This window comes from Stegostoma tigrinum, chromosome 29 (genome assembly GCF_030684315.1).
Source record: "Stegostoma tigrinum isolate sSteTig4 chromosome 29, sSteTig4.hap1, whole genome shotgun sequence".
In the NCBI taxonomy this organism is placed as follows: Eukaryota; Metazoa; Chordata; class Chondrichthyes; order Orectolobiformes; family Stegostomatidae; genus Stegostoma; species Stegostoma tigrinum.
Genome location: NC_081382.1, coordinates 37,352,245 through 37,831,892, shown reverse-complemented (window position 1 = coordinate 37,831,892; position 479,648 = coordinate 37,352,245). Strand labels below are relative to the sequence as shown.

The 479,648-nt window shown below is 43.2% G+C and overlaps 3 protein-coding genes across 10 annotated transcripts; 2 read left to right on the top strand and 1 right to left on the bottom strand.

Moving 5' to 3' along the window:
* Positions 1-15,194: 15,194 nt before the first annotated feature.
* On the top strand, positions 15,195-26,816 carry LOC125465302 (uncharacterized). Of its 3 annotated transcripts, none has more exons than XM_048558599.2 (5): positions 15,195-15,349; positions 16,200-16,310; positions 16,520-17,053; positions 17,817-17,999; positions 23,723-26,816. In XM_048558599.2, exons 1-5 carry the CDS (start codon positions 15,343-15,345, stop codon positions 24,931-24,933), a joined length of 2,046 nt encoding a protein of 681 aa, XP_048414556.2. In that variant the 5' UTR covers positions 15,195-15,342; the 3' UTR covers positions 24,934-26,816. The 3 variants fall into 3 exon arrangements, with proteins under 3 accessions (XP_048414556.2, XP_048414555.2, XP_048414557.2); XM_048558598.2 differs by having other exon boundaries at positions 15,635-16,310; XM_048558600.2 differs by lacking the exon at positions 16,200-16,310.
* A 1,627-nt stretch (positions 26,817-28,443) lies between these two features.
* Positions 28,444-47,780, top strand: LOC125465272 (uncharacterized). Its single transcript, XM_048558553.1, has 6 exons — positions 28,444-28,542; positions 32,110-32,232; positions 34,491-35,363; positions 37,489-37,908; positions 44,168-44,788; positions 47,161-47,780. Exons 1-6 carry the CDS (start codon positions 28,536-28,538, stop codon positions 47,778-47,780), a joined length of 2,664 nt encoding a protein of 887 aa, XP_048414510.1. The 5' UTR covers positions 28,444-28,535.
* A 4,665-nt stretch (positions 47,781-52,445) lies between these two features.
* Positions 52,446-459,214, bottom strand: kcnt1b (potassium sodium-activated channel subfamily T member 1b). 6 transcript variants are annotated; one of them, XM_048559135.2, is made up of 32 exons: positions 458,696-459,214; positions 433,541-433,702; positions 240,743-240,822; positions 228,486-228,585; positions 214,984-215,040; positions 211,391-211,439; positions 209,908-209,967; positions 207,738-207,812; positions 201,908-201,991; positions 198,061-198,155; positions 179,230-179,410; positions 171,047-171,211; positions 166,516-166,652; positions 162,227-162,290; positions 157,984-158,092; positions 156,536-156,644; positions 153,712-153,861; positions 151,164-151,402; positions 137,930-137,950; positions 124,089-124,305; positions 102,918-103,023; positions 100,338-100,510; positions 97,233-97,304; positions 96,147-96,281; positions 89,610-89,721; positions 87,615-87,716; positions 86,512-86,595; positions 84,059-84,187; positions 81,754-82,051; positions 76,590-76,652; positions 59,146-59,230; positions 52,446-55,401 (listed from the first exon to the last, which is right to left on the bottom strand). In XM_048559135.2, the coding sequence occupies exons 1-32, from the start codon at positions 458,953-458,955 to the stop codon at positions 55,284-55,286; spliced, it is 3,891 nt and encodes a 1,296-aa protein (XP_048415092.1). In that variant the 5' UTR covers positions 458,956-459,214; the 3' UTR covers positions 52,446-55,283. The 6 variants fall into 6 exon arrangements, with proteins under 6 accessions (XP_048415092.1, XP_048415094.1, XP_048415093.1 ...); XM_048559137.2 differs by lacking the exon at positions 76,590-76,652; XM_048559136.2 differs by lacking the exon at positions 137,930-137,950.
* Between the last annotated feature and the right edge of the window lie 20,434 nt (positions 459,215-479,648).

Genomic DNA, 479,648 nt, shown 5'->3' with positions numbered 1-479,648 from the left:
CCCCTACCCTATCACCCTGCATTGCCCATGGCTAATCAACCTAACCTGCACCCATCCTTGGACACTGTAGGCAATTTAGAATGTGCAAACTTCACATAGACAGCCACCCAAGTGGGGAATTGAACACTAGTCTCTGATGTGAATCCAAAGGGCTAACCAGTGAACCACTGTGCCACCCATGCTAAATTGCTGTATTTTTATGCAGGCCCTTGGTTCAAGGATGACTTAGAACCGTAAGTCATAGGAGCAGAAATAAGGCTATTCAGCCCATTGAGTTGGCTCTGCCGTTCAATCATGGCTGATAAGTTTCTCAACCTTATTCTTCCGCTTTTTCCCTGTGACCCTTGACAATCAAGAACCTAGTTATCTCCATCTTAAATATACTCATTGAACTGGCCTCCACAGCCTTTTGTGGCAGTGAATTCCATAAATTCACTACTCTCTGGCTGAAGAAGTTTCTCCTTATCTCTGTTCTAAAAGGTCTACCCTTTGCTCTATGGCTTTGCCCTCGCGTCCTAGTCTCTTCTACCAATGGAAACCTCTTCCCACAACTACTCTGTCCAGGCCATTCAGTATTCTGTAACTTTCAATTGGATCCCCCTGCCCCCCGTTACTAAACTCTATGGTGTATAGACCCAGAGTTCTCAAGTGTTCCTCATATGTTAAGCTTTTCATTCCTGGCACCATTCCTGTGAACCTCCTCTGAACCCGCTCCAGGGCCAGCACATCTTTCCTGAGATATGGGGCCCAAAACTGTGCACAATACTCCAAATGTGACCGGAGTCTTATAGAGCCTCAGAAGTACATACCTGCTTTTATATTCAAGTCCTCTCAAACTAAGTGCCAAAGTTGCGTTTGCCTTCCTAACTACTGACTCAACCTGCAAGTTGACCTTGAGAGAATCCTGGACTAGAACTTCCAAGTCTCTTTGCTCTTCAGACTTCTGAATTTTCTCCCCGCTTAGAAAATAGTCCATGATAGTCGATGCTTTTATTCTTACCAAAGTGCATGTCCTCACACTTTCCCACATTGTACTCCATCTGCCACTTCTTTGCCCATGCTCCTAACCTGTCCAAATCCTCAATATTACCTGTCTGTCTCTACCTATCATTGTATCATCTGCAAACCTAGCCAGAATGCCCTCAGTACCTTCATTAGTTCAATAAGGTACAAAGTGAAAAGTGTGGTCCCAACACTGATCTTTGAGGAACATCACTTGTCACTGGTTGCCATCCTGAGAAAGACCCTTTTAACCCCATTCTCTGCTTTGTGCCAGAGATCCAATCTTCTATTCGTGCTAGCATGAAGGTGACGGCGAGCACAAGGGGGCATAGCTTTAAATTGAGGGTTGGAAGATATAGGACGGATGTCAGAGGTGGTTTCTTTACTCAGTAGTAAGGGAATGGAACGCTTTGCCTGCAACGGCAGTAGATTCGCCAACTTTAGGTACGTTTAAGTCATCATTGGATAAGCATATGGACGTACGTGGAATAGTGTAGGTTAGATGGGCTTCAGATCGGTATGACAGGTCGGCACAACATCGAGGGCTGAAGGGCCTGTACTGTGCTGTAATGTTCTATGTTCTAGCACCTTCCCTCTAACACCATGGCTCTTACTGAGTAACATCCTGTGCTGCACCTTGCCAAAGGCCTTCTGGAAGTCCAGGTAGATAACATCCATTGGGTCTCCTTGGTCTAATCTGCTAGTTACCTTCTCAAAGAATTCTAGCAGATTTGTCAGGCATGACCTCCCTTTGATGAAACCATGCTGATTTTACCATGCACTTCCAAGTATTCAGAAATCTTATCCTTCACTATGGGCTCTAAAGTCTTACCCATGACCGAGGTTAGGCTAATCAGCCTGTAATTTTCCATCTTTTGCCTTACTCCCTTTATAACAGGGGTGTCATGTTGGGTATTTTCCATGCCTCTGTGACCCTCCCTGACTCTAGTGATTCCTGTAAGATCACCACTGATGCCCCCACTATCTCCTCAGCTATCTCCTTAAGAACTTTGGGGTGTAGTCCATCTGGTTCTGGTGGTTTATCCACCTTCAGATCATTGTTTTTCTAGTACCTTCTCCTTAGTGATGGCCACCATACTCGGCTCTGCTCCCTGACTGTCTCGAATTTTTGGAGTATTGCTTGTGTCTTCCACTTTGAGGACTGATGCAAAGTAATTATTCAGTTCCTTAGCCATTTCCTGGTTGCCCACTACTATCCGGTGCCATTTTCCAGCAGTCCGATGTCCTCTTTTGCCTGTTATATATCTAAAGAAACTCTTACAGTCCTCTTTTATATTACTGACCAGCTTACCCTCTATTTAATCTTCATCCTATTTTTTGTTGCCCTCTGGTATTTCTAAGCTTCCCAATCTTCTGGTTTCCCACTGCCCTTCGCCATATTGTATGCTTTCTCTTTTGCTTTAATGCTATCCCTGACTTTCCGAGTCAGCCATGGTTGCCTCAATATCCCTGTACCATGCTTCTTTTTCCTAGGGATGAACTTCTGCTCTCTCTCCTGAATTACTCTTAGAAAATCCTGCCATTGCTGTTCCACTGTCTTTCCTGCTAGGCTTCTCTCCCAGTCAATTCTGCCCAGCTCCCCCCTCATGCCTTTGTTGCCTTTATTCAGGGTAATACGTTACCTCTGATTCTCTCTGCTCCCTCTCAAATTGCAGAGTAAATTCTATCATACTATGCTCACTACCTCCTTAAGGGTTCCTTCACCTTAAGGTCCTTATCAAGTCTGCCTCATTGCACAACACTAAATCCAGTACTGCCTGTTCCCTAGTGGGCTCCACCACAAACTGCTCCAAAAGGCCATCTTGTAGACATTCCACAAATTTCTTTTCTCACAATCCACTACCAGCCTGACTTTCCCAGTCCACCTGCATATTGAAATCCCCTGTGATCACTGTAACTTTGCCTTTCTTACACACCTTTTCTATCTCCTGGTGTATCTTTTGCCACCGCTCCTGACTACTGTTTTGAGGCTTATACATAATTCCAACTATGGTTTTTCTTTATCTCTGCAGTTCCTCAACCCTCTCCACACAGATTCTATGTCATCTGCCCTCTACTTTGTTTCTTACTGTTGATGTATTTTCAATTCTTACTAATTAGGCAACCCCAACTCCTCTGCCCATCTGCCTATCTTTTCTATAAGATGTGTATCCTTGGATATTTGGTTCCCAATCCTGAACCCCTTGCAGTCATGTCTCCCTGATGCCCACCGCATCATATCTGCCAATTTCGATCTAAGCCACCAGCTCATTTACCTTCTTTCTTATACTCCATGCATTTCAGATTAAACACCTTCAATCCTGTATTAACCGTCCCTCTTCTCATTGCCACTCATTTATCCAGTGTGCTTGAAGTTTGATTCCTAACCCTTTCAAAATACTTGGTCCTATTTCTGTGTTGGAGACTTTAATAACCTCTCCTGAGTTTTCCTTCCCCGCATTTTTTTCATATTTTTCCACACTTTGGAATCTATTCCTACAAATGTTAGTCTGTTGCCTTCTCCCCCAGTGGGGGACGTTTTACCCTTCCTTTCCTCCCTTTCCAGTTTCAAGTCCTGTTGACCAGCCCATTTTACCCTTTTCACTAGAACATGGGTCCCAGTTCGGTTCAGGGGGGCCGTCCCAGCGGTACAGATCACTCCTGTTCCAATACTGATGCCAGTGCCCCATGAAAAGGAACCCCCTCTTTCCCGCACCACTTCTTTAGCCACATTTTTACTTCCCTTTATTTTTGTGTCCCCTGCCAATTTTTAGGTGGCTCAGGCAGTAATCTGGAGATTATAACCCTTGAGGACTTGCTCTTTAATTTCATTCTTAGCTCCTGATAATCCCTGAACAGTTTGTCTTTCCTAGTCTTGCCTATGTTGTTTGTTCTGATGTGGACCACAACTGGATTCCCCCCTCCCTCTCCAATATCCTTTCAAGCCGGTCAGAGATATCCCTTACTCCGGCATCGGGCAGGAAACACATTATGTGGGGGTCTCAATCCTGTTTACAAAGGATACCATCTATTCCCCTGATTATAGAATCCTCTACCACTACCACATGTCTTTTTGCCCCCACCCCCTTTGAATAGATTCCCGTGCCATGGTGCAGTGGCCAGTTGGCTACTTTACCTCATCCACACAGGGAGCAAGTACCTTGCACCCATTGGAGAAGGTCAAGAGCTGAGGCTCCTCTTCCTGAATGCAGGATCCCTCAACCTGCCTCACTTGTAGTCACCCAATGCTGTCCCTAACCACTGACCAAATTTGAAGTACTTAATCTACCAGGTGTGACTGCCTGTTGAAACAGCATCCTGGTACTTCTTCCCCTCTTGGATGTTCCGCAGTGTTTGAAGCTCAGATTCGATCTCATCAACTGAGGTGAGGTTCCTTCAGCAACCAACACCTGCTGCAGTTGTGGTCATAGCTATTCATAATGGGATCAGCCAGATCCCACATCATACAGTTGCAATACATCACCTGTACAACCATTCCTACTGAGTTAGTTACTAGCCCCCTCTGATGAACGGTCTAGGCCCCCAACACCAGCTTTTCTGCTCCTGACATGCTGCATTCATCCACCTCCACATTTTGTTATCTTGGATTCTCCAACATCTGCAGTTCCTATTATCTCTATTTACCAGCATTAGTTACAGGAGATAGCAAGGAAATAATTTAGATAGAGTTGATAGCCAGAGACTATTTCCCAGGGCAGAAATGGCTAGCACGAGGGGTCATAGTTTTAAGCTGGTTGGTGGAAAGTATAGAGGGGATGTCAGAGGCAGGTTCTTTACACAGTTGTGAGAGCATGGAATGCGTTGCCAGCAGCAGTTGTGTAAGCAAGGTCATTGGGGTCATTTAAGAGGCTGCTGGACATGCATATGGTCACAGAAATTTGAGGGTGCATACATGAGGATCAATGGTCGGCACAACATCGTGGGCTGAAGGGCCTGTTCTGTGCTGTTCTATGTTCTATTGTTTAGGGTCTAAGTGACAATACTCCCTCCACAAGCTCCTGTTCAGTAGTGGACTGTGCTGATGCAAATCTTCATCCCAGCCACCAATTAGCATTATTGCCAACTTTTACTGAATGCTTGTCTTCACTCAAACTTGGAGGGTGTCTTGCTGAGATCCTCCTTCTCATGGTGGTGAATGCACAGGCGAATCTTCAGCCTCACTTGCCAATCAGCGTTGTCACCTCCTTCTGACTTCCACTCAGCTTGTTAGGAGCTGAGGCAGCTGAGCTGTTCAGTGTTTAAACTGCAGACTCTACCATATTGCCTTTAAGAATTGGGTAGATGGGTTGCTTTTGTTTGTTTCCTGCCTCTGACACCATGACTTCACCTCTATTTGGTACTGATGAAGTTTCCACCGTAGTCCTGTGAGTGTCTCAACGCGATCAAGTTCTGAGTTAAACTGAATAGGGTTATTTTTTTCAGGAGTCTAATGCCGGGTGTACTTGTGATGCCCTGTACACCAGAGCTGTGTGGATATCTTGTTGCTGGACAGTTGGCTCACAAGAGGGCGTTCCAATTGATTGCAAAGGCACTGCAGGGATTTGAGGTGACTGCAGTATATTGGACACGTCTTTGAAGCAGATAGAAATGCATCAATCCCTGTTATTCTAATACTTTTAACCCCCTTTCTGTCGACCCCATGAAGGTCGGTAACTCGTGAAGCAAGAGCCATCTCTAATGTTGCTCAAACTAGTCCTCTGGTGAAACAATTTTTCACATTTAGAGATAATGTTTTATCTGCACAAGGGGTATAAGTGATAAATTTTCTTGGCCAACAAAGTGTGGAGCCTGGAATGTCGACTTTCCTGCTCCTCGGATGCTGTCTGACCTGTCGTGCTCCTCCAGCTCCGCATTTTGTTGACTTTGACTTCCAGCACCTGCAGTTCTTCTTCTCTCCTGCATTCTCTTGGCCTCACCCTCTCAGAGATTTCTGTTTCCTGAATAGCATTTGTGACTTGACATGATTCCCACTTGTTTTAAATGTGATATCCTGAATAGAAAATCAAACGTTTCAGAACAGCAGAGATAACGAAGTGTGAAGCTGGATGAACACAGCAGGCCAAGCAGCATCTCGGGAGCACAAAAGCTGACGTTTCGGACCTAAACCCTTCATCCCGAAACGTCAGCTTTTGTGCTCCTGAGATGCTGCTTGGCCTGCTGTGCTCATCCAGCCTCACACTTTGTCATCTCCGATTCTCCAGCATCTGCAGTTCCCATTATCACTGTTTCAGAACGGCAATTCATTGCTATTCCAATACTTCCCAGCAGAGGTCACTGTAACCTCACTGATGTTAAAGCCCAAAAATACCAACGATGTTGAACAGAGTGAAGAAAGACTTCTATTAATATAGTGCTTTTCAAGACGTCCCAAAGTGCTTTGATATAAATGAAACAGTTTTGAAGGATGGTCACTTGTTGAAAATGCAGCAGCCAGTATTTGAACAGAGGACTCCTACCATTAGATAACCAGATCATTATTTTTGCAAGGTTGGTTGAGGGATAAATTACTGCACAGAACTTCCCTCTCTTCCTTAAAATAGTCGCATAGGATCTGTTACATTGACACAATAGAGCAGTTGTGAGCACAGGTTAACATTCTTTCTGAAAGGCCAATGGACCTTTTTTATAACGTAGGTCTATTTTTAGTCACTGGGCCAGAAGGAGAAATATTGAAACCCGAGAATTGGCGCAGAGCTAAGACCGTTGGGAATGATAAATTAGGTAAAAAGATTGAAATTAATCATTGCGTGAAATCAGCAACCAAGAGGCAACCAATCTAAGATATGCAAAAATATCACAATATACAGGCAGTGAATCCTAAACAAAGCTTTGTTAACTGTGGAAATGAAGCCAGAGGAGATTGGTTCAAACTGGTCACAGGCCTAAATATTTCAGTAAACACGCCAAACAAGATCCAAAGTAACTTCAGGGTTATTCTTGAAAGGCCATTTTTTGTGACTAATAAAAATAACCAGCGTAGTAGAGATCTGAGAACAGCCAGAAACGCACAAGGTTGACCAGACACACTATCAAAGAGGAAGACAAATGAAGTTATTGCTTGAGGCTTAATAAAACCTTTTGACCATTGCCAAAATAGTTCCTTATGTCTGCACCACAATTTATGTTGACTAGGCATTCAGGAACTGCAAGCACAGCTGAAATTCCAAAAACATGCCCTGAAAGAAAATACAGATGCAATAATCCAAGAATGATAAATGAATGCTTGAACCTAAGAGAATGAACATTAAACTTTTCAAATAGTTCTAATCTTTCAAAAAAAAATGTTATAACCTCTTTCCCTACAGGTTACCTTCTTTTCTCATTTATATTGTAAAACATTGAGCATTTTTATTTTATTTTTCAAGCTAGCTCTGAGCAAAGCTCTATTTATGAAGTTGAGAGATGTACGGATCACCAAGTGCAGTAAATTTTGAACATAGTGCTCTCCTTTGTCCAGCAAGCATCATTGTACTGTTCAACAAGCTTTAAATTGGCACTTGACGCTCAGTGACCATGGACCAAATATGCAGATAATACGAACATTTACAGCAAATGAAGAAATTGTATGAGGGTCTGTCTCTCGTGCTATTGTAAAAGCACATATATGTATGCTAAGAAACTGAAATTGAAAATGTGTAATTGACGTAAGTACCAGGGTAGTGACATAGGAGTCACAACGGTGGCCTCGATGGGCCAAATAGCCTCTTTCCGCACTGTAGGGATTCTAAGATTCAATGCAGTCAGTTTCAGTCCATCATATCCCTGGATTTGTGCAACTTTATTTCTTCTGACTGCCTGTCCATTTCCTCTTCTACCTAATAACGGGCAGTGTGTTACTGGTCATTAAGAGCCACTGCATTTTATTTTATTAAAGTCATTTTTGTTCACCACTGCCCGTCTGTATCTCTCAAATTGCCTCCATCATCCTTGTACCACAAGAAGGATAAGGTTTATGGCCTTTTCCAATGTTGTTAACCCCATAGAAAGTTGCTCACAAATATCTAGTGTGGTCGGTGCCATGGTTTCCCATTGGCAGTATTAATCCACTGCCAACAGACTGGGCATCTTGGCATGCAGCAGTAATGATGCAAGAAAGCAGATAAGCAGCTGATCACTTTCAAGTATTCATACTCAGCAAATCAGAAATCTGCAACTGTTATGATCCCAAACAACTGTACAACTGGACAAGTCAGATCCAGATGGCAAACTGACTTCATATACCCTTAGTCTGTCACTGAGCAGATGCATAAGAGGTGGCCGATGTACTTTTGGACAAAAAAAATTATTACACACAATTTTAAAAAAAAGTATATCTGACAATTTGGAAAGGTCTCATTCTAAACAGAAAAAGTAAGCATTCACCTGTTTTTCCCAGGAGTATCCTCTGCAGGTATTCAGTCACCCAGTGAAGAATCACTCCTATCTTCGTTCTTGTATCGCTCACCCAGTTGGTAAGATCTCAAGTAGTTACTTTCAGTGACTTTCTGTGCATTCACCAGATGTGATTCTGTCTGTGTTTCCTGCAATACTCTGGCACAAGTTGAAACAGCGGCGTTTCTCGAAGGAAAAAATGTGCTTTTTTTTTGCAGTTCCCCTGGTCGTTAGGAACATTCATCCTATGTTTACTCTGTGTAGTCCTGCTAGAATTTTAAGTTTCTAGGAGATCTCCCTTCATTCTTTTGAATTCCAGTGATTATTGATCTTACCAATCCATATATCAGTCCTGCCATCCCAAGATTTAGCCTGGTATCACTTTTTCCTACCTACTTCCGATAGTCTTCGACTCCCTGGGTGGTCAAGACTGTATCTACTCTGCCTTGAAAATATTTCATGACCCCATCTCCACTGCTGGGTAAGATCATTTCAAAGGCAAATAATCCTTTTGAGTTAAAATTCCTCTTCATCATCCTAAACAGGAGATGTATTATTTTTGGACTCTGTCTCCCAGTCCTGCAAGGGGAAATGACCAGTCAGCACCCTCCCTGTTGAATACCCTAAGTAAGTCAATAATGTAATATACTGAGTAATGTTATGATAAGATCCCTTTGCATCTTTCTCAAATCCTATGGACACAGGCTCAGCCTTTCTTTATAGGATGACTCCTCTATCACAGATATCAGTTGAGTGAACATTCTGTGAACTACTTCTAAAGCATTTACACTCTTTCTTTAATAAGGAGACTATAACTACACACTCTCGTAGATGAAGGCTCACCAATGGTTCATATAACTATTTCAAAACATCCCCACTTCTAAATTCCATTCCTGGGCAATAAATGACAATACCTTATTTGCATTCCTAGTAACTTGCTGTAACTGCACACTAACTCTGTGACCCAGGTGCCAGGACATTCAAGTCTACCTTCATTTAAGCAGCAACTGATGGAATAATTAGCATCTCTTGGATGAATTAATCAAGATGGACCAAATGGCCCTCCACAAACATGCAGTATTTATTTAATTATATAAAGATTTCACTCAGCATGTTTTGCAGTTTAATGCTGGGGCATACTGAAATCGGTTTTTAATGGCTTTTGATTTACATCACAGAGGCATCCATAATCCAGCTGCAAGCGGATTTGGTTTAGTAACCTGACTTGAGGTGATGCATGACATAAAACTAATTTGAAATGATGGTAGGGTATCTGCAGTTGGCACAGAATGTAATTAACCTTTTGTATGGTAATCTAAATAGAGCTACACACTCAGCCTGACCCATGGTAACTGCACTTAGGAATTAATTAACAAGATGCAAAAAGCCGATAAGATGTTCCTGCTTGTTGGCACTGACTGGAATATTGATGTAAATGAAGAGGATGTATTGAGTAAGGAATTTCTGAAACAAATGCAGGAAATGCTGAGAATGCTTGTTGGTGTGAGCAGCAATACCAAATAAGAATTGCTGAATATTTTATCACTTGGGATGTGCGTTGATAAAGGGCAGTGTCAATATTTGCTAAACAGTCTCGGCTTCTACGTGCTGGAAACTGTTAATGATTTTAGAGATTTATATTGACATGCTTAGTTAATTTAGAGTTTTTTTAAAAGCATTGTATGGAAAGAAATGATATCTAACACACCTCCACTGTGGGACCCCCACTGAGAAATTTCCAATTCAGACGAGTTCTTTGGAATGATTGAGGAGAATTTGTTGAAGTCATATTCACATATTGTTATGGGAACCTTGAGAGACAACAGAAAACCTGTAGACTGAGTAAGCCTAGGGGTTGGGGGGGGATGGGTAATGAGGGTCCAGCAACAAGTTAATGATTTGTTGCATTTCAGTTAATATCCAATAATGTGTACACTTCTGACAATAAATTTTTGTGTCTTGCTGGGGTGACCACCTTATCCAGAGGATGAGTGTGTAACATTGGCTCTGCTGACACTGCACAGGCGCAACCATTGTTTGTAGGGGAAAGCAAAGGCCTCGTGGCATTATCGCTGGACTGTTAATCCAGAGACCCAAGTAATGATTTGGAACCTGGGTTTGAATCCTGACATGGCAGATGGTGGAGTTTGAATTCCGTAAAATCTGCGATTAGAAGTCTAACGATGACCACCAAACTATTGTCGATTATCAGGAGGAAAAAGAAAACCCATCAGGTCTTTAGGGAAGAAAACTCATCCTTACCTGGTCTGGCCTACATGTGACTCCAGGCCCACAGCAACGTGGTTGAGTGTTAACTGTCACTTGGGTAATAAGTGCTCGCCTAGCCACCGATGTCCTCATTATGTGAAAGCTATTTTGAAGAAAAGTCAAATGACTGGGAACTGATTGTGGAAATATCACTGGAACGGGGAAAAATCCAGCTCTGACTCCTTTTTAGAAGGAAGAGAAATTGAGTTCTTAAAAACATCAAACCTGCAACCTTTTTGATCTGAGATAGACTAGCCACTAATTAAGCTTCAGCTTATACTTTTGGAGACTGTTAACACAGCTCCTGGATAAAAAGTCATAAAAATATTTCACCATCACCATTGTATTCTTTTGAAGAAGATCCAAGTTGTTGAATATGTGTAATGAAACTCTTGATCCAAAAGCCTAAGAAACCAAAGAGTATTGAAAATAGGAGTCCTGTGGGATAGACAGGCAGATTTTCGATTGAACCAGGAACTGGTTGCATTATCATGGATGTAGAGTTATTAATAAAAGTGCCAAGGGTCAGTGCTTACATGAGTTGCTCTTTATTTGCTCTTTATCCAAGGTTTGAATGGAGGTGACACAGGAACTGCCTGCACATTTCGTGGATAATGCTAAGATATGGGACAGTCTAGAAATGTAGAAGCGAAAAATAGATCATTTGCCAGCAGATCTGGCTATTATGACGAGTTGGCTGACTCTTGGCAGTTGACATTATAATAAATGTAACATTATACGTGTGGATGGTGCCAGGTCCATATAGGTGTTCATCCTGATGCATTACATCGTCAAGTGTGCTTGCTGAAGTAGCAGCCATGGATGTGGTCATATGTGAATCACTGAAAGACCCCTAAACTGGCATTGCAAGGCTATTGCAAGAGCAAATAGTGGTATGAGTTGTCAGAATGGATGAATACAAAATATTAGACTGTTTCTGTTTATGAAGTAATTGGCGCAAACAAAAAGAGAGCTGTGAAAATGATCACCTGCACGTGTACGCATGAGCCCAGTGAGGTCAGTTAATGGTGATGGATGTCACTAAGCCGTTATCGACTTGCAGCCCATCCTGGACCTAAAATGACAAGCTCTGCACAGGTACAAACAACCTGTTTGTTTGTTTGTTTCTGAATTTCCACTGTCCACAGGTGCCTGTAACTGAGAACCTTAGACGAAGGCCAAAGGGTGTTAAGTATTGTTGACCACTGACCAGCTGGGCAGCTCCTCTTGGCTGAGCTCAGGAGAGGGAGTAGCACACAGCTAGATGTGGACCTAGTCAGAGAGAGAGGGCTGATGGTGGCAGCACAGAGAAGCCCCCATCTCCTTTCCACTTGGAAAGGCAGCTGCATTGTACCTTCTGGCAGTGATGTTCCTACAAAACACAGCCTTTTGAACGTGGCTTTATTCGGGCCTTAAGCTGAATGCTGCACGTATGTTCTGGTGTCCGCTGGCTGTATCGCAATACCTGCTTCTATTAATATAAAACAAAGGACTATAGACGCCGGAGATCTCTGGAATAAGAACAGAAGTTCTGGGAGAAACTCAGCAGATCTGGCAGCATCTGTGGAGAGGGAAACAGAGTTAATGTTTCGAGTCCAGTGACAACTCGTCAGACTTGAGAGCAGCTAGGAAAAGGTACAATTTATATTGATGGGGAAGGTGGAGATGGCATGAACATCACTTTCCATGTCTAGTACCCACCCCCACACACCAGGCACTGTCATGATATGGGCTGCTTTCAGCACATCCGAACCATTTTTCACCAACTTACAGGGCCAGCGGTCACCTGATTCAACATTTCTTCTTCCCAGGTTTACTATCAACCATCTGTCTGTCTGCCTACCTGACTTTGCTCTCGCCCTTGCCCTTGCTTATGTGCTCTCGCTCTCTCCCCACAGATGCTCCAGACCTGTTGAGTTTCTCTAGCACCTTCTGTTCTTGTTGCTTCTGTTAATATCTTCTCTGGACCTATCCTTCTGCAACCTTTACCGCTCTGTTTCCCCTTTGCGCTATGATGCATTGATACAGAAACCAGAAGCAGGAATAGGTCATTTGGCCCTTCGAGCCTGCTGATGATCCAACTCAGTCCCCTATTCCTGTTTTATTCCCACACCATTTAGCCCTAAGAACTGTAAATGCCTTCAAGAAGGAATCAGATAATGTTTTAGCCTCTGTGATAATGGGAACTGCAGATGCTGGAGAGTCCAAGATAATAAAATGTGAGGCTGGATGAACGCAGCAGGCCCAGCAGCATCTCAGGAGCACAAAAGCTGACGTTTCGGGCCTAGACCCTTCATCAGAGAGGGGGATGGGGTGAGGGTTCTGGAATAAATAGGGAGAGAGGGGGAGGCGGACCGAAGATGGAGAGAAAAGAAGTTTGCAGAACACCTCCGCTCGATTCGCAATAAGCAACTGCACCTCCCAGTCACAAACCATTTCCACTCCCCATCCCATTCCTCAGACGACCTGTCCATCATGGGCCTCCTGCAGTGCCATAATGATGCCACCCGAAGGTTGCAGGAACAGCAACTCATATGCCGCTTGGAAACCCTGCAGCCCAATGGTATCAATGTCGACTTCACCAGCTTCAAAATCTCCCCTTCCCCCACTGCATCCCAAAACCAGCCCAGTCCGTCCCCTCCCCCCACTGCACCACCCAACCAGCCCAGCTCTTCCCCTCCACCCACTGCATCCCAAAACCAGTCCAACCTGTCTCTGCCTCCCTAACCTGTTCTTCCTCTCACCCATCCCTTCCAGCCAGCTCAAGCTGCAAGTCCATCTCCTACCTACTAACCTCATCCCACCTCCTTGACCTGTCCGTCTTCCCTGGACTGACCTATCCCCTCCCTACCTCCCCACCTATGCTCTCCTCTCCACCTATCTTCTTTACTCTCCATCTTCGGTCCACCTCCCCCTCTCTCCCTATTTATTTCAGTTCCCTCTCCCCATCCCCCTCTCTGATGAAGGGTCTAGGCCCGAAACGTCAGCTTTTGTGCTCCTGAGATGCTGCTGGGCCTGCTGTGTTCATCCAGCCTCACATTTTATTATCTTATGTTTTAGCCTCTACCGTTTTTGGTGGCAGAGAATTCCTCATCACTTTGAGTGAAAAAGGTCGTCTTCTTGTGATCTGTATCTTTACTTTTAGTCCATTTGTCCCTCCTCAGTTTTTGTACAGTGTAAAACCCATCACTTCTTCCAAATCTCTGCAGTTCTGAAGAAGAATCATTTTCGACTTGAAACTTTAACTCTCTTCCTCTCTCCATGGATGTAGCCAGATGGTTGAAGTTTCTGCAGCACTTCCTGTTTTTATTGTTGATTTCCTGCATCTGCTGTTTTTGTTGAGATAATCCCAAGGGTCAGGGTCTGATTCAAGACCCACCACTGCAGTGGCTGGAATGTAGATTACAGTCATAATATCTACAAATGAAGACTGGTTTGGGAATCTAACATCAATTGTTACTTAAAATAAAAATTAACTTGTTCACTAATGACCTTCAAGGAAGGAAATCTGCCATCCTTACCTGATCTGTCCTATATGTGACTCCAGACCAACAGCAAGGTGGTTGACTCTTAACTGCTCTGTGAAATGACTGAGAAATCCGTTTGAGGGCAATTAAAGATGGGCTACAAATGCTGGCCTTGCCAGTGACATGCACATCCCATAAAAGGATAAAATCAGTCTCAGTATATGGGATATTCGACCAGGGGTTGGAATACAGGACGTGAATGTAACATTTTCAAGCGTGGCACCAAATTAACTGCTACAGTAAGCATCTTTTACAGGATGAGCTGTTGATTATGGAGCTGTTTTGTAGATGAGAGCAGATGTTTCTTCGCTGAACTTCCTGACTTTTATTTAATCCCTCCTGATCAGTAAAGTGACCACAAAAATCTAACAATATTTCACGTTGCAAGGATCCAATTTATTGGAATGAAAGCTTCCCCAACGCTGAATAGGTGATGAAGTTTCATGTCCGTTTGTCACTGTAATACCTTCATTCTGGTCAGCTGTCTAGCATACTCTTGGGGGTTTTTGTGCCTAGTCTCAATGCTTCTGTCATGTGTATGATTGTGGCCGTAAATACTGATTGCTCAGCTACAGCTAAAGTTTACGGTTTTGCTTCGGTGGTGATTTTTATTTTCACTGAATCATGCAATTTCCTTCCAATGTGAGTGGGTATTTGCTAGTTGATGAGATTTAAGGTCAGACCATCCGTGGGTGTCTACAGCAGTGATTGATTCATCAAGCTATGCTGCGACAAAGCCACAGAACAAGCTGGCATTTAAATGCATCCAAAGTCATGACCATCTTTCCCATCAATTGGTTACGCAGTGGAATCACCTCTGTGTGTGTGTGTGTGTGTGTGTGTGTGTGTGTGTGTGTGTGTGTGTGTGTGTGTGTGTTTACCCAGGGAAACAATGTCTCCTGCAGATAGAAGCACATACACCACTGCTCATGCAGAGGAACAGAGTATCCATGGTTACAGAAGCCAGATCAACACATACCTGTTGATACAAGCTTTTGTGCGGTTGAATTCACAAGATGGATCACTCTGTCCTTCAGAGTTTGCACAGAGTCTCAAAGTCTCCGATACCATCTCGGTGTGCCAGCTTGTGAAGTGGCAGAAGGCAGCTTCTTCCAGATATTTCTGATGCCATAGACCATGTAAGAAACAGGAAATGAATTGTAAGTGGTTCCATGGAAATGCCCAGGTTGTAAATTCCTAATGCTAACTCAAATTGAGCATCATAAAGTTATACAGCACTGAAACTGATCTCCAGATTGTTGAGATTGTTTGTCTTATGCTGACTGTATGGACATGTTGATGCAATCATTTTCATGTTTCTGTCATCTGTTTTGATTCCTTGAGCTTACTAAGCTAATTTTCAACCTATCAAAATGCTGTTTGGAAATGTTTAAAGCTGATTTTGAGTTCCATTCTAATTGTACAGCGCACCTGTTTTCCAATAGGAAGGCGAAGTGCTGAAAAGATGAGAATTGAACCAGGAGAACTGCTCCACCATTTTCCTTTGGTGGGTGGGCAAAACCCATGGTTCAGGTGGGTACAGGCCCAAGACCTGAAGTCCACTCTACAAGAGATTCTTGGTATCATCTCCCTGCCACCTCTCCTCAGTGTTTTTTACAGCAGTCATGAGCGATATTTCTCATTTAACCAGTTCAGACATGTTATTTGGAGCACGTGGGACCTGAATCCAGGCCTTCTGCCCCAGAAGTGGGGGCACTACCGCGGCATCACAAGCGCACCGTCAGTTCACGATTAAATGTCCAAATTTCAGCTCTGAAGAAGTGTCATTGAACTGCGGACGTTTTTGTTTCTCTCTCTACAGATGCTGCCAGAACTGCTGAGTTTCTCCAGCATTATCTGTTTTTTAACCAAGTAACTGAGTCTGTCCTCTTCAATCAGGCACAAAGTCCTCTTTGTGTCCCTCAGATTCTTCAGTTGGTTCCAAATGCAACCTGGTGTCTTCTCTCTCCTGGTGATTTATGTGGTTGACTTGTATGTTATTTCCTCCAGTGTCACTGTCTGCACTTTGTGTTTGGACCTTACTCATTGCTTCAAGCTGTGAAGGCAGAACCCCATGTACAGCAGCAAATCAGGTATTTGTCTGCACCACGATACCAAACGGTAAGTACTAATATGAAAAATAAAATTATTTTCTGCAAATCATACTGTAATGGATTGGGTGCATTTTTTTTCCAAACTCTGCACTCAGCATTTAGGAAATATATTTAGAAAATGTTTGACAACTGCTTTTAAAGGAAGTACCGTAAATATTAACTCTTTTAGATCACAGGCTAAAAATTGAATTATTTTTGGAATCTTTTATGTTTCAGCTTCATTCTATCCCCCCAACTTAAAACACCTCGTTTTTGTGGTGCTGAGTGGGTTTGAGTCTATCAACAATACAATGCTCAGCAGTTTAAACCTGAACTCTGTGACAAACCTGACAGTATCCAACAGTGATATCGCCAGCATTGAGCAAGGAGCCTTCGATTCTTTCCTCCACCTCACTGGCCTCAATCTAAATGGTAACAAACTCTCAACGATCAACGCTGCTTGGTTTTCTGATGCTGCCAGTCTGATTAGCCTTTCCCTGTCCAGAAACAGAATTCAAGCAATTGGGGTAGACACCCTATCTGGCTTCTCCAATCTGGTTGAACTTTACCTCTCTCAGAATAAGATAAGCACAATAGCTGACCAGAGTCTCTGCGGGAATTTGAAGCTCTCCATTCTGGACCTCTCCAGCAATAAGCTGGTTTTCCTGACAGGACAGGCTTTGGCAGGGCCAAATCTCCAGAGGATCAGCCTTCACACCAATCCTTGGAGTTGTTTGTGTGAACATGCAGATTGGATGTCCTTTCTGAGAGGTAACTTGTTTTAATCAACTATGTTGTGCTGACTCTTGCTAATCAGTTATGAAGAGTCACTGGACTTGAAACATTAATGCTATTTTTCTCTCTCCAGATGCTGCCAGACCTTAGTTTCTCTGTTCCTTTCTGTTTACATTAGCAAACTTAGGAATGTTCTAATACTTAATTTTACATTATGAAAATAATTCAAATTTTCAGTCTTAGCAAAGAACAATGACATGTCATTATGGCATTGTATCACATATATTGGTTTATTCATTCAATCTTCAGAACATGTTCTCTCCCCTGTCCTTCCCAACTATCTAACCTAACTTTTTCTGTCTCTTCTCCCTTATGTTTGTCTGCCTTCCGCTCTACAGACTTTTCAAAATCCTGCTTGGTTGACCTTTCTTGTTGCTTCTCAAGGATCTTTAGGCCCTTTCACCCAGAATTCAAGATTTTTGAAAAGCACAATTCATCAAGTTTTTTTTCATGTTAATGTTGTGTTAATTTTCATTGGAGATTATAAAAAGAGAATGTTGCAAATATGTTGAAAGATCATTGGAATATATAACATGAAAGGTGATCATTTCATTGGAGCCTTGAACTTCAAAATGTAGTACAAATTATGTTTACAAATGTTAATTCAGTTTTGGTTCTGTCTTGCGCACATCCAAAGTTATTTGAAGTTTAAGCTTCACAGGAACTTTTGAAATGTCCTGCATTGATTGAAAATGTTGAGTTGGGTCTCTCTGAACAATTCTATCATCACTATTTCCAGATCTCAACAATAACTCTGTATTGGTACAAAGGTGTGCTGTTACTTGCAATGATCCCCCCAACTTGAAGGGAATCCCTGTCTGGAATGCGTCTGATTTTGCCTGCTCATTGACTACGAACACAAGCTGGTCTGACCAACACACAGAGCCTCAGAAACTCCACCCAATGTTACTGGGGCTCCTGGGTATGTTAAAGCAGATTTTTTGTTGTACATGTGTTTTTATGTGATGAAAACAAATAAGTTCCAGGTAAATGTGAAAGGTGGTTGCGATTTTCTTTTTTCTTTAAGGGAACGGTGATTTTTCAGCATTTGTGTATTGCTGGTAAAAAGACGCATATTGTCAAAGATTTTCGTCTCTCTCTCTTTGGGCCAATTTGTGAGTAGTACCAATGTAGAGAGTAAGCAACATAATAGAGGATAATATTGAATGGTTGGCTAGTTGACCGGTAGGTGTAATGCCACAGAGACTGCATAGTTAATGATGACTGACAGTCGCATAGATCTGATAGTACCTTCCCAAAACAAAAACCAAAGAACTGTAGATGCTGGAAATCCGGAACAAAACAGAAATTGCCAGGAATCGCAACAGATCTGGCAGCAACTGTGGAGATAGAATGCAGACTTAATATTTTGGGTCTAGTGACCCTTCTTCAGAACTGAATATAGCTGGGAAAAGGTTTGTATATACACTGATGATGGGTTGGGGAAATGGGGGAGCAACTCTGTGGGAAGCTAGAGAACTGATTGCTGGATCCCTTGCTGAGATATTTGTATAATCGATAGCTGCAGGTGAGGTGCTGGAAGACTGGAAAGTGGCTGATGTGGTGCCACTATTTAAGAAAGGTGGTAAGGAAAAGCCAGGGAACTAGAGATCGATGAGCCTGACATTGCTGGTGGGCAGTTTGTTGGAGGGAATCCTGAGGGACACGATTTACGTGTATTTAGAAAGGCAAGGACTGATTAGGGATAGTCAACATGGCTTTGTGTGTGGGAAATCATGTCTCATGAACTTGATTGCGTTTGTTGAAGAAGTAATGAAGAGGATTGATGAGGGTAGAGTGGTGGATGTGATCTATATGGGCTTCAGTGAGACATTTGACAAGTTTCCTCACGGTGGACTGGTTAGCAAGATGCTATGGAAAAAAGGGATAACTTAGCCATTAGGTTACTGAACTAGCTCAGAGGTGGTGGTGGAGGGTTGCTTTTCAGACTGGAGGCCAATGACCAGTGGTATTTCACACGGATCGGTGCTGGGTCCACTGTTTTTTGTCATTTATATGTACGATTTGGATGTGAATATAGGAGGTATAGTTTGTAAATTTGCAGATTACACTAAAATTGGAGGTGCAGTGGACGGCAAAGAAGGTTACGACAGAGTACCGTGGGATCTTGATCAAATGGGCCATTGGACCGAGGAGTGGCAGATGGAGTTTAATTTAGATGAATGTGGTTTGGAAAGGCAAATCAAGGCAGGATTTATACACATCCTAGGAAGTGTTGCTGAACAAAGAGACCTTGGAGTACAGGTTCATAGTTCCTTGAAACTGGATTCATAGGTGAACAGGAGAGTGTAGAAGGCATTCGTATGCTTGCCTTTATTGGTCAGTGCATTGAGTGTAGGAGTTGGGAGGTCATTTTGCAATGCTACAGGATATTATTTAGACTACTTTAGGAATAGTACATGCAATTCTCGCCTCCCTGCTATTGGAAGGATGTTGTGAAACTTGAAAGGGTTCAGAAAAGAGTTTTAAGGATGTTGCTTGGAGGATTTGAGCTACAGGGGGAGGCTGAATAGTCTGAGGCTGAGGGGTGACCTTATAGAAGTTTGTAAAATTGCGGAGGGCATGGATAGGGTGAATAGCCAAGGTCTATACCCTAGGAATCCAAAAGAAGACTGTATAGGTTTAAGATGAGAGGGGAGAGATTTGTAAGGGTCCCAACGGGCAACTGTTCAACGCAGAGGGTGGGTGCGTGTATGGAATGAGTTGCCAGAGGAAGTGGTGGAGGCTGATACAGTTACAGCATTTAAAAGGCATCTGGGTGAGTATATGAATAGGAAGGGTTTAGAGGGAGTGATAATGGGAACTGCAGATGCTGGAGAATCCAACATAACAAAGTGTGGAGCTGGATGAACACAGCAGGCCAAGCAGTATCTCAGGAGCACAATGGGACAAGATTAATTTAGGATATCTGGTCGGCATGGACAAGTGGGACTGAAGGATCTGTTTCCTGCTGTATGAATCTGACTCCATGACAGTCATCTGAGGTTGGAATTGCGGCCAGGTCCCTGGCACTGTGCTAACCACTGAGCCACCATGCCACCCTGCATGTGGACATGGAGCCCAGAGAGAGAGAAAAACAGAAAAATAACAGTTGGGCAGACAAGGGAAAGGGTAAAGGTTGGCCTGGGAGAATGAATAGCTGCTGGTGAAGACCATTAGTAGCTAACAATGGGTTGGTTATGATAGGAGCCCATGTGATGACAAGGCCTGGTGTGTGGGGATTTGGGTTTGGACACGGGAAAAGCTGCTCAGGTCCTAAAATTGTGGCATTCAATGTTGAGTCCCGAAAGCTGTGGGGTTTTCAAGTGGAAAATGAATTGTTATTCTTCCAACTTGTGCTGAGCTTTGCTGGAGCACTGTAGAAACACTGAGACAGAGATATATTGGCCAGGGAGCACAGTGGTATGTTGAAGTGGCAGGCAGCCTGAAGCTTACTGTGTTATTATCCTCCCAGACAGAATGTAGATGCTGCACAAAGTGGTCTCCCAATATGCATTTTATCTCCCCGATGTACAGTATACCACATTGTGAGCCATAAATAGACAAGATTGAGTGAAGTGGAGGTAAATCGCTGTCTCACCCTGGGGCCTTGGCCAGTGAGGAGGGAGGAAGTAAATGGGCAGGTTCTGCAATTAAATGAATGTGCCATGTTGATATGGCTGCATCCTGACCATAGAACATAGAACATAGAAAAGTACAGCACAGTACAGGCCCTTCGGCCCACAATGTTGTGCCGTGGAATAATCCTAATCCAAAAATAAAATAACCTAACCTACATTCCCCTCAATTCACTGCTGTCCATGTGCATGTCCAGCAGTCACTTAAATGTCACTAATGACTCCGCTTCCACGACTATCACTGGCAAACTATTCCATGTGCTCACAACTCTCTGGGTGAAGAACCTCCCCCTGACATCTCCTCTATACCTTCCTCCTAACACCTTAAAACTATGACCCCTCGTGGCAGTCAATCCTGCCCTGGGGAAAAGTCTCTGGCTATCGACTTTATCCATGCCTCTCATTACCTTGTACACCTCGATCAGGTCACCTCTCTTCCTCCTTCTCTCCAGAGTGAAAAGTCCGAGCTCAGTCAACCTCTCCTTGTAAGACAAGCCCTTCCAGTCCAGGCAGCATCCTGTTAAAACTCCTTTGCACCCTCTCCAAAGCCTCCACATCTTTCCTATAATAGGGCGACCGGGACTGGACACAATATTCCAAGTGTGGTCTCACCAGGGTTTTGTAGAGCTGCAGCATAACCTCGTGGCTCTTAAAGTCAATCCCCCCGTTAATGAAAGCCAAAACACCATATGCTTTCTAAACAACCTTTTCCACCTGGGCGGCAACCCAGCAACCACCTGCCAACCAATCAGCACTGTCCTCCTGTTCCGTATAATTGGTGTTTTCCCATTCCTTTGCTTCCTATGGATTGCTCTGATGAGTACAAGATGAAGAACTTTGGCAAAACGTGACTGTTTTTTCAGCAAATGCACAAGTACTGAGCTACCAAATGTTGATCTTCCAGCAGTTTTTCCAATGTGGATAATGGACGTGGTTGGTTCTGATTGGTACTGACTGGGGACAGGGTATCACCAACTCTGTCTCCAGTCTGTTTCGTTGGTCTGAATCAAAGCCACCCATTAGCTTGTTAAAACTGATGCCAGTGTTTCTAAGCTGAGAAGGGAGGGGAGTGAGTGAACTGTCATTCATGCTCCTGATCAATGCTCGTTGCACCCAACAGCGTAGATGAGGGGACAGGCTGGGTCATCTTGACAATCAGCATTCAACCTTGAAGCACAAGAATGTATAATTATAACTTTGATCTGATACTTTCTATACTTACAGCAACTTCACTAAAAAGGGAGACTGGGAAGAAATACTTGTGATCCTGGTGTTAACTGTGAGCATGCCTGCAACTGGTAAAGCTCAAAGCAAATTATGAAGGAAAATTGGAAAGACGTTTAAACTGCCCTTTCTCCTCCTCCACATGGGAATGAAACCTGTGACTTGGTCTCCTATTGGACTTTCTGTATATGGTGATGGCTGACTCTGTGATTCGATGCTGATTTCTGCCCCTTTCCTCATGTTCTTTGCTAATTTTTTCTTTATTCATTCATGAGATGTGGGAGTCACTGGCTGGACCTGCATTTATTGCCCATCCCTAATTGCCCAGAGGGCAGTTTAAGAGTCGACCACATTGCTGTGGGACTAGAGTTGTGTGTAGGCCAGGCCAGATAACGAGGGCAGTTGTCTTCCCTCTGGGACATTAGTGAACCAGACATGTTTTTCTGACAATTGACAATGGATTCATGGTCATCATCAGACTCTTAATTCCAACTTTTTACTGAATTTGAATTCCACAATCTGCCATGCCAGGATTCAAACCCAGGTCCCTAGAGCATAACCTGGATTTCTGGATTAACAGTCCAACAATAATACCACTAGGCCATCACCTCCCCATTGCCTCATTTCCTTCCCTAGCATCTATCTGCATTGGTGATCCAATTGATTGAAAATTTGTGCAAAGGTCTCTTTTCTCTGCATGAGCCTGTGATTTAAATGAAAGTGACCGGTTGATATTGACCCAGCTCCTATCAGCACAGCATCTCACTTTCACTCAGTGGGCCAGTGAAATGGGAATTTGAATACAAGAGCAAGGGGCTTATGTTGGAGCTGTGAACAGCATTAGTGAGACCGCAGCTGGAGTACAGCGTGCAATTCTGGTTACCACGCTATGAAAACGATGTGCGTACACATGAGAGAGGGTGGCAGAGGAGATTCACCTGGGCTGGAGTGTTTCCGCAATGAAGAGAGACTAGATAGACTGGGGTTAATTTCCAAAGAATAAGGGAAAGCTGATTGAAGAGTGCACAAGTGTGAGAGGCATAGACCTGGCAGATGGGAAGAATGTAGAAGAAGTAGAATGATCAATGACTTGGGGCATGGTTTTAAGATGAGACGCAGGAGGCTTAGAACAAAGTTGAGGGAATTTTTATTTCATCCAGAGCATGGTGAATATCTGGAACTCTCACTGCCTGGAGGTGGGAGAGTGAGGAACACTCAGTATTTAAAGAACTATTTAGATGAAGACTTGGAATACCATTGCATACAAGGGTATGGAGGGAAGTGCTAGAAAATGGGATTAGAATAGTTGGATAGATGTTTGATGACTGGCACAGATGTGATGGACTGAATGGCCTCTTTCAGTGCTGTTAAAAACTGTCTGACTCTAAACGAGGAGTTCACACTGGTGGTGTTGGACGGTGGGCTTAATGTTAATTTGATTTATTCAGCCCCATTCTACTTCACTGCCTGCTTCCTTGATTTCCTTCGATCCCAAAGATCCATCATCCTCAGCCTTAAATGCCTATGTCGGAGCAGGGACAGAGAAGTGCAGATTGTAATAGAGCCAGCATCAGATTTCGTCATCTTCTGATAAACCAAAAAGGCCATGTAGGAGAAGCTGGGATAAGTTTCACTCCCAGATGTTAGAGGCAATAGTGCAGTCTGACTTTACTTTATAATATTGTTTGTCTGGCAAGGTGAAGGATGGGCTTTTAAATTGAGCAGTCAACCACAAGCCGGTCAACTTTGCTCATGAATTGAGTGTAACTGTGTTTCTGTGCAGGGCTACTCCTCTTGCTGCTGCTGTTTCTGTTTCTGTTGGTGAAAAGGAAACAAGAGAAGGAGCAAGTAAAACCAGATGGGCAAGAGACCAATCAACAGGAAAAACACCCTCCGCGGGACTCTGCCAAAGAGAATTGCTCAAAGGACCACCAGTCCGCGCCCTGTGCTGGAGTCGAAGTGATTAATTCGGAGTCGTGTGCTGCAGTGTGGAAGAAACAAAATGAGTTTGCACCAGTGACAATGTCAGGGGCTCAGCAGGATGGAGAGCATCCTCAGTTAGCGAAAGGTGATCCAGAAATTCTGTGCATCACAAATGCATCTATCGTTTCATCGTTTTCTGAGGATTGGACAGGTTTTCCAAGCAAGAGATTTGTACAAAGTCACCAGGAAATGGAAAAACACAACAGCATCCCATCGCAAGGGAGCTTTGACCCACCACTGGCAGTGTTTGTGGAGCAGTCAGGATCAGCTCTGTATTCCCAATCAGTAAGCGATTCAACAGCATTGGACAAACCGTTCTTTAAGAAGCTGGGAAGGACTGATGGAGACAAGCAGGATAGGAATGGAAATGGCAAACCTGTGGGAATGATCCTACCACTGTCCAAAATGTCAACTGGGAATGACACCACTTGTCCAAACTTGAATTCAGATGAGGACTTGTCTTCATTGGCGAATATATCAAGAGGTCCACAAGGAGCAGCCGGATTAATCCACGACGAAGCTGATGAAGTATGTGATTCAAGTACAGATTTCACAAGCCATCTGACCACAAGACAACATGAGGTAAGTGTGACGCCATCGAAAGATGGAAACCAAAGAAATGCTGAAAATTCCAAAGTAAGAGTTGTGGGTGACAGAGGAGCAGAGCCAAGGCTGAAGGTTGATGTGATTGATCTGAAGAGTGAAGCCAATTTTGAAGAAGGTAGCCAGACATCAACGATAAGGGAAGACATGTCAATGACTAAAAGTTTGAGAAGAGTACAACTCAGCTCTGAGATAGACATTTTTCCAGGCACAAGATGTGATGCTATGATACCAGCCACACCAAACAGTGAACAAACAGTAAGCACAAGCTCACCAACCAAAGAGAAATCCTCCCGGAGCAGTGAATATGGGTATGTTAATCTATTGCATGAAATTGTGGAGAATCAAGGACGTCGCACCAGAGATCGATGGAAGCAAGCCACCAGATTTAAAATAATACACAAGTAATACCTTTTCGCACCATGGTTAATAGTTTGAGATGGTTATCAAAGCTCCGAGCCCAGTGATAGCGGTCTCCAGTTATACGATGGGGGATCTTAAATAGCATCATAGCACTTAATGAGAGATGGGAGACAAGCAGCAGAATTTTGGATGAGCCAAAGCTTATGGAGAGTCTACTCGAAGACCAGCTTGGAGAATATTAAAGTAGCTCTTGCAGAGATGTTTCCTTACTGTTGCACGGCCTCATTTAAAAAGAAAACAACTTCGAACTTGAAAAAGAGGTTTGGATTTTGGAGTAGGGTGAAATGGCCAGTGTCCGCCATTGTTACTCCACGAAACTCACGGTAACTTTGAGATTCTACATATCCACAGGCTAACATGGAAAGCTAGAGGTCTCTGTCATTGATTCCACACTTCTTTCCAAGAGGCAGTGTTGAGACATCCTCAAGTGCGAATCCCTGAATTCATAAGAGCTTCTGTACTTGTGCTATCATCTTGCTGGGGAAAAAAAAACTTGAAAATATTGAACTTTGATTAATGTGTAACTGTCTTTTGATGGCAAACTGGCCTCATAATTACTTCTAAACACCCTCACTGGCCGTGAAAAACTAATTTCAACTCCACATTCTAGTATAAAAAGGATATACATTTTGATTTGTTAACGTTTGTTTATATTTATAGTTTAGCTTCTAATGAAATCAAATCATTTACTTCTATATTAGAAAGTTTAATGTAAAAGTGAAAGACAACGTGTTTTTAAACTGTTTTGCTGTGAGAGAATTATTCTCAGAATCACAGAAACGTTACAGAGCAGAAGCAGGCCATTCGGCCCATTGTGGCTGCACCGGCTCTTCGAAATGAGCATGATTACCTAATGTCAAACTCCTGCCGTTCCCCCATACCTTACACACTACTTCGATGTAAATAACAATCCAATATTCAAAATAACTGCAGACATGAGCAAACCCAAGCCAGCTTTTGGAAAATATAGTGGGTTTGCATTTCCAAATGAATCCAATGCGAGACTGATTGGTCACTGCTTCAAAGTTGGAGCCACTGTAATCTTACTGTGCACAAACCCGCATCTTCAGCATAACATAAGAATAAAATGACTGCTCTAAATTCTCAAACTCCCTTTAAACAGCAAAATCTGTGCTGTTTTCTTCTGTTCTGCTCTTAGAATGGAGACAGCATCTGAGATATGATTCAACGCTATGCCAAATAACCTCTGCGTTCACTTCAGTTGGCCAATGGATCCAGTTAGCAGTTGCTAGCATCTGTTTGACTGTGTGGGATGATCAGGTCTGCGCCCAGTCAGAATCCACACAAGTTACATTCTTCAGCTGAGGGTCACCATCATTTAATCAAATAAGGGAACCCCCTCATCATCTCCGGTCTCCAGTTGGGGCACACTGTGTGGCTGTTTTGAAATAGAATAATTCACCTCACTGAAGGTCACAGGTATAATGACAAGGCAAGTGTCTTGTGGCATGTTAGTGAGTAATGCATCGTTGCTTCTAAATGTAAGCTGCCACTCACTTTAGGGCTTTGAACATTGAATAGAGATGCAATTATCTAAGTTGTGCAAATGTATTGCAGTCATAGATCATTGCAGATGTGAATTGAATTGCCTTTATCATAACATTAATAGTGGAATATCATGTTTGTTGAAAAAACAGTGGGAATATGGATTTAAAGTATAACATTTACTTCAATTCAACAAATGCATTTTTTCGCACACTGGGTAGAAATGAGTCTCAAAATTTATTTTGTTCTGTGATTTCCTATCAGCCAATCAAAACTATTTGTCATTCTTGTTCATGCTACTTATTTTGCAAAAGCTATATCATCATCTTTCTGAATAAATTATGCGGAATATGTACCTTTCACCTATGTTTCTTACTCTTTTATTCCTTACGTGGGTGCTTACTTTTGTAAATGTGGCATCGAAAACTGAAATAATAAATTCTGGGGAATGGATTGCGCAGTTTCATTGTATCTATGGTAATTGGGATAGAATATAAACCAAGCTGTACAGAGAGTCTACCCATCTCTCTCTCTCTGTGCTGGTTGCACAGAACCTTGGGATAAGCTGGCATCTCTGTAAATTTGCCTGGCTCTTTCCTGTGTCTCTGCAATTGTCCTCTCGATCAGCCTCATAGTGACTTGTAAATGTGACTCCTCACATGCAGAGGTTCACGTGCAGGACCCTAATCTTTGCAAACAGAAGGATCACATCCATGCATTGTGCCTTTACAACTAATGCTTGGTGGACATTCTGTTTGGAATTGCCTTGACCAATCAGACTGGACTTGTCTGGTTTGAAATCAAACAGAAGTGTGGTAGATAACTAAAAACCGAAAGAACTGCGGATGCTGTAAATCAGGAACAGAAACAAAATTGCTGGAGAAGCTCAGCAGGTCTGGCAGCATCTGTGAAGGAAAAAACAGTTAACGATTCGGGTCTGGTGATCCTTACTCAGAATGCTGAGGACAGTTCTGAGGAGGGGTCACCGGACCCAAATTGTTAACTCTGTTTTTACCTTCACAGATGCTGTCAGACCTGCTGAGCTATTCCAGCAACTTCTGTTTTAGTTCTTGGCGGTTAACTGTTGCCTTGTGTATTCTCCATGGCAATGTCTCGACCAGAGTCCGTTTTTCAACCAATTAGCGCACACTTCTCATGTCGCATAAATTGTTGTTTCCTTTGAAAACTGGTATTCTTGCAATTCTGTCCTGATTTGTACAAAACAAGAAGCTTTGACTGCAGGTTTCTAAGATCTTTACTAATTTTCTTCTCGCTCGAGTAGTTATGTAGTTCCCTCTTGAAAAATACGATGGAAACTATATTAACAGCCCATCAGGAAATGCGCTGCATCCCACATGAATGGTCTCCATCAGATAAGAGTGGTGCTGAATTGCCCACAGCGTCCAGGGATGTTGGATGGATAAGTCATGGGAAATGCAGAGTTACTGGGCTAGGATAGGGGGTTTGGGTCTGTGTGAACTCAAGGCTGAATGATCTGCTCCCTCACTGGGCATTCTATGATTCTAATAGAAAAAGAGTTGCCTGTCATGGTCTTGAAATTGACCAGCAAGCTATTAATCCTATCATTGGAGCAGGCATCTGCCTTGAATTTCATGGAGTGTTTGATTCCTGTAAAGGTTCGGTCCAGGTTAGCAACTAAGATGTGCTTCTGATCCCAATATTTGTAGAGTTTGCCATGGGAGAGCCATTTACCCATGCAATTTTCAGAGTCATGTTACAGGTGCATCCATTCTGTTTTGTTAATGATAAATTCATTAACTGAAAAGAACAAGAATATGAAGACATTTCCTGCACCCCAGCCACCCACCCCCCAACTTGCCCATTTGTAAGATGCTGTTGGGGACCTGTATCTCCTGTTAATGTTTGCGTGTTGTAACATGGCTCATTAACGTCTGCTATGAATGACGGATCACAATGAGAATAAATCCTGCTGTTTACTGAATGTCCAGATTGCTGTCACGGTGTAACCAACAAGACAAGAAACAGATGGTGGGTGATACAGCAAAGTCTGTGAAGCCTTTTTGCATTGTCTAAATTTGTTAAAAGTTACGTTGGACACGATGAAAAGTAAGTAAATACAATCCATTGTTTTGACTTTCAGATATTTGATACTTCTTGTTTAAAACGCTTTGGCTTCCTCTTGTGTAGAGTTGGTTGCGCAGCTATAGGAAGGATATTATAAAGCTGGAGAGGGCTCAGAAGAGATTTACCAGGATGTTGCCGTGTATGGAAGGTTTGAGTTATAAAGAAAGACTGGGACTTTTTTCACTGGACCGTAGGAGATTGAGAGGCGACCTGATAGAAGTTAATAAAATAACAAGATGGAGTTAATAGTAGTTATCTTTCCCTTAGGATTAGGCACATTTTTAAGGTTATTCGAGAGAGATTTATAAAGACAGGAGGGGCAATTTGTTTTTTGCACAGAGGGTGGTTCACATGTGGAATCGACTTCCAGTGGAAGTGGTGGATGTGGGTACAATTACAATGTTTGAAAGATGTTTGGATAAGTACATGAACAGGAAAGGTTTGGAGGGGTATGAGCAGTTGGCTTAGTTTGGGATTATGTTCAGAAGAGACTGAAGGGTCTGTTTCTGTGCTGTATGACTCAATTTTCTGTGTATTCATCAAAGCTGTAGGAGGCGGAATAGCAGGTCTCAACTAGCCCTCTGACTTTAAGTAGCTTAGCTGTATCTAACTCAGTCAGTGCCTGAGAACCAGGCAATTTCTGTGAAAAATCATTGTAGCAGTCATGACTGATTCCTGACTCTTTCCTCTCTACCTGCTGAGATATGCAGGAGTTAATTGCTTGTTATCTTGGTTGAGATTTAAACATTTGAAGGTGAATTGATGCAATGGCACTGTTACGATATTGACGTGCCTCTTTATGACATTAATGTCCCTCGGTGTGGACAAGGTTTTCACATCATTAAGCTTAATTGTTTCTAAAATATTTCACAATGTGAACTTGAGTGATGTGCCTGAGCATAATGGATGCAGGGAATGTCCTGACTTCCAGTCTGGTTAGGTTAGTTCATTAGAATCTACTGAACCTCATGGAAAATGGGACAACAGTTTCTTCTCTAGCAGTCTGACCCAAGAAAGTACATTTAACTCAGACTATTTAACTGGAACCTGTTCTAAAGAGGAGTCACACCAGACTCGAAACGTTAACCCTGTTGCTCTCTCCACAGGTGCTGCCAAACCCTGCTGGGTTTCCCCTGCGTTCGCTGTCCTTGCTTCATATTTCCAGCATCTGCATTATTTTGCTTTTATCCACCAAAATTCGCCACATTCGATCTTTATTTGGAGATCTATAGCAGACCTGTCTCTGGGGGTGGGGGGGCTCTTGTGATGCAATGGTAGCATTTCTACTTTGTAGCCAGGAGACTGGGGTTCAAGTTCCATCTGCCCAAGGCGTGTAATAACATCGCTAGACAAGCTGACAACAAAATATAACAAGACCTGGCTTTGGAGGGTTTTTTCACATTGGCATCCGCTCTCATTCACTAGGTAGCATTCCTGTCTTCAAGTGTGAAGGTTATGAGTTGACACTTCTCTGCTGAGTGTTACTTCTGTAACCCAGGCTGATACTTCAGTACGGCAGTGAATGAGTGCCACACTGCCAAAGGTGTCACCTTTCAGCTGGTATATTAAAACAAGTTCCTGTGGGTCTTCTCAGGTGGACACATCTCGCAACAGTTGTCTTGAAGATGATTAGGCAGGTTTCTTCCTGGTCAATATATATCCCTCAAGCAACAAAACAGGTTCTCTAGTTGTTATCAGAGATAATGAGAACTGCAGAGGCTGGAGAATCCGAGATAACAAGGTGTGGGGCTGGATGAACGCACAAGGCCAAGCAGCATCTTAGGAGCACAAAAGCTGACGTTTCGGGCCTAGACCCTTCACCAGAAAAGGGGGATGGGGAGAGGGTTCTGAAATAAATAGGGAGAGGGGGAGGCGGACCAAAGATGGATAGAGGAGAAGATAGGTGGGGAGGTAGGGAGGGGATAGGCCTGTGGTGTTTATGTGAGCATGCTGCACTTCCTACATTGCAATGGTGATTCTTAAGTACCAATGCTTAGGGACCTGCAAAGATCACACACCTCTAACTTTTCTTCATCTGGATAAGTCAAAAGTGACATTGGTTGTGAGAAGTCAGTGTACAGGTGGCTCCTACTTTGTAGTCTAACCTACCGTTACAATCCTGCCTAGAAATTGAACAACCACCTACACAGACAACTTTGGATCATTACAGCCTTCCCATTGCGCTGTTGTGCAGTCTCAAGCTGATCTAAGCAGCTAAGCCAAAGAATCATTCATTCATTCCTGTTCAGCAGCAGAAGGTACATATGCAGTGAGTGTTGCTGCACTTCAGTTTCTGGAACTGATATAACCCTCTCCTTTTCTGTAAGAGTTGGTGTGAGGTAGAAAACAGTGCATCAGCATGTAGCTGAGGAGAGAACAATCCCAGTACAGCTAGAAACCTCAGGTGACTCACCGAAAGAGAGCTGGGTTGGCAGTGTGAAAGTTAAAAACTGAATATGAGACTGACATTAAGTAACTGCAATCAGGGATTAATGCTTTTGAATTCCTTGAGTCATAATTTAAACAGTATAAGATGAAAAGTCATAGTTGAAAAATCAACAACAAAAGAGAGAGAATGAAATTTATTATTAGTTCAGGCAGACTGGGTTATCTCTAAGCCAGACCTCAACTGCCTCGGATTTACGAACTGAAATCTGTTGTTTCTATCACACAGAAATGCAGAAAATACGAACAGGCATAGGCCATTTGGCCGTTTGAGCTTGCACCACTGTTCAATATGATCAGGGCTGATCATGCGATTGCAGTATTCCATTCCCACTTTCTCGCCATTCCCCTTGATCCCTCTGGCCACAAAGGACGTGTCAAGCTCCCTCTTGAAGTATGTCTAATGGGCTCACCCCTTAGCTTTCTGTGGGAGAGAATTTCAAAGATTTACAACTCTGAGTAAAGAAATTCTTCCTCCTCATGTGTGTAATTTGTGTACCTTTTATGAGATCCCATCCAAAGTGTCAATCCACCTGTTATCTCCACGTATGTTGTGCATTGCTAGCTAGTCCAGTCCTAATTGCCTGTCCCTAGTTGCCCTGGAGAAGGTGGTAGTGAACCACTCTCTTGAACCACTACAGTCCTTGGAATGTATGTACACTCACAGTGTTGTCAGGGAGGGATTTCCAGGATTTTAACCCAGTGCACCTGGAAGAATGGCAATATGTTTCCAAGTCAGGAAAAGGGGTGAGGTATTGTGATCTGCCCTCCGTTGGGAAGACAGCAGAGCAAGGAGGCAAAAGCCCTAGTGCATGAATGTGGTCAGGCAGCATGAAGGGTAGTGGAATGTTAAAAATATGCCCCACCGCCCCCAAGCCATCCCCTATCTCCAGCAAGCTGCTGAGTTGGTGTTCGATGGAGTGAGCTGAGAATTTCAAAACTGAGATTGATTAGATTTTGTTCACTAAGACTGTGAAAGGCTTGTGTAAACAAATGGAGTGAAGATAAACAGCCTTGATGAACCTGAATAGCATGATACACTTGAGCAGTTGAATAGCTTCCTTCGTTTCTTATGTTCCTAAAGACCCTTCTATCTTCCCACAGATGTGTTTTTCTTCATGTGTCTTCTGCTATCTCTGTCTTCTGCTGTTGTTCAGTCGTGTTCGAGCCATTGCACCTGTGCTGGAGATCTAGCCAACTGTAAGTTTGTGTCTTCACTACAGGAGGGTAAGTACAATCCCAGCAGCAGATGGAAGCAGCTCGTGTTAAACTTTTTACTGCAGTGCGAAATGAGGGGGAATTGCATTGCTTCAAACTTCATTTTCCTGTAAGCTTCCCCTCTCCGTCATCCTAATTTGTCACCACATTCACTGCCTTGCAGTTCCTTCTCCCTGTGTCCTCACTGTGTTGCAGTGTTGGAGGTAATCCTGTAAGAGTTTTCATGCTGAAGCATCACAAGTGGGTACAGCACAGTGCTTAGCACAGCTGCTTCACAGTGCCAGGGACCTGGGTTCAATTCCACCTTTGGGTAACTGTGTGGAGTTAGCTCATTCTCCCCGTGTCTACATGAGTTTCATCTGGGTGCTTGGTTTCCTCTCATGGTCCAGAGATATGCAGTTTAAGGTGGATTGGCCATGCTAAATTGCCCATAGCACCCAAGAATGTGCATGTTGGATGGATTGGCCATGCTAAATTGCCCATAGCATCCAGTGAATCCATTGATCTTTGCAGCACACTGCTGGTCACAGGCCTCCTGTCTGAACAACAACCCACGACCCTCTGTCTCCTACCTTCAAGCCACTTCTGTATCCAGTTGGCTAGCTTTCTCTGGATCCCATGTGATCTAAACTTACTAACCAGTCTACCCTGTGAAACCTTAGCTAAGGCCTTGCTGAAATCCATGGAGACAACATCTACCGCTTTGCCTTTATCTATCTTCTAGGTCACCTCTTCAAAAAATCTCAATCAAGTCTGAGAGACACTATTTACCATGCCCAAAGCCATGCTGACTATCCCTAATCAGCCCTTGCCTTTCCAGCTGCATGTAAATCTTGTCCCTTAGAATTTCCTCTAACGACTTGCTCACCATTGACATCAGGCTCACTGGTCTGCAGTTTCCCTGGCTTTTCCTTGCAGCCTTTCCTAGTGTTAGGGTCTCCATGCACGTGTTTTTAACATTGCATTTTACTTAACAATGGTTTCTGATTGTTCCATAGTATGCAGTCATCACCATTTACTGAACAAGCTCATTCTTTGCTTGAGATCTGATGAGTATTAATTTAACTCTGTAACTGTTTTTAAAGTTTACATGCTGATTGTGGGGACATGCTCTACCTTGTTGTACTGGACTCTTTAAACTTGTTACCTGAGCAACGAGGCCTCTGTTGAACATATAAAAGAGATCATGAAGTGTTCGGAATAAACTTGAAATGCTTCTATCTCCATGGAGCTGAGCGCCTCCAGCACTTTGTTTTATTTCAGTGCTGTCTCCATGCCACATCCACGTTCAAACTGTAGTTCATATCCACTGGATATGCATATGTGTGAACGTGGGATGAAGATGGACCTGAGCTGAACTCTGAGATGCTTAATGCAGGAAGGATGACCTAGTCACTTAGAACCAAAGCAAACCAAGACACCAGTGTGGACCGATCAGGGTAGTGATTGCTCTGAATTTGGTTTCACTGCACAGGGGAAGGGCAATATGCTTGGGAGCTCATTTAAAATGATTGCAATGTCTGACAGAGTTTAGAAGGTTTGGAATCCAAGAATGCATTCCCCCAAAAACCTGTGTTGTGGAATTTGTTGTAGCCAATCCAATAGAAGCCATAACATCTATTAAAGGGGTTTGAAACTGACGGGGAGGTTATGAGGAGAAGATGGTTTTGCTCGTGGGAGGGAGTGCAAAGCTAAGGGGTCGTACGTGTAAGAGAGTTTGGATTTATTAGTAACTATCTTTCAAAAGAAAACTCTTCATTCAAAGAAGTGCTAAAATCATAAAACAGAAGCAGAAGTTGGCTACTCAGCCCATCGAGTCTGCTCTCCCATTCAATGAGATTGTGGTTGATCTGATAACTCTCAATTTCACTCTCCTGCCTTTCTCCCTGTTAGTCTTATTTCCTTTCCAGATTAGAAAACATGTCTGTCTCAGCCTCGAATATACTTCATGACTCAGCCTCTACAGTAAAGAATTCCACAGATTCATGACCCTCTGAGAGAAGAAATTCCTCCTCATCACTGTCTGAAATATGTGACCGCAGAGATTAGTGTGTGGAACTCACTACCACACGGAATGGTTAAGATGAATCACATTGCATTCAAAGGGAAGCTGAAAAGTGGGTGAGGGAGAGTGGAAAATGCTGTTAGATGAAGAGTGGGAGGATGCTGGTGATAATTGTAAACTCAAGCCTAGACAGGCACCAGATGGTCTATTTTTCTGCAGTGCTTTCTATGTATATCTATGTTTATCTTTTTCCATGTGTCAGTTTTGACAGATTTGCCCAGGACCGTCACCGTGATACTGCTTCAGGGAGGATCGCTCGCAACGATTAAACCCAGAATGTTCCAGAATTTCTCCAAACTGTGGTACCTGTCGATCACTGATTTCAAACTGTCGCCGTTTAACCACGTGTTTACCAGGTCACCGAATGCACAGAGCAGCCTTGATCTGCTTGACCTTTCCAGCAACAAACTGGAGAGCTGCAGTGTTGAAAGCTTGGCATTTGCAGGTCTTCACAATCTGACTGAATTGAAACTGAACAACAATTCACTTGATACTCTGAAACGCCTGTGGTTTTCAGGCCTGACCTTATTGAAGAAGCTGCATATTCAGTTCAATAAAATCTCCTATCTTCCTCCACGCACATTTGAGGCACTGATCCAACTGTATCACCTCAATGCATCCTCAAATCTTATCCAGTATATATCCACAGGTACATTCCATGGACTGGGCTCCCTCACTGACTTGGACCTATCCAACAATCAGCTGCTTTTCATTGACAGCAATGCTTTTGGACCTGTGAAGAGATTAAACCTTCTGTATCTGAATGATAACCAGCTTGAGTTGTTAGCCAAGGTCCCTGGGTCTACTCAGAAGCTACGCCTGTACAGTAACCATTGGGAGTGCCACTGTCAGCTGGTGCTATTCTTGGAAACATGTAACAAGGCAATAGAGGATCGAGGGAATCTGTTCTGCCAAAGCCCAGAGGATGTGGAGGGAAAACCTATCCTGAATTTCGGTTTTAGCTACTGTTCATCCACAACTCTGCTCCCTCTGACAACTCCGCTCCGTTCAACAACTCCAGCCTTGCAAATCATTCCAACTATCAGCGTTCTCGCTATAATTTATGGATTTTTAGGTAATCATACTTTTTTTATTTCAATGACATTTTCTTTTTGGATTTTAGTAAAGCTAACCTGCCGCAGGATTTGAAATTGTGAATGACGAAACACACTCTATTCTCTATTTTTGCACTTGGTAATTGTGCTGGCTTGGAATTTGTAGTTGAAATTGCCAGCAGTTCCTGTTATCACAGAGATCCAAGCATAGAATTTTACAGTACAGAAGGAGGCTGTCTGATTTATTGTAAGATAATAAAATGTGAGGCTGGATGAACACAGCAGGCCAAGCAGCATCTCAGGAGCACAAAAGCTGTTTGATTTATTCTGTCTGTACTGGCTCCTAAAAAAGCTACCCAGCCATTTTCCAGCCCTATCTCTCTAACTCTCCAAACTCATCACTTTCACTATTATATCCAGTTCTCTTTTGAAACCTTGTATGGAATCTGCATCCATCACTTTCCCGGGCAGGATGTTCCAAATCCTAACATATCTAACTAAAGGCGTTTTCTCCTGATGCTGCCACTTTACCTTGTTGCTTACATTGTTGATTATTTGTAAATCTTCTACCCAACCCCTGCAGTCCTGGTGAAGCAACCCATCTTTTTCTGCCAGTGTGTGATCACCCTTGTGGAGTCAGCCAGAGGCCACCCACTTAATGGTGCAAAAGAAGGCCAGTCAGTCAGTCATCGTAGGGAGTCAGTCAGTCATTCATTCATGCCTGCTGTTCACATGAGCGTAATCACCTAGTGCTAATCTTCTCCCCGTGCTGGCGCACGTTCTCTTAATCCAAACAATCATCCAGGGCTCAATGATCATGATTGTGTAAAACTGATAGAGACTTTTGGTGTTTGCACGTGTGAAGTAGTAAACCCAGAGTTTGCTGTTACGGACACCTCGCCTCCTAATGAGGTGAGCTGTTGTAGTCTTTGCAGCCTCTGTTAATGATTTGCTGCGAACTTCAACTCCTCCTGCAATATTTTCACTGTAACAAACATTGAAAAAGTAAGCTTTGCTAAATGCGATACAACTGAATTTTTAACCAAAGCACAGTCATCAGAATGAGCCATCAGTCTTGCTGGCCCTGAGAAACTAATTTTAGGAATCTAAAGAGAGGAATACCCTATGTTCAATGGTCAGTCTGTATACTGTACTGCATAGTATACATTGTTCCAAATTTTATTTGATATTTGAGCTTTTATCTAGACCACATAAATATTGCTCAATCTTTACTTTGCTCCCTGGAAAATGTTTTGTTTTCTGATTTGTCAACAGTGACTTCTCAAGAATGTGATTGGCTGCTTAGCCTACTTGAGGATGTCACTGTTGCCAGGAGCCCGAGACTGGTTTATACAGGAAGAAAATGATATTGTAATTGGGTGAATAGAGCTAGCTAACCCCTTTGCATGCAGCTCCCTTCAATATTGGCAGCTAATGAGATCTTCATAGCAGGCTGCAAAATGCAAGCCAAAGAACAATAGAGCCATGCAGCATAACAGGAGGCCATTCATTCCATTGTGCCTGTGTTGGGCCAGATGGGCTGACTTTAAACAATGCGGGTGCAGTTGAAGACAGCATTTATTGACCATCCCGAATAACCCTTGAACAGGAGATGGTAAGCTGCAGCGTTTGATGTGTAGTTTCATTGGGTAGTGTTAGGAAGGGAGCTCCAGCATTTGGTCATGGTGACAATGAGGGAATGACGATAGAGATGGATAATGACTTGGAGGTGATGGTGTTGCCATCTGTCTGCTGCCATTGTCCTCTGGGTGGTGGAAGTTGCAGATTTCAAAGGCCCTTTCCATGTCTGTAACCTCAGCATGGACCATTGTTTCACCTGGGTGTTCATAATTCTGCCTTTTAAGTTTCTGAAATGCGTTTGTCCATTCAAAACGCCTTGAGCACAGAATGGCACCAAACTTTGACTGTTTCCAGTCACTGATCAGTCAGATTTTTAGAGGAAAAGGAAACCTTAACAGTTTAAAACATACAGAACAAATGTACAATCTGGAGTTACCTTTATCAGGGGATCTACTGAGTCACAGATTGGATGGCACACTTCTTTCTACAGTGATCAGTTTGAAACGCTGTAATCTTTTTGTTAATTGAAAACTAATCCTTGATTTCATTACCTTTTCTTTCCAGGGGGATTTTTACTGGCAGTAGCTATCAGTCTGATTACCCGTTGGAAATACAGGACCGGGGGGATACCGAGGAGCTTCATGGTACGAAACAGAAAGCAGGGAGGGAACAAAGGGATGGAGTTAGATACCAATAAATTGGAGACTGTCTCTACAATTGCTTCACATTTGGCTGTTCATGAACTACAGAACATTGAGGATAATCAAGAAGAACAAAGGCAGGGATATATACACATGTCCACAGAATTACAGAGAAACGTGGATAGAGAGAATATTAACAGCAAGGTAATGCAACCTTATAAGTCAGTGCCCAGTTCCCATCTAGCTGCTGATATTTCACATCTGCAGAATAAGGGAATTGACAGTACTACTGGCAAAAATATCCGACATGGAAAAGCAGTAAGCCGTGGAGACGCAGAAAAAGGTAATTTAGCCTTCAGTAGCTTCTAGCTTAAATTTTATGTTTTTCCTTTCGGTTACTGAGGCAGGCCAGAACTTCAAACTCTGTGGCTTCACATAATTTTCTTTTCCCCCACTCCAGTGTGAAGCTTGTTGGGATGTTTTTATTAAGTTATGTTGCTGTTCGATTTGCCAGGAAGCTCAGGTATGTTTGTCAATGGTGTATTCGAGCAAAGGACTAGGAGAATCAGCTGAAATCTAAAGTCTGCCATTTCCACTGGTTTCCAGCTGTTATACGCAACAGATTACACATTAAATTCTTCACCTGGTCAATTCACGTTGTATGTTGACCAGATGTCAGTGTTAATTCACTCATTTTCCACAGTACGCATTGGTGGTATAGTGGATGGTGAAGAAGGTTATCTATGATTACAAAAAGATCTTGATCAATTGGGCCAATGGGCTGACGAGTGGCAGATGGAGTTTAATTCGGATAAGTGAGTTGTTTTGCTTTTTGATAAAACAAACAAGGACACAACTTATACACCTAGTGGTAGGGCCTGGGGTCATGTGGTAGAGCAGAGACAGTGAGGGTTTCAGGTACATAAATTGTTGAAATTAAATAGGGAAGTTAAGAAGGCAATTAACACACTTACCTTCACTGCTCAGACCTTTGAGGATAGCAGTCGGGACGTCATGTTGAGGTTGCACAGCACATTGCTGAGGCTTCTCCTGGCATACGGTGTGCAGTTCTGGTTGCCCTGTTATAGGAAAGATATTTATTAAACTGGAGAGGGTTCAGAAAAAATTTACCAGGATTTTGCTGGGAATGGATGGTTTGAGATACACAAAACTGGAAAGGCTGGGACTTTTTTTTTCTCCCTGGAGTGAGGGAGGTTGAGGGATGAGGTTTATAAAATCCTGTGTAGATAAAGTGAACGACTAGGATCTTTTCCCTAGGGTGGAGGAGTTCAAAACTAAGGGATGAGAAGAGAAAGATTTAAAAAGGACAAGGGGCCACTTTTTTTTTTAAACACTGTGGCTTGTGTGCAGAATGAACTGCCTTGTTTAAACTACAATGTTTAAAAGACACTTGGATCCAAGTACACGGCAAATAGGAAAGTTTTAGAGGAATGTGGGCCAAGTACAGGGAGGTGGAGCTAGTTTAGTTTGGGAACATGGTTGGCATGGACTAGTTGGACTGAAAGGTCTGTTTCTATGCTGTGTGACGTGCATCAGGCATTGCTTGTGTTTATCGAAGGCCGCTGTTATCTTCGCTGACTGTATAACCGTGCTGCGCTTACTCCCTGCTTTTGTGGCCTGCCCTAATTGATGGTGTATTCCCATCTCTTATCCTGTTTCTGTGTATGTGATGATTCTTCAGCTTTGTCCCAATTATGTTTTACTAAAAACACTTCTGACTGAAAATTTAACCCATAGGTAACTGAAACTGATTCAACCGCTTCAGTCTAAAGGGCTCAAATTAATGCCAGCTAAAGTGATGAGGCTGGCTTCAGTGAGCTAATCCTAGAGTCAGCATTTGCAGTCTCAGGACTCAGTTTACTTTTGGATTCATTCACAAGATGTGGGCATCGCCAGATTAGCTAGTCACCTACAGAGAACATAAAACAGTCGAGCACAGAAACGGGCCCTTCAGCCCACAATGTTGTGCTGAGCATGACAACAAATTAATCTAATCCCTTCTGCCTCCCCTTAGTCCACATCTCTCCATTCCTTGCATATTCATGTCCTTATCTAAAAGTTTCTTAAAATCACTTATTATATCCACTTCCACCATCTCTCCTGGCAGTGCATTCCAGATTCCTACCAAACTCTGTTAAAAGAAACTTATCCCTCACATCTCATTTGAGCTTGTCCCCTCTCACCTTAAATGTATATTCCCTAGAATTAGATCATTTCGACTCTTGGGGAAAAGATGTCAACCCTATCTGTGCATCTGAGGAGACTTCTGTGATGCCTCCTCTCAGCCTCTGCCGCATCAAAGAAAACAACACAAGTTTTTCTAATCTCTCCTTACAGCTCATACCCTCTAATCCAGGCAGCGTTCTAGTAAACCATCTCTTCACCCTCGTGGCCATTTATAACTATCCCCAGTAGCCATTGAGAGAGGTTTGAGGTAGGAGGGCTGCCTTCTTGAACCCCTGCAGCCCAACCACAGATACACCCATGTTTCTGAGATGACAAGGTGTGGAGCTGGATGAACACAGCAGGCCAAGCAGCATCAGAGGAGCAGGAAAGCTGACATTTCGGGTCTAGACCCTTCTTCTGAATATGCTTTTCTGCTCCTCTGATGCTGCTTGGCCTGCTGTGTTCATCCAACTCATCCATGCTGACCAGATATCCTGAATTAACCTAGTCCCATTTTCCAGAATTTGGCCCATATCCCTCCAAATCCTTGTTATCTCAGATTCTCCAGCATCGGCAGTTCCTACTATCTTCACATCCGCATTTCTGTTAGGGAGGGAATTCACAGATTTTGTCATCAGATTTATTAATCGAATTTGCTGTGATAGGGTTTTAACCCATGTCCTGAGAGCATTCACTCGGGTCTCTGGGTTACTAGTCCAGTGACATTGTTACTACATCCTTATCTCCCCTTTCATTTGTTTTTTTTAAATCAGAATCCCAAAGTCCATGTAAGCATTGCGCCCAAACTCTACACTTCAAAGTAATTACTAGCTTCAAGTGCTTTTTGATGAGATGAGTGAAGGATGAGGAAACATAATTTTTCTTTGTTAGATGTATAGTGCTGCTTCTACTGGGAGCATAAAATTCATGAGAATGTAATTATAAACAAAAGTTTCCACTGTCACAATGGACCATTGGGCTGCTCTCTCATTACAGAGAGATGGCTGGTGGTGGTTTAACCTGAGGGTCACTGTGCCTCAGGGGAGGGGGGAGGTTAACGAGGAGACCCCTTTCATGGTAACTTCAGCCTGTGTGGGAATTGAACCCAGTCTGTTGGTTTCACTCCCAGCCCGCCAGCCAGTTAAATGAGCTAACCAACACCCATAAAATGTGATAATGGGAACTGCAGATGCTGGAGAATCCAAGATAATAAAGTGTGGAGCTGGATGAACACAGCAGGCCAAGCAGCATCTCAGGAGCACAAAAGCTGATGTTTCGGGCCTAGACCCTTCATCAGAGAGGGGGATGGGGTGAGGGTTCTGGAATAAATAGGGAGAGAGGGGGAGGCGGACCGAAGATGGAGAGAAAAGAAGATAGGTGGAGAGGAGAGTATAGGTGAGGAGGTAGGGAGGGGATAGGTCAGTCCAAGGAAGACGGACAGGTCAAGGAGGTGGGATGAGGTTAGTAGGTAGGAGATGGACGTGCAGCTTGAGGTGGGAGGAAGGGATGGGTGAGAGGAAGAACAGGTAGGGAGGCAGAGACAGGCTGGACTGGTTTTGGGATGCAGTGGGTGGAGGGGAAGAGCTGGGCTGGTTGTGTGGTGCAGTGGGGGGAGGGGATGAACTGGGCTGGTTTTGGGATGCAGTGGGGGAAGGGGAGATTTTGAAGCTGGTGAAGTCCACATTGATACCATGAGGCTGCAGGGTTCCCAGGCGGAATATGAGTTGCTGTTCCTGCAACCTTCGGGTGGCATCATTATGGCACTGCAGGAGGCCCATGATGGACATGTCATCTAAAGAATGGGAGGGGGAGTTGAAATGGTTCGCGACTGGGAGGTGCAGTTGTTTATTGCGAACCGAGCGGAGGTGTTCTGCAAAGCGGTCCCCAAGCCTCCTCTTGGTTTCCCCAATGTAGAGGAAGCCACACCGGGTACAATGGATACAGTATACCACATTGGCAGATGTGCAGGTGAACCTCTGCTTAATATGGAAAGTCATCTTGGGGCCTGGGTTAGGGTTGAGGGAGGAGGTGTGGGGGCAAGTATAGCACTTCCTGTGGTTAGAGGGGAAGGTGCCGGGTGTGGTGGGGTTGGAGGGCAGTGTGGAGCGAACAAGGGAGTCACGGAGAGAGTGGTCTCTCCGGAAAGCAGACAAGGGTGGGGATGGAAAAATGTCTTGGGTGGTGGGGTCGGATTGTAGATGGTGGAAGTGTCGGAGAATGATGCGTTGTATCCGGAGGTTGGTGGGGTGGTGTGTGAGAACGAGGGGGATCCTCTTTGGACAGTTGTGGCGGGGGCGGGATGTGAGGGATGTGTTGCGGGAAATGCGGGAGACGCGGTCAGTGGCGTTCTTGTCCACTGTTGGGGGAAAGTTGCGGTCCTTGAAGAACTTGCACTGGGATGTGTGGGAGTGGAATGCCTCATCGTGGGAGCAGATGCGGCGGAGGCGGGGGAATTGGGAATAGGTGATGGAATTTTTGCAGGAGGGTGGGTGGGAGGAGGTGTATTCTAGGTAGCTGTGGGAGTCGGTGGGCTTGAAATGGACATCAGTTACAAGCTGGTTGCCTGAGATGGAGACTGAGAGGTCCAGGAAGGTGAGGGATGTGCTGGAGATGGCCCAAGTGAACTGAAGGTTGGAGTGGAAGGTGTTGGTGAAGTGGATGAACTGTTCGAGCTCCTCTGGGGAGCAAGAGGCAGCGCCGATGCAGTCATCAATGTAACGGAGGAAGAGGTGGGGTTTGGGGCCTGTGTAGGTGCGGAAGAGGGACTGTTCCACGTAACCTACAAAGAGGCAGGCATAGCTGTGGCCCATGCGGGTGCCCATGGCCACGCCCTGGTGTCTGTAGGAAGTGGGAGGAATCGAAAGAGAAGTTGTTGAGGGTAAGGACTAGTTCGGCTAGGCAGATGAGGGTGTCGGTAAAGGGGGTCTGGTCGGGCCTGTGGGACAGGAAGAAGCTGAGGGCCTTGAGGCCATCTGCATGCGGAATACAGGTGTATAGGGACTGGGCGTCCATGGTGAAAATGAGGTGTTGGGCGCCAGGGAATTGGAAGACCTGGAGGAGGTGGAGGGCGTGGGTGGTGTCACGGACGTAGGTAGGGAGTTCCTGGACCAAAGGGGAGAAAATGGAGTCCAGATAGGTGGAGATGAGTTCGGTGGGGCAGGAACAGGCTGAGACAATGGGTCGACCAGGGCAGGCAGGTTTGTGGATTTTGGGAAGGAGATAGAAAAGGGCCGTGCAGGGTTGGGGAACAATGAGGTTGGAGGCTGTGGGTGGGAGGTCCACTGAGGTGATGAGGTCATGAATGGTGTTGGAGATGATGGTTTGGTGCTCGGGGTGGGGTCATGATCGAGGGGGCGGTAGGAGGAGGTGTCGGAGAGTTGGCGTTTGGCCTCGGCGATGTAGAGGTCAGTGCGCCATACTACCACTGCGCCACCCTTGTCTGCGGGTTTGATGGTGAGGTTGGGGTTGGAGCGGAGGGCTGCCCGTTATGCCCATAAAATGTAACTGTACTAATCAAAGAGTATTACAATATTGATGTAAAATAAATACTGTTTGGATTTTCAGCTTTGAAAATAAAATCATATAACACATCCTCTGAATTTATTTGGTGAATTATTAGAGCTGTATAGAACTGAAATAGACCCTTCTGTCCAACTCGTCCATGCTGACCAGATATCCTAAATTCGTCTAGACCCATTTGCCAGAATTTGGCCCATATTCCTCCAAACCCTCCCTTTCATGTACCCATCCAGATGCTTTTTAAAATGTTGTAATTGTACCAGCCTCCATCACCACCTCTGGCAGCTTGTTCCTTGTGTGCACTACCCTCTGTGAAAACATTGCCCCTTAGGCCCATCTTAAATCTTTCCCCTCTCACCTTACACCTATGCCGTCTAGTATTTGACTACCCCATCCTGGGGAAAAGACCTTGTCTATTCACCCTAAACTTGCCCCTCATGACTTTATGAACCTCTATAAGGTCACCCCTCAGCCTGCAAAATCCCGGGAAAAGCCCCAGCCTATTCAGCCGCTCCCTTTGGTTCAAACCCTCCAACCCTGGCAACGTCCTTGTAAATCTATTCTGCACCGTTTCAAATTTCACAGCATCCTACCTATAGCAGGGAGACCAGAATTGCACACAGTATTTTAGAAGTGGCCTAACCAATATCCTGTACAGCCGTAACATGACCTCACAATTTCTGCCCTCAATGCACTGACCAATAAACACAAGTGTGCCAAATGCTGTCTTCGCTATCTTGTCTATCTGTAACTCCACTTTCAAGGACCTATGGACTTGCTTGCAAGGCCTCTTTTCTGAAAGGAAATTAAAATGTAAACTTGTAAACGAAAGCATAAAATACTTTGTTTTAAAACTTTGAACATTTCATTATTTAGGTGCTTTTTCTTTGTTTCAGTGGTGGGGAAACTCTGCATGATAGCACAAACAGATTTGTCAAATAATTCCTACTTTAGACTATGTGTGAGCAATCAGGACAAAGGACAGCATCAAGATCAGGAGGTATTTTTGTCTGAGACACTGCGGACAGGCGCCAGAAATTTTGCAGGGAACTTGAGGAACATCAACAGTGAAGCTCATGATCCCGAGACTGAAGGTGAAGACTCTCCCAATGTGAGTGACCTTCCTGTCCTCTGCAATGAAGCTATAAGCTCCCAGCTGGAATTCAAAACTGGGGATCAGGAGAAAATTGAGATGATGGAATTACAGGACATCCAGACAGAGAACTTGGAGAAAAATGAAGCCATAGCATTGTACAGGGAGGAGAATGAGATATTGGAGGATGCATCCCCTCCAGGAAAAGTAATTGAATTGAATGAAACTTCTGTGAATGACTGCACCAGTGAAATGAATAGAAAAATACTGTTGCATGCAACTAATCCCATTGGCTCCAAAGTAAGAACACGTAGAGTAACAATTGACGAATACTCGAGAATAGCAGCGATTTCTATGGGAGGGAAAATATTGAGTTCAGCTTTATTCAATGGAGATGGAGATGCTCAATTGCCAGATGTAGAAGGTACTGATGAACAATGTTTTGTATGCTAAATGATCCATGTGCATTAGTGAGTGTTTGTGAAAAGACCTTCAACACAATGAACAGAATATAAAGACAGAAGTGAAATAATCTGACACTGGGCAGTAATTGCTGGCGTTGCACAAGAGTTCAATTGAAAATTCTTGGGTGCAGATTTGATAGGTTAAAGAAAACGTGGGGGTAGAGTAAACATTACAGTGTAATTGCAGCTGCTGTAATTGACACATGCACAATTGACATGTAGTGCATTGTTTGAGAATCGCAGAATTGGTGCTGCGCAGAAGGAAGCTGTTCGGCCTATCATGCCCGTGGTAATTCTGTGATCCAGTGCCTATCTCCTGCATTTTCTTTATATTCCTGTGCACCATTTCTATCCAAGTAACCATCTGATGTCCTCTTGAATGCCTCTACTAAAATGGAATATTAGCATAAATAATACAGAGCCAAACAGCTCCAATTCTACAATTCCCCCTTGAGAAGAAGTTCCTTAAACTGTATAATGGGCTGAGGGGGAATCAGTTACAGGCCATTTCATGGAGGCAGCAAATGGCAATAGAACACAGCAATGGGAAACGGGAGTATGCAATTCAGCCCTTTGAGCCCAAATGAGATTAACATTTAACTAGAACATGGCTGATCTTATCCTGGTCTCACCCCACTTTCCTGCCCGCTCCCCATGCCCCCTTATCATCAGAAATATGTGTATTTATTTCTTGAATCTGTTGATTGATTCTACCTCCACTACAATCTGGCAGTGAGTTCCTCAGATTCACAATCCTCTAAGTGAATTAATGGGAGCAGCTTGGTAGCAAGGTACGCTTCATATGAAAAGCAGAACTCTCGAGTTTACTACATTACACATGGCCAATCCACCTAACCTGCACATCTTTGGACTGTGGGAGGAAATTACAGCACCCAGAGGAAACCCACGCAGAAATGGGAAGAATGTCCAAAATCCACACACAGTCACCCTGAGGCTGGAATCGAACCTGGGTCCCTGGCACTGTGAGACAGAAGTGCTAACCACTGAGCCATTGTGCTGCCCATTGATGGCAGGTAATTTGTTCGAGGGAAACCCCACAGTTGGTTGGTTATCTTATTCACATCCAACATCTCTTTGCACTCTCATTTCAGCTGAGACGGGTTTGATTCATAGGCTTCCTGTCCTTAATTGAGATGAGCTAATTATGTCCAAATTAGAAATCAATTTAGAGCATTCCTGGACTAATATATCTTGATTTCCAAACCCTCATTGCCTTGATGGTAATGGCCATTCTCTAATGGTTCGAGACCCCATATTACCATTTAATCCATAGCTTAACCTGGGAGATGAATAGGTAACATCTGAATTTATAATGTAGAACTGAACCACTCTGCCCCCACATGAGGATGGTATTAGTGTTTTTTACTTGACTGGGTTATCTGACCCTTCTTGTACTGGCCTCTTACAAACAAAAATATCCCTGGAAGATTTGCCTTTAGAATTTATCAGTGGAAACAAAACTTAGTACACAGCTTATTCTAAAAATCTTCCAACAATATTTTTACAGATCAATCCCATACAACTCCAATACTTGCACCGATCAGCAATCCATTTGGAAAAGAGAAGTGTAAGCTAGTAAACAGAGTATCAGCCTGCCAAACATCTGTGGGACGAGACAGCATACAAAGAAAAAAATACATGAAAGTCAGCTTTGTTCAAGAACCCCGGCCGTGGTTAATGTTAAACCAACAGCTCACACTATCTTCACATCTGTGGAAAAGTGGCCCAACCTGAACAGGGAGATGGTTCGTGAGACTTTTGGACATTTCCTCTCTGCTGGTATTCAAACTTGTGTGGACGTGGGATGTTCTTCAGAAAGCAAACTTAAGTGTAAAGCTCAGAAACAGATCCAGGATTGTATTTCTTGCCCAGTGAGCCTTCCAAAAGAAGAAGAAATCACCTTAGAATCTTCCAAATCTCAAACTAAGCCCAAGGGAAATAATCTATTACAGTCATTGGAGATGAAAGGAGGCTTGGATGACCAATACTTTGAGTGGCAACCGAATTTGTCTGGAGACTTTCAGCCAAGGTCAAGCCCTGATCTACAGACTTCCAACTATTTACATGTCAGTCAAGGTGCATTTTCTGAAACTTCACATCAACAGGACAGTCATTCCATGCTCTCTGGTCATTCCTGTCAGCAACTGAGATTCAATCTGTCTCAAAATGCACTTTGCAACAAGACAGTAAGCATCATTCTGAAACTTATCAACTTACAAGTGGACACAAACTGGTGGCTGACACGGAATTCAATGTATTTGATACGACTGGTGAAGAGAACACTGTGTATTAGACACCTCCAATCTACCAGACATTGACAAATTTGCTCACAGTAAATGCAAGAAACCAGAGAACATTCCTCCTGTCATACAAAAATTTGTAGCAGGTATTTCCGAACATGTGCACACTGGAACTTCCACTAGCAAAAATGTTGCTTTAGTGGACAAAGCCCAGACGTCAGATAGAGATCAAGTAGTGTTGGGTGGAGCTGTCACGAAAGAAACTGTACAGTCGCCTGAGAGTTCTGTGGCACCTGCAGATGGTACAATTGCAAGCGGCACGGTGACAGAAGATGAAGTGAGCTCAGTTGGATCAGTCAGTACATCCTTTGGCTGGCCGTACACTTGGAGTGCGCAAAGTCCAGAGCATTGGAGCCAAAGTAGCACTACACTTGAGTCTACTCTCGGCTCAAATCACAGCAAGGCAAACCTTTCTCCCAACGTTACGTCAAAGGACGATGAACCTGAGCAATGGGAGTCCAGCATAGCAGCCAGGGAGAATAACCTGGATTGGGAAGATGATCGATCTGAGGCAATACCCTTCCAAAGTGTCACCCGTAGGAATAGTGCACCAATAAACAGGGAACCAGAGTTGGAATGGGAAAGACATTTTCAATCTGCAGCTATAGCATACTCGGAAAAAGTTGTCTGACCATAAAGATGCAGAGATAAGGAGAGACTCCAGACTGAATTTCGGGGATTGTGATCACAGGTTGAAATATTCCAAAAATATCTACAAATCAGTCTTTAAAACAATTGAGCAAGAGCAACATCCAGTTCCATTTGATGCAAGCCAGTACAAAGTGTTGCAGGATAGCTCGGCTCTCGCTGTCCAGTCACATAAGGCCAAACATAAACCAGGAAGTGTTGTGATTCTGCCATCCCCAAGTATCCAGCCAATTCAATCTTCTGGGTGTGCTCTTGAAATGAATTACCCAAATGCGGTGTACAGACGGTGGCTTTTGAAGAGTACCTTTGGCAGTACAGTGGCAGAATGGATTCCCACTGCTGTATGTGAAGGAGGCGAATGAAGCTCCTCACCGGATTTTCAGTTCGGAAAGACTGCCAGGCCTTCAGCTCATCATCAGATAGGGGCTGAGGCGAAGGGACCAGTGGGTGCCGCAGGAGTCCAAGAGAATGCTTGTGGAGCTGGAGAGTTTCTGCAACAGAACCCACCCACCAGAGAAGAACTCCGGATGGATGATGAATTAATGCTAATCAATACTTTTTACAATCTGAAGAAAACATTAAATATCGAATAAAAGTCACATGACCTGACAATTTCTGGCCATCAACATTACTATAAAGGTTATTTTAATGCTGCAATTGCTAACATTTGATTGCAAACAGTAACAGTCGTCCTGGTGTAAAGAGGTCTGACAGTCAATAGAGACTTGGAGACATTACTGCACATTGGGAGGCTTTTTGGCCCATCAAATCCATGCTAGCTGTCTGTGAATCAACCCCGCTGATCCCATTCGCCATCTTCACTCAAAGGGTTACAGATCTTTGGAATTCCCTATCCCAGCGAGCTGCAGATTTTCAGTTCTTTGTTATTTGGGGCTGAGATAGATAAACGTTCTGAGCTTGCGTCAATTTACAAGAATTGCATTGAGGCACGAGTATGAGTGAATAATCAGCTAGAAATCTACAGCATTAATGTGGCGATATTGTTCTGATAAAATCGCTCAAACAATTAATTGAGCTAATTTACTCTTTGGGCCCGGATAGCAGCACTAATTTGAAGTCCAAAGCCCTGGTGCTTATGTACATTATCTGAATCCTCAATTTGTGAAGCAACTGCTTGGTAATTCTTTTCCACTGTATCAGCCCAGCTCAGCTAGTATCTCTGTTCCCTGTCAGTTTGAGGATTGTAGGGTAAGGCTCCATTCTCAAAACCTTAACAGCTAGGATGACGTTTCAGCGAGGTACAGAGAGATGCAGTTCTTGGGGAGGTTATGTCAGCCAACATTCCTTTCTTAACAAACACCACCAAAAGTGGGTTAATGTACCCCTCAAGACAATGGAATCGCACAGCACTCAGCAAGCACACCGTGAGAACTGCTGAAATGTTGCTGGAACAAACCCTGCTGAGTATTTCCATCCATTTCTATTTTTGCTTCAGTTTTCCAACGTTTAAAGTTTGTATTTGGTGAACACATTTTGATTGATGTAAATGCAAGCCTTTTCTGAAAATACATATTGTAATTTCAATTTAAAAAAAAGCGCTCATTAGGTTTTAAAATCAAAACACATATTACACATGGACAAGCAGCATTATTGTCATATGGTTCACTGGAGGAAACGGTAAGGAAATAATGTTGCAGTTCTAAAGCCCGAGTTGTTGGTGGCATAGTCAACAGAAGAAGGTTTTTCTAAGATTACATGGGGATCTTGACCAACGGGTCAATGGGCTGAAAAATGGCAGATGGTGTTCAATCTGGGTAAATGCAAGGTGTTGCATTTTGGTGCAACAAACAAGGGTAGGGTTTATACAATTAACAATAGGGCTTTGGTAGTGTTGTAGAACAGAGACACCTAAGGGTTCAGTTACATAATTCTTTGAAGTTTGTGTCACATATAGATAGGTTGGTTAAAAAGGTGTTTGGCACGCTTATCTTCAATGCTTAGCCCTTTGAGTATAGGAGTTGGGAAGACATGTTGAGGTTGTACAGGATGTTGGTGAGGCCTCTTCTGGAATACTGTGTCCAGTTCAGGTCTCCCAGTTATAGTAAGGATATTATTAAGCTGGAGAAGGTTCGGAAGAGATTTACCAGAATGTTGCTGGATTTGCAAGGTTCGAGTTGGGGAAAAAAGTCCCAGCCTTTTGTCATTAGATTGTAGGAAGTTAAGCAGTGACCTTTATAGCGGTTTATAAATTAATGACAGATATAGACAGCGTTAATAGTTGTCTTTTCCTTAGGATGGGAGATTTCAAGAGAAGGGGATACATTAAGATGAGGGGAGAGATGTTTAAGAAAGACACTGGGGCAAATTTTTTGCACACAGGGTGGTTTGCGTGTGGAATGACCTTTCTGGGGAAGCAACAGATGTGAGTACAATTGCAATGTTTAAAAGACAAAGAACATGAATAGGAAAGGCTTGGAGGGATATGGGCCAGGAGCAGGCAGGTGGGACCAGTTCAGTTTGGAATTATGTTCAGCATGGACTGTTTGAACCAAAGGGTCTGTTTCCATGCTGTATGACTTTGACTGTATGACCTGCTTGTTCTGATGTGGTAGAGGGAAAACCACTTCCTGGCCAGACTAGAAGGGACTCTTGTGATTAACAAAATAAATTTTATTACATGTTAGCAGCCACTTCTAGGTTACAATAAGATGGCAAATTTTGGGCTCATATGGTGCAGTTGCAGTGTCCCTACCTCTAGACATGAAGCCTCCGATTCAAATCCCATCTGCTCCAGAGGTGTGTAATAACCTTTCTGAACAGCTGGATTATAAAATATCCATGATAGACTTTGCTACAGAGACTCTGAGGAGGGCCATACTGCTAGGGTCTTACTGCTTTGCGATCCTAAGCTGTACTGTCGATGGTGGGTGGGTGGTATCCATGGCACTCGATGTTAACCCTTTCATACCCAAATACCCAATCAGCAGATTCAATCGCAGCCAATGCACAAGTGTTGCAAAGGAGTCAGTCATGGATTGGAGGCCATGGCGACTGTTAAAGGAATGAATGCAAAGGCAGAGAAAATGGAGGAATGGAATTGTATGGATGAGGGTACAGGGAAGGGAAAGTCTTGGAAGCTCAGAAGGGTGGAGTGAAAGGGAAAGGTTAGGGGCAGTAAAAAGAGATGAAGAGGCAGAGATGTTTTTGGGGTGAGGGGCAATAGAAGGGCATAGAGGAAGTTGGAAAGATCAAAGGTGAACCTTCCCATGAGGAAATTGGGCAGGGTGATGGTGGGAGAGGCATTGGAAGAGAAATACTTCCAATCAGAGAAGTTTACTAATGGATAAAAGTTGTTTATTGTTTCAAGTGTTGGTTTTGTTTTATCCAGTCTCTTGTTCTCTTTGTCTGCATGTTTCCTTGTCCTTTTACAATCATTTGACTTGATCATCTTCCTTCAACAACATTCCAGGTCCTCTACTTTTGTTCATATTCCAGTTTTACACAAAATAGAGATCTTGTTTTTGTTTTTAAAATGTGTCAAAAAAATTCAGGATCTAGTTTGTCAGTTACCTTGTCACAAGCTGAGTCTGATGCTTTGAACCATCAGAGCAGGATCTCTTTTTAAAAGAAAAGCTGTTTTAGGTTAGGTATTCAAATCTGGCAGCACCTCAATGAAATACAAGCTGAATGTTGTGAAATATTAAAGGTGAGCTCTTGTGGTGGTAGTACCCCTATCTCAAAGCCAGGAGGCCTGGGTTCAAGTCCCACCTGCCTCAGGTGTGTCATTACATCTGTAACAGGATTGACAGAGAGAGGGCACTTCCATCCAAGAGACAGCTTGGCTAAAAATAGATGGTCTCCTATTTAACATGTATAAGAGGAGGAGCTGCTTCTTCTGAAGTCTGTAGAGCTCTCTGTCCCAGAATGCAGTGGAGCCTATGTCATCAAATACATTTAAGGCTGAGATGGAAAGATTTCTGATCTTCAAAAGTTTTATGGACCTGGAGAGCAAACAGCAATGTGGAATTGAGGTCACGAGTGGATTAGGCATGATCAAGTTGATTGGTAGAGTCACTGCGGGCTGAGTGGCCTACGCTTGCCTCTTACTATTTCCTATGCAATAATTGCTTTTGATGGTTTAAAAGTTCAAGAATTGAATTCACAGTCGTTGGGCAAGGCATAAACCAACTGAACCTGTCTGCCCCTGCAGGTACTCGGATAAACAAATGTATTTTTTTAAAATTTCTTCAAACTGTGGTCATCACAGGCCAGGCCAACATTTATCGCCCATCCCCGATTGACCTGCAAATGAGTGGCTCTCTGGGCCATTTCAGAGGACAGATGAGTGTCACTATGTTGCTGTGGGACTGGAGCCATATGGAGGCCAGACCAGGTAAGGATGACAGCTATCTCTTCCTAAAGAACATTAATGAACAGCAGGGCATTACTAGGACTTTATGATGATTTAATATTAGTTACTGTGGGCTTAGCTTTTTAAAAAAAATTGTCAATCTGTAGTGTGAGCAGGTACAGTTCGAGGAAGGCGTTTTTATTTTGGATGGGAGCAGTTACACTTAGTTGACTTCACCAATTAATGATGAGAACACACTTCCCCTAAAAAACAAAGCGACTTTGGATATAATGACATTTATCGCAATGACAAAATGACCAGGCTCCTCTCAAAAGAGTCAATCCATGGCTGCATGCAGCTGTTTCTTTTAATTCATTTTTTAACATTCACACAAAACATAGACACTTTATTTAAGAACTGTATAAAATCATGACATCTTTGCTTCAAAGCAATACTGTATAGTTCAGAAAACAAGATACAAGAAAAAAGGTCCACAGAATCTTCATAGGTTCATAAAATTGTACGGCACAGGAGGAGGACATTCAGTCCATCGAGTCTATGCCAGCTCTTTCGAAGAGTAATCCAATTAATCCCACTACCCTGTCTTTCACCAGAATCCCTGCAACTTCTTTTCATCCAAGTATTTGTCCAGTTTCCTGTCAAAAGTTCCTATTGAATCCATGTCTATCAGACCGTGCGTTCTAACCCCTAACAGCTGACTGCCTCTGGTTCTTTTACCAATGGTTTTTCATTGTCATAAATACTGAGCTGTGCATGAGGCAACAGATTTCATTTTTTTTTTGCAGATATTTTCATGAACATAAATTATCAAAAACACATGAACAACTGATTTAACAGGATATGGAAGCTCTGTCTTAGTGAGTGGCAAGCCACAACATTTATCTTCACAAAACAAAAACTGCGTATTAAATCCCCTGGCTGCTTTTTTGTACTGAGAAGGGATTGGGTTGCATGATCCTGACCCAGCCCAACTCAGCAGCATGCTCAAGGTGACGCATGCATTTGTTTCTCGTGGTTACATCTGTCCCATTACAGGGTACTTGCTCAGAGGAGAGGGTGACCTTGTGGAAGGATTGGCCAACTGAAGCTCCCTGCACTACAGCTGAGCCAATGTGTCTGACAGAGCTCTTGGAGCATGGTTAATGGCTTCCCATCGAAAACAAAAATCATTGGTGTCATTTATGGCCAATCAATGTATACAGCTTCTTTCATTGAAAACTTGCCTTCTGGATTTGCATATTACACTAACATTTATCATTATTGAAGTACACAATGCTCATTTGAATTTGGCAGTGCTTCAGTTCAATCCCATGTTCAACCAAGGCCTGTCCCTGGTGTTTCCCAAAAAAGCCAAAGTTCGGTAGTTTCAAGGGGTCTGCGTCCATTTTACTAACTCGAGCAAAAGCAAATGCACCTCGCATGAGTCAATGTATAGTTGCCATTCAGCTCGCCCCCTCGCTGGTGTGGTCTGTGAAATTGTTATGAAGTTTCTGTACTTACTTTGCAACAATGATAACCAGCTTCAAATGTGTGCACAACGTGAAAGCTGCTCTCAGTAACACATCTTTCACACTGAGGCTAAGTGAGTGGTGACTGTAGGCACAAGGCACTCCCAATGTCTTCTAAAGCTTATGTACAAATGGTACAAATTACATAAGCATGTATGTGCCCCTCTTTATGTTCAGTGGCTTAGAGAGTCTTGCTTGGGGGGTTGCTGAGTGGAGACAAGGCTAACACACGTTATAGCATCTAAATGGTGTTAGGCATTGTACACTGTAGAACATAGCCATTGTGGCAAAAGTAGTAAATGATACAGTTTGTGAGTTCAGTGTGAGAGATTCTGTTTGTTTTCAGGACCTGGTCTATCATATATACTCCAATGGTTGTGCTTTTGTTTTCCATTTGTTTGTTCACTGGAAAAGAAAAATGCATCTAACAAGTTCAGACTATTTCTGGATTCAATTCCTGTACATTCAGTCACTAAATCTAGCATTTCTCCAGAATATCAACACAAAAGATCAAGGCAGATGGGAAAGATCTGGGCCCTGTAGTGAATGGACTCACGCAAGAACTGTTTGAGAAGTTTTAGCATTTGCCCTACGTTTCCATATTTTCCCTTTTTGATATCATGCTTCCAGTGCCCGGCTGCTTTCCCTTTACGTTGGGAGACAAAAAAAAACAATGCGCTTGTCAAAATCATGAACAGCCACACACTCATGGTAGAATGATTGCAGCATGTATCTGTGGTGCATGACGTTTACTTGCAGAATGGATTAAAAAAGTTCAGAAATATTGATAAATGACTTAACAGTCTGCAATATAAATGAGACAGCCCACCTCTCCCCTATTACACTGAGAGCAAATTGTATTTGCAAATATAACAGGTGATAACATCTGCAACAGTTTGCTTGCTCCCACATGTCATCTGCCTTTTCCAGCTCAGATCTTCATCTGTGCTTCATCCTTTCACGTTGATGACTGGAACCTTGCTCTCGGTTCAGTTGGATTGAAGGCAACAGGTTAACACTGGAGACTTGGGTTAGAAAAGCATCCGACCGCACAAAATGCATCTGAGATGGCAATTCCTCCTGCATTTTGTTTTGAAATGCGTTTGTACACTTAACACAATGACCTTATTAAGTTTCTTGTCCCTTTGGCACCAAAAATTTCTTTGTGAAAGAGGTTGATAGAGCAACTTCGGCATGTGAATAGTGGAAGGCCTGATGCTTTGTTCATACATGCACTAAATGCCACGGATACTATTCAGTAGAAAGCACCAAAGACAATTGTTCAACCACAACTAAAATTGTATCACTCGTCTCCAGTGTGCTGTGTGTCAATAAATATACTGTGCCTTACATGGTAAACTGCACACATTGCATTCTACATGATATAAAAACATATAAAATAAGACCATTGTCTGTTTCTGACCTCCTCCTCTGCATGCTGCTCCTGGTTGAGTCATTGTTATTTTTCAAGGTCTGATCAGAATAACATCACCAATGAGTATGCCTTTCAATCTGTAAACTTGTCTCTTCAAGTGATCAGAGCAGCTTCCTTTTTAAATAGATGGAGCCACGAGCCCCAGTGCTTGGAGAGAATGGCCTATTTGCAGGTACAAAATGTGGGTCTTCATTCTTGTAGGACCAGTGTTCATAGCTGTGTTTCACTCCTTGCCTCTTCATTAGAAGGGAACAGCCGATATGAGCTGCTTTTCTGACTATGGGAGCCATTTTGAACATTGGCCAATGGGTCTGAGCGTATCAGGTACCTAAGCAAATACACAATAATCTAGTTAGGAGCAGTAAATTGCATTGAAATATTCTGTATCTCCCATCAACTTAATTGGCATTAAATGAAGTGGTGAAAGTATATGGAATAGTGTAGGTTAGATGGGCTTCAGATCGGTATGACGGGTTGGCACAACATCGAGGGCCGAAGGGCCTGTACTGTGTTGTAATGTTCTATGTTCTATGAAAGTGTCAAAACTTGGCTTTTCCTGGTTAGCAACTAGCGTGAACTGTTGGCTGATTCCACTGTTGGCAACATGGTGCTTCAAAGTTTTAGAACACATTAATTTAATTGCTATTGAAATCATTAGAATTTATGGGCTCAGGAAAAGACCATTATTCAATCCAGCTTGTTGGTTTTTAATGGACGTCTCTTATTATTTACTTTCTAATGACATTCCTGCACCTCATCTATCTTCAGGACACAGGAACATTAATTAGGAGCAGGAATCCACCCAGCAATTTGAGCCTTCTCCACTCTCCAATAAATTCAGGAATTGTGGTCTCAATTCCACTTTCTTGTTTGCCCATTAAATGTATCATTACCTACACTGTACCCACATTTCCTAAATATACCTTTACCATTCCTCAATTACAGACTTTTAAAATAAATTCATTAAGTTCCAACATTTTCAGAAGTGGGAGTCAAACATATGTCTCCCGTGGATTAGACTGTATATTGGGAATCACCAAATAGCCAACACCACCAGCTACAACGAATAGCAAACTAGAAACTATTTAAGATAACAAAGGCCTGAAACATTAGATTTCCTCCTCCTAAGATGCTGCTTGGCCTGCTGTGTTCATCCAGCTCCACACCTTGTTATCTCGGATTCTCTAGCATCTGCCGTTCCTATTACCTTTAGAAACTATTTAACTTTTAGTTAATCAGTAATAGTCTGTAAATTTATACTGCTATTGTATAGGAAAATGTTACTGTCATTCTTGGCTTATTTCTAAATTAGTCAGTTTTAATTGTGTCCTTCACATTCAAATCCTTTGTCATGGTGAAGAGTTTTGTTAGTCAATTCCAGTTGGGTTTGGTGGAATGCAGTCCCAGTTGTGCATTTGAGCCAATAAACTAAATGAAAAGTTAGTTCAGTACTGAGGAGGTGCTGCTATATTCGAGATACACTCTATTGAGTTGGATATTCACCCAAGGGCCTATTTATCCAATCAGGTGGAGGTAAAAGATCCCACGGCAGAATTTGAAGATGACCAAAACAGAGATCTCTTTCACTAGCTCCACCAACAACAAAAAAAGACTGTAGCAGATCTTTTGCTGTTTCTGGGGCTTGCAGTGTATGAATTAGCTGCTGGAAATTTTTACATCATGACAGTAACCGCATTTAACCAAAGTAAACTCACTTGGGAATATTTAATGTATATGACAGTGTTTGAATGTCTTTCTAATCTTGGAAATTTCAAAGTCGAAGGAGCTTTCTCAACCCTGAAATGAAACCAGGCCAAATTCTTTGTTGTAAAATATTTTCTGATATTTGTAAAATTGATTTTATTGCTCACTTATGGTATCTCTAAAGTCCAGAACTTTGTGATTGAGCATCCAAAATGTATCTAAGGCATTAGATAGTGTTAGACAAGTATTTTGAACAGAAAAAATGTTTTGAATTATACTATATTTAATATAAATTAGTGCCTTGTCATTGGAGCCGAGCATGAACTGTTAATTTCATTTCTTTGGAATGGAGTATAAAATCATGTTTTTATTTCATACTGATACGTACTGTAATAAATGGATTTCACGTTTCAGTAAAGAAGATAATGTGGCTTTCAATTTGCCAACACTCTTCCTCTCTTGTCTTGAACAGCCTGATTTGTGCTCTCCCTACTATTTTTTATAGCATCTTTAAATAATCAGTGAGATCGGATAGTGTGGGGGGAGGGGCTTAGATTAGTTCACAGTTCGCGCATCATCGAGGGCCGAAGGGCCTGTTCTGCGCTGTATTGTTCTATGTTCTATGTTAACGCAGCACGATGGCTGTCAATGACAACTTTCAGACCTTCAGTTTCAGGAAAAGATGTTCTGACATTGGTCACTAAAGATAGCAGGACAGATTGGATAATATTTGGGTGAGGTAGTGAACACAAGAGCAGGGATGTAATGCTGGGCCTATATAAAACAAGGGTTAGGCCACGGCTAGAGTTTTGGTGTGTAATTCTTCCCGCAATGTGTTCACTGGAACAAAATTGCTCTGATACAGTCATACAGCACAGAAGCCGATGTTTGGTCCAACTTGTCAAGGCCAATCGCCTTACCAAACCAAGCTAGTCCTGTTTGCCTGTGTTTGGCCAAAATCCCTCTAAACCTTTAAATGTTGTAACTCTACCTGCCTGCATCTATCACTTACTCTGGAAGTTCATTCCACTCATAAACCACCCTGTGTATGTAAAAGTTGCCCTTCAGCTTAAAGCTTTCTCCTCTCACCTTAGAATTATGTCCTTTAGTTTTAAACTCTCCTATTATAGGGAAAAGACCTTTGCTAGTCACCTTACCTATGCCCCTCATGATTCCACAAACATTTGTAAGGTCACCATTCAACCTCCTATGCTCCTTGGAAAAACGTCCCGGACTTTCCAGCCTCTCACTATAACTCAAAACCTATAGTCCCTACAACATCCTTATAAATCTCTTCTTAACTGTCTCCAATTTACCAATACCTTTCCTATAGCAGAGTGACCAGAGCTGTACACAGTATTCCAGAAGTATGGATGAGATTTACAAGAATGCCAGGGTTTGAAAACTCCAGATTTGAGGAAATGGGCTGAGCTTGATTTCCTCAGAATAGAGGAAGTTGAAGGGTGACTTAATTGGGGTTTACACAGTAATGAAGGACATGGATAGAGGGGATGGGGAAGATCTCTGTCCCTTAGCAGAGAGGTCAAGCATAATGGGGGCTTAATTTAAAGTGATCGGCAGAAGGGTAAGAGGGGACCGAAGGCAAAAAAAAGGGTGGTGACCATCTGGAACTCTGCCCAGTTTGGTGAAGTTGAGGTGGAAACCCTCAATTCATTTGAAAGGAATCTGGATCTGAAGGGCTGGGCCTTAAAGGCTAGTAAGTGGGGTTAAACAGGCCACTAGTTTACTCAGCTGGCTAAGTGATGGCAATTTCTCCTCTTCACGCAAATCCCACTCTGGTGAATTTCCTTTTTAATCTAGTCTGGCGCTTCAATTCAATGCTGAGAGGGTGCCATCTTTCAGATGACATACTGAACCAAGTTGTTACTTGCCCTTTCATGTAGGCATTTAGATGAAACAAAAGGCACCATTTAAGGTCAGATTATCAGATCATTAACCTCACTGCTGTTTGCGTAACATTGCTATTCACACATTAGCTGCTGTGTTTGCCTATTTTATACCAATGAGCGTGCGTCAACAGTATTTTGTTGTACTATAAAGCTCTTTGAGACATTCCCAACGTGTGACAGTTCCATATAATAGCAAGTTTTTATTTTAAAATTTCTTTGAAATCGTAACAGCAATGGAATGTTAGATGCAAATTGGAATGGAGGTATACTTTAATGGGGACTGAGTATTTAAATTGAAGGGGCTGGGCAAATTAGAGAAACATGTAAAGCAGTCAGTCACTAAACACTCCAGTGTTATCACAGAGAAGAAAAACAACAGAAGAACATTTTCCTTTGCAACAAATGTCTAATTACAAATAATGCTACACTGCTAAATTAGTCACTGTTTAGGTACATACACAATATCATTGAGCTCCAGGCGTGTGTCAGGAGGAGGGTTAATCAGAATGTAGGATAATGTGTTCTGATGGTCATTCATTTCATCTGAAGAAAAGGGAAATTAGAATCAGATAAAAAAAAAGACATGCAGAGTTAGAAAACAAAATCTGCTGTCCCTTAAGAACATTCATTTGGAATGGAATATCCTAAGAACCCATTCTAGACTTGTGACTGATGTATGGTCCAATGTGTTTCACTCTGGAGTCATGAATCACTCACTTCCAGGATGTTCAAAGGCTATAAGCATCTTTTCAAAGTTGCTTTGATGTGGGGTAGGGAGAACTGGAATATTCTCCTGTTATCCTACTGACAAATTGGTTTTAAGCTCAAAAATTTGTATAATACTTAAAAAAAAAATGAAAACGAATAAAAAATTGCTGCTGTCATATTCTATGAATAAATCCATTGTATTTTCTAAGGCTTTTGTCAGGCATAGACACTTCTTGGACAGGGGCAAACCTCGGGTTGTTCAGAGAGTTTGAAATGGTTGGAAACATTGTTCTACTGGAATAATGAGTCATGACGCAATCCAAATTTAAATGTTTCCACATGATGCACAAAATGCCAAATTTGAAATTAAAATGTATAACACCTCGTATGCAAATTCAGTAAACTGCAGTGAATCTCACTTTGCATGGGGATTGGTTCTAACCCTGTGTTCACAATTCTCTACTGTGAGTCATTCTTCAAGAGGTATCCTCATCAATGGGTGAAGATGCAACTTTGTAATGCACAGAAAAATACACAAACCTCAAATAGACAAAAACCTACACAGATTGGTGAAAAACCTTCAGTGTACAACCTTGTGCGTTAGAAAATGACTCCTGGCTAAAACGTCATTGACCCGCCTTGTCCCAGTCACATTGGACACCGGTCCTAGCCCCAGTATAATGGTTTGAGCACTAGCTCAAGATTGGATTATTTAATTTAGCAACAGTCACATGGTGGATGTTTACATTTTGCTTTACTGTTCCCATCTGAATGATCTGCATGCGCAGCAAAAACATCTCTGAAATTATGGTGTCCAAATCAGCCCAAGTGTTTATAAATCCTGAGAAACTTAATAGGACAGTAGTTATAAACGTGTAAAAGTTAACTGCAGTACATTATTGTTACAGTGCATATTATTGAATATACATTAAAATAATCAACATTAATACAACTGTTTACAGTGAAGATATTTTATATCACACCTCATGCTATTTTACATCCCATTAATAATGGGTTCAAACACATCATAAATTGCTTGTGAAACACTTTCCTTAATAATTAAAGATCTCAAGGATTTGTCTCCTTTTTATGGCACTGATTAAGGGTCATTAATGTCCTTTCAGAATCAAAATCAAAGAGATTTGAGAGTCACAGGTGTGTTATAAAAATAGGTTATCACACAATGAAACCACTTTGGAACCACAAAGACCCCAAAGTTTTAGTGCAATAGTATGGTGAGAACATGACGACATTAACCTCTCTTAGACTGATCCTCACAGTTCATGGTCATGCAAACAGATAAGAAGCAATAAGATTGTACGCTTTTTTAATATTCTGTACGGAGGGGTGGATGTTGTGTTTCAGCTCTTCACTTCTTTTCTGAAACACTGACGTAACTGGTGGAACTAAGTTAGGGTATCCCAGAAGGGACTTGCCATTTCTCTGATGCATACAAGCGTAAACAACATATTGATTAGTTTATTTTGCAAAAAACTGAATATAGACCAATAAATCTGATTGTGGCATGGAAGATGGATAATTTCACGTGCACGTGTCCCAAGTGTATGAACAATCAAATAGCGTATTGTTGTTACAGCCTGTGTCGCTAGTCAGACTACATAGAGTGTAATCTATGTTGAGTGTAGCTCAGTACTTTTTCTGTAGTTCTTCCATCAGATTTGCAACAAATATCGCAAACTGAGTCTCTGACACTTGGATTTGTATCAGGATCTGTATTTTGTAAGTTTCTATTTTGCAATGTAATATTTGTTTGAGCCATTTGCTAGTTCAGAACTTCAATATTTCTGAAAAATGACATGTTTTGTGATAGGTTTAAACCTTACATTCATGAGGATATTTCACAACAATACCAATTTAAACAAAACCAATTGTTACACTGCGTGAGAGGAGAGTGCTGATTGGTTGGTGTGGATTGCATCCAATAATGCTGATCGACAGTTAACTGACAGGCTTTGTTTAAATTTTAAACCAGGCAAGCTGTCCCTGATTGGTCAGAGAAATAAACCAGCAAGTCGCAGTCACCTACCTTGCTTGTTGCAAATAGTAATTTGTTCACGGCGCTAACTTGAGGTTGAAATAGGACACATCAAAAAAAAATCCAGCATGATAATGGCTACGCTGATCAGGTCATGTCAAGCAAACTCAAGAACTGCATGAAGGCAGTCACACTTGGTTCTGAAACATGCCCAGTGAAACTCCAGTTACATGGAAGGATGGGGTGCCTCAGAGCCAACAGGTAAGGGTAACGTTTTCTTGCTGCTGCTATGCAGTGGTAACACGAGTGGTGTTTACTAGCAAGCGAGCACTGCTTATCGTGCAAATGAGTAACGATGTATGAACTTCAGTGCCAGTGAAGCCAGATACATAGACTATATATCCAAATACTTGCAGATATCATATCAAACAGCATACCCCTTTGGCTGTTCAAAACCAAAAAGGTGCCAAATAAGTCTATGCTCGCAAGTCTCACAATACAAAATTCCATGTGATTCTGTAATGGGGCAACATTTGCTGGATAATCCTGACAGTGCGATGAATTACGCCATCAGCCAATTTAGGATTGTCAGTTGGGCTCACAGTATGGTGCACTGAAACGTATTTGATGCTACATTTTTATACAAAGGGTCCTGTTATCGGCAGACAAAAAAGCTATCAACAAGCACCTGCTCCTGTTTCAACTCAACATCAACGGTTCACTTTGCAGGGCAATGCCCTGATGATTCAGAGTCACTGTCTGATCTAAAATGAAACTCTGCCTGGCATTTAACTGTCAATCAGCATTAATGGATGCATTCTCCAGGGTACCACCTCTACCAGTTTACGTCCACTTTCTAACCAATCAGCACTCTCAATGCAATATGAATGTTGTATTTTTCCTTTGAATTGGTGTTCTTGCAAAATATTCTGATGGGTGTGAGATGAAAATCTATGACAAAATGTGTCTGTATTCCAGGGCATAAAGGGAAACGGTGATGTAACTCTGGGTTACTGCCCTGGCTAATGCTCTGAGGATATGGGTTCAAGTTCACGACCCTTGGCGGAGTTTTAATTCCAATAATAAAATCTGGACTTGAAGGCTTATCTCATTGACTTTCGCAAAAACCCATCTGGTTTGTGTATGAATGAAATCTGCTGTCCGTCCTGTCTGGCCTCCAAGTGACTCCAGACCCAAGCAACATGGATGTCTCTTAACCACCCAATGAAATCATCTTGCAAGCCACACAGCTCAAGGGCAATGATGGATGAGCAACTATTGATGGGCTTTGTGTTTCCACTCATGCAAGAATAGAAAATTAACAAGATTTACTCTTGAGTCACTCTAACAGATGGAAATTTACAGGTTAATTCACATCGAAATATCCCAGCCCCCAGATTTTTTCCTAATTTAGTTCTTTTCAATTCTTGAATAGGTTGTTGGCATTGTTAACAAAGCCAGTATATGTTGCCCAGCCCACATTGCTCGTGAATTGGTTGCTTTTCTGAGCCAATTCAGAGGACACTTAAAAGGTAATCATGTCTGGAGCCACGTATAGGCCAGACCAAATAAGGATGGCAATTTCCTTCCCTGAAGGGCATTAGTCAGCCAGATGGGATTTTACAACAATTGACAATGGTTACACTGTCACCATTAAGTTAGCTTTTAATTCCAGATTTTTTTGTTATTGAATTCAAATGTTGTCACTTACGATGGTGTGATCCAAAGCCTTACTCCCAGGATGTTCGCTTGAGGCCCTAGAACACCAGCCCAAAACCATGCGATTACACCATCAAATTTCTTTTGTTGACCTCTCTTGCTAGCCAATGTTAGAAAATGTAGTTTGTCCCCACGCAGTGGTCGAGAACGCCCTTGACCGCGTCTCCCGCATTTCCTGCAACACATCCCTCACACTCCACCCCCGCCACAACCGCCCAAAGAGGATCCCCCTCGTTCTCACACACCACCCCACCAACCTCCGGATACAACGCATCATCCTCCGACACTTCCGCCATCTACAATCCGACCCCACCACCCAAGACATTTTTCCATCCCCACCCTTGTCTGCTTTCCAGAGAAACCACTCTCTCCGTGACTCCCTTGTTCGCTCCACACTGCCCTCCAACCCCACCACACCCGGCACCTTCCCACCGCAGGAAGTGCTACGCTTGCCCCCACACCTCCTCCCTCACACCTATCCCAGGCCCCAAGATGACTTGCCATATTAAGCAGAGGTTCACCTGCACATCTGCCAATGTGGTATACTGCATCCATTGTACCCGGTGTGGCTTCCTCTACATTGGGGAAAGCAAGCGGAGGCTTGGGGACCGCTTTGCAGAACACCTCCGCTTGGTTCGCAATAAACAACTGCACCTCCCAGTCGCAAACCATTTCTACTCCCCCCTCCCATTCTTTAGATGACATGTCCATCATGGGCCTCCTGCAGTGCCACAATGATGCCACCCGAAGGTTGCAGGAACAGCAACTCATATTCCGCTTGGGAACCCTGCAGCCCAACGGTATCAATGTGGACTTCACCAGTTTCAAAATCTCCCCTTCCCCCACCACATCCCAAAACCAGCCCAGTCCATCCCCTCCCCCCACTGCACCACACAACCAGCCCAGCTCTTCCCCTCCAGCCACTGCATCTCAAAACCAGTCCAACCTGTCTCTGCCTCCCTAACCTGTTCTTCCTCTCACCCATCCCTTCCTCCCACCCCAAGCCGCACCTCCTTCTCCTACCTACTAACCTCATCCCACCTCCTTGACCTGTCCATCTTCTCTGGACTGACCTATCCCCTCCCACCTATACTCTCCTCTCCACCTATCTTCTTTTCTCTCCATCTTCAGTCCGCCTCCCCCATCTCCCTATTTATTCCAGAACCCTCACCCCATCCCCCTCTCTGATGAAGGGTCTCGGCCCGAAACGTCAGCTTTTGTGTTCCTGAGATGCTGCTGGGCCTGCTGTGTTCATCCAGCCTCACATTTTATTATCTTGGATTCTCCAGCATCTGCAGTTCCCATTATCACTGATACAATGCACATGCAGTCTGCTCTGCGCTCAACGTCAGGTTCAAAGAGATGATATTCTGGGCTGTGGTTCCTCTTGTCAATCATGAGAAAGTTGCCATTGGTGCAAAGTAATTTCTCTTTCTTGGCCCTCAAGCTGAAATCTGGTGAGACTTTTGGATCAGAAGAATTTTTGCACTGAAATGTGAACATTTAGTTTTGCATTTGTGCTTGGCAATTGGTTAAACAAATAAAAGAAGATAAATCACTTCCATTAATGTTTCAAATTTCTGGTAAGTATAAAATATCAATTTTCAATCCTTGCTTCTCCAGAAATGGGTATAATTCCTGAACTTTTCAGATGACAAGGTGGTGACCTATTTCTTCATCCAACCACTAGATGATGCTGTTTTGGCAAAAATGGGTGGTAATGAAACTCTCAATCTTTCCTTGAGAGTCGACTCCACTCTCCAGGTTGACTGTGCTGGCAAAAACAAGAACTTGGGCATGTGGCCATTGAGATCCCTGTGCTCAATGAACATAGAACATAGAACATAGAACATTACAGCACAGTACAGGCCCTTCGGCCCTCAATGTTGTGCCGACCTGTCATACCGATCTCAAGCCCATCTAACCTATACTATTCCATGTACGCCCATATGCTTATCCAAGGATGAGGGTGGGTGGAATAAATTTTTGCTTTGGACAATAGGTATTATGTTGGCCACTGGGGATTTGGGGTGGGGGAACACTTCTCGATTTCAGAATTCATTCTGGGGACAAATGTGCAAATCGATCCCATTCGCGATGAACATCCACGAGGTACATTTTTCTGCTGGGTTCTCTCAGAACACTGGTCAGCTTCAAAATCAAGCTGCTAATAGCTTGGCAGATAGCCACAATCGCCAAAGTTAGAGAAATGGAAGTGCCACTTGCTGAGCATCCTACTGCCTTCACCGGCACAGAAAGGTGGGGGTGGGGGAGAGAGAGAGATTTAGAGAGAGACACACACACACACACAGACACACACACACCCACAATACCAGTGGCATACTGAAATGTGAATGAGGCCCACTGGTTCACGAACGTAACCCTGCTCCATGGAAGAATCCCGAACCCTTGGCAACATACAGTGAATGGCAACACTGCTACAGTTCCCACTGTGTGGCTGTGAGGAACTATCACCTCCAAGGCAGGAGGAACAGAACAAATCATTTTCAACAAGCCAAAATTTAAATTCTAATCAGACCAATTTGAAATTCCAACTCTACCACTCATCCCAAGTATTCCTTATCATTCTTTTATTTTAACAATATTACCGCTTGGCAATTATCATAGCAATTATTTATAGGCACAGAAGTGCAACAGATAACCATTGCGTTCCTGTGTGTAAGCAGTATCCTTTATAGAGTATTTCCTCAACACTGGAACCTACCAGATGGACCTATTCTAGCCAGCATTTTGTACACCTGAATTCTAACAGCCATCTAATATAATCAGAAAGTAAACGTGTTCAAGTACTTTTAAATGAATCTGTGGAAAGAAAGTTTAGATCAAGGTTTTGAATCGTTCAAAAATCACCCATAAAGAAAACTGTTTAGAGATAATGGGAACTGCAGATGCTGGAGAATCCAAGATAATAAAATGTGAGGCTGGATGAACACAGCAGGCCAAGCAGCATCTCAGGAGCACAAAAGCTGACGTTTCGGGCCTAGACCCTTCATCAGAGAGAAAAATGTTTATATTAGTTGGGTTTAGATTAACAATTGAGCCTAGATCCAATTGCTTCTTTGGGCTGCTTGCACACTGTGGCTCTTGCCACAAAGTGAGACTCTGTCTTGTGAGATGAGGGACAGTACATATGCATATATGCCAGGGTTAAGATTGCAAGTCGAGCTGAGGTCTCTCTGAGCATGCTGCCAGACCTGCTAAACGTTTCCAGGATTTTCTCTGTCAGTCTTTCAGATTTCCAGCTTACCTGGTACTTTGCACTTGCTGGGATGGAGTTGCTGTTGTATTTTGGACAAAAGCAATTGCTAATTCTCAGAAATGGTCCATTTAGATTATGGGCTTCTTGCAAGCATGCAAAAATTTGCATGACTGCTTAATGTATATAGATTCAAACAGCATGAAAACAGACCCTTCGATCCAACTAGTCTACATTGACCATGTTTCCAAACTAACCTAGTTCAAACTTCCTGCATTTAGTCCATATACCCCAGGTTTTATAGAACAGAGGGACCTAGGGGTTAGGGTACATAATTCTTTGAATTTTACATCACATCAATATAGACAGGATATAAAAAAGGCATTTAGCATGCTTGCCTTCACTGCTCAGTTCTTTGAGTAAGAAAGTTGGGAAGTCATGTTAAGGACGCAATGGACATTGGTGAAGCCTATTCTGGAGTATTGTGTCCAGTTCTGGTTACTCATTTTAAGGAAAGATATTAGTAAGCTGGAGAGGGTTCAGAAGAGATTTACCAGGATGTTGCTGGGAATGGAAGGTTTTAGTTATAAAGAAAGGCTTGATAGGCTGGGTCTTTGTTTTATAAAATCATGAGGGGTATAGATAGGATTAGTGGTAAGTGTCATTTCCCTAGGATGGGAGATTTCAAGACTAGGGGGCACATATTTAAGGTGAGAGGAGAGAGATTGAAAAATGACATGAAGTGCAATTTTATTACACAGAGGGTGGTTCACATGTGGAATGAACATCCTGAGGAAGTGGTGGATGTAGGCACAATTAAAATGTTTAAAAGACATTTGGATGAGTACACGACAAGGAAACATTTGGAGGGGCCAGAAGCAGAACCAGTCCAGCCTGTCTCTGCCTCCCTAATCTGTTCTTCCTCTCACCCATCCCTTCCTCCCACCCCAATACTAATATCTTAGGTTTAGTTTGGGATTATGTGTGGCCTGGACTGATTGGACCAAAGGGTCTGTTTTTGTGCTGTATGACTCCATGACTCTTATTCATGCGCTTAACCCAATGTCTTTTAAATGTTTTAACTGTACCCACATCTGCCACTTCCTCTGGCAGTTCAATCTATGCATTAACCACACTCTGTGTAAAAAGGTTACCCCTCACGTCCTTTTTAAATCTTTCTCCTCTCTCCTTAAAAATATGCCCCTTAGTTTTGAACTCTCTCACCATAGGGAGAAGATCTTTGCTCTTCACCTTTTCTAAGCCGCTCATGATTTTATAAACCTTTACAAGATATAAATCCCTCTCTTTCTGCGCTTTAACAAAGATATTAAAGTAAATAGACTAATGCCAAGATTAAAATGAGGATCAATGGTCGGCACAACATTGTGGGCTGAAGGGCCTGTTCTGTGCTGTACTGTTCTATGTTCTATGTTCTATAAAATATCTTAGACTGGTGCCTGAAGCAAGTGGTCATTGATTTAGATTGGCAACAGTAAATTCCACATCTAATGTCAATGCACACCGGGTTATTTATAAATCTGCTGCTCTACCAACTCGGTAGTAGATTCGCCAACTTTAAGTCATCATTGGCCAAGCATATGGACGTACATGGAATAGTGTAGGTTAGATGGGCTTCAGATCTGTATAATAAAATCTGAGGCTGGATGAACACAGCAGGCCTAGCAGCATCTCAGGAGCACAAAAGCTGACGTTTCAGGCCGAGACCCTTCATCAGAGAGGGGGATGGGGATGAGGGTTCTGGAATAAATAGGGACAGAGGGGGAAGCGGACCAAAGATGGATAGAAAAGATGATAGGTGGAGAGGAGAGTATAGGTGGGGAGGTAGGGAGGGGATAGGTCAGTCCAGGGAAGACGGACAGGTCAAGGATGTGGGATGAGGTTAGTAGGTAGGAAATGGAGGTGCGGCTTGGGGTGGGAGGAAGGGATGGGTGAGAGGAAGAACAGGTTACGGAGGCAGAGACAGGTTGGACTGGTTTTGGGATGCAGTGGGTGGAGGGGAAGAGCTGGGCTGGCTGTGTGGTGCAGTGGGGGGAGGGGATGGACTGGGCTGGTTTTGGGATGCGGTGGGGGAAGGGGAGATTTTGAAGCTGGTGAAGTCCACATTGATACCATTGGGCTGCAGGGTTTCCAAGCGGAATATGACTTGCTGTTCCTGCAACCTTTGGGTGGCATCATTGTGGCACTACAGGAGGCCCATGATGGACATGTCATCTAAAGAATGGGAGGGGGAGTGGAAATGGTTTGCGACTGGGAGGTGCAGTTGTTTATTGCGAACCAAGCGGAGGTGTTCTGCAAAGCAGTCCCCAAGCCTCCGCTTGGTTTCCCCAATGTAGAGAAAGCCACACCGGGTACTATGAATGCAGTATACCACATTGGCAGATGTGCAGGTGAACCTCTGCTTAATATGGAAAGTCATCTTGGGGCCTGGGATAGGTGTGAGGGAGGAGGTGTGGGGGCAAGTGTAGCACTTCGTGCGGTTGCAGGGGAAGGTGCCGGGTGTGGTGGGGTTGGAGGGCAGTGTGGAGCGAACAAGGGAGTCAAGGAGAGAGTGGTTTCTCTGGAAAGCAGACAAGGGTGGGGATGGAAAAATGTCTTGGGTGGTGGGGTCGGATTGTAGATGGCGGAAGTGTCGGAGGATGATGCGTTGTATCCGGAGTTGGTGGGGTGGTGTGTGAGAATGAGGGGGATCCTCTTTGGGCGGTTGTGGTGGGGGTGGGGTGTGAGGGATGTGTTGCGGGAAATGCGGGAGACGTGGTCAAGGGCGTTCTTGACCACTGCTGGGGGAAAGTTGCGGTCCTTGAAGAACTTGGACATCTGAGATGTGCAGGAGTGGAATGCCTCATTGTGGGAGCAGATGCGGCGGAGGAATTGGGAATATGGGATGGAATTTTTGCAGGAGTGTGGGTGGGAGGAGGTGTATTCTAGGTAGCTGTGGGAGTCGGTGGGCTTGAAATGGACATCAGTAACAAGCTGGTTGCCTGAGATGGAGACTGAGAAGTCCAGGAAGGTGAGGGATGTGCTGGAGATGGCCCAGGTGAACTGAAGGTTGGGGTGGAAGGTGTTGGTGAAGTGGATGAACTGTTCGAGCTCCTCTGGGGAGCAAGAGGCGGCACCGATACAGTCATCAATGTAACGTAGGAAGAGGTGGGGTTTGGGGCCTGTGTAGGTGCGGAAGAGGGACTGTTCCACGTAACCTACAAAGAGGCAGGCATAGCTGGGGCCCATGCAGGTGCCCATGGCCACCCCCTTAGTCTGTAGGAAGTGGGAGGAATCGAAAGAGAAGTTGTTGAGGGTGAGGACGAGTTTGGCTAGGCAGTTGAGGGTGTCGGTGGAGGGGGACTGGAGGGGGCCTACGGGACAGGAAGAAGCGGAGGGCCTTGAGGCCATCTGCATGCGGAATGAAGGTGTATAGGGACTGGACATCCATGGTGAAAATGAGGTGTTGGGGGCCAGGGAATTGGAAGTCCTGGAGGAGGTGGAGGGCGTGGGTGGTGTCACGGAGGTAGGTGGGGAGTTCCTGGACCAAAGGGGAGAAAATGGAGTCCAGATAGGTGGAGATGAGTTCGGTGGGGCAGGAACAGGCTGAGACGATGGGTCGACCAGGGCAGGCAGGTTTGTGGATTTTGGGAAGGAGATAGAAACGGGCCGTGCGGGGTTGGGGAACAATGAGGTTGGAGGCTGTGGGTGGGAGGTCCCCTGAGGTGATGAGGTCGTGAATGGTGTTGGAGATGATGGTTTGGTGCTCGGGGGTGGGGTCATGATCAAGGTGGTGGTAGGAGGTGGTGTCGGAGAGTTGGCGTTTGGCCTCGGCGATGTAGAGGTCAGTGTGCCATACTACAACTGCACCTCCCAGTCGCAAACCATTTCCACTCCCCCTCCCATTCTTTAGATGACATGTCCATCATGGGCCTCCTGCAGTGCCACAATGATGCCACCCGAAGGTTGCAGGAACAGCAACTCATATTCCGCTTGGGAACCCTGCAGCCTAATGGTATCAATGTGGACTTCACCAGTTTCAAAATCTCCCCTTCCCCCACCGCATCCCAAAACCAGCCCAGTCCGTCCCCTCCCCCCACTGCACCACACAACCAGCCCAGCTCTTCCCCTCCACCCACTGCATCCCAAAACCAGTCCAACCTGTCTCTGCCTCCCTAACCTGTTCTTCCTCTCACCCATCCCTTCCTCCCACCCCAAGCCGCATCTCCATCTCCTACCTACTAACCTCATCCCACCTCCTTGACCTGTCCGTCTTCCCTGGACTGACCTATCCCCTCCCTACCTCCCCACCTATACTCTCCTCTCCACCTATCTTCTTTTCTCTCCACCTTCGGTCCGCCTCCCCCTCTCTCCCTATTTATTCCAGAACCCTCATCCCATCCCCCTCTCTGATGAAGGGTCTAGGCCCGAAACGTCAGCTTTTGTGCTCCTGGGATGCTGCTGGGCCTGCTGTGTTCATCCAGCCTCACATTTTATTATCTTGGATTCTCCAGCATCTGCAGTTGCCATTATCACATTTCAGATCGGTATGACAGGTCGGCACAACATCGAGGGCCGAAGGGCCTCTACTGTGCTGTAATGTTCTATATATGTATAAATACAATATGAAAGAATTCTAAATTGGTGACCCTTATTCATTGTGCTAGTCAACTCATTTCTCTCACCCAAGTTTTTATCACCTACTATGACTGAGGGACTAGCTTTGGATAGGAATTTCATAACCTCTCAGGTTAGCAATTGAGATTTTGTTGGCCTTTCCTCTTTTGACCCATGATTAACTGTAAAACACAGGAGTCCCATCCCTTGCGTCTTCTCCAACTGTCCTGCAAATGTACCTCTTCAAATAATTACTTTTGAAACTTGCTATTGTATTTGTCTCCACTTTCAGGCAACACACCCCAGATCAGATTTTTCTCAAAAGCAGAAATTGCTGCGGAAACTTAGCACATCTGTGTAGAGAGAAAAAGAGTTCACATTTTGGGTCCAGTGACCTTTCTTCAGGACTGAGGTTCACCGACCTCGAAACATTAACTCTGCTTTCTGTCTATAGATGCTGCCAGACCTTCTGGGTTTCTCCAGCAATTTCTGTTTTTGTTTCAGATTCCCAGCGCCCACAGTTCTTTGTTTTTTTTTCTAAGAATGCAAGAGAATTGACTTCTTTGGAATGTGACCACTACATTTGGTGCCAAACCTCACAAAAACAACAAAGACAGCAAAATAACAATTCATTGCTAATCCATTCTTAGTTCACCTGAACCAACTAAAGTATTGCTATGATATTGGTCAAGATCAGAAATGCTCAGCAAGCTTTAACAAAAATATGTGAAAATTTTTTTTTCTAGTTTCAGGTTACCCAGATGTCAAGTAAATCAGAAGAATTAATCCACAATACCGGAACATGAAGTCTGATGATTGAGTTTGGACAATCATTCATTAACCGCACTCCTTTTAATAATCAGACAGGATTTATTCATCTGTAATGGGTAAACTCAGATATTGTCCATCATTTAAAGAATCTGGTTTCAGCAACCAGGAAATAGGATCAGCGGTGGGTCATTTCAGCTCGTTCTGCTCTTCAGATTATCTACCTCGATGTCATTTTCTCCAATAACCCCACAGTTTTACCAGACAATGGGGCTGCTCTCTCGTTGGAGAGACAGAGAGAGATATGACTGATAGTGATTTAACCTGAGGGTCACCATGCCTGAGGTGAGGGAAGAGGTTGAAAAGGAGAGTCCTTTATTGTCGCCTCAGCTGGTGTGGGAATTAAACCCACTCCGTTAGTGTCACTCTGCATTGCATTCATCTGTGCAGCTAACTGACCACCAACAACCCTATATTCTTTCATGTCCTTAATATCCAGATATCACACAATTTCAGTATTGAATGTGCTCAATGATTGAAATTTCATAACCATTTGGGATAGAGAATTCCCAAGATTCACCACCCTCTGAGTGAAGAGATTACTCCTCATATTCATCCCAAATGGTCTACCCTCTATTCTGAGACTGTATCCCCTAGTTCTAGATTCACCAGCCAAGGAAACATCTTAGCCGCAGCCATACTGAAATTTCTGAGTTTCAATGAGATCACAACGGGACATTGACAGGATTCAGAGCTGGGCTGAGAAGTGGCAGATGGAGTTTAATCCTGAGAAGGGTGAGGTGATTCATTTTAGAAGGACAAACTTGAAAGCAGAATACAGGGTTAACAACAGGATCCTTGGCAGTGTGGAGGAGCAGAAGGATCTTGGGGTTCATGTCCACAGTTCCCTGAAAGCTGCCACCAGGTGGATAGAGTTGTTAAGAAGGCATATGGTGTGTTAGCTTTCATTAATAGAGGGATCGAGTTCAAGGATGTTGCCTGGAATGGAGGGAAGGTCTTATGAGGAAAGGTTGAGACAGCTAGGGCTTTTCTCTTTAGAATAACGAAGGTTGACAGGTGGCTTGATAGAGATGTGCAAAATGATCAGAGGTATAGATAGAGTGGACAACCAGAGATGTTTTCCTGGGGTGGAGGTAGCTATCATGAGGGGACATAGGTTTAAAGTGAGTAGAGGTAGATATAGGGGAGATGTCAGAGGTAGGTTCTTTACTCAGAGAGTGGTTGGGGCGTAAAATGCATTGCCAGAGAGAGTAGTGGAGTCGGCCTCATTAGGAGCATTTAAGCAGCTGTTACATAGGTATATGGATGATAGTATAAGGTAGGGGTGGAGGTTAGATAGACATTAGGTTTAGGGTAAAAGTTTGACATAACATCGGGGGCCGAAGGGCCTGTACTGTGCCGTACACTTCTTTGTTCTATCATGTCTCATTCTTCAAAACTCTAAATTCAGGTCCAGTTTTGTCAATTGCTCTTCATTAGATAGCCCTGCGTTCCCTTGTACTGTTTGGGGAAACTCTGTTGCATGCCCTATGGCCTTCCTCACTATGGTAGGGTGATTAAAACTGTACACAACACTCAAGCGTGGTCTCACCAGGATCTAAACAATTGCAGCACAACATCTTTACTCCTCTGTGGAAGGGTCACCGGACCCGAAACATTAACTCTGTTTTCTCCTCCACAGACGCTGCTGGACGTGCTGAGCTTTTCCTTTTGTTTTTGTTCCTGATTTACAGCATCTGCCGTTCTTTTGGTTTTTATCTTTACTCTTCTGCTCAAATCCCCTTGATGAAAGCCTTTGAAGTTGCTTCTTTTAAAAGCATCAAAAGCATAATGTGCATGCATAAGAGATAAAATGTAAGGCACAAAATCAAAAGACAAGAGAAAGAAGCTCAGCAGCTCTGGCACTAAGTCCTGTGCTCTGGCACTCGGACCCGTGCTCAGCAGTGGGGAAATGCCTGTCGGTGCCAGGACCTTATGGCACTCATGTCATGAGTACCAGTTGCGCAATATGTGAAATGTTAATGGACTGGGCTAAAGTAGCCTACTCGGGACATTGCAGTGTCCTTCCCCCAGAGGGATGTGCAGCAATGCCATAAGAAGGATAATGATCTTCTGTGCTCTGCAGAGTTAGGGCAGCACGGTGGCTCAGTGGTTAGCACTGCTGCCTCACAGCTCCAGGGACCCAGGTTCAATTCCATCCTTGTGTGTGGAGTTTGCACATTCTCCCAGTGTCTGACTGGGTTTCCTCCCACAGTCCAAAGACATGCAGGTCAGGTGGACTGGCCATGCTAAATTGCCTGTAGTGTTGAGGGATGTGTGGATTTGGGGAATGAGTCTGGGTGGGATGCTCCAAGGGTCAGTGTGGACTTGTTGGGTGAAGGGCCTGTTTCCACACTGTAGGGATTCTATGATACTAAGATGCCTCTCTCTGTTACCTCACACTCACCCTATCTCTGCTGCTGCACCCATCAATGCTTATAGTCTGCTGCTGTCAATAGTGCGTGTTTCATCTTCCATCAATGGCTCTCACCCCCACGTCTTCCCCCAAAACCAGTAATGCCTTCTGTACTTCCTCTTGACTTGGTCAGCCAAATGCCAGTGAGTTCCAGTGTGCAGCCTAAGAGCGCGGAACTGTGTTATGAGAATGAGATATGTCACGATGATATGAAGCTGGTGTTTTGCTGATTTCTATGGACAGAGTGCAAGAGTTGCTGCCCGTGGAGTGTGCCCTAAGATGTTGGGCGCCACTGGCCAAAGTGGGGCCCAGAGGAGACCCTGGCAATTTTCAGCCACCAGGTACGCACTCTGACATTCAGTTTGGGCATCGATGCCATCTAGTTTCTATTGGCCATGGTAAATGCAGGGTTACGGGGATTGGGGGTTTTGGGTCTGGGTGGGATGCTCATCAGAGGGCCAGTGAAGACTTGACAGACCGAATAGCCTCTTTCCAAACTGTAGGGGGTTCTCTGACTGAGTTTAGTTTCTTTCCACAACCTGGCAAAACCCATCTAAATGAGGTAAGGTCAAATATCAATGAGCTGTTATTACATGCGAATAGGGTCATCACTACTGACGAGCAAGTTTCTCGTGTGGCCACTCAAACTTTGAATTGGAAAATCAGATTTTCTTTTCTCAACTCTGAGAAACTCATTCTTTTCATTCTCACCTTGGTTTCCCAGCTCTCTCACCATTGCCCACATTGTTCAGAGGCTGGGAAAATTCAGGGAAATGAAACAGGAACTTCATGCTGTTCAGCTGTGGCTGCAGTTAACATCATTCAATAAACTGTTTGACTATGAAAAAGGAATCCAGGTAGAGCTCAAACTCAATCATGACACAGTTTCTTCAGATGCAGGTAATCTCATTGTCAATTTCTGATTGTCAGGGCTGCGATTATTAGCTTCAACAGACAATACCACTTTAAATCCTTGCCTTACTAACTGTTGGCTTCTTTTAGCCAATTGTGGCGTGGGGAAATTGTGAGGGAAGAAAAATCACCAAGCACTTTCTCATAAGGCAATGAATAGTGAAGGATTATCCTGAGGAGCAAAGCGGGAGTCAAATTTAATTGCTATTTTTAAAAGATTGATGTCAACTATCTTGCAGACAACTCTTTTTTTCTTCCTGGCTATCATTATCGCTTGGGATGTGTGGTAGGCAGATACAAACACAAAGTGAATGGTATGCTGGATTGTGTAGTCGGGTGAAGCTTCCATGAAACCTGATTTGGGCTCTTCAAGCAACAAAGAAAGCACACTGTATGAAAGAGATGCCAACATTTATAACAGATACCCTAGAAAACGTCTTTTTGGCAGGCAGTTTGGAAGAGGGTGAGGAGGGATAGTCCTCATTTAGTATGCACAAAATGGCAAAGCTGAATGCACACTGCTTTGCACATTCACTAATCACTTGTAACTAATTTAAATTACACACAATATTGCATTGTGTCTCAGATTCTGGGTGCAACATAGGTGTATATTTACAGGTGGGCTCATATGCAGTTGGGAGCGTGCAGGTAAGCTTGTGTGTTTGGTTCAGCAGGTAGGATTGTTGCCTGAACAAATATTGGTTACAGATGTAAATATTTAGGACATGATGGGATAAACTTTCAACTTGTTGTCCAGGCATAGCAGACCTGCTGCCGGCTATAAATAAAAGGCAGTGACATATCAGATTTGTTTTTATAACCGGTAGCACCAAAATGTAATGGCCTCAGAAGTTGGGCCGTTAAGTATACTGAAGACTGAGACAGACAGGTTTCTACACCATAATGGAATCGAGAATCAGCGAAGTGGAGTTAGAGATGATCAGATCAGCTCGTTGAACAATAGATCAAACTTGATGGACTGAATGGCCTACTTTTTCTACTATGGACTTCTCACCTCCATGCATAATGCATATTGAATATTAACCTTCATAGCTACAGATTTAGCAGAGATCGAGATCTGTGTTCTGAAGCATTGCATGCATTTTACACGTGTTTAAAAAATTGAAATCTCCATTTTAAATATGCTGGTTCTAGTCAAGCAGTAGGGATAATATTTTCACTTTGAGTCTAAGGGTATTAAAGGGGCAAGACTAATTTCCAACCTTTGAGGATGCAGAATGCTCAACTCCTGTGCAGTTTCTGTTTATGTTCCAGGAAATGTTGAGGCAGTTTTTCTAGGACAAAACAGTAGTTTGATTTAATTGTGTGGAATTAAAATGTACTGGTATAGCACGTTTTTGAGAGATCTTTTGGATGTCAACATCCCCTAGTAAATTGTGGGCACTACCTGTTAAACTGCTTTTAAAGTTGGCATCTCCAATCTTATACAATGTCTCAGGAGGGTCACCGCATTACCAGGGAGAGAGTTTACCTTGCAAATATCCAAGGTTTACACGATTCATCACATCACTGGCCGTTAAATTTGCTACATCCTCTATAGAACACACACACACATACACACACAGATACAGAAAGAGAGAACAAAATTGTAATCGTGCTTGAGCTCAGAGTTAGTTTATCTGCTGTACAAAGAACAGCAACCTGAAATAAGAGAGAGAAAGAGCCAGAAACAGAGAGAGGAGACTGCTGTGGAAAATATTGATGCATAATATCTTAGGTTACAAACATAAGCATGTTAAAGGAATACTCTAGAGTACACTGTTATGTATTTTCATGCCATCTTTTGATGCAAGTATTCTTTGTTCAGATTACAGAGGCCATACATGGCAAACAACAACAACTTTTAATAATGCAGCATTTTTAACGTAATAAAATGGCCCGAGGCAAAGGAGATAAAACATTTTTTTTGTTCTCAAGCGCATGAAGAGATATTAGACCTGAAGCACAACAGCTTGGTCAAAGCGGTAGGAGAGATGGAGAGGAGGAGCGAGATGGACAGGAGGAAGTTTTTAGCCATTAAATTGCAGGGTTTAGCTTCAGGATAGCTGAAGACATCAAATGGGATAATTATTGAAATTGGGAATGGTTAGGAGGCCTGAATTAGATATCATGGAGGGTTGTGTGGCTCAGGGAGATTACAGGGATAGGGAGGGACAAAGTTATGGAAGATTCTGAAAACAGTGATGAGAGGTTTTAAAAACTGAAGTATAACTTAACTGAGTGGAAGCAGTGTAGATGAGAGAACACAGAGGTGATGGACAAATAAGATTCAGAGTGAATGAGGACATAGGCAGCAGGGATTTTATGACCTCAAATTTACTGAGAGTAGGACATATGAGAGAGTGACCAGGGAGCATGAGCTGGAGGATTCACATCTAGGAGGCCTGTAAGAGGAAGAAACAACATGGGTACCCGCATGGGCCCAAGCTATGCCTGCCTCTTTGTAGGTTATGTGGAACAATCCCTCTTCCGCACCTACACCGGCCCTGAACCACACCTCGTCCGCCGTTACATTGATGACTGTATTGGCACCATCTCATGTTCCCACAAGGAGCTTGAACAGTTCATCCACCTTACCAACACCTTCCACCCCAACCTTAAGTTCACTTGACCATCTCTAATACCTCCCTCTCCTTTCTGGACCTCTCTGTCTCCATCTTCAGCAACCACCTAGAAACCGATTCCCATTTCAAGCCCACTGACTCCCACAGCTACCTAGAAAACACCTCCTTCCAGCCATCTTCCTGCAAACATGCCATCCCCTATTCCCAATTACTTCACCTCCGCTGCATCTGCTCCCAGAATGAGGCAATCCACTCCCGTACATCTCAGATGTCCTTGTTTTTCAAGGCCTGCAACATGCCCCCCCTCAGTAGTCGAGAATTCCCTTGACTGTGTCACCCACATTTCCTGCAACTCATTCTTCACACCCCCTCCCCGCAAGAATAAAAAAAAACCAAAACAGAATCCCCCTCGTCCTCACATACCACCCCTCCAACCTCTGGATCCAATGCATCATCCTCCGACACTTCCGCCATCTGCAGTCCAACCCCACCACCAAAGACATTTGTCCCTCCCCACCCTTATCTGCTTTCCAAAGGGACCACTCTCTCTGTGACTCTCTCGTCCGCTCCACACGCCCCTCCAGTGCCACCACACCCGGCACTTTTCCCTGCAACTGCAGGAAGTGCTACACCTGCCCCTACCCCTATCCCCTCACCCACATACCAGGTCCCAAGAGGACTTTCCACATCAAGCAGATGTTCACCTGCATATCTGCTAATGTAGTATACTGTATCCACTGTACCCGTTGTGGCCTCCTCTACATCGGGGAAACCAGGTGGAAGCTTGGGGACCGCTTTGCAGAACACCTCCGCTCGGTTCGCAATAAACAACTGCGCCTCCCAGTTGCGAACCATTTCAACTCCCCCTCCCATTCCACAGATGACATGTCCATCCTGGGCCTCCTGCAGTGCCACAACGATGCTACCCAAAGGTTGCAGGAACAGCAACTCATATTCCGCTTGGGAACCCTGCAGCCCAATGGTATCAATGTGGATTTCACAAGCTTCAAAATCTCCCCTCCCCCTACCGCACCCCAAAACCAGTGCAGCTTGTCCCTGCCTCCCTAACCTGTACCTTCACCTATCCCTTCCTCCCACCTCAAGCCTCACCCTCATCTCCTACCTATTAATCTCATCCCACCCCCTTGACCTGTCCATCCTCCCTGGGCTGACCTATTTCCTCCCTACCTCCCCACCTACACTCACGTTTACTGGCTCCATTCCCCACTTCTTTGACCGGTCTATCTCCTCTCCATCTACCTTCTCCTCTATCCATCTTCTATCCACCTCCCCCTCTCCCTATTTATTTCAGAACCTCCTCCCCTTCCCCCATTTCTGAAGAAGGGTCCAGGCCCGAAACGTCAGCCTTCCTGCTCCTATGATGCTGCTTGGCCTGCTGTGTGCATCCAGTTCGACCCAGTGTTATCTTAGTTTCATTTCAGGTTGGTTTACTATCCACATGATAATCAGAAATAGTACTTTCAGTATATCAACATTGTAATCATAGAATTATTTTATTGTACAACTGAAATTTAGCTTCTTTACTTATTCTGGGAAGACCATTCTGTTGGTCTCAATGAGTTTACAGTAATTTTGATCTTCAACAGTGATATGATTTTATTGGCTTCCATGGAAGAGAGCAAAATTGAGAAACATCATGTGGTGAACAGTCTGATTGTCAACAGTTGTACAATTATAAGTAATATCACAGCATTGTGAAGAGACTTCGTCAAACTTTAAAAACTAACTGAGGTGTGAAGAATGAACAGCTCTTTGAAAGAAATGGGAAGAGTGTGATTGGTCTCCTGCTGAGCAGTTCTAATTATTCTATGATTCTATAAAAGTTCCTAATTATCGAGCTGCTTTTCACACAGATATGCCAAGAACCGCGTGTGCTATAAATGCTTGTTTAACTTAAGTGGAGAGTTACAAGTTACCATTGGAGTAATATTTAATGACCTCTTAACAGAAAAGGTCCTAATAAAAGGTAATGTCCAACAAAACTATAGATCAGTGCTCTCATTAGAGACAAAGAGAGATATGACTGATGATGGTCACCACACTTCATGTGAGAGGTTGAGAAGGAGCGTCTTTCATGCTAATCTCAGCCGATAGGCAGAAATTGATCCCATGCTATTGGCATCACTCTGCATTACAAACCAACTGACCCCTTGAGGAATGAGTGGTATTAACAGTGGTCCCAAACATACTGCATTTACGCTTACTAATGCTCAATTAGATTGGGTAGACACATTGACATGCAACCTATTCATTGGGCTTTGGTCTTCTTACATGAATTAAGTCACCAGAACAATAGTCAATTTAGTAACTTCCTAACATGATTTGGAGGAAAAATGGGATGAAATGTACCTTCCTTATAGTTCTCAGAGCTACTTTGCAGATGACAGGAACTCCAACTGGAAAATAGGTTACTGGATAAAATCCTCTATATTCAGCCCAAGTTCCTTGAGACAATGGCACGTCCTTCTATTTGTGGCAGGAAGGCCTCCAACATGCTACAGTTGTAGTGTTTGTGATGAGGTCAGCCAGGTGGACCTCACAGAATTTGAGTTCCCTGATTGGGGCTGTTAATCCTGTCCAATTAGAGAGCCCTGACTGACAGATATAAATGGGAGTACCACAGGTTCTGTTCACTCTGAGATCTAGGTTTGAGGAAGGCAGACTAGTGTCAAGTTCTATGCGCATGTAAGTAAAGGCTGAGTTGGTGATGGTCTCTGTGGAGTTATCTCAACGGTGATAAAAATTGGTAGCTTGGGCCAGACAATGTGACAATCTTTGAACGCTTTGTGGAACAGCTCCATTCAGTCTGCAAATCTTTTCCAGTTCTGCTGAAAGATTGTTGACCTGAAAAGTTAAACTGTTTATCTCCCTCCATAAGATGCCGTCAGGCCTGCTGAGAATTTTCAGCATTTTCTGTTTTTACTTCAGACTTGAGGGAGCCAACTAGATAAAGACCCAAATGGCTACTGAATACTTTAGTAGGTAACAGCATAGAAGAGATATCAGGGGAAATTTTCTGCATATACCCCCAGCCACAGAAAGGATAATCTAATTGAGACTTACAGCTCCTGTAAAAGTGCAGTTTCCTCCATCTAAAGACTGGGCTGTCAGCTATGTTTAGGATGCAGGAAAATGTTCATGGAGATTAATAAGAGGAATTGTGACAGGGAGAGTGCTATCAAATTGCTTCTTAAACTCATTTATACAATTCACTTCAATGGCTTCTCTTAGTAAGTGTTCAATAATAACCATTTAATGTAAAACAATTTCTCCTGCATGTTAAAGCACTGATTTTATCAATGCAGTTCATGAATGGGAGCCTGGCTTGCATGGAGTGGAGATTAACGAGACAGAAAATCTCAAGGAATTTGCCTGAAATTTCTCAATATGTCCTCTTGACAGACAAATCTCCATGTTGGGACCCAGCACTTAGACCAGTGTTAACAGAGTCTTAATGGGACTTCAAAGTTTTGTTCATTTTTCTGGGCATCACTGACTTTAACCCAAACTCCAAAAAAATTAAATATTAAAGATTAGATTGAAATATCTTATCACATCTTATAATAGAACAACATTTTCCACAGCAGTCAAAGACAGAATTGAATGAAAAGACGTAAACTTTTAATTATTGCCTAAAATGTGGTTTAAGCAAACATCATTGAAAATAATGTATATTTCTATTGCAGTTCCTGAGTGAGACACCTCCATCCTGTATGAGTGGCTTGTAGAAACTATATGCATTAAAATATCCATACTTAAATCTACAGTTTAAAAATGCCACATTAATAGTTAGCAATGTCTGACCCAATGTTTACAAGCTGCCACAACATCTAAAAACTTAGGACTATCTTTGATAAATTGCAGCTATTAATTTCCATTGATGGTTTATCATTGACTTTTTTTTGTTGTATTAAGCAAGCCATATTTTGACTTGTACATTTTTGCTAAACTAACATAATCTTGTAATATTTTGCATGCCAAAATGATAACTTATTCAATTTTTTATATATGTGTGTATATATATATATAGAAAAGGAAGACAACACACACCGTATCCTATTGTGGGCAAACCCAAGTGCTTCATTCTGTTTTTCACCAGTTCTGACAGCTCTTGCCTTTCTGATCGATGATATAGGTCCTGTCTCTGTTGGTTGATCTTTTCATCTGTTTTACTGGTCTGCCTGTTCCCTTTCCTACTCAGTCTGCGTGCCCACTGCCTGCTTTTGCGCCTCAGCAATGGGTGCTCTGATTGGTCGCTTGAAGTGGAGTTCCGATGACACTTGCCAGCCCAAGGGTCTTTCACATCTTTCACGTCTTCCCCATCCTCAACGTTGATTGAGATCTGAGACTGAGAGAAAGGAGATGTGTGAAAAAAAATACAATTCCCTAACCTGTCACACAGTTACACAAACCTCACGTATCTAAGTTAGCCGTGTAAATGACTAAAACCGAACGAATCTTGGAAATCAACACAAAATTGCCTTGCTGTTGCAAAAGTGCACATTAAATACATTTCTAAAGAAAATGTAGTCATCAGAACTTTTTCTGAGCCTTTCACAACAGTTCGTTGTTTTCTGCCTTCTTTCTCAAAGAGTTGCACCATTGGATTGATCCATGCTAATGAACAAAATGGTTTGCCATCGGCTTTGGCAGGGTATCCACAGAATCTCTACAGTGTGGAAACAGGCCCTTCGGCCCAGCAAGTCCACACTGACCCTTGGACATCCCACCCAGACCCATTCCCCATAACCCACTTAATCTACACATCCCTGGACACTATGGGGCAATTTCTCATGGCCAATCCACCTCGCCTGCACATCTTTGGACTGTGGGAGGAAACCGGAGCACCAGGAAGAAACTCATGCAGACACGGGGAGAATGTGCAAACTCCACGCAGGCAGTCACCTGGAGGTGGAATCGAACCCAGGTCACTGGAGCTGTGAGGCAGCAGCACTAACCACTGAGCCACCGCGCCGACCCTCTTGGAGTTGTAATATCCCTTAATAAATCTATCAACTATTGAAAGGTTTTAGCAATTGATGCCTCAGGGAATGTTAGGCTCCTAATAACAGAAAGAAGGTATGGGCCACAAGCTGTCAGGGGAGTTGACCAGAAAACTCCCTTACTCTTAATGTCTGACATTAAACCCATAGGTTAACAAGTTTGGCCATATTACAAAACACTTCCTGCAGCCAATAGGGTCCTGGTTTAAGATAACAAAGTGTGGAGCTGGATGAACACAGCAGGCCAAGCAGCATCTTAGGGAGCACAAACGCTGACATTTGTGGGATGAAGGGTCTAGGCCCGAAACGTCAGCTTTTGTGCTCCTAAGATGCTGCTTGGCCTGCTGTGTTCATCCAGCTACACACTTTGTTCTCTTGGATTCTCCAGCATCTGCAGTTCCCATTATCTGTAGGGTCCTGGTTTAAGATTTGAACTCAAAGTTTCCAGTTCAGAGCCAGGGACTTTACTCAAGTCCTACAAGACTTCCACTAGTTTGTTACTAAAGATATTGACAATTGTTGAGCCCCATCATTTCCTCTCCTATGCCAAGAAAACATACGAACATACACCAGAGGAAGAGTGCATAACTTAGTAGATTTGACCAACATTGTACAATGACATTCAGTGGTAGGATGTGCACACAGAGGTCACATCACAGCGATGGAATCAATCAGAGCTGCTAGCCATGATCTTGTGTCATGCACATGTGGGCAGAAAGAATTGGAGCGGAAGTCACACTACATCCTCCCAATCACCTTATAATGACCAATTTGTACAGTATTGTTGAACAGGTCTTTACTAAGGTGCCATCCCTTTATCTCTGGTGAGGAATGCATGTAAGTTAGAAGAAAATGTATCTATATTGCATCTTTCATGGTCTCAGGACATTCCAAAGCAGGTTACAGCCAAGGAAATATGTTTGTGGAGTGGACACTATTGTAAAATGGAAAATGGGGCTGTCAATGTGTGCACAGAGAGATCCCACAAACAACAATATGAAAATAACCAGGTAATGTTGTGTTCAATTCTTGTCTCGCAGCTGTAGGAAGAATGTTGAAAGGGTTCAGAAAATGTTTACACCGATGTTGCCAGGGTTGGAGGGTTTGAGCTACAGGGAGAGGCTGAATAGGCTGGGGCTATTTTCCCGGGAGTGTCAGAGGCTGAGGGCGGCCTGAGGGCTGGCAAATGGGTTTAGGTTAATTTGGATATCTGGACAGCATGGACAAGTTGCACAGAAGGGTCTGTTTCCATGGTGCACTGTTCTATGACTCTATGACTCTAATCTACTTTAGTGATGTTGGTTGAGGCACTAAGAGATTGGACAAAGAGCAAAATGAGAATGGGCCCCCACCTCAGATGTGGAAAACATGTGTGACTCTGTTCTGTAAATCCCGATTGGAATTTCTGCACTGGAAGAACATAGCTTTTGAAAGAGTCGGCCGTATGTTCGGATCCACAAGTCATCCTCTGTGATCTTCATCTAAGAAAAAAAGGCAAGCAATATTATGAGTGAGGTAAGAAATTATATCAATAAAGGATAGAAAGCATTGTAGACCACACATTACTGGGAACAGACTCTCAAACCCCAATGATCTCAGGGGTTGATAGATTTCAAAGCAGTAAGTTCCTTGAGGGTCCTGTCAAGAACTGTTTTGGAAAACAAATATCTGTTGGAATGTGCGTTAAATACTGGGTTAGTAGGAGGTTTGTCTTGGTAAAATTGTTTATCTTTGGGAAAGTTTGTGCTCTAATTGTATATTTAACTGATGGAAGACCATTAACAGTTAACCAGCAATTTGACTTATTTATGGCTAAGAGTCCAAATGTCAGGGAAGATGAATCATGAGAGAAGGTGGAAAGTTAAGATATAATTTTTAATTGTGGAGCCCTTGAGCTCGGACAGTCAGTGTGGTGGACATTATGAAAGAGTTCAAGAGACAATTGTAGAGATAATTCTAATTTAAGACCATTAAGTTGAAATGATAAGTGCGATTATCTCTCTCCATGGATGCTCTGAACTGCTGAGAATTTCCTGTTTTTAATTTCTGACTCCTAAAATCTTCTTTAGTGTTGGAGAGATAAGCTCAATATGATGAGAGTGCAAGGTTAATGATCCCAAAAGGGATGGACTTTGCAGCAGTTAGAAACAACTGAGCGATTTACTTTGCCATTTCAGAGTACAGTGAAAGTCAACAACATTGCTGTGAATCTGGAATCACATGTAGGCCGAACTAGATAAAGATGACATTAGGGAACCTGTTGGTACTTACAACAGGTGACAACTACCACTGGACAAGTGTTTAATTCCTGATTTGCTGTGATTAAATCCTTACCACTTCTTGTGGTGCAATTTGAAGCCATGATCCCAAAGCATTAACCACAGCCTCAGAATTACAAGCCTAATAAGATTACCACTTGGCCCCGATCTGCTCTACATTCCCTTCCAAGCTGCACACCACCCTGACTCGGAACTATATCACTGTTGCTGGGTCAAAATACTGGAACTCCACCCTAACAGCACTGTGGGTGTATTTTGGAATGAGCAATAAATACTGGCCTATACAGTGACATCCACAATCCATGATAGTGATGAAAGATATGAATTAACCTTTTAAAAAAGGGCTTGTTCTGCTCTTGAATAGTTATTCTAAAGTGTGATTCATATATTTATTAAATTACACACACACACACACACACACATATATAGACATGCAAATTAAGCATAAAAATATGAAGGTCCTAAATACAATAAAGCCTCTCATTATTCAATCCTTTTATGTATATATTGCATTTGGGTACTGCTTTGTTCTGCTAATTACTTTTTCTGAGTTTTCTGACAGGCATTGTTCCCTTGCAACTTGTTCACCTTCTCCTATTTAGATGTTTCCCGTTGAGTCAGCACCCTTATGTTTGCAAGCCTATACCTTAACAAAGCCAATTGAGACATCAGCAAAATGGTTTCAGGCCTCCAGACACTCACAGCTCAAGGCTGTTTGTCTCAGCACCATATGGCAACATAAGTAGGAGGATCCCATCTGAAGTAGTTCTTTAATAACAGAGTTTTGAATTTTGCAAGGAATGGATCATTCAGTAGGCAGAGAGCTGGATGAACACAGCAGGCCAAGCAACATCAGAGGAGCAGGAAAACTGATGTTTCGGATCTAGACTTCAGCAGACCCTTTTTTTTTCTGAAGAAGGATCTAGACCCGAAACGTCAGCTTTCCTGCTCCTCTGACGCTGCTTGGCCTGTTGTGTTCATCCGGCTGTACACCTTGTTATCTCAGAGTCTCCAGCATCTGCAGTTCCTTCTACCCCATTCAGTATTGAGTGCCTGTATTACAGAATACTGAATACTCATTTAACCATCTGAGCCCATGCTGGCCCTCTGTAAGACCCACCCCACTACTCTTCCTTACAGCCCTGCAAATCTTCTCTCTTCATGAGTCTAACTAGTTTCTCTTTACAAAGCCCCGACTGCATCAACACCTTTCCAAGCAGTGCATTCCAGATCTTAACCACTTGCTACCCAAAGAAGGGCCTTTCTCAAGTCTTCAGTCAGTGTCTCCTTGTTTTCAACCCATCCAGACACAGAGAGAGAGAGAGAGAGAGAGAAAGCAAGCAAGCAACTGAACAGTATTTTAAAACACAGTGAAAGGAATTGCCCAGCTTGTACACAATAACACTTGCGAAATGACGAATATTTCATTTTATCTTCATCCCTGCAAACAAGGTAACAAAACAAAACACATTTATGAACACTAAACTTTAACTTTCAGAAGGTATGTGGGTGTTTCAAGTACTTACAGCACAAAGGTAACCAGAGCCTGGCGTAGTGTCAAGTCCCAGTAATAACCGGGCGATTGGGATCATGTAATCTTTAACAAAGGACTAGCGAGGAAAATAGGAAAGATTAAACAATTGTCACCCTTTATAAGCACCAGCCACATCAGGTAAACATAGGCATGATCACTTTAGCATTGTCCACCTCAATCAACCCGATCAACTCGAACAATTTCCATTCTCTGTCAATACTAACCTGCCCAAGTGGTGTCAGAAACTGGGAATTCTTCATTCAAACAGGCAGCACAGCAAGGGACCATTCGCCCCACGTTGCTTATGCTGTCTGTTTGGGAACTATGATACAATTAGCCCCACCTGTCTGATCTTTTCAGGTCTACATTCATTTCTGTACGGAAAGTTATTGAAATTGCAGGTTTGTCTCGTGCTTGAATCTATCTGCACATTGAGATACTGATTTGGAGTATCTCAGGCCGAGCGTATCTGCACATTTGCTGTCTCCAAGGCTGGTGGCTCCTAATCACTGAATTAACTCCTATGTACTGTGACTGTCCTTTATCTACATCTGTATACAGTAGTTTATCACATACAGCTGTGCTGTGTTAATACCTAAGTCCTCTCCCTTCACATGCTCATTTTCGGCTGGTGTCTGCTCTCTTCCAGATGTCAGGGCTCATGATTTACAAGAATCTGGTTATACATTTGCCTCCACCATTCTTTCAGGCTTTCATGAATAGAACTTGTTGCTGAGAAAACAAAATATCCTCATCATTGAGCCCCTTTCCATCCCAATTATTATGTCATCCACATCCTCTGGTGTCTGATCCTACTGCCAGTCAGCTGAGTCTGTTAAATATCTCTTTAACATTCCCTGCTTGAAAGAGGACAACCCCAGTTTTTTTTGAGTTACTCCATATAGCTGAAACATGGGAGAAATTGCAAGCATGCTGCTCAGTCCATAACAACTCTCATCAACGTTCGATTTCTGCAGAAAGTGAACCCTCGCTTGTGGCCTGTGTGCCAGCGAACATGTTCATTTTTGTCCATACATCACCGTCTACTAGGTTACAATGTAAAAGACAGTAATATTCAGTGAGCATGCTACACACCTGGTACAACAGTGTGTCTAACATGCTGATACTGAACACTCTTCCAGCAGCAAAGGGAAGTCGGAACATGAATGCCAAATTTGAGCCTTTCTCACGCTCCTTCTGTAAGGTGGAAAAAAAACATGAAATGAAATGGAGACACAGCATGTACATATACTGCACCTACTTCAATTCAATAAAATAGGTGATGGCCAATCATTGGTTCACCGCAATACTTTGACCAATCAAATTCAACTTGCCTGGTTTAAAATGGAAACATTTTCACAGAATTGTTACAGCACGGGATTTGGCCATCTGGCCCATTATTAATACCTACGACCAATATTCTGCCTTTTGCCCATAACCAAATAATCCTCCAATGCCCTTGTGAATGCTTCAAATGAACCTACCTCTGCCATAATTCCAGGCAGTGCATTCCAGACCCCAAACACATGCTGTGTGAAAAAAGACTTTTTTCACATCACCCCATTTGCGCCTCACTTTAAATATATGCTCCCTGGTTCTTTTATCTTTTATGAGTGGGAACAACATTTTCCAATCTACTCTACCAGCCTGCTCATGCTTTTGGAACCCACTATCAAATCTCCTCCCAGACTTATTTATTTCAATGGTGAACAGTCCCAGCTTGTCAGTTGCTTGTTAATCATCATCAACAGGTGCAATTTCCTTTGCAGCACCTGTACTAAACACTTGCCAACTAATCAGCGCTTTCCTCCCAGAAAATACACATGTGACTCTACACTTAAAACGGATATTCTTGTGAACTGTCCTGATGAGTGCAAAACAAAATTTGTCATTTTCTCAGCAAAAATCGGGGAATATAATTGTTGATTAAGTATTGAGATAGTGCAGGTAACATCTGCTCATCAACCAGAAAACCTGCTAGGGCAGAGTTGCAACTGGTTACTGTACAGCAGAAATGTCTCTTTCTAGTGGTTACAACCCGTGTGTGAGCTACCATATGGGAAAACCATGAACACTGTGCTTGCGATATTCATCCCATTGGGATTTGTAAATACTTAAGGGCAGAGTTTTAACCTTGAACTACCCCATCCTATACTCCATGCTTGGTTCATTCTCTAGTGTAGAATATGGGAAAATCTGTAATGGAAAGAATCTCAGACTGAGCTCTCAAAATCATCAGATCAGCGCCTTGAGAATTTTTTTACATTCTTCTGTATTTACACATTTGCTCTCAAATTGTTGCTGTTGCTACCTACAAATAAAATATTATGGGATGGATTTTGTCTGAGCAGTGACATTGCCTATAAAAACCTGCTACAGGAAGTCACACAATCATATCAGTATTTTCAGAAAATGCCTGATAATCCATTAATATTTTAGCTGTTTTCTGAAATTCCTTTAAATTTTCCACACAGAACAGAACATTATGACATCAAAGGAGACTGCTACGTCTATCATTTCAATTTGGATAAAAATCTCTCAATACCGGGCACAGCTGGTCTTTAAACATTGGCCCAAGGACAGTCCTTTTGTAATCTGTATGAAGAGTGTAGGTTTATCACAATTATTTTTCTTTCCAATTGTTATGCTCAGGACAGATGTAACCATGGCAACCAGGCATCTAAGGAAAACCCATTCTGGTCCTGTCCCATCTAAGTACAATGATGAAAGAAACTAAGTGGAGGAGGTGATGCTAAACCAGCGAAATCATATTAAAGCTCTTGAAATTTATTACACATCCATCTCAAATAGGTCTTCCTAAATGGGAAACTGATTGATCTTGCTATTGCATTAGAGGTGAAGCATTTCACCTGCACTTTACAATAGACAATAGACAACAGGTGCTGGAGTAGGCCATTCGGCCCTTCGAGCCAGCACCACCATGCATTATGATCATGGCTGATCATCCACAATCAGTATCCTGTTCCTGCCTTATCCCCATAACTCTTGATTCCACTATCTTTAAGAGCTCTACCCATCTCTTTCTTGAAATTTGAGAATTACCTTAAATTTGAGAAATAAATAAGTTACCTTTTCTAATTTGGAGAGTGCAAGTGAATAACAGTCCTTGGCTCGGAACTGCATGAACCTCATATTTGATGGGTGAGTCAATTCAGTGATGATACTGAGACTGGGGAACAACCTGAGAAATGGAATACAACAAGAAACATGCAAGTATAGTTAATCATGGGAAGAAAACCTTAATCACTTCTGATTTTCTCACCCCTCGACTGTTTTAGGACGCAGAAAAAGTCAGTGATCCAAGCAAGTTTGTTAGTTCTGACCACGACCACTGTGAGAAATGGGGGCGTTAATACATGATACTTTTTAACAAGGGTATAGAAACATTTACTCAGCTGTTGTGGCGCAGTGGTAGTGTTCTGCCTCTGAGCAAAAGAGATCTAGGTTGAAGTCCCACCTGCTCCAGAGGTGTCTAAAGACATCTCTGAAAATGTTTAGCAAATATCTAGCAACCCTTATTTAGAATGGATAAGCATTGCATAACACCTCTTCAGTAGAAAAGCTGATTTCTTTTTCTGGAAATATACATAAAACCATCCCCCAGAATTGTTAAGCTCTCATGGTTTCCATGTTGACACTCATAAATTGGGAGGGTTGCATCTCCTTATTGGGGGAGCTGTTTATAACGGGTCTGGAAATGACCCTCAGCATGACTAAATCTACAAAGCTGATCTTGAGCTAGGAGAGGGACAGCAAGGGATGTAGCCATGATAAGATTTTGAGTACCTGTCTTATATAGGCTAGTTAGAAAAGTTGAAGCAAATGGTTGACATGAAGTAGACTAGGGTTAAAATAAACGAGCTAGTAAGAACTGCAGATGCTGGAATCTGAGATAACACAGCGTGGAGCTGGAGGAACACAGCAGGCCAGGCAGCATCAGAGGAGCAGGAAAGCTGGCGCTTTGGATCAAGACCCTTCTTCAGAAATGGGAAAGGGGTAGGGAGCTGGGAAATAACTTGAGAGGGGTGGGGTGGGGCTGGGGAAGGTAGGTGGGATGGTGATAGGTGAGTGCAGGTAGGCAGTGGTGGGAGGAGTAGATAGGTGGGAGAGAAGATGGACAGTGATAAAGGGAACTGCAGATGCTGGAGAATCCAAGATAATAAAATGTGAGGCTGGATGAACACAGCAGGCCCAGCAGCATCTCAGGAGCACAAAAGCTGACGTTTCGGGCCTAGACCCTTCATCAGAAACATCAGCTTTTGTGCTCCTGAGATGCTGCTGGGCCTGCTGTGTTCATCCAGCTTCACATTTTATTATCTTAGAGAAGATGGACAGGTTGTGTCAGGTCAAGGAGGTGGGGAGATTTTGAAACCAGTACCGGTTTCAAAATCTCCCCACCCCCAGCCTCATCCCATGATCAACCCTCCCTCCCACCTCTCTAACTAATCCCCACCACTGCCTACCTGCACTCACCTATCACCATCCCACCTACCTTCCCCAGCCCCACCCCTTCTCTCCCTTTATTTATTTCCCAGCTCCCTTCCCCCTCCCCCATTCTTAAAATAAGTGAATAGGTTCTCAGAAACAGTGGGGCAGTCCTCAATAGGTAGTCACCTTCATCAGATTATGGAGGCAATTGTGTTGGGCTGGGATGGACAAGGTCAGCAGTCACACAACACCAGGTTATAGTTCAGAGATAATGGGAACTGCAGATGCTGGAGAATCCAAGATAATAAAGTGTGAAGCTGGATGAACACAGCAGGCCAAGCAGCATCTAAGGAGCACAAAAGCTGACATTTCGGGCCTAGACCCTTCATCAGAGAGCTGATGAAGGGTCTAGGCCTGAAACGCCAGCTTTTGTGCTCCTGAGATGCTGCTTGGCCTGCTGTGTTCATCCAGCTCCACACTTTGTTAACCAGGTTATAGTTCAACAGGTTTATTTTTAAGCACAAGCTTTTGCAGTCTTACTCCTTTTTCAGGTATTAGTGAGAGGGGTAGTATCAGACAGAGAATTTATAAGAAAAGGATCAAAGGCTCTCACCACTTATAGGATATACTAAACAAACTGAAGATGTTATTAAATCTTTAATCAGTTAGGAGGTTTTAATTGATTAATATGTACATGTAAATCCCCAAATTCCTTTGAAGTCACTGTCCTGAGAGAACAGGACAGGTGGAAGAGATTGGATACCTACAGTTCAGCTGGAGAAGTGAGTGGATCATGAGCTGTTATCATTGACACTGCATACCAACTGACCATTCGCCTTCTGGCATCAGTGGGTCACTCCCACCTTTCGTAGGTTGTAGACGCATCCTACCTCATAACTGAACAATTGCTTCTTTGTAAACTTAAACAAATAACTCAAAATTACTCACAAATTTGATTCTGATCTTTCTGCGGCTCCCAAACCCTGCATCTTACGCTACCCCAGCACTGAGGGCCAAGATGTGGCTGCTGATGATGATAAGTGAAATTTCCAGGAAGACTGACAAATTGGCCATGTGTTTTCTCGTGAAGTGGAACCTGAGAGTGACCTTATGACTTATGACAATGACAACAGCCTACCACTGAAGATGTAATAAACAACAACTGGTTCCTTGTGGAAAGATAATCAATATTACAACATAGCTCCGTGATTCTGCTATCCGAGGGGACGTCCCGAGAATGATGTCAATGGCAGAACTAAAACTGCTTCACCGGAACGTCCATTGAATTAATTTTCTGAAGCTGAAATATTTGATTTCTATTTTGTTTGAGTGTATTTTTTTCCCGACATCAAATAGAATACTATTGCCACAAAAATGACACAGTTCGCAATGACGCAGTGATTTAATTCCTGCCTCTCCTCCTGCCAGAGGAGCAGGAGGAGGCTGTTCGGCCCCTCGAGCATGTTCTACCATTCAATAAGTTCATTGCTGATCTAATGACTCAACCCTGCCCATGTCCAATATCCTTTCACCCAGCCTTGCTTATCATAAAGGGGCGGCACGGTGTCTCAGTGGTCAGCACTGCAGCCTCACAGCGCCAGGGACCCGGGTTCGATTCCAGCCTCGGGTGACTGTCTGTGTGGAGTTTGCACATTCTCCCCATATCTGCGCGGGTTTTCTCCGTGTGCTCCAGTTTCCTCCCACAGTCCAGAGATGTGTAGGGTAGGTGGATTGGCCATGCCAAATTGCCCATAGTGTTCAGGGGTGAGTGGGTTATAGGGGGATGGGTCTGGGTGGGATGCTCCAAGGGGCGTTGTTGGGCCAAAGGGCCTGTTTCCACACTGTAGGGGAATCTAATCTAATCTAAATCTACCAACCATTGCCTTATAAACATCTGGGCTCTGCTTCCCCTGCCTTTTGTGGATGAAGATGTATCAGAGAAAACAACTCACCTCCTGACTGCCCAAAGCCTGCTACCATCTGCAAGGCACAAGTCAGATGTATGATGGAATACTCCCCACTTGCCTGGATGGGTGCAGCTCCAACAACTCTCGAGAAGCTTGACGCCATCCAGGACAAAGCAGCCTGCTTGATTGGCACCATATTCACAAACATTCACTCCCTCCACCACCGATGCTCAGCAACAGCAGTGCATACTATCTACAAGATGCACTGCAGAAATTCACCAAAGACCCTCAGTCAGCACCTTCCAAACCAGCGACCACTACCATCTGGAGGGACAAGGGCAGTAGGCACATGGGGGCACCACCATCTGCAAGATCCCCTCCAAGTCACTCACCCACCTGACTTGGGAATGTATCTCCATTCCTTCAGTGTTGGTGGGTCAAAGTCTTGGGACTCTGTCCTTAATGGCTTTGTGTGGGTGTAGCCACAACAGATGAACTGCATCAGCTCAAAAAGGCAGCTCACCACCACCTTTTCAAGTGGTAACTAGGGACAGGCAATAAATGCTGGCCCAGCCCAGTGAAGCCATGAAATAAAAAAACTGCTCCAGGCTAGCAGGCATTATAAAAATGAGTGCTGCCATGGCAACTCGGACTCCCTGACCGACAGAACAGACACTACATATTCATCAATACGGACGCCACAACGGCTCACATTACTTCGATCCAAGAAGCAATTAGACTGTATAATGTTTAATATGTTTCTTATTTATTTCCCAGATGACAAACAATAATATTTGTGCTCTGCTTTTAAATTATATGGCATTTATTGTATCGTTTTGATGTTATCATTTCGAACCAATGGCACCAATACTCATGGATAGAACTGAACATTCCAGAAAATCCCAAGGGATTCCGACAGCCTCCGAGTTAAAATTCCTTCATCAGAACTCGGATATTATCCCTTTCTGTCTGGGAACCCGCTGCATATTTCCAACATTTCATGATTTGAACTGAAATTTCCAACGCTCATCTTTTATTTGTCTCCATAAAACGAAGGGTCCTTGACACTAATAACACAGCTAGTAGCTATCAGGGAAGTAGCTCCTCATGTGGAAAGTATACACAGTAAAAATATCACTGGGAATACATTTCATAAAAATTGTCAATGTTCTGTGCTTTTTCTCTTTCTGCATTTTGCCCTCTCGCAAAGTTCTCCTGGGAAATGGGTTAACAGAATCTCAGAACCTTTCCCCAGTCCACTTTCCTCCCTGTGGTAACATACACTTTCATAACGTGTGCTAGCCTGCAGCAGTTTTTTTTAAATTTGTTCATGGCACATGGGCATCACCAGCTGTGCCAGCATCTATTGCCTGCCCTTAATTACCATTTGCAAAGGTGGTGATGAGCTGCCTTTCTGAGCTGATCCAGTCCTCATGCTGTAGTTACACCCACAAATATGTGTATTCCTGGACCATTTTAGCTTCACTGCTGAGTCAGTGCCAGTCTGCACCAACAGTACCCTTGGCTGACTGGACAGCAGTGGGTGAACGAGTAAAAATCCCTGTTTAATCTCTTGTGGATGCCTCTGCCAATGTTCAATTTGTGACCAACTGGCCATTCAGGCAGGAGGCTGTTGATTCAGGACCCCCACGAAATTCGAGCGCATGAAGTTCAGTACATGTCAGGAATCCTTTATCTGAAAACCTAAGTTGGTTTTCCGATAAAGGATATTTTCAGTTTTTGGATTCTCTTGGGCAGCTTCATAGCACAGCTTGTAAGCAGACTTCATAATGGATTTATAAACTTAACAGTGGGAGAGTTGCCAAAGAGGCCTCGGGGTGCAGGCTCATAGATCTTTGAAGGTGGTGACACAGGTAGACAGGGTGGTGAAGAAGGCATTGGGTACGCTTGCCTTTATTGGCCAGTGCATTGAGTATAGGAGCTGGAAGGTCATGTTGTGGCTGTACAGGACATTGGTTAGGCCACTTTTGCAACACTGCTCTCAATTCTGGTTTCTCTGCTAGAGGAAAGATGTTGTGAAACTTGAAAGGGGTGCAGAAAAGATTTACCAAGGTCTTTGGCAGTGTTGGCGGTTTGGAGGCTATAGGGAGAGGCTGGGGCAACTTTCCCTGAAGCGTTGGAGGCTGAGGTGTGACCTTAGAGAGGGGCATGGATAGGGTGAATAGATGAGGTATTTTTCTCAGGGTAGGGGAGCCCAAAACTAGAGGGCATAGGTTTGAGGTGAGAGGGGCTAAGATATAAAAGGGATCTTTGGGGCGACATTTCCACACAGAAGGTGGTGTGTAGGTTGCCAGGGGAAGTGGTGGAGACTTGTACAACAACAACATTTAAAAGGCATCCAGATGGGTATATGCATAGGAAGGATTTAGAAGGATATGGGCCAAATGTTGGCAAATAGACCAGATTAATTGAGGACATCTGGTCAGCGTGGATGAGTTTGACTGAAGGGTCTGTTTTCATGTTGTATATGTCTATGACTCAAAGCCGCACCTGGAGGGCTTCATCGTTTTGTCCAGCTCCCACTGCACTTTCACTTAAAAGCAAAATAAACACAGACGCTAACCTTCACTCTGAAAGATGGATTGTCATTGCAGCAGACCAGTTAGAAATAACCGATTAAAAGGCAAAGACAGTTCCAGGTCCATTTGAACACATTTTTTTTTGGCCTGAACTCACCCAAAGGAATTTAAAAGTCAAGTTTGTTTCTAAAGCACTTATACTCAGCGTGTCCTTTTGACTCTGCTTCCGAAAGACCTCTAGTTTGTCAGTCTTTTCGGTTTTTGGATGTACAGATAAAGGACTCCCGGCCTGTATTGAAAGGGTGCTGCACTGTCAGAGGGACATCCTTCCAATGAGATATTAAACTGAGATCTTGTCTGCCCGTTCAGGTGAATGTGAAAGAGGCAGCGGCAATCATTTGTAGAAGGAATTCTCTGCAGTTTCCTGGCCAATATTGACCCCCTCAATCAACCTCAATAGAACCAGATTATCTGGTCATCATCACATTGCCAATTGCTGTCAAGAATTATGTTAGCATTGTTATCATCTTACAACAGCGACGACCCTTTCAAAAATACTCACTTCATTGTAACATGCTTTGAGACATCCGAAGATCACTGTTAAAAGTTGTTATATCAATGCCAATTTATACAACGTTTACAATGTTAAGAGAAAAGTCTATTTATTTGATAGACAGGGACCAATTTGTCCAGTTATGATATTCAGGCTTCTTCTGTAGGAATGAGCTTACCTGAACATTGTTTGAACGTTAACAATAGTCTTGGCATCAGCCATATAGTCTTCCTCAGCGCTCATCGTACTCTCTTTGTCCACAACCACCAGGTTATCAGCATAAATAATCCCACACTGCAGTAGATTATCCAGGCTGAGGGATATGCCCGAGGAAACAAAAACGTGGACACCAAGAGTTAAAAATATGCTTAACTACCGTCCCAAGATCGCTCCCCCCCAACCCCAAGAGTGACGCACCAATCTGATGTGGAGATGTATTGGCATTCCTTCGCTACCACTGTGTCAAAATTCTGGAACTTCCTCCCTAATGGCAGTGTGAGTGTCCTGAAACTCAATAGGCTGCAGCTGTTCAATTAGATAGTTCATCATCTTTTCAAGGGCAATTAGAGATGGGCTAATAATTGTTGGATTAGCCAATGTCCATATGCCTTTCATGAATAAATAAAACTCACGAGCAGCGGCAGCAAGAAAATGCATCAGTGTGACAAACAGTTCTACTCCAGGTTCCCACCCAACACATGGGCCTCCCTTTCCCCTTCAGACACGGACTGAACTCCTTGTTCTTCAGTTCCATTACAGCTTTTGATTTCCAAAGTCATCCAGCCTCTAGCTCAACAACACCGATGTATCTTAATTTAGCACCTATAACATGGGTAAAAAAAAACCCAAGACAATTTGCAGGACCTTTACAAAACACAGTTTGACACCAAAACACACAAGATGAGATGTTAGGCCAGATGACTAAAAGCTTGGTTGAAGAAGTAGAGTGTAGTCAATGTCTTAAAGGAGGATAGGGACGCGAAGAGGAAGGACACTTCAGTGCTTGGGATAAAGGCAATTGAAATCACGGTCACCAATGAAGCTGCAATATTGTTTTAAAACCCTCTAGCCCTCTTACGTTCTGGTGTCAACATTTTAGGATAGGAACATTCATCAAAGAAGGGTCTAAAGCTAATCTACATTCAACTACATGTAATGGGACTCCACTCCACGGTTTCACACTTTAAAATTTCCAAGAAAGATCAAATGTAATCAAATAGTTGAGTTCTGGCTTTATTGATTGCTACAATACATTGATACTTACTTATCAATACATCCCACCATGAAATAAACCATTGGGAAACAGCAGATAGCTTCCAAAAAGTGATTCTCTGGTCTGAAAATAAACATAAAGCTATTATTATGTTGCACAAAAGTCATCCATCCATTGAATCAAAACATTTGAGTGTGTAGAAATATACACTATTGTAACTCTGAGCTAAAATTTTTCAATCTCAGAGACAAATCTGATGCAGTACTGGATTGAATTAGAAAAGAACACCACTGGAGGCCACAAATATTTTGTCAGGGTGAAGATTGAGGGGGAAGGGGCCTGATCTGCAACAACGTTTTACCCTCACATTGGGTTTGTGTGCGGGAAAGGCAGGGAGAATAGTAGAGGTGGTGTGGGCGAGTTCTTTGTTGCACTGTCTGTAACACCAGTGTAGTCGAAGCCATGTCCCCATCTGAAAGGTCAATAAATTAACAATCTCTGTCAGCACACAAACTTCCTATGCCAGAGGATTTCTAAGAAATAGGTAAACAACATTACGGTTTACCCACTCATTTGAAAACAGATCCTCTCGGGACACAGGATAATACCGGTTATTTAAGAACAGTACAGAGTTAGGATTTTTATTATTACCTAGGATGGACAGAAGTGTCGTGAAAACATGGTCATGAAAGTAGGACAATTACCAACGAGAGTGATTTAAGAGAGGCAAAACAAATCAGACAAACAGTGGATGGAGGGGGAAAGCAAGTGCAGCAAGCTAGGATGTTAATTTCTTGTTTCATGTTTTTGGAATGTAGAGATTCCTGCAAATAGTGATGGAGTTGGGTCTGTGGTGATTTCAGCAATGACCCATCTTCCCTGCACCCTCATAGACAATAGGTAATGTTCAATGGGTAGCAGCTACTTAATGTTCCAATGGTATGTTAATCAGCTGAAGGTGAGACATCTACTCTCACCCCTGAGGATGTCCCACCTCGGACAGAGAGACTGGCTGGCAGCTCTGTGGTTCCCAACAGCACCACCAGGAGTAGTGGTCACTGCTGGAACTACAAGCAGTCCCACAAGTCTGAGTGTCGAATCCACAGGAGCAGGCAGGAAGAGGTTGGGCAGCAGCAGTCGGGATAGCCAGGGTGGGGTGGAGGTGAGGGAAGAACAGGTGATAGAGAGGGAAGACCCAGAATTATAGAATCCCTACAGAATGGAAGCAGGCCATTTGGCCCATTGAGTCCACACTGACCCTCCGAAGAGCATCCCATGCAGCACCACATCACCTCCCCCACCCTAACCCTGTACCTGTAACACTGCATTTCCCACGGCTAACCCACCTAGCCTGCACATCTCTGGACACCATGGGCAATTTAGCATGGGCTATCCAACCTAACCTGTCAATCTTTGGACTGTAGGAGGAAACCGGAGCACCTGGAGCAAACCGACACAGATGCAGGGAGAATGTGCAGAATCCACACAGACAATCGCCCGAGGGTGGAATCGAACTCAAAGCCCTAGCACTGTGAGGCAGCAGTGCTAACCACTGAGATAACAAAGTGTGGAGCTGGATGAACACAGCAGGCCAAGCAACATCTTAGGAGCACAAAAGTTAATGTTCTGAAATACCTCTCCCCCTCCCCCTTTTCTGATGAAGGGTCTAGGCCCAAAACGTCAACTTTTGTGCTCCTAAGCTGCTGCTTTGCCTGCTGTGTTCATCCAGCTCCACACTTTGTTATCTCGGATTCTCCAGCATCTGCAGTTCCCATTATCTCCAGTGCTAACTATTAAGCCACCATGCCGCTCTCTGTGAGATGGACGGTCGCCTGATCTAGAAGGGCAGGGGTCTAGCGATGGAGGGGATTCGTCTTCCCTCAACACCTCACTCTCATCAGCAACCCTCCAGCCCAAAGCCCAAAGAGGGTGACGTATTGTGCGATGCCCCATTTCTGAGTTGGAAGATTTCTGGGGAGTTTTCCTGATCCCTCTGCCCACACGCTCACAGTTGGGAGCCCATATCTCATGAGGAATCAAGGACATGAGGAGCAGACGGGAAAGAGGAGTTGAAACCCAAGATAAGCCATGACTGTATTGAATGGTGCAGTCGGGTCAAGGGGCTGAATGGCCTACCCAGCTCCAATTTCTCGTATAGCCCTTTACTATTTGTCCACAAATTATTCATTTGGTGAAATAGTGGTTGAATTTACCAAAAAAATGACAGCTGGGGATTTGTTCGCAGAGAAAACACTCAGTCCTCAATCTAAAGGTGGGCGAGATTTAGGCCATCCCTTCCTCCCACTAAGCTAAACCGATAAAATGCTTTCACGAAATAACTTAAGCATCCAGACTTTCTAACAACATGGCATGCATAACGCATAAACATTATAGGTCTTCAAAATAGGGCAATATTCTCTTGTTCCTGAAAGAAGTAATGGAAGTATGAGGTGAGTGAATGTGTGTATCAATAGCTGTACATCCAGTTCTGAACCACTCAAACAAACATCATGTTTTGCGCCTGTGGTCTGCAGGGTAATAGTATTTATTTTGGCAGAGTGGCAGCATCCTCCATCGAGGTTAGCTCTTCTCAAACTGGCTGTCATTACTGATAACTGCTTGCTACTTGTCAATTGGTTCACCTTGCAGCTGTTTACAATGTGAGATTCTTTTATAAGATAGCTTGCTTGACATCAATTAAAGTCTTGGGTCAAAGAAGGTGACCTGAGAATGAATGAATTCCAATAAAATGTGAATTGTTCTCCAAATAATGGTTGATAAAAGACTTCAGAATTCAGTGGCCAGCAGGATTATTTCATAGCATACAATTAACAATCAGGACCGAAATTCATACTTTGGTGATATACTGTTTATAGAATCATACTATGTAGAAGAGGTTCTTTGAGAGACTGTCCTGCCTTCTCAAGGTTAGATTCCATTTACCACTGATCTGATCCATCTGTTTATGTTCCCTTGTCATTGTTGACTAGCTGATGAATGAACGATTGTGTACAATTCTGAGTGGGAGGATTGTCACGCAGTAAGGATGACACATGTGGAAATGACAGAATTCTTTGTAATACTTTCTGTTTGGTTGGAAAATAACCTCAATTGCATTTGCAAGGCTCAGAATAAACCAAGGAAGCTTGCACTCACGGGTTATCAAGCAGCAGCACAATGGGGTTCAGCTCTCTCCGGGGCCTGTAATAGGCTCGAAGGGGGACAATAAAATTGTACAGTCCGTTGCCCGCTGTCTCCACAGACACAATGATCAGTTTATTCTTGAAGCCGTAAGCCTTTGCATCTTCGAAGCTGTTGTGTCTACAGCCCTGAACAGAACAGTTAATACAAATGAGGCAAAATTCTTTCATAAAAGCTACACAACAGAACAAAACAAATAACTGGCAGTAAACATGTTCTACATCATATGTTAAATTACGGATCCACTGCTGATGTGATGTAAAAAAAATCACACAGCACTATTCTCAAGGGCTACTTCACCATAATCTAATTGGCTGTAAAGTGCTTTGGGACAATGCAAAAGGTGCTAACAAATAAAATGCCTTCTTTTAAACAGGATTAATACATTTGGTGTAATGAACATTGCATTCGAGGTGAGTGGGCTTTTGTTTTTCAGTTCTATTGACATCGCACTCCACAACAAACACAGAGTTACCTCTTCCACAACACAGTCACATCACAACAGCACCCGTCAGTCTTACCATCTGGTAGATATCACACAATTCTTCCCTAAAAGATTACTCATTGGCATGTCCTGAATGTTCTTGATTTCAGAGAACTGTTATCTGTGACACCATGGATTCTTTTGAACGGTTTCCAGATGAAGTTTTATAACAGACATATGTGGAAGATATCTTTGATCGAATAACTATTCTCTCACTCTCAACGAGACACTTGGCTGATATAAAACTAGCACTGACTGACAGGTAAACTTCTATCTCTTTTTGCCAGATGGTAGGGATCCGGAGTGAAGTAATTTTTGGACTGTCTTGGCTTGCTTACAGTTATACCATTTCTTTGCTCTCAAACTGCAGCCTCCCTTCGATCACCTTAAAAAAAATTAATGTTGTTTGATGAAGTGAAAGGAAAATAATGGGGATCTACAATTACGGCATCTCTCAGATTCTTGTAAATGATTTTTAAGCGTATTTGTTCCCAGGGTGTGCGTGCCACTAACCAGGCCATCATTTGTTGTTTAGCTCCAATTGCCCTTGTGAAGATGGTAAGAGTGTAATGGGACCTCCTGCAGCAGATGGTGGTAGTGAGGGAGAGCACTGAGCTGGGGAGATTGGGAATTGTGGCAGAGGTACGTGGCGATGGTAAGAGAGGGCAAAAGGAGCAGTTGAACAGAATCTCTGTGGAGACTTTGTCAGAAGTTGGTGGGGAGGGATGCAGACAGATAAAAGGAATTGTCATCCCATTATGCTTCACAGGCTCATTTCCTGTACATATTGTAAATACTTCCAGGTTCATCCTTAATTTCTCGCTCCCTGTTTGTAATGCCTTGATGCAGTGGGACAAAAAAAAATACCCTGCTTCATGATTTTTACGCCATTTGTGTCTTCAAATCTCATGTTACAATAGAATAATACAAAGTGTACAGCACAGAGGGAGGCCACTCAGCCCATCATATCTGTGCTGGATGAAAGGTGAGCCACCCAGCCTAATCTCATTTTCCAGCACTTGGTTTGCAGCCCTGCAGGATATGGCTCTTGAAACACCTATCCAGATCCTTTTAAATGAGTTGTAGATTTCAGCCTCTACTCCCCTCTCAAGCCTCTTGATCTGCAGTAGTCCACTGGGTTTCTGCTACACCCACAGTATCATTAGAAAGAGAGTTGAAAGATTTTGACCCAGTAATAGCAAAGGAGCAGCAATGTAGTTCTAAGTCACCTTGGTGTATGATTTGAACGGAAACTTGCAAAATGTGCTGCTCTCTTCCATCTGCTGCTTCCTTGTTCTTGGTGAAGGAGATTGTGTGCTTGGAAGGTGCATGAGTGGGTGAGTGAGTTGGTGAGATGGATAGGTGGATTGGCGAGATGGTTGGGTGAGGTGACAAGAAGGTATTTGAGTTGACGGGGTAGCTGCCAGAGCAAAGGTAGGATGATTGGCCTGAGTGAGGGGTATGGTTGGGTTGGGAAGGGTACCTGGGTTGGGAGATAAATTGGGTCTTGGGGGTTGATTGGGGTGTGTCAGGATGGGGATAGGGTTGGTTGGGCTAATCAACTCAGTTACATTGTCTAATGTCTGAATTCAACCACATATTGACCAATGTAACATTTCCTGGGTAAGCATGCAGTTAGATGTCACGTCACTGAAACTGATCTCAGCGTTGGCGTATGCATACGGTCCTGGGAGGTGGAATTCAGCCTAGTAAAAGTTTAAACATCCCAGACAATTCCTGTGTATGAGCACAAATCAGTACCTCTGGACATTCCTGACACTCGCTCCCACTTACAATCCAACAAGCTACCGTAAGATTTTGGCCTGACTTTTCCCAAATAAGAAGCTACTTATCTGTTTGACTGACTTGGACCTGGATATAGAAATATTTTAAGAAGTTAAGAACCCATAATCCTGGGCAGTGTGGCTGTCTTGAGGATAAACAGATACTCTGTACGACCCTGCAATTACCCTGCAGCAATCTGTGTCTGGTTATCCAATGAGCAATGAGAAAAATCTGCTTTGTCTGCTATGTGCTTGTAAGTTACTTACCTTGTCTAATCGGAGACAGCAGAATGGAGCCTTCACAGGTAAAAGGTGGCAGAGAGTTGGAGAACTTCCAATGTAGGGAGAATTGGGAGGGTATCCTTTCACATACCTAGATATAAACAGAATACATGGCTAAGTTCACGGCAACACAATCTGAATTGGTCAGGAATGTTTCCTCCGTTCATTTTCATGGAATTGCAAACCTTACTTGGGGATTAAAAATACAGCCATTGGACAGAACTGAAATTGTGTGATGGATCAAGTCATTACTGCCTGTAGGCCTTCAACAAAGTTAAAAATTCCACCCTTTACAAAAGGCAACGCACAGAGATAGGGCTGAGAGTTGATTTAATTACTGCAATGTCTTGTCGCTGAAGGATGAAGTTACTATTTTGTGCAGGTTTTGTTTCATTCATTTACAAGATGAGGGTAGGCCAGCATTTATTACCCATCCCTAATTGCCCACAGGGTAGTTAAGAGTTAACCCCCGCACTGCCAAGGATCTGGAGTCACACGTAGGCCAGACCAGATTATAATGGCAATTTCCTTCCTTGAGGGACATTAGTGAACGAAGTACATTTTTCATGGCCATCATTAGATTTTTAATTTCAGATTTTTGTTGAATTTATACTCCACCATCTGCCGTGTCAAGATTTGAATCCAGGTCCCCAGGACATTACCTGGGTCTCCAGATTAATAGTCTCACAATGATATCATTAAGCCATCACCTACCCCTGTATGTGATGAATCAAACTAACCTTTACATTTGAAACTATAAGAGGCACAAATCTCTCCATGACAACATTGCTGTTCAAACTCAAGCAGTGTTTTCCATTGGAAATTGTGGATCCAAGTCTCAGTCTAGGAACTAAGTGTATAACTAGGCTGACACTTCATTGTGAGGCTGAGGAAGTGTGGTGTCTTGAAAGTGCTGGCTTTCAGAATAGCAAAGCAAGGCTTCCCAAAAAAAAAGTAAGATTTGCATTTATATAGCACTTTTCACAACCACCTAACATGTCAAAGCATTCTATAGTCAAATATCTCCAGAGATTATTGTAAAGTAGGTAATATAGCTGCTGTTTTGCATACAGTGAGGTTTTAAAAAAAAGTCATTTGTGGCATGTGGGTTTCGCTGGCTAGCCCAGCATTTATTACCCTTGAGAAGGTGATGGTGAGCTGCCTTTTTGAACCACTATAGTTCATGGCATGTAGTTGGCCCCACAATGCTGTTAGGGAGGGAATCACAGCAGTGTGACCCAGTGACGATGAAGGAACAGTGACGTATTTCCAAGTAACAATGGTATGTGGCTTGGAGGGGAGCTTGCAGATGGTGATGTTATGATGGTCCCAGGCATCTGCTCCCCTTACAATGGCTCAGTGGTTAGCTCTGCTGCCTCACAGCGTCAGGGACCCGCGGTCAATTCCACCCTCGGGCGACTATCTGTGTGGAGTTTGCATGTTCTCCCCGTGTCTGTGTGGGTTTCCTCTGGATGTTCAGGTTTCCTTCCAGAGTCCACAGTTGTGCAGGTTAGGTGGATTGCCCATGCTAAATTGTCCTGTGGTGTCTAGGGATGTGGAGGTTAGGTGGATTAGCCATTGGTAAATGTGTGGTTACAGAGCAGGTCACTGGACCCGAACATTAACTCTGATTTCTGAATGCTGCCAGACCTTACTGAATTTTTACAGCACTTTCTGTTTTGGATTTCTGGTTTCCAGCATTCACAGTTCTCTCTTTTTTTTAAAGTCACTTTCTGGGGGAGCTTTCTGTGCACAAGTTGGCATTTGCGTTTTCTTTATTTGCTCGTAAAATGATTTGGGACATTCTGAGATCATTGAGAGGCCTATATACCTGTGCGTTAAAGTTTCTCTCAAAAAGATGAATCCTTCCAACCACAAGATGGTGCCATTGAGTTAACTTAGTGGGGTTACCTGGACAGATCCAAAACACACTGGCAATTTTCAGAGGATAACAGTTCCAAGGGAAAAACAATAGATTGACTCGCAGAATGTGTCCATTGATGAGTTCTCCATCATAAAATGAAAATGCACCAAGTCGCCTCATTAAGTTTCAGAACTAATAGCAATAAGACATTGGGTAAATTCCAATACTGAGATAACAAGGTGTAGAGCTGGATGAACACAGCAGGCCAAGCAGCATCGGAGGAGCAGGAAGGCTGATGTTTCGGGCCTAGACCCTTCTTCAGGTCTTCTTCATTTTCTGAAGAAGGGTCTAGGCCAGAAATGTCAGCCTTCCTGCTCCTCTGATGCTGCTTGGCCTGCTGTGTTCATCCAGCTCTACACCTTGTTATCTCAGATTCTCCAGCATCTGCAGTTCCTACTATCTCTGAAACATTCCAAAACTGTTGTCTTTATAGACTGTGTGGCCAAGCTGAACTGACCACGGTAGAGAGACAGAATGGATTGTGACGCTCCAGTGAATCAAGGTATTTACATGCTCAACAAATATGAGCAGCTCCTCCCCTTTCATGAGATTTCTTACCCTGATTTTGATTCAACTGCAATTTATCCATAAAAAAAGCAAAGTGGTGCAAAATGCTCTTTCTGCTGGCTTACTGGGAGAGAAGCCCCAATCCCTTTGGAATCAGTTTCAAATAATAATCCGAGGATTGTTGTTACACTCCAGTCCCAGATTCCTGAAGACCTCAAGCCAACACCCTGTGCTCCCTAGACCAGGGAACACCAAGGCACAGGGGTTGCTGGGTTAGAGAGCCAGGCAGTTGTGCCAAAAGACCCTCTCAGCTGCCAACTGCCTCCCCTTGTGGACGACCACATTGGTTAAAGCTAGTATGGGTTCCACAAGCTCCCTTGACCTACCCTGTTCCCCTTCAAACCAGGGAGCCAAAGATCAGAAATACAGGGCTGATGTTCAGTCAGAAACTGAGGAATACTATTCCCCTGGATTCATAAGCTACCTGAGCGTAAGTATCTGAGGGGCTCAGTATCGGAAGCTAATTCTTTAGGTTCCCCGTATTCATCAACCACCATTGTCCAACATTAGCGTCCTGAACTGAAACATTTCTCCTGGATTATGTTTCCTTATTTGAGAGAACACTGAGCGTTGCTTCTTTTCCTTCCTGGGTATTAGATCAATCACATTTTGACTTTGGGAGAAGAGGAACAGGAGCAGGTTTTTAAAGATCCTCTACTCTCTTCACTTCCTCCTACTACTCTCTTTCTCAATAGCATTTACTTGTCTTGGCTCCATATCTTTCAGTTACCTCTACTGCTGCAAAATTCCACACATCCCTGTCTCCAAGATTTCAACTGACCCAGCATCCTGCAGCGTTACGGTAGAAGTTCCAAATTACCACTCAGCCCTTGTGCTTCTAAACAAAAACCTTCTTAATTTCATCACTTGCTGGCCTCGCCCTAATTGTAAATGTTGCCATGTTCTAGTTTCTGACACAACACAACATTTATTGAGATAGTAAGAGCCGATGCTGGAGTCCGAGATAACACAGTGTGGAAATGGAGGAACACAGAAGGCTGGGCAGCATCAGAGGAACAGAAAAGCTGACGTTTCAGGTCGGGACCCTTCTTCAGAAAAGGGGGAGGGGAAGGGGAGTTTGGAAGTCAATAGAAAGAGGAGGGGTGGGGCTCGGGAGGCAGTTGGGATGATGATAGGTAGTGCAGGTAGGGAGTGGTGGGGATGGGTCAGAGGGATAGGAGGGGTGGATAAGTGGGAGAGAAGCTGGACAGGTTGTGTCAAGTCAAGGAGGCGGGAGGGAGGATAGGTGGGCTGCCTCCTCTCTCTAAAATATTTATTGTGACCATCCTGTTGAGTTCTGTTATGGTTTTAATAAGTTAGCTCACATTTGACAGGGACAAAGCCTAAACATTTACTTCACTAATTAGAGGCCTATGTGATAATGCTGCGAATGCTGCAATTTGTCTCTAACCCTGATATAATGATGGATCTGATGTGTTTCCATGGAATGTCAATCCATATTCCAATTTTAGCTCCCCAAGGGTTACCTGAATTGCACAGGACTTTCCAGCTTAAGATAGTTCTTAAATCGTCTTTAATCATTCTGTGAAACAGTGTGTTCCTGACCATAATAATATGCTGTGTAAAATGAATTCTCGTCTTCTCACTTTCTGATCCTGCTGCCAATTATTTTAAATCAATCATCTTTGGTTACTGACCTTCTGCCACAAGAAACAGTTTCTCCCTACTTACTGGATCAAGGTACTTGAATGCCTCTTTTAAATCTCCTCCTTAACCTTCCCTGCTCCATGGAATCATGTGCAAAGCGATGGGGCATGTGAAGAGGAGTGGGACTAATTGAATAGCTCTTTCAAAGGGCATGATGGACCATATGTCACCTTCTGCGTTGTGAGTATCTATGAGTCTTCAAAGACATTTGTTGGAGAGAGGCTGGTCTTCCTCGTGTCTTAATAAGGCATCAACTCTACCTGTGAGAAACACCAGAGAGGCTTTTAACTCAGCTGAGAAGATAATTCTACCATATCCTGGAAGACCAGGCTAAGTGAGGGGATGTATCAGTGATAATGGGAACTGCAGATGCTGGAGAATTCAAGATAATAAAGTGTGAAGCTGGATGAACACAGCAGGCCAAGCAGCATCTCAGGAGCACAAAAGCTGACGTTTTGGGCCTAGACCCATCATCAGCGAGCTCTCTGATGAAGGGTCTAAGCCCGAAACGTCAGCTTTTGTGCTCCTGAGATGCTGCTTGGCCTGCTGTGTTCATCCAGCTTCACACTTTATAATCTTATGAGTGAGGGGATGGGTGCCTGAACTTTCCAGTTATGGATGCTCTTAAATTGGCTTCCTCCAGCTGTTCAGGGATTGCACTCCTAGTCATGTGGGCTCACTGTGTAAAACACTTCATCCTTTTTTTACATCTGGTTGGGGGTGACAGTGAGCTCTGCAACGTTGATATGTGTAATTGACATTGGCACCATGGTACCGGCAGCCATTTAATGGCTGGAGTAACACAGGAGGGTAGTGGTGGTTGGGTTAGTGAGGAGCATTGACATTGTTCTCCGCAGCAAAGAGTAAGAGTCCCGAAAGCTGCGGTAGTTGCCCAGGGCCAGGTTTTAGGACATTGAGTCAGGGCTGGAGGGGAACTTATAGTGGGAGGAAAGGATTCAGTTGCTGTGGTCCATGTAGGAACATTCCTGAAATTGCTTCACATTAACGTGGAGGTGCTGGTGTTGGACTGGGATGGACTAGGTCAGAAGTCACACAACACAAGATTATAGGCTCACAGGTTTATTTGAAATCACAAGCCCAAATTCACTTCACCTGATGGAGGGACAGTGCTACAAAAGCTTGCGATTTCAAAGAAACCTGTTGGACTAGAACCTGTGTCATGTGACTTCCAATCTTGATTGACCTTAGGAAATGGAAGACATGGAGGAACATGAGAAAGATTCAATCACCAGGGAAATGGTACTGATCAAATTGTTGGAAGTGCGAGCTACCAAGCATTTGGGTCCTGAAGGACTTCAACATAAGACTTTGTCTCAAAGTTGGTGATAGGCAATGGCAACTTTGATAATTAATTTTACAATTTCTCTCAACATGGAGAAGATTCCATTAGATTGGAAAATAGTGAATGCACTTCTTTAGACAAAATGGGAGTGAGACAAAAAGCAAGAAAGTACAGGCCAGTTAGCTTAACGTCTGTTATAGCAAAAATGTTAGAAACTATTATTAAGTATGTTAAATATGTAGCAGGACACTTAGAGAAGTTCAAGATCATCAGGATAAGAACATGGTTTTATAAAAGTAAAACCATATTTAAACAACATATTGGAGTTGCAAGAAGAAGTAACTTGTGCTGTGGATAAAAGGGAGCATGTGGATGTACTAACCTTATATTTCCAGAAAGATTTTGATAATGTGCTAAGATTATTGAGGAGAATGAAATCTTATGGGTCAGAGGAAAACATATTGGCCTGGATCAAAGATTGGCTAGATAACAGGAAACCAAGAGTAGACATGATGGGTAATTGTCTGGTTCACAAGAAGTTACAAGTGGTGTGCCACAGGGATCAGCACTCACACCTGAAAGTTTTACAATGTATATAAATGACTTGGATGAAGGAACAGAAGGGATGGTTGTTAAATTTGCCTGACAAGGAAAAGTAAATTGCAAAGCGGCTATAAGAAGCCTGAAAAGGGAACTGGATAGGTTAGGGACACGGCAAATGAAATACAACATGAGAATGTATGACCATTTTGGCCAGAGGAATAAAATAGCATATTATCTAAATTGTGCAAGCTTGCAGAACTCTGAGTTGCAGAGGGATATGGGTGTCCTTGCGAATGAATTTCACACAGTCAGTATGCAGGCACAGCAAATAATTCGGAAAATTAACAGAATGTTCTTGTCTATTTCAAGGGAGCCTCAATACAAAAGTAGAGAGGTTATGCTTCAGCAACACGAGAGCATCAGTGAGATCACATCAGGAATAGCATGTGCGGTGTTGGCCTCTGTATTTAAAGCAGGAAGTAATTACATCGGAAGAAGTTGAGTGAAGGTTTACCAGATTAATACTAGCACAGCAGTTCAGAAAGGCAGCTCACCACCTCTTATGGACAACCAGGAATAAGTAGTAATTACAGGACCAGAAAATTACACCCAAACGCCATGAATGAATAAAGAAGAGAAAACAAAATTACACACCTCTAATTTCAGATTTTAACAAAGGGAATTGACTTTCTCATTAAAAGGCAAACGTTTATTGGGCTGTAGGCACAAAGCAGGCGTGTGGATTAATAATATTTGATGAACTAGCATTGGTAGATCAGGTAGATTATTTTATTTGTGTGGTATAACTATATAATTTATAAATTTATTTCGTCTACCAGAGATTCATAATAAATAAATGATCATTCCTATGTATATATGGGGTACTAATTATTTAATAAAACCAGATTAATATTGATAAAATAGATTGTGTATAGCCTATAGCTGTTGAGGAATAAATGAACATATTTCAAAGCAATAAAAACGAGCTAAATGCAGAAGTTGGTGAATGATGCAGTCATCACCTTTATCTCTAGGTTCTGGGTCAGGGCTATTCACAAATAACAATATTGACAGCATTGAACTAACGCCTGGTTTATTCTTCTGTGTGAGTTTGTTGGTTGAATCAGCAAATGGACGATACACACGCACGCGCACACACACGCGCACGCGCACGTACACACACACGCGCATGTACACACACACGCGCACGTACACACACACGCGCACACACACACACACACACACACACAGTCTTGAACCCCTGCATGCCTCAGCAGAGCACACTTCACTTGGTGCTATCTGGTTTTCTGACTGGCAGCATCAAAACCCACCTTCTGTCTTTCATTGAGTGGAAGGCTCAGGAGCAGTCATAAAGATGTACAGCATGGAAACAGAGCCTTCAGTCCAACTCACACAGGCCAACCAGATATCCGAAATTAATCAGGTTCCATTTGGCCCATATCCCTCTAAACCCTTCCTATTCATGTACCCATCCAGATGCCTTTTAAATGCTGTAATTGTACCAGCCTCCACCACCTCCTCTGGCAGCTCATTCCATACACGCACCACCCTCTGTGTGGAAATGATGCCCCTTTAAAATCTTTTCCCTCTCACCTTAAACCTGTGCCCTCTAGTTTTGGACTCTACCCTGGGGAAAAGACCATGGCTGTTTACCATATCCATGTTCCTCATGATTTTATAAACCTCTATAAGGTCACCCCTCAGCCTCTGGGCTCAAAGGGGAAATAGCTTATTCAGCCTCTCCCTGCAGCTCAAAACCTCCAGCCCTGGTAACATCCTTTTCTGAACCCTTTCAAGTTTCACAACATCCTTCCTATAGCAGGGAGACCAGAATTGAACGCAGTATTCCAAAAGTGGCCTAACCAATGCCCTGTAGAGCTGCAACATGACCTCCCAACTCCTATACTCAGTACACTGACCAATAAAGGCAAGCATACCAAATGTCTTCCTCACTATCCCGTCTACCTGTGACTCCAATTTCAATGAACTATGAACGTGCACTGCAAGGTCCCTTTGTTCAGCAATACTCTACAGGACCTGACCATTAAGTGCATGAGTCCTGCCCTGATTTGCCTTTCCAAAACGCAGCACCTCACATTGATCTAAATTAAACTCCATCTGCCACTCCTCAGCCCATCAGTTAGGTGACCATAGGAAAAACCACACACTTCGCTTCAGATCCTGTCAAATGCACTTTCAGGGCCACCTTTCCATAAGACCATAAGACATAGGAGTGGAAGTAAGGCCATTCGGCCCATCGAGTCCACTCTGCCATTTAATCATGGCTGATGGGCATTTCAACTCCACTTCCCTGCACTCTCCCGTAGCCGTTGATTCCTTGTGAGATCAAGAATTTACCAATCTCTGCCTTGAACACATTTAACATCACGGCCTCCACTGCGCTCCGTGGCAATGAATTCCACAGGCCCACCACTCTCTGGCTGAAGAAATGTCTCCTCATTTCCGTTTAAAATTTACCCCCTCTAATTCTAAGGCTGTGCCCACGGGTCCTAGTCTCCCTGCCTAACAGAAACAGCTGCCCAGCGTCCACCCTTTCTAAGCCAAACATTATCTTGTAAGTTTCTATTAGATCTCCCCTCAACCTTCTAAACTCTAATGAATACAATCCCAGGATCCTTAGCCATTTATCATACGTTAAACCTACCATTCCAGGGATCATCCGTGTGAATCTCTGCTGGACACGCTCCAGTGCCAGTATGTTCTTCCTGAGGTGTGGGGCCCAAAACTGGACTCAGTATTCTAAATGGGGCCTAACTAGAGCTTTATAAAGCCTCAGAAGCACATCACTGCTTTTACATTCCAACCCTCTTGAGATAAACGACAACATTACATTCGCTTTCTTAATCACGGACTCTACCTGCAAGTTAACCTTTAGAGAATCCTGGACCAACACTCCCAGATCCCTTTGTACTTTGGCTTTATGAATTTTCTCACCCTTTAGAAAATAGTGCATGCCTGTATTCTTTTTTCCAAAGGGCAAAACCTCGCATTTGCTCACGTTGAATTTTGTCAGCCATTTCCTGGACCACTCTCCTAAACTGTCTAAATCTTTCTGCAGCCTCCCCACCTCCTCAGTACTACCTGCCTGTTCACCTATCTTCGTATCATCGGTAAACTTTGCCAGAATGCCCCCAGTCCCTTCATCCAGATCATTAATATATAAAGTGAACAGCTGCGGCCCTAACACTGAACCCTGCGGGACACCATTTGTCACCGGTTGCCATTCGGAAAAAGAGCCTTTGATCCCAACTCTCTGCCTTCTGTTAGACAGCCAATCCTCAATCCAAGCCAGTAGCTCACCTCAAACACCATGGGCCTTCACCTTACTCAGCAGCCTCCCGTGAGACACCTTATCAAAGGCCTTTTGGAAGTCTAGATAGATAACATCCACTGGGTTTCCCTGGTCTAACCTACTTGCTACCTCTTCAAAGAATTCTAACAGGTTTGTCAGACACGACCTCCCCTTACTAAATCCATGCTGACTTGTTCTAACCTGACCCTGCACTTCGAGGAATTTAGAAATCTCATCCTTAACAATGGATTCTACCAAGGTTAGGCTAATCGGCCTATAATTTTCCATCTTTTGCCTTGAGCCTTTCTTAAACAAGAGGGTTACAACAGTAATTTTCCAATCATCTGGGACTTTCTCTGAGTCCACTGACTTTTGAAAGATCACAACCAAAGCCTCCGCTATTTCCTCAGCCACCTCCCTCAGAACTCCGAGGATGTAGCCCATCGGGGCCAGGAGATATAACAATTTTTAGACCTTTTAGCTTTTCTAGCACTTTCTCTTTTGTAATGCCTACCATACTCAACTCTGCCCCCGTCTCTCCTTAATTGTTGGCATACTACTCATGTCTTCCACTGTGAAGACTGATGCAAAGTACTTATTAAGTTCTTCAGCGATTTCCTTATCTCCCATCACTAGCCTTCCAGCATCAATTTGGAGCGGCCCAATGTCTACTTTTGCCTCTCGTTTGTTTCTTATGTATTGAAAGAAACTTTTACTATCATTTCTAATATTACTAGCTAGCCTACCTTCATATATGATCTTCTGCTTCCTTATTGCTCTCTTTGTTATCCTCTGTTTGTTTTTGTAGCCTTCCCAATCTTCTGATTTCCCAGTGCTCTTGGCCACTTTATAGGCTGCCTCTTTTTCTTTGATATATTTCCTGGCTTCCTTTGTCAGCCATGGCTGTCTAATCCCACCCCGGATAACCTTTCTTTTCTTTGGGATGAACCTCTGTACTGTGTCCTCAATTAAACCCAGAAACTCTTGCCATTGTTGCTCCACTGTCTTCCCCGCTAGGCTCTGCTTCCAGTCGATTTTCGTCAATTCCTCTCTCATGCCCCTGTAATTACCTTTATTTAACTTTAACACCAGTACATCCGATTTTGCCTTCTCTCTTTCAAACTGCAGACTGAACTCTACCATATTATGATCGCTGCCTCCTAAGTGTTCCCTTACTTTAAGGTCTTTGATAAAGTATGGTTCATTACATAGCACTATGTCCAGAATAGCCTGTTCCCTTGTGGGCTCCATCATAAGCTGTTCCAAAAAGTCATCCTGTAAACATTCCATGAATTCCCTTTCTTTGGATCCACTGGCAACATTATTCACCCAGTCCACCTGCATATTGAAGCCCCCAATGATCACCGTGACCTTGTCTTTCTGACATGCCCTATCTATTTCTCGGTGCATCTTGCGCCCCTGGTCCTGATCACTGTTAGAAGGTCTGTACGTAACTCCCGTTATGGTTTTTTTTGCCTTTGTGGTTCCTCATTTCCACCCACATAGGGTCAGAGGATGTGGAGTCTAAGTCATTCAGTGCCGTAGATTTAACTTCATTCTTAACTAACAAGGCAACCCCGCCCCCTCTGCCCACCTCCCCGTCTTTTCAATATGTTGTGAATCCTTGGATGTTTAACTGCCAGTCCTGAACTCCCTGCAACCACATCTCTGTGATACCTACCACATCATAATCATTTAAGATGATTTGTGCTGTTAATTCATCTACTTTGTTACGAATACTATGAGCATTTAGGTAAAGATTCTTAATGCTAACTTTCTTATCATTATTAGAGATATTTCCTCCCTAACCCCAGGGTTCCGATGCCTACACGAAAGTCCAATTTTTGCACTGCACCATTTCCCATTGGCAAACTGAAAAAAGCGAGAGAAAGGTCATTTGACCCATTGTCAACCATCTGGAAAACCCCGAAGATCCTTCCATTGGAATACTCCTCACATTCCAGAACGGCTGCACCTCCAACAACACTCAAGAAGTCTGACACCATCCAGGACAAAGCAGCCTGCTTGATTGGCACCCCATCCACAAACACCCACTCCCTCCACCACCGACATTCAGCAGCAGTGTGTACTATTCACAAAATGCACTGCAGAATTCACCAAACATCCTCAGACAGCACCTTCCAAACTCACGGCCACTTCTATCCAGAATGTCAAGGGTGGCAAATACATGGGAACATCATTACGTGCAAGTTCCCCTCTGCACCTGTCACCATCCTGACTTGGGCATATATTGTCACTCTTGCAGTTTTGCTGGGTCAACACCCTGGAATTTCCCACTCTAAGGGCATTCTAGGTCTACCTACAGGACATGGACTGCAGCAGTTTAAGAAGTAGCTGACCATTGCCTTCTCAAGGGCAGCTAACCATGGACGGGCAATAAATGCTGGCAATGCCAGGGGTACCCACATTCAGCAAGTTAATAAAAAACTCATGTTACTGTTGATTCCAGTGTTTTCTTTTACCTGATTGACTATCTCCCAATTCCAAGATCATTCTTCTTCTCAAGAAGAATTTAACTTATCCAAAATGATCTTTCGTCAGTTCGTCTCTTGCTGTTCATTTAAAGTAATATTCCAGATTTCATTCACTGTCTGTGAAATACACCTCACTTCGATAACCTCACTCAGCATTTATTGCCTGTCCCTAGTTTCCCTTGAGACGGTGGTGGTGAGAAGCCTTTTTGAACCACTGCAGTCCTTGGAGTGTGGGAACCCTCACAATGCCGTTAAGGGAGGGAATTCTAAGATTTTGACTCAGTGACAGAGAAGGAACGTTGGTATATTTCCAAGTCAGGATGGTGAGTGGCTTGGAGGGGAGCTTGGGAAGGGGTGGTGTTCCCACATTTCTGCTCCCCTTGTCCTTCTAGATGGTAGAGGTCACAGATTTGGAAGGTGTTGTCCTGGCGAATGGCTAATATGCCTGTGTGTTTCTCCAGCCTTTCCCCAGGCCCAGACCTTCAATGTTCTGAGCACAATATCTCTTCTCTGCATTGATTCCTGTAATACAGGAATGCTTTACTTAGATCTTAACTGGAACAATTCTCAAAATGCAGTCTTCTGGAAGAGAAAACTCTATAGTTTGATCATGGTTTTCAGTGATGTTGGCAGTGAAACGCACAGCGGCACTGTAAATGGTAGAATGAGCTCTCAGCACAACTTCTTGCACTGTCATTATTTTCAGTCTGACAAGAGGGCACTGCCATGATCCCTGGTGATTTCATTTATTCAGAGGGATTGCTACGTGCCAAGGATAGAAAAGGAAATAAACATGAGGCTGCATTTGTCCCAAATCTACATTCACTGTCTGGCTTCGGCTTCTCAAGGTTGTGAAATGGAATTGAATAAGTATTGTAAAAGGGTTAGGTTTAAAAGGGCATGAAGAAAGTGCCGATTTGCACCGAATGGACAAATTGCAAGAGTCTAAATGCCAAACAATCAGCTCTCTCCTCTCATGCAGTATAAATGGTGCTTTCCCCCTATATGCGAATTGTCTTGATGAGTGGAAATGGAAAGCTTCAACAAAATGCGTTTTTTTCCAGCAAGACTTGAATTCTGTTAGACTAAACGACAAATTGTTCAGCCAATTAGCCTTCAAAATAATCATGTCTGCTGCCTGTATTTCCTTCTGGCAGATGTCATAAATGATGTAGAATGCAATGCAGCCATGGGAAATCACAAAACAACATGTCAATAGATCAACTTTCCCTAAACCAGCATCAAGGCTTTCTGTCTGACAACACATTATGGACTAATTAAACTCTACGTGCAGGGAGGAAAACAGATTGAAGTAATCCTGATCCACAGATTGCTTTATGATGCAACTGAACCTAATTACACTATAAATTTTAAGCAAATAAAATGATTCATGCTGCACATACAGCCAAATCCGTCTCCCACAGGTCGTGAGGAACTGTATACATTTCAGTGTAGAATTTGATAATTGCAGGCAAATGAAATTATGTTTGTTCAGTGTGAACCACTACAGAAAAAAAAACTGAAATGGAACACAATGCAAAAATAGCAGAGGGCTTCCTCATTGCAATAGGGACAAAAATCGCAGCTACCAGTCCAAGAGGTTACTCAACCCATCGTGTGTGTACTAATTTTTTAAAACTCCATCTTTCCATACCTTTGTCCATATCTGATTATACTCAGCCCCTTTCCAAATTCAATTCCATTTCACAGTGAAATCTGCACTATCTGGCACGCAACAAGATGGTGCTGGTAAATTTAAAGTGATGGTTAACCCATTGTGGCTCATGGTAAATTGAACTAAAATATGACTTACACTGCAACTTACAGAAGCACGGAGGTTCCCCAACTGTGACTCTTTCTATTGTAAAAGCTGAGGAAAAATTACTTTGGTCTTCAGCTAGTTCATCTGCGACCAGCTGAGACTGACAACATCAGTATTTGATGCAGTAACAGTGCCTCCTGGTTGCGTGGAGGGGAGTTCGATTCCAGCTGGTGGGGTGTTGGGTAGCACAAATTGCTTTGTAATTTGTATCAGAGATAGTAGGAACTGCAGATGCTGGAGAATCCGAGATAACAAGGTGTCGAGCTGGATGAACACAGCAGGCCAAGCAGCACCATAGGATCCCAAGGGTCTAGGCCCGAAATGTCAGCCTTCTTGCTCTGATGATACTGTTTGGCCTGCTGCGTTCAACCAGCTCTACATCCTTGTTTTCTCAGTTGCTCTGTAATTTGTTCTCTAGTGTCAATTTTATGCAAGTATTAAAATTCTGTAACTCCAACTGGAGGGATCGAAGTGAATTACCTCAAAGGCTAAATATGTTCAAATAATCCTCTCTTGTAAAGTCTCCTCTAACAACCTTTATCATTCCCCTATCCATAACATTGAGATCAGTCAGCAAAAATAATTGTCCACTAACCCATTATCTTTCATCTATTTAAACTCGTCTAAATTCCTCTCTGCTCGAGAGAATTAAAGAGCAACTTCTCAAGTCTTGCTCAAAGCTTAAATTCTGGGTATAATTCTAGCGACCCTTCACTGTGCTCTCCTCCTGCCTTTAATAGGTTTCTCTTCATGGGGCTTGCTAGAGCTACGTTTGATATTTCTTTCCACAAGCTGACCTGCATCTCATAACAATAATTTTTAGAGCTCATATTTAATTTCCTCCTGATTGAACTCAGGAATTCCATTTGCCTTTACAGTTTTAATTTCCAAGTTCAAGCTCCCAAAGTTCTCACTGCTCCCTTATCTATATGTTTTATGTTTTAGTGATGTTTTCTTCACCGTACATGGATAGCATTTTTCCTGCAATGAGTGCTGCGTAGCACCTTTTTCGCTTCAATCTTGCTGAGGACTTAAATAAAATTGTCCACTAGGACCTCAGTTTCTGGTTCATGTTCTTTGATTTGTTGCTTTGATCCATTTCAGATTTTAAAAATGCCACCAGCTTTTGCTCTATCTTTTGTTTATGGCCTGTGGCCTTTCTGCCCTCTGGTAAAGAAAATGCAGAATCTCAGTGTTCAGTTTAAAATGCGTACGTGGACTTAAAACCCGTGAGAACTTTGCCAAGCTCAGAATCAATCCGCTATCTTGATGACTGTTCCTCACTGTTCATGGTGCTTCCTGATTTGATACAGCCAGCAAACTTCAAAGCTACTGCTTTTGGGTGTCTGTCCAAACATTTTATATTAATGGAAAGCAAAGGAGGTGGCACCACAGATCTGTAGGACGTACCGAAATCCCAGCAACTCAAATGATATTTGACTCCTCTTCCTAGAGCCTAACCAGAACTTACATAATAATCTTCTCATCTGGCATCTTATTAAGGTGCCTTTTAAAATTCAAAATACAAAATATTCCTCAAACACTCTTTCCTCCACACAAAGTGTGATTTCCACGTGATCAATTATATTAATCAAGTGCTATCTGCCCTGTACTGATATAATCATAGAATCCCTACAGTGTGGATGGTCAGTGTTATTACATGCATTCAGCATCCCCCACCGCAACCCCCCCCCCTCCCCCCCACCTCCACCGCCTGCTCTACGACACATTCAACAAAGCCACATTGATCTGAGTGTGGCCTCAACTCCTCTTTCCTGCTAACCAAATAATGTCTGACTGCTTTGCTTCTCCCTTCCAACAGAAGTGCAACGCATCAGTCCAGTTGTTGACTGGCAACATTGTGTCCATCTTGATAGGACACTTTGAGAGCTTTCTCATGGATTATTCAACCCCAGTCCATCCAGTAGTTTGTTCAAGTCCCATTCCAGAGATTGAGCATGAACTTCAAGGTTTACATTTGAGTGCAGTACTGAGGGAAACTCACGTTTCAGGTGAGGCATTCAAGCTGAGGACCCAGCAGTCTACTCAGGAAAAGTTGCGACGACATTCTTTGAAGAAAAGCAGGGAGTTGTCCTGGGTATCCTTGCCCTACAATTATCCCTGAACTGACATATCAAATAAAAACTTATCCGATCATTTGCTGCATTGCCGATTTTGGATGCTTGCTGTGTGTAAAGTTGGTGTTGTGTCATGACAGTCACTTGAAAGGAATTCACTGACTCTAAAGCACTTTGAGGCAAAGCAGAGATCAGGTACAGCACTGAATTTCAGAGCTGTTATGGTCATAAGGAGGCCATTCAGCCCATCATGTCTGTACCAGCTCTCTGAACATTTTAACTTGGTGACATCCCTTGCCTTTTCTCCACAACCTTTGCAGATTGCTCTATTTAAACAGCCATCCAATGCCCCTTTTCATGCCTCAATATAAACTATTTCCATTGCACTTACAGACAGTGCATTCCAGACCCTAACTACTTGCTGAGTGAAATCTTTTCCTCATCTTGCATCTACTTCATTTACAAAACATTTTAAAATTCTGCCATCTACTTCTTGATCCTTTTACGAGTGGAACAATTTCCCCTTAACCAATCTGTTTAGGGAATGTGTTGCTAAGACGCATGTGAGTCTTTTTTTCACCTGATTCAGGATAATTTATAATGGGGAATAGAGAAATAGCAGAGCAGCTAAATGATTACTTTGCTTGTGTTTCCCTCAGTAAAACAGAGACAAAGTTTTGAGTGTGTCTAAAGTAGAGATTGATACATTTTAGACTATTAGTGATGGAAGGGATTAAGGGGTTTGTGTGGTTAAAAGGCTCTGAAGTGTTCAACCAGCCATGATCATATTAAATTGCAGATCAGGCATTAACAGGTCGAATGGCCTACTCTTATCACTATGTTCCAATGTCCTTTATTCAGAGGGTGGGGAATTATTTGACATTCTCTGCTGCAGAATATTATCATCTAATAGTGTCTGGCAGGAGCGCCTGAGGCATAATGAGGCTAGCATTGCTGATCGTGCATTAATCAAGGGAGAGTTGGCTAGGCTCAATTAATTTGGCCAGCAGCTCGGTACAACTTCCCAGCTGCTGCAAATGATGGTTAGAAATGTAATTCTTCCAGTGCTGATTTAAAAAAAATTTCTTCATAGGATTTGGGCATCACTAGCTGGGCCAGATTTCTTAGGGGTGGGCTCTTGTGGCACACTGTTAGTGTCTTAATCTCTGAGCTAGAAGCCCAAGATTGGTACCCCACCTGCTCCAGAGGCACACCCAGTCAAACACCTCCTCCAATTTTCCTTAATTATGTACATATTTTTAAAATTTATTAAGAGTTTAATAATAGCCATGTATCCATTGTTGCCCATCTGGTTCACCACATTAGGGAAGGAAACTGCCATCCTTACCTGATCTGACATACATATGACTCCAGACCCTCAGCAATGGAGTTGATTCTTAACTACCCTCTGGGAAATTAGGGATGGGCAATAAATCTGACCCAGCCAGTGATGCCCAAATCCCACGAATGAATATTAAAAAATCAGCGCCGAAAGAACTACATTTCTAACCATCATTTGCAGCAGCTGGGAAGTTGTACTAAGCTGCTCGCCAAATTGCATCACACATCAAAAGGTGTGCATAACCTTGGAAGAGAAAGGAAGTATAAATCATGATTATATTTTCCAATCTGTGCGTTAATTAGTGATATTGCAGGGGCTCCATCAGACAGATATTTCATGTTAGTTGGTGTGCTTTCACTGTGGGCAATGAATAGGAATAGTTCCTCATTCGTTGACCCTAGACAGTGATTTTCCAAAGTCACCTCACATAATCGGAAATTTAGTGATTTTAATAAGGTCAGGCAGCTGGCCATCTTAGGATACGAGTTCCCTTATTGGGGTAGTTAATCTGGTCCAATCAGGGAGCCCTGGCTGACACAAAAGGATGAATGTCAGTGACGTTGGCCCCCTGAATGCCTGACTCAGTGAGACCATGTCAGAAATCACATGACACCAGGTTATAGTCCAACAGGTTTATATGAAAACACAAGCTTTTGGAGCCTCACTCCTTCTTAGACCAGTTGGACTATAACCTGGTGTCATGTGATTTCTGAGCACCCCAGTCTGACACTGGCACTTCCACATCATGATTCAGTGAGAGGCAGGGCTATTGTCAAAGGCTACGAATTTGTAAATAAAGGGTGCTTGGTGCTGGGACACCGGCCTCTGAAGTTATATCAGGAATCTTCGTGTGACGTGCTGATGGGTTTTCAGTCACAATTTCCCAGTCTGTGTCCCGGTGGCTGAAGCACACATTAATGTACTGCCCACCAATGGTTTAACAAGGTCACAACTTACAGCCTGACTTCTCTGCTCAGCTCTTTTCATTTTAGTCAAAATAGGAAATGCTATTAACATCATGAAGGTAATCACAAGAGCAAAAGTATCTGCCACGTGGCAGTCAGAAAAGAAAATAACAGTATTTCCTCCATTTCATCAGAGTTGGAAAGCTACACAGATCTCTTCCAGAGGGTAAAGTGGATGGCAACAGAAAGACAGATCGACCTAGAATATAGCTGATGCCGATAGTGGTTGTAGACTGCTACAGTGGATATGTGGAGATGGCATAAGGATTGGTGACAAGCTACAGCAACAGATCTCCCAAATATCAGCAGATAACGTTTGATGTGGCCGCAGACTTGTGTTAATGATTGTGGCCATTTTGCTTCAACAAAAATAATTAGTTCAAGTTAGCAAAGAGGTTATGCACTTAACAGGGTCTTTCAATTCTGTTCCTCTTATGTTAATAATTCCAATTACACAATGATTAATTTTGCAACATTGTAGGATTATTTGTAGCTTGGATGAATGACTTCATGAAAGATCCTTGAAGATTTCTTCTCTGGATCACCCAGGGATCTATGTTGTCTAACATGACGTTGCCATTTTCAGCTCAGCTTATACTTTGAAGTTTCGTGATTTTAAGTCCATATAGGTAATTGTGTTTGCCAGATAAAATATTTTGGAACAGAAATACAGTTGATAGAATGGAAGAGACATGATACAGGATGAACAACTTACTACACAAATGGGGTTAAATTGGCTGTTCACACAGTAAACAGCTATAATAGCAATAAGTATAGACTATCAAATTTGAGCATCTGTGCTGAAAGTACCGTTTTATCTGAAGACATCAAACCAGGTGATTTCTGATACGTGGGATAATTTCAGAGACTGGAAGATGAATGGTTTGCTTGCCAAATTCCCAGATTGTAAAGACGATGGAACTTAGCTCAGTAATACACACTGAAATGTATTTCAATAGCTGCTTTAAAGCAGCAGTACAGACAGAAGGTAAAATGAATTTATGATAATAAGAGCAAGCAACTCTGTCTCTCCCTGAATGTTTTTCTCATCATCTTGGAATATTGTTATCAAAAAGCAACTTGGGAAAACAACCATTTCCTAAGGGCACAAAGATACTACAGATAGTAGACAAACCAAGGATAAAAGCCCATTATGGAACAACTGTGGTAACAGATTCAGAAACTAACACTTCAAGGAATATATGGACTGTTTATCTGCAATAACCTTTATTCTTCCTGTCTGCAAAAGATTCTCTCCTTTTTAAACTTGTTACCTATGATCATGTGCACGTATGTTTGATGTCATGTTTTTATTTTTTTTCATGGAGTTAATAAATAGTAAAAGATTTCTTTCTTTCAGTCAAAAACAACTTTGGTGAATGGTTAACAAAGTGTGGAGCTGGATGAACACAGCAGGCCAAGCAGCATCTCAGGAGCAGGAAGGCTGACGTTTCGGGCCTGGGCCCTTCTTCAGAAGAAGGGTCTAAAGAAGAGTCTAGGCCCGAAACGGCAGTTTTCCTGCTCGGCCTGCTGTGTTCATCCAGCTCTACACCTTGTTATCTCAGATTCTCCAGCATGTGCAGTTCCTACAATCTTTGGTAAATGGGTCCTTTGTTTTCAAGAGAACTGTATGTTAATTGAAACCCAATAGCTGCTTAACAACTAGTATTTAATGTGACCAGCTGAGAGGGCAGTTAAAAAGAGGAGAGTTGATTCCCCCTCCTTACCTGGTCATAACAAGTTAAAAAGCACCTTCAAACTTGAACACTGCATTGTGATCAAATACACACACACACACACACGCATTGTATCAGTTAACGCTGACACAAATCCTATTCCCTGTTTCGTTGAAGCCTTCACTTACTATACAGCTGCATGCTGCAATGGGAGCACAGTGGAGATTAACATTCTGAAAAGACAAAAGCACACAGGCCACTGGGACGTACACATCCATCCTAGGTTGGTCATGGAGTCAGGAGGTGCCTATACAAAGGCATGCTTGGGGAAATAAGTAGTCATTCAAGGAGAATAGTAAAAACGCTCTGATCTCAGGTGTCCGAGAGAGAGTTTGTGATTCATGTTATCTAAGCCCTTAAACTGGATGACAGCATTCAACTGAAGATCGAGAACAAATTACAGTACAGTACAGGAACAGGCCCTTTGGCCCACCAAGGCTGTGCTGACAAATGATGCCTTTCTAAGTTAAAACTTTGCCTCCATGCAATCTGTATCCCTCTATTCCCTGTCTATTCACATATCAGTCAAGATGCCTCTTACACATTGCTATTTTATCTGCTTCTATGTTGCTTGGTTTGGAGAGTATTAGTTATGAGGAGAGATTGGACCAACTCAGTTTGGTTTTACCTGAATGTCGAAGGATGAGGGGTGACACGATAGAGGTTTACAAAATTGTGAAAGACATGGATAGAATGGATGATTGGAATCTTTTTCCCAGGGGAAAATGTCAGTTACTAGGGACATAGGTTTAAGGTAAAAGGTGGCAGATTTAAAGGAGATGTGAGTGGGAGGTTTTTTACATTCCTATTCTATCTGCTTCTACATCCTCCTCTGGCAACACATTCAAACACACCTACCATCGTCTATGTAAAAATCTCCCTTTTACATCTCCTTTAAACTTATTCCCTTTCACCTTAACCTTGTGTCCCTGGTAATTGACATTTTCCCCCTGGGAAAAAAATTCCAATTATCCATTCTATCCATGTCTCTCATAATTTTGTAAACTTTTATCGTGTCACCCTTCATCCTTCGACATTCAAGTGAAAACAAACTGAGTTGGTCCAATCTCTCCTCATAACTAATACTCTCCAAACCAAGAAACATGCCGATAAACCATTTCTGTACCCACTCCAAAGTCTCCATCTCCTTCTTGTCGAGTGGCCACCAGAACTGTACACAGTATTCGGAAGGTGGCCTAACTAAAGTTTTATGCAGCTGCAACATGTAAAATTGTTCATTGTTCCAAACCGTTCTTTGACCAACTCATGACTCAAGTACTGAATGCTAGTATAAATGGCAAGGCCTTCAGGCCAAACCCATTTGCCTTTCAATACTGCTGTTATTTGCTGAGGATCATCACTTGAAGGTGGATACTTACTCAGGGGCAGGTAGGCTGTCATCATCAGATGGATTGGCCTCGTCCTCTGATTGATCACTTAGGAGGTCACATGGTAAGATGACAGCAGAGTCAGCAATCTCCAAGACAGGTCCAATGCTGGGCCTCCTACTTCCTGCTCCATTTTCTGAAGGCAAGGTCAATGTGGTGCCACTAGATGAGCGGCAGTCTGTGTTCTGTAGATCCATAGCAACAGTGCCTGGAAGGGAGAGAAGAAACAAGGGTTCGAAACATCAGTGCAGTCACAGCCAGTTAAGCGTCACCACTTAAGAATGGTCACCTAATCAGAAGGACACGAACTACCACCTTCAACTCAAGATGTATACCGGTTTCTCCTCAGCCATGAGGAAATGTTGCTCGCTCTAGTTTCAGTAGGATCATAAGGTCTGGACAGAGAAGATTGAAAGGAATAGTTCCCCGTGGTGAAAGGATTGAGAATTGGAAGGCGCTGATTTCAAATGTTTGACATCGAGCACTCAAAGTTGACATGTACCAAACCTTTCTCATGCAGTGTGTGGTTGGAAGCTGGAATCCAGCGGATGCAGTAGAAACATTAATAATGTTTCTGATGTGAGAGGATTTGCTAGGCTACAGGGAAAAGACAGGGAGGTGGGAGGAAATTAATTGGACTGGCAGAGAGCCAGCATGAGACATGATGGGCTGAATGGTCACTTTCTGCATTGTAACTGTTCTATGTTTAGTTCTGAGGAAGGGTCACTCGACTCAAAACGTTAATTCTGATTTCTTTCCACAGATGCTGCCAGACCTGGTCAGCATTTCCAGCCATTTCTATTTTTGTAACTATTCTGTGCTTCTGTTTATGGGCACTTCATTATTATAGCCTCTTTAATGTGGCTTGTCTTGGTTTGGTATCAAAGGGGGAGAAATAAAAACTGCAATAATTATTTTGCAATTTCTTAAAAAAAACTACTCCCAGTGCAGAGTCGAAGTTTAGAAACTTGAAAAATCAGAGCAGGAGTAGGCCATTCAGCCTTTTGAGGCGGATCCCCCATTCAATATGATCATGGCTAATCATCCAACTCAGTCCCCAGTTCCTGCTTTTGCCCATCTCCTATGATCCCTTCAGCCCTGAGAACTACATCTAACACCTTCTTGAAAACATTCAACGTTTTGGCCTCCACCAATCTCTGTCATAGTGAACAAACTCTTTGAGTGAAAAAATTTCTCCTCATCTAAGTTCTAAACAGCCCACGCTGTATCTGTAAATTGTGATCCCTTGTCCAGATTCCCCACTCATCATGAATATTCTTCCAGTGTTTATCCTATTTCTATGAGATCTTCCCCCATTTGTCTAAACTCCTATTGTCTTTATCAGAAGAAGGCAGAGTGAATAAAGATGTGGAAATTATGGCACAGAGCTCTAGTTCAATCTCCATTTGGAATCTTGTGTTCAGTTCTTGGCACCTGACCTCATGAAGGACATATTGACCTTTGAAAATAAAATGATGCCCAGGTAGAGTAGATTAAGCAAGAAAGGCAGGGCACACAGACTAGGCTTGTTGTTCACAACATGGAGAAGGAGAGGATTAGGCAAAATGGGAGGATATTGAATTGGGGAAGAGGAAACTATGATGCGATTAGACATGAGTTAGGAAGCATGGACTGGGAGCAGTTGTTCCATGGTAAGGGAACTATAGACATGTGGAGACTGTTTAAGGAACAGTTGTTGGGAGTGATGAGTAAATATGTCCCTCTGAGACAGGCAAGAAGGGGTAAGATAAAGGAACCTTGGATGACGAGAGCGATGGAGCTTCTAGTGAAAAGGTAGAAGGTAGCTTACATAAGGTGGAGGAAGCTAGGGTCAAGTTCAGCTAGAGAGGATTACATGCAGGCAAGGAAGGAGCTCAAAAATGGTCTGAGGAGAGCCAGGAGGGGGCACGAGAAAGGCTTGGCAGAAGGAATCCGGGAAAACACAAAGGCATTTTACACTTACGTGAGGAATAAGAGAATGATCAAAGAAAGAGTAGGGCCGATCAGGGATAGCATAGGGAACTTGTGTGTGGAGCCTGAGGAGGTAGGGGAAGCCCTAAATGAGTTTTTTGCTTCTGTCTTTACAAAAGAAACGAACTTTGTAGTGAATGAAACCTTTGAAGAGCAGGTGTGCATGCTGGAATGGATAGGAGATAGAGGAAGCTGATGTGCTGAAAATTTTGTCAAACATTAAGATTGACAAGTCGCCAGGCCCGGACCAGATTTGTCCTCGGCTGCTTTGGGAAACGAGAAATGCAATTGCTTCGCCACTTGCGAAGATCTTTGCATCCTCGCTCTCCACTGGAGTCGTACCTGAGGACTGGAGAGAGGCAAATGTAATTCCTCTCTTCAAGAAAGGAAATAGGGAAATCCCCGGCAATTATAGACCGGTAAGTCTCACGTCTGTCGTCTGCAAGGTGTTAGAAAGGATTCTGAGGGATAAGATTTATGACCACCTGGAAGAGCATGGCTTGATCAAATACAGTCAACACGGCTTTGTGAGGGGTAGGTCATGCCTTACAAACCTTATCGAGTTTTTTGAGGATGTGACTAGAAAAGTTGATGAGGGTCGAGCTGTGGATGTGGTGTATATGGACTTCAGTAAGGCATTTGATAAGGTTCCCCATGGTAGGCTCATTCAGAAGGTCAGGAGGAATGGGATACAGGGGAACTTAGCTGCTTGGATACAGAATTGGCTGGCCAACAGAAGACTGCGAGTGGTAGTAGAAGGAAAATATTCTGCCTGGAAGTCAGTGGTGAGTGGGGTTCCACAGGGCTCTGTCCTTGGGCCTCTACTGTTTGTAATTTTTATTAATGACTTGGATGAGGGGATTGAAGGATGGGTCAGCAAGTTTGCAGACGACACAAAGGTCAGAGGTGTCGTTGATAGTGTAGAGGGCTGTTGTAGGCTGCAGCGGGACATTGACAGGATGCAGAGATGGGCTAAGAGGTGGCAGATGGAGTTCAACCTGGATAAATGCGAGGTGATGCATTTTGGAAGGTCGAATTTGAAAGCTGAGTACAGGATTAAGGATAGGATTCTTGGCAGCGTGGAGGAACAGAGGGATCTTGGTGTGCAGATACATAGATCCCTTAAAATGGCCACCCAAGTGGACAGGGTTGTTAAGAAAGCATATGGTGTTTTGGCTTTCATTAACAGGGGGATTGAGTTTAAGAGTCGTGAGATCTTGTTGCAGCTCTATAAAACTTTGGTTAGACCGCACTTGGAATACTGCGTCCAGTTCTGGGCGCCCTATTATAGGAAAGATGTGGATGCTTTGGAGAGGGTTCAGAGGAGGTTTACCAGGATGCTGCCTGGACTGGAGGGCTTATCTTATGAAGAGAAGTTGACTGAGCTCGGTCTCTTTTCATTGGAGAAAAGGAGGAGGAGAGGGGACCTAATTGAGGTATACAAGATAATGAGAGGCATAGATAGAGTTGATAGCCAGAGACTATTTCCCAGGGCAGAAATGGCTAGCACGAGGGGTCATAGTTTTAAGCTGGTTTGTGGGAAGTATAGAGGGGATGTCAGAGGCAGGTTCTTTACGCAGAGAGTTGAGAGAGCATGGAATGCGTTGCCAGCAGCAGTTGTGGAAGCAAGGTCATTGGGGTCATTTAAGAGACTGCTGGACATGTATATGGTCACAGAAATTTGAGGGTGCATACATGAGTATCAATGGTCGGCACAACATTGTGGGCTGAAGGGCCTGTTCTGTGCTGTACTGTTCTATGTTCTATGTTCTAACACCATTCTGAAGAAGGGTAATTAGACCCAAAACATTAATTCCAACTTCTCCCCATAGATGCTGCAAAACCTGCTGAGATTTTCCAGAAATTCCAGACATAGTTTCAGATTTCCAGCATCCACAGTTCTTTTGGGTTTTTTTTTTAGGTGGAAAATTCTGTGGATATGGAAGATGTCAGTGGCAGGTTCTTTACACGGAGAGCGGTGGAGAATGAAATGCACTGCCAGCAGTGGTAGTGGAGTCATATACACTGGGGACATTTAAGCAACTCTTGGATAGGTGCATGGATGATAGTAAAATGTAGGGTATGCAGGGGAGCTTGATCATAGAGTAGGACTGTAGGTCAGTACAACATCGTAGGCTACAGGGCTTGTACTGTGCTGTACTGTTCTATGTTCTATGAAGGGTTTATCTCATTGGGATATTTAAGATGACTAAAGAAGTTTGTGGAGTAAACAGCAGCAAACTAGTTCTGTGGATAGGCAACTCCAGAAATGAAGGGTTTGGATTTGAAATTAGAACTGGCTCATTCAGGGATGAAGTCAGGAATGGCTTCTTCAAAATAAAGGGCAGTAGAGACCTTGAACTTTCTCCCCATTAAAGGCGGTTGAGGTTAAAAGTGAATGGTGAAATTTCAAAACTGAGACTGATTGACTTTAGCTAGGCATGGGCTTTAACAATTACAGAACCAGGGGCACAGGGCAAATTGGATTAAAGTATGGATCTGACTGAATATCAGAACAGGTTTGATGGGTTCTCTACGTGATCTATATGAGCAAATAAGATGTCCCTGACTCTTGCCTAGTGCTTGTTTTATTTTAAAAACTAAGCTGAAGCTAATCGTGAGAATTTGCCAGACCTCTAAAATTCTCTACAGTAATAGAGGGAAATATTTATGACAGAAATTTTTGCTTGGTATCCTCTGCAAATACTTCTGTTATTTCTGAGAGCTCAATGGCACAATACCAATCAGTAAAGAAGTAAAATAACCCAAGATGCTGCAAGGGAGCATTATCACCTGAAATGAGACATTCAGCCAGATATTAGGACAGTTCCATGGGAGGTCACTATGAAGGGCTTTCCTTCTCAACCTCTCACTTTGGCTGAGGAGTGGTGACTCTTAGGTTAAACTATCGCTAGTCATTTCTCTCTCTCTAATGAGAGAGCAGCCCAGTGATCCTCTTGGACTATGACCATTTTATCTTTTTGCCTAAAATAACTTCCAGTTTCATGGACCATCTTGAAGGAGGAGAAACATTATAACAGGTCATACTACATACAAATCATTAACTCTGTTTCTCTCTGCACAGATGCTGTCAGATCTGAAGAAGGGCCCTGACCCAAAATGTCAGCTTTCCTGCTCCTCTGATGCTGTCAGACCTGCTGTGTTCCTCTAGCTCCACACTGAGTTATTGCTGTCAGACCTGCTGAGTTCCTCCAGCATTCTCTGTGCTTGTTTCAGATTTCCATCATTGGCAGTTTAGACAGGAATTATAAAGGAGTGATTGACTTTGCTAGGTTGTTAGACAGAGAGAATGGTCTTAGAATCATAGAATAGTATTATTTTACAGTACAGAATGAGGCCATTTGACCCGTCATGTCTGTACTGACTCCTGAAAGAGCTATGCAGCTAGTCCCACTCTCTAGCGCTATTTCCATAGCCCTCTGAGCTCATCACTTTCAAATAAATTTCTGCTCTTTTGAAACCTCCTACGACATCCACCTCCATTACTCTCCCAGGCAACACATTCCAAATCCAAACAATCTCTAAGTAAAGAAGTTTCTCCTCATCTCACTCTCTTGCTGACAATCTTAAGACCATAAGACATTCCAGCAGAAATTAGGCCATTCGGCCCATCAAGTCTGCTCCAATATTCAATCATGGCTGATAGGTTCCTCAACACCATTCTGCTGCTTTCTCCCTGTAACCCTTGATCCCCTTGATCATCAATAACCTATCTATCTCAGTATTAAATGTACTCAATGACCTGGCCTCCCACAGCCTTCTATGGCACTGAATTCCATATATTCACCACTCTGGCTGAAAAAGTTTCTCCTTATCTCTGTTCTAAAAGGTCTTCCCTTTGCTCTAAGGCTGCGCCCTCAGGTCCTAGACTTTCCTACCAATGGGAACATCTTCACAACATCTATTTTATCCAGGCCATTCAGCATTCTGGAAGTTTCAATTAGATTCCCCCTCATCCTTCTAAACTCCAATGAGTATAGTTCTCAGAGTCCTGAAATATTCCTCATTTGTTAAGCTTTCCATTCCTGGAACTATTCTTCTGAAACTCCTCTGAACTGGCTCCAGGGCCAGTACATCCTTCATGAGATATGGGGCCCAAAAATGCATACAATACTCTAAAAGTGGCCTGACCAGAGACTTCTAAAGCCTCAGAAATACATCCCTGCTTTTATATTCAAGTTCTCTTAAAATATATGCCAACATTGCCTTTGCCCTCCTGACTACTGACTCAAACTGCAAGTTGACCTTGAGAGAATCACGGACTAGAGCTCCCAAGTCTCTTTGCACTTCAGACTTCTGAATTTTCTCCCCATTTAGAAAACAGTCCATGCTTTTATTCTCCTTACAGAAGTGCATGACCTCACACTTTCCCACATTGTACTCCATCTGCCACTTCTTTGCCCACTCTCCTAAACTCTTCTGCAGCCTCCCCACCTCCTCAATACTACCTGTCCCTATCTTTATCTCCACAATCTTGAAATTGTAGCCCCTAGCTAGTGACCTACCAATGAGTGGAAATGGAATATCCTTCCTAACTGTGTCAAATATTGTTCATAATTTTGAACACTTCAATAACATCACCTCTTAATCTTCTCTTCCCCAAGGATAACAAACCCAATCTCTCTAATCTTTCTTGTATCTAAAATCCCTCATTCCTAGTTTCATTCTGGTAAAACTCTCTTGGGCTCTCTCTCGGGCTTTAACATTCTTCCTTAAACAAGGTGCCCAAAACTGAACACAACACTCCAAATTTGGTCTGATCAATGGTTTGTCCCGATGTATCATCACTTCCTTGTTTTTATACTTTATGCCTCTATTTATAAACCAAAGGAACCAACAAGCCTTCTTAACAAAAACCGAAAGAACTGCGGATGCTGTAAATCAGGAACAAAATCATAAGTAGCTGGAAAAGCTCAGCACGTCTGATAGCATCTGTGAAGGAGAAAACAGAGTCAACATTTCGGGTCCGGTGACCCTTCTTCCGAACTTCTGAGGAAGGGTCACCGGGCCTGAATGTCAACTCTGTTTTTGACTTTACAGATGTTGCCAAGACTTCTTAACAACTGGTCAATCAATCATCACAGACTGGCATATTCTCCATGGCAATGCTTCCGCCAATCAGCACTGTGAAACGGAGGAAGATAGAAGCTGCAGCAACGAGAATCTGGGTTTACAGATATTTTATTGACACACGGAACTCCTGTATTCCAGATATCAATTGCAAATGATCCTTCGACGACACTTTAAGCATATGTATACCTAGGGAGTAAAAGTGATTTGTTACTTTAGCAATGTCCCTTGCACATTATTTCCTATCAGGGGGTCGGTTAGTGATGCCAACATGGGGGGCACAACTCACATGCTGGCTGAGGTTACCATGAATGTCCCGACTTCTCAACCTCTCCCCTTGGCTGAGGCATGGTGACCCCCCCAGGTTAAAGTCACCACTAGTCATCTCTTTCTCTCTAACACAAGAGCAGTCCTCTGGGACTCTGGTGGCATTACTTTCGCCATCCTGCTACAGGTTCTGTCAAATGCTTCCTTCTCTCTGAGGGGAAATCAAGTAAAACTCGACATGTACGTTTTGACTGTTTGCCTTGCTTGGCTCATAGTCCAAACAACTGAGTAGCAACATTTCTCATGTTCTTGTATTTCCACATCACATTCTCAACATGAAGTTATTATTAGAACTATCAGTTCCATTTCTAACCATGCTTTTCCACCCGGTTGCTTTATTGAGTCTATTACTGCAGGAAAGACACAGTTTGCTAACCATTTGCTAATCTGTCCTGAATGAGGATTATGTCAAGTTCAGCATGGCCAAATCATGGCCGATCAATTCCGTCAATGAACATTCTCAGAACTGCATCCAAGGCAGTTCAAACCATGCATTCCAACAATGCACTCGTCTCTGCGTCAACTGGTGTGCTTTTTCATACAATTTAGAGTTGTACAACAGTGTGGAAAGAAGAAAAGCATGCTCAACAGCATTCCTGCAGAAACACTGGCGAAGGATGTATGAAGTTGCATTACAGCCAATACAATGAGCTCTGGAGGCAATGTGCTGTCAGCCTTCTCAGCAGCAGAGCTTATATCGAGGCCATTTCTCGTGTAAAATCAGAGGCTTCAGATTTTGCATTGAAAAATAAATGGACCAACAATGTGTGTAAACTCAAGACTGGGCATAGCCCAAGTTGCCTCATGAAGACTGTCATTTAGTCTCAGGGGTATTACCAAATGCCCCATGGTTCCATTGTATGGCTCCAAAGAATCCTCTGCTGCTGACAACATTGGCTTCATTCGAAAGTTAGAATTACAACTGAGGTCCCTTTTGTAAATGGTTTCTATGTGTCTTCAGGATGCATGACAATACATGAAAAGTGTGATAAGGGTCGTGGATGGAAATGTAATGATGTACAGGGCAACAAGTGGGTAGCAGATTTCAGGCTCTGTCTGGCTATTTCCTTTATCACATCAGTATTAACAGGAAAAAGTGCAACACGGTTATGGAACACCCAATTACGAACAGACTCCAATCTTTCTGACCCCGACAGTTTATAAGAAGGGTCAATTACTCTTTAAAGCTGTCTAGAAAACTACTCAGTTCAAGGGCAGTTAGCAATAGGCAAGAAACCTTGTCAGTGATGCCCACATCTCATAATGGAACAAAAAAGTCAAACACTTCAGCAGTCTGCTTGCCTTCCTTTTTATGCCTGTCACACTGTCCATCAGATCTCCTTTCCTTTTCGATCAAGTGAGCTGGCATCAAGTTCAAATATGTTGCCTCCTGCCTTAGTATATTTTCCCTCAAGTCTTTAAAACTGGGATCTCCCTGACCCCCTCAGCTATCTACTTCTCCTGACCTCGATCCTTTTAAAATCCACACCTATTATTTGCTGGTTTGGTTCAACTTCATTTCTTAGCATTAAGCCTCCACTAATATTTCTCAAATATTAAATAATAATGCTGTCACTTGGACTGTTGGGTTTGACACTCCTATTGGATCAATGGTTGATACTGTCATAGAACAGACAGAATGTACACAGGGGCAAGGGAGAGGATTATTTTAAAGACCCATTTAATTTTGCAAAACTGCTTTGGATTGAGTTACTATCATACAAGACTTGTAAAAACAATTACTCAAATTTAATTAACATTCCAGAATAGAACAGACATTGCTACATAGTAATTAAAGAAGGGTCAAGGCCCGAAACATCAGCTTTCCTGCTCCTAAGATGCTGCCTGACCTGCTGTGTTCATCCAGCTCTACACCTTGTTATCTCAGTATTGGAATGTACCCAATGTGTTATTGCTATTAGTTCTGAAATTTCATGAGGTGACTTGGTGCATTTTCATTTTATGACGGAGAAGTCATCAATGGGCGCATTGAAGAAGAAGGGTCTAAAGAAAGGTCTAGGCCTGAAACGTCAGCTTTCCTGCTCCTCTGATGCTCCTTGACCTGCTGTGTTCATCCAGCTCCACACCTTGTTATCTTGGATTCTCCAGCATCCACTGTTCCTATTAACTCTAATTAAAGCCAATTACTGGTTTTGAAGCATATTATTACATCCTGTGAGTGGACAACATTTGATATAAACATGAGCTCTTTCTTTGCTTCATGTAGTTAATATTATCAAATGAATGATGAATCAATTTGTGTTGGCACTTAAAAGGCCTATATTAAAGTAATGGGAGACAGAATATGTTAAATGAACAGCCCTAACTCTGAGATAATGGGAACTGCAGATGCTGGAGAATCCAAGACAACAAAATGTGAGGCTGGATGAACACAGCAGGCCAAGCAGCATCTCAGGAGCACAAAAGCTGACGTTTCGGGCCTAGACCCTTCATCAGAGAGGGGGATGGGGTGAGGGTTCTGGAATAAATAGGGAGAGAGGGGGAGGCGGATCGAAGATGGAGAGAAAAGAAGATAGGTGGGGAGGTAAGGAGGGGATAGGTCAGTCCAGGGAAGACGGACAGGTCAAGGAGGTGGGATGGGGTTAGTAGGTAGATGGGGGTGCGGCTTGGGGTGGGAGGAAGGGATGGGTGAGAGGAAGAACAGGTTAGGGAGGCGGAGACAGGTTGGACTGGTTTTGGGATGCAGTGGGTGGAGTGGAGGAGCTGGGCTGGTTGTGTGGTGCAGTGGGGGGAGGGGACGAACTGGGCTGGTTTAGGGATGCAGTTGGGGAAGGGGAGATTTTGAAACTGGTGAAGTCCACATTGATACCATATGGCTGCAGGGTTCCCAGGCGGAATATGAGTTGCTGTTACTGCAACCTTCGGGTGGCATCATTGTGGCACTGCAGGAGGCCCATGATGGACATGTCATCTGAAGACTGGGAGGGGGAGTTGAAATGATTTGCGACTGGGAGGTGCAGTAGTTTGTTGCGAACTGAGCGGAGGTGTTCTGCAAAGTGGTCTCCAAGCCTCCGCTTGGTTTCCCCAATGTAGAGGCAGCCACACCGGGTACAGTGGATACAGTATACCACATTGGCAGATGTGCAGGTGAACCTCTGCTTAATGTGGAATGTCATCTTGGGGCCTGGGATAGGGGTGAGGGGGGAGGTGTGGGGGCAAGTGTAGCATTTCCTGCGGTTGCAGGGGAAGGTGCCGGGTGTGGTGGGGTTGGAGGGCAGTGTGGAGCAAACAAAGGAGTCACGGAGAGAGTGGTCTCTCCGGAAAGCAGACAGCGGTGGGGATGGAAAAATGTCTTGGGTGGTGGGGTCGGATTGTAGATGGCGGAAGTGTCGGAGGATGATGCGTTGTATCCGGAGGTTGGTGGGGTGGTGTGTGAGAACGAGGGGGATCCTCTTTGGGCGGTTGTGGCGGAGGCGGGGTGTGAGAGACGTGTTGCGGGAAATACGGGAGACGCGGTCGAGGGCGTTCTCGATCACTGTGGGGGGAAAGTTGCGGTCCTTGAAGAATTTGGACATCTGGGATGTGCGGGAGTTGAATGTCTTGTCGTGGGAGCAGATGTGGCGGAGGCGGAGGAATTGGGAATAGGGGATGGAATTTTTGCAGGAGGGTGGGTGGGAGGAGGTGTATTCTAGGTAGCTGTGGGAGTCGGTGGGCTTGAAATGGACATCAGTTACAAGCTGGTTGCCTGAGATGGAGACTGAGGTCCAGGAAGGTGAGGGATGTGCTGGAGATGGCCCAGGTGAACTGAAGGTTGGGGTGGAAGGTGTTGGTGAAGTGGATGAACTGTTCGAGCTTCTCTGTGGAGCAAGAGGCGGCGCCGATACAGTCATCAATGTACCGGAGGAAGAGGTGGGGTTTGGGGCCTGTGTAGGTGCGGAAGAGGGACTGTTCCACGTAACCTACAAAGAGGCAGACATAGCTGGGGCCCATGCGGGTGCCCATGGCCACCCCCTTAGTCTGTAGGAAGTGGGAGGAGTCAAAAGAGAAGTTGTTGAGGGTGAGGACGAGTTCGGCTAGGCGGATGAGGGTGTCGGTGGAGGGGGACTGGTCGGGCCTGCGGGACAGGAAGAAGTGGAGGGCCTTGAGGCCATCTGCATGCGGAATGCAGGTGTATAGGGACTGGACGTCCATGGTGAAGATGAGGTGTTGGGGGCCAGGGAATTGGAAGTCCTGGAGGAGGTGGAGGGCGTGGGTGGTGTCACGGACGTAGGTGGGGAGTTCTTCCTCTCACCCATCCCTTCCTCCCACCCCAGGCCGCACCCCCATCTACCTACTAACCCCATCCCACCACCTTGACCTGTCCGTCTTCCCTGGACTGACCTATCCCCTCCCTACCTCCCCACCTATACTCTCTCCACCTATCTTCTTCTCTCTCCATCTTCGGTCCGCCTCCCCCTCTCTCCCTATTTATTCCAGAACCCTCACCCCATCCCCCTCTCTGATGAAGGGTCTAGGCCCCGAAACGTCAGCTTTTGTGCTCCTGAGATGCTGCTTGGCCTGCTGTGTTCATCCAGCCTCACATTTTGTAGCCCTAACTCTGAGAGCAGTTTCTAATCTCATTCCATGACATTTGGATTCAATTTAATATTTATTTTCTGTCAACTTCTTAACCCACCAAAATATTTTTGTTTCGATAGTGAGTGTTGGGGATATTGTGGGGGAAAAGTTCCTTCATTTGCTGTTGTCAGCAAAATTATAAACTGGATTTGTTATGAATGTGTTAGCTGCCATCAAGTTACGAAATCTTTCTGAAGGGAATCTATCTATATCTCTCTCCATGAATTATACTACCAAACAGCACTTCCTGGGCATACCTACAGCAGAAGGACAGCAGCAGTTCAAGGAGACTGTTCATCATCACCACCGTCTGGAGGGCAATTAGGGGAGGGCAACAAATGCTGCAACACTCTGGTCCCCAAAGGAACTTATTGTTTTAAAAAAATGCTCTCCAGCTTGCTGCATGTTTCCAGCATTTCTTTTATCTGATGCATGAAATCTTTGTGCTGTTTGCATTCTTCTGCTAGCTTGCAAGAACCGGAGGAAATTGTCCTTGTCCCAAGGCCAATTCGTACAGATGTGTTGCAGAATTCAGGACTGCAAGGCAGTGAACGTACTGTCAGTAAATGGAGCTGGATGCTGAGATTCTTCTGCGCTTGCAAAAGCTACACCTTGCTAAGTTCAAAAATGAAAGTGGATCTTGAGAAAGGCTAGCTGATGTAGTAACTAGAAGCTATTTCCATTCTCTTCCCCATGCCTAAGAGACTAAGCAATCATAGAATTCCTACAGTGTGGAAGCAAACCATTTGGCCCATCAAGTTCACAGCAAATCTCTGAGAGCATCCCACCCAGAATAACACCCCTACCCTTTCCCGTGGCTAATCAACCTAGCCTGCATATAATCTGCAATTTAGCATGGCCAATCCACTCTAACTTACACATCTTTGGACTGTGGAAGGAAACCCACTTAGACGCAGGGAGAATGTGCAAACTCCACACAGACAGTTGCCGAGGGAGGAATTGAACCTGGTTCCTTGATGCTGTAAGGCAGCCGTGCTAACCACTGAGCCACCGTGCCTCAGATTTATTCAATCAATTGTGTATTCCAGTTAAAGTCTTCTCACTCAATGGGTTGGAGGATTTTTTCATCAGTCTGTGTGAGATCTTGGCTACAATGCTGGGAAAGGGTAGGGCCAAATCAATCTAGATTTTGGAAACAGGAAAGACAAGGGATTGTGAGAGATGAACCCCATCCTGTTCCTATGTTCCCCTGTTACACCTTGGGCCATAGGTCAGGGTACAGAGCTACTTAACATAAACTCAATGGGTCACTAAAGTGGGATCATATGATGTGTTCATCATCCTCATTACCATGCAATCCTGGCTCTCAGAACAAGTTGAATCGAATTAATCCACGAGAGAGGAGTGGATGGGGATAAAGAATGCAAAATGAATGATGGATAAAACTACTGGCAGGCAAAAAATGTTAATGAATGTTGGAGATTTGAAACGAGATAGAAAATGCCCAGCAGGCCAGTCAGCATCTGATGAAAAGAAATCCAAAACTTCTCCTTTCAGCTCTGATGAAGAGTTATAGCCAAATACACAGCAGTCCTTTTCCCTTAAGGTGCTGAGTGGCCAGCTGCACAATTCCAACATTCTGAGATTACTGTCATTAGATTATGCTACCAAACTAATTTTGTTAGCTGTACAGCATCCATCTATTTACACACATCCATCCAATGACATTACATGCAATGCAATTGGAATTGCATAATCCAAACAAACAATAATCCTTTCTAAAATTCGGGCAACCATAAATCCAATTTGCAATGAGGCTTGCAAACCAAAGAAATCAGACAGTACTCGGAAAACCCTTTCGGGTGAGTAGATGTTGGGTGCTAGGAAGGCCATGCATTACTCACCGTAGGCTGTGGACTGGTTAACTTCATGTCCCACACACACAAAGGGGAAGAAAAAAAACAGTAAAAGAAAAGGTAACAGCAACACTGAACTCCACCAACAAGAGAACACCTCATCGAGCAGTCCCATCAAAATCGGAAAATGACATTAAAAGCCACCTTTGTCATATCTGGCTAAGGCAATGCTCAGGCCTCCAAGTCTTGACTGGTTTGCAGCTATTCAGGGGCCAAGGATCATGTGGTAACTCTCATCTCTATAAGCGAGGTTATAACCCAGGAAGCAAAGGCTCGGCATTGTGCACTTACCAGCATTATTCTAAATTAGGAAAAATATCATGCTTTCAAAAGCTAAACAACTATTAAGGATAAAATGAAAACCAAACATAAGAAAAATGAGGATATGAAAGACAACAAGCAGAATTAATGATTAAAAGTTTTATATTTACCTGTAAAAATCTTTTTAAATTTCAGAGTGCCATTAGGGCATGTAAACATAATATTAAGGTCAAACATCCAATTTCATGATTTTTTTTATTTTTTAATCTCCACATGTTGATTGTGGAATATGTGGGTTCAATCCGCTTCCTAGATTTGATTCAGACCCTAGTTTACAACCTCATACTCTGTTCTGATTTCTGTACGGCTTCCATTGCCGTGATTATTCATAACTTAAAGCAACATTTGAGCAATATGGGAAGTGTCTCTATCTCTTAAGTCAGATGGCCCAGGTCCAAGTCCCATTTGCTCCAGAGGTATGTGATAGCATGCCTGAACAGGTTAAAACTATCAACAGTAAACAGGTGGGACATTGGGAGTGTACCTCAAGGTCACCAGTATCTCCAGGGTTTCCTTCAAGAGTGCGGAAAGAATTTCTCAAACCTGTTTCCTGAATTTTGACTTGCTGTGGATCCTCTGGAGATTGTATGATAACAAATGAGTGGGCCATTGAGCATCCTGATGCATCATGTTCATATCTGGAGTAGAGTAGAGCTGATGGATCCATCAGTGTTTTTCTATCTTTTTGCATGTTTGTATATCATTGAGTTTATTGCCAAACTCAACAAATTTTTCATCAAATGAATAATGCGTCAAGTTACCAGTTCACTAATTCGAACCAAACTGATTAACAACGGTTGGTGTAAATACTTTTCTGCCAATGTTTTTATTATCTGAAAAGTGCCTTTCCTGTTGAGCATTTATTCCGACACTTTTACCGGTGTTTGCGTGGAGATACATTAATGGATCTCAGAATGCGGGATTGCACAGTTAAGACTGACTTAAGGAGTATTTTCTTCTCTCAGAGGGGACGAGTATTCTTAACTGCAGAGGTTTGTAACGGCTGACCCAGTAAGAATGTTCAAGGCTGAGTTAGACAGATTTCTAATCAGTAAAGGAATCAAGGGTTATGGGGAAATGGCAGGAAGATGGAGTTGAAGATTACCAGATCATTGAGTGGTGGAGCAAATTCGATGGGCTGAATGGCATACTTCTGCTCTTGTGTCTTACGGTCTTCGATTTATTTATTAATTTCCAAATATATTTCAGTCCTATCAAAAGCCAAACTGGAGACATGCAGTGAAGGGAATTTCACCGCTTCTGAACCAACAATCAGATATCAACCTTTTCACTTGCCTCAGCCTGTTGTGAAACTAAGCTTTGCAAAACTAAATCGTCTGCTCCAACGCTAGGTACATAAACCTCATTACTGTAACAACGTATAAGCTGCTTACAGAAACAAATCTCAGAGCACTTTCAGATATGTGAAGCAAAGAAACGAAAGTTCCATAACAAGAGACCAAACGTTTGGTTGGGATATATGTTTCTTAAAAGAGGAGAGTGAGGTCAGAAGGTTTGGGAAGAGAATTTCAGAGCTCAGGTTGAAGGCATGGCTGCTAATGGTGGAGAGAGGGGAATGTGTGCACAAGAGGAAAGGAGAGTATAATTACAGAGGAGGTTCCAGAGATTAGAGAGGTGATCCCATAAATAACACTTTAATGTGATGAGAATTTGCATTAAGAGTCTGCTGGGGGTGGTCACCCCCAATCTGTAGGGTCAGGAGCCATTGTAAGAGATTTGCTTGCTCTTGCTTCCAATACCAATGCCTCCTTTCCTGTCTCAAAGAACAAAGAACAATACAGCACAGGAACAGGCCCTTCAGTCCTCTGAACCTGCACTGACATATTTTGTCATGCTAAAACTGCCTTCACTTACAGAATCCGTTCCCTTCTATTCCCTTCCGATTCATGTATTCGTCCAGGTGTTTCTTGAATGATGCTATTGAGTCTGCTTCCAGCACCTCCTTTAGCAGCATGTCCCAGGCCCTCACCACCATTTGAATAAAAAGCTTGCCTTGCATGCCTCTTTCAAACACCTGCACCACCCCAACACCCAGAACCTGTGTCCCCTAGTAATTGATCCCACCACTCTGGGGAAAAACCTCACTTTTTTCCACTCTATCCATGCCATCCGCAATCTTATTAACTTCTATTTGGGTCACTCCTCAACCTCCTGTGCTCCAGTGAGAACAAACAAATCAATCCAACCTTTCCTTGTAGCTAAAATCCCTCAGACCAGGTAACATCCTGGCAAACCTTTTCTCTACTCTCTCTAAAGCATTTCTGAAGAAGGGCCCCAACCCGAAACGTCAGCTTTCCTGCTCCTCTGATATTGCCTGGTCTGCTATGTTCATCCAGCTCCACATTGTGTTCTCACATGCTTCTGGTAGTGTGGTGACCAGGACTGTATGCAATATTCCAAGTGTGGCCAGACTGAAGTTCCATAAAGATGCAGCATAACTTGTCTATCCTACGCTCAATGCCTCTTCCAATGAAGGTAAGCATGCCATCAGCCTTTTTTATTACCTTATCTACCTGCACCACCACCTTCAGTGATCTATGGACCTGCACAACCAGATCCCTTTGCAAATTAATATGCCTAAGGATTCTGGTATTCACCATATAATTTACACCTGTATATGACCTTTGAAAATGCATCACCTCACATTTGTCCCAGATTAAACTCTACCTGCATTTTTCTGCCTATACCTCCAACGGATCTATATCCTGCTGTGTGCTCTGACAATCCTCCACACCATCTGCAATTTTAACAAACTTACTAATTGGACTAGCTATGTTTTCTTTCAAATCATTTATGTCGATCACAAACTGTAGAGGTCCCAGCACTGATCCCTGTGGAACTCCACTAGTCACCACCCTCTATTCTGAAAAGCCTCTTTTCACCACTACCCTCTGTCTCCAATGACTACACCAGTTCTGTATCCATCCTTCCAGCTCACCCCGATACCATGTGACATCACCTTTTGTACCAGACTGCCATGAGGGACCTTGTCAAAGGCTTTACTGAAGTCAATGTAGACAACATCAACCACTTTTCCCTCATCGATCATCTACGTCACCTCCTCAAAAAAATTTGATTTAGTTAGTGAGGCATGACCTCCCCCAACAAAACCATGCTGTCTATTGCTAATAAGACCATTTGCTTCTAAACGTGTATTGGTCTTGTCCCTGAGAATCTTTTCCAATAATTTCCCTACCACCAACGTGAGATTCAAAACCTGTAATTTCCTGGATTATCCCTGCTATCCTTCTTAAATAATGGGACAGCATTGGCTATTCTCCAGTGCTCTGGGACCTCACGTGTGGCCCATGAGGATACAAAGATGTCTGTTAATGCTTCAGCAGTTAGTTCTCTTGCCTCCCTCAATATTCTGGGATAGATTCCATCAGGACATGGGTACTTATCTACCTTAATACTTTTTAAGATGCACAACACCTCTTTCTTTTTAATAGCAACTTGGCTTATAAATTCGATACTCCCTTTACTAAGATCATCCTCCACCAATTCCTTCTCTTTTGTGAATACCAATGCAAAGCTTTTGTTTAGGACCTCACCTACCTCTTCTGGCTCCACACATTCCCTCCTTTGTCCTTGAGTGGGCCAACTCTCTCCCTGGCTACTCTCTTGTATAAAAATACCTTGTGATTCTCTTTTGTTCTGTTTGCTAATGACTTCTCATGACCCTTTTAGCCCTTCTAATTCCTTGTTTAAGTTCTTTCCTACTTTCTTTATATACTTCAAGAGTCTTGTTAGTTCCCATCGTCTTAAACCTTCTGCATGCTTTCTTTTTTTTGACCAAGATCATAACATCCCTGGTCATCCAAAGTTCACATAACTTGCCATTACTGTCCTTCATTCTCGCAGGAATGTGCCACTCCTTAACTCTTACCAACTACTGTTTGAAATACTCCCATATGTCTGATGTAGATTTACCCTCAAACAGCTGCCTCCAATCAAACTTCTCTACATCCCATCTAATATCGTTGTAGTCCGCCTTCACCCAATTTAACACCTTCACCCAAGGACTGCTGTCATCCCTATCCATGAGGATCTTAAAACTCATGGACTCCCCACACCCTGTCCCTCTCCTGGAAGAGGAAGTAAGTGCCCACTGCCTCAGGGTTTCCAGGTTTCTGTGTACAAGATCTGGTGGGCTTTCCTGCTCCCGATGGTGGGTGGAGGGGCATTCCCATCAAATGTAGAATGAGCACCGGAGGTTTTGTTCACAGCGAGAGAGAGAGAGAGACACACATTGGGAGGCACAACGAAATTGAGCAGCAACACAGGCAAAGGAGGAGAGGGAGACAGTCACAACCTCACAGCCATTGTTAGAAACAGATTGGGAGCACACATTTACTGACAGGATTTCAACAGGATGCAGATGAACCTCAGAGGGTCTGGCAATATAACTATACCCTGACATCCTCCTCCTTCACCATTGCCCGTCCACACCATCATCCTCCCACTCCATCCCCTTCCTACACCAACCACCTCCCACTCGATCCCTTTTCTACACGAACCCCCCCACATCATCTCCTTCCTATACCATTGCCTTCCTACATCATTGCCATCCTACACCATCATCCTCAAACTCCACTTCTCTTAATCCATCCCTTTCCCAATCCATTCCCCTCCCACACCATCCCTTTCCCACTCCATTCCCCTCCCACACCATCTCCCTCCCTACTCCATCGCCCTCTTACACCATCTCCCTCCCAGTCCACTCCTCCCGCTCCACTCCTCCCGCTCCACTCCCCCCACTCCATTCCCCTCCCACTCCATCATCCTCCTACACCATCCCTCTCCCAATCCATCTCCCTTCCACACCATCCGTCTCCCACTCCATTCCCTTCCCACACCATCTCCCTCCTACATAATCTCTGACACCATCTCCCTTCCACACCATCCCCCTCCTACACCATCACACTCCTGATTTGGGGATGCTGTGATCATGTTTAATGAACATGCGGATGTTGTAAATTCTGTAATTTCCAAGTGGAATTGGTTTGAAATACACTTTTACAAAGTGTATGAATGATGTCTATTTTTGGGATAATTAACCTTGAAAGTATACTGTGAAGTGACAGTAATCATATCCTAGGGGCTGTGCTGAAAGGTTGGAATTAATGCAACATCCGAACAGAGAGCTCTACTACCTTACCAGCTGGTATATATTCTTGATAAACACGGTTTAAAGAAGGCATGATATAAAACATAGACTATAGAACAGTACAGCACAGAACAGGCCCTTCGGTCCACCATGTGTATATCAACTATGAAACCATAATAAACTAACCCATCCACCTGCACATGGTCCTGTATTCCCTGCCTGTTCATGTGTCTGTCTAAATGCCTCCTAAATGTTACAATCTACCACTTCCATGGCAGCACATTCCAGGCACCCATCACCCTCTATTTAAAAAACAAGCCTCGCACATCTCCTTTAAACTTTCCTCCTCTAGCCTTAAACGTTTGCTCCCTGGATTTGACATTTCCAACTTTAAAAAAAAATTTCTTTGTGGGATGTGGGGGGCCGCCGGCTGGTTGGTATTTATTCCTTGTCAATAACTGTCCTTGAGAAGATGGTGGTGTACCGCTGCAGTCCATCTGCTGTGGGTTAACCCACCATGCCCTTAGAGAAGGAATTCCAGATTTTGACCCAGCGACAGTGAAAGTACGGTGATATATTTCCAACTCGGGATGGTGAGTGGCTTGGAGGGGGACTCAAAGGTGGTGGTGTTCACATATATTGGCTGCCTTTGAGATGGAAGTGGTCATGGGTTTGGAAGGTGCTGTCTGAGAGTCTTTAGTGAATTTCTGCTGCGCATCCTGTAGACCGTACACAAATGTGCATCCAGGGTGGAGGCAGTGGATGCTTGAGGATGTAATGCCAGACAACGAGGCTGCTTTGTCCTGGATGGTGTCAATTATTTTGAATGTTGTTGGAGCTGCACCCATCCAGGCAAGTGGGGAGTCTTTCATCGAACTCCTGACTTGTGCTTGGAGATGGTGGACAGGTTTTGGGGAGTCAGGAAGTGAGTTACTTGCTGCAGTATTCCTCATGTCTTACCTGCTCTTGTAGTCACTGTATTGATGTGGCTAGTCCATTGAGTTTCTGCTCAACGCGAACCCCAAAGATGTTGATAGTGGGAGATTCAATGATGGAAACATCAATAAATGTCAATGGGCAGTGTTTAGATTGTCTCTTATTGGTGATGGTCATAACCTGGCTTTGGGCGGTGCAAATGTTACTTGCCACTTGTCAGTCCAAGCCTGGATTTAATCTAGATCATGTTGCATTTGAACATGGACTGTTTTAGTGTCTGAGGAGTTCCAAATGTGTTGAACATTGTGCTGAGCTTGGGGCAAAGGCTCTGACTATCCACATTATCCATGCCTTTCATGGTTTTCTGTACTTGTATCAAGTCGCCCTCAGCTTCCAATTTTGTCCTGAGAACAATCCACTTTTGTCTAATCTCTCCTTATAGCTATTACACTTCAATTCAAGATAACAAAGTATGGAGCTGGATGAACACAGCAGGCCAAGCAGGATCTCAGGAGCACAAAAGCTGACGTTTCGGGCTTAGACCCTTCACCTCTGATGAAGGGTCTAGGCCCGAAACGTCAGCTTTTGTGCTCCTGAGATGCTGTTTGGCCTGCTGTGTTCATCCAGCTCCACACCTCGTTATCTTGGATTCTCCAGCATCTGCAGTTCCCATTATCTCTGACAGACTTCAATTCAATCCTGGTAAACTTCTTTTGCACCCCCTCCAAACGCTGCACATCCTGTAGTGCGGAGATGAGAACTGCACATGATACTTCAAATGTGGCTGAACTAAAGTCTTATACAGCTGTAACTTTTATACTCAATGTCCCAGCTGATGAGGCCAAGCATGCTTTCTTTGCCACCTATCAACTTGTGTTGCCACTTTAAAGGAGCTATGGACTTCCACTCCAAAATCTCTCTGTAAATCAATGCTCTTCACAGCCCTGCCATTTAAAGTGAAGCCTGGCTTCAGCAAGTTCAATGTTAACCTGGGGGATGGTGTGGGAGGTCTAGAACTAGAGGGCACTATCTGTGAATCAGGGCCTTTCAGGAGAGATGTTAGGAAACACTTCTACACGCAAAGTGTGGTACATGTTGGAACTCTCTTCCACAAACAGTGATGGATGCTGGACCAGTTGTTAACTGTAAATCTGAGATAGATAAATTTTTGTTTAGTAAAGGTATTAAGGGAAATGGGCAAAAGGCAGGCAGATGGAGTTGCATCTCAATGCATGGCAGAACAGACAAGGAGCTGAACGGCCTACTCGTGTTCCTATATCCCTATCAGTTATAAATGAATGTTGGATTCATACGCACCCTGATCCTACCAGATAAGGTCATCTAGTCATAGTCCACAGAGAGACACTGTTCATATAGATTGAGGGGTAGCACTCTGCACCAAACTTGATGTAAGGCAGGGCTTGGATCTCCCATGACCTACTGCAGCTGGGGACCAAACCTGAATTGGGCTAAAACTAGACTTAGAGCAGGTGTTTTTTTTGAACGAGGCAGGAGATACACTGGGAAGGGAGCAGGGATCTGAAAACGCGGTTAGGCGCATTGAGTTCCAGCTGGATTGAAGCATTAAAAGTGGGATTTTTTTAAATGTCAGAATAACACACTTTGCATCTTACAGTAACTATCTGGAGAAGAACAGCACTTGCCAAAGGCCGTTCTCGGCATTTACCTCCGGCTCCCATTAAAAAAAAGAAACTTGCAAGACAAAAATTTGCTTTTTTTAGATATTGATCGAAAAGAGATATATTTTGTAAGCAACAATTTTATGTCCGGTATTTATCCGGTTCAGCACTCTTGTTGTGTATGTGCACAGAGACAATTTTTAAAAAATCAATTTCTATTTCCAAATTAATGTTCACCATTACAAATACAGTATAAAATCACTGGATCAGAAAACGATTGTGGCCAAACTATTGATTTGTCACTCTACTTTTAAAATACATGTGCAAAACAGCCAGATGCCAGAAACATATTTGTCCAGCACTGCATTATACCAGGGACCCACCTATCACTCTCTCTCTGTCTCCTTCATCAGAAACTCTCCCTTATTTCAGTCTATGTGGGGCAGCTTGAATCTTCAGTCTCCTACTCTTGTCCATGTTTTTACAGAGGTCACACAACATCAAGTTATGTGACAAAGGAACAGCGCTCCGTAAGCTTGTGATTTCAAATAAACCCCTTGGACTATAACCTGGTGTTGTGTGGCTTTTGGCCTCCCCCCCCCCCCCACCTCCCGGTCCAACACCAATACCTCCATAACATGCTCATACATGCACTCAAATTTCTGTCTCACACCCCACTAACTCATTCTCTTTGTCTTTTTCTGTTCTACCATGCATACTCTTTCTGCATCTCAGGAATAATTTTCCCTGATTAATAAGGGCTTGTGAATCATATTTACTCCGAGTGTACGATAAAAAGCATTCTTTTACTGAAATGCTATAAACTGATGCTTAATTTGACAAAAACATTTTCCTTCAATTTTACACACAAAGCATTATAAGTCACTGCAGTAAGAATATTTTCACTTCTAATCCAATGAAAAGAACTTGTTTTACTCTCAAATTGGTTACTTTTCTCACTCACATGAACACCTATTTTAATGACCTGCATTTTCATTATGAATCCATTGATTCAAAAGAACCTGCTAAGAATTTAATATATCCAATTTAAAGATGTTAAGGTTAGTCATTTGATACAAGAGGGCTTTAGTATTGCTGAAAAGGACACATTTTCGAAGTTTTTCATTTGGCCTCATCAGGACGATTCATAAGAAATGTCAAAGTTAGGGAGCTTGATTGTGAGAGGTATTGCCATGAAGAATGAACTGGTTAATGATGAGTGGTAATTAACCACCAAGGTCATTGCACCTCTACTAATCAGAGAGCTTGTCAACAATACAGTGCTTCCCTCGTAAACAGCATGAATGTTATTTTCTCTTTACATTGGTATGTTTTTGTGAATGGTCCTGATGTAATAAAAGGTGAAAGGCTTTGGCAAAATGTAACGCTTATAAGGTTATTCAATTATCGGTTGAGAAGTTGCGTGGTATAACTGCTTATTTATTAGCATTAAATATAAATTATTCCAAAAAATGGCTCTAAGTTAAGTTGTGCGTGGTGGACTACTGACATATCAAATTCTCAACATTGAGAAATTACAGTTATGTCGTTGATTGTCCGATATCATTAAATCTGTTATTAAATGAAAATTAAGAAGTTTGAAAATGAGATTATTTGAATCTAATGATAATTTGGATTATCAAATGGGTGGTTTGCAAATTAAAGCTCAATATCTTTCCTATAACCCAAAGTAGTATACTTTATACTGGTAGTATACCTTTCATAGGATCTCTACAGTGTGGAAACAGGCCCTTTGGCCCAACAAGTCCACACGAAACCTCAGTGCATGCCACCCAGAACCATCCCCCTATAACCCACCTAATCCACACCTCCCTGAACACTACAGGCAATTTAGCATGGACTGTCAACCTTACCTGCACATCTTTGGATTGTGGGAGGAAACCAGAGCACCAAGAGGAAGCCCACGCAGACACAGCAAGAATCTGCAAACTCTATACAGATAGTCGCCTGAGGCTGGAATCGAACGCAGGTCCCTGGCACTGTGAGGCAGCAGTGCTAACCACTGTGCCACCGTAAGGAGAGTTGATTAGCTCAAATGGTGAGATGCCTTGAGTATGGTATAGGTACAGAATGATGCTCATCATTCGATACCTGCATTAGCTGTGCCAGTTCATGGTGGTCTGCCTTTCTTTCCTGGTCCCATTTTCGGGTGCCCCTCAAATCATAAATAAACAATTGTCTCTCTCTTAATGGGCAGAGATGTCTCCGGTCCTTTGTCATCATAATTAATCATCCAGAGGCCTCAATTGGAACTCTACATTCAATTCTAGGCACCACATTTTAAATAAAGGAGAAGATGTAGAAGAGAATTATGAAAATTTACTAGGGATAGGGACTTAGGTTATACAGAGAGACTGGACAAGCTGGTGGTATGCATTTTCCTTAGTGATTCAAAGGCCAAGAGGATTTTTGATAGAGATTGTCAAAATCATTAATGGCTTTGATAGATTAAATAAAAGGAAATTGTTTCTCATGACAGAAGGACTTGTAAGTTATAAGGTACTGACAAAAGAAACAAAGGCACCATGAGAATTTCATTTTCCCTGCTGGAAGTTGTTAGAATCTCAAATGCATTGCCTGAAAAGGTGATAGAATAAATAGTAATTTCTGGAAATAAAAAACAAACAACGGAATGAATACCTGAAGGATTTTTGAATAAAAAACAACAGGTTGTGGAAAAAGAGCAGGGGATAGAATTCTTTAGAAAGTTCTTCTAAAAGGCTCACATAGGTACAATGGGCTGAATGGTCTCTTTCTCTGCTGTATCAGTTTCTAATTCTCTGAAACAAATGTTGACTTCTGGCTGTTTCTTGATTTTAATGAATACGTAGCCATTTTAAACTAAATTGTGAAGACCTACATTAATGAAGGGTCAAAGAGGGTTTACGTTAGTTGTGCTCATGCCAATAATTAAGTCTTCTATCAAGCATCTCATTATTTTTTAATCTCTCTCCTACATCTACCATCATATATTTTGAACAATCCAGACTTTGAGCGATGTGTCTCTGTATGTATTATAATTGAGATTGGCTAACTTGAAAATTACAGGGAATCAACTGTGCAAAATTTTGCTTTATCTGGCTCATCTAGGCCCTTCAGTCCATCAAGCCTGCCTTTGCATTCAGTACAATCATGGCTGACCAAACACCTTAATGCCTTTTGCCACTCCTTCTGCATAACCCAGTAGGCCATTGGTAACCTGAAGGATAAACTTGCTAAATTATTAGGGGATGAATCATCATCAATGCAAAATCAAGCATTGGAACTGAAGCCATCATCCTTCCATCTCCCCTTAATGCTTCCCATCTTTAGAGCTTGTTTTGGAATTGATGAAAATATTGCAACACCAATACTAGCCCAGACTCAATGATTCATCAGAAAGCTCCCCAGTTCCTATTTGTTACAGTCATCAGTTCTTGCATTAGCTGCATTGTATTAAATAGTATTTCCAGCACAGGATGTTTATTTTTCAGTCTAGCAGTTACTTTATTGTTTATTCTCCAGATAAGTTTCCTCACACACCTCTTCATCAAACCTCATCAACGTTTCCCTCTAGTACTTAATTTCTCACGTGTTTCCCTACTTTCTCTTAAGTGCATCCGAGCGTCTTGGCAGTTGCCTGTGGGAGTGATTCCTGTTTTACTATTGTCAGGAATTCCTCTTGAATTTCCAATTGGAATTGACAGGGATTGAATCTTCCTGACCCCACAAGTAGAAACATCTGCGCTAAGTCTGTCCATTTAAACTTTTCCACACTCTTAAAGATTTCAGTCACGTCACTGTGCAGTCTTCCAAACCTGTTCAGTCTTTCCTGGCATGTAATTTCTCAGGTTTCAGTATCAGCCTAGTGAATCTTTTCTGTACCTTCTCCAGTATCCCACTGTCAGATCTAGCTTTTTGAAAAGGTGGTGATTGTCAAGCTCTTTGATTTTAGTCAGGCCTTCTGGGATGATTAGTTTTCACTTAAATCATATAAACGCATCTTTATAATTCCTTTCATCTTTTCAGCATTCATTCTGTCTTCCACTTAGGATAGAATCATAGAATCCCTACATTATGGAAGCAGGCCATTCAGCCTGGCTTGTTCACACTGACTCTCCAAAGAGCATCCCACCTCCTGCTCTTTCTCCGTAACCCTGCATTTTCTATAGATGATCCACTTAACCTACACATCCCTGGATACTATGGGCAATTAGCACAGCCAGTCCACTTAACTCGCATATCTTCGGACCTTGGGAGGAAACTGGAGCACCCGGCGGAAACTCACACAGCCACAGGGAGAATGCGAGAACTCCACACAGACAGTCATGCGACTTAATCTTTCTCCATTCTCCCAACTTCTGTATGAATATTGGTGAAGGTTTCTCATAACTGCTGCTAACAGGGGTACAAGCCAGGGGTTCGTTTTTGAAAATATTGGCAGTATGTGGGTAGTGATGTGCTTAAGGGGTTTGTTGGGACGTCTTTGGGTTTCCACATAGCTGTAGGAATAAGAGGCTGACTTGGAAGTTTGCAGATATTACCCTGTGGTGGCCAATGGAAATTGTGGTGAGGAATACCAGTGATTATAGAATGTCCTAGTCTTAATCGCAACAAATTTATAGAAATGGAGTTCAATGCAAACAAATGTGAAATCATAGGTTGAAAAATTTGGTTTGGAAGCCATTCTTCACCCAAACTTTGGTTCCTTCCTTACTTCAAAACAATTGCGTCATGCTTTACATCATCATTGCCCTTGGTCATCCACCCACCGCTGTCTATCTCCTTTTACCTTCCTCTGGCATGCACCTTTGGCGGCCCTTTTTAAATTTTGCCAGTTCTGACAAAAGTTCATCAACATGTAACACTATCTCTGTTTTCCTCTATAATGATGCTGCTTAGTATAGAGCATTTCCAGCACCTCTCAATCAGATTTCCAGCATCTGCAGTGCTTTTAGACAAGGATTTGCAGCACTTTTGAATTCTTTCGGTTCAGATATTATCTATGGTAGAAGCTAACCTTCGAACCCCACGCTTGACACCAGCCGGTTTCAACTCGTTAATCTCTCTTTCCTTTTCTTTCACCCCTAGCAGTGACCTGTATTGTGAGCCTTGAACTTTCACTGAGTTTTCTTCGGTGGAAAATAGGGTTCTGAGATTTCAGGGGAATCCATTTCGATGGTTAATCACTCACCCATGCTTGCAATGATGCTGTGGACAGGTAGCCTGGAAGCACCACCAAAGATGCCTTCGGAACTTAGACCCTTCCTTTTTTGCTTCTCTTCCTCTTTGAAGATGAATGCTGAATTTTCTTCCTTTGTAATGTTAATGTAGAAGCAGGTATCTGAGCTCACCATAATATACCGGGGCCCAGGATTGAGCAAAATGCTTTTGTTATCTTCTCTCTTTGCGCCTATCAGGCAGACACCATACCTGAAGAACAGGAGGAAACCCGAGAAATACGCCATTAGCTTTTGGATATTATTATTTCCTTTGCTCTATTTAAATAGATCATAAATTCCTCATCATAAATATACCTCCATCAGCTTGACCTAGAAACTTGCTAATGTCAGAAATACACTGCATTATCTGTTCTTAAATTAATAAGTTGTATGTGGGAGTTACTGACTAGGTCAACATTTATTGCATGTGCCGAATAGTCCTGAGAAAGTGGCGATGATCTGTCTTCATGAACTATTGCAGTCCATGTGTGTAGGTTGACCCACAATGCCAGGGAGAAAATTCCAGGATTTTTGACCCAAGTCAGGATGGTGAGAGGTGCGGAGGGGAACTTGGAGGTGGCAGTGTTCCTACGTATCTGCTGCCCTTCTTCTAGATAGAAGCAATCATGGGTTTGGAAGATGCTGTCTAAGGATCTTTGGTGAGTTTCTACAGTGCCTCTTGTGGGAAGTACACACTATTATTACTGAATGTGGAAGGACTGCATGTTTGTGGATGTGATGACAATCAAGTGGGCTGCTTTGTCCTAGGTGGTGTCAATTTTCTTGAATATTGTTGGAGCTGCACCCATCCAGGCAATTGGGGAGTATTCCATCACACTCCTGATTTGCTCCTCGTAGACAGTTGACAGGCTTTGGGTAGTCAGGATGTGAGTTACTTGTTGGCAGATTCCTAGCCTCTGACTTGCTCTTGCAGCCACTCTATTTATACGTCAGGCCTATTCAGTTTCTCGTCAGCAGTAATCCCCCAGGGACGTTGGTAGTGGGGGATTCAGTGATGGTAACACTGCTGAATGTCGAGAGATAATGGTTAGATTGTCTCTTATTGGAGACGGTCATTGCTTGGCAGTCGTGTGGTAGGAGTATTACTTCCCACTTTCAGACCAAGATATTGTTCAGTTTTTGTTGCATTTGAACACGGGATGCTTTCGTACCGGAGGAGTTGCAAAAGGTGCTGAACATTGTGCAATTGTCAGTGAACCTCCCCACTTCCAACCTTATTGCAACTTATATTTTTAAAGTGCTTTTAATGTCATACATACCTCAAGGTGCTTAATGGGGTCTATAGTAAATTATGTACACCACATCGCAAATGAGGAAAGATTAAGTCAGATGACCAAAGGCTTAGACAAAGAGGTAAACTTTACAGAGGGTGGAGGACCAGGAGACTTTGATTTTGGTTTAAAAAGAAAATTACTTTCAGGGCGTGGCCATCATTAACAAGACAAGCATTTATCTCTTAACTTTATAATCCCTACAGTGTGGGAGCAGGCTTTTAGGCGCATTGAGTCCACACTGGCCATCCAAACAGCATCTCACCTCTACCCATCCCATTCCTTGTATCCCTGCATTTTGCATGGTCAATTCGTCTAGCCTGCACATTAGGAGCAATTTAGCATGGCTAATTCACCTAGCCTGCACATCTTTGGGCTGTGGGTGGAAACTGGAGCACCCAGAGGAAACCCACGCAGACACTGAGAGAATGCACAAATTCCATTCAGACAGTTGCCTGAGGGTGGAATCAAACCCAGGCTCCTGGTGCCAAGAGGCAATGGAGCTATATACTGAGCCATTTTAACTGCACTGTGAAGGCCGTGGTCCTTCTTCTTGAACCACCGGAAGAGTCTGATACAACTGTTTGGCTCTTCGGCCACTTCAGAAGGCCACTAAGCGTAAATCACGTTGGTTTGGGACTGCGGTTACATGTAGGCCAGACCAGGTAAAGATGGCAGATTTCCCATCCTAGATATGACAATCGAATATTGGTTTTGGAATACACTGCCCGGAAGTGTGGTGGAGGCAGGTTCAACTGAGGCATTAAAGATATTATGCTTGACTCTTCAGACAGAAATGATGTGTAAGGATATGAGAGAGAAAATAGGACACTGGCAATCGGTAATAATCGGTAATAAATGACTCAATTGACGAGTCGTTCCAAAACAATGGGCTGAATGGCCTCCTTCAGCACCATTAACACTTTTGTGATTCTATGAGCTCATGGTTAAAAAAAGTAAAGTACTGCAGAAGTTAGAAGGTCAATCTTACAGATACCTGCCTTTAAAAAAAAAACTTCTGGCCTACTTTTTTTTAAAAGAATGCAAACTGAATTCACTGTGGGATTTGAACTCATGTTTTTTGGATTACTAGTCCAGCAATAAAGTCATTACATAAACACTCCCCGGGATAAACTGCACTCCAGGTCACTGGCAGTGAAAGTTTAATGTCAAAAACATATGGTTCCACTCAGTCCCCATGACAAATTGTTAATCTGAAAGAACTTACTTCTTGTGAGCGTGGAAAGACGCGTAGGTGAAACTTTTGCCTTCATATTCTCCAAAGAACTTGCTGTCACCGAGTTTGATGTGATAAACCTCATTCCCTGAGCATCGACCGTACATCCTTTGCCATTGCTCAGGGGATTGTTGTCCTTCCCTGTAACCATGGAGATGCAAACCCGCTGTTAGTTTAAATTCTTCGCAAAACAGGGTGGCCAGATCATGGAGACAAGGTGAAAGCCAAGGACTACTGTTTTTACTGTTTGGGAATTTCTATTCTCTGGTAGCAGAAATATTTAAGATCAGTAATAAGGAGCTCTCAGCAATCCTGCTTCACTGCACATTATAAACCACATTTTGGGATGCTAAACCTGTTCAGCAGATTTTTATTTTCTTACTTCATTGTTGCGTGGAATAAATGACTCGAACTGAACTGGGTTTGAAAAGCTAATTCATCTCGAGGCCACGTTTCGAGGGATCAATTATACACACCACAGTTGTGCACCTCCAACTAATAGGAATCTCTACTGCAAGCAGTTCTTTCAAAATGTTGCGGCATCTGTCTTTTTCAATAAATGGATTTAAAATACCAAAGAACATTCTGGTTGGCCCGCAATGTAAAATTGCAATCTCCCCAAAGATTATTATGCTGTGAATGTCATACCATGCAGATATCCCCATATGCTGAACTCTTGGTTTGTGACTTGATCACAGAATGCAGCTGATTGAATTCTAAAGGACATTTTTTCTTTTCAACAGATGTGTGCTCCTGGCAGGGAGCATCAGGGAATGATACTGGGAGATCCTAGCTACACTGTAGCCCCATCCCAGTGACAAGTTCATAGTCGACTTTTATGGGCTATTCCATTAGTGCACACTGATCTCTCACAGGCTTTTCATTTAAAAAAGATGATTTCCTGCAGTTGTGTAAAACTCGTTATTATTGCAGACTGTCAATCCCAAAAGAAAATACAATTGTTGCTTAATATAATGTAATGTCAGTTTAACCTTTGAAGTTGCAAGTTGAAATATACGCTTCACGTCTCATTGCAAACCAGGCTATATGAGTTAACCTTTTCTTAAAAAATGTTCTCAATGCGTTATTATGAAAAGGAAGATAGCAATCCCATGACATACCTCAAATAAAAATGCATCACTTTTTCTCATAGACTACTTTGTAGCTGCCAGTGTTGACTCAGTGGCTCACAGTCTCACCTCAAAGGTTGTAGGTTCAAATCCCACTCCAGGACTTGAGCAACCTTTTCACACAGGGTGGTTTGTATGTGGAATGAACTTCCTGACGAAGTGGTAGATGTGAGTACAATTACAACATTTAAAAGCCATTTGGATGGGTGTATGGATAGGAAAGGTTTAGAGGGATATGGGCCAAATGAGACTAGTTTAGATTAGCAAACTTGGTTGGCACGGATGGGTTGGACTGTAGGGTCTGATTCCATTCCATATGACTGATACCATGACTCTGTGATTCTTGTGAATCAAATAGATTTTTTCACAATAATTGACAGTGGACACATTGTTGCCTTTTGATCAACTTTCAATTCCAGATTTTGTTGAATACATATTTCACTATCTGCCATGGTGGGATTTGAATCCAGGTTCCCACTGCATTAAACTGAGCATCTGGATCACGGTCTCCCCAGTTCATCACAGTTTAACATCGGTATTCTACCTATATGTTTGTAAAGTGAAAGTGGTTGTCAACATAATAATGACCAGATAATCTACCTTTTCTGATATTGATTGAAGAATGATAATTAGCCAGAACTGCTCCTCCCACCTGTCTTCAAAGCAATTCCATGTGTTCAATTCTTTACATCCATGAGAACAGGCAGACGGGGACTTGGTTTAACATTTAATTATAAAGTCAACATCTCCATTGGGGCAGTGTTCCCTCAGAACTGCACTGAAACATCAGCCTTGGCTTATGAGCTCAAGCCCTGGAATCTGACTTCAACACAGAACCACGAGGCTCAGAGGTAGGAGGACTACCAGTTGAGCCACGTCAGCACTGTACAGTCTGTGGAAGCTTGCTGTGCACAAATTGGCATTCCCTAAATTGTAAAAGTGGTGACACTTCCAAAGTGCTTCATTGACTGTAATGTTCATTGAGAAGTGCCTGTGGTCTTTATTCTATTCATTCAAGGGATGAGGGCATCGCTGATTAGGTCAGCATTTATTGCCCAGAAGGCAGCTAAGAGGCCATCACATTGCTGTGGGTCTGAAGTTACATGTAGACCAGACCAGGTAATGATGGCAGTTTCCTTCCCTGAAGGACATCAGTGAACCAGATGGGTTTTCCTGACAATTGATTCATGGTCATCATGAGATGATTAATTCCAGATTTTTCTTATTGAATTCAAATTCCACCATCTGCCATGGCAGGATTTGAATGCAGGTACCCAGATCATTACCTGGGTCTCTGGATTAACAGTCCAGTGATAATATCACGAGGCCATCACTCTGATGGAAGGAGCTAGATAGGTCTCTATTGAAACCATCTCAATAGGGAAAATCCACAATTTAAATAATAAATCTTGGCTCAAAACCAAATCCAAAAAAAAACCTAAAGAATGAAATAACATAATCCAAAAATAGATTTACAGGACTTGTCTGAATAGAACAGGACTTCATCTGAACTCTGCAATGTTGCATGATTAGTTGGAGATTATAATCTGTACCACTGATTCATCAGTATGGAATTCAAAACAAATCCACACACACATTACTGCAGAAACAGATTAAAACTCTTCACAATGCTTCTGACAGAGTAAATCCTTAAGGAGAATGGAAGCAGTAAAAATTTGACTTACTGCCCCCTGGAGGTATGAACCAATAGGGTGATGAGAGTGGAGGTGGAGGGGCAGATGCAATTCAAGGCTAACATGGCATACTTAAATTCCTCTTCACACACCACGTGGTCTACAAAGAAACAGAAGTTTTGAAAATAACAATCAGACAGGAAGAAATTTTTAAAATTCACCTGAGGAAGTCAGATTTGCTTAATGAATTCTGGTCTTTAAAAAAGGAATTCAAACTTCCTGTTAAGAGTTGAAAGGCTAACATACCAAGACTTTACCTTTGAAAAACTATTACCAATCAGCAGACCACAAGACAGCTCTTTCATTACAGTCAGAAGTCACACAACACCAGGTTATAGTCCAATAGACTTATCTAAAATCACAAGCTTTCATAGCACTGCTCCTTCATCGTGTGAAGTCACGTCCCTGATGAAGGGGCAGCGCTTCAAAAGCTTGTGATTTCAAATAAACCTATTAGACAATAACTTGGTGTCGTGTGACTTCTGACCTTGTCCACTCCAGCCTGACACTGACACTTCCACATCATGGCTGTCATTAGAGAGAGATGACTGAAGACGAGCTTCAGCATGCTTCAGGTGAAGGGAGAGTTTGAGGAGGCAAGTCCTTCACGATAATCTCAGCTAATGGAAGAATTGAACCCACACTGTTATCATTATTTTGCATTGTATACCAACGATCCAGGTAGTCAACTGAGCTAACCAACTCCAGGAAAACATGTTCTCCCTGTGTCTGCATTGGCCTCCACTGTGTGCTCCAGTTTCCTCCCACAACCCAAAGATGTGCAGGTTAGGCGGTTTGGCCATTTGAAATTTCCCCGGGATGTGCAGGTTAGGCAGACTGGCCATGGTAAGTGCATGGTCACAGGAACAGGGAGAGAGGGGAGCAGGGTTAGCCTGGGATGCTCTTTGGCGGGTCAGTGTAGACTCACTGGGCTGAATGGCTTCTTTCTATGCTGTGGGGTTCTACGAAAGCTTCTACTGCAACAAATTACACAAGAAGCGAAATACAGTAAAACTTGAAAATATTGATGGAGGACCAAATTGGAACTCTGTGTTAAAGCATACGAGATAAGTACATACTGCTTGAAAGCAATAGGGGGCACAACTTTTCTTGAATCATTCTTTACTAGCTATGGTCTGATGCAACGACTGCCATCCAACTTGCCGGTCTGTAATGCCTTCAGTGGAACAAACTTGGCACTGCAGCATCAGATGCTTGAAATACAGTCTGACCTGTTATTGATTTCCACAGTAGGCTTCTGATCTTGGGCTTTGAGAGAAAACCACAATATTCGAAAAAAAAACACAAACAAAATCAGGTGCAGCAGAGGCAATACAGGACGACTACAAGTATGAAGCTGCCATGAGCTCTTTGGGTCAATTTGAAATCAGTCACAAACCCAGATATGGGAATGCATAGAGAAGGATACAATATCTCACCTGCAAACTTGACATGAAACTTGTTTTCTGGCTTCAGGATCTGAACATAAAGGGGACAATTTGGGGCGAAATCCTTCACCGCCCAAGCTCTCAAGATGGTCTGATGATCCTTCAGTGTGTAAAAAAACTTATTGTTAGTCAGGCCAGCCCAGTTCGTCCCCTCCCCCCACTGCAACACACAACCAACCCAGGTCTTCCCCTCCACCCACTGCATCCCAAAACCAGCCACCAGCCCAGTTCGTCCCCTCCCCCCACTGCAACACACAACCAGCCCAGCTCTTCCCCTCCACCCACTGCATCCCAAAACCAGTCCAGCCTGTCTCTGCCTCCCTAACCTGTTCTTCCTCTGACCCATCCCTTCCTCCCACCCCAAGCCGCACCTCCATCTCCTACCTACTAACCTCATCCCACCTCCTTGACCTGTCCGTCTTCCCTGGACTGATTATCCCCTCCCTACCTCCCCACCTATACTCTCCTCTCCACCTATCTTCTTTTCTCTCCATCTTCGGTCTGCCTCCCCCTCTCTCCCTATTTATTCCAGAACCCTCACCCCATCCCCCTCTCTGATGAAGGGTCTAGGCCTGAAACGTCAGCTTTTGTGCTCCTGAGATGCTGCTTGGCCTGCTGTGTTCATCCAGCCTCACATTTTATTATCTTGTCACTGGAGAGTTTATTTTCATTGATAATGGGAACCACAGATGCTGCAAGCTAGAGTTTGGGATTCCATTTTCTGGATGTCATAAAATTGCAACCATCCTTGTTGTATAATGTTTTCTGATTTATTCTTTTATTAGACAAACAATTTTATCAACCTTAATCCTGTAATAACTTGCTCAGAGATAGTAAGAACTGCCAATGCTGGAGTCAGAGATAACACAGTGTGGAGCTGGAGGAACACAGCAGGCCAGGCAGCATCAGAGGAACAGGAAAGCTGACGTTTTGGGTCAGAAATCTCTGAAGAAGAAACATCAGCTTTCCTGCTCCTCTGACGCTACCTGTGTTTCTGTAATAACTCACTGCTACAACTAAAATGCTTTGACATGTTCTCTCCCACTATTTCCCTTCACCCTATACCAGAGTTCTTTCAATTCTGAGCCCAATCACTATTTTCTGATGCACAACACTTCCTTTTTTATGTTCTCCATTCTTTTCAGTGCCTTATTCCATGGGGCTTGGCCAGTCTTGGGGATTCCTGAATAAAGTGAAAAACTAATACACTGCAACAAAAGTCCACACTACACAAGTAATACTAGCTAAGTTATTGTACACATTCCGGTCCAGCACCCGATAGTGTTGGAGCTTTGAAATGACAGAGGGCTTGCGTTTATGTAGAGTCTATCATGACCTCTGGAAGTCCCATATCATTTTATAATGAATGGCATAGTCACTGCAGTCAGGTAGCAAGTATAATGGCCCAATTTTAAGAGACAGCAATGTGGAAATGACCAGGGGTAATCTATTTTACTGACATCGATTGAGGGATAAATACTTGCAGACACCACAGAGAAATGCCTACATTTGTAGACTAGGGCTGTTGAATCTTTTTAGGTCTACCCAATAGGGAAAGCTATGGTTGGTTTAAAGTGCCATTTGAAAGTGGGATCCCCCAATTGTGCAGCACTCCTTTATCAGTGCTCTAGAGTGTATCTAAAGTGGGGCTTGAACCCACACCTTTCTGACTTAGAGGAGCCACTGAACAGAATGTTTACAGCCCAGGAGGAATCCATTTGGACTGTTATCTCTGTGCTGGCTCTCTGCAAGAGCAAATTAGCGAGCGTCACTCAAGCTCCCTCCAGAGACATCGCTGACAGTTTAAAGTTCAGCGTAAACTTAAGAATGTCATAAGTAGGAACAGGAGTAGGCCATTCAGCCCTTCCTTCAGTCCTGCTCCACCATTCAATACAAGCATCATTGATCTCATCTCAGCCTCAACTCCACTTTGCTGCCTGCTCTCCATAACCCTTCGACCCATTCTAGTTAAAAGTCTGTCTATCTCCTCCTTAAATTTATCCAGTGACCCACATTGTCTATGGGAGACTTTGGAGAGAGGACAGGAACCTTGAACAGGATGTTACCTGGTTTGAAGGGTATTAGTTATGAGGAGAGATTGGACAAACTTGGTTTATTTTCACTTGAACTTTGCAGTTGCCCCCCGACAGAGGTTTACAAAACCATGACAGGCATGGATAGAATAGATCGTCAGAGTCTTTCTTCCTCAGGGTAGAAATGTCAATTACTAAAGGACATAGATTTAAGTTAAAACAGGGTGAGTTTAAAGGAGATGTGAAAGGCAAGTTTTTTTTAGACAGAGGATGGTAAGTGTCTGGAATGTGCTATCAGAGAAGGTGGTTGAAGATGATACAATCGCAAATCATCTTGACAGATGCTTGAATAGGCAGGGAATAGAGGGGCTATGTGATTGCAAGGTTTTAGTTTAGAAAGGCATCATCTGTTGGCATGCTCTTGATAGACTGAACAGCCTGCTCCTGTGCTGTACTGTTCTTTGTTCTTTGTCCCAACATCTACTGCGCTCTGGGGTAGTGAATTCCAGAGAATCACAATCCTCTGACAGAAATAATCCCTCCTCATCTCTGTTTTAAATTTGCTAACTTCATCTGTAAACCCCCTGCACATTCTGAAGGTAAAGTTGATTATCAGTTCATTCGGAAGGTAAACTTAACAAAGAAAAGAGCATCTAAACGCTGGGATCAGTTCCTTTAGTTAGCTACTCCAGCTAAACCTTAAGGTTATAACTGCTGTGACACAGCTAAGAAAAATTTGAGAAGAAATTAAAACCCCATTGTTTGCAAATTTTATTATGAATGCAAGTCTTCCAAAGCTCTTAGATGCAACTGAATCTTGAGACGAATCCCTATCCACCCATCCCAGTTGAAAAGCCCTAAATAATTCAAAAATGGAAATGGAGTTCCAAATCTCTGATTAAATTATCATCAAGATCATTTCAGGCCATAAGGCTACTACTGAATTGAATTATTCCTGTGGTTTGAATTTCATTTTACACTTATGTGGCTAACAGCTGTGAAGATCTACTGCTCTAATCAGGGTAAGTCATGGCTACCATGGATGAGTTTTATTTTTCACTTTTGCGGTAAATGGAGATTAGCGTGACCTTGTGATGTTGTATGTGAGCCTTGCCTTTAGAGAGTTCACCTTTAAAGTCTCAGCATGCTGTGCATATGCAGCGTTGTGACTCTGCTTGCTAGTTACTCTGCACACACAGAAATCAATTTGCTGCTGCAAAGTCTGCTTCGTAACTTATAATGTGATTTACTGTTTTACATAAACTAACCCACAGAGTGCTTCAATCCTTGATGAGTGATTGATCATTAGACAATTATTATTAGCACAACATAAGACATCAGTTCACATTGGAAAGAAGCTGGCTGAAAGCCTGAACTTTTGATAAAAAGAATTAGTTTGGTATTTACATGTTTGGAAACAAATAAACAGCAAATTTTAAACTTTTGATAAAAAGAATTAGTTTGGTATTTACATGTTTGGAAACAAATAAACAGCAAAACTGCGCTCTGGGGTAGTGAATTCCAGAGAATCACAATCCTCTGACAGAAATAATCCCTCCTCATCTCTGTTTTAAATTTGCTAACTTCATCTGTAAACCCCCTGCACATTCTGAAGGTAAAGTTGATTATCAGTTCATTCGGAAGGTAAACTTAACAAAGAAAAGATCTGAGTTTAGAAAAGTAATGGAGTTTTCACATGTCACCAGAAGTGGTCAATGCATATGGCACCCAAATAAAACCCTACCCTTGGGCTTCTGACCCTTCAGCATTGATTTGGAGTCTCCAGGAATTCAACTTTAATTATTTGATCACTGTTAGCTCAAGAGAAAGACTATGGAGGCAAAATAAAATGTGCTTGATTAGCTTATTGTACATCATCAATGCTCACATTGTCTCCTAGTTATGGGTCCAAGTCACACACCACACTGACTTGGAATGCTATTATCAGTCATTTCTTCACAGTCCTGGGACTCCCTCCCTTTGGCACTATAGGTTTACCCACACTGCTTGGACTTCAGCAGTTTAAAATGCTGAGTTGCTGACCAGGGCACAAGGTCCGGTTTGAGATAGGTAGGGTAATGAAAATACGGCCTCTTGGCATTAACTGGCTTCATGCTGCCAATGGGAATCTGTGCTGCAAACCTCCCAGTGCCCTCCCGTTTTGGAGTTTCCTAACTGCGCTCTGCTCATGTTTACTGTACCGCTGCTGTACGATCCACTTCGTTACGGCTACTCAGAATGAAACAGGCTTCTGCATCATCCATCCTGTAGGCAAAGAAATGCATACGTTAGTTTCCTCATTATTCTGTAAGTCCACAGCAGATTTGTAAAATAATCCCCCTCGCGTTTACCCTCTTCAACGATATTCATTAGACATTGTTGTGCTAACAGCTGGTGAACCATTAATGACCGCAATTCTCCTTCCAACACCAGGTCAGAGTAACATCACTGTCAAGATTAGTAGGCACAGTTAATAAGACCAGTAAAGAATTTACAGGCTTTACTTTATTGGCTTCAGGTTGAAAAATGGCTCAAGTCCTCAGTTGCAAAGCCCAGACAATTCTGTAATGTCTCACAGTCAGTATAGCCTTAAGAGGTGTTCTCATGTCATCATCGCTGTATCATAGCATGGGCACTGAGGGTATATGGATTGTATAGTCTACCTTACATTAGAGAGGCTATGTTGCAGTCGGACAAAGCCCTGGTTAGACCCGACTTGGAGCACTGTGAGCAGATCTGGTCACCACCTCAGGAAGGATATATTGGCCTTGGAGAGTGTAGGTTTACAATACCCTGTACTTTAGGGGTGAAGTTATGTGGCAAGATTATACATTAGACCTGTTTTCTCCACAAATTAGAAGGTTACGGGGTGATCTGATAGAAATCTTCAAGATCATAGATTCCTTACTGTGTGGAAGCAAGCCATTTGGCCCATCAATCCCACACTGACCCTCCAAGCAGCATCCCACCCAGCCCCAACTCTCTAACCTATCTCTGTAACTCTGCATTTTCCATGGCTAACCCACCTAGCCTATGCATTCCTGAGCACTACAGGCAATTTAGCATGTCCAATCCACCTAAACCTGCAAATCTTTGGATGGTGGTTGAAAACAGGAGCACCTGGAGGAAACCCACACAGACACGGGGAGAACTGAATAATAACTGCAAGTAAAGACTTAGATTTGGCATAACGGATTGCAGGGGGTAAAAAAAAATGCCTGTTCAGTAGACAGAAGAATACACAGACACCAAAATCTCAGAAAATCAATTTAAGATCACAAATTAATTTCAGGATCAGAGCAGCAAACAAGCACAAGAGTTCCACATTGAATGATATATGTTATGATTGCTTTTATCCTTCTAAATTCCTTCTAAGGCACAGGCAGGTTGATTGAGTGAATAACAGGGTGGCTGAGGGAGCACAACATGAGCTTATTCATGTTGGTGGCGAGACTAAGAAAGCATAAGCTGTTTTGTAAGGTGTGGAATCTCTCAGTTGAGAATCTTTGGAATTCACTTCCTCAAAAAAGCAGCAGACACAGAACCTTTAAATATTTTTTAAGGCAGAGATTGATAGACTCTTGATGATCAAGGGGATGAAAGATTATCGAGGGCATTCAGAACGTAGAGTCGAGGGTAAAATCGGATCAGCCAATGTTTTGTAGAATGGCACAGTGTGACGGGCCATTTGGCCTTTTCTTGCACATTGTTTACATGCTCACATGGAACTTTTCAATGTTGTTGCTCAGAGGGACTTGAATGTATTTGTAAAGGATCACAGAACATAAGTATATAAGTGCAGCAGACAATTAGGAACGCAAATGGCATGTTGACCTTTGATGCAAGGAGATTGGAGGACAAAAGTCAAGTCTTCTTGCTACACGGCTTCAGTGTAACCACACCCGAAACATAAAGCACAATCTACGCCTTCACATCTAAGGAAAGATATACTTGTCCTTGAAGCAGTACAATAGGTTCCTAGTGTGGGAGTGTTATCTTTGAGTGGTGCCGGTGTTGGACTGGGGTGGACTAGGTCAGAAATCACACAACACCAGGTTATTATGCCAATGTGGTATACTGCATCCACTGTACCTGGTGCGGCTTCCTCTACATTGGGGAAACCAAGCGGAGGCTTGGGGACCGCTTTGCAGAACACCTCTGCTCAGTTCGCAACAAACAACTGCACCTCCCAGTCGCAAACCATTTCCACTCCCCCTCCCATTCTCTAGATGACATGTCCATCATGGGCCTCCTGCACTGCCACAATGATGCCACCCGAAGGTTGCAGGAACAGCAACTCATATTCCGCCTGGGAACCCTGCAGCCATATGGTATCAATGTGGACTTCACCAGTTTCAAAATCTCCCCTTCCCCTACTGCATGCCTAAACCAGCCCAGTTCGTCCCCTCCCCCCACTGCACCACACAACCAGCCCAGCTCTTCCCCCCCACCCACTGCATCCCAAAACCAGTCCAACCTGTCTCTGCCTCCCTAACCGGTTCTTCCTCTCACCCATCCCTTCCTCCCACCCCAAGCCGCACCCCCAGCTACTTACTAACCTCATCCCACCTCCTTGACCTGTCCGTCTTCCCTGGACTGACCTATCCCCTCCCTACCTCCCCACCTATACTCTCTCCACCTATCTTCCTTACTCTCCATCTTCGGTCCGCCTCCCCCTCTCTCCCTATTTATTCCAGTTCCCTCTCCCCATCCCCCTCTCTGATGAAGGGTCTAGGCCCGAAACGTCAGCTTTTGTGCTCCTGAGATGCTGCTTGGCCTGCTGTGTTCATCCAGCCTCACATTTTATTATCTTGGAATTCTCCAGCATCTGCAGTTCCCATTATCTCTGATACCAGGTTATAGCCCGGCAGTTTTATTTGCAGACACAAGCTTTCAGAGTCTCACTCCTTTTTCAGGCATCAGTGAGAGAGGCAGCAGCTGACACAGAATTTGTAAGCAAAAGGTCAAATAGTCATAGAACCTTAGCACTGATGAGGTGTTGAACAAACCTAAGATGGCTGTTAAATCATTTATCAGTTACAAAGGATTAACATGCAAATTACCGAATTTGTTTCAAGTCACTGTCCTGAGATAACTAAAGATTTTATCAGTTCCCTCAGTATACCAGAGGTATCATCCCAGGCCAGACAATGCATTTTCCGTGTGAGGTCTTGCTTAAAATCTCATTGTGTATCAATTTGGAATCAGACTGGTTTAATTTCTGAAGTAGGTATTTATAAAATGCCACATTGACCATCTAGAAATTGTGCTTTTTGAACAAAATAGAATGTATCTGCAATTACAAATCTGCAAATGCAAGTTCATCCCAAAGATATATATGTGTGTGTATTGCTCTCTCTCCCACACACACACACACACACACACACACACACACACACACACACACACACACACACACACACACAGGGTGTGGGTCTGGGATGGATGCTCCTCGGAGGATTGGTGCGGACACAATGCGCTGAATGGCCTGCTTCCATGCTGTGGGGATGTTATGATTCCGTGAAGCCATTCCTTCAAAATGGTCTCTTTGATCAAACTTTTGGTCACCCAAGTAATGCAGTGGAAGTCTGATATAAAGCTTGGCTGAGGTCCAAGGCATGAGACTGCATTACAGCTGACTGACCAAGATCTGGAGTCAGCAGGAGAGAGGGACATCTGGCTGTGCTCGTGAAATTTCATTTGCTAGGCTTTCAGTGAAACACTTTAGAATGGCTGGTTTCAGCTTGGAGGACTTTATAAATCCAAGCAGCCAGAGTGATATAAACGGGGATTCAGGTAGGTGGATTGGCGTGCTTGTTGACTTTTCTTTTCCTCATTCACTCAAGAGGTTGCTGCATTACATTGGCCAAGATGAGTCCACTTGGCAAAGACCAAGGATTGAATCTGTTTTGCATGACTGACCAATCTGTTAGTGTACTGGGTACTGAACACCATGTATAATAGAGTCATACAGCCATACGTCATGGAAACAGACCCTTCGGTCCAACCAGTCTAAACTGTACATAATCACTGAGCTCTAACAGGAATGGACAAGTTAGCTGCAGGAGGGACGTTCCTGATGAGTGGGGAGTGCCGAACCAGGGATTACAGTTAAGGATATGGGATAAACCATTTAGCACCAAGCACAAGTGGCTGCTTCCACACTGTAAGGATTCTACAATTCTGTAAGAACACATTTCTTCTCCCACAGAACGGTGAAGTTCGCTTGTACAAAAAGTGGTTGAGGCCAAGACATTGGAGTTGGATTTAGCATTTGGAGCTCAAGGGATCAAAGGATATGGGGGAGAAGCAGGAACAAGCTCTTGAGTTGGATAATCAGCCATGAATGGCTTGAAGGGTTGAATGGCCTCCTATTTTCCACGTTTTATGTTTATTGATCCCTAAAAGTTGTGTCTCATTTCTCTCTCACTTCTCCTTACTTCAAATACAAAAGTGCCAGGCCCTTAGTGATATGGAAAACATGGCTCACTTAGCTCTCATGAGATCCTGGTCTTTCAAAGCTGACCCCTGGAGATAAATAACTCGCTGTGACCAGAGCGGAATCTGTAACACTCTGCGCACCTGGAGATCCATCTCTGTTGGACACAGGATGACAACATAATAATCCTGAAACATGGAGGAGATAAACCAGCAGGTTATTCAGATGATAAGGTCAAAGAGGAATAAATACAAATTAACAATGCACTCGGCAAAGACTTCTAATCATGATAGCTGTCTGTCGTTACTAATGGACATTGTAGCCTCAAAAAAGCTCACTACAGTCTCTGGTTTGTGGATGCAATCAAATTCAGAGGCGTATTAAAAAACAAATTTCAGGGTACACAATCCAGTCTTGTTCTCAGCTCCTGCTTAATGATCTGGTCAAGCTTTCAGCAATTTCCTAAGGGGTGAATAAGTTAACAGTGACATCAAAAACAAGGGGTAGTTAACCATACAGAAAGACAGACAGAAAGACTAACAGGACTAGATGTAAGATAAATGCAGGGGAGATTTCCCAATGACCAGGGAGTCCAAAACCAGGGGTCACAGTCTAAGGATACAAAGTAGGCTGTTTAGGATTGAGATGTGCAGAAATACCTTCATCCGGCATGTGGTGAGCCTGTGGAATTCTCTACCACAGAAGGCAGTTGAGATCAAAACATTGAATGTTTTCAAGAAGGAGTTGATCTAGTTCACAGGGCTAAATTGATCAAAGGATATGGAGAGAAAATGAAGTGAATGTTGTGATGCCAATCAAAACAATAGCCCTATCCTGAATGGTGTCAAGCTTCTTGAGTGTTGTCGGAGCTGCATCCATTAGGCAAGTGGGGAGTATACCATCACACTCTTGCCTTGTGCCTTGTAGATGGTGGACATGTTTTGGGGAGTCAGGAGATGAGTTACTCGCTGCAGCATTCCTAGACTCTGACCTGCTCTTGTAGCCACTGCGTTTATAGGGCTGGCCAATTAAGTTTCTGGTCAGTGGTAATTCCTAGGGAGTTGATAGTGGAGGGCTCAGTGGTGGTTACACCATTGAACGTTAAGAGGCAATAGCTGCATTTTCTCCTGTTGGAAAAGGCTATTTCCTGTCACTGGTGAAGCATGAATTGCTGCTTATCAGCCCAAGCCTAGATGTTAACCAAACAAATGGGGCAAGGAAGGAATGTTAGCCTTGAAACAAGGCACAAGGAAGCTGAAACTAATCTGTACAAGTCCTTAACATAAGCCAGTTGGGCAGAGTTGAAGGCCCTGCTTCACTAATGTCCTTTAGGGAAGGTAACTGCCATCTTTACGTGGTCTGGCCTAATGTGACTCCAGGCCCGCACAATGTGGTTGGCTCCTAACTGCCCCCTGAGCAATTAGGGATGGGTAATGAACACTGGCTCAGCCAGCGATGGCCAAACTGCTTTGTCTTATTCTCACCTTCTTGTGGAAATCAAAGATTGCTTTCAATGATAGCAAAATTCCAATCTACACACCCTATCTGTTTAAACTTCTCGCCCTCCGTATTCTTTTCAAATAATTATAATGGCTGCGATTATCAGAACAGCCAGTTGCTTGTTTCTGGACTGACCCTGATGATAGATTTCGCTCTATGAAGAGCAACTGTACATTTTCCCCTCCCTTTCTGCCCACACATTGTATCAATCTGTACTCAAATATATATCCTTCAAAAGACTTCTCTATATTTATATGAGGAGAAAACCTGAAATAGCCTCAATGTCAATCTTGTACTATTATTGAATAGAGCACTGATGGAGTGACTGTTTAGTTTGGGACATGACAGTGATATTTGCTCCTTGAAATTCCAACTGGATTCTTGGAGTCTCTGAGGCAGGACACCCGGGAGAGATTACAAGGTTGTGAACCCAACGGTGTGCTGAGATATTACAGTTTGATTCAAGTAGTTTATAACCAGCTGAGGGTTTAATCACAGATTTGGGTAATCTTGTAGGGCTTCCTTCTTTCAATTAGCAGCAGGACAAGTTAATAGTCCACAAATACACTTCATCGGGCTCTTCAAAAGCACACAGAGTTGCAACAAGTCTTCTCCCTTTTAATTTCTTGGTGAAGAACTTAATACAGGAAGGAAACTATATGCAGGTTACTGAACGGATAAACCAATCCAGTGTGAGGCTAAGATAACAAGGTGTGGAGCTGGATGAACACAGCAGGCCAAGCAGCATCAGAGGAGCAGGAAGGCTGATGTTTTGGACCTAGACCCTTCTTGAAATCTTCTGAAGGAAGGTCTAGGCCCAAAATGTCAGCCTTCCTGCTCCTTTGAAGCTGCTTGGCCATCTGCGTTCATCCAGCTCTACACTTCGTTATCTCAGATTCTCCAGCGTCTGCAGTTCCTACTATCTCTGAAACAGTGTGAGGCTAAGACAGGGATAGGTGTGAAGATGTGTACTATATTCATGGAGCCACAGTGACTGTAATACGATAACAGTTAACATAGTAATTATATATTTATTGCTTAATTAACAAACGCAGAATCTTCGAGTAAAGTTAATAGCCTCCTCATTTAAATGGATTAATCCCCCATGTAGTCTGTAGAGGGATCACTCCGCAGTAACATGCAGCATTGTTTGTCTCTCTCTATGTGTGCACTGGGGTTTTGGAATAGGGGCTCACAATGGAGGTTATCATTCAGTACAATGATATAGCATTAATCCCATGAGGGCTAATCCCTCAATCTTTTCTCTCAGCTGTCCATTGAAGCATTGACATGGGCTCTGAGGGGACTTTTAAAGTGATGAGCAAAATTAGCAAGGTTCATGCGAGAAAAAAAACTTTTGCAGTGAATACTCAGGCTCTGAAATGCACTACCTGGAAATATGGTGGAGGTAGGTGCAATTCAAGAGAGCATTGGGTGATTTTATTTGGATAAAAATGAAAACGCAGGAAATTGGCACAAGGTAACGACACTCATTTGAAAAGGCAAAACAGGCATGATGGACCCAATGGCCTGTTTCTGTGTCTCAACACTTCTGTGATTCTTGACTAATGGCATCCGTTTAAAAAAATTAAAATGTTACAATCTCCTTAGAATTGGCTTATCAAAACACAATCTGTAGAGCCAATTTCCAAATATTAATGGATGTAAAGTTGGTCATATACATTTTAATGACCTATCACTGTGTGAACCTTGATTCACAGGCAGAATCTATACCCCTGGGTAGAGAGCACAGAGTTGACACAATTGTCAACTCTGTAAGACTGACCCAGGGGTAAGCATTCATTTTCTATTGATGGCTCCCCAATATCATTCATGAACAATAAGAAAAAAGTCAGATCTGCATACACATATCACCTCTCACAACCATAGGATGACCCAAGACACTGCTACAATGTTGGAAATGTGGCAATTAATTGGTGCACAGTATGGCTCCAGAAACAGAAATGTAATAATGACCACAAAATCAGCTTTTGTAGTATTGATTGAGGGGTCATTTCGGCCAGAACAGTGAGAGTAACTCTCCCGGTCTTAGTTATCTGGTAGAAGAGGACTTGAGTACTGCTGGAAATAAAGATTAGTTTTGTCAAAGCTTTCAGTGTTGTACATCAGGACAATTCACAAGAACATGTATATAAGGAGACAACAACATACATGTTTTATGAGAAGACAGTACTGTTTGTTGGCAAGTGGACTGTAGTTGATAGAGGCAGTGTCATGGAAAATGCAGTCATGATGGAAAATGAAGTCATGTTTTATACACACACAGTGTCAGTTTTAACTCAACAAAAAAGGTGACAGCTATTGTCTGGTCCATTTATCAGGGCAATACCTTGCCCAGTCTGATTTAAAATTTAAACAAAACTTGGCAATCAACTGTCAATTATTGTTGTCTTGTGCATTCTCCATCGCAACAATCTCAAAATCAAAGTCCACTTGCCAACTAACAGCCTACTCCTGTTGAGTATAAAATATTGTTTCCTTTCCACTGGTATTCTTGTGAAATGCTCTGACGAACGCAAGATGAAAAGCTTTGACAAAATGAGTTGTTTCAACCATCACCTGCTTTTCTTCAAATTAGTGCCATGGGATCTTTTCCATCCAGCTGCAGGGCAGGTGGGATCTCAGTTTACTCCTCTATCAAAAAGAAGGCACCTCCAACCAAAGGAAATAATATTCCAGATTAACTAAATTGTGTTATTCTGTTATGCAATATAAAGGCATTTCACAAATTCTGTTAAAAAAAGTCTTGATTTTATCGTTCAAATGTTTAATGTCTCTGTATCTACATTCGATGTTGTTTTAATGTGGTATTAAACCATTTGATCTTGTACAGAATAATTTCCTGTTAAATAACAGTGACAGAAATTCAATTCTGACACATTAGACAGTTGTGTGATTATCTCCCATTCCTCAACTGTATAAACTAATTGTCAATGGGTATAAGTAGGGCTGAATGAAAGCTCAAATTGTATACCAAGTCAATATAAGTGGTGAGTCTTGTGGTCCTGGGCAAAACTAAGAGTGATGCAAAATCTGAAGACAGTCATTAGTCAATTTTTACCTGAAGCCTGGGGTGAGCATAGAATTCATTGAGGAAATCCATCAACAAGTCGATCTTTAAGGAGCTGACACACAATACAACGTGTTTCTCAGTCTGCGCTCGGTGTCGGCTGTAATTACCACCAGATTTCTGTCTCTCCATCCACAGATAAACCAGTTCTTCAAACTAACGGGTAGAAGATCAAGGTAACTTTCATCAGTACCAACTGAAAGACAAACTGGCACAGTTCCAAGTTGACATGAGTGTGTTCTGGCGTTCAGTCTCTGTCAGACAAAGGGTCATCCTCGAAGGATACAGGGCCATTTAGAATTGAGATAAGGAGAAATCTCATCACCCAGAGATTGGTGAACCTGTGGAATTGACTACTGCAGAAAGTGGTTGAGGTCAAAGCATTGAATGTTTCCGAGAAGGAGTTCATAGGGCTAAAGGAATGAAAGGATATGGGGAGAAATGGAGAACAAGGTACCAAGTTGGATGATCAGCCATGATTGTATTGAATCATGGAGAAGGTTGAAGGGCTGAATGGCCCAGTCCTGCTCCTATTTTCTATTCCCCTTTAATTAACATCACCTATGCATCTGTTTGAATGAAAATTTTAAAGGGTCTTACAGTTATTATAAAATGTGAGACATGGGGAGGACTGTTTCAAATTGTTGAAATTAATAATTGCTCCAGTGTTTTGTAACAAGAAGTTTTAAATTTTAGAGTGGAAGTTAAAGGAATTGTTTTCTTAATTCATTCAGTGGATATGTACATTGTTAATAATTTGCCCATCTGTAATTGCCATTGAGAAGATGTGGTGTGGGGCATAGGAACATACTGATGATATCACTGGACTGACAACCTGGAGTCCTAGACTAATGGTCCAGAAGCATGTGTTCATTTCCTTTTCTGGCTTCTGGGGAATTCAAAATGAATGAAGTAAAAATTGACTGGAATCTAAAATGAAAAAAACCTGAATCAGTAATTGAGGCTGTGGAAATGTTGATTGTTGCAAATACCCATGTACTTCTGAGGATCTACAAGGCTCTGGTCAGGCCACATTTGGAGCCTTGAGCGCAGTTTTGGGCCCCATTTCTCAGGAAAGATGTATTGGCCCTGGAGCAGGTTCAGAGGAGGTTCACAAGAATGGTCCCAGGAATGAAAAAGATTAACATACGAGGAATGTTCGAGCACTCTGGGTCTGCAGTCAATGGAGGTTAGAAGGATGAGGGAGGATCTAATTGAAACTTTCAGAATACTGAGTGGTCTCGACAGAGTAGAGATGTTGGGAAGATGTTTCCATTGGTAGGAGAGACTAGGTCCCATTGGCATAGCATTAGAGTAAAGGGAAGACTTTTTAAAATGGAAAAACTTCTTCAGCCATACAGTGGTGGATCTATGGAATTCACTGCCACAAAAGGTTAGGGAGGCCAGCTCATTGAGTACATTTAAGACAGAAATAGACAGGTTTTTCATTGTGAAGGGGATCAAGGTTTATGGAGAGAAAGTGGGAGAATGGGGATGAGAAACTTATCAGCCATGATTGAATGGCGGAGCAGACTCGATGGGCTGAATGGTCTAATTTCTGCTCCTGTGTCTTATGGTCTTATTTGGAGGAAATCTATTGTCCTTCCCTGGTCTGACCCATGTGTGACTCCAGACCCACAGTAACACGGTTGACTTTTATGTCCTCTGAAATAACTGAGTGAGTTGCTCATGCGTATTCAACTGTGAGAAAAGTATTAGCTCAAGCAACAAAATAATTATGCAAAAGTGAGCCCCAGTCAAACCCAGGGGAGATAAAAATTAATATTTCTTCTTGCATCATTACTTGCCAGATGCTGAAATGTCTAATTTACATACTTTTCAAAAAATGAAGAGTCCGTCTGAGATACCCCTGTACTGGTACTGATGAACTGCAATTTCTGTGTTTTATCTTATCATTTGGCTTATCATTTGTGCGTTAATTCCTCACTCATGATTATAGATCAGCCTTCTCATCGCCTCGGTTGGGTTTTGAAAGTTTTCCGTATTGGCTACCAGAACACAGGAGTGAAGTGCTTTCGGGATTAGGACTTGTTTGACTGAAATTAATCCAATGAATACAATTAGATAGAATTGTTGAGAGTGGTAATAAAAATCATTTTGATAACTTGTGCCTTGATGATTTTATTATGTTGTTAAAGACTGCTAAGTACCTTCAATGAGACAGCAATTTTCTTCATATACATTATGAGACTTGGCACAGGGCAAAATAAAACATATAAAGATTATCCAGTTGGATTCCTATGTTCGTAGACTTGTACATGTGATTTTCTCCTGGCTCGCTCTACAGTTTCAATGCACGCTTTTTTTTCATGGCACATTAAGTTAACTACAAATATGTCTGTTTCTTCTTCTTAAGCTCTCCCTCAGGGTGAATGATAATGTTCTTCCAATCCAGAATGGTTGTTACTGAAGTAGTGAAACTGTCCAATGCTTGATTCACACACTCTGCCACAAGTGGGGCAAGTGGTGCTGTTAAAGACATGTGTTTTTAAAATATATTTTTATACTGAATTAAGAAGAGAACTCTTTTAAAGCCAAGGATTATTGGGTTAGGGTTAGGGTTAGGGTTACCTTAAACAAGGTCCTTTGAAGGATTCCTGCACATTTTTAAAGCTGGTAACCTGACACTCATTGTAAGTGAGTGGGGAGGTGATGGCCTAGTGGTATCAGAGATGATGGGAACTGCAGATGCTGGAGAATTCCAAGATAATAAAATGTGAAGCTGGATGAACACAGCAGGCCAAGCAGCATCTCAGGAGCACAAAAGCTGACGTTTCGGGCCTAGACCCTTCATCAGAGAGGGGGATGGGGAGAGGGAACTGGAATAAATAGGGAGAGAGGGGGAGGCGGACCGAAGATGGAGAGTAAAGAAGATAGGTGGAGAGAGTGTAGGTGGGGAGGTAGGGAGGGGATAGGTCAGTCCAGGGAAGACGGACAGGTCAAGGAGGTGGGATGAGGTTAGTAGGGAGATGGGGGTGCGGCTTGGGGTGGGAGGAAGGGATGGGTGAGAGGAAGAACCGGTTAGGGAGGCAGAGACAGGTTGGACTGGTTTTGGGATGCAGTGCGTGGGGGGGAGGAGCTGGGCTGGTTGTGTGGTGCAGTGGGGGGAGGGGACGTACTGGGCTGGTTTAGGGATGCAGTAGGGGAAGAGGAGATTTTGAAACTGGTGAAGTCCACATTGATACCATATGGCTGCAGGGTTCCCAGGCGGAATATGAGTTGCTGTTCCTGCAACCTTCGGGTGGCATCATTGTGGCAGTGCAGGAGGCCCATGATGGACATGTCATCTAGAGAATGGGAGGGGGAGTGGAAATGGTTTGCGACTGGGAGGTGCAGTTGTTTGTTGCGAACTGAGAGGAGGTGTTCTGCAAAGTGGTCCCCAAGCCTCCGTTTGGTTTCCCCAATGTAGAGGAAGCCGCACTGGGTACAGTGGATGCAGTATACCACATTGGCAGATGTGCAGGTGACCCTCTGCTTAATGTGGAATGTCATCTTGGGGCCTGGGATAGGGGTGAGGGAGGAGGTGTGGGGGCAAGTGTAGCATTTCCTGCGGTTGCAGGGGAAGGTGCCGGGTGTGGCGGGGTTGGAGGGCAGTGTGGAGCGAACAAGGGAGTCACGGAGAGAGTGGTCTCTCCGGAAAGCAGACAGGGGTGGGGATGGAAAAATGTTTTGAGTGGTGGGGTCGGATTGTAAATGGCGGAAGTGTCGGAGGATGATGCGTTGTATCCGGAGGTTGGTAGGGTGGTGTGTGAGAACGAGGGGGATCCTCTTGGGGCGGTTGTGGCGGGGGCGGGGTGTGAGGGATGTGTTGCGGGAGATACGGGAGACGCAGTCAAGGGCGTTCTCGATCACTGTGGGGGGAAAGTTGCGGTCCTTAAAGAACTTGGACATCTGGGATGTGCAGGAGTGGAATGCCTTATCGTGGGAGCAGATGTGGCGGAGGCGGAGGAATTGGGAATAGGGGATGGAATTTTTGCAGGAGGGTGGGTGCGAGGAGGTGTATTCTAGGTAGCTGTGGGAGTCGGTGGGCTTGAAATGGACATCAGTTACAAGCTGGTTGCCTGAGATGGAGACTGAGAGGTCCAGGAAAGTGAGGGATGTGTTGGAGACGGCCCAGGTGAACTTGAGGTTGGGGTGGAAGGTGTTGGTGAAGTGGATGAACTGTTAGAGCTCCTCTGGGGAGCAAGAGGCGGCGCCGATACAGTCATCAATGTACCGGAGGAAGATGTGGGGTTTGGGGCCTGTGTAGGTGCGGAAGAGGGACTGTTCCACGTAACCTACAAAGAGGCAGGCATAGCTGGGGCCCATGCGGGTGCCCATGGCCACCCCCTTAGTCTGTAGGAAGTGGGAGGAGTCAAAAGAGAAGTTGTTGAGTGTGAGGACGAGTTCAGCTAGGCGGATGAGAGTGTCGGTGGAGGGGGACTGGTCGGGCCTGCGGGACAGGAAGAAGCGGAGGGCCTTGAGGCCATCTCCATGCGGAATGCAGGTGTACAGGGACTGGACGTTCATGGTGAATATGAGGTGTTGCGGGCCAGGGAATTGGAAGTCCTGGAGGAGGTGGAGGGCGTGGGTGGTGTCACGGACGTAGGTGGGGAGTTCCTGGACCAAAGGGGAGAAAATGGAGTCCAGATAGGTGGAGATGAGTTCGGTGGGGCAGGAGCAGGCCCAGGTAACATTCTGGGGACGTGGGTTCAAATCTCACCGCAGCAGATGGTAGAATTTGAATCCAATAAATATCTGGAATTAAGAATCGAATGATGACTGTGAATCCATTGCCGATTGTTGGAAAAACCCATCTGGTTCACTCATGTTCCTTAAGGAAGGAAACTGCCATCCTTTCCTGGTCTGGACAACATTTGTCTCCAGACCTACAGCAATGTGGTTGAGATAACAAAGTTTGGAGCTGGTTGAACACAGCAGGCCAAGCAGCATCTTAGGAGCAGAAAAGCTGACGTTTCAGGCTAGACTCTGGGAAATTAGGGATGGGCACTAAATGCTGGCCTAGACAGTGATGCCCTCGTCCTGGTAATGAATAAAAATAAAATGTTGTTTACACAGCTGTTGGCTCAAGCAGTGGGAAAAGCCTAGCTACTGACAAGCTACAGCCAAGGCTGTGTGGAAATGGAGATTTCGCTGGCACTGTGGGGCTGATGAAGTAGCCATAGAAAGGATGTTTCTTCATGTAGAGCACTTTAGAACAAGAGGTCATAGGATAAAAGATGTCACACTGAAAACAGAGATGAGGAGAAATTGCTTCTCTCAAAGGGTTGTGAATCTGTGGAATTCACTATCCCAGAGTCTTGTGGAAGGTGGGACATTGAGTAAATTTGAGGAGGAGATAAACAGGTTTTGAATTAGTGATGGGTTGAAGGGTTATGAAGAGCGGGCAAGAACGTGGAGATGGGATTGACTTGAGATTAGCCAGCAAGCTTGGGGATGCTGAAATGCCTACTCCTGCTCCAAGTCCTTATATTCTTATGATTAGTCTGTGAAATGTTGACTGGGTCCCAGGAACCCGTTCAGATGTGAATGTTTGAGGGAGAAGTCATCGAACCTCTGAAAGGAAAGCAGCTGTTTCTCTCTGCTGCAAAAAGCATCCCAGGCCTGGAAACAGCCAGTTTATTTCTCATCACCAGTTGCTGTAAACTGTGAGTTTTAATTAATAGGTCAGAGACCTTTCATGAGTATGACATCCTTGAAGTTCTTCCTTTGCCTCTTGGTAACCACTTGCTGTGGCAGGGTTTGGAGTACAGAGCTTGTTTTGGAAGCTTTGTGTCAGGCATGCAGACAATGTGAATGAGCCAATGCAGCTAATCAATAGTAACCAGTGCCTCAATGCTGGGAATGTTGATCTGAGAGAGGGCACTGATTTTGCAGCATCTGCCCTGCCATTGAATTTGCAGGGATTTCCAGGAGCTTCGCTGGGGATAGCTTTCTGAGGTTCGAAGATGTCCGCTGCAGATGTGGAAGAGGGTCAATGGTAATGCACTACATTAGAGCCAAGAAATTGACCTGTACTATACTAAGGTGGCACATTTGCTCGGTGGTTAGCACTGCTGCCTCACAACACCAGGGGCCCAGGTTCATATCTCCCTCGGGCAACTGTCTGTGTGGAGTTTGCATGTTCTCCCTGTGTCTGCGTGGGTTTCCTCCAGGTGCTCCGGTCTCCCCTCGCAGTCCAAAGATGTGCAGGTTAGGTGGACTGGCCATGCTAAATTGCCCCATAGCGTTTAGGGATGTGTAGCTTAGGTGGGTTTGGGGAATGGGTCTGGGTTGGATGCTCTGAGCGTTGGTGTGGACTTGTTGGGCCGAAGGGCCTGTTTCCACGCTTTAGGGATTCTATGGAAATCCCATGCAGGAGCATGTAGTCTCAAGGCTCACTCAGTGCTGGATCTTCAGCTTCAATTCCAAGAAACCAGAGCAGTGTCGACACCTGCTGGACATGCCCAAACAGTTTGCCAGGGAGGAAAGTTACAATATTGGTTGACTGTCTTCTACCCTGACCTTCCAGTGACGGGGGAGGTGATCAGGAGATGGGTATTGGAGAGGACGGTGGGCAGCGGAAGGAAGGGGGGAGCTTTCAGCAATGCAATGGAGCCAGGATGAGCTCTGCTACACATCCTGCCTCCATATTTGCCTAATCAATGGGTCTATCGCCCACTCCAGGCACAGACTCTGGATAGGTCCACTCTGCCTTTACTAACCTGTGGGTACAAAACATCCAATATATAATGACAATGCGACAATATTCCTCACCACACCCAATGCTCAGGCGTTCATTTTGCATCTGAAAAACAGCTGCAGTACTGTCAATACAAGAAATAGGAGAACTAGGCCATCTGGCCCCTTAAGCCCGTTCCACTATTCAATAAGATCATGGCTGATCTTTTCATGGACATGTCCCCTCACCATTGCCTGTAATCCCTCCACTGTTCAAAAGTCAATCTATCTTTGCCTTAAAAACACACAAAGAGGTAGCCTCAGCTGCTTCACTGGGTAGTGAATTCCACAGATTCACAACACTTTGGATGAAGGCGTTCCTCCTCAACTCAGTCCTAGATCTAAGTTTAAGGCTATGCCGCCTAGTTTGAGTTTTATTGGCCAGTGGAAACAACCTCCATGGTTCTATCTTAGCTATTCCCTTCATAATTTTACACGTTTCTATAAGATCCCTCCTCATTCTTCTAAATTCCAAAGAGTATAGTCCCAGTCTACTCAATCTCACCTCATAAGTCAACCGTCTCAACTCTGGAATCAACCTAGCGAACCTCCTCCACAATCCCTCCAGTGCCAGTATATCCTTTGTCAAGTAAGGAGACCAAAACTGTACATAGTATAACTTCAACAGTACCCTTTCCATCTTTCCAAGCCATAGAATTTCCTGATGTGACAGCCCACAATGTCAGTCAAGAAGAGGTGTGAGAGCGAGATGTGCATGTTACGTTGGTATACCGTATAGTGTCTCAGCAACAGCTTGACGTCTGAAAGAACACCCCTGTTAAATTTCTGACAGGTTGAATTGCTAACCCATCTCATTAATAAATGGCTATTGTTCAAACGAAGGGAAGAGGAGTAGAAATAAAAAGCCTTAGAAGCCTCAAAAAAGATAAACTACATTTTACCAGGGGACACAAAACAATGGCAGGGGTTTGGTCTTACACTATGTATCCCATTGGATTCAGTTCAATAGAAAGGGGGATAGAAGAGCAAAGCAATAGAAAACCAGTTTAAGTCATGCCCAGCCAAAATTGAATTACACCCCCTGTACACACTTATTAACCATTGGCTGAACTACTGGTTGGCAATGCAGAATGATGCCATCAGTGCGGGTTCAATTCCCGCACTGGCTGTGGTTACCATGAAGGACTGTCCTTCTGAACCTCTCCCCTGGTCTGAGGCATGTTGCCCCTTAGGTTAAACCAGCACCAGCTGTCTCTCTCTAATGAGAGAGTGAGGCTATGGTTACTGTACTTTGGCTCCTCAGGAGCATTTACGGAGTGCAGGCAGAGGGAAACTCCATCCTCTCTGTTAAAAAATGGTTCATAACATGGAGCAATTTATCGCCGTTCAGGAGAACTTTGTACTGATAATGTCAGCAAACAGATTAACAGCAAGCTTGCAAGAATGTCCCATTGGCCTGTCTTGTTACATACCTGGAGAGGCAATACGACTAAAGCAACACAAATCATTATGACAACAAGGAGTTGCGAAAGCCAGATCCGAGGAGTCACGTCGCCATATCCAACAGTAGAGAAGGTGACGATGCAAAAGTAGAGGGATTTGAAAAGGCTGAGGTTGCCTCCTGCTCTCTCCAAGTGCTGGATTCCACACGTCCTGTAGTGTTGAATGGAGCAATTAAAGGTCAATATTTCAACAAATCACTACTGTTACCCTCTGAACGTCCGAGTTGATTTTAACATTTTCTGCCTTTTTTGCTTCACCTTTCCTGTAAACTGTTGTACAACAACCTGAAATGCTGCCCCACGCTCCCCACCTGACCATTCAGTGTATATAGAATTGGACAGGGAGTTCAGGAGGCATTGCTGCATGATGCACAGTCTGAGCCGTGCCATGTTCAGACCCAAAATCCACATTTAGATTTCCCAGGTACAGTGACTGACCTGATTATGATGGGTGTTAGCATAGGAGGCTGTTAACCATAAGATATCACTCTGCCTCAGATGCGTTGGCTTGCAACTGGCTCGGAATCAAAGCAGGGCTTTATTTTGTACAAATCCCATATTATCCCAATAAAACAATGAACTAGCCTTTTCTTTATTATTCATTGATAGGTTGTGGTATATAAAGCCTGCATTTATTGTCCACCCTTCACTGCCCTTGAGAAAACTGGATGTGACGCTTTAATAAAACAGAAATTGTTGGAAATACTCAGCAGGTTTGGCAGCATCTGCATTAACATTTTTGCTTCGGTATGATGAACCATCTCTGAATTCTGAGCCATTTCTGAATAAGATGCATTTCATGGAACTCTCTTCCTAAAAACACAGTGGATATTCCTAGTTCACAGTTCTTAGAGCTAAGAGGATCATAGGGTATGGGATGAAAGTGGGAACCGGGTTGAATGATCTGCCATGATCCTACTGAATGATGGAGCAGGCTCGAAGGGTCAAAACTTTTGTTCCTACTTTCTATGTTGCAATGTTTATAGCACAGGGGCTGCAGTAGTCCAATAAGGCAGCCATTCACAAGGATGCCCGAGGAGAATAAATCATGGTCACCAATACTAATGTTACCATTCCAGATTGACGTCATTAACTATGATCAAGCTGCCATATTGGGATTTGAGCTCATGTCCCAGACAGGTATTGTTTTCCTTAATCAAGTAACATTACATGACCTTACTTGTATACTGTGTACGTAGCGGGAACAATGCAATCATTGACCAGTTGTGAATTGTCATCCCTGAGGTGTGTTCCGTCATCTGAATAAAGATCTGCTGGGTCTTACTGCTTAGCTTCACTAACCAATAAAATCTGATTATGATTGCTAGACATACTATGAATGTCTTGAGTCTGTTGGATAATCTTCTTCCTGCCAATCATATTCTATAAACAGAAGTATGATCAACTGTGCCATGAATTGCACCAATTATCAGTGAATCTCACTGAAAATTAAAACTCTGATTATTTGATCATTATCGTAATCCTGTTTACTGAGAGTTTGCTGGCTGCAGTTTGGCTACTGTGTTTCCTATATTACAACAGTGACTACACTCCAAAGGGGTTTAATTGAATGAAAAGGTTTAAGATGTCCCAAGGTTATTGACTGTATTGTCCACATACAAGACACCTCTTTTTTAAAAACTATTTGAACACCAATCCTATTGATACACCTTTCCAAGTGTGTTCGAAATGAGCTCAAATGATTGATAACACACTCCCATCTGTATCTTTCCCAAAGCTACTTCTAATACAACCATGGAGAACCCTTGAGATAAGCAAAGACCACATTAGACACTCAATCCGGTGTTCAATCATGAGTTTCCCCATATTGACAATTGTCTGACCTTTTAACTGTACATTCAGCATTCCCAATGAATAAATTTGAAGTTATTGACTCATTTTGACAAAGACATTTACTATTTCATTTTGCATCTCCAGTATAAGGAGACATACTGTAAAGTGTATTAATTGGTAAATTCTTGACCTGGAGATTCCGCAGAATCTTACAAGGCAAGCATATCCTACCCCCAAATGCATTTGAAGATACAATTACTGGCACTTCCTAGTATGAAAGTAAAATAAAAGCAAACTATTGAGAGCACATAACTTTGAAGAAGTGCTCTGATTCACCAAAAATAGGCTTATCGTTCTATAAAGCACATATGTAAATGTAGAAATGTAGAAAGCTGAAATTCCAATTAGGGACTATCAAAATCAGTGTTATGACAATTATGGAGAATTTATAGTCAAGGCAAGCCATTTGGCATGATATGAAATACATTAAGGATTCTGAAATGAGTAGCAACCACACAATTACCAACACCTACAAATTTCCCACGATATTATACTGCCACATTACAAAAAAACACACATCACCAGCAATCTCACAGTAATTAATGTTCTGTTCTATAAAGGTTTCCTTAGAAGCTGAAATGACGCACATCGGTTGGAAAATGACAGGCAGTTCTATTCAAGGTAAATCTTCCTACTTGTATTTACACAGCACCTCATCACTTTTGACAAAATGTCTCTCTTTCTGTCTCCAAGAGGTGTACAGTAACAATTGCAATATAGATAAACACAGCAACCATTCTCCAACAGTCATAACACAGCAGCAGCTCACATCTTAATTCTGATCTATGGTATTGTTAGTTGTGAGAGAAATGTTAGTCAGCATCATTTGAAGTATAGTACAATTAGAATCTTTAAGAAAGCAAATGTAACAAGTAGATTAGATCCAGAGTTAACAACTTATTTGAAAGGAAGGCAAGAAAATGCACCTCTTTCACATTCAAAGACATGTAACTCAATGCGCTCAAGAATATCTGACCTCGAACTCCACACCTGCTGCTATCATAGCTAATATAAAATTCTACTCTGTAGAAGTCTCTGCCACAGAAAGTGGTTGAGGTCGAAATATTATTTCAAGAAGGAGTTCAGTCTAATTCTTAGGGCTAAAGGCCATGAGAAGAAAGTGGGAACGGGGCTGAGTTGGATGAGCAGCCATGATCATATTGAACAGTGGAACAGGCTTCAGGCTCCAAGGGGCCAAATGGCATGTTCCTGTTCCTATTTTCTATGTTCCTATCAAAAAAGATACAACCACTTTTCCTTTATCACCTAAAATAAGAACATTGCATCAGCACTACAAAATCCTTGAGCAACAAACCCAAAAGTTTCTCCAGTTGTCTTAAAACTTTTCCATTCAGTGTAAAGAAAATGTCAGCAAGAGGAATTTATATTATCACTTCATCAAGCTGTTGAATTGTTTCATAGATTGGTATCATTTGGAGTACTCTGCCTCGAACACAGAGTTTTAAAAGCTGAGTTAATCATCACTTTCTGCATCCCAATTGCACCCGCATCCACTTAAATTATGGAAAATCTATTATTAAGCTGTAGAGTGTATAATTGTAATGTGCTGCAGTACAATTTCTCTAAATTGTTCCATACTTTCAGGGACCACTAGGGTCAAAATCATGAGCTATTGATTTGTTGCATTTTCCTTCAGACGCAGCACATTCTCACATCACTTGGATATCGATGGTCAACATCTGGACTTGTAGAACAAAAGTTACACAAGGGAGCTGGTGACGCGGGGAAATTCTGGTAAATCAGCCAAAAAAAAGTAGCTTATGCTTCCGGGACCAAATTAGTAAATGCTACAAATGTGAGGTCTTACAAGATCGGCGTGTTTCGGGGGACTAACCTTTCAGTTCGCTATAAAATGAGTGACTAATGGAGGTCATGTGGTATGGTCTGAATTCTGTCTGACACCAGACATGGGTGGCTCAGTTGTTAAAGGGTAAAATTGGCCAAGGTTGACTTAGTGGGAAGAATGTGCAAGATATTCACTTTTATAAAAAAATTAAGCAGGGCATTTCTTCTACTAACAGTGTATAAATTGTTTGCCTCCAAGTCCCAGGAATGTTTGGTTCAACAAATGCTTATAATTTAACCTGTTAGTCTACTCTCAAGACATGGTGGAATCAGAGACCAATAAATAGTTTATTATCATTTCTGCCTGGATACAAGCCTCTCCCCCCCAATTCATGTTGCTACAGAGAGGTAATCTGGGAGGGCAGGAGTCCATAGAATGCTAATAGGATAAGGTTATAGCTTTTCCTAGAAATAGCACTGAATCTCACAGACAGGATCAGTCTGTAGGAATCTGAGAAAATACAAGAGGGACAACAGGAGAATGAAAGAGAGAAAAGAGAGGGACAGAGGGAGTGAATCTCTATCTGTTACATAGTATATGGATGAGAGCTCTCATTCAGATTGAAGAGGCCAAGATTATGAAGTTTAAAACAAAGCTGGAAAATTTGTCTACTTTCTGATGGAAGAGGGATGCTGGAGGAAATCATGCCATGAAAGCCAAACTGGGGAATAGAAGTTATTCAACTGGAAAGTGACAGAAAAAGAAGCAAGTCACCAGGAGCTAAGAATCACTTTGTGCTGGTTCTGGGAGAATAAAATATCTCCTTAAGGGTAAAGTATAACTGTAGAGGCAGATTTTTGGTCATGTCCAAGAATAAGCAAGGGAATTTTTCTTTAGCTTAAATTATGAAGTTATCGATGAACCGGTGTTTGGCCAATGCTCCTTTCAGTTTGTTTGTTTCTGTAAAAGTTCTAAAAGTTTGAAATCTTATTGCTTAATTCCTTTAAATTATTCACTGGGAATTCACATTACTTTATAAAAATTACAGCTCTCTGTGAGGATCGTAATAACAAGTGATGGTTCTCACTCCAATCCTTTGTTTGAACATTCATTAAATACAATTTTACAAGTTTAATTTCTAAACTGAATTGACTGAGACTGAATAAAAACCATTTCACTCATTTATACAGGGATGCTCCCCTATTGAGATAAGTGGCTTACATTTGGCTTAGAACTGCAATTATTTAGTTTACAATAAAATTAAACATATTTTACATTAAACCTGTCAACATTTATTCCTTTAACATTTTGTGCCCATCAACGATTTATGTGTGTTCACATTTCTGCAAATTCAACGTGGCTTCAAATTCAATGTTGATGGACAATTTTCTGCCTAATAGAACAGTGAGACGATGTTGATTGGCCACAGGTATTTGGAAGTGTAAGCAATTGATAGCCAAGTGGGCTTAGTACCTGTCTTAATAGGATGCCTCTTGCTTTCTTTTTCCCTCTCTATGATAAGAGAGCAGTCACCAGCAGCTTGTGACAGAAACCAACTAGCTTAAGATTCACTTTGATTGAAAGTAACCCTATAGCTGTAGTGTCAGTCAAGTTTGGTTTCCATATTGCCCAGAAATAGGATTGGAAAATTGATTGGCATGATTATACAAAATATGTTGCGCACATTCACATGAAATAAAACAATTTCATTGCCACTATTCTGTAATCTCAAGAGAACGTATTTCAAGTACTACCTCGGGATTGGGTAGCTCAGTTGGCTGGATGGCTGGTTCCTGATATAGAGTAACGTGAAAAGTGTGGGTTTAATTCCAGCATCAACTGAAGTCCCTTCTTTGTGACCTCATCCCTCACCTGAGGCACGGTGATCCCTGGGTTAAACCATTGGTTCTTCCCTCTAATGAGAGAGTAGGTTCCTTCTAATGAGAGAGTGGGTCTATGGTTACTTTACTTGCTATATTACAATTGAGAATATGTGGATAATGTTTCAGTAACCTGTAAATAAAATCGAGGCTCCATCATCCTTTAGTTTAAAATTGCAGCTGGTTATGCTGGTTGTGTGCTCTGCTCTAGAAGAATGCCCAGTGACTGTAGTTCCATGTGTGAAGGTGATCATTTCAAGCATAAAACACTGAAAATCTACATGCCTATTCATAGTAAACAATTTGTTGATTCTGCTGTATCTAAAACAGCATTGCTCACTGCGTCATAAAGCGGGGTAAAGATTCTCTTACTCAGCAGAATTCCCTTCATTTTAGTCAGGACAAAGACGAGAGGTTGGGAAGAAACTGCTTAATTGTAACTGCAGAATTTGAATATCTTCACTTTATTGATGCGTAGAGATGGGTTTTTTTCCAACACACTGTGTATGCATTTGATTTTTTTTAGATTAGAGAACTGGTACAATATTATGTCAGATACTTGCTCCCAGTCATTTTTATCAGAAAAATGCTTGACATGCAGGATATCACAAGGTTACTGCCACTACAATTGAAGGAAAGAACTTGCAATTTAACATTGTTTGTCCTGCAGTCCTACAAAGTGACTACGTTTTCATTGAAGGGCACCCTATTTTTTTGTTTTAAGTAGTTAAAATACATGGTCCCTCTCTTCAACTTTCCTGAAGGTGGCTCTGTTCTGCTCTTATTGGAGTCCATATGGAGGACAACCATATCCAAGAAACATTAATGGAAAATTAATTGACAAGATTATAAAGTATGGTATGAAGAATAGAATAGAATCCCTACAGTGGGAAACAGGCCCAACAAGTCCACACCAACCCTCAGAGCATCCCACCTAGGCCCATCCACCTAATCTACACATCCCTGAACACCATGGGGCAATTTAACCTGGCCAATCCACCTAGCCTGCGTATGTTTGGACTGTGGGAGGAAACCCACACAGACATGGGGAGAATGCGCAAGCTCTGCACAGACAAGTCACCTGAAGCTGGATTTGAACCTGGGTCCCTGGTGCTGTGAGGCAGCAGTGCTAACCACTGAGCCACCGTGTCGTCCAAATTCACATAAAATAAACCAATCTTTTCACCACTATTCTGTGACGTCAAGAGAACTTATTTCAAGTACATTTTACAAAACAATTCCCAGCACCCCCGATGGATTGGGTAGCTCAGTTGCCTGGATGGCTTGTTCATGATACAGAATAATACAAAACGCATCACCAAGAGCTAACCCCCAGCACCTAACTAAACCCCCCCCCCTTCAGAATGGACATCATTCCTGTTGGGATCCCACTGGAAATATGAAAATAGAAGATAAGGCAAGAGGTAGGGTCCAGGAAGGGAAGAGAAATAACACAATAAGTCAGGTCTGCCCCGAGAGTGAATCCCATTGCCATGCCCTGTAATCGGTAAATATTGCAGCAATGCAGCTATTGTTTAGTCAACAAGACTCTATAGTTAGAGGATTGTGGGTCAAACTACAATACATAAGCTGCAGCATTCAAGACAACAGCTCACCACCAACACCTTCTCAATGGCAACTTTGGACAGGTATTCAATTCAGTCCTAGCCAGTGACAACCACATTCCATTAAAAAAAGATGAGGAACATGGATTCTAATTTGCACAAGGAACCCTAGGAACAGGCAAATCACAATTCCTAAGATAATGTGCTTCATGGCAGCTGACACACTGAGATTTCTTCCAAATTGGTATTTACCCAACATAGTGGTTTTTACAAAAACCAAAGAACTGCGGATTCTTGAGATCAGAAACAAACTCAGAAATTGCTGGACAAGTTCATCAGGTCTGGCAGCACCTGTGAAGAGAAATCAGGGTTAACATTACTTTTCCAGTGACCCTTCCTCTGAACTCAGTCTGAGGAAGGATCACCGACCTGAAATGGTAACTCTGATTTCTCTCCACAGAAGCTGCCAGACCAGCTGAGCTTTTCCAGCAATTTCTGTATCTGTTAGTTTTTTTTTCATATTTGTTGCATTCGATACTGCCTAGGAACAAGTGCTGGGTTTGTTATGAAGTTTGCAATAGGTTACTCAAAACAGTTCAAGGAACAGTTAAAATGATTCAAAGATTAACTGTCCATTAGATGGAGGCAGTCAAAAGAGAAAATTGCTACCTTGAGGCTGCTAGGCAACCAGTACCCAGGAGCAGGAAGTGGAGGTTCCATTTTTTTCTCTTTATTCATTCATGGGTTGAGGGCGTCGCTGACCGGGGCAGCATTTATTGCCCATCCCTAATTGCCCTGAGGGCAGTTAAGAGTTAGCCACTTTGCAGTGGGTCTAGAGTCACATATAGGCCAGACCAGGTAAGGATGGATCTCAAAAGGGAGCTGCTGTAGCAGACACGAGAAATCCAGAATTCCAATAACTACAGCTAGGATCGGGGTTAGGGCTCAGGAAAAGCCATAGGAGCCCTGAGGAATCAGACAAAACACTTTGCCTTCAATAAGTTCACTGAAGCTGGGAGTAAGAGTAGAAAAGAAGCAGAATTTGCTTTGTGCCACTCTGTAAGATTAGAGTTCGGAGAAGCACACAGGCAGTGCCAGCTTGGTGAAGTTAGCTGTCTTGGTTAGCTGATATTGTGCCTGTGAAATGGTGATGGAGTGCAGTTTCCCAAATTCAGGGGATCACTGTCCTAGTTGAGACAGTGAACTGTCAGAATGTATGCAGTCATTGAGGTAGTCCACAATGGTATATCTTTTGAGGGTCCAAAGCTTAGTCTTCAATAATGAAGAATTGGAATCCCTTGCAAAGTTTTAATGAGATCTAGTGACCTACAGAGTCCAAAACTATCCCCAGGCATAAGTGAGAAATCGGTGGGATCTGTCTTGATCACATTTGCTATTTGATGTGCACATTGTTTCTGTTGCCATGTTCATTTCAGCTTGATTCTAATTGGACGTTGTAACGTAATGTATGTATATCTCACCGCATTGTGCTAAGTGCATTACTGTACAAACTTGGTATAGTAAAATTTATTATTTTTTTTCAAAACCAGAGAAACCTGTGGCATTATTTCCTTATTAAGTGCCTGGAATCTTAGACTATGTCAACTTGTTAAAAAAGTTACAGACTCAAAGCCAGAACTTAAATTCAGTGCTCGTCAGGGATCATAAAGTTGGTCAGTATCACACTGTGCTGTCATGTCTCATCAGTACAAAACAGCATCAAAAGTATCTCATTAGCTGTACGGTGGTTTGGGCTATGCTGACGATGTGAAAGGTGTTATACAAGGTAGCCCTATAATTGAAATAAGATAGGTTGCAGTAAAAGTTGCAGAACCTCAATCTGAACAATTAAACTGAGTAGGATTTTTCAACAGCTCAGATTTGCTTAAAAACTGATTGAAGCATGCCATTATTCACATCTAACTTCAACCAACAACTTGTGATGTGGGAGAGATACTCCTAAATCTTTGGGCCAGTTGTGCAGCTTTCCAGTTACAGTCTCAAAATCTCATATTGCACGCTTTTGTACGCTTCATAAAATTGCTGCAATCACATATTAATTCCTACTGAACCGACAACAGAAAATTAAGTCTACTAATTAACAGCGTAAGTACCCTTTCAATGATATGGCAGATGTCACTAATAGCCAAGCAATTTCTCTGGCCCAGAAAACGAACAAATCATTTCTCTACTAACTCATTCTTCCAAGTTGAGAATTCTCTGGAGATTTTAAAACTCTCAGTTTTTAAATTAGTTTTCTCCTCTTAATTCTTTTTGTTTCCTTCTTCTGTTTCTCCAAGTACAATAATTGTTTTCCTCACTTTATTTTTCTTGTTTGTATCTGATTTGGCATTGAATTCACCCACTCTAATTTATTCTCCATCTCAGCCTTCCCCCCATTTATTTGTTTGTTCTCAGTGATATGGCTATGTACTCTATTTCTCCTGTTATACAGGGTTCCAAATGCCCAGTTACCTTAATCTCGCAGTTAATAGCTTATACTTACAGCAATTGCATGGATAACAAAATGTTAAAACTGAGCTGAACATGACTGAGTCTCAGAGTGCACACCACTTTCAAACAAAATCTGGTAATTATTTTTTCTCTGCTAATTGTTCAGTGAATTGTCAACTTGTTCAATAAACTTTGAAGTTTCTAAATAAAATCTATAATTTTGACTTACATTAGTGCAGATCAAGACTCAAATACAATTTGTAATAAATAGGATGGAATAATTACAGCTTCCAAACCAGTGCTGAAGCGTCTAATCTATTCTTACCTATATATTGTTTTGAAAAGCATTCACTCATTCTGACAGGAATTTCCAATTGCCCTTGACAAGATGTGGGGTTAGATCGATACATGTACACTTACAACTGTTACTTACAAAGCTGTTTCATCAATTTATAACTTGCACAACTCTTGAGAAAATGCCTCAAATCTGCAAAGAGAATCGTCAGTTGACTCAACATAGAGTTCATCAGCTTCGAAATTGCCTCAGCCCTGGCCCCATCCCATGTCCAGCCCACCTTCTCATCCCCGCCTCCCTGACTTAACACCACCTTCCATCTCACCTATTCGCCCCATCCTTTCCACTGACCAATCACTACAACCCCCTACCTGCATCCACATGTCACCATCCCACCTACCTTTCCCCAGCCCCAACTTCCTCTCTCTGTCTATTTCTGAGCTCCTTTCCCCCTCCCCAGCCCTGCTGAAGGGTCCTGACCTGAAACATTGACTTGCCTGCTCCTCAGAAGCTGTCTGACCTGCTGTGCTCCTCCAGCTCCACATTTTATCGACTCTGACTGCTAGCACCTGCAGTCCCTCCTATCTCCTTGTTAGTTGTCTAGTTTTGGGCAGGGACATGTTTTTGTACAGGGGAAATAAAACTTAGGAGCAGGTGTAGACCATTCAAGCTTCTGAGTCTGACCCTCCCATTCAATAGGGTCATGATTAATTTGGCTGTGCTCTCGCTTCAGTCTCCTGTCTCCAGTCAATAACCCCTTGACTCCATTGTCGATCAAAACCCATTTAACTCAGACTTCAATATAACGAAGCAGCCTCTGCTGCTTTCTGGGCAAGAGAATTCCACAGACAGAACAATCCTCTGCCAGAAATAAAATTCTCCTCATCTCTGTCTTAAAAGAGACATCACATAGCTCTGGTCTTCCTCACAAGAGGTAACATCTTCCCAGTGTGGTAGAACACTCCCCTCTTGCCTGGATAAGTGTAGCTCCAACAGCACTCAAGAAGTTTGACACCATCCAGGACAAAGCAACCTGCTTAATAGGCATCACATCCATAAACATTCACTCCTTCCACCACCAACACTAGCAGCAGTGTGTACTATCTACAAGATGCACTGCAGAAATTCACCAAAAGTACATAGGCAGCACCTTCCAAACACATGACCACTTCCATTAAGAAGGACAAGAACAGCAAATACACAGGAACACCACCACATTTAAGCATTCCTCCCCCCCCTCCCCCCCACCACACACAAGACACTCACCATTCCGACTTGGGAATATATCACCGTTTCTTCAGTTCTTCTGAGGAACGGTCACCAGATCTAAAATGAATTTTTTCCTTCAGAGATGCTGCCAGACCAGCTCAGCTTTTCCAGTGACTTCTGTTTCAGTCACTGGGTCAAAATCCTGGAATTCTCTCCCAACAGCACTGTGGGTCAAGCCACAGCAGGAGGACTGCAGCAGTTCAAGAGGGCACCTCATCACCACCTTCTCAAGGGCAACTAGGGGCAGGCAATAAATGCTGGACCAGCCACAATGTCCCAGAAGTGTATAAAGTAAAAAAAAACATCCATTCTATTACGACCCCTCAGGATCATATTTGATTCAATAAGATCAGATCTCCTTCTTCCAAACTCCATCAGATACAGGCCTGGCTTGTTCAACCTTTCTCCATTAAATTAGCCTTTACTTTTCCGCTTTCAAAGACAGATCTGTGGAAATTTTGTAATGATAAATTTAACACCCCCATGCCCTTCACCATCATCAATCATGACCTCTCACAAGTTTCTCTCATTGAATCCTGTCAGGCCTCCATTGTATCTTCCCTTGTGACCTCTTTTCATGCCACTCCACCTTCCTGTTCCTCCCTCCCCCATGCTTCGCATTGCAGCTTCCTCAACGCATTCTCATTTCATCTCAAATGCTCCCTCCCCCTGTCTCTCTCAAACTGCTCTGTTCCATAGTCACGGTTAGGGAGGGGGGTACCAGGTTGGGGTTACAAGGAGAAACATAGAATATAGGAACTGGAGTGGGCCATTCAGCCCATCAAACCTGCTACACCATCCAACTCAGTACCCTGTTCCCACATTCTCCCAATATCCTTTGATGCCTTTACCCCCAAGAACTGTACCTAACTTCTTCTTGAAAATATTCCATGGTTTGGCCTCAACTGCTTTCTTTGGCAGAGAATGTCACAGGCTTCCCACTCCTTGGGAATAACGGCAAAGGGAGAGGGTCACAGGTGAGTGATGATATTTCAGAACATGCAAGGACCTACACAGTGTGAGAAACCAGAGGCCCACCAGTTGCTGATGTGATAAAAGGACTTCCCGATTACATTTCCTGTTTGGCAGGAGTTAGGGTCATAGAGTCATGGAGGACAGGAAAGGGCCTTTCAGCCCGCCGTCAAAATCAACCACTTAAATATTTCAATCCTGTTTTCCAGCACTTGCTCCGTAACCTTGCATATCTTGACATTGCAATAACACATCTAAATGCTTCAATGCGATGAGGGTTTTCTGGCTCTGCCACCCTTACAGGCAGTGAGTTCCAGATTCCCACCACCATCTGGGCTAAAAAAAAAGTTTTCCTCACATTTCCTCTACAGTTACAAGAGCTCCAATTAAAGTTCAAAAAGCAAGCTGACATACTTATTTTCTTCTCCTCTATCCCCAGCTTGCTCATGTCTGGGAGAAGAAGTAACAATTCTCAAATATTATAAAAATGAGGAGTACAGGCCTTGCCATCAGAAGGGCTATATAATCAGTCTAGCTCAAGTGTGTTCCGAACTTCTGATGTGGACATCCTATGGCATTTCTTTGACAGTCAACATAATGATCACAGCAGTGCAATATGAGTCATTGATATAAAATACTGTACCTTAATATGTACTCTAGCACTTAACAGAGCATTCTTGCTACTGCAGGGAGAGAAAGTGCTCTCCAAATGGATGTGGCATTTACAACATTGTCATCAAATCATGCACAAAGAAGCAAGGTCACTTTTCTGGTGCAATGCGACAGAAATGTTTATTGGGGTCTGCAGCAAAAGAAAACCAGTGTCTAATTGGTTTTCCGTCTCATGATTAGTTTCGTTGACATCGATAAAACTGCCTACCAGGAGCAGTGCGTAAGAAGTGGTGATACAATACCACCTAACATTATGCAGTTTGACCATGAGTCAAGCTTTAAAATAAAATTAAGCTTTCACAGAATGGGGTCACCTCTGGCAGGCTATTACTGAGGCCTAACTGCCCTTGAGAAGACAGTGGTGAGTCATCTTTTTGAATGATTGCTGTCTGCGAGGTGTAGCTACATCTGCAATGCTGTAAGGAGGCAAACAGAAAGATTTTGATCCAGCGACAGTGAAGGGAGTGCAATGACAGTCCCATGTCAGATGGCGAGTTGCTTTGAGGGGAATTTGCAAGTGATGGTTTCCACGTAGCTGCTGCCCTTGTTCTTCTAGTTGCCACAAATGAGGAGAGAGCTGTCGAAGGAGTCTTGAGGAATTGAGGCAGTGTGTCCTGCAGATTGTATTTACTGCAGCCACCTTGCTCTGGTGGTGGAGAGAGTGAACATTGAAGGTGGTGGGATGGGGCGCCAACCAGGCAGGCTGCTTGACCCTGGATGACTTCAAGCTTCCTGAGTGTCATGGGGGCTGGACACTATTCATCCCACGAAGAAAAATATCAGAATTAACGTTTCAGGTCCGGTAACCCTTCCTCAGAATGGAGAGATCTGAGGCAGATTCGCTGGAACCGAAATGTTAACTTTGAATTTTTCTTCACAGATGCTGCCCGACTTGCTGAGCTTTTCCAGCAACTCCTGATTTACAGCATCTGCAGTTCTTTTGGTTTTTACTATTCATCACATTTCTGGCTTGCGTACTGTGAAGGACAGGCTTTGGGGAGGCTGGAGGTGAGTTGTTTTCTGCTGAATTCCCAGCCTATGACCCCCTCTTGGTGTCGACATATTTACATAAATAGTCCAATTAGGTTTCTGATCAATATTAACACCCAGGATAATGAGAACGGATGCGTTGGTTCCTAATTGACATTCACATCACCAAGATGATATCAATCACAGTTTTGCCCCCTGTGTTTCTAACCAGCAACAGATCATACGGTAAACCTCAAGTTGGGTTTAATTGGATGGCAAGATTGGGGACAGCTGACTAGGAGACTTTTTTGGTGTAATTGTTGAGTTGGTCTTACTGCTGCTTAGTACTAGCTCAGGATCCTCTTTAGTTCTTGACACAGAATCCCAAAACCCATGGGAAAATACAATCCATGAATTCTCCACAGATGCTGCCTGACCTTCTGAATATTTCCATTTCCATTACCTCGAGGTTTGACCAATCCTATGCACTCCTGAGTAGTCTCTCACACTCTACAACCTATAGATCAACTAACATATTTGTGGCCATTTCTCACCTCTTGTTCAACTATCCCACCCCCCCCCCCCCCATCCCCAGTGCTGCCAACCATATTAGCTCCCAGTGAAACCAAATTTTGACTTTAAGATTCTCAATCTAGTTTTCAAATCCCTCAAGGCCTTTCTCTATCTCTGAAACCTCTTCCAGCTCTATGACCCTCAGAAATCTCTGGACATCTCTAACACTGAACTTGGGCATCATCAATTTTAGTCATCATACTATCAGGGGCTGCGCTTTCACCTCCTAGGCCTCAAGCTCTGGGGTATTCTCTCCATCTCTATGAGTCACTCCTTAACATCTATTCATTTGATCAAGCATCTGGTTAGCTGTCCTCATATCTTAGTCTCATATTTCAGTTTCAAATGCCCCTGTGAATTGCATGAGGTCATTTTGTTATGTTAAAGATGTTATACAAATATCAATTATTGTTGTTTGCTGGTTTCCATTTTATCTGTCTTTTTCGCAGCCCAGAGACTTCCATAAAGCGAGCACATACTGCACAAACACAGAGAATGTGGAGAAACTCAGCAGGCCAGGCAGCATTTGTGAGGAAAGAAACAGTAGTAATGTTTTGAGTCCAGAATGACTCTTCATCAGAATTCTTGAGTCCTAAAAGGTCTTTCTAAAGAAGAGTCACACCAGACTTGAAATGATGACTATATTTCACTCTTGCTGCTTGAGTTTCTCCAGTCTTCACTGTGTTTGTTTCAGCTTCTCAGCATCTGCAATATTTTACCTAGAAGCAGATATGAGAGCTCGCTGTTTGCCTGGAAGCTACGTAGGATAATGCATACTCCCCTACTGCAAGAGATAATGGGAGCAGATGCTGGAGAATCCAAGATAACAAAGTGTGGAGCTGGATGTACACAGCAGGTCAAGCAGCATGTTAGGAACACAATACTGCAAGACCAGTTGTAAATTAGCTTTGATTTGCGCTGTGTCAGCTAAAAAAGGAATACCTTTTGAGACACCATTGACATGGCTCACACTTGCAACTCAGCTTTGAATGGAGGGGGGAAGGGAAAGAAACAGAGCCCATTGCTCACTGTCAGCCTTGGAGAGTCCTCCTGAACACTTTCCTAACCATCTTGCAAAATACAGACAAATCTGGAAGAGGCAAAATTGAAAGAATTGAGATTTTGTCACTAATAATATTTTGGCTTAGAAAGATTTGCTTCATCCTTGTGGCATAATTACATCGGGTTTGTAACAATCTGTGATACTTTACTGCATTTGGGAATACATTAAACCACTACACTTTGTAAATATTATGCTGGGCTTCTCTGCATTCCCAGTTGTACACTCGTTTTTGTAACGGCAATTTAGTGCCAATGGAATTAATCTGCACTGTTCCTGCTCATAATATTCCAGGCTTCTGTGACTCACAGAGGGATTATAAATATTTGATTTGTTGATAATTTGTTATTAGTGTACACTGCTCTGCTTTAAATGATTTATCAATTGAGCATGAAATTAGTATTGCATGGGAATACATTAATCGAAGTGACCTCAACGCTCATGCTGGGTTGAGAAGCTTTTATTGACTTCTAGGTTATTGTTGCTGTGGGATTTCAGCATCAACGAGGTGACAAGACTATCGCCAATTAGATTGGCACTGGCTGCATTTGGGGAGAGAGAGGAACACAGCTAATGACTCAGGTCAATCACTTATCCTTGGAAGAGCTCTGATCAAAAGTCACTGACCTGAAATGCTGACTCTGTCTCTCTCAGCGCAGATGCTGGTTAGGCCACTTATGTCCAGTTCTGATTGCCATACTTTCGGAAGGATGGGCATGAGATCTTGGACAAGGTGCAGAGAAATCATATAATCTTGTTTAAAAAGGGTAGATTTGCTGGCAACATTTCTTCCTCCTGGTATGTCGAGTTCTGATAACAAGTGACGAAAGATACCTACACAATACATTTGAATCCCTACAGTGTGGAAGCAGGCCATTTCGCCCATCGAGTCCACACTGACCCTCTGAAGAGCATTCCACCCAGAACCACTCTATCACTGAAACCCTGTATTTCCCAAAGCTATTCCATCAAGCCTGCACAACAATATATACTATAGGCGATTTAGCTTGGCCAATCTACCTAAACTGCATATCTTTGGGCTGTGGAAGGAAAGCCACGCAGACTCAGGGAGAATGTGCAAACTCCACACAGACAATTGCCCGAAGTTGGAATTGAACCTGGGCTCCTAGTGCTGTGAAGCAGCAGTACTAACCACTGTGCCACCCTCTGCCACCCTATGCTAGGCTCCCTCTTGATGACACAGTAAGTATGTTTGTTACAATCATAAAGTAGCTAGCCCATTAAACAAAGGATAAATGACTGTCAATTGTCAGACATCAGGCTGAACATGCACATTACTGCTATAGCTACATGCTGTTAACACTAAAAGCAATCATTGAAGATCTGGCTAGGACGCACTGCTCCCAGGAACAACTCATAATGCTTGTTGCCAGAGCTTGTCTTGTGATATCAGTTGATCCTCTCAGGTACTAACTGCCTTATGCAAAAAAAAATCCCCACAATGAATTCAGGAGCAAGGTATTTCAGCAAAAATGTTTGCTTAGATAAATTGGGGATGTTCTCCTTGACTGAGGATCATGGCAATTTTAGATAAAGTCAATAAAGAAAACAAGCTCCCAAGATCCAAGGACAAGGAAGACACTAATGTAAGATTTTGAGCAAAAACTATGGAGAGGATGGTGGAGGGGCTGGGTGGGGATCTTGGGAATCTGATGAAAATTTTCAATGCAGTCTACTGTCTCACTGTCTACAAGGTTAGTGGAGCAGGAGATGATTAATGATTTCAAAATGAAACTGGGTGGTGACTTGAGAGAAATAAACTCACAGGGCTCCTCAGACAGAGCAGGGGCAATGAGACAGACTGAATTGCTCTACAGAGAGTCAGCACGCTCTCAAAGGGGAGAATTCTCTCCGTCAGTGCCACAATGACTCAAAGCTGCCAGAAACAGTGAACATATACAGCATTTTCCGCACATATTAAAATATCATCTTTATCTGACATCTACACAGGTTAGGAAAGGACATAAATCAGAAGAAAGAATGATAGCGTTTCTTATCGCTAAGACTCAAACTAATCAGAAACTTACATGTTACCAATGACACACACAATTACTCAGTTCAGGTAAAGAGTGAACCAGAATCACAGAATTGTCACTGTGCAGAAAGAGGCCATTCAGCCCCTTCTGTCTGCGATGGCAAACCCAGGACCTTTGTTTCCGAATATCTCATCAGGCAATACAATGGTCCACTAACGAGCAATCAGCCAGTGTTCTTTTTATTCAAACATTTCACATTGTACTGTTCCTTTATTTAACAAAAAGCAATCAGCAAACTCTTCATATACAAATCGCAAAGAGTAAATATACTCGCAGCACTAAAATAATTCTATTAAGCACAAAGCTGGAATTAAACGGTTGACAATGACTATTCCATAGGAATAATATCCACTAATACTTAATAAATTAAAATCCCTGAAAGCTATGTTGCCTGCACTTCAGTTTCAGGGTTCCACAGCTAATATATATATGCACAACAGATTTTTTTTCCATCAGTCTTTTCAGGGACGTTATGACATCATAAATGGTAAGTGTGGGATTAGGTCGGGGGCTTGGTTTGGGTGGGATGCTCTTGGGAGAGTCAATGCAGACTTGATGAACCAAATGGCCTGTTTCTGCACCATAGGGGTTGTATGACTCTCTCACTTTGCAAATGAGGTGTGAACCTGAAGCCTCCATCTCAGAGGCAGGGCCACTACTCCTGTGCCAGAACAGCCCTCAAAACACATACAATTTCTAAGTGAATCTCCCATGGAATTGCTCATGGACAAGTCAGTAAAATGATGTCTCTTTGAGCTGCTGCCTCTCGCAAAGATCAACATAAAATAAAGCGGGGCAGTCTAGTTATGTGCTGGTGCTGACATCACTGCACATGGAACATGGTGATGTCAGCAGTGCATGCAAGGAGCATGTCATGACCAGCTGACATCAGTGGCCGTGCCTGTGTCTATGTTCTGGTAGCCATTCTGAAGAAGGACCACTGGGCCTGAAATGTTAACTCGGCTTCCTCTCTCCACAGATGATGCCGGACCTGTTGAGTTTTTCCAACAATTTCTGTTTTTGCTTCCGATTTCCACCATCCCACAGCTCTTTGGGGTTTTTTCTTGCCATTTTATTGGTTGATTTAGCACTCAGAGTGATCAGTGCAATGTCTTTGAGTGGAGCTGATTGCAACTGGAGAATTTTGCAGGAAGAGCCACACACTCACCTTAGAGCACCACAACTGGTGGAAGTACCATGGAGCAGGAATTGCTGCATTTGGTCATTAGAAGTGTTAGAGGAATTGGTGTGGCTTTAGTAATCCCCTTTAAGTACTATTAACATCTATGACAGCAGGCATAATGAGAAGGAAATCTCAGGAACTTATATGTCTAAAAGTGTATCCAATACTTAAATGATTTATAAAGAACTCACCCAGTAAACACAAGACAGAGTAGCGTACAAATCAATATTAAGACTTGGTTAAACATAGCAGACTGTGTCCTCTGAATGGCTCTGTGCAAGTCATTCTAGAGAGAAAGAAACTTCTGTTAGAAATTGCAAACACAAACGAGAAATTGTTACCCACTAGTGAATAAGTTTTAGCCAGCTCCCAGGAGCTGTATTTTACAAAATGTAAATAATAATCTTCCTCCTGAGAAGTGACTTCATTGTTTTGCTTTAATGTGATGGCCTACAACCTTTACTAATCAATCCAGAGGTTCTTACACACCACAATCAGTATAACTGAGACCTTACGGCACTTGGTGCTATACCAGGAAACATTGGGGATCCAGGCTCTCAGTGAAGGTGCCTCGAGGTCCGCCTGCCTTTAGTTAATGGTGAGATTTCTGGATTCTGAGCCAACTCCAATGCTGCTGCACTCCCTCAGAGCTGCAGTACAGTGGCTGCCTGCTCTTGAGGTTCATGGGCCAGTGACTTCTCAACATGCCTTTGGCTCGCGAACCTTATAATACTTTGTAAAATTCCGTAGAACGCCACTCCTCACTTCTTCCTCCCCTCCAACCTGAAGTGGTTATACCTGACCTAGAGTCACCAGAAGCTGATTCGGACATAAGTGATGAAAAAGGAATGAGACATAGGATCAGAAGTGGGCCATTTGGCCCATTTAGTCTGTTCAGCCATTGCTGATCTGATAATCCTCAACTCTACTTTCCTGCCTTCCCCTACAACCCTTGATTTTCTTGTTGGCTAAAAATCTGTCCACCTCAGCATTGAATAGACTTAACAACCCAGCCTCAGCAGCACACTATGGTACAGTATTCCACAAATTCACTGCCCTGCAAGCAAAGAAATTCCTCTTCATCTCTGTCCTAACCACCCTTACTCTGTGAACATATACTTTGACTGTCCCACAATTCCTCTACATCTCTCTCATCAAATCCACTAAGAAACATATGTTTTTCAATCCCATGGTCTTCTTTAGATATGTTTGAAATGTTGATAATCTCTGCTTTGTTGTATTGCTTCAGAAATTAATGGAAAAAATGCTAGTGTAGCTTCATTTGGAATATTGCGTGCAGTTCTGGTCACCCCACTACAGGAAGGATGTGGAAGCATTGGAAAAGGTGCAGAGGAGATTTACCAGGATGTTGACTGGTCTGGAGCGCAGGCCCTATGAAGAAAGGCTGAGGGACTTGGGTCTGTTCTCATTGGCGAGAAGGAGGCTAAGAGGGGATTTAATAGAGACATTCAAGATGATCAGTGGATTAGACAGGGTGGACAGTTAGAGTCTTTTTCCGAGGATGATGACTTCAGCTTATACAAGGGGGCATAGCTACAAATTGAGGGGTGATAGATTTAAGACAGATGCCAGAGGTAGGTTCTTTACTCAGGGTGGTAAGGGCGTGGAACGCTCTGCCTGTCAATGTAATTAACTCAGCCACATTAGGGGCATTTAAACAGTCCTTGGATAAGCATACAGATAATGTTGGGATAGTGCAGGGGGAGGGGCTTAGATTAGTTCACAGGTTGGTACAACATTGAGGGCTGAAGGGCCTGTTCTGTGCTGTATTGTTCTATGTTCTATGTTCTATGAAACTCATAACGATGACCTGCTATCAAGCTACAGTTTCAAGAAAGGGAAAGATTAGCAAGTGACAACAGTTGGACAGAAGAAATATAATAGCCAGTATCATGTATACAGCTCTGTTCCCACTTTAGGATGGGAAGTTGCCTAGTCATTTATGAGTCATTATCTCCCTGATATTCATCAGTAGATAGATGGCCAACCTGAAAGATGTAACTGACTACGAATTAGCCTTCCATGTCTGTGATCAAATTGTTTATGTCCTCACTCTCCTCCTGCCAATCCCAGGGCTCCCTCCCTCTGCTTAGGCAAACCAATCTTGATCCTTTGAACAGTGCTTATTACAGAGTCATAAAGTCATCCAGCATGGAAAGAGGCCCTTCAGTCCAACAGGACCATGCTGAACATAATCCCAAACTAAACTAGTCCCACCTGCCTGCTCCTGGCCATATCCGTCCAAATCCTTCCTATTCAGGTATTTATCTGAGTGTCTTTTAAACATTGTGCCTGTGTCCACACATCCACCACTTCCTCAGGAAGTTCATTCCACAAGTGAACCACACGCTGTGTAAAAAAATTGCCCCCATGCCTTTTTTAAATCTCTCTCCTCTCACGGTAAATTATGGCCCCTAGTCTTGAAATCCAACATCTACCATTTATTCTTTCTATACTCCTCCTGACTTTCTCAACCTCTTTCAGGTCACCTCTCAACCTTTTACACCCCAATAAAAACAGTCCCAGCCTATCCACACAAGCTTTTAGTAAGGCTCCCTGCAACTGAAGCAAGTGCTACACCTGCCCCTATACCTCCCTCCTCACCCCAATTCCAGGCCTTAGGAAGACTTTTCACATCAAACAGATGTTCACCTGCACATCTGTCAATGTGATGCACTGTATCTGCTGTTTTCATTGTGGCTTCCACTCTGTGGCTCTGCTCGCCAGTTTCCTTTCCGTTTCCTTTTCTCTTCTCTCTCCTCTCTGCAGTAGTTCAATCCACACCCTATGCCCCCACCCTTTTAACTACCCTCCTAAGGAATTGAGAAGTCGGGTTGTGACTGGGAATTGCATGGCAGGAGCTGAACGCGTGGACCATGCCCTGCAGCGATGGTGGATTGATGGTGGATCATTGGGGAAACCAAGTGGAGACTTGGCGACTGCATTGCGGAACACCTATGCTCGGTTCGCAACAAACAACTGCACCTCCCAGTCGTGAACCATTTCAAATCCCACCCCCCCCCCCCCCAAACTCCTCAGACGACATGTCCATCCTGGGCATCCTGCATTGCCACAATGACACCACCCAAAAGATGCAGGAACAGCATCTCATATTTTGCTTGGGAACCCTGCAGCCCAATAGTATCAATGTGGACTTCACAAGCTTCAAAATCTCCCCTCCCCCAACCACATGCCAAAACCAACCCAGCTCGTCCCTGCCTCCCTAATCATTCCTCCCACCTCAAGCCCCACCTCCATCCCCTACCCACTAACCTCATCCCGCTATCCCCCCAGCTTGTCCATCCTCCCTGAACTGACCTATCCCCCACTAACTCCCCACCTACATTCACCTTCACTGGCTCTAACCCCACCCCTTTGACCTGTCTGTCTCCTCTCACCCTATCTTCGCCTTTATCTATCTTCTATCCGCCTCCCCTGTCTCCTTATTTATTTCAGAATCCCCTACCCCTCCCCTATTTGTGAAGAAGGGTCCCGAACTGAAACGTCAAGCTTTCCTGCTCCTCTGAAGCTGCTTGGCCTGCTGTGTTCATCCAGCCTCACACCGTGTTATCCCAGCCTATCCAACCTTTCTTTACAACTCAAACCTTCCATACCCAGCAACATCCTGGCAAATCTGTTCTGAACCCTCTCTAGCTTAATAATATCCTTTCTGTACCAGGGTCAGCTTGTGTCATTTCCAACAATTATATGTTCATCGAAAAAGAGAAACCACAAATGTAAGGCTGGAGGCGGATTCTAATGAAACATATACTCCCAAACTTTTGGCCAGACTTTCTTCTCTTGGAATGTTGACTATTACCAACACCTTTTTTTTTTGAAGTTTTTTTTAAGATTTGGTGACGCAACTTTGCAATCCTGAAGTTGTTCCTAACACCATGTTTTACTGGTGAACATCCTTCAAAAATGTAATCCTGGGTTTACCTTGCGATTCGGAAATGTAAATGCAGTCCATAGAAGGAAGTAGAAGTCAGAAAAAATCGATTCAGTGTCACTTACTATCATGTTCTCCAACACATGCTTGGCCAGCCAGCAGTTTAGAAAGACTGGGATGAAAAGATTCCTCAGAGGTGGCCAGAAAATCTGCAGTGGAGACAAAGGGAATGGGCTCACTCAGAAGGAAAGTACAAGCGGCTAGCAAGAAAACAAGTTTGATTTAACTAGCGCCTTTCACTCAGAAGCAATATCTCAAATGCACTTCACGCATGGGAAAACATACCACAAAGGGAGAAGTTAGGGTCGAGGTGGGGGGGGGTTCCCGAGAAACTGGATCAATTGGTAGGCTTTTTAAAGGAATCAGAGGCAAGAGCAGAGGTGGGCAGATTTAAGAAGGGGATCTGGAAGTTTCAACCAAGAAAGCCAAAAGGTCTGCCACCAGTGGTAGGGTAACGGGGAAATGTGCAAAGGCCAGAGACAGAGGGCAATTGTGTGCAGTGTGCACATACTTAGACAAAGCTGTGACATCGAGCACAGCTAAAAACCACATAAAACTCCCTATTAATGCTCCAACATCCGTAAAGACTATGTGAGTGAGATGTTGCAGTGAGATTATAATCAGTGGAACGTAATCCACTCAGGGAGTAATGGATCCAGAAGAGATAAGGATAAGGGAATCACTGATCTGAAACAAAAGTGGGTAGAACAGTAAACGGTGAATTATATTTTATATTCACTGTTTCAGTTAACTGGAAAATTAACCTTAACTTTAATCTTTGGTCAAGATCAGAAGTCACACGACACCAGGTCATAGTCCCACAGGCTTATTTGAAATCACAAACTTTTGAAGCGCTGCCCCTTCACCAGATGAAATGACCTGGTGTAGTCTGACTTCAGACCTTCTCCACCCCAGACAAACACCAGCCCCTCCACATCATGGCTACCATTGACACCACCAACAGCTAGGTCAAAGTGCAGAGGATCTCCAGGAAGATTGTGCATATCGACACAGACTTCAAGTTTCTGCACACTTCACCTGAAGAAGGGGCAGTGCTCCCAAAGGTTGTGATTTCAAATAAACCTGTTGGACTATGACCTGGCATCGTGTGACTTCTGACCTTGTCCAATGTCAGCACCTCCACACATCGTGGCCTTAATCTCTGATGTCATTTCTGATTTAGGTAGAAACCAGTAACATCATTCTAAAATCTCTAAACCCAAGTATTTACTAAAAGAACGAACCACAAGTTTCATGCTTTAAATCAAAGACATTTAACGACACAAAAATCAAAGAACATTAATAAAAATAATACTGTCAGCTGTAAAAGGGCATTGAAAATTCAATGAGCACAGCTAAGTCATGCTTTGATCCAAACTTAACTGACTTTTCCCACTATTTCCTTTTGACTTACATTTTCAATAAACTTAAGTCAGATATTTAATGGAAATTTGGAGATTAGCACTTGGTCTGAAAAGTTACTTCCTTTCAATTTCCTCCAATTGTCCTCTAGCTGGCAAATCCTATTAGACTCACGAATGTCTTAAGCTTAACGATTAGTGAGTCAGAACTCTCCTCATACTAATGTTCCTTAACTCCGGAAACTTGCATTTAAAACTCTCTCTCTTCGCAGCTGGGCTGTGCCAGATGTTCACCTCAATATTAGCAAAGTCAGTTACTGAGGATTTTGCATCCCTTTTGCAAACACACAGTTCAACTCAATTCAACTTGAAAGCAACGATTCCTGCAGCAAATGTGATCTCAACTAAAGCCAGAACTCTGCTTGAGACCAGTCATTCCTACAATATACTCCCCCGTAATTACCATTTTATCAACCCAAACAAATGATTGCCTATTGGAAACAAAGGGCATTACTAGAAATCACCTCAAGAAAGATATTTCTTGAAGGGATCATTACTCCAAGGTAAAATGTAGGATTTTCCTCAAAGCAGAAGCGCCATCACATACCTAACAGCTCTATTAGAATCAAAGAATGATAGCTTTCCTACAGTGTGGAGACAGGCCATTTGGCCCATCGAATGAACACCAACCCTCCGAAGAGAATCCCACCCAGACCCAACCCACGACCCCATTCTGTAACCTTGCATTTCCCATGGCTAATCTGCATTTCCTTCACATCCCTGGACACCATGGGGCAATTTAACACGGCCTATCCACCCTAACCTGCACATCTTTGGATTGTAGGCGGAAACTGCAGCACCCAGAGGAAACCCACACAGACACAGGGAGAATGTGCAAACTCCACACAGACAGTCACCCCAGGGTGGAATCCACTCTAGAAAGTGAGTTGGTGAAGGGTTATGCTGGGGCTAATATTTACTCTGCCGACATTTACTTACAGTGTGAGGTGATATGAGCATATATCTCCAAACTCAACTTCAGCACAGTTTCAATAAGTGTCTCTCGATGTGCTCAACAAAAAAACCTAATTAATACCCACACCTGCATTATACATTAAGCACAATTAATATATAAATAACACACACATCATGAAAAGAAAAATCCTTTAATAGCAGGCCATGGAGGTCAACAGCACAGAAAGACCCCTTTGTCCCATTGAGTCTGTGACAATCCTTAGGCTATTTGAAAGGAAAGTGTAGTCTTCAAAGACATTGGAACATGACTGGCAGAATTATAGGTTTGTGCTGCAAATTTTTCCATTGTCTTGCATTTATGTTTGAGCTGATAGGGCATGCAGCCTTTCAATGACACGAACCAGATTTGATAGGGACAGGCAGCCTGCTACTTTAAGAACTGAATTAACATCCTCAGTGGAAACACAAGTATTTCAGGGGCTTAAAAGTACATCAACATGTGTTACAAAAGTCTGCTGTCTCAATCTAGTAGCTCTTCCAAGCCAATTTTTCCAAAAAAGGCAACATGGGGAGCTATCTAAGCTGCATTTTAATTAAAAAAAGTATTGAAACAACCTATTTTTGAACTTGATAGATTTCTACAGGTGTACAAAAATGATAAATGTATTCCAAATGCTTTCTGCTAAGCTTAACACCAACCCATCATCTATAAATTCCCTCCAAGTCATGCATTATCCTGACTTGGAAATATATTGTTGGTGCTTCTTTGCCAGAGTAACTCTTTCCCTAACAGCATTGTGGGAGCACCTTCACCACATGGACAGTAATGGTTCACCATATCCTCACCTTCTCAAGGGCAATGATGAACGGAGAACAGATACTGGCCTTTTCAGAAACATTCACAACCCAATAACAGATGGTAAAAAAAAGCTGGGATTTAAGAAGATCATAGAGTCCCCGACAGTGTAGAAACAGGCCCTTTGGCCCAACAGGTCCACACCAACCCTCAGAGCATCCCACCCTGACCCATGCCCCTCTTAATCTACACATCCCTGGACACTAGGGGCAATTTAGCATGGCCAATCCACTTAACCTGCATATCTTTGGTCTGTGGGAGGAAACCCACGCAGTTACAGGGAAAGCGTGCAAACTCGACACAGTCTCCCAAGGGTGGAATTGAACCCAGGTCCCTGGCACTGTGAGGCAGCAGTGCTAACCACTGGGAAACCATGCCACAGTAAGCACAATTACTGTGTATGACTGGACATAAAAGGCCCTAATTACAATAATGAAGAATCAGGGTCAAACAGGGATAATGGGAACTGCAGATGCTGGAGATTCCAAGATAATAAAATGTGAGGCTGGATGAACACAGCAGGCCAAGCAGCATTTTTGTGCTCCTGAGATGCTGCTTGGCCTGCTGTGTTCATCCAGCCTCTCATTTTATTATCATACAGGGATAATGACTGGATTGGGATTCTGAGGCGGTGACACAAAACACTTGCCTCAAGCACACAGCCAATTCACATACATTGAAGTCTCCAAGCACACAGCCAATTCACATACACTGAAGTCTCCAAGCACACCCAGGGTACCAAATCCTTGAAAAACTCTTTCCAATGCAGACTTCAAGATGTGCGTTGGCAAAAAAAATTGCTAACAGCTAGATAGAGGAATAATTCCATCCATTCACTTGCCTAATGTCACTAAACATATGGTTTTTAATCACAGTATTAATAAAAGCCAAGATATGCAAGTTAAGTTGAAGAATAGAAACTGGTCTGTAATATAAACAGCATCAGCTGCAGGAAACACTTGTTACACAAATTTAGTGTGACATAAATGAGAAAGACTTGCAACGAATATAATAGATTTACTGATGATTCCTCTATGTAGTACTTGAAGAGTTGTTACACTTCATTCTGATAGCATGCTAGAAATCAAACCCTGCTACTCCTGGAGTTGTCACAAAAGTTAAAAATTTAAAAATAACTTTCTCTCCAAAGGCGTACAACATTAGTGAGTTGGGAAAGATATATGTGCACAAGGATGTTGGAGGGTTTCGGCAACTGGTTCCATCGAAAGGATTACATTGACTAATCAATGAGAAGCTGCAAGTCATTATCAGGGGATGTAAAAGGAATATTAACACTGGGGAGATGTCATGATCCAAACATTGTTAGATAATTTACAAGGGAACCAAAGGTTTTGGAGTGCAGTCGTAAAAGCAGACCGAAGGTCATGATCAGAACAGCCATGATTTTACTCGATGTGAAGAAAGCTGTAGGAACAGAATGGTTTACATATACTAATATCTCTTTTGTTCTTCTATTTCCGAGAGCTGTCACTGCTGAAAAGCAAAATTTGATGGGGTTTGATCAATTGACAAATTAGCTGCTAGTATTTGTTTCTGTAGGTTATCTGTTAGGTGTTTGCAAATAACACAATATCATTCACTTAATTAATCATAAGGACCCATCATACATATCATGATCGTTAATATTCTAAATTCAAAGTAGGAACAGCCATCCTCAAGCACATTTGATTGCCCCTGGAATTGAATTGGATGATAACTCTCAAAAGAAATCACAGCTTATTAATAGAGTGTCTTTCATGACCACGGGCATTTCAAAGCTCTTCTCACCCACAGTGTACTAACTGTTGGGAATGTGGGAAACTGAGCAGTCAATTTATGCACAGCAAGCTCCCATAAATAGCCATGTGGCAACGAGCAGGTCATCTGTTTTTAGTCATACTGTTAGTTGAGGGTTAGATTTTATGCAAACGTCTGGGGACAGCCCCTCTTCTCTTCAAATTAGTGCCAAGATTTTCTTTATTTTCACCCGAGGAGATTGATGAAGCATTGGTTTAAGGTCTTACTGAAAGATGGCATCTCTGGTAGTCATGGTCTCCCTCAGCCAGCCAAAAACTTGACCAAGAGTTCTACCAGTTGATGGCTGACTGACACAAATGGTGATAGTATCATGATGGTACTAGTCCTATGATATTAGGACAAGGTCAGGAACTCAACATTCACCCTCAATCCCGCAAACACATTTTACTTGGAAAATCAGGACAAAAACTGTGGTGAAATCGTAAAATAAATGCAATTAGTGAAATTAGTCTTTGAAACTTTCAAATATCAAATTTAACGAAGGATATTGGCATTTAGCAACAAGCTATTTCCATTTCACATCTCAAAATCTGCAGCCCTAGGTCAAGCAGAGACAGGTGTAGAACAAAAGCCCTATCCTACCCCAGTCCTGAGAGCCTGTTGTTAAAGGAGAGTCATACTCTTCCTGCTCCCTGCACCAGTAATTTAATCTGGTCTTGGGTGAGATTTCCAACTTAATGCAAATGGTCACTGAATTGGTGAAACATTTGCCACTGCATGTCCAGAGGTGCTTGGATTAACGCTGTGCTAATACGTAGAAGAAAAAGTCAATGAAACTTCTGTGATAGTAATTATTTAACAGCTGCCGCTCAAACATTACAGGAGCATAGTCAAAAATTGAGTGCAACTTGAAAAACCAGAGGTAAATATTTTGTGATGACTTACTGTGATGATGAAAGGAACAGTGTTGATCATTTCAAGGATAAATGTTACTCGGAAAATCTGTTCCCAGATGTTCCCCTGTAAAGATTAGTGTGACATCAGGCAACATGGAATATCACAACTTGTTGTTTAGCATTTGAAATTCCTTAAGTCATTTCAGGCAAAGGTAATCTCTCTGATGTGGTTTTGCAAAGCTGCTGTGCTCGTTTTCCAACATGTACTTTGTCTAAATGTCCCCATGGGGACTGCAGAGTCAATGACTGTGCCCTATCATTGATTTATTTCTCAATCACTAACTGGACTGTTTTAATTTTATTGCTAGGACATCGCACCACGCTTGGTACCAAGATTCGAACCGAGATAGTTTAAATTAATAATTCAAAACTGCCAGTGTCATGCAAGATGCACCATCACAAACACTATAACATTGTGGCCGAAACTACTTCCCTCTGTTTTCAATATAGGTTTTTGGAAAGCAGGTTAACACAGTTTCAAAACATGTTATTCAACTGGGAGCACAGGAAATTTGAACCGTTGCATCCATTTATTATATCTTTTTCTCTCTAACTAAGAGCTATTTAAAGTTAAACTCTGCATTGATCTCTAAAAACCTTTAATTAAATGACACAAATGACAAGCAATTGGCTCTTTGTATCCATTTTCTCTTTGGATAATCAACAAAATGATGTATTTAAGGTGAAGCATGCTTGGGAATAATGAAAAAAAGAGGATATTGAGAGAAGATCAGATGAAGGAGCGTTTTAGGAGGCTCATGTGAAGCACAAACACCGATGTAGAGTTGCTGTACTGCTTTCATACTATAAGCACATCATAGTAGGTACAGTTATTGACTTGGGTCTATTTGATGTTGAAACACTGACATACAGTACAAATGAAACATTACTGATGAGAAGGCACTGAATGCAAAATGATTTCTCTCAGTTCTCTCCACAGATGCTGCCACAACTGCCGAGATTTTCCAGCAATTTCTGTTTTTTGTTTCAGATTTTCAGCATTCAGAGTTCTTGCGGGTCTTTGGTGCAAATGAACGGCACTAATCCTCGGGGTTCTCTTCAAATTGAACAACTGTTTTGTTTGGAGAATCAGATGTACTACATGAACAACAGACCATAACTCATTCTGAGATATGACACATTTGTTAATATGTGAGGCTACAAGAAAGGCAGGCTCACTTCACTACTGCAGCAGCTTTTGCTTTTCTTCATCCACAGGACACGAGTATCTCTGGCCAGACCAACATTTATCACCAAGAGGTCCGTTAAGAGTCGGCCACTTTCTGTGGGTCTATGGTCACATGTAGGGGCCCCTGATTTCCTTCCCCAATGTGCATTTTTGAGCCATATGGGTTTTTAACAACAATTGACAATATTCACCATTAGACCATTCCAGACTGTTATTGAAGTCAAATTCCATGATCTGCTGTGGTGGCATTTGAACCCATATCCCCAGATCGTTGGCCTGGGATTTGGGATTGCTCGTCCAGTGACAGAATCACTACATTGCCACTTCCCTTTGTTTGTATCCCTTATGCAGAAGCTCATCGTCGTCCCCTTCAGCCGGGAAGTATGCTCAGCAACAAGAAGTCTTTTTTACAATAATGTGGTCATTTTTGTGCTTCCTTGTTCTCAAGAAAAAAAAATCTGCATCTCAGAATATCAAGTTTAGATGATAGAATGAGCAAATGCAGTTTGGTGCTACTTATTCTTCCGCGAGATTATTCTTCTTGCTATCTAGTTTCAATGCATGCCAAAACAGAAAAATGAAAGTTACCACCTCTAATACTGAGAAAATTAGATTTTATCATCCACTGCAGCCTCATCAGTCTCATGTAGCCGTCATGGGGACTACAGGGAGTTCTGGTCACCATATTACAAAAGGGATATTGTAGCCTTGGAAAACATGTAGCACAATGCCAGACTGACACTATGTTTCTCAATAAATTGGAGTTTCAGTTCTAGAGAGCTGAAGAATGGATTAGGGACTCCTAAATCCGCTAACAAAGGTAAATTTCCATTCAAACTCTCAACATTGCGAAAAATCATAGGCAAAAAGAAACAAACTAAGGCCATTAATGTTTCATTATAAGTTGGTGTAGAATAGTTTATCTTTCATTGAGGGTCTAATTTCTACACGTTAATCAATGATTACTTACCTTATAGCTTAGGTATGTGAGGAGCATGGTTTCCAAGAAACTAATCAAGGCCACTGTAACCTGTGGAGATGAGAGTAACAAAACTCAATACAAATGCCACATTTAAGGACTATTTCATTTTTCTTAATTGCACAATATAATTAAAATGATCTACTGTGCATCCACGTGAATGCTTGAGTTAAAGTCAAAGTAGCTTCTGAAGAAGGGTCTAGGCCCAAAACGTCAGCCTTCCTGCTTCTCTGATGCTGCTTGGCCTGCTGTGTTCATCCAGCTCTACACCTTGTTATCTCGTAGTTGCACCCTAGGTCTGTTCCTAGAAGCAATGTTCAGATTTTCTTGCACGTAGCATGCCAGAACGTTTTAAAAATTGCAGTGGAGTCTGTTCAATGCATAATGCTGCACATTGTGTATTTGATTGGGAGCAGTGGTGATGAAGATACTAACTGTCAAGGCTAACAATGTCCTATAATGACCACTTTTACATCAACAATAACAAGTCAGTATTGCATAATCACTGTCATTACTATAACAGAGACGGCAACTTCCACAGAGTTAATGGGAACTGTAGATGCTGGAGAATCCGAGACAACAAAGTGTGGAGCTGGATGAACACAGCAGGCCAAGCAGCATCTTAGGAGCAAACTTCCACAGAGTGCTCACTTGTGCAATTAAATGTGGAAATGAACAAGTTGAGGTATAAGTGACTCCACTCATTGTGAACCTGACTAAGAGACTTAATGGTGGGATCAATGTGAGTGAGTGAAGTTGCGATACTGACACACTGGTTATTCAATGAAAAATACCAGAAGAACTCAGTGCCATTTTGAACATTGCTGCAATATGCCTTTATTTTTATATAAGGGCTCAGACCTCTGAAAAGTTTCAACTGATGATTTACATTTGGGCTGAACCTCTCATTTTATGGCGCTCATATTTGACCCAAGTAGCCTTTCACTGAATTATTATTAAGCACAGTTTAATTAACAGTTTATGTCCCTGTTAAGAGAAATCTGTGATCCCATTACAATCAGTTATTGTCTGCCTCCTCCTTCTGTTGAGAGGCAGACATGCCCTTGGGAAGCAGGAGTTTACAAAACAAGATGACTGCACTGTATGATTCAGACAAACTGCTGCTGCCCAGATCCATTCAGACAAACGGCATTATTCTATGCTAACATTTGATGCCAAATCGCAGCCCTGCATGGAAAAGTGTTTGCAAACAATACATAAGAAGACTCGCAGTAACCTCTGTTCGCTATATTTAGAGGGCGGCTCAGGAGCTTTTGAAGATGAATGCAGAATTTTAGCAAAGCTGCTGATTACATCAAAACCGTCTACCCCCAGAAACCAACCACTTTAGACAAACAGAATAAACACAGTCAAAAGCACGGCTAGAGCCAATGCTCAGACAAAGATGCCTTTCTTTTTTAGTGTAGACAGAAAATGGAGAGAACCTTTTCTTTGACTGTATTTTGTCACTCACCTGAATTCCCCACAGCGACAGTGTCCTGTTGACCCAGAATATGGAACCCCTGTAAACAGCAAAATAACCAAGCACAATTGACTTTACCTTTAAATCCTGAATTACACTCAGCTAGTTATTCAGAAACATTACATTTCACTTTTAAGTGGCTTAATAAACTTTTTAAGTATGTTCTTTGAATGTGAATGTCACTGACAAGATCAGTGTTACTGCTCAATCCTAAATGGCCCTCAGAAGGTGGTGCTGAGCTGCCTTCTTGCACCACTGCAGTGTATAGGCACAGACACATTACAGTGCTGTTAGGGAGAGTTCCAGGATGTTGACCCAGCGAAAGGGAAGGAACAGTAGATCTAGTTCCGAGTCAGAATGGTGTGTGAGTTGGAGGGAAACTTGAAGGTGGTGGTGTTCCCATTCACCTTCAGCCCTGTCCTTTTGGATGGTAGATGTTGCAGCTTTAAGGAGCTGTTCAATGAGCCTCGCTGAGATTATGTGGTGCATTTTATGTGTGTAGGTGGGGGAGGATGTTCATTTTACAGGGAGCCTCCAAATCTGAATCAGTTGGTGTTTTAGGACTAAAACTAAAGTTACACTGAAATCCTTACAAATGTGGAGCAAACTGAATTATTTAGCCCAGTTGCTGCACATGTATTTTATCTTTCCTCCCAGAATGAGGCAAAATAACTCGTTGTATTTAGGATCAGGAAAACAATCTGAAGTCTTGGCTTTTGGTGTGTGAGGGCAAAGAAAAGTAACAGCTAATCCCTTTGCCACTCTGTTGCCGCCTGAGCTATCTACACCAAGAGGTAGCAATAGTCATTAACTTAAGGAAAGAAGTTCGGAGAAGGTTTACCAGATTAATAATTACACTCAGTGGATTGTCTTATGAGGAAAGGCTGGACCTGTATCCTTTAGATTACAGAAGAGTAAGAGGTGACTTCATTGATACATATAAGCTCCTTTGTGGACTTGACTGAATGCATGTTGGAAGGATGTTTGATAACCAAGGCCTAGGAATCATTGTTTAAATAATAAAGGGTTGTCCACTTAAGACAGAGATGAGCAATTTTTTTTCTGTTTAGAGGTTTGCAGGTCTTTTTAATTCCTTTCCTCAAAAAGCAGTGGATGCAGAATGTTTAAGTATTTTAAAGGCAGAGGTAGATAGATTCTTGATTACCAAGGGGACGAAAGACTGTCAGGGGATATGTAGGAACGTTGAGTCATGGTTAAAATAGGATCAAACCTTTATCTTATTGAATGGAGGAGTAGGCTTGAAGGGCTGAATGGCCTACTCTTGCTCTTTATTTATGTTTCTCTACATTGTGCAGTCCTGCACTTTCTTCTGAACTTGTTTGTAGGAATGATTCATTTTCAACTGCAATTTGTTTAGTTCTGCCATTCGCTTCCTTTCATCTTGATCTATATCCCATAAATATTCCTTCAGGATGTTCTCATGCCTTGGAATATGATCAATTCAACCTTGAAACTGTTTTGTTATGATACTCTCTCATTCTTTTCTCCCGCATCATTGTCAGAACTTCCTCATTAATCCTGTGTTCTCTCCATCTGACCTGCCTCATCCTTCCCCGGAACATTTCCCAACATTTTAGACTTTGGATATCCGCATTTCTCAAGCTTCAAGTTCCAACAAGACACTACAACTTGTTCATTCCTATGCTGAACAATGCTTCATGTTTGGAGAAGCATTCTTTTCATTCCCACACTAAAAAGTGTACTAAACAATTTTTTTGCACAGTGTATATAATTTGTGGGCCTCCTCCCATTGTGATACATATTTATAAGAGAATGTGGATTGCTCTTTATTTATGTTTCTTCCAGCTTGAGCTTCGCTTCGTTGGAACACTGTAACAAGCCTGCATTGATTTTGTTTCCAATTTCCAACCTGCCCTCACTTTCGCCTGGACTATCTCTGACTCCTATCTTCCTTCCTCGAATTCCCTGTTTCCATCTCTGAGGATAGACTGGCCACTAATATCCACTATAAACCCACTGACTCCCACAGCTATGTGGACTGTACATCCTTGTACCCTGTTTCTTGCAAAGACTCCATCCCACTAGTTCCTCCATCTCTGTCGCATACGTTCCAATGAGGCCAACTTTGACAAGGGAGCCTCCAATATGTCCACCTTCTTCCTCAACCCAGGATTCCCCAGCTCCATTGTCAACAGGGCCCTCAATCAGATCCTACCCATCTCCCGCACTTCCGCCCTCACCCTTCTCTTCCCTCCCACAACAGCTATAGGGTTCCCCTTATCCTCACCTACCATCCCACCAGCATCCACATCAGAAGATCATCAGACACCATTTCTGGCACCTCAAGCAAGACGCCATCACCAGATACATAATCCCCTCCCCTCCCTTGTCCACGGTCACAGGGACCGTTCCCCCGGGACATATTTCCCTCACTCCCAACACCTCCCCACAGCCCTACGGCACCTTCCCCTGTAACCTGCAAAAGTGTAACACCTGCCCATTTACCTCCTCTCTCCCTGGTATACATACCTTCCAGGTGAAACAGCACTTTACCTACACTTCCCACAATCTAGTCTACTGTATTCGCTGCTCACAGTGTGGTCTCCTTTACTTTGGGGAAACAAAGCGTATGCCAGATGACCACTTCACAGAACATCTATGTTCTGCTCACAAGAAGGACCCTGCACTTCCAGCTGCCTGCCACTTTAACACACCACCCTGTCCCCTGGTCAACATCTCTGTCTCAGGCTTGCTGCAGTGTTCCATCAAATCTCAATGCAAGCTGGAAGAACAACATCTCATTTTCCATTTGGGGACTCTGCAGCCCTCTGGACTCAATATCGAGTTCAATAATTTTGATGCCTAAACTCTCCCATGTCCTAAAGCCCAAACCCACACACCAAGCCATGTTATGACATAGCCTGCCATGACACACTACCCATTGTGCAGTGGATGGCTATATGCGCAACAGCCATCCACCTGTCTGATCCGATCATTACCATCTCTTTTGTCTTTCCAACCGCTCTTCTCTCTGTTTGGACTTTACCCTTTAACCTATCATTTGCTCCTTAACCCCTTCCCTATGCTATCTTCTGCATATAAACCGACATTTTCCCAGCTACCATTAGTTCAGAGGAAGTGTCACAGGACCTGAAATGTTAACTCAGATTTTTCTTACCAGACTTGCTGAGCTTTTCCAGCAACTTACGTTTTTGCTCCTGATTTAGAACATCTGCAGTTCTTCGCGTTTTTATTTGATAAGCATACTAAGTTTTCCGTGGTTATAAGATGTCACTGGAGATTAAGCCTCCTAGGCTTTCCATATCAGAAATGTGCCAGCTGATTTTAAGGTTTACCAACCCAAAAGAAAACTTATTCAAGCTCTGACTGAGTTATAACCCCACTGCGAAGCGGCTTCTAGGGATACCCATTTTCTGAAGAAGTGTCCCAACCCGAAATGTCAGCTTTCCTGCTCCTCTGATGCTGCCTGGCCTGCTGTGTTCCTCCAGCTCCACATTGTGTTATCTCTGACTCCAGCATCTGCAGTTCTTACTATCTCTGGCTCAAGCTCAATTAGCTCAATTCTTCACAGAAGCACTTACCAATCGATTATGTCACTAGATGATGTGTTTAAATAATTCTTCTTTGTACATCCCCAGCTAAGAAAACATTCATAGAGAGACAGAAAACAATGTCAGTCAATCATAAAAGTATATGGACATAGTCTTCAATGCAATTAAAGGTTCCAAACTATTGTACAACGAACAAGTAGCATGGACAAATTAAAAAGGGACAACTTAATATGCAGCTGGGTTGATTGGTTTTCAAGAATCTTTTGAAACTGAAGTGATACATACTTAAGTTATGTAATGCCTACAGTGTGGAAGCAGGCCATTCGGTCCACTCAGAACCACACCCCTACCCTATCTCAGTAACCCTGCATTCCCCATGGCTAACTCACCCAACGTGCACACCCCTGAACACTATAGGTTAATTTCCCAAAGCCAATCCACCCTAATCTGCACATCTTTGGAGTGTGGGAGGAAACTGGAGCACCTGGAGGAAACCCACGCAAACACAGGGAGAATGTGCAAACTAAAAACTGCAGGCAGAGGATGGAGTTGAACCCGGGTCCCTGGTGCTGTGAAGCAGCAGTGCTCACCACTGAGCCACCGTGCCACCCCAGGGCAAAGTTCATCATAGAATGAACTGAGAAGGCCATTCTGCCCACTGTGTCAAACTAGTCTTACTCACTTGCTGTTTGCCCCCAGCCTTTCATTTTTTTTCCTTTCAAATATATACCCAATTCCTTTGATGAGATTTATTGCTGAATTTTTCTCCCTTACTTTTCTGGTTAATCTACACCAGATTTTAACAACTTGCTGTTTAAAATAAATCACCCTTCTGATTGTTTTGACCCGCTTGAAAGGTATTTTGCTCTACAAGGGAGATTGGTTCGAATCCCACAATGGCAGATGGTGGAATTTTAATTCAGTTAAAAAATATGGAATTAACAGTCTAATGATGACCATGAATCTATTGTTGACTGTTGGAAAAACCCATCTGGTTCACTGTTGTCCTTTAGGGAGAGAAACTACCATCCTTATCTGGTTTGGTCGACTTGTGTCTCCAGACCCACTGCAATATGGTTGACTCTTAACTGCCTTTTGGGATGGGCAATAAATGCTGGACTAGCCAGCAATGCCCTCATCCTGTGAATAAATAAAATATCTCCACATGACTTTTTCTCCTCCAAGGAGGATAATCCCAGCTCTCCTCGCCTCTTTCAAAAGAGAAGTCCCTCAATCTTCATAACATCCTGGGAACTAGAGTAGGATAATGGGTCAGCACAACACCGTGGGCCGAAGGGCCTGTACAGTGCTGCATTGTTCTATGTTCTAACTCTTCTCTGCATCTTCACAAGGCTTTGATATCTCTCCCTAAAGTGTGATGCCCAGAGTCAGTCATAAAGGTCCAGGTAAGGTACAACTTATGACCTATGTAAGGGTTTTAGGAAGAGAATTTGAGGAGGGAGTAGTGCTAATAGCTCTGTCACCGGTACAAGGGTTGATGGGAGAAAATGGTGGTCAGTCTGTTCCTCATTATCTTGTCTATGGTGGGACCTTTTGCATGCAAATTTGCTGCCACCTTTCTTTCATGACATTAGTGACTACACCTCAAAAGGCATTTTCCTTATAAGTGAAACTGCTGTGAAAGCAGATTACAAACATGGACTTCTCCATGGAGCAGTTGGTTATATCCTACATACATGCCACAGGCAGTAACCCAGACAAGTACACAGCGTACAATGGAGACATGGTGCCAAAAATGGCGATTCCAAGTCCTGCCACTGAGCACAACACTTCCTACTCCATGGGGTGGATTGGACATAGGGGCTATATGCATACATGGCCCGAGGTGGCTGTTGGCCATTAAATGATCATCTGTCTCAGATAAAATGGGATTTTGGCATCCGTTTGATATGGAACCTGACTTGTGCAAAGAGCCATGCTGATATTTGTACATTTTCTTCAATATCCAGGATATCTCCTTGAAATGGGACAGCACCCTTTTAGATCTCAACCTAGGGCATCCTTAGGGAAGGGAAGGTGCCTTTTGGGAAAGGTAAGGTAGTCCTTTGGGGACGTTTGTCTTTGTTCAAGATTGTTAAAAGTAGACGTGTGCTACCTCGATTGAAAATCCACCCTGCACGGCCAGGTTTTTTTTCCCCAGGCAGGGTTTGTGGGAACCAGTGAACATTCTGTCTTTGTACTCCTGGCCTGGGAGCAAACATCAGGACCTGGGATTGGTGAGCCTCTACTCAACAAAAGACAACTACTTCGTAAAGAAGATGGGATCACACAGTAAGATGCAACGTCTTTTGGAGGGGGGGGAAGGGGGGTCGTTGGAATGTTGAGCCAGGAATGAATTGCTGAGGAAAGTGTCAGGTGGAGCAGAGATTGATGGTCAGCAGGAATTCAGACAGCCCAACGACAACAATCAGATGACACTGTGACAGACGGTCAGTGCAGAGAGCATGAGATAACAGAGTGACAGGAGCAATACAGTGCCCAGATGTTCCTATTACCATGGTGATAGCACAGCAGCCAGACTGCGCAGTGATAGCTGGCTGATGAAGTGATGGTAGAAAGTTGGCAAAAGCAGGAGACACGTGGAGTACAGGACAGTCGGGCACTTGGAGAACTGCATGGCATTAGGAGTCACTGGCAGAACAGAACAACAAATATGGGAACTAGCTGTGACAAGGGGAAGGGGATGATGGTGAGTGGGAGAGCTGGTAACTGTTGGAGAATGCTTGCTCATGAGATGATAACAAGTTGCCATGTGGATGACAGTGATGGTAGCCAAAGGAGTGGTTTTCAAACTGAAAGACAGTGGTACACTAGTGAGAACTGGCCAAGTGTGTCGTGGCATTTTGTACAAACGTGAGAACATTCTATGTTTCATCTTAAACAACTTAAAAACAATCTTGAAACTAGACAAAACAAGCTAATGACCGAACGGAGTGCTGTGAGTACAACAGGATTTACAATTGGCCCGGTCATCAGATCATAAGGCTATGAGCGCACAGACAGACCATGGCTTCCCACTCACCCAGTAAATTGCAGTTTACTTTGCATTTTGCTCTAATCCATTGGCTTTCAATGATATATCAGTTCAATGCAATGCGTGGAACCAATTTAGAGCCATGATTAGTCAGCAGTAGTTGAGTTGACCATAGTTTGAGATGTGTCATTATGAAATGTGAATCATTCAAGCATTTGATCCTTCTTTAGCTTGATGTATGCACTGTGTTGCAAACCTCCCTAGTGAGCCTGCAACTGTAGTAAATGAAAGTAAAAGTGATGGTTATGAGCAATGAATTCAGCTACAAAAAGTGGGCATGCTTCGGAATTAGCTGTTTCGCTGAAGTGTGCTGCGATTCTGAAAAGATTATGATCACTGGAGCAAAGCAATGTTAGTCGTTGCATCACAAAATCTGATCCAGGTTCAAATTTCAGCCTTTGGTGACTATGTGTGTGGAGGTTGCATGATCTCCCTGTGTCTGTGTGGGTTTCCTCCAGGTGCTCTGGTTTCCTCCCACAGTCCAAAAATACGCAGGTTAGGTGTTCTAAAGAAGGGTCACTCGACCCGAAACATTAAGTCTGATTTCTCCCCGCAGATGCAGACAGACCTGCTGAGCTTTTCCAGTAATTTCTGTTTTGTTGTTGCAGCTTTGGTGGATTGGCCATGCTAAATTATCTAGTGTCCAGGATTAGCCACCGTAAACGCAAGGTTATGGAGATAGGGTAGAGGACTGAGGCTGGGTGGGATGCACTTTGGAGGGTTAATGCAGGTTTGATGGGCTGAATGGCCTCTTTCTCAACTGCACACTACCCCAGCACACTGTTTACTCCAATTAGCAACATACAAATTGATGCTATTGAAACCTTGCTCCTGCTCTCAGTGCACAGAAAAGAACTGAGACTTAGTGTCTACACATTGCTAAAGACTGTTATTATAAATGCAAATCAAGCTGGATAATGGCTAGAAATCTTGATCCCTGCCTGTAACACATAAAGTTCAATAATGTCAGAAACTGTGCTCTGTGACGCAGAAAGTAATGTTTAATGTCTGCTGGAACAAAGTAGATCATGAGGAAAATGTGAAAGGTATTTCTTAAAGTATATTAATGCAGCTCTCATGCCAATCAACTAAAAAGGAAACTGGGAAAGCAGGCATAACGACAGTAAATTATTCTTCCTCACAATTAATCATTACAGTTAACCGTTCTTGTTTTCAACTGCACTCATAGCAGGTCCTTGCTGTGATTGTGAAAATTCAGCAATTTAAATCCATATAGAATAGTAAACAGGCCATTTGGCCCAATTGGTCCATGCTAGTGATGGTGAAAGGTTTTTTTTTGTTTGGAGGCTTCAACCAGCGGTGTTCCCAGGGATCAGGGATGAGTCCACTTTTGTTGTAATTTATATAAACGATTTAGATGAGAATGTAGACAACATGGTGAGTAAGTTGGTGGTACAGTGGACGGTAAAGAAGGTTATCTAAGATTACAAAGAGGTCTTGATCAATTGCGTCAGAGGGCTCAAGGATGGCAGATGGAGTTCAACTCGAATAAATACAAGATATTGCATTTTGGTAAAACAAACAAGATGGAGCTTATACAATTAAAAACAGAGAGACCTGGGGTTCAGGTACATAATTCTTTGAAGTTTGCTTCACAAATAGTTAGGGCAGTAAAGAAGGCATTTATGACACTCGTGATCAGAGATAATGGGAACTGCAGAGGCTGGAGAATCCAAGACAACAAAGTGTGAAGCTGGATGAACACAGCAGGCCAAGCAGCATCTTAGGAGCACAAAAGCTGACGTTTCGGGCCTAGACACAATTGCCTTTTTTGCTCAGATTTTGAGTCTAGGAGTTGGGGCGTCATGTTGAGGTTGTACAAGCCATTGATGAAGCCTCTCTTGGAATATTTATCCAGTTCTGGTCGCCCTGTTGTAGGAGGGATATTTTAAGCTGGAGAGGGTTCAGAAAAGACTTATCAGGATGTTGTCAGGAATAGACAGTTTGAGTTATAAGGAGAGGCTGGATAGGCTGGGACATTTTTCACTTGAGGGTAGGAGGTTGTGGGGTGACTTTATAGAGGTTTAAAAAACCATAAGGGGTATAAATAAGGTGAGCGGCAAGTGTCTTTTGTCTAGTCAGAAGCCACGTGACCCCAGGCTACAGTCCAATATGTTTATTTGAAATCATAAGCTTTCGGAGCACTGCTCTTTTGTCGGTCAAGACTTCACCTGACGAAGGAGCAACACACCGAACTCTTGAGTTTCAAGTAAACCTGTTGGGACTATAACCTGATGCCTTGTGACTTCTGACTTTGTCCACCTCTGTCCAACATCAGCACCTCCACATCATCTTTGCCCTAATGTGGGGGAGTTCAAGGGTAGGGGGGATATTTTTAAAGTGAGAAGTGACAGATATAAAAAGACACGGGGGCAATTTTTTTTACACAGAGTGTGGTTTGTGTGTGGAATGAACTTGCAGGGGAGGTGGTAGATGTGGGTACGATGACAATGTTTAAAAGACATTTAGATCAATACATGAATACGAAATGTCTGGAAGGAAATGGACCAAGCGCAGGTGGGACTAGTTTAGTTTGGGATTATGGTCAGCGTGGACCAGTTTGACCAAAGGGCTTGTTTCTGTGCTGTATGACTCAATGACTAACATTACGCTCGACTCAGGAACTTTTCTTATTTAATACCATCAGTTTACCCATCTATTTTGTTCTCCTTCATATTTGCATCTAATCTCCCCCTGAATGTGAATATAGCTGGTCGTCCTAACTCAACGTTTCCTGCTTCCTTTGTTGATAGTCGATCAGGTTAATGCTGAAGGGAATCTGAGATATAGGATGTATGCAGGAAAGCCCTAGCAAATCCAACACATCACAACACAGTGGCACAGCAGTTAGCACCGCTGCCTCACAGCACCAAGGTCCTGGGTTCAATTCCTGCCTCAGGCAATTGTCTGTGTGGAGTTTGCACATTCTCCCTGTGTCTGCGTGGGTTTTCTCCCACAGTCCAAAGATGTGCAGGTTAGGTGGATTGGCCATGGGAGATTGCCCCAAAGTGTAGAGGGATGTGTCGGTTAATTGAGACATCCATGAAAAATGCAGGATTGCCAGGGGGTGGGTTTGGTTGGGATGCTTGTTGGAGGGTCGGTATGGGCCAAATGGCCCTGTTCCACACTGTAGGGATTCTATGATCATTAGGAGCTAGAGGCACATAATGGCTAGAGGCACTTTGCTTGAGTTGCAAAGTACTCTGAGTAACATTTGAACCGGTTTGATGCCTTTGAAGATCGACAGAAGTCCATAACCAAACCAGGTCCTAGCCTGGCAGGTAGTGCCTAACTATCTGCCTCTCAGCATGAGCTTACATGCTAGGAGCAGCCAGTTAAGAAATTTGGATGCTACCCATCAAAGGACAGAGAATGACTCTTACAGTCGTTGTGGCTGACATGTGGGACAGGTGAGATGCTCTGCTGGCACCATAAGGAATGGCAGGGGTGGTGAGGATCATAAGGACTCACTCACTTCACAGGACAGTTGCCAGCTGCAGGGATGGCCCATCGATCCCTGGCTGGTGGTGGGGTCAAAATAGGGGGACTTGGCTGGGTCTTTGGCTCAGCTGGCCGGTTGGAGGATCCCCAGCAACATCCTAAATTTGTCTACCAATGGACACTTCTGGATGTAAATTGGCTGCTCCCCAGTGCGGGGTGGATTGCAAGCAGAGATGGATTGGAGATGAGGACTGAGCATCTTTCAACCCATTCCTCTCCCGTTGGTCCTGCTGTGAAAGCTGCCTCTGTGGGCGTGTGAGTATGAGTAAGTGTGAGATTGTGACAGTGTGTGAGTGTGAGCGTGTGTGACAGCTCGGAAACAGCCAGCTCGGAATCTACAAGTGGATGACAAGAGTTTCTCCAGGCATTTAAGAAAGAAAAGGTTGAGTAAAGTGAGTGTCACTTGTCTGGAGAGTGCAAATCAGGAGTTAACAGTAATAAAAAAGGAAATAGCAGTTAATATAAACAAACAGTTTGCTTCTGTCCTCACGATACAGGATGCTGAACACATTCCAATAATAGCTATAAATCAGGAAGTAGAAGGGAGAACTAAACTTGGCAAATTCAATCACAAGGAATCTTGATTGGCTCTAAGCCAGATTTCTGTATAATGGGAGCAAACATCAAGTAATTTAATACATTAGATTCAGTGCTTGGGTCAGACAAATGAGGCACAACACTGATGATTAAAAACAACACTGAGATAGGGCACTTCGTCAATTGCACCTAGTTATTGTTAATGAATGGGTTGCGCAAACAGTCCATTCATCCCGATTGCCCTGTGGTCCGTTATTTATGCCTTGTTTGTTAAATCTTTTTCATTTACCCATTTCACAGAATGGAACGAGCAGTGATTCACTTTCAGCAGAGCTCCATTTTCTTAATCCTTGAAAGTTGCCACCCAGGTTGACAGGGCTGTTAAGAACATAGAACATAGAACAGTACAGCACAGAACAGGCCCTTCAGCCCACAATGTTGTGCCGACCATTGATCCTCATGTATGCACCCTTAAATTTCTGTGACCATATGCATGTCCAGCAGTCTCTTAAATGTCCCCAATGACCTTGCTTCCACAACTGCTGCTGGCAACGCATTCCATGCTCTCACAACTCTCTGTGTAAAGAACCCGCCTCTGACATCCCCTCTATACTTTCCTCCAACCAGCTTAAAACTATGACCCCTCGTGTTAGCCTTTTCTGCCCTGGGAAATAGTCTCTGGCTATCAACTCTATCTCTGCCTCTCGTATCTGAGGTCAGATATAATGAGACGCGCAGTGACCTCCGCACCCTTACATCGTGGGTTCGATTCTCCGATGGGTCCTACCTTCTGCTGTTGTCTTCATGGATGTGAGATCGAGAAATTGCCTGAAATCCATTAGCCTTCAACATCAAGTGGGGAATCAGCAAAGCGGATGGGAGGATGGGGCATCATCTGTTGCCCCAATTCCACCTCCAGTTACCCCATTCCCCCTCAGATATCCTCATTTTCCCTCAGTTATCCCGTCTCCCCCCCGACCCCGGTACACTAATTCCCCCTCGGATACACCCATTGCCCTCTGCTTACCCTCATTTCTCCTCAATATCTCCATTCCTCATCAGTTACCCCCACGTTCCTGCAATTGCCCCATTCCCCTTCCGTTACCCTATTCCCCGCTTACCCCCACACCCTCTGTTATCCCCATACCCCTTCAGTTACCCCCATAGCCCCTCAGTTACACCCACTACTCCGCAATTATCCCATTCCGCCCCAGTTACCCCCACTCTCCCTCAGTTACCCCACTCTCCCTCAGTTACCCCATTCCCCCTCAGTTACCCCCACTCTCCCTCAGTTACCCCCACAACCCCTCAGTTACCCCATTTCTGCCAGACGTACAGTGTTTTAGCTTTTATTAATAGAGGGATCGAGTTACGGAACCATGAGGTTATGCTGCAGCTGTACAAAACTCTGGTGCGGCTGCACTTGGAGTATTGTGTACAGTTCTGGTCACCGCATTATAAGAAGGATGTGGAAGCTTTGGAAAGGGTGCAGAGGAGATTTACCAGGATGTTGCCTGGTATGGAGGGAAGGTCTTACGAGGAAAGGCTGAGGGACTTGAGACTGTTTTCGTTAGAGAGAAGAAGGTTGAGAGGTGACTTAATTGAAACATACAAGATAATCAGAGGGTTAGATAGGGTGGATAGGGAGAGTCTTTTTCCGAGGATGGTGACGGTGAACATGAGGGGGCATAGCTTTAAATTGAGGGGTGAAAGATATAGGACAGATGTCAGAAGTAGTTTCTTTACTCAAAGGGTAGTAAGGGAATGGAACGCTTTGCCTGCAACGGTAGTAGATTCGCCAACTTTAAGTACATTTGCGTCGTCATTGGATAAGCATATGGACGTACATGGAATAGTGCAGGTTAGATGGGCTTGAGATCTGTATGACAGGTCGGCACAACATCGAGGGCCAAAGGGCCTGTACTGTGCTGTAATGTTCTATGTTCTATGTTCTAAGTCTCCTAACCATACATTTGGCCTCAAAATCTATACTGAGATGCTGACGTATAAACACTTAAGAACTCCCTTGAAATCCTTCTTGCTACGTCAATCTGTTGGTCTTTTCATTTACCCCAGTATCAGGCCATGGACTTCCAGTGCAATGTCCCACTATTTTGAATACTGTGATTTGCCATTGCCCTCTGGGGTATAGCTAACCAGGACTCTCCTGCTCTTACCAGTCACCATTAGGTCAATGAAAAATGATTTAAAGCTAATACTTGGCCTCATAAAGAACACAAACTTTTTGGCCAGACATCCTGGTGTGGAACTTGAGCCCAAAACTCCAGGGAATGCTATCACTATGCCACAACCCCTTCACAGAAGACTGGACCAATTTGAAACAATTGCATCACCACAAGAACAGCAAGGAGGATTTTTTTTTGCAATCCAACCCTTAATTTTGCATCCGAAATCTTGAAGGCTAAAAAATGTCAGCTCTTTCATATTGATATTTATACCCCATGACATCAATTCAGGGCTTACAAGTAACTCTGCTTATTGCTGAAAGGTCCAACATGTTGCCAAAGCTTTTCATCTTGCACTCATCAGGACAGATGCAAGAATGCCACATTTTAAAAACTTACAACAATTTATACAACATAAAAGTATGTCAATGCCAGCAAGATAAAAGAGCCATATTATGAGTTGACTCCATATCTTAAATTGGTTGTTAGTGTTTACATCTGGCTGCAGGGGAGGCTGGGTCTGCAGCAGCTTCCAACCATTTTTGTGGAGCCAGGAGGTACAGTCCTGTTCCTTCAGTGGCATGGTGGCACTGAAGTTAGCAGTGCTGCTTCGCAGCACAAGGACTTGGGTTCGATTCTACCCTCAAGGCAACTGTCAATGTGGGGTTTGCGCATTCTCCCAGTGTCTGAGTGGGTTTCCTCCGGGTGCCCCAGTTTCCTCCCACAGTCCAAAGATGTGCAGGTTAGGTGGACTGGCCATGGGAAATGCAGGGCTACAGGGATGGATGGGATGCTTTTCAGAAGGTCAGTGCAAACTCGATGGGCCAAATCACTGCTATCTGCACTGTAGGCATTCTACAATTCTAGGATTCTGGATGCACATAAATGGAACTGCAAAAAAACATTGTCCTTGTCTTTCTTGGTCTTCTCTTAGAGAAGCACTTGAATGACCGACTCATCAGCTGAACAGCCAGCTCCAGTGAATGAACATGTGCGCCACAATTACCATCTAGTCCACATCCACATTTGTACTGGCATCATGAGGTAAAGGTGAAGTATTACCATCCTACCAGCGGACCCTCTCTTAACAGAGAGAGACAGAGGCAGATAGAGAGAGCTAGTGGTGGTTTAACCTGAGAGGTGAGGAGAGAAGTTGAGAAGGACAGTCCTTCATGGCAACCTGAGCCAGTACAGGAATTGAATTGGGATCATTAGGACAGCGTTAGACCCCCAGTTTTATTCCTCAGTCATCCCAATGACTCTTCTAGGTTCATGTCTTGCACATTTGGAAGCCCTGATCTTTCAATTTGGTGGCCAAAGAAATTCTGGGGAATATCAGGAGTCAAAAACTGGCGGCTGAAATTTGTTACATGAGTAGACACAGTGGGGTAGGATGGCCTCCTGTAAGTGCTGTAAATTTCATGAGCTGTGAATGTCACCGAAAAGAAGAGGCATGCCACTGAAACCTTTTGCCTTGCACTTATCAGAACAAATGCAAGAATGCCACATTTCAATGGGAGTATTAATTTTTATATCATGAGAAAAAGCTGCTGATTGGTGAAGGCTTCAGCATGGTGAATATACCAGGGAACTATTGGGCCTGGTCATGATTCCTTTGGTTGCAGAAGAATATGTGGAGGTCAATAGCTATCATTCTCCACTCCAAACTGATCAGAGTCAACCTGCAAACAAAATTTATACTACATTTCTCACGTAGTATAAATTGTTAATCCAATTGAAATTTAGCATTCTTGCATCTGTCCTAATGAGTGTAAGAGGAAAAGCTTTGACAGCATGCCTTTTTTTTTTCAGCAATACTCACATTCTATACTACCACAAGATTCTATTAACCTTAACACTACGACCAAGAGAAAACGGCTGCAGCAAGATTCAGTATTTCCACACAAGTGTACAAGAAGGCTGTTTACTGTTTCAGTAATTTCACAAGCTCTCACTAAGAAAAAATATTGTAAATTGGAAATATGAAATGAAAACAGACAACAGGTTGAACTGACAGGGGTAAACTATATACAAGAAGCCTTCTGAACATTCTAGCTAACTTGGTCCAGAGCTGTTTCAGCCACATAGCGAATAAATGCACTTCACCCATTCACTCAATCTCTCAGGAGCAGGAGGGAAATATCTGAAGCTATTTTCAGAAATATCTGGAATTTAAGGATATGCTCATATTCCAAACATGGCCTTTCAGTCCCACAAAAAAAAACATCTGATCTGGAAGGCTAATCATTTCTTGTCTTCAAGAACAGAGACCTGCATTGTATGACCAGCTATCTCTGCTTTTGTCTCTAAGGATATTCGCGGAAAATATTGCAAATACATTTGAAGCAAATGGAATAACAATGCGTTAAATTATTCCATGTACATGGCTTTGCAGCAAAACTATGATCAGAAAACAAGGTGTGGAGCTGGATGAACACAGCAGGCCGAGCAGCATCTTAGGAGCAAGATGCTGCTCGGCCTGCTGTGTTCATCCAGCTCCACACTTTGTTATCTCGGATTCTCAGCATCTGCAGTTCCCATTATCTCTTATCTATGATCGGAAAAATTGCTTTTTGTCTCTGCTGTACTCTCAATTGTTCATTTTCAGTTCAAACTCTGCAGTAGGACTACGCATCACATCACCTAGGCTGGCCATCTAGTGTGCTGTCAAGGCAGTGTTGTATTGCTGGAAAATCCTCCCCTCCACATCTGAGGGGATGGTGACATCATTTCAACATCTCTGAACTCGAAATCCTGAATCCCGGGCTAATGTTCAAGGAACAAGGGTTCTAAGCCCATAACATTTAACATGCAACATTTGAACTCAAACGTGTGAAATGGAAATTAAGAAACAGCCTATGGAAACCTTTTCCAATTGTTGCAGAGCCTGTCTGATTCACTAACGTCCATCAAGGAAGAAATTTTTAATTTAGTCATACAACGTGGATGCCACAAGTGAGGCTAACATTTGTTTCCTATCCCTAATTTACCAGAGGACAGTGAAGAGTCATTGCTATGGGACTGGAGTTACACCGAGGCCACATTCTGTGAAAAGGGCAATTTCTCTTCCTTAAAGTTCTTTGGTGAACTAGATGGATTATTACGATTGACAGTGGTCATGGTTAGATTTACTTCTAATTCCATTCTAAAGGTGAATATGGCAATTCATAAAGGATACAGTGCCGTTGAGAAGGGAAGTTTCCAATATGAACGTTGCGCATGGAATGAAGCTTATAATGAGTTGATATTGATACAGTAAACTTTTTATTTACCGGTACCTAGTGTGACCAGAATATGCCGGTCAATCAACATTTCGGATAATCAAGAGCTATTCCCAACCGTTAGTGAACCCTGGCCAATTGAAGATTTGACAGATCACATTCTTCAAACAATCGAAGTAAAAACGTGACACACCTACTAAAATCAATAAAATAACACACAACAAGTAATACAGGAGTAATTTAGGGGACATATACGTCACCTTTTTGTTTTATATACAACGTGGTCGGACGTCACGGTATTGAGGTACGTAAATTATTGCCGGTTTATCAAGAGGGCCTTCAACGTTAAGGTGCCGGTTAAAGCAAAGTTTGTTCTCTTTCCGTACGGAGGGATGAAAATTTGTCGGAGGAATATTAGGTGACATATCAAGAGTGACAGAGACCTGGGCCAAAGGTTTGTGCCTCAGCTACAAATACTATACTAACATATATAATACCACAAATGTTATTCTTTCATAATTGGGGTAATGCCTTATGAAAGCCACAATTTTGACAGAGTTTACTCATATCAATTGCTAAAAGATGGGAATGCGCCCTGGGCTCAGTTCCTTCAGTATTGAACAGACTAAAAATGTGGAAATGGCACTGATATTGCGCAAAAATATTTTGCCAAATTATTATTTGAGTTTAATTGCACATGCAAATGTTAACATTATTGAATCTGGAGGTCACAGGGAGACAGATGTTTAGCAGAATGAACCACTGCCAGTAATTTTCTCTTTTTAAACAGTTAGTTGAGCAGATTAATCATGGGTACACATGGCACAATGATCTATCTGAGCTGCTTTAACAAAAAAAAGTCAGAAGTCACATGACACCAGGTTGTCGTTCAACAGGTTTATTTGAAATCGCAAGCTTTTGGAGCGCTGCCCCTTTGTCCTGACTTTGTGTGACTTCTGACTTTTTCTACTCCAGTCCATCCAGTAATTCCACATCAAAAAAAAGTATTACCATCCAATTCCTTCTGTGGGATCGTCCAACAAAACCCGCAGTATGTACAGAAGGCAAGTGAGTACCTTCAGGGAGAAGTTAAAGATTCGTATTCTTAAACCTGCATTGAGAGAGAGAGAGAAAAAAAATCAGTGCCCTTGATTTCAAATTGTTCCCAAAGAATGAGTTCATTAGTGTAGTGTCGATCCAGCTCAGTTCATCTTTGCCTCTGAGTACAAAACAAAATCTCAGTTGTTACAATCTTAGCTGGCATCATTCCTAGACAAGTCAGATCCTAGACTAAAATCTGACTTGATAGGTCAAATTTGATAATTTTTATTTAATGTGGCAATCATTCACTGAAACACAAGCTCACAGCATTGCAGATTTTATTATGAATAAGGCAAAAGGTTATTACACAAAAATTATGAAGATAAAATAGAATAATCCACACAATTACCTATAAAGCAATTTGAAAGATTTTGAAACAGAGTAAAAATACAATATTCCATCTATCCCAGCAGCATTCCTTTCAGTATTCAAACACTTAGAGAGAATTCCCTACTCTATCACACCAACAGTTCAACTTTCAATTCCTGAGAGTCTAATAGCCTCTTCTTTGAGTATTCACACAACTGAGCTTATACTTTCTCATCTTTGAATAACCTCATCAGGGTCCTAACTAAACACTCCTGGTCTGGAACTTGCAAACAAAAACCTTTACTCTGAAGTTACATACTTTCTAATTTTTCTGAACTAAATCCTTTGTTTAGAGAAAATGTTACAACGCCCATCTTCAACCAGTTCATCAGCAAACTGAAAGCAAATGTTTTCCCCTCAGCAAAAGAAAAACATGAATTTGTGATACTTCTAACTGGAAGCAGTCAGTTCTATGTTTACTCTATCTGCTCGAAAAACTTTCACAATGCAAACAAATTCCTATTAGCATCTCAGGAGAGTTTTCTCTTTCTCTCTCTCCATCATAATGGCTTTTAAAAAACAAAGCATAGCTCTAGAAACACTGACAAAGTAATCAGTAAACTCATTAGTATGCACAGAACAAAATCCAAAGGCATTAATTTAAAATCTAAACTCTAAAATAAATCGTATCACAACAATCTATATAAATCTCACACCTTACATTATCAGTATTGTGTTCCGACCAAGTGAGGCAAAGTGAAGCAACTTCTCACTTTTTAACAAAGTGTGGAGCTGGATGAACACAGCAGGCCAAGCAGCACCTTAGGAGCACATCAGATGCTGCTTGGCCTGCTGTGTTCATCCAGCTTCACACTTTGCTATCTCGGATTCTCCAGCATCTGCACTTCCCATTATCTCTCTCACTTTTTAACTCCTTGAGTCAGCTGTAACAAAGATTTTAAAATTCAGTTTAGCACATAGTGAGTTCACACTTCAATGAAAATGTGACTCACTAGTTCAGAAACGAAGAAGCCAATTACAGAATTTTCTTATGAGAAAGAAAAATTTTATTGCTTGCTAACTGAAAAAAACACATGCTTACAAACACAGGAATGAGGATTTAAAAAGAAACAATGTCTCATATATAAAGAAAATTGAAGAATACGAAGTTTTAAAATTTAAGAGTAATTCAAGTTTACGTTTGGAGCATTGTACAGAGAGAAGCAGAGTGAACATGTTGAGTCTAATATGACCCTTTTTCAGTGCTCCAAAGAGGAGTCATGTTGGACCAAATCTCCAGACACTACAATGCTTTGCTTTTTATTTAGTTGTTTAATTGATGGCTCTGGTGCTCAGCGGGAATGAAATTTACAAGTATTTTTGAGTTCTTGGTGAATGGATGTTTCTCTGACACAACAAAATCAAAAATGGTAGAACTGCGGATGCTGTAAATCAGAAGCAAAAGCAATGTTATTGGAGAAGCTCAGCAGGTCTGGCAGCAACTGTGAAGGAAAAACCAGAGTTAATGTTTCACGTCTGGTGACCCGCAAAAGGTTCTGAGTTGCTTTATACCAGGCGTTATCCCGTAAGTCTGAGAGAAAACAGGAAGAGAGTCTTCCAGTTTTGCTATAGCAAATCTGTTTTTCCTCTCCCTGCTCTACCTGAAAGCTGTTGCCTGAAATGTAGTCCATTCGTGTATTCCTGTATCTGGTTTCAATATTTTCCCCCCAAGATGGATAATCAGAAGATGAACCTTTCAATTCAATATGTGAAACTTCCAATATGTAAACCAAACAAGAGATACAGATCCAAGTGACGCATCACAGTTATTTTGATGAGATATTAATGTCAGTTCAAACTGGTTCTTGCTTATTGATGGGCTCAAGAAGCATGGCTCAAACCAGTGAGGTGTCAGTATTGTTCCTTTTGTAAAATCCATGTACATTCCCAGCTATTAAAACCAGATAGTAGAATTCAAAAATCAATGGTCCATTTTTATAACTTCCATAACAACTGAAGAAACTGAAGGTCATAAGAGCTAAATTTTTGTGAGGTAGTTTTTAAAAAAAGCCACTTTTTGAAAAGCAATGCAGTTCAATATATGAAATATAATTTGAGAAAAAACCCATGGGATCTGTTAGTAAAGTTATGTAATCCTTACAGCAAATAAAATAAAATGGTGCATTATAAACTCTCCAGTCCTGAAGTCTCAGAGATAGTAAGAAGTGCAGATGCTGGAGTTAGAGACAACACAGAGTGGAGCTGCAGGAACACAGCAGGCCAGGCAGCATCAGAGGAGCGGGAAAGCTGACATTTCGGGTCAGGAACCTGCTTCAGGAAAGAAACAGTGTCACTTTTTCTGAAGAAGGGACCCAACCCTAAACATCAACTTTCCTGCTCCTCTGATGCTGCCTGGCCTGCTGTTTTCCTGCAGCTCCACACTGTGTTGTCTCAGTCCTGAAGTCTATTATACATTGTGAGAAGTCTAATCAAGTTGCAGCATCATCTTTACTGGAAATTAAATCAGATTTTATTTAAAGGAGTTCCAACAGGAATAAGGTGACAACTTACTGTGAGGCATATTTTAGCGGGCATGAACCTGAAACACTCTAAGGGTCCAAATCAGCAGAAATGACTGGAGAGCAATGTTGTACAACCTAATGCCTGTGTCAGTATTGGGAACAGACTAACATTTATAAACAGTAAATAGACCTCACATCAGTGATCTAAAGAAACATAGCAAGGATAGTGAACTGGATTTAATATGAGCGAGCTAAACATGTGGTTGTTGAAGATAATGTTATCTGAGTAGTTGGAAGCACGTTCTCACCAGTTCGAGTCTCAGGCAACCAGTTATTTGTTAATAGGCTTTCAGGACATGGCAGCGAACTTTGTGGACCACAGCAAACTAAAAGACCTTGATCCTTCTGCCCAAAGCTAACTGCAGAGCTAAGCTGGTGATGAGATGGAAAAGTGACAGATGGGAACTCAATGCCATCAAGTGTTACATTAATGGACTAATTCAGAAAGCTGGACTGCAACCAAGGGAAGGATATTGCCATCCAAATTGTGAGGGGAGTTGACAGGATGGATACGGAGAGATTAGTTCCCCTTCTGGGTTAGTCATGGATCGGAGGGCATAATCTCAGAATAAAGTGTTGCCCCTTTAAGACAGAAATGAGCAGGAATTTGTTTCTCTTAGGAGGTAGTGAATCTGTAGACTTCTTTATGGCAGGGGGTTGTAGAAGCGGGGTCATTAAGAATATTCATAGCCGAGAGAGATTTTTGTTTATTGTATAAGAATTGACTTTAAATAAGGTGTGTGTTGATAGCACCCATGCTGATTTTTCATTATTTTTATTTTCTTTTTAATCAGTTTTGAATTATGAAATGGAAATAACTTGTGGACTTTAGCACAGCCTGTGTTAAAAGGAGAAGAACAGACCAAACAACCGTTTTGTTTGGGAGAACAGGCCTGGCAACTAATTGCAGGGTGAACCTTGATTAAAATGTTTCTAATGGACAGGGAAAGAGCATTGTGTTGAAACAGACAGCAGTAGTTGGCTATTAATGAGATCAGTCACTGGAAATTGGTCCTGGTAAGTCTGAAAGAGACCCTATGTTTAGCAGATGGCAGTTGTTGAATGGTAATTGAGGCCTTGGAGAAGTGAATTGGTCTGTTAGAGTGGAAGTAGATTTAAGTTTTGTTTTGAACTATGTTTTCTGTGAGGTGAGATCATTAAACCACAGAGCAGACTTGGGCCATTTGCCCTATCGAGTCTCCTCCACCATTCAATCACAGTTGATAAATTTCTCAATCCCATTCTCCTGCCTTCTCTCAGTAACCGTCCATCCCCTTCAATAACATCTCTATCTCTAACTTAAATACACTCAATGACTATGCCTCTGCAGCATTCTGTGGCAATGAGTTCACAGATTCATCACTCTCTGGCTGAAGGAATTCCTCCTCATCTCAGTTTAAAGGGTCATCCCTTCACTCTAAAAGCAGTGCCCTCAGGTCCTACTCTCTCCTTCTAGTGGAATCATCTTCTCCATGTCCACTCTATCCAGGCCTCTCAGTTTCAATGCTGTCTCTCCTCATCCTTCCAAACTCCATTGAGTACAGACCCAGATTCCTCAGCCACTCCATTTATGCCAAATTCTTCATTCCTGGGTTCATTCTTGGAAACCTCCTCTGGACCCTCTCTGACGTTGGCACATCCTTCTTTAGATATAGGGCCCAAAACTGCTCACAATATTCCAAATATGGTCTGACCAGAGCCTTATACAGCCTCAGCTGTACATCTCTGTTCGCATATTCTAGCCCTCTTGAAATGAATGTTTACTTGCATTGCATTCCGAACTGCCACTGAACCTGCATGCTCACCTTAAGGGAATCCTGAACTAAAACTCCCAAGTCCCTTTGCATTTCAGATTTACAAAGTCTTTCCCCATTTAGAAAATAGTCTATGGCTGTCTTCTTCTGACCTAAATGTCTAACCTCACCCTTTGCTACGTCGTATTCAATCTGCCAATTTTTTTTTACCCACTCTCCCAACCTGTCCACGTCCTTCTGCAGCCTCCCTGCTTCCTCAACGCCACCCGTCCCTCCATCTATCTTTGTGTCATCTATAAACTTAGCAACAATGCCTCAGTTCTGTCACCCAGATGTTAATGTATAACATAAATAGTTGTGGTCCCAACACTGACCCCTACAGAACTCCACTAGTCACCAGTTGCCATCCTGAAAAAGACCCGTTTATCCCGACTCCCTGCCTTCAGCCTTAATGCCAGTACCTTGCCCCTAACACCATGAATTCTTATCCCATATAGCAGCCTCCTGTGTGGCATCTTGTCAAAGGCCTTCAGGAAATCCAAATGGATCATGTCCACTGACTCTCCTTTATCTAATTTGCTTGTTATCTCCTTAAAGTATTCTAATAGATTTTTCAGGCAAGACCTCCCCTTGCTGAATCCGTGCTGACTCTTCCCTATTTACCATGCACTTTTCAACACTCCATAATCTCATCCTTAATAACTGACTCTAAAATATTACCAATGACCGAGGTCAGGCTAACTGGCCAAGAGTTTCCCATCATCTGCCTCCCTCGCTTCTTAAACAGGGGTGTGACATTAGCCATTGTCCTCTCCTCTGGGACTGTCCCTGACTGCCGTGATTCCTGCAAGATCACCACCAATACTCCCACAATCTCCTCAGCCGTCTACATCAGAACTCTGGGCTGTAGCCCATCTGGTCCTGGTGATTTATCCACCTTCAGCCCTTTTAGCTTCCCCAGCACCTTCTCCTTCACCTCTGCCCCCTGACTGTCTTGGAGTCCCGGTATGCTGCTGATGTATTCCAGCATGAAAGTACCAATTAGTTCCTCTGCCGTTTCTGTGTTTTCCATTAATACTTCTCCAGCCTCATTTTCCAGTGGTCTAACATCTGCTCTTGCCTCGCTCTTACTTCTTATATTTCTAAGAAAACTCTTGCAATCTTCTTTTATCTTACTACTAGCTAACTTAATCACATATTTCATCCGTTCCTCCTTATTGTTTTTTCAGTAATCTTCTACTGGTTTTTAAATGTTTCCCTATCCTCTGGCTTCTTATTAATCTTCACTATATTGTACGCTCTTTCTTTTGCTTTTATGCTGTCCCTGACTTCCCTTATCAACCATGGTTGCCTCATCCTTCCCTTAGTATGTTTGTTCTACCTTGCAATGAGTGTATGCTTTGCCTCCTGAATTACCCCAGAAGCTCCTGCCATTGCTGCTCCACCATCTTCCCTGCTAAGGTTCCCTTTCAACCCACTCCTCCCTTGTGTCTTGTTTTCTCTTTATTCTTTCACAGGATGAGGGCATCACTGACCAGGCAGCACTTATTGCCCATCCCTAATTGTCCAGAGGGTAGTTAAGAGTCAATCACATTGCTGTGGCTCTGGGGTCACATGTAGGCCAGACCAGGTAAGGATGGCAGTTTCCTTCCCCAAAGGACATTAGTGAACCAGGTGGGTTTTCCTGACAATCGACAATGGGTTCATGGTCATCATTAGATTCTTAATTCCAGATATTCTAACGAATTCAAATCCACCATCTGCCATGGCAGGATTCAAACCTAAGCCACCAGAACATTACCTGGGTCTCTGGTTTAAAATTTCAGCAATAATACCACTAGGCCATCGCCTCCTGCTTCATTCTAATATCATTACATCGGATTCCAGACTTTCTCTCTCAAACTGCAGAGTGCATTATATCCTATTAGGGTCACTGCCTTCTCGGGCATCCTTCACTTTAAGCTCCCTAATCAAGTCTGCCTCATTACACATCACCAAATCTAGAATTTCCTAGTTTCCTAATGGGCTCTACCACAAACTGCTCCAAAAGACCATCTCTTAGATATTCCACGAATTCCTTATCTTAGGATTGCATACCAACCTGATTTTCCCAATCCATCAGCATATTGAAGCCCCCCAGGATTATTGTAATAGTGCCTTTTCTATCGCCTGATTCATTATCCCACACACCCTGACTGCTGCTAAGAAGCCTGTACGTAATTCCCTCCAGGGGCTTTTACCTTCTGCAGTTCCTCAATGCCAACCACACAGGTTCAACACCTTTCAACTCTATATCATTTCTTGCTATCGATTTAATTTCATTTGGTAACAAGGCAAGCCTGTCCCCACTGCCCATCTGCCTGTTCTTTCTAAAACTCACAAATCCTTGGATGTATACTTCCCAAACCAGATCCCCTTGCAGCCACATCTCTGTGATGCCCACAGTATCATGGCTGCCAATTTCAGTCTGAGCTGCCAGCTCATTCATCTTGCTTCATCCACTGCATGCGATTAACTACAACAAATCCAATTCTGCGTTGCCTGGCCCCCACCTTCTCATTGCTGACACCCTATCTGCTGTGCCTGAAGCTAGATTCCTGAGCCTTTCCTTATCGTCTGTTCTATTACTCATTCTGGAAACTTTAAAAACTTTTGCTGAATCCTCTCCAACTCGAACTTTTCCCATCATTCTCCCTGCAGCTGAAACACAGCCCTCACCTTTGTAGTTTAAAGCCCTATCTACAGCCCTAGTTCTCCAATTCCCAAGACTCTGGTCCCCAGCAATGATTCAGGTGGACCCCATCCCATCAGAACAGCTTCAGCCTGCTTCCCCACCAACGTCCCATGTATTGAAACTCGTATTTCCCACACCAGTCTTTGAGTCACACATTTATCTCTTTAATCTTGTTAACCATGTGCCAATTTCCTCGAGGCTCGGGCAGATTTCCAGAGGTTATTACCTTCTTCCAGCTGCTCATGTTCCCCCAGCAGAGTCTCTTTCCTCTTTCTACCTGCACAATTGGTACCTACATGGACTACAGCAACTGGATGTTTCCGCTCTCACTCAGAGTTCCACTGCAGCTCAAATGAGAAATCCTGAACAGAGACACCACGGAGGCAATGCAACTTTTGGAACTCTCTATCCTGTCCACAGAGAAAAGTATCTACTTTCCTGATTATACTATCCCCGACTACACCCATCTTTCCCTTTCACTCCTTCCCTGGCTTGAATGGTTCCCTGTGCTATGCTCAGCTTGCTCATCCTGGTTCTGGGCAGTGGCTGAGACATTGAAAACTTCCTGCCTAATCTGTTACACCAGCTTCCACAAGCCCTGAGCGTAGACAGCTGTGTCTTGCTGCCTTCTCCTGGGTGAACTGAGAAGGTGACCCTGAACAATGTTTCAGGAAAACACCCACATTTTTATCCTTCATTCATTCACAGGATGAGGGTGTCACTGGCCAGGCAGCATTTATTGCCCATCCCTAATTGCCCAGAGTTAAGAGTCACCCGCATTGCTGAGAGTCTGGAGTGACATGTAGGCCAGACCAGGTAAGGATGCCAGTTTCCTTCCCTAAAGGGCATTAGTGAACCAGGTGGGTTTTTCCTGACAATTGACAATGGATTCATGCCATCATTAGATTCTTAATTCCAGATATTTTATTGAATTCAAATTCCACCATCTGCCGTGGTGGGATTCAAGCCCAGGTCCCCAGAACATTATCTGGGTCTCTGGATTAACAGTCCAACGATAATAGAAGAAGAAGGATGAGAGGTGACTTCATAGAGGTGTACAGGATGATGAGAGGCAAAGACAGAGCAGATAGTCAGAGACTTTTTCTTAGGGTGGAAATGACTATTACGAGGGGACATAATTTTAAGGTGATTGGAGGAAGGTGTAGGGGAGATGTCAGAGGTAGGTTCTTCACACAGAGAGAGGTGGGTGTGCGGAATGTGCTGCCGGCAATGCTAGTGGAGTCAGATACTTTACAGACTTTTCAGCGACTCTTGGATAGGCACATGGAGGATAGTAAAATGTAGGGTATGCAGGGTAGTTTGAACTTAGTAGGATAATAGGTTGGCACAACATAGTGGGCAGAGAGGTCTGTGCTGTGCTGCACTGTTCTATGTTCTACATATGTTCTTATAATACCACTAGACCATCACCTCCCCTTAATGTGAGACAACACATTGTGAAAACCATTTCAGCAATCTGACCAATCTTGCTGTTTTCTTTCATTCATCCCTTAGCTGTGTTTCAGTGTCTGTCTGTTTTTTTTGTGTAAATGGGCCTGAAAACGAATGTGTGAGTGATAATGGGAACTGCAGATGCTGGAGGATCCAAGATAATAAAATGTGAGGCTGGATGAACACAGCAGGCCCAGCAGCATCTCAGGAGCACAAAAGCTGACGTTTCGGGCCTAGACCCTTCATGAGAGGGGGATGAAGGGTCTAGGCCCGAAACGTCAGCTTTTGTGCTCCTGAGATGCTGCTGGGCCTGCTGTGTTCATCCAGCCTCACATTTTATTATCCTGAAAACGAATGTTTCGGGTTTAAAGCACAAGACATTAATCAGTTTGTACAACATTCTCTTTTCTAAAGTTACCGTGTATTTAATAAATAGTTCAATCTTTTGTTTCAAATACAAAAACCAGCACCTGGAAATTAATTATTTGCAAATTCTGGGGTAGGTTACTTAGAAGTTTAGTTAAGGACCATCAAAGTGACAACTGGGGAGTCTTTGATGGTTTTATTTTACTACGTTGCAAATACCGAGAATGGAAAGGCTGACTGTGGTTCAGCTGTCGGCCTCTGGGTCATAAGTGTGTCGTGTAATGATATATCAGACAGACAAGGGGCAGAGATTTGTTCCTTGTGGAATACCCATATTGAACAGCGATCAGACGAACATGAGACACAGTCAGGCCAACCAGGGAGTATGTTAAACAGAATTTTGTTAATCAGTTTAAGCCTGAGATTGTCTGAATCAGCCCAAACTTAAGCCACATATCTCAGTTTGTATCTCAGGGGTTGGTATCTCAGTACAATCATGTGGGATTTGCAAAACAATATCTATTACCGTTTTAAAGTGTTTTACCACAGTTTTCCGCTCCCGCCGAACCTGCAGTCTTTTCTCCTTCACACATTAAGCATTCTAAACTCATTCTACAATTCAGGAGGAATTGACTCGGTCCCAAGAGTGGAAATAGTTATGGAGTAAATTCAGGAGCAAATTACTGCAGCTGCTGGAATCTGTACTGAAAACAACAAAAAATGCTGGAGATCACATCGGGTCAGGCAGCATCCATGGAGAAAAAGTAAGCTAAACATAGCATGGAGTAAATCGAAATGGTTTTGCATGTGTTGCTGAGAGGCACATCAGCCACCAGAGGGAGACATGTGTAAAGGTTCCAATTGAAAATCTAGCAGCAGCAACATTGCCGCCGAGTTCGTGCGACTTGTCAGATAGAATTAGACCAGATGTCTCATCTTGAAATGAAGCACGTCGGGCTGCAAGCACTCTAGTCTTGCAATCTTCCAACTATATTGGCTTTGTTGGATCTCTTTCCCACCTTTCATTCCTCACTTTGAACAGAAACGTGACACATGCAAGGTTTAAAAGACTAATATGCTGTTCCCATCATCACATGGCACAGGTAACTGTAGCACAGTGGGAATGCCGCTGGAGTAGTGATCTAGAAGCATGGATTAAAAATGTGGAGATGCGATTTTCAAATCCCAACAGGGCAACCGGGTAATTTAAGTTCAGTTCATCAAAGTCCATCTGGAATGTTTTAAATAAAAGTTTCTCTGTATCAAGCAAATTGACCATGCAATCACCAGATTCTGGTGGAAATCTAATTTTTTTTTCCTTTATTCATTCATTGGACGAGGGTGTCACTGACCAGGCAGCTTTTATTGCCCCATCCCCCAGAGGGCAGTTGAGAGTCAGCCACATTGCTGTGGGTCTAGAGTCACATGTAGGCCAGACCAGGTAAGGATAACAGTTTCCTTCCCTAAAGGACATTAGTGAACCAGATGGGGTTTTCCCAACAATTGGCAATGGATTCATTAGATTGTTAATTCCAGATACTTTTTCGAATTCAAATTCCACCATCTGCCATGGTGGGATTTGAACCCAGGTCCCCAGTACGTTATCTGGGTCTCTGGATTAACAGTCCAGCGATAACACCACTGGGTCATCACCTCCCCAACTCCAACTGCTGTGTTCCTCTCCTTTAGAGAAGGAAACCCCGGCCTATACGTGACTCCCGACACAGAACAATGTGGTTGACTCTTAGCTGTCGCATGAAGCTGTCGAGCAAGCCAGACAAGTGCATCGAGCCTCTGTGATATCATTCATGCAGACTGTGGCATCTCACTGCCTCCTTCTCAGTTCAGGGATGGGCAATGAGTGTTGACAACACCGACATGCTAATACATATGTTTCTAAAGCACCTAATGAAATGTCATACGTAAACATAACCCATGACTGCACTTATTTTTTAATGCCAGTCTCAACGGTAATTTCAGGCTGTCACGCATTATGTCACATCATATCCAACCTGTGCCTTATCTTAATAACGACTACACTACTTCATTCAATGCAGTGGGTGGGTTGGGATCACTATTAAAAATCACTGGAATTCATTATTTTCTCTCTGCATCTCTTCCTTTCAAATCCAATTTCCTTTTCTCAGTTTTATTCTTGTTTATGGGCCGACAAGCTCAGCATTTTTTTAATGTTTTTACTTACCTGGAAAGGACGTGAACAAAATTCTTTGCTGCCCTAGCAAATTCATAGGTTTAATGTAGTGTGACATATACCAAGACACATTCACTCTTCCCTTCATTTAAATGGGCACAGCTTGTAGCTGGAGCAGGAGCATTGGGGCGCTAAGTATTGCGATCAACAATGAGTCATGCTATAGCTCTTCATCACGCATGCATCAGGACAGATACAAAGGGAGCAACAATTTAGAGGTGAAGGGAGGCCTGATTAGTTGGCAAGTCAATACCAACTGGTTAAGGGGTGCCACTGAGAATGCACAAAGGAACAATTCTCATAAATGTTTTGCTCCCTTTGAAATTTGGCATTCTTGCATCTGTCCTGATGAATGCAACAGAAAAAATCTTTGACAGTGCGTCGCTATGTTTTTATCGAGTCCCGTACACCCAAGGGGCCATTAGGAAATTGCACAATGACTCAAAGGCTCGACAATTTGTTTTAATTCACTGAAGTGAACAGGCTTAATGCTCACATTGGCTGCAGAGCATTGATACATGCATTGCTGTCTGTGGGATTTTATTGTATACAACGTGGCAGGGACGTTTTTCAGTCGCTACACCAACATTTTAAATTGGATGCCGAGTCCTCCAAGATGTTTCTCAGAGATGTGACATGCAAGCGTTGCTTTATTCATTCTGTGTTTGACTACTGTGCAGGTTATGATACAGCTCGTTGCAAGTGTGGGAAGTGTACTGTTGATTTGTCTCTGCAATAATCCTAACCATTTCACTTACTTGATCTTTGGTTTTTAATGAAGAAGAGTTTCAGTCGTTCCTTGAAGGTGTTCTCATTCACGTAGAATTCTACCTGCACCCTGGAAACAGAAAGTAAATCTTGTAACATAACCAATAGCCAAGATTTTCAGTTGTATAGTTTTATTTATCATGTTCACATGTAACACCACAAATATTGCCTTAGTTCTGCCTCGATGCATAAAGCTGTAAATCCAGCCTGAGAAAGAGTGACTACTTAAACCAGAAGACACTTTGCAATCACTTATCACAAATGCACATGCACGCACAATCTTACATGTGTGCACACACATGCAAACACATATATATGTGCACATATGTATGATTGTACATATACACACATATACAGAGATGTCTGCAAATGAACACATACATATGCACACATGTAAACATGAAGATACACATAGAGAAGTGTGCACATGCACAAACACATATGCAATACAAACAAAAAAAGTGCATATGCACATGAATACACGTGCACACACATACACATGCACATACATACACATGCACATATGTCTCCCCTCAATCTCTGCCTTTCTAATGTAAATAATCCCAATCTACTCAACCTCTCTTCATAGCTAGCACCCTCCGGGGGCAACATCCTGGTGAACCTCCTCTGCACCCTCTGCAAAGCATCCACATCGTTTTGGTAATGTGGCGACCGGAATATGTTGGATAAGAACTGTGGATGCTGTAAATCAGGAGCAAAAACAGAGTTGCAAGAAAAAACTCAGCAAGTCTGGCAGTACCTGTGAAGAAAACGACAGAGTTAACGTTTCGGGTCCGGTGATCCTTCCTCAGAGCTCAGATGGGTATGTTGGAGCTGCACAGGATTTTGGCCACGGCTACAGTACTATGTGCAGTTTTGGCCTTCTCACTATAGGAAAGATGTGATTGCACTGGACGAGGTGCAGAGGAGATTCACTCGGGTGTTGCTTAGGTTGGAGCATTTTAGCTAGGAAGTGAGATTGATTAAGTTCAGGTTATTGCCTTTCGAGCAAAGAAAGCTGAGATGGAACTGACTGAGATGTATAAGAGAGGGTGGTGAGGGTGGATGGGAAGCAACTTAGTTGAAGTGCCAGCACAAGAGGGCATAATTTTAAGGTTGAAGGCAGAAGGTTTAGAGGGGATTTAAGGAAAACTCGTCCTACTGCTACTCATCTACTACTCGTCCTGAGGATAAACATATGGATGATAATGGAATAGTGTAGGCTAGATGGACTTCAGATTGGTTTCAACAGGTCAGCGCAACATCGAGGGCCAAAGGGCCTGTACTGCGCTGTAATGTTTTATGTTCTATATGCACATCTGTGCACGTGCACACACATGCACATACGCACATATATATACATGCACACATATACACATGCATATACATGCACACATGTACATATGGACATGTATACATGTGCACACACATGCACATACGCACATGTATATACATGCACACACATGTACATATGGACATGTATACACATGCACACATGCACACACGCACATGTATATACATGCACACATATACACATGCATGTACATGCACACACATGTACATATGGACATGTATACACATGCACATACGCACATGTATACATGTGCACACACGTGCGCATATGCACACCCAAACACACGTGACACATGCAGACATGCACATTACAAATTTTCAATGAGATAGAACTGGGCATGATAAAATATAAGACCGCCATGAATAATTCCAATAGGCAATTCAGAATCAGCAACAATCTTATTCAGTAGCAGAGCAGGCCTGATGGATGGAAGGGCTTGCCATGGCTCCTAATTTATATCTTTGTGGAAGGAATTCTTCACCCAGACAATGGTGAGAATGGGACCACAGGGAGCGGTTGAAGTGAGGAGGATTGATGCACTTAAGTGGAAGCTGGGAGAACAAGAGATGCACAAGGTAAGCTTTTCACGCAAAGGCATTGCCAGCGGAGCGGCTTGCAGCAGTGTAATAACAGCATTCAACAAGCACATGGGCAAATGCATGAGTAGTAAGAGATACGGGTCTTGAAAGTGAAGACAGTTTTAGTGTGGCAGGGCAAAACGGTTTGGCATGGGCTTGGAGGGCCGAAGGGCCTGTTCCTGTGCTGTATCATCCTTTGTTCCCTGGCAGTGAGAGTCCTAAGCAATGTTAACCACTGGGCCTGTGAGGATGGGAGGAGGCTGATGGTGGGAGGAAGTGGAGTGTGGAATTGTTAGTGGTGGGGGTTAGGGGACAGTGGAGGCCGAAACTTGCCAGGTGTGGTGCTCCTCTCTTCTACTGCACCCCCCCGCCCCGAGAAAGAAATGGGGGGAGAACTCCTTCCATCTGCTCGGGCTAGTCTTCAGCTGGCCGAGAGTCGTAACCACTGCCGCAGCCAGGACACTGGTCAAGGTCCGATGGCATTGAAGAGAAACTACAAGTTTTTGGTGTCACCCACTGAGAAGAGCCAGCTAATACAGAGAAGGGTGGTATTGGAGCTGAAGGCCAGTGATTTTAACTGCCGCCTCCCCCCATTATCCTGGGAATGAGGACAGAGGAAAGCTTCACAAATTAAAAAACCGAAAGAACTGCAGGTGCTGGAACTCAGAAACAAAAACAGAAATTGCTGGAAAAGCTCAGCAGGTCTGTGGAGAGAAATTAGAATTAACATTTCGTGTCCAGTGACTCTTCCTCTTTTGGACTTTACGCAAAAGATACGGTGGGTGTGGGAGGACGTAAGGAGTAAATGATAGGTAGAGATAGAGCCCAAAGAGAGAGAACAGTTGGACAACAATGTGCTCTGAGTAAGGGTCAAACCATGTAAAACACTAACTCTGATTTCTCTCCACAGATGCTTCCAGATCTGCTGAGCTTTTCCAGTAATTTCTGCTTTTGTTTCTGGATAACAGTCAGAGTGGATAGCTATTAGCAGATAATAGTGGCTAGCGATGGGTAGTGTGTAATAGTTGACAGCTTTATAATCTCTACTTAAAACAGATGCTCCTCATGTAAATGGCACCAACTCATAACTGCAGGCTGCTCCATTCTACAGTGAGCACAGTCATTGCCAAGCAGGCAGATGGTATAACTATCCTCTACTAGGTAGCAAGATCCCACAAACAGAAACTGAATGAATAATCTGTCTTTACTTCTTTCTTTGACATTGAAGAGGGGAGCAGCATGGGGCAAAAATAGTCCAATAACTGACATTTCCTCTTTGAACTGTGCCACCTCTGTTTAGTTGAACTGGCAGACAGGATCTCAGGTTAACAGCTCATCTGCACAAGGACATGCCTGACAGTGAACCACGTGTGCAGTACTGCACAGAGATGTCAGCTCGAGGGCACAATGGACCTTGAGCCCACAGGATCGTGGCTTCAGAAGCAGTTATGCTGCTGGAATGTTTGTTTAATTTTGTCTGATCCCTGATAATTGGGTTGTAACAAGCAGAAACAGAAACTGCTGGAGAAACTCGACAGGTCAGTCAGCATCTGCGAAGAGAGCTGAACTTGTTGCACTGTACTTGATTACTTTAGCCTCTGGGTGGAGCTAGTCAGTCAAGTGGATGAACTCTGAAACATTTAAGGAAAAGATCAGATATGCAGCTCCTAGCTCTGACTAAAAGCACATTGCAAGCTCTGTAAAGTTACAAAATATTTAAGTCATGTAAATGTACTGTTTGATTTAAGAAATCTCTCTGCAATACTCTTCGATAAAGATATGGAGCAACTCGAGTCAAACATAACAGATAATAAATCGATCAAACCGAAGCAAATCGAGGTAACTTTTTGGAACAATGCTTGTGTTCCTTCTTGCTTTGGAATGATCGTTCAGTAGAGTTAAAATGAGTAAATTAATCTTCTGGTGCTCATAACATTCGTGAGCGTTTATCTCATCAGCGTTTTGGATCTTCACGTTTAATTCAATTCGCTGCAAAAATAAAACCAAATACAAAGGTCGATCTAACATTGCCACCAGCAAATGGAGCAGGATCTGTTGCAATGGAGCCAATTACAACTCAATTTCTCTTCATCTGAAAAAAAGGTCTTAAAAATACTCCGTCCCAACGTCTTCTGTCAGGGAGCAGATACAGAAGCTTGAACACACGCACCGACAGATTCAAGAACAGCTTCTTCCCTGCCGTTATTAGACTGCTGAAGAGACCTCTCTAATTTCAAATAATGTAGATGTGGCTTCGCACACCTCCTGTACAGCTGTACCCTTGTATGCCTCATTCTGTCTAAGCATCCCATGGTCTGTGTTTCCTTGTTTGCTATGATCTACATAGCTATGGAGAAGGAGAGGATTAGGCAAAATGGGAGGATATTTAATTGGGGGAGAGGAAACTATGACGCGATTAGACATGATTAGGAAGCATGGACTGGGAGCAATTGTTCCATGGTAAGGGAACTATAGACATGTGGAGACTGTTTAAGGAACAGTTGTTGCGAGTGATGAGTAAATATGTCCCTCTGAGACAGCAAGAAGGGGTAAGATAAAGGAACCTTGGATGACGAGAACAGTGGAGCTTCTTGTGAAAAGGAAGAAGGTAGCTTACATAAGGTGGAGGAAGCTAGGGTCAAGCTCAGCTCTAGAGGATTACAGGCAGGCAAGGAAGGAGCTCAAAAATGGTCTGAGGAAAGCCAGGAGGGGGCACGAGAAAGGCTTGGCAGAACGGATTAGGGAGAACACAAAGGCATTTTATACTTATGTGAGGAATAAGAGAATGGTCAAAGAAAGAGTAGGGTCGATCAGGGATAGCATAGGGAACTTGTGTGTGGAGTCTGAGGAGGTAGGGGAAGCCCTAAATGAGTTTTTTGCTTCTGTCTTTACGAAAGAAACGAACTTTGTAGTGAATGAAACCTTTGAAGAGCAGGTGTGCATGCTGGAATGGATAGAGATAGAGGAAGCTGATATGCTGAAAATTTTGTCAAACATTAAGATTGACAAGTTGCCAGGCCCGGACCAGATTTGTCCTCGGCTGCTTTGGGAAGCGAGAAATGCAATTGCTTCGCCACTTGCGAAGATCTTTGCATCCTCGCTCTCCACTGGAATCGTACCTGAGGACTGGAGAGAGGCAAATGTAATTCCTCTCTTCAAGAAAGGAAATAGGGAAATCCCCGGCAATTACAGACCAGTAAGTCTCACGTCTGTCGTCTGCAAGGTGTTAGAAAGGATTCTGAGGGATAGGATTTATGACCATCTGGAAGAGCATGGCTTGATCAAATGCAGTAACACAGCTTTGTGAGGGGTAGGTCATGCCTCACAAACCTTATCGAGTTTTTTGAGGATGTGACTAGAAAAGTTGATGAGGGTCGAGCTGTGGATGTGGTGTATATGGACTTCAATAAGGCATTTGATAAGGTTCCCCATGGTAGGCTCATTCAGAAGGTCAGGAGGAATGGGATACAGGGGAACTTAGCTGCCTGGATACAGAATTGGCTGGCCAACAGAAGACAGCGAGTGGTAGTAGAAGGAAAACATTCTGCCTGGAAGTCAGTGATGAGTGGGGTTCCACAGGGCTCTGTCCTTGGGCCTCTACTGTTTGTAATTTTTATTAATGACTTGGATGAGGGGATTGAAGGATGGGTCAGCAAGTTTGCAGATGACACAAAGGTCGGAGGTGTCGTTGACAGTATAGAGGGCTGTTGTAGGCTGCAGCGGGATGCAGATATGGGCTGAGAGGTGGCAGATGGAGTTCAACCTGGATAAATGCAAGGTGATGCATTTTGGAAGGTCGAATTTGAAAGCTGAGTACAGGATTAAGGATAGGATTCTTGGCAGTGTGGAGGAACAGAGGGATCTTGGTGTGCAGATACATAGATCCCTTAAAATGGCCACCCAAGTGGACAGGGTTGTTAAGAAAGCATATGGTGTTTTGGCTTTCATTAACAGGGGGATTGAGTTTAAGAGTCATGAGATCTTGTTGCAGCTCTATAAAACTTTGGTTAGACCGCACTTGGAATACTGCGTCCAGTTCTGGTCGCCCTATTATAGGAAAGATGTGGATGCTTTGGAGAGGGTTCAGAGGAGGTTTACCAGGATGCTGTCTGGACTGGAGGGCTTATCTTATGAAGAGAGGTTGACTGAGCTCGGTCTCTTTTCATTGGAGAAAAGGAGGAGGAGAGGAGACCTAATTGAGGTATACAAGATAATGAGAGGCATAGATAGAGTTGATAGCCAGAGACTATTTCCCAGGGCAGAAATGGCTAGCACGAGGGGTCATAGTTTTAAGCTGGTTGGAGGAAAGTATAGAGGGGATGTCAGAGGCGGGTTCTTTACACAGAGAGTTGTGAGAGCATGGAATGCGTTGCCAGCAGCAGTTGTGGAAGCAAGGTCATTGGGGTCATTTAAGAGACTGCTGGACATGCATATGGTCACAGAAATTTGAGGGTGCATACATGAGGATCAATGGTCGGCACAACATCGTGGGCTGAAGGGCCTGTTCTGTGCTGTACTGTTCTATGTTCTATGTTCTATGTTCTATCTGCCTGTAGTGTTTGCAAAACAAAACTGTTCACTGTACTTAGGTACGTGTAACAACAATAAATCAAATCAAATAAAGTAAGGGGTTATAAACAGGCATGGCTTGAGTTTTAGTTTGGACAGACAGGAAATACCTTAGGCAAGGAACAATGGTGTGGGAGATAGGGGAGTGAAGAAGGCATTTGGTACGCTTGTCTTTATTGGTCAGTGCCTTGAGTACAGGAGTTGGGAGGTCATGTTGTGGCTGGATGGGACACTGGTTAGGTCACTGCTGGAATACTGTGTGCAGTTCTGCTATAGGAAGGAGGTTGTGAAACTTGAAAGGATTCAGAAAAGATTTATAAGGATCCTCCCAGGGTTGGAGAGCCTGAGCTGTAGGGAGAGGCTGAATAGGCTGGGGCTGTTTTCCCCTGGAGCATTGGAGGCTGAGGGGTGACCTTATAGAGGTTTAGAAAATCATGAGGAGCCTGGATAGGGTGAAGAGAGAAGGTCTTTTCCATAGGGTTGGGGAGTTCAAAGCTAGAGGGCACAGGTTTAAGGTGAGAGGGGGAAAGATTTAAAAGGGACCTAAGGGGCAACATTTTCACACAGAGGGTGGTGCGTTTATGGAATGAGCTGCCAGAGGGAGTGGTGGAGGCTGGTACAGTCACAGCATGTAAAATGGTATCTGGATGAGTACATGAATTGGAAGGGTTTAGAGGGATATGGGCCAAACGCTGGCAAACGGGACTAGTTTTATTCAGGATATCTGGTTGGCTTGGACGAGTTGGGTCTGTTTCTGTGATATATATCAATATGACTCTGTTACCTTTTGGTTTTAAATACAGCAAGTTATGATCTGGGAATGTCAGATTCAACACTAATTTTCAAAAGGTAAATGAGCAAACACGTGAAGAAGGCAAAATGTGCGGAGCAACACTGAAAACACTCGGGAGAAACACTCATTGGATTACTGCTACAAAGATGGGCTGAATGGTTGTATCACTTTATGATTCTATCAGACTCTGAGGACAAACTCAAAACAAGAGGAAAATCGATGTTAGTAGGAGTACCAAGAAAGAACTTCAAGCAGTTAAACGTGACAAGTCAAAAGCCCTCAAGGGGATAGAAAATCTGAAACTGTCCAAGAGGGTTTGGAACAAAAGCTGTTGATTCGGAGTATCTGGCTGATGACCTGGTCAACATTGTGTCCACAGGCAATTGAAGTGAACAATGTTGTCAGCATTAATGGATTGAATTGCTGCCCCGGGGATTATTTTGCACACATTATCCTCCTTCGAATTCCAATCAACTTCCCACAGGCTGCTTGGTACATTGCTGTGTCAATCATCAGCCAATGCTGCGTTGCAGCTCTGCGCTGCAGGAATGCACTTCAGCAGCAATCACTTTAACTGCAGTTCAAACTGCGACAAACTGCCTTCAGACTAAACTGGACTGATACTGCGATGGACCTTAATATAAATGCCTGGGGAGCCTGTTATTTCAAACTGATTTTCTGCAGTATATCCAACAGAATATAACAAATTAGTCTTAAAAAGTGCACAGGGCTGAATCATCTACTCCTCTTCATATTGCTTATGGTCTTAAATTTGTGCCTGGTGCACTTACACAAGTCTGTATAAAGATCAGGGCAAGGATACTATGTGGATTAATTACAGCTGCATGTTAGAATAAAGATGTTTAATTTTGCAGAAATCTTAACAAGCTGGATAAAGATCAGATTATAATTAGGTGCAGAGCTGGATAATACAGCAAGCCAAGCAGCATCAGAGCAGCAGGAAAGCTGACGTTTCAGGTCGGGACCCTTCTTCAGAAAAAGAAAGGGGTCTTGACCCGAAACGTCAGCTTTCCTGCTCCTCTGATGCTGCTTGGCCTGCTGTGTTCATCCAGCTCCACACCTTGCTATCTCAGATTCTCCAGCATTGGCAGTTCCTACTATCTCTGTAACAGATTATAATTAGTGCTATTTTCAGGCATATTCTGTAATGGGTAAGTACAAACTTGGAAAATTCAATTGACAAGGTCATAATTGAAAAAATAATCAGATGCATATGACTTGAATTTATGATCTTTAATGTCTCTTTTCTCTGAGGACATGTCTGTCGGAGGGTGAATATTTAGTTTAGAGAACAATGATTTTGAGAAATGGGATTGTGTAAGGTGAGTGTGTGGCGTTTGGCGGGGTGGGGTGGGTTGTGTTGGAGGAAAGCAAGGGTAGCGATTAGGCTGGGGAGCCCAGAATTCTGCGTATTGGAGCCCAAGCCCTTACACAGACCTGTTCTGGTTTCCTCTCAGACAGCTGCAGTTCAGAGAAAGCATCATAAATAGACGCTGCTCAGCCCATCACATCTGCGACAACACCCTGAAGGGCAACACACATTTCTCACGGCCAATCCATCTAACCTGCACATCCTTGGACTGTGGGAGGAAACTGGAACACCCGGAGGGAACTCATGCAGATACCAGAACAACATGCAAAACTCCACACAGACAGTCGCCCAAGGCTGGAATCAAACCCAGGACACTGACTCTGTAAGGCAGCAGTGCTAAACACTGAGCCACGAGTAGCTGCTACAGTAGCGTGACAGCGGAGTGTTTCAATCCCTGAAATCCAATGGTTTAGTAAAAAGTCCTGATTTTAATCTTTGAATCACCCCCCCTCATTCCACCAAGTCCCTTTTCTTGCAATCAATCCTGATGCCCAGTGACAATTATTTGCAATCTTCTCAAGCTCACAGAGGTTTATCAGGAACAATCTGTCCTTTCTTAAAGCAGTGTTGACTGTTACTTGGTAGTTAATTTTGTTTTTAAATTGACAATCCCCTGACTTGCTCCTAATAATCAGCTCCATTACTTGGCCAGTCGTTGACGAAATAATAACAGCTCGTAGCCACCTGTGTTTGTGGGGCAGTATGACTGTGTAAAGTAGGGTAAATTTAAATCAGAAGTTGCTGGAAAAGTTCAGCAGGTCTGGCAGCATCTGCGTGTGATACCGATTTCCAGCATCTGTGATGATTTGCCTTTTGATTGTGCAACAGACGGTGGCTCAGCGATTAGCATCGCTGCCTCACAGCGCCAGGGACCCGGGTTCGATTCCACCCTCAGGCAACTCACTGTGTGGAGTTTGCACATTCTCCCTGTGTCTGTGGGGGTTTCCTCCGGGTGCTCCGGTTTCCTCCCACAGTCCAGAGATGTGCAGGCTAGGCAGTTTGGCCATGCTAAATTACCTGTAGTGTTCAGGGATGTGTAGATTAGATGGGTTATAGTGGGATGGGTCAGGGTGAGATGCGCTGAGGGTTGGTTTGAACTAGTTGGGCCGAAGAGCCTGTTTCCACACAGTGGGGATTGCGCGGTAATCTGTGACACAGTTTACTCCTCAATTGACCACTTGCCTTCAAGGAAAGGAGTATTTAATAATAAATTGTCAACCAGGTGAAGCTGGAACCAAGTACCACGTACAGGCTATACCATAAAAGCAAACAGATAGAGTTGAGTGATCCTATAGTCAGCGATGAGCTTGAAAGTCCTGCCACACTGAGAGAATAACCTATAGGAGGATTCTTCACAAATACTCTTTTCTCAATGATGGGGGAGCATAGCACATTAGCGTAAATGGCAAAGTTAAACCATTTGTCACCACCGTCAATTAGACATGCCGATTGAATGATCCATTTTGGAACTTCTCCTGAGTTCCCCACTGGCGTCAGTCAGTCTTCAGCCAAGTCCAGTCACAGTACGTGACATCAGGAAATGCTGATCACACCAGATGCAGCAAAGGATTTGGGCCCTGACAACGATCTGATAATCAAGTTGAAGATTCGTGCTTCGACTCTAGCCGTATCCGTGACTAAGCTGTTTTGGGGCCCTGGCATCTGACAAACAATTTTGGTGAATTGGGTAGGAATCTGGGATCTCCAGACCACAAAAAAAGCAGGAAAAACTCCAATCCAGTTACTTATCAGCACTTATCTTTATTTCTCTTTATTCATTCACAGGATGAGGGTATTGCTGACCAGGCAGCATTTATTGCCCGTCCCAACTTGCCCAGAGGGGTCAGTTCAGAGTCCACCACATTGCTGTGGGCCTGGAGTCACGTGTAGCCTTGATCAGATAAGGATGGCATTTTCCTTCCCTAAAGGGCATTATTTAAACAGATGGGGTTTTTTTGACAATCGATTCATGGTCATCATTAGATTGTTAATTCCAGATGTTTATTGAATTCAAATTCCACCATCTGTCATTGTGGGATTTGAACCCAGGTCCCCAGAACATTATCTGGGTCTCTGGATTAACAGTACAGCAATAATACTACTAGGCCATCACCTCCCCACATCAGTTAATCAACAGCAAAGTGATAGAAGTTATCATAAAAGAAAGCAATGACATAACACTTACTCAGCAATATGCTCCGTTTCGCTCCTGTCAGGGCTTGAATGCATAACACCTTTAGCGTGAATATGGCCAAAACAGCTGGATTCTGGGGTGGGGTAAAAGTTATTGCCCTTGATATCAAGGTAACGTTTGATCAAAGTGTAGCATCAAGGAGCCTCAGTAAAACTGATGCATCGACAATCAGAGAAAAACTCTTCAATATCTGTAGCCACTGGACCCAATACATGGCTAAGGGAACAGGTAAGAGATTGGGAGTTTTACAGCAAGTAACTCACCTCCTGACTTCCCTGAACTTGTACATCATCCTCAAAGTACAAGTCAGGAGTGTGATGGAATACTCCCTATTTGTTTGGATGAGTGCAGGTCATGTAAAACTGGAGAAGCTCAATACTATCTAACTATCTCACAATCCTGACTTGCAACCCTATCCAGTTCCTTCCTAGTAAATGCATCATAATCATATCAGCATCGTGGGTGTTCCCTCACCACAAAAGATGCAGTATTTCAAGGAGACAACTCACCATCAGCTCCTCAGGACTTTGAGGATATTCACACCCCATGCGTGAATAACAACAAAAAAAATTGAAATATCCTCATCTCCCTCTCCGAACTATACAGTTTAACTTTGAATTAACAGAGACAATTTAAAACATAGCCATATTATAAAGTTTAGTGGTCATAACACAGTCAAGGGAGGGACAGAATGGATCTTGACCATGAGGATGTCAAAGTCTGATCAGTTTCACACTGTAAAGGTCCTTTGATCACCCAACATCGGATCGTAACTCAATGCAGGATGAATGAATGACACAAAGGTACAGTGCACACATGCAATGCAGGCATCCCATGTGAAAACATTCAATTTAAATAACATGCGTGAAAGAACACAGAAATGAGACTACCAAAATTTACCTGTAAGTATCTTCCATCTCGAATAGAGTTGTAACATGTTCTCATACACTGTGCTGGAAATTGGCAAGCCTGCAACTATGTAACCTGAGGTTTAATCACTAACAACTTGACAGAAAACCAAACAAAAGGTTTCCTACTACTCTGAGAAGCTGTTTCGCAGATTTTTAGATATTACTAGTCATAAGATCAGACCCAGGTCAAGGTTCCTCAATTTGTTTACAGTTCCTGGCAGGATGTCCTCAAATCATTAGACTCCCAGGTAAGGAGAGATGAACTAGCGCTCGATATTTATTCATCCAGTGCCCTCAGCTGGTTAGATTAGGGTGAATTTAGAAAGGATCCCTTCCCTTTTCGATATTTTCTTCCTCAGACTCAAACAAAGTTATTTTTTAAAATGCTGGGTTTTTTTAATTAACAAGAGAGTGTTGACTTTATTTAACATAATACAGGACGAACTGGTAACACAACACAGATTACAATGAAGGGGTGAGGTCAAGGGATTATAAAAATGTATGGGTCAGTCTCTGAGTTGATGATGAGAAGCAGATAGTTGAACACTGTGATCATTGTGATGGAGGTTGCCAGTCGAATTGATGTCAGTAATTATAAACAGCCAGTTCTTGAGTTTGAGTTCTTGAGTTCTGATGAAGGGTGTAGGCCCGAAACGTCAGCTTTTGTGCTCCTAAGGTGCTGCTTGGCCTGCTGTGTTCATCCAGCTTCACACTTTGTTATCTTGGATTCTCCAGCATCTGCAGTTTCCATTGTCTCAGTTCTTGAGTTTCTTGGATTTTTGAAGTTCTTTTGTCCTAATTCCATGTTCTGTCAAATGGTTTGCAGCTTTTGAGTGACATTGGTCTTTCTTTTGCCTCCTGCTAGAAAGATGACTTCTAACACTCAGTGTTGGAGACAATTGTGATCTACAACGCAGGAATAACCAGTGAATATATCTTCAACAGTGATCTTCACAATACACTCATGCTCAAACCCAGGCCGGCACACACAACAGCATTCAGTCCCACAAGTCCACTCCAGCAGAATTGAAACTGACTTTTCAGACCACGTCCTTGTGTATTCTTCAAAGGGAAAAAACACAAAAAGTGGCTTCAGTCTGGAACACGAACTGTGATGGGTGTCTTGCTGTTCGGCATTTGGTTATCAGCCCTGCTTTATTTTTGTAGCTAGAAAAGATCACAGTCCAGTCTGTTTGACATTTCTTTCACTCCTTTTGGTATTACATTCCATTGGCCCCATACAGATACTTTACACTTGCAGTTATTTTGTCTCTGCATCAGTCCACTTTTTGAAAAAGAAACACATTTTGCTAAACATGCCCATAGTATTTCAGTATTCCGCCCTGTCATTGTAACGTTACATTTGGGAATTATTTTCCACAGGGTGACCCACACCAGATTTCCCCAAAAGAGAGGCTGATGTGGAAGATCTTCTCCTCTAGACCCCAATCCTGAAGTTGCATGGGAAGCAGAGGCATTGAAATCAGAGACTTAAAGTGAAACACGCACTCATTGGAAAAATAAGATCACTTTGCACTTGAGTGTACTTAAGCAGAACTTAGATGACTACACAAGAGATTACTCTGAACAAAAGGATGAGGTTTGTATGGAGTGTAAATAGAACATAGAACAATACAGCGCAGAACAGGCCCTTTGGCCCTCGATGTTGCACCGACCTCTGAACTAATCTAAGCCCCTCCCCCCACACTATCCCATCATCATCCATATGCTTATCCAAGGGCTGTTTAAATGCCCCTAATGTGGCTGAGTTAACTACATTGGCAGGCAGGGCGTTCCACACCCTTACCACTCCCTGAGTAAAGAACCTGCCTCTGACATCTGTCTTACCTGCAAAGATAGAACATAGAATATAGAACATTACAGCACAGTACAGGCCCTTCGGCCCTCGATGTTGTGCCAACCTGTCATACCGATTTGAAGCCCATCTAACGTACACTATTCCCTGCATGTCCATATGTTTGTCCAGTGATGACTTAAATGTACTTAAAGTTGGCGAATCTACTACCGTTGCAGGCAAAGCGTTCCATTCCCTTACTACTCTCTGAGTAAAGAAACTACCTCTGACATCTGTCCTATATCTTTCAACCCTCAATTTAAACCTTTGCCCCCTCGTGCTCGCCATTACCATCCTAGGAAAAAGGCTCTCCCTATCCACCCTATCTAACCCTCTGATTATTTTACATGTTTCAATTAAGTCACCTCTCAACCTTCTTCTCTCTAACGAAAACAGCCTCAAGTCCCTCAGCCTTTCCTCGTAAGACCTTCCCTCCATACCAGGCAACATCCTAGTAAATCTCCTCTGCACCCTTTCCAAAGCTTCCACATCCTTCTTATGATGCGGTGACCAGAACTGTACACAATACTCCAAGTGCGGCCGCAGCAGAGTTTTGTACAGCTTCACCATAACCTCATGGTTCTGGAACTTGATCCCTCTATCAATAAAAGCTAAAACACTGTATGCCTTCTTAACAAGCCTAACAACCTGGGTGGCAACTTTCAAGGATCTGTGTACGTGGACACCGAGATTTCTCTGCTCATCTACACTACCAAGAATCTTACCATTAGCCCTAGACTTTGCCTTCCGGTTACTCCTACCAAAGTGCATCACCTCACACTTGTCTGCATTAAACTCCATTTGCCACCTCTCAGCCCAGCTCTGCAGCTTAGCTATGTCTCTCTGCAACCTGCAGCATCCTTTGTCACTATCCACAACTCCACCGAACTTAGTGTCGTCTGCAAATTTACTAACCCATCCTTCTACGCCCTCATCCAGGTCATTTATAAATATGACAAACAGCTGTGGACCCAACACCGACCCGTGCGGTACACCACTAGTATCTGGTCTCCAGGATGAACATTTCCCATCAACTACCACCCTCTGTCTTCTTTCAGCAAGCCAATTTCCGATCCAAACTGCTATATCTCCCACAATTCCATTCCTCTGCATTTTGTACAATAGCCTACTGTGGGGAACCTTATCGAACGCCTTGCTGAAATCCATATACACCACATCAACCGGTTTACTCTCATCTACCTGTTTCGTCACCTAAAGATCCTTATGGTCAAATTGCCTGTCAAGATCAATGCAACTTTAAAGATTTCACAAGAAATGCTGTGACATTACTCAGTCAGTTGCAGTTAAAGAATAATGTGGTTTCATCCATTGCCATCTCAAATCAGCCCAATATTAGTTTTAGCAACTGAGCTATTTCATCCTAATTTTATTCAGCCGAGAAGATGCAGAAATTGCTCTGATGTCATCACTGCTTTGTGAGGAAAAGATCAATCTTAACATATTAGAGCTCTGTTCAAGTCTGATAACAGCAGGGCAGAAGCTGTCTTCTCTGATGAAGGGTCTAGGCCCGAAACGTCAGCTTTTGTACTCCTGAGATGCTGCTTGGCCTGCTGTGTTCATCCAGCTTCACACTTTATTGTCTTGAATCTGTTGGCATGTGTTTTAAAACCTTTGTATCTTTTGCTTCATGGAAGAGAGTATAATTTGGCTGGGAGGGTCTATGTTGGCTGCTTTCCCTGAGGCAGCGGTGGGCATAGACAGAGTTATTGGATGGAAGGCTGACTTGTGTGATAGGCTGGGCTGTGTCACAACTCTCTGTAATTTCTTGTGGTCTTGAGCAGAGAACGTGCCATACCAAGCTAAGTCGGATCCAGATAGGGTGCTTTCTATGGTGCATCTGAAGAAATTAGTAAGAGTCATTGTGGACATGCTGAATTTCCTTACCTTTCTGAGGAATTAGAGGCTTTGGTGTGCCTTCTTGACTGTAGGGTCAATGTAGATAGGCCATGGTGGGGCTTTTGGTGATATTTACTCTCAGAAAGTTGAAAATTTCAACCATCCCCACTTCAGCACCATTGATGCAGACAGGGGTATACTGTCTTGCAGTCAATGACCAGCTCCTTCATTTTGCTGACATTGATGGAGAGGTTACAAGGTGTGGAGCTCGATGAGCACAGCAGGCCGATCAGCATCAGAGGAGCAGGAAAGCTGACGTTTCGGGTCTGGACCCTTCTTCCTCGTACGCTGCCTGGCCTGCTGTGTTCCTCCAGCTCCACACCTTGTTATCTCAGACTCCAGCATCAGCAGTTCCTATTATCTCTGACTGAGGGAGATTATTGTCTTTACACCTCGCCTCTAAGCACTCAATCTCTTTCCTGCACTCTGTCTTGTTGTTGTTTAAAATCCAACCCACGCTAGTGGTGTCAAGAGAAAACATACATCAGAATTTGGCCACACAGTTATGAGTGTACAAGGGGTATAGTAAGGGGTTGAGTAAGCAGCCTTGCAGTCGAGTATTATCATGTTGTCACCCATCCTTAATGCTTGCAGTCTGTGGGTCAGGAAGTCAAGGATCCAGTTGCAGAGTGGGGAGTACAGTCCTGGGTCTCGGAGTTTGGGGATGAGCTTTGTTGAAATTATGGTGAAGACAGCAGAGCTAAAGTCAATGAATAGGAGCAAGGTGTAGGTGTCCTTGTTATCCACATGCTCCAGGGGTGAGTGCAGGGCCAGGAGGTGGTGACTGCCATGGACCCAATGTGACAACAGGCAGATCAAGGCAATCTGAGAGGCTGGAGTTGACGTGAGCCAATACTAACCTCTCGAAGCACTTCACATTGATGGATGTTGGAGCCACAGGGTAAGGTACTCTGACTGTTTTTTTCCTTTGGCACTGGGATAAAAGCAGGTGGGAATCTCAGATCCTAGTAAGGAGAGGTTAAAGACATCTGTCAATATTCCTGCTAGCTGGTCCGCGCTGGAATTGAGAGCATGGGAGGGGACTTCTCGATTTCCATGGGCTCACCCTGAAGAAGGCCGATCTGATGGGTACGGCGGTGAATCCGGGTACAGGCACATCTGAGGCTGTCAGGGCAGGCGTTACCGTTTCGCTGCCATCCTATTCAAAAAGGGTAGAGAACGTACTGAGCTCGTCGGTGGGGGGGGGGGGAAGCATCATTGCCAGTGATTCTACTCAACTTCATTTTACAGCCCGTTATATAGCGTAAGTCTTGCCATGATTGACATGTGTTCATCTTGGCTGGTTTGACAATGTCCCTTGGCATCTCCAATAGCTTTGTGAAGGAATTTCCTGTATGAGTCAGGGTCACCCGACTTGAATACCTCAGACTTAGTCTTCAGTAGCGAGTGCATCTCCCACTTCATCCCTGGCTTCTGGTTGGGAGACAGTCGGATTAGCTTCTGCCTGCACCAGCTGACCGTACGGTGAAGGGCTCTGTCGCTCAACCTTCCCCAAACTGTGGTGCCCCTCAGGTTAACCCACCGCCAGCCCTGTTGGTCTGGTAAGGCTGTCAACAGTTTATAAGTTTTTTTTAACTCCACCATCAGAAACAAGGGGCCCTGCTTTTAAGTAGTGACCAAGAGATTTGAGAAAATTCTCATTCTCGGTTGTTCGAGTGCCCTCTGAGAGCCAGGAAACTCAACAAGAAGATAGCACCTCCAACAGGCACCTGCTTAGTACTGCACTGAAGCATCAGTCTAGATTTGCAGCTCAATCAGGCCTTGAACAGGCAATCTTCATAGAATCCCTACAGCATGGAAGCAGGCCATTCGGCCCATTGAGTCCACAACCACCCTCTGAAGAGCCACCCAGAACCACCCATCCCTGTAACACTACATTTTCCATGGCCAATCCACCTAACCTGCGTATCTTTGGGCTGTGGAAGGAAACCAGGACACCCAGACAAAACATACGTAGACACGGGGAGAACGTGCAAACTCCACACAGACAGTTGCCCAAAGACGGGTTCGAACCAAGGTCCCTGTTGCTGTGAGGCAGCAGGGCTAACCACTGAGCCATTGTACCACCACCCGTTTTGGGCACAGGATAAGGTAAAGATACCCACTGTGCTACGGCTAATGCAAGATTAGAGATCAGCACACAAAGTTGATTACACTCAATACTAAGGATAAAGCTTCCATCTGTTGTAACTCTTGGGATAATGTAGCAATTTAAGGGTTGGGATGACAAAACATTCAGGATCAAAAGCCATGTTTGGCAAACTAAGAGTAGCACCCAATAAGTAAACGCTAGTTATAGATAGTGACCTTGCTTTGTCAATTGACTTACTAATTACTAGCTCAGGGATTAATTATTAATCATATTTCTGATTTTCTTTCTAATGTCCCTCTCTCCTCAGCTACGTGACCTGCTCCTGCCAGCCTACAGCTTGAAGGTCGATCGAGACTCCAATTCATGAGGCACTCTTCAATAGCGGTAGCTATTCAACTGTGTGAGCCACAACTTCAAAAATGAGGACTGCTTCTGTGAACCACATACCTCTTGCATTCGTGCACTTTCACTGAAACATTGCAGCATCACAACTGCTAGCAAAACCACCTAAAGATAAAGTGGCTCCATGACTACAGAGTGCTAATAGTCATAACATTCCTCAGATGTGCACTGAATGGAAAAAAATTGAAAAATCCAAGTTCCAGGCAGTGTTTTAGAGAGTTACCTGGCTCTGTTCCAAGAACATGCTTATTTAATTCAGCCTTCATGTAATATGCTTGTGTATTTCCCTTTATTCTAAGGTGGCATCACTGACAATATAGGCATTTATTGCCCCTTCTTAATTGCCCTAACCCAATTTGTTCCCAAAGCCATTTCAGAGACAGCTGTGTTGCTACAGGTCTTTTTTTTAAAACACATTAATGGGATGAGGCATCATTGGCTGGGCCAGCATTTATTCTGCATCCCTAATTGCCCAAAGCACAGTTAAGAGTCAACCACATTGTTGTGGGTCTGGAGTCACATGTAGGCCAGACTGGGTAAAAGTGGCGGTTTCCCTCCCTGGAGGGCATTAGTGAACCAGGTGGGGTTTTCCTGGCAACAGTCACATTCGACTCTTAATTCCAGATTCTTTAACAAAATCAAATTCCATCATTTGCCGTGACAGGATTCAAACCCATGTGTCCAGAACATTTACCTGGGTCTCTGGATTAACAGTCCACCACTAGGACATCGCCTGCCCTCTGTCTGGAGGCATATGTAGGCCTGGCTGGTAAGGATGGCAGATTTCCATCCATCAGGGGCATTAGTGAACCAGATGGGGTTTCACAACAGTTAACAGAAGGGAAAATTAAACTGGCTTTTACAGTTCTAGATTTGATTGAACTCAATTCCCTGCACTCAAAAAGGAGACATTCTCCAGGAATGCTAGGGATTGGAAATAGTAAAGAACAAGAGAGGGAATATGTCTAAAAAACTGGGAGCTAAAGAAATCTCAGTGACAATCACTTAAAGAAATGGAAGTAAAATAAATGGGAAACATCAGGAGTTGTCCTCTCCAGTACTTCTTTCAAACTGAGTTAAATGAATTCCACTAGGCATCACCAACTACAAACAAACAGTGACCCAGTTGATTTCTAACTCGCCTTTTCACAATTTGGCTCAGAGCATCTATCACCACGGAAGCATTAGGGAGCCACGTGGTACATTTCCATGTAGCTGGCTCTGGTCCATCGCTATTCATAGGCACCAGCTCTTCAGGTGGTAACTTTCTGGAAGAAACTGTCCCTGACAATTTGGCAATAACAGGAACAACACAGCAAATCTGCCAAAATCTCAAAACTGTAAAGGCAGATTAATGGTTTAATCAGGACATTCAATTTGCAATTTTTTTTAATACTTCCAGCGTCTCCCCCACCCAGATTGATCGGCATCGTCAGTGTAAACACCAGATGACTGATGGGTTCTGAGAGGTTTGCAAAATGCCTCTACGTTCAAACAGCAGTTTCAAATGCGCCCTAAATTCCAACACATCATCCCTGTAGCTTCATGTTCTGTTGCTGGCTGTTCAGATCGTCAGTGCATACTCTACTGCTTTTGTGTTTGGATAAGGATGGTCAAGGAGAGCCAGTTAGCTCAGTTGGCTAGTGGCTCTGAATAATGCCTACAGCATGAGTTCACTTCCTGTTCTAACTGGGAGCTGCCTGCTCACCCTGACCTTGAAAGTGGAAGACACTGACTAAACCTGCCAAAGCAAATGGCTTAGGAAGAGGAGTCAGAATACAGTGCAATGATACAGGCTGAAGCGGAGGGATATGAAGTGTATAAGATAATGAGGGGTATTGACAAAGTGAGTAGGGAGCAGCTGTTCCCCTTGGTTGAGGCGAGTCAATCACAAGAGGTCATAGTTTTAGGGTAAGGAGCAGGAGATTCAGAGGGGATTTGAGGAAATATTTTTTCACACAGCAGGCCTTGGGAAACTGGAGGGCACTGCCTGGAAGGTAGCAGAGGTCAGAAGGATTGCAACCCTTTAAAAATAAATTTGAATGAGCGCTTGAAATATCGTAACATTCATGTATATGGGGCAAGGGCAGGAAACTGGAATGACCACGCATTTAGTGGTGGTTCTTGACGGCGTGGACTCAAGGGGCCTTTTGTAGCGCTCTAAGACTCAATGAGCTGTCTTCAGGCCGAGTGCACAAGTCAACGATAAGATTTGAAATTGGCTTATTGGAATCTTGGATTTTTTTTTAAAAAATTCAGATTTGGTTATAGTAACGTTATAAAATTATTCCCAAAAATCTTTTCCCCAGAATGAAAGTGCATGTTTTGTTTTATTTGTTTATTGAGCATCACTGGCGAGGCCAACATTTATTGTCCATTCCCTACTGCCTATTGAGTGGGTTCATAGACCGTGTCAGAGGGCAGTTCAGAGTCAACCACATTGCTGTGGGTCTGGAGTCATGTGTAGGCCAGGTCGTGTAAGGACAGCAGATTGCCTAAAGCAGATTCATGAACCAGGTGGGTTTCGATGACAATTGGCAATGGCTGCCGTTAGGTGAGCTTTTAATTCCAGATTATTAACAAATTTATGGTTCTCCATCTGCTGTGCTGGGATCCAAACTCATGTCCTCGGAATAAAAGCCTCAGGTCTGCATTACTAGCCCAGTGACATTATGACTGAGGCACCAGCTCCCTGGATTATACATCAAAAATGACACTAATTTTGTTCAAATTCACTGTTTAATATCACGGTGGTGCATATTAAAGACAGGAGAGTAGTTGATTTGAGTTCCGGGACATGGTAGGTGCTGCCTGAGAGTTTAGGGAGGCAGGTTCGATTGCATATGAAGACACTGGGTCTATACTTGGAGTTTAGAAAGGATGAAGAGGAAATTCATTGCAAGTTACAGAATACTGAGAGGTCTGGAGTGGGAGGATGTGGAGAAGATGTTTCCACGAGTAGGAGAGACTAGGAGCCAAAGGCACAGCCTCAGACTAAAGGAATAACACTTTAGGATTGAGATGAAAAGGAATTCAGGCAGAGGGTGGTGAATCTGTGAGACTCATTGCTGCAGAAGGCCATGGAGGCCAAGTCAATGAGTGTCTTTAAGACAGAGATAGATACGTTCTTGGTCAGTAAGGGAATCAAGGGTTGGGGGAGGGGGCAGGAGAATGGAGTTGAGAAACATATCAACCATGATCACATGGCAGTAGCAGACTTGATGGGCTGAACAGCCTAATTCTGCTCCTATGCCTTATGGCCCTATGGTCTTGTGAAGCTCTCCAAGGGATTTGGATTGCCATTTGAAAAGGGAGAATGTGCAGGTTTACGGGGTGCAGGCAGGAAACTGGCACTCTGTGAATTGTCAGTCCAGACACAATGGGCCAAATGGGCTTTGGAGTGGTAACAATTCTGACACTCATTATCACACATCCAAACAGGGCGGCACCTATTGCCCATCACCAATCGTTCTTGACAAGTTGGCGATGAGCTGTCTTCTTGAACCTCTGCAGCCCATGTGGTGTGTGTACTCCCACAATGGCTTTAGGGATCAACTTGCAGGATTTTGACCCAGCGACAGTGGGGGGGATGGTGTTCCCATGTATCTGCTGCCCTTGTCCTTCCAGCTGGTAGAGGGTTTGGAAGGAGTTTAGTGAGTTGTTGCAATGCATCAATTGTAAATGTACTCTCCTTGTTGCCATGTGAAACCTTTCTTCTCCCTAACCTTCTCCTGATTCAGGTTTAATTGTAATGGCCACCAACCCTGTGAGTAACAATAGGCAGGGAGATGGGAATCTCCCTTATGGAATTCTTTATGGATTCATGGAATCCTTATAGTGTGGAAGCAGACCACTTGGCCCATTGAGTTCACACCAACCATCCGAAGAGCATCTCATCCAGCCCTACCCCTCCTACCCTATTGCCTTGCCTTCCCCATGGCTAACCCACCTGGCCTACACATCCCTGGATGCTCTGGGCAATTTAGCACAGCATTTAAGCTGCACATCTTTGGACTGTGCAAGGAAACCAGAGCACCTGGAGGAAACCAATGCAGACACAGGGAGAATGTGCAAGCTCCACCTGGGATAGAACCCAGGTCCCTGGCACAATGAGACAGCAGTGCTAACTATTGAGCCACCATGCCACTGTAGTGATCGCAACGACAATATCACCAAAGTGTGATGTTTTGAGGTTCTGGTTTGGCGGATGGCAAAATTTGAATTCAGTAAAAGGAACCTGGAAAAAAGAGATAATCTTATGGTGACCAGTTTATAAAAGTCAATTGTGGTAATAGCCCATGTCCTTGAGGGAAGGAAATCTGCCGTCCTTACCTGGTCTGGTGAAGATTTGAAGTTGGAGGCACTTCTTGAGATCCAGAAAAAAGAGAAGAGTTAATAGAGACTTAAAGGGAAGAATATTCAGTTGCTCTGAGGGGCATGGCCAGAGGTCATTTGGAGTATGAAGGAGTTTAGGAAAGTGGGCTAGTAATCAGAAGGGCCAAAGAGAAACGTGGGTTCGCTGTGGAGGAGATCAGAGATGTCTCAGGATTGGGGGTGGGGCCATGAGGTTGGGTTCATATGTTGGGTGGGGTGGGGGGAGTAAAATGCGATTGGAAAGGCCTGGAGCCATCTGAGGTTAGAGGGTTTGGGGGAAGCAGATAACCTGGATCGAAACCAGATCTCCTCAAGTCCAGGAACTGAGGGTTATAGAGTCATTCAGATATACAGCATGGAAACAGATCCTTCTGTTCAACTTGTCAATGCTGACAAGAAATATTAAATTAATCTAGTCCTATTTGTCAGCATTTGGCCCATATCCCTCTCAACCCTCCCTAATACATTTATCCATCCAGGTGCCTTTTAAATGTTGTATTTGTACCAATCTTCTCTGGCAGCTCATTCCATACACAACCATCCTCTGTGTGAAAAAGTTGCCCCTTAGGTCCTTTTAAATCTTTCCCCTCTCCCCTTAAACCTATGCCCCTCTAGTTTTGGACTCCCCTGCCCTGGGGAAAAGACCTTGGCTATTCACCTTATCCATGCCCCTCATGATTCTATAAACTTCTGTAAAGTCACCCTCAGCCTCCGATACTCCAGGGAAAATAGCACCAGTCTATTCGGCCCCTCCCTATAGTTCAAACTGTGCCAGTCTGGGAACATTTTCACAAATATTTTCTGAACCCTTAATTTAAAATTCTGGCTCAGTTTGGGGCTGCACCTAACATCTCAGCAGCCCAGGTGTGTGTGTGTGTGTGTGTGTGTTTGTCTGTGTGTGTGTGTATTTTGTATGTCTGTGTGTGTGTGTGTGTGTGTGTGTGTCTGTGTGTGTGTGTGTGTGTGTGTGTGTGTCTGTGTGTCTGTCTGTCTGTCTGTCTGTGTATGTCTGTCTCTGTGTATGCCTGTGTGTGTGTGTGTGTGTGTGTGTATGTCTAAGTGTGTATGTATATGTCTCTTTGTGCGTGTGTGTGTGTGTGTCTGTCTCTGTGTGTGTCTGTGTCTGTGTGTGTGTGTGTGTCTGTCTGTCTATGTGTGTATGTATATGTCTGTTTGTGTGTGTGTGTGTCTGTCTGTGTATGTATATGTCTGTCTGTGTGTGTGCGTGCACGCGCGTGTGGTTCTAGTTCCTCCCAGTGTGCTCTGAAGATTTCTGATGTTTCAAGCCTGATTTACCAAGTTATGCATTCTTTCATTGATGCAAAATCTCCGAACAACTTCGATTTGATTAACAATGAGTGTATCACTGTTCTCATGGATGAGGGAAAGCAGTGTTGAGCAATAGGTTGCTCCCAGCAGATTACAGACATCATCATCTCACCATCTCTCTGTTTGAAATGCCTGCCCCTACATTCTGGTTAGCTGACGATTACCACAAGATTATCACATTTCGAGACAAGGAACAGTTTATCCAGATCAAAATGCAAAGCTAGAATTGTGTTCCTTTCACGATCTTTGCTTCAGAATATGCTAAAGTATATCCAGAGGCTGGGCTACACTGATGCAAGGATTTTAAACAGTCACTTCTGCTAGTATAACATTGCTCTGAGGTAGATTCAGATTATGAACGAGCACATCAGCAATACAAATGAGGTAGAGAGAACAAAAAGCAGCTTTAAAAGGTAAAGTTATTTCATCCAGTTCAATGTTTATGTCCTATAATCTCTTGGTGGAAGCAACGTACAGATAGAATGGAATGAACTGATCCTTGGATTTATACAATTGCTGTCATGTGCTCCTATGCAGATGTAAACCAGAGTAAGTCAGGTGACTGTTTTTTATGCATAAATATTATTACCATGAACATTGCCTAGTGTTGTCCAACTATGCCAAGCCAATCTCCTCATCGAATGCATAACTTAACTGTCTGGATCATTTTCCTACTCTCTGATGTGATCACTGTGCCAATTATACAACCTGTAAGGAGAAGATAGACCAGAAATTGCAATGCTCTTCAGAAAAAAAAAACAGAAATTAACATGTGGAAACTTTGGCAAAGTGCAGCTTATTCTTCAGGGCTATCCTAGTATTGTACATAATTCTGTTCATACATTCATTGTACATCCAGCTCAGTTCAGGCAGAGGAAGAAAGATAATACTTTATTTACTCAATTATTAACTTCTTCAGACATACTTTAGCAAAATTAGCTAAACAGAACAAACTCTTTTTTACTAAGTACAGGACACACAAGTGTGCCAACAGTCCACAGCAGAGTTGACTGAAACATAGATACAAAAAAAACGCAGTAACTCAATAGATTAAGTGCAGTAGTGAAGACACCATTCATAGCTGCCACACTATGCCACATTCCCTGCGCCATGTACAGATCTTTGAATCCAACTCTATTGCCCATGCCCTATGCTCCATTCCTTCTAAGAGTCATTCACCTATCACCCTTTTTCTCACCAAAAGCCCCTGGTTTTCCTGTCCTCATTGTATTGGCTTTCAAATGTTGCTCCTCACTTATGAATATTCTCATAATCTCTCCCCCTAGATTTCTAAGACCTTCCATCCATTGACTCCACCTACAATTCTTATTGCTGGCAAAAGGCAGCCAACATCAAAGACCCTTCCCATCCCGGTATAACCTCTTCCAACCTCACCATCAGGCAGAAGATGGACTGCTTCTTCCCCACTGTAATTAGAATGGACCTCTCAAGTTTAAAATCTAATGTTGATCTTGCTTTTTTTACACCTTCTTTGCAGCCATAACATGTATTCCTCGCTCTGTTTAAGCACTCTATGATCTCTGCGTCTTTGTATGTTATCATCAACCTGTACTGCATGCAAAACAAAACTTTTCACTGTACTGAGATACGTGACAACAATAAATCAAATCAAATCAAACGTTAGAATCTGATTCTGTTATTAAGATGCAACATGGCTTGGAGTTAAACATAACTAGGCAAACAAGTGTTGTGAGCTACAAAAACAAAGTTGCTGGAAAAGCTCAGCACTTCTGGCAGCATCTGTGAAGGAAAAAAACAGAGTTAACTTTTCGGGTCTGGTGAACCTTCCTTAGAACCTGGGCTTGAAACATTAACTCTGCTTTCTCCTTCACAGATGCTGCTAAGCCTGCTGAGCTTTTCCAGCAACTTTGTTTTTGTTCCTGATTTACAGCACCTGGAGTTCTTTTGGTTTTTATTAGGTCTTGTGAGTTAATTAGTTGATGGTATTAAAATGCATATAACTCTACGTACCTGCCTTTGACCCGTATCCCTTATTACCTTTGTGTAACAGAAAAAAAACTACCTCAGATTTAAAATGAACAACCGATCCAACATCCACGGCTGCTTCTGGAAGAGAGTTCTATGTTTCTACCGTTCTTTGTGTGGAGAAGTGCTTCCTAACATCGCTCCTGAATGGGTTGGCCTTAATGTCTCCTCATTCTAGAACCCCAACCAGTGAAAGTAACTAATCTTTATCCACCCTGTCTTTTCCAGTTAATACTTTGAGACTTCAATCAGATCACCCCTTAATCTGGATAAGGAGCAGTCTTTTTGGAAATTGGAGATCAATGATTTGAACACAGACGAAGATTTGAGGAGATTATTAGCTTAAAGATAAAATTTATCAAAAAGATGATTTACTGACTGTTTAAGAAACATAGTCTCTTATATAGTGAAAGTAGTAGAGTAGATTCGACAGATTGTGTGCAACTCTGCAGAAGTTTTATTTAGACTGTGCCAGAGAGTTGTGTATGGATTGACTTCCATAGAGTGTGGAAACAGGCCATTCGGACCAACAAATCCACACCAATCCTCTGAACAGCATCCCGTCTAGACCCATCTCCCTATAAACCAGCTTTAGTTTAGTCAACCCACCTAACTTAAATATCCTTGGATGCTACAAGTAATTTAGCACAGCCAATCCTTCTAACTGGCACATGTTTGGATTCTGGGACGAAACTGGAGCACCCGGCAGAAACAGGGAGAATGTGCAAACTTCACGCAGACAGTCGCTCGAGGGTGTAATCAAGCCCGGGTCCCTGGCGCTGTGAGGCAGCAGTGCTAACCTCTGAGCCACCGAGCCAACTTCTGGCTTTGCTGGGAATTACATTTACAAACTAACACACACTGCTAGAATAAATGTCGGAGGTAAAAAGAAATACTTCTTGGAAGGAATTCCTTTCCAGCAGAGTTCATGGCAGAAAAGTGAAAATTGACAATATGTCAGAAAATGGAGGATGGACCTGAGTACTTGTATCTACGTTGACTCCATTAAAAAGCAGCCGTTGTAAAAACTCTATCACTGTACTCCTGTTCTTCTGTGCTGGAGTACATGTAACAATAAAGAATATTCAAATGTTCAAATTCAATGTTAAAACACAGGCGTAAATGTCTAGATACACGTTAAAGATGACAGTACAAAATGGAGATTACCCTGTGAATAGCTTGAGGGACCAAATAGCCTTCCTTCACTCCTGTTTATTATGCTCCAAGATGCCCAGCTGTAAGGATCAAACTGCTACAATGGACAGCTTGTCTGATGATGGACAGGTTGGTTCTGATGGGATCAGGACAACTACAGTGTGAAATACCTGTCCAGCAAACAAAGCAGCACATCTCAGTTGGATCCTGTCCCTCAGTGTCCCATTCTCCTATTCTGTATCCGTGACTGAAACTTCAGACCATTCCACCTGCAACTGAGAAATTTGCTCGCTAAAATTCCCAACGAAACCTCTTCAGTGGACTTCTGTTCACCTCTGCAGATCACTCTACATTTTCTTTCTCTTTTGAAATGCAGGTTGGGATGTTTTCCATTATTAGAGGCGCTAAACATGAGCAAGCTGCAGCTGCAACAATGCAAGGTTAATGTTACAAAAAAAGACACTCCTCCTTCGACTTCTTCATCTCCAACTGCCGTCGAGACATTAACCACCTCAACCTCTCCACCCCTCTCACCCACTCCAACCTCTCCCCCGCAGAACGGGCAGCCCTCCGCTCCCTCTGTTCCAACCCCAACCTCACCATCAAACCCACAGACAAGGGAGGCGCAGTGGTAGTGTGGTGCACTGGCCTCTACATCGCTGAGGCCAAACGCCAACTCTCCGACACCACCTCCTACCGCCCCCTCGATCATGACCCCACACCCGAGCACCAAACCATCATCTCCAACACCATCCATGACCTCATCACCTCAGGGGACTTCCCACCCACAGCCTCCAACGTTATTGTTCCCCAACCCCGCACGGCCCATTTCTATCGCCTTCCCAAAATCCACAAACCTGCCTGCCCTGGTCGGCCCATTGTCTCAGCCTGTTCCTGCCTCACCGAACTCATCTCCACTTATCTGGACTCCATTTTCTCCCCTTTGGTCCAGGAACTCCCTACCTACATCCGTGACACCATCCACGCCCTCTACCTCCTCTAGGACGTCCAATTCCCTGGACCCCAACACCTCATTTTCACAATGGACATGCAGTCCCTATACACCTGTATTCCTCATGCTGATGGCCTCAAGGCCCTCTGCTTCTTCTTGTCCCACGGGCCCAACCAGTCCCCCTCAACCGACACCCTCATCCGCCTAGCTGAACTCATCCTCACCCTCGACAGCTTCTCTTTCGCATCCTCCCACTTCCTACAGACAAAGGGGGTGGCCATGGGCACCCGCGTGGGCCCCAGCTATGCCTGCCTCTTTGTAGGTTACGTGGAACAGTCCCTCTTCTGCACCTACACAGGCCCCAAACCCCACCTCTTCCTCCGTTACATTGATGGCTGTATTGGCGCCACCTCTTGCTCCCAAGAGGAGCTCGAACAATTCATCCACTTCACCAACACCTTCCACCCCAACCTCAAGTTCACCTGGGACATCTCCAACACATCCCTCACCTTCCTGGACCCCTCAGTCTCCATCTCAGGTAACCAGCTAGAAACTGATGTCCATTTCAATCCCACCGACTCCCACAGGAACCTAGAATACACCTCCTCCCACCCACCCTCCTGCAAAAATTCCATCCCCATTCCCAATTCTGCCTCCACCACATCTGTTCCCAGGATGAGGCATTCCACTCCCGCACATCCCAGATGTCCACGTTCTTCAAGGACCGCAGTGGTTGAGAACGACCTTGACTGCGTCTCCTGCATTTCCCGCAACACATCCCTCACACCCTGCCCCCGCCACAACCGCCCCAAGAGGATCTCCCTCGTTCTCACATACCACTCCACCAACCTCCGGATACAACGCATCATCTTCCGACACTTCTGCCATCCACAATCCGACCCCACCACCCAAGACATCTTTCCATCCCCACCGCTGTCTGCCTTCTGGAGAGACCACTCTCTCCATGACTCTCTTGTTCGCTCCACACTCCCCTCCAACCCCACCACACCTGGCACCTTCCCCTGCAACCGCAGGAAGTGCTACACGCTCCCACACCTCCTCCCTCACCCCCATCACAGGCTCCAAGATGACTTTCCATATTAAACAGATGTTCACCTACACATCTGCCAATGTGATATACTGTATTCACTGTACCCATTGTGGCTTCCTCTACATTGGGGAAACTAAGCAGAGGCTTGGGGACCGCTTTGCAGAACACCTCCGCTCGGTTCGCAATAAACAACTGCACCTCCCAGTCGCAAACCATTTTAACTCCCCCTCCCATTCCTCAGACGACATGTCCATCATAGGCCTCCTGCAGTGCCACAGTGCCACCCGAAGGTTGCAGGAACAGCAACTCATATTCCACTTGGGAACCCTGCAGCCCAATGGTATCAATGTGGACTTCACAAGCTTCAAAATCTCCCCTTCCCCCACTGCATCCCAAAACCAGCCCAGCTTGCCCCCTCCCCCCACTGCATCCCAAAACCAGCCTAGCCTGCCTCCGCCTCCCTAACCTGTTCTTCCTCTCACCTATCCCTTCCTCCCATCCCAAGCCGCACCTCCATCTCCTACCTACTAACCTCATCCCGCCTCCTTGACCTGTCCGTCTTCCCTGGACTGACCTATCCCCTCCCTACCTCCCCACCTATACTCTCCTCTCCACCTATCTTCTTTTCTCTCCATCTTCGGTCCACCTCCTCCTCTCTCTCTATTTATTCCAGATCCCTCTCCCCAGCTCTCTGATGAAGGGTCTAGGCCCGAAACATCAGCTTTTGTGCCCCTGAGATGCTGCTTGGCCTGCTGTGTTCATCCAGCTTCACACTTAGTTTTCTTGGATTCTCCAGCATCTGCAGTTCCCATTATCTCTGATCACGATTTATTGTGTAGCTGTGAAAATGAAATTACTTGGAGGCAGTGAGGAGAAACCATTATCTCTGTAACTGGGCATCAATTGACCTTTGTAATGGTTATTAGATTCATTACTTTGCTAAGATTTTAATATTACTCATTAAATTAGTGCAGGAAATATTATTCCTGCAATAAGGTGTTGAACAGATTTCATTCTGATAAACAGCAGTAATTTCCCACCATCTTGCAAAGCTGGTGGAAGATAAACAAAATCTCATTCACACAAACCCAACGTGATGAATAATGTAGGAAAACATACACCACACAACAAAAATATGCAACTGACTGCATTTGAGGGGAAGCCTAGTTCCCACTTAACCAAGAACTTCCTTGAAATTATTGTCAAGAAAATGTGCTTTTGTCAAGAGATAGCGGCAAAGACTGAGCATTTCATGGCTCAGTTATATAAATGGCTGAGATCAATAATGCAAGGATTTTCCTCTTCGCTCATTTAAATAGAGAAAAATGAGCCTAGATTCAGTTGTAACAAAAACACAAGCTTTTCCAGCAACTTCTGTTTTTATTCCTGATTTACATCATCTGCAGTTCTTTCAGTTTTTATTCAGATTCAGTTGTGTTTTGGAAAGCACTGCTTGAAATGGATGTGATAGCTTATTCAGTATTGACTTTTAGCATGGAATTCCTTTAAAGGAGGAAGTTACAGGATTATGAGAATAAAGATGCCACAGTCCCACTCTCTTGTTAGATGGATTTTAACCTGATGGTCACCACAGCTCAGAAAAGGGGTGACGTTGAGAAGGCTACACTGTCATGGTGAAGTCTCCTGAGACAGGAATTGAACCTGTACGCATTGGTATCACAAGCCAGCTTAGCGAACTAACTTCCCTTTATGGGAGCAACTGATCACTCACAGGCACAATGGGTGGAATGGGGTAATTCTGTTGTATGGTTCATTCTGTGCTGGGGAGGTTACTGCTGGGAAATTGGCAGGATTTAGATGCTAGTGGGCAGATCGTGTCCATTGTTTCAAACTCAGCTCATTAAGGTAACTCCAGCTGTAGACTTAGATGCGTCTAGAAAGCGAAACTGTTAGGGCCATAGACGTCTTCCACCCCAGTGTCTGGGGTTAGAATTGATCCTCTCAACTGCCCCGGCTCCTCCCTCCCACCCTCGCCACCAGTAGGAAAACTTCAACCAGATAAAGCAAGGCATCAGTTCTAAAGCTTTAGTGTCTGAACTGGTCAAATTCCTTTCCCTTTGATACATGGCCTTCCACTGGCACTTTCTGAATTGAATCGCACAACATTGTTCATTTAACTGCAAAAAGCTACAGATTCAGTGATGAATAACAACAGTAACTTGTGTTTATGTAGTGCCTTTGACATCATAAAATCCAAGATTCTTCACAAAACCATTAACATGACTGTCAGAAATCCTTGCAGCGTTCAAAAATATTTAGATGGGCACTTGTGATGTCAAGGCACACATGGTCATGGTGTTGGGAAATGTCATGGACTTGATGGGTTGAATGGCCTTTTTCTGTGCTGTAGGCCTCTATGATTCTCTGCCACTAAGGGAAGTGAGTAGCTTTATGAAGTTTGTGTGCTAGCTACATTGTGATTAATAGGTACTAATTTTTTTTAAAGAATCCCTTCAGTGTGGAAACAGGCCCTTTGGTCCAACAAGCCCACACTGACCATTGGAGCATCCCACCCAGACCCATGCCCTTATTACCCACCTAAGCTACACATCCCTGAACACTATGGGGCATATTAGCATGACCAATCCACCCTAACCTGCGCATCTTTGGAGTGTGGGAGGAAACCAGAGCGCCCGGAGGAAACCCATGCAGACACGGGGACAATGTGCAAATGCCACGCAGACATTCTCCTGAGGGTGGAATTGAACCTAGGTCCCTGGCTCTATGAGGCAGTAGTGCTAACCACTGAGCCACCATGCCACCCCTGAATCTTATATAGAATGTAGAACAGTACAGCACAGTATAGGCCCTTCGGCCCACAATATTGTGCTGACCTATTATCCTACTAAGATCAAACTACCCTGCATACCCTACATTTTACTATCCTCCATGTGCCTGTCCAAGAGTCGCTTAAAAGTCTCTATCTTTATGATTGCATAGGTTTTTGGAGCAATTAATTACATATTTTCTGTTGCATGTGTTTTTCTTTCTACTTGGATGTTCCTAAATTTAAAAAAAGAAAAATGCCGTAAGTTAAAATTTGCTTCCACAGGGGCTGGTACCCCAACACCAAGCCACCCTTTATTCACACATGCATAGTACTTGACACTGACCATCAAGCTCAGAGCTGGCTCCTAGAGTGAACAGAAACCCTTGACTGTCCTCTTTCCATCTGTCAGCCAGGGCTCCCTGATTGGACCAGATTAACTTCTCCAATCAGGAACTCATATTCTATGACGTCCATATCCACCTCGCTGACCTCGTTACAATCACTACAGCTTCCAAACAATAATGACATTTGTCTTCAAATCCTTTTCAAAAACAGAAAGGCAATTGAGATTTTATCTGAGTTTAATTGGATTTCTCCTAAAGGAGAAATATTGAGCAATTGTAACTTGAGAAACACAACAGGTGTACCCAACAACATCATCTGTTGTGTAACAGAACAACAGACAGTTTTAAACAGTGGGAGAGCAAAGCCCCTGAACACCTATGAATGCATGAGGGACAGAGAGAGAAAGAAGGAATGGCCCCAAGATTATGCAAAAGCAGGAGCAACTGGGTGTGAGAGAGTGTGTGAAGCAGGAGCAAACTGCGGAAAACAAAGTGAAAGAGGGATTCAGGGAGACGACAGATTGAAGCAGTGCATCCCTGAGATTAGGCCTCAGTCAGACAGCATCAGGGAGAGAGACAGAGAATCATGGGATGGTTAAAGCAAAGTAGGAGGCCATTCAATCCTTCATGAACATGCAAGCTCTTTGTCAGAATGAAATGACCACACAGAGGCCCATCTCCCTTCATTAAATCACCCATTATTTAATGGTGCACAGTACACATGTTGTGACCAACCAGCTCAGAGTCAGTCCTCAGCTGAGGAGACTCTAATCTCCTTTTTATGTTGGTCAGCCAAGGCTTTCCTTATTGGCCCAGATTAACAAATCCAATCAAAAATAAGTCCTCTTAGTTAATGAGGTCCACTTGGTTCCAGTCACTACACAGAACTACCCAGCTAATTCCCTTCCGTTTCCTCTTTAGAATTGCATCATCGGGAGGACTGGTACAGCATTGGAAGAGCTGTTTGCATATTAGCAATGGCCACCATTCTAGAACAGCTAATTACTGTTCTGGGGTGAAGTGTACGAGGGAAGATGGTGAAATTTTGATTGCAATAAATGTCTGCAATTAAAATCGAGCCTCATGGCAACCATGTAATCACCATCGATTGTCATAAAAACTCATCTGGCTCATGAATATGCTTGAGGGAAGGAAATCTGCGATTCTTACCGAGTCTGGCCTACATGTGACTCCTGCCCCACTGCAATATCATTGTGTCTTAACTGTCCTCTGAAATGGCTAAACAAGCCACTCAATTCAAGAACAATTTGGAATAGACAATAGATTCAGGACCAGCCAGAAATGCCCACAATCTCATGAACGATTAAAAATAACTTTCTTAACCTCTTCTGATAATTTTCTCACTTTTGAAGGTGAGAAGCAAAATCAACAGTAGAGAACGACCTGATTGGTGAGTAGAAATAACAAGGTGTAGAGCTGGATGAACACAGCAGGCCAAGGAGCATCAGAGGAGCAGGAAAGCTGACGTTTTAGGCCTAGACCCTTCTTCAGAAATGGTGAGTAGCTTCTTTTTGCTTCCCCAGATAAAATCGAGGGCAGTGCTTTGCTTTCCCTTTTTGCTTTAAGTTCAGATGTTGGTCTAATAAATAGAAGCAGATTCACTCTCCTGTGCTGTTTCTCCCTCTTGTACAAATTAATGAGTAGAAGAATGAAAATAATGAGAGCTTTTAAAAATAGATGTAAATAGTGAAGAGGAAGATATAGTAGAGGACACTGCTCTCTGATATGCAGAATATGCAAGTTTGTGGACAGTAAGCCTGTGTTGAAAGAACATTTCTGAGGTAGATGCCTGCACTTTAATCTCTCTGATTCAGACTCATGGAGGTCCAGTGTGAGTAATTTTTTTCAATTACTCATTCACAAGATGTGGATTTTTTTTTCCCCTTATTCATTCATGGGATGAGGGTATCACTGGCCAGGCAGCATTTATTGCCTACTTATTGCCAAGAACTGTTAGGGAGTTGACTGTATTTCTGTGGGTCTTAGGTCACAACCAGGCCAGTAAAAACAGCGGTTTCGTGACCCTAGATATGTTTTCTCCAGAGAGTAGCCATTATCAGACTCTCAATTCCAGGTTTGTTATTAAATTCCTGTTCCCAACATTTGTCACGGCAGCATTTGAACCCTGGTCACTGGGTCAAAATCCTGGAAATGCCTCCCAAATGGCATTGTAGGTCAACCCATAGCTGGTGGACTGCAGCGGTTCAAGACGGTAGCTCACCATTATCTTTTCAAGGGGCAACAAAATGCTGGCCAGCCAGCAATGTGCATGTCCCAATGGTGAATGAGAAATGTCCCTATATCATTATTTGGTTTTCTGGATTAATAGACAAGCAATAACACCAATGGATCATCACCTCCCTCAGATATACACCAACACCTCAGGGAGGGGAAACAGTATTTGGAGACATCACATAAAGAGATGCAAGTTCAGAATGGTGTCGGTGTAAGCAAAGAACAGAAATCTCAATGGACTGATCCAATCCAACAGGGATACTATATGAACTACTTGTGAGGGTTATGGATAAAAACATTGGAAAGGACGGCCAGAATGCAAATCATGCTATATTGGTAAGGAAACAGCCCAGAGAAGGAGGAGCATAACATGTTCGTTGTCGGGAATTCAATGCCTGGCTCGCAATGCAATAGGTAGCACCCTGCCTCCAAGCCAGAGGCTGTGAGTTCAAGTCCCATTCCAAGACTTGATGCCTAAGGAAGGTGCATTGAGAATGCAGCCGAACAGGTTGAGTGCCACCCAGAAAATGCATTCACCAGGCACCAATGGCAGATGTTAAGGACATGGGAGATCCTGATCAAGCATCTGATGGAAACAACATTGAAGCCTCTACAGTTGTTATCCATAACTCCAGACTGCAACAGGCACAAATAGAAGTGGGATCGCGATCAGCCAAAGAAAATCCTGTCAATGTTTGATCATATTTATCATTTTTTCTTTGTTTCTCATGCAATGTTTATTTGTTTTGAGAATGACATGAAGAAACCACATTTTTATTCATGTTCTATTTTTGACATAGGTACACGCTGGTTACACACAGGCCGCACAGGGTGGTACCTCGTAAAGCTTCTGTTGGCTTTGAAAATTGCCACTGCAATTTGGACTTGCTGAGTAAACCAATCACTCACCTCTACAGGGCAGTCAATAATTCCATGAAAATGTGACTCCAGTATTGGGCTAAAAAGGATTATATCATTGGGATGGGCCCCACTCAAGCTAGATTGGAAACAGGATCCCACTGGAAAGGTGAGACTTTGCATACCAGCAGGGCTTTACGTTTGAAAACAGTAAGGAGGGCTCATGTGGAGAAGGATCATTAAAAATAATAGTCTGAAAACAATCTTTTAGCATAATAAGGAAAACTAAGCATCTAACGTAATTATATCAGAAGAGAGAGCAAGAGCCATTGGAGCTGGAGAACAGGTTAGCTCAAATTTAAATTCTTCATACGAACGCAGGCAACATAAAAACCTACTAGGTTCAAATTCAACTTTGAGGCTATGACATGATAACTTATTCCTTATGTACAGGCCAGTCAGTGTTGGAAACTAAATATATGTTCTAAGGTCCAGAGGTAAGATGGGGGATTGATAAAGGCGGAGCAGTAGCCTTATTGATTAAAGGTGTAACCATTTCAACAGTAAGAGAGGATATAATGAGACTTGATTAGGGTGTAGACACTTAAAGGGTAGACACAGCCCTCTATGTGTTTTAAATGAGTGATCTCTCAATTTTAAATGTCCCCAGGTTCTAGAAAATATTTCTAGATATTACAAATATCAAGGTCTGTAGGAGTAAGTGCAAGAAAATTACATGTAAACAGGTCAACCATACAGCATGCTTGCAGGGCCTACTCTTTCTACGTGGCAGAGTGCATTTTGTGATTGCACTATCCTTTTGCACCACAGCAACGGATGAATAGACACTGTGTAACAATCGCCGGACAGGAATATTCCCTCCAAGTGGGGTACACTTCATCGGTCAAAAACATTCATCTTCCAACGTTTGCGTAAGCATCCTCCAGGGTGGCCTTTGAGATACAGTACAACGCAGAATCGCTGAGCAGAAACTGATAGCCATCTTCCATACCCATGAAGATAGCCACAATCATGATCTTGGGTTCATGTCACGCTACATGTGACCCCACCATACTGTTCTGTCCCTGTAAAATCTTCCTTACTGTCCTGTTTTAACCCATTACCTTGATAACTTGCTATGATCCCTCTACCTTAATTAGTTTGTACAGTTTTGGATTACTTGTTACTTTGGTTAGACCCTTGGTATGTGACTTTTATACTTATCATGTCATTGCGGCTGACATTTTGGGCCTAGACCCTTCATCAGAAAACTGGTGAAGGGTCTAGGCCCGAAACCTCAGTTTTTCTGCTCCTAAGATGCTGCTTGGCCTGCTGTGTTCATCCAGCTCCACACTTTGTTATCTTGGATTCTCCAGCATCTGCAGTTCCTACTATCTCATGTCATTCCAGCCATTTTGTTTGTCTTCAGCACCACCTTATTTTAAATTTTGTATAATTATCTCTCTGCTTCATTTAATCTGATTATAGATCATCCCCTTCACTTACTATTCAATGTTGACAGTTTACTCACACTGATTTTCGATCACCTGCAGAGAGTTATTGTTCAAAACTCCACTTATACCAATTGTATAATCTTTTGATCTCTCTCCCTATAACTTCTGTGTCCGTGTGGTTTCCTTCACTTCAGCTGACAAAGGGCAGTACTCGAAAAGCTTCTGATTTCAAACAAACCTGTTGGACTCTCACCTGGTGTTGCATGACTTCTAAACCTGTTTATCAATGTTTTCCCTGTCTAGTCCTGTTAAAATCTTCTAGAGAGCTTCCTTCCATCTTTTAAACTGCAGTGAATATCGTCTGAAATGATCACATCTGCCAGTCCTGCCATCCCAGGAATAAGTCATAGGACAGAATCCCCACAGTGCGACGCAAGGTCATTTCACAAATTTTTCAAATGGATGAAACAATTTTCACCATTTTCTTTGGCAATCCCCTTAAGACTTTTATATTTAAGTTAGATTACTTGCCAGTCCAGACAGGTACATGAAGAGAAAAGATATGAAGAGCTATGAGTTGAATGCAGGGAAATGGGACTAGTTTAGTTTGGGAAACCTGGTCAGCATGGACTAGTTGACCCAAAGGATCTGCTTCCACGCTGTATGACACAATGAGTCCACAACCTACTGAGTCTGCACTGACCCTCCTCACAGCATCCCACCCAGACCAACACCCCCACCCTATCCCTTTAACCCCACATTTCCCTTGGTAACCCCGCTAGCTTGCACATCCCTGGACACAAAGGGCAATTTAACATGGCGAATCCACACAAATCTGCACATCTTTGATCTGTGGGAGGAAACCAGAACACCTGGTGGAAACCCACACAGACATGGAGAGAACATGCAAACTCCACACTTTTGACCTTTTGCAAAACAAAACATTTGACGTACCGCCACAATCCTATAAAGATGATTAAATATGAAGTATCTTTTTAACACTTGAACCAAAATCAATAGCAAATACGTGTTTATTTATTGATCAGTGCATTGAGTACAGGAGTTGGAAGGTCATGTTTGAGCTATAGAGAGAAGCTGAAGAGGCTGGGGTTATTTTTCCTGGAATTTTGGAGGATGAGGGGTGGTCTCATAGAGTTTTATAAAGCCATAAGGGGCATGGATAGGGTAAATAGACAAGGTCTTTTCTCAGGGTAGGGGATTCCAAAACTAGAGAGCATAGGTTTAAGATGAGAGGGCAAAGATTTAAAAGGGATCTAAGGGGCATCGTTTTCATGCAGAGGGTGGAGCGTGTATGGAATGAGCTGCTAGAGAAAGTGGTGGAGGCTGGTACAATTACAACATTTAAAATGCTATCTGGATGGGTATATGAATAGGAAGGGTTTAGAGGATATGGGCCAAATGCTGGCCAATGGGACTAGATTAATTTAGGATATCTGGTCAGCATGGACTAGGTGGACCGAAGGGTCTGTTTCCGTGCTGTACATCTCAATGATTCTAAACCGTGGCCCAAGGCCGAGGTGTGTGCTTGCTGCAAGAGATCTAAATATTCAACAGGACTGCAACACAAAGTAACTCTCTAAAAGCTAAACCAAATGAAAACCTAGATGATTGTTAATAGCAAAGCTAAGCAAACAGAGGCACAGAGCCAGAGATTAATTTGTGTCTGGTTGATAAACATTGCGCGTCCCTTGTAACGTGTCCCAAATGATTCTTTGTGTGTGTGGGAGGAGTGGTGCATACTCTGCTTAATAAAAAAAACAAGTGTCTTTTCAAAGCAAGGGCACTTTTCTGATTCTTTCAGCTAAATAAAACAACAATTATGTATTATGGAAAATTATCACTGTCGGCAGAGAGCAGATGTGAGAATATCTTAGTCTGACAGCCATTTGACATTGCCGTGCTCTGAAAGGATTGGAAGGGCCAATCTGCAAATATCATCCTAGGCCCAGCAAACAATTAAGTAAATGTTGCATCAAAGGACAAGTTATGACAAAGAAAATAACAGCAGCAAAAAAAATTGCTGTCATTCTTTCCACTTAAAAATTTGTCACAATGACAGGCGTAATATTTTAATGGAATTTTTGGGTATTAACCAAAGAATTAATACTTCATTTATTTTTCATCGAATAGATGATAAAGAAAACAAACAAAAGACCCCAACAGAGATAATGGGAACTGCAGATGCTGGAGAATCCAAGACAACAAAATGTGAGGCTGGATGAACACAGCAGGCCAAGCAGCATCTCAGGAGCACAAAAGCTGACGTTTCGGGCCTAGACCCTTCATCAGAGGCCTGATGTGTTCATCCAGCCTCACATTTTGTTGTCAAAAGACCCCAACAGTTGTACCCTAGCTCATGTGATGAAGGTACTCCAAAGGTAAATGGGTGATAAAGATGAGATAACAAGGTGTAGAGCTGGATGAACACAGCAGTCCATGCAGCATTAGAGGAGCAGGAAAGCTGACGTTTCGGGCCTAGAACCTTCTGAAGATGAGTCTAGGCCTGAAACGTCACTCCTGCTCCTCTGACGCTGCTTGGCCTGCTGTGTTCATCCAGCTCTACACCTTGTTATCTCAGATTCTCCAGCATCTGCAGTTCTTACTATCACTGGGTGATAAAGATATTTAGGAAATAACAACAGCTTACATTTTGTTTAGCACATTTAACATAATGAGGTATTATGGCCCTTCACAGAAGAAACATAAAACAAAATATGACAACAAGCCACGAGGGAGATATTGGGCCAGATATTCTGAAACCCTATTTCCGACCCAAACTGAACTAAAAATGATCCTCTTTTCTTTCGGGGAGTTCCACTGAGATTCCCAGATTTGGACCTCCTGTTATGAACCTGTGCAGGAATTCACGGATGTGGAAATAGAAAGAGTGGCCATGCAGACCATGGGTCACCTTTTGCAACACCATGTCAAGCAGATCCTTTGGGTCAACACCATTTATGTGCCCAGCAGCACAGCCAGGCCCTTCAGCAGATGCTGTGACAAAGTACATGTGGAGTTAGCGCTAAGTGGGTTTGGGAAACTAACGTGTCAGATGGGTGAGAAATGGGATATATAATACACTGGGTAGAGGAGCAGATGGATGAGGGGTTAGAGTACCAGGTGGGCAGAATGCCAGGTGGGTAGGATTGGTAGCATACCAAGAGGCTAGGGTGTCAGGTAAATGAATAGAAAGTCATAGAGTCACACAGCATGGAACTGGACCATGGACCCTTTTGTCTAACCAGTCTATGATGACGATAAGTCCAAACCAAACTGGTCCCACCTGCCTGTACCTGGCCCATATCCTTTCAAACATTTCTGATTCATGTACTTAACTCTAATATCTTTTAAATGGTGTAACTGGACCTGCATTCATCACTTTCTCTGGAAGTTCATTCCACACATGAACCACTCTCTGTGTAAAACAATTGCCCCTCCTGGCTTTTGTAATCTTTCTCCCCTCATCTTAAAAATATGTCCCCTTGTCTTGAAATCCCCCATCCCAGGAAAAGGACACTCGCCATTCACCTTACCTATACCCTTCATGATTTAATAAACCTCCACAAGGCCACCCCTCAACCTCCTACACTCCAGTGAAAGAAGTCCCAGCCTTTTCAGCCCTTGTTTATAACACAAACCCTCCATTCCCAACTTTTCTGATGAAGGGTCTAGGCCCGAAACGTCAGCTTTCATGCTCCTAAGATGCTGCTTGGCCTGCTGTGTTCATGAAGCTCCACACTTTGTTGTCTCGGGTTCTCCAGCATCTGCAGTTCCCATTATCTCTGATCCCAGTAAATCTCTTCTGAATCCTCTCCATCTTAATAATATCCTTGCTAGAACAAAGCGACCAGGACTGCACAGAATACTCCAGAAGGGGCCTCACCAAAATCCTGTACAACCCCAACATGACGTCCCAACTCCTATACTCAAAGGTCTGAGCAATGAAGGTAAATGTGCCAAACACCACCTTAATCATTCTGTCCATATGTGACACAAATTTTAAAGAATTATGTACCTGATCCCTTAGATGTCTCTGTTCTACAACACTACCCAGGGCTCTATCATTAATTTATAAATCCTGCCCTTGTTTATTTTACCAAAATGCAATACCTCGCATTTATCCAAATTAAACTCCATCTGCCACTCCTCAGTCCATTAATGTAATTGATCAAGATTTCTTAGTAATCTTAGATAACATTCTTCATGGCCCACTATACCACCAATTTTTGAGTCAATCACAAATTTACTAACCACATCCTCTATTCTTATCTAAATCATTTACAAAAATGATAAAACGAAAGTGATAGAATAAATAAGGGGAGTAATGAATGGGAGGGGTCTGAGAAAGACTCAGGGATAGAGGCCTTTGTATTGGGGGTTTTGGGAATTGGGTTCCCATGGTAAGTAGGGCCTGCTTGGGTCTGGGTGGTTCAGATTTAGACTTGATGGGAGAGATTTTGATGTACGTTGGGTACATAAGGGGCAAGTGGTGGAAAGGGTTTGGGCCTATGAGGGAAAGGAGAGGGGACGCTCTGAGATAGAACAAAAAGAACTAAGAAAATTACAGCACAGGAACAGGCCCTTTGCCCTCCAAGCCTGCGCCGATCCAGAACCTCTACCTAAACCTGTTTTCCAAGGAACTGTACCCCTCTGCTACCTCCCCATTCATGTTGGTACGATATCCCTCCACCGCTGCTCAGTCACAGCAGTGTGTACGATCTACAAGATGCACTGCAGATGATTTGGGTCTGGAAGGGAGAAGGTCTGAGGGAGTCTGGGCGGGGGGAGTGCACAGGGAGGTGTTGGTTTGGGTCTGGGTGGAGTCAGGTCCAAAAGGTGTGAGAGCTTGTCAGAGGCACGAATCAGTTGGGAGTGAGAGTATCAGAGCACGGGAAGCAGAAATCAGGCTGATGTTCACAGGAGGGAAGTTATTGTGTGTTGTCCATTCTGTGGTAGAGTCAGACTGGTAGAAGGTGAGGTGTCAGTTCCAGACAATGTCCAGTACAAAGCAGCCCACTTGATTGGTACTATATTTCTCCACCACTGCTCAGTAGCAGCAGGGTGTACTATTAAGATATACTGCAAAATTCACCAAAGATCCTCGCACAGCACCTTCCAGACACACAACTGCTTCCATCTAGAAGGACATGGGCAGCAGATACATGGGAATGCCACCACCTTCAAGTTGCTCTCCAAGCCGCTCACCATCCTGACTTGGAAATGTATCACCACTCCTTCGCTGTCACTGTGCCAAAATCCTGGAATTCCCTCCCTAATGGCATCGTGGATCTGCCTACAGCACATGGGCTCCAAAGGTTCAAGAAAGCAGATCACCACCTTCTCAAGGGCAACTAGGGATGGGCAATAGATGCTGACCGAGTCAGCGATGCCCCTGTCCCATGAATGAATCAAAATGAAATAAGCATGAAAATCATATGTCCATGGATGATGAAAACGATTAAAATGCTTTAATGTTATTGCTAATCCTGTACATAAAGGCATGTGTGAAATTCCTTCTTTTCTAATTCTTCTGTTTAAAACAAAGAAAGGATTTGTCTATATATGTCATGTTTTATAATCTCGGAATTGTCCTCCAAGCTACACACCATCCTGGCTTGGAAGTGAATCACTATTCAGTCACTGTTGCTGGATCAAAGCTCCAGGAATGCCTCTCTAACAGCACAGCAGGGGTACTCAAGACCCCTGCCATAGACTACAGTGGCTCATGACCATCTTGTCCAGAGCAATTAGGGATGGGCAATAAAGCTAGTGATAAATGAATCTAACACTCGCATCCCACGAGTGGAAAAGAAAAATCAGGTGCTTTGCAATCAATGAAATTGAAGATCATTGACCTGAAAGGTCAATTCTCCGTGGATGCCACCTGAGCTGCTGATTATATCTAGCATTTTCTGTTTTCTTTTAAGATTTCCAGTGTTGGCAGTGTTCAACTATTGAATTAGTTGTAAAGTGTGCTCACTTAGTTGCCCTTGTTTTACAGAACTAGTAGCAGCTATTTCACTCATGCAAGTTCCCCAATTCACACAGACACATATGCACACACACACCTACAAACCAATGTTAAGTCGTAAAACTGATCTCATCCAAAGCTCCACAGCCCCGTCTGTTGAGTGGTTTCTATTGAGACCCCCCTCAGATTCATAATTCTCCTCTTTGTATCCTAATCTCTCCTTGCTTTTGTCTTTTTTTCCCCCTGGGCCTCTGATGTCCTGCAGACCTCCAAGGATTTTACGTTCTATCTAAGATGGTTGTTCAGCATCTTTTGCACCACCAGTGGTGCCAACAGATATCTAGAACGCAAGCCTTGAAGTTTCTTCCAAAAATATCTCTAACTTGTTTAATACTCTCTTTAAAACATAAAACTAAAGCCCTTGGCCAAAGTTGGTCAACTGTCTGAACATAGCATCTCCATAAATGGTCAATGTTTTATCTAATATCCCTTCTGTAGAAAACAGAAGTTTAGATCAGAGCTGAAGCTGGACTGTACTTGCTGAGTGGGAAAAATAAGTACAGGTCATAATCTCAGGCACCAACTTGCAGCTTTCAAAGAAAAGTTTCCTGCGTCATGGAAATCTGATGCCTTAAAGCAGCAATTTGTTCAAAAAAAAACTCTTAAAGTCCATAACGCCATCATATCAATACAGAAACTCCACAAGGAACAAATTCACTTTGTCACCTTGAAGAAATGGTTATTAATTAAAAACAGATGTATTGATGGAATCCATCCATCCACAAAACACTGGTAAAAGCCTTTGAATTTCATATATAAAAGATAAGACTGATACTGTCACTGTAAAACTGTGGCCCTGGTCCAAATCCTCTCAAAAACTGTGGAGAGGATAATTAAATAAATAGACCGTCTCCATACCAACCCTCCCCCCTCACCTACAGTCAAGTGGCAAGGGATTTTCACACAGGCACTCTCTTTTCATAATCACTATTTCTATGTTGTTTCTTTTCAGAAGTCCTGAACTAACTTTCCAGTAGAACAGTCAGGATCACTCACATGGGGAGGGGATGACTTGTGGCATTATCCATATGACATAGAAGCAGAATTAGGCCATTCAGCCCAATGGGTCTGCTCCACAATTTGATAATGGTTGATATGTTTCTTAATCCCATTCTCTTGCCTCCTCCCTGTAACCGTTGATCCCCTTACTAATCAACAACCTGTCTATCTCTGTCTTAAATACACTCAATAACTTGGCCTCTGTGGTCTTCCACAGCAATGAGTTCCACAGATTCACCACCCTCTGGCTGAAGAAATTCCTCTTCATCTCTGTTCTGAAGCATCATCCCTTCATTCTGAGACTGTACCCTTTGGTACGATACTCCCTTATTAGTGGAAACATCTTCTCCATATCCACTCTATCCAGGCCTCTCAGTATTTTTAAAGTTTCAATGAGATCCTCCCTTATCTTCCTTACACCATTGAGTACAGACCCAGAATCGAGGCCAGGATGTCAATAGACGATTAGTCCAGAGATTCAAGTGTTGGTCTGAGGACTCAAGTTCAAATCAATGGTGGAATTTGAATTTAATTAAACGTCAGGAATTAAGATCCTATGATCAGCATAAAACCGTGGCTAATTGTCAGGAAAAAAAAACACTATCTGGTTCTCCTATGGTCTTTAGGGAAGGAAATTGTCATCCTTATCTGGTGTGGCCCTATATGTTCATTCAGACCATACTTCAGGAACAAAAACAGAAGTTGCTGGAAAAGCTCAGCAGGTCTGGCAGCATCTGTGAAGGAGAAAACAGAGTTAACATTTCGGATTCGGTGACCCTTCCTCAGACTAAACTTCAGTTTTGAAGAAAAGTCATATCAGACCTGAAACATTCACTCTGTTTCTCTCTCCACAGATGCTGCCAGCCCTGCTGAGTTTCTCTAGCAACTTGTGTTTTCATTTCAGATTTCCCGCATCTGCAGTACTTTGGTCCTGTATATGTTTGATGCAGCAAACAGTACACACTGTGAGTCTACGTCCTTTGGCCAGGATGGAAGAAAAACTGTGGGAAAAATGCACAGGAAGTTGGTGTTAAGTAAAAGTGGGAATAATAACAAGCATCTGAATAGCTGAGCACCATGTCTTTGCACCACCTTATTTCAGAACATGTCTTTAAAAGACAGCTTTGGTGAAAGAACTATAAGCATTTCAGAAATATGTCATTTCATTTCCAATCAACGTGTTTCAATATTTTCAATTATGATGGAGCCTTACAATTACCCATATTAATGGATCTACAGTTAATGGATTTAAATCAGATGTGGCTTGCCCACCTTTTAAATTAGATTTATTCTTGTTGTATATTTCCTGTTTCTGTGTTTCTAACTTGAATTAACATCCATTCAGCTAATTTAGTGCATAAAGGGCCCATATGCTTTTTCGCCAAAAGCCGATTACTCAATACTTCTTCAAGCCAAAGAAGAAAGATGTAAAAGATGTGAAAGATGTAAAACCCAACAGTGAAGATTTACAATCTGTAGGCACTTGGTTTCAGTCGCAAAACATACACAAAGACAGAATGCCTTTTTCAACATGTTAATTTATAGCTATTTTGTATTGGCACATGCTTGTATCACTGACTCAGCTTACACCTGCTGTGAATTAAGCTACGGAAAATTAAACTTGCTCCAGTACTGCGGAACAAAGACATGCTTTCCTGAAGATTTTCATCAGCATGTGTTAGGACAATTCACAAGAACACCCATTGAAGCAGAAAACCAACATTTATATGATAAGATAGGAGAGTGCTGATTGATTGGTAACGTTCTTCTTTCTAAGTGGCCTGACTGCATGAGCGCACAGCTGTTCCAAGGTTTCACACACAGCCACCGGTATTGGCACACCGAATACGGCATTGACCATTGGTTCGGGAAGTTACATCCGTGTATGGATCTTAGAGGTCCATGCAGCCAGATAGAAAATCAGAGGGAATGCTGGAAAGCAGGTAAGTCTGCCACATCTCTCTCCCACCCTTATTTTACAGTAATGTTTCCTCACTCTCAGTTTAACCTGTTGACTGTCTCTGTCCATGCTTGGATGCAGAATATTGATTCTAGCTCTCCAGTAATGTTCCCATTCTTCTCTTCTTTAACTTCTCAATTGCTTGTGCCCATTGCCTGTTGATTAGATCATAAAATGTAGGAGCAGGAATAGGCCATTCTGTCAATCAAGTCTGCTCCATCATTGAATGGAGTTGATGAGTAATCTGATAATTCCCAACACCACTTTCTTGCCTTTTCTCCATAACCCTTCATTCCTTTACTGGCTAAAATCTGTCCATCTTGGTCTTTAATACACTTAATGACCCACCCTCCATAGTCCTCTGTGGTAAAGAATTCCTCAGATTCACTACCCTCTAACAGGAGAAATTTCACACTAAATCTGTCTTAAGTGGACAAGCCTTTATTCTGAAATTCTCCTCTCCGATCCTAAACTCTCCCACAAGGCGAAACAACCTTTCCACATCTACCCTGTCAAGCCCCCTGAAAATCCTACATTTTTCAATGGGGTCTCCTTTCATCTTTCCAAGTGAGTCAAAGCCCAACTTGCTCACCCACAAAACCCCTCACAGTTACAATATCATGTGCATCGTTATCATTCACTTCCTGTTACGCAATACCTTCAGCAGCCAAACAGTGGAAACTCATGAAGCATCTCACAGCCACAGGTCAAACCTTCCTCCAGTAGGCATTGACTGTTCGTTCTCTAACCTCAACCCATGAGTCCTTATTTGCCGTAATACTACCGCAATGTTAAATTCTTTTCAGCAATGACAGACAATGGTTGAAATGTCTGTCTCCATGAGGTTGAGAATGTGGTGAGAACATCGAGAGGTGAGGTATGCTTTGGACGTTACAATGATCCCTGGTCCATTGGCTGGATGGATGACGTTGTATTTGAAAATAAAACCACAAGTTTAATATTTGGATGACTCTCTCCTGGAGAAGATCCAGGTGCATTACGTGGGATGAGTGGGACATAGAAAAACAGAGAATAGGAACAGCAGCAGGCCATTCAGTTCTTGAAGTCTGCTCTGCCATTCTATACTATCATGGCTAATCATCCAGATGAGTCCCCTGTTCCTGCTCTCTCCCCCATACTCTTTGATCCCTTTAGCCCTAAGAATGCAGAGCCTTGAGGGACATGCCCTTTCCCCACAAGTACATCCTGATTTTGCTTAAACCAAACAATGAACACTACTGCTCTTTGTTTTCCAAAACACTTGTGGTTGAGATTTATTTTTTCCTATTAAGGGTCCAGGGGTTTCCCAACATGAATTAGCATTGGTTTACAATTAAAACCTGCTACAGTGACACAGACTACCAGTGTTAGCCTGTCCTTCCTTCCAATTTAACAGGAAGATATCAGTACGTTGAATTAGGCAGTGAAACACTTTCAGTGATTTATAAAGGGTTTTATTGTAACTCTATAGTTTAATACAAACGCCAATTTCCACCTTTCCCTTCTGAATACAACGCTGTTGTCGCTCTCACCCCCTATCTCGCTCCCGTGAAAGATCACAGGATTTTTTGAAATATTAAATAAACCCACCTGAAAATTAGCAAAACACCTCATTAGCAAATTATAAACACTCCATCGAGGGCAGTGACACAACAAAAGAAAACCAATAAAGTGGGGAAAACAAGTGAGGGGGCTCAAGCAAAATGGTGCTGTCGGGAGAAGAATGCATGCCAGCCCCTGCTGTGCCCACCTATCTCTGAAAGCCTCGAGGATACCCAGGTATGCTCAGTTCTCCCTCCTCAAACATATATACAGATATAGCCACTCAAGGTGAGTGCAGACCACAATCCCCTGCACATCCCGCTGCCTGGATCTGTCAATGTGTACGCGACCCCTGATAATAGAGTCATATAGATGTACAGCAGGAGACAGACCCTTTGGTCCAACTCATCCATGCTGACCAGATATCCTAAATTAATCTGATAATCTCCCCCAGGAGCATTACAACCAAGAACCCAGCTTTTCTAATTAAACCCAACGCCAGTTAACAAATTAAAACAATAATTTACTAGCATGGTCCACTAAGGGCAGTGCAACAAGAGTAAAAGCGATCAATGTTTAGGGAAAGAGAGAGGGCCCAATTGAAATGGAACTGTAGGCTGAGATAGTGCACCCTAGCCCCAGCGGTGCTCACTTCTCTCCAGCTCCTGTGTTGGTGAACACTGTGGACCAAGGAATGTGGATTCACAAAATAATCAGTTATGACTGTCAGCCTTGCACCAATCAGTAAGAGTCAGAGCGATTCCTGATGGATGGAATATTGCAGTCTCAATCATCATGATCCATTGCTCCGGACTACAAAAGTCCTGAAAAGCACATGTTGCCAGAAAAATGTGGGCCCAGTGAGTGAATTGTAACACGTCACAGTCATCATTCCAAAATCCAACACATAAGCCATCTGGTTTCCTCTTGTCCTCTTTCTGACCTCACCAATATCCCTAAACCTTTCACTTCACCTTTCTCACCAAAACGAACACCTTCGGGTTTTGCACTTCAGTAGCTCTCTCTTCCATTTCAGAGGCCATTTAAAAGCTAGAGACATTTTTAGAGCTAGGAAGTCACAAGGAGGCTGGATCAGGGAGAGTGAGCCAATTTCCTTGCTTAAAGGACATTGGTGAACCAGATAGGTTTTCATGATAATCAATGTTAGCTGCATGTTCACCATCACAAATTTGTTAATTTAACTTATTTCCAATAGTTGCCATGTTGGGATATGAAACTTTGTCTCTGGAACACAGCAATGTTTTCATTCATGCGTTGTGGATGTTGTTGGCTATGCCAAAATTTATTGCTCATCCTTATTGCTCTTAAAAAGATGGGGGTGAACTTCTTTCTGAACTGCTGCAGTACTTGAGGTTAGGCACACTCTTAGTGCTGTAAGGATGAAGGGACTGGGGGCATTCTGGTGAAGTTTGCCGATGATACGAAGATAGGTGGACAGGCAGGTAGTACTGACGAGGTGGGGAGGCTGCAGAAAGATTTAGACAGTTTAGGAGAGTGGTCCAGGAAATGGCTGATGAAATTCAATGTGAGTAAAAGTGAGGTTTTGCACTTTGGAAGAAAGAATACAGGCATGGACTATTTTCTAAATGGTGAGAAAATTTGCAAATCAGAAGTGCAAAGGGATCTGGGAGTGTTGGCCCAGGATTCTCTAAAGGTTAACTTGCAGGTAGAGTCCGTAATTAAGAAAGCAAATGTAATGTTGTCGTTTATCTCAAGAGGGTTGGAATATAAAAGCAGCGATGTGCTTCTGAGGCTTTATAAGACTTCAGTTAGGCCCCATTTAGAATACTGTGTCCAGTTTTGGGCCCCACACCTCAGGAAGGACATACTAGCCCTGGAGCGTGTCCAGCGGAGATTCACACGGATGATCCCTGGAATGGGAGGTTTAACGTATGATGAACGGCTAAGGATCCTGGGATTGTATTCATTAGAGTTTAGAAGGTTGAGGGGAGATCTAATAGAAACTTACAAGATAATGTATGGTTTAGAAGGGGTGGACGCTAGGAAGTTGTTTCCGTTAGGCGGGGAGACTACGACCCATGGGCACAGACTTAAAATTAGAGGGGGTAAATTTAAAACTGAAATGAGACAACATTTCTTCAGCCAGAGAGTGGTGGGCTTGTGGAATTCATTGCCACGGAGTGCAGTGGAGGCCGGGACGTAGAATGCCTTCAAGGCAGAGATTGACAAATTCTTGATCTCAAAAGAAATCAAGGGCTACGGGGAGAGTGCAGGGCAGTGGTGTTGAAATGCCCATCAGCCATGATTTAAATGGCGGAGTGGACTTGATGGGCCGAATGGCCTTACTTCCACTCCTATGTCTTATGGTCTTATGTAATGGCGAGAGTTCCAGGATTTTGACCCAGTGACAGTGAGGGAATGGCAATATATTTCAAAGAAAGAGGGTGTGTGACTTGGAGTGAATTTGCAAATGAAAATCCCATGTTCTGCCGTCCTTGTCCTTCTAAGTGATAGAGGTTTGGAAGTTGTGATCAACGATAATGGGAAGTGCAGATGCTGGAGAATCCGAGATAACAAAGTGTGGGGCTGGATGAACACAGCAGGCCAAGCAGCATCTTAGGACCATAAAAGCTGATGTTTCGGGCCTAGACCCTTCATCAGAAAAGGGAGATGGGGAGACGATTCTGAAATAAATAGGAAGAGAGGGGGAGGCGGACTGAAGATGGATAGAGGAGAAGAAAGTTGGAGAGGAGGTATGGGTGGGGAGGTAGGGAGGGATAGGTCAGTCAGGGGAGGACGGACAGGTCAAGGGGGTGGGATGAGGTTAGTAGGAAGGAAATGGAGGTGCGCCCTGAGGTGGTTGGAGGGGATAGGTGAGAGGAAGGACAGGTTAGGGAGACGGGGATGAGCTGGGCTGGTTTTGGGATGCAGTGGGGGGAGGGGAGGCTTTGAAGCTGGTGAAATCCAAGGAGCCTTGATGAATCTCTACAAGGCATGTTTTAGAAGATACATGCCACTGCCACTTTGTATAGATGCTGAAGTGAGTGACTGTTGATGGTCATGGACAGGGTACTAATCAAGTTGGTTATTTTGTTCTGGATTGGTATTGAACTTTCTCAGGGTTGTTGGAGCTGCACTCATCCTGGCAATTGGAAAATTCCACCACACCATTCCATTCTTATAGATGGTGGATGGGGCTTGGGGAGTCGAGTGGTGATCTGCTCTAGCAGCCACTTTGCTTATATGGCTGTTCAATTTCTGATCAATAATAACCCCAGATTGTCAGTATTGGGGGATTCAGCGGTGGTAAGATCATTAACTGTCAGGAACAAAACATCAGATCCTCTCCTGTTGGAGACAGTCATTGCCTCGCACTCATCTGGCGCAATTGTTACTTGCCACTTATCAGCCCGACTCATAGTGGAACTCAAAGTGAGCACCAGTCAGTAGCTTATTGATGAGTCCATTCACTCTAAGGCAGTGTCCTTCGGCCCCTATCTCTCTCACGAGTAGAAACATCTTCTCCATGCCTATTTGATCCAGGCCTCTCAGTATTTTGTAAATTTCAGTGAGGTCCCTCCTCATTCTTCAAGACTCCATCGAGTACAGACCCAGAGTCTTCAACCGCTCCTCATATAATAGGCCCTTCATTTCCATGATCATTTTTGTAAATCTCCTCTGGACTCGCTCCAAGGTCACAACATTCTTTCTTAGATTCAGGGCTCAAAACTGCTCATCAAAACTGAGCCTGGCAATCTCACTAGTGCATCTCTGCCCTTGTATCCTAGCCCTCTGGAAATAATTAGTGTTGAAGTGTATCATCCAGATTACATTCTGTGTGACTATACCAAGCTTTTGCTTCACTAGTCTATGAGATAGGTCTCCCAATTTTCAGCAAAAGCCCTACCAAGTGACTATAAACAGAACTTTGCAGGGTCAAGAGAATTGGGTTTGCTGTTGTTATTTTTGGTGTATAGGCCAATGGCAAATGGCCATCAATTTCATACATTTCTTTTGACTTTATAGTGAATTGATACAACTTTGCTCGGGACACTTTAGAGGCACTTAAAGTCCACCACATAACTGTGGGTCTGGAGTCAAATGATGGAAGGTGTTCATTTTTAAATTTAAATCTGTGATAGACAAATTTTTATTAAGCAAGGGTATCAAGGGAAATGGGCCCAAGGTAGCTGTATGGAGTTAGATCACAAACAGCCATGATCTAACTGAATTGTGGAGCAGGTATGAGGGGCTGAATGGCCTACTCCAACGCTCAAAACATAGGCCAGGCTAAGTAAGGATGACAGATGTCCATTTCTAAAGTTTATAAGTGAACCAGATGGCTTCTTACAATAATTGACAATGGTTTCATAGTTGCCATTCAAATAGCTTTCATTTCCAGGTTTATCAATCTATTTCAAATTTACCAGCTGATACAGTGGGATTCGAACGCAGAGCCCTAAAGCATTCACCTGGGCCTCTGGATTAAGATCCAGCCATAGCACCATCTTTGCTTTTCGGCTGGGGCAATAAACGCTGGCCCAGCCAGCCCCACCCACCATCTCTAAATTGATACAAAAATATTATTATTCAGAGGTAAGATTCAGACCACACTCCGGACACTGATAGTAAAAGTCTTGGCATTTCCATCATGGAGTTCCAATCAGTGCACCTTTGTAGGATAAACACCACAGTCTCTGCATCTTCATAGAACATAGAAGATTACAGCACAGTACAGGCCCTTCGGCACTCGATGTTGTGCCGACCTGTCATACCGATCTCAAGCCCATCTAACCTACACTATTCCATGTACGTCCACATGCTTGTCCAATGACTTAAATGTACTCAAATTTGGCGAATCTACTACTGTTGCAGGCAAAGCATTCCATTCCCTTACTACTCTGAGTAAAGAAACACCTCTGACATCTGTCCTATATCTTTCACCCCTCAATTTAAAGCTATGCCCCCTCGTGCTCGCTGTCACCATCCTAGGAAAAAGGTTCTCCCTATCCACCCTATCTAACCCTCTGATTATTTTATATGTTTCAATTAAGTCACCTCTCACCCTTCTTCTCTCTAATGAAAGCAGCTTCAAGTCCCTCAGCCTTTCCTCATAAGACCTTCCCTCCATACCAGGCAACATCCTAGTAAATCTCCTCTGTACCCTTTCCAAAGCTTCCACATCTTTCTTATAACGCGGTGACCAGAACTGTACGCCATACTCCAAGTGCGGCCGCACCAGGGTTTTGTACAGCTGCAGCATAACTTCTTGGTTCCGGAACTCGATCCCTCTATTAATAAAAGCTAAAACACTGTATGCCTTCTTAACAGCCCTGTCAACCTGGGTGGAAACTTTCAAGGATCTGTGTACATGGACACCGAGATCTCTCTGCTCATCTACACTACTAAGAATCTTACCATTAGCCCTGTACTTTGCCTTCCGGTTACTCCTACCAAAGTGCATCACCTCACACTTGTCTGCATTAAACTCCATTTGCCACCTCTCAGCCCAGCTCTGCAACCTACAGCATCCTTCGTCACTATCCACAACTCCACTGACCTTAGTGTCGTCTGCAAATTTACTAAAATGACAAACAGCAGTGGACCCAACACCGACCCTTGCGGTACACCACTAGTAACTGGTCTCCAGGATGAACATTTCACATCAACTACCACCCTCTGTCTTTTTACAGCAAGCCAATTTCCGAGCCAAACTGCTATATCTCCCACAATTCCATTCCTCCGCATTTTGTACAATAGCCTACTGTGGGGAACCTTATCAAACGCCTTGCTGAAATCCATATACACCACATCAACTGGTTTACTCTCATCCACCTGTTTGGTCACCTTCTCAAAGAACTTCATGTGTAACCTCTACTTATAACCCATTATTTATTAACAAGAGGGAGATAACCGAATGCAAGTGTGTTAGGACAGAATCAGTGATATTGTCCCATGTGCTCCAGAGGTGTGTAATAGCATCTCTGAACTTATTGATGAGACAATACTGCAAACATCTCTGAACTGATTGACTAGAAAATATTGAAATAACCACAAACAGTTTTGCTGTGACCTTAACAAAGGCTTCTCACAAACACAATGCCAGCTGCCATTGATGATTTGCCACTTTTGAATCCACTGCTATCAGCTGTGCAAGGTGAGTTAGCTACTTTCCCACAATGTGTAAATCCCTGCATCCACAGGGATCTGTTGCTCTCAGCTTCCGAGAGACAGCTTAGTCACAGCATAGGAGCTCCAGAAGACACGCCTCTGTTCATGCAATTTCTGATCTCAGCTTTGTTCAAGTGTGGGGCACAGCTCTCAGTCCATCAGCTGATGAGATGAGGACCAGGTTTCAGGATTTCTGGAAGAGATACAGAGGGAATGTACAGAAGAACCTTGACCTCATTGCCCATGAGAGCAGTAGAACCAAAGACAACCAAAGATGCCAAAAGATATGCACTGGAATGGTCCTATGACTCTAAGCTGACCAAAGAGACATTGCAGGCATCATCCAGTGTAAGGCAACTTGTGAGCTGCTGCCATTGGTAGCCACTGCTTCCTTTGTTTTGCAGTCACCATGCAATTAAAAGGGGATAAAAGGTTAAAGGATGAAAATTAAATTTAAAAACATTTATATTTCCAGATGAGAAGAGGATAGAGCTAACAGCTTGTGTAGTTTGAGAACGTTGCTATGTGCCTGCTAATGGGATGCGAGCACAGCATTAAGTGAAGATGGTGTAAAACTGGGATGGTTATGGGGAAGAATTATTCTCCCGCAACACGCCCCACTTTCAATTTTTGCAATAACCTGCTCAACTAACAAAAACAATATGGAGAAGTGGATGTCAAAAAACACACAAGACATTTGCTCTTGCTGTGCCAAACTATTGCAGCAATAAGTGGATGACAAGCTGCAGCGACCACATGTGCAATGTGAATTAATCAGCAAAACCAGTCTTATCCTATTTTAAAATTCTACCAATGGCTCGTACCTGACTTCAAAAATAAGCCACTCTCCCATGTAACACGCTACAAAATACATAAGCCAGCATTATCACTGTCGACAACAGAGAGCTTGTTCAAATATCAATCATTGCTTACCATCAAATGAGTTAAATATATTTTATCCAGTGAACAGGCATATCATCCGATGGATCTTAGGCTGGTTTGCTCTGCCTCCTACCTGAATATACAAATACACCAGCTTGCCTTCTGAAGGAGCATTACCATTGTCACCATCAAAACAGATTATAACTAGTTTCTATACTGGCTGCTGTATTGTACTATAATAGTTCCTTGACAACAAAAAAAATTGCGGTACCTTGCTCCATGGTCACTCCCTAAAGATCCCATCCTCCAAGCTGCTTTAGGATAACTGTTTACATTTGCATCCTTGGTGTTCTGTTTGGTTGCATTCAACACAGCCTCCGGCTCTGAAGAGGATGGTTTCAGCTTTGTTCCTGCCATAATTCTGGCTGCATCAGACTTCTCTCAATTAATTCACTCACTGAAACCCACAGCAGTTATTTCACTGCAGGCAGCTACCACCTGGTCTTAAATTCATACATCTCTCCCTGCACTTGGAAGTGGTCTGGTCCTAACCACCAGATCTTCATTCTGTCTTCATGGTGCAAAAGTTAAAAATAAAGACACATGCAAAATCTTACAGCTGCATTAATTTTTGCCAGAAGCGTTCGGCAACAGGGGTGGATGAGATTCGTTGTCACAAGCAGTCTGAAATGCTGCATCAAATGATGTACAGCTGCTTTCAGAGCTCAGCTAGTTTCTCTTTTCAACCATGTGGCAGTTTTGAGTCTAGGTGTAAAATATTATTTTATTGTGAAAGCTAAAGGGAAAATTACAGTAGGAAATGTACGTGGTTAGGGGCTTCCTGTTCGTCATTTCCAGCTCATGGTTGCACATGTTCAAGATGCTGACCATTACAACCGTTATAATTCTTAGGACTTCCATTGTCAGTGTTCAACTTCAGTGTAAGACTGAAGGCAAAACTGGTATTTTTAGGAAACAGTTCACAGCTTCAGGATGTCACAAAGCACTTCACAAATGAATAAATACCTCCAACATTGTAAAACAGGACATATAACGGGTAATGTGGTTAGCAAGGTTGGTTAGGTGGCAGGCTGGCAGTATATGATACCAACAGCATAGGTTCAAATCTTGCATCTGCTGAGGTTACTGCACAGGTCCTGTCTTTTCAACCTCACTCCTGGCCTGAGGTGTAGTGCCCTCAGCTTAAACTCACCACCAAGTTGTGCTCACTCTCTAATTTAGAAGCAGAACCATGGTGACTTCACCCCTTACTTAAATATTGGCCAGGAGAAAACTCATCATGCCCTTCTCAAAGCTAAGCTCCACAGTTTATTTTGCTGTACTGTCCTTCCAGAAAGATGTTAATGGGTTGGAAACAGTTCAGAGAGAGTTTATGAGACTAATATCTGGAATGAGAATCTTACAACGAAAGGCCAGTCAGGCGAAGCCTGTATCCTTTGGAGTGTAGACAGCCCGAGATGACTTAATTGAAAATGTAACATCCTGAGGAGATTTGAACTGGTGGATGTGGGGAGGGTGTTTTCTCTTGTGGGAAAATCTAGAACTCGGGTCATAGTTTAAAAATAAAGAGTCAACCTTTTCTTTTAACTTGTGGGGCGTGGATATGGCTGGCTTGCACATCCCTCGTTGCCCTTGAGAAGGTGATGGTGAGCTGGTTCCTTGAACCACCTGCTGTGGGTTGACCCACAATGCTATTAAGGAGAGAATTCCAGGGTTTCAACCAAGTGACGCTGAAGAAAAGATGATATATTTCCAAGTCAGGACGGTGAGTGGCTCGGAGGGGAACTTGCAGGGGGTGGTGTTCCCATGTATCTGCTGCCCTTGATCTTCTGGATGGAAGGCAGCGATGAGGAATTGTATAATTCTCCAGAAGGTTGAGGGCTTTCGGAATTCCCTTCTTCAATGCAGAATCTTTAAATATTTCTAAGGCAGAGGTAAATTAAATTCTTGATGACCGAAGGGATGAAAGATTATTGGGGATATTCAGGAATCAAGGTCAAAATCAGATTAGCCCTGATCTTATTGATTGGTAGAGTGATTGGCAGAATGGGAATCAGCCCAACCCATTCAGTAGGGCTGAGTGACCTACTGTTGTTCCTCATTTGCATGATGTTCTGGGAGGGCACAGGGGGTCTCAGTTTGATATGTGATTTTAAAAGTGGCATATCTCCAGAGCAGCACTCCCCCAGTACAGCACGGGAGGGTGAGCTTAGATTTTGTATTTGATTCAATAAAGCCAGACTTGAACTCCACAACCTTCTGGCTCTGAAGTTAGTTCTGCATGTTGGCTAAGAACTCTACTGAAAGGATCCCTCTCCAGGCACAGTACCCAGGCTGGGAAAGGATACAATCCAAACAATTAGAATAAAGGCCAGCACTAAATTATATGAGATTTAGAAAAAATATGCATTGTGTATCCTTTATCGAAACCCTACACACAACAATAGAAATTGTAGTTCATCTTTTATAAAACTTTATACTTAGGACGAAATCAGTAGCTCAAAAGCCATGATCTAACTCAATCTTCTGCTCAGATAATAAAATGTGAGGCTGGATGAACACAGCAGGCCAAGCAGCATCTCAGGAGCACAAAAGCTGACGTTTCGGGCCTAGACCCTTCATCAGAGAGGGGGATGGGGTGAGGGGTCTGGAATAAATAGGGAGAGAGGGGGAGGCGGACCGAAGATGGAGAGAAAAGAAGATAGGTGGAGAGAGTATGGGTGGGGAGGTAGGGAGGGGATAGGTCAGTCCAGGGAAGACAGACAGGTCAAGGTGGTGGGATGAGGTTAGTAGGTAGATGGGGGTGCGGCTTGGGGTGGGAGGAAGGGATGGGTGAGAGGAAGAACAGGTTAGGGAGGCAGAGACAGGTAGGACTGGTTTTGGGATGCAGTGGGTGGAGGGGAAGAGTTGGGCTGGTTGTGTGGTGCAGTGGGGGGAGGGGACGAACTGGGCTGGTTTAGGGATGCGGTGGGGCAAGGGGAGATTTTGAAACTGGTGAAGTCCACATTGGTACCATTAGGCTGCAGGGTTCCCAGGCGGAATATGAGTTGCTGTTCCTGCAACCTTCGGGTGGCATCATTGTGGCACTGCAGGAGGCCCATGATGGACATGTCATCCAAAGAATTCCGCCTGGGAACCCTGCAGCCTAATGGTATCAATGTGGACTTCACCAGTTTCAAAATCTCCCCTTCCCCCACCGCATCCCTAAACCAGTCCAGCTCGTCCCCTCCCCCCACTGCACCATACAACCAGTCCAGCTCTTCCCCTCCACCCACTGCATCCCAAAACCAGTCCAACCTGTCTCTGCCTCCCTAACCTGTTCTTCCTCTCACCCATCCCTTCCTCCCACCCCAAGTCGCACCCCCATCTACCTACTAACCTCATCCCACCTCCTTGACCTGTCCGTCTTCCCTGGACTGACCTATCCCCTCCCTACCTCCCCACCCATACTCTCTCCACCTATCTTCTTCTCTCTCCATCTTCGGTCCGCCTCCCCCTCTCTCCCTATTTATTCCAGAACCCTCACCCCATCCCCCTCTCTGATGAAGGGTCTAGGCCCAAAACGTCAGCTTTTGTGCTCCTGAGATGCTGCTTGGCCTGCTGTGTTCATCCAACCTCACATTTTATTATCTTGGATTCTCCAGCATCTGCAGTTCCCATTATCTCTCAATCTTCAGCTCACTAGTTTGACTTGAAACAGATGATTCAATGGCAAAACATGTTTAATAACAATATGAATTTATTTGGCACCTTCCACACAGTAAAATGTGACACCATGCTTCACAGGAGATAGCTGTTGGGTATCTGATCAATAGCTTCATCAAAGAGGTCATTTTCAAGCAGTCACTTAAAAAAGAGGACAGAGAGAGCAACGTAAAGGAAGAGGTCCGGCAGGAATTTCGGAGGTTAGGGAGCAGGCAGCTGAGGGCATGGCCACCAGCAGTGGAGCAATTAAAATCGAGGATGCGTGAGAGGCAGAATTGTAGGGGTACAGAGATCCAAGAGTTGTGAGACTAGAAGAGATGAAATAGTTAGGGAGGGGTGAGGCTATAAAGGGATATTAAAACAAGGATGTGAATCTTTTGTAAACCTTTTGGGGAGGCACTGACCCAGTGGTATTATAGCTGGACTGTTAATCCTGAGAGATAGATAACATTCTGGGGACTCAGGTTCAAATCCTGCCAAGGCAGATGGTGGAACTTGAATTCCATACAATATCTGGAATTAAGAATCCCATGATGACCGTGAATCCATTGCTGATTGTTGGGAAAAACCCATCTGGTTCACTACTGTCCTTCAGGAAAGGAAGGTGCCATACTTACCTGGTCTGGCCTACATGTGACTCCAGACGCACAATAATGTGATTGATTCTTAACTGCCCTCTGGGCAATAAGGGATGGGGCATTAAATTCTGCCTGGCAAGTGACATCCTCATCCTGTTAGTGAATGAATAAAAATAAATCTAAAATCATGCTTTTGTTGAAAAATCAGGTCAGAGGTGAACTGGGCTGGATGTGAGTTAGGCCATGGGGCAGTAGAGTTTTGTTGAACACAAGTTTGCAGAGTAGAAATTGGGACACCAATAGAATCTGGTAGTACTCAATTAATGCAAACAGGAGAGTAATGCAAACAGGAGAGTAATGCAGTGCTCTGCACATCAGCAGAACAAACAAACAAATGAATGGTCGCCACATTACCAAAAGGATGTGGATGCTTTGGAGAGGGTGCAGAGGAGGTTCACCAGGATGTTGCCTGGTATGGAGGGTGCTAGCTATGAAGAGAGGTTGAATAGATTAGGATTATTTTCATTAGAAAGACGGAGATTGAGGGGGGACCTGATTGAGGTCTACAAAATCATGAGGGGTATAGACAGCGTGGATAGCAAGAAGCTTTTTCCCGGAGTGGGGGACTCAATTACTAGGGGTCATGAGTTCAAAGTGAGAGGAGGAAAGTTTAAGGGAGATATGCGTGGAAAGTTCTTTACACAGAGGGTGGTGGGTGCCTGGAACGCGTTGCCAGCGGAGGTGGTAGATGCAGACACGTTAGCGTCTTTTAAGATATATTTGGACAGGTACATGGATGGACAGGGAGCAAATGGACACAGACCCTTAGAAAATAGATGACAGGTTAGACAGTGGATCTTGGAGGGCTGAAGGGCCTGTTCCTGTGCTGTAACTTTCTTTGTTCTTTGTTCTTTCAATGAATGAGTTAGTGTTACAATGAGTACAATGAAAAGTTTACAAATTGCCACTTATAGTACCGCCTTAGGTACAAAAGTACCTTGGTACAGCTTCTTCAGTTACAGGATTAGTTAGAGTGCTACAATGTCACTAATATGCAGCGCTCTCTTAAGTACAGGCACAATCCTTAGTTACAGAATAGAGAAATGAAGAAAAAAAATTGTTACCTTGCAGCTATGCACAGTTTAACAGTCGATCACAAAAGCAAGAAGCAAAGTTAAAAAGGCAAACATCAGAGTCTCTCTCTCCTAGGGCTCTCTGTAGCAGATCAGTGCAGAGGACCTCCACACGGTCTGACTGCTAGCTGTCATCAACCCGCTCCCACGAGCCAGCTCACTACCCCAGATCTGCCCTCGGCTGGTAACTCCACTCCAGGCCGCTGGTGTCCCCACATCAGAGGCAGGTGTCAGGTGTCTGAGGGCAAAAGCCAGGAGGAAAAGATAGAGGAAGAAGAAAAGAGATAGAACAGGTTGGAACGGGTGAGCTCTGGCTGGAGCGTCCTATTCCAATAACGTCTTACCAGGGGAAGGTGATGGGGAAATGAAACAAGCCCACAAGACAAAAAAAGCAATGAGCTATTCCTGCTCACTTTCAAATAGCTTCCTGGCAAATTTTGACACAGAAGTGCAATAAATGAAACACATTTGATAGCTGTTTCTAAAGAACCAGCATCAGCATAATGGGCCAGGGTCTAGGCCCGAAATGTCAGCCTTCCTGCTCCTCTGATGCTGCTTGGCCTGCTGTGTTCATCCAGCTCCACACTTTGTTATCTTGCCTTGTGTTGTGCTGTGTCATTCTGTGATTCTATCTGGCACACACATTTATAGAATGGAAGAGCTGATTGTGAGGTGATGAAAAAGCCTTTCTGTGCATTAGTTCAGTATAAAATACTCCCAGTACAGTACATATCACTCAAACTTAGCAATGTAGAATGTAATAAGGTTTTTCCACAATCCATTGGTGCTCTTCCGAGTAAATCGGGCATGAGGAAACAAGCTTAAGATACTGGTCTAACTTCTGCATTTACTGTACCATTTTTGGTTGGCTCAATGATATTCATTCGAACAGAAACAATACATTTGGAGGAAGGGTCACCAGTCCCAAAACTCTGTTTCTTCCTTCACAGATGCTGCCAGATCTGCTGAGCTTTTCCACAACTTTGCTTTTGTTCCTGATTCACAGCATCCACAGATGTTTCATTTTAAGGAACAATATATTGTCTATCTAGGCCAGACCAACTAAGGAAGCCTACACAACAACTGCTCATTCTGACTGGTTTTCATAAGACTGATATCAGAATATGCAAACTTGCATTCAGAAAGCATCTTTCACGTCATAATGGGCCATCACAAACAAAGTTACGCTAACAAATGCAAATGTTGTTTGTTTACAGCAACTTAAGGTAGCAAATGGATATGCTTAAATATACTGGCACATATTATTCCCTCTCATTCAATTCTCTGCTACCCTGTGTTGTCTTTCCAAACCAAGCGAAAGGCCTCAGCTAGAATTTGTTCCCGTTATGCACTTCTTTCCAAACTCCACAAATCTCAGTTGATATCCATTCTCCTGTTATCCCTGTTCCCTTTCCAGCTGACTGGATATATACAGTTATCCCTCTTCCTGCTTTTATTTTCAGTCTTTCCTTAACCCGATGACAAAAACAGCCAGCTTTTCCACTGTTTGGCAATTTGCAGATTGCCACACTGATACTTTGCCTTATAATTCAAACATCTAAGAAAATCCAGCTTGGGCTGGCAAATGCTAGAAACCATCTTGCCACAGAAATGTCAAACAATGACCATTGCCAACAAGAGAGACTCTAAACATTTCCCATTTACATACAAAGGCATTATCATCACTGAATTCCACTATTACCAACTTTCTTGGGGTTACCATTGACCAGAAACTGACCTGGGCTCGTTATATAAACATAGTGGCTACATGAGCAGGTCACAAGCTGGGAATCCTGTGGCCGGGAACTCCCCTTCTGACTCCCCGTAGCCCCGTAATCTACAGCCAGGAGCGAGATGCGATGCTCCCCGCTTGTCTGGGTGGGTGCAGCTCCAACAATACTCAAGAAGCTTGACACCGTCCCTGGTAAAGCAGTCCACCAACACCTACAATATTCACTCCATCTACCACCAACACACAGTGGTTAGCAGTCCGTACTATATACAAGATGCTTTGAACCAACTAACCAAGTCAATTTTGAGAGCACTTTCTCCAGGCACTGCACGGTTCCAGATGACACCTCATCTCCACCTTCTCAAAGGCAATTTAGGAAGAGCAATAGACGCTTACCCGGCCAGCAATGCCCGTATGCCATGCAAGAAGATTTTTTAAGAAGTAAAGTCGGGGCTGGAGGAGAAAACTATTGGGAGTTGGATCAGTGGAAGAAGTGACAAATGATTTCAGTAAAGCAAAATTATTGCAGATGCTGGAAATCAGAAATGAAATTGTTAAAATCCTGGAGATATTGAACAAATCAACTGTGTCAGTAAAGACATTTTGATTTGAAGGAAACAATATGTAGGAAGTTTTCTTGGGGAAGTGATGGCCGGTGGTATCAACTTGAGGCTATTAATTCAGAGATAGTAGGAACTGCAGATGCTGGAGAATCTGAGATAATGAGGTGTAGATCTGGATGAACACAGCAGGCCAAGCAGCATCAGAGGAGCAGGAAGGCTGACATTTCGGGCCTAGGCCCTTCTTCAGAAAATTGAATCTGAGGAAGAATCTAGGCCTGAAACGTCAGCCTTCCTGCTTCTCAATTAATTCAGAGACCCAGGTTATGTTCTGCTGACCTGGGTTCAGATCCTGCCTTGGCAGATGGTGGAATTTGAATTCAATAAAAAATATCTGGAATTAGGAGTCTAATGATGGCAGTTGCCAGGAAACCCATCTTGTTCACTGATGTCCTTCAGGGAAGGAAACTGCCATCTGTACCTCTGATGAAGGGTCTAAGCCCGAAACGTCAGCTTTTGTGCTCCTGAGATGCTGCTTGGCCTGCTGTGTTCATCCAGCCTCACATTTTATTATCTTGGCATTCTCCAGCATCTGCAGTTCCCATTATCTCTGCCATCTGTACCTGGTCTGGCCTACATGTGACTTCAGTCCCACAGCAATGTGGTTGACATTTAACTGCTGTCTGGGCAGTTATGGGTTTGAGCAATAAATGCTGCCTGGCCATTGATGCCGTCATCCTATGAATGAATTAAAATAAAATAAGTTTCAACCTGGGTTAATTGTGATCAATTATAATCTATTGGCACATGAAGGAAAGAACGAAATGGGCCATAGTTGGGGACATCACCACTGTCTGTCTCTGTCATGATACACTTCAGTCCCTTGAACAAGCATTGAGGGACGAGTGAGTCTCTTGTAGTGCAGTGGTCTCATCTCTACCGGTGGGCCAGGTGACCCAGGCCAAATCCTACCAGCCCTGAACTGTGTCAGAATACCTCTGAGCATGTCAATTAAAAACCAACTAGACAGAGAAGTTGCCATGTTCATGCTGAAAATGTGATATTAACACATAGTGGCTGAGGATTTTCAACCGTATTGAACAGAGAATTGCATGCGTTAGCCTCTGTCAGACCCTGTAACATTTACCACACATCAGTGGTAACCTTATTTTGGCATAAATTTGCAACTTCATGATTATGTACTGGCACATTTCACCCAACATTATTTCATGGAAAGAGAAACTAGGTGGTGATCTGCTGGAGCTCTTTTGAAACATGAAACTGTTAGAGAGAGTGGCCAATTTCCAGTGAGTGCAAGACTAAAGCTTGTAAATTAAATTATAACTAGCAAAGACCCAGAATACTATCACACTCAAATTAATGCAACAGCATTTTGTTGAACATAGAATGTCTAGTTATTCTTTCACCAAAGTCTGGATTAGATTTCCAATTTCTTCTTTGGAAGAGCTACATAAAGCCATCTGTGCATGAAAACAGTATCAGGAGCATAAATGCAAAATTGCAAAGACTCGTGTTTTGTTCAAAGACGTAGAATCTCCTGAGCTGGAAATGCAGGTTAGCATCTCATGGGCTCAGTGTTATTCTAGGAATAAACAACTCTATTGCCTGCTCCTGCCCCACCGAGCTCATCTCCTCCTACCTCAATTCTGTTCTTCCCCCTTTGGTCCAGGAACTCCCCACCTACATTTGGCACACAAATCACACTCTCCACCTTTTACAAAACATTCAATTCCCTGGCCCCCAACACTTCACATTCATCATGGACATTCAGTCCCTGTACATCTGTATGGGGCCTAAAAGCTCTCTGCTTCTTCCTCTCCCACACATCCAACCAGTCCGCCTCCACTGCCATTCTCATTCACTTGGTGGAACTGGTCCCCACCTTTAACAATTTCTTTTATTCCTCCCGCTACCCAAAACCAAACAGGTGGCTATGGGCACCCACATGGCCCCAAGTTATACCAGCCTCTTTGTAGGATTTATTGAGCAGTGACTCTTCAACAACTACACCAGCACCATCCCTCACCTCTTCCTCTGCTACACTGATGACTGTGTCAGTGCTGCCTCACAGTCCCGCAAGGAGCTTAAGCAGTTCATCAACTTTACTAACACCTTCCACCACGCCCTCAAATTCACCTGGACCATTTCTGATGCCTTACTCCCCTTCCTGGGCCTCTTGGTCTCCAGCTCTGAAGGAATTCACCACTGACATCCATTTCAAACCCACTGACTCCTATAATTACCTTGACTACACCATCTCTCATCCACCCTCCTGCAAAAATGCGATCCCATACTCATAGTGTGGAGCTGGATGAACACAGCAGGCCAAGCAGCATCTCAGGAGCACAAAAGCTGAGAGCTCTGATGAAGAGTCTAGGCCTGAAACATCAGCTTTTGTGCTCCTGAGATGCTGCTTGGCCTGCTGTGTTCATCCAGCTCCACACTTTGTTATCTTGGATTCTCCAGCATCTGCGATTCCTATTATCTCTGATCCCATACTCATAATTCCTTTGCCTCTGCCACATCTGCTCCCAGGATGAGGCATTCTACTCTGGCACTACCCAGATAGCCTCCTACATCAGAGGCCATAGTTTCCCTTCCTCTGCAATTGCATCAACTCTCAACTGCATCTCCCCCATCTCCCCCATCTCCAGTACTTCTTCCCTCAAACTTTCTACCCCCCAACAACAATAGGGATAGAGACCCCTTGATCCTCACAGACCACGCCACCAACCTCCGAATACAATGTTTCACCCTCCAACATTCCACCACCTACAATCAGCACCCACCACCAGAAAATGTTTCCCTCCCCATCCTTCTCCACTTTCCTCAGGAGACCGTTCACTCTTTGACTCCCTCATCAGCTCCACACTCACCACTAACACGTCCACCTTCCTGGCACCTTTCCCTGCAACCGCAAGAAGTAGAACACCTGCCCCCCCACCTCACCTCTGTCCAAGGCCCCAAACGATCCTTCCAAATCCAGCAGAGATTCACCTGCACTTTATCTAACCTCATCTACTGTATCCATGGCTCCCAATGTGGTCTCTATATTGGGGAGTCCAAACACAGACTCGGGGACCAGTTCACGGAGGATCTAAGCTCTGCACATACCAACCAACCCAACTTTCTGGTTGCCATCCACTTTAACTCCCCCTCCCACCCCTCTGGTAACATGTCTATCCTTGGCCTCCTCCGCTGTCAGAGTGATCTCAGATGCAAACTGGAGGAACAACACCTGATATTTCACCTTGGGAGCTTACAGCCCAGTGGCCTGAACATTGGCTACACCAGCTTTAAAATCTCCCCACCTCCAACTTGCCCATCCTCTGACCTACTTATCTGCTCCACCCTTCCTGCTGACCAACCACAATAACACCCCACCTGCATCGTTCTATCCCCATCGCACCTGCCTTCCCCTGGAACCATCTACAGTTCTATTTATTTCTGGGCTCCCCTCCCCAGTCCTGACGAAGAGTTTCGGCCTGAAACACTGACTTCCCTGCTCCTCAGATGCTGTCTGACCCACTGTGCTTTTCCAGCTCCACATTTATTGACTCCAGCGTCTAGCATCTGCAGTCCTTAACATCTCCTATTGCCTTGCCAGTTGCCCACCTAGTAAAGTTTATTATACTAAACGTTTCTAATGACAAAGTCCTTGTTTAGAACTCATTCAACAGGACCATTAAACTGTCCCCCCTTTCAAGCATATGAAAATAGGAAATCAGAGCAGGAGTAGCCAATTGGCCCTTCCAACCTGTTCTGCCACTCAATACCACGACTGATCTGATTGTGATCGTCCCACTCGGCTCCCACTTACCCCAAGGACTCTCTAAGAGAAGGAATAATCTCCATCTGAAATGGGAGACCCCTTACTGAGAAGCTGGGCCACCTAAGCCACCAGTGGCTCAGTGTTTAGCACTGCTGCCTCACAGCGCCAGGGATCCGGGTTCGATTCCAGCCTCGGGCGACTGTCTGTGCAGAGTTTGCACATTCTCCCCGTGTCTGTGTGGGTTCCCTCCGGGGCTCCGGTTTCCTCCCACTGACCAAAGATATGCAGACTAGGTGGATCAGCAGTGTTAAATTGACCATAGTGTTCAGGGTTCTGTGTATTATAGGGGAATGGGTCTGGGTGGGATGCTGCTAAGGGGTGGTGTGGACTTGTTGGGCCGAAGGGCCTGTTTCCACACTGTAGGGAATCTAACCTAATCTAACACTAGGTCCTTCAACATAAGGAAATGCCCTTTCAACATCTACATTGTCAAGCCCCCTCAGTATCTCATATATTTCAATAACCTCCTCTTTTGTTTTTCTAAAGCATACAGGGCCCGACACGCTCAACATTCCTTCATAAGACAAATCTTTCATCTCAGGAATTGGCAGTGATCCTTCTCTAAGTTGCCTCCAGTGTAAGCAAGGAGTCTAAATCGATACTGTAGCTGGAGTCTCATCATTATCCTATGCCACAAGTGCAGTTATTCTTACCTTTTGATTGTCCACTTACAATCAAGGCCAACATTGCATCTGCCATCTTAAATGCCTGTTACACCTCCCTGCCATCTTAAATGCCTGTTACACCTCCCTGCCATCTTAAATGGCTGTTACACTTCCCTGCCATCTTAAATGCCTGTTACACCTCCCTGCCATCTTAAATGCCTGTTACACTTCCCTGCCATCTTAAATGCCTGTTACACCTCCCTGCCATCTGCAGTGTTTGGAGTGATGTCAGCCAGGTGCATCTCATAGAATAGGAGTTCCCTTATTGGAGCTGTTAACCTGGTCCATTCGGGTAATCCGGGTTGACATGGAGACAGTAAGGACTGCAGATGCTGGATGCTAGAGTCAATAAATGTGGAGCTGGAAAAGCACAGCAGGTCAGACAGCATCTGAGGAGCAGGGACGTCAATGCTTCAGGCCAAAACTCTTCATCAGAACTGCAGTGAGCCCTGACCAAAGGTTCCAGCCTGAAACTTTGACCATCCTGCTCCTTGGATGCTGTCGGATCTGCTGTGTGCTTCCAGCTCCACATTTATTGAGTCCTGGCTGACAGATGTGTATAGGAGTGCCAGGGGTTCATGTTTCACACAATCTAGTCTACTGCATTTTCTGCTCACAATGTGGTCTCCCCTATATTGGGGAAACAAAGCATCGACCAGCTGACCGCTTCGCAGAACATCTACATTCCGCCCACAGAATAGACCCTGAGCTTCCAGTCGCCTGCCACTAATACACATCACCCTGTTCCGTGGCCAATATCTCTGCCTCTGGCTTGCTGCAGTGTTCTAGCGAAACTCACTGCAAGGTGGAAGAATAACACCTCATTTTCCACTTGGGGACCTCACAGCCCTCCAGACTCAATGTTGAGTTCAATAACTTTAGGGCTTGAAATCAGCCATGTCCTTGCACATACCCCCACACACCAGGGCAAGACAGTTGTCACATAGTTTTTTTATTATACACAACCCATTGTTAGCAACTAACAGTCTCCATTGACAGCTATTTACCCTCCTAGTTAGATCATTATCCACTCCTTTGCCTGTCCAAGGGGGCTGTATCCCCACCTATCGTTTATTCCTTATCTCCTCCCCAAGCCCTATCTTCTGCATGTAAACCAACATTTTCCTGGCTACCATCAGTTCAGAAGAAGTGTTACCAGACTCGAAAGGTTAACTCTAATTTCTCTCCACAGATGCCGCCAGGCCTGCTGAGCGACTTCTGTTTTTGCGTCGGGAGTTGTGCTCAGTCTCGGAGCCTGCTCGGAGCGAGGGGTCAGTGTTATGCACTGTACATATGTAAATAAAGGTTGTCTTGGTGGCAAGATACTGGCCTTTGTGGAGTTATTTCACCATCACTTCATTGTCATTCATGTACAAAGACACTTAGGTCCCTCTGTCCGAGAGCATTTCTAAATTTCACACCATTTAAATAATATGCTACGAGGGGTCCCCAGTTTATGAACATCTGACTTATGAGCACACTGACTTACCACTGCCATCCCATACAGTGGTTTCATTTTAAAGACTGACACATGAACATTTCCTGTATTTACAAGCAGCTGCTTTACATTGTTCGGCATTGTGTTACGACTTGTGTACAAATCGACTTGAGAACAAATCCCAGAATGGAATCCATTCACACATGCCTGTCCTTTTTTTGACAATTTCCACCAATGTGGAACACCTCAGGTTTTCTGGCTTTACCCTCTGCCTGTCAGTTTTAGCCCACTCACCTAACCTTTGCATCTTTGTTTGCAAACTCACTGTTGTCCTCCTCAACACTTGCTTTCTCACCTATCTGTTGCACTGTCATCAAATTTGGCTGAAATTAGTGGTCCTTAACATCGAACTGGCTAAAAGGAGAGAAGATGTTGTAGCTTTTCATCTTGCGCTCATCAGACACAGAAACAGACTTGAGAAAAAGTGAGTCAATACAGTGTGGAGCTGGAGGAACACAGCGGGTAAGGCTTCATCAGAGAAACAGGAGAGGAGCAGGACTGATGGAGGGTCCTGACCCAAAACATCGATGTCCTGCTCCTCTGATGCTGCCTGACCTGTTACGCTCCCCCAGCTCCACATTGTATTGACTCTGACCCCAGCATCTGCAGTTCTTGCTATCTCTTGAGAATAAGGGACATGTAGGCAGTAGACTGCTCTTGCTCAACCAGTCCATGCTTCTAAGCCTCAGGAAAGTACCACAATTAGACGTGATTCTGCTCCTGGAAATCACTCGTTAAATAATCAAGACGGTGTTAAGAGTTACATTAGAAACCAAATTAAGATCATCAGCTGGGCCTGTGGTGTGATGGATAAATGCAAGCTAGAAAGTCCATACATTAACACTTGGGACCCTGTTTTATTCAGGTAAAAGGAATTTGTACGTTTTGCATCTTTTTCAAAACAATATAGGTCATGGAGACAGCTAAACATTTCTCCTGTTAATGCCCTTACCAATCAGAATCTGTTCTTCTAGTCTGACAATTAAGATTGACAGTTAACTGTTAAGTTTTTTTTAAGATTCCCTATAGTGTGGAAACAGGCCCTTCGGCCCAACAAGTCCACACCACCCCTTGAAGCATCCCACCCAGGCCCATCCCCCTATAACCCACACACCCCTGAATGCTACGGGCAATTTAGGATGACCAATCCACTGAGCCTGCACATCTTTGGGCTGTGGGAGGAAACTGGAGCACCCGGAGGAAACCCACGCAGACACAGGGAGAATGTGCAAACTCCACACAGACAGTCTCCCGAGGCAGGAATCGAACCCGGGTCCCTGGTGCTGTGAGGCTGCAGTACTAACCACTGAGCCACCGTGCCACCCCAATGCCGTGTTCTCCATGCCAATGTTGGCAATTGGCACCATCTTCCCATACAATATAGCATTGGTTTCTCCATGCCTGTTTCTCGTGTCTTGGTTCTGTTGAGCACAAGATTAAAAGTTTCAGTTTCAAGTCTCTATTTAGCAATGTCTAAGTTCTGTCCCATCCCATTAACATTGGTTGTAAATAGTGGAGGTCCCCTCACTGGTTCCTGTGGCTTTCCACTAATTACAGTTTACTGACCTGAAAATGATCCACTTATCCCCACTCTCATAAGACAAAGATTTTCTTCCCTGGCTGTTTCTCAGTGTTCTACTGTAACTTCCCAAATAAAGTTCCTTTGTCATCACTTAAGCAGGGTGGAATAAATTCCTGAGCAGTGAACGTTCGGGTATTTTTGTACTGTATGTCAAGCTCCTGGCTCACTGTTCTCTCACCTGCTGATTTCTACAAGACAAAGGCTAGGCCAGCCTCTGGTGCTCACTGTCTTTGAGAATCACGCCCCGAGACCCTTTCCCCACCTCCACCCCTTATATCTTGTTTGCATAGGTTTGTGATCAGCAAGGCCAATCTACTTTCTGCCATTCACACCTATCATGAACATCTATATCACTCCTCTACTATCATCTGCTCACGTTTTGACTTTTACTCTGAACCCTCTCACAATTGGTTCCACCTGCTCCTCCTTCATTAGCACCATAAAAAAAAACATTATTCTCCATCCCTTTATAGTTCTGGAGAAGTGTCATATCAGATTTGAAACTTGAACTCTGTTTCTCTCTCCTCAGATGCTGCCTGAGTTCCTCCAGCACTTTCTGCTCATTTCCCCTCAGTACATTGTGCCACTGATCAAGTTACAAATGCATCTCCGGCCTAATTAGGCCCTTTGAATATAAAAAGTGTGTCATGTTGGCACCCAGAAACGATCCGCTCGATCCCAATACCGGACTAAAAATCGAGCCCTTTATTTTTCAAACAAAGTCTGCTTTGCTTTGTTTAAGAATCATTTTGTTTTACAGTTTTAATTCACAGTTATTTCCTATTTCTTCATCTGTGAAGAAAGATTGAGCAGTTTAGCGCTATACACTTTGGAATTAAGAGAGGAAATCTAATTGAGCTGTGTAAGATGCTCAAAGGGGCTGACAAAGTGACGAGGAAAGGATATTTCCTCACCTGAGGTAATCGAGAATGAGTGGTCATCGTTTAAGAAGGAGCAGATTTAAAACAGGAACGAGGAGAAATTATTTCTCTCAAAAGGCTGTGAATCTGTGGAATTCATTACCCCAGAGAGCTGTGGATGCTGGGACATTGAATAGATTTAAGGAGGTGATGGGCAGATTTTTTACTTAGCAAGAGGTCGAAGGGTTATGGAGACTGAGCAGGAACGTGAAGTTGAGTCCAAGATGAGATCAGCCATGATCATACTAAATGGCAGACCAGGTTCAAGGGGCTAAGTTGCCTCCTTCTGCTCCCAGTTCTCATGTTCTTACGTTCTGACCAAAAGTATTGTTCCGAGTGTGGATTTGGCCCTTGAGGAGTTACAATACAATCCCCTGATTTAATATCAAAAGATGAAAAAACCTTATGCACCCGGGTCCACGCTCTGACTAGACCCACATGCAGCTTAAGTTACTTGAAACTCGAACTGAGCAGTACCGAAGGAAAACATTTAGGCTCCTTCGAGCCCTCAGGGAGACAGGTGAAGAAATTGGGAGAGCGTATTAGCTGTCTAAATAATTGTAGCCCCAACTGATGGGAGAAGGAAAACAAAATTGTCTCATTATTTAAAGGCTCGCTTGTTTTCTCATGAACTAACAAACTTCTCCTCAGGCTGTTGAAATCTTCATTACACTCAAATCAAGCTGAGATCAATAGGCTGTTGACTCTAGATTTTTGTTACCTCCCACTCTTCCTCCCACAAACTAAAGGCTGCAGGTCACTGTAACTGTACAGGTCAGTTAGATCGTTGCTAAGGCAGAGTGACACCAATAGTGTGGGTTCGATTCCGGTACGGTACTGGTTGAGGTCACAGTTAAAAGGCCAGCATTCTCATCCTAGATAACAAAGTGTGGAGCTGGATGAACACAGCAGGTCAAGCAGCATCTCAGGAGCACAAAAGCTGATGTTTCGGGCCTAGAACCTTCATCAGAGCAATTCTCACCGTTTGCCAGAGGTGTGCTAACACTCACGGCTATATGTCTCTCTCTAATGGAATGGTAACTCTCTGAGGCTGGGGTGACTTTACCATTTTACCACACCATGAGGGACTGCCTTCAGTGAGATGAGCGGGTATTTGAAGGTGAACAAAGAGAAAGCGCGACTGATCAAAACAAGGGGGCAGTGAACCAGCCACTCTCATGGATTTTTATTAAACATTTGAGGAAATTATCATATTGCATTAAGTGAATGATCTCAGCAGGAAGAGACTGTTGACGAAAAGAGCAGATGGAACAGAAACAAAGATGCTGGAAAAACTCAGCATTGGCCCAATGACTCATCAATTTTCAGCTCGTCACAATAACTGACACTGGAGAAATGTAGTCTGCGCTTTCATAAATTTCTTTCATGGGATGTGGGCATCACTATTTAGACCTGTATTTCATTCCCATTTCCCTAGAGGTGTGGTCCTCAACCCGAAACCCCATCAACAAACCTGTAGAAGTAGGCTCCATGTACCAGCCACGACGAAGCAGAACCAGAAATGAGGCCAGACACCACACCAGACTGGACCCACAGAAATGATCAGCCAGACAGACCCACCACGCTTCATCAGAGGCGCACTGATGCTGTTACCTATTATGCTGACAAAACGTCTGCAAACCAACGTACCAGCTCGCAGAACAAATCAACAACCTCACGCACAACCTGAGCTACAAGTCTTCTCAAAAACTTTAAATTCCCACGTCAACTGCTCCTGAACTGAGCTTCATGGAGAGTCAACCACAATGCTGTGGGTCTAGAGTCACGTGTAGACCAGGCCAAGTAAGGTCAGCAGATCTCCTTCCCTAAAGGGCAGGAGCAACGAGGATGGGTTTTTATCCACAATCAATCAAGGTCACTATTTCTGCGATTAGCTCAGTACAAAGTAAGAGGAATACTTCCTCAGCCCCTTTTCAAACCCAAAAGCAATATTTAGCTTGGAGAAAGGATTTGGTAGTGGATTGGGTGAATGCTTAGTCACCTAATTACCCTGTCGATCATCCAGCATCAACCAGACCTTAATTGTTCGCATAGTTAGGAGCCTCAGCGCATTATACTGCTTGCATTCTAGTGCCGTTTTTGGGGATACTGCATTGTTAGAATTGCGATTGTTCAGATGAGCTGTTAAACTGATCAGGGCGATTTGTTTTCTGGCTGAGTTTTGGTGAGTCTTTGAAGCAGGGTCCTTGAATATCTTAACAGAGAGGTAAGTAGATTTTTGATACCGCAAGGAGATGACAGGTTATCGGGGCAGGTAGGAGAATGGAGTGATCGGATCAACCTCAATCTTACCGCGTGGCAAACCAAACTCAAGGGGATGAGTGGTCTTTTCCTGGGTCCTCAGGTGAAAAAGATTCCACTGTATCATTCAAAGAGTGAAGGTGTTCTCTCTACTGCCATCATCAATATTTATCCCTCTACAGAAATGACTAAAACAAGTTATCTGGTCAATGTCACCTCAATTCTTGAGGGAACTTTCTGTGTGTAAATTAGCTGGTAAACCTCCTAACAGTAACCACATTTCACAATGTTTAATTGGCTGTAAAGTGTCTCAATGTATCCTGATACATGTAAGGTACTATATAAATGCAAGTCTTGTTTTCATTCCACAGCTAGCTGGTGGTTTTATAAACAAGTATGTAAATCGGAATGTACTCAAACGTACACATAGACAACAGAAGCTTGGTGCTAAAGTTCAGTTTTAATGGCTGTCTTAAAGACAGCAGTGAGGTAGAGAGGCAGAGAGGTACAGGGAGGGTGATACTGAATCGGGCTGGGCAACTGTAGGTGCAGCTTTTAGAATGGGGATGTACAAAAGGCCTGGATTAGAGCACAGATATGTCTGAGGATTGAGGGGCAAGAGGAGATTAGGGAGCTGGGGAGGGATGCAGACATGGAGGAATTTCAGGCCGGGATGATTGTTTTAAAACCAAGACATGTCCAGGCCAGGAGGCAAAATAAGTCCACATTGCCAACAAAACAACATGTTTATATGTTGGTGCATTAAACTGATTGCTACTGCTAAGTGACATTAGAAATGATTGAGTGTGCATAAGTGCAATACCTCAGGAAAGTTAAGTGCCTCCATAAATTGATAAAGAAATGAATGAAAGTGCATCAAAACCAATTCAGAATCTGGCTAGGGAACAATATTTCAATTAATCATGCTTTGTCAGAGCTTCTCAGGCTTGGTTTTGTTCTTGTCCTGTAATTGCATAAATTCCTTTGAGTCATTTTACATAGATACGCAAACTTGCATTTAGGCGTTAATGACAACACAGTGCGGAGCTGGAGGAGCACAGCAGGCCAGGCAGCATCAGAGGAGCAGGAAAGTTGACGTTTCAGGTCAGGACCTTTCCTGCTATCTCTGATATAGGCGTCAATGCCTGCAGACTCACGCTCAGGAGAAACTGACTCGGACAAGCCTCCTGTTCGAAGGGACACACTTCTTTGAGAACACCCATCAAGGGGACGAATTACGGGAAAGGAAGCAGATGAAGGGAAGCCGAATATCTCAAGGCCAAAGACCAACTCCATCTCTCGGAAACAATGTATCATCAGAGACGCAGTTGTACAATCAGGTTCATGAACAATGTGTGTGAGATGTGCACTGAAAACAAAAAAACGCTGGAGATCACAGCAGGCCTGGAAGCATCCATGGAGAGAGAGAGAAAGCTAATGTTTCAAGTCTAGATGACTCTTCATCAGAGCTGACATGAAGCGTGGAGGGGCAACATTTACGCCACAGTTGGTGGGTGGAGTGCTGGGGGAAAGAGAGTGCTGAGGGTGCAGATTAAATGGTCGGAATGTGGGAATAGCAGAACAATATTGCGTCTAACTGCCAAACTAGAAAAAACAGATAGCCCCACTGAAGTAGGGGGAGCGGAGAGAAGACATGATGACAGAGAATGGGCCAAATGTTGTGCCTAATGTGTGCTCAGAGGTGTGGTTTTACAGTCAGGCTCACCAGAAACATAAGGACTCACCGAACTAATGACAAGTGACGCGGAATTACCTAGGGGACCAATCGCACTAGACTTACTTACATAGACATTGATGTTGTTCCATACAGGACTGGAGGAACTATGCACAGAAAGACTCTGCTATTGGCCCAGGTCCAGACAATCTTTGTCTCCAGCCCAGGTGGTGTCCAGCTCTTGAAAGTCCTCCTCAAACGTACTTCATCAGGTTTTCTTTGGTCAGCCCTGGTTTCTTTTCCATTCTCCATTCGCCTGCCACTCTGTTTGGGAGTTACATTCAGGAGGCGAAGTACATCTCTTGCCTGTCTCAGTTGTCTCTCCATCGAACACCTCTGATCAGTCTTTTGTCAGTGAGCTTGTTTGTGCGTGTGATGCCCAAGATCACACAGAGGTAACACTGGTGGTGACATGCAGCTTATCAGATAAGCTGTTCTCTCCTTTATCTCACTGGCGTAGATTGCACTGGTCGAAGTTCAGATCTCACACTGTCACCACGCCGTACGCTAGGGTCAAATCCAGTGGAACCATATTGGGAGCCTTGTGTAAACACCCCGCCAACAATCTTTCTTCATGCTATTTATCTACGTTACTGATACCAAATGGCTAAAATAGCCACACAAAGTTTTCAGCAGATTGGTCTAAATAGGTTATCTGATGAAGGGTGTAGGCCCGAAACGTCAGCTTTTTTGCTCCTAAGATGCTGCTTGGCCTGCTGTGTTCATCCAGCTCCACACTTTGCTATGTCATAAACCTCTGTTGGTTTACATGGCAGTCTGTAGTAAGGCCTCAGGCCACACTTTTAACAGTAAGTGCACAGTGTAGCTACTGAAACATTCTGGTGCACAACTTTGAGACAACTAACAGTCTCCTGGGTGCAGTCATTTATATCCTGATTGATAGGGCATATCGCTCGACGTCAGTTAACCCTTTCTGGTATTAACAGATGGGACATGAGAGATTGGATGCTGGAACAATGTTTCTTTTTTTTGAGAGGCTAAAACTAGGAGATAATTTTAAAATCAGGGGTCTCCATTTGAAGCAGCAATCAGGAAGTTTCCATTTCCTTTCAGTGGGCATGGTGTCTTTGGAATGTTTTTTCCCACTGTCCAGAGATGGGATTATTGAATATACTTAAAGCAGAGATAATTAGATTCTTCACCAAGAAGGGAGTTAAATGGTTACACTGTGATAGTCAGGGATGTGGATTTGAGGTTATAATCAAATCAGCCAAGATCTTATAGAATGATCATTGGTGAGGCCACTTTTGGAATATTACATTCAGTTCTGGTCACCTTTCAATAGGAAGGCTATTGTTAAACTCAAAATAGTGCAGAAAAAATTTACAAGGATGTTGCCGGGGTTGGAGGGTTTGAGCTATAGGGAAAGGATGAATAGACCTGGGCTATTTTCTGTGGAGTGTCAGAAGCTGAGGGATGAACTTATAGAGGCTTATAAAATCATGAGGGGCATGGATGGGGTGAATAGTTGAGGTCTTTTCCCTGGGGTGGGGAGTCCAAAACTGGAGACCATAGGTTTAAGGTGAGAGGGGAAAGATTTAAAAATGACCTGTGGAGCAACTTTTTCATGCAGAGTGCTGTGTGTGTATGGAATCTGCGAGAGGAAGTAATGGAGGCTGGTACAGTTACAGCATTTAAAAAGCATTTGGTTGGGTAGATGGATAGGAAGGGTTTAGAGGGATATGAGCCGAATGCTGGCAAGTGGGACATGATCAGTTTAGGATATCTGGTGACCATGCACGAGTTGAACCAAAAGATCTGTTTCTGTGCTGTACAGATCTATGACTATGAATAGCACAGCAGGCTCAAGGGATTGAATGGCTCACATGTTTGTATGTTTTTTATACGAGCTATAACGGGAATGGCGCATTATTGTTTGCCTGTAGTTAGCTGAGTAAAGCCCTGCAATTTCTGAAACAAGAGCATAATCTGGAAAAACATCTTACTGATAAATTAACTGACTGACAGCTCAAGCAGCAAAAAACTAAAGGACTTGGACAAATGATACATGATGCTGATGTGCAGATTTATGATTCTTCCTAAGGCTTAAGGAAAATATTTACTAACGTAGCACAAACACAACATCGCAACCTGTCTTCCCATCTATTCACCTTCAGCATTTCCAATATTTTAATATGCACCATGCAGACATTCCAAAACAATGGAGTTATTATGGTATCAGCTTCGGGGAGTTAGAGAGCATCTCTGGATGTGAGTTTGCTCGCTGAGCCGGAAGGTTAGTTTTCAGACGTTTTGTCACCATTCTAGGTAACATCATCAGTGAGCCTCCGATGAAGCGCTGGTGTTATGTCCCGCTTTCTATTTATCGGTTTAGGTTTCCTTGGGTCGGTGGTGTCATTTCCTGCATTGGTGATGTCATTTCCTGTTCTTTTTCTTGACATCGCTTGAATGGTGACAAAACGTCTGAAAACTAACCTTCCAGCTCAGCGAGCAAAATCACATCCAGACCATCTCTATTTAAGAAATTGAACCTCTGTAGCAATTATTTTCAAACAAAAACTTCAAGAGAGACAGAAATTTCTGGCCCTTCCAAAGATCTCAAAGAGTGCAAAAGCAGGGATGTCTAGCTGCAACTGTACAGGGCCTTGGTGAGACCACACCTGGAGTGGTGTGTGTGCAGTTCTGGTCTCCTTACCTGAGGAAGGATGTTCCGAATATGGAGGGCGTGCAACTAAGGTTTACCAGGCTGATTGCTGGGATGGCAGCATTGATGCTCACCTGGATAGCACAGGGAAGCTTAGTGGTTAGCACTGTTACCCCACAGCGCCAGGGACCCAGGCTCGATTCTACTGTCAGGCGAATGTCTGTGTGGAGCTAACACATTCTCCCCTTGTCTGCGTGGGTTTCCTCCAGTTTCTTCCCAGAGTCTGAAGACGTGCATGTTAGGTGGATTGGCCGTGCTCAATTTTCCATAAGGAGCAGATTAGGTGGATTAACCCGAGTGAAAAGTCCACATAACGTCATGGGGAGTGTCTGGGTGGACGCTCTTCAGAGGGTCAGTGCAGATTCTAAGGGCCAAATGACATCTTCCAGCATAGTATGGATTCTATGCATGGGGAGAGATTGGATTGGTTCGAACTGTATTCATTAGAATTGAGAAGAATAAGGGTGCATCTCTTGGAAACCTATAAACTACTCATAGGATTAGACAGGATGGATGTTCCCAAACAGCATGGAGTCCAAAACCATGGGCTGCAAATTACAAATAAGGGGTAGGCCTTTTAGGACCGAAATGGGGAGAAATTTCTTCACTCAGAGATTGGTGATCTTCTCTACCACAGGAAACTGTTTGAGGCCAAAACATCGATGATATTGCAGAAGATGTAAACGTATTTCTTACAACTGGAGGAATCAAAATTATGGGGAAAAAGTAGGGACAGGCACTGAGGTGGATGATCAGCGATGAACATATTGAATGATGGAGCAAGTTCAAACAGATGAAAGGCCTGCTCTAGTTCCTATTTGCTGTGCTTCTGTGTTCCCCTCTGTCGGGAATATACTCATATGGCGTGCAGCTTTCAGCTTAAGGTTCCAGACAGTCTCTTCAGGGCAGAGTGTTACCCATTTAGTACAAGCACAAAGCCAAGGAATTCAAGTACCAAGCCCCAGTTGGTCTCGAGAGGTCTGAAATATGGTCACATTACTAAAAATAATTGCACTCGGCTGGTCCGTCTGGATTTTCTGCATTTATATCCAACTATTTTCCGGGAGTGCGGAAGGCTGAGGGGTGACCTTTTAGAACTTTATACAATCATGAGGGGCATGGATAGGGTGAATAGACAAAGACATTTCCCCAGTGTAGGGGAGTCCAAAACTATAGGGCAGAGGTTTAAGGTGAGCGGGGAAAAATTAAAAAGGGGCCGAAGGGAAGAACATTTTCACACAGAGGGTGGTGCGTGTATGGAATGAGCTGCCAGAGGAAGTGGTGGACGCTGGTACAATTACAGCATTTAAAAGGTATCTGGACAGATATGTGAATGGGAGGGTTTAGAGGGATATGGAACAAATGCTGGCAAATGAGACTAGATTAATTTAAGATATCTGGTTGACTTGGGCAAGTTGGTCCGAAGGGTCTGTTTTGGGCTGTAAATCTCTACAACTCTATGACTCTAATTGGCCATGTACATAACTTAAACATTTCTCTGAAGCAGCCAGTTGATAAAGTACCAGCCAAAAAATGCAAGTCAAACAAAAAAAAGTACTGCAGGGGATTGGGTGTTGGGTTTGCTGGAGTTCTGATGAAGAGTCACCGACCCAAAATGACAATTAACTCTGTTTCCTTCTCGCAGATGCTGTTGGATGTGTTGCGTTTCTCCAGCAATTTCTGCTTTTGCAATAAATGTAAGTTCTTTGAGAGGACACAAGCACAAACAAATGAATGTCAATCTTCAGGATTAGCCTAAAGAAAAAAAGTACAGAATAAAAGGGCAGTCATTATATGAGAATGTTTGCACTTCTCACCAAAAATATAATGGTTGTTCATGACTAGGCAGCTCTCTCTGCCTTCACATTACAGCGGCCCGTCACAGCACAGCGGCCCATCACAGAGCGGTCCCCCGTCACAGAACGGTCCCCCGTCACAGCACAGCGGCCCATCACAGAGCGGTCCCCCGTCACAGAGCGGTCCCCCGTCACAGAACGGTCCCCCGTCACAGCACAGCGGCCCATCACAGAGCGGTCCCCCGTCACAGAGCGGTCCCCCGTCACAGCACAGTCCCCCATCACAGCGGCCCATCACAGAGCGGTCCCCCGTCACAGAACGGTCCCCCGTCACAGCACAGCGGCCCATCACAGAGCGGTCCCCCGTCACAGAGCGGTCCCCCGTCACAGCACAGTCCCCCATCACAGCGGCCCATCACAGAGCGGTCCCCCGTCACAGAACGGTCCCCCGTCACAGCACAGCGGCCCATCACAGAGCGGTCCCCCGTCACAGAGCGGTCCCCCGTCACAGCACAGTCCCCCATCACAGCGGCCCATCACAGCACGGTCCCCCATCACAGCACGGTCCCCCATCACAGCACGGTCCCCCATCACAGAACAGCGCCCCATCACAGAACAGCGCCCCATCACAGGACAGCGCCCCATCACAGGACAGCGCCCCATCACAGGACAGCGCCCCATCACAGCACGGTCCCCCATCACAGCACAGCAGAGCACAGCACAGTAGCGCAATCTCAGCACAGCAGAGCCCTTTGCAATCTATCCTTTAAAGTTTATATTTGATTTTAAATTAAGGAGCAGTTCCGAGAAGGATGTGAACTTATTCTCCTAAGATAGAGTGTGGTGGGAGGAGAAGAAAGCTGTGTCTGGGATGAATCACCTCCATCTTTTTTGATTAATGACAGGAATGTATACCCTGTGTGTTCAGAAGGAGCATGATATCGGACCAGAATGAGTGAATCATTTCACAGAAATAAGAGTCATCATCTCAATTTCAGAATCATTTTAGAGTGAGGCTATACTGGCTCAGTTGAAACACTTGGAAGATGTTAAAATAAATGTCTGAATCAATAAAGGATAGTTTGAGAGGATTTTTGACAGGGAAGTAGTTCAAATGCTGAATACTGATTCTGTTGAACATGGAAATTTAATTTATTCAGATCATTCTATAAATACATTAGTGTTCCCAGAAATATCTCTGCAGAACAGGCCTATCACACTGTATGAAATAACAGACAACCAAAGGCATGACTTATAAACATAACACAATCTGAAGAGTTCAGTTGCTCAAATGAAGTGCTTTCCATCAGCAGGTTACCATTCCAGTCTACCTCAGTTCTGTCAGATCTGTGTTACTTTACTCTGTTAACAAAATCTCTTGTGGAGATCTATTTAGGAAAGATAACTGCAGTGCCTGAAGCCTACTGTCAAAGAGTGTTGATAGGAACTTCCTAAACCATGAACAATGTTAGCATTGGAGAGATTGGAAGAATTGTGAGAGATTGGCTACAAAGAATTTCTCCGTATCGAGAACAAACTGTCACAACTTCCTGCTAAATATTGAATGGGTAAGACAATAATCTCCCTAGTCAGTGGCAAGAGACCTATTCACATGCATCAGCATCCTCACTGCGACATCATCACTCCTCATTGATACACAGATTCTCATTCTCTCACCCTATGTATTGAAGCTAGACAGCGACAATTCCCAACATGAAAGTCAGACCAGGTACCAGCCCACCACTTCCTCCTCTGAACTTCCATCAGTTACCAACATCTCAGGACGCTCCACCAGGACCTCCAGGTCTCCATCAACAAAGTGGGATGCCAGTCACCCTCTGTCTGACATGTTCCAGGGCAAATAGATCAAACTGCGCAGGGCAGCCATAGACTGTCCATGTTGGCTGGGTGTACAGCTGAGTTTTATGCGGGAACCAATGCCAGGAATCTCAGGAGATTTGAGCAGCAGACAGTTCTTCTACCTGAAATGAGTAGAATGCCAAAGGGATGTTGTGCACAAATAATGATGTGCATTTGGGAAGATAGCATCAGAGACCTCAAGCGGACTCATTGAGAGGATCTGTCATGACACTTACCAAAAATGACTCAGAGTCAGGCAGTCATAGAATTCCGACTGTGTGGATGCAGGCCATTTAGCCATATGTCCACACTGACCCTTAGAAGAGCATCCCACCCACACCTAGCCTCCTACCCTATAACCCCATATTTCCCAAGGCTAATCCACATCTTTGGCCTGAGGGAGGAGGCCACAGCACCCAGTGGAAACCCACACAGACGCAGGGAGAATGTGCAAACGTACACATACTCAAGGCAGGAATTGAACATGGGTTCCTAGTGCTGTGAAGCAGCAGTGCTACCCACTGAGCCTCTGCGCTGCCCTGCAGTATGCTTATGTGACAGTACATGTCAGGTAACTGTCCATTTAACACTCTTCAGGTCTGACAGTCATCTTAATTGCAAGCACACAAACACAACTCGAACAATAAATACAGATCCATCAAACCAGGAACAAGACAAAACCCAGCAATATAGCAACCAACACAGGGCCAAGGTTAATGGGAGATGTTTTCTCAGGGGTCAATTGGTCTTTAATGCATTAGAGTGAGTACTGAGCAGATATTGAGTCAAAAGCTTAATTCCCCACATGATATAAACCTCACACTGCTCATCTTTAACTATACCCAAACTCAAAGCTGATTTTGGTATATGATTGAAATTTACAGAGGCTTAAAAATTGAAAATTGCCACTATTTACTGGGGAATGGCATGAACTCCACAACTGCACAATACTGAACTGAAGCTGGTTATTTTAACAATCCATGGCAGGTGGGGGCAGAGTGGATAGAAGTTCAAAAATGAAATCCCTGACCACAATGTGTACTTTCTGATTTTCATGAAAACAGGTTGCAAGCCGGCAACTAACCAGCTTTCCAGAGGCAGGTCCATTAAGATATTTTCCTGATACATGCCTCAAATTTAGCCATTATTTTAATTTTGACAACAGAATGCCTCCTGGCCTCGAGTTGAGGAAAGCTGAAGGGAGCTGAGATGCACCAGATCCAGCAGGTGCATAGTTCAGGAACATTTCGCTGGAAGGCAGGAGGAATGCTTTCCATCATTCAACCCACCTTCCCTCGATTTTGTTTTCTAGCTTTGGCAAAATAACACCGTTGTATCCTCCCCTCCAATCAGCTAGGCTCTCAATCTGACTGTCAGCTGGGAAACTGAGTGAAATGCTCCTTCCTATCAATTCATCAGGCGTGACACATTCAGGATTCCTGAACACTGCTCACCCCTCTCAACACCCTCATACCTCTCCTCAATGTTTTGCAAAATATATTTCTTTTTATAGAATCCCTCCAGTGAGGAAACAGGGCATTCGGCCCAACTAGTCCACATTGCCCCTCTGAAGAGCATCCCAACCCAGACCCATTCCCCTACCCCTGCATGTTCCCACGTCTAACCCACCCAACCTAAACATCCCTGAGCACTGTGGGCAATTTAGCACGGCCAATCCACCTCGCCTGCTCACGTTTGGACTCTGGGAGGAAACCAGAGCACCTGGAGGAAACCCACACATTGCATAGGATGTGGGATTCACTGGCCTGACGTTTGATTCCCATCCTTAACTGTCCTTGAGAACATGGTGCTGAGTCACTCTTTGGAACTGCTACAGTCCATGTGTTGTGGGTACAGTCACAATGCTATTAGGGAGGAGAGCCAGGATTTTAACCCAGAGACAGTGAAGGAACATTTCCAGATCAGAATAGCGAGCGGCTCAGAGAGGAGCTTGCAAATGGTGATGTTCCTTTGCTTAGATGGTAGTGGGTGTGCATTTGGAAGGTCCAAAGATGTGCAGGCTAGGTGGATTGGCCATGCTAAATTACCTGTAGTATTCAGGGGTGTGTGGATTATAGGGGGATGTGTCTGGGTAGGATATGTCACAGTGTGGACTTGGTGGGCCGAAGGGTCTGTTTCAACACTGTAGGGAATCTAATCTAATCTAATGTATATGAGGAGCCTTGGTTAATTTCTAAAACACGTCTAGCAAATAGTAAGCACAGCTGCCAATGAATATCAGTGATAAGGGATTCAGTGTGATGCTGATTTTTCAAGCAGGCTGCAATGGACTGGATTATTTCAAACATCGTGACTGTTGTAGGAGCTACACTCATCCAGGCACATGGCCTTCCTGATTTGTGCCTTGTAGATAGTAAAAAGCCTTTGAAGATTCAGGAGGTAAGTTATTGGCTAAGATTCCTAGCCTGTTCTCAAAGGCGTTCTCTTGATTTGACTGGTCCAGTTAAGTTTCTGGTCAATAGTAATCCCCCGGAAGGTGACAACAGAAGATTCAGCAATGTAAAGCCATTGAATGTCAAGGAGACAGTCATTTCCTAGCACTTACATGACACAAAGGTTATTTGTGCTAATATTGTCCAGGTCTTGTTGCATTTAGCAAGGGCTGCTTCAGTATCTGAGCAGTTGCAAATGATGCTAAACATTGTTCAATCACCAGCAAACATGCCCACTTCTGACTTTATGATGGAGCTGATAAAGCAGCTGAAGGGTCTAGGACGCTATCCTGAGGAACTTCTGATCTTTATAAATGACTTGGATGAAGAAGTGGAAGGGTTGTTTAGTAAGTTTGCCGATGACACGAAGGTTGGTGGAGTTGGGGGCAGTGTGGAGGGCTGTTGTAGGTTGCAACAGGACATTGACTGGATGCAGAGCTGGGCAAAGAAGGGGCAGATGGAATTCAACCCAGAAAAGTGTGAAATGATTCATTTTGGACGGTCGAATTTGAATGCAGAATACAGGGTTAATGGTAGGATTCTCGGCAGTGTGGAAGAACAGAGGGATCTTGGGGTCCACATCCATAGATCCCTCAAAGTTGCCACCCAAGTTGATAGAGTTATAAAGAAGGCATATGGTGTGTTAGCTTTCATTGGCAGGGGAATTGAGTTTAACAGCCACAAGGTTATGCTGCAGGTCTAGAAAACTCCTACTTAGACCACACTTGGAACATTGTGTTCAGTTCTGGTCACCTAGGAAGGATGTAAAAGCTTTAGAGAAGGTGCAGGGGAGATTTACCAGGATGCTGCCTGGACTGGAGGGCAGGTCTTAAGAAGAAAGGTCGAGGGAGGTAGGGCTTTTTTTCATTGGAGCAAAGAAGGATGAGAGGTGACTTGATAGAGGTTTATAAGATGATGACAGGCATAGATAGAGTGGATAGTCAGAGACATTTTCCCAGGGCAGAAATGACTATTCCGAGGGGGCATAATTTTAAGGTGATGGGGGAAGGTATAGGGGAGATGTCAGAGGTAGGTGCTTCACACAGAGAGAGGTGGGCGTGTGGAATGCGCTGTCGGCAGTGCTAGTGGAGTCAGATACTTTAGAGACTTTTAAGCGACTCCTGGATAGGCACATGGAGGATAGTAAAATGTAGGTATGCAGGGTAGTTTGATCTTCGTAGACAATATGTCGGCAAAACATCGTGGGCCAAAGGGTGTATACTGTTCCATGTTCTAGTTCTATGTTTATGATCCTTCAGAAAAGAGGGTTGTGAATTCGAACATTCTTTCTGTATGTGCATCCAATACCAGAATCAGGCAGCTCCATGTTGAGATAGCGTTGCTGAAATTTAAGGAACTCTATCCCTCCATAACAGATGGAATTTTGCCACTGGCACAACCCTTCTCTCCTCTTCCCCTTCAAACTGATGCCAGCTGTCAGTGCAGAATATCAAAGACAATAGGAACTACAGATGCTGGAGAATCTGAGATAACAAGGTATGGAGCTGGATGGACACTGCAGGCCAAGCAGCATCTTAGGAGCAGGAAAGCTGACGTTTCGGGCCTAGATCCGAAACGTCAGCTTTCCTGCTCCTAAGATGCTGCTTAGTGCAGAATATTATAACTGGAATCAGTGTGGAAGCCGGCCATTTGGCCCATCGAGTGCACACTGACCCTCTGAGAAGCATCCCACCCAGACCCAACCCTCATCCCTATCTACGTAATCCTGGATTTCCTATTGCTAAGCAACCTAGTCTGCACACCCCTGGACACGATGGGCAATTTAGCGTGGCCCACCCACCTAACCTGCATATCTTTGGACTGTGGGAGGAAACCCACGCAGACACGGGGAGAATGTTCAATTCCACAGAGACAGTCACCTGAGGTTGGAATCATATCTGGGTCCCTGGCGCTTTGGGGGACTCAATTACCATGGGTCACAATTTCAAGGTGAGAGGGGAAAAGTTTAACGGAGATATGTGTGGAAAGTTCTTTACGCAGAGGGTGGTGGGTGCCTGGAACGCGTTGCCGGGGAGGTGGTAGGAGGCGGGCACGACAGCGTCATTTAAGATGTATCTAGACAGATACGTGAATGGGCAGGGGGCAGAGGAATACAGATCCTTGGCAAATAGGCGACAGGTTTAGATAGAGGATATGGGTCGGCGCAGGCTTGGAGCACCGAAGGGCCTGTTCCTGTGTTGTAATTTTCTTTGTTCTTTGTTCAACAGTGCTAACCACTGAGCCACTGTGCCATCTTTATTTGGAATATTTGGAAGCCTTCCAAGGAAGCATCAAAACACAAAAGTGTAGGCAAATAATCTTGATAAACCCATTTACAAAATTCACTGTGCTAAGAAAAGGAATAAAACGTCATGGTAAGGGTTAGGAAAATATTTCAGTGGCCATACACAGAGCTGTTTGAGGCAGGAGCTAATGGTGTTCCATCTGGATGAGGTAAGTGCTGAGTTGAATAAAAACTTGTCAGATGTACTACCAATCAAAAATAACTTTTATTACCTTACCAACATCATTGGGAAAAACATAGCTTCTCAGAACAAAGTGGCACATAACTGCAAGTGAACGAAAGTTTAATTAAAGCAAACCAGAATATATTTCAACCATGGAAGTGCCAGAAAGGAAAATATGCCCGATCACAGCTGTATTCCCCTGCGAAAGCTGCCTGCTTTTATCCAGGTTTTACATAGGTTATATTGGTGATCTCTCTAAGCATGATTTTGTGAGGAATTATGGTCAGTTTTAGACCAAAATCCAACTGAAGTTAGTCTGAGAAGAACGATAGCCATTTAAGAGACAAGATATGCTTTCATTCGTTAGCTCAGATTGCATCCAAGGAATTATCACCGTTTTGTATTTCAAAAAAAATTAAACTGCAAAGTACCCTGAGACTAAGCTAAAGAATCTACTTCATGTCTTCCACATGGAAATTTATTTCAGAAATAGATAAGGCCGGAGCAGTACAACACAGTACAGTAAAACTTGCAATTTCCCAGCCAAACCCTTAATAGAGCTTTCATTTAACTCCACCTTTATTATTCAATATTAAATTTAAACAGAAATAAATTGCAAACAGTAAGTAAAATCATCTGTCTGGGAATTTTTTAAAAATAGCATACGCAAAATCATCTTGCAAAGAGCTGAAAGGCTTCAGCTGTAATTTGTTATCGCACAAAATTTCTGAAGTTGTGAACAATGCAAAAGGATTTATATTAGCTAAGGATGACCAAGTGTTTGTGAAACAGATTTGCTGATTTGAGCCCCGGCCCCTCCGAATACACTTTACTAAATTATGCATCAAAGTGCTAGTAATGCTCAACAAGATGTCCTAGTGCATCAGAAGAAATATACAGCAAAACATCATAAACATTACAGGCAGAGAAAGCAATTAATTATGTCCTTACTTCCTGTGAACTGTTAGGAAAGCAAGGTTCAGCAGCAGATAAGGAATCGTGGCGTGTTCGGGAAGATTTAATTTCTTTAATATTGCCTAAATGCAAAGCACAAGCAGATGACCAAAAGCTTTCAATGGAACACGCTGCATCATTGCGATGAATTCAGATTTGTAGCTGCTGAATCCATCATCATAATACATTGCAAAATATTCAGTGAAGCATAGATGATGCCCACCTCAATTGTTCTGAAAATTGCAAGGGTACAGAATTTTAAAAAGAAAAGCAGTAAACACACTTCTGCAGATTGGTACGGCCGTATATCTAAATCAGAACTGAAGCCAAATTACTCATTCGTGCATTTAATTCACAATGTTTGAGTAATAAATATCCTGTGTTGTTTGCTGATGACAGCTTTCAAACCATGTTAATGTCCAGTTAAGTCAAATGGTTGAAGCAAATGGTTTCTGAAATCAGGGAAAGGCGCATTTGATAAATATATCGAAATTAATAATATTTTGTCTCATCAAAGGGGAATGTTGATGTGTAAAGGGACCTGGGTATTCTTCAACACTGGCCACTAAAACCAAGCATGCAGGTACAGTAAGCTGTTAGGAAAACAAATGATATGTTAATCTTCATTGCAAGAGGGATTGAGTGCAAGAGCAGGAAAGTCTTCCTGCAACTTCACAGAGTCCTGGAGAGCTCATACCTGGAGTACTGTGTGAAGTTTTGCTTTCCTTCCTTCTGAAAAGATTTACCTGCCCCAGAGAGAGAGAGAGAGAGAGGGTAACCAAGGTTCACCAGACTGATTCCTGGAATGGCAGGGTTCGTTATACCTGGAGAGAGTGGGGCAACTGAGCCTGTATTGTCTAGAGTTGAGAAGGAGGAGAGGGGATCTTACAGAAACGTGTAAAATTCCAACAGGATTAGGTGCAGGGATGATGTTTCCCCTGGTTTAGGACAATGTCCGCGAATACATTGTAGGAGCCGTTTCAAACTGAGATGAGGAGAAATGAGGAGAATGGTGAATCTGTGGAATTTCTACCACAGTAGGCTACTGAGGCCAAGTCACTGAATGTGCTGAACTGGGAAATAGGTAGATTTCTAGAGTGTAAAGACATCACAAGCTATGAGGAGAGAGTCGGAATATGATATTCAAATAGACGATTAGCCATGATCATGTAGCTCACTGGGCTGAGTAACCTACTCAATTTGCCATTTTCTTTGCTTTCTTTTTTTTCAAATCCAGGGAAAATTAAGAAACTTTTTATGTTCTGTTTATCTATCAAGCAATCGGAAGACAAGCAGCAAGAACTGCATTTATTAATCAACAACTGCTTCAGGATATTTTGTATGGGAGAGTTTTATTGTATTTGAATAGTCTATCCCCCATTTCCTTTCATTCATTCGTGGGACATGGATATCACCAGATAGACCAACATTTATTGCCCATCTGTAGTTGACCAGAGGGTAGAGAGGAGTTAATACAAAATGAAGATCTCTTCCACTGTGATGAAGAAACGAAGGTGTTTTAGTTACAATGTTTGTTGTCAGTGACAGCTCGGTCAGCAACATTCTCACTTCTCAATCATAAGGTTTGGGGTTTGAATCCCATTCCAAGGCTTGAACACAAATATCAAGACTAACACTTTCGTGCAATAGTAGGGAGCTACTGCACTGACAAAGAGGTGCAGTACTTCAACGAGACCTCAATCCATCTGTTTGATCAGATGAATGTAAAAAAAACCCATGACACAACTTCAAAGAAGATGATGTCCTAGAGTGCTAGCCAATATTTATCCATCAATCGATCTCACACAAGCAAATTATCTGATCATTATCACATTACTCTTGACTGTTGGAACTCCTGCATTAAAACAGTGACTGCATCTCAGAAATACATTATTGCCTGAAAAGACTTTGTCACATGGTCATGAAACATATTAAGTAATACAAGTCCTTCTTTTCAAAATTAATTAAAAATAGAATTGCTTTCTCCTTTCAAAGTAAACAATTTTGAGCACCTCACTGATATAATTTTCTTGTAATGGCTTATCTTTGAACCACAAATGGTGTGCTGCCTTCTGGTCAAACATCATTAGCTGTACAGTGTGAAGCACATTTGGCAAGATCGTGATATTCTGTCTATTACAAATCACAATCTGCTTGTTAAGAGACAGCTCTATGCGTGTGCGTAGGCAGTGCACTGTTTTCCCAATAACTGTGTTCATTAAATACTTGGACAGCAAAACTCCAAACATCTGCTTTCATACCATACTAAAACTCTTGGGTGGTTTATTGAATGCCCAAAAGATCTAACAGATCATTGTAATCCTTTGCTTTACAAAGGAAGGCTGTTGCACAAATTTTGCGCTGAGCTTTATTGCATGTGAGAGGTGCATTTGGAAATCTGACCTCGGAATCATATGTAGCTGGGGAATTTTATCTGAAGGAACTTCTTAAATAGGAGGCAAGTGAGAATCCAGAACTGGAACTCTACAAGGCAGTGTGAGGCATTGCAATAGACTGCCTTGTCTATCACCTTAGGCAAGTCACTGATGATCAGTTCTAGGGATATCAACTATGATGAAGAATCATCTAGACTCGAAATGTTAGTTTGCTGTCTCTCCACAGATGCTGCCCAACCCCCTGTGATTTCCAGCATTTTTTGTTTTCAGCGCACATTCCAGCAACTGCAGTAATTTGCTTCTCACAGTTCTGGGGCCATGGTTTCAAATTCCAACAAAGCAGGCAGTGAAATTTGAGTTCAATTAAAAGTGGAAATTAAAATAAAAATAGGCTAATGGTGAGGGTGCAACAATTGTTATTAAAAACCCACCTGTTCCACTAATGTTCTTAAGGGAAAGAAATCTGTCATCCTTACCTGGTCTGGCCTACACCTGACTCCAGACACACATCAATGGGTTCTTTGTTGGCCCTGAAATGACCTTCCAAAGGCATTTCGGGTGCACACCTAATGTCACTTCCTCCGTTACAGATGCTCAGCAGCAGCAGTGTGTACTAACTACAAGATGCACGGCAGAAATTCACCAGCGATCCTTAGGCAGCACCTTCCAAACATATGACCACTTCCATCTAGAAGGACAAGGGCAGCAGCTGCATGGGTACATCTCCATCCCCTCCAAGGCACTCTCCAACCTGACTTGAAATTATATCAGCGTCCCTTCACTGTCGCTGGGTCAAAATATTGGAAATCCCTTCCTAAGGGCATTGTGGACAGCAGGTGGACTGCAGTGGTTCAAAAAGGCAGCTCACCACCACCTACTCAAGGGCAACTAGGGACAGGCAATAAATACTGGCGAGCCAGTGATGCCCACATTGCACAAGTGAATTTTTTTAAAGAAAATCTATAAGGGAAGGAAAAACAGGCCTGGGCCAGGTTTCTTAGCAACTGGTAAACTATTTTTATCGTTACACTGAATATGATGTACAGGGTCCAATGTTTGAATGAGATGACTGACACATGACCACTGTGTTCACATTGACTGCACAGCTGGCATCACAGGCTTGTCAATATCTTTCTGAAACATGATTTCCAGACTGTATGGAGCAAGACCCTCACAGAATCAACATTGACTGCTTTCATGGGCACTAGGTGAAACAGTAAACACGCGCATACAGATATGTGTGGTGCTGCTAAGTCTATCAGCAGAATGGCTGGTTAATTATGTCACCGCAAATTATGCAGGAAATTATGGCGAAGGAAAAAGAGCTGTGGGGTTTTTCTTCTGAGTACTTCAAACTTTTGTTATGCATTGGATTTGGGCATCACTGGCTGAGCCAATATTGATTCTTCACACCAAATTGATCCTTGGCTTGCTCAGACAATTTCAAAGGGCAGTTAAGAATCAACCACATTGCTGCGGATCTGGAGTCACGTGTAGGCCAGACTAAGTAAGTATGGTAGATTTCCTTCTCACAAGGATGTGAGTGAACCAGACGAGACAGATGAGAATTCTGATCACCATGAGACTGTCTTTCAGTTCCAGATTTTTATTCAATTCAAATATTACCACTTAACATGGGGAAGCTCAAATCCCTGTCATCATAGCATTAGTTGTGATTCTAGATTGTTAATGTAGTGACATTCTTACTGTGTCACAACCTCCCTATATTTTATGCTTTGCCCATAAGAAATTTATAACACTACTCTGAATTAGCTTTTTCGCTTTAAAAGTGTTACATTTTGGCAGAATAAACACCATGTGAAACCTTGTACCCACTCAGGATAACCATCTTTGTGCATTTGTGGCTTCAACAGTCCAATTCTATAGCTTAGCTTCTAAAAATAGATGACATTTTTAAAGCTTGAAGACCCAGTGCAGATCCTCCGTCTGACAATACTTGCACAGGTAGATCATGACAACACATTTTAATCATGATATCTTTGGTGGGGGGCCAGCCTCTGGATCCAGCCTCATGTTGTTAAATGATATTAACAGTTGTACAATACAAAGTTGCCAAGCAATGACCATCTCCAACTAAACAAAGACCTTAACCAGCTAAAAAATGAGCTCTCAAGTCATTACTTTTTCGGGGTGAAATAGCCAAGTCTTTCCTATATTACAATGATGACTGCAATGCAAAAGTAATTACAGAACATTCAATGGGCTTGAAATACACTATATCCATCCAAGTTTTTCTTTTCTTAGTTCTAAACCAGAATTCAGACTGGAGATTAGCCTGGTAGCTCTTTACTGGAGTAGTGACAATGTCACCATGCTCCCAATCTAGTAGTCAAGGGGAATTCTACCCTCTGTATTCAATAAAATCTGCACTAAAGGACTGGCCTTGTTTTAACCATGCAACCAATGTTGTGATGTGGAGTTGCTGCTGTTGGGGTGGACAAAGTCAGAGGTCACGCAAAATTTTCAAAGCTTGCAATTTAAAATAAGCTTGTTGGAATCTGACCTGCTGTTGTATGACTTCTGACCATGTAACCATCGTTGATTGGTCTGAAAACCTGCCTGGTTCACTAATGTCCTTCAGGGAAGGAAATCTGCCACCCTCACCCAGTCTGGCCTCTATGTGAGTGCAGACGCACAGCAATTGGCTGAATCTTAACTCTATCTTCCAGGCAGTACGTGATAGGCAATAAATGCTGGCCCAACTAGTAATGTCCATGTCCTGTGTCTAATTAAAAAATTCTCCTCCAGCATTCAAATGTTTCTCATTCCGCATCATCAAGGGCCCTGGGGAGTGTTGATGAACCAAGAGACCTTAAGATGCAGGTGCATAGTTCGTTGAAAGTAGAGCTGCAGGTAGACGGGGCGGGGTGGGGGACGGGGGTGTAAAAGGTATTTGGTACATTTGCCTTCATTTGTCAGAACATTGAATGTAGGACTTGGGACATCATGCAGCAGTTGCACAGGACATTAGTGAGGCCATTTTTAGAATATTTTGTACAATTCTGGTCACCATTCTACAGGAAAGATGTCATTAATCTTGAAAGGGTTCAGAAAAGATTTATCAGTATGTTGCTGGGACTGGAGGGTTGGAGTTATTCGAAGAGGATGAATAGGCTGGGATTGTTTTCCCTGGAATGTCGGAGGCTGAGGGGTTACATTACAGAGGTTTCTAAAATCATGAGGGGCACGGATGGGGTGAATAGCCAAGGTCTTCTTGCTAGGCCGGGGAAATCCAAAACTAGAGGGCAGAGGTTTTAGGTGAGAGCGGAAAGATTTAGAAAGGGCCCTGAAGGGAAAATCTTTCATGCAGATGGTGGTGCATGTATGGAATGAGCTGCCTGAAGAGGTGATGGAGGCTGGTACAATCACAACATTTAAAAGGCATCTGGATGGATATATGAAAAGGAAGGGTTTAGAGGAATATGGGCCAAATGCTGGCAAATGGGACCAGTTTAGATTGGGATTTCTCGTCAGTGTGGATGATTTGGACCAAAGAATCAGTTTCCATGCTGTATGACTCTATAACTGTATAACTGAACAAAATATTCAAGAGATAATGGGAACTGCAGATGCTGGAGAATCTGAGATAACAAAGTGTGGAGCTGGATGAACACAGCAGGCCAAGCAGCATCCCAGGAGTACAAAAGCTGACATTTTGGGCCTAGACCCTTCATCAGAAAATATTCAAGATGCTGTTTGATGGCAACACAATGCAGTTCATTCCATTTCAATAAATAGAGGAAATTGGGTAAGACATTTCATGCAACTTATGATTGGTGTTTCTGACTAAATTCAGTACTGTTTATAGAGTCATAGTCATAGGGTCATATAACACAGAAACAGACCCTTCGGCCCAACTAGACCATGCCGAACATAGACCCAAACTAATCTAGTCCCACTTGCCTGCTCCTGGCCCATATCCCTCCAAACCTTTCCTATACATGTATTTATCCAAATGTCTTTTAAACATTGTAATTTTACCCACATCCATCACTTCCTCAGGACGTTCATTCCACACGTGAACCACCCTCTGTGTAAAAAACTTGAATCTTATTGTCTTTTTAAAATCTCTCTCCTCTCATCTAAAAAATGCTCCCCCAGTCCTATAATCCCCCATCCTAGGGAAAATACAACTATCATTAACCCTATCTCATGTCTACATATTGCATTAGTCTGTCAAAGGAATTAGGTGATCTATTCAGTGACAGTCATACTGAGCTAGTGGAAATGCTCGTGGAGTGCCATTAAAATGGTAACAGTACAACCCTTAAAAAAGGTAAAGTGTCAAATGAGAGGGAATAATATAACATTGAAATATGCTCCAGAGATAGTAGGAACTGCCAATGCTGGAGAATCTGAGATAACTTTCTAGACCTGAAAAGCCAGCCTTCCTACTCCTCTGATGCTGCTTGGCCTGCTGTGTTCATCTGGCTCTACACCTTGTTATCTTTGAAATACGTTCTGCAGGTTGCATTTTTACTAAGAATTGCAATGACAAAATAAATCAAAATACACACAAAAAATATACACAGTTGCTCTTACAAAGCATAGTTACGTTTTAAAATGTCTCCTTAAAGTTAAAGTGAAACAAAACAGTCTGCTGAGATCATAGAAAACATCTCACTCAAAAACAGTCTGATCTGATATGGTTGCTGAGGACGAGAAACCCGAACAGAGAGCTATCAAAACATTATTTGACAGCTTTCACAGCCTTGCATGGTACCTTCCAGGAAAGAATCAGCTGCTTTTGCATAGAACGAAAAAGATGAAGAAGAAAGATATAGTTGTGTGGATAAGCAAACCAGTGGAAATGAAGCTGCTGCTGTCAGACTGGGGTGGACAGAGCCAGAGGTCACATGGCACCAGGTTATTGTCCAAGAGGTTTACTTGAAATCACAAGTTTTTGGAGCGCTGCTCCTTTATCAGGTGTAATTTCAAATAAACATGTTGGACTATAGCCTGATGTCTGTGACTTCTGACTCTGCTTTGGTAAAGCAGAGAATGGCTGTTTTAGGTTAACAACCAAGCTGGATGCTTAACGAAGTTAGTTTCTGGTTGAAAGTAAGACAACAGAACAGACAGGGCTATTGGAAATCTAAACATTTGGATTACTCAGGTTAGGTCAAGTGGTTTTTAAAAAGGGCACTGCAGGACTTAAACTAGTGTGGCAGTGAGGTGAATCAACGGGGAAGCTAGGGGATCACAGGAGGATGTTCCCATAATGGCATATATCTATCTGAAGTACTGTGCATAGAATAAGGAGGTTTATGGTGTATTTTGATTGCATTAGTTCAATAACGCATAAGTACCTTTCCTTTAAAGCATAAACAGAAAATGCTAGAGAAACTCAGCGAGTCTGGCAGCATCCAAAGAGAGAAGGAGAGAGTTAACGTTGCCAGTTCATTGACCCCTCATCAGAAGTAGTGTTTGATCTGTATTGGATTTACTTCGTTTGATGCAGTAAAAGTCTTAAAAGGTGAACACTTGTCTTTCAGCTATTTTGGTCCATTGTTGGAGAATTCTTGTTTTAAAAATCCTCTTACACCAATTATTTAAAAATGCACAAAATAATCTCAATATATATGAATCAATATGCTATTTATACACTGGTATGTAATGGAATGTGATGGAATACCTGTGGTTAACAGGTACTACACAGCTGGAAAACACTAAGAAACTTACTGATGCTAGTCCACACTGAGAAAGAGCCCCTTTGCTTTTCCTTAATATCCTGCTTAGGACTTTTGCCAACTCTCACTTCTTGGAATAGGGTGAATGCTTTTAAGCCATTGTTCCTTAGCACTGCATATTTCAAGGAATGTAATTTATCAGCTTCTCATTCGTGAAAGGCTAACACCAGTGTCAGCTCTGTCTGCCTAGTTTCCCAATGACAGACTCACCAGCAGCTCTACCAGTGAGGAATGCATTGTGGTCAACTAACTTAGCATTACAACCTTGAAAGGCCAGATTTTGCTCCAACAATTGATAATGCAGCCAATTATGCTCCTGATAAGAAGGCAAGCCACAGACTTGAGGTCTCCAGAAATGTAATCAATGTCAGGAATGAAAGAATCAATTGCATCAACAATAATGTCACAACACAAACTTGAAGAAGGGAAAATTGTATAAGAATCCAACATCACAACTGATGAGTGGCAGGACCACGAGGAACAACACTGCATAAGGATAGAACGCTGGACACTTCCAGAGGCAGACACTGTTGGTGGAATCGTTGCTAAGTAATTAATTGGTAATAGCCAAGTTGAGTTACGAGGCTTAACTTACTTTCTTGAGGGGTCTTATTTTGGTTGCTACATGCGATAAAGTTGAAATTATTTTTTCAATCCTTGATTACCTATGAGGTTTCTTAATACGCAGCCAAATTAAAGGCAGCTTCTGGTGCTTTACCCACATCGGGAGTGTTCTACCACAGTCCTGTCTTGTGCCAGTAGATAGTGGGCAGGCTTTAGGGAATCAGGAGGGGAGTTAGTCTCTGCATGATTCCTAGCCTGTGAGCTGCCCTTGTAGCCGTAACTTTTATATGGCGAGTTCAGTTTAGTTTCTGGTCAATAGGAACACCTAGGATTTTGAGAGTGGCGCATTCAGCTGTGGTAACACAATTCATTTGAACGTTAGACACATTGGTTAGATTTTGTCGTGTTTCTGTTAATTGCCACTCATCAGCCCAAACCTAGATTATGTCAGGTCTTTCAGCATTTGAACAGGGACTGCTTCAGTATCTGTGGAGTTGCGAACAATGTGCAATCTTCAGCAAACATCCTTACATCTGACCTTACGATGGAGGGAAGGTCATTTTGAAGGTAGGTGAATGTCAGGCACTTCCCTGAGGAACTCCTGCGGAGATATTCTGGACCTGAAATGATGTGGAGTTGCTGGTGCTGGACAAAATCAGAAGTCACATGACACCAGGTTATATTCCAATAAGTTTATTTGAAATCACAAGCTTTCAGTGAGCTGCTCCTTCACATTGATATCACCTGATGAAGGAGCAGTACTGAGAAAGCTTGTGATTTGAAATGGCTGACTTCCAACTGACACAACTACCTCCTTTTGTTTCAGGTATGGCTCCAGCCGGTGGAGAGCTATTTCCTGACTAGCATTGATTTGCTCTGCTCAGGCTCCTGAATGCCACATCCAGTCAAATGCTGCCTTGGGAAGTCACTCTCATATCACTTCTGGGTTTTTGATGAAATTAAAGTTTGAGTGAATTTAAAGAAAAATCCTCAAAACTACCTCAATTTTGGACACGATTTGGTCACAGCTGATTGGCTTTGCTCAAGGTCAAATTGATTGGCTTAGACCACAAGATTTCTGACTTAAATACAAGACAGAGGCTGGATGTTAATGGGAGATGATGTCCCTGGCCACTCAATGGAAAGTTGAGGCAATACACCCTCCCCTCCATTCCACGTTATCCTGGGAAATCACATGGTAGAGGGGGCAAAGCTCTGTCTTTGCACTGAGGATTCCTTCCATCATGTTGCGTGGTACCATCATGATGCAAAATGGGATTTATTGCAAACAAAACTGAGCATCTATGAGGTGCAGTGAGCCATCAGCAACAACAGAGGTGTATTCAACCACAAGCTGTAAGCTTGGCATATCCCCTTGCCCAAAGATTACTACAGGACAAGATGATTAACTCTGCCTCAATGAAGAGTACATGTGAGGGGTAACACCAGGTATATTCCAATGAACTCTCTTTGTATGTCATGTGAGAAGGCGCTATCTGAATGCAAGTTGTTGTTTTCTGGTTTCTGATGATCATGGAATGTTCTGCTGAGCAGTGGGTGTGACCGTAACACACATTGCTGCTTTCTTAAGAACACTTAGGGATAGACAGTAAACACTCAGTTGACCATCTCTCAGCAGTTGTTTTGCATTCTGTCAATATGATTGACTGTAATTTTTGTGTGCAGTTTACAGCACAGGACCTTTACATTTGGCTTACCATCAAACGATGAATTTATATTTGCAAAATGGTTGAAGAGTAGACTGCCTAAACATTAAGTAGAAAGCGGGAACAGTTATAAACCTGAAGAAAATTGAGCAATTTTGTTTCTAAAATGAAGCATTATTTCTACATCAGCAATCAGTGACTCAAGATATGTTAAGTTTAAGGAGCCCCCAATTTATGAATATATGACTCGTATTTATGAACATGCTCGTAAACAGGGCTGTAATTTTAAATATCTGACCTACAACCATCTTCTGTACTTATGAATGGCTCCTTTATATCATTCTGCACTGTCTTCTGACACACGAATTCACTCAAGAATAGAATCCATTCACAACCCAGGGACTGCCTGAACTATGTAAAATTTAAATCTCTTTACATAAGGGAAGATAAACGTGTCACTGACTCATTCCGGAAATGGCGGCATTGTCCTGTGAAGAGAGATTGAGGAGACAGAGCCTGTTTTCTTTCAGGTTCAGAAGAATGAAAAAAGTGAGTAAAATAACTCCATGGCAGCTGGCACCCCATCACCAAGTCACCCTTTGTTTACGCGCACACAGTACATGGACTCTGCCCAGCTAGCTCAAAGACAGTCCCTAAAGAGAGGAAAATCCCTTAGACTCCTGTTTATATCTGTCAGCCAGGGCTCCCTAACTGGCCCAGGTTAACAGCCCCAAATCAGGAAACTCATACTCAATGAGATCCATATGGCCAACCTCATTCCAATCACTTCAATGACTCAACTGAAGCAGACAACATTTTTACAGGACGCAACAGGTAGGGGCAGGAAGGCTGTTTCCCAGAGCTGGAGTGGCTAGAACCAGGACGTCAAGAATATGAGGCAACATCTTTAAGACTAAGATGAGGAGAAAGTTCTTCACTCGGAGGTTGGGAAACCTGTACTTCAGAGGGTCATGTTTGACTACGTTCAAGACAGAGATTGACAAAACTCTCAACATTCAACATGGGGATAGTGTGGTCATTGAGGTAGAAGGTCAGCCACAATATAGTTGAACAGCAGAGCAGCCATGAAGGGCCAAATGGCTTATGCCAGCTCCTCTATCTATATTGCTGCGTTCTTGGGTCTGAGTGTCAGTGGTCTGCAATGATCGCACATCACTGCTTTGTGTGGTCAAAGACTTAAGATAATCACCAGAGAGAAAAAAGACAGCAAATTATCACCTCTCCTTTTCATCACTGGGACAGAGTGGATGTTTTGTGCAAAAACACGACTGGCAAAAGTTGTGGTTTCTGTAAGGTGACTCTATGTTGACAGCCTTTTACCTTAAAACAAATTGAAAGGAAACCATGAGGGGCGTAAAGCTGATTGAATCAGTTTCAGCTGGAGTGCCTAGGTTTTTTACTGCAACTCGAAAGCATAAATTTAACTGTTTCCAAGCACTTCCTGAAAAAGAAACACGAGCCTGCATTGGAGATAATGGGAACTGCAAGTGCTGGAGAATCGAGATAACAAAGTGTGGAGCTGGATGAACACAGCAGACCAAGCAGCGTCTTGGGAGTACAAAAGCTGACGCTTCGGGCCTGGACCCTTCATCAGAAAAAGCTCAAACTAACTAAGTCAACATGAGAGGTTTTATTCTTGTTCTAAGGAAGGGTCATCGGACCTGAAACGTTAACTCTGTATTTTCCTTCACAGATGCTGCCAAACCTGCTGAGCTTTTCCAGCAACTTTGTTTTACTCCTGATTTACAGCATCTGCAGTTCTTTTGGTTTTTACTTAAGTTTTATTCTTGGTTTGATTTGATTTGATTTGATTTATTGTTGTCACACATACTGTACCTATGTACAGTGAAAAGTCTTGTTTTGCAAGCAGTACAGGCAGACCATAGCAAACCAGGACATACAGATCATAAAGTGCTTAGAGCGAGGCATACAGGGTTACACTGAACAGGAGTTGCACAAAGCAAGACCAACATGAGCAAGATCAACATTATTTGAAGTTAGAGAGGTCCCTGCCTTAGTCTAATAACAACAGGGAAGCAGCTGTTCTTGAACCTGTTGGCACATGTATTCAGAAGATCCAGAAACTTGGCAGAAGTTCCAGAAACTTGAACACATGCGCCAACAGGTTCAAGATGGCACAAGATTGACGTGACGAGTAAAGGAGGAAAGGCAAGCTGTAGGTCAGCATTTTACACACTGTTTAAGTAGTATGTTAGGATGTAGAATACTCAAGATCTCAAAAACAGCAGACTTGAACCAAACATCAGAAAGAAAAAAAAAAACTGACTTATCCAGTTAGGAGATAATTCCAAAAATTCTGTTAAGCTATGGTTCACCACAAGTTATACATTCCAAGTGCAATCAGCCGAAACTGTGGTTACACTGGTACCCTGAGCAATAACTATTGGTGCACAACTAAACTACACTTGAAAAGATTATTTAAACGACATAGGCTGTTGCTAAATACCAGCATTTGGTTAATTAGCAGACTTTTAAAAGCCAAACTTTTGAGTTTTTTAGAGAAGAAACCCAACCAGAATATTTCAGTTTCTATTGCCCTACACATATGTCCCAATCTTTAATTTGCTCAATGCAAACGAAAATTAAAGAGGAATTTCATTTTAGTGCTTTCTCTTCACTGATCGGTTGTCTGTGTGAATTCTTTAATGTGACTGGTTACTTGCATAGCTTGATGTTATTGCTACAGTAGAGGACCAGTGTAAAAAAACACTGCAACCAGTTGACCAACCACTGCAATCATTAAAGTGGAAGCGTCTGTCAAGAAGCTCACTAAATTTCTCTACAAGGGTTACTTTGAGGTCAGCAGGGCATGCCTTCCTAAACACATTCCATCTGCCGGTGCAGAGTGTGTTATTTGGTCAGCGAAAGTGTAGTCTTGAAAATAGGGGAAAGAAAAGTGATTTGCATTTATAAAGTGCTTCACACAACCATCAAATGTTTCAAAGCACTTCACAACCAATGAAGTACTTTTCAAGTTAATAAAACGTGAGGCTGGATGAACGCAGCAGGCCCAGCAGCATCTCAGGAGCACAAAAGCTGACGTTTCGGGCCTAGACCCTTCATCAGATCTCTGATGAAGGGTCTAGGCCCGAAATGTCAGCTTTTGTGCTCCTGAGATGCTGCTGGGCCTGCTGTGTTCATCCAGCCTCACGTTTTATTATCTTGGATTCTCCAGCATCTGCAGTTCCCATTATCACAAGTACTTTTCAAGTGCTGTGACTGTTTGTAATGTAAAATACTTCGCAGCCAATCCCAAAAATCTACCACAAGCAGCAAATGATAATAACCAGATAATCTGTTATCTGTGCTGTTGCTTGAGGGATAACTGTCGATAACGGAATTGGGGATCACACATTCTGCTGTTCTTCAAAACAATGCTTTATTGCCTCCTAATAAATAGGCAGACCAAGCATCAGTTTAACATCTCAGCTGAAAGACAGCACCTCCTGTGGCAGTCCCTTAGTACTGCACTTGAGTGTCAGGTTTGTCCTCGTGCTGCTTGTAAATTCCGAGGGACACCAACTGAACCACTGTTGATAAACTCTTATCAACTAAACATCCCATAGATTAAAACAGAGATATTCTCCAAACTGTAATTAGCTTCCGCTCATATCAACTGGATATGCCAAGAGAAATAGGAAGCAGAGGGAGAAAACAGAAAGACCTTCAGGGATTAAGATTGCAGCCGAGGCGTGACATGGAAATAGGCAATGCTTGGTGAAGATAAAGTGGAAAGTTGGAGATGAAGATCTATAACTGCATCAAATGTTAGGAGAGACTCTAAGGAATGTGTAACTGCACAGACTAAAAAAGTGATCCCAAATTATAGAAGGAAGGATCTGTGTTTTCCCTATATCCTACAGTGTGACTTTCTTATTCCTTGGCAGCACAATGCCGAGACAATAAAATTCATCAGTTCCTTTCCCCTGCAGGCTTTAACTTTTGCTCCAACTGCTTCTTCAAACAGTGGCTTCGCTCCCCTCGTTCACAGCATTTTTACACTACTTAGTGCTTACTTATGTTTAATCCAAGATCTCACAGTAAATGGATGTGACCATCATCACAAGGCTTTTAAAATGATTTAACTTGAAATTTCAACTCACTCGCCACTGTCAATTACAAAATTGTCTACCCAGCTTTCATTTTATCGATATCTATTCATATTTCGTTTTGCACACATTTTATCATCTTGCGGGAAGTCTTATAGAGAATTTTCTGCTGGTGGGATTTCCTGGACATATGTGGAACTTTTCCTTGGCTGTTTGGGTTTAAAAGCCAGCTGTCAGTCCTGTCTTACTTCTCCATTACCAGCTTGCAATAACTGTCTAAGGGCTTGTACAGTAGGAAATCCTTTCTAATGTATGTATCTCAGGGCACCTATCAGAACCAAGTCCGTATGTGCACTATGTACTGGATCACAAAGATTTTTATTTTGCTTCCGAGAGCTTTCCACTCCATTTTTATATCAGGAGTTTGCAATTAAATAAACATCTGTCTAGCTCTGAGTTGAAATGGAGCATCTTGAAGGAACAAATCCTGAGTTTTCGCCTTCAGTTAGTATCATGTTCAGCAGAGAAGATTCATATTCCTTTACTGACATATTTCCAGCGCATCATTCAGAAATGACTATTTCAAACAAAATGATGACACTTTTATCCTTCAGGTGCAGACAGTGAAATGGACGGACCAGAGAGTCCTTCATAATTATTGCCCGTCTTCTCTTCCCCCAGATTATTCACTTTCACCTGGGCCTCACTTTGCTTCACTTCTCTTGCATTTCACTTTCTCTTTAGCCCAATCCAAAAATTCTACACGAAAATTCCTATCATGGTACTTTGCCTGTTCATTAAAACATCAAATGTAATTAACTAATAGCAATGGGAAGAAATGGTATTCTATCACAGCAATCTAATCTACACTATTCCAGTATATTAAGACCTTAAAAGATAGGAGCAGAGTAGGCCACTCTGCCCATCAGTCTGCTCTGCCATTCAATGAAATCATGGCTGACCTGATAATCCCCAACTCCATTTTGCTGCCTTACCCCAAAACCATTGATTCCAGTACTGAATAGAAATCTATCTATCTATGTCTTGAATATATTTAACCACCCAGCCTCACGAGGCCTCTGAGGTAAAGAATTCCAGACTCACCACCCTCTGAGAAAATAATTTCTTCCTTATTTTGCTCCTAAATGGGTGATGTCTTCCTCTGAGATTATGTCCTCTGGTCCCTGACTCTCACACAAGGACAAACATCTCAGAATCTACCTTGTCAAGCCCTTTAAGAATTTCATATGCTTCAAAACACCACCTCTCATTCTTCAAAACGCAAATAAATACAAACCCAACATATTCAGCCTCGCCTCACAGGGTAATCCTGTAAAATCTGGGATTAGCCTGATGAACATTCTCTGGGCTGACTCTAAAACCATTATACCTTTCATTAGATATAGGAATAAAAACTCTTAACTGTCTTCTCGAGATGTGCTAACTAGTGCTTTAAATAATTTTAACAAGATTTCTCTATTTTGGATTCCATTCCATTTGACTGTAAGGCCAAGACCACTCAGGGACAGAGCTAACTTTGTAGGCGGCACGGTGTCTCAGTGGTTAACATTGCAGCCTCACAGCACCAGGGACATGATTCAATTCCAGCCTCAGGCAACTGTCCGTGTGGAGTTTGCACTTTCTCCCTGTGCCTGTGGGAGTTTCCTCCCACAGGCCAAAGATGTGCAAGTTAGGTGAATTCATCAATGCTAAGATGAGCAGGCTAGGTGGGTTAGCCATGGGGAATACAGTAGAGTGGGGTGAGTCTAGGGTGGGATGCTCTTTGGATGCTCAGTGTGGACTTGATAGGCTGGATAGTCTGTTTACACACTGCAGGATTCTATGATAACATTTGACTTTCCTATTATCCATTGAACTCTGTGAGTCATACAAGAGGACTCCTAAATCCCTCGGTGCTGCAGCTCTCCAGGAGTATACAGAAGAATTAGTTAGTGAATCCTCTACTGGGTGCATATCCTCATCCACACATGAGCTCCAGTTCAAAGTTCATATGAAGAAGGGCATAAATGTGTGCAGAAGCCAATTTTCCTGCAATTGAGGGATTATAACCTTTTCCCCTCATAGCAAAACTGAAGCAAGGGGTGATTTGCATTGATCACAACAATCTTTAATTTCATGAAAATTCTTCGGGAGTCAACTTCATGATCCTTTTAACCAGCACCTTTTCTGCCTTATTGAGTAATGTCATTCCTATTTGCCGTCTGGGAGCACAGTTTGACTGTTTTGTTTTCCCCCTTTATTGACGGATGAATATGTGCTTCCCCTTCAACAGGTTTCAATTCACTGCCTTAAGATCTTCACCTTGTTTCACTTGGTCCAGGCTAGCCCAGGGTCTCTTAGTCTCTCATCGCGCAGTCTTGTGTCAATTTGAAGGCGAATCACTTGATCACTCAGCACATGCAATGCAAAAGTGTTGTCATTTCCAAACATCGTCTGCAGATGACAGCATGGATTTCGCATTTATGACAATCAGGTGAGCTATAGGTATGGCTGATCCAGCAACTTTCAGGTGAGGACAACTTGTCTACTGTAAGAACCAGCTCCGACCCCTTGAGAGAGACAGTTGGGCACCGTGGGGGGATAGCGTGCTTTACTTCCCTCCTCAGCTCCATTTTGATTGAGTCCCTTTCCTCTCTCCCAACAAAAAAAAGTCACTGTGATTCAGTGGTGAGAAAGTCAAGTGTGATAGCTCTGATTGGTGTAAGGAAAAAGAGAGGCAAAGAGAGAGAAAAATAAATAAACAGGCTTCAACTCCTTTAGATAGAGGCAGGCACCAATAGGATAAATGCTTCACCTCCCCTTCCAACTCCATTTTGATTTAGCCCTCCTCTCTCTCCCGCTACCATTCCCTCTCACCTTGATGGTCTGCTTTGCCCTGAACAGGGTTTGCACTTAAATCAATCAATTGGACAAACACGGGTGCATTACTAGTGGTTGTTAATGGAAGAACTAAAATCCACAAGGGATTTGGTGATGGGGAAAAATATGTTCAATTGTGTGTACAAAAACTTATTGATATCTCAAAAGTGCTCTGACAGGGATCTTGTGTTGTACTGGTGATGTCCCCGCCTCTGAGCGAGGATGTCTGCTCTAGGGGTGTGTAATATCATCATTAGGAATGTTGATTAGAAAATACAAACAAAAACAAACGCTGGCAGAAATTTTGTAACAATTAACAAATGTGAGGCTGTAGTTCAGCGCAGTATTTTTGGCACAGTACTTTAGAATAAAATGTAACAGGGAGATAGAACCAGTGCAGGGAACTAAAGACTCACTTGTTTAATTCCTTAAGAAGAAAATGTATTGACGTCATCGCTCAAAGTTATAATAGAAACTACAAATATAATAAAGTGCTGTCAATGCAGACAAGTGAGGTCATGTTTGACAATGTGCATTGAGTTTTGTAAAGTAACAAAGGCTAGACAACAGTAATGCAGAAGATGCATTGTATTTGGAGTTTCAAAAAGTTTTCAGTAAGGTATTTCAGTGGTTGACCTGCGGCTGAGATCAGAATATGTGGAGTTGCAGAGTGGAGTGCAAGCTGGCCATGAAACAGAAAACAGAAAGCAGGGATCAAGTACAGTTCCTGATATTGGCAGAAGGTGGCAAATTGCACCACAATAAGCAAATTTGGGACCGCTGTTGCTCATCAGTTATGTAAAAAATTTGGACCCAGGCATCAGAAGAAAATTTCAATGTTTGCAGATGACAGTACAGTCACTTCAGTTGGCTAATCAATGATTCACTTTAATGTCAACGGTGTGAGTTTAATTCCACTTCCAGCTGAAGTAGACTTCAGGCATGCCTCCCTGCCCTGCCCCTGAGAGTTGAAGGCTATAGGAAACTTCAATCAAGAATGTGCAACATGCACACAATGAGCTGAAGACCTGCCTTCGGGCACAGCACACGTGAATGCATCAAAGTAAACACAAAGGAAGACTGCAACAAAATCGGAGATGATATCAATAAACTTAGCAAATGAATATCTGTAAGTTGGGGAAAATAGCAAGACCACACATTTTATTTTTAAGAGAATCCCACACATTGTGGAAACAGGCCTTTCAGCCCAATAAGTCCACACCGACCCTCTGAAGGGCGCCCCACCCAGACTCATTCCCCTTTTACTACAGCAATGCATTTCCCATGGCTAATGCACTTAATCCACACATCCTGAACACTACGGGTAATTTAGCACGGCCAATCCACCTAACTTGCATATCTTTGGACCGAGAGAGGAAACCGGAGAATCTGGTGGAAACCCGTACAGACACAGGGAGAATGTGCAAACTCAGCACAGAGAGTTGCCTGAGGGTGGAATTGAACCCGGGTCCCTGGCACTGTGAGGCTGCAGTGCTAACCTCTAAGCCATAATGCCAAAGCATTAGTCCCAAAACAGCATAAAGGAGCAAATTAATCCTTCTTTTCCCTTTGGTAGGCTGGGAGTAACATGTGCAAAGCTAGAAATTGTTGACCATCTCTAATTGTTAAAGCTTTCCACCTTGCAGACATCAGGGCACTGATTGGAGGCAATGGCCTAGTGATATTATTACTGGACTGTTAATCCAGGGAGCCAGGCAGTGCTCTTTCCACTTCAAAGGTGGCAAGATGAATTTGAGGGGAAGTTAGATACACCCAGGGGGAGAAAGGAATAGAATTACATGTCAATGAGTTCACCTGGCAGAAGGTGGAATGGGCAGCAAACAGCAGTTGGGCCAAATGATCTGCTTCTCTGCTGTCTATTTTACATCGTATCAGTTATTAACTCAGGATAATTAAGAGGATTCCAATACTGCAAGTATAGATCGGAGATGAGAACTTTAAACTGTGACAGGAGTTGTGAGGGGGTTGACTGAAGACATCAGCCTGAGATTAGCTGCAAGTTGTGCCTGAGATTTTATCTACAAAGAGCCAGAAGTCAGTTGTGAGGAAAACCAACCATCTCCCACACCAAGCCAGACAGTCCACAGATGAGAAGGGAGGGCAGCGTGGATAGGGAGTCCCCAGAGGGGACCATGTGTAACCAGGAGGAGCAATCTTGCTCTTCTTGGTTCCACAATATCACAAATATAAACCAGAGGTTTATAAGCATTTACAATGGCCTCCAATGTGTTCCTTCAGGAAAGATGGGCACAAGGTCCTTAATTCCAGAGCCTTCTTAAAACCTATCACCACGGCCAAGCTTTAAACTATTTACCCTGATGTCTCCTTCTGTGAGCTCAAGGGGGCATTTTACACAAGGCGCTATCTAAATGCAAGTTAAAGCTGGTGAGTACATGCACGCAAGTAAATGCCTGTTTCAAGTGAGCTCTCTGTACCCTTGGATGCCATTATATTTCAATGTGGCCATCTCTCATCTTTGGGGCATCTGTGGGCTGCAAGTTTGCTCAGAAGTGACAGAGACCAATTATCCCAGCACCTCCCATCAGTAAAGACAGGGCTTTCACGGACATCTGTCAGCTTCCTGAAAAAGGTGGCTGTGTATCTTCGTACATTGGGAACACAGAGTTCCAATCCCAGTGCCAAAATGAGGTTCCTACACAGCTGTGACAGCGCTGATAGTTGCTAAGTGACAAATTTGCTTTGTACTAATGCTGTAAGTTTCATAAATGACTTCTTTTTTAAAAGAAAAGAGACTTGGTTTGAGAACAAGATTTGCTTCCAGTTGGGACTTCTGCTTCTCGGTAACAGTGCCTCAATGGACTACAGTTCTACTAAAAAAAAGGCACTTTCAATTCTTGCTTGGAGAATTGTCTGAAGGTACAATCAGAATTAATGGCAGGATGGATAGTCATGAAAGCAGCAACCTGAAGGAAAACAGGCAATGTGGTCGTGGAATTGTTGAAACACCTTCTAAAATGCGGTAGCCATTTTATAGGAGTGAGTATCTGAAATGAGATTCAAGTATGCTGAATTAGTTGCAAAATAAAATTGCTACAGATGCTGGAAATCAGCAGCAAAGACTGGAAATGCTCAACAAGTCAAGACAGCAATGGGTTGGATCTTTGTTTAGAGGTGGTGAGGGAGCAGGGAAGGTGGTGCAGTTCTGAGATGCAGAAGCAAGGCAGCATATTTTCTGAATGATCAGTTCCTTTCTGTTGGCCAGGAAATCCTGCAGCATAAGTACAGGGACATAATTGGAGGGATTGGTGGTTCAGGGGAGGAGTTGCAGAGAATGCGGGGTGGCGGTAGGGGGGGGGGGGGGGCGGAGTTGGGCACCAGTCATAGGAAAGGTTTTATGGAGCACCTGGGTAGGTATGATTATGCTTCTGCTTTCCCAAGCCCACAAGCAGTGCAGAGAAATTTCAATGCCATAATTCCAACTAAACTAATCTCCAAAGTCCAAGACCCAGTTCTCTGTCCTACCTTCTACAACAGGATCCTTAACTCCGCGGCACACAGACTGCAATCCCTGAGATGAGGCAACAACATCTTCACAATACTTCTCTCAACACTGTTGTCCTGCAAGTCTCAGCCCCTTTACTCAGATTCAAGAGCAGCTTCTTCCCCACTGTTATTAGACTACTGCATAGAACATAGAACATTACAGCGCCGTACAGGCCCTTCTGCCCTCAATGTTGTGCCTGCTAAACCAATCTGAAGCCCACCTATTATTCCATTATCCCACTATTCTATTAGCATCCATATGTTTATCCAATGACGATTTAAATGCCCTTAAAGTTGGTTGGGCTTCTCAAATTTTAAATTTACTGTTGACCTTGCTCTTTGGGCACCTTCTCTGCAGCTGTAACATTAGAGTAGAGCAACGAGTACAGAGCCATAGAGTCATAGCGATGCACAGTATGGAAACAAACCCTTTGGTCCAACTCATCCACACTGACCAGATATCCTAAAATCTAGTCCCATTTGTCAGCATTTGGCCCAAATCCCTCTAAACCCTTCCTGTTCATACACCCATCCAGGTGCCTTTTAAATGTAGTAATTGTACCAGCAACATTCTTGTAAATCTTTTCTGAACCCTTTGAACTTTCACAAATCCTTCCTATTGCAGAGAGACCAGAATTGCACACAGTATTCTAAAGGTGGCCTAGACAATGCCCTCCACTGCAGCAATATGAACTGCCAACTCCTGTACTCAATGCACTGGTCAGTAAAGGAAATCATACCAAACACTTCTTCACCATACTGCCTGCTTGCGGCTCTACTTTCGAGGAACTATGAACATACACTCCAAGGTGTCTTTGTTCAACGACACTCCCCAGGACCTCACCATTAAGTATATAAGTCCTGCTCTGATTTGTCTTTCCAAAAGCAGCACCTCACACTGATCTAAATTAAATTCCATTGGACCATCTGATCAAGATCTTGTTGTACTCTGAGGTAACCTTCTTCATTGTCTACTATACCACCAATTTTGGTATCATCTGCAAACTTACTAACCATGCCCCCAATGCTCACATCATTCATTTACATAAGTGATGAAAAGCAGCAGACCCAGCACTGATCACCGTGGCACACCGCTGGTCACAGGCCTCCAGTGAAGAACAACCCTCTACCACCCTCTGCCTTCTGCATTTGAGCCAGTTCTGTATCCATTTGGCTAGTTCTTCCTGTGTTCCATGTGAATTAACCTTGTCAAAGACCTTACTGAAGCCCATATAGATCACATCCACCTCTCTGCCCTCATCAATTCTCTTCATTACTTCTTCAAAAAACTTAATCAGGTTAGTGAGACACAACTTCCCACACACAAAGCCGTTTTGACTATCCCTAATCAGTCATCGTCTTTCCAAATACACGTAAACCCTATCCCTCAGGATTCCTTATAACAACTTGCCAACCACCAGTACCAAGATTATTGGTCTGTAGTTGCCTGGTTTTTCCTTACCACCTTTCTTCAATAGTAGCACCATGTTAGCCAGCCTCTGGTCTTCTGGCACCTCGCCTGTGGCTGCTGATGATACAAATGTATCAGCAAGCGGCCCAGCAATCACTCCCTTAGCTTCTCACAGAGTTCTAAGGTACACCTGATCGGGTCAGAGGGATTTATCCACCTTTATGCAAGATAAGACATCTGGCACCTCCTCCTCTGTATTAGGGACATTTTTCAAGCTGCCACTATCTATATCCTCACATTCTCTCCCTTCCATATCCTTCTCCACAGTAAACACCAATGCAAAGTATTCATTTAGCATCTCCACCATCTCCTATGGTTCCACACATAGGTGGCCCTGCTGATCTTTAAGGGGCCCCATTCAATTATCCTAATGCACTTTGTATGGTATGGTTTACACTGTACACAAAACAAAACTTTTCACTGTACCTACATACGAGATAATAATAAATCAAATCAAAAAAACAATTAAATCTTATGGATTCAGCCCATTTACTGGCCAGATTTCCTGAAACCCAGCCAACTGTAGTTAAAAATAGAATCCCTGTTAAAATAAAGGCATATGGCCTCAGTAAAAAATAAGGATGACCACTAAGCATCCCTCAGCACATTTCCATCAATACTTCAAGATAGTGTTTGTCCCAATCTTTCAGATTTTTAATTTCTCCCATAAGCCCAGTTTTAACACTCCCCCCAAAACTCCCACCTTTCAGTTTCTGGTGACTTGAAACATGAAGACAAAAGCAAAATACTGCGGACACTAGAAATCTGAAATGAAAGCAGTCACTTTTGGAAATACACAGAAGGCCTGACAGCATCTGTACAGACAGAAATCGAGTTAACATTTGATTCCTCTTTTGATCTAAACACGATTTGGAAACACTTGAACATTTCCAGTACTTCTTGTTTTATGCCTTAATTAAATGCTAACTCTTTCTCCATCCACAGACGAAGACAATCCTACTGAATATTTTCAGCTTCTTCTGCTTCTACATTGTGTCACTGAATCATAGGCATGCACACAAGGGTCAGTTGGCTGGATGGCTGGTTTGCAATGCAGAGAGACACCATCAGCTTGGGTTCAATTCCCATACTAGCTGAGGTTACTATGAAGGACTCTCCTCCTCAACCTCTCTCCTCCCCTGAGGCATGGTGACCCCCGGGTTGAACCGCCACCGGTTGTCTCTCGGTAATGAGACAGCAGCCTATGCAGTGGTGAGAATGTGGTATTTTCACCTTTAGTGGAAATGTACAGTGCAGAAGGAAACCATTAATTCATTGTGTCAAACTGACCTACAAGGGTCATAGAAACCCTACAGTGCAGAAAGAGGTCGTTTGGCCCATCAAATCTGCACTGACCCTCTGATGAGCATCCCGCACAGACCCAATCCGCATAATCCTGCATGCCCCATGGCTTACCCCACCTAGCTTGCACATCCCTGAACACCATGGGCAATTTAGCTTGGCCAACCCACTTAACTCTGCACAGCAGGAGGAAACTGGAGCACTTGACAGAAATCCCCACAAACGTGGGGACATTGTGTAAACTCCACACAGACAGTTGCCTGAGTCTGGAATTGAACCCAGATCCCTGGAGCTGTGAGGCAGCAGTGCTAACCACTGAGCCACCAGGCTGCCCACCATCCTAATCCCACTTTTCAGTTGTAGGTCTGCATGTTCTGAAGTTCAAGTATGTATCGAAGTGCATTTTAAGTATGATTAGTTTTTCTGCCTCACCCATCTCTCAGGCAGTGAGTTCCAGATCTCCATCACTTCATCAGTCACAAATAGCATGCCTTGAACTGCATCTCATACCCTAAATCTATGCCCACTTGTTATGGATCCCCAAACTAAGGGAAATAGGGTCTTCCTAACCACTCTATCTAGATCCCTTTGAATGTTAAAGAACATTTCTGAGTGTAAAAAAAGGGACTAAAAGAATTACAAGCCCTTTTTTAGAACCAGATTTTGCTTCAGATGCTGTTTTCCCACTGGAATAGTGGCAGCTAACAGACATTCACCAGTTCTGATTATTCCCAGTCAAATGTTGCTCTTCAAAAAACTTGTGTGTTGCAATTTCTGCCATTATTCTTCATTTTTCTGGGTACAAACATTTCACATCCTGGAAAATACCTTGATTGCCACCAAGCAATCAACGAGATGAGTTTGGTCAAGCTATCCTTGCTTGATGACTAGCACTCAATGACTTATTTTCATAGAGCATTCCAATATACCAAACCACTCCAATTGATAGCTGACACATTTTAGATTATACTCCATATTAACAGTTAGAACACCACAATGATTGACGTAATTGGTGATGGGAAATTTTCAGAATACTTTGTACAATTATTAATTATGCATTCAACCAGATCCAAAGAGCTCGGGCATGTCTCTACACAACCATAATAGCTGTACTGTACATAAATATTTATTTAATTTTTAATTAAGTCCAAAATATCCCTAATATCTGCTTTCAGCTTCTATTGTAATTGCAACACAAGCGCACAAGCTGCAATCCCAATTATACTTCAGAAATGATGCAGGTTTGCAGTCTACATCAAATTAAATCGTCCATGCTAGTCTCCTAGTCTCCACAAACAGTGAGAAGAGAGAGGTTCAAAAAGGGCACGAGGGGCAATTTTTTTACACGGAGAGTGGCTCACTTGTGGAATGAACATCTTGAGGAAGTGGTGGATGTGAGCACAGTTGCAACATTTAAAAGTCATTCGGTTTAGTATAGGTTATGAATAGGAGAGGTTTGGGGGGACGTGGGCCAGGAGCAGGCAGGTGGGGCTAGTTTAGTTTGGGACTATGTTTGGTATGGGCTGGTTGAACCAAAGGGTCATTTCTGTGCTGCATGACTCTAAGAACAGATGAACTTTGGACTGTGGAGAAATTAAATTGCTTGATCATTAAGAGAATCATAGGTTGCAGTTGGAAAATTGGAACTGTGGACCACAGCCAGATCTGCCGTAGTTTCAGGTTCCAATGACATTCGGTAATTACAATGTACCAAACATTTCTCAGCTGCAATTCAGTAATATTCCCACCAAAGTCAATGAGTTGTGAGTTCAAGATCCATTCCAGGAACTGAGCACAATGCTGCAGCTTATATGTCAGTTCAGTACCAGAGGAGGGCTGCACTGTCCAAGATGCCATCTTTTAGATGTGACTCTAAACCAATTCCCTGCCTCTCTGCTGTTTCTCTGGTGATAATAAATAATAATAAATCACTCGGCTCTATTTTAAGTAAAAGCTTACTGAAGTTCTCTCTCATGTCCAGGCCAATATTTTTCACTCAACCAATAGCGCCAGCACAATTTATCTGGCTAACTATGACATTGTGTTTTGTGAGACCTTGCAACTTCTACATCTGGGGCAATCTAAAATGAGAGACCATAGTTTTAGTTTAAGGGGCAACAAATTTAAAACAGAGATGAGGCGAAATCACTTCCCTGGAAGAGTCATGAATCTGTGGAATTTATTACCGAGGAGTGTCGCGGATGCTGGGACATCAAGTAAATTTGAGGAAGATATAGACAGATTCTTAGTTAGTAACAGATTGAAAGGGTATGGAATGTGGGCAGGAGAGTGGAGGTGAGGATGAAATGAGATCGTATCAAATGGTGGAACAGACCAGAGGGGCTGAATGGCCTAATCCTGCTCCTAGTTCTTATATTCTGTGAACAAATTGGCTGTTGTGTTTCCTACATTCCAGCAGTGGCTACACTACTAACGTATTTCATTGGCTGTGAAGGTTTAGGGCATCCTGAGGTCATGAAAAATGGCATCTCAGTGGTCAGTACAGCTGCCTCAGTTAGCCAGGAGTCTGGGTTTAATTCCACCTTCAGGCAACTGTCTGTGTGGTGTTTGCACATTCTCCCTGTGTCTGCATGGGTTTCCTCTGTGTGCCCCGGTTTTCTCCCACAGTCCAAGGATGTGCAGGTCAGGTCGATTGGCCATGCTAAATTGCTCCACAGTGTTCAGGAATATGCGGTCCAGGTGGATTAGACATGGGGCTTACAGGGGTGGGGTCAGTTTGGAAGGGATGGTCTGCGAATGGTTGATATGGTCTTGATGAGCTGAGTGGTCTGCTTCCACACTGTAGGGATTCTATGAAAGACTTTATATAAATGCAAGACTTTCTTTTTGGTCTAATACATAACACGTGGCATCAAGAGCTGAGGCATGGCCATAGCTGCGTCGGAGGCTCACTGATGATGTTACCTAGAATGGTGACGAAACGTCTGAAAACTAACCTGCCAGCTCAGTGAGGAAGCTCACATCCAGAACCTCAACCTGAGCTACAAATCTTCTCAAAACTCGCGAACATAGTCATTGCTAAATTAAAAATTGCTTTTGAACTCATTCTGTTCTAATTAATTGGAAGCATTTTATCACCATGAACCAAATAATAATAAGATTAAGATCCTGGTCAGTGGACAGCGCTGCTTACTGCAAACATTCAAATACCATCTCAGAACACATCACGAGTTGAGATGAAATGTGAGATATACTCGGTACGGATGAATTATGCAGTGACAGCACATACCAGAGTTTCACATGCTGCCCACTTCACTATAAATAACTGAGGCAACAGAGCACATAACCAATTCAGAAATGTCAAACCAACAAATAAGTAGTGCAACCAGGCAGGTGGTACCATTTGTCCTTTAACAATGCTGAACAACAGGCAAACAGAATTACTCACATTCTTTGAAGTCTGTCCATTCAATTCATACAGAAACAGTACTGCCCAGAGTAAACTTCCTGGAATTTATGACAAAATCACAGCAGTGCAGTTCTCCCAGTAAGTGAACAGGTTGATCCACCAACTACGAAGCAAAGATCACACAGGTCTTAGATTTAATCCTGCAGCTCCACTGAGCTAACCACCATTAGAATTTGGGCAGGGCTTCTAAAATTAAGACCAATGTCCCTCAGATAAAAATAAACAAATGGATATTCTGCACATTGAATAGTCACAAACAGAGAGAATGGTGGAAAAACTCAGCAGGTCCAATAGCACCTGAGGAGAGAGAGAGGGAGAGTTAATGGTTGGAGCTTGATAGGACTCTTCCTCAGAACTGAAAAGGGGTGGAAAAGTGATGGGTTGAAAAAAGCAAGAGGCTCAATTGGGAAGAAAATCAAGATCAAGGAAGGGGTAGAAAGCAAGGGGTGTTACTGACGAAAGGAGCCATGGAACAAAAGGCAAAGGGAGTGGGACCAGTTGTAGAGAAGTGACAGAGTATTGGCCCAGAGAAGGTGTAATTGGCAGAACCTGACTGATGGCAAAAAAACATAGAGACAAGGGATAGGTTGGAACCAAAATATCTAATAATTATCCAAGTGCTCATGATAGTAAATAATAACTGATGGTCTGAGCAACACCGTTATCCTTGGGTTTATCGACGCAGGGTTATCCAGATTCAGAATTTACAACCTTACATTACTCAAATGCAAAAGCTTCTGTGAGACATAGAACATAGAACATAGAAAAGTACAGCACAGTACAGGCCCTTCGGCCCACAATGTTGTGCCGTGGAATAATCCTTATCCAAAAATAAAATAACCTAACCTACATTCCCCTCAATTCACTGCTGTCCATGTGCATGTCCAGCAGTCGCTTAAATGTCACTAATGACTCCGCTTCCACGACTACCACTGGTAAACTATTCCGTGCGCTCACAACTCTCTGGGTGAAGAACCTCCCTCTGACATCTCCTCTATACCTTCCTCCTAACACCTTAAAACTATGACCCCTCGTGGCAGTCAATCCTGCCCTGGGGAAAAGTCTCTGGCTATCGACTCTATCCATGCCTCTCATTACCTTGTACACCTCGATCAGGTCACCTCTCTTCCTCCTTCTCTCCAGAGTGAAAAGTCCGAGCTCAGTCAACCTCTCCTCATAAGACAAGCCCTTCCAGTCCAGGCAGCATCCTGGTAAACCTCCTTTGCACCGTCTCCAAAGCCTCCACATCTTTCCTCTAATAGGGTGACCAGAACTGGACACAATATTCCAAATGTGGTCTCACCAGGGTTTTGTAGAGCTGCAGCATAACCTTGCAGCTCTTAAGCTCAATCCCCCATTAATGAAAGCCAAAACACCATATGCTTTCTTAACAACCTTGTCCACCTGGGTGGCAACTTTGAGGGAACTATGCACTTGAACACCAAGATCCTGCTGTTCCTCCACACTGCCAAGAATCCTGCCTTTAATCCTATATTCAGCATTTAAGTTTGATCTTCCAAAATGCATCACTTCGCATTTATCCAGGTTGAACTCCATCTGCCATTTCTCAGCCCAGCTCTGCATTCTGTCAATATTTCACTGAAGCCTGCAATAGCCCTCGATACTATCAACGGCACCTCCAACCTCAGCAAACATACTAACCCACCCCTCAGCCTCCTCATCCAAGTCAATTATAAAAACTACAAAGAGCAGAGGCCCAAGAACAGAGCCCTGTGTGACACCACTCAGCACTGACCTCCAGGCAGAATACTTACCATCTACAACCACTCTCTGCCTCCTGTCAGACAACCAATTCTGAATCCAGACAGCCAAATCACCCTGTATCCCATACCTCCTGACTTTATGAATGAGCCTGCCGTGGGAAACCTATCAAATGCCTTGCTGAAGTCCATGTACACCACCTCCACTGCTCGACCCTCGTCAACCTGTCTCGTGACTTCCTCAAAGAACTCAATAAGATTTGTAAGGCATTTCCTGCCCCTCACAAAGACATGCTGACTCCCTATACTCACGCTATGCTTTTCCAAATAGTCATAAATACTATCCCTCAGAATTCTTTCCAAAACCTTGCTGACCACAGACGTAAGACTGACTGGTCTGTAATTTCCAGGGATTTCCTTATTCCCTTTCTTGAAAAGAGGAACAACATTTGCCTCCCTCCAATCTTCTAGTACGACTCCCGTGGAGAGTGAGGAAGCAAAGATCTTCACCAGCAGCTTAGCAACCTCCTTTCTCGCTTCCCGGAGCAACCTAGGATAAATCTGGTCTGGCCCTGGGGACTTATCAATCTTAATGTTTGCAAAAATTTCCAGCACATCAACTTCCTCAGTCTTGATCTGTTCAAGCCTGTTTTCCTGCTCCTCAAAGTTCTCATTCACAACAAGGTCCCTTTCCTTAGTGAAAACCGAAGCAAAAATCTCATTTGGGGCTTCCCCTATCTGCTCAGACTCCACGTACAAGTTCCCTATGCTATCCCTGATTGGCCCTACCTTCTCCCTGATCATTCTCTTATTCCTCACATATGAGTAAAATGCGTTTGGGTTCTCCCTAATCCTTCCTGCCAAGCCTTTTTTCGTGCCCCCTCCTGGCCCTCCTCAGTCCACTTTTGAGCTCCTTCCGAGCAAGCCTATAATCCTCTAAAGCTGTGCTAGACCCATGCTTCCTCCACCTTACGTACGCTGCCTTTTTCTTGTTGACAAGAAGCACCTCTGTACCCGTCATCCAAGGCTCCTTAATCTTACGATAATAAAATGTGAGGCTGGATGAACACAGCAGGCCAAGCAGCATCTCAGGAGCACAAAAGCTTTTGTGCTCCTGAGATGCTGCTTGGCCTGCTGTGTTCATCCAGCCTCACATTTTATTATCTTGGAATTCTCCAGCATCTGCAGTTCCCATTATCTCTGATACTATTTTAACCTCCTTAATCTTACCCCTTCTTACCTGTCTAAGAGGAACAAATTTATACATCACTCGTAACAACTGCTCCTTAAACAGTCTCCACATGTCTGCTGTGCCCTTTCTATGGAACAATTGCTCCCAATCTGTACTTCCCAACTCCTGTCTGATCACGTCAGTTTCCTTTACCCCAGTTAAATACCTTCCCCTGGTAACTGCTCCTTTCCCTTTCCATGGCTATGGTAAATGTGAGGCTGTTGTTGTCACTGTCGCCAAAGTGTTGTCCCTCCATGAGATCTGACACCTGTCCTGGCTCATTGCTGAGCACCAAATCCAAAATGGCCTCCCCCCTCGTCGGCCTGTCCACATACTGAGTAAGGAAACCCTCCTGAACATACCTGACAAAAACGGCTCCATCCAAACCATCTGCACTAAGGAGGTTCCAATCAATATTGGGAAAGTTGAAGTCACCCATAACAACAACACTGCTACGTTTGCACTTTTCAACAATCTGCCGGCCTATGAGTTCTTCGATCTCCCTACTGCTATTTGGGGGTCTGTAGGAAACCCCCAATGAGGTGACTGCTCCCTTGAGCCATGTCAGCTTTTTGGTGCCTGTGATAACCCAATCAAACTCCCAAGACTGAAGGGGCCTCCCAACTGTTTTCAGAGGCAGATGAGTGACAGCCAAACGCCTATTGTGTATTTATTAAGAGAAGGTTAGAAAGTAAGGAAACTGCCACTCTGGCACTGAATAAACTTAAGCATGGTGCCTCATTCTTTCAGATTTTAAATTATAGTTGGTTATTTTCAAAAGAAGTGGATTTTTAGTGTGTTCTTTTTCTGAACTCTTTCTGTCTCTCAATTCCATGATATGCTCCCCCTCCTTATTTTGCTCCCTACATCTGATATGACATTGAAATAAATATGCTGCTACGACAAAGAAATAAATATACTGGAGCTTCAGAGTCTGTACTGCTGCTTAATGATGCTTTATTATCATTAAGGCGGCCTTAGATCCCTATAACGGGTGTTGTGAGTAAATGGATTTCTAATTATTGTAAATTTCTTCAACCGTCTACAATTAAGTGCAAGTGCAGTGAGTGTGCTGCTAAAGTGCAACATTTTAAGTGTCAAGACATTTTATGGGAAACTATGACACCTCAGTAGCAAAACATGTGTTAACTATTAAAAATTGCAGCTTACCAAATAATTGTTTCGAACATTGCTCGATACACCATTTTCTGTGTTTCCAGATCATATAGGCACAGAGTTACATAGCACAGAAACAGACCATTCGGTCCAACTTATCTGTGCCTACCAGAAATCCTAAACTGACTGAGTCCTGTTTGCCAATGTTTGGTCCGTATCCCTCTAAACCCTTCCTATTCACATACCCACCAAGATGCCTTTTAAATATTGTTGTTGTATGAGCCTCCACCACTTCCTCTGGCATCTAGTTCCATACACACACCACCCTCTGCCTGAAAAAGGTGCCCCTCAGGTCCTTTTTAAATCTTCCCGCTCTCACTTAAACTTATGCCCTCTAGCTTTGGACTCCCCTATGCTGGGAAAAAAATACCTGGGCTATTCAGCCTATGTTCCTCATGATTTTACAAACTTCTATGAGGTAATCCCTCAACCTCTGACACTTTGGGTGAGATAGCCCCAGCCTATTTCAGCCTCTCCCTACAGCTCAGACACTCCAACCCTGGCAACATCCTTGTAAATTTTTTCTGAACCCTTTCAAGTTTCACAAGATCTTTCCTAGAGCAGGGAGACCAGAATTGGTCATGTTACAGTTGCACAGTGCCATCTGAATATTATTTTGTGACAGTTTTGTTAACACAAGATTATAACACCTGGGTGGATTAAAAAAGCCGCCTATCACATGGGGCACCTGTGGCAGAGTGTTCATGTCCCTGCTTCTGTTCTAGAAGGACAAGGTTCAAGTCCTCCCGTTCCAAACATTTTCAACAACATCAAACAGATTGATTAGGAAAATAATGTGGACATGTCTGAATTAATGCATAATAATCTCTTCCAGTGTGTTGTAAATAAGGAGGAGCAGCAAAATATCACACTGGAATGGAAACAGTATATTTTCAAAAATGTAATGAGTTAGAATTGGACAATTGAATGCGAAATCGCTAATCTGGCCGTCAGGTGTACATGCACTGCACTCTACTGTGCAGAGGAATACTGATTGGGAAAACGAGCTGCAAAACTTCAGTTATTTGACCTTTGCACTCATTGTGTGCCAACACATAAAAGACATGCCATCAAGCTGTCTAATTATAAAACTACCAATAGAAGAGTAATTAGAAGTACAACTGCTCAAGGATAATTGGCACAGTCAAAAGGGAACTAAATGGCTCTTTGAAAAGCATGCAACAGATTACAGGAAGGAAGCGGAGGAACAGCACAGCGAGTGCTCATTTGGAGAGCTAGCACAGATATGATGGTTAATGGCCTCTGCTCTGCAACAATTCTGTGATTCTGCTACATTGCTCAGCAGATTGGACAGACATAAATGAGAACTAGGTAACTTTGACACAATTTATTTTTAAATGGATTTGCGTGATTTCTCATCTGGGCTATACAGCAGCAGAATCACTAACCCAGTTATTTGAAATGTTCCAATTAGGTGCAAAGAAATTCAAAAGCAAACTAACCAGTTTACTGAAAAGAGCAAATTGAGGAAATTAAATTCCCAATAGCCTGGTATCGTGGAGAGCAAAAAACAAAACAATGATTTGATGTCTATCATAATGTTTGAAAAAGATTACTGTTATTAAAGTTATTGCTCCAGGAGAAATGACCACAATGTTTCAGTCAGGGCAAGCATCATTTAATGCTACCCGTAGCATTGTGACAGGTAATTCCATCAGGGTACGCTATGTAACGGTTTAACAAATACCCAAGAGCCCATTATTGAGTTACTCCTACCCAACGTTATAATGCAAGTTAATTTCAAGATTCATATTTTATTAAAAATTCTTGATATCTCTTTCTGTGTCAGCGTCATAATTGTTTATTTGTTGTTGGTCTTGTTAAAGGCTTTGGGGTGTTTGTTATGTTTAAAGTACCATATGAATACCAATTGATGCATGTTATTCAGAGCATAGTTCAATTATGGCACTGTGTTAGAATTACAGAATAACTCTCGTTCGTGTAATGTGTAAGTGTCATTTATCAGGAATAAAATGGTTACAATCCGAAGTATTGATGATACAGAAGGCGCACTTTGTCAGTACTTTTCATTTTATATTTTTTCAATATCTGCATTATAAAATTATAGATGGTAGGAAGGAAGAATGAGGTGTAATTTAGTGTCCAGTTTAGACGAATGACCATAAAAGCCCTTAAGCTTTGCACTTATGCTTTATAACTGCCAGCTGAACCTTATAATTAAACTGTTAAGCTATTTGCTTCAGTGCACTTTGCTTTAGCTGTTCAGCATGAATTACAAAAGGAGTCTAAATTCATAAACTGCATCATGACATGGGAGTCATTTAGTCTCCTGAGTTTAATTTTGAGCTACTATCTAGTGCAAAGTAGCTCATAATTTCGCCAGTGATTGGCACCATCAGGCCTTGCAATCAGTCTCTGTCGTCTCCTAAAACTATCGGCTCATTGTCAATTTAACTATCAGCGATCTGTGTACACATTTCAAATTTTATCCTCCAAATTGCCTGCTTCTGCCTTGGGTTCATTCCAGGGCCAGGCAATGATATAGTGGTAATGTCACTGACTGGTAATCAGAACACCACACTAACATTCTGAGAACATAGACTTGAACAGCAAATAGCTGATTTTTGAATTCAATTAAATCTGGAATTAAATACTAGCCTACTAGCAACCAGATAACCATTGTCAATTCTCTTAAAAGCTCATCTGGTTCATTCACACTCTTGAGAAGAAAGTCTGCCATCTTTACTTGGTCTTGTCTACATGCATCTCCGGACTCACCTAGCACAATTGACTCTTAATCGATCTCTAGCAAGTCATAGAATCATCGAGTCATACAGCATGGTAACAGACCCTTCACTCCAACTCATCCATGCTGACCATAATCTCAAACTAAATTAGTCCGACTTGCCTGTGCTTCACCCATATCCCTCCAAAAACATTTCTGATTCATGTAATCATCTAAATGTCTTTTAATCATTGCAAATCCACCACTTCTCCTGGACGTTCATTCCATTCACAAGCCATTCTGTGTGTAAAAATGTTGCCCCTCATGTCTTTTTTTTCACCTTTGTTCTCTGACCCCCCCCCCACCCTGGGAAAATACACCTGCTATTCACCTTATCTATGCCCCTTCATCATTTTACAAACCTCTATAATGGTCACCCCTCAACCTCCTACACTCGAGTGAAAAAAGTCCCAGCTTATCCAGTCTCTCCTTATAACTCAAACCCTCCACTCCCTGCAACATTCTGGGAAATGGGGATGAGTTGGCCTAGTGGCATTGTCATTAGGCTGGTAACCCAGAGACCCAGGTAACATTCTGGGGACCAAGCAGACGGTGGAATTTGAATTCAATAAAATATCTGGAATTAAGAATCCAATGATGAACATGAACCCATTGTCGATTGTCAGGAAAAACCCATCTTGCTCACTTTAGGGAAGGAAACTGCCATCCTTACCTGGTCTGGCCTACATGTGACTCCAGACACACAGCAATGTGGTTGACTCTCAGCTGCCTTCTGGACAATGGGGGAAAGGCAATAAATGCTGCTTAACCAATGACACCCTCATCCTATTTGTGAATAAACAAAAATTCTCTTCTGAACCTTCTCCACTTTAATAATCACCTTCCTATAACAGGATCACAGGAACTGCATACAGTACTCCAAAAAGAAGCTCCACCAACATCCTGTAAAAACTCAGCATCACTCAGTTTAAGGCAAATTCAGGCTGGCCTTGCGTCATTAATAATAATGGAGAGGATTGGGTTTTCTCACCAGATAACATTCTCATCAGCTCATTACACACGCACTCACAGATAAAAGACCACATGTAATGGGCAAGAAAGCGGGACATTTTGCCTCCTGCCAGCCATCTTCTTGTTCCAACTGCTTGGCACCATGTTTACAAAGGTACCAAAGAATGTAATTCCCTGAAACCCAGGAGCAGCACTCAATCTCTCATCATCCCCTAGCTCCACTCCCCAAAAGATATCAGAGCCAGGTTAAAGGCATGACCATGCCTCAGTAATGCCCCCACTTAGAGATTCCTCTGAAAACTGGGTGGGGGCTATATTCCCCAGAGCATCAGGCCCTGAGGGGTCACCTTTGTAAGGAGTTTATAAAATTATAAGGGGCAAGGACAGTGTGAATAGTCAAGGCCTTTGCCCCCAGGGTAGAGAAGTCCAAAACCAAAGAGCATAGGTCTAAGGTGAGAGGGAAAAGATTTAAAAGGGACCTAAGGGGCAACTTTTCACACAGATGTTGGTGCGTGTATGGAATGAGCTGCCAGAGGAAGTGGTGGAGGCTGGTACAGTTACAACATTTTAAAAGGCATCTGGATGGATAAGTGAATAGGAAGGGTTTAGAGACATATGGGCCAAATGCTGGCAAATGGGACTAGATTAATTTAGGATATGGACCAAACAGTCTGTTTCCATGATGTACATGTCGATGACTCTATGACTGCCCAGCAAAGAAAGGAAGTTTCTTTCCCTACAATAGTAACCATTCCAGGGCCATTCTGTCTGACAAAGGCAGAGGTAGTTATCGATCTCAAACATCCACGTGTGGCTCAACAGGACCTGCCTCCAGCAGCAGGCGAAAGATCTGCTACTCTCCTCCAGTGTACGTAATGCTGTCTACTCAATCCTTCATGCCACTATGAATACGAGCTAGCATTGTATGGCTGTCACTATAGAGTGCTGGCACACAGGAGGTGGGTTGCTAGTTCTCTCCATCAGATTCCTCATCGTCTGTTACCTCACTGCGGTTCCCAATACTTGCAGCACTGCCTCCCACACATCCAACAGGATTCATACTTCAAACATCAAAGAACATTCAGCAGTTTACGCACCATCAGCTCACTGACCTCTCTTCACAAATGCTAGAATAGTCACATCTGATAATCTTGCACCAAAAACTGAGAAGGACAAGAGCACAAGCACAGAAAATGCTTTGGGATGAACTCCTCACATCATATTGTGCTTTATTGTTTCTCCATCACCTGTAACTCTTTTATGACATTATGTCCAGAACACTTGCATAACTGAATGCCCTCATACTGCATTTTTCTTACAAGTAATGCACACAGACAGGTAATCACAGCTCTAGGGATTCACAGCTGTCTCTGTACTTGCCATGCTGGTAAAGTGCCCTTGTACCCTAATGCTTCTTTCCTTCTGCAGGAGAATATAGAGAATGTAGAGGAAGCCACACCGGATACAGTGGATGCAGTATACCACATTGGCAAATGTGCAGGTGAACCTCTGCTTAAGCAGAGGTTCACCTGCACATCTACCAATGTGGTATACTGCATTAAGCAGAGGTTCACCTGCACATCTGCCAATGTGGTATACTGCATTAAGCAGAGGTTCACCTGCACATCTGCCAATGTGGTATACTGCATTAAGCAGAGGTTCACCTGCACATCTGCCAATGTGGTATACTGCATTAAGCAGAGGTTCATCTGCACATCTGCCAATGTGGTATACTGCATTAAGCAGAGGTTCATCTGCACATCTGCCAATGTGGTATACTGCATTAAGCAGAGGTTCACCTGCACATCTGCCAATGTGGTATACTGCATTAAGCAGAGGTTCATCTGCACATCTGCCAATGTGGTATACTGCATTAAGCAGAGGTTCACCTGCACATCTGCCAATGTGGTATACTGCATTAAGCAGAGGTTCACCTGCACATCTGCCAATGTGGTATACTGCATTAAGCAGAGGTTCATCTGCACATCTGCCAATGTGGTATACTGCATCCACTGTACCCGGTGTGGCTTCCTCTACATTGGGGAAACCAAGCGGAGGCTTGGGGACCGCTTTGCAGAACACCTCCGCTCGGTTCGCAATAAACAACTGCACCTCCCAGTCACAAACCATTTCCACTCCCCCTCCCATTCTTTAGATGACATGTCCATCATGGGCCTCCTGCAGTGCCACAATGATGCCACCCGAAGGTTGCAGGAACAGCAACTCATATTCTGCTTGGGAACCCTGCAGCCTAATGGTATCAATGTGGACTTCACCAGCTTCAAAATCTCCCCTTCCCCCACCGCATCCCAAAACCAGCCCAGTTCATCCCCTCCCCCCACTGCATCACACAACCAGCCCAGCTCTTCCCCTCCACCCACTGCATCCCAAAACCAATCCAACCTGTCTCTGCCTCCCTAACCTATTCTTCCTCTCACCCATCCCTTCCTCCCACCCCAAGCCGCACCCCCATCTCCTACCTACTAACCTCATCCCACCTCCTTGACCTGTCCATCTTCCCTGGACTGACCTATCCCCTCCCTACCTCCCCACCTATACTCTCCTCTCCACCTATCTTCTTTTCTCTCCATCTTTGGTCCGCCTCCCCCTCTCTCCCTATTTATTCCAGTTCCCTCTTCCCATCCCCCTCTCTGATGAAGGGTCTAGGCCCGAAACATCAGCTTTTGTGCTCCTGAGATGCTGCTTGGCCTGCTGTGTTCATCCAGCCTCATATTTCATTATCTTGGATTCTCCAGCATCTGCAGTTCCCATTATCACTGAATGTGTATGTGTGTGTGTGTTTGCACGCGTCGGTGTATATATGTGTGTGTATATATATGTGTGTGTATATATATGTGTGTGTATATATATGTGTGTGTATATATATGTGTGTGTGTGTATATGTGTGTGTGTGTATATGTGTGTGTGTGTATATGTGTGTGTGTGTATATGTGTGTGTGTGTATATGTGTGTGTATATGTGTGTGTGTATATGTGTGTGTGTATATGTGTGTGTGGGTGTATATGCGTGTATGTATGTGTATCTGTGTATGTATTTGTGTGCTTGCGTGTATGTATATGTGGGTGTGTATGGGTGTGTGTTTTTGTATGTCTGTGTGTGTGTGTGTGTGTGTCTCTGTGTGTGTATTTGCGTGCTTGTGTGTATGTATATGTGGGTGCATATGTGTGTGTGTGTGTGTGTGTGTGTGTGTGTGTATTGAGAGGGATGGATGCCTGATAGGAGGCTCCTGACACCATTGGAGAAGCAGGTAGGAAAAAAAAAGATTAAAAAACATTGAAATCGCTTTTGGCACATAGGTGTCAACCTTATTTACAACATGAACTTCACGCAAACAAAATATTTTGTCCGGGAATCCTCATTCAATCCGTTCAGCTTTCTGTCTATTTACAGTTTGCCTTGTGGACTGTGTTGAGAAGTGTTGGTCATTGCATCCAGTCACAGGAACATCATGAAGAGCATTGCAAACAGCCTGAAGCTCTCATTCTATATTGGCCTCTGGGAGGAGCATAACCTCCAGCAAGTGTGATCTCAACTTAGGTGCTTAGGTTTTGGGAGCCAATCAGCCTAGTTCAACCTGATGTAATAGATAAATGCCCCTTACAAATTGGTTTGAGTCCTCTAAGTGCAGCGCCTACGTAATCCTACGTAACTCCATACTGATTTTCTGACCAGGAAACTGAACAGGTTGCTGCTACCAAAGGGAAAACAAAAACAAAGAACCGCGGATGCTGGAAATCAAAAACAAAACCAGAAACTGCAGGAGAAACTGCAGGACTGGCAGCATCTGTGGAGAGAGAAAGCAGCTTAAATGTTTCAGGTCCAGTGACCCTTCTTCAGAACTTGAAGTAAACCCTTCTGAGGAAGGGTCACTGGACCCGAACCATTAGCTCTGCTTTCTGTCAACAGCTGCTGAATTTTCCCAGCAATTTCTGTTCTATTGCTGATGCCAAAGTTTGTGTTTACTTACAATTAATGGCAAACAAAATATCTTAACGTTCTCCAAAAATATATGCCCCTTACAACACACATCATGCATTAATTGTGCTCCTATTCATCACTTCCTTTTAAAACAATGTTTAAAAATAAAAGAATTCACAACTGTAGAAATTTTTCTTAGAGTCATAAACTCATACAGCATGGAAACAGACCCTTTGGTCCAACTCATCCATGTCAACCCGACATTCCAATCTAATCTAATCCCATTTGCCAGTATTTTGCTCGGCTCGCTCTAATCCCTTCCTTTTCAAGTACCCATCAAGATGCCTTTTAAATGTTGTTGTTATACCAGCCTTCACCACTTCCTCTGGCAGCTCGTTCCATACATGCATCACTATTTGTGTGAAAAAGTTACCCCTCAGATCCTTTCTAAATCTTTCTTCTCTCACCTTTAACCTACGCCCTCTGGATTTGGATCCAGTACTCATCCTTGTGATACTGATCCTAGGCTTCCAGGCCAAAAAACCCTCCAACACCACCTCTGTCTTCTATATTTAACCCAATTTTGTATCTAATTGCCTAGTTCCTCCTGGGTCCCATGCAATCTAAACTTATTAACCAACCCACCATGCGAAATTTTGTCAAACGCTTTGCTGAAACCTATATAGACAACATTTACCATTTTGTCTTCAATCTTCTATGTCACCTCTTCAAAATAAACTCAGTCAAGTTAATGAGAGTTCCCATGTTCAAAGCCATGCTGACAATCCCTAATCAGATCTTGCCTAAATGCATGTAAATCCTGTCTTATCATGTTCTTCCCAGCAAATCTGAACAAAGTAAGCACAAGAGGACAAATTGCCTGTTGGATTCCTAGGCTCACATTTTGACATTTTGATATTTTCCCAGTGGCTGTCAGCTGGAGCTTTTATTTTCGTGTGGTGACTTCTGCAGAAGTGGAACATTAATGGCATGGCCTAAGTATTCAATGGAAGGTTAAAAAAAAATTACATTTGCCTTTTCTGACTCTTAGACCATAATCTTGAAGTCTCTGCAGAACAGCATCTAAATTGTGGAGATGCTGTCTCTCATTTCTGCCCATGACTAACATGTTATTTAGGTAACATGGGAAACCTTCCAACTACTTAAAACCTAGTCCTTATCACGTTGGGATAATGCAGGTGCAGATGTGATTCCAAATGGAAGTGTCTTGGACTTGAACAATCCTTCGGGTATTTCTGTTACTGTTGTACCGTACCATTAGATTTACCAAGATGCTGCCGGGACTGGGGAAAGGTTGAGGGAACTAGGGCTTTCCTCATTGGAGCAAAGAAGGATGAGAGGCCTTCAAGATGATGAGGCATAGATAGAGTTGATAGCCAGAGGCTTTTTCCCAGGGCAGAAATGACCATTACGAGGAGACATAATTTTAAGGTGATTGGAGGAAGGTATAGTGGGCACATCAGAGGTAGGTTCTTCACACAGAAAGTGGTGAGCGTGTGGAATGCGCTGCCGGCAGTGGTAGTGAAGTCGGATACATTGGGAACATTTAAGCGACTCTTGGATAGGCAAATGGATGATAGTAAAATGAAGGATATGTAGGGTAGTTTGAACTTAGAGTAGGATAATAGGTCGGCACAACAGTGTGGGCCAAAGGCCCTGTACTGTTTTATGTTCAATGTATGTTCTACATGAAATTAGACCCGGAGTAGGCCATTTGACCTTTCAAATCTGCAACTCCATTTAATAGAATCATGTCTGATCTGGAATTCCCAGCATCCACTTTGCCTGTAATCATAGATTGTTGATCAGTTAGGGAATCAATCTGTCTCAACCTTAAATACATGCAAGGACTCTGCCCCTACAGCTGTCTGTGGCAAGGAGATCCAAAGATCCATAATCCCCATAAGAGAAGAAATTCCTCCTCATGTCAGTCTTAAATTGGCACCCCTTAATGCTCTCTGGTCCGAGACTCTCCCATGAGGGGAAATGTCCTTTCAGTATTTACACTGTCAAGCCCCTTAAAAGTCCTATATGTTTCAGTGAGACTGTATTTCATTCTTTCAAACTCAGGAATTACATTCATCTGGAGATACGCTTCACCGAGGTCAATTTTACCGAGTAGCTGACTTCCAGCTAGCTCAGAGAATAGGTCATTGATTAAAGGCAAAAGGAAAGCGCTCAGCACACCGTACCAGATAAATTACTAACTTAAAATTATCGTATGTCTTGGTACTTTTGAAATATTATCCATGATCAAAGCCTTAGTACTCGAAGAAACATGTTAATCTGAATACGACTAACTCAACAGAGAGTGTCGCAAATTATAGTGTATTCCATTGTCAAAATAATTGTTTCTTTTTTATTGTGACAGTTTAAATCCAATACAACTGGTTCATTACTACAATCAATTGCGTTTTCTCCATTAAAGCAGCCATCCATGCTAAGTCAGATCAAAAAGAGAGATTTTGGAGGCTGTTGCAACCTTAAGGTACATTGAAGCTGTAAGTGAATTATCCAGACAAACATCAAAATAAAATCTGCGGATACAAAGTAAAATCAATCACCCTCTGATGATGCTTACATTAAAAATTAAAAGAAATAACTTTCATGGTGCAGTTTTTGTCACTGATGCTTTTACACTGGGTATGATCACAATGATTTTGATCAGCACTGCACAGATGGCACAGGGGTGGCTCAGTGGTTAGCACTGCTGCCTCATAGTACAAGGAACCTGGGTTTGATTCCACTCTGGGGCAACTGTCTGTGTGGAGTTTGTACACTGTCCTTGTGTCTGTGAGGGTTTCCTCTGGTTTCCTCCTGTTGTTCAAAGATGTGAAGGCTAGGGCGGCTTGGCCACGCTGAATTGTCCCATAGCGTGTGGGGGAGGTTGGTCTGGGTCAGATGTTTTTTTCAAAGGGTTGGCGTGGATTTGATGGAATGAATGGCCTACCTCCAAACTGTGGGGAATCAATGATTTACTGGAAAAGAAAGTAGAAAATCTGGCAGACTAGAGCATAGTTAAAAATGTTGAGGTCTGCATCAATGTAGTTTTGTATATGTATGAAACAATGATCATAGGAATATATTTTACTTACAGTTAGAATTAAGCAATTGACCCTCTGACACACTCCATCTACCCTATAACCCTGGATTTCTCATGGCTAACCCACCTAGCCTGCACATCCCTGAAATGTGGGAGGAAACCAGAGCAGCCAGAGGAAACCCACACAGACACAGGGAGAATGTGCAAATTCCATGCAGGCAGTTACCCGAGGCTGGAATTGGGCCCAGGTCACTGGCACTGTGAGGCTGCAGTGCTAACCACTGTGCTACCCCAAAGTGCAGTTTTCCTTTCTCTTCCTGATGCTTCACGTTTTCTGCTTACTAGTAACGACTCGCCAATTGGGATATACAATAATGTGCTGCACACATGTCAGTGTCAAATGGAATTTTAGTTGGGCGATGCTAACATGCCCTGCAAACTTGACTGCACCATTATCTCACAGAGGGTATGCTGAAGCAAATCCATCAATCAGACATGAAGACAACATAATATTTGTCACATTTCCTCAAAATCCTGCTCACAGAGGCCTCATAAAGGCAAAGTCAGCCTAGCCTTGCCAGATCATAGGGCTACTCTCTGGTTAGAGAGAGATGATTCGTGGTGGCTTAACCCACGGGTCCCCAAGCCTCAGAGAAGGGTTTGAGAAAGCGGGTCCTTGATAACAACCTCAGTTTGAACCTGCAATATTGACATCACCCTGTATCGCAACACAGCCATCCAGCCAACTAAGCTAACTGAATATTGGGATCAGAGCTGCCAACTCTCTTTTGGGTTTTCGTCCTCGAGTGTTCTCTTAAATCAATTTAAGAACGTTGCTGTCTCCTCACCTTGCTTATCAATGCTATTCCAATTAGCATTTCAGTCATTAACATCCCTCATTATTGCTGCTTTATTATTCTTGCATTTCTCTGAAATTTGATTACATATTTAACCCTTGAAATCTGATTGTTGTTTGGGTGCTCGTAGTACAAACCCAATAAAATGCTTGCCCCATTTGTGACTTTTTTTTACTTCGATCCAAATGGCCTCATTTGATGACCCTTCCAAGATATCATCCCTACTCGGTGCTGTACTTGATTCCTTCATCAATATTGCAACTTCCTTCCTCTTCTGTTGGCCTCTCTAAATACCTTAAAACCAGGAAAATTAAGTGGCCAATCCTGCCCATGTCTCAGCCAAGTCTTAGACATCGCAATGATACCTCACCCCCATGCCCCTGTCTGTACCTTCAGCTCCTCCATCTTATTCCTCAGACTCCTTGCATTAAAATATTTAGAGTCGCTAAATTCACTTCTTTCTGTTCCAGCTCATGCATTCCTTCCAGAATCACTTCCTCGTGCTTTAGCTTTTGATTCTCTCTCTGCATCTTTCCCATCTAAGTTCATTGTCAGGATCCCATCTCCCTGCCAATCCAGGTTCAATCCATTCCAATAGTATTAATAAACCCGCCTGTGAGGATGGCGATTTCCTGTTTAGATGTGACCCGTCCAATTCCCACTCCCCCAAGAATCTGAAACCTTCCCTCCTGTAGTATTTTTCCAGGATCCCTTCTTCTATTTCTGTACTCACTATTGCGTGAATACTGGGAGAAATCTGGAGATTGCTGCCTTTGAAGTCCTGCTTTTCAATTTCCCACCCAACACTCTGAAGTATGTTTGCAGGATCTCATTCCTCTGTCTTCCTGTGTTGTTGGTCACAAAATGCCTCTGTCTGTTCACCCGCCCCCTTCAGAAACCATGCAGCTATTCTGTGATCAGCAATAATGGGAACTGCAGATGCTGGAGAATCTAAGATAACTAAGTGTGTAGCTGGATGAACACAACAGGCCAAGCAGCATCTCAGGAGCACAAAAGCTGACATTTCGGCCTAGACCATTCATCGGTGAAGAGTCTAGGCCCGAAACATCAGCTTTTGTGCTCCTGAGATGCTGCTTGGCCTGCTGTGTTCATCCAGCTACACACTTTGTTATCTCAGCTATTCTGTGACATCCTTGACCCTGACACCCAGGAGGTTACACACCATCCTGGAGTCACGTCTATGGCCGCTGAGGTATCTGTTTACTACCCTCACTAATGAATAGGGTGGCCCGGTGGTTCAGTGATTGATACTGTTGCTTCACAGCACCAGGGACCCCATATTTGATTCTAGTCCTGGGCGACTGTCTGTGTGCACATTCTTGCCATGTCTGCCCAGGTTTCCTCTGGGCACTCTGGTTTCCTCCCTCACTACAAAGGTGTGCATGGCAGGTGGATTGACCATGGGAAATTCAGGGTTACAGGGATAGAATAGGGTGGGATGTTCTTTGAAGGGTGAGGTTGGGCTGAACAGCCTGCTTCTACACTGTAGGGACTTCATGATTCTATTCCATGAATCCCCTACTATTGCCCCTCCACACTTCCCTCTGCCTTAACAGTACCAGGGTTCTGGCTGTCCTCCACCGAGGAATGGTCGTCCTCACCATCTTCTGAGAAACGGTTTGCAAGAGAGATGATCCCGGGGCATTCCCTCATGATTTGCCCGTTCCCTTTCTTCCGTCTGGCCGTTACACCCCCACTCTCGCCTGCACTTCCTTCAGCTGTGGGGTGACCATGTCCTGAGAAGTGCCTTCCACAAGTACCCTCTCAGCCTTGTGGTGCCTCAGGCCACTGTTCAAGCTCCAAAGCTCAGAGCTTGAGTTGCTCCAGCCAGAGATACCTCTTGCACACAGTCAGCCAGACAGCCAGGAGCATTCAGGATTTCCCACAGAGAGCGTGGTAATGCACAGGCTTGAGTGCCCCAGGCGCGACTCACCTTGCTTTTAATAACAACAACAGCAAGGGTTCTGAGGAAGGGTCCCCAGACCCGAAATGTTAACTCTGTTTTGTCCTTCACGGATGCTGCCAGACCTGCTGAGCTTTTCCAGCAACTTCTGTTTTTGTTCCTGATTTACAGCATCCACAATTCTTTTGGCTTTTATTTCAACTTGCGTTTATTTTGTTTTTACTCCTATTAGAAAATGTCTTACTCTTATCTATGTCAGACAAGCAAACCAGAACCCCTTCGCTCAAAGGGAATGTGGTTTTTAAAGTTCTAAATCACGGAATTAGCCTTGTGAAGTTATTATGCTGTAATTACATCCTTAAGTTAAATCAACATCCAATCACAAGAGAACTAACTCTTCAGAGGATGGCATCCCATCACCATGTACCCTTCATTTATAAACACATAGCCTTTGACAATAGCACTGCGCTCACAGAGTCCAGCCTTCAGGGGTTCAATATCTCTGACATTCACCCTTTTATGTCAGCCAGGGCTCCCTGATTGGACCAGATTAACAGCCCCAGTCAGGGAACTCATATTCTATTCCCTTTCTGCTCTCTTGTGGTATCACACATTGATCTTATTGAATCAGCTTCCCCACTAGCCTGTCTGCTTCCGTTACCTTGTTACTCCCCACCCTTGCTCTTCCCTCACCCAGTCCTGACCTGCTCCACCACAGCGATGGCACAGTGGTTAGCATTACCGCCTCATGGTGTCAGGGACCCGAGTTTGATTCTACCCTCGGGCGACTGTCTGTGTGGAGTTTTCACATTCTTCCTGCATCTGTGCGAGTTTCCCGTGGGTGCTCCAGTTTCCTCCCACAGTCCAAGAGATGTGCAAGTTAGGTGGATTGGCCATGGGGAATTGACCATAGTGTTCAAGGATGTGTGAGGTAGATTAGCCATGGGAAATGCAGAGTTACAGGGATAGGATAGGGGGTGGCTCTGGGTGGGATGCTCTTCGGAGGGTTGGTGTGGACCCGATATGCTGAATGGCCTTCTTCCACACCAAGGGGATTCTATAATTGAGATCTGTTTGTTTCTGCATCCACAACTCACCAGCTCCTCCTGGTCAAATGTACCAAACTTCCTCATAAATATTAAAAATTCTATTAAGGGGTACATACTTCTGAAAGCACTTCCATTTGCAATTGCTGGTAATTAAGGAATTGAAATGATTGCATCCAGAAAATACTCAATTCCTTAGCGCCAGCATGCTGGAGATCTCTTTTTAAAATGTCAGCAGAGCAATAAGGGCTAAAGATGCATCTCAACCAAACCTAGTTCAGCAGACAATATAATTATTACGATTGCAAATTAATGTTTATTTGTATTTATCTTGATTCATTTGCACAGCTTTCTTCCCCGCCTTTTGGGTTTTTGCTGGAATGGAAGCACAACATCACTATTATTAGCTGGAGGTTATCCCAGGTTTAACAGATTGCCCTCTCTCCTGGATTTTAGTGCCTAGGAGGTACAAAAATATTTACGTGTTATTTCTGCTGAATTGTTTACTCACCAAAATCGGTAATGCAAGATTGGACTAGCGAAGATAAAGTCCCAGCCATTATTCCTAAAGCATCCAGAAGCTTCTAAATGTCAGGTCAAATGTTGCCTTAAAGATTTGATGGCCACAAATGGATACACACAAGAAAACTGGATAATACCACGTTGTTATTAAAACTAGACATTTCCTTTTCTGAAAGTCAATTCGAATTTTTTTTCATTCATCCATGCGATGTGGGTGTTGATAAGGAGGCAGAAAAATATAAATGCAATCTAGCAAAAAAAACCCGCAAAAATTGACTGTAAAAGCTTCTATCGATATAAAAGTAAAGATTTAGTCCATTGCAGATAGACATTATCTCAGGAAGGGTACCTAACAAGGCTTCACCAGAAACAAGTCAGAAATTGCTGGAGAAATTCAGTGAGTCTGGCAGCATCTGTGCAGAGAAAACAAATTTAATCGTTCGAGACCAGTTACCCTTCTTAGAACAGTGTCACTGGAATCAAAAATTAACTCTGCTTTCTCTCTTCACAGGTTAAACAGAGTTTAATTTAGATAAATGTGAGGTACTACATTTTGGTAAGGCAAATCAAGGCAGAACTTATACTCTGAGATAACAAGGTGTAGAGCTGGATGAACACAGCAGGCCAAGCAGCATCAGAGGAACAGGAAAGCTGACATTTTGGGCCTAGACCCTTCTTCAGAACTTATACTCTTAATGGTAATGTCCTGGGGAGCATTGTCGAACCAAGAGGTCTTGAGGTACAGGTTCATAGTTTATTGAGAGTGGAGTTGCAGGTAGACGGAGTAGTAATGAAGATGCTTAGTACACTTGCCTTTATTGGTCAATGCATTGAGTGTAGGAGTTGGGAGGTCATGTTGCAGCTGTATGGGACATCGGTGAGGCCACTTTTGGAGTACTGTATTTAGTTCTGGTCTCCCTGCTATAGGAAAGATCTTGTGAAACTTGAAAGAGTTCAGAAAAGATTTACAAGGATGTTGCCAAGGTTGGAGGATTTGAGCTGTAGGGAGAGGTTTAATAGACTGCGGCTATTCTCCCGGGACATTCGGAGGCTAATGTAACCTTACAGAGGTTTATAAAATCATGAGGGGCATGGATACGGTGAATATCCAAGGACTTTTTTCCCAGGGTAGGGGATCGTAAAACTTCAGGGCATGAGATTAAAGTGAAAGGGGAAAGATTTAAAACGGACCTAAGGGCAATTTTTTTCATGCAGTGGGTGGTGTGTGTACGGAATCAGCTGCCAGCGGAAGCAATGGAGGCTGGTACAATTACAACATTTAAAAGGCATCTGGATGGGTGCATCAATAGGAAGGATTGAGAGGGATACGGCCAAATGCTGGCAAATGGGACTAGATTTATTTAGGATATCTGGTCAGCATGGGTAAGTTGGATCAAAGAGTCTGTTTCTGTGCTGTACATCTCCATGACACTATGATGCCATGACTCTAAGTGTGTGGGGCTAAGTCAATAAATATAATGAGAAAAGAGATAGATTTTTTTTAGATTTTGAAGGCAATAAGGGCTGTGGGGAGTATCGTATTGAGGCAGGGGATCAGCCATGATCATATTGAGCAGGCTCAATGGGCTGAATGGCCTCCATCTGCCCTTTGTTTCTGTGTTTCTATGAATCACCCTTGTCACTTTGAGCTGTCCGTCTTATTCACCAACTCAGTCAATATTGATAAACTTCTAAATCCAACAGCATGACAGCATAAAACTTTCAGCCTAGACCCCCAGTAACTGGTAATGGGGATGGCAGATGGGGTGGGTTGGCATGGACACTTGGTACCAGCAGTGGCCACCATTCCCAGGGGTGCTGCCAGAGCTGGAGGGCCACCAGATTCTGATTAACCTCCAGCCCTTGGAGTTCGAGTGCCTATCCCAAAGGCATGAGGAGAAATTTCCTTAGAGGAAATTGCAAACCTGTCCCAGAGGTTGGGAGGGTCGCAGATGAAGTATCCTATGGGACCAATCCCATTGATCCTCATGTAAATGGGCATTGTGGAAATCATTTCTGAAGAACCATCCCTGGGACTGAAACATTGACTTTATTTTCTATCGCCATGAATGCTGCTCGACCTGCTGAGTTTATCCAGCATTTTCTGTAAGCATGTGCTAATTTCTCATCTGGTTGAGCTTTTTCAGAATTGAGTGAATTTTGGAGAATTAACACTAATGGCATCCATTACCGCATTGGCCATCTCTTTTAAAATCCTAGGATGAGATCCAGCAGGAACTGAAGATTTATCAGCTGAAGATTTATCAGTCCAATATCCTGCTTTGTACCATTTCCCTAGTGAATTGTAATTTCACTGACTCCCTCTCTCCCTTTACCAGCTAATTTACAGCTATTAGTGGAATGTTTTCCACGTATCACTCAGAAGCAAAATATTTGTTCATTTCATCTATTATTTCCTTATTAGCTGCTACTAACTCTTCATTCTCTGAAGCTCAAATACTTACTTTACTTACTCTCTTCTTTCTTAAATACTTGTAAAAAATCTTTTTTATTAACATTTCTAGCTAGCTTCCTCACATACTTTTAATCTGTTCCTCCTAATTAATACTTGAGTTCTTTTCTGTCATTCTTTATATTCTGACAAATCATCTGACCTATCACTCACCTTTGTGCAGTTATGTGTTTTATTCCTTAGATTTGAAGTTTTTCCTAACTTCTTTAGTTAACTGTGGATGGTGGGTCCTCCCTTCAGGATTTTCCTTTAAAGCAAGAATATACTTTAGGGAAGTACTCTGAAATATTCCCAAAATACCTGCCACTGCATCTCCCCTGATTATGCCAGGTCTTTTCAGCCAGTTCAGTTTTCATGCCTAGTACTTTGCTTTAATTACATTTTCAATACTAATCTTAGACCAAATCAGCTCCCTTTCAAACCAAATATAAAATCCATTCATATTGTTGTTGCTGACATCTAGTGTCTTCCATCTGAAGTTATTAATTAATCCTAACCAAACAATTCCAATTTCACATAAACTGAGTTCTGAGCAAGGGTCACCAGAACCAAAACATTAACTTTGATTTCTCTTCACAGATGCTGCCAGACCTGCTGAGCTTTTCCAGCAATTTCTGCTTTTGTTTCTGATTTACAGCATCCACAGTTCTTTCGGATTCTGATAAAAACTGGTATCTGAATGTGCTGCTGTATCTGAAAAGCATTATATTAACTTCACATCCAGCTACTCCTGCTAATCCAACACTGCCAATTTATGTGTAGATTAAAGTTACCCATGTTTATTGCCATCCCTTTGTCACAAGCACCCTGTAATACTTCTTTTATACTTTGTACAACAATATGATGACTGTTAGTGGGTCGTAGACCACTCACACTAGTGACTTCTTTCCCCTACTATTCCACATCACTGACCAAACCAATTCTACATCTTGAACCAAGGTCATCACTAACTACTCTGCCATCTTTGAATAACAGAGGTACCCCTCCACTTGAACTAATATTTTATTCCTCTGGAAATATACCACTCCACATTCAGGACAAAATGCTTGTCCTCCTGCAGCTTAATCTTCTTTAAGAATTGTGTTTGGTTTACCACCCTTTTGAAGTTTGATAGATTAGTGCATGTTAAAGTCATAATAAAATAAACAAATTGATTGTGAACATTCAAGTTTTTTTGTTATACATTCATGAGGTGAGAGCATTACTGGCTAGGCCAGCTTTTATTGTCCACCCTTAATTGCCCAGAGGCCATATTTATTTTACTATTTATTTATTTTGAGAGCGTTATTATCACTGGACTGTTAATCCAGAGATTCAGTTATGTTCTGGTGCCTCTGGTTCGATCCCACCATGGCATAGCGTGGAATTTGAATTCAATGAAAGAATATCTTGAGTTAAGAGTCTAATGATGACCATGAATCCATTGTAAATTGTTGGAAAAACCTATCTGGTTCACTGATGCCCTTTAGGGAAGGAAACTGCCGTCCTTACCTGGTCTGGCCTACATGTGACTCCAGCCCCACAGCAATGTGGTTGACTCTTAACTGCCATCTGGGCAATTTGGGATGGACAATAAATGCTGGCTTAGCCAGCCATGCCCTCATCCCGTGAATCAATAACAAAATCCTTGAAAGTGCACTATCAGTTTGTTGATTTGGTTATGAATTTAACATGCATTAATCTATTGGACTTGAACAGGGTGGCAAAAAAATTCTTAAATTATTTTCTAGACAATTAAACCATAAAACAATGTAATCTTCTTTTAGCCTATATTTGGATTACTGTTTCAAGATCCTGTACCTTACAAAGCAGAGCTTTCTTTCATTGCACAGCTACATACTTGGTCAGAAAGGACCTGCAATGAAACTCTGCCCAACTGGCCTCCGCTGAGCCATGATATCATCTGATTCAGATATCAAACTGAGACCAAAATATATTGAACGAGAAAGGTTAGAAAGTCCTGGTTGTATTCTGATTTCTGGTCACATTTTGGTTGTGTATTTAAATGAATATTAAGAGCATTTTCGCAGCTCATCTGGGACATTTCAAACTTCATTTTCCTCAATCATTTTTGGAGGAATTCTCACAACTCGTATGATTCAGTTTCTTCTGAATCCTTCCTCAAATGGCCCTGCATCTCTTTCATTGATGGAAAATATGGAGTGTAGAATCAGAGACTGGTTACATCTCAGAGAGAGGCCATTCCACCCATGGTGCCTGTGCTAGCTTCCTGCAATGGCAATACGTCCAGTGCCCCCTCCACTTTCTTTGTATTCTTTCATGGGACGTGGGTGTCACTAACAAGGCTGGCACAGTATGTAGATAGGCCAACAAGGTTTCCTATACTTAACTGCCTTTGAATTAAATGCCTTGCTGGACCATTTAGGGGCAGCATGGTGGCTCAGTGCCACCTCACAGCACCAGGGGCCCAGGTTCAATTCCAGCCTTGGGGCGACTGTCTGTGTGGCATTTACACATTCTCCCCGTGTCTGTGTGGACTTGTTCTAATTTCCCCCCCGACAGCTAAAAGACGTGCAGGTTAGGGTGATTGGCCATGCTAAACTGTCCACGGTGTCCGGGGATGTGCAGGTTAAGTGGGTTCGCCGTGGGAAATGGGATAGTGTAGGTGGGGTGGTTCTTGGTAGGATGCTCTTCAGACGGTCAATGTGAACTCAATGGGCTGAAAGGCCTGTTTCCACACTGTAGGGATTCTATGATTTCAGAGGGCAGTTAAGAGTCAAGTGAATTGCAATGGGTCTGGAGTCACATGTAGGGCAGTCCATGTAAGAAGAGCATGTTTCCTTCCACTATCGTGAACCTATCGAATTTTTACATGTAAGATTTTACATATTCTATGATATTTTCATGACTGAGACGAACTTTTAATTCTAGATTTTATTAATTGAAGTTAAATGCCACGAGTAGCCATAGTGGGATGTCCCCAAAAGCGTCAGCACGGACTTCAAATTATCAGCCTAGCGATATCATGGATAGGGCAGGGACAGGAATGGTTGTTGCAGGTTCGGGGATTTAGATGTTTCAGTAAGAACAGAGAAGGTGGTAAAAGCAGGGAGGTGTGGCATTTTTGATCAAGGACAGTATTACAGTTGCAGAAAGGATGTTTGGGGACTTGTCAACTGAGGTAGTATGGGCTGAGGTTAGAAACAGAAAAGGAGAGGTCACCCTGTTGGGAGTTTTCTATAGGCCTCCGAATAGTTTCAGAGATGTAGAGGAAAGGATAGCAAAGATGATTCGCGATAGAAGTGACAGAGACAGGGTAGTTGTCATGGGGGACTTGAACTTTCCAAATATTGACTGGGAACACTATAGTTCAAGTGCTATAGATGGGTCAGTTTTTGTCCAGTGTGTGCAGGAGGGATTCCTGACACAGTATGTAGATAGGCCAACAAGGGGCGAAGCCACATTAGATGTGGTACTGGGTAATGAGCCCGGCCAGGTGTTAGATTTGGAAGTAGGTGAGCACTTTGGTGATAGCGATCACAATTCTGTTATGTTTACTTTAGTGATGGAAAGGGATAGGTGTATACCACTGGGCAAGAGTTATAGCTGGGGGAAAGGCAATTACGATGAGATTAGGCAAGATTTAGGGAGCATAGGATGGGGAAGGAAACTGCAGAGGATGGGCACATTAGAAACGTGGAGCTTATTCAAGGAAAAGCTCCTGTGGGTCCTAGATAAGTACGTACTTGTCAGGCAGGGAGGAAGCTGCAGAGCGCGGGAGTCGTGGTTTACGAAGAAGGTGGAATTTCTCTTCAAGAGGAAGAAGCAGGCTTATGTTAGGATGAGATGTGAAGGCTCAGTTAGGGCGCTTGAGGGCTACGAGGTAGCCAGGAAAGACCTAAAGAGAGAGCTTAGAAGAGCCAGGAGGAGACATGAGAAGTTGTTGGTGGATAGGATCAGGGTAAACCCTAAGGCTTTCTATAGGTATTTAAGGAATAAAAGAATGCCAATCATGGATAGTAGTGGTAAGTTGCGTGTGGAGCTAGAGGAGATAGGGGAAGCGCTAAATGAATATTTTTCAACAGTATTCTCTCTAGAAAACGACAATGTTGCCGAGGAGAATACTGAGATACAGGCTACTAGACTAGGTAGGATTGAGGTTCACAAGGAAGAGGTATTAGAAATCCTACAGAGGGTGAAGATAGATAAGTCCCCTGGGCTGGATGGCATTTATGCTAGGATCCTCTGGGAAGCCAGGGAGGAGATTGCCAAGCCTTTGGCATTGATCTTTAACTCCTCATTGTCTACAGGAATAGTGCCAGACAACTGGAGGATAGCAAATGTGGTTCCCCTGTTCAAGAAGGGGAGTAGAGACAACCCTGGTAATTATAGGCCAGTGAGCCTTACCTCAGTTGTTGTAAAGTGTTGGAAAAGGTTATAAGGGATAGGATTTATAATCATCTAGAAAAGAATAAATTGAATAGGGATAGTCAGCACGGTTTTCTGAAGGGAAGGTCGTGCCTCACAAACCTTATTGAGTTCTTTGAGAACGTGACCAAACAGGTAGATGAGAGTAAACCGGTTGATGTGGTGTATATGGATTTCAGTAAGGCGTTCGATAAGGTTCCCCACAGTAGGCTATTGTACAAAATGCGGAGGAATGGGATTGTGGGAGATATAGCAGTTTGGATTGGAAATTGGCTTGCTGAAAGAAGACAGAGGGTGGTAGTTGATGGGAAATGTTCATCCTGGAGAGCAGTTACTAGTGGTGTACCGCAAGGGTCGGTGTTGGGTCCACTGCTGTTTGTCATTTTTATAAATGACCTGGATGAGGGTGTAGAAGGATGGGTTAGTAAATTTGCAGACGACACTAAGATCGGTGGAGTTGTGGATAGTGACGAAAGATGCTGTAGGTTGTAGAGAGACATAGCCCAGCTCTGCAGCTTATCTGAGAGGTGGCAAATGGAGTTTAATGCAGACAAGTGTGAGGTGATGCACTTTGGTAGGAGTAACCGGAAGGCAAAGTATAGGGCTAATGGTAAGATTCTTGGTAGTGCAAATGAGCAGAGAGATCTCGGTGTCCACGTACACAGTTCCTTGAAAGTTTCCACCCAGGTTGACAGGGCTGTTAAGGCGGCATACAGTGTTTTAGCTTTTATTGATAGAGGGATCGTGTTCCAGAACCAAGAGGTTATGCTGCAGCTGTACAAAACTCTGATGCAGCCGCACTTGGAGTATTGTGTAACGTTCTGGTCACCGCATCATAAGAAGGATGTGGAAGCTTTGGAAAGGGTGCAGAGGAGATTTACTAGGATGTTGTCTGGTCTGGAGGGAAGGTCTTACGAGGAAAGGCTGAGGGACTTGAGGCTGTTTTCATTGGAGAGAAGAAGGTTGAGAGGTGACTTAATTGAAACATATAAAATAATCAGAGGGTTAGATAGGGTGGATAGGGAGAGCCTTTTTCCTAGGATGGTGACGGTGAGCACGAGGGGGCATAGCTTTAAATTGGGGGGTGAAAGATATAGGACGGATGTCAGAGGTGGTTTCTTTACTCAGAGAGTAGTAAAGGAATGGAACGCTTTGCCTGCAACAGTAGTAGATTCGCCAACTTTAGGTACATTTAAGTCGTCATTGGATAAGCATATGGACGTACGTGGAATAGTGTAGGTTAGATGGGCTTGAAATCGGTATGACAGGTCGGCACAGCATCGAGGGCCGAAGGGTTTGTACTGTGCTGTAACGTTCTATGTTCTATTACATTTACTCCACCATCTACCCTTTGCTCCAGAGCCCTCCAAACCATTCCTTATCGGAAAATTATCCAATTCTATTTTGAAAACCAGGGTTGAACCTGCTTTGATTCCAATCTCAAGCAAAGGATTCCAGATTCAAAACACTCACACCCTAAAATATTTATTCGTCATGTTGCCATTGCTTCTTTTGTCAATCATTTTAAACTTGTGGCTAGTGGTTCTTGTTCCTGTCACCAATGGGAATAGTTTCTCCTTGTCTGCCCTGTCCAGATTAGATTCCCTACAGTGTGGAAACAGGCCCTTTGGCCCAACAAGTCCACACCACCCCTTGGAGCATCCCATCCCCCTATAACCCACACATCCCTGAACATTGAGAGTAATTTAGCATGGCTGATCCACCTAGCCTGCGCCTCTTTCGTCTGTGGGAGGAAACCGGAGCACCCAGAGGAAACTCATGCAGACGCAGGGAGAATGTGCAAGCTCCGCACAGATAGTTACCCGAGGCTGGAATCGAACTCGGGTCCCTGGCGCTGTGAGGCTGCAGTGCTAACCACTGAGCCACCGTGCCGCCCCTAATCCACTAGTAGCCCATGGTCACTCATAATTTTGTACTGAGCCAATTAGATTCTCTCAATGGTTCTCAAAGAAAAATTACAATTCGAAACAAGCTCTCGAGCATATAACCAGCCACGTAAATGAAAATTCCTAAATCTGTCAATACAAAGGACACACATTAACTTTCAATGACAGCTCAAGGTTTAAACTACCAGAAGGCAACTGTATGCATTCATTTCTCAAACTATTTATGCATCATAGACCCAAATTTCAAAGAAAATTACAAACGAATTCCACAAGTTTCAAAACCTTGAAACATCCAGGCCTAGATGCCAAAAGTTTGATTGTGATTCAGATGTTTCAAATTTCACTGCCCACATACAATGCAATTTTCTATTTAACTGCCAAGGTAATGCCTGATCCCTTGTCAGGGACATACATCTGCTAAGGGCTGGAGTTACAAAGAGTAGCATATATTTTGCTTGGCATCCTTTCCAGTCTGGGATTCCAGCTGGACCATCCGAAATCCAGGACCAGACAGACACTATAGTTTCAAGGATCAATCAAGTCAATTGATCAATTGACTAAACACTATTGTTGTGGCCAATTTATCCTTCATACAACAGAACTGAACTCTCCCTGTTTACTTTTAACACAAACTAACCTACTTCACAGGTATGCTTTACATTGTTCTGAATGACTACTGAACCGTAGACATTAGATTTTCCCAGCCCCGGCTAATTTGGTGTGGCACAGTGGTTAGCACTGCTGCCTCAGGGACCCGGGTTCAATTTCACCCCCGGGAGACTGCCTGTTTGGAGATTGCACGTTCTCCCTGTGTTTCTCTGTGTTTCCTCCCACAGTCCAAAAAATGTGCAGGTCAGATTGATTGGCTGTGGGAAATGCAGGTGTAGCGGGGTTGTGGGTCTGGAGGTTGGGTGTGCTGTTTGGAGAGTTGGTGTAAACTCAAATGATCTCTTTCATATTGTAGAGATTCTTAGTTCCCAAAAAAGTACTTCAATTCCTTTCCTTTCTCAGCCTCAAAACTTTTAATACCAGAACTGACTTTCATTTTAAGGGTTTTTAACCTTGTGATTCTCCCGTGAGCACCAACTGGAAGCATTTCACAGCCTTATTTCAAAATTTAATGAATTTTATCTATTCCATCCAAACAAGAGCTTCCACTTGCATTCCCTTGTTGTGAACAACTAAGACATTTGACATCTAGTTTCTTCCTTGACTCTGACCGTAGTTGTATGCTTTACCGCCAGCATGGTGTTTTACCAAATGTGGCGGTACTGAAGTCAACTCCCATAACGTAAGAACTGGTGGTGAGTAGCATGGTATTAAAAAGATTCAACAGACATTTATTGTAGCTCCTAATGTACACATATATTACAGCTAAAGACAATTCGGTGCCCTGTCTAATATTAAGCTGTTCAGTTACAAAGAGTTACACACTTACATTATTGCCATGCTTCAAGTGAATTTGTTAATATAGTGTCTTTATATTCTTTGGTCACACACTATAATACAGAGTTAACATCGTGATCATATCACATAAAGATATACTCTCATTCTAACTGTGAGATATAACACAAAAGCTCCGTCCTCCTGGATCCTGGCTCACTTGACTGTGAGTTTCCAAAATGCCTCAGAAACTCTTCCTTCTTAAGACACAGTTCCACAGCAATGTGAATCAGCTGGGTCTTGTATCCAGTAGAAATACTGATTTGATATTCTTTGGAACCTAGCTCCCCTTTATCTTGGCAGTAAATGGATGGTTTAAGGTATAATGTTGACAAGACAACATTCTCAATACCTTCTTAAGACTGTGGAGTCCAGCAGCTTAACCACTGTAAATACAGATGCTGTTGTTGTTGTTTCCAAGAATAATTTCTTGACAGCTTCTTTCAGGAAAGGAACCTGGATGCTTTTGAAACTTTAGCAGCTCATTCCTGCTGTTAGTCAGACCTCAGGATATATCTTATACCCTCTTTTGTTTTACCCTAAGTTAAAGACACAGTCTCAAAACATGACAAGTTGATGAAACTTCACATCATATTATGTAAAACACCAAGCTGATCAGTTCTCTGATGAAGGGTCTAGGCCCGAAACGTCAGCTTTTGTGCTCCTGAGATGCTGCTTGGCCTGCTGTGTTCATCCAGCCTCACATTTTATTATCTTGGAATTCTCCAGCATCTGCAGTTCCCATTAAAGTTGATCAGTCTGTTCAGGTTGCAGTCCACAATATAGGAAAGACTTTGAAGAGAATGTATAGTGGAGATTTACAAAAATACTCCCCTTTTTATTAAAACACTTGAATTATTAAGGCTATTTTTATTAGAACTAAGGAGGTTAGTGCTGATTTGATAGAGGTATTTCAAATATATAGCGGGTTAGAGAAGGAAAAAGATGGGAGAGCAGAGTAAGAAACAAACATTTTCTAGCAATTAATGGGTCAAGACCAATTGAACATGAATATTATATTGAATGAAATAGATGTTGGATCAAAGAGAAAGAAATCTTTTGTTTTGTAAACAGTGGGGAGTGAGGTACTGCTGGAGTTAGTGATTGAAACAAAGACAACATCAATATTTAAGAAAAGGCTAGACAAGTAGTCAAATGAGTTGAGAATAAAAGATTTAGGAGCAGGACAAACTTGAGTTTAGATCTAAAGCTCATGTGGCCATAAGGAACTCCGTTAACCAGTCAGACAGCATGGCTAGCTTCTGTGTTGACATTCAATCTACCCATGATCTTCGTTACATACAAATGGCATTTCATTGCTTTTCAACATTTAATTAAACCACTTAGAAAAACACAGCAGCCACACAGTGAAGTAGAAATTCAATGCTCATTTTAAAACGAAGTGAGTAAATTTTTACTGAAACGACTTTGAACTAATCAATTGCACTGCTGTTAAGCAATAGCATAGCTCTGGCGTTAAACGTCTGATGTTTTGATGATCTCATGTTGAGATGAATATTTTGTGGTCATTTCCAACATTATTACTTGTAATTTTGCAGGTATATTTACACAATTTAAGAATTCAACCTGTTTTTTAAAAATTGAAAAAAAATTAGCAGGAGTATATTTCTACCCCAAACCATTCTGTTATTTTAATGATGGGCTGCCCAAGAATCTCGGGATCAAGAACAGCAACTGAAGGCCATCTAGTGGTATCTCACAAAATCAGTGCCATGAGTTGCAATTAAGTTTTATTTAGAATTCAGTTTTCACTAGAAAGTCTACAGTCAGTTTGGCAAATATAGAAAAGTAACTTTTTTTTGCTTTTAAAACCAGCAATCTATTAAAACATCAAATTAAAGAATTGATTTTCACCCCAGCAGGTTCCTGAAAAGGCATTGGATGTAAATTCAACTGTTACTAAAGTCAGATTAAAATAAGAGATGAATTATGCCAATCAACCCGATCAATTATCCCCAAAGACTGATACCTTGAGTGCCAAAATGATAAATAATGCTGGATGCTCAACAACTGAATCAGAATATGCCTTTTGAAACACTAACAGAACAACATTGTTTATATGAAATACAATTTTGCACAGTGCAATGGATAATTCTTCACAAACTGCTTGCATTGAATCCTGTAGGTGGCTATCCAGACAACTTATGGAACCATAGAAAAGATACAGTAGAGACAGAGGGCATTCAGTTCATTGTGTCCACACAAGCTAAATAAATTAGCTGCCCAGCTTAATCCCACCTTCCAGCACTTAGTCCATTGCATTGCCAGTTCCAGCACTTCAGGTGCAAATCCATGTTCCTTTTCACTGGAGTTGAGGATTTCCTCCTCAATCACTAAAACTGGACAGTACATTTCAGACACCAACCAGCTTCCTGGTGAAAAGGTTTCACCTCATTTCCCTGTAATCCCTTTGCCATTCACCAATAATCCGTGCCTTTTGGTAACTGAACTCTCCATGTGGGGAAGTGTTCCCTGTCCATTGTATCCAAGTTTCCTCACCCATTAGTTTGTATATCTCAATTAAGTCACCTTTCAGCCTCCTCTATTCTAAGAAAAAAAGCATTTTGCAATCCAAACTTTCCTGAAATCCTAAATTTTCATGCAACATTCTGCTAAAACCCCTCTATACTCTTTCCAGAGCAATTATGTTCTTTCTGCAATGTGATGACCAGAACTGTACACAAAAGTCCAGCTGTGGCCTGACCAGTGTCTTACATACCCCACACATCGCATCAGTGTTCTTATCCAATAAAAGCATCCCACATTCCTTCTTTACCACCATTTCCATTGGTCTTGCCACCTTCAGATATCTCTAAGCATGCATTACAAGGTCTCTCACCTTCTCTACTCCTCTCAGTGACCTCCTGTTTATTGTCTATTCCTTCGCTTCATTTGCCCTCTCCACGAGTAGCCTCACACTTGTCTGAATTGAATTCCATTTACCATTCTCCGCCCAGTCACTTAGACCATTGATATCTACCTGTAGTCAACAGTCATCCTTTACAACACCAATTGCATGGACTATATTTGTAATGTCTCGAAATTGCCCCATCATTCTTCACATATTTAGTCTACGTCCTTAATATTTACCACAACAGCAAAGGACTTGTTGTTAGTGAGTCAGTGAAGACTAACATGTGGATCCAACAAGCTGTTAGGAAGGGAATGTTAGCCCTTGTTGCAAGAGGATTTAATTACAGGACTAGTGAGGTGTTGCTTCAGTTGTATAGGAGCTTGGTTAGACTGCACCTGGAGTACTGTGTGCAGTTTTGGTCTCTTTACCTCAGTAAAGATGTTATTGTCACAGGTGGAGACCAATGAAGGTTCACAAAACTTGTTCTTGGTGTGGCACATCTGACCCATGATGATGGATTGAACAAACTGGGCCCGTATTCACTAGAGTTTTGAAGAATAAGAGCTGATCTCATTGAAACCTACAAAATTTTCTCAGGACATAGAGAGGGTAGATTCAGTAAGATGTTTCCCCTTGATTGGGAGGTCTAGAACAAGGGAACATCATTTAAAAAAAAGAGGATGTCACACAGGTTTGAAATTTGGATTTTTTTTACCCAGACGGTTGTGAACCTTTGGAATTCTCTATCACAGAGGGCTATGGAAGCTCAGTTTTGGAGTATGTTTAAGGCAGAGACGGATAGAATTCTGATTATCGATGGTGTATGAATTGGGGGGAGGCATTAGTAAAAATTGTTGAAATGGTCAGCCAACCATGATTGTATTGATTGGTGGGGCAGGCTCAGTGGGTGAATGGCCTCCTGCGTTCCTTTGTTCATAAACTAGCTTCAAAATAACACTGCTAAAGGTCTGCAATTATAGAATTTCACCAGCCACATTTCCTAGTCCCACACATGTTCACCGATAGAAGGCACATAGCCTGCAGGGAAAAAAAATGTAATCGAAATGATTCTGATAAATGCTGGCTCAACAACTGAGACATTCTTCAATGTGAAATGAAATGTTGAAATGAAAACCAATGTTGCAACAGTGCTCTAAGGAATTCTTCACAAACTGTTTATTCTGAATCCTATAGTTGGAGTAAGCAACTTCTCAAAACTGTGTTGGGCCTGAGGTTTTAATTCATAGAAGCACAGAATACTTAGAGCATAAACACAGGCCATTTGACCCATCATGTGTGTGCTGGCACTCTGAAGGAGTAACTCATCAAGTGATTTTGATGTTTAATTCTTAATATAATATCTGATCACCTCCATGTAACAGGGATATGTTATTCAGGAATGTTGAAATCACAATAACCTCTCAGGGTTCAATATAGTTTTGGCTGTTTGTACTGTAATGACCGGCATTTGTTTGTTTGTACTGACACAGCATGGAATGAATGATGGGGTTGTGTGGGAGGTGAGATGAAGTGGAGAGGGAAGGGAAAGGAAGAGGTCCTTATATCAGATCCACGACGGACTTGACCTCCACCTTTATCATTGATGCGCTAGCCTCAACTCTGATTCATGCTCAGTGTTGTCATTCATTCCAGGCTGCCTAGCAATTCTTAATTTGCACTATTGTAAAGAGTTACAAAAAAATAGAGGGCCATCATATTTCAAAAGACAAAGGGACGACTCTAGCGTTAGTGTCAGGATTCACATGAAGGCAACTGTCTACGGCACCCCGACCCAAAACATCAATTTTCCTGCCTCCCTGATGCTGCCTGGCCTGTTGTGTTCATCCAGTTCCACACTGTGTTATTTCTCTATGGTAGCGTCATTTTTCTTTTAAGCTTTCCATTCATGATTCCGCAGTAGATTCTGTAATGGTGAAGTCTGGCGTGCATCCAGCCGAAATGGGGCCAAAGTGACATCTTACAAATCAGATGTGCCACTTTGCAGTTTGATTCCACAACGAGGAGACCCTCTAATTAAAATGAATTCCAATGTATCCCGAACTGACAAACCAAGAATGAATGTCATTACTATTCCTTCACAGAGAGCGGTGTCACTGCGGAAAATTTTTTGGCCTTCACCTTAACATAGTGTTTTTAATAAACTGCATGTAAGATACTGGTTCTTGGTGCACGAGTTAACAGCCAGTTTGATGAGCTGCTGCTGATTTCTTGCCTCCAAATCAAAGAGCATACTTCAAGAGCTTTCATCACCTACTCAATCATTTACTGGATAAATGCACAGCTCATTGATTTTGCGGCTGAGCCACATTTGTTTTTTTTTGTTTTAACTTCAACCTTCGCTATTCTTTCTGATGTGACAGCATGGAAATTGTGACCAGTCACAAGAGGAAATAGAACTGAATAGGAGGGAAAGAGAGAGAAAAGATGCTGCAGACAGAGAATGGAGAGACAGAGAGAGAGAATGGGGAGGAGAAAGAGGGCAAGTGTAGACAGAGGGAGTAGGTAGAAAAGAGCCTGTGAGAGGGGGGGGGGGGGATAGAGAAGTTTGAGAGAGAATGATATACAGTAAAATCTAAACTACAAAGTCAACAATTAATTCCAATTACTTTCCAAATTAGAATTTTCATAGTAAACTATAAGAGTAACTTTGAATTGATTTAAGTGTAGCTCTATGATGTTTAGGTGGGTAATGGCATCAATTTGACCATCTGGGAAGGTTCATTGATCTGAAACATTGGATAGAATCTGAGAGAGGTCTGCACGACGTGGGCTATGGCAAGAAATGTTGGAGGTTCACACGTGAAGTCCAGCGAACATCAGCTCTTGACATTGGGAGCAACTTGCTGAATGTTCCATGCATCTGATAAGCAGCGAGGCAAGCAGCAAGTTGTCAGTAAAGGAGACTATTGCTGTCCACACAAGGGATAAGGAACCTAAAATCAGGCAGCCCATCACCTGCCTTGACACTGTGTGCCCTATAGGGGGCTCTTTCCCTCCTGAAATGAGAGGGAGGTAGGCATTATGGGAGATGAGCACAGTTGGCAAAGCTGGTACACTTGGTGCAGATGGGAAGATGTCTCAAGTGAGTGAGTAGGCAATGCAGAGGGCATTGTCCTGAGGGTAGAGTGCGTGACAGTGAATGCTGAAGATGTGGCAGGTAATGCTCAGCATTGTGGAACATAAGATTTGGTGGGGAGAGGGAACAGTAGTTATCCAGTGAGTTCTGATGGAAGGCACAAACGTTCTGGGTACCAGATGAGGGCAGAACAGGCTCTTATCAACATTAAAGAGAGAATTGCATTTAGATAGTGCCTTTCACAATCTCAAGGAATCACAAGACAGTTTAGTGTCCAGACCAAAACATCAGCTTTCCCGCTCCTCTGATGCTGCTTGGCCTGCTGTGGTCATCCAGCTCTACACCTTGTTATCTCAGATTCTCCAGCATGGGCAGTTCTTACTGTTCCTTAAAGCAAATCAGGTGCTTCTGAAGTGAATTTAAAGCAAATCTATGATTAACAGTTTAATCATGACATTATCCATCAAGACAATGTGACAGATCAACTTTTCAAACTTATTACTGACTGCAGCCCTGTCAATATTCTACATTATGTTGAAATGTGAAGGTAAAACATGTTCCCTCTGGAACATATTTTCACAAGAATTTGTTAAACCTTGTCAGTTAAATTCCCAGTGGTAAAGTGATTTCAATACAACTGCATGGTGTCCTTTTCTCCCTTCAGTGAAATTTGCAGAGGGGCCAGAGAATTCCAAAAGGTGACAGATTAATTGTCAAGATCAGAAAAAGAAATCTTCCTCCTGTCATGCAGAAAATGAGTGCGTGTCTCTCAGCATTGTAAAGCAGATTGTACAAGTGACTAAGAACATTGGGAACTAACCGAGTATCGATACCAAACCACTATCCAAAACAGTACTTCTAAATGGAGTTTTAAAAAACCATCTGTTTTAGAAAAAATAAAATTTTGTTTTTAACACAATTTTAAAATCTCACCATTAGCCTCTCCTTGTTCAGTTTATGCACTGCAAATGAAAGGCAATTCAAAATTTCTTCCTTTTGGAGAGACACCTGATCCTGGCTCTTTTGACCAACAACTTTTAGGATTACTAACACGAGGACCTTGTCTTCCCAGTGACAGGTAGTCCAGTCCATTCCAGTCCAGTTTATGAACAAAAGCAAAGTTGCTGGAAAAGCTCAGCAGGTCTGGCAGCATCGGTGGAGGAGAAAACAGTGTTAACGTTTCGGATCCGGTGACCCTTCCTCAGAACCCAGTCCAGTTTAGACCAGCCCAGTCCACTCCAGTCTAGATGATTGGACTCCAGTCCACTCCACTCCAGGTTCTGTCTAATCCACTTCAGTCCAGTCCAATCTAGTCCAGTCCAGTCAAGTTTCATCCAGTCCAGTCCACTCCAATCCACCTCAATCCAATCAAGTCTACTCGAGTCCAGTCCAGTCCAGCCCAGGGACAGAGATGGGCAGTAGATGAAAGCCGCAATGGACTTTTAAAAAAACTATATCCTCCATCACTTTGATAGAGATGAGATACAAATTTGAGGTCCTGTGTTGCACAGGGTTGTGTCCATAACTCTGAGCCAGAAGCATCATGTTTGAATCCCACTCCAGGACTGGATGATGTTTTCATAATGCCACCAAACAAGTTAGTTATTGACTTGTGAATCATTCTACTACACACCAAAGGCAGGTGATGAGAGCAGGAGAGATTTCTGGTCAGCCACGTAATGGAATGAATATTGGAACATCAATTATCAATAACCACGGTATCAGACCATAATGTGAATGGTTGCTACAGCAACTCATTTTCCCTCAGTGCAACCCTAGCCTCAAACTTTGACACAACTTACACTTGAACGCAACCTTTAAAAACAGTAAAGCATCATAGAATCAGAGAGTCATAGAGATATACAGTACAGAAACAGACCGTTCAGTCCAAATCATCTATACCAAGCAGATATCCTAAATTAATGTAGCCCCATAAGCCAGCATTTGGCTCATTTGCCTCTAAACCTTTCCTATTCATATAACCATCCAGATGCCTTTTAAATGTTGTAATTGTACCAGCCTCCACCACTTCCTCTGGCAGCTCATTCCATACACACACCACCTTCTGCATGGAAAAGCTGCCCCTTAGGTCCTTTTTAAATCTTTCCCCGCTCACCTTAAGCGAACGTCCTCTAGTTTTGGAGTCCCCAACCCTGGGCAAAGTCCATGATTATTCATCATATCCATGCCCCTCATGATTTTATAAGCTTTTAAAAGGTCATCCCTCAGCCTCCGACACTCCAGGAAGAACAGCCCCGGCCTATTCAGCCTATTCCTACAACTCAAACCCTCCATTTCTCGCAATAATCTTATAAATCCTTCCTGAATCCTTTCAAATTTAACATCTTTGCTATAGCAAGGAGGCCAAAATTGCACACAGTATTCCAAAAGTGGCCTAAACAATGTCCTGTACAGTCGCAACACAACATCCAACTCTTAAGCTCGATGCACTGACCAATAAAGGCAAGTGTATCAAACGCCTTTGTCACCACCCTGTTTACCTGCAACTCCATCTTCATGGAACTATGAATCTGCACTCCAAGGTCTCTTTGTTCAGCAACACTGCTCAGGTGTCTAAGTCTTGCCCTGATTTGACCTACCAAAATGTTGCACCTCGCATTTATCCAGATTAAACTCCATCTGCCATTCCTCGGCCCATCGGTCCATCTGATCAAGGTCCCATCGTACTCTGAAATAATCTTCATTGCTGTCCACCACACCTCCAATTTTGGGGTCATCTGAAAACTTACTAACCATGCCTCCTATATTCTTGTCCAAATAAGTTGTGTAACTGTCAAAAAGCAGTGAAACAGCACTGAACATTGTGGTACACAGGCCTCCAGTCCAAAAAGCAACCCTCCACCACCATTCTCTGGCTCCTATCTTCGAGCCAATTTTGTATCCACATGGCTAGTTCTCCCCGTGTTCCATGTGATCTAACCTTAAGGAGATTTGCAGGAGTGTTATCAAGCAATATTTAACTCTGAAAAATGAACAGGACTTGAAGCCTGGCTGACTTTAATTCATGTTAGTCTTTGAGTGCTAACAGCTCATCTAAATAGACATTGATGTTCGAAACAAGCCTGAGTTCTTCTGGTCAAAGGTGGTAAACTCACATGCTACCACCAGTTGGGAAGCTGGCTGTCACCTTAAAGCACAGAAATGGAAATGTATAAACCGCAAAAGGGGTTTTAGGCATATCGGCGATTCACTTTTCATAAAAACAGCTGTGTCACGTTCAATTCTGCTAATGTATAACATCTCAGCTCAGATCTTTAGAGGTGATACTCAAAGAGGCAATTAGCTGTTTCCCTTTTACAAAGAACTTGGAAATAATTGCTTTAATTATAACTGCAATTTTAAATTATAGGCATTGGAAAGCTTTTTTGTGGTCTGGAAGTACAATTCAAACTGAAAGTAGATCTTGGTTCTCGGTGACAATGTAAACAGAAACAGCTCTGCATTGATGAACACCAGGTGCAGCCATGTATATTTACCCCTGTTGCCAGGTGACGAGATAATAAATGATCTCCATTAGTCGTTCTGGCCCAATCATTCAAGTGTTTCGCTATCCTGAGTTGCGCACAAAAAGATATTTACTGCTAAATAATGATGGGCATCTGTTTTGTGCTTTCAGTGTTAAGACAGTTTTGGTTACACCTGCCAATGAAGGTGCACTCACCAGTATCCCAGGTATCTGAACAGGTAAATCAGAAAGACAGAGAATTAAATCTATCCACACGCTGACGTGATGCCCAAATGAAAGGATAGCAGCCCATATCCTCCATGCTTTAGGTGGAAGATAGGTAATCTCATTGAAATGTATAAGATTCACAAAGGACTTGACAGGGGTCAAAGAATGGAAAACTGTTCCTAAGACTGACCCAACAGCAGGGCAATTTTTGGGTTTGGGCCATGGGCATCACACAGGGTCAATTTAATATTTACAGACAATAGTCTTTCATTGACTCAAACAAGGGATATTGTTCACTCAGCAATACTCACTACATCAAGTCTACAGCTACATCAATCATACAGCAAGGTACACTCAAGACTGATGCAATGAAGGAAAGCAATGTACATTTACAAGTATTAGAACTGAACGGAATAGTCAGCCATTCACATGTCTACGTGTTCCAGCGAAGGAGGGATAATCTCACGTTCTGACGGTGGCATGGTGTCTCAATGGTTAGCACTGCTGCCTCACAGCACCAGGATCCCAGGTTCAAACTGAACCTTGGGAGACTGTCTATGTGGAGTTTGCATGTTCTCCCTGCATCTGTGTGGGTTTCATCTCGGTGCTCTGGTTTTCTCTCGCAGTCCAAAGATGTGAATGTTAGGCGGATTAGCCATGGGAAATGCGGGTTTACAGGGATAGAGTAAGGGGGTGAGTCTGGGAAGGAGGGCTTGATGTAGACATGATGGGCTGAAAGGCCTGCTTTCACACTGTAGGTGTTCTATGATTCTAACTGAAGCACAAGTAGACCCACACAGCAGGGGTCAGATTAGCCACAGTGTCCCCTCAAAGTAAAGATTGTTCAGCTGGTCTCTCCTGCAGCCACTGGTGCCTGTCTTAACTGCAAGTTCAAGCTCTTTGCACATGAACTTGGAACTTCAGAATCATACAGGAAGAGGCTTTTAAACCTCATAGTCCTGGAAAGGCAAATTAGCATGATCTCTTTGTGCGGCTGTGATATTGTCGCTGTCAATCTGCAGACTGCCCGCATCTCTTCAGGATTTTGTAATAAAGGTATCAGACAATAGTTCTAATCACATGATTAATCTTTGATTCACAGTCGAGGAACAAATGGTGGTCTTTCCGTAAGCAATTAGTTTCAATCACATCGTCAAAAGCTATTGATATTCAATGGAAATACGTATATACTGTATTCCTTAAAAACTCACGGATAGCTGATCTCAATAGATTTTTCTTTTTTTATTCATTCATAGGATGAGGGCATCACTGGCCAGGCCAGCATTTATTACTTATCCCAGAGGACAGTGACTATCCAACCACACTGCTGTGGGTCTGGATTCACATGTGGACCAGACCAGCTAAGAATGGCAGATTCCTTACCTGAAGGATATGAGTGAACGAGATGGACTTTCCCTGACAATTGACACTGGATTTACAGTTAGACTTCGATCTCTTAATTCCAGGTTTTCCTTTTTAATTCAAATTCTCCCGTCTGCTGGGGTGGGATTCGAACCCAGGAATGGTAACTCGGTCTCAGGATTAACAGTTCAGTGATAACACCACCAAACTATCAACTTCCCTACCTCTTTGTTAGATCACTAATTCCAGGTTATAAATTCTAGGCGTCTACAATCTCAGATAGCTTTGAAGAAAGATTTGATGACAGAGAGTATGAAATTCCACATCGGAGTACTGTTTTTCGGCATGCGCAACCGAGGGGAGAAACACCAGCTCATTTCCTTTCCACTTGCAATTTTCCAGAGCGTGTTAGTCTGTTGTGGCTGCAAATTCACTCGACCTGTTCGCACCAGTCTTAACAATTCATATCGCCCATTTTAAGAGAAATACCATTTTAAAAGGTTTGCAGTATCTCCATATTAGTACTGACATGGTATGCTATTGTGAGTTGTTTTCTCTATCAGAGTCTCTTGCTTGATATTCTACCTCTGGCTCTCTGACCAATTCAGGGTCAGAGACAGGGTAGGCAGGGCAACAAGTACATTCTGTCAAATGCTTTCTAGTCATTGCAGAAATGTTCAATGGCATTTGTACTTTTTTGAGGCTGACATGACCACGGGAATAGAGTGAAAACTTTGGAAGGTGTTCTCTTCCTTCCCTTAGTCGGCCTCTCATTGTTGCCCAGGAAGCCATCTGATGGTCCACGATGAGGGGAACTCTCCCAAAGATGGGAGGGGGTTGCCGAGGACCAGCTCTCCAATTAAGCTGTTGTATAGCGGAAGCACCCAGGAACATCAGCAATTCAAGGGTTCTCTCTCCCAGCTCAAAGTGAGTGCACCAAGGAGATCTCTGACCTAAGAAGGGCATTACAGATGTTGGTCATTGCCCTTCCTGGTGCCAAGGCCCACATTCTGATCTGACCAGTGTTCCCCTACACAGTGTGCAGAAGGTTAACACGCCTCACAGCCTCTCTCATTCCTCCCCCCGAACGCACTTTCCCACACCCCCATCCAGACAACCAACAGCACCCTCAACCTATTGCCCGCTTACAACCATGTCTCACAGTCATCTCCATGGAGCAATTCTAAAACCAGAACATGAATTTTAAAGTCAAGGTGTTGATGTGCTGGGACACAATGTGGGGTGAGTCCATTTTCAAACAACACTGGCCAGGCCAGAATTTACAGACCATCACCACGTACCCTTGAGAAGATAAATGTTGACCTGCTTTTTGAACCGCTGCAATGATGTTCTGTAGGTAGACCCACAGTTCAGAAGGGAAGGTGGGAACTCTGGGATTTTGACTCAGCAACTCTGAAGGAACAGTGATATGTTTCCAAGTCAGGATGTTGTGTATTTTGGAGGGCATCTTTCATGTGGCAGTATTCCCATGTATCTGTTGTCCTTGTGTTCCTAGATGATAAAGGTGACAGTTTTGGAAGATACAATCTAAGGAGCCTTGGAATGTTCTTGCAGTGCATTTCCTAGATGGTAGACAGTGATGTCACTGGAATTGTATTATAGTCTAGTCACTCACCACAAGTTCTTACTCTGTCTGAGGTACATTTTCACTTGCTTAATGAAAATTTCTGTGGAGGTCCAAACCAGAGCAACCTGCAAGCAGACTCTGTCATAACCTTATCAAGTACAAAAATGTATGGGACAGTCAATCATTTTTACAGTGCTCCTACCTCTGGGCTAAGCAGTTTGGTGATCAAGTCCAGCCTGCTGAAATTGACAAGTACGTCAAAATGTGTCCAAACAGGTTGATTAAAATGACAAGAATTCTCAGTTAATCAGTATTGTTAAAAGAAATTAACTTGTTAAAAAGCATTGAACACTCTTGTTAACTCAGTGTGGAGCTGGAGGAACACAGCAGGCCAGGCAGCATCAGAGGAGCAGGAAAGCTGACATTTCAGGTCGGGAATCTTCTTCAGAAAAGAAACAGTGTCACTTTTTCTGAAGAAGGGTCCCGACCCAAAACATCAACTTTCCTGCTCCTCTGATGCTGTCTGGCCTGCTGTGTTCCTCCAGCTCCACGCTGTGTTATCTCTGACTCCAACGTCGGTAGTTCTTGTTATCTTTGAGTACTCTTGAGATGTTACTTCATCTAGTTCAATTTACATTGGGCTTTAGGAAAGCATTAAAATCTGAGCAGAAGAAAGGAATTCATGATTTTTGCTTAACAAGGACTCCATGTCTAACATTGACAGACATACAGGAACTGATTTTAAAAATCTGCAATAGCTCCTCACTTACAAAGTGCACTGGTTATCTTTTCTTTTGCCAAATGTTGTTGCTAGAAGTTTCCTTGGTTGTACAGTAGATACATTAATATTTGACCACAAGTATATGCGTACTGAGTTTGAAGACACAGCAAGGAATCACAGGCGTAGAAGGCAACATCCTCACTTGGAGACAACTGGCAATTTGCAGATGGAGCAGTGTTGAATATGACCACAAGAGCATTATTGCTGTCAGTGGAACAAAGCAAGGATGCAAGAAAATTTAAGCTGCTATCCATAGACCATTGTATAAAATGACGAAGCCTTAATAATCTTCATATCTCATTATAAATTTTGCATTCAATCATTGCTGAACCATCACTGAATTCTGCAATAATCAGCCTCACATCTCCAGTCAAGTGTACTCAAGCAGACAAACTCTCATAGGTAGGCACCATTTCACATTAACTGAAGAATGATACTGAAATAATTTCTGCTTGCTTCATTGAGATTGTCGTCTACCACTGACATACCTTCAAGATCCTTAACAGGAGATAAATTTCCATAGAATTTTCCACTGTTAAAGCCAAGATTACACAAAACATCAAGTAGGATTCAACCACAGTTCGTTCATTGTCATGCCTTACCAAAGAATCTCAGAATGGACACAATTTCCTGATGTCAGCAGTCTGAGGGAAAGTTCCAGCCTAATTTCCTCCTTTTCCCCAATCATATAGGAGGTCTGGAAAAGAGAAGGGGCCTGGGGAATGGGATTTCAGGAATAGAGAGGGATCTAGGGAATTGGGGTGAATACGAGGCATAACACTTCAAGTAGAACTGGTAGCAGTCATACTGGTTGCGAGACTGAGGAAAGAAGCAAATCATAGAGTATTGAGTGAAATCTGGGGACATGACTCTGTAGTCACAGACTGTGTTGTTGGGGTGAAGGCTGGGGAACAAGGGATTGGAAGATGAAGATTCACAAGCTGGTGGAAGGGGTAAAGTAAGCTTTTGAAGCTAACAGCCCATAATCAGCACCAGACTCCTAGAGAGCCACAGGCCTGCTCTGTCATTAGATAGAGACAACTGATGGTGGGTTCAATCTAAGGGTCACCATGCTTCAAATTTGAGAAGACAGGAGCTTCATGGTGACCTAGGTCAGAATGGGAAATGAACCTGAACTAGTGGCTTCCATCTATCGCAATCCAGTCATCCAACCAACTGAGCTATTCAAACTCCAGTCCCCATTCACCAACTAGAGCATGTTAGCCATCTAACCATCTGTCACATCAGCACCTTTGTTTTAGTTTGGCTTTTCTTGTTCTTTATAAAGCTCAGGCAAGACAAATAGGTTTCTTTTTGATAATGTTTATTCATGATCTATTCAAGATGTTAAAGCAGCTGCTTGCCAATATCTAGACGCTTAGCTCCAGCCTTCTAGCAGATTCCTATGACATGACTGCTGAGGTCACAGTCACATTGCAACGTACCCAAAAGGCTCATCCAAAATCCTTTGAACCCTATCTTTGCACTGATTGCAGCTACTATTAGCAGTCATAGACTGTCAGTAAGTTATTGAATAGCTAGTTATGGCAGATATGTAACAGTGTCACCAATTTACTATGAGCAAAATGAAATATCTTACGTCTTTTTTTTGATTCACTCATGGGATATGCATATCACTAGGTGGCCAGCATTAATTGCCCATCCCTAGTTGCCCTCGAGAAGGTGGGGATGAGCTGGCTTCTTCAGCCACTGCAGTTCATGTACGGTAGGTAGACTCACAGTGCCCTTAGGGAATGACCTCCAGGATTTTGAACCGGCGACAGTGAAGAAACCGCAATACATTTCCAAGTCAGGATGGTGAGTGGCTTGCAGGGGAGCTTGCAAGAGGAGGTGTTCCCATATACATGCTGCCTTTGTCCTTCTAGATGGAAGTGGTCATTGATTTGGAGGGTGCTGTCTGAGATCTCTGGTGAACTTCTGCAGTGTATCTTATTGATAGTAAACTCTGCTACTACAGAGTGTCAGTCGTGGAGTGACTGAATGTTTGTGGATGTGTCAAGTGGTCTGTTTCGTCCTGGATGGTGTCAGGCTTCTTGAGTGTTGTTGGGAGTTGCATTCAACCAGGAAAAAGGGAAGTATTCCATCACACTCCTGACTTGTGCTGTGTAGATGGGCTTTGGGGAGTCAGAAGGTGAGTTCCTCATTGCAGTATTCCAGCCTCTGGTTTGCACTTGTAGCCACAGTGTTTATGTGGCTAGTCTGGTCAAGTTCAGCCCCCCATGAAGACGTAGAGTATTTTGTTTCTCTCAGGAGGTTGTTAGACTGCCCAATCCATCATTGGTGCAATAGTCGTGTAGTGATGGACCAGTCTTCTAGAACCCCAGCCTGAAATTGTGGGATCGTAAGTTCAGAACCCACCACACCAGTTGATATAATGTAAATTCAACTGATAAAATCAGGAATTAAGCAAAAAGCTAGTTTCAAAAATGTTGACCGTGAAAACAGCATGGATTGTTGCAGAAAAGGCCATCTGATTCATTAACCTCCATTAAGAAGGAAAATCTTCTCTTGGCGTCTGGCTTACTTCTGACTTCAGATTCACAGCAACGTGACTGACTCTTAAGTGCCTTGTGCAAAGCCCAAAAAACAACTCAGTTCAAAAGCAATTAGGAATGGGCAATAAACATTAGGCTTTCCAGAAATTCTCCCATACTGTGAAACAGAAATTCTCTTCCCTGCAGGATACTGGAGATGGGGACATTAAATAATTGATTGACAAGGGCGTGGAGGAGGTAAGCAGGTAGGGAATTGGAGATCACAATCAAATCAGGTATGATCTTAATGGATGGTAGTATAGGCTAGTGGTGCTGAATGGTCTCTTCCTGCTCTTACTTCATACATTGGTATGCCTACCAAAAAACTGATGAAAATCAACTGTGAAAAGTAGAGTATATTTCAAGTTATAACTTTAAACTGTACATTGAAGGGTAGAATCTTACAGCGTAGGTGGTTGTCATTTGGGAAAACTTATCTGCTCTTTGACGGAGCAAACAAATTTAGCCCCAAAACACACCCATCATTGTGTTTTCCACATAGCTCAGCAATTTTCTCCCTCTCTGGTAGACAACCAGGCCCTTTCTGAGTTACAGAAATGAGTGTGGAGCTACCCGCTACCGTCCACTTCATGGATTATTACATTCAGTCCCTTTTGAAGCTTTCCACATGATATCCTGCCACCCTGAAACTGCAGTTAATTCATATTAAAGGCACAAACAATTCTTCAGAGCTGATTGATTCTGTTTCTTGACAGATTCAGGCATCACCCAGATTTGAAGGAACTTAGATATGATTCGAGTTAATGTTTTTAGTTTGAGTATTATTAATGGTGCACAAGCTGTTGCGGGGTTTGATATAGTCATATTCCTACTCGAAGGATGATTTAAAGAACATGAGTTCTGCTGAGGATTTCAAAGAGTTGTCATCTAAAACATCTAATCAGCTGTTACATTTGTTCTTCTGCTTCATTCCCCAAAGCAACAAGCTGACACTGTTTTCAGTTTGTTTGCTGATGAGTTGGGAAATTGCACAAAATGTCTCCCTCGAGGAAGATACTCAAATGATACAAAGTATGTTTTAACCAAACTGTCAGACATGCTATGACATACCTTAAGGGCATGTGTGGCTTAAACCAGGACTTTCTGGCCAGAGCAAGCACATGACCACTTTCACCACAAGACCCCTCACTCCAAGTGATCAGAGGCTAAGAATCCTGCTGGTAATTTATCTCCCATCCCACATTTCACCCCAAAACCTGTCCATTATCTACAAAGCACAAGTCAGGAGTGTGATGGAATACTCCCAACTTTCCTGGATGAGTGCAGTCCCCAACAACACTCAATAACCCTTCAGGACAAAGCAACCCACCTGACTGGCACCACATTCACAAACATACCAATCCTACCTCCAATGCTCAGCAGCAGTTGTATATTCCATCTACAAGATGCACTGCAGAAATTCACCAAAAATCCTCCCACCGCATCTTCCAAACCCACAACCACTTCCATCTTGAAGGTCAAGGGCAGCAGATAGGTGGGAATACCATCACTCGCAAGTTCCTCCCCATGTCACTTACCATCCTGACTTGGAAATATATCATGATTTCTTCAGTGTTACTGAGTCAAAATCTTGGGTCTCCCTCCCTAAGGGCATTGTGAGTCTACCCACAGTACATGGGCTGCAACGGTTCAAGAAGGCAGCTCACCCCCACCTTCTCAAGGGCAATAAGGGACAGGCAATAAATGCTGGACGCAAGATGCTGCCGTCCTTTGAGTGAATAAAAGAAAGTGATATAGTCTAACTTGCATCCAACCTGAAATTTGTAGTTTTGAATGCCACAGTCCCCTATTATTCAGATTTGCTTGACAGAAGCTTTTACAGTTATAACGGGAACAAAACAGTCCACTTTTACATCCACCATCTGTAAAACGAACAGCCATTTTCAGAAGCAGTACAACACAAGGCAGAAATCCAGAAGCTGTTGTCAGTGATTCCAAGTTCTTCAGCAGATTGTGCTAAGCATCTGCAGCTGGCATTACTTCAAAACCATTGAGCAAATGGGCATTGCCTTTTTAACTCTATAACATTAATTTAAACCATTTGACAAGAAACATACTTTGTTAATGATGTGTTAGTGACTAACCTAAAAGCAAGTCACAACTATTGTGGAACAACCTCCCTGGTCCTGGAAAAATAATTTGACACTGGTGTTGAACCTTCCTAGTTTAATTTTTAAAAATTAATTCTTCCTTAATGCAATGCAATATTGCACAAAATGTCTCCCTCGAGGCAGGGAAATGCAAGGAAATGCAAGGAAATAAAACATAGAACTTCAATATATCTGCTCTAATTGAATATCTAATCTTTAGAACAAAGAACAAAGAATATTACAGCACAGGAACAGGCCCTTCGGCCCTCCAAGCCTGCGCCGATCTAGATCCTCTGTCTAACCTGTCATCTCTTTTCTAAGGGTCTGTGTCCATTTGCTCCCCGCCCATTCATGTACCTGTCCAGATATGTCTTAAAAGGCACTAACGTGTCTGCGTCTACCACCTCCGCTGGCAACGCGTTCCAGGCACCCACCACCCTCTGTGTAAAGAAATTTCCACGCATATCTCCCTTAAACTTTCCTCCTCTCACTTTGAACTCATGACCCCGAGTAACTGAGTCCCCCACTCTGGGAAAAAGCTTCTTGCTATCCACCCTGTCTATACCCCTCATGATTTTGTAGACCTCAATCAGGTCCCCCCTCAATCTCCATCTTTCTCATGAAAATAATCCTAATCTACTCAACCTCTCTTCATAGCAAGCACCCTCCATAACAGGCAACATCCTGGTGAGCCTCCTCTGCACCATCTGCAAAGCATCCACATCCTTTTGGTAATGTGGCGACCAGAACTGTACACAGTACTCCAAATGTGGCCGAACCAAAGTCTTATACAACTGTAACATGACCAGCCAACTCTTATACTCAATACCCCATCCGATGAAGAACAGCATGCTGTATGCCTTCTTGACCACCCTTGTGACCTGCCTTGCCACCTTCAGGGAACAATGGCCATGAACACCCAGATCTCTGTACATCAATTTTCCCTGGGACTTTTCCATTTACTGTATATTCGCACTTGAATTAGATCTTCCAAAATGCATCACCTCACATTTGCCTGGATTGAACTCCATCTGCCATTTATCTGCTCAACTCTCCAATCTATCTATATTCTGCTGTAATCTCTGACAGTCCCCTTCACTATCAGCTACTCCACCAATCTTAGTGTCATCTGCAAACTTGCTGATCAGACCACCTACACCTTCCTCCAGATCATTTACATATATCACAAACAACAGTGGTCCCAGCACAGATCCCTGTGGAACACCACTAGTCACAGGTCTCCAGTTTGAGAAACTCCCTTCTACTACTACCCTCTGTCTCCTGTTGCCTAGCCAGTTTTTTATCCATCTAGCTAGCACACCCTGGACCCCATGTGACTTCACTTTCTCCATCAGCCTGCCATGGGGAACTTTATCAAACACCTTACTGAAATCCATGTATGTGACATCTACAGCCTTTCCCTCATCAATCAACCTTGTCACGTCCTCGAAGAATTCTATTAAGTTGGTAAGACATGACCTTCCCTGCACAAAACCATGTTGCCTATCACTGATAAGCCCATTTTCTTCCAAATGGGAATAGATCCTATCCTTCAGTATCTTCTCCAGTAGCTTCCCTATCACTGACGTCAGGCTCACCAGTCGATAATTACCTGGATTATCCTTGCTATCCTTCTTAAACAAGGGGACGACATTAGCAAGTCTCCAGTCCTCCGGGACCTCACCCATGTCTAAGGGTGCTGCAAAGATATCTGTTAAGGACCCGACTATTTCCTTTCTCCCTTTCCTCAATAACCTGGGATAGATCCCATCTGGACCAGGGGACTTGTCCACCTTAATGTCTTTTAGGATATCCAACACTTCCTCCTTCCTTACGCCGTCATGATCTAGAGTAAGCAAACATCTATCCCTAACCTCAACATCTGTCATGTCCCTCTCCTTGGTGAATACCGATGTAAAGTACTCGTTAAGAATGTCACCCATTTTCTCTGACTCAACGCATAACTTTCCTTCTTTGTCCTTAAGTGGGCCAATCCTTTCTCTAGTTACCCTCTTGCTCTTTATATATGAATAAAAGGCTTTGGGATTTTCCTTAACCATGTTTGCCAGCAATATCTCATGTCCTCTCTTAGTTCTCTTAATCCCTCGTTTCAGATTCGCCCTACATTTCCGATATTCTTCCAAAGCTTTGTCTGTCTTCAGTCGCCTAGACCTTATGTATGCTTCCTTTTCCCTCTTGGCTAGTCTCACAATTTCACTTGTCATCCATGGTTCCCTAATCTTGCTTTTCCTATTCCTCATTTTCACAGGAATGTGTCTCTCCTGGACACTAATCAACCTCTCTTTAAAAGCCTCCCACATATCAAATGTGGATTTACCTTCAAACAGTTTCTCCCAATCTACATTCCCTAGATCCTGCCGACTCTTGGTATAGTTGGCCTTCCCCCAGTTTAGAACTCTTCCTTTAGGACCACTCCCATCTTTGTCCATGAGTATTGTAAAACTTACAGAATTGTGGTCGCTATTTCCAAAGTAGTCCCCTACTGTAATTTCAACCACCTGGCCGGGCTCATTCCACAACACCAGGTCCAGTATGGCCCCTTCCTGAGTTGGACTACATATATACTGCTCTAGAAAACCCTCCTGGACGCTCCTTACGAATTCTGCTCCATCTTGACCCCTAACACCGAGTGAATCCCAGTCAATGCTGGGAAAGTTAAATCTCCCATCACCACCCACCCTGTTGCTCCTACACCTTTCCATTATCTGTTTACATATTTGTACCTCTATCTCACGTTCGCTGTTAGGAGGCCTGTAGCACAGCCCCAACATTGTTACTGCATCCTTCCTATTTCTGAGTTCTACCCATATTGCCTCACTGTTTGAGTCATCCATGGGGCCCTCCTTCAGTACAGCTGTGATGGAGCCCTCCTTCAGTACAGCTGTAGTTCAGACTACACGATGTAGGAACAGACATAGGCCATTTGGCCCATTGAGCCTGCTATGCCATTCAGTGAGTTCATGGTTGATCTTATAATTCTTAACTCCAATTTCCTGCATTTTCCTTATACCATTTGATTCCATGACTGATTAAAAATATGTCTGTCTCAGCCTTGGATATTCTTAAAAATCCAGCTTTGACAGCACTCTGTGGTAAAGAATTCCATGGACTCACTACCATCTGAGAAAAGCAATTCCTCTGAGACTCTGCATTAAATGAACTGGGGAAACAATAATGGACGAAAGATCAGTTCCAAGGAATTTCCCGTTTCCCCATTATTATTTCTCCAGTCTCATTCTCTAAGGAGCCGATGTTCACTTTGGCATCTCTCTTCCTTTTTATATATTTAAAGAAGCTCCTACTGTCAATTTTATATAACTTATTTAGTTATCCTCAGTCTTTTTTCCCTTCTTAATGCTAGCATACTAAGGGAAACAATTACAGAGATAGTGGATGTACTGATAGTAATCTTTCAAGAATCCTTAGATTCTGGACAAGTCTCAGAGATTTGAAAAATTGCCAATGTACCATGTGCAGGTTAGGTGGATCGGCCATGCTAAATTGCCCGTAGTATTCAGGGGTGTGAGGGCTATAGGGGGATGGGTCTGGGTGGGATATATCAAAGGGGCAGTGTGGACTTGTTGGGCCGAAGGGCCTGTTTCCACACTGTAGGGAATCTAATCTAATCCTTGTTCAGAAAGGCAGGGAGGCAAAAAAAAACTATAGGTTGTTAGCTTAACTTCTATCTTTGGGAAATGTTAGAGTCTTTAATAAGTTATGTAACAGCCACCATTTCAAAATGCAAAAAATAATCCAGCAGAATCAACATGGTTTCATGAAGGGTAAATCACACCTGAAAAAGTTACTTGAAGTCCTTTAGCAGGTAACGGACAGTACGGCTATGGGAAACCAATAGATGTAATATAATTGGTTTTCTAAAAGGTACTTTATTATGTCCCAAATATGAGGCTACTTTATTTCATTCTCTGGAAAACTCATTAAGAAAAATTGAGGGATCACAGGCATATTTTATTTCCTGGATATCTGTCCATGAGAACTCTTCAATGGGATTGACTACCTTCACTAATGGCTCTAGCTGGCTCCAAACCATTATGATGAAGGCAGAATCAGGAGGCTGCAGAGTCCCTAGGCTCACCCATTCAAAAGAGCCCTTGCATCTGCTAATTCAGCAATGATAAATAAGTTTTATATTCATTAGCAGCTTCAGCACATGATTTGCACTTGAAAGCCTAATGGTAAATTAGGTTTATTGTGTCCAAGATTAATGGAAAAGGCACAGTTTTTGTCATTAGTATTTGTTATATGTTGAGTAAAAAACAAAGCTATACGATGTGTATAAATTTCTTTAAAATCAGCAGGAAGGACATCTATAACCCTATCTCTAACAACATTGTGAAATAATCTACACTGTCATCTTCCCATTCCTTTTGTATCCTTCTGGTATTAAGCTGCATACTGGTCAAAGACTTTGTTCATTTTCCAAATCTCCCACTATGTTTTCGAAAATGATGCCGTGGATACAACAGGATGTGTTTCCTATAGCCTTACTTATTTACGCTGGCATATCAAAGATCTTTAAAGATGGTATCGGCGCAACACTGCTCCTGCAATTCATTTTGTTTATTTCTATTGTAACAGAACCCCGAGCAGGCGACCCAATGGAACACTGGTCATTACTTTGTTTCAAGCTCATTCCTAGCAATGAGAAAGATGCCCAAAGTTTGCGCGATGAGCACCCCCCCCAACTCATTTTGCTGCGCCTTAACTCCCCATCCTCCCTACTTCACCTCTACTATGTCACCAGCCCCAGGATTGAATGAACATCTGCTGAAACTGCACAAAAGTACAACAACAAGACAATCAGCAATGGGGAAACAGCCTATCAGCCCTTCATTAGCTGCAAACAACATCAAAGCCACAATTGTCACAGTTAGCAAAGAGAGACATCTCTGGAAACGAAGAACATTTTATTAGAAAGTAACTGCAAGAAGTCCACTGTAATTTAAACAACCTTGTCTCAGAATTGTGATTCAAATTTCTCGCATTCCTTCTCTCCTACAGTGAACCAGAGATAAGAAATGGACTCTTTTGAACAGCAATAGCAGGTCAACCATATTCGATTTTGAAAGCAGTCACATCAGAGCACCTGTTGTATTATTACCAACACTTACTATGAAATGTAATTGATGATAGTACGGGGTGCAATTACTTGGAATAGAAAGGCATACTGTTCATCATCATCATTATGAAAACTTAAATTTCAGTCTGTTCACAAAAATTGCTACAGTGCTTCACTTTCCTGGGATTCTCTGTGTGATGAAGTATAATTTGTATTTTAGAAAAGGATAATCCTTCCTAGTTGGTTAAACATGCCCGCGTCAATTTTAATTTAAAAGACCAAAGCTTTGAGAATAAATTGTGCAACATTTGCGTTTTGGTATTAATTTCCTACATTAACTATTTCATAAGATGCAATAGTCTGATTAACATACCTAAGAAAATATTGGAGGAGAAAATATTGTATTAGCCCATTAAATGTTTCTACAACATTGTTGCATACCACAATTAATGGGGAGGGAGAGACAATGTCACCAGTACTGATAATACAGAGGTTCAGCAAAAGCTCTGAATTCAAATCCCACCAGAGCAGCTAATGTCTATTAATTGGATTTAAATTCCATGAAGCTATGTAAGTTAGTTACTGCGGCGTCCATCCACTTTGACTGACCAGTTTTATGAATGGCCTTTAGGAAAGGAATTTGTTATCCTATCCTATCTGGCCTACAGATGATTCCAGACTCTCTGTAATGACCTGGCAAGCCATTCAGTAGAAGGGCAATTAAGGATTTGCAACAAATGCTGGCCTTGTCAGTGATGTCCATACCTCTTGGAGAAAGTTCAAGGTTCAAACTTCCACTGCACTGATCCATGATGTGGACAGTTTCTCGTATGTTAGGGTTTGCACATTTGCAAATAGTCTGGATGATGTACAGTAGAACACATCCCTTCAATTGGTTGAAAGGAAATGACACAAGTTACACATTAGATTCAACAGTCCTTTCTCACCCTTAGCACTGCTCAGCAACCAGGCCAATTTTGCTGCTGATCTGAAGGGCCAGCAAATGAAGAGTGGTGGTATTCCCTCAGGTAGTGCCCTGATGGCCCTTTAGAGAGATGGTCTTACGCTTCTCTGATATTTATGTATTCGCACTCACGATAGAAGTGGTTGAACTGTAGTCAAGACATAGCCAACCTACTCTGCATGTTCCAAGAGACTTCATTATGTGACCATCTGCCTCAAACTTCCCTTCCCACTATTAGTCAGCCAACATTGATATGCTCAACCTTTGGAAAAATGGTGGGTGATCAATGACTTAACTGGATCGTTCATGGTCATCCTTCCTTTAAATCCTGTTTCCAATAATCTTTACTATCACATGAAAGCCAATGAAAAATCTGAGCTCTTTCACATAAGTGCAATAGGTTCTTCTGTGATGTACCTTTTTTTGATGACCCTTTCGTTTTTCACTGGGTTCCTGGCAGCATTATGAAGATCAATCTTTAAACCTCTGGAGACTCCAGGGGCATCCTGATGAGTTGGCAGCTCCCATCAAGACTCCAGTCCTGGCAATCTCCGCTTCTCCATCCCCCTTCAGTATGATTAATTGACACGACAGTCAAGTGAGATTCAGCCTAGGACATTTCTGGCTTTGCTCCCTGGGTTAATTTTTGAACCGTGAGGGAAGGTCACCATATCCATTTTCAACAGAGTCCAGGACTATTAGAACATTACTGTGTTTGAAAATCTTCCAGCAAAATAAACAGCTAAGGCAATTCTTCAACAGAGCTGTTGGTCACCATCCCAATCTTTGTGGCAATGCTCTGGAGTCTGATTACAAAGGCTATCGATTCTAGTCCTATTCCGGAGCGTTGGAGTATAAACAGTCATCTCACACTTCAATCCAGTACTGAGGAAATGCTACACTAACAGATGTGCTGTTGCCTAAGTGTAACATTAAATCAAGATCCCATCTGCCTTCTCAGGTAATATATATTGTAATAGATTGCACACACTAATTCAAAGCGATTTATACTCAGTGTTCTGGCCAAAATTTATACTTTAATCAGCATCACTAAAAATAATTATCTGGTCATTACCATACTGCTGCTTGGAAGAGCTTGCTATGCACAAATTGGCCATCAAATTTGCTACATTTCAACAGCGCCTTCACGTCGAAAAGAATTTCAATTTCATGGGCTATAAAGCACATTTGATGTCCTAGATCTTGTTGGATTCCTCCGTGACTATGCCTAGACCAACCTAAGTGGCCCCCCTTTTTAATGTCTGCAAATTCCGTACAACATATCATCAATGTGGCCAGGGTACGGAATGTTTGAGTTATAAAGAAAGTCTGGGTAAGCTGAGACTTCCTTCGTTGGAGCGTAGGACATTGAGAGGTGACCTTATAGATGTTTATAAAATCATGAGGGGTATTAATAGGCTCGATGGTAGTTGTCTTTTCCCTAAGATGGGGAATTTCAAGACTAGGGGGTACATTTTTTAAGGTGAGGGGAGAGAGATTTAAAGAAGACATTTAAAGATTTAAAGAGAAATTTAAAGAAGGGGCAAATTTGGTTTGTACGGAGGGTGTTCGCATGTGGAATGAACTTCCTGAGGAAGTGGTGGATGTTGGTACAATTATAACATTTAGAAGACATTTGGATGGATATATGAATAGGAAACATTTGGAGGGATTTGGGCCAGGAGCATGAAGATGGGACTATTTAGTTTGGGCTTATGTTCGGCATGGACTGGTTGGACCAAATGTCTGTTTCTGTGCTCTATGACTCGATAAGTTTGAAACTGTCAAAACAAATAGGAAGACCTTTGCAAATCCACAGATAAAGGTTTGTAGTTTAATGAAAATTGAAAATAAATTTTAACACAAGCACATAGAGTGATTAGTTATTATATTTAATGATTACATTTAACTGGGAAAGGTCAGGCAATTCTAGTAGAGGCTGTATAATTTATTTCATTGTGACGTTATCCTGGTGGTCTTTAAATTAAGCACAGTTAATACTCCTGTATATTTATTTAAATCTAGAGCTTTCGAATAGCTATTTCCCAAAGAAAAGCTCACTGGTACTTTCAATCAACAATTATTTAGACTGCATTAATCAAATTGACCTGTAGCAACAAGGAAATGTCAACCCACCACTATTCATTTGTTCAACCAAACAGCAAGTGATACCATGAAAACAGAATCAGACGCTTTGATTTGCACCATGTCCTGTTCAGAGAATCATTGAATCCCTAGTGTGGAAAACGGCTGTTCACCCCATCCAGTCCACATTAATCCTCCAAAGAGCGTAACATCTAGCCCCACCCTATCCCTGAATCCCTTCATTTCCCTTGCCTAATCCATCTAACTCACAATTCCCTGGAAACAATGAGCAATTTAGCATGGGCAATCCACCTAACCTGCACATCTTGGGAGGAAACAGATCACCGGGTGGAGACCCACGCAGACACAGGGAGAATGTGCAAACTCCACACACACAGTTGCCTGAAGGTGGAATCAAACCTGGGTTCCTGGCGTTATGAAGTAGCAATGCTAACCACTGAGCCACTGTGCCATCCTTACTGTAAAGCAAGACTTCCCAAAGTGAGGGTCAGGACCCCAAGTGGGGTCATGACCTTTAAATTTAGTTTCGTGAGCTCCAAGGCAGCTGTGGCCACCATGGAGCTCTGACTGAGATACAGTTCCCTCCATAGGGGCATGGAAGATGCATCTACAGCACAAGGATTGCAGTGGCTCAAAAGGCAGCTCACCATCTTCTCAAGAGTCAACTAGAGACAGGCAATAAACGTTGAACAGCGATGTCCATGTCCCGTGAGCTTAGAAAAAGAAATGTGCCCCAGCTCTCACGGACAGGTTCCAATTTCATAGCCCCTACCATCCCCAGTCACAATCACAGTTGTTAATTAGGGGTTATGATAATTTCCAAACTTTAAAATGGAGTCAAAGCACTAAAGAAAAGAACAAAAACAGAAGTTGCTGGGAAAGCTCAGCAGGTCCGGCAGTATCTGTGAAGAAAAGAACAGAGTTAAAGTTTTGGATCTGGTGACCCTTCCTCAGAACACTCAAAAAAAGTTGGGAAGCAACTTGCATAGAAAAAAAAGCTAAGGAAGTATAGTGCTCATAGCAGTTCTAATGCTGTTCTTCATGAATCCATTCATGATTTTGCAACAGTTGTGAATATACATAAGATAGGCTTCTTGCTAGGTTATCAATTGGCTTCAGTGGCAATTAATGTCTATAATTTGCACCTTGTCTCCTACAACACAAAGGCTGAACTCAAAACAGCACAAGGGAATGGCCAGATACTTATGGAGCCAGGTTACATTGATCTCCACTTTTCAAAACACCAATATCTCCCACCAAAACATTGCCCAGTGTTATTTCAACTCTTTGTAAAGTATTAGGCTGTTTACAATGTGAGTGCACATTCATGTCCAAACACACACGATCCCGTTTCAGAATGCTAACCATTTCTCCCCCACCTTACAAGGATTTAGAAATGAGTTTGGATGCACAAATTAAATGCACATAGGCCTAAAAAGGCACAGGTTGAAGCTATTGAAATGATTAAACTCTTCTGTTATAAAAAAGAAACATAGGGTGAATTGAGATGTGGGTGAGTCAGTCTTCACAATGAGGTTTCCACAACAAGCAAATCTGAATCAAAGCAACAAATGCTGGAGATCACAGAAGGTCAGGCAGGATCTATGGAGATAGAGCAAGCTAATGTTTCGAGTCTAAATGACTCTTCATCATTGCTGAAGTGAAATGTGGATGGGGAAAACATTTATGCTATAATTTTTGAGCGGAGTTGGGGATTGTGGGTGGAGGGAGCTGGTGGAAAAGGGGTGTTGATAGGTCAGATTTTCTCACAAACTGATCACTTAATCTGAACTGTCAATGCTTCTTCTCCACCAACACCCTACACTTACTAACCACAAACCTCCCAAACTATAGCATAAATGCTGTACCCGCCACATTTCACTTCAGCAATGAAGAGTCATCTAGACTCGAAACATTAGCTTGCTCTATCTCCATAGATCCTGTCTGACCCTCTGTGATCTCCAGCATTTGCTGTTTTCAGCAAAGATTCCAGCATCAGCAGTAATTTGTTTCGACAAGCAAATCTGAATCTCAGGGGACCTACCAAATCCGGCCAAAACACTTATCATGTTGAGGTTGTTTCAGAGGTAGCAGGAACTGCAGATGCTGGAGAATCTGAGATAACAAGGTGTAGAGCTGGATGAACACAGCAGGCCAAGCAGCATCAGAGGAGCAGGAAAGCTGATGTTTCGGGCCTAGCCCCCTCTTCAGAAATGAAGGGTCTCGGCCTAAAACGTCAGCTTTCCTGCTCCTCTGATGCTGCCTGGCCTGCTGTGTTCATCCAGCTCCACACCTTGTTAAAACATTTATCTCGTTGAGGTTTACTTTTTCTTGCAAACCTAGCATGAGGCGTCTTCAGAAAACACATTCTTGGGATGGGGTTGGTTGACAAGGCAACCAGTGAATGACAGATGAGGAACAAGATCGGGGGGAGGAAGTTTGGGAATTAATATGAAAATACAGCTACAACTGTTTCCATAATCATCTGGCTCCTATAAATTAAAAGCAGTGAGAGAAAGCACCTTTGGCTTCACTGCATTTGCCACCTGAGAGAACAAGAACAGAAGGAGCCTGTGGACCAAGTTCCACGCCAAGAAGGACAACACCCTGACTTGGAATGAGATCATTCCTTTAGTAAGAAACCTTGTGGGGCAGAGGGTAACGTCTGTTCCTCTGGGTCAGAACTTCCTGAATCAAGTCCCACTTGTTGGTCACAAAAGTAGCATTCGTGCTATGGTTTAATGAGCTGATGATTAGCCCAGGAATCCCTTCAAAGCATGCTTCCCCCAAAAGAGCGTGTGACAATATGCTAAAAATGACTGTCACTTGGTCAAAATTCTGTGCTGGTGCAGTGATACCCTCAGGACTACAGTACTTCAAGGTGGTCATTCACTACCACCTTCTCAATTACAGGTGGGCAATAATACTGAGAGCATTGCAGCAACAATAGGGTGCCTCTGCTTTCTGATTATTTTATGAATGTGTGTGACCTGCACAGAGAGACAGCTACTCTTGTTCAACTATAGATAACACAGTGTGGAGCTGGAGGAACACAGCAGGCCAGGTAGCATCAGACTAGCAGGAAAGCTAACCCTTTGGATCGGGACCCTTCTTCAGAAATGGGAAGGGTCACAACCCAAAACATCAGCTTTCCTGCTCCTCCAATTTCGCCTGGCCTGCTGTGTTCCTTCAGCTCCACACCGTATTATCTCTGAATCCAGTATCGGCAGTTCCTACTACTTCTGAGTGAGTTACACTATCATTCAAATGTTTGGTTGGGAACCGGTTCGTTCGAGTCTGAGCTGCCCAGCTGTAATGCCCAAAATCTGAGCGCTGTGAATTTTCGCTCTTCAAAGATTTGAGGCAATGTTGCAGCCTTTTATCCACCCGCAAGCAATAGTGTGTCTATACCTGGACAAACAGCATCTTCGATAAGCAGAGTGGGAAACTTTCTTAATCTTTAATGCCTCAATCCTAGTGGATGCAGGTCGCTCCATTTGATTAAAACTTGGAAAGAGCATGGTCACTAGAATAGATGATCTGCACAATGCCTTGTTGCTGTTTGAGGACATTAGCTGTGTGTAAATTAGCTACCTCCATAGTGACAACAGTACAAACATACTTCATCTTTGTAAAGCACTATGGGATGTCCTACAGTTGTGAAAGGTCCTGCACAAATGCAAATCCTTCTTCCTTTATTTGATCTTTATAGTAAACAAGTAAATGGATCTACAGGCAAAATGGTCTGCGATTTTCTCCTCTGATGCTTTTGTGAAGCCAATGGTGCAAGTTTCTGGGAGACAGCTGACAGGGAAGAGCCCATACATCCCGTGCAGATTTCGTAGATTCCCCACAGTGTGGAAACAGGCCCTTCAGCCCAGCAAGTCCACACCGCCCCTTGGAGCATCCCACCCAGACCCACCCCGCTATAACCCACCTAATCTACACATCCCTGAACACTACGGTCAATTTAGCATGGTCGATCCACCTAATCTGCACATCTTTTGACTGTGGGAGGAAACCAGAGCGCCCAGAGGAAACCCACGCAGACCCGGAAAGAATGTGCAAACTCCACACAGACAGTCACCCGAGGGTGGAATAGAACCTGGGTCCCTGGCGCTGTGAGGCTGCAGTGCTAACCGGGAAGGGAGAACATTGGTTTAAAATGAAGCAAAGTTGCAATCTATTCCTTCACTGCCACATGATTTTTCTGTGGGCTGAACATATTGTATTGTAGAATGTTCTTAAGTTTCAACGCTGGATATGGTGGAAAAGAAATAAGGAACAGAAAATATAACCGAGCCTTCATTGTCCATAGTTAATACATATTTAACAAAGACATTGAATGAGGCACTAACTTGACAAAAGCCATTTTTTAAAAAAATTATAATAAACCTTACCAGCATAAAATGGAACACTTGTTAAAAATTTTCTCATGGTACGTGAGTGCTGATAACAAGGTTAACCTATCCTTAACAGCCCATGAGGAAGGGACGATATGCTCAGGACTGAACATTAAGCCAGCACTTCTTGGAAACACTTTCTGGAAAAATATGGAACAACCTTCACGCTCATTTTCAACCGATATTAATAAGAGAACTGAATTGTAGACAGCCAGATAGCTGCAATGCTGCAGTGGTGCTGTTTCAATAAATCATTTGGTGGGGGAGGAATGCAAGTGTGAAAATTAGAGCAAGATATCAAATGCAAAGCAAATAGTTTTAGCTTTCTTAGTGGGCCAATGGCAATCTCAATGGGAATATCTTGAATCTAAAGAAATATATTGGTAGAAATTTTCAAGTTCATTTAAAAAAATTCCTACTTCACATTTAAAGTCAAGAACTGATTCAGCATTCGCTGCTGTTTATGGGAGACAGTTCCAAACATTTAATCATGCTTTGAATCAAATGAATAATTTTCCAAGATATTTTATATTTATGACATCTCACGTCAGAGTGTGTGAGAATTTGCACAGGAATAGCTCGATTGCACATCACAATTACTATGTTTGCAATTTCTATTTCGCTTTCTGCCTACAGTTGTTGATTTTTCTGGTTTCCCCAGAGACCTGAAGGCTATGACATGTATATAAACATGAGAAAATCACAATACTGTAAATATTCAAGGAAATTGGAGGGATTGTGTCTGTATGAATGGGCGGAAAAAACTCTACTTGTGGAGCAGCAGAAATTTAAATCCACTTAATACATGTAAAGGAAGGAAAGAATAAAAGGTTGATATTCCGCCCAGGAAACAGATAAACATCGGTTTTACAGTAGCTGTTATTGTGTGGTTTCTGAATATCAGGGACAGCGTCAACTGCCAGAGAATAATGGAAGCAGCACCAGGACATTGGGGCATAGCCTCGAGTCTATCTCACTGAGGGTAGCCTAATGAAAAATGTGGAACATCTGATAGCCTTACACTGAAAAATATTGCATGCTCTACCCCAGGATTTTTATGCCAGTTTGACAAGCATGAGAAACATTCGAAAGTGGAAGCTCAAGAATATATAGCTTATACCAAATCAGTTTGGCCTCTAGAACTAGGTTCATAACCTGAGAATTAGGGCTGAACCATTCAGAAAAGATGTTAGGAAGCATTTCTACACGCAAAGCATGATTAAAGGTTTGGAACTGTCTTCCATAAACAGCAGCGAATGCTGAATCAGTTCTTGACTTTAAATCTGAGGTAGAAATTTTTTTTGGGCTAAGTTATAAGGGATATGGGTCAAAGGCAGATATATGGAGTTAGATCATGGATCAGCCATGATCTCATTGATTGATAGAACAGGAGCAGGGGGCTGAATGGCCTGCTCCTGTTCCTATATCATTGTGGAAGTAAATGCAGCTAGTTACCAAAGTTGGGAAGTGGCACAATTAGCAGCAAAGCATTTGACCTCAATTGTTCTAAAATACAGGCTTGGTTAGGCTGAGTGCATTAAGTTTGGACCATATCAAGCTGACAGATGGAAGCATTTTGCAATAAGAACATAAGAAATAGAAGCAGGATTAGGCCATCCAGCCCATTGAGCACACTCTGCCATTCAATAAGATTACAGCTGGTTCATTTTGCGAACTCAGCTCTGTTTACCCGCCTGCTCACCAATATGCCTTAAATTCCTCCACTGTTCAAACATCTAGCTTTGCCTTAAAAACATTCAATGAGGAAGCCTCAGCTGCTTCACTGGGTATCAGGTATCATTCACAAAGAATGAGAAATAGCCTGACATTTCAGGCCTAGGACTTAATCAGGTGCTACCGAGTTGCTGAGGAGTTCCATCAATTTCTGTTTTTGTCTCAGATTTCTAGCATCTGCGGTATTTTACTTTACTTGGTTGGCTTCAGTTCAGATTCAATTAAATGTCTCTGGCACAGTCCTCTGCAGTTAAGTGATAGCTTCTCACATTTCCATAATTATTGACCACCAATCTAGTCATACATTCCAAGGTGAATCTAACCTTGGAAGAATTAAACAGCCCCTCTCTGGATCTGTTTAACAATACCAAAGATGGCCCGCAACATTCAGATAAACTTTCAAAAGGAATTAAATCACCTAATTGTAATTGACACAACTTCAGTTCATTTTCCTGTGTTTGCCCGAGGGATTGCAATGAATATTCCATATTTAACAGCTATATAACATCTTTAATGTTCTGCCCTGGTTATCAGTTCTATGTATATGCATTATTTTTGATTGATGTCAACTGCTGAACTTAATATAACAACAGTTAGAGCTTCAGGTGAAACAGTGAAGAAAATAAGCTACATAAACACAAGAAAGGGTTTAAAATTCAGTAAACAACAGATGACATCCTAGAAGCATTATTTTACACCTCCACAACTCAGGCCAGTAGGGAACCAGCAACCAACCTCACAGAGCAGAACCATTGCTGAGCAACAACTAGAGGGGATACCAAACTGGAATCCTCTTCACTGAAATTCCCAACCTCTACAATGCCGCTATTATGAGGCAGACCAATTCTGAGGGAGCCAAGAACATGTTGCCTGCTATAGGAAGGATGTTATTAAACTGGAAAGTGTGCAAAAAGGATTTGCGAGGATGTTACTGAGTCTGGCAGGTTTCAGTTTTGAGGAGAGACCGAATAGGCTAGAACATTTCACCCAGGAGCATATGAGGCTGAGGGATGGCCTTGCATAGGTTTATAGAATAATGAGGAGAATAGATAAAGTGAATAACCAAGGTCTTTTCCCTAGAATAGGACAGTCTAAAGCTGGAGGGCATAGGTTTAAGATTAGAGAGAAAAAAATTTAAAAGGGACCTGAGCGACAACTTTTTCACACAGATGGTGGTGTGTATATGGAATGGGTTGCCTAAGGAAGTGGTAGAGGTGGTTTCCATTACAATCTGGATTCAAAAGCTTCAGAGGGATATGGGCCAAACACAGCTAACTGGGACTAGTTCAGTTTCGGAAATCCTGTCCATGTGGGCAAGTTAGGCTGAAGGGCCTGTTTCTTTCTTGTATACCTCTATGACTCTATGTAACTCATTTACTGTATGGTTTGATGCACGCTATGAGGTATGGATTAAAGACAGGCTGATCAAGGAGAAGAATCAGTTTAAAATGGTCTTTAGGCTTACACTTGAAAGTCACACTGTTTACGATACATTAATCCAGCACAGTCATGACAGATATACCAGGCTCTGATCTGATCATTTCATTATTAAGGACCAAAATACGTTCTTTTTAGTGTTCACGTCCATCTGCTTTCTCAATCTAGAGTATTTCTTCTGGTACTCTATAATCCTGCCTACAATGTGCTACTCGGTCGAGCAGCTCCATAAAATCGCAGCTAGGTTGCTCCAGGGTCCTGAAGCACTATACCGCAGTAACAACTTCACATTGTTTTCTGACTGTATCAAAAGCGGGGAATACCTTCAAGATTCATAGCTCTCGAAAGATGCTTTGTTCAGGGAGTACTGCATTATAGACCATTATGCAAATCTTTCACATCCCACAGTATCTTAACAAATATGCAGTCAATGCATTAACAGCCAATGACAAGAGAAACCTAATTATTGTCATGAATCTTATGTTTTAATTACAGCTTCAGTGTTTTAGCACTGTGATCTAAAAGTGCACCATGAACAAAGCAATAAATATCAAAAGAACTGCGGATGCTGTAAATCAAGAACAAAAACAAAGTTGAAGGGTCTAGGCCCGAAACGTCAGCTTTCCTGCTCCTAAGATGCTGCTTGGCCTGCTGTATTCATCCAGCTCCACACCTTGTTATGCTGGAAAAGCTCAGCAGGTCTGGCAGCATCTGTGAAGGAGAAAACAGAGTCAACATTTCGGGTCCAGCGACCCTTCCTCAGTTGTGAGCTTTTCCATGAACAAGGCAAAGTTTATCCCCAGACCCACAAGTCCTTTTTTGTTACTAAATTAGAGAAGAAAATTTTCAACCCTTGACTTATGCTTCTTCCCCTCTTCAGGAAACTTTAGCAATTGCGCATACATATTCTATTACAGCAGCGGTTGTCCATTAGAGAGCAATTTGGAAAATGCACAGAATGATAAATCTTTCTCACATAATTGGCCAAGAGCAGTCAATAAGAAAGCACAATCGGATGATAATAAAAAGAGGAAAAACTGTACACAGAGATTACTTTAGCATCACTGTCCCATGACATGTATATTGTTATGACTGAACTGGCAATTATGCACTGATAATCATATTTCACTGCTGCACAAACGGTTCCAAAATGAATAAAATCCCAATTAAACTACCAAAATGACCAATTTGCCTGATTGACTGCTTTTCAAGACAAAAGTAATTCACACCAATTGTTGTAATGAACAGACATTAAATTGCTTTATTGCAGCTTTAACATAAAGCAGAAAAAAAGGAATGATTTCTAACCTATTACAATGTGACCTTAAACTATGCGCCTTCGAAAAAAAACCCCAAAAGACACAAGGTCATTCAGGATAAAACAGACCAAGATAAATAGTTTGACATGGATACTATGGATGGAAAAAGAATATAGATTGGGTAAACAAAATTCTGAAGATCTAAAATCAAGATTTCAATCATTTTTGGATTTTACACTGATGACATGCAGCTGTCCGTAGGATTATGATCAGTCTGTGATTCCTTAATTGATCTAGTCAACCAGGTCCTGTTCTTGTAAGAGATAGGAAGAACTATTGAATTCACTGCCACGGGGTGCAGTGGAGGCCGGGACGTGAAATGTCTTCAAAGCAGAGATTGATAAATTCTTGATCTCACAAGGAATTAAGGGCTACAGGGAGAGTGCAGGGAAGTGGAGTTGAAATGTCCAGCAGCCATGATTAAATGGCAGAGTGGTCTCAATGGGCCGAATGGCCTTACTTCCACTTCTATGTCTTATGGTCTTATGGTCTAACTGCCAATGCTGGAAAATCTGAGATAACACGGTGGGGAGCTGGATGAACACAGCAGATCAAGCAGCATCAGAGAAGCAGGAGAGCTGATGTTTGAAGGAGGGTCTCGACCCGAAACGTCAGCTTTCCTGCTCCTCTGATGTTGCTTGGCCTGCTGTGTACATCCAGCTCCACACCTTGTTGTCCCTGTTCTTATAAGAATGATATCTTTGAAGCTGTCTTAGTTTTCTGGTTTTTTTTCCCCAGAGAGAGAGAGAATAAGGGAAAGAGATGGGAGTGGATGCTGGCTGTTTTTAGGTTCTGAATGTTTCTCCAGCTGCCTTGGACTTACAGCTTTTAATACTGTGCAGCTCAACCAGAGGGCTGTCATCAGGCAGAATTTCTTAACTGAACAGACTTTTGGCGACACTCAGTCTCGATTTCTGCCCCCTCATCACTTCAGGAAGCAACATGGTATTTGCAAAGCTCAAAAATGTACAGTGCTCGGTTTTAATGTTGCAAAGATTTCCAGATATTTCACTCATCACAGCCCCACTTCCATTTCAGTTTACAATCCCAAAAAAAGAAAATATGTCATGTTTAACTAAACAATGATTCAGACCTGGCTCAGGAAGTTCTGTGCTATTGCCCTGTTAATCATATCCTTCTTGGGCACATCCATTCTAAATTGTTTACCCCATGTCCTGTGTTACAGGCAGGCAGTGATGACATAGTAATGTCAATCAATCAACAACTCAGACAACTTGGGTCAATGTTCTTGGCAGTTTTGAATGCAGTATAATCTGGAATTAAAAGCTAGCCTCATGGTGACTATGTAATTACTGTTAGCTGCCATATAGGCTGAAAAAGGATGAATTACAGTTCATTTGGAAAGAGTTAAAAAGAAGCATAAATCAAGAGTGGTAAGAAATTTAAAATTTGATACTGTTAAAACCTTTGAAGAACAATTTGCTACCTGCAAAAATCGGACTCCAGAAATTAAATGTTCAATTTCAGCGTGAGAAAAGTTAACTGGCGCTACATTAATAATGATCATGCTGCTAAAAAGGAAATTACCAGGTGCTATAGCCATAGGGGTCTACAGATGAGAAAAACACCCTTCGGCCCATCTCCTCCATGCCCGTCAAAATCAACTACCTCACTATTCCGATCCCATTTTCCAGTTCTTGGCCCATATCCTTGTCAGCCTTGGCATCACAAGTACACATCTAAATACTTCTTAAATGTTATAGGGGTTTCTATCTTTACCACCCTTACAGTCAGTGAGTTCCAGATTCCCCAACCCTCTGGTAAAAAGGCTTTTTTTGCACATCTCCTCCAAGTGTTCTGGCCCTTCCATTAAATGTATGCCTCCAGTCATTAATAAATCCACCAAGGGGGAAAGGGATGCCAATCTGAGACTGACATAAGGAGAAATTTCTTCTCTCAGAGGATTGAGTGTCTTTGAAACTCCTTGCCACAGACAACTGTTGGGGCAGAGTCCTTGTTTGCATTTAAAGATGAGATAGATATTTCTTGATCAGTCTAAGAACTAAGGTTTGCAAGGAAGAGGCAGGAAAAAGTGAGGAATGTCGAGATCAGCCATGATCCTATTGAATGGCAAAGCAGGCACAGGGGCTGAACGGCCTACTCCTGTTACCGTTTCTCAGAGTCTTATGGCCTCTTCCTGCGTACCCTTATTTCCTGTGGTGAGCTTAATCAACAGTTGATGCACACATTCAAAAAGTTTTTCACTTTAAAAACATACTACCTTGTGGAAGGAGCTAACAGAGCAGCATAAATCGTTTAACAAGGTGTAGGGCTGGATGAACACAGCAGGACAAGCAGCATCTTAGGAGCAGGAAGGCTGATGTTTCGGGCCTAGAACTTTGAAGGCTTGGCCTGCCGTGTTCATCCAGCTCTACACCTTGTTATCTCAGATTCTCCAGCATCTGCAGTTCCTATTATCTCCAGCATAAATTGATTGGTAGGTTCGAGAGATTTTCAATTTGAGGCATGAATTTCCAAGTCAGTTTACAAGTAAATAACTGCCCAATGCAATTACTCTTGAAGGAAAAACAGATCGCTGCTCCTGGATTTCTCTTCCACCTTTCCCACCACAAATTGGAAATTTCCACAAATTCCTTTTATTTCATTTTGCTCAAACATCAAACTATTCCAGCTATAAGATAAATCTCAGCTTCTCTTAGGACTATTTGCATTATTAGCACAAGGTATTTAGTGTATAACTGGCAAGGACATAATAAAACCAATGCATGCAATGCCAAGGGTAACATGGTGGCTCAGTGGCTAACGCTCCTACCACATAGTACCAGGGCCCCTGGTTCAAGTCTGCCCTTGAGAGCCTGTCTGTGCGGAGTTCACGCATTTTCCAAATGTCGGCGTGGACTTCCTCCCTCAGTCCAAAGATGGACGGGTCAGGTGGATTGCCCGTAGGAAATTGCCCATAGTGGCTAAGGATGTAGAAATGCAGGACGACAGGTCTTGGGTGGGATGCTCTTCACAGGGTTAGTGTGGACGCAATGGGCGGAATAGCCTGATTCCATACTGTAGGGACTTTCTGCAAAAAAAGTCTTTGAAGGCAGAATGAGCAATACCTTCTACTAATTGCAAACAGATGATAAATTGGAACCACAAAGCCTACTCAGGAGTAGAAACGAGATACCATTCATGCATTTAATAACTAAAGATTAAAGGGACTCTCAACAAAGAATATTTTCATAAAAAGAATGTCTGGTGTGGACAACTTGTAATTAACAAGGTATTAAAATTGAAGACAGTCAATAGATTTTTCCATTCTTCCATCCTTCAACAGCAGCTTTCAAAGGCTATCTGCTCATTTATCTTTTATGCACAAATTAGTTATCATATTTATCTACACTGCAACTCTCTCCACATTTCACAAAGTACCCCTTTCACAGTAAAGTTCTTTGGCAGAGTGTAAAGATGCTAGAAGTACTCCTAACAGTATATGCTCTTTTGCTACTTCACTACGAAACCCTTAAAGTGGGAATATCTAGGTCTTTACTGTGTCTATTCTGTTATTATCTTCCATACTCCACTTTAATTAAACACAGGAGTCAGCCATACATATGATTACAAAGCAACTCCCACTCACCACAAAGCAACTTCCATTAGTTGGGCAAAGTGAGGGGATTAAGAGAAGCTAATGAGCAGTGAAGCAGCAAATGAAAGTACAGGCACCAGTGGCAGAGATGAATGTTAACGCTGGGAGAGGCAGTTTGCTGAGACAGAGCTGTGTGAAATGAAGGGAGTCAGTGTTGCCCGCAAGACCAATAGTCTAATGGGAAAGGAGTCAAGGCCATACATGGTGGGTTTTGTGGATGAGTTTAAGTTTTAGGAAGCCATGAGCTAAGTTATGAAGAAACTAGAGAGAAAGAAAAAAGCTCACGGCTAGGTCAAGTAGGTTGGTGAGACTGCAAACGGGGAACATAATGAATGCATGGACTCAATTCTGCTAAAAGAAACCATTTTGCTAATCTACTTAATATGGCTTCTATTATTATTCCAAGATGCATTTTCTGCTTGCAAAGTCTAAACCCAGCATTGTAGTGATGTAGTTCACTTCCTAACATCACTGTGGGTGGACCTATACCCCCAAAGAGACAGCTCATCAAAACCTTTTCGGAGTAATTAGGAATGGTCAATAAATGCTGGCCAGCCCACATCATGCAAAGCAATGGATTTTTTTTTAAATTTATAGGACTAATTGTCATCTGACATTTGTCAATATCAATTACTGATTGGCCAGCCATCCAGGGAGGCATTCAGTCAACTTTATGCTTTTTGGACAATCTCCTCATCAGTAACAAGTAATCACTGTAGAGTAAAATGTATTAATAAGCACAGAAAATGCATGGACAAAGATTCTCTTCTGTACTTTACCCCTGCTTTTCCTTTCCCTAGATAGTTAGACAGCCTGTTTGGGGCACAATTCTTTAGACAAAGTGTTCAATTGGAGCACCTTATAAGAACCTGAGGACATTATCCCAGTCAATATTACACCCACAGCCACAAACAAACTGATTACTTGATCATGCATCTCTTTTGCAAACTCCTGCTGGGCACAAACTGCCTGCTAGCTCTAAATACGTGATGCACCTATTCACTTCTGAAAAAATGTTTTGTGCTTTGGGATATAATAAACAACAAAGACAAAGTGCCAAATGGTACTGTCTGTAGCCAGGCAAACTAATAATGTGGATTAGATCCACCATCTGGAGATAATTTAGATTTAGTTTCTGTATTACTAGCTTGATCACCATTCTCTTCACAACCACAGTTCATCCTGACTTCTTTTGATGACTGAGACTGTTTTGAATCACAATTTCATTGGTCAGGATCCTGCACAGCAACCTTAAACAAAAACTTGCATTTAAATAACACCTTTTGCAATCTCAGGACATTGGCTGTAAGATGTTTTGCAATGAAGCACATTTTGTAGAATAGCCAATGTCGCAACATGTAGAAGATGATGTAAGGAGCCATTTTCTTAATCCAAAAACATTTGCTTAGTAACCACCCTGGCTGGCTCAGTAACCAGTCAATTTTTCTATGATCTATCAGTTCATCTATGAGGAATGGTCCATTTCTGATTAAATAAACCTAACATTTGCATTTTTGAGGTCGGGAAATTACAAAAAAGTAGAGATTGTTTACCCCAAAATAAGAATTCTTACTTCAACCATGATTTATACCAAAATATACATCTCAGAATGATTATGGAACTGGAGTAGGCCATTCAGCCCTTCAATCTTGTTTCACCATTCGATGAGATCATGTTTGATCTGTGGACTGGCTCAATACACATGCCTTTGGACCATATCCCTTCATGACCTTTCCGAACAAAAAATTATCTATCTCAGTTTTAAAATTAACAAGAGATCCAGCATCCACTGCCATTTGTGGAAGCGAGTTCTAAATCCCTGCCATCCTTTTATGTAGAAGTGCTTTCTAACTTCTCTCCCGAGCGGTCCAGCCTTAATTCTCTGACTATGTCCCCTCCTTATAGAATCTCCAACTGGCGGAAATAGTTTATCATTTTCTACCCTGTCTTTTCCTGTTAGATATCCTGAAAACTTCAATCAGATCATTCCTTAACTTTGTAAATTCCAGAGAAAACATTCCTAATTCGTTTGATCTCTCCTCATAACTTAACCCCTTAAGTCCAGGCATCATTCTTGTAAACCTGTGTTGTACTCTCGACAAGGTCAATTTATCCTTCCTCAAGTGTTGTGCCCAGATCTGTTTATAGTACTCCGGTGCAGTTTAACCAGGGCTTTGTATATCTGCAGTACAACTCCTGTATCCTTGTACTCCAGCCTTTAGGTATAAACGCCAGCATTCCACTGGTTTCCTTGATTATTTTTAGCAGCCATGTGTGACATTTTAAAGATCTTTGCACCTGAACCCTCAAGTCTATTTGGGCACCCACTGTATTTAATTTAAAGCTATCTAGGAAGTGCCCTGGTCTATCCTTTTCAGTCCAAAATGGATAACCCCAGACTTAGTGACATCGATCTCCATCTGTCACAGTTTTGCCAATTCGCCCAGTCTGTCAATATCCATTTGTAATTTTATGTTAGTATCTACACTGTCCACAGTGCCACCAAATTTTGTGTCATCAGCAAAATTGGATTCATGACTTTTTGTGCAATTATCAAAGTCATTAACGAATAAAGTGAATAATCGAGGCCCTACAAATGTTATTACATGGAGACACCAAAATCCTGGTATTTTAGTAAAATAGCAGCTATTTCACCAACGCATTAAGTTTTTTGGCCACCTACCTCCAGCTGGCAGGCAAGCAACCGAGCCAGTGTTAATCCCACGTCTGCTGAGCTTTTCCAGCAACTTCTGCTTTTGTGTCATATCAATCTGTTGAAAATGCCCATCAGGTTCATAAATGTCTTTTAGAGAAGAGAATCTGCCATCCATACTCACTCTAGCCTGCATGAATCTCATGACTCGCAGAAATGTGGTTGAATCTGACAAAATGACACTGGGCTTCCCTTCTGCCACCATTTTAGAAGTCCTCCTTTCCTCTCAGTGGCCTAGCTGAATGTTTCTGTCAAGATGGTATTTTTCTTCTATTTCCCAGTCATTCCAAAAGGAGCCATACCTACCTCAAAGGTGGCGGTGGTAGCCTGTGACCAATTATTTCAGTCGCAGGGCACAGCAGTAGGGTTTCCTCAGCGCACTGTGCTTAGCGTTCAGCTGTTCATCAATAACCTTTCCTCCATCATGAGGCCACTGATGACTGCACTCTTTTCAGTTCCATCCACGACTCCTTACACAGTCATGCAGAGACATACAGCATGGAAACAGAATCTTCAGTCCAACCAGTCCACGCCGACCATGATCCCAAAGTAAATTAGTCCCACCTTGGCCCAAATCCCTCCACATGTGCAGCAAGACCTGGACAACATCCAAACTTTGACTGAAAAGTAGACTTCTGCACTTAGAAACAGGCATCTGTAATCATCTCCTTTTGACATTCAAGAACAATCTCATCACTGACTTCTCCCATTATCAACAACTTGTCGCTTACCCCGTGATTAGTTCCTTAACTAGACTAGCCACATAAATACTCCACCACAGTTTGAATACACCATAACAAATAACTCAACTCCTGACTTTCCAAATTTTATCCACCAAGTACAAGTAAGGACTGCAATGGGGTAATTCCCACTCACCCAGATGAGCTTCAGCAATACTCAAGGAGCTGGAAAATACCTAGAACAAAGCAAGCTGTGGGTTTGCAACCTATCCAATACCTTAAATGTTAACTCATAGTGATTCCAACATACATTATTTACAAGATGCACTCTGCAATAACTCACCAAGGCTTCTCTGATAGTAGCTGCCAAGCCCACAGCCAGAAGACAGCAGCCATGTAGAGATATTGACACATGTAAGAGTCCAGCTAAGTAATACCATGCTAGCACATGGAATGTCATCAGTGTCACCTTCATTATCAAATCCTGCACATAACACCAATGTGGGTGTACCTGTATCGCTTGAATGCAAGAATACAAGAATGAGTTTGCCACCACCTTCTCAAGGGAACTTAGAGATGAGCAATAAATGCTGGTCTAGTCAGCCAGTGATGCACTTCAGAAAAGCCTTTACATTTTCTTTAGGCTCAATGTAGTTCTGATACTGGATAGTAATCCAGAAACCTAGACTAACAATTCATTGAGAAGAGTTAAAATCCCACTTTTACAGCTGGAGAATTTAAATCCAGTTAATTCCAATAAATCTGGAGTTAAAAAGTCTGGGTTTCAGTAATAGTGGGAATGAAAATATCAAACTGTCATATCAGACTAAATGAAAACCAAAAGAATTGTGGAGCTGTAAATCAGAAGCTAAAACAGAAGTTACTGGCAAAGCTCAGCATGTTTGGCAGTATCCGTGAAGTGAAATCAGAGTTTACATTTCAGGTCTGGTGACCCTTCCTCAGAACTCTTTAGCTCTGACGAAGGGTGTCCAGAGCTGAAATATTAATTCTGATTTCGCTTCACAGATACTGCCAAACCTGCTAAGCTTTTTCAGCAACTTCAGTTTTTGTGTCATATCAATCTATTGTAAATGCCCATCTGGTTCATAAATGTCTTTTAGAGAAGAGAATCTGCCATCCATACTCACTCTAGTGTGCATGTGTCTCATGACTCTCAGAAATGTGGTTGAATCTGAACAGACCTTGGACATTGGCAAGCAAGTTACAGAGTCAGAGAATCATGCAGCACAGAAACAGACCCGTTAGTACAACCAGTCCATGCCGAACATAATCCCATACTACTCTAGGGCCACCTGCCTGCTCCTGGCCCATATCCCTTCACACCTTTCCTATTCATACCCAAATTTATCCAAATGTCTTTCCAATGTTGCATTTGTATCCACATCCACCACTTCCTCAGGAAGTTCATTCAATACACGAAACACCCTCTGTGTAAGAAATTCACCCCTCATGTCTTTTTCAAATCTCTCCTCTCACCTTAAAAATCCTTCTGGTCTTGAAATCCCCCATCCTAGGGAAAAGACACCTCCCATTACCCCCTCTATACTCGTCATGATTTTATAAACTTCTATAAAGGTAATCTCTAAACCTCCTACACTCCAGTGAAAAAATCCCAGTCTATCCACATCTTTATAACTCAAACCCTCAATACTGGGCAATGTCCTTGTTAATCTCTTCTGAACCCTCTCTAGCTTAATGATAGCCTTCCTCTAATTGGGCAAGCGGAACTGGACACAGTAATCCAGAAGAGGTATCAGCAATGTCCTGTACAACCTCAGCACGACTTCACAATTTCTGTACTCAAAGGACTGTGCTAAACACCCTTTTAATCACCTTCTCTATGTGTGATGCAAGCTTCAAAGAATTATGTACCTGAACATGCTAAGTTCCTTTGTTCTGCAACACTACCCAAGTCCAGGAAGATGGTACAGCACCACTACCTTGGGGGGTGGTGGTGCCGTTAGAGATAGGCAATAACTGTTGACTAACATGGTGTCAACCCTCTCCAATAATTGATTTTAAAATTCTGCTTTCAGTCATTTGCTACAGAAGTTAAAATAGACAAGGACACTTGAATCGAGGCTGTGATAACCCTATACCCAATGCAGGGGACTGAATGGTGCAATTACTTGGTGCAGGCTTATTATATTTCTGATGCATCCAGATAACGATAAGTTGAAAGCCACTCACTTTGCTGGATGGGTCCAGTGCAAACTGAACTCAATTCGTCTCAGAACAACTCTTAAAAGATCCAGAGCAAGGCACAGAGCTGCTTTTGAATCCAGTGTATTTGCAAAATGACTCAGAGCGGCCACAATAGCTGATGTCAGGAAGTAATGGAAAATCATCTCACTGGTGATACCGCTGTATATGATGTTGTTCTAGCGCTGTCATTAGGTGATATGGTTTAGCATAGCAGAGCAGAGTGAGCAGCTATTCTATTTAATATGTGCATTGTCTGTTTTGAGAAAGCTGAATGGATAGCGTGGTGTCCCTAAATTGAAGATGATGTTCCATATCACAGCCCTCATCTTGATGTTACATAAACTGAGTCAATAAACATAGGGATAAGTAAATCTCCACTGAAACCAAATGGAACTTCACATTGCACCCAACTTCAGCGCCAATCAGTGATAGAAACTTGCAGGGATATGCAGAAGACATGCTGAGCTAAAGCAAACTGATTATTTGTACAATTTAGTTCCTAACAGAACAGTCTGTACATTTTGTACAATCTCAAATAAAACAATAAAATGCGCATTGTCCACAGAGTTCTTCTACACAAGATAACAGATGACCAACAACGATCCCAGGTGGCAAATGAATATAGGTGTGTTATTTCTGTTTAGTCAGTGACAGAATCCCAATTCTGTTATCTCAGTACTTTCTACTGATTTTCTTTCTGAGTAGTACATATCATTTTGGCAGCAGTACACTCACCTTAGGCCTCATGTTCAACTTACTTGCAATTTGTAAATGCTTTGAAGGCGTACTGCATGGTATATAGCAAAAGTCAAGTTAACTTAAGTAAGGCAAACTGTAGGGTGCATTCAACAGCAACCACAAAGTGATTCTTACTACAACATCTCTGTTGCAAGTGATATTATAGTGAAATATTGTTGTAAGCATTCATGTGGCGTATTAACATTATTGCAAATTTGGCATTAGTTGTTTGTCCTCCACAAGCAGGATATACAAAAATACAAAATCTGAAAACATGATTTTTATTAAAGACCAAATTAATTTGATGCAGAAGCTACATAAAATAGTCTGTTTACAGTGCAGTGCATGATAACAGTCAAGGTCAGAAAATACAATGTATGATGACAAGCACAAGCTTTGAAATATAACAACTGTGAAAGACATCAGTTGCTGAGAGCCAACTAAATCATTCCGTTATGACATATCCAAATGTCTCCAATTTGTTGATGCACGTTGATTAATTATTGTAAATTACAAATGTACATTTTGCAACTATTTGCAAATATATATTAAATAACATATTCCTCTTTTGGTAGAACTATATTTTCTTTCAATTATACTGTTATAGTCTCCTTACCCTCCCATACTGCTCTCAAACCAAGGAAGATGATATTTGACGCGTGCTTAGGTCTTTGCAATGAATTCATTGGGATTAGTAAACAAACGCATGAAGATTGTTTCTTGACAGTGGGCAGAAACTGGCATTTGTACCTTGAGCTTGTGACTAACGATGAAGACAATGCAGTTGCATTGCAGTTGCAACATGTCCAAGCAAGCTGTGATGCAGTACACAAGTAAACCAGCCAATAAAGCCACCGGACTGCATGTGACCTTGTATTTTAATACCACAGCAAAAGCAAACAAATATCTACCAAGGCCTTCCAATAATTCATCTACTTGAACTCTACTATTTAAAAGACTCAAAGCAAAGCAGAATTGAACAACTAAATAAATTTGCAGGTTAATTCAAGGATTCATACAGTTCAAGGGTACAGCTTGACTACAGGGATATTGCATTTATTTTGTTTACAGTTTGAAAATTGTGTAAATTAGATTAATCTTAATTTGTTTATTTATCTTCTTCCAACACAGCTTTATTCTTTGAATATAAAAATTAAATTTGGACATACCATGGACTAGTATTCATCTTTATCTAGCTAATTTTGCAAATTGAACTATGATTTTAATTCAAAAGAGATTCGGAATTTTAATTACAAATACTTCATAGAATCCCTACAGTGTGGAAGCAGGACATTTGGCCCATCAAGCCCATATTGATCTTCTGAAGAGCATCCCACCCAAACCCACACCCCTATCTACCCAAACCCTGTAACCCCACCTTTCCCATGTCTAACCCACCCAGCCTACACAATATGGGCAAATTAGCATGGCCAATCCACCTAACCTGCATATCTTTGGAATGTGGAAGCGAACTGGACCACCCAGGGAAAACCCATGCAGACACAGGGAGAATATCTGTGTGGAGTTTGCACAAGTTCCCAAGGGTGGAATTAAACTTGAGTCCTTGGCAGTGTGAGGCAGCTTTCCTAACTACTGAGCCACCATAAGAAATTGGAATTACATTCTGTAATAAAAGGAAATAAAATTCTTCATCATAAATCCTCAAGTCTATTTCCTTACTGAATGTACAGGAAGGCAACAGAGACAGAGACATAGTGCTCTATCAAACTTGTTAAATTTGCTCTTCTTCATGAACTTCAGTTCTTAGAACAACCTGCTTCCTAACATGCACACTGCCTTTATTTCCAAGGTACAGTCAAATCTGACCCTCAACAATGGATTGAATTTCTAACTCAGACAAAGTGAAGAATTAAATAATATAATGTGTTACAAAGAAATCTGAACAGAGATACCTTTGTACCATCCATAAAAACATCTAGTGAACCACTGGTAACTAAGCGACGAGGAATTCACACAGGATGAGCCATTAACTTCATCATTGTCCCATTATGGGAAAGTTTTTGAACACTCATTAAAATCATTTTCTTAAAATTCAGAAGGTACACATAAAACAAATTAAAAAGATGCATTTAAACCACACCTCCATGTCACGTAATGACAGACCTACCTTAAGTCATTGTCACAGGTAAACAGCAAATAGCGAATTACAAACTGGCAGGTAGGGTCTACATTTCTATATATTTCAGGACATTTCAGAATCAGAGGATATAGTTTTGATTATACTTAAGCTGTTTCCAATTTTTTTTTTCCTCGGTGGTCAGAATTTCTAAGTTCTGTTAGCTGGTTATGTTTTGAGGTTTTGTTTTGTCCTTAGAAAACCTGAGAGGTGTCAAAAGAGTGATAACAGCAATGTGAAAACTGACAGAAGCAGCAGATCATAATATGAAGAATGAGAGAAGATCTCATGGAAATATATAAAATTCTGGACAAGGGATAATGTTTGCCCTGGCCAAAGAGCAAGGGTCACTGTTTCAAGTTATGATGTAGGCCATTTTGGACAAAGGAGAGGAGAAATCTCTTCACTCAAAGGGTGGATTTCTCTATTACAGAAGGCCATGGAGGCCAAATTACTGAATATGTTTAAGAAAGAATATGGTAGATCACTAAAGGCCAAAGGTGTCAAGGCCTATGGAAGACAGTGGGAATATGGGTTAGGTAGAAGATTCAGCATGATAATGTTGAATATTGGAGTTGGCTCCTTGGGAGAATTGTCTGACTCTTGCTCCTATTTTCCATGTTTGTATGTTTCTGGGTTGTGCTTCATTTATCACAGAGGGCTGTTGAGGGTAGATTGTTAAGTGTATTCAATAGTAGAGCAGACCTGATGGGCTAAATGGTCTATTCCTGCTCTCACATTTATGATCTTGTGGCCATGCACGCAAGTCATCTCACAATTCTAACAATTACAAACATTACTTAAGATTTTATACAAAAACATAACATATTGACCCAGAATAGTTACACAGCATTTCTAGAGATAGTAGGAATGCCGATGCTGGAGAATCTGAGATAATACAGTGTGAAGCTGGATGAACACAGCAGGCCAAGCAGCATCAGAGAAGCAGAGATAATGGGAACTGCAGATGCTGGAGAATTCCAAGATAATAAAATGTGAGGCTGGATGAACACAGCAGGCCAAGCAGCATCTCGTGTGCTCCTGAGATGCTGCTTGGCCTGCTGTGTTCATCCAGCCTCACATTTTAGCATCAGAGAAGCAGGAATGTTTGACATTTTGGGTTGGGACTCTTCTTCTGAAGAAGGGTCCCCACCTGAAACAAACTTTCCTGCTCCTTTGATACTGCTTGGCCTGCTGTGTTCATCCAGCTTCACACCATGTTACACAGCATTTCTATTGGCTTCATTAATGTACCATTTATAGAAAACAAAAGTAGGTCAGTCAGCTCATAAATGGAGTTCTTTGGTTCATGATTGAACTTAACCCAATTTACCATACCTATAGCCAATCCCTTGGTAATTTTAATGACATCAATCACTGTCTTGAAAATCTCAACTGATCCAACATCCAAAATCTTAAAGTAGAACATCCCATAGCCTTTTGTGTGAAAAAGCATATTCCAAAAGCACTCATAAATTGTTCTTATTTTAATATTATGCTCCTTTGTCATGCATCAATCTAGACATTCATTTGGCAATGCTACAAAGTTCCTATTCTTTGTGAATATTTCAAAGCTACTGTATCATTTTGAAAATGGGAATATAGTAATTCTTAACTTCTGAACCAATATGTTGGCTTTGAAAGTGTGGAAGAAATGTGATTCCAAATTGGCTGCAGTTACAATTAATGGTTGTAGGGAGCATGAATAGTTTCATTCCGCATTCCAAACTAGAATCAAATGAATAATACAACAACTACTTTTGTAGACAACAAAAAAAATTTTAAAAAATAGCAGATAGTAAAAAAGGAAACGTGCTTTAAAAAATTATATTCGGTTGAAAATCTAACTATTGTAAACATGGCCAATGTTAAATCAAAACAAGAGCCTTAAGGCCATACAGTACAGAAGAGATCTTTCAACCCATCAAGTCTGCATTGACCGCATTAAGGAGGGATGAGCCAAACCCAAGGATCAAATCTGTATTAGAATTAATATTGGCATCTCGGAGTTGAAAAGTCATTTTACTCAGTTAACTTCTGGCACCCAAACTCAAACCATACTTTGAGTGCCTCATAATCTGTTGTGTTTGTTCAGAAAACTCTGTCACATGGAATGAATAACTGGATGCCGTCTAAGTCAACTTTTGCTGTCTTAACAATTTTCCCACTTCTAAAGTTAGATTAAAGCTTAGAAATAAAAGAAATTACAAACACGTTGTCAATGGGAAGGGATAATCGTGCAGCAACAGTCCTTAGTGAACATTCCAGGATTCAGCACGTTGGACAGCTCCCTACAGTATTGATGCTGGTCAGATCCCCCTCACTACCTTTGCTGGAGCAGGGAGGGTTCAGCATTGGAAATGAGGAGTTCAGGCACTTACCTGTCATCGTTCTGGAAGGACTGGTCTCCCAAGAGTAAATCCCGGAATCGGTACCTTGGAGGCAGTGGAGGGACGTCCGTCTCCAGCTCGTTCATTTTCAGGGACGCGATGTCCAGGATGACTCCGTCGCTATTGCGATTCTGGTCGCCGACGGGGGACAGTCTGTGGACAGAGCGAGAGGCTCGGTGAGAGAGAGGGGACAGGCACCGGTAACGCGAGCTCCGCTCCCGGCCCGAGGCGCGCCCCCCGCCTGCCAGCTCCATCCAGGGAAAGCGGCGGCGGCGGGAGCGCGCCCCGGTCAGGAGTCCGCTCCGAGACCACACGGAGCCCGGGATCCGAGCGCCGGAGCTGCAGCCACACACCGGCGGGAGGAGGGAAGGAGGGATGGAGGGCAGGTGCAGAGACGAGATGGAGTGCGGGGGGGGGGGGGGGGGGGGGTTGGGAATATGCAGAAGGGGGAAGTGTAGGGACCGGAAAGAATGTAGAGTGGAGAGAGAGTATGCGAGGGGAGGGGTGGGGGGAACCGTGTAAAAATGAGAGGGAATGCAGACAGAAGACGGGCGGCGAGGCGGGGGATGGAGTGCAGGTGGGAGAGGGATGGAGGGAAGAGTAGGGTGGAGAGGGGAACCGAGAGGGGTGGGAAGGAGAGAGAGGAGGGGGGCGTGGAAGGGGGCAGAGGTGTAGAGTGCGGTGGGGGTGGTGAGAAGAGGGGAGGGGGAGAGATGGGAGTGGGAAGGAAGGCTAGGTGTGGGGTGGAGAGAGGGGAAGGGGACAGGATGGGCTAAAACGAGGAGAGAGGGGAGGGGAGAGGGATGTGGTGGGGAGGGGAGAGGGATGGAGTGGGGAGGGGAGAGGGATGGAGTGGGGAGGGGAGAGGGATGTGGTGGGCAGGGGTTGGGGAGTGGAGACATGAGGGGAGGGCAGGGGAGGGGGGAGAAGGGAGAGGGAGTGCAGATAGGGGAGAGGAAGGAAGAGGGGGCGGGGTGGGAAGAGGGGAGATGGAAGGGGGAGAGGAGCGAGTAGGAGGAGGGGAATGTGGTTAGGGAAGGGAAAGTAGAGAGGAGTGGGCAGGGAACAGGAGTGGGTATTGAAGAGGGGGGAGTAAGGGAGAAGAGGAGGGAGATGGGTGGGAAGGGAAGGGACAGGGGTGGGTAGGGGAGAGGGGTTGAGGGGAGAAGGGTGGGTAGGGCAGAGGGGTTGAGGGGAGAGGGGTGGGGAGGGGGAGAGAGGCGAGGAGAAGGGTTGCCAGTCGGGACAGGGGATGGGTGACGAGACGGGCAGGGAGGAAGAGAAAGACAGTAAGGAGAGGAACGGAGGAAGAAGAGTGGAAGAGAGAAAAGAGGGAAGCACAGAGGGGAAGTGAGGGAGGAGAAGAGAGGTAAGGAGGGCAGAACAAGAGCAGAGGTAAGGAAGAGATTGAGTGAGAGGGAAAAAAGGAGGGAGTGAAGGATGGAGAGAGGGAAGGAACAAAAGAGAACAAGAGCAGATGAAGAGGGGAGGAAGGTTAGAGGGAGGGAGGAGAGAATGGACAGTGAGACAGGGAAGAGTGGGAGGAGATTTGAGAGTGAGTCTACAGCAGTACTCTATTTGTTGAAGCTTTAAGCTTTAAGTAACAATTTCCTCCCAACTATAGGCATCATCGCACTACTGCAACCACACCAAGAAAGGAATGGAGCTCTGAACTCCAACACTCTTGAAAACTTCTCATAGTTACAGTTGTCAGACTTGAATGCACCAATTTGATCCTGAAGGTTACTCTAAACCCTAGCCTTTTAGTACTCTATATTTCGTGCTTATTATAAACTACTTGTACAAGTTAAAATTCTTAATGGCCTTGAAGACTGTAGATGGATTGAACAATATATTCTCCATGGTGATCAAGGTCAGCCTGTGTGTGGGAGAGCTATTCTATTTGAGGTGCTGTCTCAGGTGGAACTTTAAACTAAGGCTCTCTCCAATGCATATGAATGATATTGTGGCAGTGCTTAAAGATTAAGCTTTCACCCAGCACATTCCCAATAATTATCCCTCGTCCATCATTAAAACACATTATCCAATTACTTATATCATTAAATTTAACATTTTATTGAATATAATTTCAATAATAATTCACTGAATAAATTAAAGAAATGTCACACCTAATTGTACATTTTCTGTGCTGGGGAATTGATTATCAGTCATTAACAATGCTTACATCAGTAAAAGAGTATTTACATCATTAATCGCCAGAATTTAGCAGCCAGAATCATATTAATTGGCCTTCTCATGTTCTTATGTCCCAACATTTGGAGCCGTGTGTTATATTTTAGCTAAAATAACAAGGTGTAGAGCTGGGTGAACACAGCAGTTCACGCAGCATCAGTGGAGCAGGAAAGCCGACATTTCGGGTGTGGACCCTTCTTCAGAAAGCTATATATTAGCTGTTGTTTATCTCACATGCACTGGTTACAATTGCAAATTCTTTGACGTTCATAGAATATTTTGGATTAGAATTTTTTTTCATTTCTGCCTGTATAATCTCATTGTTATCTGTACTGGTTCAATCTTTTCTTTTAAAAAAAAATCTTATTTAATAGCCCGGGAGAATTGCTGCAGGACAACCTCTCAACGTGTGACTGAGTAAATTTTTTCATGCACGTATTAGTTCTGACAAAGGGTCACTAGACCCGAGATATTAACTCTCGCTTTGTCTCCTCAGATGTCGCTGAATGTGTCACATTTCTCCAACAATTTCTGTCTTTTTAAGTATCCATAGTTGTTTGTTTTATTATTTCTATAGAGTTATACAACACAGAAATAGACCCTTTGGTTAAACCAATCCATGTCGACCATAATTCCAAACTAAACTAGTCTTACCTGCCTGCACCTGGCCCATATCACTCCAAACTTTTCTAATTCATGTATTTATCCAAATACCTTTTAAACTTTGCAGCTAAACCAGCATCCACAAATTCCCCTGGAAGTTCATTCCACACACAAACCACTCTCTGTGTAAAAATTTGCATCTCACGTGTTTTTTAAATCTTTCCCCTCTCACCTAAGAAGTATGCCCCCATTCTTGAAATTGTCTACCCTCGGGAAAAGACAGCTGCCATCTCTCATGACTTTATAAACCTCTATGAGGCTGCCCCTCAACCTTCACGGCTCCAGTTGAAAAAGTCCCAATCTCTCCAGCCTGTCCTCATAACTCAAACCCTCCATTCCTGGCAACATCCTGGTAAATCTCTTCTGAATCCCCTCGAGCTTAATGATATCCTTGCTATAACAGGATGACCAGAACTGAATACAGTACTCCAGAAGTGCCCTACCAGTGTCTTGTTCAACTTCAACATAACAACACAACTCTCAGACTCTAGGTCTGAACAATGGAGGTAAGTGTGCTAAACTCCTTCTTAACTACCCTCTCTATACGTAATGCAAACTTCAAAGAATTATATACATGAACCCCCAGGTGTCTTTGTTTTTTTAACGCTACCCAAGGCCCTACTTTTAATTGTATAAGTCCTGCCCTTGCTTTTTCTTACCCAAATGCAATGCCTCACATTTATCCAAATTAAATTCCCTCTGCCACTCTACAAGCCATTGACCTAATTAATCACAACCTCTTCATAATCTTAGATAGTGTGCTTCACTGTCCACTATTCCACCAATTTTGGTGGCATCTGCAAACTTACTAACCATGCCTTCTATATTCTCATGGAAATTATTTCTACAAATGACAAACAAAAGTGGGCACAGCATTGATCCCTTTGGAAATCCGTTGGTCACGGGTCTCCAATTTGAAAAACAGCCCTTTGCCATTAATCTCTGTCATCTAGTGTCAAACTGTTTGTGGCTCAGTGAGGGCACTAGGCATCTGGGCTTTTGAGGGCATTGGATCATCAATGTTTTTCTTGACAAATCACCTTAAAATATTGATAATTCAACTGGGGGAGGACTCAGTGGGAGGATGTATTCAATTTCAAATGCAAGAGAGGAAGGGAAATAGAGAATTTAGAACGAGGCATGAAAGAAGAGGATAGAAAGGAAAAGGCTGATTGTTGGAGAAAAAAATCCAACATTTCACTAACTAAATTAATTAGATGTCACATCTAATTGTACACTTTCTAGCCAGAGAATTGACGATCAGTGATTAGCAATGTGTACATTGTTAAAAGGTACTTTCATTCTTATTCACCAGACTTAACCAGTTTAATGGATAATTAATGTGCAGACATTAGCTTCATAAAGGTCAAAGAGAAGCTAAGAACATGAGGATGTTTGTGGAGCAGCAGAAATTGTCCCACAACTTGTGATGGTTTGAATTTCGTGGGTGGTGGTGGGTGGGGTGGTATTTCAGCTTTGTAATATGTTGCAGTCGATTTGCACATCAATGACAGTGTAACTTATGTACGTGGAATTATTTATTCAGCAAATTCTGGGGCTAATATTATTTGCAAATTGTTGGCTCTTCAAAACAGATTGCCTTTGAATTTGTTGGTTCTATAATTAATAATCTTGTGATAGAAAAAGCTTAATTGACGATGGATCCAATGAAATGAAAAAGTAATTAATTGAACTTTGTATTTTAATGAGGAGAACCATATTCTACAAGTGTATCCATGGGTTGAAAACATATTGTAACTTGAATGACTTTGTAGCGTGTTTAAAGAAATAATTGACTTCTCAACTATTAATTCCATTGGTAGTAAAACAGCATTGATCTTCCAGCAATCAAAATTCATCCGCTCTAATGTAAGTCATTGGTTATTCCTAATTATTTTTCTATTCATTGGTGGAATATGGGTGTCACTGGCTGGCGAGCATTTCTTGCCCATTCCGAGTTTCCCTTGAGAAGGTGGTGGTGAACTGCCTTCTTCAACTGCTGCAGTCCACTGCTGTGGTTTGACCCACAGTGCCATCAGGGAGGGCATTCCAGGATTTGACCCAGCGACACTGAAGGAACGGTGATATATTTCCAAGTCAGGATGGTGAGTGACTTGGTGGGGAACTTGGAGGTGGTGATGTTCTCATATGTCTGCTGCTCTTGTCCCTCTGGCTGGAAGAGGCTGTGGGTTTAGAAGGTGCTGTCTGAGGATCTTTGGTGAATTTCTGCAGTGCATCTTGTAGATAGTGCTGCTACTGAGCATCGGTGGTGGAGGGAGTGGATGTTTGTGGATGTGGTGCCAATCAAGCGGCTGCTTTGTCCTGGATGGTGTCAAGCTTCTTGAGTGTTGTTGGGGCTGCACCCATCCAGGCAAGTGGGGAGTATTCCATCGCACTCCTGACTTGTGCCTTGTAAATGGTGGACAGGCTTTGAGGAGTCAGGAGGTGAGTTACTTGCGACAGTATTCCTAGTTTCTGACCTGCTCTTGTAGCCACTGTGTTTATATGGTCAGTCCAGTTGAGTTTCTGGTCAATGATAAACTCCCAGATGTTGATAGTGGAGGATTCAGTGATAGTATACCATTCAATGTCAAAGGTTGGTGGTTAGATTGTCTCTTATTGGTGATGGTCATAGCCTGGCATTTGTGTGGAGCAAGCGTCACTTGCCACTTGCCGGCCCAAGCCTGGATATTGTCCAGATCTTGTTGCATTTGAACAGGAACTGCTTCAATATTTAAGGAGTCATGAATGGTGCTGAACGTGGTGTAATCGACAGCGAACATCCCCAATTCTGACCCTGTAATGGAGAAACGGTCATTGATGAAGCAGCTAAAGATGGGTGGGCTGAGAACACTACCCTGAGGAACTCCTGCAGAGATGTCCTGGAGCTGAGATGGACCTCCAGCAACCATGACCATCTTCCTGTGTGTCAGGTATGACTCCAACCACTGGAGAGTTTGCTCCCTGATACTCATTGATTCCAGTTTTGCTGGGACTCCTTGATGCCACACTCAGTAAAATGCAGCCTTGATATCAAGGGCTGTCACTCTCACCTCACCTCTGGAATTCAGCTGTTTTGTCTGTGTTTGAACCAAGGTTGTAATGAGAGCAGGAGCTGAGTGGTCCTGGCAGGACTTCAAACTGGGTGTCTGTAAGCAGGTTATTGCTGAGTAAGTGCTGCTGGATAGCACTGTTGATGACACCTTCCATCACTTTACTGATGATTGAGAGTAAACTGATGGGGCGGTAATTAGCTGGATTGGATTTGTCCTGCTTTTTATGTACAGGACATACTTGTGGATATTTGTGGAACCTCCTCCTCCAGTGAACAGTTTAATCATCCACCTCCATTCATGACTGGCTGTGACAGGATCGCAGTTTAGATCTGATCCGTTGGTTGTGGGATCACTTAGCTCTGTCCATCACTTGCTGCTTTTTCTGTTTGCCATGCAAGTAGTCCTGTTTTGTGGCTTCACTAGGTTGATATCTCATCTTCAGGTATGCCTGGTGCTGCTCCTGGCATGCCCTCCTGCACTCTTCATTGAACCAGGATTGGTCCCCTGGCTTGATGGTAATGGTTGAGTGGGGGATATGCCAGGCCATGAGGTTACAGATTGTGATGGAGTACAATCCTGCCGCTGTTGATGGCCCACAGCGCCCCATGGATGCCCAATCTTGAATTGCCTGATCTGTACGAAGTCTGCCCCATTTAGTACTGTGATAGTGCCACGTAACACGATGGAGATTGTTCTCAGTGTGAAGGTAGGACTTTGTCTTCACAAGGACTGTGCAATGGTCACTCTTACTGATACTATCATGGACAGATGCAGCTGCAGCTGGCAGATTAGTAGGGATGAGGTCAAGTATGTTTTTCCCTCCTGCTAGTTCCCTCACCACCTGCCGCAGACCCAGTCTAGCAGCTACGCCCTTTAGGACCCAACCAGCATGATCAGAAATAGGGGAAGGATTATTGATTAAACTACTTTGTATCATATCAACATTACTAAGCAACGGGAGTTTGGATATGTAGTAAAAGATTGTTTTTGCTTGGGGCTGGAAGAGCTTTTATTTTCATTAAGAGACAAGCAAGCAAATTATTGAAGTGCCTTATAATTAGAAAAGTTTTTAACCAGTCCTATGCAGTACACTGATTGCTATGAGATAGTCATTTCCCCAGATAGAGTGTGCTTTGTAAGTGGGTCACTGTTCTTAATTCCTAACTTTATCAGGACTGAGAAAAGTCATTTTAAACTTTTATGACACTATCTGGTAATTTTTCTCAACTAGTTCAAAAATTAGCTCAACGTCCTAAAATCAGACATTGCAGGAGATGGCTTTCTGACTCATTTCATCTGTGCCACCTCTTTAAATAATTTTATACAGGTGGAATAATCCTGATTGAATTCAAATGCATACAGCTGAAGGGCATTGACTGGGTATTTGTTTGCAATCCTTTGGGGGCCCTCTTGTGTCACAGTAGCAGCGTCCCTACCCCTGGATTGGGAGTCCCAGCTGCTCCAGATGTGCATAATAACATCTCTAAATAGGTTATTTTATGAAAAAAAATGGATTTAAGATCCTGTGATGGGCTCCTGTGGCACAGTTATAGTGTCCCTACTTCCAACCCAGGAGGCCTGGGTTCAACTCTCACCTCCACCAGAGATGTGCAACGGCATCTCATAACAGATTGATTTAAAAATATCTTTGAGATCCTTTGAGGGGGCTTTTGGAGCACAGTCTCAGTATTGGTCACCATGAAACCATCGTCAATTGTTGTAAGAACCTACCTGGTTCACTAATGTTGTTCAGGGAATAAAATATTGCCATCCTTCCCTTTATCTGACTTCCATTAGACTCCAGACCACCCCAATGTCTTTGACCCTTAACTATCCTCTGAATTGGGCCAATAAGCCACTCAGTTCAGGGGCAGTTAGGGATGGGCTACAAATGCTGGCCTTGCCAATAATAGTCACATCCCAGGAAAAAGCGAACAAAAAACACCTATCAAGCAGCTTAAAGAATTTAGACCTATTTAATTGAGACCATGAGAGCTTTCTTTTACAATTCTTTCTCCTTTAGCATGAAATAAGTGCGTAATATTTAACACCATTTGCAAAGGCAATGGAAAATCTAAGGTCAAAACCATCGATTGTGCAGAACACTGAGCAACAATAATTTAATTGTAATTGAGGAGTAATGTTTTCAATGGCTCTTTATTTAACTGACAGCAATCTTATTTTGTTAACTTTCTTTGACTTTCTGAGATGCCAAGAACATGGGTGATAATCTTTACCTTTAGAAATCTTATTTCTCCAGTTACTTTGTTTGCAACCTGCATAATCCTTCTTTATACAATGTCGTCACGACAAGCACAATGGTCCTCTCAAAAACCTACCTACGTTAGTATGCCCAGGATCGCCAGTAGGAATGGAAAAAATATCAAGGCAAAAGAATAAGCCACTCAGTTCAAGGGCAATTGCAGATGAGAAACCAGTGCTGGGCTTGGCCACATCCCATGAAAGAATGAAGGAAAAGAAAATGCATTGATTGTTTTGATCACCATACTTATAATGATCACAAATTCTCTGAAGTGTCACAGAACATAGAACAGTGCAGCACAGTACAGGCCCTTCGGCCCACAATGTTGTGCCGACCTATTACCCTACTAAGAGCAAACTACCCTGCGTACCCTACATTTTACTATCCCCCGTGTTCCCATCCAAGAGTCGCTTAAATGTCTCTAAAGTATCTGACTCCACTACCACTGCGGGCAGCGCATTCCACACGCCCACCACGCTCCGTGTGAAGAACCTACCTCTGACGTCTCCCCTACACCTACGTCCAATCACCTTAAAATTATGCCCCCTCGTAATAGTCATTTCCGCCCTGGGAATTAGATCTAATAATCATCTAATACTCCTTACCAAAAAACTATTCTAGCAGCATCCAAATGTTTGATTAATGATTCCAGAGAATTTACTTCAACCAGTCCCACTGAGAGATGATCCAAAATACTCAAACCACCATATGAATGAATTTCCTCCAAACTCCTTTGATTATTTTTAAGCCTCTGGGATGGCATTGGACAGCTATGCACAGATCACAAATTCAAATCACTCCAGGATGTATTATGGGCATGAGTTCCAACAAGTACAGAAAATTGGAAGCTGCCAACGGAAAATGATGATTTCCAACTTTAGATTGGTCACCCCAGGCACCTTGGTAAGAGTAGGTGCTCCATAAGGAATTGGTTCCAGGAAAGGAAGTACTTGGGAGGGTGAAGTTTGGACTGGAGAAATGTACTGAGTAGGGTGCCCAATGTCATGAGCTGGTGCCCTCATGTTGACAACTGAATAGTACGAATGTAGATTATGGAGTAGGGTGATAAATGACTAGCTTATTTCTAAAGAAAGATTACTCACCAACATATGCTAAGCAGTGAACTAAGGGTTCACAATTTAGAATGAGACTGCATATAGTCAATTTTCAATATTTCTTTGAAATTAGCCTCATATCAAGCTCTTAAGGTGCAATTAAAGTCTCCAAGGCTGAACTCAAAACAATGCTCATGTCACTTTTGTCTACCACCTAAATGACATTTTGCTCTATGACTCAACATAATAATTGTAAAGGTCTTCAGCAAAAGCAGCAGTGTAGACTGGGCAATGCTGGGTGGGAACAGGCACGTAGCATTGAAAAGATGATAAGCTGTGGTCAAACAAAATGAGGGCAGGCACGGAATAGTGAGATCCAACAGGCAAACACGAGAGGTCTTCCCAAATAAGTCAATGGGCACAAAATGTTAACTCTGTTTCTCTCTCTCCACAGATGCTGCCAGAGTTTCTCCAGCAAGTTTCTGTTTTATTTCAGATCTCCACAGTATCTGACTCTTACCACAGAAGAACTGAAAGTGGGGAAGGTAGGGTAAGGTTCCCTCCGAACCCCTTCTTTTAAGAATACAATGAATTGTGCATTGTTGTACCACAGAAATTTTCAATCCCATTCCCTTGCCTCTTGCAAGCTCTTGTGGCAATCATGGAGATCTGCAGCTCAGAAAAAAAGCCTTTTGACCCATTATGTCTACAAGTCAAAAGCAGCCACTCAAAAATTCTCATCCCATTTTCCATCATTTTGCCCAGAGCCTTGAATGTATCAGCATTGCAAGAGGACATCTAAATATTTCTTAAATGTTGTAAAGGTTTCTGTCTCTCCCACCCTTACAGGCAGTGAGTTCCAGATTCCTAACACCTTCCAGGTCTTAACGTTTTTCCTCACATCCCCTCTAAACCTCCTGCTCCTGACGTTAAATCAATGCCGCCGATCACTGATCCCTCCACCCTCTACTCTATCTATGCCCCTCATAATTTTATACATCTCAAACATGTACCCACAAACCACCCACCCACCAACCCCCACCCTGACCTCCTCACCACCAGTAGCACTACCACCACCTCCACTGCTCCAAGCAAAATAACACCAGGCTGTCCAATCTTGTTTCATACAATTAAACTCTCCAGCTCAGGCAACATCCTGGTAAATCTCCCCTCCAGTGCAAACACAGCCCTGCTGTGATGTGGATACAATGTGAAGGTGGAAATGTAAAGTGCTTAACTGAAGTTGCCTCAATTTTACTAGAGTTGCTAGCTTCCCCTTTAGCTGTTCCAACGCTTGTGAGACATGAGCGGGGTGGGAGGACATGGCGCACACTGGGAGAGGGCTCTGAACACAGGACAGTTTGGGGGGACGCGCACCTAACTCTCTCATTCCTCCATCAGTTTAGCTCAAACATTGAAAACGACTTTGACCCCAGGTGCTGATGTGCCAGTTAAAGGTCCAGCTAAAGCATTAGGAATAGGTGAAGCTTTTCTGCCAGGTGGGTCTGACACTCTGAAAGCAAAGAATGATTGTCTGGCTTCTTGTCTGTCTGAGTGTTATACACAACATCTGAAAGCCCTTGCTGCTGAGGGTGCATTGGCAGTGAAAGATTGTCAGAGTTTAATCAGATTGTTCCTGCTTAGTTGGCAATATCCCATTCACAGAAATTAATTGGATTTCATGCAAACCTCAGCCCGAGAGACACCCCCTCAAGACAATTTTTTTTTAAATCATTCAATTCATGGATGAGGGCACCACTGGCTAGGCAGCATTAATCACCCATCCCTAATTGCCCCAGAGGCCAGTTGACAGACAACCACATTGATGTGGGTTTGGAGTCACGTGGAGGCTGGACCAGGTAAGGATGGCAGTTTCCTTCCTTAAAAGGCATTAGTAAACCAGATGGGTTTTTACAACAATCGGCAATGGATTCATGGTCATCATTAGACTCTAATTCCAGATTTATTTTTAATTTAATCCAAATTTCAGCATCTGCCATGGCAGGATTTGAACCTAGGTTCCCAGAACATTACCGGGGTCTCTGGATCAACAGGCCAATGGCAATACCACTGGGCTATCACCTCCCCGTTTAACCATTTTATACCTGGTTCACTCTCAGCAATATGGCTATGGAGTGAAGATCCAAGATAAAATGTGAGGCTGGATGAACACAGCAGGCCAAGCAGCATCTCAGGAGCACAAAAGCTGACGTTTCGGGCCTAGACCCTTCATCAGAGAGGGGGATGGGAAGAGGGAACTGGAATAAATAGGGAGAGAGGGGGAGGCGGACCGAAGATGGAGAGTAAAGAAGATAGGTGGAGAGGAGAGCATAGGTGGGGAGGTAGGGAGGGGATAGGTCAGTCCAGGGAAGATGGACAGGTCAAGGAGGTGGGATGAGGTTAGTTAGTAGATGGGGGTGCGGCTTGGGGTGGGAGGAAGGGATGGGTGAGAGGAAGAACCGGTTAGGGAGGCAGAGACATGTTGGACTGGTTTTGGGATGCAGTGGGTGGGGGGGAAGAGCTGGGCTGGTTGTGTGGTGCAGTGGGGGGAGGAGACGAACTGGGCTGGTTTAGGGATGCAGTAGGGGAAGGGGAGATTTTGAAACTGGTGAAGTCCACATTGATACCATATGGCTGCAGGGTTCCCAGGCGGAATATGAGTTGCTGTTCCTGCCACCTTCGGGTGGCATCATTGTGGCAGTGCAGGAGGCCCATGATGGACATGTCATCTAGAGAATGGGAGGGGGAGTGGAAATGGTTTGCGACTGGGAGGTGCAGTTGTTTGTTGCGAACTGAGCGGAGGTGTTCTGCAAAGTGGTCTCCAAGCCTCCGCTTGGTTTCCCCAATGTAGAGGAAGCCACACCGGGTACAGTGGATGCAGTATACCACATTGGCAGATGTGCAGGTGACCCTCTGCTTAATGTGGAATGTCATCTTGGGGCCTGGGATAGGGGTGAGGGAGGAGGTGTGGGGGCAAGTGTAGCATTTCCTGCGGTTGCAGGGGAAGGTGCCGGGTGTGGCGGGGTTGGAGGGCAGTGTGGAGCGAACAAGGGAGTCACGGAGAGAGTGGTCTCTCCGGAAAGCAGACAGGGGTGGGGATGGAAAAATGTCTTGCGTGGAGGGGTCGGATTGTAAATGGCGAAAGTGTCGGAGGATGATGCATTGTATCCGGAGGTTGGTGGGGTGGTGTGTGAGAACGAGGGGGATCCTCTTAGGGCGGTTGTGGCGGGGGCGGGGTGTGAGGGATGTGTTGCGGGAAATACGGGAGACGCGGTCAAGGGTGTTCTCGATCACTGTGGGGGGAATGTTGCTGTCCTTGAAGAACTTGGACATCTGGGATGTGCAGGAGTGGAATGTCTTATCGTGGGAGCAGATGCAGCGGAGGCGGAGGAATTGGGAATAGGGGATGGAATTTTTGCAGGAGGGTGGGTGGGAGGAGGTGTATTCTAGGTAGCTGTGGGAGTCAGTGGGCTTGAAATGGACATCAGTTACAAGCTGGTTGCCTGAGATGGAGACTGAGAGGTCCAGGAAGGTGAGGAATGTGCTGGAGATGGCCCAGGTGAACTGAAGGTTGGGGTGGAAGGTGTTGGTGAAGTGGATGAACTGTTCGAGCTCCTCTGGGGAGCAAGAGGCGGCGCCGATACAGTCATCAACGTACCGGAGGAAGAGGTGGGGTTTGGGGCCTGTATAGGTGCGGAAGAGGGACTGTTCCACGTAACCTACAAAGAGGCAGGCATAGCTGGGGCCCATGCGGGTGCCCATGTCCACCCCCTTAGTCTGTAGGAAGTACTGCATCCACTGTACCCGGTGTGGCTTCCTCTACATTGGGGAAACCAAGCGGAGGCTTGGAGACCGCTTTGCAGAACACCTCCGCTCAGTTCGCAACAAACAACTGCACCTCCCAGTCGCAAACCATTTCCACTCCCCCTCCCATTCTTTAGATGACATGTCTATCATGGGCCTCCTGCACTGCCACAATGATGCCACCCGAAGGTTGCAGGAACAGCAACTCATATTCCGCTTGGGAACCCTGCAGCCTAATGGTATGAATGTGGACTTCACCAGTTTCAAAATCTCCCCTTCCTCTACTGCATCCCTAAACCAGCCCAGTTCGGCCCCTCCCCCCACTGCATCACACAACCAGCCCAGGTCTTCCCCCCCACCCACTGCATCCCAAAACCAGTCCAACCTGTCTCTGCCTCCCTAACCGGTTCTTCCTCTCACCCATCCCTTCCTCCCACCCCAAGCCGCACCCCCATCTACCTACTAACCTCATCCCACCTCCTTGACCTGTCCATCTTCCCTGGACTGACCTATCCCCTCCCTACCTCCCCACCTATCTTCTTTTCTCTCCATCTTCGGTCCGCCTCCCCCTCTCTCCCTATTTATTCCAGTTCCCTCTTCCCATCCCCCTCTCTGATGAAGGGTCTAGGCCTGAAACGTCAGCTTTTGTGCTCCTGAGATGCTGCTTGGCCTGCTGTGTTCATCCAGCCTCACATTTTATCTTGGAATTCTCCAGCATCTGCAGTTCCCATTATCTCTGGCTACGGAGAGAATATACTGTTACTAAAACAACTAAAACAAATTAGAGCAATGCTTAACATTTTCACATGTTCAAGTTTTTTACAACATACTTATGTGGATTTGCATGGTGCATTCCATGTTGTAATATTTGTTTATAGATACACACATTGTATATAATAGATTTTGCAGACAGAGGTGATCTCGAGTTAAGAAGCCTGAAGACAGGCAGCATGGTGCCTCAGTGGTTAGCACTACTGCCTCATAGTTTAACGGTTGTTTAATGTATGATGATCGGCTAAGGATCCCTGGGATTGTACTCATTAGAGTTTAGAAGGTTGAGGGAAGATCTAATAGAAACTTACAAGATAATGTATGGCTTAGAAGGGTAGATGCTGGGAAGTTGTTTCCGTTAGGCAGGGAGACTAGGGCCCGTGGGCATAGCCTTAAAATTAGAGGGGGTAAATTTAAAACTGCAATGATATGACATTTCTTCAGCCAGAGAGTGGTGGGCTTGTGGAATTCATTGCCGCAGAGTGCAGTGGAGGCCGGGACGTTGGATGCCTTCAAGGCAGAGATCGACAAATTCTTGATCTCAAAAGGAATCAAGGGCTACGGGGAGAGTGCAGGGAAGTGGTGTTGAAATGCCTATCAGCCATGATTTAAATGGCAGAGCGGACTTGATGGGCCAAATAGCCTTACTTAACTCCTATGTCTTATGGTCTTATAGTGCCAGGGACTTGGGTTCAATTCCACCCTTTGGTGACTGTCTGTGTGGGTTTTCTCTTGGTGCAAGATGTGCAGTTTAGGTCGATTAACCATGCTAATTGCCCATAGAGTCCAGCGACAGGTGGATTAGCCATGGGAAATGTGGGGTTATAGGGTGGGTCTGGGTGGAATGCTTTTCAGAGGGACCAGCTTCCACACTGTAGGCATTCTACAACAAACTGCCCACAAAGCAATGGCCCCTAGAGTGCTGGGTCTTTTCATTTCAGCAGCATTTTAAATCTGATACTATCATTAAGGAACAGTGGTATCAGTGTAGACTACTCAAATGCATACACTAAAGAATTCTCACAGTCAGAAAAGCAAGAAATAGAAAGCACGCAGCATGAAATTCTATTCTAATATCTGTACGTATATTGAAATGATGATTTGGACTTAGACTGGAGATTAAAGAAAACAAATAAATATCACAACACAAACTTCAGATCTAAACAAAAATCTGTGTCATTCCCTGCTCAGTGAAGAAGTTGAGGTTGCCTCATTGAATGGTTTTAAGGCAAAGGTAGATTTTTGAACACCAAAGGAATTAAGGGTTATGGTGAGCAGGCCAGTAATTGGAGCTGAGCCCACAAAAGGATCAGCCATGACCTTATTATGAATGGAGGAGCGGGCAAGGGCCAGTATGTGTGCTCCTGCTCCTATTTCTTACGATCAACAGTTTTATTATCTCTCCAAAGATAATGAGAGCAAACTTTGTTCAAGGCCAGAGAGGTCGGTGAGAAATAATTTTGTCATAATATGGTAATAAGCGCCTAGTTACTCCAGACCTGAAAAAATAAATCTTATTTAATCTGAAGATGCTAACATTAAGTGGCTTGCTCTTCACAGGAGCTGCCTGACCTGCTAAATGTTTACAGCATTTTCTGATTTTTGCTTTACTTTCAGATTTCAAGCATCTGGAATATGTTGCTTTTTTTCTGGTCACTATTATTTTCCTTTTCAGCAGCAATCATAACATTTAAATAGATGAAGCTTGTAACAAGTCAATGATTTCTAACTGATTCTCTCTTTGAATGCTGCAACAATATACAATTTAGAGGGGCTGCACTTCACTAACAGGGATGTCTGGATTTCCATGGTTAACTGTGCCTGGCTCTACAAGTTACCAACACAATGACAATATGTGTCAGTCTCATTGTTTTTACAACCACAGACTTCAAGCCATTGTCAAACAGTGACACATGTGACAAACACAGAGAAAACTTACAATCCATCTTTCGTTCCACTTGAGTGGCTAACCGTAACTCCTGTAACAAATCTGAACTCAATAACCGCTGCCTGGCCTTGATTTATTTCACAACACTGCCACTATATGGCACACTGTGGAATGGGACGGTCGCGTGGTACAAAAGCAATACTTACAAAAAATATGAGTAAGCGGAAAAAAATCATATTTGAAGGAAAGTGTGTGAAAAACGTGTTGACTAGTGCAAGGATTTAATTGACCAAACAAAGCAAGACTTGGAAAAAACAAAATAAAAATAAGGTGTTAGGAATACATAAAACATCCATCAGTGACTGCAAAAGGACTGACATTTCTGTTGGAACCTTTTCTAAAAACAGCACTTGTTCAATCTTTATTTTCTACTAATGGATTTTTTTTCTTTCTGTCAAGAACATCTTTTGACATAAATCAATTCCAGATTATATTTTACTCTTCTGCACTGCTCTTTCCTTCTGTAAAGGTTCTAATCTGAATCCAAAATGTTCTGTAATGAGATACATGCAAAGTAGTGAGTCAAAGACATGTTTTCACTGGTGAAGTGTGCAGCTCGGTTTGTGTGAAAGATACTAAAAGGCTGAGGTTGCTTTCCCTCGCAACACGAATGATGCACTCAAAACATAACAGTTTGTCATGAATTGCCATATGCAATATCAGGAGCTCACGCTGAAGCATTCGTACACACTTTCTCTGTCTTACAATGAGTCTCAAACCAGTTAAATACTAAAAGGAATTTCAGAAGCCATTAATGGGTCACTAATATAGCAAGACTGAGAGGGGGAAGGCAGGCAGTCAAAACCTTATGGATGTACTGAGGTTGGAATCTGGATCATAGCTGCATTTGGAAATAGAAGGGACTAATACACATAGTATGATTGGCTTTAGTGAAATGAATTTCTTGTTCCTGGACTTCTTTCCCTCAATTAAAGACTTTCAATATAGATATTGTGGTGAACTCCACAGCTGCCTTATAATTATTTTGAATTTATATTTCGATAGGTGATACTCAACTAATCTTAAATGCATAGAGAAAAAAGATGCCACAGTTATTTGACAGCCTTCAGAATCAGCTGAATATATTTACTGTTTCTCCCTTCTCAGAAGACAATGGCAAACCACAGCCAAAATTTCTCCATAAGAAAATGAGGATGAGAGAAAAGACAGCCACTTGTAAGTAAATTTCCGACAGTGCAACAAAGACCTATGATCAAAGGGAGGACCAAGTAATTGCCTACAACTAACCTGATCACAAACATTTACCCACACCCACCTACCTACCCTATAGCCAATCCACAACTTGTTCTTTCAATACTCAATTTAAATGACCATAACTTTGAAGTTGTTAAGGCTTTTGGCAAATTCAGCCAAGGACACTTACTGCCAGCATTATCAACCTCTCTTCCAAATAGTTTAGATTCCTTACAGAAGATTGAATACTTTTGGGGTATTTTCCTCACTCCGCATGTAGCTCCAGTTATCAAGGACCCAAGATCCAAGTCCAACTGTGCCTGGTTTTTGATACTGTCATTCTCATTTTCAAATCACTGTCAGGCCTCATGTCACCAAATCACCGAAACTTCTGGTAGTGCTACAATAATAATTGCATCACCAGATAGAGAGAGAAAGAAAGGTTGCTCCCATTGATGGTTGAAGGATCAGTAAAAAGAGGACATGTACTTTGCCAAAAGCAGCAATAATGACAGGAGGAAAATCTTTTACACAGCAAGGGGTAACAAACTGGAGGCAGATTCAATCATGACTCCCCAGAGAAAATTGAATAATTGTCTGAAGAGGAAATAGTTGTAGGGCTATGGGAAAAAAAATGGCAAAGAGTTGTTCATTCAGATCATTAGCACGAGAAGAATGAGCTGGATAACATTCCTCTGTGCTGTAATTCTACAACTCAGCCTGAAAACATGCTGTGAATGACCTTTTGATGTTTCATTAAGTTAAGATGCTACACAAATGCAAGTTTTTCTTTACTATTTTGCTGGAGAGTGAAGAGGTTAAGGGAAATGTGATAAATGAATAATCTTATCGTTAAATGGTGAGAGCAGAGATGCTGGAGATAGATCAATAGTATTAAACATCAAATGCCAACACTTGCTACACATACACTGCGTGAGGACATAAAAGCAGGCTTGATGGATTATGTCAATAAGGAAGGATTACAGGATTAATGGAAGCATGATGAATAGGAAAGTCATAATATGTCCTCAAAGATATCAAGGCAATCATTGGCAACTTTCAAAACAAACATACGTGTTAGTTTATATTAACAGAAAAATCGAATGTAGTTCAAAGGGAGCTCTTCTGTCATTGTATAGTTCACAGCTAGAAAATTGGCTTCACTTCGAAAACACTAGTTGTAAGATAGAAGTACCGGAGTGTTAAGGGAACTGCGTAGGAGGATGCATTTACAAAATTGGGACTCTCTCATTAGTAAAGTTTGACGTTTTTCTGAATGAATTATGCAGATGTTAGCATAAGGCTCATTGCATTTGATTGAGGATGGCAGAAATGTTGACACAAATATAAACCAAAAAGAAACTAGGTTCAGAAAGTCTCACTTCACAATGCACACTTCTATCAATAGTTGTCAAGGGAGGTTGTAAGAGCAATTATCTCAGATCTCATTCAATGGACAATGGACAATTAGAGAATTTTAAAAAGAACCTAGCACAAACTATCCAGCTACTGGGATAGCAGGGAGGTCAACAAGACATGTCATCTTCTGACTTGGAAATCAAGGTCCCTTCTAAGTTCATAAAGTGTGAAGCTGGATGAACACAGCAGGCCAAGCAGCATCTCAGGAGCACAAAAGCTGACGTTTCGGGCCTAGACCCTTCATCAGAGAGGGGGATGGGGTGAGGGTTCTGGAATAAATAGGGAGAGAGGGGGAGGCGGACCGAAGATGGAGAGAAAAGAAGATAGTTGGAGAGGAGAGTATAGGTGGGGAGGTAGGGAGGTGATAGGTCAGTCCAGGGAAGATGGACAGGTCAAGGAGGCAGGATGAGGTTGGTAGGTAGGAGATGGAGGTGCGGCTTGGGGTGGGAGGAAGGGATGGGTGAGAGGAAGAACAGGTTAGGGAGGCAGAGACAGGCTGGACTGGTTTTGGGATGCAGTGGGTGGAGGGGAAGAGCTGGGCTGGTTTTGGGATGCGGTGGGGGAAGGAGAGATTTTGAAGCTGGTGAAGTCCACATTGATACCATTGGGCTGCAGGGTTCCCAAGCGGAATATGAGTTGCTGTTCCTGCAACCTTTGGGTGGCATCATTGTGGCACTGCAGGAGGCCCATGATGGACATGTCATCTAAAGAATGGGAGGGGGAGTGGAAATGGTTTGCGACTGGGAGGTGCAGTTGTTTATTGCGAACCGAGCAGAGGTGTTCTGCAAAGCGATCCCCAAGCCTCTGCTTGGTTTCCCCAATGTAGAGGAAGCCACACTGGGTACAATGGATGCAGTATATCGCTTTGCAGAACACCTCCGCTCGGTTCGCAATAAACAACTGCACCTCCCAGTCGCAAACCATTTCCATTCCCCCTCCCATTCTTTAGATGACATGTCCATCATGGGTCTCCTGCACTGCCACAATGATGCCACCCGAAGGTTGCAGGAACAGCAAATCATATTCCGCTTGGGAACCCTGCAGCCCAATGGTATCAATGTGGACTTCACCAGTTTCAAAATCTCCCCTTCCCCCACCGCATCCCTAAACCAGCCCAGTTCGCCCCCTCCCCCCACTGCATCACACAACCAGCCCAGCTCTTCCCTTCCACCCACTGCATCCCAAAACCAGTCCAGCCTGTCTCTGCCTCCCTAACCTGTTCTTCCTCTCACCTATCCCTTCCTCCCACCTCAAGCCGCACCTCCATCTCCTACCTACTAACCTCATCCTGCCTCCTTGACCTGTCCATCTTCCCTGGACTGACCTATCCCCTCCCTACCTCCCCACCTATACTCTCCTCTCCACCTATCTTCTTTTCTCTCCATCTTCGGTCCGCCTACCCCTCTCTCCCTATTTACTCCAGAACCCTCACCCCATCCCCCTCTCGGCCCGAAACATCAGCCTTTGTGCTCCTGAGATGCTGCTTGGCCTGCTGTGTACATCCAGCTCCACACTTTATTATCTTGGATTCTCCAGCATCTGCAGTTCCCATTATCCCTTCTAAGTTCCACTGTTCCATTATTTATTACAATCAGATGCCATGCATAGCTGAGTGGGTACAACAAGGCCACTAGCATCAAAGGAAATGGAATTAAAACATTGGTTAGGATTTTCTTTTGACAGATTATGTTTGAAACATTGATAAGATATTCTTTCTGTATCTCTCACCTGGTGATCAACTTGAGGTATATGCTTAGTTTTTCAATTGTTATTCCAGGCTTGCCTCTTTTTCTCATCATTACTTAGCCTATCTGATACTTTTTTTTCCAAAACTAGTCAGTAGTGTATTTAAGTAGTCAAATGGTAATACTAATAGCAAAGGAAACTGATTGTTTGGCAGTCTTGATCTCTGCTGGCAATAGCATTGACCGGCAACCAACTGAAAACACGATTAGTTCCCTCAAAGCCTGACTTGAGTCAAGAGATTGTTACAAGTTTTGACTAATTGAAGTGGTGTTCTTCCCCCTGGTGTGGCTTTGTTTGTTTGTGGCACGATATTCATTAACATAAAGATGTTGTAATTGTCACGGGAGACTGAACAGACTGGGACTCTATTCTCTGAAAAGGGGGAGATTGAGAAGGTGACGCTTTTGAGGTCTTTAAAGCTCCAAAGGGGTTTGTTTGGTTAAAGGCATTGTTTGCACTTGTGAAGGAAGTCCAAAACTGGAAACTATACTTTAAAGGCAGCCATAATCAAATGTACAAATTCAGGAAACATACCTAACTGGAGAGTGATTAGAGTACGGGACTCTCAACCTCATTAAGTAGTTGAGGTGAATAATTTGGCTGCATTTAAAGGGTTTCAAAGGAAGCACAAGCACTTAGTAGACCAGTTGGGCTAAAATGCCTGTTAGCTTACCATCTGTTCTATAGAAGGTATGGTTATTCACACAGTGTAACACCATTTATTGCCCATTCAAAATTACGGGAGATAACAGATAACTTAAGTTTCATTCAACAAGACCCATGACTTCTTTACCAGAAATAACCTAAATATATTTTTTTCTAGATTGAAGAATAGTTTGTGTGATATTAATATGTTTTGCATTTCACTGGAGATATTTGCAATCAGAGATTTCATGTCATGTATTAATCACGATACAAAATGTAACAATTATCGTTTCCCTGCATTCGATTATGAGAATCTAAACATATCAAATTGCAATTTGACCATATACATTCCCTTGGAGCTGACCGCAGACTTCGGTTTTTCAGTTAATAACGATCTAACAGCTTTCAGCTTCACTCCTTCATTTCAGTTTCCCAAGTTGATAAATAAAGCAGTTTTTTTTAAACACACCAATTGGTCTCTGCTCCCGGAGGAGGGAGTTACCCTGTCAGGAAACACTATGTTCCAATGAAAGCATCGTTCCTTCATTTCAGCTTCCTGAGTTGATAAGAAACGAGTCTTTTTCGCACCAACTGGTCTCTGCTCCCGGAGGAGGGAGTTACCCTTTCAGGAAACACTGTGTTCCAATGAAAGTCATAATGTAATAATGAACTCCACGTCTCACAATAAACTATTGATGCAGATTTGTCAGAAGGTGACAAAAAAAATCCCACAAGTAACAGTTTCTCTCTTTGGCAAGACGCCTTCTGAACACTTTCCAAGCGGGAACTGTTCTCAATCTCTGGCCACTGCTACTTTCATAGGCTTGGGAAAGTAACCTCGGAAAATTCCAACAATTAATCACAAGTGAAAAGCTGCGGGCGCTGGAAATCTGAAATAAATGCAAAAAGGCGCTGGAGGAACTCAGCAGGTGTCTGTGGAAGAAGAAACAGGGTTGGCGTTTCAAATTTGATATGACTCTTCTTCAGAAGAAGTTATATTCGACTCAAAAAGAAATCAGATCAAACCTGAAATGTTAACTATTCCCCTGTGCACGGATGCTGCCAGACCTGCTGAGTTCCTGCAGTATTTTCTCTTTTTATTTCTGACAATTAAGACAATATGTCAAATGACCACTTTCTTTCGGTTGAGAATTTAATTCCCTGCACTATTTTCTTTTCATTTTGTACCTATCATTTCAGCATTCTTCTTAACTGAACCCGGCCCTTCCAGATTCATTGCATGCCCTCTTAAATTCCATCTCTCCTTGGAGCCTCACCATGCTGCGATCAGAATGCATTGCAATTTTTTGCCGAATACCCCAGAATATTCCTCCCTCCTGCTTTCTGCATGCAGGTTTAACGAAATTGATTTAAAACGGGAAGGGCTGGTGAATCTTGACAGCATCTCCGGGAAGACAAAAAGCCGTTCACCTCAAGTGACCACTCAGATTCCACAGCACCTGCTATAGAGTTACACAGCATTGAATCAGATCCTTCCTTCCAACCAGTAGCCCATGCCGACTATAATCCCAAACTAAACTCGCCCCACTTGTCTGAGTTTGGCCCATATCCCTGAAAATATTTCTTTTTCACATACATATCCAAATGTCTTTTCAACTTGTAACTACTTATCTGCACTACTTCCTCTGGAAGATTATCCCATACACCAACCAGACTATGTGTAAAAAGAAAGGCCCCGTGTCTTCTTTAATCTTTCTCCTTTCATTATAAATATATGCCCCCCTTGTCTTGAAATCCCCCACCATAGGGAAAAGACACCTAACATTCACTGTATCCATACATGTCATGTATTATAATCCTCTGGAAGATCACCCTCAACCTCCTAAGCTTCAGAGAATAGAAAGTCCCAGCCTATCCAGTCTCTCCTTATAACTCAAGCCCTCCATTCCTGGCAGCATCCTGGTAAATCTTTTCTGAACCTTTTCCAGTTTAATAATATCCTTCCGATAGCAGGGCGATTCAAACTGGATACAGTACTGCAGAAGGGGCCTGTACAACCTCAATATAATCTCCCAACTCATACATTAAAAGCGAGTCTGAAAAACACCTTCTTAACCATCCTGCCTATATGTGAGAGATAATGGGAACTGCAGATGCTGGAGAATCGGAGATAACGAAGTGTGGAGCTGGATGAACACAGCAGGCCAAGGAGCCTCTTAGGAGCACAAAAGCTGATTTCGGGCCTCGACGTCTATATGTGATGCAACTTTCAAAGAATTATGTGCATGAACCCCTAGATCTCTCTGTTCTACCGCACTACCCAAGGCCCTACATTTAATTGGATAAGTCCTGGCCTTGTTTGTCCTTTTCATTGGAACATGCTGAATCTTTTGCTGTTCCTGTTTGGTCCTCACGGGTTTGGGGTCAGCCAACTTTATTTCTTGGAGGAGTTTATTTTCTGCCGCTGCTCCTTTCAACTTTGGTGAACCTCAGAAATAACATGGCAATTCATCAAGGTAAACCCCATTACAATTGTTAATTCTGATGTTCCTGCACCAAGTGTATTAGGATGATAAAGCCATAGAAACAAAGAGGAGTAGGCAATTCAGTGCCTCGAGCCTGCTCTGCATTTGATATGGTCGTGGCTGATCTCACCTCAGTCTCAACTACACTTTCCTGTTGCTCCCAATAATCCTTCAAACCAATTTATTATGATGTTTTGAATTGCTAGTTACTAACAAAATCTATCACCTCTTTAAATTTACTCAATGTCCCATAAACCACCACACACCTGAGCAGTAAATTTCACAAATGCAATAATCTTTGAGAGTTATAATTTCTCCTCACCTGGATAAAATCTGCTAACGCTTGTTCTAAAACTATGCCCTCGTTCTAGATTGCCCCACAACAGAAAACATATTACCTCTAACTTGTCAATCCCTTTTAGCATCTTATATACCTCAGTTAGATCTCTCACCCTTCTAAACTCTCGAGAGCATCAGCCTAAACCTGTCAATCTCTCCTCAGAGAACAAGGCTTTCATGACTGGCATTCACCTAGTGAATCATATCTGAACTGTCTCCAAGCTCTACTCAAAGGGAACCTAAACTGTAGGCAGTAGCCCAGATGTGGTCTCACTAATGACTTGGACAATTGCAGCAAAACTTCCCTACTTTACTGTTCCATTCCTTTAACAATAAAAGCCAAGAATCCATTTGGCCTCTGCTAGAAGGAAGGAACTGAGTTCAGAAACGATGCCACTTTTAAGCTCTCGACTGATGAAAGACTTCACGGGCTGTAGCGTTTATTGCGGAATTTCTGTTTCAACGTTTTTGTATCAAAGGTCAGCCGCTAGACCTGCACGGGTGAAGGATGTTCAAGTGCAACTCGACCAGTGAAAACCAAAATGCCAATCTTTCTGAAGTAGTAAAACGAAATGGAAGATTAATTCAACAGCAGAAGCTACCCTGCTGGGGAATCTAACAGCGGGGTGAAACTAACTGTCCCGAGTATATATGTTTTTGCTTATTAAAATGAGTCATGAACCCATGTTCCGACCAGAAATCTCTTTTTGACAAACCTAAGAAATGAGAAGGGTCGAGGCGTTTACATCCTGAGCAGAATTTTTTTCACTCAACCTTGCACTCAGGAAACTGCCCGCTCGTGTTGCATAGAAAGTAAAGCCAGTTAAAGCGTTTCATTTAGGTCCTTATATCCTTAGGTCAGGTGATCAAAATAAAATGAGAATGATCGGGTTAAGTGATTTGAACAGATTCAGTCAGCAATGCAGCGGGTATGGTTGTAATTGGAGGGAGAGTTTCGGTACTAACTCAGTCCAGCAGCTGGAAAACTGAATCAGTTTTTTTTTCTCCAAAATATCTGCTCAACTCGCGTGTTCAAACCTCCTGCAGAACTAGCTGTGAACAGTATCGCCGGTACGGTCCCGACAAAATGAGTGTGCAAACCCCTCCGACAGTGAGGAAAGTTACCGCATGAGGTGAGGAACAACTGGGGAAAAGGTCGGGGGGGGTGCTATTGGCAAGTCCTTTCTGCCCAAATCTGCTGTCCCCGTGAGATTCGACCCAAACCAAAAGAAGCCTCTGAAATCCCCGATCCCAGCGGCAGGAGAAGAGGTTGCAATAGGGTTGATTTATTGAAACAAAAATAATAATAATTTGGGAGACCTCCTTCTCTCGTTGCGGGGGAGAGAGGATACAAACTGCCGCAGATCCTGAAAACCAAAATCTGTTAAGCAAAGCAGTCCAAGCGAGAAGTTGTAGAATTCGCGTCCCTATAACATGAAATCAACAAGAGTCAATTTCACCATATTAAATAAAAGACATCGTTTTAAAAAAGGGAGGTTATTTGATTACCCCCACCCCCACCTTCAAAATCCAGGCTGGGGAGGGAAATTAAACAAAGACTGACCTGGACGCGTATGTATCCGCGATTCCATCGTCGAAGACGAAGGACTGGTTAGTGTAACACTCACTGCACATCTCGCTTTGAGCTGCCTTAGCGCCGTTTCCTTTCACCAGAGTGTCAGCTACTCCCCGCTGGTTCACGGGACACAGCAGCCGGAACCTGGCGACACCCCTCAGCACCGAGACCGGCAGAGAGTGTCCCAGGCACACAGCCCCGTCCGCCGGCCGAGCTGCTGCCTTCCCCGGGGCCGGCTCACTCCTCATCCCCGCCCGAGACAAGATGCAGCCGGGGAGGGCACACGGCGTGGGAAGAAAGAGGAAAGATGCTCAACTTCCACTGGTCCACTCCCCCTTCCCAGGCTGAGGGATTCCTGCACTATTCTCCTCCACCCCCAGCTGTCAGCAATCTCAATGTCAGCTCTGATACGAATCTCCCCAGCTCCTGTCGTTACGTTCAGTGAAAGGAGCAGGTTCTCCCTGTCAGCAGCTCACACGCGAGGACAGCTCTCCCTCCTCCTGCCTCCCCGCTTCCTCAGCCACGTTTTCCAGCGGGTCACCTGTTGGCGCTGGAGATGACACTGACACCTAGGGGCAGTTCCAAAGGCAGGCTTGCCGGAGGTAGGGAGGGCAGATTGGAGATCCCTGCTGCACCCCAGGGTGCCCCGCATCAAGGCAGTGCCCCCTCCCCTCAACAAGCATTCAAAAGGCGGCTCAATACCCTGTCTGCACACAGGACCCAAACATCCGTGGCACACCCATCCTGCTAAATACTCTTCTTTACATCTATTAGCCCACCTGTCTCTCTACTTGTCCTTCCATCAATCCTTCTCACTCTCTATGTTAGTATCTATGCACGAATCTATCTATTCAACTTTCCATCTATCCATCCATCTACTCTTGCATCTATCCACCTATTTATTCATCTTAACATCCATCCATCCATGTATCCTTCTATAGATCCATCCACGCATCTATGTGCATCCATCTTCCTAGCTATCCATCCATCTCTCTACCTATCAATCTGTCTATTCACTGAATGCCGTTAAACAAATGTCCGTTACTGAGATTATCAATGATTTAAAATCAGCTCCAATGATCGATTATATTTTGCCCAGTGAACTCATTCACTCTCAATCCACAGGCAGAGCTGCTTGATGTTTTTAAATTGAATGGGGGCATCATCAGGTGTGGTCCAGATGTACATTGCAGGCTCAGATTCTGTTTACAGGCCAGAGAATGGCTAAAAGCTTCCATGTTGACAACTTGTCTTTAATGTTCTGAAGCCAAACCGTCAGATGTCATTTATGGTAAACAGCAGATCCCTATGCCGGACTGACTCTTAAATCTCACAGCCAAATAGTAACTGAGAATTTCCTCGGTTACTTAGTGCCAGAGTCCATCACATGTTCTCAATGTAACTATTCAGTGGTGTTTGTTCCAGAATGTTTGTGGAGGGATTAGTCCTGAGTACACGCGATGGTCACAGGGCTCTCCTTACATAAACAATCCCCCTCACTGTTGATCATTGTAGCATTTTCAATCTTACATTCTGACAGTGTAAACCAGGAGAGTGACAAAAGACAATCAAATTCCATGGACAAATTTGTATCATAGATAATGGGAACTGCAGATACTGGAGAGTATCCGAGATAATAAAGTGTGGAGTTGGATGAACACAGCAGGCCAAGCAGCATCTTAGGATCATAGAAAAGTCTAGGCCTGAAACTGTGATCAGAGATAATGGGAACTGCAGATGCTGGAGAATCCAAGATAACAAAGTGTGAAGCTGAATGAACACAGCAGGCCAAGCAGCATCTCAGGAGCACAAGGGCTGACGTTATGGACCAAGTCCCTTCATCGGAGACCCCTCTCTGATGAAGGATCTAGGCCCAAAACGTCAGCCCTTGTGCTCCTGAGATGCTACTTGGCCTGTTGTGTTCATCCAGCTTCACACTTTGTTATATAGAACATAGAACATTACAGCATAGTACAGGCCCTTCAGCCCTCGATGTTGCGCCGATCTGTCATACCGATCTCAAGCCCACCTAACCTACACTATTCCATGTACATCCATATTCTTGTCCAATGACGACTTAAATGTATCTAAAGTTGGCGAATCTACTACTGTTGCAGGCAAAGCGTTCCATTGCCTTACTACTCTCTGAGTAAAGAAACTACCTCTGACATCTGTCCTATATCTTTCACCCCTCAATTTAAAGCTATGCCCCCTCGTGCTCGCCGTCACCATCCTAGGAAAAAGTGTCTCCCTCTCCGCCCTATCTAACCCTCTGATTATTTGATATGTTTCAATTAAGTCACCTCTCAACCTTCTTCTCTCCAGTGAAAACAGCCTCAAGTCCCTCAGCCTTTCCTCGTAAGACCTTCCCTCCATACCAGGCAACATCCTAGTAAATCTCCTCTGCAGCCTTTCCAAAGCTTCCACATCCTTCTTATAATGCGGTGACCAGAACTGTACACAATACTCCAAGTGCGGCCGCACCAGAGTTTTGTACAGCTGTAGCATAACCTCTTGGTTCCGGAACTCGATCCCTCTATTAATAAAAGCTAAAACACTGTATGCCTTCTTAACAGCCCTGTCAACCTGGGTGGCAACTTTCAAGGATCTGTGTACATGGACACCGAGATCTCTCTGCTCATCTACACTACTAAGAATCCTACCATTAGCCCAGCACTTTGCCTTCCAGTTACTCATACCAAAGGGTATCACCTCACACTTGACTGCATTAAACTCCATTTGCCATCTCTCAGCCCAGCTCTGCAGCTTATCTATGTCTCCCTGCAACCTACAGCATCCTTTGTCACTATCCACAACTCCACCGACCTTAGTGTTGTCTGCAAATTTACTAACCCATCCTTCTACACCCTCATCCAGGTCATTTATGAAAATGACAAACAGCAGTGGACCCAACAGCGACCCTTGCAGTACACCACTAGTAACTGGTCTCCAGGGTGAACATTTCCCATCAACTACCACCCTCTGTCTGCTTTCAGCAAGCCAATTTCCGATCCAAACTGCTATATCTCCCACAATTCCATTCCTCCGCATTTTGTACAATAGCCTACTGTGGAGAACCTTATCGAACGCCTTGCTGAAATCCATATACACCACATCAACTGGTTTACTCTCATCTACCTGTTTGGTCACCTTCTCAAAGAACTCAGTAAGGTTTGTGAGGCACGACCTTCCCTTCACAAAACCGTGCTGACTATCCCTAATCAATTTATTCTTTTCTAGATGATTATAAATCCTATCCCTTATAACCTTTTCCAACACTTTGCCAACAACTGAGGTAAGGCTCACAGGTCTATAATTACCAGGGTTGTCTCTACTCCCCTTCTTGAACACGGGAACCACATTTGCTCTCCTCCAGTTGTCTGGCACTATTCCTGTAGACAATGACGAGTTAAAGATCTAGGCCTGAAACGTTAGCTTTTGTGCTCCTAAAATGCTGCTTGGCCTGCTGTGTTCATCCAGCTCCACACTTTGTTACCATGGACAAATTTGGTCTCCATGCACAGAATGCTTGAAATATAATGTTTAAATGTTAATTAAATCATGGGTGAGTGAGATAGAAGACTTTCATTCTCAAAGGCAAGACTCACACTTCCATCATTTTGATAATTCTGGGTTAATGCTATTATTGGCAAATTCAACAGATATTCCATTCAAAGTCTGTTCCTTATCCAGGTTCCCACATGCACCCCCAACTCTACCCAATCATTCTGCATTTGACTAATGTGACTTTGGAAGTGAATCTCTGTTGTCAGTCATTGGTCTCCAGGTTCACCCTCACAGACTCTACTTTTGCTGGTGCACAATGTAGATAGTCATTCCCTGTTCTCCTGTTCAGTCCCCATCCAATCAAGTCCGTCAAATCTAGAGTTCAAAGCCCCTCTGTTCCCCATGAGTTGAAACCAAACTCCCAAATGCATTCGCCAAGCAATGATAACTTGTACAATTCTCCAGGGCTGATAGTATTTGCTGTTAAAGAACATGGTTACAAATGCAAGGGATTTCATTTTCCCTGCCTAGACCTCTTGATGCAAATGTGGAGCTGTTTGTCCGTAAATCACAACAAGTATCGCTATATCATATGTTTGGAACACCCAAATGATCACATAATCTTTCAGGTTACATCATGTGTTTAAATCTTTAGCATCAGTACAAACTGAACTGTAAGAGCATAAGATTTGTTCATCCTCAGTCCCACTTTCCTATTTTATGTCTATAAACCTTTGATTCCCTTACTGATTAAAAATCTCTTCATCTCAACCTTGAATAGGCTTAACAACTCGGACTCAATAACCTCAACAGTCCTGTGCAGTAAAGAATTGCACAGATTCATTGCCCTCTGAAAGAAGAAATTCCTCATCATATCTGTCTTAAATGAGTGACCCCTTAGCCTGAGATCATACTCCCTGGTCCCCGACTGTCCCATGAGAGGAAATAGCCTCTCTGCATCAGACCTGTCAAACCCTCATAGGGATAGGGTCATAGTGATCTACAGCACAGAAAAAGGCCCTTTGGCCCATCATGTTTGTGCTAGTCAAAAACAGACACCTGGCTATTCTAAGATAATAAAATGTGAGGCTGGATGAACACAGCAGGCCAAGCAGCATCTCAGGAGCACAAAAGCTGACGTTTCGGGCCTAGACCCTTCATCAGAGAGGTTATTGGCTATTCTAATCCAATTTTCCAGCACTTGGCATTGAAAATGCCCATCCAAACACTTCAAAAGTCTCTACAAATCTTGTATATTTCAATAGGGTTGCCTCTCATTCTTCTAGCTACAATGAATATAGGCCTAATTTACTCAACTGCCCCTCATAAGGAAATCACACCCTTCCTGGGATCAACCCAGGGAACCTTCCCTGGACTACCTCGTATACTGGTACACAGAGTCATTAGAGATGTACAACACAGAAACAGACCCTTTGGTCCATCTCATCCATGCCAAACAGATATCACAATTTAATCACCTGCCCTTAGATAACAGGGCCAAAACTCTCACAGCACCAGGGGCCCAGGTTCAATTCCAGTTTTGGCAACTGTCTGTGCAGAGTTTGCACATTCTCCCCGTGTCTGTGTGGGTTTCCTCTGGTTGCTCCACTTTCCTCCCACAGTCCAAAGATGTGCAGGGTAGGTGATTGGCCATGCTAAATTGCCCAATAGTGTCTAGGGATGTGTAGTTTAGGTGGATTAGTCACAGATAATGCAGGGTTACAGGGATAGGGTAGGAAGGTGGTTCTGGGTGGGATGATCCTCAGAAGATCGGTGCAGACTCAGTGGGCTGAATGGCCTGTTTCCACACTGCAGGGACTCTGCCATTATTTGAAAACTGTTCACAGTAGCTGATAAAAGCATATGATGGAGGTGCTGCACTGTAGCAGGCAATGTGGGAACAGAAACATTTCAAATATATGCTCACTCATTTGTTGGGCATGGATTGTGACAGTGTAATCTCAGGGTAATATTTGGAATCAAATATTTAAAAACTGACAAACAGCTCTGGATCCATCTACTGCAGAAGCATTCTCCTTTGGCAGTGTACAATTTCTCAGTATTCTAGAATCAGTATTAAGAATTCTAGAATTCTTACGTCGTCTGAGTACATCAATCTCCAACTAGCTCAAAAATGTCCTCCAAGAGAATTCACCAGTCATCAGGGTGCATGTATTTACTGATTAGGCACGAACTAGCATTAGACTATACTTAGAATTCTACAATTAGAATTAGACATGAATTAGACCAGCGCTAACTTTGCCAATAGGACCTAGATCATAAACTTGTCTCTCAAGACTGCTATTGGAATTGGTCCAGGCAATGTTTCCAACTGGGCACAGATCATACATGCTATTTTCTCAAAGGGTCATAAATCTGTGGAATTCACCACACCAGAGGCTAATGAATGCTGGGCCACTGAGTAAATTTAGGGAGGAGATAGATTTTTGATTAGTAATGGTTTGAGGGGTTATTGAGAGCAGGCAGGAAAGGGCAGTTGAGGCCAAGATGAGATCAGCCACAATTGTGAATGCTCCTAAAATGTATGATTTTATTAAACAAATAAAACCCAAAAGAACTGTGGATGCTGCAAATCAGAACAAACAAGGTATTTTAGGGCTTGAGGCCATTTCCCAACCCCAATCCCCTCCCTCAACCCCTACCCCGCCCCCACACATCAGGCCTTGTCATCATAGAGTCACAGAGATGTACAGCATGGAGTCAGGTCCTTCAGTACAACTTGTCCATGCTGACCAGATATCCTACATAAATCTAATCCCATTTGCCAGCATTTGGCCCATATCACTGTAAATCCTTCCTATCTTGGATTCTCCAGCATCTGCAGTTCCCATTATCTCTCATATGCCCATCCAAATGCCTTTTTAAATGTAATTGTACCAGTCCCCACCACTTCCTCTGACAGCTCATTCCATACACACACCACCCTCTGTGTGAAAAAATTGCCCTTTATGTCCCTTTTAAATCTTTCCCCTCACACCTTAAACCTATGCCCCTCTAGTTTTGAACTCCCCCACCCTGGGAAAAGACCATGTCTATTCACCCGATCCATGCCCCTCATGATCATATAAGGTCACTCTATAAGGTCACTCCTCAGTCTTCAACACCAAGGAAAATAGCTCCAGCCTAATCAGCCTCTCCCTATAGCTCAAACCCTCCAAATCATATATGTTTCTACCATACGAAACATGTTTTCAGCTTCTCATTGCCCCAGTCAGCAGCCATTCCTTCCCCTTTAACCACTCCTTCATCTGTCCAACTGTTTTTCTCTCTCTTTTGTCTCTATCTCCACCTATTGCTTACTCTCTCACCCCATCTTCTGCGTAAATAACAACCCTTTTCCTAGCTACCAAGCGGAGGCTTGGGGACCACTTTGCAGAACACCTCCGCTCGGTTCGCAATAAACAACTGCACCTTCCAGTCGCAAACCATTTTAACTCCCCCTCCCATTCCTCAGACAACATGTCCATCATGGGCCTCCTGCATTGCCACAATGATGCCACCCAAAGGTTGCAGAAACAGCAACTCATATTCTGCTTGGGAACCCTGCAGCCCAATGGTATCAATGTGGATTTCACAAGCTGCAAAATCTCCCCTAGCCCCACTGCATCCCAAAACTAGCCCAGCTCATCCCCGCCTGCCTAACATGGTCTTCCCCTCACCTATCCCCTCCTCCCACCTCAAGCCGCACCTCCATTTCCCACCTACTAACCTCATCCTGCCTCCTTGACCTGTCCGTCCTCCCTGGGCTGACCTATCCCCTCCCTACCTCCCCACCTATACTCTCCTCTCCACCTATCTTCTTTTCTCTCCATCTTCAGTCCGCCTCCCCCTCTCTCCCTATTTATTCCAGAACCCTCTCCCCATCCCCCTCTCTGATGAAGGGTCTAGGCCCGAAACATCAGCTTTTGTGCTCCTGAAATGCTGCTCGGCCTGCTGTGTTCATCCAGCCTCACACTTTGTTATCTTGTGTTTGAGCATTGATCCTTTCATTTCTGGAACCTGGATTCAGACTCAGTTGTGACCATCAATTACTTTCTCTCACTCACACACCCACAATTGCATCATTGCCAAGGACTGATTATATTTAATGTATTGAAACTGAGGTGTGCTGTACCACCTTCTATCTTAACTAATTCTGTGTTGGCTCCAACTCCAAATCTAAGTATCCTTTACTTCCCTTTCTCATAGAATCCCTACAGTGTGGAAACAAGCCCTCTCTCTCTCTTTCTCTCTGAGTTCTGCTGCGACTCATGTGAGAATCTTGACTCCAGCTCAGGAGGTCTTATAAGCAAAGTCCTCAAACCCGGTGAAAACACAGAAATATACTGCAGATGCTGGTGATCTGAAATATTTGGAAGAATAGTCAAATCAGGCTCGCAACATTAACTCTGTTTCTCTCTCCCCAGATGCTGCTGGAGTTTCTCCAGCAAATTCCACTGTTATTCATGATAACACAGCCTGGCCACTGACACAGCACCAGCTTTACTTTTGTGGACTTTTATTTCTACAATCAAACAATATGAAAAGAAGCCATTCAGCCCATTGTGTTTGTACTAGCTCAGTACTAGCTCTGGGCAATGCAATGAGTCCTCCTCCCCCACACATTCCCCAGCTATTTACTTTCCTTTTCAAGTAGCTATCTAATTCCTTGTAAAAGTCGCCAATGAATCAATTTCCACTGCTTCTTGCTGCAATGCTTGCAAATCGGAATAATTTGCTGCATTTTAAAAAAAAATCACCCCCAGCTCCCAATAAGTCTTTTTGACGGTTATCTTAGTAATGGAATTTAAAATATTCAATCATCATTGAAAGGAACCAACACTGCATCCTGTGCTTTAGTCAAAAACATTACAGCCCACTGTATTTGGCTGGAGATGTAATTATCAAACCTGTTTTAATTTATGATCCCTGTGTCAATTGCAAGATGAGGCTGCATTGACTTCAGCAATCTGCTGATTCTGAAAACTGTGACGTGGGATCACCGCAGACCACATTGCATACAGCATGTAGGTGCAGCATTTTCCACTGCAGAGTGACTGAAGTTTTTAAGCGAGTGCACTGGTGGTCCCAATGTCCTTGGATGGCAGCTTCTAAACACATGATTTCCATCAACTCAAAGGAACAGGGTAGGAAAGGCATGAGGGGACTTACCTGGGTGAATGTAGCTCCAGAAAAATCAAGAAGCGTGACACCATCCAGGACAAAACTGCCCACTTGATTGGCACCACATCCACAAGCATCCGCTCCCCCCATCACCAATGCTCAGCAGCAGCAGTGTGTACTCTCCACAAGATGCATTGCAGAAACTCAATGAGACTTCTTAGATAGTATCTTCCAAACCCAGGACCCAGAAGGAAAAGGGAATATCTTCACTGTAATTTCCCCTCCAAGTCAATCACCATCCTGAATCAATAATATTTCACTGTCTCTTCAGAATCATTGGGGTCAAAATCCTGGAACTTCTCTGAGAGCGTGTCGCATACCAACTGCAGCAGTTCAAGAAGGCAGTTCACCACAGCCTTCTGAGGGGCAATTAGGGATGGACAATAAAGACTGCCCCAGCTGCAAAGGCTGTTTCCTATGAACATCTTTTCTTCTTTAAGTGGGGTGAAGTTACTATTTGCAGCTGTCATCATGGCTCGGCAATTTTATTCAGTCGCCGGCTGAATCATGCAAACCAGCCCTCGGGCTCACTCCTGGAATTGTGCTGAATGAACTGATATCAAACGAGATTGCGGTTAAGTGCTTTAAAATAGAGCTGGCTTCTGCTGAAGGTATATCTGTTTCTGTGTGTGTGTGTGTGTGTGTGTGTGTGTGTGTGTGTGTGTGTGTGCGTGTGTATCTTTTTGTATGTGTGACTGCGTCCATGTGACTAAAGGTGCACATGTGTCTGTGTGTGTTTGTGTGTGTATTTATTTCTGTGCTTGAGCCCATGTGTACTTGTTTGTGTGTGCCTATGTGTGACACTGCATCCATGCATGGTTATGACTGAATGTGCTTGTGTGTGTTTATTTGCATGTGTGTATTTTTCTTAGTGTTTCTGTGTGTGTTCCAATGTGTGCCCATTTCTGTGACTGGAGTGTGAAGGCAGAGCACCCAGCTCTGGGTTCCTTCTCCAAACTCATTGAGTGATACAGCAGGAAACAGATCCTTCGCTCTAATACGCCCACACCGACCTTGTTCCCAAACTAAACTAGCCCCATCTGCCTGATTTTGGCCCATATCCCTCCAAACGTTTCTTATTCATCTACTTACCCAAATGTCTCTTAAACATTGTAACTATACCAGCATCCATCACTTCCTCTGGAAGTTCATTCCAAACTTGAAAGACTCTCTGTGCAAAAAAAACTGTCCCGCATGTCTTTTCCAAATCTTTCTCCTCTCACCTTAAATATATGCCCTGTGGTCTTGAAATACCCCACCCTAGGGAAAAAGAAACAGCTGCCATTCACCTTATCTATGGCCCTCATGCTTTTGTAAACTTCTACAAGGTCACCCCTTAACATCTTAAGCTTCAGTGAAACAAGTCCCAGCCTATCCAGCCCCTCCTTATAACTCAAACACTCCATTCCCAGCTATGTCCGGGTAAATCATTTCTGAACCTTCTCCAGCTTAGTAATATCCTTCCTATAGCAGGGTGACCAGAACTGGACACAGTACACCAGAAGATGCCTCACCAGTGTCTTGTACAGCCTCGACATGACGTCCCAATTCCCATAATCAAAGGTCTGAGCAGTGAAGGAAAGCATGCTGAATGCCCTCTTAGCCACCCTGTCTACCTGGGACACAAACTTCAAAGACCTTTGTTCCTGAACCCCTTAGTGGTCACTGAGTCATATTTATATCTGTAACAAAAGGAGTTGTTTGTGCTTGTCAAATCAGATGATGAAGACTGGAATCCTAATCAGGGTAGGCACTTTGCTCTGAGGGCTGTAAGCGAATTTGGTAAATGCAGATTGGAGCAGAGAGGGTTGAAGTTGGATTGACCCTGCAGTGCTGGAAAATGATGGGGAAAGATTTGAGTTTAACCACTGCTCACAACTGCACTCAAACGCACTCAAAATTCCACTGATTGATTTGTGTAATCTCAAACTTTATGAATGGCACTATCACAGAACGGAATCACTGTCAGTGATATATTTAAAAACCAAAAGAACTGCGGATGCCGTAAAATAGGGGGAATAAACAGAAGTTGTTGGAGAAGCTCAGCAGGTCTGGCAGCAGCTGTGAAGGAAAAAACAGAGTTAACGTTTCAGGTCTGGTGACCCTTCCTCAGAACTGAACCCTTCCAGTTCTGAGGTAGGGTCACCCGAACCGAAACGTTAACTCTGTTTTGACCCTCGCAGATGCTGCCAGACTGGCTGAGCTTTTCCAGAAACTTCTGTTTTTGTTTGTCAGTGATATATTTTCCTTTAAGAAGTATTCCCAATTTATTTTGGGACGCAGGAGAAAGGAGCAGGATTGGTCATTCGACATCCCCTCAAACCATTCATTCCGAACTTGGCAGATTCTCTTCCTCAATGGCATTTTCCTGCACTGCCTTCAAAATCCTTGACATTATCAATATCTAGTTATTGACCCATCTCTGTCTTCAAAGTACTAAATGACTGGTGTATCAAAGGTCTCTGGGATAGAGAATCTCAAAGATCCACTACCCTTGAATTGAAGAAATTCCTCCTCATCTCAGATCTAAGTGGCTTCACCCTTATTGATAGAATCATTGAATCCCTACAATGCAGAAGTAGGCCATTCAGTCCATTGAGTCTACCTTCCACAGAACATTGTGAGACTGTGACTACTAATCCCAGACCCCTCATCCAGGAGGCAAACATCTTTCCTCTATTTACCTGGTTGTGCCCCATAAGAATGTTCTCAGTGTCAATGCAGTTACCTTTCATTCTTTTAAACTTCAAAGAATACATGCCCAGTCTCCTCAAACTCTCCTTATGGACAATCTCACCATCCCAGGAATATGATTTGTGAACCTGTGTTGCACTCCATGAATGGTAAGTACCCCTCCTCAGATAAGGAGATCAAAACTGTACACAATACTCCTGGTACACTTTCACAAAGGCTCAATCAACTGGACTCAAATATTTTTGCAATGAAGGTCAACTTGAGAGCAGTAGTTCAATGCATTTCAACTATTCCTGCTGAAAATGGGTATTTCAGCAACATGAAGAATGTTTAATAAATTTCCAGTTCTTTTGCTGCCAATAAACCAACTTTAAATTAAAATTAAAGTTTTAATGGCATTTTAATACAAAAAGACAGTCATGAAATACTTCATCAGAGAGGGTGACGGGGAAGGGTTCTGAAATAAATAGGGAGAGACGGGGAGGCAGACTGAAGATGGATAGAGGAGAAGATAGGTAGAGAGGAAAGTATAGGTGGGGAGGTGGGGACAGGATAGGTCAGTCCAGGGAGGATGGACAGGTCAAGGAGGCGGGATGAGGTTGGTAGGTGGGAAATGGAGGTTAGCTTGAGGTAAGAGGAGGGAATGGGTGAGAGGAAGAACAGGTTAGGGAGGCGGGGACGAGCTGGGCTGGTTTTGTGATGCAATGGGGGGAGGGGACGAGCTGGGCTGGTTTTGGGATGCGGTAGCGGGAAGGGGGAGATTTTGAAGCTTGTGAAGTCCACATTGATACCATTGGGCTGCAGGGTTCCCAAGTGGAATATGAGTTGCTGTTCCTGCAACCTTCGGGTGGCATCATTGTGGCAATGCAGGAGCCCTGTGATGGACATGTCATCTAAAGAATGGGAGGGGGAGTGGAAATGGTTCGCGACTGTGAGGTGCAGTTGTTTATTGCGAACCAAGCGGAGATGTTCTGCAAAGCAGTCCCCAAGCCTCCGCTTGGTTTCCCCAATGTAGAGGAAGCCACACCGGGTACAGTGGATACAGTATACCACATTGGCAAATGTGCAAGTGAAAATCTGCTTAATATGGAAAGTCATCTTGGGGCCTGGGATAGGGGTGAGGGAGGAGGTGTGGGGACAAGTGTAGCACTTCCTGTGGTTGCAGGGGAAGGTGCCAGGTGTGGTGGGGTTGGAGGGCAGTGTGGAGCGAACAAGGGAGTCACGGAGAGAGTGGCCTCTCCGGAAGGCAGGTAAGGGTGGGAATGGAAAAATGTCTTGGGTGGTGGGGTCGGATTGTAGATGGCGGAAGTGTCGGAGGATGATGCGTTGTATCCGGAGGTTGGTGGGGTGGTGTGTGAGGACAAGGGGGATTCTCTTAGGGCGGTTATTGCGGGGACGGGGTGTGAGGGATGTGTCTAGGCCTGAAGCATCAGCTTTTGTGCTCCTGAGATGCTGCTTGGCCTGCTGTGTTCATCCAGCTTCACACTTTGTTATCTTGGATTCTCCAGCATCTGCAGTTCCCATTATCTCTGGTCATGAAATACCTAATAGTTTTATCATTGGACATTGGCCGATTTTGCAGTAGCAAATATTTTTGAAGGTGGTAAATATCCTTTAACACAAAGTGTAAACTGCACAAGGAAGTGTAATTCATAATGTTTTAAGGTTTGAAAGCTTTGTGATTAATTGGCCAATCTTATTTTTCAAGAGTTCACGCTTTCGTCTACTGATACCATTTCAAGCAGTTTCAGCATTTTTTGGCACAGCAGTAGTACAGCATAAACAGCATTAGCATTGAATAAACTTTCTGAATTGGACTTGCACATGCAGTTAATAGATTTTCTATGCTATGCTCACCCACTTTAAATGTTTAAAACTAAACAAGTAATTGTCTAAACATCTTGTACGGTGAATGAGCGCCCCCTCGTGGTGCTTGACAATTGACATCAATTCATTTCCTTTCAAGAGATGTCGAAGAGTCAGAGACGTCTGTAGCAAATAAAAAGGCCCTTCAGTCTATCACATCTATATTGGTCAAAATCAACCCCCAATCATTCTAATCCCATTTTTAAGGTCTTGACCTTGTACGCCTTGACATGTGGGCATTCATTGCCAATCTCCAAATGCCCTCAAGTGGAGCACTAGAGCATTTCAGAGGACAGTCTGATGACTTTGCTGTGGGTTTGGAGCAATGTGCAGGCCAGACCAGGTAAGGATGGCAGATCTCCATCCCTGAATGGCGTTAGTGAACCAGAACAGTTGCTCCTAACAACTACACATGTTACATGGTCACCAGCAGATGGCGATATTAGTTCTAGATTTTTTTAAATTGTTGAGTTCATTATTTGCACCACATTCAAACCCACGTCCCAGAACATCAGTCACCTCCGCTTTGAGATACTCTATGTGACACCAAAGTAACATCTGTCATCACATGACTTCCGTAAAATGCAATGAATCAAACCAGTCACTGGCTAGTTTTCTGCCCTTATTAATACTGGGCAACATTCTGGGACTGGGTAACAAGCTGCTACTTAAACAGCTGCAGGAAGATTTTTACAGTACAACAATGCCTCGTCACCCATCTTTGGTTATTTATTCAGGGCAAGCTACCTTCTCTACTCTCTAAGGGGCCAAACTCCCTTGGATGGTCGGCAGATAAGAGTGAAAACAGTGGTGATGAACTATGCTGCTGATCCCTAACACAGTGAGGGAGACAGTGGGATAGTGGAAATGGGAAACTAGCAGGTCCAGGTTTTAAGATGTGTGGCTCAAAACCCACCATGCCAGTTTCTGGAATTTGAATTAAGTGAATAAGTTTGGGATTGAGAGTTATCACCAAATTTTGTATATACATGGATCAATCTCTCGGGTGGACATGTTTTGTCGGTCGATATCTTAAATTCTCTGATTGGCCACTTGGTGGTCATTTAGCTCAGCTGGTTGGTTAGCTGATTTGCGATGCCAAGCGTACAGGCTCAATTCCTGTACCAGTTGACGTTCCAAGGTAGGTCCCAACTCTTCAACCTCTCCCCTCACCTGCGGTGGGACGATCCTCAGATTAAACTCAACACCAGTCATTTCTCTCTCTCCCTGTCTGTCTCTCATGAGAAAGTAGCTGTACAGTCCTCTGGGAATAAGCCACTTGGCAACAAACTCTGGTCTTGCCAGTTATTCCCACAACGTATGGAAGAATGAATAAATGAGAACCAGTCAGGTTTCCGGGCACAGCACACAAATACTTTGATTATTAAAGTCAATGCCTTGGTAAACAGTCATGGGCCAGAATGAATTCACTCCTCCTTATCAGTCTGCACAAGCTGGAATAGGAACAGGAGTAGGTCATTCAGCATTTTGAGCCCATTCTGCCATTCAATAACGTCATGGCTTATCTGATTTTAACCTGACCTTTACATTCCTGCATAGCCCCAACAATCTTTAAATCACTTATATCCCTTCCTGCCCCAAGTCACTCTCAATATTACCTACTTAACAATTCCTTGCTCATCCTCAGGTTCCAATGGGCCAATATTACTAGCTCTTTGCTTGATCTGTCTAATTGATCTCATTCCCATAGCCTTGTCATTCGTGTTGCTGTCATTTTTTTTCCCTACCATATTCAATGCTAAACGTTAAGGGACAGAAGAAGGCAGGTTTCAACGCAAACCTTACACCTTAAAAATTGTCTTCATTTTAAAGCAAATTATTCAAAGTTGATGGACATGGCCCTGATATGTCCTAGACATCTGAACAAGAGAGCGAGTGATCAACAACCAATTCCAAAGCGCTCTGCTGCCTGGAAGTCAAGGGGTTGTGTCACTGATGCCTTAAAGACTCAATACAGGGACAGAAGCAAATGAGAAACATGCCCAGTCTTTATAAAACCTCTACAAAACACAGCTGCCTGTCAGTTGTAATAAAGCTCTATTGGCTTAAAAGCAGCAACTAGCAACAAAATAAACTAGTTTAGACATAAGCTGCTTCTGTGTCTGTATGCGTGTGTGTGTGTGTGTGTGTGTGTGTGTGTGTGTGTATGTGTACACGTGTGAGTGTATGTGTCTGTATGTCTGTGTGCATGCGTGTGCCTGCGCATGTATGTGTGTGTGTGTGTGTGTGTACATGTGTGAGTGTGTGTCTGTATGTCTGTGTGCGTGCGTGTGCCTGCGCATGTGTGTGTGCACATGTGTGTGTGTACATGTGTGAGTGTGTGTCTGTATGTCTGTGTGCTTGCGCGCGTGTGTGTGTCTGTATATCTGTGTGCGTGTGTGTGTGTGTGCGTGCATGTGTGTGTGTATGTCTGTGTGTGTGTGTGTCTGTATATCTGTGTGTGTATGTCTGTGTGTGTGTACATGTGTGTATATCTGTGTGTGTGTCTGTATGTCTGTGTGCAGGTGTGTGTGTGTGTGTCTGTATATCTGTGTGCGTGTGTGTCTGTGTGTGCATGTGTGTGTGTGTATGTCTGTGTGTGTGTACATGTGTGTATATCTGTGTGCGTGTCTGTATGTCTGTGTGCAGGTGTGTGTGTGTTCGTGTGTCTGTGTGTGTCTGTGTGTGTGTGTGTGTGTATGTATGCCTATGTGTGTGTGTTTGTCTCCGTGTCTCTGTGTGTGTGTGTGTGTGTGTGTGTGTGTGTGTGTGTGTGTGTGTGTGTGTGTGAGAGAGAGAGAGAGAGAGAGAGAGACATCAACCATTACTCAATGGCACAATGCCCTTTAAACAATTGGATTAAGACTGGTCCTTTTAGCTCTTTGACCTGTTTCCTCACTCACAAGATAAAACAGACCTTCTACTTTAACTTCACCTCCTGTGATATGCCATATCCCAAAACATCATCGAGGCCCAGAGTTTATTACCTCTGTCTTGAACCTGCTCACGGTCTCAGCTCAACAAATTGCTGAATGGAGAGAATTCTAGGTTCATGACCCTTCAACTCAAGGCAGTTCTAAATGGCCAGCCCCTTATCCTGAGCTGGTGAGCTTATATTCTTGATTCCCCAGTCACCTCCCCTCTTCAATTTGTTTCACTGTGATAACCTATCTGCCTGTCTTCTCCAATGGAGGAGAACAAGGGACTGGCGCAGGAGGGGCATTTAACTTCATACATTTCCTACACCACTAACACCCCTAGCCCAAAACACTCCGGAGAAATTTTAACCCAACCGTAACATTTCACCAGCATCTACCCCTCTGTTATACAGTGTAGTATAGCACCAAAATAATGATTGATATTTCAAATACATCCAACATCTGTGGAAACAACTGTCCAGCTTTGGGACAGCTCTTCCATTTCAGTTTTGAAAATGGGCAACAATTTCCTTTGACAGCCCAGCGCAATGTTTCGATTTGAAAGTTTAACTCAGTCTCTCTCTCTCTCTCTATATATATAGATACTGCCTAACCTGCTGAGTACTGCAGCATTTTTTGGCTTTAGTTCCAATCTCCATTACTCTGTGTTTGTGTTAAAGTTTAATTCATCACCTCTGCTCTGCCAGGAATGGGCACCTTGGCAATACTCTGCTCTTCCTTTGGTGTAGTATTTGCCCAGGCAACTATTCCTGGTACCACGTGTTACGTGCCACCTCTACCTGTTGTTTGAGGTAATTCGTTGTCACCAATCCTCTTTCATCTTTGCCTTGTCTTGGGTTGATCTAGAGATTACTGGGAGAGGATACACCACTGTAGAGGATCTACAGAAAAGGGCCTGTCCTTAGATAGTAAGAAGCTTTAATGCGTGATAACAATAAATACAACTCCAGCTGGTCAGGCATTAAAATGAGGACTTTAAGGAGTTCCTGATCCATCTGCTCCCTCCAAAAGGGAGGCCAGATCTGTTCATCCCCATCCACAGATTGAGTAAGACATTGGTAGAATGGGTGGAGCCAATGTAGCAGAAACATTAACCCACTCAGAACCATTATCTGATATAACGTTCTCCCACACGCTTTCTCCTTGTCCCTTATATTTTGTATATTTCGGTTGTGTTCAGTTTGCCAAACCTGGTTTGGTTTTTGACCTGCGTGGAGTTAAAGGCCCGAAGCAGTTTAGTGGTCAGGTCTCTACAGTCCACTTCGATGCCCACAGCTTATTACCGATGAGGCAGACAGGCACCAGCCTTGGGCCCCACTCCTCATCCATCTCTCCATTGGAAATGTGTAGATGGATCCAACACACAATCCATCCCATCTTAGCCTGGGTCACTTGGGAGAGGGGACCAAATGGTCATATCCCACATGCAGAGGGAGAGAGGACTATCACCTGTAGCTCAAGAAAACAAGGACATCGGGCTACAGCAGTGAGCAGAATCCAGAACACACCAAGTATAACAAGTAATATCATGTTCAACAGAGCTCCCCATTTTCTTATCCAAATTAAAACAGCCATCAAAACACATAAGTGCTGGAACCGTCAGATTGCTTTGATATTTCACCAAACAGTAAAGTTGTACAATAGTTACTCTTGGCTGAGGTCAACTTACCTTATTCAATGAACAGTTGCTGCCACTTACTGAGTCCCATGCATTGAAAACTGTAGCACCCGTGACGTTTGGTTAATCTCCTGGGCAGATGTTAGTCTCCTGAGTAGGGTTTTAATTGTGTGTTTCACGTACGTTGCAGTATTTCAACAGCTCTGCTTTTCTCCTTCTCTCTGTATCTCAGTCCCTCTCACTCAGTTTGTTTGTGTGCCGTCACTCACTCTTTCTCTCTGTCTCTATCTTTTCCTGTCTGCATCTACATTTGCACTTCTGTCTCTGCTATATATACTGACACTTAGCCTCTCTCAGTCTTTATCTCTCAACCCCTCACACTTACCCCTGTCTCTGCGTCCTTCCTCTCCCTCTCTCTGTCCCGTGTCTCTCTTAATGCCTCACACTTTACCCCTCTCTCTCTGCTCTTCCTCTGCTTCTCTCTGTCTCTTTCAATCTCTGTTTCTTTCTGTCCCTTTCTCTTTCCCACTTCTCTCTCTCTCTCTCTGTCCTGTATTTTTGTCTCACTGTCTCTGTCTCACTCTCTTTGTCCGACTCATCTCTCTTTCACCCTCTCCCTCTTTATCCCTATTTTATAGTCTCTGTCTCCCTCTCTTCCTTTATCTCCCCCTATGTCTCCCCTTCCCTTTCCCTCTCAATCCTGTCCCTCTCCTTTTTCCCACTTTCGTTTCTCTCTGTCCTGTCTTTTCCTCTCTCTGTCTGTCTCTGCCTCTCTCTCTCTCTAGCCTTTTCACTCTCTGCGTCTCTCACACGTTCGCTCTCTGAGTCTCTCGCTCTCTCTTGCTCTCTGTCCCTCACTCACACCGAGTGGATTGAAATCAGGGAGCTTTCAGATATTTAGTGTTGGCATATTACACATGTTGTTGTACTGTCTGAGAGACACCTGTAGCACCTGTGTGTAATCGCAGCCCTGTGTGTTTATAGTACAAGTGTTGTGTATTGTTCGGATTGTTCATGCCCCTCAAAAGATGTAACCAATCAAGCAGCAATTATCTTTTGAGTCAAGAGAAATGCTTCTTTCTGTTTCTAGTTGCCTGTGTCTACTCAAAACAACTGTGACGAATCAGCTACAAAGGACACCAAACAGCAGCTGGTAGTCCTCTTCAAATCCTTGGATCTGAAATTCACTTATAGACCTTTGTCTCTTCAACACTTTTATTCTCTTATTTCTTCCTATCTGTTGCAGATGTTCTCCCAAATTCGTGCATGGCTAGGGGTAGCATTGCTGGCTAAATTTATTGCCCGTTCCGAATTGCCCAGGGAGACTCAGTTAAGAGCCCACCACATTGTCATGGGTTTGGAGTCATATATAGGTCTGATCATCAGACTCCCTTCCTTAAGGCCATAGCTTTGAGTTATAGACATAGAGTAACACAGCATGGACACAGGCCCTTCGGTCCATTCAGTCCATGCCAGCCACAATCCCAAACTAGCCCTGCCTGCCTGTGCCTGGCCTATTTCCCTCCAAACACTTCTCGTACTTATCTAAATTCCACACAGGAAACACACTCAGTGTAAAAAAAATCCTCTAGTGTTTTGTTTAAATCTTTCTCCTCACAGCTTAAAAGTATACCCCCTAATGTTGAAATCCCCCACCCTAGAGAAAAGACACCCGCCATTCACCTTATCTGTGTCCCTCCTGATTTTACAAATCTCTGTGAGGCCACCCCTTAACCTCCTACGCTCCAGTGAAAAAAACTCCCTGCGTCTCCTTATAGCTCAAACCCTCCATTCCCAGCAACATCCTGGAGAAACCTTGTCTGAACCCTCTCCAGCTTGAAAATATCCTTATCGTCAGGGTGGGTTTCTACAACAATCAGCACCGGTTCTTCAATCGTGGTTATTTAACTGAAATCTCATCATCTGTCCTGGTGGGACTCAATAGCCATGCCCCCAGAACATTAGCCTGGTGTTACCTAGAATATTAATACAAGGGCATCTGCCACTGTGCATGTAGCTACCTCAGCAAGACCACATCACGTCAGGTTCAAAACTCTCAACACCAACAAAAACCTGCGTGTATAAAGCATCCTTAATGCAGTAAAACTCCCCCAGGTGCTTCCCTAGACTCTTAGCAAAGAACATTTAACTTCAAAGCACACTTGATCAAAAGCTTTGTCACATTTTCTGAAGAAGGGCCTAGGCCTGAAACGTCAGCTTTCCTGGTCCTCTGATGCTGCTTGGCCTGCTGTGTCCATCCGGCTCCACACCTTGTTATCTTTGTCAAATAGGTAGGTTTTAAGAAGCTTCTTAAAAGAAAGAACAAGAACGTTGGAGCTGGAATTTCAGAGTTTGGGGCCCAGCCATGAACAATGGAGTGACTGAAACAAGGGATGCATAAAGGTCAGAAATAGACTGTACAATATAGGAGCTGAGATTGGCTATTAGGCCTATCGAGTCTGCTCCACCATTTAATGAGATGATGGCTGATCTGATAGCCCTCAACTCCATTTTCCTGCCCTTTCCCCGTTATCCCCTTCTCTTTCCTGATTAAAAATCTGCCCATCTCAGCCTTGAATATACTTAACGACCCAATCTAGGCAGCAGTCTGTGATAAAGAATTCCGCAGTTTCACTACCCCCTGAAATTCCTTCTCATCCGTGAATTAAAAGCGTGACCTTTTATTCTGAGACTACGCCTAAGGGAAGCATCTTTTCCACACCTACCCTGTAAAGTCCTCGAAGAATCTTGTATGTTTCAGTCAGGTTGTCTCTCATTCTTCCAATCTCCAATAAGTACACACCATGTTTATCAACCCTTCCTCATAAGACAGTCCTTCAATCCCTTGCATCAGCTCAGTGAACCTTCTCTGGACTTCCTCCAATGGCAACATATCTTTCCTTAGATAATGAAACCAAAACTGTTCCCAGTATTTCACATGTGGCCCTATTGAGACTGGCCCCTTGTGCAGTTTTAGCAACACTCCCTACTTTAGACTCCATTCTCTTTGAAATAAAAACCAGGATTTCAATTTCCTTTACAATTACCAACTGATCTTGGATGGTAGCTTTCGGTGTTTCACGGACAAGAGCTCCCAAGTCCCTGGGCGGCACGGTGGCTCAGTGGTTAGCAC

Excerpts from the sequence above, each read along its gene's own strand:
- LOC125465272 (XM_048558553.1), top strand. Across the intron at positions 37,909-44,167 it reads CCGTGGAGACGCAGAAAAAG|TGGTGGGGAAACTCTGCATG; the intron begins GTAATTTAGCCT and ends TCTTTGTTTCAG. Across the intron at positions 44,789-47,160 it reads TCAATTGCCAGATGTAGAAG|ACATTGACAAATTTGCTCAC; the intron begins GTACTGATGAAC and ends CCAATCTACCAG.
- LOC125465302 (XM_048558598.2), top strand. The coding sequence starts at position 16,169 with ATGTGGTTGACTTGTATGTTATTTCCTCCAGTGTCACTGTCTGCACTT. Across the intron at positions 17,054-17,816 it reads TTGGATGTCCTTTCTGAGAG|ATCTCAACAATAACTCTGTA; the intron begins GTAACTTGTTTT and ends CACTATTTCCAG. Across the intron at positions 18,000-23,722 it reads AATGTTACTGGGGCTCCTGG|GGCTACTCCTCTTGCTGCTG; the intron begins GTATGTTAAAGC and ends GTTTCTGTGCAG.
- kcnt1b (XM_048559135.2), bottom strand. The coding sequence starts at position 458,955 with ATGAGGAGTGAGCCGGCCCCGGGGAAGGCAGCAGCTCGGCCGGCGGAC. Across the intron at positions 137,951-151,163 it reads CAGCATCATTGCAAGCATGG|TTAACCAGTCCACAGCCTAC; the intron begins GTGAGTGATTAA and ends TGGGACATGAAG. Across the intron at positions 89,722-96,146 it reads AACGTTCAAACAATGTTCAG|GTTGTTCCCCAGTCTCAGTA; the intron begins GTAAGCTCATTC and ends TCCATTTCTCAG.